The following is a 514,428-nucleotide window of genomic DNA, read 5'->3' as shown; positions in this document are numbered from 1 at the left end:
GTTAGCATGGCCCGCACCCCAGCTATGGGAACCATGCCTCGTATGGAAAAAAACAGAGTGCTATACAACTTTGCGGGAAAGTGCTATTAAAAAGGAAGTGTTTAGAGTGGGAACTGCAGGACTACCTAGGCTTTTAAGAATTTTGTTTTTAAAAGTCCATCTTGGTGGTGGTGTTGTTTTGTAAGGTCACCTTTCACTGTGATATCAAAGCACCATTTTAAAAAGTTCTGTTAAGGCCAGCCAGAGTATCTTCTGTTTATGACTGTGTGTGTTTGGAAACTCCAAACACACATAGCGGCATCTGGTGCTGTCCTGCATGCCACAACAGTCACAGTGCAGGTTTTGGTGCAAAACACAAGTGTTGGCAACCACCAGAATCACACTGGATGAAAACTGGAAAACTCAAGTGCATTCCAAAGGTAAGAATACAAGAGATTAAGAAGCCATTTCTGTTCAGAGCGTGCCACTAACCCCAAGTACAGCCTTAGTTTGCCTAATGCATATGTGAATGTGCAGGAAATTGTCTCGTGATAACGCCATGAATGAACTGAAGTCAGTATTTGTGAGGTGGTGAGAGACACTCTCCAATGGAGGTAACTTGTCCAGGACAAATAAAAAGCTGGTTTCCATTGCATTAAATTGTTTCTATGTGAGCTGGAAACAATTCCTCTTAAAACTGAGCAGCTAAACGATTAAATAAGGAGAGAGGCCTAATGTGCTTGTTTGAGTGAATTTCAAACATACAGAAATGAATGCTTCGGTGTCTGTTCTACCACAACCCAACTGCTATTCTCACACCTATGCAAGAACTACGGTTGTCATCTCCCCACATTGTTGCATTGCCCTTAGGCTGGCACCAAAGGTGAGCTCCATGAAATCAACCAGTATAATCACAGAATGGGTGTTTGGCTTTATTGAACTGTAGGGACACCCCACTTCTGGGTGCTACTGCAGTGTGGTGTAGTGGTTAAGAGTGGTAGACTCGCAATCTAGTGACCCGGGTTCGCGTCTCCGCTCCTCCACATGCAGCTGCTGGGTGACCTTGGGCTAGTCACACTTCTCTGAAGTCTCTCAGCCCCACTCACCTCACAGAGTGTTTGTTGTGGGGGAGGAAGGGAAAGGAGAATGTTAGCCGCTTTGAGACTCCTTCGGGTAGTGAAAAGCGGGATATCAAATCCAAACTCTTCTTCCCTGCTCCAGCCGTTGACACTGGAACAGTTGTCAGACAGCCCTTGCTAATGTCAGGATACATACTTTGAATTTTTCACAAGCACAGGCAATAATTGCACTCCGACTGATTTGCTGCCCATAATGACACAAGAGAGGAGCCTTGAAAGTGACCCAAACCCTGCTTGCAACTAAATTCCAGCACACATGCACACTCTAAACCAGTGGTTCCCGGTTAGCTAAGTACTGTGGACGCCCTATTTTTCAAAAGCCAAGCCATGGCCCCTCTACTTGTGAATTTTTTGTTAGCTCTACGGCAGCTTACATTATGTGAATGGTGCCACGGACTCCCTGGGTGGGTTACCACCAATTGGGAACCACTGCTCTAAACAAATACACTATTTTCTACTGTTCTGCGGGACCATAAGTGGACACTAGAACAGATGTCTGCTTAATTATAAAGCTCCATTAAGCTGTGACTAGCCTTGAGACATCATCAGAATAAAAGTGCACAGGCCTAAGAGGATTTAGGCAGGGACTGAAGTCCTCATCTGTAGCCCCTTCCAATGTCTCCAAGGCCCCCCTCCCGCAACACTAGACCACACTTCCCTTTCCTTTCTTCCACAGCACATCCTTCAGAATTCCGCCAAGTCTGCAACTCTACATACTCGGTTGGGACTTTTGCAGGCAGAAGCCACCTTGCTGGGAATAAGCACTCTTTATACAAGAGCCACCACACACAGAACCTTTTATCAGATGCTCCTCTCAGTCAGTCCCTCCCAAACCTGAGGATACTACCTCCTCAGAGGAACCAGCAACTCACAGAAGCACCTGGCCCCCTTCTTGCAAAATTTGGTCCGTGGCCAGCTGCTAAGCCAAGCATGACTTGTGTCTTTTAGGCATTGCCCCATGGCTAAATGAGTTTTTTTGGAGCATAGGAACACACACACACATACACACACACACACACACTCCCTATCTCTCTTACTTGTCTCCTAAAGCCTCAGGCTCAAGCATTCTCAGGAGCCTGTATTATGAAAAGAGGAGAGGTTTTCCCCTCTCTCTTCCCTGCCCTGCTCCACCAGCTAGGGGAGTGGTTTCCAATTAGCTAAGTACTGCAGACTCCTTGTTTTTCAAAAACCAAGCCATGGACTCCCTACTTTTGGAAATTTTGGTACCTCTATGGCAGTTTTAGTTATGAGAATTGGGAACTGCTGGTCTAGGGCTTTGGTAAAAGGCTTCTATGTTATCAAACAGGGTAAATGGACCACCATTCTGATCTCCTAGGCAATCACTGCAATGCTTGAGGCTAAGCCCCACTCTGTTAAGGATGCATGCGGCTCTACTGTGCCCTCCACCCCATCAACCTCTATCCTTGCCCCAGTGCTTCTCCCCACCCCTGCCATGGGCTTGTGGTATCGGGGCGCCCAGCTGAGTTTGCTGGGAAGAGCTGCATGTTCTGCAGTTCCATCGATTGAAAAATAAAGTTCCTGGCCTTTATGAAAGCAAAGATCAGGGGGTGTGTGACCATCACATGGTAGAGTTTTGCAAAAACAACAAATGGGGCTGAATAGTGCTTCCTTTTATAAGGCTATTATGTTCTGTTTCACACTGTAATGAATTCCTTCTTGCCCGAGAAGTAGTAGTAAGGTGGAGAGGAATAAGGAGAAAGGGGCACTTGTTTCGTAAGGGGGAAAGGGGGGGGGAGCATCACCCTCACCATAGAGTTCTTTGCTCAGCTTTGGTTTATAAACTGCTGCTGCTCTTTCCCATTGCCACCATCTTGATCTGCACCACAGCCCTGGGGAGCGAGGGCATTCCAGATTTCACAGCACCCAAACCCCACCCCACCCCACCCCACCCGCCCAGAGGAACACAGTGCTCTCAGCCCAGCTCAAAAAATGTCACTGTTTGGCCTGAGCATGGAACCTAGAACTAAGTAAAGCCACCTTCTTTACTGGTCCAGGCCTTCAGAGTCTTGTGGCTCTGAAGTGCATATGCTTCAGTTTTTCAATTTGAGCCAAGCGCTGCAGCATCCCAACTGCCAGAACGAAAGGACCAGGGGAGCTCCCATTTCCAGCCTGTCTCTTGAGACCCCTGCAAAGGATACAAGCTCCCCCCAAGCTGCAAGGTGGGGTTGCCTGACAAGACAGCATTTCCGGCCCAACCAGGCAAACGGCCCAGGGTCCAGATTTCTGCTGCTGCCATGACTGCTCTCCTCTTACCTTCTTCCACCAAAAGGCACATGTGGTATAAGGGATACGGGAGAAATGGCTTTGTAATGCCCCAGGTCAGGAGCTGCTCTATTGGCCTGGCAGGACCACCTCTCATCTCACCTACCTTTCATACGGGGCATGATCCTGAATGGCAAGGAGCCAAGACGACGGTGGGGTTTTCAGAGCAATGCCAAACTCCAGGCAGGCAAGGGGGATTGACACGCAGCCTCCCTGGCTGCCTTATCCCCCCCCCCCCACTCCCATCTCACTCCTTTGGCCACCTTTCCATCCTTCAGCTGCTTCTCTCCTAGGAAGGCAGTTCATGCAAGAGCCGCAGCATCCAGCCAAAGCTCATCCAATGGCCTTGTGTCTACAATGCAGCTGCCAATCACAAGTCTTGGTCAAGGCACTGGTGCTGGAGAACATCGCAGAGGCAGGACTCGGTGCTGCTACTGCTGTGGTTCGCTGACGCTGCCATGTCACCAAGGCCCCTTGGCTCCTCCTACACGAGCAGCCCCAGGCGAGTCACTTTGGCCGACAAGAACGTGTGCAACACAAACACAATGGGTTTGGGGCAGGAGTGCAGCTCCAGGGTCTGGGGGAGAAGCAGCACACAATGGGGTTACTACTTTGCACATGAGCTAAGGTGAACACACGTTTTTTAATTGCAAGTTTTTATTATTTTTTCTATTAATATTAATTACTATTGATAGAAAACTTAATAAAAATAGTAATTAGTATTAATTACTAATTATTAATAAAAGATTACCCTTTCCTCTATTAATCACTTCCCATGAAGCCATCCCCCAGCAATTTATTATATGATTTAAAATTACTTAAAATTGCTGCATATACAAGAGCAGATATAACAGGTTTTAAGAGGAACCTTGAAGTACATAGATGCAGCCCATTTAAATCCTTTGCCCTTACACCAGCTGTGGCCCAGGCCCTCAACTCACCAGTTCCCCTTCCGGTCCTCCAAAATCCAAGTAGAGGTTCCTGATGCCATCATCCGCAGACATTCTTAGCCTCTCAAAAGGGTATCGGAAAAGGACACTGGCAGAGCCTGCCTCTTCTTTGGAAATAATGAAGCCGTTTTCGTAGTGGATGATGAGGCGGACCTCCTGGGCATTCAGGACACACCCTAGAACACGAAAACGCAAATTGTCATTGGACACAGGCTGGCACACATCCTTCCAGGTCAAGTTGCCTCCCCAATACACACACAGAGAGAGAGAGAGAGAGAGAGAGAGAGAGAGAGAGAGCAGAGTTTCTCCCTTATGTCCTTCCATCAGACCTAGCAATGATGTTCAACTAGACGGTGGCAGAAGACAGCTTGTCTTGGTCTGGGTCACCCAGGTTCTGATATTATGGTGGCGCTGTGGTCTAAACCACTGAGCCTAGGGCTTGCTGATCAGAAGCTCGGCGGTTTGAATCCCCGCAACAGGGTGAGCTCCCATTGTTCGGTCCCAGCTCCTGCCCACCTAGCAGTTTGAAAGCACGTCAAAGTGCAAGTAGATAAATAGGTACCGCTTTGGTGGGAAGGTAAACGGCATTTCCGTGCGCTGCTCTGGTTTGCCAGAAGTGGTTTAGTCATGCTGGCCACATGACCCGGAAGCTGTCTGCGGACAAATGCCGTCTCCCTCGGCCTATAGAGCGAGATGAGCGTCGCAACCGCAGAGTCATACGCAATTGGACCTAGCGGTCAGGGGTACCTTTACCTTTATATGCTTTTAGGTTTGGTAAGTCACTTGGAGACTTCTTAATATGTCAAGAGACTAATAAACCGAATTAAATAAATAATACAATTTTTTATGCTATGAAGCTCACCAATTCCCATTCATGATAGATCCCTTGAATTTTTGTTTCTTGCTCTTGCAAGGTTGTTCTATTGGTTTTAGGGTGCATTTTTGTATTTTAATGATGCTGTTTGTTCGTTTGTTTTAAATATTAAGCTGTTGATAAATGCTAATAAACAAACAAATAAATTACATACATACTAAACCACCCCAAATATAGTGTGGACCTTCTTACTAACCCAGGGGTGGGGATATGAGGCCCCTTCAATTGTTGCTGGACTACAGCAACTCTCTTCATCCCTGACCAGGAGGCCAACATTTGGAAGGTCACAGATATTCTCCTGTCTGTTACATACTTCGCAAAAATGAAGGCCAGAAATTATGCATGTCAAAACTGCTAAGTGGCATTTCACAAGTGATGAGGGTCACAGACCACTTGCTGCAAGCCAACAAATGCCTCAACTGTGCAAGTTGTGTCTGGCAGCAAATACTGCAGCCAAGTCAGCCATGTGCTCCTAAAAGCAGTTACTTCTGAAGTTCCACTTGCCTCACTGACACAAAATCAGATAATGTCGGCCATCACCAACCGGGTGCCCTCCAAAAGTTTTGGCCTGTGATTCACATCAACCTGGCTCATGGAAGACTCCTCATGCCACAGCCAGGAGAGTGTTAGCAATGAAGCATTCCTGTGCAGAACGGGTGCTGTTCTCTTACAAACTCTAGAGGGAGCTTGAGACCAGGGAATCAGCTCTGAGAGCCTTCTAAAAAACCAAGAGCCCAAAGAGTTCCCTGGGATCTTCCTCCTTCAACCGCTTGCAGCGCCAAAGCCTGGCTTTTCAAAGTCTTCTGAGACAATGCTTATGCAGGTCTGAGCTATATGACAACTCTTTCCTCTGTTCTGAAAGCATCAGGAACAAAAGCTCCTCTCTCCCAGGTGCTCGGCTCCCTCCCAGCAGATAGAGTTACAGGCGTCTTCATCTTGCATAAGTGGGGTTGAGCCAAGGCTCAGACTAGCTTACCTGACAGCAGAGGATTACATACACACCTTGCTCCCCTCCCCAAATATTCTGAGATCATCCAGACTTCTACCAAGCAACCAGTCCAACCATCAGCCTTCATCAACGCAAACAGCTGTACTCTCCTCTCACTGACCACAATGGCTCTGTTCTCCCGCCAACTGCAGGAAGCCTCTGCATACCATTTGCTGGAATCATGAGTTGGGAGGGCACTGCTATTGCACTCAGGTCCAGATTCCTTTTAGGGATCCTGGCTGGCTACTGTGAGAACAGAACCCTAGATTAAATGTGCCTTTGGGTAGCTCTTACTGGCACCAACACCCAAATGATCACATTTTAGCCTGGCTTGAGCGTTTAAGTTTTGTCTAGGAAAATGCACCCTTCAAGAGCAAAAGCATCATTCTCCTCTCCTGTTGAGCTTGGAAGACAAACACTGCAAGGCCTGGGTTCCCCAGCTGCTCAAGGCAGTGAATGGGCCAAGCCTCCACCCTGCCCAGCAGCTCAGGCAAGAATCCCAAAACAGGCTTCAGAGAGGTGGGACTGCTGGCCACTTACCTAAAGACACTTCCTTGACCAGCTCTGCAGCAGCATGGCAGCCTTGCACCAGGATTCTGGTCCAGGAGGAGAGGTCCCGATGAGTCTCCACGCGGAAGATGTGCATGGCAATGCCCTGGCGGCAGCCTGTCCGCGTGGCAAAGCTGAGGTCCGATCCCATGCAGGGTGATCTGCGGCCTGAGCCAGAATGCACTAACCTGCAGGAAGAAGAGGAGGGTTTTTTGGTCAACAAGAGCAAGCAGCGACCACACCTGTGAAACTCTCTCTCTCTCCCCCCCCCCCCAGTAAAAACCTGGAAAGCTTCCAGAAATCCACCTGACGGACTCAACAAGTGGCTGCAAACCTGGCGCAGGAGACAAACCTCTACAGTTCCTGGATGTGGGGGGTGGGACAGGGCCGGTTCCGAAGCTGCAGGGTCTGAGGCCTGAGAATCTCTCTCCAACCAGTTTTGGCTGGAGGGATGGTTTGGGAGGGACCCTAATTGAATCCAGCTGCTGCATGCTGCCAGAAACCTCTGCCAGCAGCCACACCTCTTGGGGGCTTGCAGGGGAGGCTTCCAACGGGTGGCGGGAACACAACTAGCTTGGCGGCGGCAGCTGCCAGGGCAGGCAATGTGGCAGGAGCCTGCCCAGACAGGGAGAGCCTCTTGCAAGTTGTCAGCCCACCCACCCCTAACTCTCCAGCAAGATCACAGAGCTGCCAAGTTTTTGTCTCAGCCAGCCCCCCCCCCCCGATGGCAAAAAGCCGAGCATGGTAGGGGCAAGCCAACTCTCTCCTCAGATCTCTCCCACCCCCCACCATCACCCTTGGTATGCACACACAGCTTGGGATCACACTCAGGGTGGTATCAACATGATCCATTAATTTCAATGGGTCACACTTTGTTGACTACCACCCTTGGACTTTATATGTCAGTCAGTTTGTGGATTTGTTTGCAAGGCTGTCTTAATCTGCTCTTCCCCTGGCATCCGGTCTCAAGGGCATCTCTGTTCACAGATTGGCCGCCTCCACAATCTCCCTCTTACAGAGTCACCTGTTTGCTCCCTTACCTGGTGGCAACAAGCGGGTAGCTGTGGCACGGGGAGGCCCAGGCATCTCTCGTCCATGGCATGCAGTCATAGAGCAGCAAGTCCTTCTCCGTCACGGCCAAGAGAGCTGGCCGCCACTGCTGCCGGCCTCCATCCAGCCGGGCCTATGGGAAGACAAGAGGAAAAGGAGGAGGAGGAGGGGGTTGTTGGCAGTCCATCTCCATGAGCAAAGCAAGCAAGGATTTGGGGGAAGAACATAAGGGGTGGAGAACACACCCTTCTGAAGGGACCTGCCAGGAAGAACAGTGTGCAGGAGGGAGGTGACTGGCTTTGCAAGCCTTTGAGGAGCTGTAGAGACAGGAATATTTTGTTCTCACCCCAAGGCCGGATCTGGATCCTGAAAGTCACTCTCCCACACGGCTCTCAGGCTTTGAGCACGCAGGAGCCTTTTAATCAAAGCCCTGCTCCCATTTTTTCCCCTTTTACTCCATAATAAGGAAATGAATTGCAATCCTGTGTCATATGTATCTTGCAACAAAGGGAGCTGCCTTCTGCAGAGTCAGACCCTTGGGTCCATCTAGCTCAGTACTGCCTGCACTGACTGGCAGCAGTGGCTCCTCTGAGTTTCAGGCAGGGAGTCTCTCTCAGTCCTATCTGGAAATGCCATCGGGGATTGAACCTGGGACATTCGGTATGCAACGCTGATGGGGCGGGGCTCCTTTTACTCATATTTCCTCCCTGCACTTCAAAGCTGTCAAACAGAAGGCACAGGAAGTGGAGGTGCATGTGTTCCATACCACCCCCACCCCCCAAGCTATTTCTTGTGCGATGGGACCAGGAACCGGAGCTGCTGTGCTAGGAACTGCCAGTTGCTGTTAGCAGAGTCCAAGGCAGCCACAGAGACAGGATTTCACCCTGCAGCACCCAAGTACCAGCCTACGCCCTCCTTCAGTCTAGGCTCCTATTTCTCTCCCACTGTCTGCACCTTCCACAGCACAGGTCAGATGTATCCCAGGAAACAAGCAACAGGTCTCGCTTCACTGCAAAGCAAGGCTGGGCCCTGCCTGTTGCCCTTGGCATGGAGCCATGCCTGGTTGGACAGGAAGCTGGGGCTGTTGCTGCCTCTACCTAGGTGCAGGAATCCAGCCCTATAGAAAGGCTAGATCCCAAGATGCTGACAGCAGGTTCCTTCCGCAGGGTTCAAGGCAGCAGTGGAAATAATGGGAAGGATGAAAGCTACCACAAATACCCTCCGCCCTGCGACATGCACAACAATAACTTGAAGGACACGATTCTGCACGTGCAAAACACATTTAAAGCCCCATCTGCAGTAAAAGAAGAGTGTGTTGCTGTGGCATCAGATTATCCAAGCAACTGCTTACTTTGTTGACTGAAGGTGGTGGATGCGAGCACAAATACTGAGGGCTGGGGCGGCTCAAAACCAAAACCAAAGGGGAAGCCATGCTAACTTGTTGCAGGAAAACACCTAGGGTCTAGTGACACCTTAAAACAGCTTTCCCCAGCCTGGTGCCTTCCAGATAGTTGGGGTGACAACTCCCATCAGCCTCAGCCAGCAGGGCCATATGACCCAGGGGCTGATGGGAGGTGGAGCCCAAAATTGACATGCAGGCTGAGGCTCATGAGAGCCACCAAGTCAGCAAAGGCTGTCCCAGAGGGTCTGAGGGGCCAGGGCAGCGCTGGGCCCACCTACTCTGCAAAGGGCAGAGAGAGACGGGTCCCCCCCACCCACTCTCCTCCCCCATGGGTTTACAAACCTAAGCGGGGAAACAAGGCAGCAGAAACAGGCTAGAGCGAGGTGGGCAAATGTAACAATACTGAGACAAAGTGCCCAGAGCACAGCAGTTCCCAGACGCCTTTCAGCCTTGAATTGATACATCCAACAGCCTGAATACACAACAGGGATTTTCCCACCAACGGCAGAGCCTCTTCCGAACATCCTACCCTCCACCCGATGCATTTGTCAAGTTCCCTGTCGGAGGAAGCTCAGCCAAGGACTTCTGTGTTGGGCTTGGCAGAGAGGAGAAGACTGTTCTCCACTCACAAGCACCACGGGCAGGAGGAGGTACCAGATATTACATGTCCCCTCTCCAGTCACCAGCTGACATCTCTCCTAAAAGGTGGGAGGGAAGCAAAACAGGTCGGCCACCATGAGACCATGATGCTGAACTAGATGGGTCACTGGCCTGATCCAGCATGCTCTTCTTATGTTCAGGCCATCAATAACGCCCCACCACAATCCCAAAGAGCTTTTGAACCTCCACTTCACAGAGCCGCACAGAGCTTCCAGTCTCCTGGCCCACCTGTTCCGCCAACCACGCGATGTGTTTGACCTCCTTGCTGCTCCCTGGTGTGTTGCTGGCGGCCAGCATGGCATTAAGCTCGGCCAGGACTTGCGGGAGGAGAGCCATGATGTTGGTGTGGATGGCCATGAACCAGGAGTGCGCTGTGGCTGTGTCCTTGCAGCGGAGGATCAGGGTGTTCCGGCTGTCGGGCGAGTGCAACTCTATCAACCTGCACAGGGAAGGAAGGAAGGGCAGGATGAACTTAGTGGAGAGGCTGCCAGAAGAAATAGTCTGGACTGCCGACTGCCAGCAGGAATCCGACTTCTACCAAATGCCACCACTGGTCCATCTATCTTAGTACTGCTTATGCTGGTGGTAGCAATGGTCTTCCAGGGTTTCAGGACAGGGAGTCTTTCCTTCTCAGCCCTGCCTGGAGATGCCAGGGATTGAATGGCACAGCATAAACTATGCCACTGATCTCCAGCTCCTTCCCCAAAGAGGACCCATCCTCACAGGAGAGCTGAGCTATTGGAGTGAGCACAGAATCAATGGTTAAGTAGTTGAGGGGCCAAATGCAGCCCTCTAGGCCTCTGCACCTGGCTCTCAAAACTCTCCCCTGGCCAGGCCTCTCATTGGCCCTTCTTCACTGTGTCCTCAAGAGCACTTGTCTGGCCAGAAATGTGTCCTTGAACCGTGGAGATGCCTCTTTCTTGCCCAGAGCTAGATAGGGGTGTGCATGTGTGCGCACGCAGAAATTAGCCTACTACAAAAAAAGCAAAACTTGCATTTCTTGCTCTCCCCACTTCTGCCTCTGACTTTGCCCACCACGGCCAACTGGCCCTCAGAAGGCTGCTCAAGAGGGAATGCGGCCCTTGGGCTGAAAAAGGCTCCCTACTCCTGAGTTAATCTTTCTCCCACTTTTATTAGGAAAAGGGGCTGTGGAACATTCGCTCGTGATTGCTAAAGGGTGTCTAAGGAGAAGCAACTGTCCCGATTAGGAGGCGGCGGCAGCAAGGCCTCAGCTCCCAGTCCTGCGGGGGGCAGAATTAGGCGGAGCGTGGCCTTGAGCACTCTGCTGGCTCTCCTTGAGGGCAACGATTGTGCCCAGGCCCATCCCTGGCTACACTCACAAATATCACCAGAGCATGGGTGCCTGGCATCCAGCCTGCCCTCCCCCACCAGAAAGTGACAGCAACCTTGCTGCTTGCTCTACCCACCTCTTGGCAGATGGAGAAGCTGCAGCCAGAGCCTTTAATGGCAGCCTCCACCCTCCAGCAGACCCACCTCTTGGCAGCTAAAGCAAAGTGGAGAAGGCAGGAATTCATGAGCCGGGTTTATTCACTTAATTGCTGCTTCCTTGCATACCCTTAGCAGAGGAAGACCAAAGACTCTGTCACTTTCCTTCTTCCCCCAGCATTTGGTGATCTTGGGCATTGGAGCTGTGTAAACCCCTTCTGCATGGGCTACTTCTCCCTGAATGAGTGGCTGCTGCGGGGCTAAGTAATTGATTTTACACTTTGCACACAAGCCAGAGAAGGCGATAGCTTGTCTGACCCGACGGGACTTGCAGCAACGTGCAAAGAGAACTCTGTTCACTCCTCCCTCTGGCCAGGTAAGCTCCAAAGGAGAAGCTACTTTTGGCTCAGGATGCAGAACATGCTTCTCAAAAGCAGTTGCTTCTGGGTGACTACCTGCCTGCCCCACTCTGAACATAGGAGGGATTTCGACTGGGCCAAACCACCTCCCAGAGTCAATGCTTAGGGGGAAAAATGAAGTGTGGAACACACAAGAAAAAGGCAGCAAGACATGGCAAAGTCCACTCTCCCTGCATGGCCTCCAGAGATGTATCAGCTGCTGCGTACATCTCAATCTGCCAAGGGAAGGTGTTAAGACAGCACTGCAGCACTTTGATGTGGAACATGCTACAAGGAGGGCAGTTTGAGGGACTTAATCCCAGCCACGTGGTCCAACTGCCACTATGGATCCATCAAGCATTATGATTGCCCAAGGAAAGCCAAACACTGCATCCATGTGACAAGTGAAATTTTTGCACTTCCATTAGTGGAATTTAGGGTGTGCCACCTGAAATGCATGGCGAACAGCAGGAATTAAGGAGCAAAAATGGTCAAAACCGTTTGGGGGGATTTGTACTATCTAGGAGCCAAAAGCCTAGTACCAACCTTCTTCAGCCTATTAAGAGATCTGATAAGCCAAACTGGAAATGCTGCAAAATCGACTCTGTTCTCCAGATCACCGGCAAAGGCTGCAGTTGCTTCTCCAGCCCACTTGGAGGCCCTGCCCTGCTTCCCCCATCCTCATATCAAGCTAACCTCCTGGTGAAACAGATTTTGCTTGCTGCACCCCAGCTCCACCCACAATAATTTCACTCCTGTTTGGGTTGATTGGATAAGGGCAAACCAAGCACACAACAGAAAGGTAAACTCTTCCCCTGGGATTATTTTGCTAATCCGCCAACAGGGTTGCAGAAGACTCTCTTTGCTCTCTGAGCGATCTCTCCAGACCAAGTGGGGGGGGGGGGGCAGGCAAGATGAGAGGGCCACCCTAGATGGTTCAAGAGGGTTGACCCTCCCCCCAAGGAAGAATAGCCACCCATCACAACAGGAGCAGTTGGCAGCTTGTGCGACAGGGATGCAATTGAGTGCTTTCGTTTATAACCAACAAACATTTTGCCTTTCAAGTGAAGATGGAAGGTGTGCAGTTAGAAAGGCAGGTAAAGGCCCAGTCAGGCACCAGAGAGGAGCTAAGCAGGACTTGCCACAACCAGGGACTTGGGCTGCAGCTCCCAACTCTGCCTCCCTACCTGCCATGCACACCATGGCTGACAGAAGCAGAGGATTCTGCAATGCATATCCATTCCGAAATGAATTACTGATTCAGCTCACAGAATCAAGCCCTTTTGGGGGGCAGAAAACGCAACCTTGCCTCTGCAGCCTTGCAGTTACAACTGCTTCGCTGTGCACACCTCTAGAGGAGTGAAGAACAGGGTAGGGAAGCTACAGAGGCAGTGGGGGGGGGGAACAAACTCCTCCAGCAGCCAGCACAGCCAATGGTCAGGGATGATGGGAGCACCAGCCCACCAGCACTTGGAGGAAGGTCACAGCCTCTCTCTAACCCTGAGCTTAAAGGAGCCATCCTGACTGCCCTCTGCTGCTCTTGCAGTGCTCTCCGACCCTGAAGGCTTCAGCGCCTCCTTACATTCAGGGCTGTCACCCACTGGAAAGATCTGGAGCAAGTAAGGCCCATGCCAAGCTTCACATAGAGGCTCTGAATCAAGATGGCTTTTTGTACCCCCAGGGAACACCCAAGCAGCCTGGAGTCTGCAGAGTGTCTGGCTGCTTTGCAAGGAAGTCTTTCTCGAGGCAGGGAGAGTGTGGAAAGCTGCCCACATACAGCCCAGGTTCAAGAGCTGACAGGAAGTGACTTGCCCAGGTGGTAGCAGCTGATGCCAAACAGAAAATGTCAAGGGAAGGAAGAATCTGCCATGCAGGTAGGCTCTACAAGCTGCAACCTGCCTACTTTTAAAGCATTTGACCTCAACCATGAAGCAGCAAAGGAGGGCTGTTTCCACAAGAAAGCATTTATGGAAACCTAGCTCTGGACACCTGCCTCTTTCTATCTCCCCTGCACTCGAACACTGTATCTTTGCTTTTGGGACAATCAGCAAGCTGACTTTCTAAGCTCTCCTTGCTCATGGCTTGTCTAGGCTACAACTCACCATTGACCCCACCATAATTTGGCCCTGGTGACTGGGGCTGCTAGTCCAACAACACCTGGAGGGTACCAGGCTGAAAAAGGCTGATACACACACCAATTAAGAACCAATTCTGCGGAGTCCAAGCATTAAGCTGCAGTAAGGCAGTAAGGACACGGGTGGCGCTGTGGTCTAAACAACTCAGCCTAGGGCTTGCCGATCAGAAGGTCAGTGGTTCGAATCCCTGCGACGGGGTGAGCTCCCGTTGCTTGGTCCCAGCCCCTGCCCACTTAGCAGTTCAAAATCACGTCAAAGTGCAAGTAGATAAATAGGTACCACTCTGGCGGGAAGGTAAACGGCGTTTCCGTGCCCTGCTCAGTTCGCCAGAAGCAGCTTAGTCATGCTGGCCACATGACCCGGAAGCTGTACTCCGGCTCCCTCGGCCTATAAAGCGAGATGAGCGCCACAACCCCAGAGTCATCCAAGACTGCACCTAACAGTCAGGGGTACCTTTACCTTTACCTTTAAGGCAGCATATAAATGCAACAAATGAACAAATCGCTTTTATGCTAAATGTATTGTTTTATTCTCTTGGATTCTTTTGTAAACAGCTATCAATGTCCTCCTGGACTAAAGAGTGTGGAATGAAGCACATGCTCAGTTAGGTATGGGAAGTCTTCAGGCTTGCAGGATCTATTTTGGATTTTGCAAGGATCCCAAGGCTCACCAGTGACAGCCAGGTGTAAAACAGTGGCAGCAATGGATGGGATGGAGGGGTGGGGTGGGGGGAGAAAGACACAGTCAGGAAAAGGGGGCCCCACTGGGGCCATACCCACACTTTGCTTTTTTCGGTCTGTACCAGAGCTCAGCTCACAGCCCTTTCAGGCACAAAAACAACAACCCATTCCTGCTTTCCCACCCCGCCACCGCCAACTTTTCAGCCTCTCTTTGTTTTAGCAGCCTAGTTTACAGGAGGAAAAGCCTTTTTGCTGCTGCTTCTTATCCCCCTTTTTAAACATTTGCCACTCTGCTTCAAGTCATCCAGAGATCCTGACCCTCCTGCTGCCTGATCTGTCTCCAAATAAAAACAAGAACCTTCCGGTGAGAGACCGAGGGAGGAGGCGAAAGAGAAGCAGCAGCCTTGCAAGGGCGGAGGTGGCGGGGTGTGGGGAGGACATTATCTGTCTGCCTGGGTCTGCCCTGAGCAGGGCTTTCTTTGCCACTCAGAAGAGGACCTTCCACCAGTCGGCGTGCCGTTGCCTAGCGCTGCAGAAAAGGGTGCAAAGGCAACCTGGAAGGCAGCCAGGCCCCAGACCGCAAAGGGAGCAGGGAGGGGGAAGCGGCACAGCGTGGAGGTCCCTGGCAAGCCGCCCAAAGGCCGGGAGTTTCCTGCAAAGGGCACTTGCAATTAGTTGGGTGAATGAATCAGGAGCCTGCGGTCTCCTCTTTGTGGCCTGCCTTGCCCTCCCCTTCCCCCTCTGCTGCTGCAAGAGCTGCCCCAGTCAGCTGAAACTCAACACCCAGCAAAGGAACGTGAGGATGAACTGACACTTCCTCTATGGCCGGTGTGTGTGTGTGTGTGTGTGTGTGTGTGTGTGTGTGTGTGTGAGAGAGAGAGAGAGAGAGAGAGAGGGAGGGAGGGAGGGAGGGAGGGAGAGACAGACACTCCAGTCCAACTTTCATCTCCCCTCCGTGGAAGGAAGCCAGCGTGCGGATTAGATTTGCATCCTGTCCACGCCCAAAGCAAACATATCCTGAACTTCCAGCAGGGACAGGTCGGGACAACTTGCAATAAATAATACGACCGGCCTCTTGAGCGCAGGACCCCTCCAGGCCTCATAGCTCTGTGTCCCCCTCCTACCACCACAAAAGCAACCAGCAAGAGGCATCCAGGAAACCCACAAGAAGGGCATGATGGCACCTGTCAGTCAGAGGCATGCCCCCTTTGAACAGCGAGAGGTCCTCTCGAGGCAAATAGCCACTGACTGAGCCATCTGCCCAGTGAAGTCATTGCAGACCTTCACTACAAACGAGGAGCAGCGCTGGGATGTGGAATTAGCAGGCCGCCCTTCCCCTCAGTCCTCCTCTGTGGTGGGGCCTCCTGGGCTGCGAAGCTTTCCCAATTATCGCTAGCCCTCCTGCCTGTCCCCAGTGGGGACAGGATCGCTGGACAGCGAAGGGGTGCAGCTTTTCCCGTCACTGTGGCGCTAAGGAGAAGCTGTGTCAGTCCCAGTTCTTCTTCTTGGCCACATAGGGGCGTCTCCTCTATGGAAATCTGGCAGCCCAACCTGCAGGCCCCCACCCTGTCCCTTGACTCCTACGCATAGCCCTCCTTGCTTGTAAAACAGAAACCAGAATACTCAACATTTCTGGAAATCTGCATAATCCACCCTGAGCAGCACAGCACACTTGTTTTTCTTGGCAAAAAGAGCAGCAAGCACTCAGCCTTGCTCATTATTCTCAGGGTATGGCTGTGGCGCTGAGCAATGTGAGATATTAGGAAAACCAGGCCTGGGAAGTCATGAGCGTCTGAGTCTCCCTCCAACTCATGCCACTGGCTCTCCGTGAAACGAAAAGGAAAAACAAAACTACAGCACCACCATTGCAATTTGAGATGCCTCCCCTCCTCCTCCTCTTTCATCTCAGCTCACCTGTTCTCCAGATCCGGCATGCACAGGTTCCTCGCAGCGTAGCACATCTTCAAAGGGATCACCTTACGGTCCTTGGCAGCGCCATGGTGCTTTGGGGAGCCAGAATCCTCGCTGCCGCTAAGGCTGGGCGACTGCGGAGCTACCCCATCCCAAGGCAAATCCGACACCAGTGACGGCTTCTTGATATAAGGGCTGGCTTCCCGCATATACTTCACTAGGAGCAAACAAACAAAAAAGATCCAAAGGCAAAGTGAGCTGGTGTGGGATGTGAAACACATGAGCAATCAAGTACCACATCCCTAGAGTGGACAAAAAAGGGGGTGTCTGGACCAGCCAGTCGGAACTTCCTGTTTCTCCTAGGCTGGGATAGACTTCCTCTGCATGTGACTAGAGGTGGGCGTGACCTCACCTGCCCAGGTAACAAAAGAGCAGGACTGATCAGCCATCTCTCTCTCTGACCACATTCATCAAAGAAGCAACATCTGCTTAGCCTAAGATGCTCTCTTGGCTTCCAAGAGAGGACAAAGGGGCTGTCTCCTTATGGGATAGTTTCCAGGTGTATATTACTTTTGTAACTTAAAGTCTGCCTTCTGGGATCCAATTGTGAACAGAATGTGTGAGTAAACTCTTTTTATACTTTTATAGAAGACTGTGTCATGTCTATCTTTCCATGAGGGACTAAATGGGGAATTACCAAAAGGAAAACTTATTATAGAGGCTTTAGCAAGCCTGAGCAAACGCATCCGCTGTGCACGTTTAAAAAAGGGGAATGTTACTCTGCTAAACTGTAGAACTTGTTAACACAAGTTGGAATGGATATAATCAAACAATATATCCTCTCCAGCGTCCCTGAACATTCCCACAGCTGGCTTATATGGAGAGTGGAGGAGTCCCTACAGCAGCAATGTTGAGGGTTGCTCAAGAACCTGAGCATCATCCATAAATTGCACCAGTGGGGCAAGGAGGGAGAAACAGCAGGCCACAGTCGGGGTGGTGGGTTAGAATGGGATGCCCTTCTACCACCTGGCCTGTTGATGGGGCTCAGCTCATGCCGGCTGGCCGGGGCCTTTTCAGCAGCCCATTTCCTTTTACTGTTTTGTCTACAGGCTCCTTGGGAAAAGTGGCAAGCACGTTTATTCCACAGGAAAAGGTGTACAGATGGAATAGGATGAGTCACAGGAAAGCTCTCCTTCAACTGCCAACACAGAGGGGATGGGAACAGCTTGTCTCTGGCCCAACAAAGGTCTGAGCTCTCCAAACTCTCAAGGGCCCAGGCAGGCAAAGAGCTGGGAAGCTCAAGCGTGGGTGAGGACTAGCAAAAATGAGAAACAGGTGGAAGATGCCTCCGTTCTGGAATTATTTATTTGTTAGATTTATTATAACCCCAGCTATCCTGCAAGAAGCTGAGAGTGGCACGTACATGGATGGGGCTACCCCACGCCCCCTTTATCCCGGCAACCTATGAGATGGGCTAAGCTGGAGGCCCAGTTCCCTCCTTCCAATCCACTGTGTTCAGCACTCTGCCCACTACAGCACGCTTGCTTGCACGAGATTCTTAGGCAGCGGAAGGATCTAGCAATATCAGCTAATCAATCTTTTGGTTAAGTTCTCAGATCAGCCATTAGAATACCATCAAACACATAATTTTACAGTTTACAGGCAAAAGATTTTATCTAGCAATATCTGAACAGTCAGGAAGTTGCAAGCAACACACAAGGTAGATGCCCTGGCCAAGGGATTGCTACCCAAGTCAATATTTTATTTTATTTATTTATTATTCCACCTTTCCTCCATGAAGCTCAAGGTGGCATATGGGGTTCTTCCCCTTCCCATTTTATCCCCTACAACAGGCATAGGCAAACTCCGGCCCTCCAGGTGTTTGGGACTACAATTCCCATCGTCCCTGACCACTGGGTCCTGTTAGCTAGGGATGGTGGGAATTGTAGTCCCAAACATCTGGAGGGCCGGAGTTTGCCTATGCCTGCCCTACAACAACCCTTGAGGCAGGTTAGGCTAAGCAACAGCAATTGGCCCAGTGTCACCCAAAGAGTTTCACAGGTGAGTGGGTACCTGAGCCCTGGTCTCCAAAGTCCAAAGCTCTAATCACTACACAACATTGGCTCTCTAAGAGATTTACTTGGCCCATATGGGGATCAATCCTGCAACCTTGACATTATTAGCAGCATGTTCTAATCAACTAAACTAAATGAGCACTAAGAATCTACATGGAACATATTCTCACACTACTGATAAGTTTCCTGTGCTTTATGTTTAATGCAAAAGTCAATTAGGGCTGTGCAACATTCCTGGGGGAGACCTGCCTACTTCAGGACCCCTCCGAAACCCACTGAAGCACCAGCCAGATGCAAAAGACTAACACAACACTTGAATTTCCCTAGAAACAAATCTCTCTGAATACCAAATTGTCTGCTGCTTTCCAGAACACCTGGAGTGTCTGAGATGTTCCCTTCTTGTGCTAATCATTTCTGAGCATCATCATTGCGCCCCCCCATGCAAAATTATACCTGCTTCTCGAAGTTGACAGGTAAGATGGGTTTGTGATAAGTATAAGGACCACATGCAGTGCTCTCACCAAAGCTGCACACAGCAGGGATTGAGAGCTCTGCCCTTTTGCTTTCAGGAGCAGATTACAGCAAAAAGGCTTTGGGTTTCTAATCCCTGCTTGCAAGAACGTGCCCTTTTCTCAGTAACAAGGCCAGGATCTCCTAGCCCTAAGAAGCAAAGCTAGAAGCTGCAGCAAGACTCAGCATCATGGCAGGTGTGTGCCGGAGAGACAGCTGATGTTTTTAGACAGGGGTGGCGGGACGGGGTAGCACCAAAGTCTAGCTTTCTCTACCAAATGCAGACCCAGACCACCCCACTACAAACATGGGCTCAAAATGGTCTCTCTCTTTCATGCTGTGCATAGTTCTGTCCAGTGAGATTTAGCAGCACGATACGCTGAGGCAACCACTTTCCACTGAGGTGGGGGGGGGGGAGTTACAGCTTCCACACCGGAAATTCAAAGTGAAGTTCAACACTGGCCATGAGTCATCTGCTAAGAAGGAAATGCAAAACAGCTGACTGATGGGGCTCTTGCAAACGATCTGCCTGCTTGCCAAAGGAAGGAGGCAGCAGCACTGGGTATCAACCGGGAAAAGCAAAGCCCTTGAGAGGCCGCCATCCTCTCAGCATCTTGACAGTGGGCATCCTCATTTTATGTGCCACTTTACAGCAGCTTCTCCCAACTTGGTGCCCTCCAGGTATTTTGGACTGCAACTCCCATCAGCCCAAGCCAACATAGCCATAGGATTCTGGGGCTGAGAGTCCAAAACACCTGGAAGGCACCAGGTTGGAAAAGGCTGCCCTACAGCATCGCTGCCATTAGGATCGGACTCTGCCAGCTGCCTCTTCTGTGCAGGATGTTGTCTCTGGAGCAGCTGGTTCTATGTCCCGCTTCAGCAGGACTGAGAAACCATGGAACCACAGAATTGTAGAATTGGAAGGGACCACGAGGGTCATCAGGTCTAACTCCCTGCAATGCAGGAATCTGCAATGCAGGATGTGGAGCTCAAACTCACCATCCTGAGATTAAGAGTCTCATGGTCTACTAACTGATCTATCTCGGGAGTCAGGACCCCTCCCCCCAAGAGCTTGAAACACAAGATCCTGTTTTATGTTAAAGAAGTTAAAATGAAGGGAGCATCTTCTACCAACTGTAGGCAAGAGCAACAGAGAGCAATGCCTGGAATCCCTTCCACCCACAATTTCCTTCAATACTGAACCATCCATTCACACTACCGCTGATGTGCTGGAACAAAACCTTTCCAAGCCACCAGGCTGTACTGCAAGTGAAGAAGCCATTTTGTTGGAGTTGATTCCAACCATTCATCCCAAAGTCAAAACATGGGCCATTCGCCACAGCCACAAGGCTTTCAGCAGCTGGTTCCCAGAAACCACTAATTCTCTATTACAGTACAATGTGATTACCCACTCTGGACAATTTCTGCTTGTATTTGTGCTCTTTTCAATTTAGGAATTTGCCTAATACACTAGGAGGTGGCAAGCTTCAGGGTGGTATTCAATTAAGTCCTGCTCAGCGTAGATGCCCTGAAATTAAGCAGCTTGAATTAGCCATGTCCAGTAACTTCAATGGGTCTATGAGGAGTGTTGGCATGCCCCCCCCCCCCATCCTCAGCAATGTCACTTGCTCTATTTGGCAGAAATTCTTCGGGACTCCAGGCAGGTCGTCTCCATCACCAGCCACTGGAGATTTGGGGAGCTGAACCCAGGGTGTCCTACCATTGAGCTGCAGCCTGGCTTCTGCTACAAGAGCCAACTGCATTCCCTTCTGAGACTGCAAGGGATCCACAGTGCCCCTTCCAAGTACACAGGCCAAATCCCCCAACTCACCCACACCGTTGTGCATGTGAGGCTGATGTGAAGAGCCCCCCAAATCCTGCTTTTTTGATTACAACCCCCATCAGCCCAGGTCAGCCAGCACAGTATAGTGGTACCTCGTGTTAAGTACCGTCCCGCTTATTACGAATGCTGCAGGTTACATGCTCCGCTAACCCGGAAGTAGATGCCCCTTTTTGCGACCTTTGTCCTGGGATGCGAGCGCAAGTTGCGCTCCAACGGCGCAGCAGCAGCGGGAGGCGCCATTAGAGAAAGCGCGCCTCATGTTACGAGCGGTTTCCTGTTACGAACAGACGTCTGGAACAGATTAAGTACGTAACACGAGGTACCACTGTATAGAAAACTGGGGACACACACTTCTCTTGAGAATCCCTACACCCAACCACAGAGTGCCCTACAAAGTTATTTCATGGACACTTTTTACGGTGCCTCGACTTTTCAGCATCAGAACTGAAAGTCACTCTGATGTAGAGAGCAGCACAGGGTGCCCCAGCAGGATCTGCTCGTGTGCTCTGGGGCAGCAGGTGTTGTCCAACACTGTCCTCCTCAACAACTGTGCTGGCAAGACACCTGTCTAGAGAAAGCAGCACGGCAGACTCTGGTGGGAGGAAGGGAAAGCAACCTTGCTTATGTTCTAGGGCAGCCTTTGCCAACCTGGTGCTCTCCAGATGTTTGGGGCTGCTGCTGCCATCTGCCACAGCCAACAGGTTGGCAAAGACTGCTCTAGAAATTGGAGCACCCCACGCCACCCATGCCATTCACTTCTACTCCTGCCCTGTTAGGGCTAGTTAGTTAGTTAAATTTATATCCCGCCCTATACCCGGTCTCAGGGCGGTTCAGCTCACATTGCAGGAAGGACAGGAAAGGAAGCGAATGAAGCAGGATACCTGATCAAAGATTTATTGGCTAAACTTCTCCAAGTAACAAGGAGCAGCAAAGAAAACAAAAGCTTCTTTCCAAGGCCAGAGGATGGACAACAGAAAAACAATCCTCAGGCAGGCAGGCAGGCAGGCATTTAGCTCTCACAAATTAGTCATTATTCACTTTAATATACGAGAGCTTGTTGCTGTCTTTCTTGGCTTTTCTGGAAAGGAAATCTCTCCCCTATCTCCATGATGGCTGGAGGGACGCTGGAATGGGCCCCGCACAGAAATAGAGGTCCACACACCACACCCTCTTTGCAATAACAATGTCATTAAATCAGCCTCTCCCAACTGGTGCCCTCCAGAATATTTGGACGACAACTCCCATCAGCCCCATTTAGCACATCATGACTGTGCTACCTGGGGCTGATGGGAGTTGTAGTCCATAACATTAGAAGGGTGCCAGATTGGGGGAGATTGCATTAAATGATAAAAGGGGATCACAGCACAATGAAAAAGAAGGACCAGCAGCACCAGTTCCAAACAAAATAAAAAGAGAAGCTCACAAGGGGATCCTGTGAAAAGTAGTTGTTATTTTGAAAAGGACTCCAGATTGCTATACAGTATTGTTATGCTGAATGCATTTTTGAGTGTATCAACTTTTCATCAAAACCATATAAAAAACTGCTAAAATAATTCAGATGTGCATAAAAATGTATTATCTCAAGACTGTATGCGAGCATATGTCGCCAATACATTTTGACGTATAAGAAGAGTGCAAAATATATTAAATAATATTGGCAGAAAACTCTCCAAACCCCACTATTCCATGAATTTTTATGGTGATACATTTAACAAGAGGAATCTTCAGCTCCATAAACGGAATCCTCTGAACAAACAAATATGCATATCATGGAAAGAAAAGACACGTTTAATTATCAATAAAGAAATAAATTATTTTGGGGCAAACAAAGGTTTTATTAAAAATTTCCTCAGTAAAGAAAAAGACCTGCTTTACTCAGTCACCTTTTCCCTCCCGAGTCCATACGGACACACAGGTAACATAAGCAGGGAAGAGGTTGTTTCATTCAAGCAGAGAAAGGCAGCAGGTGGAATGCACAGACCATCGGAAGGGAAGAGGCAGCGCCAAGGAGGGCCTGGGTTGACCTATGGCCAGTCACTGAGATGCTGCTGCCAGCACAGGAAGCTGCCCAAACTGGCTGGGTAGCACCTTGGCACCCCACATTCTGCCCCTCCCTCCACATCAAACAACTTTTTTGGTCGGCCTCCGGTACAAATCCAGCAAAAGGAAATGCCACCTTCATTTTTGCTCTTGCAAATGTAAAGTGATCCCTAATAAAGTATGAGAGCAAGCTTGGCATAACAGGGATCGGCTTGCAGTTTGAATGAGGTCTGACCTATCTAGGCGGTGGAAGGAAGTGGCTCCATTTCTCAGCTGTACAAAACTGGTGGGTTGGCCCAAATCCTTCCCCCTTCAGAATACCCAAGACATGCTGAAGGGCAAGAGCTTGAAACATAAGCCAACTCCGCAGAGGCAGAACACACAAGGGCAGGGCAGGTCATTTGTCCATCTAGCCCAGCACTGCCTACACTGACTGGCAGGTGTCCCGCCAGGGTTTCTTTCCCTTCACCTGCTGCTTTTAAACCGGAGGTGTTGGGGACTGATCCCAGCACATCTACAGATGCTTTATCATTCGACTACAGCCTCCTCACACAGCATATAGTTAAACTATGGAATTTGCTCCCACAAGAGGCAGCAATGGTCTCCAACTTTAAAAGAGGATCAGACAAGTTTACTACTTGCCAGGATGGCTATAGTCTAATTCCACTGTCAGAAGCATTATATCCCTGAACGCCAGTTGCTGGCGATCACAAATGGGGAAAATGCTGTTGTGTTCAGGGCCTCCTTGTGAGCTTCCCAAGGGGGCATCTGGCTGGTCACTGAGGATGCCAGGCTAGATGGGCTCCCTTGGCCTGATTCAGCAGGGCTATTGTTATGTTTTTAGCTACAGTACTGCTAAAGGTTGGAGAGGGTAGGTGGCATTTAACTCCTACTAAACTAGCAAAAATGTATAGGACAAATTCAAATATCTGCTGGAAATGTAAAGAAAAAGAAGGTACCGGTATGTTTTATCATATGTGGTGGACTTGTAAGGTGCTAAAAGCTTTCTGGGAGATGATATATAACGAAATGGAAAAAATGTTTAAAATAGCTTTTGTTAAAAAATGAGAAGCTTTCTTATTAGGAATTACAGGTACCGACATCCCGAAGGAGCAGAAAAGACTTTTTATGTATGGAACAACCGCCTGGATGTTACTAGCCCAGAGATGAAAAGAAGACAAGGTCCCTACCAGAGAGGGATGGCAAACCAAGATGATGGACTACGCTGAAATGACAAAACTGACTGGAAAACTCAGAAACCAAGAGGACAAAAACTTTATAAGAATGGGGGAAATCTACAAGTTATTTAGGAGACCACTGTAAGCAGATGGAAACATTGGCAGGATTTAGATTTCACTTGTAGTGTAATAATTACCATGGATAATATGGATTGATATAATAGAATTTGGAAGAATATGCCGTTTTAAATGTTTAATATGGGACCCCATGGAGGGGATTGGGGGAGGTCCTGAAATTCGGAGTGATCTCTGTTTATGGATATATATTTGAGGGTTTTTTTAAAATATAACTTTCTATTTGTCAAATAAAAATGATTTCTGAAAAAGCAGAGCTTTTTTTATGTAGTGTATTTATGGATGCTGATGATACCATTCATCCTCCCTTGAAACCTCTGTACGGAAATACCTTAAGGCCATGGGAAATGCCAGGAAGTACTGAGATGAGATCTGTAGTAGTACAGTGGTACCTTGGGTTACATACGCTTCAGGTTACATATGCTTCAGGTTACAGACTCCGCTAACCCAGAAATAACGCTTCAGGTTAAGAACTTTGCTTCAGGATAAGAACAGAAGTCGTGCTCTGGTGGCGCAGCAGCAGCAGCAGCAGCAGCAGCAGCAGCAGCAGGAGGTCCCATTAGCTAAAGTGGTCTTCAGGTTAAGAACAGTTTCAGTTTAAGAACGGAAATCCGGAACGAATTAAGTACTTAACCAGAGGTACCACTGTACTTCTGACAGACTCTGATCTAACTGTACCTGCCTGACACCTTCATCTTAATACAGTGTCCAACTAGAGGCTTTTGGGTTTTCATGCCAGATGCAGCATTTGCCTCCACCCTCACCCACCCAGCCCATCAGCTGCCTTCCTGTTTTTCTCGCTCACTCCTTTGCTGCATTTTAGTCGGTCCAAATAAAAGGCCAACTGATTACACTGTGGCTTTTTGATTTGTTTTGCAGAAATGTTCCCTGCTTGGTGCTGCCGTCACAGCGCCACCACCCCTTCTTCTCTAGTTGCAAGCAGAATGTGAACTATCCAGTAGTGAGATGCTTCACAACCCTTGCAGAATTCCTTTGCAGGCCAGGAGGCAATCTTCCAAAGCAGTGTTCCCCAACCTGGTGCCCTTGAAATGTTTGGACTACAGATCCCACTAGCTGCAGCCAGGGCAGCAACGGGTGCTACAGAAAGTCAATTAAACACACTGTATACTGAAGTGCAGGAGGATTTAGTAACCTCCACAATCCATATAACAAGTGCCAGGTCCAGCCCTTTCCAGGGATGTTGGTCATCCCAATGCCTTTGGTTTGTGCTGCTAGGCCAAGCTAGGTGTTTTATAAAAAAAAGTTCATGCACAAGTGGCCAAACCAGCTGGTCCAAATGACAGTTATGTTAAACAAGAAGTCAAAGAGGTGACCATCTAATGTACATACACATCTGTCTCTATTTTGGAAATGCAGCTTGCAAGATCTCAAAGGAAGACAACCTGTCTTACAGCGGAGAGGAAGTGCCTTCCCTCTCTTCCTGCTTCCAGTGAGCCTCTAAAAAGCCCAGATGTTTCAGGTCTCTCAATTCTAAACAGCCACAGTGCCAAGTCCAAAGACATTTTTAGCCCTAAAAGGCAAGAAAGCAGATGAAACGTTAAAGACACAGACTCCTGAGGAGTCCTGGTTCCGGCAGGGTGTGGAGGAACTCTCCTCCTACAACACTCTTCACCAGCAAATTCAGAACAAGCAGGTTTTATGCCAGAAATATAGCTGAATCCACAACAGTCAGCTGCATGCTCTGGAGTGCTTGCTCTTGAGTCAAACAGCAGGCATGTCCACAGTCCAACTGTAGCATCAAATATACTCTTTACGGAAAGTTATGAAACTAATTTCAGCCTGGGAACACCCATCAGCTCACAATAAATTAAGACGGGGGGTGGGGGGGGGTGAGCAAACAGCAGGCAGCAAAAGACAACACAACTGTTTATGTCCGGTTAGTGGCAATTCAAAGGAGCCATAAACGTCTCATTCACTCCGAACTCTCTTCCAGCAAAGCTCATGAAAGCCCCATTAAACAGCAGCTAAGTATGCCACGCTCTTTCCAGGCCCGCCTGGGCACAATAGACAATGTGCGCAACTAACAGAAAACAGGCCGCGGCCACATTCGGAGACCGTGAAGCAGAATCATTGGCTTTGTTTCGAGGTGGAGGGTTTTGGCTCCAGCACAGACTTTCCCACCGTCTTTGCAAGAGGGAGGTGGAGTGTTTGCCCAGCTGCCTCCCCTTCTCCCTGGCGCTTGCTCCCAACCTTTTGGGTGATGCCAGCTTGCTTATGAGGACCACGCAGCCCCCACTGAGGGGCCCATTCAGTGCCTTCATAATGCAAGGAGAATGTCAGTTGCTTTAAGGAGGGCACGGGGCACACTTGGAACCAAGCCCCTTCTCCTCTTGCAGAAGCACAAAGGCTTCCTCTTCTAGGAGCCCAAACAGGAGTGCTGCAGGGAAGCCCAGCATCAAATCCTCCAGACTTTTAACCATGGAGTGTTCATGCTTTCATGGAGCTGCAAGGGCTCCAATGACAATTGGGAATGTGCATCTTGAACCTTCTGCCTGTCCCATGTTGTTTTCTGAGATCAATATAGCACCCCTCTCTCCCATCTCCACAAGCAGCTATGCACCACTGGGGGTATGGCGGTGGGATGTACCTATATCAGGGCACTGCAGCAATGAGACTGCTAGCGCATTTGCAAAGCTAAGCAGGGTCTGTCCGGTATGGTTTTCATGTCTGAATTTCATCCCAGCAGACCTCAAAACAGCTTGTGGGGGGAGGGGAGACTGACATAAGAAAGGTCCCCACCCGGTGGATTTAAACTAATAATTTTAAAAACCAAGACCCAAAGCACCAGTCATCAGTCATTTCTGCCCTTCTACCTTACATCTGTTTGGGCCCCCAGTCTCTACATGACAACTTTCTGCAAACTCCCAAGTCCTGTCCATTGCTCTCAGAAGCCTCGTATAGTTATGGACCACCATTTCTACACCCACACCCACCCTTAATCAAGTTTTGGAAGCCAGCTCTGCAGCCAAGCTGTAGCCACATCCCCATATCTCTCCCCAGTGTGATACTAGGACAGCTCAAGGTGGGCAAAGATGTTAGAAGGAAGCTTGACAGGAAGAACACTGTGCCCACTCAGCGCCTGGCATTTGGCTGCTCTGCTAAATCGCGCAGCTCGTGCCCAAGGGTGTATTAAAGGGTAATCCTCATGCAGCTGCTGGCTTGCCCTTCCTATCTATCTTGGCATTTAATGTCCCACGGGGCAGGCAACGAGATATACATTAGACTCCGGCAACAGAGGCAAGCCAATGACAGAAGTCAGTATGTCAAAAAGGAAGAGTCAAAGAGGAGGCAGGGAGCCTGATCTGGTTAACCTGAGCTTCACCAATCCCCAGCACACAGTTCTCTTTGGTCAAACAGCTTAGCAGCCAGGGCAAGGCTGGAGAGAGCCACACAAGCTTAGCAGCCAGGCCAAGGCTGGAGAAAGCCACAGCAGGGAGACTGAGTGTTTAATATTAGCCTCCTGGGGGCAGAGGGTTTATCCCAGGATTACACTCATCCCCCTCCACCTTTAATCTGCTCCTCTCCTTTTCTGGGGATGGGTGGCTGAATGCAAACTAGGGAACCTGGATGAGGGAGAGGGAGGAGGGAAGTCCATTTCCTCTGTGCACAATTCAAACTGAGTAGAAAGCAGTGCTGCCTCAGCAGTTAAAATGAGCTACACAGCTGGCTACCAGATGTGGACCAACTAGCACACTGGTCCAGAAGTTGCTTTCTAACAAGGTCACAAAGTTAAATGATCCCTTCTTCACCAAAACTGAAATGCTCCATGCCAGAGCAAAGACTCCAGAGGCAGGCGACTGATAGTTCCAGGAAATGGTTGCAGGAACAGCTGACCAACTTTTCAAGCAGCAGCAAAAAATAGCCTGAGAAGGACATCCCATTGTGAAGTGCAATAGCTGAAGAGTGTTGTTCCACCAACCCACAGGGCAGGGGGGGGGGGTGAGAGAAGGGACCTTGGGAATGAAAAGTGCAACCTGATTATTCCGTGCCAGAAGGCAAAATATGTAAATATCACAAGAGATTAAGAGCTGGGAGCTTAAAGTAGCCTCCAGAGAGTGGCTGTATTTAAGGTCAAGAGGCAAGGAGGGTTTGGAGAAATAACAAGACAAATACTCAAGCATCCTGGAGGGATGGCCAGAGGACACAGAGTTGGACTTTTTAAATCTAATTAACCCAGGATGTATTTGAGAAAGTGAAGAGCAGTGCTGAGGAAGATGGAAAAGGCCCTGGAGGAAATTCTGAACAGGATAAAGGTAGATCCAGGGTGCTGTTATTTGGTCTAACCAATGAAGCCTTAGTCCCAGCTAGTGCTCTGCCCAACCCAGCCCTTTGGTTCTATTTGCATAGGGTGAAGACCTGATGCTTCTATGGAGCATAAAAGGGAAAAAGGAGCTGGAGGGGTTCTGGCAAAAGCTTAGAAAAAGCCTCCATTGCTGATGCTGGATGCCAGACATTGGTCCGGGAGCCCTGGAGGTAATTTCTAAGTAGGGACAATAGCCAAGCCTCCCCAAACCTGGTGCCTTCCAAATAGACTACAACTCCCAGCAGCCCCAGCATCATACGGTTATGCTGGCCAAGGCTAATGGGAATTGTAGTCCTAAAAAACTGGAGGGCACCAGGTTGGAGAAGGCTAGATGAGCTTTAGCTGAGGAAGCCACTTTTCTTTCCAAGCCAGTTCTGGGACAAGGACAGAAGCTGAGGGACTGTTTGTTCCAAGCTCCCCCACCCCAAAAAGATAACAGCCCATAACTAACCCTTTGCTCCCAGGAGAACGCTAAGTTTGACTCATATCCACTCATCAGGAGAGAAGGGAAAGCTGCATTTGACTCGGCAAAAGCCAAAGCAGCTGTTCAATCTGGCACCAGTAAGGCTAGGAGAGGAGAGCTGGGACACTGGTGGGTCACGCTCCAACCTCACAGCAATTTTTGGCACAAGAAGAAAAAGCCCCATCTCACAATCTCATGCAGTCGCAGCGAGAGCATCCCTCCCACTTCAACCAGGCTTTATCCAACCATGTAAACACTGGTAGGCCTACCAACTTCCTTGTTGCAGTCACACCCTTCTTTTCTGAAATGGATTCTCAAATTTGGGATTGCCACAAGGTTAGAACTCCTGCCAGGTTTTTAGCTGTCAGGTCCCTCCTACATCCGGAGGAATTTTTAAATAGCTCTCAGGAGCTTCAAGTGTTACTTAAGGTTGGCACAAAGTTCCTGGCCAAAGCAGTATCTATATGCTTCCTTTTTGGGAGGCAAAAGCCGCTGAGAATCTCTGCCCCACAGGCTGAATGTGGCCCTCCATATATCTAGGTGGCCCTCAGGATTCTTCCCAGGTCATGCCCCCGCACTAGTACTGCTCTGTGCCCTTAAGAGCTTTTGCCTGGCTGGAATCTGGACCTCAGGCTCAAAAAACTGAGCACCATCAGTGCTGGAAAGCAATGCAGATCCTTTTCATCTGGTTGGATGCTGGTAGAGCTTGTGGGTTACAACCAGAAAATAATTATAATATGTTTGTGGCCTTGGCTATAGCTCAGGCATAGGCAAACGGCCCTCCAGATGTTTTGGGACTACAACTCCCATCATCCCTAGCTAACAGGACCAGTGGTCAGAGATTATGGGAATTGTAGTCTCAAAACATATGGAGGGCCAAGTTTGCCTATGCCTGCTATAGCTGGTCCACTCCCCTCGGCCTATAGGATCTCTGTCTAGACTCTTTCAGCCATTTGGCAGCATCAACATAGACAGATTTTGCATTTCATGATTTTGGGTAAGGTTTAAGATTTTCCTTTTCCCCTCCAATTTAATTTTAGCCTACATGTTGCCAATTCTAATGAGGCTAAATTTAAGCAACAAGGAAAAGTCTCTGCTCAGAGAAGCCTTCTGAACATTTCCTGCAAAATTCTGCTTTTGGATATTCTCAGGGAAAGGAAACACACAGCATGGGGTATCTCTGGAAGAAACAAAGCTTGTTCGAAGCCTAACACGCCTTTCAGTTGTGAAAATGGAAATGGCAGAAACACAGAGGTAGAAACACAGAAGCAGCTGAGGCCCAGGACCAGCACCATAAATGGATGGTGATGAGGCCCAGCAGATCTTTGGACTGGGACTAGAGCTCTAATCTCCTTTCAGCCTCATCAGAAACCATGCTTACTATGGAGCATTGGAGCAGTAAACCCAAATACAAACCTTGGTTTCAGTTAGTGGTTTCTCTGGAGAGAGCTAAACCACAAGCCCAGGTTCAGATGACACTGAAGTCAAACTGTGGCTCATCTTAGCACAGCAGCAAAATGACCAGACAGAAGCAAAATGATTGTAGGCTCCTCTGAAAGCCCACGCTTTGTACAAACAGGATTAATGAGGTCCCTTCTATACATTTAAAGCAATATTATACCACTTTAAGCAGTCATAGCTTCCTCCAGAGAATCCTGGAAACTGTAGCTTGTTAAGAGTGTTGAGAGTTGGTAGGAGACCTCTATTCTCCTCGCAGAGCTACAGTTGTCAAAAGCTGCCTGAGAAGAGGGATTGTTAAGCCACCCTGAGAACCACAAAAACAACCAATATAGAAAAAGTAGCAAAGCAAAATATCAAGAAATCAGAAATTTAGGCAATCCACCAGCAATCAGTTAAAACCATAAGCCTGGGAGAAAAACTGATGCGTTTAAATCTGGTGCTTAACAATAGATAGCATAGGGACAGCTGGATGTATATGGGGAAGGAATTTCACATCAACTGTGCCACAAGGCAGAAGGCCCTGCTCCTCCAAAGGGACACATGCGGCCTGCTCACCTCCTTCGCAACCCCGCAAGGTAGGTTAGGCTGAGGTCACCCATGGAGCTTGAGGCATGAGAGGGAGTTTAAAACTGGCTTTGCTCAGCCCAGGATGGCCACCCAATCCCAGTGACATTTGCTAACCGACCCACACTACAAACAAGTATATTCTGACCTCCATTGTGTGGTCTGAGGTCCCAGCCACAAGCCAAACAAAAGGCGCAGCTGTACAAGGGCTGGATACAAGAAGTAAAACACACACCCTCCCCCACCACTGAGAACCAAAGCTTGGGAGCAACACTATCCTCCCACCAGCTTTTCCTTAACGAAGGGCACTTAAAAACACGACTGTTTACACTGGCACAGAAGGTGGCAGCAGCACTTCCCACTGCTGATGCCGCCTGGCACAGTCAGTCATCTGCAAACCTTCTCCCCCTCCACTTCACATTTCCAAAATACACATTCCAAGTGACAGAATCACACCACAGCATAAGCAGGGAGCCTGTGCTGTCATTTCTTCTTAACCACTAAGGCAGCATAATGATTAAAGACACTTTAAAAATATCCCCAAGTTTTCGTAACTGTACGCACTCCATCAGCTTCCCCAAGAGCTCCCACCCCCCAGAAAGAACTTCTCCCGAGGTTAAATTAACTGTACTATTGCATCAAAAAAGCACGTAAATGTCAGCCTGTCTACAGGTCCAACAAACCAGGCAGCTAAGATGATTATGGACAGGCATTCTCAACTGATGCTGCTTTCCAAGCAAGCCTCTTGCAGAGTTTGACTATACTGCTTGCCAGCTGGAAGTCCACCGTCTCTTCCCTTCAGGTTTTAAAAGCCTAGTTGCCCTGCATTCCTATGAAATCCAACCATCACTGCGCACTCACATTTCCTTCACACGGTTTTCCTAGAGTTAGCACATAGGCAAATTAATGGAGCAGATATTGTCAAGTATCACAAAAAAGCCACAACACTTGAAGTAATGAGCAGTTGCTAATTAAGTACTGTTAACTTTAAAAATGTTCCAGTTACAGGTAGATAGCCTTGTTGGTCTGCCATAGTCAAAACACAATAAAAAACTAAAAAAAAATTCCTTCCAGTAGCATCTTAGAGTCTCTAAGGTGCTACTGGAAGGAATTTTTTTATTTTGTTTTTAAAATGTTGTTTTTAATTGCTGCTCTGCATTGAAAACTTTTGTGTAACTACTATAGGCTGACTCTGCTAAACTAGCATAAAAATCCTTTTGACAAATACCGGTAATTCATGTTTATAGAAACCTTACACCGTTAATGTTAAAATAATCCACTACAATTTCCTTTAAAAGTTAAATTAATTCACCATCACAATTTGTTAATTTGCTTTTGTAATTAAGTATCAAACTGGTTCTATTGCTTTTGATCTATTAAAGTTATGCTTTAGAAATACTTGATGCATATTCGACTAGTTACCGTAACTGTCCAACCTTAATCATTATGAACGGTTAACTTCCATGACGCTGTTGCCCTCCAAGCTTCAGTTTCCAGTGACTGACCTCTTGGGCCACACTAATCCAAAAGTTTTCCAATAGTGTGTCATGTGCTAGTGTCAAGGGCAAAAAAAAGGAAAGTGGGGACAAGTAGACCGGGGTTTTGCTATTTTATTTTATTTTTGCTCCTAACCAAAGAGTCAGACAACCCCCAGGACCACACACAGTGCTCCAGCCTTTGCAAAGCAGCTCCACCCTTACTGGTTATGACTCCTGCAGAACCAGACCTGCAAACTGTTTCCACGCCTAGGGACCAAGTCTGGGCTCATGAATATGAAAGCGAGAGTCAACGGATCAGTCCAAACAAGCCCATCCCACACTGAGAAAACACCTGCTTACACCAAGGGGCTTGCCAACTGAGAGTTGGATCATTTTGATGTGGGGACCAAGACAGATGCACCCAGGGACAATGTTCAGGGCATGGAGTTGAGGCATGGAAAGCAACATTGCCTGGGCAAAGTTACCCACGAAGGGCCAGACTCGGGAGAGTAGAGCACACTGTGGAGCTTGGGTGAGGGGAGAGAGAGCAGGGCAGGAACCGATTCTGGACAAGCTCCTAGCGAAGGATAGAAAAACTTTACTCCCCTCTTTAGCGCCATGGGTGCCCAGGAAGTCAGCTGTTCCCATCCACACCAAGTCTCAGCCCCCCCCTTTTTAAATGCTTGCACCCTGCCCCTTCAACCAACTTAAAGAGTTCAGAATTGTGCCCATTTGTGCTCCCAACAACCCTGCGAGGTAGGCGCCAAATTTAATCGAAAGCACAGGTACTTGCCTAAGCGAGCTTCGAGGGCTCACTAACTACCCGCCCCCCGCCTTGTTTATTTTGGGTACCATCCCCGGCCTCGAGGAACAGGAAGCAGCGGGTGGCACCAAAAGCAGCGGCAGCGCCACCCCCTGAGCGCGTGCAGAGCGCATCCCACCAGAATCCCTCGCCTACCTTCCAGGAGGACCTCCCTGCCGGCCCGCTTGAGCGCCTGCACGGCCTGATCGTGGGTGGCGTCGCGGAGGTCGGTGCCGTTGACAGAGAGAATGGCGTCTCCCAGGCGGAGGGCACCGCAGCGCTCGGCGGCCAGCCCCGGGAAGATGCGCGAGATGAGGACGGGCATGCGGTTCTCGCGGCCACCCTTGATGCTAATGCCCAGCCCGCCCGCCTCTGCCTTCACTACCCGCACCCGGCGCACCCCGCTCGGAGGGGAGCCCGGAGGCGACGAGGTGGAGCAGGACGCGCCACCGGGCAACCCCGGCGGAGGGGAGAAGGGCCGGCTGGGAGGCGAGGAAGGCGGGTGGACGGACGCCGAGGGGGGCATCTCCGGGCTGCCGCTGCCCGCTGCGCTCCGCCCGCCCGGGCTGCCCGCGGGGCTCCGCGCTCGGGATGCTGCCGCTGCTGCAGCCGCGACGGGGCTCCCCCACTCGGCGCCGTTGGGCAGCCCGTTGACGGGCTCCGGGTCGGAGCTGAGCACCAGCGCCTCCCCGCTCAGCTCGGCAAGCGCCCGCACCCAGCGCTCGCGCACCAGCACCTCCACCAGCCCCGCCTTGGAGGCGCGCGTCCACACTGCCATGGCCGGACCGGAGTCGCGCCGGACTCACGCCGGAGCAGCAGCGGCTGGAAGAGCCGCAACTCCAGCGGTGAGGAGGAGGAGGAGAATGGGCCGCGCGCGCCCGCCGCCCGCCCCCTATAAGGAGGAGGATTGGGAACCCCGGGAGACCCCGCCTCTCCCCGCCCAAAGGGGCGAGGCCGGACGGTGTGAGCGCGGCTGCTGCAAAGCCGATTGGTGGGAGCGGGAGGCGGAGTTCCCCCCCTCCACACACCATAGAGATAAATAAAAAGTTAGAGTGACGACACCCCTGATCGGGATAGGGGAATATCGGAGTTCGTATTTAGAGCAGAGCTGTCAACCTTCCTTTTTTTGCATTGGGAGAAGAGACTTTTTAAAAGTTCAGTTAAAAATTAAGGACGAAATCCAGTAGCTCGACAAAACAACAGCAGCAGCAAAAGCCCAAATCTTTTAGTCTTAAAACATAAAAAGTCCTACCAGTGACATAGTCCTGAAGTAAGTACAGTTCTTTATTATTAGTGGCACCACGTATTAAAAACACCGCATTGTAGGTTGGCGGATGCATGTGTATCGGATACAATGGCCTACGACTGCCCCGCAGTGTAGTCTGGAGAAAACATTGCAGATTAGAGGTGAAGGCGAGTTGAGGTTGGTTCGGATTTTTGGCCAGAACTCTCCATTGCTGGGGGACTCCTTGATTTGCTGCTCCTGGGCTAAAGGCCTGGTTTTCTGCACGGCTCTCGCTTAAGACCCTGGTGGGGGAGAGAAACTGCCTAAAAGTTCCGGAAGTGAAGACCTATGTTTCCTTCTACATCGAAGTCTAAGCCGGTTTCGAGTCACGGAGAAATAGAGGGCGTGGCCCAGACCCAAACTCCAAGGAGAGTGACGTCGGGTGGCTGCGCTCGCGTGGCGCTGGAGGGGTGGGGGAGTAAGGAGGACGTGGAGGAGTGAGCAGTTCGTCGACCTCTGCTCTGGATTAGTTACTCCGCATTAATACGAAACTAATCCGGCCATTCTACGCGGGCGAGGAAAATATTTGTCCCACCCTCCATTCACTTTCCAATGCTCACTTTCAGTGAGTGCTGTGAGTTTTTCTACTCCGTTGTTGTTCCGCGCGGGAAGCTCCTCCTCAGCGTCAGTGCATCTGCTCTGCATGCAGAAGGCTCCAGGTTCAGTCCCTGGAAACTCCTGTCGGGGCTGCAAAAGCCTTCTGTGCGGAAAAGAGCGCAGCTGGCTCCTGCATGGACCAACAATAGCCAACATAGTTGGGTGATTGGACTACAAAGCCCATCAGTCCCAAACAAAAGTCAGGAATGATGGCAGCTGTAGTCCAATTACATGTGGTTGGCACCACTTTGTTTACTCCTGGACTGTAGATAATGCTGTGAGATCGTCTTACCCCATATATGCCCTCTCAATTGCTTTTATCTGCAAAACTGGCTGTTACCAGTGCCGCATAATATCTGTTGTGCATTTGTAATAAATCAGTCTTTAGCGTGGCTGCACCTACACTTTGGAACTCCCTGCCTATTGACACCAGGCAGGCACCTTCACTGTACTTTTTTGAGCCCCTGCTAAAAACATGTTTAGCCAAGCCTGCCCAGATGATGAGAAGCTGGTGTGTTTTTAGTTTATTGCTGGTTTTATTTATTTTTTTAAAGTTTTAATTGCTTTTACTAATAATCTTACTGGTTTATTCTTTTTGTAAACCTCATTGAGGTTTTTATACAATAAGGTGGTATATAAATTTAATGAAATAAAATAAATGCTGCACACAGCAGCTCATCATTTTAGGGGAGCAGCGAGTAAAAAAAGGAATAAAGATACAGCACTTAAAAGTTGAAGTGCTTTCATTTTTTAAAATAATGAGACTAACAGGAGGACTTGAGAGCAATTTCATCAGAGAAGTTAAATTGCAAAAGAAAAAAACCTCAAAGAAAGGCTTCTGACAACATTAACATGAAGAGGGAGCCAAAGGGTTAAGTCAGCAGCCTCTTTTCACTCAAGGGCAAAGGCAGCAGATCCCTCCAGCCACCCAGCTCCTAGCAAGGTCACATGCCACTAACAGCACACCCATTTGCAGGTATGTAACTCAACTGTCAGCCTTACATTGCTATAGCTGCATTTAAGAAGTGCTAGACCACCAAGTAGGCGGATTAAGCCTTGTTTAGAGCACCAGCAAAGCAGGGGCAACCCCTCCAAAATGAGTTTGTTTGTTTTAAGGACATTTGATACTTTAAAAAAGCATTGAAGTAGAAATCACTGGGGAAATCAGAACTTTGCTGGGCTTCCTTACCCGCCACTGTATGCTCCTCTCCCATTTTTCTGTTCTCTCTTTATTACTTATCCCCAGGGGTGTATGGGGTGTTAGGTGAGGGGTGGTACCTCTGGTGGTGGACACATCATGCTCCTTCTGGGGTAGTTTGCCCACTTTTGGTTCCCACCCTGCACTCAGCTCTCACCTGTAGCTCCTAGAAGCTGTCAACATGTGACAATGGCCACACCACGGGAAACGGCTTCAACTGGCCAGCTAAACTAGGTGAGGGTAGCCAATGGGTCTCAAACCTTGGGTGAGTTAGGGACTTCACCTGCATGCAAAAGCAGGCTGGTGGACTGAGATGAGACAAATAGTAGGCACAACAGTCAAGACGGCAGTTTCTGCACGCGGTGTAGGAAGGGAGGGGCAAATGGGGCTCGTTAACCTGGGAAGGTGGTCCGTCAAGAGGGAAAATCCAGTGCCCAGTGCCCACCCACTGATCAAGGGTCCAAGCAACAGGACTGGCCACTAACCATGAAAAGAATGGCTTGGAATCACAGAGGCTGTCTGAATTAAACAACTGGATCGAGCCTGCTGTGGTGGGGAGCTTATTCCAGGTTAGAAGCCACTACATTAAAAGCTCCACTGGAACATTAAGCAGGGCTGAAGTTTAGGCCAGCTTCCCACATTCTGGTGCCTTCAGATATATGGGACTACAACTCCCATCAGCCCTAGCCAGTGGTAGACCCAAACATCTGGAGGGCACCAGGTTGGGGAAGCCTGGCCTGGGCTGCTCCCTCCAGGGATTTGTTAAAGTCCCAGTGGGAGCTGCTCCACATGGGCACAAGTCTTTTGTCAGGTGTTATTTCCTTCAGAGCAATTTCAACTTGCATCACCCCTGTATCGCTTGAGGAATAGGCAGCCTAGATTAAAAGAGGATTTTGCAAGCTTATTACACAGGCCCAATAAGGCAGGCCTGCAGCTAAGATTTCCAGCAGGTTGAGACAGACGGATTTGGTTCAACTGCAGCCCCAAGTGCTTGGCGTTAATTTGGCTGTAGGTTCCCACAAAGGGAGCGAAGCCCTTGCGTGGCCCAGAGTCCTCCTTGATGTTGAGGCTTTGCCGCTGATCCTTGGGCTGTGGAAGGCTATTTTTGACATGAGCAGACGTAATCAGCAGTGATCCCGGACTCCTGAGGACATCTCTGTTACGGAATAAACTCTTTGCGGCTCCAGCGCCTTGGGGACAGGAAGGGATGTCCGTTGCAGGAATAGCCAAATCTTCCGCCTTGCCCGAGTTAAGCTAAGCGGCCTGCCTCCACCTGCTCCTTCGAGTCTGGGGTGGAACAAACAGTGCCAGGTCTTAAGTCAGAACGCAACTTTGGCATGAGGCAGAGCTCTGTAGGGGGCCCAGTATTGAACTGTCGCATATGCATTCAATATTGGCACTTGCACCTGGAATATTTGAAGGAAGCAAATAATCCTGGACCTGCTGAGATAACAAGACATGGCTTCCAAACAGTGTAAAAGCCAAGCAATGTCTCTTGTTCAGCAAAATGGCTATCTCAGTGAAGATTTAGGCTTTACATGGTCCAGTCTGGGCTTAAGGCCCACCCTCTGCCACAGCATCGGGCAAGTCGTACTCTCAAAGCTTCAAGTCCCCCATCTATAAAATGGGAACAATACCAACTTGTTTCAAAGGGGCTTTCATTGGGAGAGTTAAGCACAACAGACCATAAATGATTTTGCAAATTTGTTACAGGGAGCTGCTCTAATAGACCTTTGTATTGCCTCGTTTTTATTTATTAACTACGCCTCCCCCCCTTTATTTGAAGAAAAACACACACCACATCTTTGTGAATGCATGGATTTGTCTTTATTTAAAATAATTATTTCTGAATTGTAATGTTCTTGTGTTGAGAGAACAAACAATTCAGTATCTAATTAGGGTGGTTTGTTTTCTTCAAAATGGCCACTGGATTTAAAAAGAAACAAACAGGCTCAATCTATGCAATAAATCTATACAACAATAACTACAGTGCCATGACTACAAGACCGTCATCTGGCACCCAGAAAAGAACTTGAAGGAAAACAGGCAAGGGAGGAAAGCTCACAGCTGGAAGAGAGACGGCACTCGAGAGTCAGGCCCATCATCAGTCAGATTTATTTTGATCACTTCAATTACAGCGAAGGACACAGCAGGCTATCAGTCCAACAGCTTCACCCAGCAGCATAATGCTACTCTCTCCTCACCTCCACGCTGAAACTCAAAACATACCATTTCAGCCCTGTAGCCACTTCCTTCTCACCCCCTCAGGAATTCTAGAAGCTTAGGACCATCACTGCCCCCACTTCGGGAGAAACACAGACGTCAAGGTCATGCAAAGCATTGTTCTTCCTCGCTGGCTGGACTCATGGTTTCTGCTTGATGGGGCTGAAACCAGTTTGCCTGGTCTGGGAGAGTACTAGAATTTGCTGCCACCATAGCCATTTGGAGGAGCAGAGACAGGCACATGATAGACCGAGACTGGGGAGGACACCTGCAAGGACACTCGCTCTAATACATGCTCAGCCTTTGCAGCAGCCAAGAAATTGAGTGGAAAAAATTAGCAAGTCCTCCATTTCAAATCTTGCCATGGTGGTGCTAGGCTGTCCTCCTCTTTCTGTCTCACCTTCAGCGATTACTGACCCACCTTCCAAGGGGCATTGTGTGGGTGAAGCACTTTGAACACTCAAAAGCCCTGTACAAATGCCAAGTACTCTTTATTATTAAAAAGGGACAAACAAAGGCACCAGCAGACGAGTCTCTTCCATAGCAGCCTGGCCCCTTCTGCTGACTTCCACCCACTCAGGTTCAAAGCTACCTGTGGAGTCTTTGCTGGTATCTTGGAGGTTAATCATTGACAGCGAAGAACATTCATTCCAGCCTAGATCCCAAGGTCAAAGCCAACTTCGTCAGACTGATAACGCTGCGGAGGAAGGGAGCGAGCTCAAGGGCCCAGAGGAGGGGAGGAGGAAGGAGGCATGGGAGTTGGCCGGGTCTCCAAGACCTGCTGGTTGTCTCTCCACTCATTCACTTGCTTTGGATCGGAGGAGGAGGAGGAGGAGTGGATGCTTTCAGCCCACCTGAGCTGTTGCTTCCCTGGACTATCGCAGTTGGGAGGGCAACACTGCCGCCTTGCAGGTTTTTGCTCTTTTCCTGCTTGACAGTCCTTGCATGGAACAGCCACAGCCATGGCAGGGCTGGGACAGGTGCCTTTACGTGCCAAACTTCTTCAGATAGACAGGCGGGGGCAGCTGCACCTTGATGTCTGCCAGAGACCGCTCCACCACCACCAGGCAATTCTTATCCAACAGGTCCACAAACAGCAAAGGCTGCCAGGGGGGAAGGAGAAAGGAGGAGAGTTAGAATAAGCAGAGGTTGGCAGCTGGCAACCTTTGGACAGAATGGGCTCAAGATAGGGTGTCATCTTGGGCCCAACACAGGTTCCCTGCAGACATGCAGTTATCTTCAGGCCGCAAAATACCAGCTGCCCAGATAGGCCAGCAGCAAAAGCCCTTCTCACAGCCATCCCAAGACACTCTCATCAATACCTAAAGAGAGCCCTGTTGAATCAGACCAAGGGAAGCCATCTACTCTAGCATCCCATAGCCTACAGTGGTCAATCAAATGCCTCTCAGCTGCTCTGTTGATAATACTCCCTGATGTTAAGCAACAAGCTGCCTATGAACAGGAAGGGTGATGCTTTTAGTAGCCACTGGGAGACTTCTCCCCCTTGTGTTGGAGAGAGGCTTGCTACACTCACCCTTTTTGCCTCCACCACCATTGTTCTAGAAATCAAAGGCAGTATGCTTATGATGCCTGCTGTCTTCCGTCATTTATTGCTCTCTCGTTGTGCTCAGTGTAATGTGGGACTGACACACCCCTCCTTGTGCCGTGTGGCTACTTGGGATTTGAAAAATAGGCTAGCAGGCTTAACAGCAGCCCTGCTGCTTATGGGACACCTGGATTTTCTAGCAACAGAGGAAACAGCTCTGCGGCCTTGGCAATGAAGCTGAACTTCCCTGCCACAGATGCACCTCTCTCTGGCCCAGAGGCACCAGCTTCATTGCCAAGCCAACCGGAGCATGGCCTGGAGTAGTGATGGCCCCAACATGCCTGGCTTTAAAAGAGAAGTAGGCGAATTCATGGAAGAGAATAAGGCTATGTTCTCCGTCCACTGTCAGAGGCAATATCCCTCTGAATAATGCCAGCTGCTGGGAACCACAAGTGGGGAGAGTGCTGCTGTTGCACTCAGGTCCTGCTTGTGGGCTTCCCTTTGGAGCAACTAGTTGGCCACTGTGAGAACAGGACAGTGGGCTAAATGGGTCCCCTTTGGTCTTGGTCCAGCAGGGCTGTTTTGAGGCTGGAAGCACTCTGCTTCTGGTCAGGCCAAGGTTGGCCTTCAACCATGCCAGCACCCTGGTCAGGGCACTGCTGGTACTCCCCAAACGTTTCTCCATGGATTTGTAAAATCCACTTTCAGAGTCCTCTCAGCTAGCTCCAGACCTGATAGCAGCTCCCTGCACCCCTGAACCTTGCACTGTGTGTGGGGGGAGTGTTTCCTTTTGCCTCTCCTGGGTCCAGTGGAGTGGGGTGCAGATGCACAAAGACCAACCTGGTACTTTTTGCAGAACTTGAAGGCGGGCCTGGAGCCACGGTGAGCAGTCTTGGAGAGCTGTGCCTGCTGGTCATTCAAGAAGGCAGAGTTCTCAGGCAGCGACTGGAGAGAGAAAAGGCAGTGTTACTGAGGGCACAGGGAAGCTGTGGTTGTCAGCTTCATAGACGTTTCAGATCATATTCTGTTTCACAAAGCTGTGGAGAACAAGCAGTGCAGCTAATTTGCCTCGGAACTCTCTGCCAGGACAAAAATGACCCAGCTAAGCCCCCCTGCTGGAAGCAGCCTCCAGGTCTACCTAGTGTAGCCTATGAGCTGGAGCAATCTATAATTCTCCCCAGACTCCTGGAGCCTTTCTTGGACATGTCAGCCGGCTTTGCGCCCTCACCTCCCCCCAGACTTCCATGGTTGTAACCTACAGAAGTCCCCCTGCCAGGACAAAACAGATGTGCCATCACTGATCCAGAGGTGATGTTTGAACCTGTGATGGTCCCTTATTCTAACTGCTGGTCCACTTGTCTATTATGATTGGCAGCAGCTCTCCAGGGTCAGGCATACAGAATCATAAAAGTTGGAAGGGAACTCAAAAGGTCATTGTCCAACCCTCTGCAGATGCAGGAAAGCCATGCCCTTGGCATCCTGGACAGGTTTCCATCCAGCCTCTGCGTAAAAACCTGTAATGAAGGAGAGCCTGCCACCTCCCTGCTGGTTCCAAACAGCTCTAACTGGGTGGTATTCAACTCACGAGCAGACGCACCTAGGTTAGTCACGTCCATTAACTTAGTATACCTATGAGTAGGACTAGTGTTTAATAACACCCACTGCTAGGATGCCCTTCCTAACATTTAGCTGAAAGAACATCAACACCATACCCTTCAAGCACATTTAAACCATGTGGCTTTCCCCCTCCCCAAGAATCCTGGGAACTGTAGTTTGTGAAGACTGCTGGGAATTGTTAGTCTGCGAGCAGCAAATTAAAAATCTTTGGGGGAAGCCATGTATGGTGTGGATGTGACGTAAATCCTCTTCCTTGATTGAACCCATCGGTTTGATGGATCACCTACTCTGAATGGAAAATCTTCCCCTCTCTACACCAGCCCTTCCCAGCGCCTCCTCCAACCCTTTCTTCAAAGGACTTTCTCCAGGCCCCTCGCCACTTTCACCACTCTCCTCTGCCACATTCCATCTTTCTGTAGCAAATTGTGGTGTCCAAGAATGGGACACAGCGACTCCATGTGAGGCCCGACCAAAACAGGACCTCTCAGTACCTGCCACCTGATCCTCCTGTAATGCGAGGCATGTGCTCTGCAACTGAGCTTTTGGGCATTCCTCGCCCTGGTACCCTTGCAGACAAGCCTAGGAATGGGCTGGGTGTGACCAGTGGCTCAGACAACAGCAGGTGCTGTGTACCCTTGTGTGGCAAACTGCCAATGGTCTGGTGCTGGAACCTTCCTCACCTTGGACTTATCCAGGATGCAGAACATGAATGTGTCATGCAGCAGGATGTGGGAGGCCTGCCGGGGACTGAAGGCAATGTGGGTGATGGGTGTCTCCCGCTCCTGCCACTCATTGGGCAGCCCGAGCTGATGCACCTTCCGGCTCCAGGGGGTGTATTCTTTGTTGGTGATGCTGAACTCAAACATCTGGGAAAGAGGAAGACAAACAACAGAGGGCTGGAGCAGCAGCTCTGTTAAGCAGGGGCTCAACCCCATAAAGCACGACATCAGGCTTCACCAGTTGCTGCCTTGCAGAGATTTTGGGGTACAACCCCCATCCGCCCCAGGCAGCATGGCCACAAATGCTGGAGCTGCTGGGAGCCCAGCTGTGCTGCATTGGGCTGATGGGAACTGTAGTTTAAAACTTCTGGAAGGCACCTGGTTGGCAAAGGTTACCCTAGAGATGGATCATAGAAAAAACAAGTGTGAGTCTCCCCTGCCACCTCCAGGATGCCAAATTTTGGACTTGCCTGAAGTAGACACACCCTGGCCTGTAGCTCGCCTTCAATCATAATAGCAAAGAACTGGTTTTTGTTGCAGAACTGCAAATAATATTGATCTAGACACACTTAATCTGGCTTCACACCTAGATACAGCACCAAAACTACCTTGGTCACTCTGGTGGATGATCAGATGAGGGGCTTTCGAGGGGGGCAGTCAGTGAAAGGGCTTTCCCTGTAGTGGCTCCCAGGTTGTGGAATGCCCTCCCCTCTGGGGCTTGTCTCTGTGCACTGCATGCTTTTAATTGATTAGTCAGGACACATCACTTTACCCAGGAGGCCTTCTTTGTCTTCCCTCCTCCTGCATCGCTATGTGCTGCAGTTCTAGGCTGCTCTTCTGTTATTTTGTCATCACTGTTTTGTGGTTCTATTTTATTGTTTTAATGGCAAGCTGCACTTGTTTTTAATTGTGAACTCAAAAGAGCCTGACTGTTGGATCAGGCCAAAGGGGTCCCACCTAGTCCAGCATCCTGTTCTCACAGCAACCAAACAGATGCCCCAATGGGAAACCCCCAAGCAGGACCTGCCTATAATATTTCTCTAAGCTGCTCTGGGACCCTTTGGTGAAGGGTGGACTGTACACACAAGTAATAAGCAAAGAGCAAAGTAACCTCTCCAGTGGAAACAAGACATTTCGCCTGCCTTGGATCCAGAACTTACACCGCTGGCGGTTCCTACACTTGTACCAGGGAAACGATTCCCAGGTTCTTCCCACCACTATCCTCCTTGTGAGCAATTGGGACTGACTGCAATAGCGGGAGCAAAACTCTTGTGCACACAGATTGAGCAAACTCCTCTCTCTCTCTCTTTCTCCCTCGGGATTCTCTGTGTGCCTAGTGAGGCTTGGGAGGTGAAGTTGGCTGTGAAGATCTTACCTGCTGATCTGAGTGGACGATCACAACATTATTGGTCACTGGGTGAATGGCCAAGGCAGTCACCGGGCAGTCATATGCAGGCACCGTGCAATGAGGCTGGACAAGAGAGAGAGACAGCGGGGTTCACCAAGCCTTCCTCCCACCCAGGTGGCCCAGGCTGCCCCTTCCCTTCATCTGGGGACGTATCATTGCACAGCAGGAGCCCAGAAGGCTCTCAGAACTCTCAACCACCCTCATGGTGAGGATGCAGCAAAGAAACCTGATGAACCTGCTTCACTTTTTCAAACCAAGCAGGTTCAACCTCTCACCGCTGCAGGTTCTGCTTGGCTCACCTTGGCATCTTCCAAGTTGTAGATGTTGATTGCCCGATCTCCACTAGCTGCAGCTAACCACTGGCCGTTGGCACTAGCTGCCAGCAGGTATGCAGCTTCCGATGTCTCTGCAGAGAAGGATGCATGAGGAAAGTGGATTTCAAAAGTTTTAAATGCATGTCTATGAATGTGTGTATCTATAGACATTTTTGTACCCTGGCTTCACTTTTAAATATCACTTCAAAAGCCACTCATCTGCCCAAACCCCAGTGCTGATAAGTATGTCCTGCTCTCCAAAAAGCCAATCTTACCTGAGCTGGGGCGGAGGATGTGCAGGTATTTGCAGACTCCTGACTGCAAGAGCTTGAGGACATGCACAGAACCTTGGTCCGATGCTACAAAGAGCCTGGTGGAGTCCGCAGAGAAAAGGAGGTGGTGGGCTGAGTGAATCCCCTTTGGAATCTTAGCAACCTTTGGGAAGGCAAGGGTTAAGGGTCAGTGTGGCCAGCTCTACCCTGAGGCCCCACCTCACCCTCTCCCAACCCCCTTTCCCCCAAGGAGGCTCACTTGGAGAAGTCTAGAAAAGCATTTCCTGTTCCTTCCATGAACTTATAAATTACAAAATCTTAAAAGAACAAAATAATTTTATCATTTAATCTGATTTTTACTTCTTTTGGATTGCATCCGTGTAAACTGCTTAGAGACTATTGTGCTTAAGCTGTATCTAAATTGCTGAAATGAAATAAATAACTAAGAGTCCTAGAGCTGGATCAGCCCACCTAGTCCGGCCTCCTGTTCTCTTAGGGGCCAATCAGATGCCCCAAAGGGAAGAAGAAGACCACAAGCACGACCAAGTGCAACACCCCTTGCTCATAATCCCCAGCAATGTGCCTTCAAAGGTAGACTGCCTCCAATACTGGGGGATCATGTGGACAGTCATCATTGCTAGTGGCCATTCATAGCCTTATCCTACACAGATCTGACTGATCCCCCTTTGAAACCATGCAAGTTATTGGCCATTACTACATCCTGAGGCAGCCGATTCCATCATTTACCTATGCCCTGTGTGAAGAAGTTCTTCCTTTTGTCTGTCCAGAATCTCCCAACGTTCAACTTTCCCAGATGACCTCTTGCTCTAGCATGCCCCAGACCAGAACACCCAGGCCAGAGTCTCCACCCTGCAGAATTCTCACTCACCCTCTTGATAGCAATGTGGTTGCTGCTGAGCTGGACCTGGTGCAGATAGAACCTGGAAGTTGTGGAGTAGGCAATCCAGGAGCCACAGGGTGAGACACAGCTGCTGGCAATGTGCTCAGGGTCCTAGGAAGGAATCCAGATGAAGGGAGAAGCTGAGCTGGGTTCTTCCAAAAAGATTTGAGTTGGCTTGGGAACAAGTACAGTTAAGCAGATGTAGGGGAACCATAGCAAGCAGAAAAGCAGAGGGGGAAGCACAAGGGTCAGCTGAACGGGGAAGAGACAGTCTCTTGTGCTCCCTGAAATAAGATGTTTATTTAGTTCAACATGTTTCAGAGTTGAAACTCCTTCACCAGGAGCCGTGAACGCTTGTAAATTCCTTGATCCTCGAAGAAACAAAAAATTACTCTGTATGCCTGAACTAAAAGCAGTTTCAAACTATGAGGCTGTAAGATGTTTTCTTTATTTCTGTATCCAGAAAGTCTTGTAGATTTATTGAAGCTCTTTTCAGTTCAGGTGTCCAGAATAAGTCACTTTAAGGTTCAAGGAATTTACAAGCATTCGCAGGCTCAACTCTGAAACATGTTGAACTAAATAAACATCATATTTCAGGGAGCACAAGAGACTGTCTACTCTCTGTTCCAATGCAAAAACAAAACAAAACACAAAAACCATAGCCTGCTTTTGCACTAAACTGTTTGTATCTGAAGTGGAGATATTTCCTGCACAATTCATGCCCAGAGGGCATGTTGAGAATCTGAAGCATCCACAATCAGAGGGGACAAGAAATCATGGCTCCCTCACCTTGGCCTTGAGCTGGAGAAGGTGTTCTGGGGGACAGGACACAGGCAGGACTTCACCAGCCTTTCCTGGAACAAGAACCAAGAGCATCTTCACACATCAAGTCTCACTAGGATGTCCCAATATGTGACGGGACTGTCAAGCTTCCCAGCAACCCAAAGCTCTTCCTGCACCTGCTGGAAAGGGCAGCCTGGAGCTCAACACAGGCCCAGGTGACCCAAGGGATATGTCTCCTCTAGGGGCACCTCGAACACACCAGACCATTAAGGCTCTGAAAGAAACGTTTGTTCTCACCTGCTGTGTTGGTGGCTCCAAGTCGCCAAAGCTCCAGATGTTTCGGGTATTGGAAGAGGAGGAGGCGGGCTGTCCGGGCACAGGAGACAAGGCACCTCTGCAAGAGGGAAAAGAAGCGGCAGGTGAGAAGTGGGGTGGGGGAGCAGAGTTTGCATGGGTTGCCCCTGCATCCTTCTAGCACACAGGACTACTGCAGGAAGGAAGAAGCTATGAGAAGCCATCTGTGGGAACAGAAGGCATTGCTAGATAGCAGGCACCAATCCCGCTACTCACGTGAGGGAAGGTGACTCTCTGGAGGGTAGATGCATAAGACTTGGAATCCAAATTCTCCATGAATTGTCGGATCACAAGTTCCCCGTCCAGACCTAAATGAAAAGGGAAAAAGCCAGGGTGGTATAGTTGTTACAGTATCAGACAAGGACCTGGGAGACCACGGTTCAAATCCCCACTCGGCCATAAAGATCGCTGGGTGGCCTTCAGTCAGTCACTATCTCTTAACCTAACCTACCTCACAGGGTTGTTGTGGGGATTAAATGAGGAGGAGAACCAGATGCACCACCTTGAGCAACTTGGGAGCAAAAACGGGGATATAAATGCAATCAATCAATCAATGGGGGTGCAAACCAGGTCAAGATGCAACAGATCACAGCACCCTCTATAGGCGGCATGTGCACACACCAGATCAGAGAACTGGTTCTCCTAGACCAGTCATCTTCAACCTTCTCAGACCAAGAACCAGCTTTTAACCAAAATATGTTTTGGGGACCAATTCCTTAATCTTTTGCCATATTTGCATAGTGGAAGTGCTCGTGTTGTGACCCACCTTGGACCAGACAGTGACACATTAGTGGGTCCTGACCCACCAGCTGAAGACCAATGACCTGGACCAATGTTGTTTACTTTGACTCGGTCTCAGGAGGCAGAGGGAGGCCTTTCCCATCACCTCCTACCTACGTAGTCCTTTTTAAATGGCCATCTGGGGATGGAACCCATGAACGTCTGTATGCAAAGCAGGTACTTTACCACAAAGCAATCAATCAAACACACACACACACACACATGAACTCTACCTCCAGAGATGAATGTTGTTGCAAGATGTGCTACTGTCCGCACATCATGGGTGTGGTGATGAAAGGGCCTTGTTCTCACCCACTGGAGCTCAGCACTGTCCAGCTTAACAGGTAGCAGCTGGAACTGATACACCTTCCCCTCCGAAGTGCCAACCACAATACTGTCTTCTGCCTGTGGAGAAAGTTGAGCAAGCTAAAGATTTGAAGGGAGGAAGTATGAATGGCAGAGAACAGGTCAATGCAGCCAACAGCTGCAGTCTCCGTGCAGAACCTCATGCAATGAAAATAGTGAACTGATCGCACCCTGAAGTCACATTACAGACCAAGACCTGCCATGTTGGGTTAGACCAAAGATCCATCAAGCTCAGCCTCCTGGCCACCAACACTGGTCAGCTGGATGTCCCAGTCAAGCTCAGATTAAGCACAGAACAATGTCATTTCCCTGAATGGCCACATGTACACACTCAAGTTTTTAGAGGCTCTGGATAACACACAAAGTGATTTTATCTGCCACCAACAGTCTTGATTGAAATGAATTTCGAATAGCTAGCATCGTATCGTCACAAGGCCATGAGTTCAAGAGCAACCTATGCCAACCTGGGACCCTCCAGATCTGGTGGACTATGGCTCCCATCAGCGCCACGGTTGGCAAAGTCTGCTTGGGAGTAAGCTGCCCTCCAATGAGGACTCTGCTCACACAACCCCCCTAGGATAGCTGTCTGTCTATCTCCTCTCTGTAGAACTTAGGAGTAAAGAAAGTTTGCCTTAGGTTGCAACTTTCCAAATCTTGGACTGTTGTTATTCTGCGGTTCAGTTTCACGCTCCCCCTGTTCTGCCACATCAGTGACTCCTGCTTTCCTTTCTGCTTGTCCAGCTCAAGCAAAAGCTGCCACCCTCCCCCGCCCCCAGTGCTGCTGCTCTGGCTTTAACATGCAACTTACCTCAGACCCAGCCAGGCAAAGCACGGCTGACTTGCTGACAGGGTGGCTCCACAGCAGCGTCCCCATCTCCGAGTCCCAGAACTGCACCCTCCCATCAGAGTCCGCGCTGACAATTGTGCCATCCGAAAGGAAGAGTACGTCCCACACCACCACAGGTGACTGCTTGCGGGACCCTTTGAAGCACCGGTTCACGAGGATCCGCTGGACAGCATGGCCTGCAAAGGAGGCACCAGACACACTCAGGGTCTACTTAGCCTCAGCTGCCAACAGTCACGCCAAACCAAGCAGGCCTTTACAAGGCCGTAAAGAAAGCCCCTTAGCTCAAATGCTAACAGGGCGCTATGGGGAGGGTCACCAACATGGCACCAGTGGGTGCACCTCTGCCTGCCCAGGGTTCCTCCTCCTGCTGAAATGAGGTCTGAATGAAGCACCCTGTTGTAGCCAACAGAAGAGGTGTGAGGAAACTCTGGCCCTCCAGATGTTGCTGAAGTATAACTCCCATCACCCCCGGCAACTGGCCATGCTAGCTGGGACTGATGGGAGTTGTAGCTCAGCCACATCTGGAGGGCTAAAGTTTCCCCACACCTGCAACAGAATATGCTACAGCATGTATATGATACCTGCAAGAGTTTCTGCAGTATGCAAATATGCTCACAGGCCCCAAAAGGTTGGCAAACCCTGCTCTCCAGGTACAGCAGAGGCTCTTTCCCATAATGCACCATCAAAGTGGAGGTGCCAGGAATTGAACCTAACATCTCTGGATTGCAAAACATGTGCTCTGTCACTGAATTATGGGTCCCTCTCTATGGAAGGGAGTTCACCAGCTATGGGCAAGCCAGCCTGTATTGGCCTCTCCTTGCCATTTAACCTGGGTGTATGGAAGTGACACAGTCAAGAGGGTGCAATCCTTGATTCTTAATGGCCACCACAGACCAAAATCATGAAGGTGAAGCTTGTTTGGATGAGCTGATGACACACATACACACCATATTCCTGGCCCCAGCATAAAACATGCCTAACTCCAGAACTCACCTGATTTGACATCAAAGACACGGATGATGTTAGTGGAGCCAGCTGCAATCTTGGTCCCTGATGGATGCCAGGAAAGGGACAGAATGCGTCCTGTAAGGTAATGTGGGGCAGAAGAGGAGGGTCTCAGAGATAAGACGTACCAAGGCTCAAACTCATTTTGGGGGTGGGGCAGGTAGGTGAGGCTCAGAGGAACATGCAAATACAAGAAGCTGCCTTATACCAAACCAGACCACTGGTCTTTGTAGGTCCTTGCTATCCAAAATGACAGGCAGAGGCTCTCCAATATTTCAGATATTCCTAACCCTTCCTAGGGATGCCAGGGACTGAACTTGGGACCCTGTGCATTCAAAGCATGTGCTCTACCACTGAGCCAAGTGCTCTTCTTGCATCCTGAAGGGGCTTTCATCTGCAAGCAACAAGAAATCAGGCTCCCTACCCCTCCTGCACATGGACTCAGAGCTCATCCTGTTGGTGATCATGACCCCACATGCACCCCCACCCACAACCAACCTTTCTGTCGGTCCAGCTGCCTCTCAAACTCGATTCTATCTGGTAAGGTGTTGAAGAGCTTAATGGATCCATCATCACAACCAAGCTGCAAGAACAAGAGAGAGGGTCAGTAGCCTGTTCAGAATCCTGTCTGGTAGACAGCCAAGAGTCCAGGGCTTTGCCCAATAATTTGAGCTCTCTGACCAAACTACACAAGATTATCAATGACACAAACACAGAAACAGATGCCAAGCTGGTGCTGGAGAAGCACCTTACTACTCACAAGGAAAGAATTTAAGCCTCAGGAAGCAGGACACTGAGTGGAGAAGAGAATGAAATGCAGAAAACTGAAGAGCTGAAGGGAGCTTTATAAACTGTTTAATCCAAATCCCTGATTGATGTTGGAAATCCAGAGAGCAAGAGCATCCCCTAGAGAGAAATGGCTGTCCAGCCCCTGTTGGAAGACCCGCCCCCCCCGAGACAAGGGAGTGCCCACCCCCGCAGGTAACTGATCCAATTGTCAAACTGCACTAACTGTCAATAAGCTTCTCCTAATTGGCCTGTAAGGTGCTACTGGACAATTTCAAAAAAAAAAAATTATATATTTCGACTGCGTCAGACCAACACGGCTACCTTCCTGAATCTACACCCCTTATTGTTCTAAATCATTGAGTGCTATTCCCCCCTCTAAAGGATGTTCTCTTGCTAGCACAAGGCTTCATTAGCACATTTTCAAGCTGCCCCTCTCTGGGATACTAGGGGCACCTACCGCCAATTGAGTCCCAGTTGGATCAGCCACCATGCTCCAGATAGGACCTCCAAAAGCATCTAATGAATATTTGACATTCAGCTTCTCCAAGTTGTATTCAACAATGTCCCCACTGAGACCTGCACCAAAAAGCCGGTCTCCTGCTGCCCAGCAGAGCGCCTCTGGGATCCTTGTCTCGTGGCCAGCAATGACCTGGAGAGAGAAGACATAGGTAAGGGGAAGGTGCAGGACCCTTAAACCAAGAGGCAATCCTGAACAGTTTTCTGGTTTAAGGAAAGGTGTCTCTTGTAGGCTTTGGGTGTCAATGGCCTCCTTTTAACACACATACACAAACTCTTAGCTGGGAGGAATCACACACAGGATGAACCTGTGCTGGGCTCAGACTGGAGAACTTTGCAGCCAGAAACACCACACACTGATATACCTCCTGATTACAGAAGTAAAGTACAGAGAGGCTTGGTGAGTCACCCGTGCCACCCACCCTCTTGCCCCAGAGAATGCCCAGCAGATAGCTGTTTAGCCAGGGCATCCCCCAGGGAAACAATTCTTTGGGGCTCAGATTCCCAGCCTCAGCGGAGCTAAAGGGCTCTCTGTCACTGAGCTCAGTTGTGCCTGGATCAGCTAGTATTACTTCACGGAGGAAAGAACTAGCTTGTAGAACTCAAGGCCACAAGATCTGGGGTCAGACAATGGCTAAGATGCCATTAAAACCTCACAGAGGTGGAGACCTGTCAAATGGGTGCCAGGTGGAGCCCCCATGTGCACGGGCAGTCTACCCCTGAATGCCAACCACTGGGGAGCCAGAGTCACCTTCTCCTGGAACATGTTGGCCTGCAGGTCGTAGATCTCGAGGGAGCCGTCGAGGCGGCCCACGGCCAGGCGGTGGTGAGAAGGGCGGGACACAGCCACGCACCGGATCCCGGACGGCACAAAGGCGAAGAGCCGTGCGCGGTGCACCTCGAACTCGACCATGGCAGGCAGGGAATAGCACCGGTCGTGCGTCCGGAGAACGCGGAGAGAGAGAGCGAAGCGAGCCCGGTTTCCACGTGCGCGCCGTCCCTCTAAGTCCGGAAGCGGAAGTAATCTAGGGGCGAGGGGCGGGACTTCCGGGACTTCTGCGAGGCGGGAGGTTCGGGAGATCCTGAGTGAGGTGCGTGGCGGGGCTGTGGGGGAAGAGAGAAAGAAAAGCGGCGAGCGCGCTACTGAGCACGTGCAGAGTGCCGCTCCCACAGAGGCGCCGGGGCGCAGAGTTTGTGGATCCCCAGGCGTCCAGGGATGAGAGTGTCTCTGAGCGCGTGCAGAGTTCCTGTCCTTGGAACAAGCACAGGGAAGCGGCTCGCCCTATTTGCTGGATGCTGCGGCTGCGTCAGTTTGCTCGCCTGAGGCTACCGGACTGGCCACCGCCCTCGGCATCGCAGGGCCAGGAAGAGGGGAACCCGAAGGCGGGTCTTCGTAGGAAAGGGGGATCTCTGCCCGAGGTTGGCACTGCTGGGGGTGGGGGACTGTCCCTTAGCTGCCTCTGGGCCGGGAGCCCCGCTGGGGTAAACGAGGTCTTGCCCATTCTCACCCCGCCTCCAAACCCCTTTTCTCCTTGTTGCAGAGGAACCGTGGGACGATGGTGCAGCTGGTGGTGTCCCGGTGAGTCTGCACTGGCTTCTAGCGGTGGTGGTGGGAAGGATCTCTTGCTACATCTCGTGACCTATAACAGCTCTTCCCTTCCTCGTCTTTTCCTTGCAGGGATGGGGTTGGAGGTCTGGCGGAATGGGTGCTGATGGAGCTCCAAGGCGAGCTGGAATCGCGATCTGGGGCTGGCCTGGCAGGGAGGCTCCTGGGGGACCTACATTACACCAAAGAGGTGAGGGACTAGCCAGGTGGTTGCGGGTGTGTGTGGGGGGGTTCTTGGTTGAGGCTGGCTTCCTTCCATACCACTCTCTCTGCAAGGCTTGAGTGCCCCCACTGTCTGATCTCTCTCTAGGGAGTCCCTGTGCTCATTGTGGGGCACCACATCCTGTATGGTAAAGTTGTGCGTCTAGAGAAGCCCTTTGCTGTCCTGACCAAGCAAGCAGCGGCTGGGGACGAGTCGAGCTTGGGACCAGGCCACTACTCAGTCAGCGCCCTCATAAAGAAGAAGCTGCTCTTCAAAACCCGCCCCAAGCCCATCATCACCAATGTGGCCAAGAAAGCATGAGATGAGGATGCTGCAGCCCACCTCCAAGCACACCGGTGCGTCGTTCTCATGGAGGAAGGTCTGCCTATTTCCTTGCAGTGTCGGGGACTCTGCCGAAAGGGACAAATCCTGTCCACTTAGCCAGCTTGTGCCTTTCGTTCCGGGTTATGCAGTCAGTTGTATGAACCCAGCCCTTGGGAGAACTGCCTTATCTCAAAGGCCAGCCTTTGTGGGACTAAAGCCAGTGTCTGGGAGAATCCAGCACCCATGCCCAGTGTGTTCAAATAGCCAGTGCTTTCCCCAAGAGCAGCTCAGCTGTGGGATTCAACCTGGTGTCTTTGCTAATGTGCTGAGCCCCTTGCTCCAAAATCTAGAGACCACTGAACAAATAAAAGTTATTGGGACACCTAAGTAACATTAGCCAGATTTTCATCCCATGGATGAAGGACTCTGCTCTGGGTTTCTGCTTAGATCCTTTCCCAAGGGCTGGTGACCTCTGCCAACCTGATGTCCTCTGGACTAACACTCCCACCAGTTCCAGTCAGCACTGATGACTCTCCACAGTTATCTCCTGCAGAAACTCAAGCCTCATTATGGTCCCTGCTGGACAATTAGTTCTCCCTGGGTTCTTGATTCTATTCTTCAAGGAGCTCAGCACTCTTGGAGACCATAGCGTTGAGCTTTTTGCCTCTTGGGTTCCCGGGGGGGGGGGAGCTCAGCTGTTGCTAAAGTGCCTTTTGAGAAGCGGGCTTCTCTTTCTCAGACACTAGATGATTAGGTTCTGATCTGCCTTTATTTTCTGTCTCTAGGACATTTTGGGGGAGGGGTGACTATCAAAATCCAGTTCTTTGGGGAGGTCTTGTTGGCAAATAGGAAATCAGAATGGCTGAAAGGGAAATCAGGCTGAAAATTCCTGCAGATTTCAGCTAGCTTAGACCTGGTTCTTTGTCCCTGCCAGTGTCTTCCTCCCACCCCACTCAAATTGTGTGCACCTTGGTGAAGGGAGAGGATGCGCAAAAGAAATCTCAAATACACTCTAGACCATCTTGTTTACAAGGTATTTTATTGTAACAAATGCATCATAGTAAAAAAAAAACCAAACAACCTTTATAAAAAATATGAAAATGCAGGTAAAAAATAAATAAGTTTACAAATAACTTTAAGCAATCAACTAGTGTTTGTTACCAAAGAGTACAAAAAATTCTACAAATTTCATTTTAAATAAGAGAAACCCAAACGGAGTAACATAGAAAAAGGGATGCAGCCCAGAGCAGGGAATTGAGGGGGAGCAAAGCCTGGCACCCTACCCACCCATCCCTCCACTCTCATGCCTGGGACCAGCGCAGGCCGCAGAGAACAGCACGGGCAGAAAGCAGCATTTCCAGACATTTGTAATTAGGAAGGATGCACAGCTGGAAAGAGGGACTTGAGGAAGCTCTGCATCTTTTGCCACAGTGTTTCTAGGGAGCAGGCTTTAAAGGCTGTCAGATGCTCATGCACTCTCAACGCTGATCAGCGCTGTCCATACAATAGTTTGATTTGGCAGCTCTTTGCAGGGAGGCATCTGCCTTAGACAGGTTACAGAGCAAGCAGTTACTGTTTCACATGGCTCCCCTCAGCAGGGCAGCCTTTTAAAAGGCAGGCTCTAGTGTGGGCTGCAAGCTCTCCTAGCCCGCAAAGCAGCCATTCTTTATTGCCAGGGAGTACCATATGCTCCCCCAGCCACCAAAAGAATTGCTTAGAACCATTATTTTTCAAGCTGGTTGGAGGAGCCCCTGGGAAACAGCTAGGCAATCAGCCCTTAGGGTGTGAGGTTATGCTGAATCCAGGGCAAGGAGGGGGGGACCAGCCCTTTCTGGTGACATCTATCCAAGCTTAGTTTATGCAGTCAGTCCCCAGCATAGGAAAGTTCTCCACTAGTCTGTGCCTAGATAAAGGGAGCTTGCAGCCCAAAAGCCATTATTGCTTTCTTAGATGGCAGTGCAGACTCCATCAGCCTTCCAGAGATGGCAGGACAGAATCGGCACTGATGCCACTTTAGTCTACCTCCCAGCCACATGGGCCCATGGGAGTAGCAAGCTGCCCTTTGACCACTGCTTCCCTGTCTAATATTAGGGGCTTGTTTTTCTTGTTCCTGTCAATTCACATGAAGCAACATGGCAGGAGAGGCAGGAATTTCCAGGTACAAACTCGGATAGCATTCAGAACCTTGTGTGGGATGGGCAGTGCCCATCTGGAGGGAGAACTTGGAATTGGGGCAGTGGAACCCCTAGCAGCGGCGGTAGCAGCAGCAGCAGCAGGACAAAGTCAGACTCAGCTTACTGGCCTGAGGCAAAAAGGAGTACAGGAAGATGGGCACTGGGAAGGCTTCTGAACAGCACCATGGCCAAAAGATAGATCAGGTGCCCTCTGTTCCTAGGAGGTGGCATGGTCATAGCACAGAATATTATTTTGGTACAGAAGTCTCTGTGGAATCCTGAGAAGTTGCTTGGTTTTGTAAAAATCAGGTGTCTAGCCTCACTGCTGATGGGCAAGTTTTGTATTTGGAAAAACAAAAATCCAATGCACTAAAAGACTGTGTGCCCACCTCCCTCATACCCCCTAAAAGCATATCTGGAGCAAAAGCATCCAAGTTACTTTTGCATCCCAGGGATTATTCAGCTCCCTTACATAGCAAGGAAAACAAAAGTTGTCGGAGCCTGTCCAGTGTGTGTGTGTATGTGTGGTGCATACACACAACACCCTCTTTAGTTTGGGGTGAACGGTAATAATAAATATACACCTGCTCTAATCAGAAAGTTTCTTCACTCTGCTCCTTGTCGACCAATTGGATTCACAGTGCCTGTGGGAACCAGGAAGTTGTGTGGCCAATGTCAGCCAGTCTCCAGCATACAGGGCCTTCTAGTGCTTCTCTTGAGAAGCAAGAAAGAGCCAACTTCAGCAGCAACCTGTCTTAATTTTTTGCAAGCAAACAAATTTTTGTAAATCAAGGTCCACACAAATATGTCTAAACATAAATGTGCCTACCTTATTTGGCATCTGTTTTATAACTCTGTTGAATTTAGAACCCCCTTTTTTTCAAGAAGCAGAGTGGAGGCCAAAGGAACAATACAAGTAAGCTACTAAAAAGCATTCCTACTCAAAACACCTCTGAGATGTTTTGCAAATATTGCTTATACATTTTCAGAACTTTTTGTAAAAATAACGAATTTTAGAAACTTGGTTTGTTTTCTTTTAGCCATAAAAAGGAGGGAATCAGAGATTTTTCAGATCTCCATATTCTGCACGAATGGAATTGCAGAAAATCTGTGCCTTTGCCTATGCTGTAAGCATGTAGATGACAGTGGATTTACTACAGGAAGTGCCTAAGCACTTTGTTCCCACGCTGACCTACTAGCTTAGGACCAGGCAAGGAACAACTGGTGAGCACTTCCATCCCAGCAATGTGAGTTTGGCATAAAAGCTGCCCAGAGCTTGTTGCCAGCTGAAGCTGGGACACCCCCCCCCCGTCCCTTTCAACACAGGCACCTTCTTGCCAGAGAGACTGGAAGGAGTTTTGAGGGCTGGGCAGAGATGCAGATTGTGAATCAAGAAATGGCTTTTAGACTGGATGGCAGTGGCCTCCCAAAAGCAGCACCACTGTCCTCAGTTTCTCCCCCTTCTCTGAGTTGGAAGTGTAACGTGGCCATGTTGGCAGAGCACCAGGGGGAGAGGAAGTCTGTAGGAGAAGCACCAGAAAGTTAGGAGGCCCAGGCTAAGCAGAGGCCAAGAGAGAGGCTGGTGCAAAGGAAGATCAGACAGGCAGCTCTGTTCACAGCATTAAAGTATTTTAACACCCCTACCCAAGCATAACAAAATATGCTCTAGAACACTGGTCTTCAACTGGTGGGCCATGGCCTGCTCTAAGATTGGTCGGACACTACCACCATGCAAATATTGTGGAAGGTTAAGCAATAGATCTCTAGATGCATGCTTTGCTTAAAAGGCTGAAGATACCTCCAGCCAGCAATGTCAGGGATGACAGGAGTTGGATTTCGATAACTGGTCAGGAAACTGGGAGTCCCTACAGCATCTGTAGGACCACTTGCATGATCCATAGTCCTGGACTAAAGAGGGGGGTAGCAATAGGTGGTCCACCCCCCCCCAAAAAAAAAAACTCCAGAAGGAGCTGAAGACATTTGACCAATCCAGTTTGCAACCTATTTTATCGAATTCACAGTAGCTGTGACTCATGCTGTATTGGGCCAATCTGGGAGCTTTCAAGTATTTTGTGTTTGTTTAGAAATGGGCAGCCTAGTCATTTGATGTATTTTTTGGGCAACAGCATGTTCCCACTATGGCTCAAAGGTGGTTTTTTCTACTGCCAGCCTTTCCTTCTCAGTAAATCTCCCTCCAGTCCTGCAGCTGCAGTGATTACAGGCAGAAGGGAGCCCCTCTTGGAAGGCGCACACGTTCTGCCCTGTCACCCCACCTCCTGTGGGGCCTCTGCCTAGAAAGCAACCCCTTGACGTCAGTGGCTCAAGCCCCACTTGCTTCTCCCATGAACAGAGAATAACCTTTACAAAAGCCTTAAAGCTCTTCCTAGGGAAGATCAAAAACCTACTGATGGTCTCTTCGCTGGGCACAGAAGGGCCCCTTCTTTAACAGATCTCCACGAGGTGGTTATTATTGCTCCCTGTAAAAACTGCACTCCCATCAGCTACAATGACTCTTGTACCATGAACCGGCTACAGAGGTCGTCCCTGCCACATTGGTGCTATTCTGGGGAGAGGCAGTGTCATTTGCATAGAACGACAGGGACATCTGGTGGTGGAAACTTTTTCCAGGAGCTGTTGAACTTTCTGCAGGGGCAGGATCCAGAAGCCCACCCAGCAGGATCCGTTCTGCGAGGCTCCGACTTCCTTCCCCAATGATGCACTCCTGAATCTGCCAATTTGCTTCTGGGATGGACATTTCAAAACTGGATCAGGTCCTGAGCAGGGTGGGGGGCCAGCCCTCCTGAAGTCCCACAACTATGCGGGGAAACGCTGCCAGTCCTTTGCTATTATTGCACTCCCTGCCCCCCCTACCCTCATCCTCATCACACCTCCGCAAACGCCAAGCTGTACTCCTCCTGGGGCTTGCTGCAGCGCCGGGCCACAATTGCCAGGTAAAGGGTGAGCAGTGCCACCCAGTAGCAGGCATAGAGGATGGCTCCCGAAATGAGGAAGACCAGCTCCGTGTCCGTGAAGAGGTCCTGGTAGTAGGCAGTGTAGGCCAGCCCACCCAGCAGCACTGCCACCCAGACGGAGACCGGGATGAGGCCGATGAAGTTGACCACGATGGTCTTGCGGCCGGAGGTGCCCCAGCCGGACTTGGTGATGGTGGCGATGGCGAACATCTTGGCCGGCAGGAGGCTGGACATGTACAGCAGGGAGTAGAGGGACATGAAGATCATCTCGACGTTGCCGCGCAGGAAGCAGGCATAGGTGGCCTTGATGACGCCCACCAGCTGCACCGTCAGAAGGAAGAGGAGGATGTTCCAGACGCGCCCGCGGTAGAAGAGCTGGATGACGGTGGCAATGAGGAAGAAGGGGAAGAAGCCCGTCACCACCGACTCGTAGGTCATCCACAGGTGATGCTTGTGGAACCAGAGGGCGTTGTAGAGCCACTCCCGGAAGTAGGACTTGCTCCAGCGCGTCTGCTGGTTGAGCCAGCGGAGGTACCTGGTGGGCGTCTCGGTCAGGCACTTGGAGCGGGCCGTGTACTTAGTCCGGTAGCCCAGGCTCAGGACCCGGTTGGTGAGGTGGCGGTCGTCCCCGAAGCTGCATTTGCTGCCCAGGAACGTCTGGTTGTACCAGTCCTCCAGGAACTGCTGCAACAGGGAGTTGCGGTACATGCCCAAGGGGCCGCTGATGCACTGGACGCAGCCAAAGTAGGACTGGCAGGCCCGCTCCACGTTGAAGGCCATCCAGTAGCGCACACTGCTCAAGAAGGAGATCCACGAGTCATACTTGTTCAGGATCTGGGGGAAGAGGCAACACTGAGTCATGGGCCCTCCACAACCCTCCCACAGATGGACAGGTTGGCTCCTATACCAGTTTTCTTTACCACAGATGCACATCAAGCTGACCTGTGGCTGACCCCAATTATTGAGGGACAGAAGGCCTCCTCTTCCAGCTGTTTGGGACTACAACTTCCATGCACCCCATCCTGCAAGCTGTAGGCCACTGAGCCTGATGGGAGTTGTAGTTCAAAACAGCTGGAAGAGGACCAACTCTGGGAAGGCTGCCCCAAGGAGCAGTGGCAAACGGAGCCGCTTGGCTGCCCGGAGCAGCAAACACAGAGGCACCCCCCCGGGGGTGGGGTGTCGCTCCGCAGCACACACGCGTCATGCATCATGATGCATGTGTCATGACCGCACGACGCATGCATCAGATCGAACGGTGCATGTACAGGATGCCACACATGCACTGTCTGTCCTGCTGTTCCTGCTATGAGCCGCCAAGCAAGCGGCAACTTGTAAGGCTGCCGCGTGTGAACAGCGCATGTAAGGCTGCCCTGTCCGTGCTGCTTTTCGCGCGCGGCAGCCTTACGAGTTGCCACTCGCTTGGAGCTCGTAAGGTTGATGTGCGAGCAGCAGCGCCAGCACGGATGGACTGCGCATGCACAGTCTGTCTGTGCTGGCGCTGCTGCTCCCACGGCAACCTTACGAGCTGCTGAGCGAGGCTTTTTTACCGGTTGGTGGGGCTCAGGGGGAGGGGCGCCGAGTGTCACCCACCCTCCAGGATGGAACCCGGGACGTACCGCCCCCAACGCCCCCACCTTGCTCCGCCCCTGCCAAGGAGCCATCCCTGTGAGCATTATCTGAGCCAAACACTCTGCGCGGCCAGGTACTCTCAGGTCCACACCTGGACATCCCCGCCAACTCCACCGACGCGAGGATCCTCCTCCATGATGCGCAGCATCTCCACTGTGCAGGCTGGATCAAGGACCGTGTCAGAGTCACACACCTGCCAGGGAAAGAAAGACACCTTGTCAGGACGCCCTTGTCTGTCCCTTCCCTTAAGGAACGTTCACACAAATGGCGGCTTCTTTTTGATAAGTATTGCACTGTTTGCATGGGGAGAGAAAGCGTACGTATGGACATTTCTTTCAAGTGGAATGCATGCCCCCACTTCCTTCAGAACAATTTTGCATGTTGCCCCTGGGGGACCCTGCTCCAGTGCTCCACACCTTCCCAGGGCTCTTTTGTACTCTGGCATGCAGGGTAGAGGAGAACTGCAACTTTCCTGAAACTCCAATCAGAGGTGGACCAGGGGAGGAGAATGAGGAATGCACTCAGATCTCTGTGCCTGTGCATATTGAGTGTGTGTATGTACACATATTTTTGTGTGTGTATACATACACACACACATACACACACGTGTACATACATACACATAGTATATGTTTGTATAACTGTTCTATTATGGTTAATCTCAGAATTTTATGTGAGTTTCCCCTTAATGTATATTATCATTAGCCTGCATCACCCTGAGAAGGCAATTAACAAGTTTAACGAATGGTAATAATAAATATATAAATGTAAGGGAATGATAGAGAAGTGACACAAACTCTCCTGGACACTTCCTCATGTGAACACAGACCTAAAGTGGCAGGGAGGAGGATGTCACACCAGGCACAGACAAGAGAGGGAGCCGGTCTCCATTGCCAAACAGGCATTGTAAGGTCCCCGGGCAGGTGAAGGCAGAAGAATCACAGGGCATCTGTACCCAAGAGCATGTATGGTGAAAGGCTTTAGCTTAGTGGCAGAGCCCTGGACATGTATGATAATAGTGAACTAGATGGACCAGGGTCTTGACTGTATAAGGTAGCATCCTATATTGAGGGGGCAGCTGATAACCTGTTCAGCAGCCATGCAGGCCAGAGAAGGGGGATCGGGCCCAGCTGAAGAATCCTGCATTTTTGGAGGACAGGGAAGCAGAACACAGAAGCAAATCCCAAAATGAGAAATACAGTATGGGCATACCCCACATCTGCCTCCTCTCTTATGCAAGGAGTCCAGAGCTGGTCTATTCGGACAGCAGAATGAAATGGAAGAATGGACTGCAACACTTTTCACCTCCAGGTCCTGTTTTGAATGCCTCCATAAGTTAAAACCCCCTGTAAATGGAAAAGCAGAGCATCTAGCAAAGGGCTGAGGTACCACCTCTCTCCTTTCTCTGCCAGTTTTCTGCTTACAAGGAGGTCCCCCAGAAAGTGCTGAAGGCACATTAGGCCATCACATTGCTGAAGTGATGCAGGTCTGGGGCTGGTCAGCACTTGGATGAGAGATTGCTTGGGAACCATGCTTGGGTTCCATAATGAAATAAAGGTGGGGTGTGTATATATGGAATATATCAATATATATCTACCATCAATTACATTCTGCCATCCCTTTCTGTTACACCTGCTGCTCAGAACTACAGTGCTTACACTAGGGTGAAAGAATAATTGTTTTCCTACTGTCAGATTGGAGGCTGAATTGTGATCTCAGGAGGAACATTGGAAGCTGCCTGGATCCATCTAGCTCAGCACTGCCTGCACTGATCAGCAGCAGCTTTCCGTGGTTTCAGACAGGGGTATCTCCCAGCCCTACCTGGAGATATTGGGGATTGAGCCTGGAGATTGAATCCACTGCTTTGCAACTGGATTGTGGCCTTTCCTTAAAAAATAAATCAAGATTCCAGTCCTCAAGATTCTATACAAAGGGCTTAAGGAACTGGGGAAGCTGCCTTATACCAAATCAGACCATTAGTCCACCCAGCTCAGTATTGTCTACAGGGGCTGGTGGTTGCTTTCCATCCTTCCCAAGCTGGAAATTTCACTGGGGAGTGAACCCAGGACCTTCAGCATGCAAAACAGCTGCTCTACCGCTCAGGATCATAGGATCATAGAAAGCTGTCTTATACTGAGTCAAACCATTGGTCCATCTTGCTCAGTATTGTCTCTACACTGACTGGCAGCGGCGCTCCAGGATTTTAGGCAGGGGTCTCTCTCCCAGCCCTCCCTGGAGATGCCAGGAACTTGGAACCTTCTGCATGCAAGGCAGATGCTCTACCACTGAGCTAAGGAGAAGCAACCAGTTGCTCCAAAGAGGGGCTGATTGCATGTTCAGGCCCCAGAGTGTGAAAAAGCAGCTCATAGTAGCCCTGCTTCCCTCTTGAGCTCACAGCACCTATGTATCAGGGTGCAGGGAGACAGAGTTGCCCTTTAGGGCTTTGTTTACTATGGGGGCCAAGGAGCCCAGACCCAAGTCTCTCTCCAAATCATTTTGCATGTAGCTAATACTCCTCCCCCCTCCCTTTTCCTGCTTTTTGACAAGGGCCTGGGTTGTGGGATGAGCATGAATGGGAAGACACAGAGAAGGAAGAGCAACAACAGGCTGACAAGGGCAAGGAGCAGGGCTCCGCCCCCCCGACACCCACCTGCACGTAGTCGACAGAATCTCCAAGGGCACAGAAGGCCGTGTACATCACCTCGCGCTTCCCGCCCCACTTCTGCATGATGCAGGTATAGGTATTGTGCCGGACAAGGCTCTGGATGTGGCGCATGGCCCTGCGGCGGCCAGCCTCCGACTCGCCCTTCCCCCGGACATGGAAGTTGCTCTTCCACACATAGCAGCCTGTCCGGTCGGAGCCCATCACCTCGTTGAAGATGTCCAGCATGTAAACATCGTCCTCCCCATTGCCATCCACCACCATGATGACCTTGAGGTCGGGGAAGGAGATGCGCTGGATGGAGCGCAGGCATTTGCGCAGGTAGTCGGGGTCCTCTTGGTAGGCGGCGATGCAGAGGGCCACTGAGGAGCGCAGCTTCAGGGGCCGGCCCTCCAGGCGCATCTGCCGGTGCTCCAGGAAGGCAAAGAGGCTCTGGATGAAGAGGTGGAGGCCCAGGATGGCACCATAGAGCCCAAAGGAGAGGTAGTGCTTCTCAGTGTGGATGAACTGGTAGCCCGTGACGTAGGCAGCAAGGATGCCCCCCAGCACCGCTACAGCAAAGAGGCTGGTCCCAAAAACACGCAGGGCTGTGTAAAGCCTCACTGGCATCTGGAGAGGAGGCAGAGGGGCCTGGTTAGACGGTGGCCACGGCAACAGACGCAAGAGCCCTCCCTGACTCCTTGGCGGCAGCAGCAGTATCCCTTCAGAAGGTGTTGGACTCCAAATCCCATAAGCCCCAGCCAGCATGAGCAGTGGAGTTGAAGCCTAACAACTTCTGGAGGGGTGCCTCTGCTTTTCAGATCTTATTGCATTACAACTCGGCGAAAGAACAGAGGAAGGCAAGGTGTCCTGTACAGAGTGAGGCTATTATTGACCCATCTAGTTCAGCACTGTTAACCCTGACTGGCGGTGGTTCTCCAGGTTTCAGGCTAGGGGCAATCCCAGGTCCACATGGAGATGCTGCCAGGAACCGGGGACCTTTTGCATGCAAAGCAGATGCTCTACCACAGACCTGCAGCACTTCTGCATTAGCACTATGGCTGACAGAGATCACCTGATGGGTTGTGTTTTTACCCAGCCTTTAATCTGGCAGGATCCCAGGGCAGTTTACAATTAGTGCACTAAAAACAGCAATAAAAATAACCGTGGAACAATACTTCAAACAAAGGATGCAAATGGGCAATCAAACAAAACTATAGTACTGTAGGAAACAGACAGTTCTGCTTTCAGCTGCTCTGGCTCAGGCATTTTCAGTTGCCCCCACCCCAAGACTGGATGAAAAGCTGTTGTCCTTGATGGCAGTGGCAGGAGAGCCACATGTTAATTCTTCTGCCTGGCAAGTACTACACTCGCACCCCTCCCCTGCTGGATGCAGCAGGGAGCCTGGGAAGTCTGTGGCCTGCTAGGTCTTCTTTGACTCCAACTCTCATCATCCCTAAGGCCGGACCACGCTGGGTCCGCGGGCTGTTGCGAGTTGTAGTCCAGCAACATTTGGAGGGCGCCAGGAGCGAGGAAGAGGCTGCAGGAGAGCGCCAGGGGTCCCGATTGGAGAATTCCAGGGATCGACTTCGAGAACCTCGTGTCCGCAACTGCAAACCGCGCCTGATCCTGCCCGGCTAGGCAGCGGCCCTGCACTTCCACAGCCTGACCTGCTGTACGCGCATGAGAGCAAGGAGGGCAAATGCACCCGGGGCGCCTCTGGTGTCCCGGTGGTCGCAGCCCCATAAGTTTGGGGTGGGGGCGTACAGGGCCAACCCCATAGCACCCTCTTTCCCCCATGCCGCCAAGCCCCCTTATTCTTCCTCACCATGCCCGGTCTTGGGGCAAGAGAGAAACGGTTCATTTACATCGCCCAGTTTCCGTAGGAGCGGAACCCAGGCTGGCGGGAGCGGGCAGACCCGGCAGAGATGGGCTCTTCGCAACCGGCGGGCGGGATTTTGGGAGCCCCTCTACGGACAAAGGCAGAGAGGGCGGTGATTGTGGCCCCGAACCGAGCCTCGCAGGAGGCAAGCCCGACGGGGCGGCGGAAAGCCCTGTAGGAGACGCTGAGGCTCCCTGGAGCCCAGCTCAGCCCGAAGCGGGAAAGCAATGAGAAAGCCTTGTCCTTGTCCAGGGCCAGCCTGAAAGGCTGAGACCTTGGTCCAGAGAACAGTGTCCTCCTCCCCTCCCCAGGTTTGGCTTTGGAGCGAAGGCGAGCCCACCGCGGAGCATGTGCAGAGCGCTTTCCCATCCACCAACCCGAACCAGCACATGCGGCTCCTGCGCCTCGGGGAACCGGGTGTGGCACGTGTCTTTGCCAAGGGCTGGACGGCCATCGCTCTCCCGCACCCCGGCAAGGGACCTCGGACTCACCGTGCCGCGGCTTGCCCCCAGCCGCTCCCGCCTGCTCAGCTTGGCGCGGCGCTTTTGAGGAGGAGGGAGGCGCCGAGCCCAACCCCAGCCTCGACGGGGCGGGGGAGGAGCGCGCAAGGGGCAGAACCAATCCTGCCCCCCCCCTCCCGAGGTGCCACCCACTCGCCGCCGCCCCGCTCGAGCCCCGACGGAGCCCACGCCTGCCCTACTCAGAGGCTGCACAAGCGGAGTCAGGTCGGGACTGAAAGAAAGTTCGCAAAAGGAAAGGCGGGGGGGACGGGACTGGGTAGCCTTCAATGCGAAGCCCCCAACTCTGGTCATGTCACGTCCAATGCCAAGGGTCGATTGGGAGCCGGCTGGGTGAAGGGGGGGGGGACCGGCTCAAGACGGGGTGTGTGAATGTGAGTGAATTGAAACACTATTGAATACTTCCCCAAAAAGTCACACCCACCCGCGCCAGCTGGAAGTTGGTATTGCCCTTACTAGCCATAGATCTGGGAGAGGTGATTGTGCCCAGCATGTGGAGGTTCATTGCAGCCTAAAGACCAAAGCGGGGTGGGATCCTGCCCCTTTTGTCATAGGACACTGCCAAGCCATCCTCTTTCTCAGCCTTCAATAAATAACCCTGTGCCCTCCAGGAGCTTTGAACTACAACTGCCATCAGTCCCAGCCAGTACCTGGCTGAGTCTGATGGGAGTTACAGTCAAAGACATATGGAGGGCAGCAGCCTGGCAAAGGCAACAGTGAGGAGGATTGAAAGGTTCCTCCACATGCGGACTGATGGAGGCTCAGGTTCTTGCACACGCACTTATTTTCCATGCAGGGACCTGAATAAAAGATGAGATTTCCACTGAGGCAGTTCATCTGCCCTTGCTGGTGGCCCCTGGCATCAGAGCAAGAAGCACAGCAAGTCTGAGGACCAGAGAGAAGGGGGGAAAGCCTCAAAACCAGGATTGTGGGGTACCCTAAAGATCTATTCCGGCAATAGCCTTCCTGGCCTGGAATTCACTGCATCGGATTAGGTCCTAATCATTAGGAGCATCCTTTGTACATTGGATGAAATAGTCCACAAGAGCTCCTGCCATCCTAAATCTGTTAAGCCTTTAAGGTGCTATAAAAGTCTCTTGTCAGTTTTGCTGCTAAAGACTGATGGGAATTGTAGTTGAAGGCTGAGAAAGTGGGTGGCTTGGGTTGGCAGTGTCCTCTCCAGAAGGAGCTGCAACAAACAACTCCCATCACAGCGTACCCAGTCTTGTTTCTGCCAGTCAGTATTAGGGGCTGCAACGTTTCATTGATTAATCAATTTAAAAAAGCTTTTAATTCACTACGAAGCTGCCCTCAATAAATCAGGAAGCAGATTTATTTCAGTATATATCATTTCCAATGCAAAGATTTGTAACAAGTGCAAGTGGCTAAGCACAATATTAGAAGGTACATTCTCCCTTCTTCCTAACAGAGGAAATGCCTTTTCCAAGAGAAGATCTGCTGTGAAACATGTACGTCCATTGTCTAAAAACAAAGTAAGCCATTTGCTTCAAAATTATTGTTTTTACTTACACAAATTTAACCAACTAAATCCAAACAAGAAATCAACAAACAGCCCTACTCATTATACAAATGAGAATCACCTTTTTATCTGCTCTTTTTTCAGTGTCTCTGGCTGAGCAGTCAGAACATCTAAAAATAAGACTTAAGAACTCCACCACCTTTATCACAAATATATTTTTCTACAGCCTCTTGACAAAGGATAGAGTTAGCAAAGATATCATGAAAAACACCAACTTAGCTTAGGCCAGGGGTAGGCAACCTAAGGCCCGTGGGCTGGATGCGGCCCAGTCGCCTTCTCAATCCGGCCCACGGACAGTCTGGGAATCAGCATGTTTTTACATGAATAGAATGTGTGCTTTTATTTAAAATGAATCTCTGGGTTATTTGTGGGGCATAGGAATTTGTTCAGTCCCCCCCCCAAAAAATAGTCTGGCCGACCACATGGTCTGAGGGACGGTGGACCGGCCCCCTGCTGAAAAAGGTTGCTGACCCCTGGCTTAGGCTGTGTACACACTTCCATTTACTGTGCATCCAATGCACTCCCACCCTGCCAATGTGGGAAGTGGTATATAGACCAAGTTAGCCACAATCCATATCTATCCTGTTGTTTCTTAGAAAATACTGCATTCTGATGCATTTCCCCCCAAACCACCTTCGATCCACATTGAGAAAAATAACGGCCTGGCTGCATTTCAAGTTGGTAATGTATTCACAGCCTTAGATGGCATTAAAAGTGGGGAGATTAAGGGTACTGGGAGTAGCTAAAGGGAAGGATAAAGAGGGTGATGCTGTCAGTGGCTGCTAGCCGGGATGCCAGTATGCTACCTGCAGTATCAGAGGCATTAGTTGAGGAAGATGTGCTAAGAGGTCCCCATATCCTACTTGTGAGCTTCCCATTGAAGCATCTGGTTGGCCACTGTGGAAAATGAGATGCTCAGATAGATGGGTGTTCTTAAGCATTTTTAGTTTTGGGTGATACCTATGATCATTTTGTTCTAGTGTGAGAGAGTTGCAGTGAAGCCATGTGTGTGTGTGTGTGTGTGTGTGTGTGTGTGCGTACTGGGTTTGGCCTGCCAAACTTGATTGTGCGCACAATCCTGAATGGGGATAATAACTTTATCAAGAGTCTTTGTAGGCAAGAGCACAGATGAGAACTAAGGAATCACACAAAAGTCTGTTTCTTAAGAGAATCTTGTCGTCACTTGCCTGACACCTCAACACACACACACACACACACACACACACACGCGAATCTCACACCTCCTTGCCTTCAGATGCATGTGAAATATAATACCCTTCTTTTTTGTTAAGTTAAACTTAGCAAAGAGGGTTGGGTGTTTGCAGAGATCTCCAAGGAAATTACAATAATTAGAACATCAGTAACACCACAGTGGAAGGATTTTGTAGAAAAGAGAATTCCAAAATCCAATCAAGCAATGAAGTCCTTTATTAGAATTTTGGATTTTTTTCTAACGTCAAATAACCCTTTTACCCCAGGAAAGGCTAATCTGTTTCCTCGCTCCCAATATTGTTAGATTCCATTTCCAAACAGCCCCAGAAAACATGGCTAATAATCAGGGATGATGGGAGTCCAGTAACATCTGGAAGTCACAGGTTAGCCACTTTGCCTAGTTTAGCTGCTGCATTAACTAATGCAGAATGGACTCCCCAAGGTGTGTCCAAGTTAAAGAGTTGGCTTAAGTGCACCCTTCATTAGCAATACTGTTGAGTGATCTTATAATCTTGTTCCCCTTGAGTTATTGTTCATGACACCCAAACATTCACTTCATAGCCAATTGTTACTGTTCAGATAATTCCTCTGTTGCTTATTTTTGCAACTTAATTTAGGCTTGTAAACAGCCACTATGCCGGTCACTGGTGGCAAGTGAATTACCTCCAGGCAAGGAATCTTTTGCAAACTGGATTTTCTCTCCCTCTTTCAGGTCAGGCTATCACATATATATTTGGGAAGTCGATCTACTGAACATACTTATGGACTAGCACAGCCTTTGCTAGCCTGGACTCCTTCTGATGCTTTGAACTACAACTTCCCATTGGCCTCAGCCTGCACACCTGAATGATGCTGAGGTTGATGGGAGTTGTAGTCCAAAACATATACAGCAAAGGACCCAGGTTGGCGAGGGCTGCTTTAACAGATAATGTAAGCAAAATGGGTACAACTGGCAACAAAATCACCTGCATTTAGAAACCGATTGGCAACTGTGGTAGACAGTGGAGGTAAAATAATCAGGTGTGCATCATGGGATCCAACCCACCTCAGGTGCGCACAGTGCTCAAATTAAAGGGGGTCTGTAGTGGCCATGACTCCCTTACCTTGAGGGATGTCTCACCCAGCTTGTCTCTTTAGAAGGCTCTTCAGGGAGGCAATGGCGCAGGGAAGATTTGGTAAAAATTATGGGGAAGCAGGAGAGCGAGATTGTGGATTTCATTCAGCTCTCCTCTCATCTTTCCCCAAATAACTGAATCACTGTGTGGGTAGCATTCACTTTGATCCCTGACAGGTGCACCTGAGTCCTGCATCCATTATTTTCTGACAACAAACAAAAAAGGTTTATTTGGGTCCTGAACTGAAGAGGGAAGGAAAGTCATAGAGATGCACTATTTTGCCAGGGCCTCTTCAAAAACATGTAAAAACTGAGAGAGATGAAAGTGTGTGTGTTTGTTCCTAGAAGAAATTTGCCCAGAGAATTCTGTAGTCAGCAAATGGCCAGTGGCCCAGGTACCTTTGTGATTTCCTTGAACTAAAAAATACAGTTGTGAAGATAAACTGGCATGTAAGACTTTAGGACAGAGCTTTTCATGTTGTTCACTTTTTAGACATGCTTTATTTCGTGATACAGTAATTCACTTTTACTAGCAATCTGGAGGTTAAACTAACCCCTTTCCCAGTCCCAGGAAGAGCGTGGGGAGTGTTTGCACGACACACCTACACACTGCAGCTGACACACTAAGATGTTGCAACACACAGTTTGGAAAGCTCTGCTTTAGGATTTCTTCATATACTATACCGCAAGCCTATCAACTGCAGAACTTAAGACCTGCCTGCTTAGTACCCTCATGGCTTCCCCGCATCCACACACACACACACATAACAGAGATTAGCTCAACATTAATGACCCTGTTATTCTTACCAAAACTACTGTAAAACAACTAACAAGCCTTACTTGGTGCATATTCAAGGAACTACCATGACTTATGAGTCCATTCATCCTTTCCTAAAATCATGGAGCTGGAAAAATAACAAAAAGACCACCTAACTGCATCGGATAAACCCCCTCCATTCATATTCATATTGACATATATGCACACACTGCAGAATCTGGACTCTGCAACTCTGATCACTAGAGGGGCATACACAAGGCAGAGAGATGCTGGCAAATTCCAGGTGGCTCAAATCAAGGCACACACTTCATGGGAAAGTACAGACCTGATCCCCCACTTCCAAAGTCACTAGGCAACCTAAGCTTGGGATCACAGGTTCCTAGCCCTGAATACAGAGATCCCTGAAGACATAGACAGGAGCAAAATCCTACCCACCATGTCATAAAAGCATGAATGGGTCACATCTATACACCACCCAACATGCTGTGCCTGCTTTGACTGTCCGTAATGCTTCAGAAAGGTGGGTCTATGAGGGGACCTCTGAATCTTACACAAGGGAAAAGATTCCACCACAACCATCCCCAGTTCACTGGTTCACTCTATAATAGGCCCAACTGAAGCATCAGAACAGAAAATTTAGGATAACTTGAGCAATTTTCTCCACCTCTGCTTTGACCTCAGTCTGGCTTTTGGTCCCTCAACAGGCCCAGGAAGGTTTTTTCAACTCTGGTGGTTTATGGTCTCCTAACCCCTTCCTAAAATCACCTCCTCCCCCCGCCCCAGTCCAGGCACGCACACAAAAAGGAAGTAAAATAGGTTTTAAAAACTCACAGTTAGGAAATGGCTGGCCTGGCTTTTAAAGCTCTTGGTGCAAAATGCCAGAGAGGTGGAGGCTCCCTGGTCTGGTCCTGCCCCAGAAAGCCTGTCTCTGGGAGGGGAACATGAGGCAAGGGGTGGGCACTGCCAGGGGCTGAGGAACATCAGATGGGAGGGAGCAAACTGCAGGGCTTTCAGGAGAGAGGCCAGAGCTGAGCCTTGCCTCGCTCTCAGCTATCTGTTTAGACCCCACAGCTGTGCCCGCAAGCAAATGCAAACACAGGGCAAGTCCCATGACTTTCCCCCAAAGAATCCCGGGAGTGATTTTTAAGTTTTGCAGGGGTGCTTCTCAAGAGGCCTCCAAATCTCTTTGCAGCACAAAACCCTCTTGGACCTTCAGCTTCCTTGGGCGAGGCTGGTTGGAAAGGTAGGCCTGTCCTTCATTTCCTTTCCCTTCCCAAGCCTCACAAGCATCCCTTTCAATACCTTCCACCGTCCAAATCAAGTGTGTTTAAAAAATAAAAAATAGGGGGCCTTTGAGAGGCTGACAGTTTGAGAAGCTACTTTTCCTCCTGGGCCTTCCTCATTGCTAATTTAGGCCTTTCCTTCGCTCTCCACACAGTCTCAGTGAACTTGTCTAAACAGCGAACCATTTAGGTTCAAAAGCAACAAAAGTTTGAGAAGGCCTTCTGATCACAAAAGTTACAAATAATGCCCGTAAGCCTTCTGGTTTACTGTGGAGCCACAACACACAACTTGGTTGCTCAGAAGCACCCAGTTGATGCTATCACCCAAACAGACACAACTGTTCCAGAGGCACCCTGCAACCCACTAGCCAGTCAGTTAGTGAAATGATTTACATGCTGTTAAAAACAGCGCAAGAGGCTCACAGTTTTTATGCTGCTTTCCCTTACAGCCACCCCATAAGATCATTGTGATGCCCATTTTACAGATGAACAAGCAAGTCCCACCAGAAGACAGTTTGCCCAAGGCCACGCAATGAGCCCATCGAACAGCCAGGCATCAAGATCCATTTCTTCCCTGCCTGCTCTCACTGCCTCCCACCTGTCATTCAGAGACAGTCTCGAAAAGATGCTGTAAGGGGATCCTCCATTTACAGGACCACACTTTATGCAAAAGGATTAATACAAGCTCACTTGCACCTTTTCAGGAACTGAAGGCAGTGCCTGGGGCTGAGTTTCAGTGTGTGCCACCCTGGATCCAGCAGAGGCACTCAGAGAGCACCCAAAGGGTCAAGCACACAATAACCAGGAGCGATACTGTGAAAGGGGTCCCTTTGGGGGACACCCTCAGCAGAAACGACACTTATAAGAGGGTCCCTTTCGGCATGCCGCAGCCACAAGACACACCCCCTTGGCCCCCTCCCATGAGTTGCCGGGGTCCAGTATCTAAAGGACAATGAGGGAGCAGAGAAAGGACTGCTGTGAGCTTAAGGTTTCCTCTCCTATTTGCTAGACCAGCTGCAGCAGGAGTTGCCCCATGGCAAACCACAGGTGCCTGGCTGAGGCTGGAGCAGGGACAAGAGTGCCCCGTTGGGGACCACAGGCAAGCTCCACACCCTCCGCCCAGGACTGTATCAGCAGGTGCTGCCTTTCAAACCCACTCCATTGTGGAACCGCCAGCATTTCAACATCTTACCTTTCGATGCAAAGGCAGCTCCCAGGCACGGCTTCTCGCTCAGGGTTCTGTGCCTCTTCGGGAGAAGGGGGGGAAAAACCCTGCTTTTCCAAGGTAGAGAAGCAGCTTCCCACCCCCTCCTACACAGGAATTGCCTTGTTTGCAGAGGCGGAATTGCAGCCAAGAAGAAAAGAGACTTTTCATTCAATAACCTTTGGCTGGAGCAAGCGTGGAGGGGCGGAGGATCCAGAGCCCAGGCAAAATCATCCCAGGGCAGGAAGGTACCAAAAAAGGGGAAAAACCCAAACAGTCAACCTTCTACCTAGGCAAGGCTGAACCCTTTAAGGAACTCCGGGGACTGCAGCCCCCTGCCCTGGGACAGAGAAGGGCACAGAAACCGCCTACCCCAGGGAGTGGAACCTGCAGCAACCGGGCACTCCCCCTGCAAGGACAATGACAGTTTCTGAGCTGCTGCTTCTCTCCCCCCCCACCCCCCTTTCCTCCAACGCACAGACTGTAGGCTATAGCTATTCCTGGAGTCTATAAAAACCATCTCTCTAAACATCCCCTGGCTGCAGAAATAGCTTCACCAGGGTTGCTATTCTCAGGGACGGCTTTCCTTGCGTGATCCAGGAACTTGGGAAGAACAATTGTCTTCAGTTCGCTTTCCCCACCCCCCTTTTTCTTTCTCTCTCTCTCTCTCTCTCTTTCTTTTTTTTTTTTTTGTTAGCCATCAGCTGCCGGTCCTTCTCCCTGGAACTCATTATTCTGCAGTGTGCTGGTTCCTTGCAGGCTGCGGAAGAGTCACATAACAACCGCCAGCAGAACTGCTGGTGGCACAACCTGAGCTCCCAGCATATCCATGATGCCCCATAGAAAGCAGTCTCTTTACCTGAAGCCATAGTAGGCTCTTGGCAGCAAAGCAGACAGATTTCACCCCTCTGTGCCTGCTCCCCCAACCCAGCACTGGTGTCTGTGGGTCTTTGGAGCACCCCTTCCTTCCTGATGGACACCTGCTGGATGTTAGCACACACTCCATTCACAGGCTGCCTGAGGGGTCACCTGGGGACAAGCAGACACTCTCCAGGGGAACTTGCAGAGGAGAAAAAGGAAGGGGCTGAGAGCAGGGGCTCAGGGATTGGGCCACTCGTTGCAGGGAAACTGATGCTGGTTCTTCAGAAGCCGGGAGTGGGGAGACGAAGGCAGGGCAGCACTATAGTGGGCATTGGTACCATTATGCCCAAAAGAAGCAACCCTTCACCTGGTTTCTTCTCTATAAACCTGGAGCAGGAAACCTGTGCACCTCCTTGCCACAAATATTGCTGGACTGCAATGCCCAACAGCCCTAGCCAGCATGGTCATTGGCAAGCAATGTTGAGGGGCCAGGGATGGTGTGGACTGATGCTCCTCACTCAGTCCTGCCCTAAACTCTCACACTGTTCAGGGCCAAGGAAAACACAACAGAACCACTGCAGAATCAGCTTCAGTCAGTGAATCCAACAAAGAATCATAGAATTGTAGAGTTGGAAATGATCCCAAAGGTCATCTAGTCCAACTCCCTGCAATGCAGTAGTTTGGGGGAGGGGATTATGGACATCCTGATACTGGCCTCAAAGTGTTATTTTATCCCTCTTCCCCAGGCCATACTCTCTCCATTTCAAGAGGCCCATGCCAGATATTCCCCATGCCCTTTAGCTTGGCCCTTTAATCCTCATTCCTAACAAGAGTGGAACTTAAGTACATTCAACTTTATTTGCCTGTGTTATTTCCTTCCTTCCTCTTTTCTCCATTGCATGCCCCAGACGGCAAGCTTTTTGCCTATGTGTCTGTGTGAGGTGAAAATGGGAAGTATTTGGCATTCCAGATGTTGTTGGGACTATAACATCCATCATCGCTGGCCATGCTGGCTGGGGACATTGTGACTTCAGGAACATCTGGGGGGGGCACAGGTTAGCAATCCCTGGTGGAAGGTTCCATGCACACAGATTATACGCTATTTATGAAGCTGGAGTGTTAGGATCAGTCAAGAGTGAAGAAGCATTTCAATGCATCAGCAAAGTTTCCACCACACAACAGGGTGTTTCAACGAAAGTAACTTGCATGAAGTAGGCGTGAGCGTTTCCAGGTTGTCAAGACTGCAATTGCAGCAGTCAACGTTGTTGCATAAGATGACTAGAAGAGTTTCCCTTTAAGGCTCTGTGGCACCTTTTTTACTCTAGTTCTCAAGAAAAGCGTTGGAGTGGTGGAAGGCCTGGTCCAGCAGCTCCCATTCCATACCTTCCTTTTATTATATGGTGTACAGAAAAGGTGGACATATTGGATTTTGCCTTGTCTGACTCTTTTTGTTGTCTAGAGCTAAGCTATGAGGCTGCACTAGGTGAAGATTTTGGGGAGGACTAATCAGACAGCCAACGTGGCAGTGGCATTGAGTGCCCCTTTCTAGCCACCACAGAAGGGATGGCTGAGGACTGTTCAAGCTTCACCATGCCATTCTGAGGTGTGAACCTGTTCCCCTCCCCCTGTTATTTCTTTAAAATACAATTTTTACAGAATTTCCAAAGTACAATTAGGTGTAAACCTGTTGAGCTGACTTCCTATAACTCAGTCGTGCAGGATTTTTTAAAAAAGCAATATAGACAAACTTTCCTCTACTGCATTTACAGTCCAAAACAAAAAGCAAAAGGCAGAATGGTATGCCCCAGTCAAGGGCCCGTGAAGGACGGGAACACACTTCAGCTTCATTTCACGCAAACAAGAAACATCCCATAAAAAGCAAGGAAGAGGATACAAGGCAGGAGTTCACCTAGGGTCAGCTGGTGACTTCACAGCCAACCAGGGATTACAGCCAGGGACTCTGCAATTCATGCTCATAGCCACTCCTCTTATACCTGCTCTAAATTTGACTCCCTCTCCAATGGCCACCATCGGCTCCCACCCTGGTCTATGAAGGCATGCACACTTTCCACACAAGAAAGTTTTCCCCTATTAAATTTATTGCATTGACTGATCCCAGCAGCAGCCCCAAGACAGTCCTTTCCTCCTAAGGGACATCCTTGAATGAGTGTCAAATTTCTGCAAAATCTGCCCACAGGAGCAATGTTCTAGGCAGGCAATGGCCCAGTCTGCTCTCAGGAGCCACAGCTCAAGGACCAGCCACTCCCCTCATTGCAGACTAGGCACTTCTGAGGCCACAGGAGCCCAGCTGCTCTGCTCCCAAACCCCACTTCCCTGAGAGACCCTGGTACAGTTCTGAGGTTGTGCCGCACTGTAGCAGGAGTCCTCTGATCCACTGGCACTTGTGCTTCCCTAAGGAAGGACCTCAATCTTCTTCTCAAGAGTTTGACGGGGAAACAGGAGCTCCCTCATGATGCCATCCAGCTCCTCCAAGGCCAGCTGTGCGTGAAGTACAGTGACCTCATCTTGTTCGCAGCGCACCACAAACTTCAGCAGGTGGTAGAGTTCCAGCAGGGCATCCTGGAGAACCTGGGGGGGGGGAGGGGGCAGGGGAAGAGGAAAGAGAAAGCTGAACCAGGGTTGAGTGTTTGGGAGTGAACTATTTGGATCCCCAGTGCCTATAATGCACAGGCAGAGTATGGGAAAGTGTTCTTTCTGAGCACCAAACAAAGGCCAGACTGGCCTCTGCTTTGTCTTGCAATGCTTTCTCAATAGTTTCCCACCTTTTTCTGAAGGATCTGAAAGCCAGAAGATTGTCAGGATGAGGTTCAGGGGGAGGGGGGGAATACCTTTCCAAATTTCTCCAATCACAGCCTGCATGTGATACAGCCAGGTAATCCCACCCAGACAAGCTTCTCATTAATGCTCAACACATTTCCTGCCTCCTCCACCTCCCACTGCACCAGGGGAGTTCTGGCCACTGAGTTCCTGCAGCAGGTGAGCTTTGCAAAGCAACAGAGGCCTGTCTTGCATCTTGCAACAAACAGGCAGCAGCAGAATCTGAAAACAGAAACTTTTATAGATAGGGCTTGCTGGAGACTGCCTGATGAATGCTCACTTCAGAAATAAGGCAAAGCCCTGTGGCTTCTTGTGCCCACATATCCAGCACAGCAGATCAAAGCCTGGCTATAGGAACATAGGAAGCGACCTTATTTGGAGTCAGACCATTGGTCCATCTAGCTCAGTATTGTTAACGCTGACTGGCAGCAGCTCTCCCAGGTTTCAGACCAGGTTTCCTTCCAGCCCTATGCGGAAATGCCCAGGATTGAACCTGGGACCTTCTGCATGCAAAGCTGATGATCTACCACTGAGCTAAGGCACTTCCCCAATATAGGATCAATAGCCTTTGCCCCTGTTGAAGGTGTGACACCACTTCCTTTTCTGCAATACCATAGGAAAACACCTCCAGCAGGAAAGCACTGCACCAGTCTGGGAGATTCCCTCTTATTCCTAGGAACAACTGAGGTCATGATAGTGAGCTGTCAGAACGCTTATTCCACACCTGGAAAAGAAGCACCCACTGGAGAGGCAGAGTTATGTGCAATGTCCAAAAGAACCTTTCATGCCCCAGAAGCCATTCAGCTGTCCAACCAACTTAGGTTAAAGGGCTCCCTTTGCAGCTGCCTGTCAGAAGATACTTTTGTCTAGATCTGTGCTAGAAAATTCCGTAAGCCTGACTGGCCCCCAGAGCAATGTTAGCTGGTAAGAGCAGGGAATTAGTATACACCCATCTATCATCTTTTGGATTCTGAATCTAAGGTGCCACCACTCTGCCTGCAGAGGTGTGCTCTACACACCCTTCTGCTTTGCCCAGGCTTCATTACAGACCCTGAGCACCTGAGATTAGTTTGTGTAGTGAAAACACACTGCTGACCATTGAACTACTGTACAGAGCTACCTGGTGTCAGATAATGGAGCTTGGAATGATCTAAACAGTTGCCTTGCTGCATGACACATTGAGAAAAGATAATGGAGATTTCCCAGAACTTTCAATGTTGGGAAAGCGAAACAGCAAAAAAGAAAACAAAAGTCATTAAAACCCAGAAAGCTGCAGATGGGAACCTGCACCGGGTCAAAACTTGCAAAATTGCAGCCATGAGTGTGCTCGAGGTGAGAAGGCAACTCTTGCACTGGGTCAGTTCAAATTTGGAATGAGAGCTCCCATCCTCATTTTCTCCTGAGGTGCAAAGCTCTCTAAAGCCCAAAAGGAAAAGTGTCCACTGGTATGAGGATGCAATGGGGTCACAAGGCGAAGAGTTTTGCTCAGCCTGAAAGGTTCCCAATTTCAGCATGAGCTTGTGCAGGGGCTTTTGATGAGAGAGCCACAGGAGCAACCAAATTGTGGGCCTGGCCTGCAAAGGTGTGTGCATTTGCAGAGGGCTGGATTTTTTTCCCCTTGAAAGGCAGTTGGAGAGTGACTTGTGCATAAATGCCCTTTTCATTTCAGGTGCCTGGCACCGAGGCTTCTGCCTCTCCCAAGGTAGAAAAAGTCCCAAGGCTGCTGCCTTGCCAAAGAAACAGCACTGCTGTGCAGGAGAGGCAGAGAGTCAAGCAGCTTCTCTCAGAGCCCAGCATGGCTAGCCCATCCCCACAGGGCTTGGCTAGGAGCGAAGGTAGAAAGGAGCAAGAGGAAGAAGACACAGTAGTCCCTGGGCTTCCTGGATGGGGCACTCCCCAATGTCCTGCCAAAAGAGATCCGCTGGTGGCAGCTTGCCCAGGGCTCCTGGCCTGCACCTGGCCAACCATGCCAAGGCAGCTCCACCTGATGCTGCTGCACTTTGAAACTCAGGTGGGCAGTTTGAAGAAGCTGCAAGTCCCAGCAGGCCTCATTCACTATTATTGTTGTTTAGTCGTTTAGTCGTGTCTGACTCTTCGTGATCCCATGGACCAGTACACAGCCTCAATGCAAGGAATACATCCTAAAACACTTAGCAGTTTGGCAACTTGCTTATCTCCTTTGGGAAGTTTGCTGATTGTTTTGATTGTTTTTAAATTTTAATATTTTTTTTCAAATTTTATTATTAACCATGCAGAGGCTCTAATGGAGTAACATTCATCTCCCATTCTTAAAAGGAAGTGACCTGTGACACAATTATTGGGCTAGGGGCAGAGAGAAACTTGGAAATAAAAAACAAACAATTTATGTTATGGAATAATGGGGAAAGGGATTAAAATCCAAAAACCCTCCCCAAAAATACTCCTGCCCAATGAAGACCTGAAGATTTTCATTTCTCTGCTGCTACTCTGCAAATGTTTTATACCTGTTCGACAATGTCAGGGAAACTGCATGTATATTGTATCTTTGAGCTCCAGTGATATAAATTGGGTTTGGTACTGGCAGTCTAGTAAATACTAAAAAAACAACAACCCAAATATTTCCAAATTTCTTTTCCCCTTAAAAACTGCATGGGGGATAATGCTTCCCATGCTTTCAAAACTTTAGGAAGTGTTTCCACTTCCCATTGTGTTGTTCATTCAAGGTCACAAGAGTGCAAGGACAAGAGTGCAACAGCAGCAGCAGCAAGCTGAGAATATGGCTGGAAATAAATCCTAGCAGGAACAGAATTTCCTGGGCCTCAATGGTGCTTCTACTGCCCTTTGCATCAACTTGGGAGGCAGTTCACCTTGGAAGGGCACCAGGGCGGTTGTAGGCGGCCACACCTTTCATTGACTGCCTGCAGCAACAATCAGATGAGCATGATTCTTGTCATCTTTTTTCCAGTGAGTCAATGGTAGTTGCAAATGAAATTCCCACCGCTCAGAGCCAACTTCTGGGATAGAACCAGCTGTGGCAAACTGAGCCTTGCTGCAAGGATGCTGCCCACACAGGAAAAGGGAAGAGGCAGCCTTCAGTCTGCTGCCGGAAAGCTAGTCGTTTATTTTGTGAAGGTGGCTTAATGTATTCAGACCGTTAATGGGTCTTATTCTGAGTAAAAGACTGTTTGCTCTTGAGTATAGGCTTTCACTTTCAGTACTGAAAGAGGTTCTGTTGCTAGGCTTTAGAGGGGAGAAGATCTACAGTTGAAACATGATGGGCAATTTTCACAACATAAATGGCGGCTTCCGGGCACCAGCTCAAGGCGTGCCTCTCCTTTTTCTTTTTGTCCATTTTCTTTGGATTTGCCCCCGCTCCACTTCTCTTCACCCGGGGCACTTGCAGGACAAAGCACAGATCTGGGCAGAGATAGGTACCTGGGTGCTGGCCATAGGGGGAGTGGGAAAAAACTTTTACCTCCAGTCTCAGCCATAAAAGCAGAGGAGCCTGGGCTACAGGACATCTCTCTTTTGGGCAGAATCAAGAAGGGAAGCAGCTCACCTCCACCGCTCTCGTGCTGAGGCCCCGCAGCAAAAGCACCACCACATGGACAGCTGCTCTCCGCACTTCAACCTGACTGTCAGTCTTCGCTATTGCTGTCAGACATGAGGTCACCTGTCAGACAGATAAAGTCATAGGCCCTATTAGGACAGGCAGACTACTTTGCCCAGCTGTGGGCTGGGGACTCAGGAGGGCCTGCACAGCAAACCTGAGTGCAAGATCAAAGCCCACCACACCAGAATAGTCAAGAGAATAGGAGGTTGAGAAAATGATCTTTCCAGTCTCACCTAAAGACTGAACCTGGGACCTTCTGCATGCAAAGCAGATGCTCTGCCATTGAGCAACAGCCTTTGCTCTCAAAACTCTTTGTGGAATGCTGCACTAAGGAAACTTAAGTGAGATAGGAAAAAGTTTTCTTGGTGGGAAGGGTCAGTATTCCAAACTCCTGAGCAAAGGCAGCTGCTCCTTCCTTGGTTCTTATTCACATTCGTGACATGGAAACTGCCACCCAGCTTGGGGTGAGTGGGCAGAACTCCTGGCCTCCAAGGAGGTCCCTGCTGCTGGTTCTGAAACTGGCAGAGAAGCCTCTGCTCTCCACAGAGTTCCCCACTGTAGCCTCCTTCCTTCAGCTCAAGGGCAGCATTTTCCCCCTCCCCCTCTGCAGCAGCTCCTGCTGAATCAGCTGGCACCTGTCCCGCTGCAGAGCCAGAAGCATCCTTCTCTCTCTCCCTCCTCACACACAGAAAAGTGCGGCTTGAAATCTGCACCAAGCCACCCACCTCCTCCCTGTGTGCTGCTGTAGATGCACAGGAGCTATAGCAATAGGCAGCAGCAGAGCTGTCATGCACAGCTCCTGACACCAAGAGGGCATTCACACCTCCTGCTACTCCAGCTTCAGCACTGCAGGGAGGAGGAGGAGGGGAAGCAGCTTAGTGGTAGAGCACCTGCTTTGCATGCAAAAGGCGCCTTGTTCAATCCTGCCAGGTGACACCTCTCCAATTAAAATAATCTCACATATGTAGCAGGTGATGAGCAAGCTTTCTCTTTCTGCTCAATACCCTGGAGAGCCTGCTGCTGATCAGAGCAGACACTGCTGAGCTAGACAAAGGGTCTGACCTGCTATATAAGGCTGCTTCCAATGTGCCCAGCAGGATTCTTTCAAACCTTTGTGGGAATGAAGCTTATGATCATTTTACCTAGATACCCCATAATGTGCTTTTTAAAGCAAAACCCCCAGCCTATTTTACTCGCAGCTATTGAGGACAAAGGTTGTGTATGCACTATGTCTTTAAGGCACATTAAAAGCACACACACACCTCAAATAAACTTGGGGACTGTGGTTTGTTAAGGGTTGCTGGGATTTGTAATAATGGGAGGGGTCAATAATAGTGCCCAGAATTATTTGAGGGAAATAAGGTGATTTGAATGTGCTTCAAACGTATAGTGTGAACACAGTGGTCCAATTATGGACTTCTTCTCCACCCCATAGCCCTTTTCACATATATGTATGGATGGTTTGCAGTTTATCACCTGTGGTAGCAATTAGGATGTCATTCTGGTTTAATTAAACACCAAACACAAGGCTGCAATATGTAGTGTGTCTCTCTGCAGATTAGTTAACCCTGGACAGAGCTTCCATCAGCTTCCTCAACCCAGTAGGAGGGCCAGGGTCAGGTGACCCTGAAATGGCACATAACATGCCTCTGAACTTCTCATCGTTGGAGGTAGCCCCCCAAAGCATTACTGTGCAAAATCCAGAGAACTGATCCCTCCTGCCTGTGAATACTAAGATGTACCTGCCTGGTGGGCACGTATTTCCATGGCACCCATCTCCATAGCACCGAAGCGCACCATTGGACACACAAGAGCATTCACAGCCCTGCTCCAGCTAGCTGTTGGAGAAGTGGCAGAGGGCAAATGGAAAACACAGACTTCTTGGCTGTCAAGGGTTCGTTCAGCAACCTTCCAGGCACCAAAAGGCACACCCTAGCTTCCAGTAAGCCTTACTTACTAGATACTCAGCATCGTGCTTGGCCTGTGGCTCTCATCTCTGCAAAGGAAGCTGCCTTTTACCAAGTCAGAACATTGGGTCCATCTGGCTCAGTCCTGTTTGCAGTCAACAGCAGAGGCTCTCTAGGTTTCAGACAGGGACATTCCCAGCCCTGGCTAGAGAACCCAGGGATTGAATGTGGAGCCCTTCTGCATGCAAAGCAGATGCTCTACAACTGAGCTATGGTGGAGGAGAAAATGCAGATACAAAAACCCAGGAGAGGTCGGGGAGACTGAGGTAGAGTTGTGACTCATTGACAGAGCATTGGCTTTGCAGGCAGAAGGTCCCTGGTTCAGTTCCCGGCATCTCTTAGTAGGGCTGGGAATGTCTCCTGTCTAAAACTCTGAAGAGGTGATGCCAGTCAGCATAGATAATGTTGAGCTAGATGGGCCAATGGCCTGACTCGGTATGAGGCAGGTGTTCTGCAGCTTGACACAGATATGCATGGTTGTGAGTGTTATGTCCCTGGAGCACCCAGTTGTGGCTCTGATGGACTTAACCTTCAATGACACCAGTCAAACTGCTCATGTTTAATGGAAGATACCCAATTAGCAAACAGCACAGGACAGTGGAGAGTATATTAGTGGGCAGAAGGCAAGACTGGAAAGCGTTACATTGTCTGAAAAAAAGAAGACTGTGAGAATGCCCTACAGCAGCCTTCCCCAACACAGTGCCCTCCAGATGCTTTGAACTGCAACACTCATCAGTCCCAGTATCACATGACTGTGCTGTCTGGGGCTAATGGGAGTCTAAAACATCTACCTGGAGGGCACTAGGCAGAGAGAGTATGTCGAAGGGGCTCTCAGAGGCCAAAAAGGCAAAAAGAATTCATAGCATGGGGGTATATATCAGCACTAATCAGGCCACAGGTTTCCATTTGGGAGGAAGTTATATAAGCCATCCCTCCCAAGCATGTCACTCCAGTAGCCTGCCAAGTTCCAGTAGCAACAAAAGCTTTTGAGAGGAGGTGATGTGGTCAATACCTCATGGACCACAGAGCCCAGTTGAAAATGAAGTATCTGGCACAGCTCTCCCAGATTGGACAGGCTGCTTGCCCTAAGAGTGCCATCCAGATCTCTTGCTCCTCGTAGAAAAGTGTGGATCAGGTTCTCTCGGTGTGAGAAGGCCATGTCTCCTGCAAGAGTGAGGGCGGGGGAGAGAAAGGTTCTGATTATTTAAGTCACTCACCTTTTGCAGAACAGAGCTCTGTGCTATAGAGAAGAAATAGACAAAGGGATAGATAATGTATTAAAACTATCACCCATGAAAAATACATAAAACTCTTGTTAAGCAAGAGCTTTGGCTGGGGTGGGGGGCAGCACTGTTGATAACTCTTGGGGAAAAGTGGCCTGCTCCATGGAGGACATGAGATGAGCAGAGATGAGGAGCCAAGGACAAATGGAGAGCCCAGGCTTTTGGCACGCTGCCACTTCCCTTCCATCAGCAATGCTTTTCTGACTCACATGTAAACCACCAGACAGTGCAGGTGGTTGGCAGAGGATAGCTCTGCTGGAGGTGGCAGCATCACAAAGCCTGGACAATAAAGCTGTGGTGGTTTAAATTGAAAACTTATCCATCACATGGCAATGAGCTGCAGCTCCAATCTAGAAGTCACCTTGGCCAGCGGTGCTCTGCTATCGACCAGTCAAGATCACACGCTTTGGCGAGTGTTCACAGCTGACCAGGCGCCTGGCCCATCTGCACAACCCCTTCTTATGCAACCATCCACTGGCCCATGGCTCAGAGCGGCAGCTGTCAGCATGTGTGCCCATGGGCATCTACAATGTGACACCAGTTTTCCTGGACTCACCTCTGACCTCTGATCTGTGGGCAGCCCAGCCTCTTGTGGCTTCTGTGCAGAAGGATCCCCAGCCAGTCCTAGCTAATTACCTAGTGATTTTTGTTCCACCTTTTGAGCAGGTTCCCAGGATGGCTGGTCAGGCAGCCACCTGTTAGGAAAGGTGATGCTTCTTATTGCCCCAAACTCCTCTTCTCTGCCCAGAAAGAGGAATCCTGAAGTCAATTCTTGCTGACTTGGGAGCAGATTTTTCTCTTACTGAGAGAGAAAGAGTGCCTGGGACTCTGCAGTGCTGCTCACCCTGACCCAACAAGCAGCACTCCTAGCAGATAACATGAACAGCTGCTTGTGCAAAAAGCTCATTCTTTTCAGGGAAGGAGTGGTGCTAACTTCGACCCAGAAGGATGTTTTCAATTCTGCTCTCACTACAGCTTGCCCTTACTTCCCCATCTATAAAATGGGAGGATGGACACTTCCAAAGTGACTCTGTTCACAGGGGTTGAAAGGCTCCGGTCCAGCCCTCTTAATCTTTGCAGTCAGTTTTGGACCAGAATGCTGCAAAAGTCCCTGGGATTTTGCAGTGAGTAGTGAATAGGGCTGTGGGTGTGAAAGTAGCCATATTCCTGTGCCTCAAAGTGGTTGCTGTTAAGATGCCCAAACTCAGAACCATGAAGAACCAACCCATGTAAAAAGGATCTAGGGGTCTTGGTAGACCGCAAGCTTAATGTAAGTCAGTGTTTTTCAACCACTGTTCCGCGGCACACTAGTGTGCCGCGAGATGTTGCCTGGTGTGCCGTGGGGAAAATTGAAAAATTCAAGAGAATTACTTTATATATAGTCAATATAGGCACAGAGTTAAATTTTTTAACATTTTCTAATGGTGGTGTGCCTCGTGATTTTTTTCATGAAACAAGTGTGCCTTTGCCCAAAAAAGGTTGAAAAACACTGATGTAAGTCAACAATGTGAAAAAGGTATCACAGTTTAAGAAGGACACTGGCAAGCTTAAATGTGTGCAAAGGAGAACAACCAATATGATAAAAGGACTGGAAACCAAGCCTTACAAGGAACAGTTGAGGGAGCTGGGGGTATGTTTAGCCTAGAAAAGAGAAGCCGTTTTTAAATATCTGAAGGGGTGTCACATGGATGATGGAGCAAACCTGTTTTCTGCTGCTCCAGAGGACGGGACCTGAACCAATGGATTCAAATTACAAAAAGGACAGTAAGAGCTATTCAACAGTAGAATAAATTACCTCAGAAGGAGGTGGACTTTCCTTCACTGGAGGTTTTAAAACACGTTGGGTGGTCATCTGTCAGGCAGCTGTGATTCCTGCATTGCAGGTGGTTGAACTAGATGACCCTGGGGTGGATCCCTTCCAATTCTACAATTCTATGATTCTAGATGCATGCAACAGAACAGAATGTGGCTGTCATGTCAGTCCCCAGGGGGTCGGGCAGAAGGTAACATCATGCCTTTTACTAATGACACCAATTTAATGCCAGTCTAAGAGTACGCCAGCTTTCTTTCAAGTTTCACAAAACTATTAATCAGAGAATGGAGAGGAAGCAAATATACACAACAGGGATTTCTGTTTGCCCATTCAGAGGCCACAGCAGACCAAGTGCATTAGAAACAGCAAAGCGTGTGAAAACTAGAGTGAGCAATCCGATTATGCTCCTTAACCCATGACACAGAACAGCAAAGGGCAACAAGTCTAAAAGGAAGAGCCAGAAGACTTTTGCTCTGTGGCAACTGCTCCCCCACCCGCTGCCGCTGTGACTAAGTAGAACCAGTGGGGTGTGCAAACTTGCTGCTGCAGAAATATTGGGTGGGTGGGGGGGGGCACGATGAGGCAGGACTGAATGTGGGTTTATTCAAGCACTCAGACAAGAACAAGAGTTACATGACAGGCCATAAGCACTTCTGCACTGGATACACCCTGGCGCTTCCTGCCACACTGTCAGGCAGGCACAGGATGAAAGGGTAATCCCTTAATTTTCATTAGCCACCTCTCTGGTTCCCCCTGAATTCCAAAGCATACAAATCCACACACCCCACTGGTCTTTGTCTCACCTGCATGTCAATGGGACAAAAGGCACACACATATGCATCTGCCCTGAAGCCATGGAGGAGGAGTAGGGGAGGGATGCCAGCTGAGGGTACCTCTACTGCTGCATAACCTTTGCTCTGCTTTGTCAGGTGAACTCTTAAGCTAAGAACCAACCTCAAATTCTGTATCTTGAACAACTTGTGCACATTAGGGAGAATCTTGTAGATTTCTTTATTCCACAAAAATCCATTTTGGCTCTGTGACCAGCACAAGCCCGGCTTTGGTCTCAGGTACCAGCTGCCTTTGCACACACATTTTCAAGCTGCAAAGTCTATAGTGGTAGTACTTGGGGTGAGATGGGGAGCTGTCTACTCTGCTGAAGGAAATCAGCTTGCATCCCTCGTAACTGTTAACCCCCCTTGGTGGGATGCAAGGCCTGCAGTGCACCAACCCAACCAGGGTGTCAAAAGCATCTCCCTCCCAGGCGCCCCTCGGCAGCTGAGGAGGAGGAGGAGGTCTAATTATTATGACTCTTGCCTAGGAAAGCAGCACTTTGCCTGGATCAGGAGCTGAATGAACAAAGCAGCTTCCCTCCCAGCCCCCTCCCCCATGCAGTGAATGATCCCTGAATAGGAAGAGGAAGTGTCTCAGCTGACATCCTGGGAGAAGGTTTAATGTGTTTAAACTCAATTGATAATGCAAATCCTTCAGCAATGCCTGGAAGGGGGAGAGGAGAAGCACCTCTTTCCTCCCCACCCCAAGAGAAGAAAAATGAGACTACAAAGGCACATATAAGCCACAGTTCTAGCTGCTCCCCCCCAACTCCTGAAGTTACACACAACAGGGGTCAGGTTGCACAGATTCCCTTTCCTTCCTTAACCGTTCCAGCCAGCTGACAGATCTCAACTTGTCTTCAGCTTTCTTGCTGCCTGAAGAAGAAAATCTGCTTTCTAATGAGGGCTGACATGAAAGCAGAACTGTTGCAAACCGGCCACTCCCTCCTGGGATGCAGGCAGTCTGCCTGCGCAGGAGTTGCCCCTTTGCAAAAGGCATCCCAGAGCTTAGGGCATTTGCTGCAGTCAAGACCTGCAGGGCAGGGTTCACCTAGGCACCCCACTTCCCATCCTCCGGTCCTCCTCCTTCCCAGAGCATCACTGGAGTCCTTCTCCTCAGCAACAGATGCATCTCAACCACCATCAGACAGGGAGGGAGAAGCCAAGAGATGCACAGGCTCCCTGGGCAGCTGCGCCCAGCAGAGTTGTCAGCTGCCACCAGCTCCCTCACCCCTGCCAAATGCTCCTGGATTATTTATGCTGAAGAGCCCCAACAGGTTGTCTTGCCTGGTGCTGTCCAGAAAAGCCAGGAGGGACAAAACATCAACACAACTGGGTGAACGAGGAGGAGGAGGAGAAGGAGGGGCACAGCTTGGTTTGGTTTTCTGAAAACCCAGACAGGTCCTTAGGAAGCAAGTGACCACTTGGAAAAGGGTGGGGAAGTCAAGTCTAGGGGCACTTCCAAATTATTGTAGTTCTTAGTCCAATAAATGAACGCTACAGTAGTTACTCCAAGGCTCCCCTCTCCCCCGCAGAGAACTGCGGGATGCCAGAAGGCTGCAATTGAATATCCCCCACCACAGAGCTCTCACTGGTAGTAGGATCTTGCTGTGCCGTGATGGAGCAGATGGGTCAAAATTAGGCCCCTACATAGTTATGTAGTGGTGCAACTCTTGCCTTGTAGAAGGCGGTGCTCAACCAACGTTGCTTTGGAAAGGTTTTCCTCCACACCAGAGACACCAATATCCAGAGGTGCAGAAGGGTTTTTGCTACAGCCAGCAATCCCTGCAGCCGTTTGGAGCAGAGAAAGCCCCAAAGCAAAGCAAATCCCAGAAAAGATTAGCAGCAGGGGGTGGGGAAGGAAATCCAGTGATTTTTAAGAATAGAGAGCACAGTCTTAAATAGTGCTGTAGTGTTGAAAAATGTGAAGACGTAGAAAACACTTTGGTTTAATTTGGTCTATTAATAGACAGACTAGTTGGTGCATGCCAAATAGGGGGCTGTGCTGACAGTGGTGCAAGAACCAGGGTGGCTAGGAGTGGCGCAGGCCGGGAGTGAAGTATGACACCTCAGCAGCCTCAAGAGACCCTCATTCAGATCAGCAGCCCCACACCCCTAATGTATGACCAAGCATTGGGAGAAGCCACAAAACACACAGCCTCATAGCTGCAGTCCCCAGGGGTGTTGGTGTGTGTGTGTGTCAAAGTCCAGGGCTGTGGGGGGGGGGTCAGGGGGCATGAGCTCCAAGTATTTTGCCCTGGGGTGGATATCTCCTGCACCTTCTCCCCTTTGTTTTTTATTTCTTTTAAATTACTCCCCCTCTGAAACTTAGCCTCAGTTTGCATTAGCACATGCAAATTTGTATCATGGGCCTGGGGCCTCAAAATCATTTTAAGCCAATAAATGAGCACCTAAGTGGCCAAAGTGCTTCCATTCATTTTTTTTAAAAAAAAACTTCTAGAAGATTAACAATAAAAAGCAATGGGAATAAGCAGAAAGAGAAGAAAACTGTGACTGGAAAAGCCTTCCTGATGTTTAGCTGACTAGCAAGGACAGGGACCACCCCGCTTCCCCCAAAGAGCACTCTTGCTGGGGGTGCAGGGAAAGCAGGAGTGAGCAGCACCTTGAAAAGAAAAAGAAAGAAAAGAGATACAAACAGGAGGGTAAAGCCCTGACACACAGGGGAGCAATTATGCTATTATCTTTAAAGAAAGGGCCCTTTGCCAGGAGCAACTCATCAGTGAGCCAAGAGAATTTTCCAGCAGATGAGGTGTCTGAGTGCACCTTCTTTCTACCTGCAAGAAGAAAAAACAGCTGCACAGACCAGGCACAGCAGTGGGTGGGTGGGTGGGGAGTAGAGGGTGCGCCAATCACTGCCAAAAGGGCCACATGCTCTACCTTCACAACTGGAGGTAGTATATGTTTCTGGAGGACCTAACCAGAAGCCCAGTGGTGAAGGTGGTTGTGTTGCCATGGAGAAGCTGCCCTCCTCATCCCTGAAGGGCAGCAGAACCAGAGAGGGGAAGGGGGAAAACAGGTGGGTAGATTCATTCAGGGGATCTGAGCTGGTACCAGCTGTGCTCTGTTTGAACGCAGTTTTGCAAGAATCCAATGCTACGTATGCCTGTGGGAAAGGGTTGCTTGTTTGCCAGGCATCTACGAACCTGCTCATAAAATCACAGACCTGCTGAGGAAAACAAAACTCTGGCATTGCTTTTACACATGTGTGAACTTCAAGGAGTTACTTCAAAGAGCCATTGGGCTGTATCCAACTAAGTTATCCTTGGACTATATAAGATTAATGGGCCTAACTTAGCCATGCTTGTTCCTTTCAAGGGGTCTGCTCCAAGGAACGCTGGACACAATTCATTGTGCTGAATGCCAACAGTTGAGTTGGAATAAGGCCTATAACCAGGTGGTTAATTGCCAAATTTAACAGGCTGGAGCCTTGTCTCTTGAGAGGCCCCATTCTTTGCCCAGAAATGCTAAAGTCTCCAGAATATGCTTTATGCTTGGAGTGGGCAACCAGTCACTCAGAAGAAGCACACAATATTCCAAATTGCTCTGAGTGGAAGGGTAGTCAAGGTAGATGCAACTTAGCCCACAAACAGGAGTTTTCAAACTGGGGGTGTATGTTGTACTTTGGAAGCACAGGCTCCCTGGGCAGCTGTAATCAGTAATAATGGCAGACATGCTTCCTCACCACCATAACCACTCCTTTCTTGCAATGCATGATCAGATGGAAGTGTCAGGAGTGTTCTAGGCCACCTGTTCAGTATATAATGTTCAACAGCATGGCCCTGGTGCCTGAGTATGCACATGTCCCAGGATCCTTTATATCAGGCACGTCCAACAGGTAGATCATGATCTACTGGTAGATCACTGGACGTCTGTGGTAGATCACTGGTAGATCATTGGCTCCCCCCAAAGAAGCTGAACAACTGTGGCTCCCCTAAAAAAAGCTCAACATTTCACCTCCTCCCTGTAAAAACTGAACAACTTTGACCCAACCCCCCCCAAAATGGGTCTTCCTTCCTAAAAAAAAGCTCAACAACTTTGACCTGAACCACAAAAAAGGGAGTAGATCACTGCCAGTTTTTAACTCTGTGAGTAGATCGCAGCCTCTTGGGAGTTGGCCACCCCTGCTTTATATCATGCAGGGCTTCTCAAGCAGACAAGCTGATGTCAAATAGGCTAGTTCCCTCAAGGCAAAAAGCGTGAAAACCAGAAGAGGTCCTCATACACTGAATACCTGTTTGAGAAAATATTTATTTAGATGCCACAGAAGCCAAACCAAGGAGGAAACCCTGTAATCCCCCCCACCCTCTCTTTTATCCAACTAAAAGATTTAAAAGCCAGTCTTTTAGCCATTTTCTGCTTTAGACAAACAGGTGGGATGCACAGATGGAGAAACATCTGGGCCAGATGGTAATTTAATGATTTAGGCTCAACATATATAAAGCACAGTAAGGCCAAATTGGCCAAGCAGGATTTGCAGCACAGAGTGCAGGGAGCAATCTGTTCGCTGGCAACAGCAGTGGACAAAAGACTCGAGATGGCTGTGGTGGCACCATCAAGACTGGCTCAGGCACCTTGCTAAGCTGGCACCTGTCCCCCCACATCCCAGTTGTGCAGAGGAGCTTGGATGCCACCAAGAAGCAATCACTTTAACAAACAAAAACACTTAAAGAAAAGCCTAAGCTCCAGAGAACTCAGCCACTGTCATGCCCAGACAAGTCACAGGGCTCCAGTCTTAGGGAAACAGCAGGCAATGCAGCCAAGTTTTATAATAGTGCCTTGTAACATGCAGGAAACCGGTGGGCAATTCCTGAACTTCCATTTATGGGGAAATGAAGCAAGGAGAAAATTAAAAGTGCCGTTAAATAGCATGCACAGATTCTAATACAACTTGAGGCCTAGAAAAAGGAGGTGACTCATTCCCTTAGACATGCCTAATTTTCTTTTGTAAGGGCAGGGCATGCTGTGTTACTCCAATCTGTGCCAGAGGACATGACTCCAAAGCCAGGGGAGGTTGACCTGGCTGGGTCCAAACAGTAACTTCCCCTGCTGTCAGTTTGGTGCTTAGGCACCTGAAGGCAAAGATGCTGAGCACTGTGGAAGAAGGAGCAGGGATCTCTTCTAGCACAGCTCTGTCCAGGTGGAGTGTTCTGCCCACAAACTGAACAGCAAAGCTAAAGGCATTTGTAGAGTGTGAAGGCTGGGTACCAAGCTGCCAAGGAACATCAATGCTGTTTAGCACTCTGCACTTAGTACAACCAGTTGTGAGTTTTATACCAGTAAATAAGCATTACTCGACTTCCTGGACATGCATGATTATAAAGCCAGCATAGGCCTCCTCAGAGAGCCACATGTTCTGGTGCTCCACATGCTGCTGGAGCAGCTCTGGCACAAAATTCCCAGTGGGAGCTGCAAACTCACCTAGTGCCCGTGTGATGCGCATCAAGGCCTCCCCCACTTTCATCCTGGTCTTGACCGTCTGTGCTTCCTGTGTGCCTGGATGAGCACTCCCATATTGGGCCAGCAGGTAGGGCAGGACTCGCTCTGGGAATGCATCTGACAGCAGCACAACACCTGAAGATCAGGAGAAAGAGAAGCACCAGGGAGTGACACAGAAGGCAGGCATTGGCTGGGGACCGATGTCCAAGATGCTAGTGGGGGTACTTTGAACTGATGGCTTTTTGAGCCCTTTCCCAGCTCTCCAATTCTAAATCCAGAGGGTATAGCAGAGGAAGCACTGCCTCAAAAGAAAGGAGGAGAGATTGAAAATCAGATTCACACAGAGGATTTGGAAGGATTGAGCAATGTGCCTAAGAAAAGTAGAATAGTTTAAAGTGATCTTTTATTGCCCACCTGGCTAATTATTCAGATCTTATTTTTTGCCCTTGTCCAAAGGGTGTTTATGATACTGTAGTCTTATTGCCACATTGTCTTATCCTGGGAGTGGTGATTCCCTAGATGTTGTTGTTGAACTCCATCTCCCATCAGTCCCAGCCAGCGTGATTAGCAGAGATGGGAGATATACCGGGTAGTCCAGAAACAACTGAAAAACCCTAAATTCCTCAGCCCTGTTGACAGTGTGGGAGCTTTGCCAGCTTAACACAGCTCACTTGCAAGGCAAAACAAACCAGAACAAGCCTCAAAAAGGGAATTCCCAACACATGGGACAGAGTTGCCTCTGAAGCAGAATTGACCTCCAGGAAACTAGAAACCCCTGGCTTGGTATAGTACCACACACCTTTGCTAACCTGGTGCCTTCCAGATATTTTGGACTGCTGGCTGAAGCTGATGAGACTTGTAATCCAAAATATATGTAGGGCACCATGTTGCCATACGCAGCAACAAAAGGTGCCAACTTAACCAGCTTCAACTCTGTCCTGATGGTGGCTGTGTCAAAAAGGCCACATTCCCAAAGGGGTAGCTGCATTCATGTGCAGCAACAGCAAGGTGGCAAATTTCTGGACGTCCTCAGAGATGAGCCAGCAAAGACTGGCTTCATCAGATGTCATCCACAAATCACAATGGCAGAAAGGTGCTACTTACAAAGGTTCATGTCACGTGAGTCACTGCCCCTGGAAGAGGCAAGGGCAGCACCAGGGAATCAAGCCCAACTCTGGCCTACTGAAGAGAACAAGAATCAAGGTCTCCCTTCTGAGTGTGCTCCTAGAAGTGTTGTGTGTCCCGCAGCCTCACTCCAAGAAGTCATGGCAGCATTCTACAGTCAAGCCAGAGTAAACAGTGGGGAGGAAGTACGCTTCGCTCAATTGCAAGTTCCACCACGGAACCATCAGAGCTGTGAAAACAGCCCAGGTCCTACTGGGCCATGCCCAACACCTTCAGTTCAATAGATGCTTGCATTTGGCCTTGAAGGCACAGGTTATGACCTCAACCCTTTGAGATGATGCGGATGCAGCTGTCTTTCACATCCCTTTGATCTCTAGTTCCAGATCAGACATGCCTCTGGGCACAGGAAGAAAAAATGGAGGAGGGAGGAAAATGCCCTGGGGATTAGAAGCAGCAGGTTGTTGGGAAAATAGGTATTATGGGATTGTCACATCTGCTAAGGGCACTGTCAGCTGGTGGCGGAGTGGGATGACTAGGCTCCATTTGGGAACTCAAGCACCTGTTGCTGTGCTTGACAGAGATCCAAGGCTTCCTATCCCAATGCTAGGTGGCCTGCCTCTCAGCCTAACCTACCTCATAGGGTGGTTGTGTGGATTAACTGAGGAGGAGGAGGAGAACCATGTACACCACATAGAGCTCCTTGGCGAAAATGTGGGTTATAAATGCAATAGATAAATAAATGAGAGTTCACAGCCTGAAGAATCGTATATGATATAATAACTGTTCCTAATATTTATCTGGACTAATTTGGAAAGGAAAACTCATGTTTTCCCTTAGTCCAGGCCTCCTGGACCAAGCCAAAGTTTAGCCCTTAAAAGCTTCTGTCTGAAAGTGCAAAATGAAAGGCCATGGACGGGAGCTTGCTGCAGAAAAGGCTGGCATAGGAGGCAGCACTTCATCTTCACAACACACATGGGGATATTTCCACCTTAAGAGCTGAGGCTGGCACACGCCACAGCTTGCCCAAGGCCTCCCCGGTAACAGGGCTCCAACCGCCAAGTTGCCCAAGCCCAAGGCCCAAACTGACAGTAAAAAGCTGTGTGGGAAAACCCACATGAAAAAAATAGAACAGGGAGCTCTAGGGCAGAGGGGAGCAGAATTCCTCTTTAAAGAGTTGGCTTGAAGAAGATGAGAGACCTTCTCCTCCAGGAACAGAACCATGGAGAGGAAAAATGCTCCAATGAGGCCATCTGAGGTAGCCCCTAAACTGGCTCAGCTGGAGCTGCCTATGGCTCTAGGGCACAGGTGGCCAACTTCCAGCTCTGAGGCCTGATCTGCACCCCCCACCCAAGCCTCAAGCAATTTTTTCAGTCCCCAGCCAAAACCCCACCAACTTTGTCAGTGGGGTCAAAACTGTGGGGAAGTGAAGCAGACACAGTGCTGGAGCAGGCAATACTTTGTGCTCAGGAACAGATGCAAATTGCCCCCTCCTTGGTCACCACATCATGAACAGAGGGGGCAATAAGCCCTCTTCTGCTGATCCAGAAATATTTTCACTTATGTAGGGCTATAAGGTGGCAGTTTGTTCTGGATCCTAGGTAAGTCAATTGAACAATTGCATTTTGGGGCCTTTTTAGAGCTCAACAACTTTCAGGGTGTCCTGGTTTTTACTTTTTGAAATATGGCAACCCTAATTTATGTATTTGTTTAACATTTACAGTGCACCAAAGGATCTCGGGGTGGTATACATGGTTCTCCCCCTCCTCATGTTATCCTCACAACAACCCTGTAAGGTAGGTTAGGCTGAGAGACCGACTGGCGCAAGGTCACCCAGCAAGCTTCTCATGGCTGCATGGGGATCTGAACCCTGGTCTCCCAGCTTAGTCCAACACTCCAATCACTACAGATGGAGAAGGGAAGGCTGTGTGCCTGTGTGTACATGAGTGTGCAGGGTGGCTACACCCTCCTCTGGCCCCCAGAGAGGCCAGAGTGAATGTGGCCAAGGGTGAATGTGGCCCTTGTGCCAAAAAAGGTTATGCTGGAAGTGCAATGATCCTGCCCCCTTTCTCAGTTGTTTAGGTTTGCTTCCTTCTGCAGCAGCTAAGGTGCGGCGGCGGCGGGGTTGCTTTCTCTGTGATACCATCCGCCAGGGAGTCTTGAGAATCACAGAGGACTCTGTCCCCCACTCTGGGTGCAGTAAACAGTGCTCTGGACACTTTAAAGCTCAAGGGGCTCCTTGCAGCGTAAAGCAAAATTCTGCTTCCAAGTTTATTTTATTAATGTGGGTCCATCGCAAAATATCCAATACTGAGTACATGCGAACCTCACATTGTCAACAGCTTGTTCAAGTACCACATCCAAGGTACAATTACAATTTTTCCCTGTGGCTCAGACTGGCTGAAACCTGCCAATATCCTGGTTCTGTGCTCCCCGCCCCCTTTTCTTTTGAGAACAATCATGTTACTCATTTCCCGCTTGTAAAGCAATGGGCTAGTAAATCTGCAATGAGACAGCAATACTTTTATGTGGGGTGGGTGGGAGGGAAGACTGGGGGGGGGCGGCCTGGAGCATCTTTGGGGATGCCAAGCAGTGAGTCAGTGGCAGAGGCTACCTGGCCAAGACTGAAGTCTCTCCTGCCATGCTTATTTTCAGCTGCTCATCTAGCTGGAAATGGTAGGGAGCTGTGTGTTCTGGAAAGGGGTGCATGTATGTTGGCAGCCAGACGGCTCTCTGGGGGAAAGGGCAGCGGGTAAGATGTGACAGCTGCCCCACATCTTAGCCTCTCCCCTACATCCTCCCAGCCCTTTTGAGGCAATGCCGACATTACTCTTAAAGCTGAGCTTAGCACTTTGCTTCTGACTCAGCCCTCCTGGCAAATTGGGAGGGTTCATGAAAGCCATCGCAAAATTGCTAAACGTGCAAGGACCAATGCTTTCCATGTCACTGGTGGGAGTGGCAAGATGTCTTTCGCCTGCAGGGCACACATGAGCCCTTTACACGCTCAAGCCAACACAAGTACAGGAAGGAAAAGGCAGGCCGAGGAGGTTCCCCCTTCAGCTCTTTGGCTGTTGCAGCCAGAAGGGCAGGTCCTCTTTATTCCCTCTCTCCCACCTTCTTCTACCTGACAGGAGTCTGAGCCAGGGGCTTCCTGCTGGGACTTCCTAGATGCCCTATACAAATTGCACAGAAAAGGTGCAGCATGAACTTTGCAAGGGTTGAAGACTTCCTTCTCCTGAAGCAACTGGGAGATTTTTTTATCCATCCATCACCTTATTTATGGGTCTTCTTGCCCAACTCCACAGTACTTTAAATAAGTGTTTGTTACTCATCCTGAGCCCTTAGGATGTTACTGGGATAAAAATCTGAATTATTATGAATTGCACTGCACAATGAGGAAAGGGAGTTGGCTCGCACCCAAATGCCTCCTTACTCTTTGAGGGTGCCAAGGAATCCCCAGAAAAGAAACAGTAAAAAAATCCATCGGCCCAGAAAGCTGGTGGTGGATACTATTACTGTCCCACTTTCCTCGCCTCTGTGAAAAAGAGGTAGGAGGCCTCTTTCAGCCTCCATTGAGCCCAAAATATATGCTATTCTGCAGTGAAGCTTCCAGGACAGTTTTCAAAAACAAGATAAAAAACCCACAACACATAAATACATGGGAAGAGGAATCCCATACCCCTGTTATGCTAGACTGCAAGAGGAGTTTGGCTACTGGATCAGGTTAAAGGCCTATATAGTCAGGTATCCTGTTCTCATAGCAGCCAACTAGATGCCTTTGATGAAGTCCACAAGCAAGTCTGACTGCAACAACTCTCCCTGCTTGTGATTCCCCACAACTGGTATTCAGAGGCAGACTGCCTTCAACACTGGAGGTAAAACACAGCCATCAGGATTACATGGCTACACCAGGACTGGAGGTATGGTGCAAGTGTGCTCCTTCCCTGCACTGCCCCTGGCTCAGACCAGCAGAATGGCCAAACTGGAGTGATGTTCTGAGAAAGTTCTCTCTCTGGTTGCCTTAACAGGGCAACTGGTGGAGAGCCACTGAAGTTTGACCATATACCAAGGCAAAAAGGTAGACTCCTTTTGCTCCAAGAAACCACAGCATCTCAGACCTCCCTGTGTGGCAATCTTGAGTTCAGTCTAGAATGTTCCTCTTTCCTTCTGCACTATCTGTACACGGCAGCTGATTAATTATGGACCTGGAGACATAAACAACATTCATCCAGTGCCCTGCTACCACTGCCAACACAAAAGTATGGGGGCTACCTTGGATCGACTCCTCCAGGACACACTGTACAAACGGATGAAGTAACAGGGAACACAATTCTGTTGAATACAGGATGCCACAGTGCTCGTTTCCTAAGAAGACAGCCAGGGACACTGGCTGCCAGCTCAGTATTTGCATAGCATATCTGCCTGTCTTATACCAGATCACCTTGCCATTCTTCAGAAGGAAGTCAGTGAGAGATTGCTTTGTTCAAGGAATTAGTGGTGGCTTCTCCCAAAAGGAGAGCAGAGATGCTGACAATGGACAGGAGAGGAAGTGAGACGAAGGACGACGTCCAAGCAAATTGCACAGACCAGTATAACTGGCAATGAGACCAGGCCAATTCCAGTTTTCGGATGACCAAGAAGAATTCAAGGAAGAGCTGTGGCTCAGTGGTAGGATGCTTGCTTCGCATGTGCAAGGTTCCAGGTTCAATCCCCACATTCCCAGGTGGGACTGGAAAGGAACAACTCCCTGCCTGAACCCATGGAGGGCTGCTGCCAGTCACTGTAGAGGCAATCCTTGGTTAGGTGGCCCAATGGACTGACTCAGCGTAAGACTATGTACCTGATGTCAGCTGATGCTTTACTGTGCTCACATGCCCAGTATCTTCACGCTTAGTACCTTTCCAGAGCAACACTTAACTGTCTCCCAGCCACTTCTGGAGAACAAATGCCTCCTTCACCTGGGATAAGGAAAACAGCATTTGCTCAGCAGAGCCACTGAGCCGTGAAGCAGCATTTGAATTACTGGAGAGTCTGGGGTGTGGGGATACACACTTTTATTTTGTGTCAGCAACTTTAGCTGATTTTTAAAATGTAACCCAGTGGACGGAGCTAAAACTGGAGGGAATCAGGTTGTGGGGCTTCTTGATTTTATTAATGGCCACCCCTCACTCCTCTTCTTCCAGTAAATTGAGTACTGTTGTGAAACTCCACATCTCAACACACAAAAATCAAAAGTGGAAGCTGGGCAGAAGCAACCTCTCAAACACCTCCCATTCCTAGGAGTGAAGGTGGGGATCTTAGTGCCTCTAAACTAGAGGGGCTTTTGGCTTGATCCAGCCAGGTGATCTGTCCTTTTTAAAATTCATGTCCAAGCAGCACAACTTTCCACAGACAAGCAGCCTGGTGTTGGCCGCTACATAATTAGTCTGGCTAGACAGCAAAAAGCTTCTATTTTCATTCTCAGCAGGACTCAACACAAACAGCCAGATTCTGCCTGCTTACCTTGGATAGCAGAAAGATAAACAAAGGAATCCTCATGCTCCAAATTTTCCAAAAAAGCCTGGAAGGATAAAGTCCAAGAATCACCCAACTTGCATTCAAGTAGGATAGTCATCACAGCCTCAGTATCTCCTACATCCCTCATGTCACACACAAACCAAAAAATCCAGAGTTTTTGCTAACTGAAAACAGTCAGTGGTATAGAATCTGCTTTGCAGAAGGTGTCCCCAGGTTGTATCCCCAGTGGCATCTCGAAGTATTGCTGGGAGAGACTCCCAGCCTAAAACTGTGAGATGGACCAAGGGTCTGCCTTGTATAAGGTGGCTTCCTATGTCAGCTTAACTAGCAATTGACATCTAGGCAGGGAAGAAGGAATCCTGGAGGTTTTTGGAACCCATCATGGGTTTGACTGTTCTGACAGAGGGAAGGGTCAGATGCCCATGGTTAGAACTGGCTTCCTCAACCAATGGGAGAGAGGTGTCTCAGCCAGCATGCGGATGATGCCCTGCCACACCAGCCTGTGTTAACTCAAACTAGAAGTACCCCTGGCATGATGTACCAAAGGAAGAAAAGAGAGGGTCACACCTCACCAAAAAGGAGAAGGGTCTCCCTCACTTTTCAGGGCATTGATGACTACTATCTGTTGGAGAGCAAATGCTAGTGACTTAAAAATTTAACTTCCACATTATCCTCCCCCTGCGAAAAAAAGGCATGCAGCTATCTAGAAGTGGTTAGAATAGCTTTTGCCAACCCAGTGCCCTCTAGATTTGGACCACAACTCCCATCAGACCCAGCCAGAACAGCTGAGCTTGCTAGGGCTGATGGGAACTGTAGCCCAAAACATTTTGGCACGCAGCAGGTTGGCAATGGTCAGGTTTACTTAAACCACCAGCAATAGCCTTGCCTATGCCAGGATTTCAAAGTGAGTTTTTCCATGCTGGAACACCCTTAGTTAGAACGGCCATCACTAAAGGGAGTATGAAAGCAATGAAGGCACGCACACACTGCCGCCTCGTGGGTGTTCTCAGAGGGCTGACACAGTGTACTTAGAGTGTCTACCTTCAGCAGCTTCTCCTGAATCTTCAGGGCTTCTGAGTCCCTCTGCTCTATCAAGTGGGAAAGACTGCGCAAGGCAGCTGCTCGTGCTGGAATGTCCGGGTCATAAACTGATAAGATGAGTTCTTGCAGGTCCTGAGATCCACAGCCTGGCTCTGCAACAGATTCCCCAGCCAGAGGCCCTCTTGGCGGGTTGGAAATGGGATCTGTGCCCAAGCTGCTCTCCATGTGGTCCTGTGGCAGAGCCACCTTGGGCTTGGGGGTCTCTCTAGGGGGCCTCTTGGTTTGACCAAGAGCTCTTGGTTTGACCGCCACTCCTGCATCACTCTTGCCCAGGGTACTCTGTGCAGTAGAGCTGACTGTCTCTGTGGAAAAAGCTCCATGGGTGCAGATGGTGATACGCAAGTCAGCAGCAAGCTCCTGGATGACAGGCTCTGGATGAACGTGGGAGAGATCCTCCAGCAGGGGCACCAGCCCCTTCAGGGAAGCAAAGTCAGCCGGTTTCAGCTGCAGAGAGATCATCAAGCACGTTAGTCCAGCCACAAAGACAGAGGGAATCAGGGCTTCTCCTGAGAACTTTCCCCAGGGCTGAAGGGAGGCTGTGTTGGGAGAAGGAACTGCAGGAAGGAAGCTTTTGCTGTGGTTACCGTTATGGGCGTACATGAAGGATCTGGCAGGGGAGATAAGATCATGCCCCAAGCCTACAGGTGCAAAGAGCGGATGGGGTGGGAAAGGAGCCGCTTTCTGGGACTTGTGCTAAGGGCCTTGGGTACATCTCAGGTGGTGGATTGCAAAGTAGCTGAAGAGCAAGCCGGGATGGGCAGAATTCACAGTACATATGCTGGAAACTGTCCCCTTGAAATCTGGACAACCCACTGCTGCACCCAGCATTGTTACCACACCAAGAAGCATCTCCTCTCCAACAACTTATTTTTAAGTAGCTTCTTAATGTGGCATTATTATAGTAGTAGATTTCTGCAATTTGCCTTGCGTGTTAACCAGAGTGGAGGGAAATTATGTAAATAAGATCATCACTCAAGGGTTTTCTGGAAACCACATCAGACTTCAGCAAGAGGTGGTGCAAGTTTTGCTAGGGCCAGTGTAAAAACACAGGCTATGGGAGAGGAAAGAATACATTTATGTCCAGGACCAGACCCAGCAAGCAGCGACTTTTAAAACTTCCACTGTCATCTAGCAACAACCAGGCTATAACAACAATCAGGCTATGACAGAGGGACCCAGGGCCTGGCTCCACTGGCTCAGCTAAGAAGACAAGCCATCTTTAGGCTCTTTCCATTGCAGCTGGTTGTAAGAACTCTGTAACTAAGAACTAGTGCCTGAGTTTTCTTTTCCCTCCTTCTCCCTCCCATCCTTTTTCCTTTTCTGTAGTGCCTTTTACATTGTGAGCTATAAGACAAGGGTTGTCTTATCACTGACATTTGTATGCTGTTATGGAAGAGTGTTTTTTTCTAAAGCGTGGGATAAAAATGCTTCAAAATAAATGAACAAAATTTGAGGTTTTACCCCTCGCTCAACTTGTTTCAAAGTACTATCCACCTACCCCTAGCCAATCAAAGATGAAGTTGAATAACTTCAGCTCAAAGCAGCCTGTTTTTTGGTGGGGCTCCTGCCTACAGCCTCTTTGTAGGCCTACAGAAGCCAACTGGCACTTACAGCCTTTATTTCCAGCCTTTTAGCCAAAAGGGTTCTCAGAGCAACCTAAAAATATAAGTTCTGAGATGGTCCTTGCCTTCTGGTTCACAATCGAAAAAGACATGGCACATGAGGAAAAATGAAGAGGAGGGAGGAGGAAAAAATAAGCTCAAGCACAAGTTATTACAGTTCTTGAAGTGATAGCTGATGGCACTGGCAGTTCTAGGTACCTTCCCCTTGATAAAGAGCAGATCCTTCCCTGAAACACTCTCCCTCCTCTGTGATCACACACAGGAATAGAGCTTGTGACAATGCCCAGGCCAAGAGAACAGGGAAGCTCCTGGCACATGGTTCTCCCTTCCCTCAAGACAGCTGACTTTGTGGCAGTTCAAATCCTCGCAGGAGGATTTGATAGGATTGCTCACCTCTGTCGCTGATGCCAGTGACAGCTCTAGCCATCTCACCCTCACCAGAAGCGCTCTCCTCCTCCCACCCTGCCAAGGTTACATCCAGGAGCAGAACTTGCTCCATTCTGCCCCTTCCTCATGGAAAGAGAGTGCTTGCTCCAAAGGCACAAAGCACCTCACACGGGAGAAGTACTGCATCAGGCTCACTGTTCTCAGGTGGGGCCAGTTGTTTCTCAAACTGCATTAAAAGGCTGGGTACTGGGTGGGCATCTGCTATGTGAGCTGTAATCTATGCCCACATTAGGCTCCAGCCAGCACTGTTGCCTCTCCCAATGAAGAAAGCTGCAGGATGGCCACATCATGTGCCCTAAGCATGTGTGACTCCTCGCTCTGGCTACACATATGATGGTCTCTCTGTCACAGAGACGAGAGCAGGGGCACAACAGCGAACCAGCCCTGATCCCCCCGACTGTGCCCCATAGTCTCACCTGCACTGCCCCTCCTAGTATGGCAGCCACCAGTCCCATAGCCATGCTCAGTGTCTGGGCCTCCACAGTGCTATCCCCTGAGCTGCAAGTGAGACTTGCACAGGCCCGCTGCAGAGTTGTTGCCACGAATTCCACAACCTAGAGAGAGAGAGAGAGAGAAGCAAAGCGAGATTATCATGTCATTCGGCTGAAAGACTGCCAAGACCTCAGACACACTGTACATCTATCTCAACAAACTCTCCAGAGTGTAACCAGGAGCTTGTTTATACAATCAAAATTAAGGACTCTTATCGTGAGGTTATTACTCAGAGGATTCTGGGGCATTTCAGCTGCACTCCATCTCTGACAACCTCAGGCCACTTCACAGGCCACTGGGTTTCTGCAAGGAACTGCAATATCAGCAGCTCCCATCCTTGCCAAGGACCAGAAATTCTCCTTCTGCTGATATCAGCCTGGATTTGCCCCTTGACTATGGAAACAGTACCAGCAGTTTGGGTCTATCTTAATAAAGGTATTGCCCATTTGTGGGTTTTGAAACCATGTGCAGTAACGACTTGGAACCCCAGAGTGTGGGTTTAAAGTGCAGCAATGTAGGATTCTCTAGACATGAAAACAGCCATGTAGCAGAATGCAACTCACAGGGGCTTATTGTCAGGGATGGGGAACTTGTGACCCTCCAAATGCTGTTGGACTACAACCCCCCTCCCCCATCATCCATGACCACTGGGCATGCTGGTTGGTGCTGCTGGATCAATAATCTATGGTCCATTTAGCCCACTATTGTCTACATTGACTGCCAGGGGTTCTCCAGGATTCTAGACTGGGTACATTCTCATCCCTATCTGGAAACATTGGGGATCAAAACCAGGATCTTCTTCCATTGAGCTATGTCCCTTCCCAGCAGCTACCCAGATGCTTATGGGAAGGGACATAGCAGGATGCAAAGGCCATGGTTGTCCATCATTGTATGCACCTCTGAACATGAAGCTAGGCAGCCCTCTGGCAGGGAAGTCAAGGTCCCCTTTAATTTCTCTACATAAAATAAAATAAAATAAAATAAAATAAAATAAAATAAAATAAAATAAAATAAAATAAAATAAAATAAAATAAAATAAAATAAAATAAAATAAAATAAAATAAAATAAAATAAATAAAATAAAATAAAATAAAATAAAATAAAATATACCCCCAGGGAGCCAACAGATCTCCACTCTCTTTCTTAGGGCAGCAGCATGGCAAATTATTGTTAGTATTGGTTCCCTTTAGGCATTGCACCTATCTCTTTTCCTGATCTCAGAACAGGCATTCTTAAGCCACGTCCCAAGCAAATTCTCCCTGCCAGGTGTTTCTGGCACCAGGTGTATCTGGAGGGCAAAGAGGGAGGTGGCGGCAGGGAGTTTAGTAACTAAATCCATTAACCAGCCACCTCCTGGGGAAAACAAACTCCTTTGGGTTTCCTTGACATGCTTGTCTTTTCAACAAACTACCTAATTATCCAAGTAAAAGACAAAGGGAGGGAGGAAGATTAGGTTTTGTGCACTCAACAAGTCTGTTTTTGTGGGAGGCTATTGGATACTTTTGTTCTTTCTAGGTCTCAGAAGAAAACTTTGCACCCAAAGCAGCTTCTCTCACTTGACAGTTTTGCTCTCCCCCACCCAACCTGCCACCACCAAATCAAACAACCAGGCATTTTGAGCAACCTCCTCAGCTTTCTGAGGCTTGAAATTAACACAGCCCTTCCCCCACCCCTTTCTGCTGGCCACCTAGCCTAGTGAAGCTGGTGCGGCACCTACGGAAGCAGGAGGGGATTTGCTTCCGCTGTGACCACCCAGACTGCTCCCAAGAATCACTCAGCCTGGGGCCTCTAAAAAGACCTCTGCTGGCCCTGAAGTCACCACCAATGGGTGGTGTGGCAAACTCCCCTCCCAATTGCAGACTTCTTGTCCGATTGCAGCTCGGGAGACCAAGGCCTCAACGAACCTGTGAGATGTCTGTGAACAGCGCATCCGAGATCCTCTCGCACATCATGCCAACCAACTGCAGCACCTGCAGCTGCCTCTCTTGCTGCTCAAGGCCAGGGCTGCAGCATTGCTCCAGGTCCAGAGGGCTGTTGCAGGAGGAGAGTGGGGCAGACTCCATTTTGGAAGCACCTTGCCCAGCCATGCGTGTCAGCTCCTGCCAGAGGGAGGGGGGCAGAATGGAAGAAGAAAAACCCCCAGTCATTTAATCAGAGGAATGCACATAGGAAAAAGCACATATATATTGCTTTGGCATGTCAGTGCACTTTGGCCAGCACATCGCTGGTCAATGGGAAAGGAGGAGATCTACAAGTAAGCAGAGGCTTAATTTGTTCTATGAAGACAGCTTTCTGCTTTTACTTAGGTAGACAAGTTGCTTTGGGAAGTGATTTCTGAGGCGCATATACACGTACATATGACAATGATAGCAGCGTGCATCCTTCATCTGTGGTAAAAAGCTAACCAACAAATCCCCTGCTTCATCCCCACAGACATATCACAGTTCATTGAAAGATATTGCAAAAAAGTCCTTAAGAACCTTATACTGAGTCAGTATATCTAGCTCAGTATTGTCTACACTTACTGACAGTGTTTCTCCAGTTGCAGACTGTGGTATTTTCTAGCCCTACCTGGAGATGCCAGGAAATGAGCTTAAGACCTTCTGCATGCAAAGCAGGTGCTCTACCACCAAGCCACAGCCCTTCCTTGTGCCTTGCAGAGGCAGGAACAGGTCTAGGACACAGACAGCAGCAGAGGGAGCAGCTTTAGGGATGATTCTAAGCTATTTACCTGCATTTTTACATGCTTTTTATAGAGCAGTGGGGCATACTATGAATTATTAAGTAAATACTGGTATTGTTGGAATAGTAAACACAGAGAACAAATAGAGGAGGGCTGGATGGACACCCATCCACAAACAGGAAGCCCCCCTCACCTGGAGAGGGATTATTCACAGCTGTGAAACCCACAATTACACTTCAAAGATTCTCCTGTTGTCAAAACAGCCCCAGAAGGAACAGCAGTTAACCCTTTCCCACACTGACACTGCTGGCGTCTCCGGTCCTCTGTGCAGGAGGCAGACACAAAAAACCCTGCCATTAGCATCCATCTGTAACACTGCAATATTTGTACCAGAAAAACTTCACTGTCAGGAGTATGCACATACTTTAACCAGCTGCTTTCAATCAAAAAGGGCTCCAGAACATCTTTCTTCCCAACTATATGCCCCACACAAAATGACTAGAGCCATTCCTTGCTTTTTTGCATTTTAAAAGAACCTCACAATAAAGGAAGTTCACAACTTTCAACAAACAGGTCAAACCTCACATGCTTTGCATCTCCATCACTGACTCATCACTCACCAAAGACTGCCTTTCACAGAGCTGATGCCTGACTGTCTAGTTGCATCATTTTGCCTCTTGCATCTCTGAAAGTATCTTTGGGAGAACAATCACTCTGCATTAGTTAAATAGAGACTTGGGGAGGAGTTGAGGAACCCACTTTAAGTTACAAGGGTTGTTTTCTTTTTTGCAAACTTCTTAGTTTTTCCTCCAATGTTGCCTGCCTAAGGGTGGGGGTGTCCCTTAAAACCATAGATGGGCTGACAGCTCAGTGGTGGAGCATCTGCTTTGCATGCAGAAGGTTCCAGGCTCAGTCCCTGACATCTCCAGGTAGGACTGGGAGAAACTTCCTGCTTGAAACCCTGGAGAACAGCTGTCCATTAGTATAGCCCAGAGGTTTTCAACCTTTTTGGGTCCAACTACATTCTCTCTGTGGCACCCCTGTGGGGCTCAGGAGCCCAGTTATGTCACCCCTTGCCTGCAGAACCAGCAGCCCCTCACCACTTTTCGAACACCCTCCCTTGTGGAGTGTTCCCTCAACCTCCTCTCTTCTCCCCTCTCATCAGGAGTCCTCTGGGCTGCCACCCCTGGTCTCTGAGCAGTCCCCCATGCCCCAAAGAAAGGTGCCTCCTCACATTACCCCACAGGGGCCTGGAAAGCACCCCCTGGCCAGCCCCAGAGGCACTATTTGCCTGGGGAGCTTATAGCCAGGGCTGCTGCAAAAAACAGCCATGCAAGCCTTTGGAAGCCAGAGATGTGAGAGGACATCAGAGGAGGGAGGGAAGGAAAGAGGCACAGAGGCCACTGTTGCCTACAGCAGTGTTTTTCAACCTTTTTTGGGCAAAGGCACACTTGTTTCATGAAAAAAATCACGAGGCACACCACCATTAGAAAATGTTAAAAAATTTAACTCTGTGCCTATATTGACTATATATAAAGTAATTCTCTTGAATTTTTCAATTTTCCCCACGGCACACCAGGCAACATCTCGCGGCACACTAGTGTGCCGCGGAACAGTGGTTGAAAAACACTGGCCTACAGCACCCCTGACCATCATTCAAGGCATCCCAGGGTGCCTTGGCACACTGGATGAAAAACAGTGTAGCCACTACAGAGCTAGATGGGCAAGTAGTCTGACTATAAGGAAGCTTCCTATGTCCCTATGTTCAAGCAGGGAAGTATCTTTCCCATCTCACCTGTGGTTACCTGATATATTTTTTTAACCTGGAAGAGAAGACTCCTGCACCCCATGCTAATACATTATTAAGCAGCCAGAAGCAACTGCCAAGATGAAGCAGCCCAGATGCCAGAAGGCCCCCTACCTTTAGGCAACAGAGGAAGAAGTCTCCGGTTAAGCCACTGCTCTGGCAGTGAGAGAGCAGCTCCACAAGCTGCTCCAGCTGCCATTGCTCAGAGGACACCTTCTGGTAGAGAGCCTCGTCTTCATCGCTGTGAAACAAGAGGCAAAAGTTTCACAAAGGGGAGTCACAGCTCTCCTGGCAGCAACTCTGAGCATCTTACATTCCTCTTCCATCCTTCTGCAAGTGACCTCAGGCCAGCTTCTTAACAGAGGGAGGATCTTTTGAGCCACCAAGAGCAGGCAGCTGTGTTGCTAATCAACAATCTTAAGAAGCATTTGAACAGCTCTACAGCAGCCTTCCCCAACCTGGTGTCCTCCTGATGTTTTGGACTACAACTCCCATCAGCCCCAGCCAGAACAGACATGGCAGGAGTTGCAGTCCAACAACATGTAGAGGGCACCATATCCTGGGGTAATGTTTCACACTGCAAAGCCAAGAGTCCAGCAGTCTGCCTGGAAAGTTGATTTGAGAGGGTAGCCACCCAAAAGCATGCCTGCTCTCCCTCATTGTGTACAGGAAGATCACAGGCCTGTTGACAGCAATGCTCTGCAACAATGCTCTAACAGCATGCCATGTGAGCTACTTACTGGGAAAGGTTTTCTACTCCCTGCTACCTTGGTTAACAGGATTAGGTTTTGTGCTTTGACTAGCACAAGAGGCCCAAGTTTCCTCAGAGAAGTTTGTGGGGCTAAAATAATACACGAACATTGGGTTTTGCTGCCAGGTGTTTTTTGTTTTTGGTGTTGTTGGCCACCCTGGGAGTTTTTTAAAATGTAAGGATAGCACTCATGTTTAGAAAAATAAAAGATCATGGCATGGCAGAATGGCTAGAAAATACTTCACCAGCCTTGACCTTCCAGATGTATTAGACTGCAGCTCCCATTAGCCTCAGCTCTGTCAATATAGTCAATATAGATGTTGGGGCTGATGAGAGTTACAGTCCAAAACATCTGGAGGGCGACTTCCGGCTGGCGACGCCATAGCGGGTGGTCGGGGCTGCTTCGGCTGCGAGGCGCCCGATCCATCCCGGGGGTTAGGAGCCCCGCAACCGCAAAGCGGGGCTCCGGTTGGGGTGCGGGAAGAGCGTCCCGCACCCTGGGCTCCCCGGCTGCGCCCACGGAGGCTCCGAACCCTTCCCTTGCCCCCCCTGTAAAGGGGGAGTGGGGGTGAAGGGACAACGGAGCCGGGCTTACGGGGATATGCCCCAACCGGGATGCAAATGCGGCGACAAAGCCCGCGGTGAGCGTCTTAGTTCTACCTTTGAAGAATGGAGCCAAAGGAACCCGGTGGTCGTGAGTAATTAATTTGACCAGAAACTGAGCTTTTGGAACGATCCGGGGGGAAGGAGAAAGGCAGCCTGCCTTCTTCCCTTCGAGTTAAAGAAGCTAACCAATTTGAGTAACTGCTGCTACAGAACTGTTTCAATGTACTTAAAATTGATACATGAGACTGGCAAACTCTTTTCTTGGGAAGTAAATTAGTGGAAAATATCTCCATTTAAAGTTGCGGTATCTGCGCTCCAGTTTAGGAAAATGGCGACGAACAGAGAGGCAGGAATAGAAATCTGATACCCACTTCCTCCCCCTCTACCAGTATGCTGGGCTTCGTCCTTGAACTGGTACTGAACTCTGGACTAACGGACGAACAGAGGCTCACTGCTTTGAAGGTGGAACTGCTGTACAGGAAAGTCAAAGTCTTGTGTGGGGGTCTGAAAGAGAACCAATTGCCCACAGAGGAGGCTTTTAAAACTTTTAATACTTTGGAAGAAAGTCTTGCCAAAGAGCTGAGAGGGTGTCTGGGAAGATGGAGAGAAATGAGTGAGCTACTTCGGAGAAGAAACTCGCCTTTTGGGGGTGGCAGTCCCAAGGCGACGGTAAGATTTGTTATATCCAGTCCCCGAGGTGTGAGCTCGGGGGCCAGGGACAGAGAATTATGGTTTTTACAAGAAGAAAAGGAATGCTACAAAGAACCGGAGAAGCTGAGAGACGACGAGACGGACATCCTGGAGCTCGTGGCAAGGAGAGTTTTGGACTGTGCCTGGATCTGTGGACGCTTGGAGAGGGAAGCTACAGGGAAATTCAGTGTTGATGCCACCAGGAGAAGAATAATGGACAGAGGGGGTGTGGGGTGAAACACTAAGTAAAATTTGAAGTAGCCTGTCATGGAATTTTGAAATCGGAGGGTGAATACTGTCAACAATCTTTCTGTTTTATTTTTTGTTTGAATATGAAAGGAGATATTTTGAGTTACTATGTTATTAGCAGCAGTTTAAAGGATAGAAGAGATAGATATGATATAAATGATTGGTGAAGATTTTAATGGAAGAAGAATTATGATGAGATATTACTACGATGATGCATTGTTAGTTAAATGTTGAATATATAATTGTGTGTAACTATATAATTGAATTTGAATTTCAGGAGAAATGGTTATAAAATAGATTAAGAATATGAACTCGAAGGAGAAAGGGCAGGGGAAGTCAATGGTCAAGATATGGAAATAGAAATTTTCTTTTTAAAGAAAAGATGCAACAAGAAAACTTGACACTGTTTGTATTTGTTTTATCAGTGTATCTGTTTTGTATTTGTTTAATTGTAGGTGTGGGTGTGGGTATATGCTGTTATAAGAAAAAGGTCAATAAATTCTTATAAAAAAAAAACAAAACATCTGGAGGGCACCAGGTTAGGGAAGGCTAGGCTAAGAGATAAGGAAATTCCTCATCTGAATCTTGCCTCTGCAATACACCTCTCTCTCTCTCTCTCTCTGTCTCAGTCCCACATCTGCAACAGGGGAATAATCACACTAGCCTGCTTTACCCGGGCCGCTGTTAGGATCACAATGAGGTGAGTTAGGTGAAGTATTTTACACACATGAATGGCAAATTCATGGAAAGCAAGAGTGGAGGCTCAACTCTGCAAGTCAACTCACACTGCAAGCCCAACATTCAAGAGAAGGCAGAGGCAACTCTTTGGCAACACACTAAATCAGCTGAGGCTTGTGGCACTTTAAAAGGCTAGCAAATAAGGCACAAGTGTTCATGGACTGGAGATGTATGAATAGCTATCTTCAGTTGGCAGGTAAGGGTGTCAGGGGTGGGGAGGACGAATGTGAACTGGACACCAAATGGCTAAGAAATAAAAAAAGTCCAGTCTGTGACAATTATGTGCAAAGTGAAGTTACCATTACACCAGTAATTGGTGAAAACACCACCACCATAACATTATGAAGTTAATTAGCACCTTCAGCGAGACAGGAAACTACCATCTAACACAGGAATGGTTGCAAAAAGACAAAACAAAAATAATCCCAGGTTATAAAACACAGTGCTCATACATGGGCTTGTGAGTGGGAAAATCTGACATTGAAATTGGTTGAACAGGAAGGAAAAGGGGGGGGGGCTTGCCCTGCACACTTGAGAGGCCAGAGTGCACCTTCACCCACTCATTCTCAAGGGTTTGATTCAGGGTGCTGCGGGAGCCAGAGTGGGCCCCTTCAGCTCAGTCACGTATGCTGGGGTGAGGTAAGGGAGCAACTTTGACATTCTGTTCTCAGCACAGAGCAGCAATAGAGATCTGGCAGTAAATGTCTCCCCCAACCCACCTGAGTAGCACTGCTGCACTGAGTAGCAGCATGGCCTAGGCTGATAAACTAGACTCCAAAAACAGGGTTCCCCTTCTTTCCTGTTAGGGTTGCCATATGTCCTCTTTTTCAAGGACACGACCTCTTTTCATGGGTAGTGTCGTCATAGCAATCCATAGTTATCCATAGTTAAAAGTAGAAGTTGGCAAATGTGTCCTCTTTTTTGCTCTTCAAAATATGGCAACCCTACCTGTAGCCTGCCATTAGCATACTGGGAGTGTTTACCATTACTGCATGCAGCAGTCATTGGGGGTTCTTGGGCTGAGAATTTGAGACTTCACTTCTGTTCATTTGCTGACTCCTCAGAGCCAGCTCTCTCCCCAGCCCCTGTGGCTGACTGCTTTGTGGTTTTCAGTTTCAGTTACCTGAGCCTCTGGCAAGGAGAACTTTAGAAGGCCAAGATAAGGCCAACAAGAGCTCCAGACTCCCTTCTCTTTCCACTTTGATGGGTCTTCCATTTCCTTCCAGCATATCACTCCCCAGTGCTTGGGGCTTCACACTGTTTCATCACTTCATCATTACATCAGCACTCATTCACACAGAAATGAGAACATCAGAAGAGCTTAGCTACTGAATCAGGCCAAAGGGGGCTATCTGGTCCAGTACCTGGTTCTTACAGGGCCAACTAGATGCCTGAGTGGGAAGCCCAAAAGCAGGACCTGAGCACAGCAGCACTTGTGCCTCTTGTGATTCCCAGCAACTGGTAATTCAGAAGTAGACTGCCTCTAAAAGCAGAGGGAGAATGTAGCCACTGTTAGCCCTATCCCTTTGCGACCCTTCTGCAAATTGGCATGCGCATACACACAACTGCTCTTAAGGACACGTAAGTGAAGCAACACCTCCATACGTCCTGTTACTTGCTCAAAGAGCCAGACAGAAGCACTCACTCCACTTCACAGTCTGCAACCACTTATACATGAATGCAGGTGACACGAGTCTGCCCAGCCTCAAGAAAAGCTGTGGCCCTTTCCCCCCAGCATGACACCTGTGCCAACGAGCCTGAAGCTTCACAAACACCTAATCTGAAAGATTCACATTTCCAGAAAGGTATTTTTAAGGTGGTGTAGCTTGCTGTGTCCACTTCCAGAGAAGACACGGGACAGGCAACCCTGGAAATCAGACAGTCACAAGGCTCCATCTCCTCTGCTTTGAGAAGACCACCCCAGAACAAGCTCAGACACAACATCAGCCTGTAGCCGCACAGAACTGGAAAACCACATGCAGTTTCTCACCTGATAGCCTCTTTGATGGTGACTACAGCGCCCCCTTCACTGCCTGCCTGAAACTGACAGAGCGGATGGAGCAGGTGGGTGGCTCCTCCAAGCCTTGCAAGTCCTTCCAGGGTGGATAGTGCAGTTTGCCTCTCGCATTTCTCCAAGAACCATAACAGGATCTCTTGGCACGGAGTGCTACAAGGAAGGAAATGTGGCAATGAGTGACTGCCAGGCAGTCCAAGGGAGAACAAGCATGTACCAATCTGAACCTGGCAGGGTTGAAGAGAAAGGGCAGGTGAACCTGGAAGTGTCCTAGAGGCTCCAAATCAGGCAGTGGTCTTCTCTGTTGCTAGAATGGGGTATCTTCCCTCACTGCTCTAAACTGCTTCATCTAGGCAGCATCAGGGAATCCCAGGCCTTAAAGGAAGCTGACTTAGTCCATACCTTTCCTTAACACGAGGCCCATGTATTCCAGGAGAAGGGATCCTCAGGCCTGGGGGTTGAATGCAGCTCTCCAGGCCTATGTATCTGACCCTCAATACTCTCCCTAGGGCACATCTCACTGGTCATTTCACATAGGCCAGGAATATTTTTGCCTTGCTGGAATGTGTCTTTAAATTCTGATAGTGCCTCCTGCATGCCAAGACAGAGGACAGAGAAGATTGTGCGAGTGTGTGCAGAAACTAACCTACTGTACAAAGGTAACATTGCTCCACACACTTTTGCCTTTGGTCATGCCCACCACTGGCCTGTGGAAGATTCCCCAAAGGGAACACAACCCTTGGGCAGGAGGAGGTTCTCCACCACTGCTGTACCCCTTGCAAGAGCTCCCTAAGCATTTGCCCTTGCACCACTTGCACCATTAAGAAGTGCTGGGCTCATCATGCACGTTCCGAGCTGCAGCTGCCAACATTTAAATCCCATTTCCTGGACAAGTCCTGAAGATGCCTCTTTCTCATGAGAAGCAGCATCCAACTCCCAGAGATACGATCTGCCTAACTGCATCCCCAGCTTGTGCCAGCACCAACTCCTTAGAGCAGGAAGTCTGGTCTCCAGGTACTGCTGTGCAGCACAAAACACTGCCTCGTTGTCTGTGAATAGAAAGCAAGCCACACATACAGTACACACACAAAGCAGCAGCAGCAGCAGTAAGGGAGAGTCATCTGCCTGTCCTTCATGTCCTTGAAACTGCCCCCATATGAGGGATGTTTCTCCCTAGATGCAGTGGAAGGAAATTTTTTGAAATCAGATGGTCTTTGACTGCAGAGCCCTTCCTCTGGGCCACACACCTTACCGTAAGAAAGACACATTCTGCTTGGTAAAACACCAGAGGGAGAAGATGGTTCCTAGCACAGGCTGCAAGGAGTCCAATAGGAAAGCTGTGGGTTCATTGCCAACCACGTACACCTGAGACGAGAGAGGAAGCACCATGGGATGAGTGGATGGAGAGAGATGGGAAGCACATGACTGCCTTGCCTCTGGACTATGACTCACAGAAACACAGAACAGGGCTGGGCACAAGAATTGCCATCAACTTGAGAGGCACTGCTCTCTGCAATAACTGTTGAGAAATGAACATAAAGGTTATAGATACAGAAATGGGCTTGGAAGTGCATGGGCAATGAGAGCTAGCAGAGGTGTGATAAAACTAGACAAGCTGGGACCTATGCAGATTTCCATAACTGAAAGCTCATTTCTTTGCTCAGAATTCTGATGTATTTATGAGCCATACCTTGAAAGTCGAATGGAATCCGTTCCGGAAGTCCATTCGACTTCCAAAATGTTCGAAAACCAAATCGCGGCTTCTGATTGACTGCAGGAAGCTCTTGCAGCCAATCAGAAGCTGCAGAAGCCCTGTTGGATGTTCAGGTTCCCAAAAAATGTTCATAAACCAGAACCATCACTTCCGGGTTTGCAGTGTTCGGGAGCCAAAACATTTGAATTCCAGGGCGTTCGGGATCTAAGGTACGACTGTATTTGCCACAGTCTTGGGCAAAGGTGTCAGACTGCTCTGAGACTCTTTTTAGAACTACCATGGCCTGAAGGAAAGGCTGGGAACATCTGTGGCTGCCATCAACCCAACCACTAGCCATGCTGTCTGCTGGGAACTGGGAGTCCTACAACATCTAGAGGGTTACTGGTTAGTCGCATTGTCTTAGACCTTCATGGTATCCCTGGTCCAAGCACAATGGTGCCCTGCCCAGCACGCGCGCACACACACACACACACAAAAGCACCTCTGTGAGAAAGAGATTTCCGTTATAAAATATGGCCTATTATTTCCGCCTGAGCTAATCCCCCATGGAGCCACTCATCCTCAACGAGCATTATTTGTACTTGCTGCTTTCCTGCTAAAGGCCTGAGACGAGTTTCCCAGTCTGGCATCAGATGACACTTGGGAGGCAAAGCCCCAGAAACACCTTCAAGCTCCAATCTGCCATCTTAATCTCCCTTCTGTCAGGGCTCTAGCACTCTGCCATTAGCAATGGACCCACCCTGTGCTCCCAGGCATTTGCAGAAGGAACAGCGGCCACCGTGCGGCCTCTGGGACCCGTTCCTGCCTGCCGGCTCATTATAACAGATCATTACTGCCCAAGATGCTGTCGAGCAATCACAGTACTTAAGAGCTCAGACTGCCAAGGTGTCTGCCAAAGATCTCAGCGCTGCTGGCTTGTGGCTTGGCTCTGACACATGGGATTGAGCTGCCCAAAACGTTGGAATCTGACCAAGGCAAAGCAAGCTGACCTCCAGAGAAAGAGAAAATTGCTTTACCTGTTGTGTCCACATAACTGGCTAACCTGGATACAGCTAAAAGGCCATGCTGTTCCTCATCCTGCTCCAAGGGAGCACTGCACAAACTTCATCCAAGGCGGATCTAGGAGAATGCAACTGGTTCGGTCGCACTGGGCACTGAGCTTTTGGGGAGCCTCAGCAATGATGTCCAATTGAAGGCGAGAGGCCACCAAGGTCCACCACTGACTGCATCTATCCGTTTCATCAAGACTGAGGGATTTCTAACCCCCTCTTCAAGAGCTGGAAATCAGGAGCTTGGTAGGGAGACACTCACCCTGCAGCATCGGCTACAACATGGGCTTTAAAAGACAGGCAGACAAGCACTGGCCGCACTGGACACTGACAAGGCAAAGGGGCTCCAGTTACCTTCCCACAGTGATCTCTGCTGATTTCCCCTGCCCAGGCCAGAGTGTGCAGAGCCATGAGGCAGTACAGCCGCTATTCGTTTCAGTGATTTCTGCTTGCTTGGCAAGCCAGTCGGTCAGATCCCTATCCATCTACTTTAGACTGCTGATTGTCCCATGCAGAAATTGCAGATTCTGATGCAGGCTTGCCAGTTATTATATTGCTTGGCAATGAATTGGAAAAATGAGCAAAAGATTATGCTTCCAAAGTGCTGGGCTAGCACCACCATATGAGAAGGGGAATTACTCCTAGCAGAGCAGAGCATGAAGGGCAAAGCGGAATGCACACATGCGCACGTGCGCGCACACACACTGTCATCCTAAGCATGGATACTGTGATGCAGAAGCATAACTGAAGTTAATTTCCACCAGTTCTAAAGCAAATGCACTTATAAACTAACCAGGTAAAAAGCATAGGTGAAATAAGAGGCCTGCATTTGGCAGACCAGTTTGTACAGGGCACAGCACGGAGCAAGGTCTGGGAGAATATGGGGAAGAAGGGCAGCAAGACTGTTATGGGGCAGCAGGTCACCATCAGTGTTCAGGACTTGGAGGTATGGGTGCTCTCAACAGCTAGGAAGCTAATGTAACTGCCTCAGTTTTGGTTTTGGAAATACTGAAAAGGGCAGCTCAAAGAAGATTAATTTACTCCTTCAAGGTCTCCAGCTGCAGCTGATGCTTCTTTTCTTTTGTCTCCAGGTGTTTAGCCACTGGGCGCAAGCACCTAATGTTACTCCTTGAGCACCATTAGTGGCATTCAGCCTTCCCTGCCCTGATGTACTCCAGATGGCTTGGACTACAACTCCTATCAGCCCCAGCCAACACAGCTGCAGTCCAAACCATTTGGTGGGCTCCAGGATGGCGAAGGCTGCTATAAGGTGTTTGAAGCACCTGACTGGGATGCCAGTGAATCAGCTGCCTTTATATATGGTCCCACATCGCAGGCAGAGCAAGGAAGGACACGACAAGGATGCAAGTCTTTTACTCAGCTCAGCTTCTTGTGCAAGCACTGAACTTGCAGCAGCATCCAAGGGAGGCTTTGCTTCCTGAGGGAGGCAACAGCAGCTGGACCACCTCTGTGCAAGGAGGTGCATTGCTTTTGGAAGGAGGTCATAGTGGCACTGTGGCATGTGACCCATCAGTTGGCTCTCACTGGGGGCACCCAGCTAAGCTCTTTAAACTTTGCTTAGACACAAATTTTGTTTCCCCAGGGAAAAGGCGGGAAGCTGAAGAACCATCTGTTCTGGTGGTCCAACTGAAAAGAGAACTTCTTGAAAGGGTCACTTTCCCTGCTTGCAATATTCAGTTTTAGCAAGGCACACAGGAAGCGAGGTTAAATAATGTACCTTAAGCACACTTTCCACACACTCACTGAGCTCCTCCTCTTTCACCAACACAGTCCCTGCCAGCAGCTCTTTCAGCAGCACTTCTGAACAAAACAGAGAATAATAAGATCATCAAAACCCATCAAAACAGGGGAGGCTGACACTGCAGGCTGTGTCCAACTCCTCAAAAGCATTTTTGTGGGGTGGTAGCCTTCTAATAATAATTTATTATTTATACCCTGCCCATCTGGCTGGGTTTCCCCAGCCACTCTGGGCGGCTTTCTCAACAGAATAGTAAAATGCAATAATATATTAAACATTACAAGCTTCCCTTTTATATCAGTTATTTGTTTATTTGTTTATTTATTATTATTTATTTAAGGGTTTTTTTAGACTGACTGCTCCCATGGATCGCTCACTATAATAATGCCAAAAGATTCAGTAATGGTGGAGGTTTTAAAAAAACAAAAAAACGTAGTACAGAATAGCTGATGGGACCCCCGGGTATAGGGTGGTATATAAAGTCAATAAATAAAAATAAATAAAAGTCTTTTGGAAGGCAGATCTCACCATGACCACTTTCACAATTCTCCCCCATGAGGACTGACCATGGGTCATTGCAGCCCTAATAGGGCAACCCACCTCCTGTAATCATGGTAGGGTGCTCAATGCATCACGCTATTATGGACTGCTCCATTTATTGCAACACAATAATGGCAACTGAATTAAACAGAATGGTCCATAAAATACAGAATGAGTTACTTGGAACTCTGCCCAGTTTGTAACGGGCTGCTAGGAGAGAGCCCGCCAAGCTTCTGTCACTGAGGAAATGAGATATCCAAGAATCACAGAGCAAATGATTCCAAGTACTGTAATGAAGTCATTGAACAAAATAAGAAAGCCTGAACCGATGAGGTAGGACAGGTACAAAGAAGGCAACCTGCCCCTCTCACAGAGGCCACCAGATTCCTTAGTCTGGTCCAGGTGGCTGAGAAGAAGGAAGCGGTTACCTGTCACATCATCTGAGCAGCGCAGGAGGGGCTCCAGTATGGGACGCAGCAGGTACTTCTCTGCTTGCTGGGGGTGTTGTCTTGCCATGGAGAGGACAGTCATGGTGGCAACTCGCTGGAACTGACAGGCTGTCAGCTTATCCTGAATGAGGAACAGCTGCAGAACCTGGGAGAGAAATGGCACACAGAATGCTCTTTAGCTGCTGCTGGGGGCTGCATCTGCATTGCTCTCCAGTGCCGTTTATTCCTCGGTCACTGATCCTTCGTTAAACAGTGTTTCTAAAACCATGCGTGTGCTTCTCATTGTTAATAGGCCAAAAAAGAGAGAAGCAAATGCAAGCATGCCCTTTTTTTAGTAATAGGCCTATAAACGATGAGAGCTTGGTATTAGGTCTCTTCAGCCTGGCTTTTGACAGCTGAGGTATGTGTTTTCAGGACTTGCCCTATTCCTGTGACTGTCCTCTGTTTTAACTGTTTTTAATTCTGAATTTTAAACTGTTGTAACCTGCCCTGGGACCTACTGGTGTAGGCTTGGTAATAAATGTAGTATGTTACTACTACTATTGCTATTACTATTGCTACCACCACAGTTACTGCACATGCTGTAAAGGGAAACGAAGGGCAAGTGGAGCTCATCAACCTGGGAAGGTAGCCCATCTAGGAGAAGGAAAACTCTGATCCTAAACCTCCACTGCATTGTGGATATACTCATTCATGAGAAAGGCTTTGGGAGTAAACCCTGAGGAAAAATCCACACCCATTGCCTTGTGGTACATCTCTGGAAGAAGAAAAGGCTAAGGAGTAAACCCTACACAAATCCACTGGAGTCCCTATGACAGTTGGATGGCATCTTATACATCTCCTTCCAGCAACTCCTGCAGTCAAGTAGGTGACAAATGCAGGCGATATGCTCTGGTTTCCTTTGGATCACATTGGCAAGGCCAAGAGGGCAGCGGTGTGTGTCCTTGTCATCTGGGCAGCCCAGGACCTCCATACACACTGCCCAGGCTTGCACTCCGTAGAGGTCACTTCAGTGCTGCAAACACAGCAAAAACAACGCAGCCACAGTGGGCAATGTGGTTCTCCAGCAGTTTGAGTTCACCCCAGAGGTGCATTTCATTGTCTCTCAAGACAGATGGATGCCACCACTACCACTACCAGCCCCTGCAGGGATGATGCCCCTACTGGAAGGCCCTGCACTACAGACCACCACAGAATATAGATAGAATAATGGAGGGGAAGGTGGGGGGAGGACATACCTGTGGGCACACCTGTTGGCAATAATCCTCCAAGGACAAAGACTGCTGAGGACAAGTGGAGAGGATCCTGGCCACAGTGTCACACTTCCGCCAGTCAGCTGCTGCTGCTTCGGCACTGCTGCCACCTGCAGCCCCAGCTGGAAGGCACAAAGACAAGAAAGACTCTTTGTTAGGCTCTAGGATACTATGAATATTCCAGCTGATGCTCATTCTGAATTGTAATGCATTCGGATGACCTGCTCTAATCCCTAGGGTGCCTGTATATAGGAAGGTACCTTATGCAAAGTCACACCAGTCCACAACTAAAGGGCATGCATCTCTTAAGCATCGTGTTCTCACAGTGTCAACCCAGATGCCTCGATGGGAATCCCACAAGCAGGACCCGAGTGCCATGGCAACTCTCCTCACTTGCGATTCCCAGCAACTGGCATTCAGAGGTCCACTCCCTCCAACTGTGGAGTTGGAACAAAAGCATCATGGCTAGTGACCACTGATAGCCTTAATCTCCATTAATTTGTCTAATCCTCTTTTAAAACCATCCAAGTTGGTGGCCATCACCACATCTTGTGGAAGTGAATTCCACAGGAATCTTCCCAGCATTCAGCTTCACTGGGTTCTAGTACTATGGGAAGGGAAGTAAAACCTAATTTCCATCCATCTTCTCCCATGCCAGGCATAATTTCATACAGTGGTACCTCTGGTTACGCACTTAATTCGTTCCGGAGGTCCGTTCTTAACCTGAAGCACCACTTTAGCTAATGGGACCTCCCGCTGCCGCTGCGCCACCAGAGCACAATTTCTGTTCTTATCCTGAAGCAAGATTAACGGAGTATGTAACCTGAAGCGTCTGTAACCCAAGGTACCACTGTAGAGTTCTACTGTGCCCCATTCTCCATGCTTACTCATAGCTTTTCTTATGTTATCATCTCACTCACCTCCTGCTCCCTCCAGGATGCCACGGACTACAGCCTGAACACCACCCGGTCTTATCAGCCTCTCAGAGAGCAGCTGCCCACAGAGATGCCGGAGCCAGGCTGGGGCTGGTGCCAGACCATGCTCACTGCTGCATCCACTGGAACCAGAACCCTGGAATGGTCAGGAGGGAAGAAGAGGACAAGTAATGGGTTGCAGAGCCACACCAGTGAGCACACTTAGATGCCCCAGGAAGCAGGGTCCACCTGCAGTACCTGTTTGGGTCCACCTTGCAGCAGCAGCAGTTCTCGAACCACCAGCGGCTGGTAAACTCTGTCTAAAAGGCCTTGCAATGCCTTCCTGCAGCTGCTTCGCTCCTCTTCTGTAAGGCCCTAAAAAAGGTTGCATAAAACAGCAGCAGCAGTAAAATTAATTGTACAGTATGGCTTTGACTCCCTCTACTGGGCAGTCGGCAATGTGCTGAAATTTTCCACAAAGGTCTGCATTCCTAAGCAGAAGACATAAGATCAACCTCCCCACAGCTTGCTTTTCTTCTTTTCTGAAAGGCAGCTGCAAAAGGACAGCAGTCTGAGTTAAGAGATGTGGGAGGCCTGCTTAACCCTCTTCCTTTCTCCAGTTTTACACCAAATCACCATATTTAGCTACTTTTCTCTCAAAAACAGCCCTTCAGGTTACTTAAAACCAATCAACAAACTGTTCATACTCCATGAGTAGCATCTAGTTTGGCTCCTGCTGGTGAGTGCCTTGGGTACTTGAAGAGGGTTACTGCACTGGTGCAATCTTGTTTGCACCTTGTGGTCTGTTTGGCACAAACTTGATGTTGTCATTCGCAATGTTCTGTTGTGTCAACATTATCTCAGTGCAGAGAGAGACCTTGTTGAAGCGGACAAGTTTGCACATAGTCTTAACAGGCCCATGTCCAACCTGAGCAAAGTGTCACATGATGTCATTCCAATGTCCCATGCTGCTGCAAGTGATGTAAACACTGAGTGTTTGCTGAACTGCTACTGCTTCATAGGTTGCATCCCTCAAACCCAGACACCATCACTTGTACCAGTCCAATGTTTGAGTTTCACAGAAGGTCCCAGCAGGATCATGAGGATGAAGAAAATAATAATTTCATACTGTATCATTTTGATGATTCTGTTTTCTTTTGAGCCTATGGCCTAGCTAAACTGAAAAGGCCTGTGCTTGCCTGCTTTTACAGTACAGAACTAGCTGCTTTTAGGTACTGCATGTACCGAATGTCCGTTACAGAACAATGAAAAGAATAAACTGTTAGAATCTATGGTGGCCACTGTATGCATGAAAAGAGAATCAGCTAGGCATGGCAATTGTGATTAATCTTGAATTGTTTTATAGACGGATCAAATAGCATATTGGGAGACAAATGAATGAATAGGACAATTAGTCAAAGTCTCAATAAAGAAAGACACTGAAAAATGGTTATATATAATCACATGATATTATGATGAGGGCTGATCTGAAGAGCCAAATTATTTTGAATGGTTCAGAGTGGTGACATTGTGTTGCAACTATTAAGACTGCTGCGATCCTTTAATTGGAAGTGTATAAAAACATTGCTTTGGATGTGGTTCTTCACAGCCTCCTTCTTATTTTTAAAGGCTGTTTCTATCTGTATTTCAATAAAGGCCTATCACTTGGAGCCCGCATCCTTTTCTTTTGGGTTTCTGGGAGGTATGACACTCTCTCTTAAATTTTCTAAGGAGAAGACAGATTAGGATTCACCTGTCACACACTCAAAACCCAGGCTTCTCAAGTAAATATCATTGTCCCTTGAAAACTTTTGAAGATGTCTGACAGAAGAGTGCTTCTTTCAGCTAAGCTCCAAAAGTGATACTTACTTGTTTGTTCAGCACTATTAATGTCCACAGCAGTTTGCCAAAAAATGACAAAGGTTACGATTTGGAAAGTTATCAAAAACACTTTTCATCAAGAGATGTGCATATTTAAGTGATGCTCTATAAAAATGTTGAGATGCCCATCCTGACTATTCAGAGTTCGTAACTGGTGCTAAACAAAGTATACTCTTTATGCCACAGATGTGCAACCTGTGGCCCTCTAAACATTGCTGGATTCCAACTCCCTTAATCTCTGACTACTGGTCATGCCAGGGAGGGCTGATGGGAGTCCCACAACATCTAGAGGACACTAGGATGGGGAAGGCTGAACTACACACATTTACCATCACACCAGGGGCTGATGCAAGTTGGAGTCCAACAGCAGCAGAAGGGCACAGCAGGTTCCCAACCCTGAATCCAAGCTGACAACTCACCATCTGCTCCTCTGAGGGCTTGGCTTCTTCTTCACCCTTTCTTCTTGCTGGACAGAATCCGAGCTGGCACAGCCCCGCCAGGAGATCCCCCAAGTGACGTGTGAGAATGAGTCTGCTCAGGGATGTGTGATCAGCGACCTCCATTAGGACAGTGCAGATCGCATAAAGCCGGCGTGTGGCACTGGAAATGCATCTGGGTGAGGCCACCTCTTGAACCAGGGCACTGAATTCTGTCCTGCTTTTCAGGGGAAGCCCAACTCCAGGCAAGAGATATGGGCAAATGCCCAAGGTCACAACAAATTGTAAGGCCACCTGCACAGTTTTCTCCTGGGCAATGCTGAGGGTGTCGGGACTCAGAGGAGGTGCAGCTTCAGCTGTCTTGGGGTTTGGCTGAGGTGGGCAGTAAGTTGTTGCTAAGAGGACCATGCACTGCTTGAGACACAGCAGAAGGAGCAAGACATGGCAAGTAAAATTCCAAGGCACATCCGGGCAGGACGTCAGGCACTGAGCCTGCTTAGAGACCTCAGTTCTCAACCTCTGCAGTTCATCCCAATGCGGGTCCTGGGCAAACTTCTCTTCCAAAATGGATACATTGAAGCGCAAAGATTCCAGCAAATCAACATGCTTTGTTGACTGCAGAGGGCCTGAATCTGTCCCTGGAAAGAAAGACAGACAGACAGTTGATCACAAATATATCTATACCACCCTCTAAAACGGGTTTGAAATACAACCGCCCCCCCCCCAAGAAACACTGGAAATTATGGTTCTGTATGCAGACTAGGGATCTCTAATAAGTCCATAACAATGGGATATTTTGCTCTATTTGATGAGAATTTTATGAGATGTTTTAAAGGAGCATGCTGCTCTTTGTGCCAGAAATAATCTCCAATTTTATTTCTAATTTTGTTGGAATGGTTTTTTTAAAATGTCAGACAATAATGTTGCTGAACACATTTGGTTTGGAGCTGCATCTTATTACATAGATATATTTGGACCCTTTGCCAGATTAAAGAGCCTAACAAAGCATTCCTTTCTTAAATCAGCTGAATAATGCCTGACCTACATTGCAGAGTTGTTGCCAGGACAAGACAGAAAGTAGTGAAAAGACAAAGCATGCAGGCCATCGTTTGCTTCTGGAAGCAGAATGGAAGACTTACAACTGTCAATAAAATAGGAAGCTGCTCTGCAGCCTCCAATGCTTCGCAGATGAAATTAGGGTCACCCATCACAACAGCTGCTGGGGAGCAGGAATGAGCTTTGGTCTGCAAGCCCCTGCTTGTTCCTGCATTTCTGATCAGATCTAACAGAACTCTTATATTTTTTCCACCCCAAAGTTTCTCCTCTCCCTTCTGGGTTACAGCATAATCTTAACCATGTCTACTCAGAAGTAAGTCAAAGGACATGGGGCATATTCCCAGGTTAAGTGAGGCTAGGACTGCAGCCTTTGTTTTTCTGAGAACCCTGAGTTGTCTTGCTCCGTCTGTCCCCCCCATTCCGCTTTTTGGACCGCCCCACTTTTTACCATTTCATGGGTTCCTGTAGGAAGGTGCCAGAGTAAGACCATTAGTTCTGCTAGCCCAGTGCCTCTACTCTGACATTTTGTTATTCTTTTAAGTTGTGACAAGCCCTTCTCAGTTATTTTCAAGTGGGATTCAAGTGGGCTGTCTTTCTCCACCCTATCTGCAGATGTTGTCAGGGATCAAACCTGGGACACCTTCTGCACATGACACATGTGCTTTGCTACTGAGCAGCTACTGCTGTGGCCGTTCCCCTAAAAACGAAGCAAGCTTCCAGTCCTTATGGTTCTGGATGAAGGGCTGATTTAAACAAGAACATAGGAAGAAGCTACCTTACACTGAGTCAGACCTTTGGCCCATCGCGACCAGTACCGTTTGGCAGCGGGTTTCCAGCAAGGGGGGACGGCGGGTGATAATTTTGTACAGTACAGTGTATCGCTTTGAGCTCTTGGGATACAAAGGTATAAAAATAAATAACATAACATAAAATAGCAATACGCGGCACACCACCCCCTAAAACTGGCCAGAGGGGATTCCCTGGAAAGACGGGATTTCTCGGAGGGAGGCACCGCCGCACCACACCCGCCCCAGTACACCGTCTCCAATGAGGCCGTTCAGCTGCGGGAGCGACCAGGCCGCCTGCAGCCGCAAAGGTGCAGAAGCCCTTGCCTCCAAAGCCCCCACCCTCTTCTCACCGGCAGCTTTGGCTGTCCCCAGTAGCAGCTCCAGCGCCTCAATCACCCGCCTCAGCACCGCCTCGCTCCCGGCCATCGCAGCTGCTTCACGCGTTGCTTCTGGCCGCCATCTTAGGAAGGTCGGATAAGCCGAGAGAGTGCCGTCATTTTAGGAAGGTCTGACGCCACATTTCGCCATCTTGGGAAGGTCATGAGGTACGCGAGCGAGTATAAGGAGCCCTGAAGTAGGCCACCATTATGGGAAGGTACGATACATGAGGGTGCGTCTCCTCTGGACTTAAGGGGCTCTCTTAGTAGCTTCTGGGTTTGGAATCGGCATCAGTGCGGTTTTTTATTTCAAAGTGAGTGAGTCCCGGATATCTCTGGCAGGCGCTGAATAGGCTCATTAACATCCGCACCGTATTGTGGCTTCCCCCAAAGAATCATGGGAGTTGTAAGGATGCTGCGAATTGTAGCTCTGTAAGGGGGTGAACTACAGTTCCCCAGATTCTTTGGAAGACGTCGTGTGGTTTAAATGTATGGTGTGGGTGTATTTGTTCAGCGTCTTTCACGTTCTTCTGTGCCTTCAGCGTGCATGCACCTAAACTTTGTACAGTATAGTATTCTGAAGTGTTCAAAGTGATTCACGTGCATTACCTAGTTATAGCCCATACACCAACCCTTCAGGGTAGGCCAGTATTATTATCCTCTCCCCATCAATACCCTATTATAAACAGGAAGGCGGAGGCTGAGTAGGACCATCACTATCATTAGGTGGATTATTAATATATTTCATATAGAGAGATTTATGGGCTTATCTTTCTGAGGTGCCAAAATAACGTGGCCAACCTTGGGTTTTAAGCACCTTAACCCAGGGCAGGAACATTTGATGTTCCACCTCTGCTGAGTTCATGGCAAAGGGGGAAAATTTGAACTAGGGACTTTCTGGCTCTCCTGCATCTTTACTCCTTAGTTTTACAATATTTTAAAGCCATAAATAGTCCTACATCCCCTTGGCATGGGCTCAGCATGTAACATGTAAATGAATCTATTTATTTATTTTTAGCTGGCAAACCAATCCTCAGCTTGGAATGATTATGTTTCCAGCACAAGCCTCTTGCAAATTACACACACTTTAAACTCAGCCTTGGCTTGGAACAGGTAGGTCCTCTCTTGCATTTATTCTTTTGGGCACAATAGGAAGACTGAGCAAGGGATACTCAATAAGTTATAGTTTAGTACTTGTCTTTGCTGGATCTGACAGAGCAACCTTCTCCAATGGGGGAGGCCACCTGTTATACTGTATTCCATTCCCAGGGAGACTTGCCTGGTGCCACAACTATTATCCTTTCAGCACCAATCGTCTTATTGTTATACTATATTGGGGCTTTTTAGTTTAGAAGAAAAGGACACATTCTTATGATAAAGGTGTGTAGAATTATGCATGGTATGGAGAAAGTGGATAAAAAAAGTTTTATCCCAGTCAGAATACTAGACACTGGGGCTAGCCAGTGCAACCGAACAATGGAATATTGAGGATGAACCAGAAGTACTGAACACAACATGTAGTTAAACTATGGGAATTGTTCTTACAAGATGTAGCGATGGCCACCAAACTGGATGGCTTTAAAATAACAGGGTTAAACAAATTCACGTAGGATAAGGCTCTCAACGTCTACTAACAACACTGGCTATGTTCTTCCACTGTTGGGCATAGGAAGTGGGGAAAGTGCTGCTGCATCTAGTCATCCAATGTGAGAATAGGATGCTGGACTAGTGTTATATTGTAAGAGATCCAAAACACTGGAGACAAATGCTGCAGCTTTTTTTATTTCAGGAACTCACTCAGAACTGAAATTAAAGCTAACTTTGCTCTTTTTATGTTCCTCAGGAATCCTTGTTATGCCTTTGAGTCTTTGACTATAAATCCCAGTACACAGTTCACCTACCACAATACCAGAACTAGAGGGTCTCTGGTCTGACCCAGCAGCATTATTATTATTTTCTTAAGGGTTTCCTACCTTGTTTTTGTAAGGAGTCCTGGAAACTACTGAAAGGCAGCTCATAAATCCTTTAAATAAATAAGGAATATGGCTGATACATTTTAATACATTTATTCTGAGTCAGGAACATATTGCAAGTTTAAGAGGTTGACCAATTTGAGAAAATGATGTAGAGAAATCCAGCAACAAACAAAAAGACCATTTTTTAAAAATACATTTTTTATTAAAATCTTATTAAAAAGGAATCACATAAAATAAAGCGATAAATAATGGCTTTAAGGCATGTTCCCCTCCACCTATCTTCTAAACATTACATATTCAAAAAGGTAAGCTAAAACCAGAGAAAGCCACTTTAAAAAACAACAACAACCCTATCAATTGTACAGTAATCATATAAAGCACTTAACTCTGAAAAACACTTGGTAGGAAAAAAACTGGCACCTTCACCAGAATGTCCACCTAAAATTAAAAATGGATTTCTTGGCTGAGAAATGCATAAGAAGAAAATGTACACCTTATTCAACTGCATTTTATACACACAGAAAGGGACATATATGAACAACAGTACACAAAAAGATACAATCCATGGCATAAAGGATTGAAACTAGGTTTTAGACATGGTTAGAGATAGCATGAGCATATGTCTGCAATATTATGGGAGGTCCAAAAGGTCACCAAGAGAATGGTCAAGAGGTCAGTGCTAAGGCTGCAGAGCAAAGGCACTTGGTATCAGCTGAATCAGGGACCCCTAAATATTGGTCTTCCTCCTCTGGGATTTCTTGTCATCTGCTCCCTCTTAAATCTTGCTACTGTCTAGGACTGCAATCCTACACACATTTGCCTGGGAGTAAATCCCAATGAACTCAAAGGGGATTATCTATGAATAGACACATACAGGATTACACTGTAAGCATTTGGAATAATCACAGCTGTTTTAACTGTACACTAAAAACAGCACTCCTATGAACTCAGTAAGCCCACCAAAATCCTGCACCAAGGAAAAATGAATTATGTAGTGTACACCACATACTGTATATCTACAGATAAACCCTGTATATTGGGGATAGGGAAACTTTCTGATCCATGGGCCAGATCCCAACCTTGCAGGAAAAATTCAAAACCCTGGCAGGCCAGGTTTGGCCCACAGACCAGAGATTCCCCACCCCTCTGCTCTACAGCATATTCTGTTCCTGCTGTTTTTAGGGAAGGGCAAAAAGATTTGCACCAAAAGCCTGCCTCATTCCCTATATGCTAGAAAACCTGCCTCGGCTTCCACTATGTTAATCGGACACCATCCATCTTTGCAGCCAATTGCCCTCTGAAAAAAAGCCAAGATTCTCCAGAGGCCTAAAGCTCTTCCCCGAGTTCCAAATTTCACATTTGTGTTACACTTATACAGAACTGCTGGATACACTCAGCAAGCCCTGGGAATAAATCTTTGGTTAGTGCTTTGGAATGACAGTGGTAGAAACACCTAAAGTGCATTAGTACTAAGGGTGCCCAAAAAGTTAACAATTTCAGACCACATAACTTAAGCTGCATTTCACAAAACTGCTAGGCTTGAAGTCATACCTAAAATATTCCTTAAACTTTAGCCTATGCATTAGAAAACAGTGTTCTATTATTACTGTATTAATAAATCAAGTATGTTTGGCAAATTGCCTCAGAGGCTCTGATAGTGATAAAAAAACACCTTTGAAGTTTCCATACAATGTAGGCTCTTACCCAGGCATCCCCAAACTTCGGCCCTCCAGATGTTTTGGACTACAATTCCCATCATCCCTGACCACTGGTCCTGTTAGCTAGGGATCATGGGAGTTGTAGGCCAAAACATCTGGAGGGCCACAGTTTGGGGGTGCCTGCTCTTACCTATATGGAAATCATAATCTTTGGTGAACAAGGGTGGAATCATGAAGAAAATGTGGTCATCTGAATGCACCCCAAGAGAGGCTAATATTGGGAGTAAGGCAAGTTTTATGCAGCATTTTGGCAACTTGCAAGAAAGAGCAGCAAATTGGACCAATGGTCAGCTGCTGGGAAAAGTTGACGATAAGTTGATTTCATTTCTGTCTTTCCACACAGAGCTAAACCCTACTTAATCCCAGTGACATCTAGTCTTCTTCCTCGCCCCCTCCATACATGTCAGCCAGCTTCTTGAAACGGTTGCCCCAGTCATTCAGATAGTCATAATCTTGGTCTCTGTCACCATTGGAGGAATTCAGAGAACTGAGGGAGGCTGCTTCAGAGCCACTGCCCTCATAGTCAAACACAAGCAGAGAGTCGTATGGGGGTGCCGTGGGGTCTGTATCTGCTGCCTTCAAGTTCTGTAGGAAGGGAAAGGAAGATCAGTTCAGTTGTTCCACATTAGAGCAAGTTGATTGTGGCAATAGTGGCCCTCTGCTTTAGAGCAATGAGATACAAGCTCTCTGGAGAAAATCATGACCTCTGATCCCAAGGCCACATGTAGAAACATGACTTTGGAGAACACTGTATGACCAGCCACTGGGCAGATATGCGGTAATTTTCTTCCCTGTTATTAAGCATGCTCTTCCTCCCACCACCACTTCCACATTTTATTGCATTTTTTCAGAGCGATATAAAAATGAAAACATAAATCAAAATATGACTAGAAAATATAACATGCATACAGGTATAACCAAAACTGAAGATTTGTCATTAATTGGGACAGATCTTCATTGAATTATCAGTCATGCAAATGGATACAGTGATCAAGTTGTTCCAAAAAGAATTGTAGTGACTTGAGAAATGTTCTATAAAAGAATTCCTTTTTCTTTCCTAAACAGAATTAAACCCATCAATAACAAAATCCAATTTTGTTTGTCTATCAGATGCCCAAACTTCAGCTAATTGAACAAACAAAGCTGAACCCTTTACACTTCAGTACCACTGCAGAAGTGTAAGTAGATCATCATCATCATCATCAATTTATGAGGAATATCCAAACGTATTGCTAACAGTGACAGCAAATGTTATGGGACTCTTTTGTGTGGCAAGTGGCTGCTCAGCTGCCAGTTTCACTCACCTCATCAATGAAATTGCCAATCTCATCAGGGTTGGCAGGCCGTGGGCGGTATTGCGGAGCCGGCATGAGAGTCGGAACAACATCATTGCGGGTGATTTCAGGGCGGGAATCCAGGCCACGGTGCAGCTGGCTCATGTCATAGTCCTAGGAAGAGTAGAGAGACACATTCAGAAAATAGATGCAAGAGGTAAGATGATCCAGAGTATAAGATGCTACCATTTTCACTCATTGCTTAAGGCCTTTTTCAGGACGTAACATCTTTAGCTAACAAGGATCAGGAGGATGGTGAGAGATGGGCAGAATGCATCTTCCAGTGTAGAAATGAATGTATATAAACACATGCTGTTTACTCCCTTGGGACAACAATGCATTTCTTAATCCATTCTTACATTTTTGTTTTTTTAAATATATGGCTGGTCAGGCCAAAGTAAATTATGAAGTAAATTTCTGGGAACTGCTTGATCTAAGCCAGGCATGGGGAACCTCAGGCCTGGGGCTGAATGTGGTCCCTACTGTGCTCCCCACCCCCACCCCAGGACATACCTCTTGCTAGCCCTGCTTTGTGCTTTGCAGAGTGTTTTAGCCTGGGCTGGTATGTGCCTTTCTTTGTTCTATGATAATGTATCATATGCCTGGATGAACAGAGGGGGAGAGTGTGTGCGTGCACACGTGTGTGTTTGTGTGAAGCCACTTGGCTTATAGCCTACTGTATAGAAGAGTCCCACCCATTGCTCCACCCACTTTTATTTCTTGCTCCATCCTTCACTGGCATGTGGCTTCCAGAAGGGAATGTGGTCCTTAGACTGCAAAAAGTTTCCTATCCCTGATCTAAGTAAAGGCTCAAGAGATGTGGCCAGCTTGCAATTTCCAAGCTGGCCACATCTCTTAAATGTGACCTCAGTACTAGCCATAGTACTATCTTACTCTACAAGTCAGGTGGCAAGATGTGACGTTCACAAAAGAACAAAAATGTGCAGAGGAGGAAAGAGGTGGCATGACGACTTGCAAAGCAGGGCAGCGATGGCTTTTGTGGGCAACCCACAGAAGTAGCCCCATCCCTCTTTGGCTAAGACTCAGCAGCTCACCTGATCCTCCTCTCCACCACCCTCTTCATCATAATAGTAGACGTTGTCTCGTGTGTCATCCTCTGGTGGAAGCAGAGGCTCCTTCACTGCCTTCCTCCTCCTCACAAACAGCAGCAGCAGGAGTAGGAGGACTGGAAGAAAATAAAGTTGGAGAAGCAACTGTGAATGCCAGCCTGGACTGTCTGCTCGGCTGTTTCAGGGAGCTCTAAAACAGAGCGGGATCTATTCTGCACTTCCACAACTACAGAACGGGCAGACAGGTGTATTTGTCTCAGCTTCAGGCATACCTTTTCCTACAGGCATACCTTTCCCACCCAGAGCTGCAAGCCATTTTTCTGCCCCTTTTGGCAGCTTGCAAGCAGATCACTCCTCAGCACTTCACCCTGGCCAGCTCTGAAATTTTCCACTGGAAGCTCTTGATATTAAAACATCTATCTTCCCATCACATTTTGGAACCAGATTTCAAGGCATTGCTTTTCTTCTTCCATTGTATTTGGCTAGGGCTCTTGATATTACTAGTGTAAAGTTACTCTTACCGGAACCGGCATTCAGCATTTACTGTATTTATTTTTACAAAACGATGATACTGGTTTTTTGCATTGCTTTGGAAAATGGACAGGCAGGAATGTCTGGCGAAATCTGAGTTGCTGGGGAGAAGAGGACCCAGGATAACTGACACTAATCAGCTGCAATGCCTTGCATTTCTCCTCCCTGCCACTGCCAGTGCCATTCTCCACAAGTATCAGAGGCAAAACAAATTTATCTCTGCACCTGCATCTTTGTGCATGGTCTACTGAAGTTGCAGAATCCATCTATTATTATTTACTACATTTGTCAGTCGCTTTATAGAATGGAAAAAGTCTCAACAAATATATAAAGAGAGCTGTGTTGGTGTCAGGCATAAAATGGACAGAATACATGAGAAGGGGGCTGGATCACTTTCCCGTTCCCCTGCACCTTCAATGACACAGTGAGACATTGCAGGAAATACTCACTCAGGAAGCCAAGGATGCCACCAAGGATGCCCAGAATGGCTGGAATCCCCATCCCGCCTGCGATATATGCCCTCTTCTCGCAATTCCTGGCTGCCCCCTCACAGTCACACACTTGGGCTTTGACTGTTGTTGTCTGGGACACTTCCCCGGCGTCGTGCAGCTCAAGGGTAATGCTGTATTCACCTGGCTCCAGCTGCTTGGTCAATTCGAGGACCAGTTTATCTATGGGGTAACATAAGGAGAGAGAAAAAGCAGGCTCAGGGTTAGGGCTTTGCAAAGCAAGGGAAAGAAACAGACTCTGCTCAGCCTTTTTCTATCCTAATCATGAACCAACTTGAATATTAAAATGATTCTGGAAAGGGACAGCAGTAGATTATCTGGTTAACACACGTGCAGATTTGACAAATGCACATTGTCTAATTTTGGTCTCATTCTTACAGAGCTGCAGCTGAGGTGGGAAACTTGGAATTTGGACAGTACTGCTTTCAACACCCCACTCACCCCATGGCATGCTTTTTCATGCAGGAAAGTAGAGGGGACAGGACCTTCCTACACTTAGATAATTAGTAATTCAGGTAGAAGGCTTGATTAGAAACATCCTCCCTGATATTATAGTTTCCCTGCATGTATTATTATTGTAATTATATATTAATTTATGCACCGCCTTTTCCCCTGATGGCACTCAAGGTGGCTTAAAAGATAAAAACAAAGAATACTAGATACATATAGAAAACTAGATACCAAGAAGGAGGATTCTACTAAAGCCTTCTACTTGCCTTACTAGTTTTCTATGCATGGGAAAGTCACACAAATCCTGTTCTGCAGTCTAAAGTAGCACAAGCGGTGGCACAGCTTTGCCACCTCAGCTGCTGTTCGTGAATGAGGCCTCTTAGGCAGAGCAGAACAAGATGTCCCTGGACAGCTCAAGGCTAGGCAGTCAAGCAATTTCCCACCACACACACATACCGGTCCACAGAGTGCAGACACCAACCCTCCAACTAGCTTACCTCCGTTTACTTCAACTGTCCAATTGGCGCTTGAGCCCAAGAGCAGCATTGCTTTGAAGGGTTGGGTGTTTGGAGGAAGATCCTTGTCCACAATGCTCAGCTCCTTGCGTTCAGGGCTCCGGTTGCAGATTTCAAAGGATCGTGGCTCTGGCACTGGCCCATTGTCATTCACATCCTCCAGGTACAGGAGAAGAGTTCCTGTTCCTGTGAGCGAAGGCATCCCTAAAGAGAAGTAAATATATTTCAGTTAGGAAAAATAATGTGCAAAAATGCAGTACTGTATAGTAGGACTTTTTGTTTGCAAAGAAGGTACAAATACTAGGGAAAGTTGATTACAAAATTTCAGTTAAGGAGAAATTGCAAAAAAGATATACTAGAAGAAATTGTGTGTGTGTGTGTATTTTTAAACAAACAAAAAATGCAACAGTGGAGAAAAAACCCTGAAATGTATAGGTTATTAACCTGCTCTGTGTTTTAGAAGTTTTCATTGTTGTGGCACAGTATGGTTTCCCCTCAATCTTTGAATGCTTAGACACAGCAATGTACACGTTTTTCAAAGATAAATAAGAAATTGTGAGATGCAGAAATCTCAGGAGGAACTGGCATCAAAAGGACAAGATGGGCACTCCTTGGGTCTTGGGATATGCCAGTTAAACTCCTCAGATTCCAACATTTAGCACAACCATCTATCACAGTCACTGTAGCAAGGGCCTGCTCCTGCCTGTGACTTGGAGGAGCACCTGACCCCAAGGAAAAGGGCTAAAAATGTGTCCCAGTTACCATTGTCACTCGCCAAGATGAGAGCCGTGTAGGTGTTGTCTACCACAAATTTAGACTCCCTGTCCAGAGGAGCTTTTGTCTCTATGATGCCATTTTCAGGGTTAATCTTCAGCCACCCTGCTGGGTCACTTCCAATAGAATAACTGCAAGAGAAATGAGGGTGAGTGACAGCAGCTCTGGCATTTTGCCAGTCAAAACAATTGAAGGTTCATCCCTGTAAGTCAGGGATGGGCAACCTGCAGCCCAAGAGTCACCTGTGGCCTCATTACTTGCTGCTGGTGAAGCCCCAAAGGGGGGGGGGGTGAAGGAAAAAATGGCCAGAAAGGGGAAACGAATTGAGCAATAGAAGGGTCGTGTGTGATGAGCTGAAAAGCTTTGCAGAGGTAAGCTGAGAGCTCTGGACAGGGAGAGAGAAGGAGATGGCAGAAAAAGAGAGGGAAATGGAAAAGACAGCCCCCACCCATTGGGCTCTGGCCCTGGCCCTGGCCACTTTCAGCATGCCCCCTGCCCCCTGAAAAATGCTCCCCACCTTTCTCTAACACACCTTGGCTATTACAACAGATAGAGATAATAAGTGCAGCTGAGTGTACCTAATGGAGCAAATACGGAGGGAGAAGGAAGCCAAGCCTACAAGAATACGCTCACACACACCTCAATAAGAGCTTGCCATCTCTCCTAGGTACGTGCCGTCCAATGGGAGACTTAATTTGGGCTGCTAAGTGGTGTGGAGTGTCATTTAGCTATTATTGCTTTTTATTAACAAAGTTAAACCTTGCCCTGAATTAAACCAATTTCTGGGTGGTTGTTTTTTAAATTAAAAGTTATTATTAAAACACCACAAAAAACCTGCAGTATAAACATTCAGGTCTAGAACTTTTTTTTAAAATCCTTCATTATCGCCTTCTTTTATGGGCAGGATGGTGTGAAGGTCACAGTTCCTTCCAGTATCCTGGGTCCTAAGCCATAAATGGCCTTAAAAGTCAAACACCCAGAAAATTGCACCCAGAAAAACAGATGAAATGCACCTGCAACTGTTTAAGGACTAAAACAAAACCCCTGTGTTGCAATACAGAATAATCTGCTCAAATACAGCCGCAACACATGGCTAATAAGTATGGTAAATGTATTATTATTAGTAGTTAGAATATAATCCAAAATTTACAAATCATAAACATCATTATATAATGTATGTATAAGTCCATAAACAAGAAAGTCAACGTAATGATACTTATAGACTGGTGCTCACTAACCAGTGTAGCCAGTTGGCTACACTGGTTAGTGAGCACTGATCTATAAGTTTCACATTTACCTGAATGGATAATTTATTAGAAATTATTTGCTGGCGAAGATTCGTCTTCGAAACAGTTGACTTCATCCGGAAACACTGTTCTGCTTGTTTGCTGTTCATTACTGAATTCTACAAGTTGGAGCACCCACCACTACAATACTGTTGGACATTATCTATTGAAAGGCATGGTGTTCCCGTACAGCAATTCATTGCGTTGACTATTTCTTGTTTATGGACCTATACATACATTATATAATGATGTTTATGATTTGTAAATTTTGGATTATATTCTAACTACTAATAATAATACATTTACCATACTTATTAGCCACGTGTTGCAGCTGTATTTGAGCAGACTGTTTAAGGACTGACAAGATGATGTTTCCAAGACCTGCTCTGAGCAACCTTGCAGCTGTATTCTGAACTACTTATATGCTTCTCCCTTGGCTTCTCCCTCTTGTACACACTTCCTTGCTCTTTCCTATCCCCTTTAGCTATCTGACAGCGGAATGAGCTCTGCTCCTGACCCTTCAGCTCTGCCCTATCTGAGACTTGCTCCCTTGCTAACCTGCTCACCTAGCACCCTTGCAAAGCATTTGAACCTTTCCTGTACCTGACTGTCTGCTTTTGATTTGTGTCAGGGTCCTGAGCGGTGTAGGTAGTCACCAGCTGCCCAGCAGGGAGGTCTTCAGACTTTGTCACAGACTTTTCATGGGGATTAAAGATGGGGGCTTCATTCTCATCCCTTACGTTGACAGTGACTGTGGCCGTGGATGTTGGGAGAGTCACTGAGAAGGGGTCTTCATTCACCACAGTAACCAAAAGGGTGAAGAGATCCTTCGTCTCAAAGTCCAGACCCTGGAAAGAGGCAAGAGAGAGAGAGAGAGATGATGCAATCAGGGGGTGCCAGTAACATCCACTTAAACACCAGGGCAAATCATAAAATCCCAGCAGCTTATGAGCCAGGAAGCTTAAGAGGACTGCAGCTCAAGGAGGGACTTCGGCTTACCTTAATGGTTGTCAGGATACCATCATTGGTTTGGGGATCGGTGGCCACTTTAAAGTTGCCTTCTTCATTCCCTTTCACAATGGTGTAGTTGGCTTTCCACGCTGAGGTCCCTGCCTGATCTGCGTCTTTCACCAGAAGCCTGGCAACTTGGAATCCCACCTTGTTCTCTGGCACAGTTGAAACGTACTAGAAGATACAAGGAGGACGTTGACTTAGGCCGAGTGTGGCTTTGCCTTGCTGGGGTGCAGAGGCCCAGCTCAGTGGGATGCTGTGATGATGCTATTCTGGAACTTCCCCAGGGCCTCCCCCTCCTTTTCTGGAGAAGGCAGGAGTTTGGGATGCAGGGACAGAGGATTTCAGCAGGGTAGCACGCGATGCCAGACTGGCCAAGTAAGGCGTAGGAGAAGCCTCAACATTACCGTGAGTGGGTCAAATATTGGCTGGTTGTCGTTCGTGTCCGTGACAGTAATCACTGCTTTCCCTGTAGTACTTAAGCCTTGTCCTAACATGTCGGTAGCTTGGATGACCAGCGTGTACTGGGGGAATTCCTGAAAGCAAAACAAATAACCAAGTTAGGTTAACATTAGAGAGAGAATTCTCAAAGGGGAAGGGGGTGGCTTATAGACTTACGTGTGAAAAGATTAGTGTAGCTTAGCCACTTCTTATCATTATCATTACAACAGTTAAACTCATACAACATAATAAGTGAAGAGGTGGCTTCAAATCAACATTTGATCGGGTGCTTACTTATCACTGCTTCCAACAGGGTTTAAGTGCAAGTGACTCATTGCAAGTGTGCAGACTTGGAAAGTGCTACAGGTGTGCTTGATAGTGATTGACACCCTCAAACACTGCCCACCCCCGCCCACAGCCAGGACATTCACCTCTCGGTCAAGGCCTGTTGTGATCACACTGATCCACCCTGTTTCATTGTTGATGGTGAACATCTGACTGTAGGGCTGCTTGGGCTCCTGGCTGAGGATGTAGTAGGTGATGACTCCATTGTAGGTATTCACGGCATCATCTTTGTCCGTGGCAGACACTTGCATCACTGGGGTACCTGGGAATGCATTAAAAAAGCATTTGAGAAGCAGAAAAGGGGGGTGGGTGGGACCTGCCTTGATGCTAGTTAGGAAGGCAGAATAGATTCTGTCCCAGACAGCTGTTAAAGACGTGCCAATCTCCAAGTGAATGCAACTCACTCCAGAGTTCAGGAGTGAGCATCTCATCCCCAGCATCTCCAGGCAGGGCTGACAGTGCCTTTCCAAGGTTTCAGCATACTTTCTGTGCGGTCAGCAACCCTGAGCTAGGTACCTAAGCCACAGAGCACCTGAGCACAATACATACCAGTCTCATGCCAGTCTGCATGACAGCTGAAGGGATCTGTGGGCTTCATTACCTGCTGCATAATCTACATAGGGAGGTGGAAGCACAGCTTGGCCTGAGTGGGCTTTGTGGACAATAAACTAGAGGGGGGCAGTGAAGTAGTGCCATGCACATAAATCAGGGTTGGGGAAGCCATGGACCCCAGGCAGAGTTGGACTCCATTTCCCACCATGGGAAAATGGCCAGCCCGGTCAATGGTCAGGGATGAGAGGATTTGCAGCAACTTCCCATGGAGGCTGGTTCATGAGGACATATGGGGCACTGGCCCACAAATAAATGTCTGTCCTCAGCTAGCCCAACCACTCTGCCCTTGTTAAATGTATACATTCTGGAGGCTGGGGTGCCACTGGCTGCCACCTTCCTTCTGCTTTAGCCTCAGTGTTGCCCTTGTAGAACTCAGCAGGGCAGGGGGACAAAGCTAGAATTCAATGGCTCTGCCTCTTATTGGCTGCAACCCTACCTACAACCGGGCTCACTGTCTTCCACCCAACCAGTCCCAATGGACACCAGCCACCGACGGCCTTTACTCACATATATGCAATTACACACGCACACCTACCTGGGGTGGCTCCTTCTGCTACAGATCCTTCAAAGACGCTCTGGGTGAAAATGGGCTTGTTGTCATTCTGGTCACTGACCTTGATGATGATCTCCATGGGGTCCTCCACAGGCTGCCCATTCACAGAGACTGCATGAGAGAAAAGCTGCGGAGGAGAAGCAACAAAAGGCCATTAATTCACTAGTATGGACACAAAAATAGAAAAAGTGCTCTTTTTGTATTTTTAAAGGAAGGAATCACAGACATAGAAAGTTTATTACTGTTCTAGGCAGAAGTCATACAATGGGGACAGCAGCAAAGGGCTTCTGCCAGTCCCCCTGTCACAGCCGCCGCCTCCTTTGCACCTTACAACTTCACTCCAAAAAACAGTAAGACTCAAGAAACCCCTTAAGCTTTAGAGGTACCCACCCAATATTTCAAGAGGAAATTTCACAACAAAGAAACCTGAGACAGCCAAGACACCTCATGGGAGTCAGAACATGCTCTCCCATTTGCCAAATGGACATCATGTTCTCAGACTGAAAGTTCCTGAAGGAGTACTGCAACTATCTTCTCTGGTAGGGGAGCGAAAACATGCAGGTAGGGGGGCCTTGTGGAAGGGCCACTGCTCAGTTGCTTTGCATGCCAAAGGACCCAGGTTCAATCCCCACAAGACCCTGCTACCAGTCAGGGTAGGTAAGACTGAGCAAGATCAATCTGATCCTTTATATCCCTGCACACTCACTTAGGGGAGCCACTGTTAGTGGCCCCCCTTGTCTTGGATGCACAGGTTGTCTCCACTAGAAGCCTCATGTTAAGAACTATGGGGCCACTTCTGTGGAACTCCCTTCCAGTTGAGGTCAGAAAGGTCCCACCCCACCCCCATTGAACTAGATGGAAAGTTTTTATTCCAGCAGGATTTTTAATTGAACTCAGATTTTATGGTTCAAACTAATTTTTAATCTTATTACACTGAGTCTCCTGTATACTGCTTAGATATGACCGCAATTAAGTGGTATAAATTATATGTGGTATAAGACTGAAATAAATAGATGTGCTAATAGTCTGACCCATATTAGGCAGCTTCATATGTCTCTAATCTTCAGTGCAACTTTCACTAACTTGGCAGCCTCCATAAGCTCCAAATTGGAGCTGATGGAAGTTGTAGTACAAACTATCTGGAGGGGGTCAGGCTGGGAGAAGCCAGCTCTAATGCAACCAAACAGCTTGGCAGCTGCCGACAAACCCCTAGAGGGCACCCAAGGGAAACTTCTGTCTCACCTATGTCTTCTCCCATTCCTCCCACCCACAAGAGGAGCAGCACCCAAGCACTGGATGCTGCTACAACAGCCAGCTCCAACCCTGAAAGAAGAACCTGAAGCTTGATCGTAAACAGTGCACAGGGACTTACAACGTATCTGTCCATATCCTCTCTGTCCAGTGGGCGGGTCACCTTCAGCCAGCCAGATTCCCTCTCAATGATGAAGACTCCAGTTGGGGGAGTGTCAGCCCCCTGCCCAGTGATGCTGTAGAAGACTGTCGTCTCTTTATTCTTATTAGATTGGATCTGGTGGAGAAAATAAGATGATGACAGGTATTGAGCATTAGGTGGTCAAGGCTGGTTGAAACATGCCATATTCCTGACACATGTCATATTTCTGCCCACCCTCCACACCAACAGAGGAGATGCACCAGCTGCTCATGACCCCAGCAGACAGCCTCCGATGATGCACAGCCCACAAGATGTAGTGATGGCCACTAACGTGGATGGCTTTAGAAGAGTCAACCTATGGATGGAGGATAAGGGTACCAAGAGCTACTAGCCACAACGATTATGTTCTACATCCATGGTCAAGAGGTAGCATGCCTCTGAATGCCAGCTGCATGGAATCACAAGTGGGGGTAATGTTGGAGCACTCGTGTTCTGCTTCTGGGCCCATCTAGTTCAAACCCCAGTGACCCTAAGGGAAAGTAACTTAAAGGGAAGCAGGCCCCTGCAGGGACCCCAGGAGATGCTGCCACCTCAACTTACCTGCACCAGTGGCTTGGGGAAAGGACCTCTCTCGTTCTCAGAGCAAACAATGGGTGGGATGACCCAGTCTCTCTTCTGCCTCCTCAGACCTGGGCCGGATACTGGGAAGGTCAGCACCTCTCCATGACCAAGGGAAAAGGGCTCCTGCAAAATAAAAACGCACCTCTAGCTCAGCAAAGCATGAACAAAGCAGGAAGCTTTGGTTGGTGCCTCCCTGATGAACAAAGAGGGCAAGGGAGGCTGACGGAGAAAGGAGGCTCTGAACAGAAGGCTCCATACCGCGTGAAGATGCTGCTTTTGGGATCCATGGCCACGACTTCGCAGTGTCACCTTTGCAGAGTGTTTCTTGCCAGCCCCGTCCCAGGCATGGATGAAGAAGTGCCACTCGCGACCATGGAGTTGCACAGGCCTTTTCACCACCACCACGCCATCCGAGCGCACCCTGAAGCGAGTGTCGTCCGAAGCAAAGGGTCGGTGTGTCCTTTCTGAGCATCCCTCAAAGTTTACTGCATGAAAGGGAGGAGAGAGAAAGATTGGGGGGGATCAGAGATTCAGCAATTAGGGAGCAAGAGGATGGACTGGCAGGTAAAGGGACCCCTGACCATCAGGTCCAGTCATGTCCGACTGGGGTTGTGGCACTCATCTTGCTCTATAGGTCGAGGGAGCAGGCGTTTGTCCGCAGACAGCTTCCGGGTCATGTGGCCAGCATGACCAAGCCGCTTCTGGCGAACCAGAGCAGCACACAGAAATGCCGTTTACCTTCCCGCTGGAGCGGTCCCTATTTATCTACTTGCACTTTGACGTGCTTTCGAACTGCTAGGTGGGCAGGGGCTGGGACCAAGCAACGGGAGCTCACCCCGTGGCAGGGATTCGAACCGCCGACCTTCTGATCAGCAAGCCCTAGACTCTGTGGTTTAACCCACAGCGCCACCTGGGTCCCAAAACAAGCTTTTCCAAAGATGTTGCAGCCAGGGGGCGCCCACGCTCCAAACTTAGGGGCAGAGGAAGCACCTTTTCCAACACAAACAAGGTAAGTTTCCACAATCTGTTGCCACTCCCAGGGTGCAGAATCACCAACTGTGCAAGCAGATAGTAAGTGTTTCAGCCGCTCCCGTTCGAAATGGTTCACTTTGGGAGCATGGTGAGAAACAGGCTAGCGGCCGAAGGGCTTGGTTGTGTGGAAGGTAGGGAGAGACACACTTTGGGGCTACCCCTTTCTGCTTACTTAGTGTTAGCGCAACTGTTGCAGACGATAGAAGCAAAAGTTATTGAAGCCCATACAAGGCTTGTAGGAGTTTTGTTTCTCCCCCTCAGCCCTCCTGGTCTTAACTTGATTACTAAGATTCTGCAAGGTTGCAATGCCCACAAGATGAGGATTATCAGGCCTTCAGGCTTTGATTTCTTTCCCCTTCCGTTAATCCCCCAACAACAACACCCAGCCTGGAAAAAATACACCTCCAGCCTGCAAGAGACCAACATCCTTGGAACTTGTCTTGGGCATTTCATTTTATAACATTAAACGAAACCGATTGTTTCATTATTTCTATGTAGACAGCTTTGGGAGGGGCACTATGTAAATACCTTAAAGTAAATCAAGCAATTCCTTTGGAAGGCATTTCAGCCTTTGCTCTTTGTTGCTACACAGCAGTTCCCCGCCCCACCTGCATATACAGGGCAGCATCAGAACAGAAAGTTTTTTTTTTTGTACTCCGGCCTTACATGCATAGACAAGACAGGGGAACAACAGTACAACCCTATGGATGTTTGCTCAATAGTAAGCCCCACAAATATTTAGTTTGCTAGCATCGTAGCACAGAGAAAGAAGAGGAGGAAAAAAAGGGTACAGTGCAAGGCACAGGGTTAATTAAGCATACAAAGACTCCTGAGAGGTAGGCAAAGCGCTGCAGGCCAAGGGAGCAGAACATGACCCAATACAGTGAGTCAATTATCCAGCACAAATGCCAGAGCATCCTCATGGGTCCCAGGTCACTAATGGGCTTGGAAGCAGCTTTTCTTCTACAGGCAGGGCCTTGAACTGATTTCCACACAAGTTGTTTTCAGAGACTTTCCTGTAGGCAGAGCAGGGCAACTGTAGGGCCTTCAGTGTTTCTCCAGTACTGTATCATTTTCAGCCCTTGAAGGTGCACAAGCTCCAGAAATAACCTCCCACCCCACAGCTTGTTGTTCTCCTCCGCCTGGTCAGAACAGGAGAAGCAGGTAAGGATTCCCTTGCAGCTGTCCCAGCAACCCATAATCCAAGCAGATGCTGCCAGAAGATAATGCAAGGAATGAAGCAGAGGCCTTGCTCACAATATCTGGCATTCAAAGGCATACTCCTGTGAGATATGGAGGCTGGGCTACTAGGTATGCTACTACACCATAAGGTTATCTGCCATGAAGATGTAAAGGAGTCATTGACATGGATGCTGAACCCATTTGGTAAATGCCCAGAAAGTCACTAGTGTTCGATTGCTGGAGTTGGGCAGTTGCAGTGGCATCCCTCACTAATATGAACATGGACAACGGTAATAGCAGAGGCCAAAACTGCAGAGGGATGTGGAAGGTGGTGGGAAAGGCCAGGCAGAAGTATACTGGCCATAGTCAGAATCCAGAAGAAGGCCTGGCCAAACACCAGGAGCTGTTGCAGGCTCTGGGCCCTCCTCCAAACCAGAGGCTGGGCAGTCCTGCAAAAGCTCACTGCTGGGTAGGCCTTTCAGGTCAAATCCTTCTCTTCCAGACCCCTTTCCCCAAGCCACACACCCCACAGGCCTTGCTTCTCTGCATTGCAGAAAGTTAGCCTAGATGACCCTTTGGTTCTTTTCCAACTTTTTTTTTAATTGGGTTTTATAAACAAGAATAATGTTATACAAACAAGTACAGTATACCAAGTTTTCTCATGTCATTTGCATATCACAAAAATAGCATAATACATGTGGGAAAATATCTACAACATAACATTTCATTATTAGTGGCCAATGTATAAGTTCTTGGTTCATAAATTGGTTCAAACAATTAGGAAGAAGAAAGAAAAAAGGGGAGGGGGGAGGGGGAATGGTGAGTGCGGTGTGGTGGTTATGCTTCTATTATTCTACTTAGTGTGGAGGGAGTTGTGTCAGCATTACTTGTATGGGCTCTCTTACTATTCACTTGTTGTATTTCCTTGGTGGTGAGAGAGGCTGGGGGTGGCTTAGGGTGTGTAGTTGGTTGTCTTTGGTTGGCTGTAGTGAGAATTGTTTATAATTGCATGTTTCTACAATTCATGGAGTTCCCCTTAAGTGTCTTTCCCTGGCTGGAATATGTCCTTGAACTCTTGGCAATGCCTCTTGCTTGTCTGGGGGTGGGGGAGTGATGTAGGAAGCAGCCATCTGTGTATTTGTTTCTCTACCTACTTTTGCCCTTGGCCCCACCCACCAATGGGCATGTGGCCCCTGGGAAGTTTTTCATAGGGGAAAGTGGCCCTTGAGCTGAAAAACATCTCCCGCTGTTGGCCTAGGTAAAGGTAAAGGTACCCCTGACCGTTAGGTCCAGTCACGGACGACTCTGGGGTTGCGGTGCTCATCTTGCTCTATAAGCCGAGGGAGCCAGTGTTTGTCCGCAGACAGCTTCCGGGTCATGTGGCCTGCATGACTAAGCCGCTTCTGGCGAACCAGAGCAGCGCACGGAAACGCTGTTTACCTTCCCACTGGAGCAGTATCTATTTATCTACTTGCACTTGACGTGCTTTTGAACTGCTAGGTGGGCAGGAGCTGGGACCGAACAGCCCGTCGCAGAGATTCGAACCACCGACCTTCCAGTCGGCAAGCCCTAGGTTCAGTGGTTTAGACCACAGCGCCACCTGCATCCCTAGAGACAGTACTAAAAGCAGCGATATCATGCACTTAATGGAAGGGGCACTGCTTCTTGTGAACTGCGCTGAGATCTTCAAATGAAGGTTGGTATATCAATTTGTAGAAGAAGAAGATGATGATGAAGAAACAAACATGGGACAACAGGGAGGAAGCTCACACAGCTGGCTGTTCTGATTTACACATGTACACAAGACACAAACTGACTCAATCGGCAATCTTTCAAGGAGAAGGCAGGGAAGCTACACTTTTGGAACAGAAAAACAGAACCACCCACCAGAAGTGAAAACTGTTGTGGGATGTTGTGCAATAACCTGGAACAGCTGCACCCTCTGCATGCCCCAAGAAGGAGTAGGGGTTTTTCAGCTGCAGAGTCAATATGCCCTAAACACCATGCCTCCTTAAAGCAGCCCAGCTAGAACAGCTGTATGATGCTAGACCTGATAGAAGTTGTAGTCCAACAACCTATGAATGGTACCTGGCAACTTTAGCCAACATAGGATTCCATAGATGCTTTGTTGCTACATGCTAGCAGGGGCTGAGGAGAGCTGCAATCCAAAACATCCGGAGGGCAGCAGGTTGACCAAAGCTGCTTTAAGGAAATGAAAGCAAATGGAGGAAGAAGGTTGAGAAACCACAACATTAGCGGCTTGACGTAAAATAAAATTTCCCATTGCAAGAATGTGAAGTTGTTCCCAGCATTAAATATGCACAATTAAGGATGAAAAACAAACATCCACTCATTAACTAGAACATAGCAATGACCACCCTGCAAAGCTGCAAGAGCCATTACAAGGAGCTGTCGCCAGTTCAGCATCATCACTCTCTTTATTAGCTGGGGAGCCCTTGCAGGTGAGGCCGGCAGGGCTCACCTGCTCTCCCATCTCCCAAAGAACCACTCAAGTTCCACAGATCCAGAAGATGTGGACTAAAACCGCCTCTGCCCACATCCATGAAAGGAGGAAGTGATCAGAGTTTAGCATGCAGAGTACTACCAGGAACTGACCTGTGGACAAAGTCTACTGCAGTCACAACTGGCAAGCAGGAAGCTCGCTAAGCAAAGAGGCTGCAGAGGGCTCCGCAGCATAGTACCCTACAAAGGTATGCAAGCAAGAGCTGCAGTGGGCTGCCAGCAAGGCTCCACTTGCAGCTTAAGCTCCCTTCACTTTGCTACAGCCAAGCCTTCCTAAATCTTGATTATAACCAGCAGAATTGGTTGATGCCCTGGTTTTATTGGTGCAGGGAGGAGATGGGTAGCATCTGGGATTCCCCCCCCCTCCAGCACCAAGGCACCCAAAGGCAACCTTCCCAAAAACTTTGGTACCCTCCAGATGTTTTGGACTACATCTTCCATCAGCCCCAGCCATCTCCCTTCACCATGTTAACCCTTTTCTACATCACATGTATTACAAGGATACTTTTGGCACCTGGAGAGAGCTGTTCTGCCCCAGTTCCAATTAAAGGAATGGGGGCTTGTGGAAGGACAAAGTGGGTTGGGCCAGTTGTAATTTTTCTAGGGAGAATCTCAGTCATATGATGTGTGTATGTGTGTGTGTGTGTGTGTGTGTGTGTGTGTGCGTGCATGCATGCATGTGTGTTTGTGTTCTCTCCCTCTGCCCCCACTCTGCCTCTGGGAAGCTTCTCTTTGCTGGCACCTTTCCTTTCTTTTTTCTACAAAATGCATTTCTATTACAAAGGTGTGGCTGTTTTGAGGGACACCTGAACACTCCTTTCCCAGCGCTGGCAGCACCCCAGCAGCTTCCCGATTGGAAAAAGATTGCTGCCCCTTGAGGCATCCAGGACCAAGAACCCTCCCTTTGCACGCAGACATGGCTCCAGCGCTAAGCCTGGGTGCTAGGCAATGATGATAGACGACATACGTGATGGATGGCATATTCGGCATCAGCTTTGAATGGACTCCACTTTGCTCTGAGGAAGAGAGCAGCGCTAAGCCGGTTCCTCCAGCTGCCCTACTTCTGAAGCAGAGCACATTCCTACTGAGCCATGCCTAGGCAGGATCCAGCAGGCCCTGAATCAGCAGCTGTCACCCTCCCCACCCAGTGGCTCTAAGGACACACTACGCATAGTCTGCATTTGCTAGAGGGCGTTAAAAGCAACACCAGAATCCCAACACAGAATCTCTCCCCATGTTTCTTGGAACATCCAAGCAGAGAAAAGGGACGGTTTGGAAATAATTATACTGAAGAAAGAAAAAGAAGCCTATGGTATCCTCATGACACCAGCTTCCATTTAGGACGGAATGCCTTAAGTGCTTAATGTAAGGAGAGTGCCCCTATTTCCCTATAGACACTGAAGGGGACACCACAATAGCTGCACAACACACAGGTCTAATTAGGACTGGGCACCTCAGGTTGTTTATGCCTCAAGCAGCTGCCCCACAACATCCAAGGGAGGCTACTCCATTATGACCGTTGGCAAGATTGGGGGGGTGCCCCACTGCTCCCCCTTCTCTCAGCATCCTCCAGACTGAATTTCCCTGCTGTGACTGATGGGTTTGCCAGAACAGCTGGCCTGGCCTTGAATCTCAGTCCATTTTCTCAAAACAAAGTGCGGAGACTCCGTGTGGATATTTTGGCTGGGGGGGGGGCAGCCATGGCATACATTTTCAGGGCCAAAGTTCCCATACCTCTGCCCCATGCATGAAATGAAGACCTTATTTTCGGTTCATTGAGGGCTAAAATGACTCACTCTTCTTTGAAAAAACAAACTTGCTTCTTGGGCCTTCTGCTGCTCTGCTCAGGAAAAGAGAATGAAGCATTCACTGAGTTTTAATTCCTGTGGTATGGAAAGAGAAAGCCCCAGCAAATATAGGCAGCAAGAAAGCAGACCCATGCCCCTGGTTGTGGCTTGTTATCAGCTTCAAAGAACACCCACACCCGAAAGCATTAGCTGTGGCTCCTGACTGTAAATGTCTGAGAAACCAAGAATTCTTTCACACAGCACCAAATATGGGTAGTACTGCCCTGGAGAATCCCACTCCCTGAGGAGAGCCATCTCCCCATGTCCCCAGTCCACGATGGGGCACCAGAAGACGACAGGACCAAAACAAGACACCACATCCTTATGCACAGAATCAACAGCTTCCAATATTATTTATTCATTAATGCAATGCATTTCTATCTCACCTTTCTCCCAAACTGGGATTCAAGGTGGTTTACAACATATTAAAAATGTCCTTGTAATGTACAAAGTAATAAAAACAAGTCAAAGTAATAAAACCTAGCTAAAAAACAATCATTAAAATACAATAAAGCACTTTTAGAACCAGCACTAAAATACCAATCATCCCGATAGCATGACAGCGGTCAACATCACCTGCACCTAGTTTCTATAAGCCTGCCTGAATAGGAAGGTTCTAAGCTGGAAGCTGTACGCCGGCTCCCTCGGCCAGTAAAGCAAGATGAGCACCACAACCCCAGAGTCGTCTGCGACTGCACCTACCTAATGGTCAGGGGTACCTTTACCTTTACCTTTAAGCTGCTGTCAGAAAGATAACAAGGGAGCAACTCTATCCTCTCTTGGGAGGGAATTCCACTATATTGGAGCAGCTACAGAAAAGGCTCTCTCATGTCACCACCACCAACCATGTTTCCGATGTTGATGGGGCCCAGAGAATGTGCTCATCTGAGGAACTTGGCACCCAGGCAGGTTCAGAAAGGGAGAAGTGATCTTTCAAGTAACCAGGGCCCAAGCTATAGAGGGCTTCATATGTCATAACCAGCATCCTGAATTGTGCCCAGGGGAAAACATGCTTCCTGTATGCAGCCCCAGTCAGCAGACTGCAGCATTCTGGACCGGTTGAAGCTTCTGGACCAGTTGAAGCATCACTGTGGCCAGATCTGGCATCTCAAGAAACAGACACAGTTGGTGCCTGAGCCATAATTGTGCAAATGCACTCCTGGCAACTGCTGAAAGCTGGATAACAGGTTCAGGGCAGAATACAGGAGTGCAGCCAAATTGCAATGCTGAGTCCACAAGGGGAGCTGAAGCCCTACTCCCTGACTGATCTTCCAACTGACCAGGAGCACCTCTGTCTTAATTACCAACTTATTCACCCTTATCCAGTCTGTTACAGCCACCAGACACTGGTTTAGAACAAAGAAAGCTTCCTATAAGTTGGAGTTCTGCCCATCTCTGGAGCTCAAGCACTTAATACAACCAAAGTGGATCCAATAAGATCTCACCTGGTATCTGTTGGGACGCCAACTTGTAGCATCAGCTGCTGCATTTGAACCATGCATATCTCTGTGGTTAAATTCTATACTCAATGGCAAAAATACAGACTCCGTCATCTGAAATGGTCGATGAAGGAAGGAGGACAGACATGGTTGCCCCACTCTCCTCTTGCATCGAGACACAGGCTCTGTGTTTGAGCGGTGACATCACCCTGGAGTTTCGCCATGACTTTGAAACTCACAGAACAAGTGTTTCACCTGAAAACTGATTCAGGTGGCTGTCATATGTTTGCACACAGACAGAAATTCAGTGGGTGGAAGTGAGCCATCGGGGGCTTGGAATCTGACGCTCTCTAGCCTGGGAAATCAGTAACTCTCTCCAAAGTCACATGAATCCATTTTTTTTCTTTTTTTGCACATGTCATTCCAGATCAAAATCAACAAGGGAACAAAGCAAAAGGGAGGGCCAGAACCTCTCAGGGGATTCGAGGAAGCTCACTGGACAGGTTTCACTTTCACACCCCAGGACTATTTTGTTCCTGCAGAAAGGACCAGGAATGCATTTTCCTCTCCTCTGAATCTAGGACGCAGTTTTAATCAGAAGTGGTGGTGGTGGGAGTTTGTCATTTGAGCAGGGCTGAATCTTGCACCAAGCCAGGAAATCTGGCTGGCCAGGTGAATTTTTCAGCCCCAGAAGCCTACTCAAGGTTTGGGGAATTACTGCCACCTTCTACTACTTCCTGGGGGAGCACACTTTAGTGCAAAACAAACAGGGTCAGCTATAGTCAATCAGTCCCTTGATTTTAAAAAAGGGGGGTAAGTTTCGAACCCAGTCAGAGAATTTGCTCAAAACACAGACACATTCTCTTTGTGCGAACAGGGCTCTTTAAATCAGCCAGTGTTACAGCCCTGAAGCTGAGTTTAGCTCCACCTGGGTGACAGAAACAAGCTTTTGCCTCTACAGCAATGGCTACATAGAGAGAGACACACACCTGCTGAAAAAATGCACACAAGAGAGATAGAGAGATTATTGCCTAATTACAGGCCAGTTTGTTAGGCCTGCGGAAAGCCCTTTGCTCCAATCAAGGGCCTTTGAAGTGCAGCACCTCTGAGGATTAGCAGGGCTGGGGGATCTCACCCTATCATCAATCCCTGTCTTGGCTGCCACATCTGAAAGAGCTGGGCTAAAGGGCTGCCCAGGTGCACCCCTCTGGGGCTTAAGTGCTACTTAATTTAAAACCCTGTGCCCAGCCAGTGTGCGCACCAGATCCCAAATAGATTAGAGTTTGCTTGCTTTCACCTACTCAGTGAAAGAAGAGAGAATATTGTGGATACCACATCCACCACTCCAAAAAAGATCATAGCTCTTCTGGGAAAGATCAAGGTGATACAGAATTATGCAAGCTTTTAGGTCACACAGACTTCATCAGGCAATTGCCCATGTACATCTCAAAGCTTCCATATGCCTGTTCAAATACTGGCTTACCTATTTTGTATCTCCATCCTGGTAGAAACAGTGCAGCCCACTGGACAGAGCAGCTGCTGCTGCAAAGGAGGCACTGATAGTTTGGCAAAACATGCGGTTTTGCCCCAGTCAAGGACAAAGGGACACTGTCCATATTTATTTCCATCAACCAGCAAATACAAAGATGTCTGGAGGAGAAAAATCCAGTCCCCTCTTACCAAAAGGTCTCCTACAAGGAGCAATACACCTTTAGCTCCTGTTGTCTTACAACTCTTGTTGGAGGACAAACTTGGAACCCAGCCTCGTACTTTTTCACATGCTTTGAAATACAGCTTCCAATAGCTGCAGCCGATGTGCTGGCTGGGGCTGGTGGAAGCTGTAATCCAAAACATATGGAAGGCACCAGGTTGCCAATTACAATTGGAAAACAAAACATACATTTAATTATAATTTGCATACACTAATTTATATGTATAGATGCACATTTTAAAATTTCCTAACTATAATTTAGATAGCAATACATGATCAAAAAAGCTGTTCCCTGGGTGGACCTGCATGCCTCTTGTCCAGGTGCTCACTGTTGAGGAAGGGCTGTGGCTGGGTGGCTGAGCATCTGCTCTGCATTTAAAAAGGTCTTGAGTTCAATGCCTGGAAGAATCATCTCCAGTGAGGACTGGGAAGGTTCCCTGCCAGAAAACCTGGACAGCCATTGCTGCCAGTCAGCACAGACAATATTGAACTAGATAGGCGAATGATCTGAAGCCTCCAGCTTCCTATGTCCCTAACTTCAACTGGACAGCCTTTCAAATGGGGTCAGCAGTGGACCTTTATCTCGGGCAGCCTTATCAGAAGTTGGCCAAGGCCAAGGTGGTGAGCAATAAGGCTCTAACTCGGCCAAAAATACCTAGGCAGATCTTTCAGGAGCCATCTGGCAAAAGATGTAACTTCACTTCCATAGAGCTCCCTGGATTCCAGAGAGAGTTTGGAGTGCTTTCCTAAATGTAACTGTTTCATTGTCATGTGCCCTTTCATCAAAGTGGGAGACTTAAACACCTCTAAAGTGGTACCATTTGGCTCAGATCAGCATCACAGTATCTCACGTTGGATGTGTGAAACTGGAAGTCTAGGTTTTAATATGTAGGCGACTCTCAACTTATGATGGGGTTACATTTTGGGGAGAGCACCTAAAGCCAAAAATCATGTATAGTCAAAACACACCGAGTTCAATGGTGGGTGGGATTGTCAAAGTCTCTCCCCCCCCCAGATGCATGCCTGCTTTTGAGCCCCCTGTTTATTTATTCATTTTAATTTGCCAAACACAAATGTGCTGAATGTGCGCCAGTTAAATGTGCCTGAGCTGTGGGTTACCTGTATACACTTTGTATAGTTCTTTCAAGTGCACAAAGTGCTTTGAAGGCACTATACAACAACCCTATAAGGTAGATCAGTATTATTAATTCCCCTAATATTGCAGATAGGGTGACTGAGACTGAGCTGGAGTGGACTGCTAACAGAACATAAGAAGAACCTGCTGGCTCAAGCCAATGGTTCATCTAGTTCAGCATTCTGTTCTCACAATGGCCAACCAGATGCCTGTGGGGAACCAGCAAGTGGGACCCAAGCACAAGTGCACTCTCCCCTCCTACAGTTTCTAGCCACTGGTATACAGATGCATACTGCCCAAGGCAGCCTAGTGAGTTTGTAGCAAAGATTCAACCAGATGACTTCCTTGGTTGCAGCTCAGTCCTTTCACCACAACGCCAAGCAACTCTCAGATTTGTTACCATAGCAGGAAATCACCAGCACTGACTCACTGGCAACAACCCCCAAAAGCCTGTGATAAGCGGTCCAATTGTGGGAGGCACAAGTGCAATTTACACACACGCACACGACAACCTGACTCAGCTTCCCTCTAATTTTGCAATACAAAAACAAGCAGGAAGTATTTAATGCATATTCACACGCAGAGGCATTGTGTCATCATCGGTAGGAAACCCACTGTCCTCTTTAACTGGGTAGGGTGCGGGAGGGAGAAGGTAAAGGGCAATCAAGTACATCCATATAGGTAGTGATATCCTTCGATGTCCTGATGAAGAGTTCTGCGCAATTCAAAAGCTTGCAGAATCCTCCACTAAGTAGCACCATAGCATGGCACAAAACAGAGACACTCACTCACTCTTTAAGAATATTAAGGAGTGCCTGGTCCTGCCAACTCTGACTGGCAGTGGTTTCCCAAGGTTCTTCCTAGCACTACAAGTTGGCAGTGCCTGCGATTGAAACAGGTACTTTCCACTTGCAAGCAGGTGCTTTTCTACTGAGTGATGACTGCTCTAGTTGCAGGATCAATACAGCAACTCTTGCACTCTGCACCAAGATGCGCTAAAGACCATATTAATGAACAAAAATGCCTATAAACAAAAAAGATACAGCATTCTAGCAGGAAGTGGGCAGTTGTTATTCACATGCCTGGCTGCTAAATGCCCAATGTTCTGCCATCAGCTGTGCCAATTGTTGGTTTCTTTCAGGACTCTTGTGCCTTTTAACAGTCTTTACACTTTCACAATTAACCACGGAAAGGTTTCTGATTCTGGAAAAATGTTTCAGAATGCCAGAGTCTCTGGTCTGTTGGAAGCCAATAAAATGTTCTCTAAGCTCATGTCATTAGCTTCATTTTGATGATGAGCAATATGTGCATTTATACAACTTTCTCCCTCCCACTTTGTCTGCATTTTGAGACAAGTGTGCTAACTCCACTTTGCAGTTAAGATCAATTGCATTGGGTGTGTACCACATTCTTGCCAAGAACCTGAGTCAAGTTTAGCTTGCTTACGCTTACCTGAGGCTTAAATCTGTCCCTTTAAAATCAGTTAATCACCACTGAAAAAGTGAGCCCTTTCCCTTTCACAGGGGCAAAGAACAGCCTTCCCAAGTCAAGATGTTTTGGACTACAACTGCCATCAACCCCAGACAGCACTGGGCAGCCAAAAACCTGCGTTGCACAACATTTGTGAACACTTTGCTCCACTGTCCCCACATTTACCAATAGTGTTGCTATGATCTGTGTCTCTTTAAGAATGGATTTTAGTAATTGGCAAGAAAGAATATGGGGAAGTGCAAGCCTTTCAAAAGCCTCTCTTTTTTAAAGTCTTGACATTACTAGTAAGATCTGTTACTTCAAAGTTAGGCTGTCTTAAGCTTTATTTGATGAAATGCCAATAATAAAAGCTGCATAAGCATGATAATGATTATTATTTCAGGGGTCTGGGCCTTGCATTCAACCAGGGTAAGTGGACATGGAGAAGAAGAGGTCAGAACATAGGATAGCGACCTGCAAAGCCAGCTCAAATTCAGGATTATTTCATGATCACCTGCCAAGGTGAACGGTCAAGAGCCAATCTTTTTCACAGCAGAATGGAAAATAAGACTCCAAGCCGATTCCATGTGAAACAAGGTAAATGATTCACAAAGGATTATTGACATGGCCCGCAGCCCGCCTCGTCATGCTAACGAAACTACGATAAGCAGAAAAGCAGGAAGCCCCTGATTGGGCTGCCAGGTAACCAGTCAAGAGCGATAGTCAAAGTTCAGATGAACAAACACAAGCTACACACCCAGCAGCTGCGGGTTGGAACAAGTCAGCGTCTCCCTACCATCCAGGCTCCACCTTGAATCGCTGGAGGGGGAAAGGGCAGATTTGAAGCTACCTCAACTTCTTGTTAACACTTTGGTGGCTCAAAATGCCTCCTCCTGTCTCTATAAACTACTTAGGTTTATACCAGAGGACTGCAGAGCAGTCTCCTGCAGTCCAGTCACAAGCAGACAACAGCAGTGCTTCAGATTAAGGGGCAAAAGCCTGGTACCATTAACTTGCCCCAAATATGAGAGCTTCAGAGCTTCTTAGGTGGCAATCTGTGCTCCCAGCTGGACACATATTCACATGCAGCTGAGCTGAGAGTAGATTCACCAACTTTCTTCCATTTATCATTCATAAACTTGCACTTTTTGTACTTTGCAGAATAGCCTTTTCATTATCCCTATCACCTTCAAAGGCAAATTGTTATACCCATTTTACAGAAGAAAAAATAGCTTGCCCAGCAGTCAGTCAGTTTCCCCTTACGGAAGGAGGAAGTAATCATTCAGTGAATCTACAAGTGAGCCAAAGCCCAGGGCATGTAATTTCTGTTATTATTTGTATTTACCTTATGGGTGCTACAGCCTGTTTTTTCTCACAGGATTGTTCACACTTATCGGTTGTGAGTCATCCTTCGCCAGAAGAATGAGCTGCAATAACATTTAGGAAACAGGGCACTTTCTTGTCCCTGGAAACTCCCAGAGTGTGACATCACAGCAGGGGGCTTGGGCTCTGCTCTTTAGCATACATAGCAGAATGGTGTATCCAGCCCGCTAAATACATTACTGTGTTTTAAAGAAAGAGACCGGGCTACACAGCAAATTTGACAAAGTTATTCTGTGATTATGGACAAGTAAAGGCAGAATGCCCCATCCACAAATGGAAATCTTAAGGAGAGGGGGAGTATTAAGAAATATCTCTTACCCTTGCCCAACACACGATATCTTTCCAAGTCAGACCTGGGCACATTGAAAGTGTAAGTCTGTTGACTGAAGCCTGGTTGACACTGGGCTGCCGTCTCCTCACAAAGCCACCTTCCAGCCTAGCATGCAGGAAAAATAAGGATGAATCAAGAGGCAGCAAAAACCACCTTCCTTGAGCAAAACCACCTTCCCCTCAAGGAAAGCAGCCACTTTTAAGTCTGCCTGCTAGACCTTTTATCGTGGTGAGTTGGGGACAGCCCCCAAATCCTTCCACCTGAGACAGTTAGCATTTTGCCCATGTCTCTTTCAAACTTTCTAACCAAGGCTACTCACATAACTCTTTAGTATCTTGGTTGGGGCAGGGGGAAATGTTTTTAGGGGCACTAATGATGGTCAAAGGGTCTCTTATGATACAAGAACAATGACAGGCAATTTTATAAACAATTACCTGGGAAAAGATCCTTTCATTTCTCTCCAATGAAAGTAAAAGAGCATTCATTTAAATTGGCACATAGGTGGTACCGATTCCTCACACCTTGATAACTCATCTATCATGCTGCGGGGGGGGGGGGGATCCAGGTACATTATAATATATGTGGTGGGCGTACCCCTTTAATAAAGGGGTTCTGGGCAAAAGGTTTTTGTGAAATTAAAGGTACACTAAATACAAACTTTAGCACCAGCCCTCTTAATGGCTCTTTTATATATTTTCACTAAGGAAGAAATCACAATAAGTTTCAAATAATGTCAATTTCACTTTCTGGTTTCTATTCAAATCATATGAACCTTTCTGGCACATACAGTGGTAGCAAGAAACTGGAAACAAGCCAATTGTAACCTGAAAGGAGACAAATCTGGACCATGGTCTTGATTGACAACTAAGTCAAATAAACCTTCCACAACCAAAAATATAGCTTTCAGAAGAAGGTGGATTGTTTTATAATTCATGTGGTCCAAAAGGAACATGACCGCAGCCCACCACTGACTCCCACTTCCTTCTGGAAAGTTATTTTGGGATAACATATAATAATATCTTTATTGTACCACAGCTTCAGAGAAGGACGATGTTTGAAACTGTGACCTTTATTTTAAACTGTGGGATGCAACACTGCAAGCTTATGTTCTCTCCACAAAACTTCCCCGCCCTCGCCTACATTATTTATTATTATTATTATTATTATTATTATTATTATTATTATTATTATTATTATTATTATTATTATTATTATTATTAGCTATCTATACATATACTGTATCTGTACACTACACTTAACCCAAAAGTTTTAATAGAAATAGTTTCAAGAAAGGAGAAAGGCTCCCTGAGAGCAGGGTGGGCTTCAGAGGCAGCGGGGAGTCTCACCAAGCACCGCCCCGTGAGGCCCCTCTTACCTGTAAGAGCAGCAGGAATAAGCAAAGCCCCGACGGGCGTCCCGGCAGTGGCGGCAGCATCGCCATCGTGCAAGCGCAAACGTCGAGCTCTAGGCAGTTTCTGGCCCTCGGCGCGCACTCGGCTCAGGCAGGTGCGATGCCCCGCCCTAAAACGAGGCACCGCCCCATGTGTGGAGAGGGGCGGGGCTCCACGCTAGCGTCACTCTTTTCCTCAGGCCAAACCAGAGCCCCCGTTGAACCCGAAGCGGGGGAGGAGGAGAGGGACGTGCCAGAGTGTTTTTCTGCTCCTTGCAAGGAGAAAAGTAGCGGCGTAGCGAGAACCCTTCCTCTGCAACTGCGAGACTAGTTTACAGGCAGTCTTGCCTTTTCCTCCTGAATGGGGAAAGCCCCTCTGCCGTGCTTCACGTGTAGAGCCAGCCTGAAGGGGGGGGGAGGCGGGGGACTGTGGTGCCTTTCTGCCCGAACCCCTTGAAAGGCGCGGGCGGGCTCACTGACGCCTCTCTTCGGCATTAGCACGTCCTGAAGCTGTACTACTCGTGGAATCGCTCGGAGACGGTCTCCCGGGGTAGCGGGGGCACTAATCCGAATTAAGCACCCGTGTTTCTAGTAATCTGGGTAGCACCCCAAACCTCGCAGGATGCGCTGTGCCGCATTGAAGTTCACCTTCATGCTCCCATGTTTCCCATCAAGAAGCCCCTCATACTGGTTGCTTTCCCCTCTTTTAGCTACGCTGGGGAGAAAAGGGTGGTGAGAGCGATTTTCTCTCGAGGAGGCTCTGTGGGGCGCTCGCCACGTCTGAGACTAGGCAGCAGGGCTACATTGGTAACAGGGCTCACCCCGGACCCCTATTGCCAAGGACAGGGCAAATGGGGCAAATGGGCCCCTCATTCCATCCTCAGCCACCGCTGCCTGTCTGCTTGCCTTTCTCATTTACAAACTGGTCCAGGGGGTGGCACCAGTTGACGCCTCCACCTCAGTCCTGCCCTTGCAGAACTCAGGAAGAGAGGAGGAGGAGAAGGAGGGCAAAATTAGGTGAGTTATTAGCCCTGCCTGCCATGGGCTCCAGCTGCACTTCATGTTGGGCAGCATCAGATTTAGGGCAGTGTGGGTGGCTTCCCTGCACAGGGCAGTGAGCCAAGGGAGCACAAAATTGAGAAGATCCATAGTTGAGAAAATCCATTTGGGGGCACCAAATTTTTGTCTCCCTATTACCAACGATTACCAAAGGTGGCCCCTGTTTTGGGCTCCCTGCCTTCTGCTTCACCAGTCCCAATGGTTTACTCTCTAGGAAGTGTGTTTAGCATTGCATATTTAAATATAGTCTAGCTCAGTATTGTGTGCAGTGACTGGCAACAACCCTCGAAGAAATCAAGCAGGGGACTTTCTAAGCTCTACCTGGAGATGCTGGGGATTGAACTTGGGGATTTCTGCATGCAAAGCAGCAGCTCTACCACTGAGCTCTGACCCTCATTAATACATTGCTATGATGTGGGTGGCGCTGTGGTCTAAACCACAGAGCCTAAGGGCTTGCTGATCAGAAGGTTGGTGGTTCGAATCCCCGGACAGGGTGAGCTCCTGTTGCTTGGTCACTGCTCCTGCCAAACTAGCAGTTCAAAAGGATGTCAAAGTGCAAGTAGATAATAAGGTACCACTCCGGCGGGAAGGTAAACAGTGTTTCCGTGCGCTGCTCTGGAAGCTGTCTGCAGAAAAACATTGGCTCCCTTGGCCTATAGAGCGAGATGCGCATACAACCCCAGAGTCGTCCGTGTCTGGACCTAACAGTCAGGGGTACCTTTACCTTTATGATGGGTACAGGCCACACTGTTTGTAATTGTCCCAATAAATATGTCATTGGAGAAAGCATTTCTGGTGGATGCTTTCAGCCTATAGGGCTCTCTTTGCCCCAGAGGAAATCTGAGTGTCTTTGGAAAGAAGCATGATACCTTTTTAACTAGGAAAGAAATTATAGCTAGAGATTACGAATCCTTCCAAGATCAGGCTTCGTTATTTACTTAAAACATCCTGCTCTGCATTCTCCTCCTGCAAAAAAAAAAGGTGGTTTAACTAATTTCAGTGAGAAGACAGTTCCTGTGCTAAGCATTATGATGTAAGAGACATGATACAAAAGGAAAGAAAGGACTGGAGGAGGAAGAAAGAAAACACAAGCATTCTTTCTTTGTTAAAAAGATCTTGTAATGAGGGAGAGGCACTACTGTCTCATCCCATCTTTGTCCCTCTCCTGACAGAATGGCCACTGCTGATGACAGTCGAAGGAGAAGCCCAATGCAGTTGGGCTTTAGCTGAGCAGATTTTAACATTCCTAAAATTGCTTTTGGGTTACACGTTTTCTGAATATTAGCATGACTGGGGCAGGTGAGGCTTCACTATACACCTGCACACAGCACTTGCCCTATGCTGCCACCTGCTGAGGAGAGGGATCCACAAAAGCTACAATAGCCTTGGGTGGAAGTCTCCAAGGCTGTGTTCTAAGTAAGGGGCGGGACTTCCTCATCTCTGTGGGGGCTCCAGACTATGCCAGGCTGATTGGATAAACCCTTTTGCTGCCATAATCAAAGTCTGCCTCATGGGCAGCCCAGCTGCACAAGTAAACTAGGTGGTATTAGGCACATCTGTGCCACCTTGACTTTCTTGGAGGAAAGGTGGAATATAAATGCAATAACTAATAAATACAGCGAGGAGAACCATGGAGGGTAAGCCCAAAGGGCCCCACAAGGTTCTGCTCTAACCAAATTGACCTGACAGGTTGAAATCTAGAGCCTAAGGGAGAAAGGCAGTCTCTGCAGTGCAACCTCCTTCCCAGGAGTTCAGGGTTTGAGCCCATCACCATTCCTCTTACTCCAGCTGATTATACATTCTATGGCTGCTAAGGAGCCTCACTCAGTGCTACTGTTTTTTATTTTATTTTTACTGATACTTCTGCAAACCTGAGGACTCCTGGCCAACCCCCCATGCATGTTGATATTACCTTCCTGTTTTGGAGTTCACTATTAGAAAAGAGTCGCCTCCTTGGAGGTTGTGTTTGCCCAGGGCCACCAACAACTGTCTGCCCACCCATTTTTGCTTGTCAGCCCAGCAGGATCCCCTGCCATTTGGCTCTGCCCTCAGCCTGGCAGTCGCCCATAAACAGATTAAAAGAGAAAGTGGGGGGTGGGGAATTCATTGAAGAAGGAAAAACCTGCCAGGTGAGAATGGGGACTGGGGATTGGCAGCAGGCCCATGTGCCCTGAAGCAAGGAAGGCTGGAGAAGAGGCAAAGCAAAATGGGAGAGGGTGGGCAAGATCTTTTCATCCTAGCTAATCTGCTGCCCCACCCACTCCCCTAAAGGGACTCTAGATTCAGTCAATTCCCTCTTCTGCTGAGCTTCCAGAGGGGCTGTTTCTTGGAATTTTCTTGGGTGCAGGTGGCTGCCCCTGGGGAGGGGGAGGGTGCTGAGCCAGGGCCTTCCACAGGGCTGCTGTGAAGCAGAGTAATGCATACCTGCACTACTGCCAAGGAAGATGCCTACAACCAGTGCTATTTTTCTTGAGAAAAAGGTGAGGGAACTTGCCCATCGTGGTGGGGATCAGTCGGGAAAAGCCAAGGAGGGCTCTGGCGGCAGGAGCATCATTCACCCCACTGCATTGGCATTTTATAAACATGATCCAAGTGAAGCTCTCAATTAGTTTGTAAGGATCTAGTCAGTGATGATCTGGGACGGTGGTTCCCAATTGTAGCTAAGTTCTGCAGACCCTCTGCTTTTGAAAAGCCATGCAAAGGAACCCCTGCTTCTGAAAATTTTGATACCTCTAGGGTAGTTTTTGTTATGTGAATAGTGCCACAGGACAACCCCCCCCCCCTGGTGTGGGTTACATAGACCCCCTGGGGTCCATGGACCACCAATCAGAAACCACTGCTCTAGGACATAAAGATTACAACAAGGTGGGTGGGGGGAAATGTCAAGACTCTGTACAATCTCTTTAGAAAGGGCCTGCTCCTGCCTGGGTCCTGGAGGAGGAGTTGAGCCCAAGGAAAGAGCTAAAAATGTGTCCCAGTTGCCCTTATCACTCACCAACATAAGAGCCATGTAGGTGTTGTCTATCACAAATTTAGACTCCCTGTGCAGAGGGGCGCTATATGATGCCATTTTCAGGGTTAATCTTCAGCCACCCTGCTGGGTCGCTCCCAATGAATGGAGCAATGGAAGGGTGGATTGGGAGTGGGAAGCTCTGCAGAGAGCTTTGGTTAGGGAGAGAGAAAGAGGCAGCAGAAAGAGAGAGAAAGGTCTGCAGCCAGAGGGCACTAGTGCTTCATCCTTCTGGGCAGAGGAAGCACCTTTCTGAACACAAACAAGGTTAAGCTTCCATCATCTGTTGCTACTCCCAGGGCGCAGACTCTCCAACTGTGCACATGCAGCTAGTATGCACTTTGGTAAATTTGGTTTTCTACCCAGCTTGAGTTGCATCCAATATGGGCAATGATCAGGAATTATGGGATCTGTAGTTCAGCAACATCCGGAGGGTCACAGGTTAGCCCCTTGTGTTTTGAAGTTTCATTGGTTTCAGCACATAACACTAAAAAGCTGTGGCTTTTTAAAGTGCTTAAGTTATGACTGCATCATGCTGTATCATTTAATTTTTGTATAGCATTTGGAAGAAAATTCAAATCCTACAGGGGAGTAAGTCTCACTGAACTCAGTGGAAGTTACTTCTGAGTAGAGTCATAAAGTGTTTCACAAGACAGATCCTTGCCCTGAAAGGGTTCCAGTATAAAATGCAGGAAAAAGGAAACAAAGGGGAAAATTTCAATTCAAGTATTTAGCCTTCAATTCTATATCCACCTACCTAGGAGTAAAATCCATTGAACTTAAAGGGATTGTTTCACAGTGGACTTGCAAAGTTGATCTTAAATCCTTCCAACATGAGTTTTTCAGCCTTCCGTCAGAAAATTGTGTCTCAGCCTAATCTACCTCACCGGACTGCTTTAGCATCTTGCTTGCTTATTTTTGAGAACTGTAATCAGGAAGTGATATGGTCTAACCCCCAGAAAAGTCATTAAGCGTTCCATCAAGACCATCAGCAATTTTACAAGTGGTTCATGAGAAAAAATGTTTGGGAACTGCTAGTCTAGCCCACACTACAATCAGTCTGTCACAATATCACTCATCAACCAGAAGCTGATGATACAACTTCAATATTTCAAGTGGGAGGGAGGGAAAGCCACACTTTAGAAAGAGAAGAACAGAACCATTAACTGGAAGAGAAGACTATTGTGGGATGTTGTGCAATAATCTAGTGGTGTGGCAGGGTGGGGGCCTGGGGCAGTGGCCCCAGGTGCAAAATTCTGAGGAGGCACAACCAGGTGTCTCCTCACAGATGCCAGCTTCCCAGGGGCGTAGCCAGGATTTTTGTAAGGGGGGAGGGGGCTTAAGAGTCAGAGCTTCTGATCAGGTGGTGCTGGAACTCCCAGCCATTTCTGCTTCAATAAATCCTAGGCACATCCATTCAGAAGCAAGCTGTGGAGTCTTCTCTCCAGGAAGTTTTATCTTCAGGGGGTTTTCTTTCCAAGTAGTGTTTAGGATTACATACATAAGCACTGTCAGGAACTCCTCTGCCTACTCAGATTGGCTGCTGTTCCACCACCCACAAAACCAAATGCTTTTGAAAGCACCCAAGAACTTTATTTTCCTCCATCCTATATAGACACAGATTGATAGTGACAGAATCTCTTCTGGCAGAGCCCACTTGTGATACTGGGAGTCAAGCCAGCTGAGTGGCTTTAGGATTTGGAGATTTACAATGTGTTTGTTGTTTCCATTATGTTTCTATTTTATTGTGTTTTTCCGTCTCCCCTATTGGGCTCAGCAGCAGCAGTGACAGCACCAGAAAAAAATGGCAGGGCAAGGGACAGAAAGGGCAAAGTACATTTCTAAGTGGGTGAGATATGCCCGCAATAAAACTGCCACCCTAAACATATTTTTTCCTGAAATAATTTAGGTCATGTTTTTATATAGCATGTATTAAGAAGTTTAAATTACAGTAAGGAGAAAGGATTTCAAAGAAGGCAGAGTCGCTCCACAAACATTGCCTTGACATACTGTACAAATTAGACAAGCCAAACACTTTCTTCAGGAAACAGTTCCTTTTGAACCAGTGCAGACAGAACCAGGAATGTAGACTTGGAAGGAAAGTAAGAGCAAACTGAGATATGTGGGCCCTATACACCCAAGAAACTGACAGCATGTTGTGTGTCTAAAGAGCCATCTGTTGTCACTCACTGAGAAATATGTAGATCTAAAATAGTCAAATATGCTGATTTTCATGCACTATTGATTTAAAAAAATTAAAAAAAGAAAAGAAAAATCCAGAGTCTCCTTGGAAGCATTGGAAAACCTGAGGTTTCACAATGTGGAAAAAATTGTTGTTCTGATATGTTTGTATACAGCAGTACCTTTGTTTACAACCATAATCGGTTCCGGAGGTCCAGTTGTAAACCAAAACAGGTTGTAACCCAAGGCGCACTTTCGCCAATAGGGCCTCCCCCCCAAAATTGGTTTTAATAAAACAAAATGGGTTGTAATTTAAAAAAAGGGACACGCACTTCCGGGTTTGACGTAGTTGTAATCCAAAATGGTTGCAAACCAAGGTACCACTGTACAGTATTCTGTTGTTGTTCTTGCCTCCTGGATTGAGCAGTGGCATAACCCTGGTGCCAGCCTAATGAGATCACAGGATTACTTTGTCCATTGCCACAAGAGCCTTAATTTATTTAGCAAACTTGTTCAACCAAGGACCCCTAGTCTGTGGGCTGCTCTGCCCAGGAACCTCCTTTCTTCACCTCTTTGTTCAGGTGACACCTCTTTTTGTGTTGATAGTGTAGGTCAAGGACAAGGAACATCTGGTGCCCTCCAGATGCTGCTGGACTCCAGCTCCCATCTCTGACCACTGGCCAGTCAGGCTGCTGGGAGATAGCTGTCCAACAATATCTAGAAGGTCACAGTTGTTAGTTGTTCCCCACCTGCAGATGAAGGTGTCAGGTTTCACTGTTACCATTGCATCATGGCATTTCTTCTTGCTGCACTCCTTCCAGTGGTCACTTCTCCTCTAGTCACTGTTGTGGATACACAACCTGACTGTCTCCAGGCACTGCTGTCATCTGCAAGGGATTCCCATGCAGCTGGGTGAATGTTGCCAGCCTTCATGTCACATTTGTAGACAGGGCCATCTTTACCCAGGGGTGCAAGAGGTGTGGGGCACCTGGGCGCCAAATTCTGGAGGGGGGGCCAGGCGCCCGCTGCTGAAGCTCTAAACTATCTACCTGTTATGAAATAATAAATAATTTTGATCAAGTTAGAAAAACAAAATACATATATACCTAAGTATTACCAAAATGTATACCTACTGTTTCACTAAAGGACATTCGACTTTGTCTAATTTACAAGACGCGCTGCACCAGCGGCGGCGCTTGTCATTCATAACGGCGGCGCTTGTCAGACTCAATGATGGCGCTTGTCATTTTCAACGGCGGTGTGCACGCAAAATTAACTAAATTTGGGGGCGCTGGGTGGATCTTTGCACCCCAGCAGCGCATATGCTAAAGACGGCCCTGTTTGCAGGCATCTTTGTAACGCAGAGCAGGGCTGCCAAAATGCCTAGTGCCTGAAGCCAGCTCCCCCTAAAACACGTCCTTGAGGATCCTGCCATCTTTCATAGAAAATGGTACTTTATCTTAGGACACGTTCCCATCATTGTTTGCCTATCAGGTTTGTGTAAATAGATAGATATACCGGTACCCAGTGCTTTAAAAAAAAAAAAACAACGTTTAGGGGTACTCTCATTTTGACTCAAGAAAACCAGTATTTTATAGTTTGATTTGGGAAAAATAAATATAGTAAATGGACAAAAATACTAAGATTCACAAAATGTTTAGGGGTATGCACTGGATATACCACTGCTTGATGTGATTCTAATAAAAGTTAATCCATCTCACTTCCTGACACGTTTGTCTTGAAAGCACTCCACTACAAGATGGTGAGGACTGGGGTGTAAAAAGTGAAGTTAATTAGCTGGCTGATTAAAGATTCTAACCCTGCTAAAAATCAAGAGAAGTGTTACCCTTAAAAGTCTTATTAAAACAAATGACACTTGCAAAGCACCACCTAGGTTCTAATCTGTACTGGTCAGGGCCAAAAATTCTTTATCTAAAATATATTTTAAATTATGTCATTTACATCCCACCAAGGAGCTCAAAGTAGCATACAGTATTGGGTTTTCCCCAACCCCCCATAACATTTCATCCTCATAACAACCATGTGAGGGAGGTTAGGCTAAGTGAGAGTGACTGGGCCCAAGGACACCCAGTGAGGTTTGTGACTGACTGCACACCATGGCTACTAAAGCAGTGCTCATGAAGGGGTTGCTTTTAGCTGCCCCCCAAGGCTTTTTTTAAAATTAAAAAAAAAATTTAAAAAAAATTGGTATCTCTGCAAACCTGAGAACATTCACTACTGTATTAGAAAAGCAGTTGCGTTTGCCCAGGGCCACAATCAGCTAATTGCACCCACGTATCCACCTTCCCTCCCTAGGCACCCCCTTCTCTGCTTGTCAATCTAGCGGCAACAGCAGCATTCCCTGGCATTTGGCTCTGGCCTCAGGCTTGCAGTCACCATGTAAGTAACTTAAAAGGGAAAGGATGTGGGGAGGGGAGGCGTTTGGAGCAGGAAAAACCTGTTGGGTGAGTATGGGGACTGACAGCAAGCCAAGGGGCCCTGAAGCAAGTAATACTTGAGAAGGGGCAAAGTAAAAGGAGAGGGTGGGCAAGGTCTTTTCAGCCTAGCTAACCCCCCACCCTTCAAAGAGGGACTCAGGTTTCAGCTTCCAGAGGAGACTGTTGTCCAGGAATGTGCTGGAGGCAGATGGTTGCCCCTGGGGAGGGGGGATAGTGGTCAGCCAGGGTCTCCCACAGGGTTTCTATGAAGCAGGGCGGTGTATGCAGCTGCACCAGTGCACCCCCCAGCCCTGCGCAGCGCCTCCTCCCCAGAGCAGCTGTGCAACCCTGGCAGCCCTTTCCTGCCAGCTCCCTTAGGAGAGGTTTAACAGGATCAAAAATAAAGAGTTTCAACTGTTAAAAAAAGGCAGCCCTCCTAGGGAGGCCGAGGGAGAAGGCCTTTTGTGGCAGGAGAAGCAAAGCTGAAAGTTTGTAAAGATCCAGTCAGGGATGGTCTGGGAAGAGATCACAAGAAGGCTATGGAACAGGGGTAGGCAACCTAAGGCCCGGGGGTCGGATGCAGCCCAATCGCCGTCTCAATCCGGCCCGCGGACTTTCTGGGAATCAGCATGTTTTTACATGAGTAGAATGTGTGCTTTTATTTAAAATGCATCTCTGGGTTGTTTGTGGGGCATAGGAATTCATTCATTCCCCCCCCCCCAAATAGTCCGGCCCACCACATGGTCTGAGGGACAGTGGACAGGCCCATGGCTGAAAAAGGTTGCTGACCCCTGCTATATACAGTAGAACATAGCAGTTGGGTGCAGAGAAACTGAGGACGAAAGAGTTGGGTGGGAAAAACTGATTAGAGGGTCAGCCCCTCATAGCTGGGGCTGATGGGAGTTGTAGACCAAAACATCTGGACAGACCTGGGCTGGTTTAAGAGGTGGTATAAGGGATGGGGAGAAAGGCTGGGATGGAGCATTTTGCACGTGCACTGAGCTGCCCTCTCTCTCTGCCCCAGCTGCAGCCAGGCATGGGCCAGTGAGAGAAGTCTACTGAAACAGGCTTGCATTTGCCACTAGAGCAGCTGGCTTTGAGGGGGCAGATCAGGAGATGTTCTGTGTGGGTTTGTTTTTTCCCTGGATACATTTTATTTTTCAGTTCAGGGTAGGCTCTGGTGCCCCATGACACCCCTGAGTAACTCTTGATGCTCTCCCATCACGCACCCCAGGCAGGCTCAGGGAAAACACCCATGTTTAAAAAAGAAAATCCTTTATTAAAACTTTACACCCTGATTGTCCCACCCTTTAGCTTAACACCAAGTCTATTTCGTACCTAAAAGTAGGAAAGAACTGACCTAGGAGCACTTAGGAGATGCTTATTTTTTTTAAAAAAAAAGCAGCCAAGAGTTTCTAAGAGGACTGCTGGCACTTTGGGGGCTGAGCCAATGGGGAGCAGGTGCCCCAGCTGATCGCAGGAGTCTGGGCAGGGCTGCTCCACTACAGCACACACACAACTACTACATCCCCATGCATCACACCTGCCCCATCCCACAGTCCATCCATGCATCTCGTACGGAGGCACCAAATGAATATGGGTGGAACACACATCAGCTCCAGCAGCAAGAACTGGGCATCTTCTGACACACGCCCTCTCTTGGAACCAGGGTGCAGAATGCAGACCTCCCTGAATGCTGACAGGTTCCTTGGCAAGGGATGACGCCGCTTTCATCAAGAGGCAACGTACAGCATCGCTCATCTGGCTAGAAAGCCTTCGCAGGCACATTCAGGAAGGCAGCCTGTAAGTTCAGAGGAAGCCAGACACTCTGCCAGGAAGCTGCTGGGTCCTTCTCAGGGCTTCAGGTGTTGCCACCAGGGACCCAAGGAGGAGGTGCAGTGTGTTTGGCATTCGGACAGGAGCCGGTGCAACGCAAGGGAGGCTTTGCTGGGAAAGAGGAGCATGTGGTTCTTGCAGAGATCCCCAACGGCAGGGGTGAGAGGCAGCCACGACCACCCAGTCTCTGGGCTGCACAAGTCCATCCATGGCTCTTAGTCGTCGACGCCCCCGCCGTACATGTCTGCCAGCTTCTTGAAGCGGCTGCCCCAGTCGTTCAAGTAATCGTAATCCTGGTCCTGGTCGGAGTTGGAGGAGTTGAGGGAACTGAGGGAGCCAGCCTCTGAGCCGCTGCCCTCGTAATCAAACACCAGCAGGGAGTCGTAGGGGGGCGCCGTGGGGTCCGTGTCCGCTGCCTTTAGGTTCTGCAGGAGCAAGGGGAGATGCTGCCTTTATAGATGTAATAGTTTTATACATGTTTTCAGTATATTCTAAATAGCTTTGGGATGCCTCATGGAACGTGACTCATAATAATAATAGTCTCAGCTGTATACAACAGCCAGTTATATCTCTGAGGGTCAAGAGGAATTTCACATTTTACACCAGAGATAAGAACCAACTGTCCAGGATAACTTTTTCTCAAACTGTAGTTCTCTTAAGAAATAAATATTGTAATCTGGATGGTTATTTCTGAATGAACAAACAACATCCTGTGAGAGGTGGGGTGTAAAATCAGCATGTAAAATCAGTCTTAGTCGTCTGTGGATTGCAGAGTCTCCAGCAGCACAGCTGACAAACCGAAAAAAGCTGCTGCCCGTCAATTTAGATGGTACCAAACTAAAAGGACAGACTTCTATAAACTATTTAGGGGTTGAAGAGCAGTATGAAAATACAAACTAATAATAATTTTAATATTTATACCCCGGCCATCTGGCTGGGTTTCCCCAGGCATGCACACTCAAGCTTTAGCCGTTTTCTTGCCTTATGCAACAAGGGTGGCAAACCTGTGGCCCTCCCTACAACTTGCCATCCTTGACCACTGGCCATACTGGCTGGGGCTGCTGGGAGCTGGAGTCCAACAACATTGAGATGTGCAGCAGATTGTCTACCGGCGTTCCCTTTCGGCACCCTCCTCCTCCAACCTTACCTCATGGATGAAGTTGCCAATTTCATCTGGGTTTGCAGGGCGCGGGCGGTACTGTGGAGCTGGCAGAAGGGTGGGCAGGACATCGTTCCTGAGGACGACTTCTGGACGAGCATCCAGGCCCCTGTGTAGCTGGCTGAGGTCATAGTCCTTTCAGAGGAAGGGGGAGAAGAGGAGAGAGAAAAGATGATGCAGAGGCTCTGCAGCTTGAAAACTGCAGTATACAACAGGGCAAGGAAGCTGCCTCTCCTTCCTTGCCATTTTGATGCTGATGGTAGGCAACTGGAGGTACTGGAACAAAATGGGGAAGACACTTGGAGAGGATGAGGACCAGGTCACAACACCACCTGATCCATTGTGGGCTGTAGAGGATGAACTACAGTTGAGGATGGAACATGTTTTTCAGCAAAAGACCTTGCTTATCTCTGGGAGTAAAGTCTTCTGGGGGCATTGCACGTATTGAGGATACCGTAGTCCCATCAGACATTTGCAACACAGCACATCGTTTACAGAAGACACCTCATCAATTACCTCATGTCCCTTTTAAATGGATTGAGCCGAAGGGGCACCCACCTGGTCTTCCTCGCCACCTCCCTCTTCGCCGTAGTAGAAAATGTTGTCTCGCGTATCTTCTTCTGGGAGCAGCAAAGGCTCCTTCACCACTTTTCTCCTTCGCACAAAGAGGAGCAGTAGCAGCAGGATAACTGGGAAAGAAACAGAGAAAGGCTCAGCACAGCATCTTAGCAGGAGCTTCTGCACTCATGTCGGAGGAGCAAGCCTTTCCCTGTCTGGTGCCCCCTCCTAGTGTTTTGGACTACAACTCCCATCAGTCCCAACCAGCACGGCTATATAAAGCTGGAGCTGATGGGAGTCCAAAAGAGAGGGCACCAGGTTTCGGAAGGGTGAACCGAGCTTCTACTGGGAGCAGGTGTCTCTGCCTCCCAAAGGCTTGCACAGCTGTTTGTTGTAGCAGCTCTGGCTACAAGCTCCACAGGCGAATGGTGCCTCTGGGGCTAGCCAGGGGGTGCTTCCCAGGCCCCTGTGGGGCAGTGTAAGGAGGCACCTCTCTTTATGGGGCAGGGGATCAGCTCAGAGATCAGCAGCTGCCCGGAGGACTCCCGAGGAGAGGAGGCTGAGGGAACACTCAACAAGGGAGCATGTTCGAAAAAGGGTGAGATGCTGCCAGCTTGGCAGGCAAAGGGTAACATAACTGGGCTCCTGAGCCCCACAGGGGTGCCTCAGAAAGAATGGTCAAGGGAGCCGTGGACTCCAAAAGGTTGAAACCCTCTGGTATAAGGAGTTGCCCTCCATGGTTTCATTCCCCCACTCTGCCCACAGAGACACAAGGACAGTGACCTGCACACTTACTCAGCACAGCCAAAATGGCTCCCAGGATGGCTAAGATGATGGGAGCCTCAATGCCAGTCTCCTGTGGACCCGGACACCCTTCTGTATGCCCCTCACAATCACAGACAGTTGCTGTGAGGACCGTCAGCCGCTCCATGTTCTGGTTGTCAAAGAGCTGGAGGTAAACTTTGTAGGTCTCTTGCTTCAAGGGCTGCAACAGTGTCAGGGTTGCAGTTTCTCCTGCAAAAGGAACAACCAGAGCATAAGCGCAATGAAACAGGAACAGAGTCGGCTCATTGGGAATGGATTATGGCTACCGAAAGAAGCATTCCATTAACACTCAGCTAATGAATTCTCTTCAGCTGCACCTGCTGAAAAGGAACAATGGCCATACACAGTGTAGGACCTTACCCAAGTAGACTGTTTTAGAAAAAGGATTTCCAAGCATGTGCAGACAGGGGAGCTTACCCCAGCCAGGGCAACTGGATTCCCTGGGATATTCCTAAGTCCCAAAAGGGAGGAGAGAAGGAAGAACTAAGAAGAGGGAGTCACTTGGGCATTGCTGCCATAGGAGAAAGATTCCTGTTCCAGCACAGACCATGGACAGCTATTCTGGAAGGGCACCCCATTTCCTCCCCACTGCTCACCCCACCTTTGTTGTCCATCTCTACGGCCCAATTTTCATCCGAGTTGTGGAGAAGCTCTGCACGGAATGGGGAGGTGTTGGGGGGAAGGTCCTTGTCCAGGATGCGCAACATTTGGGGCACTGGCTTGCTGTTGCAGACGATGATCTCCCGCCGGTCGGGTTCGGGGCCGTTGTCGTTCACATCTAGCAGGGTCAACAGGAGGGTTCCCGTCCCGGTTGCTGGAGGGGTTCCTGTTTGGAGCAGGATGGAAAGGTGGCGGCTTTAGAAGCACTCTGGCCCAGACTCCCTTGCCACACCTTCCCAGACACAATTCTGCAGAGAATCCCAGGAGCCCGGCATTCAAATTATGTCCACAGGTTTCAGAACTTTTCTACTGGATATGGTCAGAGATAGGCCTTAATAAAGGCTGGCATTGTCCCCTTACACTCCAGCATGCAAATGATGGAGCTTCTGGGTCCTGTATAGCTACAGACCTTCTCTCATAGCTTCCTGTCCCAAGAGTTGCTCTTTGCAAAAACAAAACAGAACCAAGCATAAAGTCTTACCAATTACCAATTACAAACAGCAATTTTAGAATGCACAGAATGAGGACATGTGCAGAACATTCAGGTTTGTGCCAACTATCTGCATTAATGTAATTTATTCTGAGGATCTGTTGTGTATGATTTCTTGAAGTAAAACATGTTTAAGCATGTCAAGTCAAATAGGCTTTTTATTTAAGATTGATGCTCAAACTGCCATGGCTTAGATATTCCCATTTGCTTTGGCTTTTGAAGGGCATTAAACCCTGTTCAAAATGCATGCAATGTTAATTCAGCATTAATCTGCACAATGTGGCTTATTAGCCTACTTTTTTTTAAGCACAGAATGTGAGACTTTTGCTTAGTAAGAGTTGTGGTTGTTGTGCTGTGTGTATCATCCGCAAGTGAGTCTTTGCAACACTATTCTTCTCAGGAGAAGCAGAAAGTGGGGTGGGGAAGGGTCAAGAGGTGTCCCGGGTAATGTGTGGATGCACATTTTCCTTCTCTTCCCCATTGCCATCCACTGTGGCCTGTGGCTGCATCTCACTCTCATCCGAGTCAGCCAGCAGGAGGCTGTCCGGGATCCCTGATTTGTGTCTTCAGAAGGCCTGGGTTGCACCCGCCCCTGTCCTTGCCTCCACTTCCTAAACAGATAAACAGCCAAGGTCTAGGATGTGGTTTCTCGTGACAAGCCGTGAGGAGGCTGCAGCTCCACAGCCACGTGCCCCTCACATGGGCCGCTCCCAGGCGGCTGATGCACAAGCCAACAAAGAGTCCTTTGATTCCCTTCCCCCACAAGAGATGGTGACCAAGGGCAGGGGGCTCGTCTCTTCTACCACACGGAGCTTACCATCATCCTCCGCCAGCACAATGGCCATGTAGGTGTCGTTCTTGACAAAGTGGGACTCCCGATCCAGGCTGCTCTTAGCTGTAATGATGCCGTTTTCCGGGTGGATGGCCAGCCAGTCAGCCGGGTCATTCCCCATGGAGTACCTGGCAGGAGAGAACATGTTTAATCCCAAGAGACCACAAAAGGAGGAATGTGTCTTATAATGCCTGCCAGCAAGAAAGCCCCTGAGAATTTCAACTTTGGGGCTAATTCGCACACACTGTTTGCTACAGCAGTGTTAGGATGGTTCTGTTTCGGGATGCAGGTGGAGACATTGCTTCATTGCTCTTATTCCTTAAAAACTGCTTGTGAAGACTTAGCATGCCAAGAGAGGCTGGCTCAAGTTTCTCCTCCTCCCTGATCTCCCAGTTTTTCCTGTGCGCACAAGGATCTTAACCATCTAAAATATATACCTCCCTTGTTTTTTTGATAACAACACATCACAAGTGAGCCACATAGAAAAGGGTTGTGGGGGGGGGGCTACTTGCATTTTGAAAGCAAGCTGCTTTTTGCCCCATCCCCAGCGGGAAAGGTAAACGATCCCTACCCCTCGAGACATACATCTTTCAAGATGCAATTTATCCTGCTTTCAATCTTTTCTCTGGATCAGGCCAACACCATGCCTTTGACTTCAGCACAATATGCTTGCTGCATTGAACTCAAAAGCAGATAAAATGCAGTCTCATTTGGCCAGCTGCTATTGATCCAGGGAGCCTGCATGCCTGCTCTGAAACTCAAGACTGACTTCTTACATTCTGCAGCACTTACACATTTCTCAACACCAACCTGAGCTACCTGAGCTGGTCCATTAAGAGGTATCACTTTACCTTCCCTGCATTTCCTGCCCTCCCTTTCAAGCACCCAGGGTTCCATTTATTAAGATGGAGCCACTGAGCGTTGATGGACATCCCGTTCTTGGAAGGTGGAAATGTTTAGAAGCAACAAAGCCCAGCCTGATGTGGCTTTTGCTACTGGAGATCAGCCCCATTGATCTCCACCCACCTCTCATCAAGCCATTAAGCCAATGCAGCCTGCCTGTTAACACTATTCACCCCACTAGGCTCAACTCCTGGCCAACCAGCAACAGAAATGCTTACTTGATTTTTTGGGATTGCATCTTATCTGGGTCCTGTGCCGTGTATGCGGTGACTTTCTGCCCTATTGGGATGTCCTCTGAAACTTCTGCCTTGTGGATGGGAGGCGCAAAGACGGGGGCCTCATTCACATCCTTCACGTTGATTATCACAGTAGCTGTGGAGGTTGGTAGCTTCACCACAAAAGGGGCCTGGTTGGTGACAGCTATCTGTAGCAGGTACTGTTTCTTTGCTTCAAAGTCCAAGCCCTAAAACAAGGAAAAGACCAGACATGTGGAACTGGCATTTGCTGGGGTTGAAGCAGGAGAGGAGTGGCAAAACCAGGGAGGGCAACTGCAGCAACCATTGTTGTTAACTAGAGCCAAGGGCATCTGCTTCCCTCTCCCTGTGTCTCTCTTGGACTAGGCAAACTACCTTACTGCAAAGACAGCAGCTGTAGGCAACAGCAGTCTTTGCCAACCGCCAGATGTTTTGCATAGCTGGGGTACAGCACTGCTGCTATTGCTCCTTCAGCATCTTAACAGGTTCCTAAGTCTGATTAAATGCACAGATCTACTGAAGACTTGCAATGAATCAGGAGGTGGTTCTTCAACTCAACTCCCAGATCCATCTTTATGTCCACCTGAGCATTTTATGATTAGTCCCATAGCCCCAAAAGCCATTCCCCCAAAATTAAGAAAATGCAAATAAATATATACTAGCTCTCCATCATGAAACTGCTGTTTTCCAACTAGAAAGTGGGTTGTTTTTGTTAATGCTAGCCCTACTCTACTGACTGCTTTCTCTTTTGTGCTAGCATGGGAAATAGCAGCTTTACAAGTGTCACAAAATATTTATTCCACATTTACAAGGCATTCATCTTTTAGAGTGGCAGCATTTGTTCTCTGGAACTCCCTGCCCATTGATAGCCAACAGGCACCTCTATTGGGGTGTTTCTGACACCTGTTGAAACCTTTTCCACATAGGGAAGATTATCCAGGCATGCTGTTTTATTATGTATATTTTTTAATGTTGATTTTATCTATATTCTGATTTTATAATGTCTACTGTTTTTAAAGCCTGCTTTTATTCCCCCACCCTACACACTAATATTTTGTACAATTCTTTGCCAACTGCTTAAATGATACTTTTTTTGATTAAGCAGCACAAAAACTTTGCTAAATAAAATAGGTGTACAAGCACACACATTCCAGCACCTACTTTAGCCGTTTTCAAGATGCCTTCATTGGTCTCTGGATCAGTGGAGATGGCGAAGGAATTCCCCTCATTGCCTTGCACAATGTTGTACTCTGCAAGCCACGCTGGGGAGCCGACCTCATCCTTGTCAGTCACAGCCAGCCTCACAACCTCCAGCCCTGCTTCGTTCTCTGGTACTTCTGCAGAGTACTGGGAGAAGTGGAACCGCCCAGTTAGCTGCACGGATAGGGAAATGCTCCTCTCTGCTTGCAAGGCACAGCCCCATCATGTATGCACATGCACTACACAACCACCCACCAGTCCCCAACCCCTTCAGCTTAGTATGCAAACTCCTAGTGGCCTTGTCAGCAGCAGTCCTCAATCTGCTGGAATTATTTGTGCAGCCAGGGGTGCGCCTATCCTGTTGGGGCTTTGGGATGAAATTTCTGACCCACATAAGCCAAAGGCCATTTTGCAACCAGGAAGATCTAAAAAAAATGGGAGTTGCTATAAGCAGCAGTTGTCTACACAACAGTTACAAAACCCTGAGCATTCAGAGGAGCTGCTGCATTGTCTGACCCCTATTGAGACACCCCAATGTCATGTTGTGCATCTCCCCCCAAGCCCCCCCCCCCCAAGTAGTTGCTCCAAAGAATGCAGGGTTGCTACCGTTGGCTCCTTGAACTCTGGTGCGTTGTCGTTTACATCTGCAACTTCTATCACAGCCACTGCGGTGCCAGTTAACCCATCGCCATCCAAGTCTGCTGCTTGCAGGGTCAGTGTGTATTCGCTCACTCTCTGGAAGAGGCAAGTATTGTGGTTGGTATTAGTGATGGATTGACAAAGGCTCCATTTGAGTAAAGGCATCTCTTCCTTCACTCTGTACCTGTGGAAAAAGTATGCCACCCGCTGCAGATGTTCTCACACACACAAACCAGGCCTAGAGCCTTTGAAACCACACCTCCTGTCTGGATTTGTGTCTAATCTGGGAGTAGCAAAGCAGACCTCCCTGGGCCCCACTAGGCCTACAAGTCACCTGAAGATGAATCCATGTCCAGGATCCTGCGACTCCTGAGGTTTGAGAAGAGGGTTAGAGCTAAAACTCTTCTCTGCTCCAGCGGTACTTACTTCAGAACAGAAAGACAGCCCTAAAGTGGAAAGGCCCATCTACTCCAGCATCCTGTCCCTACAATGGCCAATCTTCTGGGAAGCCCACCAGGAGGACATGAGCAAAAGAGCACTCTGTCCCCACTTCAAAAACCAGTTGCTGGGAATCACAAGAAATACTGCTGTATCACAAGAACACAGCCCTCCAGGAATTTGTCCATTCCAAATTGTTGGCCGCCACTACCTCTAATGGCAGCAGATCCCAGAGTTTAGCTGTTCACTGTACTTACTGCGAGGCTGCCTTTTCCCCCAGGCAGCCAAGGCCCATTACCCACTCCACTAGTTATATGGCTTCCCCCCACCCCCAAGTGCTGGCCTTTTACCTCTCGGTCCAGGCCACTGGCAATCACACTGATGGCCCCTGTTGCCTTGTTGATGGCGAACATCTGCTTGTGGGGCACCTCGGGAACCTGGCTCAAAATGGAGTAGGCAATGACACCGTTGAGCTGTGTTATGCCATCGTCTGCATCAATAGCGGTGACCTGCATCACAGAGGTGCCTGGTTTGGTGCCAAAGGGGATGGCAGAGGAGGAGGGAGAAGAGGAAGGAGGAGGGGCAGGGGCAGGGGCAGGGAAGGAGAGATTGAATGTAATGCCCAGCATATGAAGCAGCAGCCTTAAGGACAAGCAAAATTTGTCTATCAAGCCTTTGACTGTTTCCTCTTGAAACTGGGGTTCCTTGCACCTGCAACACAGGTGCTCTGCTCCAGCTGCTATAGCCCTCCCATAGCTTGCACCATCGTTCACCAACCTGGTGCCCTCTAGGCATTTTGGATTACAACTCCCAAAATGCCAAAAGTTTAAAGGGGTTTGAGCCAATCTTAGTGTCCCTTTTCTCCAGATGTGGGTGGACTACAACCCACCAAAGTATATGTAAATCTCCACTTCAGCCATCAGCATCCAATGAAAATAGTCAAACCTGTCCACTGTATAATCAAGGCTTAGTTTTGGAAATATAATCTGCTGCCAAAATGAATAAGACAACAGAATTAATAAATTTGTAAAGTGGATGTTGGATTTATCTATCAAGAGGGGGACTTTTTATTCTTTATTGAAATAAGCATTGTTATAGTTCCCAGTTAGAAGAGCCATTTGTATGTGTGGTGGTGCCAGATTTTGCTTTATTTTTAATTTTAAAAGCATGGGGAAGTCCACCCACTGTTGCAGCCAGATTGCAAATAGGAGAAGACAGATAAGCCATGCCAGGGAAGCTTAAGTTAGAGCAACCACAAGCAAAATCCTACTGTTTCTTATTTATTAAACTTATCTCCCATGCCCTTCATCCCAAAGGAGATCAGGGTGGCAAATGCGCAAGCGATAAAATTCCTACAAACAATCCCATTACAGATGCAGGCTGGCGGGTGCATAACCAGGCCAGAGATGCTCCCTCTTCCAACCCCTCCCCCTCCTTACCAGGTGTCACTCCTTCGAAGACAGACCCTCTGAAGACCTCCTGGGTAAACTCAGGCCTGTTGTCATTTTGGTCTGTGACTTTGACGACGATATCCATGGGCTCTTCCACAGGCTTGCCGTTCTCAGACACAGCATGGGATAAAAGCTGCAGGGAGAAGGAGAGCCACATTTAAAGCACTTCTGTGGCCTGGAAGTTTCCTTCCTCTGCTTCTAATTTGATGGGAGGAACATCCTTCCAGCCTAAACACCTGCAGACAGACTTAAACTCAGCAGGGGACCTGGTTTATTTATTTATTACATTTATATAACATGAGCATGCCTATCGAGATGAGGTGGAGCGGCTCTGTGGTTGGTGCGGAGAAAATAATCTGGTCCTTAATATCGCTAAAACCAAGGAACTGGTAGTGGACTACAGGAAAAAAAAGGCGGACATTCAGCCCTTGTATATTGGTGGGAACCGGGTGGAGAGGATGGCTGTATTCAAGTTTCTGGGTGTTACTATCGAGCAGGGTATGACCTGGAGTGCTAATACCACTGCTCTGGTAAAGAAGGCCCAGCAGAGACTTTATTTCCTCAGACTTTTAAAGAAGAACAATCTGAGTGAGAGACTGCTGGTGTCCTTCTATCGAGGCAGCATAGAGAGCATTCTTACATACTGTATCTGTGCTTGGTTTGCCAGTTGCACAGTCACCGATAGGAAAATGCTCCAGAAGGTCATAACCACAGCCCGAAAGATTATCGGTCATCCTCTCCCATCTTTGGACAAACTATATCGCTCCCGTTGTCTCAAAAAAGCAAACAACATTTTACAGGATTCATCTCATCCTGGATACAGTCTGTTTGCACAGTTGCCTTCGGGCAAGAGATATAGAACAATTAAATCAAGAACGAATAGACTAAAAACAGTTTTTATCCAAGAGTTATAACTATTTTAAATGCTGTAACCAAATGATATGATCTTGGGGAGTCGTGATGGATGGTATGTATGTGTATGTGTGGCTGTAAATGTATAAATGCATATATGTGGCTGTAAATGTGGGATGACATTCAATTTTGTTGTACTATGTACAATGAAAATAAAGTATCATCTATCTATCTATCTATCTATCTATCTATCTATCTCCCACCTTTTCCTCCAAGGAGCTCAAGTGGCATATATGGTTCTTCCGCCCCCCCCCCGCCACCTCACTTAGTCCCCACAACAACCCTGTGAGGTAGGTTAGGGTGAGAGGCAGTGAGTGCCCCGAGGTCACTCAGTGTGCTTCATGGCTGAATGGGGATTTGAACCCTGGTCTCCTGGGCGCTAGTTCAAAGAGTTCCCTTACATGGTACTTGTCAATCTTCTCCCTGTCCAGCGGCTGAGTCACTTTCATCCAGCCTGTCTCTTTCTCAATGATGAAGACTCCTTCAGGGGGGCTATCCGCACCCTGACCGGTGATGCTGTAGAAGATCTTGGTTTCTTTGTCCCGGTTGGATTTGATCTGAGGCAGGGAGATAAAGATAGGAGATGCTGCACAAAACCCTGGATGCCCACTTTCCGAAAAGGGCTGCTGAGCACCCTTCGCTATCCGAAAAACTCAGCCACCTGCAGCCTCAAGCAACATATTATAAAAGGGCATTAAGCACAGATACCCTGGGAACGAATCCACATGCCCTTGTTACCTCTGGGGCAAGGCCCACAGACACCCCCCACCACAGTAATCTGCCATACCTGAACAAGGTTCTTAGGGAACGGGCCCCTTTCATTTTCAGGAACGGATATGGGAGGGATAACCCAGTCCCTCTTCTGCCTCTTCAGGCCAGGCTTGGCCGGGGAGAAATACAGCACTTCTGCTTGGCTGGCAGGCTCAAACTCCTCCTGTAAGAAGGGACCAAGAGTTTTAGAGTCCTCTGCAACAGCAGCTGCCTTCCCAAACCAGGTGCTGCTCTCCAGGCGTGGGTGGACTGCCGGCAGCTCCGGCAACTGGGAGCCTACAGGTTGGGGAAGGCTGAGCAAAAACAACAGAGCAGAGTAAGAGGGGTCATTCTGGTGCCTTGACTGCACATAAATCCTATCCAACTATCAACAAGGAAAGAAGGCAGGTGGCAGGTCCGTTAGCACTGCAGGCTGCAAGGCCAGCAGTGTGGGGAGGTCGCTGTCGACTGCTTTGAGAACAGCTGACAGCAGCCCCCACCAGTAGTAGCTTCAGAATGGGGAATTCTATATACAATTCTAACCCTCCATGGAAAGCCAAATGCCCTCCTCTGGAGAGCAAGTACTCATTGAAGTTCTCTGCAAAAACCCAGAAAAGGAGCCAGTTTTGAAAACACCAAAAAGAAGCTCCCAAGAGCAACAGAGTTAGAAACCAGAGCAAATGAAGGCTGTGGTGAAATCCAGAGTTATTTCTGTAGCAGGAAGAGTTTCCCTCCTTGTGGCAAACAGAGCCCTCCTCAGAGAGGTGCATTCCACCTGCAGAGGTACAGCCTTGCCCTATTAGCATAGTTTCCACCACAGCAGCCATTCTCAAAGGACAAAGGTTGCCATGGTGCCTGCCACCTGCACTCCCCCCCAGGCCCCTGCCAGCTGCTTTGCACACTACCTTTGGAGAGGGAGGGCCTTTGTTCCGCACCAGCACAGTCACCAAGGCAGAGGAGGATCTGGTGCCCGTGGAATCCCAGGCATGCACAGCGAAGGTCGTATCCTGCCCATGGAGCTGCGTTTGGCGCTGCACCAGGACCGTCCCATTGGGCAGCACCCAGAAGTTGGCATCCTCTGTTGTGTACGAGGCCAGCTTCCATCCCTGGCAGTCTGCAAACTGGACTGGTGGGTTGGGGAGGGAGGGAGGGAGAGGGAGAAGGAAAAGGAAAAGAGGCTGTGTCAGCCTGGATCCTAGCCTAGCAGGAAAAAGCTCCAATCAGTAACATTAAGAATTAAATCTTACCCCTAGAGGAGAGATATTTTGGCCCTGACAATCCTCCAAGCCATCTGCAGCTCACAGTCCAAGTTATTTAGATCCCCAGTGAGCATCAGCAACCCTTATCAGGGCCAGCCAAACTTTGAACTGTCTCGGCACATGTGCAAACAAGTTTCCTAATTGAGGGGGCAAGAGTTTGGAGGAGGAGAGCTGGAATGTGCTGCTGATAAGCCATCACCCAGGAAGGGAAGCACTGAAAGATCTCAACTGCATTAAAGAGAGCAGTCTTGCAAATGGATGGAAGGGGTCTTGTTTGCCTTTTAATGGATTGCCACTCTGAGAACCTTGAATTGCTTGCACAACCCCTGCGGAGCAAGGGGGTGTTTGAGCAGCAGGGGCCAGAGCAGCAGCAGCAGCAGGAGGAGAAATCCAGGCTTAGTCCAGACTGATTAGAGCACTCTGCTCTGCTGATGTAGCAAGCAGCCAAGCCCTCTGTGCGTGCCAGAACAGATCCCCCTGACTGGCCTTGGAACCAGAAGCCCACCACGGCTTAAACAAAATATGCCAGGGGCTCCCCTCTTGCTCAGGACTGGCCCCACACAAAGCGGGTCGCTTGTCATCATAAAATTATCTGGATTTTCCCAATGCAAACAACAAAGCGTCCACTTTGCTCCCAGTCCTGGCCTCGCATTTCAACTGCAGCTCATAAGATGGAGACACCCCCCCCAAAAAAAAATGGTCAGGGAGTGATAGCAGCAGGATTTGCATCAATATAGACAAGTTGAGAAGCCTGATTGTCCAACCAACAGGAGAACAAAATATACTTTGCACCAGATCTAAGAAACAGAAATTGGATAGCTATTAGGGAGGCTCTAGTAGTGTGTACAACTGCACGTACATGCACATGCCTGGCCAAACTGTATTCCAATGTCTTGGTGCAGCGGTGCAGAACCTCAGGCCAGGGCCAATGTGGCCCCCCAGGCCTCTGTCTGGCCCTCAGAACTGTCCTCAGGTTACTGCCCCTGCTTTGTACCCTCCTTGAATATTTTTGCCTGGCTGGCAAAACTCTGACCGTAAATGCCTGGGTATGGGATGTAGGATAGAGGAGTGTGTGCAAAAACCAGCCCACTGTGTGAAAAACTGAAATTTTCATTATTTACCGGTACTCTGCCGGCGTGGCCCTCTGAAGGTTGCCCAGAAGGGAATGCTAAAAAGGGCTTTGCCTCCTGTACTTAATACAAGCATATTGAAGCATTTTGAATTCCGGGGAGGTCAGATCCAAACAAACACAACATAGGTTTTGGGAAATAGTAAAGTAAATAGTAGAACCCCATAAACAACAAGTCAAAATCCCCATCCCACCAGGATGCCACTACTATGTCTCCCACTTTGCTTCAAATGTTGAGGGGGACAAGGTGAGGCAGTGTACCCACCCCAAATATTAGTCTGCCTCTCCCCATATTCTTGTTTCCAGCCATCTAGCAAAGCCTCCGAACACGTTAATTCTGGTGTCACCAGTGCAGGCATCTGCAACACACCCTAAATTGCCCGCAGCAGCAGCAGCCAGGGCCTTGGCTCTGGATTCTGGGAAAATATGCCCTTCCCACCAGGAAATTGTGGGGCAGTATTTGGTGCATGATGCACTTCCTGAGACTTTTCATAAAAGCCCGAACTAGTTTCACTGCCTCTTTATAGCCCCTGCTTTCAGTCATGTGGCTTATGAGTCAGTCATAGGAAGGGATAAGTCTTTGAGCTTGTTGCAGAGAAGTTCCTCTATGCCCTTTCAAGGATGGGCTTCACTGCCCACTCTAGACCAGCCTTTGGCAGCCTGGTGCCCTCCAGATGCTGTGGACCGTGACTCCCATCAGTGCTGGCTGGGGCTGATGGGAGCTGTAGTCCAAACCATCTGGAGGGCACCAGGTTGACGAAGGCTACATTAGACCCTTCTCTTGTTCCTGTCTCATTGTTTAAACTAGACACTCAAGATCCACCAACTGAAGTCAAATAGTCCGGAGATGGGGAGATTGTGCCCTTTCTCCAGATACTGTTGGACCCCATCTCTCATCAGCCCTGACCATTGGTCATGCTGGCTGGAGCTGATGGAAGCTCGACAACATCTCCAGAACCACAGCAGGTTCCCCCTTCTGGGGGGACCAGTGGGGTAGGCAAACAGATTTAAGTGTAAAGGGCACTATTTCTGAGTGCATATGCTCAGCCCAGGAATGTGTTTTCAGTCCCTTAACTGAGTCTCAAGCTTTTTCCATACAAAAACCAACTCCTGTCTTCCCTCCTCATTTCCACCCGCTCCCCCAAAACAGCCTAATTTAGAAAGAGGCTTTTAGTTTCTGCTGTTGTACCATTTGGAAGCAAGAGTACTTTGCCAATGTACGGCAAGTGACCCCAGAGATCTACTAATAGATCTACCTTCTGCCCACTCCTGTATTATGGAACCTGGATGAAGACTATCAAAGCAGATGGGCAGGCTGGTTTCCCTCTCATGCTGTCCCAGGGTATGCGCTGAAGCATAGGTAACATAGGTAACAGCTACCTTACATGAAGTCAAATCAACAGTCCATCTAGCTCAGGCCCTCCAGATGATTTGGCCTACAACGCCCATGATCCCTAGCTAACAGGACCAGTGGTTGGGAATGATGGGAACTGTAGTCCAAAACACCTGGAGGGCCGAAAGTTGGGGATGCCTGGTCTACACCAACTGGCAGCAGCTCTCCACCATTGCAGGCAGGAGTTCTACCTGGATTTGCTGCTGGGGGTTGAACCGGAGACCTTCTGCATGCAAGGCAGGTTCTTGACCACCGAGGCCACCACCTTGCTGAAGCTAAGCAGATCCTGAATGGGAAGCCCGTGGATACAGCTTTTAGTTCCATGAGGAAAGGCAAGCAGAATATAAACACAGTCGTACCTTGGTTCTCAAACATTTCGGATCCCCAATGCCGCAAACTGTGTTGCGGTTTGTGAACATTTTTTTGGGGGGGGGAAGCTGAATGCCCGACACGGCTTCCGATTGAGTGCAGGAAGCTCCTGCAGCCAATTGGAAGTTGTGCCTTGGTTTTCAAACATTTTTTGAAAGTTGAACGGACTTCCGGAACGGATTCCATTCAAAAACCAAGGTACGACTGTATAAGGAAACAAAACAAAATGCCAAGCAGGAGATGGGCTCTGGAACAAAGGTGATTCCTTTAAAGCAGCCCCAACGGACTTTATGGCTACAGGCTAGAATGCCCAGTCCATTCTCCACCACACCCCCAGGAAAGAAATAGCACAGATTGCATTATGTTCAGGATAAAATGCTGAGCTGAAGGAGCACCACTTGATTCACACTTCTGATGAAGTTGGCTCGTGGAAGCTTATGAACCTCTTACACCCTCTGTATACAGTCCAAGCCAACAAAGAAAGCACCAACAGCACCAGATTTGACCTTATTTATTATTATTTTTATTAAATTTATATCTCAAGCTTCTTCCCAAAGGTGCTCAGAAAAGATCTCAACTTACAAGTCTTGTTAGAAGAGGAAAATCTTCAGTAGGTGCAGAAGAGACAACAGGGACTTTGCCAGTCTATTATTCAAGGGGAAAGGATTCCAGAGGGCAGGTGCCACAACACTAAAGGCCCAATTCCTACATTCTACGGAATGGACTTCCTGAGAAGATGGTATCTGCAGAAGATATCTGCAGCATGCAGTGATTGGTTAGGTGTATAAAGGCTGAGACAATCTGAAGAAGTGGGTTCTGACCCATAGAAACTGATGCCACAATAAGCCTGCTAAGTCTTCAAGGTGCCACACACTTTGTTGTGCTGCAGAGAAACTACAACTGCCTTCTCCAACCTGGTCCTTTCCACTTCCTTAGAACTAAGTCATAGTCATGCTGGCTGGGGCTGAGGGAAACTGCAGCCCCCAAAACATCTGGAGGGTACAAGAGTGGCTTAGACAGCTCTAGAATGACTCAGATTAAGAGAATCCCTGATGACAATTAGTGATAGTATTATACAAGTGACTTTTTGCAACTACGCTTATCTGACTGTTTTTGACAAGCCCTGTTGGGAGACAGAGAAAAGCCTGCAGTAATTAGCAGACACCATTAACAACTGTGAAGCTCTGAAGAGCAGAAGGGCTCATGAGTCATGCCTCATCATTGAGAGTATCTAAAGCCACAATTGAAATGAGACCCTAAATGAAACAATTCCTTTCTTTATTGGACTAGAGAAAGCCATTAATATTCCAAGAGAGCTTTCAAACCACTGATGGCAACAGCCAGGACTAGCTGTTAAGTTATAGTATAAAGTTAAAGCTATATAGTTATAAAGCTGTATATTTAAAGCTATGGTTTTCCCAGTAGTAATGAGAGTAGTAGTAGTAAGTGAGAGTTGGACCATAAAGAAGGCTGATAGCTGAAGAATTGATGCTTTTGAATTATGGTGCTGGAGGAGACTCTTGAGAGAGTCCCGTGGACTGCAAGAAGATCAAACCTATCCATTCTTAAGGAAATCAGGCCTGAATGCTCACTGGAAGGACAGATCCTGAAGCTGAGGCTCCAATACTTTGGCCATCTCATGAGAAGAGAAGACTCCCTGGAAAAGACCCTGATGTTGGGAAAGATGGAGGGCACAAGGAGAAGGGGACGACAGAGGACAAGATGGTTGGGCAGTGTTCTCGAAGCTACCAACATGAATCTGACCAAACTGCGGGAGGCAGTGGAAGACAGGAGTGCCTGGCGTGCTCTGGTCCATGGGGTCACGAAGAGTCGGACACGACTGAACAACTAAACAACAACAACAGAACTGGCCCTACTGTTAGGTAGAGGGAAACAGTCATCTCAGGCGGTAAATGCTGAGGGGTGCAGAGCAGGCAGAGCTGTGTGCTCTATGAGGTTGGCGCTGCATTGCCTCAGCTACCCTCCTGTCTTCAACTGCAGTAATATAATAATTTATTATTTATATGCCACCCATCTGACATGGTTGCCCCAGCCATTCTGAGCAGCTCAGTAGAGAACATGGCCCCATCGCTCTTGCTGAAGTAAGAATCAAGTGTCCATCCGGTTGGTTCTGGCACATGGAATGAGAGACGGCACCATCTTGTCCTTTGACTCAGGCAGCAAAATGTTTTGGGGCCAGCCCCGGAGGCAACACTGCACAAAACACAGAGAACCCACAGAGCCATGTGATGATGCCATCAGCAAAGTCTGCATGTGAAACCCATGAACAGAAGTATCAAGTTCCAGAAAGGTAGCAGCTGTGTGTCAAGCCTGCTGCAGCAAAAACAAGTAGTGTTGTGGCGCCTTAGTCAGTTACGGCAGAAGTGCTTGAGGATCAGAATTCAATACATCAGATGCAAAATGCGCATGACAGCACATCCATGCATCTGGTCAAGCAGACTTTCCTCCATGCAAACCTATGCCATAACAAGCCTGGAAGCACAAATACCATCTATTACTCAACAGTCTGAAGGCCTCCAGGCCCTTGCACTTTTTATAAACAGCAACTGAACTTGAGTTTGGACATCTGGATGATATGTACCGAGCTGTATGTGCAAAGAAAGATGGATGTATGGTGGTTCTTGTATTGTCAACATGAGCCGCTTTTTTGTTTACTGTTGTTCCCCCCTTCCGCTTTTTCTTTTGTCTTCATTAATAAATTTGCACACACCAAAGTAAAAATAAAAATCATATGCCATAACTAATTTGCTTATCTTTTAAAAGTACCACAAGACTCCTGTTTCAGAAGCATCAAAATCACCCTGTACTGGTCCTAAAATGCAGAACAAAGACCCATTGCCAACAGTGACATTCAGGACTATGAGTTGCATTCAACTAAGTCCTACTCAGAGACCAACAGAAATCAGTAAGCCTGCCTAAGTTGCTTGCATCCACTAACTTCAAAGGGTCTACTCAGAATAGGACTAGTGTGGAATATAAGTGGGTAATTCCCACTGTAGTTCCTCCTCTCAGCTTGGGGATTTGTGGCTGCAGAGATGCGCCTGCTTAGCCACGACCTCTCTGGAACAAGGACCAGCATTTATGCTGGGAAAGAACAGACTCTTCCGACTCTGTGCACATCAGGCATGGAAAGATTTGGAGGTCAAAGCCATCTCAGTCCATCTCTGAGCTCTCATCACTTAGTGGAATCTGACGCGCCCCAAAGCCATTAGCAGAGACCCCTCCGTATGCCATTACTGGAAATAGCTTCCTTCTTCCCTTCCCCAAGAGGCTTTGGCAGCAGCAGAGGAAAGCAAGTGGGTTGCCATGCCTCCTTCCACAAGCAAGGCAGCTCCTAATGGTCATGCACACACGCAGGGCTAGAACCAAAGTCTGCTGGGGCCTCTTTAGAGCGCACAGCAGGGGCTGAAGAGGCAGGCAGGGGCCCATCACATCCTGCAACCTGCCCCCCCCCAGCCGTAACTCAGCCTTTGAGTCAGTGCAGTCACTGGAGCAGCTAATCCCCGGCCAGCCACACCTCAACAAGAACGAAGGAGTTAGCAATTAACCGCTGTTATATTTCACTGGCTCTGGACTGGGGCTCCAACTCCAGCCCTCCAAGGAGCTGGGCAGTAGGGGTAGAAGCTTGTTCTGCCTCTGAGGGACAGAGGCACAGGAAGCCCTTGGTGCTGCTACTGAGCCCAAAGGGAGAAAGAAGAGATGGCACAGGGGCTCCTTCTGTGCCCACATGGGCAAGCAGTTTTCGGCCCACTTCACAGTAGGTAATGGGAACAAGCTTACAGTGCAGCCCTGCCCCTCACCATGACCTCCCCCTTTCTCCAGCATGCATGGAATTCGCTCCCCCCTCCCTCCCCCCCTCTGCGCTCTTATCTCAAGGCCCCTCCATTATGGAGGTCAAGCTGTGCAAAGAGGTGAGGAGAGCTGCAGCTACAGCAGATTAAACCCTCCTTCAGTAACTCAGTAAACACCAGGCAAATTCTGGAAGGGGCAGGGAATACAGCCAGGAACCCATCAAGGCTGACTCTATGGAGGACAAGGCTGAACAGAACCACCTTCGAAGGAAGGTTTGCAACAGAAGGCAAACTGGCACAACAGCTTTGATAAAAGGGGGTGTGGTGCTGCAGTAATTTCAGCTAATTCCCTTGCAACTGCCAGTGTTCTGATGAGTTTCCATCAGGTATCAGTTTACCCTGGCCTTTGACATACACACACATTCCAGAATGAACTCTGTTACTATGAATGTAGTTTGTTTAAAACTCTTTACTGAATACGGAATTGCTATAACCCACTCTGGGAGCCTACGGTGAAGGAGCAGGTAAGACACCATCACTATCACCAATATACAAAAGAAGACTTTAGAGTGCAAAAGCATAAAGAGGAATCTGTTTATAGCAGAAACAGACAGATTGCACAGTAGCTACACTGACCAGCCAGGAAGTCTTGCTCCTGAGTCTCAAATATACATGCTGCAATTATTTAGTCGAAATTAAAATGTACTCTGCACATGAACCAAAGCCCTAATTACTTTGTATGCATCATAGCCAAGCCCTGGCTTTAAGTTATACCTTGGGCATGGATAAGGAGGCATTCCTGCCCTATATGACTGCAAGTTGCACTCTGGAGAGTAACAAACACTTTCAGGAGTTGTAAACTTCTTCCTCCTCAAAGTTCCAGAGGCTGCCATGAGCAACAGACAATGAAATCATAATGCTATGCAACTTGGACCATCTCCCTGGGGTAGCAGAGAAACAGAGGCCAATCTGGAGAGATTAAGTCAGCCAGGATTTCCTCGTTGTGCTCTAGCACTGAGCTGGCACATAATCCAGCAAATCGAGAATTCCCCACCATACAGAGGGGAGATCAGATATAAGTTTTGTGAACAAAAAACTGGGGCTACAGAGCCTCCCACCAAACTATGCAGGGAGCCCAGGTTCTGACCTTAAGGACACAAACATTTTCATTGCAAGGCCTTTTAATTGGCTTTGGGTGCCAGCCAGCAAACTCTGTGTGCAGGTTGGATTAGGCCACGGCTGGGTGAACAGGTCACTTTTGAACACTGAAAGGTCTTGCTGAGCGAGGACGGCCAGCTCCAGTGTGCCAGTACTCTTTCACCGCTGATTCCACCGATTCCACCACCGCCACCTTTCATTCCCAACCCAGAGGCAGGTGGAAGGAATTCTGTTTGGGGAGGGGGAGGCAGGGAGAGCTGGTCGCTTGCAGCAGAAGGGGCAGTTTCGGTCTCTGGGAGAGTTAAGTCACTGGCACAGAGAGAGTTAAACGGATTCCTGCTCCTGGCAGGGGTGACCGAGAAAAGGAGACAGACCAGCCTCTGTTCCATGCACAATGTCCCTGTTTCACAAAACAACTAGACACACATTTGCTGGCAATTAGGATGCCATGCCGAATAGCTAGGCCAGCCTGCCTGCCTGCCTCCCCCCCCGCCGCCCATCAGCATCATCTGGAGCAGCAGACCCCAAGAAAGATGAAGGAGGATGGAGAGAAACTGCAACGGCATCACGCAGCAGGTGCCTGGGGGTCTATCACAAAATTGAGGTAGCACCCACCCTCAGGAAAGAGCACAACATTCTCATCCATCAGTGGGTGGAACAGAGGAAGCCGGAATGTGGGAAATCAGCCAAGCCCAGTTCTGTTGGCCCAAAGGCTGCAAAGGCCCATCTGCTCCTTGTTACAGGAATTCAAGTGGGGCTCAGGGAGATCAGCCTTGAGCGCTACAACGACCTCCTCTGGGAAAGCTGCCAGAGAGGCAGGGGTGGTGCAGTGATGACTGGGGAATCCTGGGTTCAAATCCCCATTCAGCTGCAAAGCTCATTAGGTGAGCTTGGACTTTTCACTCTCTCAATCAACCGAGCCACAATCAACCTCACAGAGGTGTTGAGAGGATAAAATGGGGGGGGGGAGAGTAATGTGGCCAGGACAACTTATTTGGAGGAAGACAGGATAATTACAATATCAGTAACTATTATTAACGATAGCAATAAGTATGAAGAGTAATGATAAGCCTCAGTCCCATAGAAGCAAAATCCACCTTTTCCCACTGTAAGCTTATACCAAAACTTGGCTGAAGCTTCTTCAGGCAATGAATTTAGTGGTCCCTATGGAAACAGTAAAACAATTTAACTGTAGAATGGTGGAGCTTTGTTTCATTTACAAATTCTTCGGAAAACCAAAGAACAGTTCCAAAGATTTATACTGATTTGTGGATCATGTAAGAATGTGTTATACAGTCGTACCTCAGGTTACATCTGCTTCAGCTTACTATTTTCGGGTTACATACGCCGGCAACCCGGAAGTGTTTTTGGGTGCACACGATCCGCACATTCACAGAAGCGGTCTGCGCAGTTCGCAAAAGCACAAAGCGCAATTTTTGGGTTGCGTACTTTTTTTAAAAAAATAGTGTAATTATTGTTTTTGCTTCGTACAAACAACATTGGGGATTTCTCCCTCAGGTGTCAGAATTGCAAACCCTTGAGGGGGGCCAAGGTTGGAGGGGGAGGGGCGAAAAACAAACAAAAAAAGAATTGCAAACCCTTTGGCCAACTTCCACCAAAGCACCTCCAACTGTTTTGAGGTTAACTGGCAGCAGGGGGTGGGGCATTTCATGAGCAACCTTTGGGGGCCTTAAGCACAGAAGGAAGAAAAAGATGGACTCGAGCAGGGGTAGGCAACCTAAGGCCCGTGGGTCAGATGCGGCCCAACCGCCTTCTCAATCTGGCCCACGGACAGTCCGGGAATCAGCATGTTTTTACATGAGTAGAATGTGCCTTTTTATTTAAAATGCATCTCTGGGTTATTTGTGGGGCATAGGAATTCATTCATTCCCCCCCCCCCAAAAAAAAATGTAGTCCAGCCCACCACATGGTCTGAGCAACACACCAGCTGAAAAAGGTTGTTGACCCCTGGACTAGAGAGAGAAAGTTGGGCAAATGAGAGAGAATATGCTAATGCCAAAACAACCAATTTGTGGTTAAGCTGGGATTTGAAATGCAAAAAAGCAAGACAAGGGAGAGGGGGTGTTATCAGAAGATGGGCTAGGTAATAAGGGTCTCAGGAGTTATGGGAATCAACCCACAACAACTGAAGTTCCTTTATTGCCTTGCCAGGAATTCCATTCCATTGAGTTGGTCATTTCCAAGCCACACCTTGTGGAAAACCAACTCAGCTCCGACCCCCTCCGACACTACAGCTTCACAAGCACCTGGCGGGGGAGGGGAGAGCACATGGCTGCGCCGGAATAAGTCCTACTACCCCGCCCCCCCCCCAGGCCCAACCAGGTACCCATCAAGGGCCATCAGCCCAGGATTATCATGCAGAATGGCTAGGGACAAAGCATCTCTCCAGGAGTAAGCAGGAAGGAAGCAGACCCCCGCCCCTCATTCCAGGACACCTCCAACAGTACTGCCGCGCCGGGCGGAGCGCGGCCACCTCAAAAGGCAAGAGGCCACGGGCGCGCGGCGCTTGCCAACCCCCCCCCGAAACACTCAGAAACGGCAGGGTCGGGGAGGCAATGGTCAGCCCGCAGTCCACTTTGCAAGGGGCGGAAAAAAGACTCTGTAATCCCGTGGATAATAAAAGCGGCGCCCGGGGCTGCAGGAGGAGCCCGTCTAGGCGCCTCGCCTGCCCTGTCGCAATCTTCGAACCGGAGCCCTCGAGGCACTCTGCAGAGATGGATCTCACCCCCGCCCCACCCCATAAACTATACTACGGGAAATCGAAGTAATCACCAGCACAGGGAAAGGATCAGCCAGGAGACCTCGGGGGGGGGGGGCAACAAAGCCGGAGAAAGAGCAGAAGAGACAGCCAAAAAAAAAAGGACGCGAGCGGAACCAGAAGCCACGGAGAGGGGCTCACTTCAGACAAATACTCGAAATCGTGCAATCGCCTCCCCTAGCCCAGCACACAAAGCCCCCAGTCCTCTTCCAGGTCCGGGCAAGTCATCAGGCGGCATCCCCCACTCCCCCCGCGCGCCGCCTGCTTCTCACCTTGACCCAAAACGTGTCCCCGGGGCAGGTCTCCGTCCGGCACCTCGAAGGTGAAGACTTTAGAGGTGAAGCCAGCAGAGCAAGGCTGAGTCGGGTCCGCTAGCAGAGTCCCCACCTGAGAGGGGTAAACGGAGGGACAGTCAGGCACCTGAAGCCTCAGTGAAGCGGAAAAGGGAAACGAGACCCTGTGACCCCCCCCCTCCCCTCGAGGAACAACATCTCCCCCCAAGGCATTGGTGCGCCCCTCCGCTCTCCTTTCCGACGGCTGCTAGAATAAGCTCGGCTCCATTCCAGCCCCGGGATCTGCTTTTTACCGACACCGTCTTTCGGCGACCCGCTTAGTTAGGTACTCACCTCGAGGAGGAGAAACAAGAGGGGCCGCAGGCAGTTCCGCTGGAGCCCCATCGCCGCGACTAGATGGGAAAACGCCGCCGTCGGCAAAGAGAAACCTCGTCGGAGCTCCGGGCGCTTCCCGCGTTGCGTCGCCTCGAGCTGCCTGGGCTAAAGGAGGCCCCCTCGCGTCGCCCGCCTGCTTCGCCTGCTACTACCACTGCGGGGCTCCGCCCGGCCTGCCCGGCGCCTTTAAAGCCTCCGCGCCAGGTGAGGTTCCGCGGGCGGGGCTCCCGCTGCCACCGCCCCGGCCCCTCCCCTCTCCCCCGGGTCTTGCAAAGGCGGGAAAGGGGCGAGACCGGCTCCATCCCGAACGCTGCAAAGGGGGCCTCCACTTGTCCTTGTCTCTCTCTCTCTCTCTCTCTCTCTCTCACACACACACACACACACACACACACACACCTGAAACTTGCGCTACCCCCTCCCTCTGGTCGACGGCTGTGTTTCGGCTACGCGGAGGGCGCTTTTCTGACAGGGGGAGCTTCCCTCTTTATTCAGCACCCGCTTCCAAATGGCTTTCGCCTCCCTACATCGCTTAACGCGATTTTAGCTTTCTGCATTTTTAAAGAGGGTTCAGCTGGAGGCTGCATTTTTTAAAAATAAAAAGCACCCAAAGAAGGAAATAAAACTTTTACAGTGACATCCTCAAAAAGGGGTTGTCCAAATCTCTCTTTGGTTTCTCGCTCCCACTTTTGAAAACCACCCCTTTGAGTCGTCGACCCCCCCCCCCCACTTCGTTGTTGCAACTCTCCATGGGGCTCGGTCCTGGCCATCCCTTCCTCAAGGCGATGTGGTTTCTCCCGCTAGGAGCCCCGGACCCCAAGGCACTACTTCTAAAAGGTTGTGGGAGCTAAGATTGGCAATGGCCTGGCTCTTAGAGCACCAGTCGGGGGGGGGGGGAGTCCAGGGACCATCATCATTGCCCGAGTGGTAGAAGATCCTGGAAGGACTTTGTGCAATTTGGGAGACAGCGAAATATTCCAGAAGATGCTGGAAAGCGTCTTCAGCAGAGAGATGCTGGGGTTTGAGCTTCCATAAAGCTGTGCCCTCCTTTAAGCTGGGACCCATGTTCTCATTCCTGTTTGAAGGTACCAGTGGACAGCTTCACAACAGTCAGAAAAGGCCCTTTTGCCATGCTCAGAGGCATCGCTTCCTTCACCTGTCAGGCTTTCCCAGCTAGAGATTTTAGACTACAGTAGTTTTAAATTTGTGGTTTTTGTGTGGTTTTAAACTCACTTTTAATTATCTTATGTGTAAATTACCTTGAGATCGTGATTTAGAACTTGATTAATAAAGCAGTTGTGATGATAATAATAATAAAGACACAAAACCCTAATCAAATCAGAAGATCCACAGACTTTTTTTAATTTAAAAAATCAGAATGCCAGAAACATTATTTAAAGGCCACTTGTATTTCTTCTTAAAATATTAATGCTCTTTAATCAGTTTTCCAATGAATAAGCTAAAAACAGGTACTTGGGTAATATGAAACCACAGCTATAATATATGCAGGTAAGTGTGCGTATAGAATCAATAGTTGGCATTTTTCATGGTTATATCTATTCCTAGGTATTTGGCTTTTTTAACAACTTGTAATCCTACTTGTTTTTCTAATACCTTTTGTTCATTTACTTGCATATTCTTTGTCAGGAGTTTCGTTTTTTTCATATTTAATTTAAATCCAGATACCCCCCCCCCAAAAAAAAAGCCCTTTACTATTTCCACTACTTTGGCAATATTTATCTCCGGATTATGAGGAGTATATGGAGAAACATTGCTCAAAGAAAGATGTGCTAATATGCTTGGAGTAAGGGATATAAAGGAATCTTAAAGATAAATTGATATAAAGAATTAGAGTTGATTATAGAAATATACAGAAATTAAGAATGTACAAATGTAATAAATAGCTAACAATGGAAGTCGAAAGAGCAACAGAGGGAAGTCAGATGGGTGTGTGGTGGTGGGTGTGGTGACGGGATGGAAATTTGAGAAATGTATGATAAATATGATATTGTATGTTAAGGTGAGAATGTATTGTTTGTACTGTGTTTTAATCAATAAAAAATTTTTCCAATAAAAAAAATAGAATCAATAGTTGGCAAAAGACTGGAGGACTTTGTGTCCAGTTTGGGCCATGAAAATGGGCTCTTAGCAGGCTCAAGGTCTTTCTTTACAAGAGTAATATGAGGAATGAGGAACATTGTGGCCCTTTGGGTGCTCTTGGACTTCTAGCTCCCATCAGCCTCCCAGTGCAACCAATGACCTGGGCTGCTGGAAGTTGTAGTCCATCTATATCTGGAGGAAGCCCACAGTCTTCCCAAGCCCTGGATTAGACAAATCCATGGAGGAAGAGCTGCCTGCCTGTGACTGTTGTTGGCCACAATCACTACATGAAAACCTCTATGTGGAAAGGTGGTCTGCCTCTGAATATTGGTTGCTAGGGAGGCAAGCGACTGAGGTGAGGGCAGGGAATGGCTCATTGCTTTCTGCCTCACTTATCTGCTTCCGCTAGAAGCATCCAGGGGATTGTCTTGGGAATCAGGAAGCTGTTCTAGATTGACAGAACCATTTAAACAAATCACACCAGGGAGAGAGCGGGTGACGCCACCACTATGCCAAGAGAATGGCCTCCATATCATATACTCAGCCAGGTGCGAGGCAAACCACACACACAACAAAGCATGAATGATAGCCAAACCATCCTGCTGCACTGTCAGCAATGACCCAGGAATAGGGGATAGCAGCCGGAGTGGTTAAGATTTTGGTGTTTTACTGTATTTGTATGCTGTTCGGAACACCCAGCGTGGGTGGAAGAGGCTGGATATCAATAAAAATAAACAAATATTTAACTGTGATCCCAGCTAGTTTAGCACCGTCTACTCCTCTCCAGGATTTCAGAGAGAAATCTCTCCCAAGCCCTTCCTAGAGATGCTGGGGGCCATCTGCATGGAAAGCAGCTGCTGTGCCACTAAGCCATGGCCCTTCCCTTGTTCTCACACACTTAAAAAAATATATATCTCAACACATGGAGGGAAAGCAGATGAAGCCACCAGGACACACAGCCCCATTAGTAGAAGAGGAGATACAGCTATTCCTGGAGGAAGGGTTAAAGACCCACTGAGGGACGTAAAATCCAGCAGGGAAAGAGTGGTTCATTCAGGGCAGGCTATGAGGGAAGCCAGGGACACCCGTTTACAGAACCAGCTTCCAGTAACAACCTGCATCTAGCACTTGGGTCTGGCAAATTCAAGCCCCCTTGGGAATATGGATTGCCGGTATCCTCCTACTCTTAACATTTTCCATGTCTGGCCAACATCAGATTGTATTAGAGGAGGCAAAAGAGAGGATGTTCCTGGGAGCCACTGCAAGCTAAATAAGTCGTCTCTCTAACCACCAAGCCACAGCACCAACAGCTGGCAATGGCACAATGGGGTAATAATAATAATAATAATAATAATAATAATAATTTATTATGTATACCCTGCCCATCTGGCTGGGTTTCCCCAGCCACTCTGGGCAGCTTCCAACAAAATATTAAAATACAATAGTCCATCAAGCATTAAAAGCTTCCCTAAACAGGGCTGCCTCAGATGTCTTCTAAAAGTCTGGTAGTTGTTTTTCTCTTTGACATCTGGTGGGAGGGTGTTCCACAGGGCAAATGCCACTACCGAGAAAGCCCTCTGCCTGGTTCCCTGTAACTTGGCTTCTCACAGCGAGGGAACTGCCAGAAGGCCCTCGGCGCTGGACCTGAGTGTCTGGGCAGAACGATGGGGGTGGAGACGCTCCTTCAGGTATACTGGGCCAAGTCTGTTTAGGGCTTTAAAGGTCAGCAAGTCAAATCTGCTACATATCTATTGCTGAAAAATTACGGTAACTCAAAAATTAAATGATATTAGAGGACAAGCAAAAAAAAGATTCATTTTTAAGCATGCGGCAAAAATATACTGTTTATATTAATAATGATAACAGTGTTCAAATGCCCTGTGGTCTAAACCACAGAGCCTAGGGCTTGCCGATAGGAAGGTTGGCGGTTCGAATCCCCACGACGGGGTGAGCTCCTATTGTTCGGTCCCAGCTCCTGCCCACCTAGCAGTTCAAAAGCACGTCAAGTGCAAGTAGATAAATAGGTACCGCTTCGGTGGGAAGGTAAATGGCGTTTCCGTGTGCTGCTCTGGTTCGCCAGAAGCGGCTTAGTCATGCTGGCCACATGACCTGGAAGCTGTCTGCGGACAAACGCCTGCTCCCTTGGTCTATAGAGCGAGATGAGTGTGCAACCCCAGAGTCGTCCACAACTGGACCTAATGGTTGGGGCCCCTTTACATTTAGTAATGTTTCAGTTTTAAGTGAGAATATCATAAGGCCTTGAGGTCAATATCATGATCTTAAAAAAAAAAATTGTTACTACCACCACTGTCCCAACACAAGTAAAGATAATTATTTTCCCCAGAGATTGTGAAAAAAGCAACCCAAATTTGGTAGTGTCTCTTTCTCTGTGTGTTTAATTTTTATTCAATTGTGTTACCTTTCTTTTTCCCTATATGTTATTGAATTATTTGTTCTTGCTTCAATAAGGAGGGGGGGGGGAGAGACAGCTAGCACACAGTTAAAAGGATTCTATTTCCCATTAGTTCCTGAGTGCTTCTGAATGCCAGTTAATATGGCAGATGGGGTTTTTTTTTGTTCCTGTGCAAACTGTGCAAGCTTTAAAGTTACACAGAAGAGTTCATCAAGATGGATAGGAAGGTAAGTGACTCTCAGGGCTGTGCAAAGAGCAAGGCTGTTGCTCCTATAACGTTCACATTGCTTCAGTTGCCTGGGGAGATTACACCCTCCAAGTGGGCAGGAATGGGCTGAAGAGAGCGTGTAAAAACTATGGTAGCTTTCTGCATGAAACTCATTGCACCGCCCACTTTTGCCTCAGGCCCCACCCACCCCAGCATGTGGCCCTTGGAAAATTCCCCACAAGGGACCGAGGCTCCCAGTGCCTGCTTTAAAGGTCTAAAGGAGATCCTGACAGGAGAATGCCTTTTCATGGCTGGCTGAGCTTTCCTTATTTGGGCACAGAGGTGACACCTGAGGCCTCTCTGTGGCACAATATCCTGATGGAGCTCAGCTTTCATCAGGTTGCCACCTGCCAACTATATTTCCAGAGAAAGCATCCAACTTCCTCTCCCACACCTTTTTTTCAAAAGTATTTTTTTATTAAAGATTTTCTTGATTTGCAGAGGTATGTGCAGTGTCTCTCTCGTATTTTTTCCATGTAACGTTTTTACAAATCAGTTTCGTTTGTTGAGACATTAGGGGAAAAGGAAAAAAAGGGGGGCAAGAGGTGGGTGGGATGGGGAGATGGGTGGGGTGGCGTGATGATGTTTCTATTTTACTTAATATATGTAGGGTTTGGTGTCAGCGCTTGTTTGTGCAGGTTCTCTTCTGATCTGCATTTCCTTGTCCATGAAAGCAGGATGGATGGGCCGGAATGCAAACAGAAGGTGCTTCTCTTTCCCCTCAGCAAGCCAGAGGGAGTGGTTTCGGTTGTTTTGTATGCAATCCCTCCCTTCCCCCACTCAGGGCCTGTCCATAGTCCTTTCATTCTGCTGTTGGTTCATGAGTGATTCCATCCCTTTGGCATTTGCAAACGCAGCCTTGATCTCCTTTTGCTCGGGCTGTTCATTCCGGCTCATCCATGCATGGCCGGCAGGGTAAACTGGGAGGTTTCCAGGTCCCTTTTCCTCCCAACCCCCACTGGGCCACTGCAAGGCTTCCATGCAGCCTTCGCCAACTAGGTGTCCTTCAGGTGCTTCGGACTACAACTCCCATCAACCCCAGCCAGTATGGCCACATGACGCTAATGGAAACAGCTGCATTGGCAGGGGCTGGTGGAAGTTGTACTCCAAAACATCTGGAGGGCACCAGCTAGATAAAGGCTGCCTTGATGATAGGGTTGAACTGCAGTCTCAACATGAAAGTGGGAGCCAGTGTGGTATAGTGGTTAGAGCATTGGATTAGGACTTGGGAGACCGGAGTTCAGATCTCCACTTGGCCATGAAGCTTACCATGTGACCTTGGGCCAATCCTTTCTACAGACATCCCTCTTTCAACCAGCCTTTTAAAAACCCTTATCCCAGTGGTTATCTGTCCTCAATCTGGTTATTATCATTTGCAGTAGTAGTATTAAAATTAACACCGGTAATTTTCTTATTACCTACCCTTCACCAGCACTGTGAGATGTTTTAGTTATGTCCAATAACTTGGAGAAGACACTCTGAAGCTTCCCATTCTCCCTGCTCTCTCTCCCAGCCTTGCTCTGTATAGTGACTGAGGCAGCTTGCACTTAAAGCTAATAATTATAGAAATCATAGAATTGTTAAGTTGGAAGGGTTCCTGAGGATCATCTAGTCCAACCCCCTGCAATGCAGGAATATGCAGTTGTTCCATGCGGGGATCGAACCTGCCACCTTGGTGTTACCAGCACCACATTCTAACTAGCTGAGCTAGCCACCAGAGTTGGAAGGGGCCCGAGGGTCATCTAATCCAACCCCCTGCAATGCAGGAACCTTTTGCTCAATGTGGGGCTTGAACCCACAACCCTGAGATTAAGAGTCACATGCTTTACTGAATGAGCTATCTTTGATGATGATGATGATGATGATTTTCTTACCCAGTCCTCACCATGATATTCCAGGAGGGTTACAACAACTTAAAATAAGTGAAGCCAACTGCACTCAAGAGACTAAGGTGGGTCCTAAAACTTATATCCTCAGCCTCAAAGGCTTGGCCAGTGAGTTGCATCTTCAGTACAGGAGAAAAGCTGCATAAAGAAGGTGCTCGGTGGGGAGGGAATTCCACAGTTTTGGGACTGCCATAGAGAACTAGGCAGGTGGTGGAACTACCAAGAGGGCCCTCCCTGCCAATGTTAATGTTCACGAGGGTCCAAATATAAGGTGGCTGTGTTTCAGATACTGGAGCCTAAGTCACTGAGGGCTAAATAAGGGAACTAACTGCTTCCACATAATGGCATTAGCAGGTAAATGGATCAAGCAGACCTGGAATTGCAATTTCATTTGTGCAAAGCCAAACCCTCCTCGCCCCTCCTGGTATCATGCATGGTGAATAGAGAGTGGGGTCACTCACTGCCCCCATCTCCCTCTTTTTTCACAAGTGCATTTTCAGCTTCTGTGGTATGTTATGACGGACTGAGGTTTGTGGCAAGTCTTTTGGCAGCCAAGGCATCTGCTTCCCATCCTGGAGAGCAATTGGGCTCCAAAGGACAGTAAGTGGGTTATTTTTATTTATTTTTTAAACTTATTGTATTTATATCTCACCTATTTCTCTAGGGAGCTTAAGGTAGCATAAAACCTTTTAAGTGGAGATCTTTATCCCGGTCTGCATCTCTACTGGAACTATTTTTAAACATGGAATTGTGTTGTTGTTTTTTTTAATGTGCATTGTTCTATGTAGGGAACTGTTCTATTTGTTTTCTAATTGTATATTTTATTGTTGCGAGGCAACCTGGAGCCTTGTGATAAAGGACAGTTAAGAAATAGAATTAATTAATTAAATACTGTTGTTGTAAGGAGGGCAAATACAATTATAATATGCTTTGCCATTGGAATTTGATCCATAAAACAAAAACCAACACCCCCCCCCCACCTATACATAGGGATACTAGGATGTCCCAGGGGACTCCAAGCCCCAGCAGGCATTCCGAGCATAGCTGTCAACTTTTCCCTTTTCTTGCGAGGAATCCTATTCGGAATAAGGGAATTTCCCTTAAAAAAAGGCAAAAGTTGACAGCTATGCTTCCGAGGAAGAACAGACTGAGAGAAAAATTCTCTGTCTTTTCTTGTTTAATGTTCCTAGGAATAGTAGAAAGAGAGGAAACAAGGGTTTGGGGAACAAATATCACAAATGGAAAGAGATCTGTTGGAATGTAATGTTAAAGTGCTGTCTAAAATGTATAAGATATTATTGGACTGGGAAACAAAGGATGAGCAAGTAAAATCTTCAATGATACATTGGGCAATAGATATTGGTTATAATACTGTATAGATATGGAAGCATGGGAACGATTGTGGAACACAAATATAAAATTTGCAGCATGCTGTGGTTTAAGAGAAAAGCTATCGGTATATGAAAATGTTATATAGATGTTATCTAACACCGAGTAAACTGGCAAAAATGTATAAATCAAAATCGAATAAGTGTTGGAAATGCAAAGAAGGTACTTTCTATCATATGTGGTGGTCCTGCAGTAAGGTTAAAGCTTACTGGGAAATGACATATAAAACCAGAAGCTTTCCTTCTGGGAATTAGAGGGGTAGAACTACCTAAACAGTATAGAAATTTATTTATGTATGTGACTACAGTGGCAAGAATGTTATTGGCCCAAAAATGGAAAGAAGAAGTCCCGACGAAAGACGACTGGATACAAAAACTCATGGGCTATGCAGAAATGGCAAAACTTACTGGAAAAATAAGAAATCAAGACAACAAACTTTTTTATAAAAGAATGGAAATGGTTTACTGAATATGTACAAATAAATTTCAAACAAATAAGGACATTGGCAGGATTATTGTAATGACCTGCAGTTTCGTAAGAGTAAATAATTAAAGCAGATGAATAAAAGAATAAGTTAATTCAGAATATGCAGGAAATATTTAAGGAACCGTAGAAAGAGGAGGAAGTCGAGTTCTGAAATGTTTAAATGCTTGTAAAACTAGTGAAATGTATATAACTGAAAATTACAAATATATATATATATCTTTTTATGTTCCTGTGAATACTGTGGAATCATCCCCTATTCAACCTGCCTCACCTGTGACTCAACTGAGGAGTCACAGGAGAAGTTGTTCAACTGAACAGAGTTGTCCTTCCCTCTCCTTACTTTCCTTCCTCTCTGCCTCTCCTCCGCCCTCTTCCATCTTCATGGCCGGCCTGGATTTCCTCTCTGGTTAGGGTGAAGAAACCTCCAGGAACAAAGAAGTCTAATAAAGATGCACCCCCATTTTTTTGTATGGTATAATTTATGGAATTTAATTTATTCAATTTATATGGGATTTTTAAGAACCTCATATACAGTATCTGAAATTTGTCCTACAGTGTGGAATGGGTTTCTGTTGTTTAAGCTTAATTTGTTCCCACATATTGTAACATGTTGTTAGTAACTTCTTAGGATTAGCTCCAAGACTCCCTTTTTCCCCCTTCCAAATTTATCTAATTCTAATTTAAGCATTGATAAAGCTTTCCATGAATTAGATTACATGCATACCATATAACCAGCACAGAGGCTTAATAAATATTATTCTCCCCATCCCCAGTAACCCTTCATATGTGGGCTTAGATGTAGTGCAATTGCTAATAGTTACAGGGAAAGGGTGGAGAACAATGGGGGGGAGGGGCAACCTCAATTTGCTCCCCTATGAATGTGAATAGGGCTTGAATTCATGTCATTTGTGCGGACAGAGGCCTGATGAAAGGCGATGAAAGGCACAACATCTCTTCCTGGTTTGGGTATAACAATTAGTTCTGATGTGGACCAAGCACTTTGGGAAGATACCACTCCTCAAAATGTCATTTAATAGCAAAATTAAAGAAGGCATTAAAGTCTCCTGAAAAGCTTTATCAAAAGCGCTACCAAACCTGTCCGGTCCTGGTGCTGCCTTATGCCCCATTCAAATTCCTGAGCAATGTTGGGTCTGAGCGTAAGTACCATCTTATTTTTGCCAATGGCACATCTTTATTGGCAGACGTTGCTTGGTGTATTTGGTCAGTGGCGTATCTCAAGTTCCGCTGGCCTTGCGGGGAGCCAGTGCAGTGTAGTGTAGTGTAGTGGTTAAGAGCAGTAGTCCCGTAATCTGGGGAACCGGGTTCGCGTCTCCGCTCCTCCACATGCAGCTGCTGGGTGACCTTGGGCTAGTCACACTTGTTGGAAGACTCTCAGCCCTAGTACTCATCTCACAGAGTGTTTGTTGTGGGGGAGGAAGGGAAAGGAGAATGTTAGCCGCTTTGAGACTCCTTCGGGTAGTGATAAAGCGGGATATCAAATCCAAACTCTTCTTCTGACAAATCCTATGGCCACTTGGCCAGCAAAACCAAAGTAAACGATTTGGAGTTTTCCTTGTTCTTCTACTTCCTCTTTTCTTTCATGCCTCCTCACTTATAAGCCTGAGAGAAGGGACTGCTCCTTCTAAAATCTTAGTAAAAACGTGGAGAAAATTATTGTTGTTAAATAATAACAACAATTTAATCTTTATTACACTCACACCCTGCCTTTCTTTCAATTATTCTTCTTTATTCCATTACTATTTAAAATTATGACGACAGGAATAATAATAATAATAATAATAATAATAATAATAATAATAATAATAATAATAATAATAATAATAATAATAATAATAATAATAATAATACCTTACCTGTTTTGCATTGGCCTGGAGAAGTGCTTCCACCAGATCACTCAGTCTAGGGTCTTTTGCTTAAATACCACTCTGGTGGTCCAGGTAGGTGAATAAGTGAAGGCTGAAACTTTTATGTATACTCACAGTGCCCTCTTGCGGTGGCCAAGTGCAGCGCTTCTACCAACCACGTTAGCTTGAAACCAGTTTATAAAGCAACAAACCTCGTTCAGAAGTTGAATGGTAGGCAGCCGTTCTTTATGCACCTCTGTGGAAAACCTCTGCTGCTGCCTGCTGCTATCTGCACATCAGCTTGCTGTTAACAACTTCATGGAGAAATCTCTGCTATGGGGATTTAAAGAGAACATCAAGACAAATGAGGGGCAGATCCTGGTTAGTCTTTTGATGTAATACAGTGGTGCCCATGTGTGAGTGTCTGCCTCCTTAGGACTCTTGCAGCACTTTCTCATGCTCCAGGAGAGCACCTTCCTCCAGGGCTAGGGTCTCAGTCACAGGAGAGCTCCTTAAAGCCTTTACCAAGACACTTGGCCAAGAGGGCAGAGTTCCATAGGTCCAGCAGACAGAATCTGTCTAGGTCCAAAATGTGATCTAGAAGCAAAGTCAGGAAATGGTCCATGGTCGATCACACCAGGAGTTCAGGGGGGTGGGGGCACCAAAGCCAGGAACAAGGAGCCAGAGATTTGTGTTATTTCTGGCAACTGAAAGGCTCAAGGGGGGGGGGGAGTCTTATATACTCTGGCCTCCTAAACCACACTCTAACCACAAATGCTGGCAGTGAAGAAGCATCAAGGCTTTCACATTCACAAGTAGACTGGGGGCTCTGGTTCTATAAACACATGCTGTATCGTTGCTCTTCAATCTGGACCAAAAGCTTTTGGCACCGGTGCTCTTGAGGACTGGGGCGGGACAGGGGGCACGTCTACCTCCTCTGACAGCTCCAAGGGTTCTTTTTTAAATTTAATTTTTATTAATTCATTTTGTTTAACAAACAGAGAGAAAAAAGTGACAAAATAATACAACTGCTGTTATATAATATTACTAAATAAAATTTTACACCCCACATTATCGTATCTGTGTCTTATTGTTTATATCTTAAGAGGAAAAACAAGAAAAAAAACCCAAGGGTTCTTAAGTAGGTATCTCACCAGGGGCCCTCCTCATCACTTGTTCCAAGAGCCTCTGCCTGCTCCTCAAGGCCCTCAACCTGTGGGGCACCTGGTTTGCCTTCTGAGGAATCGTATGTCTGCTACGAGGTCAGAACTAGGCATGGCACTCTCCTGCTACTGTGAAAGGGGGAGTGGACAGACCCTCCTCCGTTTCTGCACAAGGAAAGTGGCTTCCTCTGTTTTCATAATAACACCCTCCTATGCTCCATGTTTTATTGAAAATTTCTGCTCTGAATCAAAACAAAGGGGGTAAGGCCATAAAACTGAGCTCTGAGCTTTAGAGGGTTGAGTCCTGAGAATACCTGCTCCCAAATGAACCCTTACCCTGCCAGAATAAATGAGACTTGCACAATGGAGGTCAATGCCACTTCTGCAAAAGATGTTCCTAGGGCACAAGCAAACGCCCTTCATTCACTTGGTCCCACATGCTGAATCAATTGTGGCCTGCTTCCATGTGGTGTGTCAAAATACCCCAGGCCTGCCAATTTGCCCTTAACCCTTCCCCCAAAGGGACTTGCCAGGCAGACTTTGCTCTAGCTTAGTCACCTGGGTTGCCATCCCTTTGCCAGAGTTTTGCAGAAGGCAAGAAGCAAGAGCTGAAGCAGGACAATGTGCTTCTTTAGGGTCAGCCTCCTGCTCCTCCTGGTTCTTCACTCTCAGGTAGGATTGTCCTCCAAAGAGCGAGCAAAGCGGGGCAAGTATCTCTGGTGTTTTGAAGGATCTTCTTGGCATTAATGGTGGAGGGGCTGGGTTAAGGATTTTGTAGGTGCAGAAGAGGTACCAACTCATGAACCAACCTTATCACACCAGGCCAGGCTCTCTGTCCAACTAGTGTTGACTAGTAGCAGTTCCCCAAGGCTCCAAGCAGTGATTTTGCTGTGCTGCTGCCACCAGAAATCCTTAAGGATGGCAGTGGATGGGTTTGAATCTGGGAATTCCTGTGTGCAAAGTACAAAGCTTGGGTCTGGGGATAAAGATGAGGAGGAGCATGAACAGAGTGTGGGGGAGATGTGACCACCGAGTGAGCATGGGGATGTTACTGGGCTGAGGAAGGTTTCATAATATTGGGCTTGTGTCTCTCTACACTGTACTCTTCCTGCAGCATAGTTGTTCAAAGCAAATAGGTTTCGAGAAGATAAGAGCAGTTGCCAATGTTCCAAACTAATGTTGAATCAGCAAACATGCATTTCCTTTAAAAACAACCACCAGGGAGCACCAACCTTTAAACTGTAAACAGGGACCATGAATCTTCCATGGGCTGCAAAGCATCTGGCCTTGCAGAGGGATCAGATAACACAAATAAGGCTAGCCCAAGGGGTCAACAAGATGGTGGCCACGGGTGTGGGAGCCATGCAAGATGGCAAGGATGATCTGGCTATGTTGCAGGTGTGTGATGCATTTCAGAAGCTGAACTTTGGACTTTTGTGGCACACGCACCCAGGTACCTTTGTGACACAAATATCAGACACTGACATAGATGGCTCTGGGAATTCCTGCAATGGGGTAATCACCTACTCCCTCGATATCAAGACCCCCACTAAGCCACACAGCCAAATGTTTGCCATTGATAATAAAAATCAGGGGTCATCAGCGTGAACTAGGACTTGACAGAACGTTAAGTGGCTGGTTCCTGGCTGTGTAGGGAGAGGGCATGATTAACGATGCCAAATTTCCTCTTTGAGACAACCCTTGGTTCTGCTGCTGTGTGCTTCATTCCTAGTGGAAACACTGGGCCATAAGGCACTGGTGGATTAGAGGCTAGCTGGAGGGGGACCAAGCAGGATGGGGAGGGGTTTGCAAGGGATTTCTGAAAGAGAAGAGGGAAGGCTTCGATTCTGGAGCAGATGAACTGCATGACTGCTGTCTTCCAATATCTGGAGGGCTGCCCTACAGAAGATGAAGTGGACATAAGCTGTACACATTTAAAGCACATGGCTTCCTCCAAAGAATCCTGGGAACTGCAGTTTGTCACGGGTGCTGGGAACTGTAGCTCTGCGAGGGGCAAATTATATTTGCCCAGATCCTTTGGGGGAAGTAATGTGCTTTAACTGTATGGTGTGCAAGAATGAAGCATTTTCTCTTCTCATTTTCCTAATAACAAGAGTGGTCTAGCATTAGAGCTGTGCCCCATTTCAGTTTGCTGTATCTGGAAGCACCCTAGTGAGTTTGAAGTTACCATGAGTTACTTGGACAGTGGGGGTCTCAGGATCTTATATAACACTGCTTTGCCATGTGGAGCTTTGATCCCCTCTGCCCAAATGCTAATGGAATTATTTGTTTACAGATAACCCCCCAATACACTCTGATCCTGCAGGCTGCAGACAGCTTAGGAAATGGTCCTAGCACTACAGCAACAGCAATGATCAAAGTAAGGACTGAGAACTCACAAATACTCCTGGGTAACCATGCAACTGCTCCTGTATCTTCCTTTTTGCTCGTGCTGGGGTATAACAGTATTGCTGGTTCTCCCACAAAATGCTTGCTGCATTTTACTCCAGTGAGAAGTCCCAAGAACTTCAAATGTATATTTTACAGATTAGGCTGGGTAGAGATGAAGATGGAACCCTCCCCCGCTTGCCCTGAAATGAATTGGCCCCTTTCTCATGTTTTCAGGGGGCACCCAGTTGAGACTGCCCTCGTGGCACCAAAAGGGTTTAAACTTTCTGCTGAGTCATGACAGGCAGGCAGCCTGCCAGTGGAAGGCAAGAAGGAAGTGGAGTTGGAAGGGGCTTCATCAGAAATGCTCCAGAATGGATGAGAGAAACCAACTACCACAGTGGGACGGAGGAGTGAGACCCCAGGTGGTGAGAGATCCTAGGATGGTGGGTGGGCTCAGCCCAAGAGAAGGGATAGCCTTCCTGCTTTGGCGTTTCATTGGGAAACTTGGCAAGTGGGTGGGAAGGTAAATTTCTGGCAGCTCAAGAAAAACAAGAAGCTTGAATGCCACACTCTTGATTGTCTTGGGGAGTTTCCTGGCATGTGCCAGAAAGTAAAGGAACAATGTGGCCAGGGATCAAATGTTTAAGAAGGCAATGAAATAATACATGGGGCAGGGAGCAGAGCTGCCTTTGTTCAGTCCCACCTTCTGGGTGGAGAGGGGCCACAACTCAGTGATCTTAGGTTCATTCCCAACATCTCCAGATAGTGCTGGGAAGTTCCTCTGTTTGAAACCCAGGAGTACTGCTCCCCCATACTTAAGAGTGGAGGAATGCACTTCTGTCAGGCAGGGCCAGATGGGCGGGGTACAGATAATAATAATAAATAATAATAATAATAATAATAATAATAATAATAATATTTATCAAGGGGCTGGTGTTGTAAGGCACCTGCCCAGGCCCATCCTGACACAGCCAGTGGGGACCACTGCTGACCTTCACTGCCCTTGAACCTCCTCTGCACCTTCATTACTTGCTCACCTGCCCTCTCTGTACAAACAGTGGCAGGCACTATGTCAAGCTGCAGGGCTTCAATTTGGGCAAATGAATGGGCAGTGTGGACAGCAGCAAGCAAGCAGGGTCTGCCGAGGGCATATTGTCCTTAAAACACACCCCACGCCCAACAAAACCCCTCACCCTGGAGCCAGCAGAGGTTGTGTTTGAACACACAGCCGGTGGATGGGTGAGCAGTGGGTGGGGTGGGGTTGACAGGCACAGCACGGCTCTGCTCCCTCTCTCCCCACAACCACAACACCTCACAGAAAGCCCCCATGCACACAGCACTTGGGAGGAAAAGCAAACATGTAAAAACATTTAAAAACGGGGAAAACTGCTGAGGGCAGCAAGAAAGAGCTTGGAAAATAAGGGCCCGCTGCTGAGGCTGGCAAGGACATCTTCCATTGGGAGTCAATGGACCTAGGAAACTGGGAGGGGAAGGAACTTGTACAGAGGCCTTTGCTCCACCCGGCTCTTCATTCTGAATCCCAGGTGGCTAGTTCAGATGAGGTCCACCACACTTTCCTGACTGTCCACGCACTGAACGTGCTCACCGGCCTCCCTGCCCAAGGCCTGGCCATGAACTTCTCTAAGTTGGAGGATCCCCAACGTCCGTGGGCAGAGCTCATGAGGAGGTAGGAGGGGATGAAGTGGGGCAATCTCCCTCCCTCGGTAGGGCTGGGGCCATTGCAGTTTCAGCCTCATTTATTCTGTTCCAGCAAGACAAACCCTGATGGGCGCTTGGACAGAAACAGCCCGATGCCCAGGGAGCTGAAACCCGGCACCTATAAGCTGCACTTTGAGACGAGGGAGTACTGGGAGCAACAAGGATACAGCAGCTTCTACCCTTATGTGGAAGTAAGTATGGTTCCCAGATGAAACTCACACCTGGAAAGCGGGGGAGGCTCCTTCCTACATAGGGAGGACTGATGATGGCAGGGACCACCACTCACTACCCTTTAAGGGATGTAATTCCTGGCAGGAGAAGTCCCTCAGAAACCTGCAGGAAGAGGCCCAGGTGGTTGGTAGGAGAGCTAGATGTTGTGCATGGGACAGCCCTGCAAGAGCACAAAGCCAGAAGCGTGGCAGGACTGGGCATTGGGGGTGCTCTGGATCAGGCATTTGTGCCTGACAAATGTCTTCTCATGAGCTAGGCCCAGTGCATCGAAGAAAGGATCTCAGACTAAAGAGCATTACCAACCTCCTGCTATTCCCCCCTCCTTTGTCTTTACGCATCCTCTTGCTTGTCTCTCTGTTTAGATTGTCTTCACCATCACAGAGGAAGAAAAAGTGCACATCCCCTTGCTGCTCAGCCCCTATTCCTACACCACCTACAGGGGAAGCTAGTAGGAGACCGGCAAGCAGGAGGGGCTGCTTCAGCAAACCGGGGTGCCAGTTTTGAGAGAGCTGGCACAGTTCAGCGGATGGAGAGCTGTGGTTACATCCAAGGCCACCTCTGGCCCAAGCCTCAGGCTGGGGGCTTGGCCATGAGCAGCTGCCTCGTAGTAAATGTGAGATTAATCTAAAGACTGATACTTGTAAGCCTCTTGTTTTAAATTGGAGATGCCATGAATTGGGTCTGGGCCCTTGACGTGTGCTCTACTGATTAGGTAGGGCTCCCTCAGTTGCTGGGGAACATGAGTGGGGAGAGGGCTGCTGCACTCACGTCCTGATTGTGGGCTTCCCAGAGGCATCTGCTTGGCCGCTGTGGGGAACAGGATGCTGGACTAGGTAGTCCTTTAGCCTGGATGTAGGAGCCAGGCTCTTCAGAGGTTCTCACACTGGATGGTGCCTGAGTGGACTCAACATAGGTGTGGAGGACTTTGGAGGCTCTAGATAAGGTGGGATTAAGTAGTTCAGGGGCTCATTAATCAAGAGGAGGGTGGTTTTCAAGTCTCCAAGCTCTGCCTTGACGTGGGTGGGAAAGAAAAAGGGAGGCTTTGCAGAGACTGAATAGCCCACCACAGGGCCTCTTTAATACAAATGAAGGCTGGAGCAGACACAATCTCTTTCCAGGGGGCTGCTCTCTCCCTCTCTCCCCTCTACGGCCACAGCAGGAGCGGGATAGTGGCTTGCTTGCACACAAGGCTTAGGCTGAAGGCATTCCAAAGTATGATGTCAGGCTGTGCTACGTGGGAGTTGAGACAAACCCAGCAGGGCCCTGGCCCAGCGTGTGGCCGATCACGGAGGTCTCCAGGGGCTTGAAGCCCAAATTGTCCAAAGGGATCCCAAAGGCTGTGAGCTTGGCCTCGTACGTCCGCAACAAGTCATTGTGGGCCTGCAATGGGAGGCAATAGCAGGTTGAGGAGAGGGATCAAACATCACATATCATAACACTTCCACCTAATGCAACTTATCTTGTCTATGCTCTGGCAATAGCCAGCCCAATGCACCCATGGCAGTGGCGTTTGCATCCATATTTCTCCAAAAGGATGTAAGAGAGCAGGAAAAGGCCAACTAAAATGGCTGCAGGCTAGACCATCTCAAGGAACAAGTGCTTAGAACAAACTTGTTAACTTAGAAAAATGGGGCTGAAGGTGAATACGATGCAACTTGGTAGGTCAGATGGAGCAGTGGCTAGTACAACATTTGTCAAACCCATCAGCTGTTCACTGAAATGGGTACACAGTGGGCATTAGAAAAGACAGAGGAAGTACTTATTCACACTTCTTGGCATAAACCTATGGAACTCACTGCCACAGGATAGTGAATTCCTGCTAGCATAAATGGCTTTCAAACAAGGGATAAGTAAAAGCCAACTGCTAGGGAAAATATATTTCCTTCCTGGGTTGTGTCTAAAGAGACCTGCCTGCTCTCTACATTTTCCTCCAGCAGACATTCAAGTACATTTACAGGGTTCTCGGCTAGAGCTCTTACCTTGCACACTCTGGCTAGCTCATACTGCAGGTCCTTGATGGCATTGTTTTTCGAATCCAGCACATCCTGTGAAGGAAGGTAGTTTGAGTGTTAACACATCATGCAAGGGAACTGGCCCACAAGGGGACTAGTCAAGGCCCAGCCAGAGCTTCTGGCCATTTCTTAATGGGCCACAACAGACCTATGCAAAGTTAGGTGCCCTTCTGCAGCACAGTCTTGTGCTTGACTCTTTCCTTTCTGCAAATTCTGCACACTGAAAGTCCATATCTGTCTGTTGTTGGCTTCCGTGATTTCATTAGGCAGTGCCAATGTTTTCCAAGCCTCTCTACGGCCATGAGGTTTAGAAACCTGCTTTTACAAAATCAGGTAAAACCCGAGATTCTCAAGGGTGCTGAATTTTGTATACAGTACTGCATCCCACACTTGGCATAGCAATCACAGTGGAACGCCCTCCCATCAGGGATCAGAGAGATAAACAACTACCTGTCATTTAGAAAATACCTGAAGGCAGCCCTGTTTAGGGAAGTTTTTAATTTGTGACTTTGTATTGTATTTTAGTATTTGTTGGAGGCCGCCCAGAGTGGCCGGGGAGTCCCAGCCAGATGGGCGGGGTATAAATAATAAATTATTATTATATTATTATAGCACTCCATCTATAAACAGAAGCTAATGTGCCTCTTGCCTCCCTGCACAATTTCCTCTTTGTGACTCAAATTAAGGCTCATCCATGTTGCACGCCAGTAATGGGAGATGAGAGCTGTGGGCTGGCATTTCTGCCACCAGGCCATTTTTTGCCCTATTTGGCACAGGATCTGGTGTTACAGTACCCAGGGAATCCCCTGTGGATGTGCCTCCTGCGCAAGCAGCAGCTGAAGGTAGGAATGTGGGAGGCCTGGTGGAAGGAGCAGCTGCCTCTGGGAAGAATCTCCAGTTACTGGCGCCAGCCGTGCTTGGAATGTGGAAGCCGCTAACTAAGCCCCCTTCCTAGGCAGGCCAAGTCACGGGAGATAACTCTGCTTCCATCCCACCAGGCATTTTAGAGACTGGACAGGACAGGAAGCCTGAAGAGTGAGGAGGCCACAGAGGTCCCTGTGATGGAGAACCTCCCTTGGCTCCTGGGGCTAGAAACACAGAGGGGAGGGGCCCTGGCAGTGTGATGGGCAGCCCCTGCTCCCCAGAAACAACTTGACGTGCCAGGGGAATGCTTTGAAAGTGCAGATAGCCTTGCTGTGTACCAGGGCACTGTTAGAGAGAACCCAACCTTAGCAAAGAAAGCAGGCAGCAAGGAAATCAGCAACCAGGGAAACCTTGTGGAGTGGAACGGGTTGAGAGAGAGCTGTATAGCAAGTGGTCCCCAAGCCACGCTTGTGTGGCTAGAAGATTCTGACAGTCCCAAGTGGCCAAGGGAAAGAAGGAGGGAGGCAAGGAACCGAGAAGGCAACCAGGAGCTCATTCTTTCTCTCCCTTTCCATCTCCGCTGGAGACTGAGTAGCAGAGCAGGAAACACCGCCCTGGCAACGAGGGCACATTGCCGCTTCAGTTCTCACAGTTCTCATGCTGCAAAGGGGCACGTGTGCTCTGTGTACTGAACGGATTCTGGGACCAGAATAAGTGGCACTCGGGTTCAGCAGATTTGCATGTAGAATCTCTTCCAACTCCACCAGCCAGAGGGAAAAGAAACTGAAGTCTCTGACCAGAGGAACTTCCCCTTTCAGTCTGGCTCCTGCAGATTTCCCCAGGCACGGCACCCTCATGTCAAGGGTATTCTCACAGCCAGAAGGACAACGGGCACTTGCTGACTGCTTGTCCATTCTATGTCCCAAGAAAGCACCAAAGAGGCTCAGGTCAGATAGGAAGGAAAAGCATTCCCCAGTGGAGCAATTCACCCCTCCACTGGTTCAGTCACTGCTGCAAGGGTCCCTTCTGCCCACAGTACTGCCCATGTGACTGACTTCTATAGCTGCTGCTGGAAACAAACACCTCCCAGCAGCTTCTAGACAACCTGAGGCAACTAGGGGCCAGTTGTGTGTGTGTGTGCATTCAGAGCCTGCTTTGCAAATGGAAATGTTGGTACAGTGGTACCTCGGGTTATGAACTTAATTCGTTCCAGAGGTCCATTCTTAACCCAAAACCGTTCTTAACCTGAGGCGCACTTTCGCTAATGGGGCCTCCTGCTGCTCTTGCACCACCAGCGTGCAATTTCTGTTCTCATCCTGGGGCAAAGTTCTCAGCCCAAGGTACTACTTCCAGGTTAGCGGAGTATGTAACCCGAAGTGTTTGTAACCTGAGGTACCACTGTACATGCTCTGATTGCTTGGAGAAACAACAACAGACAGTCACGGTATCTGTACCTCAGAAAAAATACATGAAATATTTATAAATGCCCTTTGCATTATGATATTGTCAGTTTAGTTTCATATTTATGCAATTCTTCCACTGATTGCTTGGAGGGCTGAGGCAAAGGTTCTTTCATGCTTGTGGGCCTCTTGTGCACAACTAAGGGCAGCTCCTCTGAAATACTGCACAGGCCACATTTATTAATTGTCCCTTAATGAGGGGGAGTGCTCAGAGAAAAACTAACTTCCCCTTGTCAGGTTGGGCAGAGTCTCTTATTATAGGATGGCTCCCTGCACTTGCCCACACCTCGAGCCCCTGGCAGCTCCCTTTTAGCCAGTGCACCTTTTCCCTGTGCATTGCAAAGTTTTACCTAGATCTTGCCTAATCCATCTTGGTAATATGAAACCCAGGGACAAACCCCATCTGAAACAGTGCTCCCTCCCAGCAGCAAGAAGGAATCTGACCAACTGTTCTCATCTGGCTTGGGGGTTGTTTGTTTAACTGAAGGGTATTAGAAAAATATCTATAATCTATCTATATAATCCCCATGGTGATTAGGAGCACAGTACCTCCAGCTTGCGGGTGACCACACTGAGAGCACCAGGATCAAGGTTGGTGGCAGCCAGGACCTCGTTGAGCTGCACCTCCTTCTTCTCCAGGATGTTGGAGAGGCCGAGAAGCTTCCGCTCCAGCAACAAGTTCTTAAAGCCAGTTTTCTGCTGCACCTCATTAATGGCTTTGGTAAATTTCTGGTATAGCTCATCTCGTTCGTCTTGCACCTGTGCAGAGACAACCATCAACCCCAGAGTCAAAGAGAGCACTGCACTGAGCCTTGGCACAGATTGGGTGCTCCATGAAGCCCCTAAACCAGGTATTCTGTCAGTTAATAAGGGGCTTTGGGTTTTGGTGTGTTTTGCTTGTCCACGGTGAGCACATGGGAAAGGCCTGGAGATCAGTGGTAGAGCACATGCTCAGCATACAGAATGTCCAATGTTGCATCCCGCACATCTCCAGGGAGGGCTTGGAAAGGTGAAACCTTGAGAGCTACTGCCAGTCAGTGCATAGACAAGATTGAGCTGCATGGACCAAGGGTCTGGCTGTGTATTTAGGCAACTGTCTATAGTCCCAACATTCATGCGTAAAAGTCTTCTTCCAAAAATTAAAAGCCAGCTACTCAATGACAACAGCTGCCCACCCCCTCTGTCACAAACCAACACAGATGAAAACGTGTTGCAATGATTCCAAAAGTTGGGACTTTAGTAAGTCACAGAGGGAGGAACAATACAGAGCTCTGAGGCAGCCCCTCAGGCTATTAGGGAAGGCAGTGGGAGCTGGAAGACAGGGCTGGTGATGATTAGGTTTTTATCAGCTAAAATCATCCTCTTGCATTATGCTATGTGTGTGCGTGTGTGTGCCATGCAAATGCCCACCCACTGCCATGCTGTGCTCCCATATGCTGACCTTTGTCAGGAAGAGTCCAGCCCCTGTTTTCAACCCCCGGCCTTGCAGCAGTCACAGAGGGCAGCTCCACAGAAGCCCCCAGCATGCTTGCTTGTCTCCTCCTCAGGAGCCAGAGAACTGAAGAATCTGCAGCAACCTCTTTCCCCCATTTCAGGAACATAAACAGACCACCCGGCAAGGCATGGCAGACTAGGCCATGGGCTTTAAGCCAGCCTCAGGAGAGCAAGAGAATGATGCCTTTGGGGACAGAAAGGCCTCCTTTCTCTCCCAATGCACTTTGCAAGGATCTGTGGGGGAGGAGGGATGGGAGGCAGCCTGACCCAATTCTTGTTAGTAAGAGACCCCCTCATTAAGATAGGTCCCTGCAGCCAGTTTTCAAAGGCAGCTAATGAGGTCTTAGATCAAGGCTGAATGGCACGCAAACCTGCCCCCATGTCTTAATGAGTTACACTGAAGAGAGCCCCTCCCTTCCATTCCCCCCCCCACTCTGATGGGAGCTGCCCCTCTCCAGTATCACAGTCCCCACTTATTTAAGTCATACTGATGACTAGACCAGTCCAACAGTAGACATGCCGCTGTTCAGACAAACACAAAGTCCAGCTGCTCAAGCAATCCAAAAGAACATCAAAAATTTACACAGCTAATTTGGAGATGAAAGGGAATGCCCATTGCAGGCAGTTTTGGCTCAGACTTGTCCATCTGCTCTAAAGGTCTCATGAAGAAACACCCAGGACCACAGAATTCTCAAGGCCCAATGGATGGTGGGTGGGTGGGTGGGTGGGTGGGTATATAGACCTCTCTACTGGATATCTGCAGAAAATGGGCCCATATTTTTCATCCTGTCCCACAGTCCACCCATCAAATCCAACCCTCTCCAACTCTGAGTTCAGCCACAGCACAACAGTGATTCTTGATCCCTACCCTGATGAACCTTTGCTGCAGCACTTCATGTTCCCACTGGAGATCCTTTAATTCCTTCTCAGTGACTTTCAAACGGGCATGTGTGTGCTGGAGAGGGAAGAGAAGGAGGTTAAAGCAGCTGCACACAGTTCCTAGGGCACAGAAGGGACTGATGGGTTTTGACCTCCAAACCAGAAAGTGCAAAGGAGAAACTGTAAGAGTGGGAAAGTACTACGTTCCTCTATCTGCTCCACAGGGACTGGGCATCATTCAAGTCCCTCATCCTGGAAACATCAGCTCGGGGGTCTCTTGCCCCCAACTTCCAGCATGTTTCATGATCCTTATGACCCCCTGCCTTCCTCTTCACATGGTAACTCAATTGCACTGCAGTTGTATTTTGAATGTAGTTGAGTCTATTTTCGATTATGGCAAAACTGTTGTGCATTCAGACACACCAACAACTTTGGTGGAGTGTGCAGCATCAGAAGGGAACAAAACCTAAAAAGAGATCTCTGGTTGTGAGTACGTGGCTGCATATAAAATCACGAAACTCTCATCTTGAAACACTGATAAAAATAAAAAGCAAAGTGCTGGACAACAACTAGAATGGAAGGAGCAGTAACATTTGTCTAAATGACCACTGTTAGCAGTGAAGGATATCACAGAAAGGGTGGTGTCTGTTTCACACAGTGCAAATTTCCAAACTCTGGAAATAAAGGGCACATGAGAATAGAGACAATGCAAACTGCTACCAAGAGTGGAAAAAAAAATCTGTGGCATGAAAGTGGGCTGGTGCAGAAATGGCCCAGTGCTGTTCACACCGAATTAGCAGAGAGTCAGTCCTACTAAGCAACTCAGAGTTCATTGGCCAGGACACTCAGGAAGCAAAGGTCAGGACCTGGTGAATGCAGAGCCCTGGGACTCACATGCAACATGGCCTTGTCCTTTTCATAGTGCGCCAGTTTCTTCTGCAGCTCCGCCACCTCTTCACGGGCTCGTTGCAGTGGCTCCACCAGCTTTTTGTTCTGCAGCAGCACTTCAGCCATCTCCTTCTCCAGATGGTCCTCCTTCTTCTTCATCTCCTCCATCTGCTCCTGTACTCCAAGACACACACAGAGAAAGGAGGCTGTGTGTGCCTCAAGTCCTCAAAAATAGGCAGCAAGCCCCATCCCGTCAGTCCTGACCACCTGTTTGGAACATGCTTCCTCAAACCTCCCATGGGACGCACCACCACCAAGGCAAAGAGAAACAACAGCTCTGAATCACCTGAGGATAACCAAGGCTGAGGATAACCAAGGCTGCACCCTGACTCACTTGACTGGCCCACTGAAGTGAATGGAACAAATTTCCAAGCAAACAAGGTTGGGGTTGACTTATAAGATATAGAAACAGGCTTTCCCCCAAAACCAGAATGGTTTGTTTCCCCAAATGGGAAACACATGACCTTCAACTATAACAGGGGTTGGTCCATAGTGGGATGCACGAGAGAGGAGCTCCAGAACTCTAGGTATCCACAATGGCAGAGCAAACAAATGCAACATGTAGCAGTTCTAAAGCAATGGCAGTACAGAAATCAGCCAAAGCAAAAAAAAAAAAAAAAATAGAAAGCCCCATGAACACCATCCACTGAGACCTTCCACTACCTGAGTCTGGCAACAGGCTGATTTGGGGATGGTGTTGTGTGGTGCATGTCTTTTACCTTGAGGGTGTTGATAAGTGCCAGGTTATTAAGAGTGACATCGTTGTAGTAGTTCTTGATGTCACTGAAAGCCTTCTCATGATTCTTCATCAGTGTGTTGATCTGTCCATTCTTCCTCTCCTCAATCTCATGGATTTCAGTCTTCCTGCGCAGGTCTAGCTCGTCGCGTAGGACCCGCATCTTCTTCTCATACTTGGCCTCGATCTCTGGGGAAGTGGCACCCAGGGAAGACTGAGTGCTCTACTAGGCAAACAGGTGACAAGGCTATGCATGCCTCTATCTGTGGGGAAGATGAGATGGGGCAAAGTGCTCTCCAGCTCCAACAAGAGGGTGAAGCAAGACTCTAGGCTGACTGGAAAATGTTGTCACCCAAAGGCACTGGAAGTGCTCAGACTATATATAAACAACTCTGAGCAAAGGATGGGCCCACAGAGCCTGGCATTCTACAAAGCTCCAAGCAGAGATGAGATTCATAGAAGGCCTAGCAAATGGCACTTCTGTGCCTAGCTATTTTGACACATTTAATTTGATGAGGAGCTTAGAACCGCTGTCATGTTCCACCTCATAATGCATGTGGCATTTCAAGTAAGCCTCAGGCCCCTCCCTCGGAATGACTGCAAAACAGACAGGAGCTGGTATGCAAGACAGGCCCTACGCAAATCTGTGCTCCCTATCAAACTGCTACTTAGTTTCATTTACACACAACATAGGGCGGACTCATGAGATGGGCCTTACACACCATGGCTACAAAGTCACACACATACACCTTCCAGAAGAGTGAGACTGTGCCATAAGGAAGCAGCTCCCTTGTCACTGCATGTGTGTGAGGAAAGGCGCCCAAGGGATGAAGTGACACTGTGGCCCACTGATCCTTGCCTGGGCACAAAGATAGCCTTCCCTTCCGAACCCAAACCCTTCAGCTTTTGGTGGCGAGCCCCAGAACTGACCTTTCACCTGCCTCTCAAAGTCATTGCGCAATCGTGTTATGTCTTCTTGTTGTTTCTGCCAAGATAATGATACTGGTTAGTTGCATATACAAAGGCCTACTCCTCCTAGCTCAGAAGCAAAGCCAAGGCTGGTTTGTTCTGGAGGAACAACTGAGGTTTAAGAACCACCATCCCTCTCCTTCCCACCCACACACCATGCACTCAGCAGAAGTTGGCCTGAGCCCAGCCCAACAGCCAAGTCCGGCATCACTTCAGACATACCAGCCGAAGGTTCTTCACCACCATCTCGTTGGACAGCTCCTGCTCCTTCAGCTCCACCTTCAAGGTGCGCATGTCCTTACGCAGCTCCATCTCCTGGGACCGGTGATCCTTCTGGGCCAGCTTCATAGACACTGTGCTCTCTGCCTTCAGCTCTGTGATGTTGTTCTGGTGCTCGTACAGCAGGTGCTTCACCTTCTGCTTGTAAACCTAAGACAAAAAGAAGACGAGGCAGACGTTGGCCCTCATCGGCCAAGGTACTCTCTTTTGCAGAGGCCCAAGTAAATGAGAGGCACTTGTGGCTACTCAGGGGAAGGGGATGGAAGTTGGTTGAGGTGCCTCAGCCAGGGGTGCCAGACCAACCAAGCTGGTGTCCAACTCTGTCTGTAGCGCCGTGGCTCCAACTTCATCAAGTATCAGGAACTGAAGAAGATTCAGGAGCGTGTGAACCTCTATGTCTTTATGCCAAAAGAATAGCCCCTTCCACTGCCATAGCCATTTCCCCACTTCCCATCCACAACATTGGGGGGGGGGGATGGCCAAGCCAATATCTAGCTGCTCAACCACAAGTGGAGGCAGCATGGGTTGCAGAGAGCATTTTCACAGGCAAAAGGTTCCTAGTAAAAGGTTGTTGGGAAACCCAGCCAGATGGGCAGGGTATGAATAAATAATAATAATAATAATAATTATTATTATTATTCCAATGGGAAATGTTTTATTTTACTTAAATACATACTCCATACAAAGCAGCTCATGTTTTTATCACTCACCTGTCAGGGATGCTTTAGTTGTGATTCCTGCACTGCAGGGGGTTGGACTATATAACCCTTGGGATTCCTTCCAGCTCTACAATTCTGTGATCTGTGAAGTCCACAGGTTCTTACCTTGATCTCCACCTGGTGACGCTCTTCAGCTTCCTCCATCTCACGGTCCTTGTTGCGCAGTTCAGCCTTCTTCTCATCCAGCTGCCGCCGAGTGATCTCCCAGAAGGTGTGGATCTTGTCTCGCTCCAGCTGGAAGTAGTTGCGTTCTTCCCGCTCACGGTCCAGCTCCTCCCGAATGCGGGCCATGTGTTCCTCCAGCTGCAAAACCAAGAAGAGGGTCAGTCAACAGCCAGGCTGGAGCCGAGAGCGAGGACTGGGAGCCCACCATCACCACTACTGGCATTGTGCCTTTTCTGACTCAGTGAATTCCAAAGCTTTTTCTTTTTCTTTTCAAGCCAAGGCTTTCCTGTGAACTGGCATGAGAAGCATGGCTAATTCCAGAAAGGGTGCAACTGTTTCATTTCAGAATGCACGATAAATAGGTGAATGAATTATCTGGTTAGAGAAAGGCTTGGCTCCATGAGTCTGTTGCTTTCTGGAAGTGGATAAATCAGCTTAGAATGTTTAGGGCAGTCTTTGCCAACTTGGTACCTTCCAGATGTGCTGGTTGTCATCTACCATCAGCTACACTGATGGGTATTCTGGCTGGGGTTAATGGGAGATGCAGCCCAAAACATCTGGAAGGCACCAGGATGGCGAAGGCTGTTCCTGTGCAATATTCTCACAATACCTGTACCCAAACTGTAAAATGGAACTGTGAGCTTAGCTATACTGAAGAGGTGCCTAGTTTTGCTACCCTATGGAATGCAGAAGGGTGTAGTAAGGAACAACATGGACCCCTGGCAAAATAGTGGCTTCTGCCAATGCTGGTCCTCAGTGCTGTAGTGAAGTGTCAGAGGGATGGAAAGAGTGGACCTGCAACAAGCCAGCTGAGGGACTGCATAACTCACACTTGGTCTTACTGCTAGCCAGGAAGGTCAGAGATAATGAGAGTAGGCCAAGCACTCCATACGTCACTCCACCCCAAAATGAGAGACACCTTGACCATTCTCTAATGTGATACAGGCCAGGGGTGGGATACACGGGTGTCCTCCAGGGTGTTGCTGGACTACAACTCCCATCATCCTGGGGCTGCTAGGAAATTGAGTCCCCTGAATAACTCTAGGTAGATTGGTTTCCCTCTTGTTGGAAAAAAAAAACCCCCACTTTGCATTGCAGTTTCTATTTCCCATCCACACATTTTTAAGAATGTGCCCTCTCTGTTGCCACTGCAAAGTGACCCCCTTCTCACCTGCTCTTTCGTCATGCCCTCCGGGGCGATGACATCCACCACAGGGCTTTTTGCACCTTTCTTCTTGCCACCTTTCTTTTCTCCTTTCTTTTTGGGAGCCTGAACAAATGCGGTAGTGGGGGAGAGGACAAGAGAGGAGAGAAGAGCACCTTCAGTGTGATGGATGAAAGTGGGGAGCCAAAGGAAGGAAGGAGGCTGTGAATTCATCATGCTCATAACCCCCTTGGGCAATGATGAAGTGTCGTTTTCTCTAGTAAGGGGATCCACACATCCCTCCCTCTCTCCAAAGGACAAACGGGTTCTGGCTGCCAGGACCTACTTGCCTGTGCAATTGCTCCATGGCGTTGAGGAGGCACACTGGTAAAAGAGGGGGTGGTGGTAGTGAGAGCAAAGCTTACCAGGGCTCAAGGTTTATATCAGGGCGTACTCTTGGCACGCGTAAGGAAGAGTGACGAAGGAATGAGTGCCCCTGAGCATGTGCAGAGTTCGGTCTGTCGCTGAACACGTCCAGCCCCCGCGCTTCCGGGGTGTTGGGTCGGGGCCTCTTGGCGGGCAGGCGCCCCAGCACCGCCCCTGTTTTGGGGGAGTCCCCCGGGACCCCCTCATCGCAAGCGCCCCCCGCTTCCGGCCTCACCATGGTGGCGACTGAGACCCCTCTCCGGCTGCTGCCCAGGCTCGGAGTCGTCGCGTCTCCGAGCAACCGCCGCCCCGGCCTCGCGAGAGTTCCGGCTCCGCCGGGCCCGCCCCTGGCAACGGGCCCCAGCCCTAGCAACGGAGGCCCAGAAGGCCCACCCCTTGCCCGCTGTCAGCCTCATCCTCGCTTGCAGCCCTTGGAAGCTGAACTGCTCCGTCTTCTGACTTGGGAGTAAGTCCTATGAGACTCTATGGGACTTACTTCTAGGGCTGGGAAATGATGGAGGCAGACCTTGCCAGTGATGCAGCAAAACAAGGAAAGTTTTATGACTCAATTGGCTACGACGACGACAATAGCAATAAGAATTCATTGAGGTTTAGTAAGCGCAGCTGCCCACTGCCGCCGCCACCTCTGCGGGTTTCCTTGCAGACAGTTTTAGGTCGTGAGCTCTGTGGGAGCAGGGAAGCCGCCTTCGCCGCCTGTCCAACCCTACAAGGCACCATGGAAGATGTGGCACAGTATTCATAAATGTATAAGCAAGCAAGTCGTTTTTATTGCTTTTAATCACAGGCCATTGCAACGAAATACAGTGACAGGAATATTAGGACAGGTATCAAAACATTAGAGGTTTAGATCAAGGAATTACCTGGACCACCTGCAGATGCTTATTGAAAATATTTGGCCATTGCTGATTTTGCTGCAACTGTGTGTTAGAACTAGGGGACTTCCTGGTAGTGTTGTCTCCTGCCTGCATTGCTTTTATCCACTGACTATGTGTGACTGGGGCTGATGGGAGTGGGAATCCTGAAACATTTGGAGGGTCACAGATTCCTCATCCCTGCCTTATGCCACACACCCTCTTGAATAACCACCAAATTGAGTCTAGGATGTTGGAGCTCAGCCCAGAAAAAATGTCCACTGAGAACAAGGAAAATGCCTCTGTGTATGTGTAGAGCACATTTCTTTAACCACTAGGTAACCTGTTTCTCAATTCCAATGTGAGATTAGGAGGGGCTATCACCAAGGTGGTGGTAGGGGGAATCAGGAGGAGGAGCAGAAAGTGTCTGACCCAGGAAACAGGATGATGAGTGATTCAGGCAGAGGCAATGAGAGGAGAGACAGGTGGAGTCCAATTACAGGCCTCCTCAGCTTTGCCTGCTGAGCTCTCGAAGTTTGTTTTAATCTCCAAGGCTGAAACAATGGCCTCACATTTAGCCTTGACCCCAATGGCCTTGTGTTAACTACCCAGAAGCCCCATCCTCTAGCTAAATTGCTTGGTTGCCCAGGCTAAGAAACTTCCCTTCATTAGCTCTGTCCACCCCTAGGCCACTGGGGGTGTGTGTGTCGTCCATCATGGCATTGTTCCCTCCAGTTCTGATGGTAGAAGCTATTTGTGTACTGTACACAGCATGGACCACTTTGACCCCCAGAGAGGCCAGGGACATGCAGCTCCTGCATTAGCAGGTCAAAATATCTAGAGGATCCAAGCTGGGGGAGGCTGGTCTTGACCCTAAGTGAGTAACATTTGTTGAGATTCATGTGGTGAAAAGGAAGGAAACAGGTATGCAAGCAAGTGACCCCACCAGTGAAAAAGGGTGACCTGCTGCTTCACACAGCTATAGTTGACAATGCAGTAGAGAGCACTTCTGACAGTGTGCAGAGTTCACCTGCAGGGTCAACCAATCAACCATTATTTTAATGAGTTATTTGATTTGTATTTATTCTATGGTGGAACTAAAGGATTTCTGACAGAGGCTGGATTCCAGGAAACATTGGGACCCAGTTGCCTAGCTTAGGATGCTATGCATTGCCTATGGCACATTGATTCCCACTGTTTGCTTTCACCCTGAGCTGCTAGAGCAGTGTTTAGACTTCTGCCTTCTGCTTCGGTCCTGCACGGATACCTTGTTCCAGGAAGACAACAGCCAGGGGGTTTCTCCTGTTGGCATTGCTTAATTGGGGCTTTCCGCTTGGATTTGCACCTGGATCTGTTTTTAGAAGCTCTTGCTTGGGGGTGGGGTGGGATAAAGAAAATGGAGGTTTTGCAGGCAGAGACTGGAATAAAAGCCTAGTGCAGCTCAGCTGGCAGAGATGCCAGCTTCCCTCCACTCCCCGCTGGGGACATGGGAGGTGCAAAGCACGGCTGATGAGAAAGAAGCTTCTCTGTGGCTCTTCCAGAAAAGAAAAGCAAATCTCCATCTGGGCTTGCTGGCTCCCCAGGGATACTGAGCCTGGTGGGAGACAGACGGTTCTTCATGTCTACACAGAGAAGTGGTGCTGTCCTAGGGAGCCCAAATATTTATTGGGGGTGCAGTAAATTCGTAACCGGAGCCTTGCTGGATGAGACCAAAGGCCCATCTACTCCCACATCCTGTTCTCACAGTGGCCAGCCAGGTGCCCCAATGGGAAGCCCAGAAGTGGAACATAAGTACAACAGGAGCTGTCTCCTCACCTGTGACTCCTATCAACTGCATCTGATCCTGTACACCGCCATCAAAATCAGCAGTCCTGGATAGCCTTATTCTCTATGAATTTCTTGCAGTGCTCAGTCTGATGCCCACAGGCATCATCTTCGTTCCACCCTCAAACCCACAACTCCCAGCCCTCCTCTGCTGTTGCCCCACCCAGCAACTGAAATGCTCTGGTAGACTGTCCCTGAAACTGGAGGTATTTCGTTCTTAGCAACAGACTTCCCCATAAGAATGTCAAAACAAGGCTAAGGTTCTGGGTCAGACCAAGGGCTGTCTTCCCCCAGTGCTGTCTCCGGGGTCCTCACAAGAAAGGAGTGAAAGCCGCGCGCAGCGCCCTCTCCCCGCCTCTCTGAAGGAGGCCTCTGTCTCTGCTCCTCCCTGGCCATGGGTCCAGCTGCCCCGCTGCAAGCCTGCCACCCAGAAGGTCTCTTCCCCTGACTTCAGCGGGGTGCGGATTGCGCCGGGAACTCTGCACGTGCTCAGAGGCGCTCGCCTTTTCGACGTTCCCGGGCTCAGATTTCGCGAGGCGGTCGCGGAAGGTTCCGGAGGGAGCCGAACGCCCAAGTCAGCCAAGCAGCCCGCTGGGTGAGCTGGTGGTGCGGACCGGCGGGAGGGCCATTCGCTCGCTGGCGCGGCCGCCTCCCGCGCACCCCGCCCCCGTCCCCTCCCCTCGGCCAGTGCCTAGTGGCGCTCCTCGACGGCCGAGGTGGGGGGCTGCCGCGGCCGCCGCTGCTCTGCTGTGCCTGCCTTCCTGCCTCGCCCCCCACCCGAACCGGCTGGCCGGGCCCGCTCCTGCTCCTCCCCGGCGATGAGCTCTCGGGCTGCTGGCGCGGCTGGTGCAGTGACCAGAGCGGCGCGCACGGAGGCGGCGGCGGCGGCGGCGGCGGCTCGTCAGGCGGCGGAGGGAACGAGCGCAGCGGCTGCAACAGCCCGGACGCATGGAGGGGCCGGGAGGGGCCGCCACCCCGGGTAAGTGCGCCGCTCGCGGCGGAGGACGCAGCCCCAGCGGGTGCCCTCCCTCCCTTGGCGGATCGCTGGAGCAAGTGGGGCCGCCGCCCCGATGCCGCGGTGAGGGGCTCCGTCCCGCCTGCAGCGGGCGCTGCTGCGCAGGAGCTGCCTGGACGGGCAGGAGGGCGCCTCGGACGCTCCGAGGGCCGGGGGCTGTTGGACGGGGCCGCTATCCTCTCCCTCCCCGCGCTGGTCAGGAAGGGTCCCCCAGTCCCCGGCCGCGAATCATAGGGATCACCCGGCCGGTGGCTAGGGGGGCATCGCTCTTAGTTGGTGGTGACTCGGGCGGAGGACGCCTTGGGAATCCCCACCGCGCGCCCCCAATTTGGGCAAGGCGCCGTGGAGTGTGTCCGCGGAGGATGGATGGGGCCGCACAGTGGGCATAGCTGTCAACTTTTCCCTTTTCTTGCGAGGAATCCTATTCGGAATAATGGAATTTCCCTTAAAAAAAAAGGGAAAAGTTGACAGCTATGGCAGTGGGGTGTGATCGGAATGCTCCCGGAGTGGAGTCTGGAGCTCTGGGCCGGGGAGGGTGTGGCTGCCTTGGGCGCGGTGGGAAGGTCGCGGTTGGGCACGTTTGTCCATTGCCACTTTGCAAGAGGCTCCGGGGTGATGCGTGCTTGGAGGGCCCGATGGAGCTGGCTGCCTTGCGGGGAGCCTGCTTGGCACTTGGAGCTGCAAGTAGCCTGGCCGGCTGCTTTGAGTGGAGCGGGACTCGGGAGGGAGGCAGCAGTTCCAGGGGTCTTGCCCAGGGCAAGTAGGCTACCCGCTCTCCACTTTGCTCCAGTCCAGGCTGGAGAAAGATCTCTTCCCCATCCCTCCTTGAAGCAGGCAGAAGGTCTCTTAGCTGTCCCAGCTGTGGCACCCCTCGAGGGTATCGTCCCCGTTCCACATCTGGAGCCCAGCAGGAGAGGAAAGGCAGCCCAGCAGCCCGATGCCCTGACCAGTTTCCCCTGACCAGGCGCAAGCCCGGGGGCAGGCTGGTTCTCCGCCGCCGGAGGGAAGCGCCTCCTCGCTGCTGCCCTGCCGCTGGGAAGATGCTGAGACAGGCCCAGCATCGGAACCTGCAACGAGGGCCCCCTTGTGCTTCACAAGGGCTCAGGAGGAGGCGAGTTGGCCCAGGACCCCGCCGGGCTTTGCTTGTTTTTAATCACAGGCCTCGCGCAAGAACGCCCTTGAGCATGTGCAGAATTCTTTCCTCTTTTCGCTGAATAAACTCAATCAGCACCCTCCCCAGGGCTTGAGCTGCTAATTGATGTGTGTCTTGCCCCTTTACCTCAACTCTCTTGGCCACTAGCAGGGGGCGGGAAGGGGTGCTGAATAATATTGGAGAGACAAAGCATGAATTTCATTCAGACCCCTGCTACCTTCCTCCTCCCCAATAATTCGTCCCTCACTCCACCCCCATACACATTTGGCTTCCAGCTCTGGCTGGCCTGATTCCTGGCAGCTCTTGCTTTGAGTATCCGCAGCCAGCCGTTTATTCCCCGTACCAAACGCGCAGCTTCCATCAGCCCAGGCCCGGTGACCTGGAGCGCGTTTCACGTAATATGAGTCAGCAGCAGTTGTGAGACTCTCCCCCCATTCCTCCAAGCCCCCTTCCTTCAGCTGCATGAAGGATGCTGGAGGGGGCAGGCTGGGAGAGGAGCTGAGATGATGAGAGTTGAGAGAAGCAGGCAGGCTCCTTCCTTTTTTGGGGGGGGGGAGAGTGTAGATTGGGGAGGGGGTTGCAGGGGGAAGGGGCAGCCAGCGCAGAGCAGCTGGGCTGATTTCCCCAGACAGATCCAGTCCTTCCAACTCAACAGTCACCAGCAAATTCTCCTAATTGGATTCCCTCTCAACATTCTCCGTTAGGGATGTTGTCAGATTTAGGAGCCTCAGAAGAAAGATGCAATTTCTGAATCTGGCAAGCAGATGCTTAACGTTAATGCCTTATAATGCATCGGCATGATTCTAACATTTAAACGCGCACACATTTTCAAACCTGATTCCAAGATCTGGCCAGAGGCATTTCATCAGACATCCAGGGATGGCTCTAGTATAGTTGGAGTTAGCAGAACCTCTCCTGCTGGAGTCCAGCCCTGGGGGTGCCACTTTACATGGGCTGGCGCAGACCAGCCTCCTATTGGAACAGATAGGTGAGGAATATATTGAACAGAAGGAGTCCAGGCATTCATTGGCAGGAGCAGCAAGGAACTTTTCTCTCTCTCTCAAGGCAAGGGACTCCTTCCCTAGGGTGATCTGTAGGGTTTATTATATACTGTTGGTTGGCAAAACAGATAACAGCAGTGGGTGGGGCCAGGGTCAAAAATGGGCAGTGACACCTCCTTTTCTTTCTCTCCTTGCTATCCATTCCCCCCCCCCCACTGCTGCCTATTTTCTCTCTTACTTTTAGGCACCCCTTCTTCTCCACTTCTCTCTATCTCCAGCAGCCCTTTCTCCCCCTCCCCTGCCCACCGCTGTCTCTTTCTGGCACCCTTTGTTCTTTTTGACACCCCCCCTGTCTTTTTATGACTCCCCTCCTCTCTCTTTCTGACTCCTCTCCTCTTGCTTCCTCTGCCTCTCCACCCAGCAGACTGCCAGGGGAGGGACAGATCCCTCTTGTCAGAGGCCTGAACTGATGGCTTGCCTTTTTTTTTTTGCAATGAGCCTGAGTGCCGCAGGTTGTCCCAGCCCCTGCTTTGCAGCCTACATTTCTGACACAGAGGCAACAGAGGGAGGGAAGGGAGATGGAGACTGGTGGGGTAGATGGGGGAAGGATATGCATTCATTTCAGAGGAAGCAGAATAGATCATAAAAGCAGCAGGCACATGAAAATATAAAACCTTATCTAAAACTCTTTTGTTAGAGATAGAAATGCACTATGAAGGAATTATTTTTGCATTATGGTGCTCCATTGGGGAGCAAGGAGAAATAAGATCCTTTAACACAGCATCTCCCTTCTTTCCTGCCCCCCCCCCGGCAGCAGGAATGACCCCAAATTTTCCTCATTAACAGTGCACATCCTCCTTTACAGAAATAAATCTGACATTTAGATGTGGCTGTTACTAGTGACCTCCTGAGTCTGGGCTACTGTGTTTGTTTTGAGCCAATCAAAAGCATGTCAGTGATATTTCAAAAAGGAACCAAGGCTTAAGGATGAGTCAATACTGTAAAGAAGCAAAGAGGATCCTGGCTCAGACTGGCAGCTTCTGCTCAGCAAGAAGAGTGGGGGTCGGAAATTGTTGTCCTTTTCCCCAGACTGGAATAACATGTGGAATCTATACACATAAACAAGCTAGGAGTTGGCAACTTGGCACCCGTGGGCACAATGGCACCCTTGAGGTCTTGCTTGGGTGTCCACAAAGGCTTTTAGGCTACCCGCCCCCATTCACTGTCTTATTGTCTGTGAAATTGTGAGGGGGGTGGTCCTACTTTCTCCCCCTTGAAAAGTGTATAGCTATAACACTAAAGGAGGAAGTTGGAAAGAATGTTGCTCTTTCCCACATCCTCTTTCACTTCTATGTGTTTTTCAAGGCTCAGATTAAGTATTTTATTTAGATCCTTTGGAAAAGCAGAACACACACATACGTGTCTGTGTGCATTATCACCCTTTCTGTCTCTCAGGATGGGGGCTGTTCTAGGGAGAGAAGAGCTCAGAGGCATTGGCACTCCCTCAAAATTCCACATGTGCCCAGAAAATGGTTCCCATGCCAGGTTTCAGCTGCAGAATGAGGAACATGTTCAGCACCTCTGAACATGTGCAGAGTATATTTTGTTTACCACTGGGATGCAGCAAATCCCCAAATACTCAGTTGGTTAAACATCTGTCTTAATTTTGTTTAGATTGGTTTTTATTGGTTGTTAAGATGATTTTAAATGGTTGCATTGGTTGCCACTTTACCAGGAAAGCAGACTATATGCATGCAGAAAATTAACCAACAAAATCAATCAACCAATGGGGTGTGGGTGTGTGTGTTTCAAGACAAACCGTAGCCCTGGTACTTCTCTTTTTGGGAGGAAAAAAGCATTTGCTACTGGAGCTGTTTGTAAGGTGGAATCTGCTGATTACCATGAGCTGCTGCAGGTTAAACAGGCAATTCTGATTTAGCAAGGAGTTCTGCAACCTGTAGAATGGGTTGGATGAAATGCAAAGAGTTTGGACAGAATCCAGTTAAGTAAACAGCTCTGTTTGGGCTAGGAGAAATGTGCGTTTGTTCTGTCTCTGCTGTTGGAAAATGACAGTGGATAGTTGTGTGTTCTTGGATGTTGGGGGGGCCTCCTTTGAAATAAGCATCACCCCTGCTGGCAGTGCTGTACCCCCCCAAATCCTTCATGACTCTTAGGTTAAGAAAGAACCAGATTTTTACCCACTCTAGTCCATGTATTCCCTGGGACCGCATCATCCCAATCAAATAGATCAGGGCATGCTGACTGCAGAACTGGCAAAGAAGAAGATGATGAAGAAGCAGCAGCAGCAGCTTTGGATCCATGGCTTAATTGCCCACAACGTAGCTTGGGAGGCATTCTCAAATCCCAGATGTTGTCAGCAGCTCAGGACAAGAAGATGTTGCTCTCACTGAAATTCCCCCTTTCACTGCCCTTGCTTTGAGCTGGCTAAATGGAGACCTCTTGCTCTCTCTGCTCAATGCTAATAGGTTCATTGCCCCTGGAGCAAGCAAGGGCTGTGGGCTCCCTTTCCCCTTAGCTCCAGTCCATTAGGGAATATTGCCTCTCGCTTCATTCAGTGCTGCTAGTACATCTCTATTGGGAATCAATGCCCACCTCCCCCACCCTCCTCCTGCTGGGCACACTGCGCTGCTGCTGCACATCTGTGGATGAACGGAGGAGGCATGGAAATTAAAGAGCACTTTGTTTTTCCAGTGTGATGCGCAGGGATGCCACAGCAAAATCCTGGAAGCACACACATACACGCACACCTGCAATCATGTAAGGGTACGCTGGAGGACTCAAATTCAGGACACGCGTGCTGGAGGAGGGTAGTTTTGTGCGGGAGAGTGATGTGAAAAATGAGAGCAGTGTTGACCATGGGTCTTCCCAGCACATCAACATGTATGCTTAGCTAGCGGGGATTTGCATTTATGTTGTGGGTAACAGCACCAACATCCTGCCTGTTAATGAGCGGGTAGGACCCAGCCTGCTAATCATTCGTGGCACAAACCTCATGTGCCCCTGTTGTAGGGTGCCAGTTGCCTGATAGCTGTCACGGTACTGGGGCAGTGACTGTGTGTGGCCTTGGCACAATGGACGAGGTGGAGAGGATTACCCAAGCTCAGAGGTTCTGCTTTTCTGTGTCTCTCTAGCTGAGCCCTTTATATGAGTGAACTGTGCAGACACAGCCTTTTTGGCACCAGCCATGATGTAAAGAAGGAGAGGGGGCACACATGCAAAGTCCTGGCACCTGGGGAGGGTCATGTGTACCACAACAAGCCCCCAACTTAGCTGCCAACACTGGGCAAAGTGAACATCTCATCAGAGCATCTAGGGAGACCTGAGCTATGACCTACAGGGAACACCAAAGAATAGGATTTACTAACAGCAGCCTTCCCCAACCTGGTGCCCTCCAGCCATTTTGGACCACAATTCTCATAATCCCCAGCCAGTGCTGCTGATGGGAAGCATACACCAAAACAGCTGGAGGGAATCAGGTTGGGGAAGGCTGCTGGCTCAGAGTCTCTCATTGTGTGACAGTTCTAGACTCTTGTGCAATTGCATTGCTGGGATTACCTGCACATACAGAAGCCAAGGCTGCTGGCATGTCTTTCACCCCTTGGGTACAAAACTGATGGCCATGGAGGAGGGGGTCAGTGGGGAGACATCTGAGCACACACAGCCCATGGCTCACAGTCAGGACAGTAGCTCTGGTGGCATCTTCCTTCCTCCTGACAAACCAGCCTTTGTTCTGGGTCTGCCTGCCGGCCTGCTCTGAAACAGACCAGTCTTTTGTCATTGCAACTCCCAGCAGCAGCTGGTTCCTTAGCAGGAGCCCCAGGTTCTTGGTACCCATCTGTAAATTGCCCTGGGAGAAAGTGCCAACCTTTCTTCCTTTGCCGCTCTTCAGGCAAAGCCAGCTGCTGCTCTTCCTGTTTTGTCCCACACCTCTCTGGGTAGCTCTAGGAGTCCTTTTAGAGTTATGAGGCAGGGGGTGCTTAATACTGAGAAAGGGGGAGATAAGGCTCCCTTCCCTCTTTCCTGGATGAGCTCTTCATCCAAGGCTGAGCAAACAGAAGAAAGGGCAAGGAGAAGGAAGGTAACAAGGGGTAGGGAGGGGTGTATCAGGTGTCTGCTTTTGCAAACACAGCCCCTTTGTTAACAGCCTCACAGCTGCAAAGAGCCTCTTGCTGCAGATTGTGCAGCTTTGCTCATTTACCCCCATTTTCAGTTTGGGGTGCCCATCCTAGAAGAAAGCTGCACAATGATGCTTTGAAGCCTGGATAACTCAGTTGGTTAGAGCATGGTGCTGATAATGCCAAGGCTGCAGGTTTGATCCCTGTATAGGATAGCTGCCTATTCCTGCATTGCAAGGGGTGGGACTTGGACGACCCTGCAGGTCCCTTCCAACTCTACAATTATATGATTCTAAGACCATGAACCTGCAGAAGTGCATCTGTGTGGCTTGACTTGGCTTGCAATGAATGGGAGCCACGTAAAGAGGGAAATGGGAAGGGAAGATGAGAGGACAAAGACCACAGGGGTATTGCAGGTTGGCATTCCAATTACGTAAAAAAGAGGGCACAGATTTCCATATAAAATTTTATATGTATGGATGTATAGCCAGACGTCCTTTTCTCATGGTAGCTACCCAGATGCCAGTGGAGAGCCCTCAAGTAGGAGCTGAGCCCAAGAGCCCTCTCCTCACTTTGATTCCCAGCAACTGCTGTTCAGAAGCAGGTTGCCTCTGACTGTGGAGGCAGAACATGGCCATCGAGGCTAGTAGCCAATGACAGACTTACCATCCATGAATTTGGAAGGCCTTTGGTTGGCAGAGGCTTGGTTAGGGGCTTGGAGCAGAATAGAAAGCTATTAAGGAGTGAGGCTGCAGGAAGAACATGCAGGAAGAGCAACAGCAAATATCTTAAGCTGAAGTTTAAGTGGAAGAACCGTGGGAGACGCTTTTGACATGGTGCCAGTCTGTGCTGGATGCAAGGAGGGAATAACACACACACACACGGGAGACAGCCAAGCTGCAGCTAGACGTGGTAGGCAGGATTAATCCTTGCAGCCGAATTCAGTACAGGAGGGTGAAGAAATGCAAAATTGGAGAGTCAAAGCAAAGAGGAATGCTGTAGCTCAGCTGAACCAACACCTGAGCTTTGGTAGAAGCGGGGGATGGAACTTGTTCCTTGGTTTCTCATCTGCCATGAATAAGTTGCAGGAGCAGCCTGGTTAAGGAGTTGGAGTTTAAGAACAGAGAAGCATTAGAAGAGCCTGCTGGAACAGGCCAGTGGCCCATCTAGTCCAGCATCCTGTTCTCACAGTGGCTAACCAGATGCCTGCGGGAAACCAGCAAGCAGGATTTGAGCACAAGGACACTCTCCCCTCCTGTGGTTCCCAGCAAGTGGTCTTCAGAAGCCTTACAGCCTCAAACTTTTGAGGCAGAACCATCATGGCTAGTAGCCATCCAGGCTGGTGGTCAGTTCAGGGGTCTGTTCCCAGAATTCGCTGCAGAAACAAAGGGCAGTCCCACTCAGCTTCCTTCATGCCAATTTTTTTTGGGGGGGGGGGGCTTGTATGGGAAACAGGCCTCTCCTACCTGTTGGCCACCAAGCCTGACTGTATCCACCTGAACTAAAAAGGGATGCTGATGCTGGGTGGGGCTGATCAGGCTTGCGTAGTGATTCTCCCTCTGCTCTCCTACTTGTCTCCTGTAAGCAAATGCAACCCTTTGTCGTTTCAGAGCTGATTAAAGGGGCCCAAACGCCAGAGCGGCTGGCCCCCCTTATTGTGCCCATACATGGACTGGTGGAAGAGCCCCACAGTCCCCCTGCTGAGGAAGAAGGAGGGATCCCAATCCCCACTTCTGGGCTGCTGCAGGTTGCGGAGCGCAGGCGTAAGTAAAACCTGGAAGGAAGGAGTTTGCTCACTGCTGGCCATAGGAGAAGGCAAAGACTTTTCTGGGCCCCTAGCCCAGCTCAGCAACTCCCCCTGAGACTTGGGCTCCCTTACAGCTGCATCTCCTGGGAGCAGCAGAAAGGCCCATCTGGGAAGTTACCACAAATAAGAAGCATACTGTACTTCACATTCATATAAAGCGCAGAGGCTAAAAGGCTGAGCTACGGAATCAGGAAAGTCCCTGGCTCAAATCTTGCCTCTGCCATTAACTCACCAGTGTTACCTCTCAGACCTCAGTCTGCAGACCATCTGCAGTGTGGGGAAGGCATGTAGGAGGATGTCCAATTCCAGGACAACTGACCTTATCAGAGGGCCTTCTCATCTGTTCCCACACTGCCTAACTGGTCATGGTTCTCACTGACATCTTGTCTCCACAGAACCATTGAGCAGTGTCTCCTCCCTCGAGGTGCATTTTGACCTGCTGGACCTAACTGAGCTTACAGACATGTCTGACCAGGAGCTGGCAGAGGTCTTTGCTGACTCCGATGATGAGAACACAGGCAATGAATCCCCTGCTGGTAAGTGTGGGCGCCCAATTTAATCTTAAACCAATTAATTATGCAAGCTTTAAAATGGAGGAACTAATTAGTCCATTCCAACTGCATACATCTGCATAGACCTAAGATAGCTCTAAAGGCTGGGGGAGAAACATGTTGGGATTCAAAAGAGGGATCAGCAAGCTGTGGCCTTTGAAATGTTGCTGGACTACAACTCCTATCATCCTTGACAAAAGAGTGCAAGATGCGACTGCTGGGTTGAGCCAACAGATGTAGATCTATTGATCAATGTGGCACTCATCCTGCTAGGCATGTGGGGAGAGGCAGTGTCACATAAGTTGACTTTGCAAAGCAGCTAAGCAAGTGCCTTATGGGGGGGGGGTGTGTGTCAGCTGACACCTTTCCACCCACCCTCTAGTAATCTCACTTGCAAGTGTGAGATTACTTAGGAGAAGCATACTGTATCTGAATAGGCGACTGCTCTCCAGTTTTAATCCTAGAAAATGTTCTAACCACAAAGTTGCCGTTTCTGCAGCTACTTAGAATGCTTTCCTTTTTATAGCATAGTTCCTGCTGGACAGGATTAATGTTGTTACCCCATTCAGTAGGATTTTATTGATTTCAATATAATTCTGGTCTGTTGTTCCCCTCCCCAGGCTTTAACAAGAAGCAGTTCAGACATGATGCCACAAAGGGCCTAAGCCTCAGATGTATGCCCTGAGATCTGTTGCCTTCCAACCTGAAGCATTTTCAATTGCAAAATGGCAACTCTGTGTGGTGCCTTACGGCTCCGCAAAGTATGTTTCTGTACTCGGGTGCCCCAATTTCTTTTTTCTTTTTCTTCATGCATCAAATTCTCAAAATTACTTTTTAAAAAACTGTTGATGTTCAGTGCACAAGAATGAGTCTATGAGGCCCAATTCTTGCTGCGCAATCCTATCCATCTCTAGCCAGAGGTAACTCCCACTGAGTTCTATGGTGCTTACTCCCAGTTAAGTGGGAACAGGATTGCAAACAGAGTAAGATGCTTTTAATCAGCTAGGCAAGATCTAGGGCACAAAGACTAGGGCCTTTGCGGGTGGGAAGAGTGCCTGGCAACTGGCTTGTGGGGCTTGCACATCACCCCAGGCAGAGCTGCTGCGGCAGAAAGGTCACCTGAGCCAATCAACCCCACCTGTGATGATAAGGAACCTAAGCATGGAGTGACAGTGTGAAATCTGCTTAATCAAGCATGCCGGTAGGGGTGTGTGTGCGCCTCGTTAAGCAGCCCAGCTGTGCCAAGAGTCTCAGAAAACAGATAGCGTTTGACAGGTGTCTCAGAAAGGGAGACACTTTGGCTTAGAGGATGTTCTCTTTGATTGTGGAAAATATCAAGCTTCTCCCTGGGGCAAGCTGGTTCTCCTCTGAGTGATGATGTCCTCATTATCTGCTTGAGGATGATGCGCAAGCTATTGCTCTAGGGAGGGCTTGTGTGCGCTGTGTGCGCTGTGTGTGTGTGTGTGTGTGTGTGTGTGTGTGTGTGTGTGTAGGGAGGAGGGAGAGCTCCCCCATCCCATGATTCCAGGCCCTCTTGCATAGCGCTCTTCTTCTGCCCCTCCCAGAGCAATGGCACGATGAGCAGCTGTGCTGAGAGGGGTATGAAGAGGGTGTCTGCGATGGTGTCTGCGGAGGCAGCAGCTGCATCCCAGTGACACAGATGGAGTGGAAATGCAGATCAGCCTCCTTGGTGGGAAAGTGTGAGTGGAATTAATGAGGAGAGTTCCCTGCACTCTCAGCAGACAAGAAGAGGCAGGGAGGGAAATCCAGGCTGCAGTTCGGCTTTTTGATTTGTTATTATTGGCCATCATGTGCATGGATCACACAGATTGAGGCAAGCAGACTCTCAGGGGATCTGCCAAAAACACCCAGTGGATCCCACACCTCTGTTCTACCTCTTCACAGAAAATGCGGGGCTCAAAGTCCTCCCTCTTTCACTGGGAGGCTGCGTCAGGAAAGGGAGCTTATTTGATTTTGAGCAGGCCTTGCAAAATGTATTGGATGCATAGGCCGCAAGTTCAGCAAGGGAGACCCATGTGAGCTGCTCATCAAGGCTCCACTGAACTAGCTGGATGTGTCCTTTGATGTGGACACAGCTGGGAGCTGGCGTTGCGCATGACTAGCTGCCCCTCGCTGGAGTGGGAGGACTTTGTGTATCTCACTGAGAATTTAAAGTTGGCTACTGTTTTAATCTGCTTCTCTTCTCCTCTGTTGTTGTTTTATCTGTTTTGAAAATTTCTTTTGCTTTTATTGTACATTGCTTCAGATAGCTGCCTTTGACACCCAGTATGTGGAAAGACTGATCGTAAATTAAGGGTTACAGGTGGGTAGCCGTGTTGGTCTGCCATAGTCGAAACAAAATAGAAAATTATTTCCAGTAGCACCTTAGAGACCAACTGAGTTTGTTCTTGGTATGAGCTTTCGTGTGCATTGGTATCTGAAGAAGTGTGCATGCACACAAAAGCTCATACCAAGAACAAACTCAATTGGTCTCTAAGGTGCTACTGGAAAGAATTTTCTATTTTGTAAATTAAGGGCTCGTCCACACTTAAGTTTGACTTGTATTTTGATTGCATTGTGCCCAGATTACCGTACTTTTCCATCTATAAGACGAGGGTTTTTAATTAAAAAATTAGCTTTAAAATTATCCCTAGTTTTATACATGGGTAGTGCAGAGTGGGGTTGGGCGATTGGTTGCAGCCGCAAGCAGGAGATTCTCAGTGGTGATTGGTGGCTGTGAGAAGGGCTGCTGGTGATTGGCTGCCATTTTCCATTTTCTTAATTTGGAGTCCCAAAAAATAGGGGGCGTCTTATACATGGGGGTGTGTTATATATGGAAAAAAATACTGTAATTCCCCAGGGTCTGAGAAGTTTTCTCATTGTTCTGCAGCTGTGCCTTGTGAAAACCAGTTCTTACCCACTGAACTGGATCTTCTCAGATGCACAGAAAATCCGAAGAGAGATGTTGCTTACCGAGCTTCTGAGTCAATGGGTACAATGGATTTCCCCCAAGGCACAGCCAGAGAACAATGGGGAAACTCTTAGACCTGGGGGAATTAATTGGTACACAACGCAATCAAAATACAGGCAGACAGAAGTGTGCCTGAGCCCTGATTTTTGCAAAATCTCCAAGAAAGAAAGAAAGAAAGAAAGTAAGTTTTGAGGGGTTTTTTTAATAGGAATTTTGCCCAAAAAAAAAAACAACACTTACAATGTAGGCTGCCATACACCCGGATTTCCCCAGACATTCTAAATGATTTCTGAAAATTCTGCCTGGACACTATTTTTGGCGGACAAATCCCCAGATATGTCCAGGAAATTCCGGACATATGGCAGTCCTAACGTAAGGTCTGTAAGTGTGAGGAAGCAACCAGGTGTGGTCAGGTCCCGACCTGCCTTTCTTTCTCTCGGCATAGGTCTGCACCCCCACCCCCATCCTAACCCCCGGGCCGGCTACCTGCGCTCCCCATCCTGGACAAGGTCAAAAGGTGAGCAGGGCCGGGAGAAGAAGCACCTCAGCGACTCGGAGCTCCAGGCCAGCAAAGCAGACACTTTCCTTACTGTGGAGAAGCCGAAAGAAGAATAACGAGAGTCAGAAGCCAGACCAAGGTGCCAACACTCACTCTTGCACTAACCACAAATTCCAAGCAATTTGTGACCTTAAGAGACATTCATTCTGCCTCCTCCTCCGCCTCCCTTCCTTCCTCCCAGGTCAAGACATTTGCCAGTCTTTCTGGTTGTGTAAAAATCATTTCGCTTAGCCCACGGCCATGAGTTACGTTTGCCCATCAGGAACCTTCTTTGCATTGCCATCAGCACCAAGCAGCAGGTGCCACATCTAGGGGAGGCGGCTGCGGCCCTGTTTCCTTTAGGCACTTTTGTACCTTCTGCTGCTACCTTCTCAACAAAGCCAGTGGCGATAGACACACCAACAAGAGGCTACCTTGCTGGGGACGAGTAGAAATGGGAGAGGGAGAGCGGCTTGAAGCACAGAGCAATAGAGAAAAAGTTCCCCCTCTTCAGCCACGTGCCTTGAGCAACGCTGGGGTGGTGGGAGGCAACGTCTCAGCCAGGGAAAGGAACCCTGTTATACCAAAGGAACCCGGGGGCAACTCAGAACCATTTCAACAACACTTCCAGGATATGTGGTGAAGCCAGAAGTCCGGCTGCCAGGAGGACCTGCTGGGAAAGGGTGGAACCAGCCCTCACTTCCGAAAAGCACATTTTCTTCCCAGTGGCCTTAACTCCCAGCTGCTGCTTTGGGGTTTTGGTCTTCTTAGCACACAGCTTCCACAGGCTTGGCCTGGCTCAGCATCAGGGCAGCTGCACGCTTCTCCTCCTGCAACTTTGTGCATTCTCATGAGGAGGAAGAGCTCCCTCCACGGCCGGCGAGGGTGACAAACAACTGCTTTGAAGCCAGGCAGGAGCGGGACCGAATTGAGCAGCTAAACCCATACTCTGGTACATCCCCTTGTGAACTGGGGAGGCCTCTTTGTGCCAGTGGAAAGAGGCATGCTGCTCAGACTGCTTCTTGCACTGTTGTGCATTAAACCAGAAGCTCTCAGCCAAGTGCTGGACCCAACTTCTGTGTTTTCCCTAGTGGTGGCACTCTGGTGCCTGAATGCCCTTGTAGCAGTGACGGGGAGTTAGTTCAATCTCTGGGGTCCCCTTCAGCACAGGCTCCTCCCAAGGCTTAACCACCCTCTTGTACCCTATTGAGGTTTTGGGGCCTCAGAAACTTTGGGGGCCCACTGTCCAGTTTACCTTGCCTTCCTCACCATGGCTGGTCAGCCACCTGGTGTTGCTGCTTGGCAGACTGGGCACCTGCTGTTGGCACCCAGTTAGCTCAACCCAGAGGGTTGCATCCCCTCTCTGCTCCCCCCCCAAAAAAAGTCCCCTTCTCCTCTCCTTCTCAGGATGGGAAAGGCAGGATGGGGCAGGAACAGCAGCTTCTCTCTCCCAGCCCTACACCATTCAAATCATGTTGCTCCATTCAGTTTGCAAATGTGCCGCAGTCCTTACTGTGTTTGCTATCGAAACATGCCTGTCAGTGACATTGAACCGGAGACCATTCAGTTAGGTGGGACCACAGGCCAGAGCTCAGCCCAGCCCTCTAATCTATCAACCACACGGACTCTCCAGACCTCCAACAGAGACGGGGGCACTGCACAAGTCCCAAAGCCTACAGAGTAACTGCACAGCCCTGTTCTGGGTGACTGCATCTTTCTGGGGGAGGGACTGGGGAGCGGCTCCGCAGCCTGAGACACTGCAGTAGCCATGGGCGAAGGGAATGCTGCATTTCTTTACAGCCACCAAGAGAGGTGGTCTGGGCCTTAGTTTAAAGCCGGTTTCCTTGCCAAGCAGATTGGAGGGGGACAAAATCTTCTCATGCATTCCTGGGATGAGTCTGTAGCAAGCAGCAGCCTCCATCTTCTGCAGCATAATGCTGGCATCTTAAGGCAAGAGGGATTTGTGTCAAGACAAATGGAGCTGCAGGTGCCCTGGTACCCGCCCTCCTTCCTTCCTCCTCTTTGGGAATTCAAAAATGCACAGCCCTCAGCCCTCTCCACTTTGCCTGCCACGCCAGAGGAGATAAACTTTCAAGCCCCATTGTGGAGTGCAGAGCGTAGATGAAGAGGACTCTGAAGCTTGTCCAGAGTTTCACGGCTTAACAGATAAGCATCTGCTGATTGCAGCACAAACCGACCTCGCAGCCAGCTGAAGTGGAAATGCTGGTGTATCATGATGCCCAGATGACATATGAGCCACCAGGGAATGTGTGTGTGTGTGTGTGTGTGTGCTGAGAGGGGGCTCAGGGAGAACAACAGCTGCCTGCTTCCCAAATTGATCCTTTGCTTCCACAGCCAAATTCAGCTGTTTGCAGGGATGCTCTCAAGTGCATCCACACTCTTCCAGTTCACGAAACCCAGCCAACCCTGGAACCCTGAGTCCCTGTGCCAATTTAAGCTGGATCTAACACGGGCTTGTGGTGGAAGAGGGACCTCACCAAAAAGCAGCCTCTTCTGGAGGATCTGAGGCTGGTTTCACCCTTGTTATGATCTGAGGAACAGCCAGCTTTGTTGGCCAAAGTGCAGGCAGGAAGTTGCAGCAGGGATACTACCAGATCAGCACAATTACAAAGGCCCAGAGGCAAGGGGAGCAGGGGAGCCAAGGCCACACAGCTGTGCTCGGCCAGGACAGACTTCCCTGGCGTGCTGCATTTTTCTCACTTGGCACAGCGACAGCATCAAGGCCACTTGAAGGCAAAGGCAATGAAGCTCTTCCAGGTGGCGAGTTCATGTTTCCATCAAGTCCAGCCCCTTCATGCTTGGAGACTTACCTCTAGGTTGCTCACACTTGGCAAAGCACAATTCCCGTGGCCTTGCATTGTGCGCAGGTGGGAGAAGACTGCCTCAATAACCCTGACAGATCACCCCTGGGGTCTCCGCTCAAGAGCTACTGGAGGCTATCCTTCACAGCAATCAGGGTTTCATAAAGCCACGGAACCAAATTTTCTAGGAGCAGCAGCTAGAATGACCCATACCGTTCTCTCGCCCCCTCCTTCCTCATGCCAACAGGTCCACCCAGAGGAGCTCAAATGGAGAGTTCTTGATGCCAAGTTAATGAGACACTCATACCCTGCACAAGGTTAAGAGATACTAGTGATCATCATCTAATAATGTGCCATTCCTGGGTAGTACACAGGCTAGGAAGCTAGCAAGCCAGTTGCTCAGCTGGGAGCTCCTTTGCTCCTTCTGCAATGCTTGGCACACGCAACAGAGGACCTGGGCACAGAGGACCAACCAGAGCTTTTCTGCAGGCACACAATGAACAGGGGTCAGGAGGTGGTGCTTCCAGATACTTCTTGCCCAGCTCTTGGCCTCTCATTGGGCAAGGTGTAAGAGCGGGCAAAATGGAGTCTCAACTGCTCTGGCTGAGGCAGCATGGCAGAACTACAGCTTTTACAGGAGCCAATCAGAAGTGTGCTGGATATCACCTAACGATGACCCAACATGTCCTTTGCTGTTCTTGGGGCTGGGCCGCAGCGTTGACTCTGTCACACAAACCACTTGCTGGTGCCATGAGCAGGAAAACTGCCCAATCAACCTTGCAGACCCAGATCTGATCTTGATGATGCCCTGCACACCACCGTCTTGTCATTCACCAAACAGACATGTGTAATTCAGTTCTCTGCACTTGGGGTTTGAAGTTTGAATGTGCCCAGTTATGATTTATTGCTGCCCCCCCTCCAGCCCCTGGGGTCAGACAGCAGTGGCCTCTAAAGCTGTGGAACAGACCCAGCAATAGATCACAGGGCACGTCCTGTCCTGGTAATGTATGTCTGAACCATTAAAGCAAAAATCATTGCTTTTTCTGTTGTTTTGCTTTGTTCTTATGAAGCAAGGAAACAAACAAACCCACATGCAGAAGAAAACAGGCTCTTTATCAAATAAATACACTTGCATTCCCAAGTCCAATGGATTCCTTCCCTAGTCCTTGCATGGAAGGAAAGGCTGCTGAAGTCAGAATCCACAGCACAATGGAAGTGAGGTGGTGGTGGTGGGTGCTGTAAGTTTCCAGCCAGCAGCTGCAGAGCCCACAAAATCTGCTTTGTGCAAACTGTGTTTTCTTGCTCCCTACTGATAACACTGAGGCTCAACTGGGGGTGACTTGTGCCCAACCTGATTTGTTCCCCCTCAATCAGTGGCTTCGTCACAATCTGCTAATCCTGTAGGCCTCCTTCAGCCTCCATATATCTCCCATTTTACCTGAGATATATATTCAGTAGCGTCCACACTGACACATCACACCACTGCTATCTCTAATGTTCTTGGTTATCTATTGCTCCTTGTTGCCCTCCCTGCAGATCTGCTTACCAAGGCTTTCACATCTGCCTTTGTTTACAGAAGATACACGTTTTCCTCTTCTTTAGAAACCTGGTTGTGTTTTGGGGGGCTGGCTTTAGCGCTTGAGTGTTTCATTTTTAAATTAGGTTACGCTTGCACACACTCCAGCAGCACACTGTCTCTCCTTCTATACAGGGCTAAATTTATGGGATGTGCGCAAAAAGCTGAACAGGAGAGAAGGGGGAGCCTACTGAACTGAGTGCAAGCCAAGAGGCGTCTCAGAGGTGCCCACAATCCATATGACATCTGCTCAAGACCCTGCAGAGTTGGATGACCCTGCATCAGAGATGCTCTGAGCTGTTTTATTTATAAGATTTGTGTCCCGCTGTTCAACCCTAAGGTCCCAGGTCAGGTTTTAACAACAGAGAAGACTATAAAAACAGACAAAACCATTACAATTACTACAGCTCCCATCAGCCCCTGTTCCGAAACATCTGGAGGACCCCTGGTGGGGAAGGCTGGAGTATGCAGCATTACTGGGCAAGGAGGACACATAAGTCTGACCTATACCTATATGGTAGATGTGGGGCACCTTTCATGTGAAAATGTGACTCCCTGCAAAGGTTCTCAAGGACAGGGAAAGAAAAAGCAACTCATCATGCAGAAGATGGCTCCTATGCTGGACTCCTGGAAGAAGGTGGCACCCAAACTTATTTTGGTCTTTGAATGTAGCAAATATGCCTTTCAGTAAAGCCAGCAGAGTTTTGCTGAGCTAGTCAGTGTTGTTTCTGCTGAGTCACTTTTCAGAAGCCGGTCGGTCAAACGCTTTGGAATGGCCAGCATACAAGTGAGTAAATAGCAGAAGCAGATAGCAGTGGGGGTGGAGTGGAGGCAGGAGGGCAAGGCTGACACACAGGTTTTACATGGGAGGCTTTGTCAACGTGGGGCAGGGGGTTCAGGATGACTTCTGCCCAGTGGGCAATACATGGGCAAATGGCAGGTTGATTTGGCATTTGGCGGAAGGCTGGATGAAGTGGTTCCAAAGGCAGCGGCTACAAGAAGAGTTGGCACAACACACCCACATCAAAACCCTCACAGGTAGGAATTCTAAGCCTTTCGGCGACTGAGCACAAGGTGCCAAGAAAGGAGTGCTGGAAGTGGTGGTGGTGATGGGGTGAGTTGGGCTGCATATCCTCCTGCCCTGACTGCTCCAACAGTGATCTAGGAGATAGAGCCCTGAAGCCACTAAGGTGTCTTGCATGGAAGCCCACCGGTTGCCCACCATAGGTGACATTTCCAAGGCAAAAGCAGCAGGAAGTAAAGGGCCCAAAGGTGCCCTGAGATGCTCCTTTGCAGGGACGGAAGTATAAAATGCCTAAACAACCAGGAGGGAGTTCCTGCACTGCTGCCCTCAAGACAAAGCCTCCTCTGCAGGGAAGGCATTTGGTGTTGAGAAAGAACAGGCACTGTGTAAAGGAAAAAGGTTGCTCCGCAGACAGTGGGAAAGCAGTTGATGTTGCACACAGGACAGCCATGGTCTGGAGTGGCCCTATTGGATTTGCTTGGGGCTCCTGCCCCCAGTGTCCTCTGGGGGCCCTTATGCCAACAGAGCTTAGAGGCTAAGGATTCAAGTAGCACCATTTAAACTAGCACCATGTTCCTATTCAGACCCTGCTCAATGGGACCCATCCCGTTTTCAACCCCTCGCTCTCCTGCAAAGAGGCCTCCCTGGGGTCACTTCCACCCTTGGATAAGTCCACGGGGTTCTCAAGGTTCACAGAATTCTTCTGCATGGCCTTCTGCTGTTCACTCTTTCCCATTTGCAAGGCAGGCTGGTGGGGGGGGGGCGGGAAGCTGGAGTGAAGGCACTGAGCATAATAAGGCAGCCCTTGGTCCCTTGGAGCAGAGCAGTCTCCTGGACAGGATACTCCTCGTCTGCTCTGGGTCTGTGTGCATCAGATGGCTGGTGGGTTTACTGGAGGCACAGAGGCTGTTTGTGATCAGTTCAGGAGAGGGCACCTGCTTTTCTCTGCTCCAAGCAACCATCCCAGTTCATGTCCTTCACTGGAGGGGGAGAACTGAAGAAGGTTGCTTGCTGCAGACAGTGGTCCTTGAACATTGTTGCTGGTCCTTTGGTGGAAGGGGAGCCTGACAGTGTTCCATGATTCCATGGCAAAGTGAGGCTCAGCTGGTCTCTCGGCAATGCTGCCCCCAGCCAAAGAAACAGGCCTTAGTGCTTGACCAATGGGCAATGTGCCATGCGTTTCTTTTCAGGCTGGCCATGCTTTCCCTAAGAGGCATTCTCCTGGGCTCTCTCCTTCTCCCGCTCAAGATTCCAGTTCTTCAAGCCCTCGGGGAGGGAGGTGTCTTCTTCCAAGCTCCCGGTTCCCTCAACAAACTCCTCGTAGGTGGATTTCTCTGCAAAGGGCCTGGGCCCCAACAGCTCCACCATGTCTGCCTTCTCCAGGACTTCCTTCTCTAGGAGACGCTTTCCTACCTGCAAGGGTCAAAATAAAAAGTAAACAAGTGACTGGATTCCTCTGGAGCTACCAGCCATGTGACTAACAAAACTGCCCCTGATGTAGGCATTGTGGGAAATTAAGATGGTACAGCTACCTGGAGTGCCATGGCAGAATCTTTTATGAGGAACAACGTGTCAGTGGTAAGCCCTGCTGGGCACTGGGAGCCCTGCAGGTGCCCAAGGGGGCTGGGTGCTAATGCCAGCCCTGATCCGGATCAGCCACTTCTGCTGTTTGTCTTAGGACAATAGGTCAGGGGTCAGCAACCTTTTTCAGCCGTGGGCTTGTTCATCGTCTCTCAGAGCATGTGGTGGTCTGGACTATATTTTTTTGGGGGGGGGAATGAATGAATTCCTGTTCCCCACAAATAACCCAGAGATGCATTTTAAGTAAAAGCACACATTCTAATCGTGTAAAAACACACTGATTCCCGGACCGCCTGTGGGCCAGATTGAGAAGGCGATTGGGCCACATCCGCCCCACGGGCCTTACGTTGCCTACCCCTGCAATAGGTGGTAGTCAACTAAGTTTTAGTCATGAGTAGACCCACCAAAACTAATGGCCCTAACGTAGTCATGTTCATTAATTCCAATGGGTCTATTCTGTGTAGAACTTAGCTGAATATCACCCAATGAATATATGGCTATGGAGAGCAAGCAACACTATAGAAGCCCATTAAGAAACAAAATGCAAATTAAGGAGAGATGCTACAACTCCCATTGTGCATTCCTTCCTGCAGCAAAATTAAACTGTTCCCCTCAAGAGTAGTTTCCGTGTCCTTCATTGCTTCTAATGGTCCCTGCTGTGCTGCCTCCATTTAACCTGCAAATGTGTCCCATTTCAGCATCTTTGAAATAGGGGTGGCACGTGGGTTGTGTGCTGCAAGCAGACCCAATTTGAAATGCAGGACAAGTCAGCAGGGAGCTTCTGCCCTGGCTCCGTACCTTCTCCACGTGGCCACGGCACTGAGTCAGCAGCTCCAGGGTCTTCTCATAGGCCGTGTTGATCAAGGCACGCACCTCTTCGTCAATCAGCTCAGCGGTGGCTTCGCTGTAAGGCTTCTCGGGCATCAGATCACCCTGCCGCGGAAGGTCGAAGGAGACTTGACCCAGCCTGTCACTCATGCCAAACTGCACCACCTGGAAAGAGAGCAACACTCCTGAGCCAGCAGCAGGACCAGGGACAGTGGGGGCGGGGAGTGGCAGAGACAATGGGGTGGCGGGTTATTTCTCTTGCCCAAGGGCATCCATCTTGAGCTGCCCCAATTTCCCAAGAGTTTCACTGGACGCTGCACCAATATTCCCAGGTCTTGGGAGACAGAAACTTGCTTTCTGCAAAATTAGACATTAGAAAGGTCCAGAGTGAAGCAGAGCACAGACAAGGCAGCTGGCACCAGCCTGGGTGCATGCAAAGCTCTGAACACAGAGTCAGACAATTATCCCTGGATCCTACAATTTGGTGGGGATAGGCAGGGCACAAATTTAACAAGCGATAAACCTCCCCTCTGCTCTAACCAGAAGACTGACACTCCGACGCTTCTTTCCTGTCCTTGAGAGGATTAGAGAGATTCCTGGAGGATAAAAATAAGGCTACTAGCCAAGATGGCTATGTTCCACTTCGACTACTGGAGGCAGTATTCCTCTGAATACCAGTTGCTAGGAATCATAAGTCGGGTAAGTTCTATTGCACTCAGGTCCTCCTTGCAAAGTTCACAGAGGCATCTGGTTGGCCACTGCGAGAACAAAATGCTAGACCAGGTGGGTCTCCATTGGCTCCTTCAGCAGGACTCTTTTTAAGTCGCATCTGGATGTGTGTGTGTGTGCGCACGTGTGCATGTGCATAGAGCTCTTCCTTGCACACCTGTGTGACTGAGGTGGGGAGCAGGTAAGCAGTTCCAGTGTGTTTGCAAAAAACCCACTAACCTCTGTTTCTGTAGTAAGAAGTCAACACTTAGAATGAGCTTTCCACTTATCAGCTATCCTTCTAAACAGGGTATCTCTAACAAAGCTGCTGCATCAGATAAAGGGCTCTTATTATGTCCTCACACCCAGGGCACCCAGCAGCACAAGGCACGTCTTGATGGGGCATTACCTGGGCATAGGCGCTCTGCGTCACCTTCCGGAGGTCATCCTGGGCGCCGGTTGTGATGCGGCCAAAGAAGAGCTGCTCGGCGACGCGGCCCCCCAGCATCATGCACATGCGGTCAAAAAGCTGCTCCCGGGTGTAGAGAAACTGCTCCTGGGGCAGGTACTGCGCATAGCCCAGGCCCTTGCCTCGGGGGATGATGGAGACCTGCCAGGAACATGCAGGACCAAGGTCAGCAAGGCAGAGCCCAGTCCAGCTTTGAGTAAACAGGAAAGTGGAGCAGCAGGGAGTGGAAGACACTCACTCACTTCCCCACAACCCACCCAGAGTCAGACATTTACTGCATCACCCAAAGGTTGCTGCAGTTCCCTTGAAGGGCAAAGATTTACATGCGGGGGGGGGGGAATTCTATTGAAGGGACCTAAATTGCATACAGTGATTTCCAAAACAAGGAACGCCAATTGCTCTCATCAGCCAACACCTGCAAGTACAGCAGTCTGTTACACACACAACTATTTCTGGAAGGAGAGAGCAATTTGCCGCTGCTGGGAATGGCAAAGGGAGGGTCTGACTCAGCTGGGCACTTCGGGGGGGGGGGAGATCTCTGTTTTGGGTCCAACCCAGCTGTAATAAGTTGCTTTATACCGAGTCAGACCATGGGTCCATCTAGCTCAGTATTGAGCTAGATCTCTTGGCCCTACTCTCCTGGAAGCACCTCTGTGCCAAGCAGCCCATCTCACTACTACCTGAGAAAGTCACACTGTCACTCTCTTGGTCAGAGGACTCGCACCAGAAACCCCTGTCTCTCCTATTCCATTGTAGCTTGCAGGCAAGGCCCCTTTAAGGAATGGAGGCTGCTCCCAGCAGAGGCAGAGCTAGCCACCTGTGCTACTTGGGACTTCACCTTTCCAGGTGCTGGACTTTGCCTTGCTTTGCTTAACCGGAAAGTGGACTTTGCCTAAATTTGCTTGCCTTGCTGGAACCTGAAGTCTTGCCTGGAACCTCATTCTGGGGCTGGAACCTCATCTGACTGAGACCACCACCTGGGACAGACAACCCTGTTGAGTCTTCTGAACCAAATGGGGACCTTCACTGAGCTACCTGGCCCTTCTGGAAAAGAACTGGTGGTCAGTTGGCTTTACCCGCTCCACAACCTGCTTTGTGTTTATATTAGGAGAGCTTCCGCCGGCTGTGGGGAGACGCACCTTGAGCAAAGGGTCGGCGTGCTTTAAGAACCAGCCCACCACAGCGTGCCCAGCTTCATGGTAAGCCACAACGGCCTTCTCATTTGGCTGCAGGACCTGGGTCTTCTTCTCAAGCCCTGGAGAAAGAGGGAAGCAGGGGGGTGGGGGAGAAGAAGGAAAGCGCAGTGTTTGTTGAAAGGAATGAGGAAGCTCTCCACTCACCACACAACACACTCCCAGCAGATACCAACCCAGTGGAGAATCCTCACAAAACTTGCAGTTCATGATGGAAAATACGAGAGCTCTGATTGCAAGCTGTTAATGCCAAATTCTTGCCTCCACAGAGAAGATCAAAGACTCGCTTCTTTAACCCTGCTATAGGAAACATTCTGCAAACAGAAGCTGTAAGGCAATATGGTCAGCTGGTTCACTCACAAGAGGCAGAGCAATGCTCCAATTGCAGCACAGAAGCCACTAAGCCTCCACTTCCCTTAGGGAAGCTTTCTCCCTGTCCTGCTTCTCAATTTCCTTTCACTAACAGTTTCTACAGCAAAGTATCTGCAACTGCAGAGGACTGCTCAAGGCCGGGTCTCTCCGGGGACCACTTCTCTTTGGGTTATTAAATTACTGGGGAACTGCAAATACTTCTTCTCCACCCACACAAAACTCAGCAGGGCTCTGCTCAGCTCTGTTCTTCTCAGGAGCAGAAGGCAGTAGCTGAGGCTCTCATTGCAGAGGCACACAAACCCAAGAACAGGGGTCGGCAAACTAAGGCCCAATTGCCTTCAGGATTCGGCCCATGGGCTGTCCGTGGACCGGTGCAGGGATTCTGTTCATTCGGGCTGCGCCATTCCCCCCCCCACTGCGGCAGCACCTCCTCCCTCCCTCCTCCCGGCTTCTCCCCTCCCTGCCTAGAGGAGGAAGGGGGCTGGGCTGAGCTGGCTGAGCGCCATTTTAAGTAGCCCCTCTCCAGAGCGAGCCCTTTTGCACTACTCATATTCCCTCTGCCGCCCCTGCCGCCACCCTGGTGCTCCTGTGGGCCAGAGAGTGGAGCGGATGAGCTCGCTCTGCCTACCCATGAGAAGCAGTGGCAGCGGCAGCCCCTGGGAAGGCAAGTGCAGCGGCTGGGGCTGGGGAGGACTACTTGCTCCCCTCCCCTCTTCTTCCAGCTCCCCCCTCCCCAGTGCCGCTTCTCCGGCCCGCCACAAGGTCTGAGGGACAGCGGACTGGCCCATGGCTAAAAAAATTTGCCGACCCCTGCCCAAGAAGAATGTTCATAATTCATTTCTGCAAGATGTGATGATAGCCGCCAGCTGAGATGACATCAAGAGGGGAATAGGCAAGTACTTGGAGGTCTAGCGATGGCCATAGGTCACTGGGAAGCTGGGCCAGGCTAAAAGGGCATCTAATTCAGCGCCCCATTCCCCACAGTGACCGGACAGATCTGGGAAGCCTAAAAAGCAATGCGTGAAAGGCCTGGGAAGAACAGAAGAGGCCACGTTCAGTGGCATATCCACCAGTAAATCAGCAGGAAGCAGCCAGTGCAAACACACCCTGACTTGCCTCATTGAAACTGGCAAGATTTGCTTGGAAATAAATGCTCAGGGTCTGACAGCCTGCCAAGACATCTCTTTATCAGGCCACAAGCCCAACTGAACCAGCATCCTGCTTCCCACGGCAGCAGAAATCTACGGGAACAGCTTTCATTCTGCTCCTGTTCCCCAGCAATTGGTATTCAGTCAGGGACTCTCACCTCCAATGACTCTCTCAATGGCCTGTTCGAAGTGCTTCTCATTGACAGTGGGACTGGCGTGTCGTGCGGCAATGAGGGCAGCCTCATTGCAAACGTTGGAGATATCGGCACCTGGAAAAAGAGACAGGGAGAGATAGAGAGAAATGTTAGTGCAACAGCTGAAGGGAAAGGGAACTTAGCGTCTTCAGCAACCTTCTGTTTGGCAAAGCTTTAAGAAGGTCTTTGAAATTTATTGCAAGGAAGAGATAGTCCAGATCAGCCTGAAAGCTCTTTCAAGCACTTTCAGAGCTGGCAAGACATTTACCATATATACTCATGTATAAGCCGACTTTTTCAGCACATTTTTTATGCTGAAAAAGCCTCCCATGGCTTATACTCGAGTGAGGGTTTGCTGCTTGTGCCGCCACTGCTCTGCCAAGTGCGGCTCCTGTGCCTGCCCTTGTGAGCGGCAGAGGCTGTTGTCAGCGGCGGCAGAGGAACGAGCAGCCCGAAAGCAGCCCTAGGCCAAGCAGCAGGGTGGGGCAGGAAGGCTCCTCTGACAAGATGACAGTGGCCCACAAAGTAACAAATAGCACCTGACTGTGTCAGAACTGGGGCTCCTGCTCCTGCCTTTCTGTTGCAATCTCTGCTTCCAAAGAAGCAACAGAGCCAAATGACTCAAACAAGGAAGTCATGCCAAGCCCCAAACAGCCTTTGCCATGTGCTGGGCTTATGGGAGTTACAGTCCAAAACATTTGGAGGGTGCCAGGTTGGTGAAGGCTCCCGCTCAGGTGCGCCCTATGACCAGTAATGCTCCTGCTCTCCCCCGTCCACATGCTGGCATTCTGTCCACATCTCACCTGTGAATCCTGGGGTCCGGGCTGCCATCTTCCGAGCCAGAGTATCTCTGCTGATATCTGCATCCAATTTGAGAGGCCGGAGGTGGACTTTGAAGATGGATGCTCTGCCCTTGATGTCCGGTGGGCCTGGTTGGGGAAAGAGAGTTAAAGAAGCAGTCCTCAGAAATGAGAAGGAGGCTGGTCATGCTCCACAATAATAATTTAATAATAAATTTATATGCCGCCCATCTGAATGGGTTGCCCCAGCTACTCTGGGCAGCTCCCAACAAAATATTAAAAACACAATAAAACACCAACCATTAAAAACTTTCCCAAACAGGGGTGCCTTCAAAAAGTCAAATAATTTTAATCTGTTTGACATTTCCCCCTTCTTGAGAGATCGCCGCTTTAATACCCCAGGAAACCTCTCCTGACTCCGAAATATCTCATAAGGATCAGAATGAGAGAGAAAAGTAAGGGGCAGAAAGAAATCCCCCTCTGCTCCTTGGAGCCTCTTCCAAGCAGGTCACGTCAGGGCAGGAAAAGTCAAGGCAAGTCTCTCTGAAGCTCATCAAGACTCTGGGTACCTCCCAGTAGGTCCTGCTGATTGAGCAATGGGAGGGTGCTGTTTCACTGAAGGGCTGGGGCTATCTGAGTCAGAGATAGGCAACCCTTTTCAAACCATGGGTTATATCCCCTTCTGAGCAACCTTCCAGGGGCAACCTTCCAGTGACGGGCAGGGAGACAGGCAAAAGTGGTGAGCACAACTAAGACTAGACATGGCATCTGTTACCAATATAAATCTGCCGATCAAAGCGTCCAGGTCTCATCAGCGCTGGGTCCAAGACATCAGGTCGGTTTGTGCCTGCAAGTACTACGACGTTTGTGCTGCTGTTGAACCCTGCACAGGAAATGAGACATCAGTTCCCGGGGCGGGGGGATGCCTCTTGCAATTTTGTGAACAGAACACATTCCCCAAACATCTTCCAAGCCTTCTGGTGGAGGGGGCACGGAGCTAACGTATTCAGACTGAAATACAGTGCTTTGCAACAAAATTCAGAATGCAAACTTTTGTAGAGTTATGAAACTAGGTCACTAGCTAAGCCCACCTTCAGAATGGTTTAAAAGTAAACTGAAAAGACCCAGTTTAGAACCCAATTCAATTCCCCTCCCATTCTGCTAACACAAACTCTCCCTTATCCCCAACCATGCAATAATTGTACACGTTAAAGCAGCCTTGTCTCAGGGCTGGTACCCTCCAGGTGGTCTCATCACCACTAAACACTGGATGGGGAAGCTGTGTGTTCAGAGTCCAGCCACATTTGGTTGGGGCACCAGGTTGAGGGGAGGGTTGTCTATGAGGGGTGCTCTCACTTGATCTTAAAGACGGTGATGGGGCAAAAGGAGCAGGGGGCACAGCTGGGAGAGCAAGCTATCCCAGACAGGAACCATGTTAAAGGTCTGGAAACAATAACACAGAAGCCTCTGTTAATGCTAAGAAACAGGGCTGAGCACTTCAGATTGCTTGTTTCTCCATGGAGACAAGAGCTTGCCAGGTCCTTCCCTCCTCAAGATGCCCCTGTTCCATCTCACCATCCATCTCCACCAGCAGCTGGTTGAGTGTGTTCTCTTGCTCGCTCTGGCCCCCGAAGTTCCCGTGGCCCCGCTTCCTCCCAACGGCATCAATCTCATCAATGAAGAGGATGCAAGGGGCATTCTTCCGTGCCAAGGCAAACATATCCCGAACCTGAAACAAAGATGTTTCCCCACAGAGCTGATCCACCCACTGGGAAGAAAGCAGTCTGGCTTGGTGAGCAGCTGGGGCAGGGTGCTGATGACGGGACTCAAAGTGGGAGAATCCTGCCCCTTTAGGAGAAAGGGCAGGCTCAGCTGGGCATCTGAGGGAGATAGGCAAGCAGGTGCAAGAAACAAAAGACTCCCCTGCTCAGGCACCAGCCCAAACGCTGAGCATCTGTTTGGAGCATCAAATGGGCAAAGCTGAAGCCTGGATGCTCATGTCACTTGCCAAAGTCTCCTAGACTCCTTTCTATTATCTCCCAGGAAGTATAGTTACAAGGCGGGTTCCTGGTTTTGGATAACCATCCTTTCTGTTTAAGAAGCTTGCCAATGCACAACGTTTTGCGAGGCTCCCCAATCTCACCCTTGCAGGCCCAACTCCGACAAACATTTCCAGGAACTCAGAGCCGTTCACAGTGATGAAAGGGACGTTGGCTTCTCCCGCAGTAGCTTTGGCCAAGAGGGTTTTGCCTGTGCCCGGGGGGCCCGTGAGCATCGCTCCCTGCAAGAGACAAGAGGCTGGCCAACACGAGGGAAGGTGGGGCAGCAATACGGCCCAATGACAAGCAGTCCCTCCCTTAACTGGTCAGCCAACCCACACCAGCAGCACCTCAAAGCCTGGAATGGCACAACATCGCTGGGGCTCAGAGGTCCCTCATTTCAGGAAGATTCACTTACAACCCTCCAAGCTAACGCTATTCTGATGGGCTTTATATATGGTGGTCTTCGACAGACAACTGCTATCTTCACCTCTCCTCCAAAAGCACTGGCCATCTGGACTTGTCTGCATAACCTGATGAATTGGCTACAAATCAAAAGTGGGCACCTTTGGAATCTTGGCCCCGAGATCTTGGTACTGTTTCGGATTCTTCAGGAAATTCACAAACTCCATGATCTCCAGCTTGGCCTCTTCGCAGCCGGCCACATCCTTGAACTGCACTTCAATGTTGTTCTTCAGGACTTTTGCTGTTGTCTCTGCAACACTGAAGATCCCTCCTCCTCGCCCTCCGCGCCCACTTCCCATTGGTCCACGTCTCAGAGTGAACAGCAGGAAGCCCAACAGCAGAAGGCTAGGCACCATGCTCAGGAGAAAGGAGCTGAAAGAGAAGGTCAGAAGGCCCATGAGGTACAGCAGGTGGCACCTGGGCAGTTTTAGCACAGCTGCTTCTGATCTGGGGCCTGTCACTCACCCATCACTCTCGGTGCTGTAGACCACAGACACTTGTTGGGCACTGCTGATCCCCAGCTCCAGCTGAGCAGACTCTAGGTTTCGTTCAAAGGTATCCACACTGCCAATATTGAACCAGATGTGCTTCTGTGGCAATCAAGGACAGATGTTGATCTTTCACACCCCCTAGCATACACAGAGCCTTCTCTTGCTTCAGGTGTGAAAGGCACCTCTATGGACCCAACTCCCTTGCCACCAGACTGCTGCACCTTAAACACACACAGCTTTTCTTCCAAAGTTCTAACCGTGGCAGACTGGAGGAGTGATTGTGAGCATCCCCCGTCTTTCTCCACCTCATCCCTCTGTCCCCTGGAATTATTTACCTCTGAGGTGGCACCAGGGATTGGGAACACCCGGACAAACTGCTTGTTCACCACTTCCAGTCGATCCACCTTAAGAGGAAGGAAGGAAGGAAGGAAGGAAGGAAGGAAGGAAGGAAGGAGAGGTCACATCTACACCATATTTTTTGGGGGGGGGGGAGCTGTGACTGTTAAAGTGGTATAAGAGTGCTTTAAATCTATGGTGTGGACAGGGACAGAAAGAGTGAGAGTGAATCTTTCTGGGTGGAGCTTCACTTGAGTACAAAATGGTATGTTGTGGCGACAGAGAACTCCTAGCAAAGGGCAGAAATCACCCCCTGTTCACTCTCCTGCTCCTAATGCCTCCTCCAAGTGCCTACACTTTACTGCTAGAATAGAATAGGGAAGAATACATACATGAGCTGCCCTCCACCCCCAGCAAGAGGATGCCCTGCCACATATTGCCTCACCAGTCCTTTGGCCAGGTAGTAATGCACAAAGTGCTTCCAGCTGATTTCTCTGCCTGGATCTCGGTAGTAGAGGTAGAAGAACCCTGTGAGGATGCCAGCTCCCATGACCATCAGGTACCGGGAGTCCTTATTATCCCAAGGGAACTCTCCCTGGAGGCAAAAAGTAAGTAATTAATATGGCGGCTATCATCGTGTCATTTTTCTTTTCTGCTTTAGCCATCCTCGATCCCAGCAGCTCTAGGTGGCTAATAGGACATTTCAATGACATAAACGCAACAGAGAAAATGGTCACATACCTTCTGCATGTGATTCCACCACCCCAAATCCTCATCTTTCCTTCCTCTCTTGCCTTCTCCACCACTGCTTCCCCAGGTATTTTTGGAGCCAAGAGGCTCTAGGAAGGAGAGAAACAATAGAAATACTTACACGTTAGGCTTTAAAAGGCTCCTGGCTGCATTGTAGCAGAAAAGGTTGGGGAGAGTTATGAGATATGGACCAATTTTCAGAATGGGAGGCATTCAACAACTTTAGGGAAGTAAATGAGGGGGAAGAACATAGGAACAAAGGAAGCTGCCTTGTACTGAGTCAGACCACTGAAGGTCCATCTCACTCAGGATTGTTTGCACCACTAGACAGCGGCACTCTGGTTTTGTGCAGGGAGCGTCTCCCATCCTACATGGAGGATAATGCCAGGAATCAAACCTGGGACTTTCTGCATGAAGAGCAGATGCTCTGTCACTGAGCCATGGAAAAGAAGGTGCTTACCTTTATTATCAGGGGCTGCCTCTGTTGGACCCTGTCTCTTTTCATCTTTCTTCTCAAAGCCTGCAGGACAAAAACAGATCTCACTGTTGACAGCTTCAGTCTTGTTCTTTCCAGTCTCTATACTACACGACAAGGTCCCCACCACTGCCACAATGCTCTACTTCCCTAACAGCTGAAATGACCAGAAGTGCCTCAGTATCAACCTTCTATGCCCACACAATACAGTACACTTAAAGCTTGATAGGAGGCTGGTAAGTCAGTAACTATAAACCTGCCTGAAGAAAAGCTTCAGTGATGATGGCTGAGGCTGTCTATCATGATTGACAGCAGGCTTCAAGGGCACCAACAAATGTTTTTGCCAGCCTTGCTGCCTGATATTATTTTAAAGGGATGTACCAGAAATGGAAGTTGGGACCTACTACAGTATATGCAAATAATGTGCTCTACAATTAAGCAGAAAAAAATCTCATGACATTTTTCTTCTCAACAGAGCCGCAAACAAGAAGCGCCAGCCCTTTTCTGCTAGAGTCACATACCTTCAGGAGGCTTGGAGCACAGCCAGTGATGGAAGGACGTGCCACATCCTGGATGGCCTCTCTCACACCACTGAAAAGAGCAAAGGGCGGCATTGGTTTCCTGAGGGCCAGCAAGGGTCCCTCCCCCTTTCTTTTGAGCAAGGTCAAAGGTAGAAATATGCCACACAGTGGCCAGAAAGGCCTCAAAACCAAGTACTTGTATCCATAAAGCTCTGTATGCAGAATAGTTTGTGCACCAGGAGTTCTAAAACCAGAAGCTGAAAACAAGCATTATTCCAGAAAAAGAACTTATGGGAGGGTCAGTTTAATGCCCTTCTCTGCCAGTGTGCAGCCTAGGGTGAAGCTGAGAGTGGCTTGTGGTAGTCCTATAGGAAAGACTTTGTGCCACGATCCCCATAGTTCGGGGGCATTAAAGGATAATTATTCCCATGTCGAAGAAGTAAGACAGCTGAGGCTGAGATAGGGGCATGTATTAACAGGCATAAGATATCCTCCTTGCTATGTGGCCTGATATTGCTGAGCAGTGGGGAGCTCAGCAAGGGCGCGTCGTCCATACTTAATATTGCACACGGAGAAGCGCGCGGCTAACATCGGGATCCTGTGCGCTCAGAAATCAACCCTACTTCGCTGAGCAGCTTTACAGCAACCCTGCAATGTAGCCCACTGACTGGTATCCGAAGCACTTGCACACATTTCATTCTAGCCAATCCGCCACTCTAATGTCACTATACAAATCACGCTTCTCCTTCTCTGCCAATCCAGAGCCAGGGTTACATGAGCCGCGTTCTGACCACGCCCACTGAATATAGCCTATTCCTGTCATGGAAGCGCTGGCGCGCCGCGATGACATAATCAGCGACCACCATTCCTAACTCAGACCATTATGGGGAACGTAGGGAGGGTGCTGTTGTATTTACGACAGGGGAACACACAAAACAGCACCCGCCTTTTCCTCACCTGCCGGACCGAAACCAACTTCGCAAGTCCGCGGCTGTGGCAGTGGCCTCTCCACAATGCGGCCAAAGGTGGCGATAAAGCGGCCGCCGCCAGCCGATGAGCCATTATTGTCCTATCACTCAGGCGCCGTAAGCGCATGCTCTTTTTATTTATCTTACGGGCTTGCACTGCGCAGGCGCTCTAGTTCTCGTTTCTCACTCCTGGAGGTATGTGAACCAACTTGTGTAACCAGGAAAACAGGCTGCAGCACCCTGATGTGGCGACATGTAGTTCCGGGATTGAATTTGGCCGCGTATCCCAGAAAATTTTGTCAGTGCACAGCTAAGTTTGTTCTTGGTATGAGCTTTCATGTGCATGCTCACTTCTTCAGAGAACTGAAGTTGTGGCAACCTTTCTAATTATGACTACTCAGTATTCAGGGAAATTTACTCTGCAGCTATGCAGAGGCAGATTTTTTTTCATTAATTCAAATGGTCCAGGGCCAGCCTTGAAACAGAAAATATCCAAGGCATAACGAGCATTCCCTAACCATCAGCCCTTGCTCAGGAATCCCTCTGCTTGGCTTCTCAGCCCAGTATGTCTTTCCATCTTCTTTTTCCTGTATCAACTGGAGATACAGCAGCATCCACATTTTACCCTCACATTGTCAGCCAAAACAAAATAAAAATATATATATTTTATTTTGTTTTGACTATGGCAGACCAACATGGCTACCTACCTGTAATTGTCAGCCAGAGATGGTACAACCCCCAGAATATGGGGGAGGTTGTGTCAAGAATGCTATGAACTAGGAATCTAGTACATAGGACTCGCTCAGAGATATATAGAATCAAGCTCTTCTGCCTCATGTTACAAAAGCTCTCACTGCTCACAATTCAGTGTACTTTGATACTATAGAATCTGCTAGCACAAGATGGTAGCAATGGCCACCAACCAAGATGGCTTTGAAAGCAGATTAGACAAATTGATGGAGAGTAAGGCTACCAGTGGCTACCAACCATTATGCCTGGGGGTTAGCCCAGTAGGCTACTGGAAGTGCTCAGCCTCTGAACACCAGTTGCTGGGGAGCACAAGTAGGGAGAGTGCTCTTGTGCTTATTCCCTGCTTGTGGGCTTTCAAGAAGCATGGAGTTAGTTACTGTGAGAAACTATATGATGGTCTAGATAGCCATTTTGTCAGTTTGGAGCAGGGCTCTTTGGTTCTTACCTGGCTGCTAAATCTCATATGTACCTCGTCCCTTCTGCCTCAGTATGCCCAATAGGTTGTGGTAGAGCAAGGAAAGCTTTTTTTGGTAACACTGTGTTGTGGTATCAAGCCAAAGGCAGCAGGACTACTGTGGTACCTGCTTGGCTGGGCCTAGGATAATAGCAGCTTTGTGATGTTAAAATAACTCTCTGTTCAACCAGCTGATGGAAGTTGAAACCCATGTTTCCTCTTCCCACATCCCTCTACAATCCATCTATAATTCAAGCTGAACAAACAGCTACAACAGATTACTTGGAGCTTTCAGACCATTGAATAAAATCATGTTACAGTTAACATTACAGTTAACACAATTTACAGGTTCAGTTGCAAGTTACTGAGCTGTACACATAGCAAAGATGAACCCGTTGTATTTGCAACTTCCTTGCACCTGAAGCTCTTTAGTTCAGATAGAGACAAAGAGTCTAAGGGCACCCTGAGAATGAAAAGCAGATAACTACCACATATGCATCACATTTTACAACACAGTCTCCATTACTTGGACATGTGATCCAAGTTGATTTATCTTAATAAGTAGTGGCACTAGCTATCTGCCCTCATGTTATGTTTGGCCACAAACTGTCTTGAATAGCTCCAGAGGATGCAACATTGAAGCCTTCCAGCAGAGGAAAAGGAAGGTAACATATTTGCAGAAGACAAGGTCTGTGCAGGCAGAACTTAAAATCACAGTAACACAGCCAGAGTTTCACACGGCTTTATTTAAAGTGATTTTAGTGCTCGTGATAAATTACTGTGGTTGAAGTGCCCCACTCCAGTCTCTTCTCACTGGCTGTTGGGGTCTGTTCCAAGTTCATCATTTATCCAGTCCTTGTGTTGCCATCACCAAAAGCCATGGGGATGGTGAAGGAGGAAAGGGCATCTTCTCTTCTCTCCCACATACCTGATCTCCAGCACAGATACTTTATGCATCTAAGTTAGTGGGAATGAATTCTAGATATCATATCATCCCTAAGCCCACCTGCCTCGGATCATCTTCCACGCTGATGTATCACTGTCAAAACGGAAGCCACAGGGGCACTCTCAATGTCATGTGCCAGCATAGAGCGGTGGCATTAATAAGCAACAGCCGAGGAAAGCTGCTAGCAAGTGTTTCGCATCACAGTTGGCCATTTCTCCAATGTTTTTCAGCCTAGCAGGATCTGCCATGAATAAACCCTGGGCCAAAAGCTTGTCCTCCTCACACCCAAAAACCTGTGTCCTGTGAGGACAGTGCTTTCTTGAACTCAAGTCTCATGATTCCAGGTAGGGAGAGTCTGCAAAGTCTGATGTGCTGAGCAGTCTCAAAGGCTCTTCTGGTGAGAGAGAGTCTAGGACACTTGTCCTGCAGCATCATTTCCCGGAACCTTTAGAGAAGCCATTCCCAGCTGCACTCCTGTGAAGGTTCTCCTCCTTGCCAATCTGGGCTGACCTCTTCCCAGGCAAGTACAGGTGAAACCCAGCATCCTGGGCTTCCCATGTTCCTTTGTGCCATCTCCCTCCAGCCAAGGAAAGGCACCTCTAAGCCTGCAGCTCCACACTGGGGTCTCTGAGCAGCGACTGCTTTCTCAGATTTAGCCGAGCACACTTGGGACACGTTGTGGAATTGTCATAATAACAGTCCCTGCAAAAGGAGACACAAAGACTCATCAGTTTCATTCATCTGGATGAGAGGCAGGAGCTACCTCTCACTGCCTGACTTGAACCCATACATTTAGCACTGGAGCAAGCCAGATCATAGCTCTGGGGCTCACCTGTGGAAGACAGCTGAGCAGTCCATGCACATGGAGGTGTGGCTGTCAAAGGGAAAGAGCACGTCCCCCTCTTTGCAGAGCTCACACACAAAACCCTTTGCTTGGCACCGCTGTAAGAATGAGAAAGGAAGGCCAGTGAGTCAGTTTCAGCTTCTACCTCCACTGCCAGTGAACAGAGTTTGGGTGGAGTTGCTGGGCTCATAATGACACCATAGAGGTTTCTTGCTTGCTACTGGGTGCCTACAACACTCATACATGGGTGTGCTAATCTTGCAGCAGAGGAATTGCCTTTTCCCCAACAGCAAAATATTCTGGGGAAATGCCATGTACTATAAAGTGCTGCATTGAATGAGGAAGACATGGTGGAGGTAAAGATTTGTCTTTAAGATTAAGCAAATTATAAATATTCTTAAATAAATAAAATTGTAAGATTATACTTGAAAGAAACAAGTTTTTCTTCCTGTTATAGAATACATGTCAGTAATGTATTTGTGTAATGCCAAAGATCAGTACAATGCCTCAGACTATGGTATTAGAACTTGGGATCATGTGATGAAATTGATTCAGGGCAGACAAAAGATGGTGCACCATCATACATCATCTGATGTAAGGAACTCCACTACCACAAGATGGGTGATGATGGCTATCAATTTAGAGGGCTTTAAGGAGGGTTTAGACAAATTCACGGAGGTGGAAAACGGGCTGGATCAGACCAAAAGTGCAACTAGTCTAGCACCCCTTTTAATAGAAGCCAATCAGATGGCTCAAGGAAGCCCACAGACAGGTCAGGAGCACAACACAGCACTCTCCAACTCTTGTTCCTCAGCAACATTCCTTCAGAAGCATGGTGCCTCTGATCCTGGAGATAGCAAGAGCCACCCTGACTAGTAGCTAGAGGTGGCTTGAAGAGGACAGGGCTTCTTCACTGGACATTTTAGGAGATGTATGTTGTCCTACATAGTGTTACATCTGCTGAGGGGCGGCCCTTTTTGCACCTGACCATCCTGCTACTGGCCACTGATAGCTTTATCCATGAATTTGCCCGATTCCCTTTTATCACTACCTCAATTGGTGGCCATTGCCATTATCTTGGGGCAGTAAATTTCACAGTTTAATAATGCACAGTATGAAGCAATACCAGTACTTCTGAGTGCCAATTGCTGAACCCTCACCTCACAATCCAGTTTGATGTGTTTGGCAAAGAGCGTGTGGGTCTCAGTAAGGGAGCAGCTGAGGCGCCCAGCATTGATGTCAATCAGGTCTTGCAGCGAGTACATGTCGTCGTTCTCCACAAAGTGTTGCCGATCCTGCAGCTGAAGGGAGAGCACGACTGCTTATTGTGGATAAACAAAGCATGGAACTGCGAGTGGGGTATGAGTAAAGAACTCAAAGGCTCCTCTGTTCAATGGTTGTCCCTTGAATGCCTGCTGAAAACATCCCAGCTTCCCGAAGCATTTTTAGAGAGTTAACGTGGTTCAGTTTTGGTCATTAGTTCTGTATTTTAAGGCTTTACCATTTTTTTGACATTTATCATATACCACTATGATAGAGAGGTATTTTTCGAATGAGCAGGCCATTTAGAAATATGCTTATAAACAAATAAATGAAATCCTCAAGCCACCTGGTTTTATCTGTAAGGGAGGCTGAGCACATAAACGCCCAACGTTTTGTAAGTGCTCCCCTATACTGGGCTTAAAATGGGCATAACAGAAAACCGCTGCTGGCTGGTCCATCTCTCCTCCTGACCTGGAGCAAGAGCCGAGCCTCCATAGCTTCCTTGCAGGTGATGAAGTATGGTTTCATAAGGAGAATGTCCTGGCGCAGCTTCTGCAGAGGGAGAGGGAGAGAAAGACTCACTTGAAACACTTGGCCAGGCAGTCTTTCCCCAGTAATGTGAACCTCTCTTTTGGGTGCTACAGGACACATCTCATTCAAACCCCAAATACTTCCCCATGCACACATCAAGAAGAGGTTTCAGGCCAAGTGTACCCTCTCAGACTCCTCCTATGCTCACCCGGATCTCCACCAGCTCCTCAACATAGTTGAACAGAAGAGGGTTAATCTCACGCAGTTTGAGTACCGGCCGTGACACCATCAGGACAAGGTAGCGCATGCTGCACCGAGATACCTGGAAATCAAGAGTCACCAATTAAGGATGGACAACAGTGGCAACAGCAATGGGGTTCCCCATCCCTGTTCTGTCCTCTTCTAATGCCACTCGCTACATCTTCTGACAACAGAAGGCCTTTGGTATTGGGAAACTTGAGCACAGACCTTGCGGGGTTCAAAGTCCCAGTTGTGGATGACCCTGGCAGGGATGACAGCTTGGTCGTTCCAGTGGCAGTTGCTACAGTAATAGAGGCCAGTGTAGTCACACTGCCGGGCCTCACTTGGAACTCCTCCTGCAGTGGGACAGAGGGAAAGAGGCAGGTCAGTCGAGGTAAGCAGTGCTATCTTCAAAACACCCAAGAGGCTGGGCAAAACTCTGGCAACAAATGGCCAGTAAGGTTTAGAGCCACTAAACACAGTCCTGTCTACCCTGACTGGCAGCAAAGCACCTCACAGCTACAGGGAGGGGGCTTTCCAAGGTTTCTGCTGCTGGGATCCTTTGGAGGTGCCTTGGCTCACAGCTGGGACTCCTGACCTGCAAAGGATTCACTCTGCTCCTGAGCTGCACTTCCAGCCCAGTACATCCTGCCCCTTCGGAGTCCTTGTCCAGCCACAGAGCTCTGAGCAAAACGACTCAGCCATGCCTGCATGAACCAGCAAAAGGGTAAGATCACACCATTCATTTAAAAACAAAAACAACCCTGCATGAATGTGCACAGGTCATACCAGGGATTTACAGATCACTGTAAAAGATTTCTAGGCGAGAAGGGAACGGAGGGCAACAAGTAGTTCCCACTAAAATGCATGCCAAATCTCAACTGGAGAATTCACCAACTTACAAAATAATTATGGGAAAACATGGGTCAGATTGGCCTCCATATACTGTTTGACGACAACTGCCCTCAGTCCCAGCATCAGACAGCAAAGCTGGCTGAGGCTCATGTGAGTTTTAGTCCAACGCTGGTTTAAGTCCTCACAGCTAGTGCCTGGAGAGGTTCCAGAAGTAGGGTGGCGGGTATCTGACCATGACTCATGGCACTTTCCCTTGGTCCATGTGGGCATATGGAAGGGGCAGAGAAGGCAACCCAAAGGCTCCAGAAGGTTTAGGTCAGGGCTGGGGCACTGGATCTGGCCAGCAAACCAGGCCCTTTATATCCCCTGCTCTCTCACAGGCAAAGTTTGAAAGGCTGGGCAGGGCCACTCACCCATCAATCACCCAGCATAACAATGATGTCAGGTAGCCCTTTTTGCCTGCATGGCCAAGCAGCTGATCATTGGAGCTTGCACATAACATGGAGTTACGCTAAACCCAACAATCAGCTGCTTGTGGGCAGGTGCAAAATGCCATGCAGAGGGCTTTGCAGGTGCTGCTGGCCAGCTGTTTGGCCCACAAAACCCCTCTGGCCCAGCCACATCTTTACCTGCCCCACACCTGACAGCAAGTGTCTGACAGGTGAGCATAGTTGGACCAAATTAAGCCTGGCAAGCCAGGGGTTTCCCCTTCCCCTGGTCTGGATAGCCACAGCCAGTCCCACCCCAACACTTACGGAGCGAGATGGGCACCCGGCACTCGGCACAGCGGTAGTCCTGGCTGTCCAACCCTGTCTCTGGGCAGATGCTGAGCTCATACTCAGCCTGGTGGCTGACCTTGGAGCGGACACATGGCTTGGTGATGAGGTTCAGGCACTTGCTATGGCAGCGATAGGAACAACCTGGGGAGGAAAAAGAGGAAAGCATGAAGAAGCCACAGGGCCCCAACAGCAGCAGTCCTCCCCCCATATCTCCTTTCTAAAGATCTCTCCAGGGACACCTCACAACAGGACCTCGGCTAATTAACAGAGGGCTTGAAAACTGTAAGTTGTGTGCCAGGGAGTTCCATAGGACATAAAAAGGCAGTACTGCATAAAAAGAGACAATACCAATGGCAGGTAGAATAAGATTTAGGCCCTACAGGATCTTCCCCACTTAGACTAGGAAGAACTCATGGTGCCTCTGCTTCCTGATCAGCAGAACAATGAGACCAACAGGAATGAGGAAGTAGAGTAATATTTTTGCCCTCCTAAAAAGATGAGGCCAGAACACTCATTGGTAGGTATTTTTTCATTGCACAGAATCCAGGCCATGCTGCATCCAGAATAAGACTTTATTTTGAACATCTGTCTTTGAATTTCTATCCAGTTCATGCAGACAACTTTCTTCTGGCAACAGAGCCTCAAAGCAGGTAGCCTTCCAGGTATTGCTAGATTCCAACTCCTATCAGCCCTGGTCAGCATGGGCAATGATCAGGGATGATGGGAGCTGTAGCAAATGGCTTCATAAGACCCCTGCCCCCTGGCACTAGGTCAGAGGTTCCCCACCGCTGCTCTAGAAGGAGCAACAGCAGTTGATCTCCCATTGAAGCTCCTCCTACTCCTGGCCCCCAGGAGATGTGGGTGTGTGGCTTCTCACCTGTGCAGGTATACCAGGTCTGGAGGAGTCCCCAGATGATGGTGCTGCACTTGTCACAGGTCTGCTTCACGCTTTTGCTCTTCTCCTTGTAGAAGCGATGCTCCAGAATCACCCGAATGTTGGGCTCATCCTCACTGGGATCCTGCAGCAGGGAAAGGCAGGCCACGTAGGGATGTTCAACCATGGCCCCCAACAAGGACCTTGTGATTTTATCTGCCCTCTCTCCTACTTCTGGAAGTCCAAGCCATGGCCCTAAAGCTGTGCCCCTCCCCACTGCCCAAAGGGCTGCAAAACAACTACAAAAAATGAGAATTATTTAAAGCAATTGGGGGGTGGGGAGCCAGTGGCCATCTAGGCATTGCTGAACTCCAGCTCCCACCATCCTTGAGCTTTGGCTATATCAGCTGATGGGGCTTATCAGAGTTGGAGTCCAACAACAACAGCTGGATGACCCCCATAGGTGTACCACCCCTGGGCTCACCCTGTAGATAGCAGTAAAGATATCTTTAAAACAGCTGGATCTTAAACAGAAAGACAGCATGGTGTAGTGGCTAAGCTGAAATGTGCTGCAGCTTAACCTTGCTGGGGGCTATGCCTTCTGATCTAGAAGCCCAGAGATGCAGGGTGGGGATTGTCTCATCTCAGACTGAGGTTGAGAAGCAGCATGTTGACTTGAGGCTTTTGAGAAACTCATGGCTGAGCAGAGATTCAGCTGGTGCATCTGAGGTCCACAGCAATCTTGCATCCAGTCCAGCATGCTGGCTCTCGTGATCATACTGTGCACCTGCAAGTTAGCCACCCACTACACATTTTGCATCTTGAACTAAAGCAAGAAAGAAGTCTTGGATTTGTCACTCCTCCAGCAGCAAGAAGATGCCAGAACTCTATCCCTCAAGCCCATCCTATGGCCAGGACATGCCCCTCTACAAGTCTGTCTGTGCACCTTCAGCTCCTGGAGTTTGAGCCGCAGATGGATGAGCCGCACTACGGCATCTTTTTGCTTCTCCGAGTTATCAGGGAGCTCCAAAATCCTCTGCTTGCACTCTTCAATCGCCTGCCGCAGCTGCTCGACATCAGAGGCCAGGAACAAGCCCTGCAAAGGAAGAGCAGATCACCAAGGGACTGTCAGCGCAGAGGCAGAGGGACAACCTTGACTGCCCGCCGCCATGGGCAAGCAGTCTAGGCAGGCCATATCCTCGTGGCCCCAGTGATCTAGTGGAGCCAGAGAGGTGGCCTGCTCTGCTAGGCAGGGAATGGAGGGCTGTCTGTTTAATGTTTGGTGTTAAGTGTGGGGATTTTGGATTGGCGTCAGGGATTTTAAGTGTTGCTTTTCTCCAGATACGTAAAAGTCTTTAGATACAATTTGGGGGGTGGGGGAACCAAGCCCAAGGCTAGAATGCAGAAGCGTCCCTCCTTCCTCCTCACCACTGGGCGTGAGAAGTGATCCTCTGCGAGACCCAAGTCCATGGTGCGCTCTGAACACTGGAACTCAGCCTCCTCCTCGGGGGACAAGCCCAGCCTCAAGCCTACAAGGAGCAAAGAGAAACAAAAATGTCAGGAGGGTAGAGAATTGCAACATTCCTTCCCTCCCTCTCACACACAAACACTGGCTTGCAAGGGTCTCAGAGGACGCCTGCTCCACAATAAGAAGTCACCCAAAGCTGTGCAAGTGAAACTCTGTGTCCAGTTTCTTGAAAGAATGTATGAGGAGCTGCCACGCACAGCCATGTGTCTAGCCATGGTGGCTATGCTCTGCCTCCACAGCCAGAGGCAGCAATGCTTCTGAATACCAGTTGCTGAAAACCACCGGGGGTGTGTGTTGCTCTTGTATACAGATCCTGCTTGCAGGTTTCCCACAGGCATCTGGTTGGCCCCGTGAGAACAGGATGCTGGACTAGATGAGCCATTGGCCTGACTCAGCAGGTTCTTCTTATGTAGGGATCAGAACTACCTGCCTAGGTCCAAATCTGTTCTTGCCCCCCTGCCAAACCTTCAGCTCCTCTTTTTCTGTGGCTAGGAGGTCCATGTCAGAAAAGGGTCACCTCATTTCTCCACCAAGGGAAGGAAGGAGCAGGTCAGCTTTCATATAAGTTATCTGGAAAGTGAACTGTGTCCCCTCCTACTCATTGAATTTGAAACGCCACAGTCTCCTGTCTTCCTCCATGCCCACGAGACCAAAAGGAGTCTTGGTGACTGTGGTGTTGATTCCGAGGTTATACAGGGCTTCACTTAATATATATATATGAAAAGTACCAGATATTTACATGCCAAAGGGCTTTAGGTACAATTCTTGGTACCTGCATTTCAAAGCATTTCAAAGGATTGTAGGAAGCAGGAGCAGACAAGGCCAGAGACTTTGGACAGCATCTGCAAGCCTGAGTAGATGGCACTGGCCCAAAAGACGCTCTGCACATACACAGACTCCCCCTCTTATTAAGTGGGGCTAACTTCAAGCTTCAATATTATGCCCTTGTGACCCCTACCCATGGGGAGAACTCAGTTGCCTTACGCACCTTTCTGCTGAAACTCCCCTCCAGTCTCCCCAGTCTTCTGGTCATGCTGGCTTTGCAGCGGGGCCTTGTTGAACGGGTTGAGGTGGCCCTGCCGGAAACGAGCCAGCTTCTTGTCATATTCCATAGCAGTCCGACCTGCCAAAACCACACACAGGAGCCAAGGTGAGGGGCTAGAGGTGTCACACGTTAGGACTAGGCAGACCCCACTCCTAGTGTAGACAAGTTGGCGTGTCTGCTCCTAATAAGGGCCCTGCCCAGCCAGAAGCAACTCAGGATGGTGTCTCCCATATGGCTCCTGCCTTCATAGGCACCTTCTCAGGCTTGTTTGTCCACCAGCTGGTAGTAAAGCCAGTTCTGCAGCCTTTGATGGCTACACAATAACTGTGCAGAGTCATGCAGGCATCCAGCCGGGCAGCTCCTGTGCATCAGTCAGGTGTCATCCCTTCCTGCACAATGATGTCACTGCCAGTTCCTTCCTGGAATCCCCAAGAACTCCAGTGGACAGCACAGCTAGGCAAACTTTGGCCACTTTGAGTCTACATCAAACTTCCCCAACCTGGTGCCCTTCAGTCATTTGTGGTCATATCCGCTACCATTCCTATTCACAGTAGGCCTGTCAAAGTTAATGGACATGACCACCAATTATAATGGGTGTACTCTGAGTAGGACTTAGTTGAATACAATCCTTTGTGCTGTGCTGGCTGGGACTGATGGTAGTTGTAATCCAAAACACCCAGAGGCCACCAGGTTGAGGAACAGGGTTCAAAATTAGCAGGGCACCAGGTGCATTTTGCACCTAAAGACTCGCCATTCCCGAGCACTTCAAAAAGTCTGGGTGCCATTTTTTGCACCTGGGTGACACTCAAGGATTACTGAAATGTATGTGCTTTGAAGCCTTGAAGTATATGTTAAGGATTGACAATATGTTAAGGAGTTTAACAATAAAAAGTAGAATATCTTGAAAACTGAAGTACGGTACCAATATTTTTATTGTAAACCCCAAATTAAACTTGTATTAACAATTTCTGCTAAAATGTTATATTAATAATGTGTCACTTATGTGAGTTGCATATTAGTTCATGCTTATCAAAATAATAAATTAAAAGTGCCCACAACCCAGAAGCCATTTGGCTCCTAGGTTTTCTATCCCAGTTTCTAACACTGTTGACAAAGAGTGGTTCACATGGCCAAGACCACCCCTGCTGCACAGAACCACACTTGCTTGAGAGACTACTTTTTATATGTAACAATGCTTAGCCTTTCTCTTTGGGAATTGGAGCCTCCAACAATGGAGTTGTCCATAACATCACATGACCACTGATGGTTATCTAGGGACCCTCAGAGAAGGGCTATTAAGAAAGCCAGCTAAATGAATTTGAAACCAGCATGACATCAATCAGCCCTGTCTCATTGTCCCTTGATGGCAAGGAATCAGTTGGTAGGGTGACAGCCACACAAAAATCATTATCATTATTATGATAACTATTATCAAAGAAATACAGATTTCCAAGCATGTTATTGTGCAAATCTCTTTTTACCATTCTGTTCCAACTTCTCTTTAAGTGCATATATGAGAACCTTCCATTAGCTGCTCTTCCCTTCTGTCTCATGCTCTAAGGAGCCTTTAAAATGACATCATCTCCACTTTGTTGGGCTATTAGCACCTTCCCTTTACTAACCACCGGAAACAACTCAAATAGAATCCAAGAAACCTTTTTTTCAATATGAAGGCATTGATAATTGAGCTCTAAGGTTGTATATTGAGCTCTAAGGTTTAGAAAAGTGATGTTTGCTTTGTTCTAAGGGTTGTTTTTTTTTTTTTTAAAAGAAAAACCTCCTGCTTCCAGCTCAGTTTTATTCTGCTGGTTTTTTTTTTTTTAAGGTGCTGCTGTTTTAGTTTTCTAGGTGTACAGAACTTTACCTTTACAACCTCAGGGTTGTATAATTTTGTGTCTTTAATATGATGTGAACAGCCTGAAAGGCAATCTATAAATAGTGAAATAAACAACATAAAATATAAGCAGCAGCGGGGGAAATCTGGCTGACTTTAAAATCTTTTTCTTTTTGAAAAATGAGTAAACCTGATGAAATACCTCAATTTGTGCTACATATAACATATTTTGAAGAACACATTAAACCACCCTTCATCAACTTGGTGCCCTCCAGATGCCAGCAACAGCAGTGCTCACACTGAGCCTAATGAAAGTTGTAGTGCAAAACACCCGGTATGGCACTGTTGGTTGCACACTTTTAGGAATATACAAAGGAGTAAGACCATTGGTACATCTGGCTCAGTATTGTCTACACTGACTGGCAGCTGCTATCCAAGGGCTCAGACTAAGGAGCCTTTTGCACCCCTCCCTAGAGATACCATCAGGGATTGGACCTGGGGTCTTCTGCATGCAAAGCAGATGCTCTAACCACTGAGTGATGACCTTTCCTGCCAAAGCAACTGGTGAGCTCTTGTCTTAGCCTACTTTTCTGTAGATAATCAGATGGCAAGGCCAGTGTACCAGCAAACCCATTACCATAGCTAGAAAGATTACCATAGCTAGAAAGCATCCTTTGTCCCACATTCTGCACCTACCGATCACGAGGCTGTTAGTGTCCAAGGTGCTCACCACATGCACACATGTATGCTTGGTGCAGCAGCAAACGCTGGCACAGAGGGCATTTCCAGACATCCAAAGCAGCATGAGAGAACAGATGCAGAAGGCAGAAACGCAACTGAGGAAGTGCCGGGGACTGAGTGTCTTGGGGAGCAGAAATAGGGAACTGCAGAGCCAAGAGAGGAGCCCCAAAGGCTACTCCCTCCTGTCACTTGGGACCAGAGTCTATCTGGATATTAAACCACACTTTCAAGGCAGGGAGAATGAGGTTTTTCAGCCCTAAATGGCCTTCCACGTCCTTTCTCTTTCGTGTGGCGTACGTTTTGAAATGGGTTTTAAAAGGCTTTGCCTTTCAGATTCGTGCTTTTTTGGAAGAGGCTGTGAGAGGCCTCGGGCGGGTGAAAACAACGAAAACAAACGCAGAGATCCCTGAGAGGGGATCCCTAGATCAGAAGGGGCCCACAACTAGATTATTATTGGGCGGCGGGGGGGGGGAGGCGCGAAGGGCGGTCCCAGAGGGAGGGCACGACCAGGAGCGAAGCCAGAGGGCTTCAGCAAGTGAGCCAGGCAGCACGCTCAAGACCTGCTGTGTCCCTCCGGGCGGCGAAGTCTCTTGCCGGGTCGAAGGAGGGAAGAGGGTCCTGCGTGGGGAGCAGAAGAGCCAGATCTCGAGGCGCGGGAGGGAGAGGGGAAGGAGGTGCAGGGTTTTTTATCTCCCACTTTCGAGGGTGGGGGTGGGGAGCCGCGTCCTCAAGCAACCCCGAGCCGCTTCCTACCCCGCCTCAATCGACCTGAAAGCTTGGCAGACGGGGAAACCGAGGCTCCCTGGAGACCCGGGGCGACGGCGATGGGCTCAGCGAGAGAGGGGCGCGCCTAACACCCCCATTCCGCGACCCCAGGGACCCCCCCTTTCCCGAGGGGGAGAAGCCCGGAAGAGCCCCCTGCGCTCCGCGGCCCTTACCTGCGCGCCCATGGGGGTGGGTGGGGGGGATGCGGCCTGGCCCGGCCCGGCTGCCCTCGCCTCTGCCCGGCCCGGACGCGCCGTTTCTTCGGCTCGCTACATGGCAATTCGGCGGGGCGCCCTCAACCAAGCCTTGGCCAGCGACGAGCGCCGCCCAAACCGGCCCGCGCAGACCGGCCCGCTGCTGCCCCCGCGCGGCCTGGAGGAGCCGCGGCGCGGCGACGCCTCCAAGGCCCGGGAGGGGGCGCCGTTGCAGAAAGCCCTGCGGGTCCCTTTGCAGGAGATACAGTACGCTTCGTAGAGGGAAGGGGGCTCTGGGCACCCTGGCTCGGAGCAGCCTGCTTCCCTGCAGTGCAGACCGCGCAAGGCCCGAGCAAAGACAGCTGTCAGTCCTCCCTCAAACAAGACCTCGACTACGGACAGTCTTTGACTAATGTAAAAACATCAGGGCAGAAGTACGGGGAGCCCTTTTCCGCGGCCACCGCCCCTTTTCATTTAATTGATTTGTACGGAAGGATCCCTTCGGACTTTTCTTGTGAGGTCCTGAAAAAAGGGAGTGAATAAAAGTTCTCGATGTGTAGGGAGTCTGTGTCTGTTTCGCAAGAGAGGCCCGAGAGAGCCCTTCCCAAGGATATGCAAGGGCAAGGAGAGAGGAGGATGGGATGGTCTTTGTGGCTGGAGCATGACCCTGAAGGTGGTCCACGCCAGGCAGGGCCCACAAAAGGCGGGGTGCAAATGCCAAGAAACAAGCCGAGGCTCCTGAAAGGTGCTGGTGCGTCTTGCGACCGGTAAAGGGCAGGGAACATGTCACTCTTTCTGCTTAAAAGTCAGCTTACCAGGCCGTCGTTACATTCATTCGTGAACAGCTTACATAGCTGTGGGGACACCTGTGGTTACCTCAGATATTTTTTATGGCTTTGAGAAAGGGTTTCTCATTTTTCTATCTTTCTTTTGTTTCTATTCATGTTAAGTAGTAAGATTTCACTATATGTTGCAATGCATTTATAATACACAAATTATATAATACACAAAGTATAGAAAAATAACCTAAAGTGGTAGGTAGAAACTTCCCCTTTACATATCGAGTTGGAGCTAAAGCATTTGTTTTCCACGAGGAAGGTGACAGGTGCAATCCCTAGTGTCTCCAGGTATGGGATAGAGACTTCTGCCTGAAATCCCAGAGAACTGTCAATCAGTGTGAGCAATATTGAGCTAGACGGATCAATGGCCTGACTCGGTATATGGTGGCTTCTTGTGTTCCCTGGGTAAGTGTCATAAACTTAGTGGTAGAGCATATGTTTTGCAGGCAGACAGCCCGAGGTTCAATCAGCAGCATCTTTGTGTCTGGCAGGAAATAAACCCCTTGCGTCTGAAAACCTTGGGAGCTGTAGGGTCTACAGTGCTGAGCTAGATGGCAGGATGACTCAGAATAAGGCACCTTCCTGAGAATGCCAGTGTGGCAGGTGAAAGAGTGCAGAATACACCATTGGACCTCAGCAATGTTGGGTGGGTCCCAGGAGGCATCTTTGATATGGTGCTGCTGAGGGAGGCACTTCATAGCCTTGGGCCATCCTGCAGGACACTGCTCAGAAGGAACTTCCAGAAAGACTGCCATAGTCCACAGCAGCAGGGCCATAGTAAGGTAGAAAAGATGGACTGCTATCCTAGAGTCTTCAACCTGGTGGTCTCCAGACGTTGTTGGACTAAAGCTCCCATCAGCGCTGATGGGAGTTGTAGTCCAACAATGTCTGGAGACCACCAGGTTGGTGAAGGCTAGTTCAACTGGATTCCAAGAGCCATCATAGCTTCAGATTATTCTGTGGTAAGTTACATCAGTGGTCCACTGTTGCAGCAAACATTTGAATCTTAGCACTTGTCATTAGAGGCAGGGGTGTGTTCTTTCCAGTGCAAAACTCTCTTACTATTTTGGGGGTAAGGTCTGCATTCTGCCTGGTGTCATTCCCACCTGCCATGTAGGTGGGGGATTAGAATAGGCTGTGCCACCACCCTGAAGACATCTGGTGTGCTGTACACATCACTGAGCCAATCCTCAGATCGCCCCACAGATCACAGCTGCTGCCAAGAGCCAGCCTTCTCACCAGGCATTTCTTGAGGTTCATCTAAGTGAGGGGCCCATTGACAGGAGCCCATTGAGAGGACACACACCAGTATCACAACACCCGCAGGTTCCTAACCATCTGCCACCCAAGTGGGAAGCTGCACATTGTCTCTCTCTCTCTTGACCCGGTCCCACAAATTCTGTGGCACAACTTACGGCCTATACAAGCACATTCAGGTGAAGGAGGTTCTTGGCCAAAGGCTCACCATGTGCTGAAGCCAGTCCTGAGAGTAAATCAGTTCCTAGGCAGAGCCAGATGTGCAGTTGCCTCCTGCAGCAGTGGCCATTTCATAGCTCCTCCCAGCTTGACCCCAGGATCTGGGAAGAAACTGTTCTAAGCATAGCAGTGGCATGAAATCATTTTAGATGCTGGACTTCATGGCTCTCCTGCTCATAAAAGAATGTGTTACTTACTTTCCAGTTATGGCAAGGCCATTCCGTTGCATGTAGGGGACCTCCCACTCATTCTGCTGATAAGAGGGGAGGCCTGGATTTCTATCCCAAAGAGCACCCCTCTGAATATGTTTTCATTAGTAACCACTGACTGGCCTGCATGAAATTGTCTAAAGCTGTTGGGGTTTTTTTGTGTGTGTGTCTGTTTTTAAAGTGACCACCCTAAGTGCAATGGCTGAATTTCTCTGGTTGGAAACACTGCAAGGTGGATAGTTCAAAAGCCAAGCCTAGACCTTGATGCTTGCCCTCAGTTGCCAAGCAAGACCGTGTGTGATTGACTTCCAGCTTGCATTTGCCTTCTGGTCCAGTGTTCTTCAACCTGGCGCCCTCTAGATGTTTTGGATTCCAACCCACATCACCCCTGTGACCGTGACTGTGCTAGCTGGGGCTGAGGGAAGGGGTAGTCCAAAGCACTAGGAAGACCCCACCACATTCATTCATTACCCAGCACTCCAACCCCTCCCCACTTCACGAACATGCTCCCCTATCCCAAATGAGAGAAAGGGGACACCCGAGATGCTGGACAGCAATAGATTTATTAAGTATTCCAAAACATAAAAATAGACACAGACCAGTAAAAAATAAAGACCCAGGGCCCTTGAAGTTATCAAAGTTATGGATAGAGGGAGCTGCACTAACTTGGGGACAAAGGAGAGGGAATATAGGGGGGGGAGGAGAAGGAAGAGGAAGGGGGTTAAATACTGAACAGCTTTTAAGTTCTGGAACCCTTGAATCAGAAGCAACTAGAAGCTGGTTGTCTACAACTCAGCAAATGAGTAGCAAAGATGGACGGCGATGGACGACAGGCCCATGTCACTGCTTGGCCCTCACTGGGAGGAACCCAAGCACTGCCTGTGGCCCCAGCCCTTCACTTGGCACCCTGGGCTTCCGATTCATCATCATCATCTTCATACATCTCTCCTTCCTCTTCAGCTGTTGCATCCTGGTACTGCTGGTACTCCGAGACGAGGTCGTTCATGTTGCTCTCTGCCTCTGTGAACTCCATCTCATCCATGCCCTCGCCAGTGTACCAGTGGAGGAAGGCCTTGCGCCGGAACATGGCCGTGAACTGCTCCGAGATGCGCTTGAAGAGCTCCTGGATGGCTGTGCTGTTGCCAATGAAGGTGGAGGACATCTTGAGGCCCCGGGGCGGGATGTCGCACACAGCCACCTTGACGTTGTTGGGTATCCACTCCACGAAATAGCTGCTGTTCTTGCTCTGGATAGCCAGCATCTGCTCATCGACCTCCTTCATGGACATGCGGCCTCGGAAGACGGTGGCCACAGTGAGGTAGCGGCCATGGCGGGGGTCGCAAGCGGCCATCATGTTCTTGGCGTCAAACATCTGCTGGGTGAGCTCGGGGACAGTGAGGGCTCGGTACTGCTGGCTCCCACGGGCCGTCAGCGGAGCAAAGCCAGGCATGAAGAAATGGAGGCGAGGGAAGGGCACCATGTTGACGGCCAGTTTGCGGAGGTCGGCATTAAGCTGCCCTGGGAATCTCAGGGAGGTGGTGACGCCGCTCATGGTGGCAGAAACGAGGTGGTTGAGGTCTCCGTAGGTGGGCGTGGCCAGCTTGAGGGTCCTGAAGCAGATGTCATAGAGGGCTTCATTGTCAATGCAGTAGGTCTCGTCTGTGTTTTCCACCAGCTGGTGGATGGACAAGGTAGCATTGTAGGGTTCCACCACAGTGTCAGACACTTTGGGGGAAGGCACCACACTAAAAGTGTTCATGATCCGGTCTGGGTATTCTTCACGGACTTTGCTAATGAGGAGAGTCCCCATGCCAGACCCCGTACCGCCACCCAGGGAATGAGTGAGCTGGAAGCCCTGTAGACAGTCGCAGTTCTCACACTCTTTTCGCACTACATCCAAGACGGAATCCACCAGCTCAGCGCCTTCTGTGTAATGACCCTTTGCCCAGTTGTTCCCAGCGCCACTTTGTCCTGTGAAGGAAGAGACACCAACACCATCTTGTGTTGCAACCAACAATGATCTGTGTGCCCTGTCCTGTCAACTGGGGAAGGTACAGATCTAATCATCCCTACGGCATAACATTCAGGGACACCTGTTACCTTTTGACCAATCAGAGTTAGAAATTTTTGAAAGCCCACCAGACTTATGTAAAAAAAGAAAAAGTACGCAACAATAGCTTGCTGTGCCACTTTTAACTTCCTCCAATTGTAGCTCTTGTAAGATTCTCATTAACTGGAGACTTAAAATGCCCTGAGAAATGGGACAGTGACAGGCACGGGAAGGGCCTATAAAGCAGGGGTTGTGTGGGGAGCACAGAGGTTAGAGGCCAAGCATACAAATTAGGTGTGCATGGAGTCTGCTGAAGATGTTTGCATTTTGATTTTAGCTTATATGTTTGAAGCACCTGTATAAGCCTTTAGAAATAAAGATGTATTAGGCAGCTGCAAGCTGAGATCAAGGAGTAGAGATTCTCTACCCTGGAAAGCATCTGGCCTAACCCATTCCTTAAAAGCCAGCTGCCCCGTCCCAAGATTTCCAGCTTTCCTTGCCTGCAGCTCCAAAAACCTCAAAATACTACAGCTTAGTTATGCAAGTCTGAGGTCGAACTGTGCTATTTGTTTGGCTTAAAACTGGATGACATTTGAGAGAAGCTATGATAGAGAGAAAAGGGAAGAGAGCCAGGCAGCAGAAGAAAGCCGAGAAACAATACCAAAGATGAAGTTGTCTGGTCTGAAGAGGTGCCCAAAAGCACCTGAACGAACACTGTCCATGGTGCCAGGCTCCAGGTCCACCAGGATAGCACGAGGAACATATTTGAGAGCTGGAAAAAAACAAAGGAAGATTTGTCTTCATTGCAATCAGCCAGAGAGACAACCTTGCTGATTTACAACAGGAGTTATTGCGTTTTTTTGGGGGGGGGGTGATTATAAGATTCCTGATCTCCCACATCATCTCCCTTCCTTGTACCCATTTGGCAGGATGCTCACCAAAGCCAAAATTGGGCACTGCATGACATCAGGCTCCCACCTAGCCTTTTCAGATGTTCTTGCCCAACAATCCAGGGAATCCTTTACCAAGGAGAATAAAATAAAATAATAATAATAATAATAATAATAATAATAATAAATTTTTATTTATACCCTGCCCTTCCCAGCCAAAAACCGGGCTCAGGGCGGCTAACACTAATTAAAATCACAGCAAAAACATAAACAATCCATTTAAAATAACAGATTAAAATACAAATTTAAAAATTCAATATTAAAACTGCAGTCTCATTTTCAATAAAAGAATGAAGCATAAATATCAAACAGAAACAAACCCAAAGGCCAGGTGGAACAGCTCTGTCTTGCAGGCCCTGCGGAAAGATGCCAAATCCCGCAGGGCCCTGGTCTCTTGTGATAGACTGTTCCACCAAGTCGGGGCCAATACTGAGAAGGCCCTGGCCCTAGTTGAGGCCAACCTAGCATCTTTGTTATTCAGGACCTCCAAAAGATTATTATTTGAGGACCTTAAGGTCCTACACGGGACATACCAGGAGAGGCGGTCCCTTAGGTACGAGGGTCCTAAGCCGCATACATTGTGGGGAGAATACATTGTGGGGCTGGGCTTCTTTATCTCTTCCTCTAAACTAGGGATGGGGGATCTGTAGCAGCCCTCCAGAGGTTGTTGGACTCCAACTCCCATCAGCCACAACCAGGGTAGTCAGTTGTCAGAGCTGATGGGCATTGTGGAGTATCTGGAATGTCACAGGCTTCCCCACCATCATTGCTGCCTTAACTCATTCTCCTGTTAGTGTTATGCTTAAAGGATGCATGCTCAAAGCAGCCTGCCTTTGACCCATGACTAGAGAGACCCATGTCTCCCATGGCAGTACTCAGTACCAGCCATGTAATTTCCAGTACTGCTATTCAAATCTGTAGCGTTCTGCTTCAAAAGAGGACTAGGCTGATCAACAAAGGTGACAAGGAAGAATACCTTTTGCAATGTTGCTGCAAAACTGGGTGCTATCCAGGGTGAGAGTGGAAGCCCTGGTTTGCTTTTCTCTCACTTGGAAGGAGGTGGCAGGATGGATGGCATATTCTATGCCGCTACAAGTGCTTAAGGGAAGGGCCATTATCATCTGCTTGGAATGGTGAAAAACCTTCCAGCGTCATTTCTGAGAGGAGGCCAGGAGGAAGTTTCTTGGTATACCAGAATATCCCTGCCTATTAGGAATAGCATCCAGGTCTAGGGTAGGAGCACAACTTACAAGAGGCTTCATTGTAATAAACGCTGATCCTTTCCAGCTGCAGTTCGGAGTCACCGACATAGTTCCCACTGGGGTCTATACCATGCTCATCACTGATCACCTCCCAGAACTGAAAGAAGAGTGGAGAGGGGGGAGATAGAAAAAAAATTAACATTTCTACATGTTAAGTCAGCTAAAGAATTGTACATTTTTGTTTTATACCATTAGAAACAAATGAAATTCCCACCCACATTGGGCTGTTTAGCTTTTTCATTATCCACACTGGGGAAAAGCATTCTGAGTTGATCTGCTGTTGGAGACATCATACTGGGCTAAGTGGAGCACCGACCTTATCATGTAAATCTTATCCACTCCTCACTCCTTGTGCGAGTGCAAGCAGTTCTTTTGAATGTGTGTGTGTGGGGGGGGGGGTGCTTAACTGAGTGACATGTAGAGAGCCAGTGTGGTGTAGCTGTTAAGAGTATTGGACTGGGACATGGTTCAAATATCTGCTCAGTCAGGAAGCTCACCGGGTGACCTTGGGTCATCACATTTCAGCCTAACCTACCTCACAGGGTTGTTGTTGTGAGGATAAAATGGGGAGGAGGAGAGCCAAGTACATCCCTTTGAACAACATAGAGGAAAGATGGGATAGAAATAAATACACAAATAAATTTGATTTGCTGCTCCCAACTGCCAAGTAGCACTGCATCAGGAGCTGTAGCTGCGTTTGGTAGTTGAAGGTTGCTAAAAGCCCTTTCAGCAAATCCATCCTTGAAAGGGCTCTCTCGCCAGCCTACAGTGAGACCCAGGGCAGAAACGCTTCTTTCCTGCAAGCAGTGTGTGCTGTTCTAGGGATCTGGCCATGGTGCTGAAACCATGACATCTTGCTACCGGTACCTACCTTAAAGATACTGCTTCCCTAGCTTTATTTCTTGGAAGCAGAGTCTACACTGCAGTAAAGGAGACAGAGAAGCAGCCATCTGGCTGAGCTTTTAGTATTTTAAGGCTGCTGAAAGTGAGAACATTCAGACGGGGTATTGCCGTGTGTTGAAACTCCTGCCCTCATCGGCAGTGTTTAGCCATCAAGACAAGGGTAGGGGCAAGAGTTGATTAGGCTGTTGTACACATTTTGACAAGCAACACAGCATTTTGCTTTGGGAATAAGCTACAAGGAAAAGCAGCTAAATTTGTGCAGAGTCATCTCACCAGCAAATAAGCACACGACTTTGCACTGCTGGTTATTGGTGCAAACTTATTACGAGCCACAGCACTACACAGACTGCAGCAAGAGCACTCTAACTCCCTCAGGAAGGACAGCTGCTAATGATGCATTTTCCAGCACTTTTTACCTTGGGACTAATTGCTTCTTGCAAGCAAGGGCTAAGTTGCATTCCTAGAGGACAACAGAAAGGGCTTCTTTTGGTGGAGCTTTTCACTAACGGAAGGACTTTTAACAAGGCAGTGAGGAGGACAGGAGAAAAAAGGCTTGTTTACAGCAATGTATAGGAGACTGCTCAGTCCTTGCTAAATTAGTTTGAACCATGCGGGGGCGGGGGGGGGGAGGAAGATGCATGTCATGAATGCTAACCATCTCCAGTGGACAGAGCTTTAATTACCAGGGAGCTCCCACTACTAAGAGGACAAATTGAAATTGATGGCAAGGTCAGGAAGACTGTAAACACAATGGCATTAGCCACATGCCACAAGGCTGATCCCCCCTGAGCACCCAATGCAAAAAGATCTGCCTTGAGAAGGCCTCTTCACCAATAAATTGTTTCTAAAAATGAAGCAGATCTGGAAAGTGATATAATCCTATATATGCAGAGGTGACCCAAGGTTACCCAGTGACGGAAGTGAGACTAAGCCCTAGGACTGCAAACAGATGCAAGGGTCAAGCCCTGTTGTCAATTCATTTGGTGTCATTTGACTTAGAACAGGCTGAGTCAAATTCAAATCCCTGGCTCAGCCATAAAGCTCACTGCATGGGTCTTACAAGGGTCTCCCCCCCCCAAGCCTTCCATACAAATTTGCTGAGAGAATGAAATGGATAACAATCTGCTGTACTCTGCCCTTGGCTCCATGGAAGAGAAGACTCAGATGTGAAAAAGTGACTGTGGTCTCTCTCTCTCTCTCTCTTTTCCAAATTAACTCCTGCCCATATTCTGAGAGGTTTCAAAGGAACACCAATGCATAATTAAGTGAACTGTCCATCTTAAGGCATGAATAAAGCATAGTCCTTTGTCGTGGCACAGGCATTGCTTCAGAGAAGGCTTCTGAAATCAGCACCCTGGATCTGGCAGCAGAATTCTCTGGGGCATACCGTATCTAGAGTGATGCAGGAATCCAAACAGGCTAAATAAAGTTGTTCTTATTTTAGAAAAAGAGAAAAAGAACAATCCTTAAATATCTCAGGGGCTGCCAAGCCAGGCTTCCATACCAAAGCCTGTGTTGATCAGATGTGTCAATTACAGAACCTGTGAGTTTACAATGAATTATTCATGCAGATTAGCATATATGCAAGAGTCTGCTTAGGTAAACTATGCAGAAAGCTAGCCTCCAGCACCACCACCCCAGCTGATGACTGCCTGCCCCCAAATCCCTGACTCAGGAGCAGCAAGACAGTGGAGAGACAGGGAATTTTAGTCACATCCTAACCCTATTCCCTTGCCTTAGTAACCCAGTTTCAGGGAAGATTGCAACGGAACCCAAGGTTGTCTCAGATCATGTGAAATCCATTCAACTTCCTTTGGTTTTCCACAGGATTCCACGTTGAGCATTTGGAGGGTGGAGGGTAGAAAACACCCTGTGTCTTTTTTCTTTTTCTTTTTTAAGAGGAGAATGTTCATTTATGAGAATCTCAAGTACAATCCTGGGCATTTTGTCTTCCTTGCTGCAGAAGGTGTGGCAAACCTATTCCTCAGGAGACATGTGGTGAAGCTGCCACAGACTTGGAGCTCCAGGTGGTGGTGAGTAGCAGGTGCTCTTCATACCCCTCGCCCACCTCCCTGCATCCAACATAATGACCAGACTATCCCTCTCTCCTAAGTGGGGCGGGGGCGAGGCAGGGGAGCTCCCAGTCCCAGCTGCAGAAAAGCTCCAGAGGGCTGATTTGATTTCAGCCTGCTGTGCTGCTACCCTACCCCACGGGGATAGAGCATTAAGTGGTACAATCATACTGCAGCAGGCTGGCCTTCCTTTTTATTCAGAGCAGGCACAGATGTCTGGTTTTGAAGGGTGGAGAAGAGAAGAGCAGGGAAAGAGCGGGGGGGGGGGTTGTTGACTTAATGGATTATTAGCTGTCTTTGTGACACTAAGTCATGGCAGCAGGTGTCTCCTGGGAAAGCAGAAACGGAAAACCCATTTGAGAAACCCCCTATTTTTGCAGGTTTGTTCATTTCGCTTTGGACATTTCCCCTAACAAACAAAAATAAGACCATCCCTTGCTGCCCAGAGAGAGGGTGCTCCCTGCTTCTCTCCCTGGCCCAATTGCACCAGCCAAGAGCTGCCATTTCACTTAACAAATAGCTAGGGGGGGGAACTGCCCCATCAAGAAACAGGAGGGGATCCTGCCATGACATCAAACATTCTGTTTGTTTCAGATATCAGAAGATGCCACAGGACCCTCAGAATCCCCACACCTCTTTGTCTCCAGTAGTGGACAACTGTGCCCTGCATTACCTGAAGCTGCAAGGGGGAGGAGAGGTGAAGATGCTTTGTCCAGGGGTGGGGCATCACAAGCTGAAATCTGTTTACCTTCCATCTGTCATCCACAGAGCCACTTAGCAAAGGGAGGAAAAGGCTCCTGAAAGTCTTTAGGAATAGCCATTCCCCTGAGCCCAGGGAGACAGGGCAAAAAAGGTGGCCCCACCCTTTCCGTGCAGAAGCAGGGCTGAAATGTTGCCCCATAGCAGGCTGAAGGAGGGAAGAGAGGCATTACCACTCCCCATAGAGAAATGGTGGGAAAGGAGTGTAAATAAATAGCCAGATCGCCCAAGGTACCTCCTGACCTAGCCAAGGTTACAGCAGGAACTTGCAAGGTCACAGGCAGAGGGAAGGGTTTCTTTGTTCTAAGAGAATCAGGAGGCCTCCCTGCTTCCTGGGTGTGGCAGCACCCTTGCCTGGATGGGCGTGGCGGAGGGGGCGGGAGGAAGACCACTCCTTCCTTTTGTCTCCCATCAGAAGCGCCAACAACAAAGGGTGACCACGGGCCTCTGACAGCCGCGTCAGGATGCCCAGCGGGATGCCTGGACTTTTTAAGAGACGCTGGCCTGGGCCACCCACTGGCTAGCCGGCAAGAAAGCAAAGGAGCACCGTTCCTAGGGAGCCGGAGGGCATTTTCACCTCCTACAAGGAGGCTCTGCCCCGCAGCCCTGGGGTGCCTCCACACCCACAGCCGGGCGGGGGGAAGACGAGGCCACAACAAAGGCGCCGCCGCCGCCAGCGCAGCGCACGCCCCACCCCGGTGCCAAGCCAGGGAACCGGCCCCACCGCCTTGGCGAGATGACACCTGGCTACCTCGCCCGGATCTATGGCAAGGGGAGCAGCAGAGCAGCCGGGCGCCTCGTCGGCGCAACGCTCGGCTCTTTTCCAGGGGGCCCGCAACATGCCGGGCAGGATCAGCCAGGGAGCCCCCAAGTCCCGTTGGAGGAGCCGTCGGGGGGCGGCGTGGAGCTCCGCAGACCCAGCAGCGCGCGTCTCCGCCTCCCCATGCCTTTACCTTGGCTCCGATCTGGTTGCCGCACTGGCCCGCCTGGATGTGTACGATCTCCCTCATGCTGTTGCGGCTGGTGCTACGGGGGGGCGGCTGCGGGCAGGCAGGCGGGTGGGTGGGCGGCGGCTGCAGCTGGCGGAGCGGCTGGCGGAGGCGTCCAGGCTGCTGCCGGCGGGTTTTATAGGCGCCTCCTGCTGCACCCAGGCCGGGGCGCTGACGTCAGCGTCGACGCCGCGGCCAATCAGGAGGCGCCGCCGCAAAATACTGCAACATCCCTGCAGCATCAGCACCAGTAGAGCATCCCTCGGCGCCGGCCAGAGCCGCGCTGCCTGGCACAAAGCGGGCGGCCAGGCTGGGGCAGGGAAAGGCCCTCGCTCCTTCCGCCCCGCCCACAAACCGGCATCGAGGAAAAGGCCCGTGCAAAAGAAAAGGCCCAAGGGAGGCGGCTGATGCAGGAGGCATCCCAGGCTGTTGCCTGAAACGACTTGGAGATTCACATCCCAGAGTGGGGCGGGTGGGGCCTGTCTTCGTAGGCCGCTGCGGTACCTCGGGGTGCGTGAGGGGGGCAGCCACTTTCCTGGGATGTCTCTTGGGTGGGGGGCATCTTTTTTTTATCAGGTCTCAAGTTTCAGCCTCGCCCCAGTCCTGGATTATCCTTTGATGACCTCGGACGGTGTCGCCAAAGCATCCTTCCTTGGCGTGCCTCTTTCCTTACTCCCCAGCCAGCCAGCAGCGCTCTGCTTTGTGGTTGGGGGCTTCTCCGCTTGTCTTGATATCACGCCCGCCCATCCAGCCCTTTGAAGACAGAGGGAGATTTTTTTTTTTAGAGGGGCCACCCTGCATTCAAGCTCTGTGTGTTTTGCTGAGGTTGGGGTGCTTTTAACAATCGGTTTTTAACACGCGTGTTTCCTTCCAGTGAGCCGCCTAGAGGCTCTGATGATGGGCGCCTCCTTCGAACCTGTCGCCCCTTGACCAACTCTTTACCCGCAGCCTCTGTGCTGACTAAATCACCTGCTGCTGACTAACTGCCAGCTGGCCGAACCCCCTTGACTCAGCAGTGCCTACCCCGCCCCTGCCCGCTGGGTGGGGCCTCGTCGTGGGTCTCTTTTCCTCCGCTGCTTGCAATTTGCAAGGGGCAACTGAAAGCGATCCAACCGGGAACAAGGGCGGAGAGCTATGGGGGATACGGGCGATGGGCCATCGCCTAAGTGGGGGGAGATGATGAGGGTGGGGTGGGGGGAAAGCCGGCAGAACAAAAGCCCCTTCGCGGTCCCAGGTGCGCAGGAGGAGAGAGCGAGGATGCTCCCCGCCCGCCTCCCCTTTGTTCAGCCAGCTCGGGCAGGAAGCTGCCTCTCCCTACTCTCTCCCCCTTTTCCTTGGTGGGGAGATGGGGAGGGGCCCCACAGATCTGTTTCCTGTCATTTTCCCCCTACGCCCTCCTTTGTGTCTGGGTTCTCGTTGCAATTCCTGAGGGAGAACAAAGGCCTGTGGCGGGAGACTCTGCTGACCTCTTCCCGAAGTGTGTGTGTGTTGGGGGGGGGGGGAGGCTGCCTCCTCTCTGACAGGCGAGAACCGTAGCAGGAAGAACAGCAGGCTGCAACAAGCAGGGGCTCCTTGCCAGGGGAACGGGTGGGTCCCTTCAGAGGCAACGCTCTCCTGGCTCCCCCACCAGTGCAGGATTTAGGTATAAGCTAAACAAGCTATAGCTTAGGGTCCCACTCTTTTGGGGGGCCCAAAAAAAATTAAAGGAAAAAACACCTGGATGTACATTTCCAAAATATAAGATTTAAGAAAAACCTGCATACAGCAACAGTGTTTGTGTTGTGTAAGCTCCTTTGATGTAAGTAATGGGCACCGCATATATTCAACACTAAAAAACAGCGACAATTTGTTGTTGACAAAGGACAGCTGGACATATAAAGGGCCCCATTACATTCAGTAGCTTAGAGCCTCATAAAACCTAAATCCAGCCCTGTCCCCCACCAAGGTCCGCTTCACCTGTATACAACTGAAGGCGGAAAGGCCCACAGCCGCTCACTCATTTCCCTGCCCGAGGAATATGTAGGTGCTGGAAGCCTCGGAGTGGTTCAGCGTCCCGTCCCGTCCCCCGTCCCCCGTCCCCGCGCCCTTAGCCAGTATACAAGGAGAGGGGGCTGGTCGCCAGCAGCCAGCCTAGGCCTGATGATATCTTCCCATCTGCAAGCCCAGACCTTAAATCACAGAGGGATGCCGGGTGCTTGGCTGGGACCTGGGAACTCTATACGTGCTGAAGGGCACCCAACGCTTCTTTGAGATGATTTCACCTGGGCTCTGGCACTGGCAACATGTCACAGGTAGGGCTTGGATCCTGGCTGGCTCAGGGTTAAGTCTTGCTGTCCACCAAGGCAAAGCTGCTTCTCTCTTTCCTGTTGCTGGACACCAGCGCCCCCCAGTGTCTGGTCTAGGCTTCCCACCCCTATTAATGCCCCTCCACTCCACAAGCATCTCCACCCCATAATTATTCTTTCAGAAAACAGGAAGAGACAGGGTCCAGGGAGAAGGGAGAAATCTCATTTATTTCTTTTTCAAAGAACAATCTAGCTCCTTACTGATAATCCCTTATTCTCAAACTGCACGCACACAAATAGTTCCCACTGGACAATTTTCCCACCTAATGCACAAAGGGTCAGGAAACCAAGCCTTATGAGGAACGATTGAGGGAGCTGGGTATGTTTAACCTGCTAAAGAGGAGACTGAGAAGAGATATGATAGCCATCTTCAAATCTCTAAAGGGCTGTCACATGGAGGATGGAGCCAGGTTGTTTTCTCCAGCTTCAGAGGGTAGGACCGGAACCAATGGCTTCAACATACAAGAAAGGATATTCCAACTAAACATCAGGATGAACTTTCTCATGGTAATAAGAGAACAGACTCCTTTGGAAGCAGTGCAGGATTAAATCCTGTAGAGGCCCCTAGGCTGTCGAAATCTCACCACCACCCCTGCTCTAGTGGGATAGCATTGGATAGCCTAATTGTAATTTTCTTTCAAGATCGAATCAATATTATTTTACCTGTTGTTGTTGGGCCCCTAAAAGGCATGGGGCCCATAGACCGGTGCCTCCTCTGCCTATTTGGTAACCCAGCATTGCTTGGTGGACTCTCCTTCCTTAGAGATTTTTAGGCAGAGGTTGGGTGGCCATCTGCCATGGGTGCTTTAGTTGAGATCCCTGCATTGCAGGGGGTTGGAATAGATGACCCTCAGGACCCCTTCTAACTCTACAATTCTATGATTCTATGAAAACATTTCTAGCTGCAGGTTAGGATAAATTCTTCTGGCCTCTAAGCCCTTCTCCACCTATTCTTCAGGGCCTGTTCATGGTCATCCCATGCCAGCCTCTCTGCCAGACTTCCTGCCTGTGCAGTCCCTCCTACATCTGGAGTGGCAGTAAAATGCAGCCAAGTTCCTAGCAAGGAAAAGCACTCTGAGATCATTCCCCACAGCAGCTGAATTCCCAGAATGGTGGATGTGGCTGCTGCCCTAGGGAGTAGCCTTGCCCAGAAAAGGTCTCTCTTTTTTTGCAGAGTGAGTAGTAAGGAACATATGACAGAGCTTAGAGAAGAAAGGGCTTGCCTGAAGGAGAATCACATCAGGCCTTGAAGAGAGACAAAGGAACTCAAGAGTGAGTGTGACTGTGCAGTGGGCAAACAGCCAGTTCACCCTCTTTCTCAGGTAAAGCACCTGCCTTGGCAAGGAATGGGTGCACTGAGAACCATCTAGCCTTAATATTGTCTTCACTAACAGGCAGCAGCGGCTCATCAAGGTTTGAGGTAGGAGTCTTTTCTCAGCCATACTTGAACCCAGGCATGCAAAGCTGCTCGTTTTGGCACTGAACTTAGGTCCTTCCCTAACAAAAAGGTTAGCCACCCTGCCGGAATAATATGAAGCTGCCTTATGCTGCACCAGATGATTCAGGGGTAGGCAACCTAAGGCCCGGAGGCCAGGTGCGACCCAATCGCCTTCTCAATCCGGCCCGTGGACGGTCCGGGAATCAGCGTGTTTTTACATGAGTAGAATGTGTGCTTTTATTTAAAATACATCTCTGGGTTATTTGTGGGGCATAGGAATTCGTTCATTATTATTAATTACTTTTTCAAAATATAGTCCAGCCCACCACATGGTCTGAGGGACGGTGGATCGGCCCACGGCTGAAAAAGGTTGCTGACCCCTGGTCTACACTGACTGACAGCAACTTTCCAGGGTTTTAGGCAGGAGACATTCCCAGCCCACCTGGAGACACCAGAGATTGAACCGGGGAGAAGAGGTCCTCTGCCACTGAGCAATGGCCCTTCCCTGGATGCGGACATAGAACCAGCTCTGGATGTTTGCCCAAGAGGACCTGAAGGGCAAAGGCAGCAAGCACCAGTGCCATCTCCAGCCAATAGATGGTGCCCACATTCCAGAACAACCAGGCTGCTGCATAACAAGGGGTGGGGGAGGGAATGCCACAGGACATGTATGTGTCTGCTGCTCAGGAGCTTGTGAATGGAGGGAGGGAGCCACTAGCCTGGGGTAGAAGGGATGCTCTGGATTGCCAGCCTGCCACACGAGCAACAGACTTGCGCATGGAACTTTTATGCCATTGCCAAGGGATGCTCCATATGCATGATACATCAGGTGCATGGGCAATGGGTAGGCTTGGGAGGCAGAGGTGGGCATGCAAAGGACCCTGTCAATTTGTTCTGGTGCCTCAGCTGCAGCCCACTGACAGGAGAGAGGAGGGAGGTGAGGCCCTTTTCCCTCCCAGGGGGAGTGGCGTGTCAGAGACTAGTCAGACTGCTGAATGGCTGGGAGTAGAACACCCCCCCCCCCAATTTTCTTTTCTATAGGCATGAGTCATTGTGGCAGAGCTCAAACAAAACAAAAGCCCCTGGTCAGGTGGAGCTCTCACTTCTTAGAAATAGTTGCAGCCCCCTCGCAACTTCCTCTCCCACACAGAACCTGCTAGTTGCACATTTATGCCACATGCACGACAAAAACCTACAAAATATTGTGTATCAGATAAGAAGGTGGAATAAAAGTGCTGTGTGCTTCTCCCCAGCATTCTGTATTTGTGTGTTGTTTGTGTCTGAGAATGCACACAGTTGGTGCATATGAGAAAGACAACACCCCCCAAAAATTCCCACTGAACTTGCTTCTTATACGGTGTTGCAAGTGAGTTGTTATGCTCTCCAGAATACACCTTCTACTAACAAGCCGTTCATATCTCCTCCTGTCTCCCTCATCCTGACCCATGATTTGTATTCTGCACAATGTGGCTCAGAGCAATGGTTCCCAAACCACCCAGGCCCTCAGAAAATGGTTAATGGTGTTGTCTGTCTGTTGAAGCAATTGTGTTGTGCTGTACTAGATGCTGTGTGATTTTTAATTGCATTTTAAAATCACATCCTTGTATTCCACTGAATTCAAATTGCAATACAATATAATAAACAAAAGAAGCAATTAAAATGCAGTATGAATCTTCTATGCAATAGATGTGCTGTCTCCTGCCTTTAACCACAAATCCACAGACAAGCTGTAAATCAGTTTGGGAACTCTTGGCTCAGATGCTTTTAGAATCACAGCATCAGACAGGACTTTGAAGGTTCCTTAGCCCCACCTCCTGCTCCATACGGGGCCTGCAATGCAGGCTATAATTACAACAACCCTGCGAGATGGCTACTCAACCTCTTCTTGAGAGGAGAGCCCACCAGCTCCCAAACCACTGCTGAACAGCTGCCACTATCTGGAAGGCCTTCCTCATGTTTCATTATAGTCTACTTCTCTGCCTTTTCCAGCCACTGATTCTGGAGCAACAGAGAAGAACTATCTTCTGTGTGGGACAGCCCTTCATGTTAATGGGAGACAACTGTCCTTCATCGGACTTGGATTTCCTGGTCACCCACTTCTGGTGGGCATGCTCCCAGAGGCATTTGTAGGGTCCCTTGCAACCTTGGCAAGGAGCTGTATTGATGTCGCCCCCATCACTTCACTGCACACCTTTGTGCCATGGTTTGAGAAGGATGGGAAGCTTCTCCCATGTTTGATCTCACTGTAACAATGGTGTTGCGTCACCACCCACATGCATGCCATACACTCCATAGCCAGATAGATGATTTTTGTGCACCTGCCCAGGCCTGTGCCCCAGAGGGGGCCAGTTTCACCAACCCCTAGGAACACCTGTGCATACTTCAGAATGCACATTCCTGCAGGGAGGCAAGTCCAGGGAGGGTAGAGCCCTCCTGGGGTTCCTCAGTTGGCAAGGGGCACACATACTCTGAAACATTCCTCTTTATTACCTTGCAAAGCTCCTTGACATACAAAACACATATTTAGACTGTGCACACATTACTGGCTGAAAACAGTGAGGTCGTATCTTTTCACAAGCCAAATCGGAGTTGGTTTGGGGGGGTGGGGCTGGGAATGCATCAAAACACAGCATTTCCTCAGAAAGGAGAGGATCAATATTGGTTGTGGTTAACATCACTTGTATGCCACTTCCCAATCCAGAGGTTGTTGTGCACTGGATGCAGCGCAATTGGGAGTGTGTACACAATCACACACACACACACACACACACACACACACTTCCTTCTTCTGCATTGGGAAAATGTTGCTGCACCTGCCATTGTCATCCTCACCCTCTGCTCTGCACACCTTGACGGGAAAGGCCTGGAGCCCTCACAGAGGAAGAACGAATGGCTTCCCTAGATCACTAGCAAGGAAACAGCAGAGAGTTATACAACATCTCAGCTATGCCTCTAGGCTGAAGGCAGTCAGGAAGCAAAAGAACATCCCTCCCCACCACACACACACACACACACACACACACTTTGTTTCTTCCTCCTGGCCCTGGGATGTGGAGAACGCTGCCTGGCGCCTCCTCCCAGAGGCTTCCTCTGCTTGCCCATCCCCAGTGCCACCAGGGAGTGGTGAGCTCCCAGTTGCAAAGTGGCTGCCTCTGCTGCCTCTGGGGAGGGCAGGAGAGCCCCAGTGGCTACTTGCACCCTCAGACCCCCAGTGCCGCCTCCTGCTCCTTACCAAAAGCATAAGACCACCTCTTTCAAAGTCCTCCTGAGCTCCTGGCTCCGGAAGGCGTAAATTATGGGGTCCACCACAGAGTTGCAAATGAGGAGGATGAGATAGAGGTTGAAGTATCTGAAGTAACAGTTGCAGGCGGGCTTCTCAGGGCAAGTGAGGATGAGGATCAGGTGAAGGAAGAAGGGGCCCCAGCAGATGAAGAAGACGCCCAGCAGGATGGTGAGGGTGATGGCCCCTCTCATGCTAGTGAAGTGGGGCGCCGACGGCTTCCTTTGCTGGCTGGAGATCCTGCGGGCGTGTTGGTGAGCCAGGCTGAACATGTGGATGTAGAGGCACATGATCAGGGTGATCATGGAGAGGAAGAAGATGACCAGGCAGAGGATGACCGCCTTGCCATCGTAGGCAATGAAGATGGTGCTGGAGATGCTGCTGACCACCCAGACGACCACGATGATGGTGACGGCCCGCTGGATGGTCATGATGCTGTGATACCGCAAGGCGTAGAAGATGGTGATGTAGCGGTCGATGGCGATGACGCCGAGGAAGGAGAGCGAGGACATCAGGGAGCTGCAGATCAGCATGTCCATGGCGTTATCCAGGTGCATCACGGTGGTCGGCTGCACAACCATCATCTCGTGCTCCAGCAGAAGCATGAAGAGGGTCTCCACTAGGTTGCTGACGCTCACCAGCATGTCTGACACAGCCAGGCAGCAGATGAAATAGTACATGGGCGAGTGCAGGTTCCGGTTTTTGACAATGGCGGCCACCACTAACAAGTTCTCCACAAAGCTCAGGATCCCCAGGGTCAGGAAGAGTTCGCCAGGGATCACCACCTGCTGGCTGCTTGTGCAGAACGTCTCATTGGTCTCGTTGCTCACAGGAATGCCTGCAGTGGCATTCGGGGGGCTGGGCAGCACCCTCAGGGGTGATGGCACAGACATGGTGGCACCTTGGTGGGAATGCTACAGAAAGACAAAGGAGACCCACAGGATTTTGCAACAGAGTTTTCTCTTGGGGGAGACAAGTATATAGTTAACATGGTCCAGGAACTCACCTGTAGGCTGCGGAACCTGCAAGAAACCTCTGTGGCCACTCTCTCTCCAAGGGAAACGATGGATAGATGTCTCAGAACAGAGCTGTGAGACCAGACATGCTCCACACAAAGGTTTGGGGTGGCAGAGTCAGCAACACGCTTCCAGTGACCCTTCTTTGGCGCAATATGCTGGAGAGCCCAACACCCGTGTCTTCTTGGCTTCTGCTCTCTTGTACCTGGTTTCTTCCTTTGGGTCTCTGTCCCAGAAAAAAGGAAAGGGGAGAACTTGCCAGCTTTTTTCCGCCTCTCCCAGCTCTGAATTCCCAAGTCCTATTTTCCTTCCAAGGGTGCCGTTGCTTGATTTGCCTCTGCCCCAAAGTAAACTGATTAGCAGGAGTTCACAGCAAAGAAAGAACCCTTTATCTCCCTTACTTTTAAAGGAATATGCCCAGCTTTCCCATCAGCAGAGGGGCGGAGGGTGATCCACATGATAACAGCCCAGGAGGCAAGGCCACTGAATGGCAGGGAAAACTTACGAAACTGCCCTTAAAGCCTGGCTGAGTTTCCCTCTTCATTAACGTCCTGGTGGCATGATTCCCTCCCCATGCCAAGCAAAAGGGGGTCCAGCAGTGAAGCATTACTCACCATCTCAGTGACGTCTTCAGCTTACATTTATGCAAGTACCAAGGAGAAGGGTTGCATATAGGCGGAAGAAGAGTCAAGTTTCCCCAAATATGGCTTCACCCGTGTTTGACACACTCCGGGGTTTTTTTTCCTGCTGTGGAAGATTCCCCACCAACTTCTACTGGAGGAAATTGCCCAGCTTGATTGACAAGACTCAGTTATTATATTGCAATGCTCTCTCTGTTGGCCTGGTCTGGAGGCTCCAGCTTATGCAAAATGCTGCAGCTAGACTGTTGATTGGGATAGACTATTGCTAGCACATAAGTCTAGCGCTGAAAAGCTTGTGCTGGTTGCCCATATGCTACCCAGCCAGGTCCATTGTTCTTATTTTCAAGGCCCTTTAACAACTTGGGTCCAGAATATCTCAGGGACTGCCTGATCTCTCATTTTGCTGCCTGACCTGGCCAAGTAGCATATGGGCAGCCAGTGCAAACTTCACTCTGTGAATATGGTCTGGCAAAAAGTGTCTGCCTTGAGGAATTTAGAGGAATGGCAACTTTCCTGTGCAACTGATACAAACAACAACAGCCAGCAGAACACACATCAGCACTGCGGTGACCATAAAACAAGAGGAACTACTTGGACCCTTGTCTGACTAAAAATATTCCCCTTTAGGAGAGGGCCCTAGTTCAGTGGTGGAGCATCTGCTTTGCATGCAGAAGGTCCCAGGTTCATTCCTTGACTGTATCTCCAGGTAGCTGAACTGGGAATGTCCTTTGCATGAAACCCTGGAGAGCTGTTGCCAGCCAGAGTGCAGACTATATTAGGCTAGAGGGGCCAAGGGTCTAACTCAGTAGAAGGCAACTTCCTATGTTCTTCTTATTTCTTCCTACTGACAGAAGGTAATCAGAGGCTACATGGGCCTCCCTTGCAAGGAGTTTGGGGGAAGCCACTTGGAAGGCCCTGCCTTAAGTTCTGCCAAACATGCTACAGATATTGGCAGGGCAGAAAGAATTGCCTCTCCTGAAAATCTTAAAACGTAGGGTTGTACAGTTCCCTACAAATCAAAGCTTTAGAGTCCATTAAGTCCCCTAAAACTGTTCATGCAAGAATGTAGAATGAGTCTGATGGATTAAGCCAATGGCATCCCATTCTCACAGTGGCCACTCAGAGGCAAATGGGGAATCTGACTCAGCACAAATAAGTTCCATTTCAGAACTTTCCTCATTTCACCTATCAGACGATGCACAAGCATCACATTTCCATGACAGTGCAACATTTGCGCATGCTAATACTTCCTTGCCTTGTTTCCGTTTCCCCCAGCTCTGGGTTAGCAATTCCTAGTAGGGCAGAGCATGCAAAAGGCAGTCAAGCTTGCCCTGTAAGCAGCACAGTTTGGCATGCAAGTGTGACTTCTTATGCAACTATTTACATGATATGCCATGCGAGGCACAAACAACTCACTCCTCTGTGGAGAGAGCATTGCATGATTCACTGGCTGATTTTACAAGATGCAGCCTAATTCAAAGCAGCGTGGTATATCATGAAGAGGGGCCTGCTTTTCCTCGCTAGGAAAAGATGGGCTCTTTGTTTTGCAAGACAGAGAATTTATGAACCTAAAGGGGTCGTGGTGATTTCATTTGCTCAAAACAAAATCAGCCACTATGTTCAAGATCACTTTTTTCCAGTTACCTTTACAACAGTTGGAGGTTTTTTAGTTTAGATGCAAGGTGAGTAAGGGGTGGGGGAGGACAGAAGAGAAGCGTTTAAAATTGTTAGGGGTAGAGAATGTTGATAGAGAGAAGTATTTCTCCTTTTCTTATAATTCCGGGCCATTGAATGAAGCTCAGTGTTGGAGGATTCCGTGCAGACAAAGAAAATACTTATCCACTTGGCACTTAGTTAAAATCTGTAATTTGCTGCATTTATTTATATATTTATTATGCAAAAAAATTTGTATGCCACCCTTCACCCGTAGATACAAGGGCTATCACAAGATGTAATGATGGCCACCAACCTGGAGTTAGCAGGGCTGGCCCACACATGAGGTGAGGCAGTTCCTTCAGGGTGGCAGGTTCCAGAAAGCTGGGAGAGTGGCCGATCCGACCTCCATGGAGCTTGCCCTGCACTTGTCAGCCTCTTTCTCTGTGCGCCCATGTACTGCCCAGTGGCTGGCAGGTGGCAGACATGTGATGCCGTGTGGGTGCATGGCGGTGGGTGGGCAGCAGAGGAAGAGGTGGTGACAGGGCAGCGTTTTCTCTTTTGCCTCTTGGGGCAAAACATCCGGGGATGGCCCTGAGAGTTAGACAAATTCATGGAGGATAAGACTATCCATGGCTATCAGCCATGATGTCTGGGTGCTACCTCCCATCTTGGAGGTGGTAGGCCTCTGAATACCGCTCACTGGGAACCACCAGTGAGCTGAGATTGCTGAACTCAGGTCCTGCTTGTGAGTTTCCCTCTGGTAGGGATGTGGATGGTGCTGTGGTCTAAACCATTGAGCCTCTTGGGCTTGCCGATCAGAAGGTTGGTGGTTTGAATCCCAGCAATGGGGTGAGCTCCTGTTGCTCTGTCCCAGCTCTTGGAAAGCGAGATGAGCGCTGCAACCCCATAGTTGCCTTTGACTGGACTTAACCATCCAGGGGTCCTTTACCTTTACTCCCCACCCCCGGTATCTGGATAGCCAGGGTGAGAGCAGGATGCTGACAAGAAGACGAGCCATTCCAGTAGACTCTTCTTATATTCCTAAGGTATGGGGCAGGTTCTCCTCTTCAGTAAATATGGGTGAACTTTGGGTACAAGAACAGGCAAACCCTTGTGACAGCCCCCATGATGGGAAAACAGAAACCACGTGGCAACTACTTGGACAGCAAACTCCATTTTTAACCTATTCATGCGAACACACACTTTCGTGTAAAAATGGCTTGAGAATAACTTGAAGTCATTTCATATTTTGTGGACAGTTAATAGACAGGCTGATCCTTAGAGTGTATCTGCCATTTTGAAGTCTTTCATCTTGCCCTGGGACTTTAGAGTGAAGGGCGGGGAGGTAAGCAAGCAATCATATACTCCTGCTGGCTCAGACCAATGTCCCATCTGCTCTAACATCCCGTTTCCAGACAGATCCCAGCTCATGCTGAGCCCTATTCTGCTAACCACTTTGTATTGGAGAGAAGCCGCAGCATTCCAGGGTGAGCTGGGTAGTTTCCTTTAATGACTCTGGGTTTTGAATTAGGGCAGAAGCATTTTTAGCCTGCCCAAAGTACATGGTGATGTTCTTAAGATGCTAATTCAGAGTCTCAGCTGCAGACGTTAAATGCACAGGGAACACTGAAGAGGTCTTGCTTTTACTTTTATAACAAGAGTCACCGGGAATGAGGATCAGGATTGCAGCACACAGGGAAGGGGGTTTAACACTTTCACCCTTGTATCACAGTCCCAGTCGATATTCTCCCCTGACAAGCTGGTATTCTTCCAGAGAGAGAAGCTGCCCAGCAAACATGAAAATGATCCCACAGCACACAGGGACAAAGCAGCAACAGCCACTGTCCCTCTGATAATGTAAGAGCAATCATCTGGATCAAGCTGTAGCACTAACCAAACTACTCCAGTCCTGTGCAAGGTGGAGTAGAATAAAGACACGGGAGGTTTTATGCTCATTCCATTTCTTGTTTTCAGTCTTTGCAAGGAGAATCCCTCACCAGGCGTGTGGTGTGTAAGAAACAGCTGCAATTTAAACAGGCCCTTGGACTCCCATGGGTTCAGTTGGTTGAGGCGTGAGGTTGGCGCCCTGCCCTTTGGAAGCTGTACAGACACTATATCCCCATAAACATGGCATGCTCTGTAACTCACCTCCCCCTACACACACTAGCAGAGCAGTGGCACACTAGACCAGCTCCCAAGTTCCAATTAAACAGTCCAAGCTAACCTCCTCTATCAGCTCACAAAAGGCCAAGCCAAATGAAAAGTTGATGCAAGAGGATTCTGATCCCAACTCTTCCCCAAACCAAAGAGGCTGCAGCTGCCAGTTAGAGTCATTTCATTGCTCTTGCCCTTCCAGTGTCAGCCCCCCCCCCCCCGAAGTCACTATTCATAGCAGGGGATTGATGTGCTCTTAAATAGAGAGGGTATCTGCCAGGCACTCCGGAATGAGTCATACTGAAAACCAACCTCTGAATGTCTGCAATGAAAAGAAGTATCTTTATCATGAATAATTAACATTAAAAAAATGCTTTGCCTAATTAATCAGGTGCCGTGTTTTCAGTCAATCAAAAGGTTTTTAATCAGCTAATCAACCACACAGTGCAGCCTTAAAACTCACTGCAGCATGGGGTTGCCTGGATGGGAGCAGAGCCTGGTGGCTGAGCTGGGAAGTGAAAGAGGCGCAGGAGAGAAAATACGTTTTATAAGCATCCTCTCTTTGGCGGATGTCTTCATGCCTCTAAGCCAGCAACCGGCCAAGAGTTCTATTTACAGCTTTATCAATGAAGCCTTTGAGAGTCAAGCCAGAGGCAGCACTTCAAAGTGTGAAGAGAGTAGCAGATGCACCATGTCTGCCTTGATGCCAAGAGAGGCAGGCAAAACACAGTCCCACCCCCTGCCACTCCTGCTCAGGAGGCGTCTGATCCTAGGCTGCAAAGCTAGGGCCAATAGTCAAGAATGCCCGGTGCAGAGGCCAGCCTGCTGGAAGGTTTGGTTGCCACAGCAGAACTCAGTCAGAAAAGCAGCAGACACTTTTGCTTCTGCTACAACTACTAGGGGAGCAGAAATAATGCAGGATAGCTCCAGAGTGAGGTTTGGATGGGACTGTGGGTGCTGGTCCCTTGAAGAACTAAGAGACTTGGGGTTTGCACCCACTAGAGAGGGCTGCCAGTCACCCACTCTGCTGCAGGAAAATATTGAGGGGCTTACACTGCTTAAGCTCCAGGGCAAGTCTGTGGACATTCTCTTAAGGCGGCGACGGCGGCGGCGGCAGCAGCAGCAGCAGCAGCAGCAGCAGCAACAACATCCTCATTATGTTCAGTAGAATATTGTATTATTTGGTCAAACTCAAAGCATGGCAGCCACTCCTCCTCGTGTAAACAGCATTATCCAGCTGATTTGCGATGTTCACTTTAAAGGCAGGGACAAAGTAAGAGTCTGGGGTGCTAACATCCCTTCTGCCAATCCCACAGGTCACAAGCACAGGTGCCCAGAAAGAGCCAAATGACAAAAGATGTCAGCAGATGTCCGAAAAACATGTTAAGAGCAGGCATGAGGGCACATTGGATCAATGTGAGAAAGGCCTAACCCACCCCCATTTTCACAATCCTCCCCTTCCTCCTGACAGATACACTTATTAATAAACTTTGGGTGTCATGTAGTGGGGAAACAAGACAGCTACAATCTGGGTACCTGTCTTTTCCCAAAGGAACTAATAACAACTCTGGGATGGGCAATACGTTCATGAAAAAGGTCAGGGAGTGAAAAAGTTTAAACACTTCCTGCCCCAACACCAAGTTTGCTCCAGGCAGCTATTTTTAAACGTTAAATAACAACATGAGGAGACACAGATCTTCTATATCTTGCTTACTTTGATAGAGCAAGTCACTGACACAGAATTTCTATTTCCTCCCTCCCACAAAGCATATCTTAATTGTACTGAAGATCCTTTCTGATTAGCAGAACACCTCCAAGCGACTTTAAAACACATCCACTAGCCCCGTGGCCTTCAACCTTCCCAAATCCAGGATTCGTCTTTAACCAGAACATGCATTTGGTAACACATTTTTTCCGTCTCTCTCTCTCTCTCTCTCCTACCATATAGTTAAATGTTGCTGTTGCTGCTGTTGCACTATCCCACCTTGGATCAGGCTATGACCTGGTAGTTGGTCTTCATCCATTAGTTGAAGGCTGGTGCTCTAGCCTATGTGGTTTCAATGGCAGGAGCCACTGAGAAAAGGAAGGCAATTGACACAATCAACCTCTCTGTGAAAGGAATTCAGATGGGGGCATGTGTGCCTCTCCAGCCTACTGCTTGCAGCTCCTCTCCTTAGGCACGACAGCCGCATGTTAGTGAAACCTGGATGTCATGAAAGCAACTGTGTGCAGCTTTCAGAGCAAAGGGCCATTTCTGCCCTATCAGTTGTGCCAAGATGATAACCATGCCCTTTTTTCTGGTGTGTGCGTGTTTAAGGCACAGAGGCACTCTACCCCTCTGGCTTATGACTGTTTATTTTGTGGCAAGGGAAGTTACAGAAGGAGCAGAAAGGAAGTTCTGGGGTGCAAGGGCCTAGTCCCATTCTCCCCCATCCCCCTCGGGGTTGTCATCCCGTGGTGGCTCCTGGAACTGGATATTTGCCAGCATGTCCCGCATGGCTGCCATCAGTCTGTTCACACCCTGGTTCAGATTCTGTCCTGCGCCCGGCTCTTCCTCTCCACCGGCTCTGACTTCTCCCTGAAACACAGCACAGGGCAAGGAGTTATACAAGGCAGCTTGACTGGAAGAGGTGCTGGGCACTGAAAGAGAACCATCGCAGTCTTTGGGGGTCCTCAGAAGAAATGCTAGAAAGAAGCTCATCTCGGTCTCTTTGCTGAAAATTCTCCACCTCCCACCTCTTCTGTTCCTTATAAATACGATACACTTAGGGAGGTTGGCCTGGACACTCCATTCTTCTCAGGGGGAGAACCTGGCAGACTGCGTACTAGATGGGGCTGATGGGAGTTGGATCAAGCAAAAGAGGGACCATCTAGTCCAGCCTCCTGTTCTCACAGTTGCCAACTTGGTGCCCATTATGGGAAACCTGCAGGCAGGACCTAGGTGCAAGAGCACTCTCCCCTCCTGCCGTTCCCATCATCTAGTACTCAGAAGCATGCAGCCACCCGCATATCTGCCTTACCTAGGCCAGTCATTTCACAGTCAACATACCTGCAAGTTGAAGTTTGGCAAGAGTGAGCGAAAGAAGAGAGATAAAGTGCTTTCATTGGCTGGATGGGTTGCCCTGGAAAAAATGAGAGAAAGTCTGGTCACAAATGGACCTTCTTCTCCTTTTTCCTAGGAGAGGGGGCACGTCATGGCACTTCATGAGCCCAGGGAGTGTGCAATTTTGGACTACTATCCAGAAAGACAGTCTGGTGTAACGGATCTTAGTGCTGGACTAAGATAAGGAAGACTCTGGTTCCAATCCCCACTCAGCTATGAAACTCACTGGGTAAACTTCGACCAATCACAGGGGCAAGGGGCAGATTTTATGTCATCTGAACTGCTTGGAGGAACAGTGGGATACAAAAGGCAATGTAAAAAGAATATTTGGCCCCCTGCGTGGGAAGGACAAAGTGACATGGGGAAGGGTGGGTGGGTCTTTGATGCACTGAGGAGGAGATGGACCACAGCTTATGAGCAAAGCATGTACTCTGCAGGCAAAAGGTCCCAGGTTCCATCCCTGTTATCTCCAATAGGAGGCGATGGGAAAGAACATTCTCTACCTGATTCCCCGGAGCACCTCTGCTACTCAGAGAAGACAATAATGAGCGCGATGGGCAAGTGGGCTGGCCTGGAATAAGGCAGCTGACTGGTGTCCACTGGGACTAGAAAGCAGGGAGACCAAGAGGAGCCAGAGTTAAGTGAGAGGTGGAGCCAACTAATTCTAGCTTTCTAGTTTTGTCCCCATCCTTCTCCTTGCTGAGTTCTACAAGAGCAGCATTGAGGCTGAGAAGGAGGAAGCTGACAGGCAGTGACACTTGCTGGGCTGGTTGAAAGTAAACGGGGGAGATTACTTAGGGAAGACTGAGATTGGTGGAACAGTGCCCCATTTGCCCTAATGGACCAGCTTCCACTGCCTGTATAAAAACTCGTAAACACAATGTATGTTTAAAAGATTCAGAGAACTGGACCACTTCTGGTCCTTCCTGGGTTTTTTTTGTCTACCCCAGGCTGACACAGACCTAAGTAAATATCCAAGCTACTGAAATAGATGGAGGTGTGCGGGAAGCAGCAACAGGCGGTACCTTTCTGGCCTTGTGTACGAAATAATGGAGTCCAGAGGTGGAAGAGGGTCAAACCCCATTATCGGCTGGGAGGTCACTTCCTTGGGAGAGGGAGGGAAATGGAATCCAGGTCAGAACTCATCACCATCTTTGTATTTAGTTGTAGCATTTTTTTACCCTGCTTTTCAGCAAATAGGCTCCTAGAGCAGCTTAAAGAAGAGCCGTAACTAACAAGACAATCCTTGTCAGTAGGCTTACAGTCTAAAATACATGTCCCCAAAGGGAAAAGAGAAGCAAATTCAGGCACTCCTTCTTGAAATTAAAATATTTGTTCCCACAATGGCCAGCTTGAGTGGAAACAGTTCAGGGAGAGGAGCCTGATGTAGCTGATCTCTAGGCAGAGCCGATGGAGTGGCTCTGCTTCACTTCCCTCCCTTCGCTGCTGCCTACTGGATTACTTATAAAGCGCCAAATATGCACTAGGTGCTGCACAAAAAAAGAAGATGATAAAAAAAACGGGTTCCTGTCTGTAGGCTTACTATCTAGAAATATGAGACAAAAGGAGAAGGGAACGGTATAAGCTGGGAGAGCTGTGAAAGAAAAAATGTGGCTGCTCTCAAGGGGGTGGCAGATGCAGCCCTGGGATGGCTAGCAAGGCCCCTTGTGGGTGGGAGGGGCCTACCTGGCAGCAGAGCTGTTAAGCTTGCTATACTGACGAGAGGCACAGTGCACACTTGCCATGCAGAAGGTCCCAGACACTCCCATTAAATGGTACCAGGCAACAGTGCTGGGGGAACCCTCTGCTCTCCAGCTAACAACACTGTGCAGGATGTGCCATTGACCGCTCAATGCCAGCCAGCTCCTTATGCCCAAAGAACTGTGATATGGGAGCCCAGAAAGGCCATATTGAGCAGAATCAGAAGAAGGAAGAGATACCGACAGGATATGCTCCCCATAAAAAATAGGTTTGTGAGGTGCAGCCATGCCCCTGCCCCATCCATTCTCTCACCGGAGGCAATGCTGCTGTGGCTTCCCCTATCTCCGAGAGGATCACATGGCGGTAGACATTCCTGGGAGCGTTCTGGTACCTTGCCTTTCGCCTAAGGGCCAAAAGGATTTCAGAGAATTTGCTCTAATTTGCTATATGCATCCCTCAGAGCTCTCTTTCCCAGCCACACGTAAGCAAAGGCCTCCTCTGCAGAAACACATTGGCACCCAGGGCTGCTCACAGACTGCCAGAATCCCCCAAAAGTAGCTGCATTCGGTCAGCCCAGTTAGCAGTTCTGGATAGCTTCAAATAGGTTTCTTTCCCGACCACCCTCAAATTAGCTGGCACATCTAAGCAGGCACCAAGCACAGCCCACTGCCCAGCTATGTCTCTCCCCCACCCCCACTCCTCGGCTGTTGAATGCCCTCTTCTCTCAACAGGAGGGTAACAGGGTGCAGGAGTCAGCAGAACATGGCAGGGAATGCTTGGAGCCAGAGCAGGAATGAATTCTGCCCGCCATCAGCCTGGAGCAGGTGCAGAGACTCACTTCTGCTCAGCCTCCTCCAACACTGGGTCCTTGGCATCCACCATCCGCAACACCTCATGCACGTTTGTTTCGAGCCAGGCCATGACAGCTGGGTCCTTCCAGAGGGAATGGGTCCTCCCAAGATAGAGGGCAACCAGCTGGTTCAGCACAGGGGGTGAACTGCGGAGGGAAAATGAGACACCTTTAAACATGGCAGCTTAAAGCACTTTGCACAACACATTACACTTTTATTCTGCTCTTGTCCTGGGGGAAAGGGTCAGAGGCAGAGGTCATCCTTATGTCCATTCCGTAGACTGTGACCTGCCCCTCCAACACTGACCAGACAGTCTTGAAACAGAAACTTCCCCAGCCTCTTTGCTGTAGCAATCCCTTGGTACTTGCTGAAAGCATTAGAAGAGGCTTCTGCTCTCCTGCTGACTCCCATTGGCCCCAGAAACTGACAACACGAGCACCCATGTCAGCAACCGATTCTCAGTTTGACCTCATGTTGCTGACATGCAATCCTCTGGTTCTGATGCTTCCCTTGGTATTCTGAAAAACCTTCCTCCAATCTTGCTTGTACTCAATAGGTTGCAAAATCTGAGACCCAGAAGATTCAGCTGCTGACACCATAAAACGCCTCACTCCATTTCTGTAAGACTTGCATGTTCTTGGACTGCAAAGAGCATTTTCACACACTCCTTACCTTAACTGGGCGTCCAGTCCAAAGAACGCATGGGATGCTACTGTGGAGTCTGGCTGCACACTACAGCGATCCAACAAAGGCATAAGAACTGGAAGAGGCATGAAGAGAAAGAAATGAGAGGGAAAGACCTCCAACCGCCACAAATGCTGCTGCAAGGGTGCTCAGAATGGGTCACAATATTGTTTCTGCAATACGGAACCTGAGCAAAAGTCCCTCCACCCTCCTCGCTCACCAGCTTTCATTCATAATCACAATCCTCCTGCTCTGCCTCTTGTTTTTTTATTCTTCCCACCTCAGAAACAAGTTCTCAATGAAATGGACTTGCAAGGAGTGAGGTGCCATTAAAACCACACAACAGAACTTTTTATGGCCCCTAATTATTATTTTTAAGGGGTTTTGTTTGAAGTCGCTGAGAGGGAGCAGAAAGGCTGTGCTTGTCATGGGTCAGCAGCCCAAACTGGACTCCCTTTGTTTGGAGCAGAAGACATTCACTGCTCAGCCATGCAAGGCTGTCTTGGCAGACCTTATATCCCTTTGGAGCCTGGGGCTGGAAGGGGAAACTGGGCAGGCCCCTCCCAGGGACGAGGCAGTCACAGCATGATGAAAGGGAGGACCCATGTGCTGCTCCTGGCTAAAGCGTGACAGTGTCTTGAAGGGAAAGGGTGGACAAAGAGGAGACGACCAGTCACAGGAAATCTTGATTAAAGCAACCCAACCCCCCTCTGAGGTTTAGCATTACTGCCCTCCCTGAGCCACCACTGCTGAGGGAATATGAAGGGCTTTATTCACAGCTGCGGCCTTCTGTACACCCATCTTTGAACATTTTACACAGACAGACTCACCATTTGGGAACATGACCAGTGACTGCCGAATGAGGCTGGCAGCTCTTTCGTGGGCTTGGTTGATCTCCGACTCTGGGAGGTCTTCCTGCTGGCTCAGAAAGAAATATGCCAGAGGGACCGAAAAGGCAAAGTTTGGGAGCTGAGACAGGTTCCGATGACCCTAAAGGTGTGGGGGGGGGGGGTTGGAGAGAAGAGGAAGAGAAGCTATGTAAGTATCTGGTTGACAGCTGAGCTGATTTTTAAGAAACTTGTATCCCACTTTTTGACCCGAAATGGGGCCACAAAGATAATTACCAGTTGAATGCAACACATTAACAGTCCATAAAACCAAACACAGAAAGCCAACAGTAACTCTAGTGGTAAATTGCATGATAAGAGTTGCTCATGAACAGGCTGCAGTCATGACCAGCTCCAGAGGAATCGGAAGCACCACAGGCTGTGGCCAGAGTGACTCACACCTAATTCTTCCGCAGGTGGTGGGGTGACCTTCTGGCAACTCAGCCAGACTCTTCTGTTCTCAGCACACTTCCTGCCAGGGCCACCCACCAGCAACTCACCTCCCACTCCTGAAACATGCGTGTCAGGAAGGCGTACTCTCTTGCTCGTAGCGACAGCAAATCAATTATCAGCAGTATGCACAGCGGGTCATTCTCTGGATCAAGGCTTTGGAGATGTGAGTGGAATGCAAGGGTGGGAAGATTAAAAACATGTGAGTCTATTGCAAAACCAACCAGCAAGAAAGTCCCTTTACCTTAAGACCAACCGGTAAATTAATCAACCCTTCTCCGTGTCTACATAAGGGAGTTAAATGCCTCCTTAAAAACTTTTAGAGAAATTAAGGGCTCAGTATGTAAACACACTCCTGCTCAGAGTAGAAGTGGGAGATGAGTGTGCTGGTCAGTCCTCCCACCAAGTCTAAAAGACAGACCAGAGGCCTAAAGCTGCCTTACAAGAACCAGTAGTTACCTCAGAATAAGTTTGCAGAACTCCAGGGCGGTGCGAGGACAACCTCTCCTCTCTAGGAAAATCATATGCTTGAACAGAGCCAGATAGAAGGCTCTGAGAGGCACAGCAAAAAAAGCAAAGATTAATGATTAACAATATAACAACAACAATTCAGTCTGGGCATGGAAAAGGACATAAACAAAGGCCCAGTAATGCAGCTTGAGACAGATTCAACAGGCTTGATCAGCCATGAAGGGCAGCACATTCTGGTTCGACTCCTTTCCTGGCTTCTGCAAAAAGTCATCTATCTTTAGAAGTCCTGACTGAGCAAGCAAACTCTCATTCGGCACTGTCAATGGGACTCTTACCTGTTCTCTGGCCTCCGGTAGTCCAGTCTGCAGGTCCCACTGGTGAGGCTGAACATTGGGTGAAAGGCGCTCTCCAGGGTGTAGAGGGCTCTTTCTGCAAAAGAGGCACCAAGAGTGGGGCATGGCTGAGTCACCTTCTGTAGCCTTTCATGTACTGATTATATTCTTCAAAAACAAGGTGAGGTATAACATTTTAATACTTTAAGCCCATATGGCTTGGGTGCAGGATACCTGAAGGACTACCTCCTCCCTACCAACTTGCAGGCTGCCTAAGATCATAATAACTTAAGAAGAGCCTGCCGGATCAGACCGATGACCCATCTAGTCCAGAATCCTGTTCTCTCAGTGGCCAGCCTATGGGAAATCAGCAAGCAGGACTCAAGTACAAGAACAGTCCCCACTTCTGTGGTTTTCTGCAACTGGTATTCAGCTGTGGTAGACAGGCCTTCCTCCATATCTAGCACTGACATAACAATACTGTCGATTTTTAATGATACTGTGATTTTAACTGTTGCAAGCTGCCTAAGTGATGCAAATGCATTTGAAGTATTAGAACAGAAATCTAATATATACACTATGCAATATAAACAAACTATGCAATACAGATTTAATAACACACAGTATGAAAGCAAGTTTTAGTGTTGGTTTTTGCTGTTGTGGGTGTCATGTTTAGGTGGCAGCAAAAAGGTCAGGCAGAGGTAGCCACAAGAGCAATCCCACTCTGCTCCAAGCTACCTAAGAAATTGGGGGGGGGGGGAATGTTCCCTCCTGCAGCGCCAGAGCAGGAGTAGCTAACATGATGCCACCTGGATGTTGCAGGCCGCAACTTCCATCATCTCTGACCATTGGTGATGCTGGGAGTTGTGGATCAATAACATCTGGAGGATGCTATATTGGTTACCCCTGTCCTGGAGGCAGGAGACACACACATATTTGGAGTTTTTTTTGTTTTTTTTTGTTAAAATATTGTTATCCCATTTCTCAGTCAAATCAGCATTAAACCCAGGTTCCACTAAATGCTAGAAATACTAAAAAAAAAGTATTCTACTGTTGTCCAAATGGCTAGAGTGGGAACATGATGAACTGAAAGGGGACTTCATAGATGAGGTGCCACAAGTAAGAAGGCCCTGTTCCCTTCAAGACTAACTCCAAAGAGGAAGTGGAAGGTGCTTCCTAATCCAGGTGTCCTATGAAACAGTTGCATCCTAGGGGGTGAAGAGCAATGCTCTGGATTACTAGCTGATGACACATATGGCTCCCACAATCCCCTATTCTGGAAGGCATGGCCCTCTTTAGAACACATGCATCCTTCTAGACACCCTCCTCCATTTTGGGGAGAACCATAATTCCAGGAGCAGCTCAAGCAACACAGCACAGCCCTCCCATCTTCTCCTCTGGCTGCCCTCAGCTTCTTACCGACAAGGTCTCTGGCCATCTCCTGGTCCTCCTGCATCCGACAGACGTCACTGAGCTGTAAGAGCGAGTCTACATGCGAAGGGTTCATCTGGAGCAAAAGCTGCAAGCAGACAGATGAAGCAAGCATTTTGAAATCTGCGACATGGACATTTCCTTCTCTTCATATTTTATTGAACCAGAGGATGACTTTTCATGAAAACAGCAGGCTACGTAATAAAAGGCTAGGGAACAAACAATTACACCAAGATGTGAAACATTCAGTTCTTTGATTGCTCCGAAGTGGTGTATTAAGTGAAATTGCAATGGGCTGCACTTCACCTTGAATGAACTCCCAAGCCCATCAACTGTGAGTGGTGCAAGAAAACAGATCTAAGATTAGAGAGGGATCCCAGGGGCGTGGGTGGGGCGTGGGAGAGAGGGGCTGACCAGAATCACTACAAAGTTTTCACTCAGCCTGATTAGGCACTACCATATACATAGGAGACAACTAATTTCAGAACTTGTACTGTGAGGCAGTTGATGACCTGTGGAATCACATTGGGACATCTTGACTAGTCAATTGGTCAACAAGGGTGTAACCCCTTGGAGTTGAAGGAAGCAAAGGCAGCTGCAGTGTGGTGTGGGGAGGCACATGCTGGTGGGACAGGACAGGACAGGACAGGGTCATACCATGCCTAAGGGGCTGCACACACCATAAGCTTTGATGCCTGCAAATCGCAACCTCAACCCGCCCCCATCCCAATCCCAATTAGCTGGGAAATAACAGGACCACCTAGCTCTAGTTGTGGGGTATCTGCCTGACCACTTATAGGTCACAGAATGCTGAACTCAGCAGACATTTGGTCTGACCATGAACCGCTGTGCCAAGGCTTGCATTGCGACAACTGAGTGTGTCATCTGAATTTGCAAAGCTGCAGCTTCTAGCTGCTGCCTTCTGTTTTTCCCCAAGTCAAAGACGCCCATCAAGCACAGATCCCATGCCCAAGCAATGAGTGGTGAGAGTGCAAAGTGTGAGTCTTCCCCAGACAAAGGGTCTTCTATCTAAAAAACAGAACAGTGAAGTTTAAAAGAGCCTTGTTTGCCCTCATCGGGGAAGGGGAAGGGGGGGAGGCTGGGGGCTCTCCAAGCTCAATGTCCTGATTATGCTAATATTAGGCCAAGAACGATTTGCCTGTTTTGTGTGTACCATCAAAGTTGTTGCCCAACTTAATTCATCAGGATATGGTCAGTAAAGCCTCAAAGCAGAGCCTGTTCTGCTAAAGTACCAAGAGAAATTAGGCACTCCTTTCTTCAAAGCTGGAAAAAGAAGTTTAAAAATAGCACAGCTGCCTATTCAAATCTTGCTTGTTAGAATCCACTCAGTGCTCTCTTTGCTCACCCCCACCTTCTGTCCCAGGCAGGAGGGGCGTCCTCAGCCAGGGGCTTGCTTTCTAGATGAGTTCATCCAGGTCAACAACAATGGCTGCAAGCCCAATGTGGAAATCAACCTCTGTGCTGCAGGACTGCAGGAGAGACTTGTTCCACATCAGAGTTCTGCTCCATAGAGTAACAGAACAGGCTGCCTATTCCCGAACCAATGACTTCAAGTTACAAGAAATGAGACTTGAGACTAAAACACCAGCAAGAACTTTCTAACAATAAGAGCTGTTTGACAGCGGAGTGGACTCCCTTGGGAGGTGTGGACTCTCCTTCATTGCAGGTGTTTAAGCAGAGGTTGGATGACCATCTGTCATGAATGCTTTAGCTGAGATTCCTGCATTGCAGAGAGCTGGACCAGATGACCCTTGGGGGTTCGTTCCAACTCTATGATTCCCCACAGGACCAGGAGTACAGACCAAAGCGTCAACGAACAATATTATATCGCAACCCCAAAAGTGATTTTTGAATCTTCAGAAAGAAAGATACAACGAAGGAACTTCCAGCTACCCTCCCACAAAATACAGAGTCAGCCTTTGGAATTCACTGCCTCGGGATGTTGTGATGCTACCAATATAGCTTGCTTTTGGAAAAGGATTAGGTGAAAACATCAAGTCACTAGTAGCAAAATCTTCCAAGACACAAAAATGTGGCAGCAGATAATGCTTTAGAAACCCACCACCATCAAGGGTCTCTTTAGTCACTGAACCCTTCAGTCCAAATCTTACGAACATGGGCAAACATTGTGCATATGATCTGGGCAAAAAGATGCAGGATCTGTGACTATGCTATGTACTGTGAAAGACTACAGCCCAGAATGCAGCGGGGTTTGCTGTGTTTTGTCATACATCTCCATGTAATAACAAACTCATTGTCCTGTACTCCGAAGGCCAAACTAGACATTTGTCATGCAGTTTGTTTTCTGCTGTGTTTGAGTTTAAAAACAGAAGGGGAAGGAGCCTTCTTAGCCATTTCCCCCTGCCACAATCACAATCAGAGTCACTCACCTCACCCATGCCTACGAATCAATTATTCTGTTTGCTGATGGGGAATACCAAAGGAAGCTCCCCTTCAGGTTGTGCAGGGAGAGGAGAAATTCTGATCATGACTGTAGCTATGGGGCAAAGGGCTACAATCTGACTTGGCTCCCTGCCACTGCAAGCCATGGCAAACTATGTGAGCAAAGACACATCTCATTTGGTCCCAAGACATGGCACTTCTTGCCCATGCTGGCCACAACCACTTTTTCCAGCTGTCCGCCTCTGACCACCAGAGTGTAAGGACATCACAGTATACATGTCCTGCTTGTGAACCTCCTACAGTGGCCACTGCCTGTCTTGGGTCAGAGCAATTCCACAGATGGAATGCTGAGCTACCTGGACCATTTCTCTGACACAGGAGGGTCCTTCTTGTAAAACATTCAACACACAATCGCCTGATACAATACAGGTTAGCAGACTGCTGGATATTCAGAGACCAGGTACTGGCAACAGCAAAAATGGCTGCCATTCTTACAGGTGGTTTCTGATCATCGCAGCAGGGCCTTGTCCGATTCGAGAACATACCACCAGATTGTTTGGATCCATGGACTCCACGGCATCCAAGAACTTGAACTGCACCTGCTGGTATTCGCGATGGTGCTCAAATGCAAAGTGTTGTACCCCTCGCTTTGTTTCTAGCAGTGCCATGGATATGCCTAGAGAAAATTGGGGGTGGGAAGGGGAGAGAAAGAGGGCTGTTAATGCACAGTGCTATATATTTACAGCGCCTAAGGGAGCATGCCCAACCCAACTTAACTAGTTCTGTTAGTTGACTCCCTAAAGCAAGTGTGGGAAACCTTTAGATCAGCCTTTCTCAACCTTGGGTCCCCAAATGTTGTTGGACTTCATCATCGCTGACCACTGCTCCCACTAGCAAGGGGGAGTTAGAGTCCAACAACATCTGAGAACCCAAGGTTTAGGAAGGCTGCTCTAGATGTTGCTGAACCACAACTCCCATCATTCCTGGCTACTGGCTATGCTTGCTGGGGCAGATGGGAGTGGTAGTTCAGCAACACCTGGAAGGTCAAAGGTTCCCTGCCCTTGTGCCAAATCAAGGATCCTTGCTTTCTCCAGACTTAAAAACGAATTGAGGCTCCAAGCAAGCATACAGGCAAAGATGTGTGGGCAGTCAGGGTTATAGATAATTGGGTAAATTTTCCTTTCCAACATCTTCCAGAAAGTTAGACTGCGCAATGACTCCAGGCACAGAGGAAGAGACCTTTTGGTCACATAAAGAGAAAGGTGGGTGGAGTGACATACAAACACACTGCTCCTACATGTCAGCTTAGCACATGCGGTCCTGCTGCTTGACATGTGAAGTTGTACATGCTCACACACTAAATAAAGCAGCCTTCTACCAAATTGGCTGGGACTGATGGGAGTTGTAGTCCAAAACATCTGGAGGAAACTAAGTGGAAGGGGAAGACTGCACTAAAGTAACAACTATGAAGATGGAATCAGCAACCAGGCACGTGTTTCCAACGCAGGTGTTTAAGCCAATGGGAGTGCACAGAGCACCTGAGGGAAGCGGGGAAAGCCTCTCACCTGTTTTGCTATGGCGTGGCCAAGTGTTCTTGGGCACTGTCAGCCACGTGCTGCGGACATACTGGCGCTGCCTCTGCCGTGGCCTGCAGAAGAAATAGAACTTGGAGACTGAATGCAAGACCAATGAATACCACAAGGTTTACCACAGTGACACACACAGAGAGACACATTCCAATAAAACAATACAAATACACACAGTAATCCCCCCCACAATAAAACATTAAAAACAAAACAAAAAATGCAATTTTCAATCTGCTCCATATGATGGCTCAGCATTTCATCTCCTATCCAGATTTCCAATGAGCCCTGTCTTAAGGGGCATTTATTTACCTGAGCCATTATCTAATTTCCAGATTGGTCTTCTAGTCCTCATGGCTGATGGCTTCATTTGGAGCATTCCTTTACCATGAAAGGACTCTGTCATGTGACTGACCTGCCCTGGCTTTCTCCTGTGGTCACCTACTTGTGTATCATAAATATAATCTGGTACCGGCCACTAAGCTACTAACATGAGTTTGGCCAAACTGCGAGAGGCAGTGAAGGATAGGCGTGCCTGGCGTGCTCTGGTCCATGGGGTCACGAAGAGTCGGACACGACTGAACGACTGAACAACAACAACAACCGGCCACTAATAATGAACCGTACATAACAGATATTACTGCAAATTTATTATGCTATTTTTGTGATATACAAATAACATGAGAAGAAAAAAAATGCAACCTGGTCTCTCAGAATTAGGAAGGTCAGATATCCTCTCCTTCCCACCATAACTAGAAAGCCATCCTTTTCATTAGCAGATTTCTCTCTTCCAGCCTTCCCACACCTATTGCCTCCCACAATCCCCATCAGCCCCAGCCAGTAAAAGTTTGCTGGCTGGGGCTGATGGGAACTGTAGTCCAAAGCAGGGCACCAGGTTAGTGAAGGTTGCTCTACACTTTGCTGTGCTCTGCCAGTAGTTGCCGCTATATTGCTGAAGCAAACAGCACTAGAAGCACCAACTACAGTGGTATCTCTGGTTACAGATGCTTCAGGTTACAGACTCCACTAACCCAGAAATAGTATCTCGGGTTAAGAACTTTGCTTCAGGATGAGAACAGAAATCATGTGGCGGTGGCGCAGCAGCAGCGGGAGGCCCCATTAGCTAAAGTGGTACCTCAGGTTAAGAACAGTTTCAGGTTAAGAACGGACCTCCAGAACGAATTAAGTTCTTAACCTGAGGTACCACTGTACTAGCACAGCACAAAAAAATTACAAAATGCACCAAAATGTAGTGAACACCCAAAAGATCTCCCACGCAGAGAGGAGACATGTTTAAGTCAGATGCTGCAAGCTGCTCATGCACTCTTTGTAAACAAACCAGGGAGCCATATGTAGTGCCTCAGTAAATTCAGCTGATGAATTGATACTTGGGGAATGGCAAGGCAGTGAGGGAAAAGAAGCTCAACAGGACAGGTCTTTAGGAAAGCAGCACATTGCTGACTTGTGCCTACCAGAACTGGGGCCATGGCTCCTGAAGCTTCAGATATCTGTGCCGGCTCCCTGCCCTCCTGAAAAAATTACAGGCTGCTTCCTGCACTTGGAACAGCCGCATAATCATGGTTCAAAGTCACCACCATGTCCTCCTTCCCACCACATCCGAATGACCTACAAGTACCCATCCATTTCCAGGCACCTCATAATTGTAGGCTGGGCTTTAAAGAGATTGTTTAGATTAGCACAAAGAGTCAAAAACTGACACTATCTCTAAGGAAACACTGAAGCTTTTGTACTGAGAAGGTCCCATTTCCCTCGTCTTCAGCACTCTGTGATGTCTGAGATCTGCACAATATCCCTTGTCTCAGAGACAGTCTAAAAGTGGAGTGTTAAGCAAGAGGCATTTAGAGTTCCTCAGCCTAAGAGGTTTAAGCAAAAAGTATGTTTTTATAGGACAACTGGCAGATGCTTTCGACTCCTACAGGACCTAACTAAGCACATGCTTCACATGTTTGAACTTACCTCTGATCACCAAGAACTGCTCGGGCCCCAAAATATCTCTTCAGCTCTGTTTCTGAATTCAAGTTCCTGGGGAAAAAATGTAATACAAATCCACCTATTTATTTATTTAAACTATTTCTATTAATTATATACAAAGAACAAGAAACAAGTCCATGCCCTGAGGAGCTTACAATCTAAAACTCAGCAGCAGCTAGGGAGAGTGCTGTTGTGCTCAGGTCCTGCTTCTGAACTTCCCCTGGGCATCTGATTGGCCACTTTGAGAACTAGACAGGCCTTTGGCCTGATCTAAGAGGGCTCTTCTTATGCAACATGAGAAGGAGCTGAGATGGAGCCAGAGGCAGCTGGGTGACAAACACTGATTGGTTTCCGTTTGCTTAGGCTTAATTATAGTAAGTCAGTGACAGGAAATCCATGGCTCTCCAGATTGCTGGCCAATAGCCATGGATTATGGGAGTTGGAGTTCAGCAACATCTGGAGGACCACAAATTCTCCTATCCCTGATGAAGATGTTCTGGGAGACAGATTCAAGCTTACAGGAAGGGAGACATGGCAGAGGCCCTCCCCAAAAGGTATATTCAGCAATCCCTTTGCTGAAACGCCCTAGCCTTACATTTCTTTCCATACCTCTTCTGAGTGCCTCCGTTATCTCTACTACTGGAGGAGCAGAGGCTATATTAAAAATGGGAAAAATCAGTAAGGACTACAGTAAACAAACACCGCAAAAAGCAGGGCAGCTTAATATTTTCATCTCACCACTCCTTTCCCTTTTAGTATTGCTACTAAATAGATTCTAAACAGAAAATGCCAATACTGCCCTCTCTTGATCAAACAGTGCAAGACATCTAACACACCACCAAACTGCCTGCAATCCTACAAGCAACTGTAAACAGGGCTGGAATTCAGTTGCGCACACTCTCTGAAATATGGTGCAGAATTCTGATCTCTCAGAATGCAACCCTCTGTTTTGATTCACATATATTTCTGACCCCTGTTGTGGAGAAAGGTTTGAAATAGGCAGGTAGGTCTACTAACCCTGCCCCCCAAGTGAAAGGAGGGCTTAAGGCAGACATTTCAATGGTCAGAGTGAAAATGGTGTGTCATTCATGTAAAATGCTGCAGTAATAATAAACTCAACATCAAAAAAACTAAGATCATGGCCACTGGTCCCATCACCTCCTGGCAAATAGAAGGGGAAGAAATGGAGGCAGTGAGAGATTTCACTTTTTTGGGTTCCATGATCACTGCAGATGGTGACAGCAGTCACGAAATTAGAAGACGCCTGCTTCTTGGGAGAAAAGCAATGACAAACCTAGACAGCATCTTAAAAAGCAAAGACATCACCTTGCTGACAAAGGTCCGTATAGTTAAAGCTATGGTTTTCCCAGTAGTAATGTACGGAAGTGAGAGCTGGACCATAAAGAAGGCTGATCGCCGAAGAATTGATGCTTTTGAATTATGGTGCTGGAGGAGACTCTTGAGAGTCCCATGGACTGCAAGAAGATCAAACCTATCCATTCTCAAAGAAATCAGCCCTGAGTGCTCACTAGAAGGACAGATCCTGAAGTTGAGGCTCCAGTACTTTGGCCACCTCATGAGAAGAGAAGACTCCCTGGAAAAGACCCTGATGTTGGGAAAGATGGAGGGCACAAGGAGAAGGGGACGACAGAGGATGAGATGGTTGGACAGTGTTCTCGAAGCTACTAACATGAGTTTGGCCAAACTGCGAGAGGCAGTGAAGGATAGGCGTGCCTGGCGTGCTCTGGTCCATGGGGTCACGAAGAGTCGGACACGACTGAACGACTGAACAACAATAATAAACTGAGGGAAGCCTGTAATTTGATCTGCCCTTCTACATAACGCACGCATGCTACTTCAAAAGTTAGAAGCATTGCCACCCGATCCCACCCCCACTCACCATGCCCCCACTCCACCTCTTTTCCCCTTTTCTTCCTAATGTTACACTAATGTCTCAACAAATGAAACTGATCTGTAAAAATTTAACTGGAAAAAAGAGACATTGCACATAATTTTTGTAAACCAAGAAATCTTTAATAAAAATATGTTTGTTTGTTTTTTAAAAAGTTCAATTTTTCCACAGACTTTTGAGAAGTTTTACCAAAGACTAGTGGGAGGACTATTGAGAAGTGTATGGCGTCTGGGAAGAAGCAAAAGCTGAAATAGGAAGAGGCAAGACAATTTAGCCACCAGAGAAGGTGAAGAAGAGATGCTCAAGCTCCATTGTTCAATTATTGCCTACCACAACCACTTCCACTTTTTGAGGATACACCTCACATGTATGATTTTAGAAGACAACAATTCATTGTATTTGCATTGAGCTTCCTGTGAAGCATGCCTTATTTTCTGGGAGGGACAAACACACACACACACACACACACACACGGAACATCTACTGAGCTGCTTCAGCTCTCCCTTCCCAGGTGTAACTTGACAGGCCAAGGATTTGGAGACACCGTTGTAGCAGCAGCACAGGAGGTGCAAGAAGTGCTGGTTGGTATGGCTGGAGGACACACTGTTAAGTCAAGAATATGCAACATGGTGCCCTCCAAATGCTGCAGACCACAGCTCCCATCAGCTCCAGATAGTATGGCCAATACTCATCGAGATGCTGGGAGCTGCAGTCCACAACATCTACCTTGGCTATAATATGCTGCCATCTCGCACGGACTCCTATTCCCCACAGCAGCAACCAGGTCCTTCTCCAATCTCTTTAATAGTTTACAAAGCAGCAACTGGGAAAATCTAAGGTAGGTGGCAAAACATGCCTCAACTCCCAGACATGAGTTGCTCACTGACCCTGATTGTTTTCCCCATTCATCTTTGGGGAAGACATACAGTCAGCATGCTGGAAGATACTTTGTTGGCAAATAAAGAGCAAGCTCCAGAAACTTGGGCAAGATATCAAAACCTCCACAGCACACAGAATACATGTGGATGTGACAATATAAAACATGGACTTTATTAGGAAGATAAAGGACTTCTGTGAACGGTGTCTAAATACAAAACAAATGGAAAAAGGAAGCAACAAAATCTCTAACAGCACTCTCTAAAGCAGAGGAGGAAACTTGTGACCATTGAGCATGGCCAATGGTCAGGGATGCTGAGAGCAGTAGGCCAGCAACATATAAAAGGCTGCAGCTTAGCCCCCCTCCGTTCTAAAGCAAAAGTATTTTTGTGCAGGAATTTTGGTTTCTCTCACAAACATTCCACAAGCCACAGACTTCATTTGGTCAACTTGCTCCCAGTCCCAAGTGTCCCTAGGTTAGGAAAACGCCTTCATAAGACTCGGCCTCTTACCTGTGCTCTATGTAGAGCAAAGGGCGATGGTCCGTGATAACTGTGCTCTGGCTCTGGCAAGGTGGCCCATTGGAGTTCTCAATCCTCACAAGGATGCTTTCAATGTCTTCTGCGTCGTCCTCATCTCCAGGGCACTGTTAAGAAGCATGAAAGTTTACAAAGAAAGCTGCAATCTTCTGAGATTCAGCCCCTGATAAAGGAGCTGTCTGTATTGCCTTGCACATACCCAAACATACTGCTTTAACTTGTCCTAGTACAAGTCTCTTCACCCTCTTCTACCAATATGGTGTGGTTGTGTATCTGTCTTGACATCTAGCCTCTGCTCACTACATCTAGCTGGTCAGCTTTCACTGGGGCTGGAATTACGTCCCCACCACATTTTAAAGAGCTAATCCTACACAAGGGTATATAAATATTTCAAATCCCAAGGTGGCCAGGAGGGTGGGATTCATCCAGCCCTTTCTTATCCTTCCTATATGCATTAGCCAGCCTCACTTGGCATCCCCCCTCTGGGTGCTAAACCCACAATCCTAGTTCATATTTACCAGAGACTCGCCAGATGCATTCTTCTTATTCTTTCTTTTCTTCTTTTTCTTTCGTGATTTGTTATTTGAAATAGGCTTTTAAAAATAAAAGTGAATGGTACAATTAAGATATATGCATTGCAGCATCAAATCAGAAGTAGAAACATAACTAAGGGATCTAGTCCTGAGAAAAACTTAAGCATTACTTCAGAATTTCTTTTTTAATAAATCATCTCTTGATTCACACATTCTAACATACAGGACACATTTGCATAGTGGCTATCCTAGGAATTAGATGCAATCATGTAGCACATCTGACTCCTGAAAGTCAAGTTTGTCAGGTGTTTATGTCACAGCAGCCTTCCTGTCCAGGAAGCAGAATCTATACAGCCTCACATTATATGCATAAGGGTTTCCCAAGGAAAGAGCACCCTGCGTTTTCCGGGGATACATCTGGGGCACTCACTACTCTTTTGCACAGTTATGTGCGCTACTTTCCCAGCTGCCTACAGGGTACTTGCCATCTGGTCCGGTTGCTCTGTCTCGTCTCCTTCTCTCCGCCTGTCACTCTTGAGACCTTCTTTGTTCCCTGTGTCACCCTCCTCCTGCAGTCTGGAATCATCTTTGTCCTCTTTAGATGCTACATCATCCTCTGCTTCTTCATTGGTTATCTATGCAGGTAAAAATTAGTCCAGCTGAACAAACAGGACATATTCCCTAATCATTCCATGAAATAAAAGTATAGGTTGTGTTTGTTTCATTTTGCAGACTAGCAGAATTATGCAGAAGTATGGATTCTTTCACTGATCATATAAAAGGGAAACACCACAGCCTGGTGATAAAACAGGTCATGCTTTGATGCTTCAGAGAGCCACTGTCACTCATTGACATTACTGGGCTAGACAGACCAATGGCCTGATTCAATATATGATGGCTTTCCAAAACAGGGGGGAAGGGGAAGAGAAGAGATTAAATGGGCCCATTTCTTTCTCTCTCTCTTATAATATTAGAATGCAGGGCCAGTAAACAAAGCTGACTAGCAGCAGTCAAAGGAAAGTGCATTTTCATGCAATGGAGAAATTAACTTCATGTCACCACACAATATGTGCCAATAGCTCAGCTTGCTTTAAGGAAGATTAGAGAACTTCATGGCACATAGAGCTTCCCAATACAAAGCCAATCACTATAAGTACCAGATTTTGGGGGGGGGGGGCTGTTGGCTTCAGGTCCTACTTCTAAACTTCCCAAAAGCATTTGCTTGGTCATTATGGGGAACAGGATGCTGGACTACATGGCCTTAGGGCTCATCCAGTTGGGAAATTCTGATTTGCTATGACAGCTAGCAATGGAACCTCCACATACTGAGAGTGTATTCAACTGAATACCATTTGCTGGGGTAGGGAGAACATAAGAAGTGCCTAACTGCTGGATCAGGCCAAAGGGCCATCTAGTTCAACATTTCTCTTTTCACTACGGCCATCCAGAGGCCTATGGGCAGCAAGCAAGTAGGACCTGAGCTCAACAGCAACTCTCTCAGCTGGCATTCAGAAGCATAAACTGCCTCCAACTGTGAAGGATAAACAAAACGCCTGCTGCCTGCCATCACGCCCTGCTGCTTCTGAGCTTCTTGGAAACATCTGCCAGTCTACTACGGGAAAGCAGCGGAAGCTGAAGCGGGTGGCGGGCCTTTGGCTCTTCTTCTCCTTCTTCCTGAGCCATTATGGCAAGCCTCCTCCCGCTTCAGGGCCACGCTGGCGGCAGCTCAGCAAACCCGATCCTCACCAGCTCAAAGAGGTTGGTGACCCGACCCGCCGGATCCTGCCGGGGCCGCCTCTTGCTGCCTCCAACCCCCGACAACGACGGCACCTCGCCTCCTCCTCCACCTCCTCCGTCTTCTTCTTCCTCCTCCTCCTCGCCGCCGCCTCCCACATCGAGGCCTCCCAGAGGCGACTGCCCCCGCGACTCCCCCCTCAGCCTCCTCAAGGCCCGTCGCGACATAATAGAACCGTAGCACCCCGGGCAAGAGACGCCGACGGACCGGAAGCCGCCAGGAGGACCCGAAAGAGAGCAGAGGCGCTTCTTCGTGACGTGAACGCGCCGCTGCCCGAGAGGACGCCTTTGACGAGCCGGACGGCTCTGCGCATGCCTCGCTTGCCTACGCGGTCGTTATTTGGTGCCACCGGGAGCGTGCGGAAAAAGTCGCGGCTGCAGAGCAAAGCCTTCGACTCGGCTTGCGCGTGAGCAGTTCCTAGATTCCAGCTGGAATTAAGAGCGAAGGAAGAGCCTCTTGGATCCGGCCATCTGGTCCCGCATCCAAGCTCTGGCAGCGGCCGACCAGTTGCCTGAGTGAGACCCGCAAGCGGGACCCGAGCACCAGAGCGCTCTCCCCTCTTGTGGTCTCCAGCAACTTGTATTCAGAAACATCGCTGTCTCCGACTATGGATAGGGAGCCTAGCCGTCGTGGCTTGTAGCCGTCGATAGCCGCGCCCTCCATGAATTTGCCTAATCCTCTTTTATTTTTATTTTTTTAATATAATTTTTATTATTTTTTACACTATGCTACTACAATATAAAATTAAATCAAACATTTTCATACATTTTCCACTTTGGTTTACAAAGCCATGACTTCCCTCAATCCCTCCACATGGCTTTCGGAATTATATCTTGATATTATACTTCTTTAATCAACCATTGCTTACATTATCATAAAATTCCTTCTTTAACTACCATACTTACAATAATATTTCTACACATTAACTACAAAACTTCTTGAAATCCTATTAGCGTATTCAATTGTAGATTGTCTTTTAAATAGTTCGTAAACTTTAACCAGTCTTTGATGAATTTCTGGTCCTGCTGTTCCCGGATTCTTCCCGTCATTTTGTCCAGTTCTGCATATTCCGTCAATTTCACTGTCCATTCTTCTTTCGTCGGTAATTCTTCTTGGAAACGCCTAATCCTCTTTTAAAGCCACCCAAGTTGGGGTGGATATTGAGATTGAGGAGAAGAAAGGAGCATCGTTCTCTTGTATCTGGGCCTTTGACTGCTTGCTTTAATGTGGTTAGAACTGCCATTGTGGAAAAGATTACTCATCAACTGAAAGCAGGCAAGGTCAAACAAAACTAGACTCTATACACTTTCATTTGGCTTTTTATTAATTTAGTTGGCTTTCCAAAGAAACTGCCCATTCAAGCTTGGGAAATGTAGCAACATGTATAAATACCATAGTGATCTTGTATATTCCATTGTTGTTGTTGCTCTTGGTTTTTTTCCTGAGCTACAGAGTGCAGTAAATTGGGTGATAGGCACTGTTACTTCATTTAGAAGTGTAAGAGATTGCCTAACAGTGATTTCTATTTTATCAAGCTATTTCAGATTTTTGCTATCACACTCCTTGTAATTGGGAGACACTGTAAAAAGGAAAATGGCAATAAAAATATTTAGGCCGAAGAGAATAGAAATTACCTGTTTAGATTGTTGCTTTTTTTTATTCATCCAGGACGTTGTTGCATATATATGCACACCTGGAAGCCACTTCTCAGTTTCTAGAGAAAAAGCTGTCACTCAGGTAGGAGATCTAAGCCTCTGACATGAAGGTGTGAAAGAGAACAACAGAATCTGGCAGTCTTGGGTCTGGAGCTGGGAAGAGGTGTAGAGGCCTGACTTGCTCTCTGAGAATCCAAAGTTGGGGAACAGGATTTCTTGGAGTCTTAATGATCCCACTCAACCCCTTATATATGTGCAAATATATATATCACGGAAAGCACCGTCAGTCACCACTAGGGCTGGATGAATCTGAAACCTCTCACTGCCCAGAGGTGTTTATTAGCAAGGCCACACCACCAGATCAGTTTCACTTTACATTTTATTTACAACTCTTTACAATACAGGCTGCGTATAAAACATTGGTTGAGGTGGAGAGGGAGTGCAGGCAGGACATACAAGAAAAAGGAGGGAGCACACACACCCCTTTTGACACAGAGTGCAATGAATTATTGCAAAGAAGGTGAGCAGGGTGATAAGGCATGTTGAACTCCAGAGGCAGCAGCCAGCACAATGCAGCCAAGGCAAGATGCCAAGCAAGCAGATTGGCACAAACAGCAATAGAAGTAGCAGTGGCAGTGAAAAGCACTAGTGGTTCCTATAGCTGGATTACCTTCCTTTCTCAGCACCAAGGAAAAACAGGCTTGAGCACTCACCTGCAAACACCTGGCTGCCTCTTTGACCCTCATAACACTCCATCTGATTTGTTTCTACAATATCCTCTCTCAACCCCCTGTGTAACTCAGTCCTTGCTTTTTCCACTTCCATCATGTGCAAATTGACAAGCACTTAATTCTCACCCCATAACTGACTGGTTGTACAAGTACGTATTTGCACATCCAGCTGTGCACCTGCAGGTACACCGTCTGCTCCACTATAAAGCACCAACTGGCGTTTGCAAGTATTGGCAAGATACAAAATGTGGGGCTCTTATGGCGCCATACACAAAACTAGTGGCATTTTAGGAAGCAGTTACGTCCCCTGGGGCAGGAAGGGGAAGGAGAGATTGAGAGGGGGGGTGCAGCTTTTGAGACTGTGCAGGATTGGCAGGAGGTGGTGCTAGTTCTGAGCCACAGAAGTGGGCCAAGGTTGTCTTAAGTGGCCGGTTGAGATCCTGCGCAGCAGAGCCACTGTGGGTAGGAATAAAATAGTGTCCTGTGGCACTTTAAAGACTCCATTCATTGTGGCATCAGCTTTTGGGGACTAGAAATCCACTGTGTCAGATGCAGTGGTCCACTATTCCATGAAAGCGTATGTTGGGGTGCCTTTCACGTGTGGTAGACTACAGTTCTAATCATTCATGTCCATTAGCCATGCTGGATAGTGCTGATGGTTAGTTGTGATCCACCACTCCCAGAGGACACCATGTTCTCTACCTCTGGCTTATACCATAATAAATTGCATCCTTAGGGAGCCACAGGGTCTTGGCTGTCTGTGCTGCATGCACTTGGAAGACTGAATGGTTCACTGGTAGAAGAAGACAGGGCTGCCATTGCTAGAGAGGGATTTAGCTCATCCCAGCCTGGTCTCACAGTGTTGAACATTCAAAAGCAGATCTGTCATCATCCCTGGCAGAAATAAGAGCAGACCAAAGACAGCAGAAGTGCTGCCTTCCAGGTCGAATAAAACTGATCCAGGGAAAAGACAAAAGGGTAGGAGAAGCAAGACCCTTTTTTATCCACCTGTCAAAGATAAATTGATCCCCTCCCCATTCCCCTAGCCACACTCGATTGTCTCAGGCCCCATCTGCACTATACATATGAAACAGTATCATACCGCTCTAAACAATTATGGCTTCTAAAGGACCCTGGGAAGTGTAGTTTGTCAAGGGTGCTGAGAGGTATAAGACGACCTGTATTCCACCCCACCCCCAGCTACAGTTCCCAGAATTCCCTGCAAAGGATTGATAGTTAAACAATGCTGGGAATTATAGCTCTGTGAGAGGAATAGGAGTCTCTGCAGAACTCTTAAGTACACTTAACAAACTACATGCCCCAGGATTCCTTGGGGGAAGCCAAGAAAGAATATTTAAAGTAGTATCATAGTGCTTCAAATGTATAGTGCTGATGTGCTAATTTGGCATATTAGGGCTGTGGATTTTGCATCTACGGCCTCTGTTTTTGGGGTGCTTCCAGGGTTTGGAAATGAGCTATCAAGGGAAGATGAACTCAGGATGCCATGGCACAGCCAATTTACATGTGCTGGCCACCATGGCAGCAGGCTTGACAGGGAAGATGGTTGAAAGACTCAGGGGCAGCCCTGCATATCCCAATCTCCTCTCTCCAAATTCTCTTAAGGGCAGCGGCAAGACTCACCCTAGCCTAGGCCTGGCATGGGCTGGATTGGGCTTTCATTCTTTCCTCACAGGGATAGCTCCTTTGTGCACCCCTGTTTTCTATTTTCAAGGCTATCCTGAATGGAGTGAGGGAATGGGACATGCTCATCTTATCAGCCTTTGGAGAGCCAGAGTCCTGATCTGCACGAGGAGACATTGCCAGCAGGATCCTGCCACACACAGCTGATACTCTTGTCGGTGCCTGGCTCATCCCTAGCAGCCATGCAACCCCCCAACTGTAGTCCTGGCAGCCACACAAAACCCATTGTGTGGGAAGTGTTCAGCCTTTGTCTAAATGATTACAAAAATTAGGCATTTTATTATTTGCTGTAGAAAACAAAACATTAATTGATGGAAGGGGGATTGGGGGAGAAACACATTAAGTCATTGGGGACAAAATACCCCCTGCCTCCTAAACCCAAAGAGCCCAAAGAAAACAGGGATTAGAAAACAGACAATGATAGTCTGAACACATTTTTAAAAGCACCTCCTGCTGCTTGGTGCTGGGAGGGAGCAGATAATCAAGACATCACTGAGAAAGGTGGGGTGGAGAGAAACAGCTTGGAGGAAGATGTTGGAAAGCAGCAGACAGGTCATGGCACAATGGGCCTGCTTCCCATAAGACTAGAAGCTGCACAGGTAAGACATCTCAGAGAGAGCTTCTTCTGCTAGTATGACTGAGAGGGTGGAGCCCTCAAGGGAACAAGGTCATCCTCTGGGGTGGCTGCCTCTGGGATTTCTAGGTTGCATTTGCAGCAACGGAGATGGCCAGGCTTCCAAACACTCTGGAATTATCCTTCCCCAAATCCACCTTTCTGACAATCCAAAAAAGGTGGGTGGGTGGGAAGACTTCAGCAGAGTCCTCATTTGCCAAGCAGGGGCATTCCCAGACCAAACGTAGCCCATGGACCACAGCAGCTGATCGACAGATATAAATATAGTGTCTCTATAAGGTTATGTATATATGTACACACGCACGCACGCAGGCCAGGCAGGGGATGTTCATGGGAGGCTGGGATGGAGGGAAAGGAGGAGGTGGGCTGGACAGAGAAGCAAGGAAGCCAGGAGGCAACAAGTCCAGACAAAGCCAGCTGAAGCTTCCTCGGCCAGAGAGCACCTGCGTCCTCCTTGCTGGGGGCTGGGAAATGGAGAGGATCAAAGAGTGAAGGTTGGGTACAAAGGGCAGGGGAGTTGTGGAGGAGACCAGCAGCAGAGGTGGGTCATTTAACTGGAAGGGATGTAAAGGGACTGGGTCTTGCGGCTCCTGCATGGGGTGGTGTTCAGGATGTCCATGCTCTTGCGGCTGGAGCTGACGACATCCGTGACGAATCCGGAACAGTCGCTGCAAACATCCTTGAGCACAGAGCCATGCGCATAGATGTACGGGAATTCTTCCTCCACGCTGCGCCAGCGCGTGCCCTGCAAGGAGCTGGAAAGGCAAGTGGGGTGGGGGCAGAGGGGGTTCCGTCACAAACGCCCCAAGAGAGACAACTAAGCCTGGTTACTGACAGCCCCCTGGCTCAGCTAGGATGACGACGACGACATAGCGGTTAGAACATTGGGCTGCCAGGCAGGATAAGGGTTCAAATCCCCACTCAGGCATGAAGCGCACTGCCTAGCCTACCTCTCAGCCTAGTCTACCTCACAGGCTTGTTTGTGAGGATAAAATGGGGAGGGGGAGAGCCACGTAGTGCCCCAATTTGAGCTCCCTGGAGGAAAGGTGAGTGATGATAATATTAATGACAATTATTATTAGGTGGATTTGTGCTAAGGCAATAGTTCCATTGGCATAAGTGTTTCCAATTTCATGGTGGAATGAACTCTGCTCTCCTCCCATCATGCACTATTCTGGTGGCTCTTTCAACTCCCCATAGCTAATTTGTGGGGGAGGAGCATGGAAGGAATGCCCGGTTGCACTAGTGGGACTCTCTGTGCCGGCTCCCACTAGTGCAACTATTTAGTTCAGTCCATTAACAGCAGCAGTAGTAACTCATTTCTAAAGCCACCTGAATCCCATCTTGCAAACAACCTCAACCTTCTCAGCTTTCAAATGTCTGCATGATTTCAAGAAGACAAGAGTGGTGGTGCCAGTTCCACTCTGTGCAGGGCTCTGCTGCTCAACTGTATGAACTCTCAGCCCCCTGTAGCTCAAGTAAGACTTCTGCAAACAAGCTTACCCCCATAAAGAGTAGAGGACTTATTTAAAAGAAAACTAATCCAGTCTTTTGTGGTGTATTCATAGAACTGTGAACACACAAGTGCCCTGGGAGAAACTTTGCCACCTCATATCCTTCTTGGACCTGGCTAAGAACACATAAAATTTGCAATGGCAAATTTCTCTCCCTAAGCATTTGCAACAAAGCAAGGCCTGTTGTCTCCAATCCTGGATGACAGAGGAATGGGGGTGGTAAAAACGTTGCCCTGTTCTATTTAAGGCCCTTAACTCCACCAGGAATCTCACAGAGCACAGTGCCTTCATGAATGAACGGGGGGTGGGGGAGAGAGATGCAGAGAGTGTGTGCGGGGGTCTACTTACTGGAAAGCCTCCCTCCTCCGGAATGGAGGTGCCTTTGTACCCAACGAGCCTGGCAGGGTCTCAAAGCCCAGGGCATAGACAGGGATATGGGCAAGCTTCTTTGAAGGCATCTTGATCTAGGAGGACATAAGAAAGAAAGGTTCTCAGTAAAGGTGAAGAGCAGGAGCACTGGACATTACTGTCATGACAGGGAGTCATCGCCACAGCAAAGGCCTGCACTGTATGCCACTGTATTGGGAAGGAGATGTTTATTGTAGGTTAGGGATAGGGGACCTGTTTTCAATCTACAGCTCCCATCATTCTTAGCCATGGACAATACTGGCCGGGGCTGAGTGGAGTTGGAGTCCAGTGACACCTGGATGGCCCTTATCTGGTGTAGATCTTCAGAAGGTGGGAGAAAACCATCCTCTGAGCCACAACTGGGCTCACCTTTTGCTCTTGCAACAAGGGGCATATTCATGTCATGGGCAGAGCCAAGAGTCTCTTACCTTTAGACTGCAGGAGTTGCAGACAGACCTAAAACCAAAAAGGGGAAACCAACATCAGATCAAAGGAAGGAGACCCTTCAGCAGCCATCAACCAACAACACTCCTGGGCCTAGACCACACAAACAGAGCTTGCTCACCTCTTGCAGAACAGGCAGGTCGGGGGCCAGGAAAATAGAGCAAACTTGGTTTTGCAGCAGCAGCAGACCTGAGAGGTGAGAGGGGAGGGGGAAAGGAGACACTTGAGCTTCCAAGCTGACTATTGTTCAACGCAAGAGGCCCCTGCTCAGCAGCACACACAGACACCCCATCCCGCATCCTCCAACTCTCACCTTCCCTTTCTTCAGGCTGCTGTACAGCTCCTTGCTCTGCAAGAACTTCTCCATCTCTGCTTTCACCAACACCCGCCGCACATTGATCATCTCTTCCACAGTGAGTGCCAGGCTCTCCACAGGGTGGCTGAACTCCTGCTGGAGAGAGGAGAGAACAGAAGGACATAGGAGCCACCTTTGACCACCAGGCTGTTGGTCCAACTAGCCCAGTATTGTTCACTCTGACCAGCAGCAACTCTCCCAAGTCTTTCTTCCCCTGCTAGCTCCTTTTTAACAGGAGAGCAAAACTTGGATCTGCACCTATTACTTCAGTGGAAGAGCCCTTAAATCAGGGGTGGCTCTAAGTATATTACGCTGTTCTTTAAATTGTTTCCAACAGATTGGAAAAATGGGAACCTGAGAAAACTGAAACAGACACATCTTTCCATGCCCCATAGTGTGCATTCAGACCACCCATTGGGGTGTTGATAAGGCTGTGAGGAAAGGGGCTCAGGCCCCAAACCCTTTTCCTGAGTGCCACAAGCATTTTGGTGGCATAGTATTAATTGGAGGAATAAATTAATTTAAGATGGCTTTCTCTCTCAATGATTTGGGGCTAACAAATGAACTAAATGAAGGGGACTATCTGGAGCAGTGTCAGTAAGGAAATTAATTAAAGGCAGATGAATTTAAGAGGAACCAATTTGGGACTGGCCGGGGTGGAGGAAAAGGAAGAACTTATTTTGAGTGATCTGGAGCAGAGATATTGTCTGGTTTGCCCTTTGTGACATATTTAACTTGTAAATCTGTATCTATACACATAAATTAGCATAAGTATATTTTAGGCAATTCTGAGTCTCTGGGCCCATGCTCCAAACCTTACAGGTACCTAGCAGTTCTCCCTCCCTTCCACCCATGCCATTCATTCTGAGCTCCTTCCCTGCCCAGCCTCACATCAAGAGGCTGGGAGTTCACCCAGTGCACAGGAACACCACACACCATGAGAGTTTGGTTCATACCGGACACTTACCAGCCACAAATATTTCAAGTTGACATCTGGGGCAGTACTGGAACCAGCCTCTGACTTCTCGTCCACAGAGCTGAGGACGCCATGCTTGGGGGGGAAAGGACTGGCACCACAGGGAACCTGCTGGTAGCTGGCTGGAACCGAACCTGGAGGAGGACAACAGAATGCCAACAAGACCAGAGTGAGTCCCATCTTGGTAATATGTGCACGTTGAGAGACAGACAGAGACAGACTTGCCCATTTCCTCCACACTGGTCAGTGCAGGACTCACGCTATTTTAGTGCAGAGCTGCTGGGTCCCTTAGGCTGCAAATACACCATGCATTTAACCAACTTAGAACCAGAGTGTCATTGTGTGGAGAGTTAGGAAGAAAGGCTTGGGTGGAGTTGGAAAGCTTGGGGGGGGAGTGCACTTGCCCGTATTTTCCATGCTGGTCCATGCAGGGCTCTCGGTACCTGAGCGGGGTCTCGGTTCAGACCCACTAGGTCCCAAATACTCTGAGTCAGGCTGGCCACCACCGCTTTCACTTTGAAACTGGGCCAAGTCTTGCTCCGAGAAGGAGCGGTCACGCTTCAGGGGCATCAGTGGACCTGGTTCCTGTACAGCCTCAGAGCTTGGAGAGTCTTCTTCCTGCAGAGAAAAGGGAGCAGGAATAGATGTATTCATCGATGCAAGAGGTCGCACTTGAGGGAATGGCTTTTGAGCCAAAGAACATCAGAAAATCTCTGCAGCAGCTGGGTCAATCTGGGGGTGGAGGCATGGCATCTCCTCCAGTATTTGCTCTTAAAGTACCCAATCAAATGAGAAGCCCACAGGCAGGACATGAGAACAACAACACTCTCAAGTTTGTCATTCCAGAGACTGGCAGAGATGGGTGAATCTGCCCATTTCAGTTTTCTTATTTTTCCGCATATATGCAGCAGTTTGTGTTTTTTAATGTGTGTGTGTGTGTGTGTGTGTGTGTGTGTGTGTGTGTGTGTGTGTGTTGCAATGCTCACTTCCCCTTCATATATACATGGCTGTTTGGCTGGAGAACTGCATTGCAAAATTTGTAGCAGTACAAATTTAAAAGGGTAATTATTTCGGTTCAGGAAGTGAGCATTAGGTAACTTCTCATGTAAATGCCAACAAAATCTAATTTATCCTCCACCCCTAGTGCCAACTGGTAACATCAGGCAATGCAGTTGAAGGCTGATTCCACACACAACACCATAATGTGCATCCCCACCATTGCCAGGCACCTCTGGGTGTCATGTGCAGTACAAGGCAACATGGTGGCTGGGACCAAGGAGCAATAGGGTGGCAAAGTGTCTCCATTGCAGCCCAGCACCAGTTCCTGCAGGCCAAAGAACTCTTCTTCCTGAAGGTGTCAAGAGAGGTGAAAAGCTTGGTTCTCACCTCCGACGTCAACATCTCCTCCATCTCTGCCAGCGTAGGAGCCTTCAGCAAGACCCTAGGCCTCTGGCGCTGGGGCAGGGCATTGGCGTCGGAGACATCTGAGAGGTTGATGCAGGAAGTTGAGGTCACATTGCTGGAGCAGGCATTCAGGATGCAGGGGAGGGAGCCAAACCCTGGAAGAGAAGAAGAATAAGGATGGCAGCACCATGAGGGCCCAGTAGGAGCACAACAACTTCTAGAGTTGTGGCCACCTAAATCCACCTAAATCCTATTCAGAGAAGGCCCACTGAAATTAATGTGCCCAATTTATTTATATCCCACTTCTCCACCCAAAGAATCTTTAAAATGTCCATTACTTTCAATGGGTCTACTCTGATTAGGACGAACATTGGATACAGCCACTTTCTATCTATAAATTGCTGGACATATTGAATATTTTGACATTCCTTCTCCTTTTTATTAAAAAAAATTCATTTGGGGTTGTATTTAACCAAATCCTATTTAGAATACTAGATAACCTATTGAAATTACTTAGTCATGTTCATTACTCTGAGCAGGACTAGCATTGAGTACCACCCTTGGAATACACTGGGCACACGACTGACATTTCTTCTCTTATTGGAGAGTGTTTTCTGTAACTAACTCTACTTCCCTAACCTGGTGCCCTCCGTATGTTTTGGTTGATCCAAGACATTCAGACAGCTTCAAAGCCATCTTCCACCAGTCCCAGTAACAGCTGGTTCCACAAAATGGAATCTCTTCAGTTGTTCCAGGTTTTTTTGAACACCTTGACATTTCTGAGATTTGCACTGTGAGTTCAGAGTTTCCCACTGGACCCAATAACTTAGGTCCCAACTTTTGACCCTCCCATTCCCCACGTAATTTCTGGACCCAGCGTCAAAATGTGAATGATAGAGCGGCATACAAAGACCTTATACAAATATGGCCCGAACAGCCCCTTCTGTTGATGAACATGCTGCACGCTAGCATTAAGGATTCCCCTTAGCCTTTCTCATTATCGCAGGCGTACCTTTCTGGTTCTGGTGCCGTGATGCCACAGGTCGGAGCTTCCTTTCCTGCTTGATCTCCTCCAGGATTTTCTCATGGAGCGTCCTCTGTTTCTGAGGAATGGGGCGCAGCCTCCGTTCTGAAGCCTGCAGTCAGGTCGGGAGGGCAGTTTTTCACTTTCAGAAGGGCTATATAGTTAATCACCACCTTCCTTATTAAGGATCCCTAAGGCACATTGATCCCACAAAACTAAGGTGACAGAGTGACCAAGATACAGCAACTGCACAAGAAGTTCCACATGTCCAAGTATAACCCCTATCGGTCAAGTTGCAGGGCACATGCTCAGCTTACAGAAGGGTCCCCGGATCAAGCCCTGGCACAGAGGTGGCAAACTGTTGGCCAGTGAGCAAGGTCTGCATTCATTTGCCTGCCCAACCTGAGACACCTCATGATTTTGTCAGTGGCAGTCACATGGCAGTGGCAAGAAAAAAGTAAATAAACAGAGTTTCACAGGAGGATCCTCTTTCCCTGCACAGCACAGTCCCCCTAAGAAGAAAACACTGGAGGGACCCAAAGTGTGGCTTAAGATGCCCATTCCTCTCTTGCAGACGCTGTGTAGATACACCTTAGATGGCCATGCCCACCTTGACCACACTCCTTATTGGCATGAGGTTTTCAAAGGGTTTCCCAATAGTTGAGCCACCCACAAATTAGATGGAGATTGCAAAACAGTGGGTAAATAACCAGGAGAGTCCCCTGCCAATCTGCTAGGCTAGGGAATCAGTAGCCTCTTAAGTTCATAATGTTTGGTTCCCCGGATCCAAAGGCAAACCCCTGCCAGGCTACAGGGCCAACCCAAAACTGGGGGCAGGGGGCTTCTTCCTAAGAATAACCTTTTCCACCTACCTGTCTCAGGGGCGGCCGAGATCTTATGAAGTCAAGGATAAGCTCATGCGCATCCTTCTTCACCTTGGGAGGAATGTCGCCGTCCACCTGGTAGATGCCCCAAAGAGGAAGAATTAGCAGCTGGAGGGTCTCTGGAAATATTTCCAAGCATGATGGATGGACTCTGTCTATGGCCCAGGTATGGGCAGGCTTGAGGCTTGTGGGAATTCTCCCTGTTAGTGGGTCCATCAGGGGGAACCAAAACAGGTGGCTCAGGGAGCAGAGCCAGTTACCTGCTGAATCCCAGGAGCCACGCACTGGGAAGGTGCTTCTGAACAACCTGTTTATTGACCATTCATTCTGATTTGTTTGTGGGGAGGTTAGATGGCACTGATGTCAAAGCAAGTGTTATCCCAAAGCAAGTGTCACATTTCCCTGTCACTTTACACAGTCCAGCAGGACCAGGCTTTGGGATTTGTAGGCAGGGGTAGAAACAAAAAGAAAAGAAAAGAAAAAGGGGCCCTATTGCCGCAGTGATCAAAATATCCAGAGACACCCACCCACCCTCCTCACTCACCATGACCTTGCGGAGCTTATAGTTGCGGGCCCGGATGTCCTGCATCAGCATCTCGAAGGGCGTCAGCTGGTACTCAGTGGGCAAGGGGTTGAATTGCTTCTCCTGGACCTTCTTGAGCTTGACTCCATTGCGGAGCTCCCTCATTAGCTGGACCCACAGCCGAGCCTGCAGCAGGCAGAGAAATATCAGTCGCTGTCGAGAAATGGCTTGGCATAAACCTCGTGCTCCATCCTCCCCCAGAAAGATCCTCTGCAATCCATCTTTGGGTCCACCTTGGGGAACTCTCCCTAAGGCTATTGTGCCCCCCCCCACATGGCCCATACATTCCCTCCTTGCAATCTCCCCCAATTTGGACCAGGTGAAGCTGGAGTAGCAATCAATGCCACACCTAGCAGGACCAGCATGCAGGGCGCCTCTCCTGGCAGCCCCAGGACTAGTCCAAGGAAAAGAAACTGAAGTTCACTGGCCAGCTTTGAAGCTCTTGTCATGGTTACCCCACTGGGGCTAGCCTAGAGCCACCAGCCATTTATCCAGGTGACACTCCCCCACCCCGTGCCACCCCCATCACTCTGTACCCAGTCTGTGTTCTTCAGGTTGTCTAGATCTGCAGCTGATCGGTCCTTCAGCTTCTCGTCCTCATCCTTCAGCTTCGTCAGCATCTGAACACCACAAGACAAGAAAAACAGACTAGCTTTTTCCTTCTGCACAGGCCACTCGGCCATCTCCCCAGAGAGTGTCACCAATGAGAGTGGCAGTGGAATACAGGCCCTTTGGCCAACAGCCCAGGGGAACTTGTTAGTTTTTCTAGATTCTGTCAGGATGCGAAATATACTGAGATCCACCACCCAAAAAGACACTAATTGCCACAGGGCCATATTTTTGATGTCCTACAGCCACCAAGCTGCTTTACTGAGACACGATCGTACAAACAGTTATTTCCACTCAACAAATCTGCAATGTATTTTTGTCATCTCTCACTAGAGAAACTCACATATTTCTACTGCAGACAGATGGAACAGGCAGAGGCCATGGTTATCAAATGAAGAACTGAACGGTAAACAAGGCATTTATCTTATTAACCACTAATTCCTCTAACATGTTAATAATAACTCCCACTGGGCTGATGGGAGTTAGGCATCCAACAGCAACTGACAGACACACATGTTCTCCATCCCTGACTTAAGGACAGTGGCTGTGAAGAGCTGTGTTACATTTCATCCCCAGGAAGGGCAGGTATGGCCAGACTTCACCCCTCCAGAGAGACAAAAATGTGCCAGGAGGAATTCTGGGTCTCCATGAAATCGTTTCCTAGAGTAGCTCATGATCCCTTCTGAACTGTTTGGCTGGAGAGTTATTAATTAGCAACGAGTTAATTAGCATTAATAGGTTTCCACCCATGAGATAAGCCCACTTATTATTTTGTGCTGGAAGGGCTAGGTGACAGCATTGGCTGCCTGCCCTCCTTTATTCCTCCCAGGAGACAGGTGATGTCTCTTTGCAGGTGTGTCATTTAGAACCTGTGGAATGAGAGGAATGCAAATTGCTGCTCCGCCCATTCCCAGGAGAAAAGCTTCCCTGAGATTCTAAGAGGGCAGCTCAGTAGGCTAGAGGTTGCTGCCGATCAGAGATACTGGCCAGAAGGAGGTGCTGTTGCTGCTAGCTTTTTACAACAGCCCAGTGAGTCTATACAAGGAAGTAGGGAAGGTGCCTAATTCTCATGGAAGGAACTGTGTTGACACAACTGGGATGGGCTGCACGTGAGAGACCAGGAACTAGGAACTGGGGAGACAAGGAAGGACAAGTGGTTCATCAGGATGTGGCCCACTGCCTACTCTCTCCATCTCCCCTCCCTCCCCTGGAATTCTTGGAAAGTCTGCACAAGGTGGGGAATGTCACTGTTCATTAATAAGCAAGCTTAGTGACTAAGGCTGTGTACACAGCATACATTCAAAGCACAGTTCCCCTACCGAACCAAAGAATCCTGGGAGCAGTAGTTTGTTAAGGGAATTATAGTTTTCTGAGGGATAAACTACAGTTTCCAGGATTATATGGGCAGGGGGTTGTTGGGGGGGGGTGCTTTAAATGTATGGTGGTGTGATCACAGCCTTAGATGGTTAACTATCAAATTCCAAAGGACTTGTGCAGGATACTATTGCTTAAAAAAACTAAAAAAGTCCAACAAAACAAAAGCCAGGGAACCCCAGACATTTTAAGAAAACTGCCCCTTGCCAGCAACTAGGAATTGCAGCATGCATCACCAATGGAAAAGAATGTAGGGAAGTCAGTCCCCACTGAGTCCGTCTTCCCCAGCCCAGGTGCCGTTAACTACTCAGCCGCCTCCTTTGTGCTCCAGCCCAGATCACAGCTTCCCTTCTCTGATACCCACAGGATCATCATCCCTATCTGCCCTGTTCTGCAACTGCCACTAGAACTTACCCATCACAACCCATCACAACTTAGGCAGCCTGCACACAGTCCAACCTGGGACACACAGGCGCCATCATCAGGCTGACAGGCAGAAGGAGCAGCCTCATAAGCTCAATGAGGCAGACAACAGCCTCTTTAACAACAGCCGCAGCTCTGCAGACAATTTATGCCTCCCCTTCCCAGAGCAACAAGGTCACTGCTTTGCAGATACAGGTGGGTGCAGGGTTTTGGAGCATCCTTATCCTTCCTCTAGCTGCTGTGTAGGAAGCTTATCCATTTTGCAGCTTCAGGCAAAAAGCAATGAAGCCGTCATGCATGGAATGCATCTTCCAACAAAGCTGCAATGCTGTCATGTATGGAGCATGTCCCTAACTCCAATCAAGCTAAAGGCTTGTAGTTTGGCATTTGCCCCAAATCTTCCTTTCCTTTCCCTTGATTCTCCCTTTCTCTGTTTTCCCTACTGCATTTTTAAAACTGTTAGTTCCTTGCAGGCAGAGACATGTCATTGTGTAACTCTCCAAGCTGCCAGCACTGCTTCCTTTCTGCTGCAGTTTGTTTTCTACCGATAACTGCATTATGGGTTTCACTGTCAGTGGTAGCGGGATTATGTAAATTATGCAATTAATTACATAAAATATATGTAAGCTCCATAGTAGTCACATTATTCCAGCCCATTCATCTCAGTGCAAAGGAAATGCAATGTAATTTGGGTTCGGGGAGAGTAATCGACTATGTATCATTTGTGGCCTGGAAGTGCCGATAATGAATATAGACTCTATGCAATGGATTGATTTCCATTCTGGGCGTGGGACGAACAAGAGAACACTAGCCATTTCCACTCCTGTTTCCGTTTCCAACAGAAATCTCTGACACCCCTAGCAAGCAGACAACATGTCACGAGCACACACATGCTCCTTCTTGGGGCCAAGCAGCGCTGATGCTGCCATGCGTGCCCTCCCATCAGTGCCCATGTAGCAAGAGCAACACAGCCCACTGCAATGCTCACCTCCTTGGCATCGCGAATCTTGGCCAGAAAAGCCTTCAGTTCAACCGTTTCCAGGAAGAGGGCTCTGCATACAGCCTGGTAGTGGGCCTCAGCTTCCTGGGGCTGGGTGAGGCGCATAGCACATAGCCGCATGGCTTGGTTGAAGGTGCACACGGCCCTCAGGGTGCCCTCCGCCACAGCCTCCTCTTCCTCCTCCTGCCCGCCATAGCCTTCGTCCGCCGTGGCACAGCCACTGTCCTCTGAATCGCTGTTGGCCATCAAGTCAATAAGCCTCTCCAGTTCAGGGCTGAGCTCTCGTTCCTCATTCTCATCCAGACCCCAGTCCAGTGCTCGGTAGATCGCAAAGCCGAGAGACTGCACCATCTGCAAGTGAATGGACACAGGTGGTTGGTTAAGGAAAAGGGTTGTTTAGGTGAGATTGTGCTATTAGGATACAAGATAAAGTGATGGCCACCAACTTGAATGGCTTTCATAGCAGATTGGACAAATCAACAGAAGATGTGGCTACATGTAGCCAGTGGCGTTGCAGGGGGGGGCGGGGGCAGTTTGCTCCAGGTGCCATGTCTGTTGGTGTGTGACAAGAAGGCACCTCACGGGTTGCTTGCCCCGCCGTCCCCAGGTGCGGTGGCGCAAGCAGCCATCGTGCTGCCGCAGCTGCATATAAAGGATCCTCTGTTCATGGCTGCAGCCGCAAGCAGAGGATCCCACCACCATCCGTACAGCGTTCAAGTGGTGCTGGTGCCAAACTGCTACATACAACACATGCCTGGTGTCGCACGCATGCGCTGTACATAGCAACGCCGCACATGCACTGTACATAGCTGTTTGCCACTGGCGCCGCCCGAGCGCCGTACGAACGGCGGTGGGATCCCTCCATCGCCACTACAGCCGCGAGCAGAGGATCCCGCCACCATCCATACAGCACTTGGGTGGCACAAGCGGCAAAACACTACGTACAACACATGCGCGGTGTCGCACACATGCGCTGTACGTAGTGACGCTGCACATGCATCGTACAAGGCGCAACGCATGCGCAGCCGGCGGTTTTCCCCACCCCGGGTTTGGTTAGCCTTTGTTCGCCCCTGCATGCATGTCTTTCCTCCACTGTGGGAGTCAGTAAGGCCCTGCACACCCATTGCTGGGAATCACTAGCAGGAAGAGTGCTGCTGCACTCAGGTCCAGCTTGCAGATTTCACAAAAGCATCTGGTTGGCCACTGGGAGAACAGGGAGATGCTGGACCAAATGGGCCATTGGCCTGATCCAGCAGCAGAGCTCTTATTTTGTTCTTATGGGAACCTCACTTTCAAGGCTGAGGAAGAGAGGCAGGGGTTCAAAGCCTCGGCTGGAACAGGCAGGAAGAGAGAGAGAACAGCTGCTATTATTTAAGACTCTTTCTTCTCGTGTCCTGTTCAACTCTTTTCCGTGGAAAACTCGCCAGATTTGTATCATTGGCACTTTTGAGAAAAGGAGTTAAAATCTACAGCAAAGAACTAAAGAAAGAAAGAAAGAAAGAAAGCGCCTTCTGGAATGCCCCTTCTAACAGCAAACTTAGGTGCTGTGTTGACAGGACTGTAGGCAAAAAGGAGCCACTGAGCAACAACAGAAAAGTATCTGCATGCTTGCAGGAAGCCCTGAGGTTTGCAAAGATTTGAAAAATAATATGCTAAGACATAGGAGCCAAATCCTAGGGACCAAGGTCCTTTCACACACACTGCAATAAAAATTTGAGGTCCCTGGGCCCTGTGCAAAGTTGATGGGCATTGCCATTTGAATGGTGACTGTGTGCCGTATCATGTTATCAATTATGCAGGGGGGGGCTTACCTGCCCTCCCCAGCAATTTTTTATTCAAGTTAGCACCTCTGCCCTAAGAAGAGGGAGGAACATCCCCTCCCCCCAGCAGCTCTATAAGGACAGCATGAGTGACAGCCAGAGACTGGGGGTGGGGTGGGGTGGGGTGCCCTTCTCAGAGGCAGTATCTAGCTGGAACTATCAACAGGAGCACTCCTTTTGAGAGGGAGGGTATACTGCAACACTTAGTTGCAGGTATTGTGTTGTATACAGTTCTTGTTGTTACGGTTGGTATTATTGGGAATTTACTTAAATGATTTTTAAAAAACCCAATTCATTTTATTTCCCAAACAAAGGTATGCATTCTGGGCCCCCTCCTGTTTTCCTTGCTCTCTGCACCAAGAACACCAGGGCTCCATTATCCAGAAGTCAAGGGGAACATGAGCCCCCCGCAGGGAACAGGGTTGATGTGGAGAGCCAAGAGCCTCCGAGCAGAAAAGAGAAGCTGCAGTGTTAGCGGGCTTCCTTCCCCTGTGGGAAAGTTGAGTGGGGGGGGGCAGCCATAAAGGGAGGAGGTGTACATTGATAGAAGAAAACCAAAGATACTGTCATGTCAAGCTGAGCTGAGCCATGGAGGCCAAGAGGAGGACGTGGGGAAAGAGGGAGAGGGAGACACACATGTTCAGGGTGTGCAAAGAGATAAAAAAGGGCCTAGACTCCACCCTTGTAAGGTCTCCAAACCAGATCCAGCAGGCGCATGGCACCTGCCAAAGGATCTCCCTTGCTGGCTGCTTTTGGTTCCCAGCCCATCTGAAGCCAAACTACCCCAGTCTCCCAGCTACCATTTTGGCCATTTCTAATGGGATCAAGGAGGGACTTGATTTGGCCTGGGACAGCTCATTAAATATAGTTATGCTTCAGCATTTGTGAATTATTCATTGCTTGAGCACCGGTCCCCGGGCTTAGCTACCAAGGCGACAGGCACCCAGGAGAGATGGGCTGATGGTGGAGCTGCAGCTGCTTTGAGTTTGGGGAAGGGGGGGGGGGGAGGAAGGGAGAGGAAAGAGCTTCTCCCAGAGGTCTTCTCAGGAGAAGGACACACAGAATTCACTCGGAATCAGAAGGCTTCTGTTTGCACCACTTTAAAGCACAAAATTGGAAAGGCAGGATAGGAGCTTTTAAAGAAAATGCATGGCCTGCAGAAGACATATTTCTCCCTGGAGGTGGGGTCTTTCGTCTGATCCAGATCCAGAGATCTTATGTTCTTAGCAGACTGAGGTTTTCTGCACTGATCACTTAAAATCTATGCTGTCCTCCAACTGGCTGAAGGCAGAATGACTTCACCCACATGCTGAGATAAAAGCTTTTTAGCAGGTCACCAGAATGATCCAAAAATGCTGGCTTTCGGGGGCAAGTTTCAGTGACCCCTTATTTCCTAGGAGGGAATCAACAACGTACCTGTGCTTCAGCAGAGGGCGTCAAGGTCAATGGGAGCTCTGCAAGAGGAAAATGACACCATTAAGATTGCTGCCTTTGGGAACCATATCCCATATTGTCAAGTTGCCCCACTTATACACACACTCTTCCCAACCACAAGAGCCAGGCCAGACTCAAAGGACCCAGATTCACCTGGGCACCTTTGTGGGATTCCAACCCAGCGTCCTTCCCTTATCAAAGCAGGAGCCCATATTCCCTGCTACTACAGACCAGACAGAAATTCAGAGGGTGCTGTAGACACTGTCCAACGATGCCTACAGGACAGCTTAAAACCAAGTCCAAGGGTAAGAGGTTAACATTTCAATGCATTAAGGGAGGTAGTGCCAAAGCCACAGCTCTCTCAAAGAAAATGGATGGCTGGCTCAGCTACAGCACTGGGGTGCTCACAGAAAGCCCACTCAGCATCATGCATGCAACACATTACCTGATGCAGGCCAGATTGAACCACACTGACATAAAAAACACTCACATCTCTTATGGTCAGAGGGCCACGAGTAGTATTCCCCTTTCCCCACAGCCACAGTTTCTCTGTCCCAAGCCAAACTGATTAAAGACTGGGAAACCCTATCCAAGCCAACTGCCCAGTACTGCTTCTTCCTCTCCCCAAATTCTTTAAAACAAAAACTAACTTCCAGTGGCTATTTTTATGGGGACTTGAGATCTCATCAGTTTCCCCTCAAATCTCCTTTTCATTGGTCAGACAGAAACAAAAAATCTTCTCTCTTTTCCTGTTCCTTTAGATCTTTTATGTTTATATATAGTTTTCATTCTATTGGTGTTTAAATGTTTTTTATGACTCTCTCACCCTGCTATGTTTTTTAGCTGTTCCTATGTTATTTGGACGTGGGTGGCACTGTGGGTTAAACCACAGAGCCTAGGGCTTGCCGATCAGAAGGTTGGCGGTTCGAATCCCTGCGACGGGGTGAGCTCCCATTGCTTGGTCCCAGCACCTGCCCACCTAGCAGTTCGAAAGCACGTCATAGTGCAAGTAGATAAATAGGTACCACTCCAGTAGGAAAGTAAACGGTGTTTCTGTGTGCTGCTCTGGTTCACCAGAAGCGGCTTGGTCATGCTGGCCACATGACCCAGAAGCTGTATGCCGGCTCCCTCGGCCAGTAACACGAGATGAGCGCCGCAACCCCAGAGTCGGACACGACTGGACCTAATGGTCAGGGGTCCCTTTACCTTTACCTTATGTTATTTGTAAGCTGCCTTGAGTCCCTGTCAGGAGAAAAGGTGGGGTATAAATAAAGGTATTATAATAATTGCAAACCCTGTTTATTCTTGCTTTACCCTCCATGGTCAGGGAAAACTATGGCTTGTCATTGTACCAATGATGATTTTCTGTTTTATACACAAGCACACACCACTCCTTCTCCAAGCCCAAATGTGTCATTTAAGTACTGCCTTCTTCAATCCTGCCTGGCTGGCAGTGAATCGTCATGGAGAGCCACACAGGTAAAGAAGGGGTGGTGGAAGTCTGCATGGCTGAAAGTCTCTGTCTGCTGCACCTGTAGATCAGGCTCAAGTGCATAGGCTACATGAAACATGAACTATCAGGGTTTGCCTGTGAACATTAAAAGAACAGCAGCAGCAGCAGCCTCCTCCTCTTCTGCAAGGGACAGGCTGCAAACTCCAAATATCAAGAGGTGGGAGGGGAAGAAGCAAAAATGCAGGAGTGGTGGGAGTTTGGAAAAGGAACAAAACAGAAAAGAGACACGTGGCAGCTGGTGCACCAACAGTCAAAAAGGCAAATAAAAGGCTTCTGGGGCAGAAAGAGTTTTTCCAAGTGCATCTTTGGCAAGACAGAAATTAGCCCTGATAAGGCAGGCCATTAAATCCACCCACTTGGGGACCATAGTCCTCAGAGAACCTGCCATTTATGAATGCAGAGCCTTATTTTGGGGGGAGGGGGAGAGGAAGAGCACTAAATGGAGCAGGTTTTCATTCCCAGGCAGGGATAAAGCAGTTAAGCCATGCTCCCCCTGCTCCACTTTCTATAATTGTCCACAGTGCTTCAGAGCCACTTTATTGACATGCCCCCTGCAACCCGAGGGAGCTCAGACCCCCCCCCCCATTTCCTGCCACTTCCCCAATCAATGAGCCACTTATAGGCTGCCCTGCAGAGAGGTCAACCTGGCCCACACAAGTGCCTCTTGTCTCCGGTGACACACACTGAAGGGATGAAGCTCTCCTTCTCTCTTAGCATGCGCAGCAAGCAGAGGTCGAGGGTGCTTTCTGCAGGGCTGCCTAATGCTGTTTAGACTGGTTTGGGGTTTGTTTGGTTGCAGGTGGGGGAGGAAGGGTAGTCCTGGTGGTGGTAGTGGTGGCAGCGCTTCTTACAACAACAAAAAGTTGTTTTTACTGTATACTGAAAATGATTGTAAGCCGCTCTGAGGAATATTATGGGCAAAGGTCTGAGGATTTAAATCAGAACAATACAGCCTATTGTTATTTCTGTTTAAGTGCCTTCCCATCATTGCTCTGTCCAAGAGGTGCTGGGGAAAGAAGGCTCAAATAAGCGATCTCTCTTTAGAGGTACTTACATAGTCAATGATCAATGCACTCAAATTTTTGCAAATACTACAACCTTCCCCAAGCTGGTGCCCTCTAAATATTTTGGACAACTCCCATCAAGGCTGAGAGGTATTATAGTAGGAAATGGGGCAGGTGGGAGCTGTAGCCTGAAATACCTGGAGACCACCAGATTGGGGAAGGTCGCCCGACCTCTAGGATGGGTGGGGTAGGGAGGCAACACGGTGCCCTCCAGATGTAGACTGCACAGGTCCCATCCTCCTTGGGGATGGTGGGATTCGTACTCCAAAATTTCTGGAGCTGCACCAGATTGGCTGCCTTGCATTGGAAGAAAGCAGAGCATGGCTTCATACAGCCACATGAATGGAGCAAGTGTCCTGTATTCCATTTATCAGCATGACAACAAGAGCAAAAGCTGTTAAAGAGGCATAACTTGCTAGGGCAGCCGCATCAGCAAAGCGCAGTCTGACAGACTCAGCAGATTCTCAGCAACTCCGAGACATTTCAGAGAAATTAAACCATCTCCTAAACATCTCCGTAGGCAGCACCACACAGCAATTCTGTGGCAGAATAACTTTTTTTAAAAAACCCAGACACACAAAGAAAGAAAGCAGCAGCAGCTCAGATTTGCATCCTTGTAAAAGGGGCACAAAGTCAGCTGGTGAATGGATTTGCCCCTCTCTCAGTTCCTAGTATCTCTCATATATCACAATTCACCCTTGACTCCAGTTCCATTATCAACCAGTCCCTGAAAGAGGAACTGCAGAGGCTAAGCAGGAAATATTTCTCTTTGCATTTGGCATTAAAATGCCCCCAACATGGAAATTCAGTCACTACAGTTTCTCTGTTGGTCTCAAAAGGGCAGGAGACAGTATGTAAATAGTATATTTAAATTAGGTTGAAGTAGATATAAGCAAGGTTTAGAGCTTTACAGAACTCTCTGATGGACAAAGGGGAAAAAAATAAGGGGTAGGGAACCAACCCAGTCATTTGTAACAGAGTTTAGTCTTGCTTCTCAAACTATCTGATGTGGCAGACCAGCAATTCCTACCCCCTGGCCCAATGTGTCAGGAACCAGCACCATATTGGTCCCTGGAGCATCTCACCCAACTTGAGTTGTGATGAGGTTTTCATAGACTGGCATCTGATGGCTTATGAACTGGCACTATTCTGTGGACCACCACTTTGAGTAGCCTTTTTATAATGCCATGTGCCCCTATTTCCATTTGCTCCTTACGTGAGCACAATCTGCAGGCAGGCATGCCTACATTCCACAGACTGAAAGCACATCTGGATTTCAACAGGAAATCCTCTGGATTTCGGAGGAACTGCTCTCTCAGAATCTCCACACAGAACATGCAGGGGATTGCAGCAGAAAGTGCCATACAACAAGATTTAAAAACACTTCGCAAAATTATGTGCTGGTCTTGCACCAGACTCTTCATTCCAGTATTTCACAGATGCAAAAATACCTGCAGGTATGCCCAAAAGAGTCAGGACTTATTCATGCTGTGCATAGTTTAAAACTACGGAACTTGCTCCCACAGGCGGCAGTGATGTCCACCAGCTTGAATGACTCTCAAATAGTATTATACAAATTCATGGAGGAGAGGGCTATCAGAGGATACTAGCCAGGATGGTTATGTTCTGCCTCCACTGAACATAAGGCAGAACACAGGCAGAAATGCTTCCAAGTAACAGCTGCTAGAAACAACAGGAGGGGAAGATGCTCTTCTGCTCAGATCCCGTTTGCAGGTTTTCTGCAGGCATCAGGTTGGCTACTGTGAGAACAGGATACTGAACTAGATGGGCCCCTGATCTGATCCAGCTGGCTCTTCTTATGTTCAGAACATAAAAGGTAGAGGAGGGCAGGGGAGGCATGGCAGAGAGGAGGAGCAATGCAGCTCAGCAAATATACATCCCATCAAGCTCTAGTGTGGATGGGAAAATGTGGGAAGCAATGTGCAGCTCACACACATGTAGAAATCAGACCTAAACTTCCCATATATGATTTTTAAGAAGTGTCCTTCTGGAAGCACTCCTAGCTATATAAAGCAAGGTTTTCAGGACACCGCGGATGCTGGAAAGTAACATGCTAGGAACTGAGCTTCTTTCTACTGCAGCAAAGATTCCTTGCTATATACTGCTACTGTTCATCACCGTGTTCCTTCAGGGACCATTAAACTGATGCAATTCTTGGCCTCCTCCCCACTAAAACATCCGTGGTGCCTGTGGGCAGAGAGAGAAAGCTCTTGGGCTGGAATGATTTAAATGCACCAAAAGAGTCACCTTTGCTTTGCATCGTTGGTTGAAGGTCAAGAAGTCAGTGACCCTTTAGTAGCTGCTGACAATCATAGGCTAGGCTATGTATAGCCCAGAACCGGGCAGACCAGTTTTTAAGGCACTCTGTGCAAGGCTTCTAAGTAAATATTATCAGAACAAGCAGATCAGCAATAGCTACCGGTACTCCTGCAAAGACTCCAATGCAACCAGCTGCAGCCCCTGCAAGGACAAAGGCAAAAGGTTCCATTCTGCTTTGTCCCTCCAGGTATCTCTTATTCTTTAAGAGTTTTCATACATGACAAAGAACATCAAAACAGAAAACAATTACCTTCCCCATGCATTCCTTCCAGTATTTCATTCTCTTGGGATTAGCAGGAAAGAGTTAGAATTTTGAAATAGAATTGCTACTTGCCTTTGCAGATACCAGAGAGATGTCAAAACATGTGGGATCGTGAAGTGCTTTCTGGGGGGTGAGCACAATGGAAAGGATTTCGGTGCCTTTTGGGGAGGATTGGTAAAGTAGCAGCAGCCAAACTGATTCAGATATATGAAGATTAGGACACTAAGGTTGTCAAATTTAGACAACAGGACAGTGGCTTTGAAGTTCAGAACATCTCAATTCTTCACATGTAGGCACATCCTCATTGTTATTTCTTCAGCTGCACAACAGGAGAATCACACACAAAAGGACGTACACACACACACACACACACACACACACAGAGGAAGTCATGATATTGCTGCCTCAATTCTTTGTGAATTACTCTTAGGAAGTTGCCTTATGCTGAATCAGACCATGGCATTGGTCCGTCTAGCTCAGGATCATCTACATAGACCCGGTTATCTGGGGTTTCAGGCAGAGGACATTCCCAGCCCTACCTGAAGATGCTGGGGAGAGGATGGGACCTGGGGCCTTCTGCATGCAAGGTAGATGTTCTTCCACTGAGCCATGGCCCTTCCCTCTTGACACAAGTTCCATACAAAGCACATGAGTGTGAGACAGAAATGCTCATCCTGCCTCTTGTTTCCATCCACCACAGACCTACTTTAAGTGGGGAATGGAGCTTCGGGGGACAGAGGACAGAATAAAGCTGTGAAGTCAAGAGCTTTTGTGGACATCAGGATTCATCCGATGCATAAAGGGAACTGAGTGGGTGGTAAGTGCAGTGTACACATAAGAACATAATGAGATCCTGCTGGATCAGGGCAATAGCCCACCTAATCCAGTATCCTGTTCTCACAGTTGCCAGGCTGATGCCTCTGGGAAGCTTGTAAGCACGACCTGAGTGCAATAGCACCCTCACAACTTGTGATTCCCAACAACTGGTGTACAGAGCAACACTGCACCCACCAATAGTGCAAGCAGAACATAACCATCGTGACTAACAGGCATTGGTAGTCTTTACATCTAATCCTCTTTCAAAGTCATCCAAGTTGGTGGCCATCTCTGCCCTTGGTGGAAGCGCTTTCCATTACTTAACCATGTGCTGTGTGAAGAGGCGCTTTCTTTTGTCTGTTTCGAATCTTCCAACATTCAGCTTCATTAGAGACCCTCTGCTTATGGGCTCAGAACACCAAGTTAACAATGTAAGAACTCGGGATGCCAAAAAGAACAAGTCGCTGCCTGATAGCTAGAGCCTAACTTCAGGACACATTCTTCAAAAATATAAATAATTACTGGCATGGCTGAGATAAAGATCAGTAGATGTTTGCAGAGATGGAACCTCATTGGTTTTGTTGAATTTCATATTCAAGTAGCAATTTGCTTCCAACAGGAAACATGGCAGTATGCCAACCTGCCCAGAACCTGTAAGTCCCCAGATTGTTTGAACTAGGCAAGATGTGCATTTTTTTCCACTGAGAGAGATAAGCAGCTGAAAGAGAACCCAGGGTACATGACTGTCAGTTTCCTCCATTCATTTCACTGGTAAATCCAACATCATCCATCGCTAACCTGGTGCCCTCCAGAATTTTTGGACTGCAACTGTTATCAACCTCAGTCAGCAGACAATGGACAGGGGTGATGGGAGTTGTAGTCTAAAACCTCATCTCAACACCTGCCTGCCCATACTCCAAGAGAGGAATTGGGAACCAGATGTTGGACTACAGCTCCCATCAGCTCTGATCATAGGTCATGCTGGCTGCTTAGAGTTTAAGCCCCACAACATTTGGAGGACACCACACTAGATACCGCACTCTAACACCTTCAGCAGAGGCAGTGTCCTTTGGCTGCCCCGTCATCTAAGGTGTGTCAACAGCCTGCAGGGGAAAGGGCCTTCTTGCTTGCTGGTGGCCTCCTGAGTGTGCAATGCACTCCACAGGCTTCACTGATGTCATTTCAGTGCTGCCAGCCAAAGCTCCTCCTTTTCCCCAGGCTTTTTAATTCCCTTTCATGCCACTTTCATGTCACACACATCCTGTCTCTTTTAGTTCTGCTGATAGCTTTCATATCATGGCATTTTTGATGATTTATACGTATTGTAGCTTTCACATTTGATTCCCAAAACCTTTTGGTGGGTTTCCAGGTAAAATGTCTTCTGCAGCTCTTCCTGCCTGGCCCAAGCCTTGAAATGCATGCAAGAGCATAAATGAATGTGTGCGTGCATTAGTTATGTGCATCGCTGGTAGGAACGTCTCCTCTGCTGCATTTCAGAGAAGCCACAAAGGGAGCAGCTTTGCAGTGATTCAATACACAATTCTCTCATCACCTGCCATGTGGCTGGTGACTGTGATGTGCTAAGCACCCAAACATTGATGTCCCTGAGGCCACACAGGGCCTGGCTCACCCCTTGGGGCCACAACACTTCCCTACCCTGGAGACAGATAACAAGGTGGAATCTATAGCTCTTAAACACCTACACCTGCCTGGCATGGATGTACTACGGTTGAAGTCAAGCAGCGTGACTCAAGCACTGAATGGCTTGTGTTATGCTAGCGCATGAGAACACTCAGCAAATTGCAGCAGATTTGTGTTGGCCGTTGGTGTAATTACACACATCATAAACATATCAAGTATGTGAAGTGTGTCCTTGGGAGATACTTTGATCTCTTTGCTCACACATGAAAGATAATCCAGGACTTACTACAATCCAGGATCCCCACCCAGTTTGCAGGTGCACAGGGAAGCTTAGACTTTGGACTTGCGTGACAGCAGGCGGGTGGGGGAGGGGGTGGGGCAGGGAGGAGGTTTGCATTAAAAGAAAAGCATCCAAATAGGTTGGGTAACACATAATAAAATCATATAATTAATTTGCATAAGGATTTGTTAAAATGCTGCTATATTAAGGCATGTTATCACAATACGTATAGCTTTAATGTCCAAGTAAGACAGTGTTAAAACTTTTAAAAAGAAAAAAAAGAAGCTGTTCTTCTACAGCAATGTGTGGGCGGTCCAAGACATTTTGCTGCCTGAGATGGCCAAGATTGCACCTCCCCACCCCCACGTACAAAAGTCAACCAGACTGACAGCTTTCTTAGATTTCCACAATTGCACTCAAAGGCAGCAGGTTAGTTAAAGCAGGCTGTAGGGCACACACAATTCTGTCCACTCCCCACCCACTCCACAGCATTTGCCACCTGAGGTAGTTGCTTCATCTTCCCTCACGTTAGCGCTGGCCCTGGGACAGCCTTGCAGTGCTTAAGGCAGTCACAACATACTTGCTGGGCTTTCCATTAGGAGGCTTGTTTGGTTTGGTTTTAAAGCATGATGATATTGTATCTACTTTCCTGCACTTTAAGTGCCTTTCACCTTCAAGTGGACACCACACACACACACACACACACACACACACACACTTTCGATTCATAGAAGTGAAAGCATGTACAAAACAGTCCCTTTAGCTTACTTAACCTGAATTAATTCTTCTCTGCTTCTCAATTTCCTTTCCAAAGAATTAAGTTTTGTCTGTTTATATGCAAGGATCAGCAGGAACACAAAGGCCAAAACGCACAGAGACCAACTCCTACAAAACAGGATGTCCTCAAATGCCATCACATCTGACAGATTGATGCCTTTAGGATTCCCTCTGTCTACTTGGGAACAAGCTGCTTTCAGGCTCCAAGAAAACAGCTTTAAGTTAGCACATGGGGAGAGGCTGGCCCCATCCACAATTCACCTCCTGATCTTCCCTTGAGGTATTCAGAACCAACCAAATTGTTAAAACCTTTTGCCCTTCAGAAACAACAAGTCCAGGTTGTTGTTTTATAAAAAGATGGAGAATCTTTACATGCTCCTTATCTTGCCAAAGCAAGATTTCACTTCCCACCATAACACCTTTTTGTTTACTTCTGGAACACATCTCAGGCTCAGAAAGGGAAACAAAACAAAACAACACCCTCAAATCTACCTCTTCACACCAAAAGTTATCCCCCCCCAATATATTTGTTTCCTGCTTAGATGAACTTGGAGGGCTTCACTAGTATATTAGTAGATTCTAAAACAGGAATGACAAAAGCAAATCACCAATGAATACTTCCAGACTTAAAAAAAAAAGGAAATGAGGGTGGAAGAAAAGGAGGGTATTAGCCTGGCAGTTCAGTTGTTGGCTCTGCCCTTGCCAAGGAATCGTCCCCCCACCTCCCTGTTATGTCAAGAGCTCTGGACACACCCGCCCCACTAACCTCTCAGGTACGGATCAGCAGGTGAATGGGGGGGGGGGTGGCTACGAGACTGCGGGACACAGAAGCCCTCTTTGCTTCTCTCCCCCCCCCCAAACACTAGTGGTGCGTTTAGCTCTTAGCTAAAAGCTCCCCCACCCCCTTAATCCCTGCGGGCTGAGAAGACGGGGGAGGGGCCGAGCGTTCAGCCGCAGTCCCTCCGAAGCGCCTCTGTCCCTGAAGCTTTTTCCCGGGCAGCCCAGCAGAAACCGACGAGAAGGTTGCCTTGCCCGAGTCCGGGGGGGGGCTCCCCTCGCTCCAGCCCCGCCGCCGCCCTTGTGGGTCGTTCGGCCCGGCTCCGTAGTGCCGCCCTGCTCGCTCCCCACTCACCGGCCACGCCGTACTCGCCGCAGGCGGAGACGGCGCCGTCCCGGTGCAGGCGGATGTCGGCGGTGTCGCGGATGCGCCCGGCGGGCCCCCAGCGGCGCGCCTCCTCCTCGGGCGCGCCTTCCTCGACGGGGCCGGGCTGCAGGAGCCCGCGGCAGCACTGGAAGCACACGGCCCAGGCCTGCTCCTCGTTGATGGGCTGCTCGTACGACTTCAGCACCTCCTCCAGGGACAGCTCCGCCGGCTCCCCCGACGGCCGCTCCTCGGACGCCGCCACCGCGGCCCGTGCGCCGCTACCACCGCCGCCGCCCTCGGTTCCCGCCGCCGCTGCTGCTCCTGCCGCCGCTCGGGCCATGGCCGCTGCTCCATCATCGGCTCCTCCGGCGAGGCGGGCTGGTTGCCATAACAGCGGCGCTGCTGGGCAGCCTGAGGAAGAGGAGGAGGACAGGGAAGGGGAGGGCTGAGCTGGGCTGGCCGCCGCCACGGCTGCTTTGTCATCCCTCCAGCCCAGCCCGCCGAGGAGGGAGCCCCGCAGCCGCAGCCTATGGAGAGGCCAGGTGCGCCCAGGAGGTGGGGAAACACGCCCCGCGGGCCCCGGCCCGGCTCCGCCCTGCGGAGGACAAAAAAGCCGAGGGCGCCCTCTCCTTCTCAAGCTAGGCTCAGCTCCGGCACAGAGGTTCAATGCCAAGCCTCTGCCATGAAGTGCTTCGAAGCAGTGGCCTTTTAAAAAAGGCCTCTGAGTGCATGCAGCTACTAAAAAGTGCCCCTGAGAGCACGCAGAGTTGCTTTTCAAAAAAGAGTGCGGGCCTTTTAAAAAAAGTGTCTCTAAGCACATGCAGAAAGTGACTTAAAAAACAAAATGTATCCAATTGGTCACTGTAGAAGGGAGTGGATAAGATAAAAAGGTAAAGGACCCCTGGACAGTTAAGTTCAGTCAAAGGCGACTATGGGGTGTTGCGCTCATCTCGCTTTTCAGGCCGAGGGAGCCTGCATTTGTCCACAGACAGCTTTCCAGGTCATGATGTGGCCAGCATGACTGAACCGCTACTGGAGCACAGAGGACCGTGACGGCTGCCAGAGCGCACGGAAACACCATTTAACTTCCCACTGCAGTGGTACCTAACCTATTTATCTATTTGCACTGACATGCATTCGAATTGCTAGGTTGGGACTGAGCAATGGAAGCTCACCCCATCATGCAGATTCCAACTGCTGACCTTCCGATCGCACAGTGGAAGGGGGGTGGGAGATACTAGGTGGACCTTTGATGAGATCTAGTGGGGCTGCTCTTAAATAGCCAGAGAGCCCCCTTCACCCTCTTCCATGTTCAATCAGGAACAAACTGTGATCATTTTGTACATGAGTGGAGCTCTATATAGAGAGAGCAAGGAACACCAAGAAATCAGTATCTTGAAAAGGGAACATCAAGGCGCATGGGGGGGGAGGAGGAAGAGAGCACATCTTCAGGTCCCTGGATGCCATATAGATGTGGGGCTGCTGGCTGCAGCAACTCAGGAGAATCACAGAACTTGAAGGTCATCTACTCCAACCCATTGCTCAGTGGAAGGCCTCCCATAGAAGATGCTGCTGCAGCACCCCTGACAAGTGGCTGTCCAGCCTCTGCTCAAATGCCTCTAGCAGAAGAAGAGCCCAAATCCCCTCCAAAGTATAAAGTGCACACATGGACCAATAGCCTGCCCCACTGCCTCAAGAGTAGGGATGGAAAGACACTCTGCTCATGCTCTGAAGTGCTAGTATGTCTATCCATGTTTTAAAGAAGGGGTTTTTAGAGCCTTTACCAAAGACTCCCAGGAAGCCCTTTTGGTCATTTCCTGGCAGGTAAGGCCCTTCCCTTGCAAATTCCCAGCCACTGGGGGCTGCTGCTTTTTTACAATGCATAGCTGTCAATCTTTCCCTTTTTCTGCGGGAATTTCCCTTATTGGGAAACAGCAGGGAGGGTTGACAGCTATGACAATAGGAAGCAAAACAGAGAACTGCCATCAAAGGCAAGCATAGCAACGCAACCCTACAGGATCCTGATGACCAAGTATAGTAATTTAATCCCAACCTAGTTAATCCCTTAGAGCATTCATAGGCTCTCCCCATATAAATTACCCTTTTCTCTATCCAGCTCTTGCAGGTGCCCTTGAACAACCCTTCAGGAAATCTTTTTATTTTATTCAATGCAAGCAAGGGAGAGTGAATCACAACAGCCTTAGCAGAGGAACTCCCCTTGCCCCCATACAGTAAACGCAGTAATTTGTTGTAGGGGGTTCAAGGGTCTTTCCCTTCACAGCATGGATGTCCCATTTTTTTCAGCACTCCAAACGGTAATATTTTTGTTCCTCAAGGGAAAAGACATTTCTTACTCAAGCTGCTAGTATCTTAATTGCATGCTGTGCAAAATGCAGTTGTATGATACCTGAGAACGGGTGACATCAATAGCAAGCAGTGGGGTGTGCTTGTGTGAGCTCCTGCATGTGTCATTTTGTAACTTTTAGGAGTTTCTTTTTCCTTTTTTTTAAAGAAGCCTAAGAGCAGGAGAGTTGTTGTGGAGCTCTTGAGGCCAGAAGCAAAGGTATCTCCACTCACTATAAAACTATTCCTTTACTTTAGGATCCTTTTGCTTCCCTTCAACAACTAAGAGTTATCTGAAAGCTGTGCGCTTGCCCTTTTGCAGCACGAAACTATAGAAAACTGCAGCTGCTTTTCCAGGCCTGAGTGCTGAAGCTGGTGGAACCTACACCCAAGAGAGAGAGCTGCCAACTACCATCCCCTTAGGTTAGAGAGGGGCACACGTCTTCAGCCAGAGGGACCCATTCCCTTGCCAGGCAACCTCCCAAGGGCCAATTATGTTAATAGTTGGCAGGGCCGGGGCAAAAGAGGGCCAGGAGATGCGATATGTGACTCATCTTCACACAGTGGGTTACATGCCAGCTATGCAAAACGGAATACACCCCTCTTATGTGTCTCTCTAGCCACAAATGCACATTCTGACTAGGCGAAAGCACATAATGGGAGGGCACAGAATAGCGCTTGGGGGGTGCATGGTTTGGGGAGGGTCCAGGACCAGAGAGAGGGGGGGCAGAGAATGGCTTGAAGGCTATAGACATTACTCACTGCAGCCATAGATATTTATATGCAGTCTTAGGATATTAGGAAGCTGCTTTATACTGAGTCAGACCATTGGGCTCTCTAGCTCAGCATTGTCCACACTGACAGCTCTCCACGATTTCAGACTGGAACAAATTCCCAGACCTGCCTGGAGATGCTGGGGATTGAACCCAGGATCTTCTACATGCAAAACGGATGCTATGCCATGGCACTGAGCCGCAGCACTTACTGATTAGGTAAAATAGGAACACACCATGGTCTGCAAGATATACATGAAATTTGGATAAATCCCACCTCTAAGAGCACTTGGGAATCGTTTTCAGAATTTTTGTTTTTATTTTTCAAAAACTGTACTGATTTGCCATTATGTTTGCTGCCCTTGGCTTCTTTGGGAGAAAGTGGGGGATAGAAATTGAAATGATGATAATAATCATAAATGGTTTACTGATGGGACCAGACTATTTATAGTTGGGAGCACAGGGAAATACAGGCATATGAAAATAAATAATTAGAATAAGCCAACAAAAAGCAAAGTCCTTTGTTCGGCAGAAAAAGGAAGTAGGCCATTGACTCTCTATGTAAAGCAAAGGTTGAGGAAAAGTAATGATGGCCAAACGTACTATCCAAAGAGCATTTGGCCTAGAACTGCATGGTTACAGACTGTTAATGATGCTACATAACTCAAAAGTTTGTCCAGATAAATTGGCCCAGTAAAACATAAAAGTAGGATGAACTTGGAAGCTAGCATTGCAACACTTTTCCATACCAGGTGCTTCTCCTGGGCTCAGCTGAAAACAGTGTGATAATAAATAAATAATAATAATAACAATAATATAAATAGATACTTTGTGGGTAGGAAGGAACACGGCAAAGTAACCACCATAATAGCAGCACATACCTACAGACTGCTCCATTCAAACTGAGTTTTGCAGATAAGCACCATACCCTCTAACATTCCTGGAGGGTTTGGAGCACCACCTCAAGTTGTCTCAGCTAATCCCTCCCATCAAAATGAAGGTAGGACATTAACGAGCAAATGAAGTTCAGCTGATTAGCAGTAGCCGGGTTGGAATGAGGCCACCATTTTTAAAGAACCAGGCAGCACATGAAGTGTGAAGTTCAGCAAGTTAGAAGGAGCAAGAGTTGTACAGCTCTCCGATTTGAAAGCTCTGGGTTGTGGTCACCACAAAAGGAAGATAGAAAGAAGGTGCCATAGCAACCCATCTGAGAACTTGGGGTGCTGACAGGGGGGAGATAGGAGGTGGCCACTCCTCTAAGGAAGGCAAATTGCCTTGAAAGACAAGGAACCAGATGGAAGCCTCATGCATCTGTTCCCAAGTAACCTTTTGCTATGGGGCCACTTGGGTAAAGTCTAGCCTCAGAGCTGCTTCACATATTACAAGATGACTGAATGTGCACATGTTTACCCATGGTGAGCCCCACAATGTATGAAGGGGACACACAGGTAGAGCATCAGTTCAGCTTTGCATGCAGAAGGTCCCAGGTTCAACACCTGGTGGCTCCAGAGACCTCTGCCTGAAACCATGACAAGCTGCTGCTTCCAGATGTAGAGCTAGTGGACCAATGGTCTGGCTTGGCATATAAGGCAGCTTCCTATGTTCTTATATTCCACCTTGCAGTAAAATGACCATCAGGGCTGTTGACAATATATTGTAATGGTACAAATACTAGGGCCATGGGCCATGGAGCTGACTGTTCCAGGGTGGGGACAGGGACTCCCTGCAACTGCTCTTTCTCCAGCCTATGGGTGGGGCTAGGCTGGTGATGTTCTGGGAGCTTCATGGTGTACATTCCCAGAAAACCTTGGTCTCCTAGCCAGCAAACACAGAGTTAAAGAATCAGAGTTGGAAGGGACCCTGGGGATCATCTAGTGCAACCCCCTGTAATTCAGGAATATGCATACAGGGATCAAACCTGCAACCCTGGCATCATTAGCACCACCATCTAACCAACTGAGCTATTCAGGCACTATGTGCAAATACCAATGTGATTGACCAATAACTCATCTATTATAGAGGAGTCTGTTGAAATAAGTACAACAAAGAGCTTTGTGGCACCTTAAAGGCTAGCAGATTTATTGTGGCAAAACAGACCACACAGTCTCTCTGTGTGTATTAGATTTACAAAGCAAGAGTACATAGTCAGGATCTTTTTAACAGTTAATGCATAACCCACCCGTGTTGATTGATTCTGAGTCTGCTGTTGTCTTGCTTAATAAGAACATGATAAGGTGGTTTGTTGAATATGATAAATAAAGGTTGATAGTCTGACTGGCTAGCATTCTTTGCAAGAATCGCAACAACAGCATGCTTCAAATGGTCCATTGGCTATTGGTAAATAGTCCACTGATGGACTGTGGTCTATTTTTTAAACCAATAACAGCATCACATGCTACACCAAAGGTAAGCATGGTGTGCGTATTGGAGCTGGGAGGGGCCTCGTATACAGTGGCAAATCTTGTCATGAGCTTTTATCCAAAGATCTGTATGAATGATGCCACATAAATCTACGAGCTGGAATTAATACGTGACAGATGGCAGAATGAAATAACATGTTGATAGGACTCACTTAGTGGCCTGCAGGATACTGTGAATGGTGCCAGCCATCAGGTTTCTTTTCACAGAGGCCAGGTCTCAAGAAATAACAGGGCACTTTCCACACAGAATTAACCACAATAAAAACAAAGCTCATCTGCTGTGCTCAGGGGGGGAAAATAGGGCAATGTTAAACGCCACCACCTTCATATTGCAATTAGAGATGGGTGGATATTTGAGTTTTAGTGTCTCTCAATTTCTCAATCTTAAATTCACATTTCCACAAGTGTTTGCATCTTTTTTTAAAATGCTCGTTAAGATTTATAAGAGATTTTTTTTAGTATGAATGTCTCCTAATGTACATATTTTTGTATGTCATTTTCTTAATATACATATTTTTGCAGGGCTGTTTTCTCCAATGTAATGCATTTTTGTATGTCATTTTCACTAATATATGCATTTATATGCACACTGGTATATGCATTTTTGCACACATTACTTGGCTGGAGAACTGCATTGCAAGACTTGGAGAAGCATAAATTTCAAAGGATGGCTATGTATTCATGTATTGTTTCAGAAAGTGTGAATCTGGTAAGTTTGTCATTAAATGTGAACTTAATAATTAAAAAAATCCCATGCCTAACTGTAATAGAAGTCTTGATGCATGGATAAATACCCAGATACGTGTGTGTTTGTCGGAAGGGGGAGACTGGTGCAAAGAACAACAGGGGTCAGGTGAATCTGGTCCAGAAATGTGGCTTTTAACAACCAGCCCTGTGTCAGTTGCTGGCCTCTGCAGGGCTGGGCCAATAATCCTCCAGAAACAAAGACAGAAGCTGCAAGTAGTAAAAATTCCATCCACATGCAGAGTTAGGTGCGCCTAAGGTCATTGAAGTCAATGTTTAAGTGCACCTAAAGCTCCAGACTTCCCGGGGGGGGGGAGGGATTCCTGACCATCAGCCCCTGCCAGTGATGGCCCTCCCATCTGACTGGAATCTTGGTGCTCACTCTTCTCCCCATGCCTCCCCATGATGCATCCTGGTGTGCTAAAGGAGAAACCAGAGGTTCATTTGAAGGAACTGACGCACTAGTAGAGCAGGACTACTGATCTGGTTGCAGATTAGAGCAATCAGTGACGTGCCTTTGTGTCTCCAATCTTCTACACAGAAAATGGGGAAGCAGCATGCAGTTTCCAGTTAGTGTCTCTGCCTCAAAGCTAAACTGAAAACTCTGCAGAATGGGCCCTCTTCATCAGTCCCCTGCACCAACCTGCAAGGGCAGCCTGAAAGTTATGTTGCAGGCATCTCTGATTGGCTTGTGCTTTATATCCTCCTTGCTCTTGCGTAAAAGCTGTAAAAAGGATGCAGTGCAGATGGGAGAACAGCTCAGCAGATTATTATTTTTTTGAAGCTTAGCTGTGGGGCTGTGTGTATCCACATATGTGTTTTACTAGCATCGTCAGTAACAGATTGCCAAGATACTTAATTTCTCGAGCAATGGGGGAAACAAAAAGTTCCTTTCCCTGTTCATTAATGTTTCAATTAAAATAACCCCCGATCCATGCTATTAATGTCAGCATGCATTAACTCAAGAGTTGCTGGCCTTTTATATGCTTCGTGGCTTAATAGCAACCACGCTGACCAAACAGGCTGAGGAAAATTGCAAGTAAAAATTAGAAATAGATGTCCTATTGTTAGTGGCACAGAAAGCAAGAAGAAACAGTTGCTGCTTCAGTGGGGACAGCAGTCACCTAGGGAGCAGATGCGACACAGGTAAGTAGCAAGAGCCATCCATCACAGAATTGCACAAAAGAGATTCTGTGAAAATCAGAGTGGAGCAACCTACTTCGTTCCACTTTTCTGGCCTGGCAAATGATCAGGATCCAGTTTATTATTGTATTCGCAATTGTATCTGCATCCTGTTCTTCCTCCCAGGAGCTCAGGGCAACATGCACAGGGCTTGTATGAAAGGATGGGAGGTGTATAATATAACATTATAAATGGTGTGGAGAAATCAGATAGAGAAAAGTTTTTCACCCCCTCTCATATTAGTAGAAGAACCTGGGAGCATCCAATGCAACTGAATGTTGGAAGATTAAGAATAGACAAAATACAGTACTTTTTCACACACACAGTTAAGACTGTGGGATTCCCTTAGTGATGGCCACCAACTTGGATTGCTTTAAAAGAGGGTTAAGACAAATGTAGTATAATTGGCTACAAATGGGTCCCTTGCTAGGAATCTGAGGTGAGATAGTAAGAGCTGCTCACTGGTGGAACAGACTCCCATGAGAGGTGGTGGACCCTCCTTCCATGGAGGTTGGATGGCTGCCTGTCATGGATGATTTAGTAGAGATTCCTGCATTGCAGGGGGTCAAACTAGATGACCCTCGGGGTCCCTTGCAACTACACAGTTCTATGATTCTACCCATGTAGCGGAAGTTGTATCCAGTTCCAGTCACCACACAGAGGCAACTTAAGGTCCAAAATAGTTTAATGCTGCAGAAGATCAGGCTTCAGTAATACGCTTCCAGGCATCAATCTATACATACAGCTTTTAGGCTCTGCAGATACAGATACAGATATATGCAAGTAGGAAGTATTTCTGTTGCTCCAGCAATTCAAGACTCTTGAGACATAACGGATGTAACTCACTGAATGACTAATAAGCTGACATGCCTTACTCGCTTATATAGATGGCACTGGGCCATTGCCATAGCAACTGTCTGGTTCAAATCCCATATTCCATCTCCTACACCACAGTGGCACCTGAAATTGAAGACCCCGTCCATTGTTGGAGCAGTGCAAATCCACTACATGGCAAACATAATGCTAGCCAGTGGTCAGACTTATTAGATATAGGGATCAATAAACAGCCATTCCCATCTATCTGGAGTGCCTCTGTGCTGTCTGATGTGGCAAGGACACGCGACCCCGGTCCCCAAAAGCTTGCTTCGCTTTCTGCAGCGCTCAGCCCAGTTTGCCTTCTCCTTGCTGCTTCCACCCATTGGCCCACGTGATGAAATTCCTTTCTTGTTCCATCATTATTTGCGGCTGCTAAATATTTGCCAATACTTATCATCTCCTCCCAACCATTGATGTAATTGCTTTGCCAACCTACACAAAATTGGGGCATTTTCTTTTATGAGTCAGGTCCAGGGATTCCAGAACTCTCCCTGGAGCAGGGAGGAGAACTAGGGGTGGCACTCCAGGTGTTGCTGGCCTCCAACCCTCATCAACCCCTGCCTGTATGGCCAATGGGCAGGGGTGATGAAAGCAGGGAGTCTAGCAACATCTGAAGGGCCAGAGGCTATCCACCTCTGCCCTAGACCTTTCTTCCACTTTCCTTTTAAATGAGAACATCCAAACCCAGGGTCTTGCTGCAGCTACTCAGCAAGGAGCCATCTGGGTTTGTTGCTCCAAGAGTCGTGTTTTGTTTCTTTACCATCACTATGTTCTCTAGGTACGTAAGGAGCTGCAACTTCATCATCTAGCTCAGTATTATCTACACCAGGCACCCCCAACCTTCGGCCCTCCAGATGTTTTGGACTACAATTCCCATCATCCCTGACCACTGGTCCTGTTAGCTAGGGATCATGGGAGTTGTAGGCCAAAACATTTGGAGGGCTGCAGGTTGGGGATGCCTGATCTACACTGACTGGCAGTGGCTCTCCAGGGTTTCAGACAAGGAACAGTCCCAGCCTTAGCTGCAGATGCTGGGGATTGAACCTGGGACCTTCTGCTTGCAAGACAGACGCTATACCACTTAGCTATGGACCTTCCTCAAACTGCAACAAAATCTTATGTACCTGCAAATGCAATTGTGTGCATCATCACTTTTTGTCCTTGTCTTTCCATCCTCTAGTCCAGCTTTTATCAACTTTGGGTCTCCAGATGTTGTTGGGACTACAACTGCCATCATCCCTAGCTAGCAGGGCCAGTGGTCAGGGATGATGGGAGCTGTAGTCCAACAACATCTGGAGACCCAAGGTTGCCTCTTATGCCACACTGTGGTTGTAAGTTCTTGGGGCAGGAAACATCCTTTTTTTTGCTTATCCTCCAAAGCACCGTGTACAGCTAGCTGTAACACCATATAAACAGCTATAAACCCAAGTGAGACAGATTCTTCCTGCAAGAATGAGAACAATGAAGTAAATGGATATATTTTATTACTAGGTCAAAGTTTGCTGTCAAGTTTGTGGTAACAGCATTTTTATTTCAGGGTGTATGACATGGCCCTGGGCAGTTTCTGATATGTTAGCGGAAAGCACAACAGGCGAGAGTCTCCAGCTCCAATCCTAACCTCATGCATCTAGGAGTAAGTCCCACTGAATTCAACAGGACTCACTTCTGAGTAGACATGGTTAGGTTTGTGCCGCCAGGTTAACTTTGCTTCCAGTTTCAGAAAGGACCCCCCACTTCAATCTCGGATGCTGACAGCAATTATAATTTTTAAATATTTTATTTTCTAAATGCACAGCAACAACAAAATAACTGACAGCAATTCTTCATGTCCCTTTGGTCTAATCCAGCAGGCCTCTTCTGATGTCCTTGTAGCAGACATGTCTCTGGGCTGAGCAAATGGGGTTCTTGATCTTGCCTATTCACCCTCTCAAAGCCTTAAACAGCAAGGAGCTATTTGATCCATGCACACTTCACAACTGGCCCAAGCTGCAGCAGAATATGTGCTTCTCCTGTCCTTCCCTTGCCAGCTGCAAGGTCATGTTTTGCTCCCCTGGAGGAATAACACTCAGGGGGCAAAGTTGGCATCCCAAGATATCAAGTTTCCTCCCAGCGCTCCCCGAGGATTTGACTGGGCCAGGAGATGGCAAAGGGTCAAGGCAAATGGGACAAGGGAAGAGTCAGGGAAAGGCAATTTCATGACAGTTCCAATAGAAGCCTGTTTTCTTAATTGGTCTCTTGTAAAGCGAAACCAAGCCTGTGCTTGCACCTCAGGACATGGTCACTGGGTTTTTCACTTGTTTGGCCGGTCACCGGCTCCAAATGAATTACAACCGCATGCAGGACGCGGCACTTGGAATGAGGAACTGCAGCAGCTAATGGGCACTTAGGCCAACCTGAACACATTGCAGATGGGAACCTGGCCAGTCCTGCTGAGAGAAAAACCACAGAAGTTATTCCTGCTAAAGCAGCACACTATGCAGTTAACTACCTTATGGCTTCTTCGGCAAAATGCCAGAGGCTTCTGCTTTTTTTGTGTGTGTGCAGTTTTTGCCAAGCTGTCCCCCTCTAGATGTTCTGAACTACCACTCCCATCAGCCCCAGCCAGCGATGGGAATGGTGGTCCAAAACATATGGAAAGGGCCAGTTTGGCAAAGGCTGAGCTACTGTAAAGGGACCCTTCTAGGCCAACCAAACTGCAGCAATTGTGTTCTCTTCTCCTGCCTTTAACACACTGCACATACTTTCTTTTTTTAAAAAAGAAAAAATATATACTGCTTGATTGCTAAAAAAAAACCCCACCCTCCATCACTCAAACAGTTTACAAAAAATAAAACACTGAACTTTTAAAAAATGTTAAAAACAACTATTTAAGATATTAAAATAATTGGATTTAGCAATAAGATAAAAATCAGATTAAAACACATATCAGCATTCTGCATATCTGGATAGGCTTGCCTACACAAAATTGTTTCTAGCAGGCACTGAAAACAGTCATGGAGCCTGCCTGCCTGATATCAATAGGCAGGGAGTTCCGGAGTGTAGGTGGTGGCACACTTAAAGATCAATTTGTTACAAAGGGCAAAAGAGACTGGCGCCTGCAACAGTGCCAGTTCCGCATACGCTCAAAGGACTTTCCTTCCACCCCCGTGCATATTATGTGCTTCTTAGTGTCAGCACATAAACACTTCTATTATAGGGAGTCACCTTTCATTAAACTAACACGCACAAGCTGCAGCCTCTCAGGCAAGGCGTGCAAATATTTGCACACACCCCTAATAACGCAGCGGTGGCCGCCCTTTTGATAAATGCAGCTCCAATTCCCAAAGATGCAACAGATCTTTGCAACAGATTCATAGGCAGAACTCTCAGCCAAACCATAACTGGGGTGGGTGGGTGGGAACGGGTGCAATCTTCCGCCCATGCCGGAATTAGTGAGCCTTCTGCTATCCCAAGACGTCTGTCTTCTACCTGCCCCGCCCCTTCCACGGCTCGCTCAGCAATGACAGCGGGACGGGCGCGGCCTAACTCTTTTGTGCCGCCACTACAAAGATGGCGCCTCCTCACACCCTCATCGCCACTCTCAAAATGGCCGCAGCTCTGCTTTAGGAAATGGCAAAGGGCACGCCTCCAGTTCTTCTTCCTATTGGGCAAAGGCGCCCTGCTGGCGGCCAATGAGGGCATAGGGCGCGCTGGTTGGTTGGTGTGTGTGCGCGCGCGCTCAGAGAGCCTAAGGGAAGGAAGCGATGTCTGCGGGAGAGAAAGCCCTTTCCGCGCTCCTCGGTAGGTCGTAGTAGTTGCACTCTGTGTATGCTCAGAAGCTCTCCTTTAGAAGGGTGCAGCTCTTGCCCAGTGTGTATGTCTCTCTTGTTGTGCTGTGTATATGCCAGAAGCTCTCTTTACTAGGGAGACAGTGTGGAATGAGCCCTGCTCTGTGTAGGGAGTATTCTGTGCATTTTCAGGAGCTCTGTTGACTTATTATAGAAGAGGCCCTGTGTTGAGCCTCTGGCACAGAAAGCTGATTTGGGGGCAGAACCTGAGAGCAAACTAAAGTTTAACGTTTGTTATGCCACCCTCCAACAGCTCTGAGCCTTCTCACAACCACCCTGAGAAGTGTATTAACCTGTAAGATGAGCATAGGAAGCTGTATTGTTATAAAAGGTTTGACAGTTTGTTCATGTAGCCCAGCACTGTCTATTCCAAAAATAGGGAATGTGTTAGATGTTAGTTGGACTACAGCTCCCATCATCCCTGATCATTACATTGATGCTGCATCCTGAGCTCTTTGTGGACATGCCTCCACAGTGTTTGCTACTCACCTATGGAATGCCCTCCCCAGGGTTAGTAAGGCTCTCCTTAATAATGTTGGATTCAGGTAGGTAGCCGTGTTGGTCTGAAGCAGTCGAAATAAATTAAAAAAAATTAAAATTGTCCAGTAGCACCTAAGAGACAAACTAAGTTTGTTCTGGGTATAAGCTTTTGTTTGCATGCACATGAAAGCTTATACCAAGAACAAACTTAGTTGGTCTCTAAGGTCCTAATAATGTTGAATAGAGTGCAGGGGAGTGCTGGGAGAGGGAGGTTTGCCCAAAATGGGACTTGGATCCTCAGAAAAGTTAACTTTAAAAAACTTATAGAAGAAAAGTTCTCTATTTCTTCCTTACTCCAGCAGCTTCTACAATACACATGTTGTTCAGGAGGGCCCCTGGACCTCTGGAGAGGCTTTTCAGGGGGCACCGGGGACTACAGAGGGAAATAGAGAATGGCAAACTTTCCTTCTGTGAACTTCCTTAGGTTATCTTAGGATCTCATCCCTCGTATTTAAAAGTGGCCACTGGAAATGGAAATATTTCCCCATTCTCCATCAGGATGCACAGAGTTGAACTCGGCTTGAACCAATTACCATACCATACCACCTTAGCAAAATTTAGTGGCATGCCTTCTTGGGTTAAGATTTCTTTGTTTCTCTCCATCCACCCTCCCCACCCCCACCCCCAAAAAGCTGGAAGATCCAAGAAACAGAATTGTGAATGTAAAAATGAACAGAAGCTGAAGGAGGCAGCTCTTCATATTTTGAGTTGCCATCACAATTTGGGTGACCTGTTGCTTGAGGTAAGAAAATAGCAGTGTTGACTTCCAACAGCTTCCTGGTGCCTGCTTTGCTCCTATTGAAGATCAGTGTTGTGTTTATGTTCCTGGTTTAAATTGTGCTTCTGGACATGAGACATCAGGATGCACTGGGGGGTAAATACAGATGACTAAAAATAAATATCTGGAGTTGATACTTATTGGAGAGAGAATAGTAAGTCCATGTGGAGTGAAATTGCCTTACATTGGCAGGCCTAAGCATGCTTACTCAGAAGTAAGTCCCATTGAGCTGAGTAGAGCTTACCACCTATTTATTTATTTATTGTTTGTATTTTATGAGATGCCTCAGAAAATAAACTCTTTAGGCATTGTACTAAGAAATAAAAACAGCAATGAAACCATGATTCAATAAAAACCCACAATCATCTTAAAATACAAATAGTTGCATAAAATCCAGATACAAAAACAAGAAACAGCTCCATAAGATATCTTCTCTAAACTCCATAGTAAAAATATAAATTCCCTAGAGGAAAGTATGTTTAGGATTGCAGCCTTAATTTCTTATGAACAGTTTCCACACTACTACCTGTTAAGTTTCCTTTAATCATAAAATGATTGTCCTTTAAAAAAGAAAATGTGTGGATAGATATCTGAAACCTGCTGAGGCCACTGGGTGTTGTGCCTTTGGGCATCATCTTATCCTATGAAACGGGAGAAATTATTTGAATAAAGAAATGTGCAGATTTGTCAACTGAGTAAGTCCCCTATCTATGGAATGTTCTCCCTTTCTCTTCACCAACCTGTTTGCCCTCCTGATGTTTTGGACTACAACTTCCATCAGCCTGGGCCAGCATTGGCTAGGGCTGATGGGAGTTGTAGTCCAAGGCACCTGGAGGGCAACAGATGAGTAAAGGTTTCCTTCTTCCATTTCAGAGAATTTTGGCATTTCCTTCTGGACTCCAAAATGTTTGCTGTGCAAGTATGCCCAAGCATTTTGAGGTTGCATCTGGAACAGGCTAGGTTATATTTGATAACATAAGTAATAAACAAGATGAACATGCCTCTCTCTGTGTTATTTTTACAGGTGGGAAGTTCGGAGTGGAACAAGCAGCTACTTTCCTTTAGTGCAGCCAATGAAGCTTCCGTTCCAGAACAATTTGTGGGTGGGTGCAAGAGATGATCTGTTTTGCCCAAGGGAGCTGCTGAAAATCAAGTTAATCTATTCAGAAAGATAAAAATATTCAGATCAACATTCTGTCTAGTCTGGTACTATCAACAGCAACTGGGAGCAACAACTTGCCAAGTTTTGGGACAATGACCTTTCCTAACCTTGCAGCCTGAGCCTTTTTTAAAGCTAGAAATGCTGGAAATTTATCCTGGGAACTTTTAAGAACAAGTTGTGTTTTCTCCCTTGAAATATATCCCCTCCCACTTTCTGTTTTGGGTGTTATTTTGAAGGTGCATGTGCAAGAGTGGATAGGGTTATGTTGCACAATCTGTACTTGCTAACCCTGTTTCCCCTCTCTTTTCACACTTCCATCTCTGATATTACATTCTAGTCTCAGCCTTGCAGGATCAGGCCTTCATGTTGGGTGTGCCAGTGGAAATCCTGTCAGCCAGAATAGCTGCTAGAAACATTGAGAAGATCTCTGCTGAGTCTGGTCAAGCTGTGATGCTGAATGCAGAGCAGAGAGTAAGCAGGAAGGAATTCCATTTCTGAGCATGGCAAGAGTGGGAGAGAAGTGTACCCCCCCCATTTTGCTGCTGTTGTCTCCAAGTAAACCGTAAATGTTTATTAGAGGAACTAAAGGCTGAGGCTGGCAACCTATTTCCTCACACAGAATGCCAGCTCAATTTGAGGGTCTGCCAACAGGAATTCTGGTATTCATTTAGGTTTACCTACAGTTCCTCTGTGATGAAAGTGAAATATTTTTTAGCTCATGCTGCATTTGCTGTGGTCCTGTCCAGATGTTTTTGACTACAACTCCCATCAGCCTCAGCATCTTACATCTGTGCTGCCTGGGGCTGATGCAAACTGTAGTTTAAAACATCTGGAGGGTATCATGTTGGGGAAGGCTGTTGGGGGCAGCTTGGCAACTTCCTTTTGAGGTTTCTGTGACCTACTGATGTCTGATCGGCCTCTGGGAATTACAATAGGTGAGCTCTCCCTACAGCTCACATGGGATTTCACCCCTCTCCCCGAAATTGAGAAATAGCTCAGCTTGTATCTAAGACATTTCAAATGCACTGAAACCTCCATGAGCCCGCCTGCACTGCTTTCCTTGTACGCAGCTCTTATACAGGAGTCCATTTACTTCATCGCCCCAAATCCCTTTCCCCTTCACTTTACCTGTCTGGTACAAGCAGCTGCAAGAAGAGGGGAAGGAGAGAGATAAAGAGTCTGCACCCTTGAAAGCTGCTGGCTACTTATTATCGTTTTTTAAGTTAACAGCACTCTTTTCTTCAATTACAGAAAAAGTTGTCATGCTTGCTTCAGTCTCTGAAGGATTTGTTAACGCACAATGCTTTCTGCCGTATGCGGTTTGCTCAAGAAACCTGGAAGTTGCAAGTAAGAATGCTTTAGAAATGTGGGGCGTTGAGAGAGAAACGCTACATACCAGGGATGGGGAACCTGCGGCCTTCTGGACATTAGTGGGACTCCAACTTCCATCAGCCCCAGCCAGTGGTCAGGAATGATGGGAGCTGTAACCCCACCACATCTGGGAGGGCCACAGATTTCCCCACTCCATCTATAGACACACATGCTGGGGGGGGGGAACATTCCCCATATAGCTTCACTCCTCTTTGATGCCTTAATGCTGACAAGCCCCTTTAAATTGTTGGGGAGAAATGCAGGATTCCTCTTCTGATGCCAGCAAACAATTTAAGTAGCAAATCTAAGAGCGCAGGCCTCTTAATAAACTCTTAGCATTGTAGTACTTAAATAACACTTGGCCCTTGCCAGCTATCCTATTGCCTCTGAGGTATGCTCTGGCTTTCTAATGTAAAGCTTTATTTATTTTTATTTATTCATGCAAAGTATTTATATATGGCTCTCTCACAAAATGTCAGGACGGTGTCTTCATAGCTTTGCACAGCTGAGACAGCAAATGGGCTGTGATTGGATGTGGGCCTTCAGCAACCACGTGGACCACACTAATCAGCTGTTGAGCCTTAGCCAAGTGGGTGCTTGGTTATTTGGTTGTGGGTGCTTGGCCATACCTCTTTGCGGGTCCTGAACTTCATGGTAGCGTTATTTCCCCCAGAGCCCACTCATTCTGGAAGTTGCATGGCGGTTACACAGAGAGAGCATTGTGAGCCTGGAAGAGCTGCTGGAGAAGTAAGTAGAGGTTGCCAAGACTCGCTAGGATTTCGGGCTTGACATGAAATATGGTCAGCTCTTTGGCCTCCTCGTCTGTGGCAGCTTGTATTTTACACTCATAAGATAAAGGCGCATTTGACATAGAGCGCTAAGCAAGACTTGCAGTGACCCAAAAGATTTTGCAGCTTTGGGGGGGGGGAACTTGTGGGTCAGGGAAAAGGTCCCTAGAAAAAGAAAATATTGGGGACCGCAGTTGGTGTTGTCTCTTCTCAGTAATCCAGATGCCCCTGCGTTGGAGGAGTGGTTGTGCAGTTGTCTCTGCCGTCTTTGCCATCAAACACAAGATCCTTCCTTGGACACAGAGATGCTGGAGTCCATGCTTACAGGCAAGCTCTGACTTTGAACACAGTTGGTATGGGGCAGTTGGTGGGGTGGGGGGTTGTTAGATGTTGGCTCCTGTGGGGACTAGAAGCAGGTTCCTTTGTGTCTGAAAGCAGCAGCCATTGCACATTGGTAAGCCTAGGAATCCTTCTGAGGGCTGGATGATGCCAGTCCATCTCTGCCTTCTGTGGGGTGTTCTAGGCCAGGATTGGGGTGGCTTGTGGCCCTCGAGATGTTGAATTCCAGCTCTCATCAGCCCCAGGAACATGGCCAGTAGTTAGGAGTTGTACTCCATCAACATCTGGAAGGAGAAAAGTTACCCATCTTTATTCTTGATTTTCATTCCTTTCCTGCATAGTCCTTTAATTGCCTGGGAATCAAACAGAGCCTTCCCTAGCTCAGCTGGTCTTTGACCCAGAATATCCTGATAGTTTCCATGTTCTTTGAGCCTAGGGAATGTCACTCTTCCTGCCTTAAGGGCTTTGGGAATGTCACTCTTCCTGCCTTAAGATGTCTTTCCCAATTTAATCTCCTTCTGTTGGTCCTAGCGAACACCCGTGTGACGTACAGGACTTGCTTAATTCCCAGTCAGAATTGGTGATGGGTTCTACTAATGTCATTGTAATATCAAACCCTTGCTTTGGGGAAATGTCTGCCCAGCAACCTGGCAGCGTACTTGTTGCAATAATGGCAGCAAAGAGCCAGCACACATATTTTGGGGAATGTCAAAGTGAAAATTGCATTTTTAAAACAAAACAAAACATTTTTTAAAGCTATTAAGAGATACAGAGTAGCAACACTAAGACAATTCAGGGTCTGATGATTCTCCTCATTAACAATTTAATTTTTATTTCTTCAGTGATTAAATTAATAAGCCAAAGGTGAATCCTATTCTGTACAGAAGGGATTTCCAGACACCATTTGTTGCCTTCAGCCTTCCTTTGTTCCCTCCTAACTTCTCTCTATTTATTTATTTATTCATTCATTCATTCATTCATTCATTCATTCATTCATTGGATTTCTGCCGAGGCACTTAATGTGGTTTACAATTCAAAACAAATGCATTTTGTGAAATGAAGAGAGAGTCCTCTCATGCCAACTGGGAATTGATGGTATATGTGCTCCCTGGCCTGAGCTCCCGTGCTTTTGCCTTCCTTCAGGGCATGCAGGTCTTCAGCAGCCCTCAGGGAAGATGGGCAAGGAGCTGCTCTTTTAGATTATCTTCCTTTCCTTTTTGGTATGCTGGGAGTATGCTGACAGTGGCTTTGCTCTTAATTTGTAGACTTTGTGACTGTGCTCCTTCATAACGGATTTCAGAAAACGTTTGAGTTGGGAAAGAAGCTGCAGTTGCAGAAAATCTCCAAAGTAAGGACAACGCATAATCACTAAGTGTTGTGGTTCTCAATAAAATGGTTTTTGGCACACCAGTGAGATGAATGAAACTAGAGTCTCTGCAGCAAGAGCTTAGTTCTCCCTTCATCTTCAGGTAAGACTGGGACACACCCCTGTCTGAATTTCTGGAGATAGGTTGCCAATCAATGTAAACAGTACTGAGCTGGATGGATCACTGCTCTGATTGGTACATATGAGGCAGCTTCCTGTGTTGCTAGCTTGCAGCCCATAGACAAGGCAAGTCAGCAGTCCTAGCCCTCAACAGTGAATTTGTGGACCTTGGGAGTTTTTCTGAAAGCTCACGCAAGCTTCAGGATGCAAGATGATGCTCTCCCAGAGCCCCTGTCTTTTATTCAAAAGCCTGCACTTGCTTCTTCATCCTTGTTTCTTTCCCCCATAGAGGTGGAAAGGAGAGGAAGTCAGTTTTGGCAATTTCTCTGCCTCTGCCTCCACCATGTCTTCCCAAGAGGGTTCCCCAAACCTCTCAAGTAGCGTTAGGGAAAGGAGGGAGGGCCTATGGGGGAAATGACCTCATCCCCTGTTCTACTGACTGATGCCTTCCATCAAGGAAGGGGGCAGCACTGCATTGAAGCCTGTGCACTTAATTGATTGACAAATGTATTTCTCCTCACATTTGAAATAGGCAGAGCATCTTAGAGTCTGTTATGTGAACATATCTGATGAAAAGCTAATAATTATTATATTTTTGTGTGTGTGTGTTTTTTTTTAAAAAAAACAGGTCTGCTGTGCTGTACTTGAGAGAATGTTGACATGTAAGTGGTGCCTGTAGAAGTAAATTGCATTGGGATCTAAATTATAATTACACCTCAGTAGAGATACTTCTCCCTCTTCTGACGGCTGGGGGTGTTGTTGACATGCTGGAATGTGCTGTGTATGTAATTAGTCTTTCCAGATACCACTGCATTCGAAGAGAGCTGGGGATTGCTAATAAAAATGAGCTGTAAAAAACAAAAAAAAGAGCTGTAATGTGAAAGAGGAGTAGCTGGAATGATCTCATGTTTTGACTGCTGCCTCGTAGTTGGCACTAATTCTTTTCTAAATGAGCATTTATTATCTGCTGGAGTTTGAGAATGAACCACAAATCGTCATGTTGCACATTTCTCTGAATTGTAGTGACACTCCTAGGGCCCGCATCCAATGTTCTCTGCTCCCTAGGACCAGGGTTTCATGCGCTTGTGGATGGGGGTGAATTCCAATGCCCCGCAACAGGGTAATCCAATGTCAATGGCGGAAACTCGTTGCACAATCTGTTGTGCAACGACGTTACCAGCAACCTGCTTACGCATTCTCTTGTGCAACAGTGTTCTGATGGTATGAAACGTTTGGCTACCTGAGCAGGTATACCACTAAGTGAGTTTTAAGTTAGCGACTACACTGCATCTGTTATTTGTTGCCATGTGGTTCAGCTGTTTCTTTGCACGGCAACAGGAAGGCAGGAAAACCTGTAAATCTTTGGGTTCCGGGTCACCTGGTGCTTTTGTTTGTTCTGATTGCCTTTCCCCCACCTGCTCATGTGCAGCTCATGTTCATTTTAGAGGCGCTTGGCACAACAAATTTTCCTGCCCCAGTTACTTCTGGAGTACACACATTAGGGCAACCTTTCAGAGCTAAATCTGTGCACGTCAAACCTCTTAGAGTGGTTCAAGGTCAGGGTTAATTGTTTCCAAGTCTTTGCCTCTTAAGAAATTGTTCATAATAGCTTCAACATGAGAAGAATTGTTCCTTTCCACCACTCTCCTAATGAGGTCATCTCCTTAAATGTGTGCATCCCAAACGGCTTCTTCCATATTGTGGGTGGTCCTTTCCAGCTGTGTTTCCCACTGAGGCTACTTTGCTTTTGTTTCTCTTTAGGGGCGCTCGATGCTGCGGCTGAAAAAAAGCAGGAAGAGGCCTCCACACTGAAGGCAGTGAAGTGCTGGTAAGGGGCCATGCCCCACTCTAGAGGTTTTGCGAAGAACAGCGGGTTATGCATGACTATGAAAGTGGTGAAATGGTCCCGGGGAGCACTTCTTAACTATGCAAGCACATCGTTTAATACAGGGCTGGGGAACTGGTGGTCCAGCAGCCCCAGCCAGCATGGCGAGTGGTCGGGGATGATGGGTTTTGTACTCCAACAATATCTGGAAGGCTAGAGGTCCCCCACCCTAGGTTTCATGGAATGTGGCCTGCAGTTTCAGTTCCCTTCTCACCCTAAAGATACACGGGTCATTTGTGTGGTGTGATAACCTCCCTAAGAATAGAACCTCAGTGTCCAGCAGCCGTTCTCTGTAGACTCCGTAGATGGTCCACTGTTTTGGTGCAGTGTCCCAGTGCTTATGTTCTTTATCTGTCAGTCCTGGCCAATGTGCAACTTGCAAAGGAAATCCTAGGCATTGTTTTTAAAGTCCACAAATCACTGAAGCAGTTGTGACTGGTGACGTTTTACCTTGAGCTTCCTATGCCAGCATTACTCTCCAGGCTGCAAACTGCAGATGCCACCTGCTTTCTCTCCTTATCTGCCTATTTATAGCACCCAATTAGTTCAGTTCCTGGAAGTTGGTATGTTTAAACCTTTTCCTGATCATCTGCATTCCTTCCGAGTTCCTTCCCCAACCCCCATCCTTTGCTTTTGTGCAACAGGGTTTGTGTGCATGTGGGGGAATCTAGCGTATTTTTTCTGCATATGTTAAAATGGATAAATATTTACATTCATTTTGACAGCCCTCCTAGTGAATGTCTTTATACTGAGAAAATTGGAGCCATTATCAGCAATTCACATCTGATGAGTCATTGTTCTTGAGCACTGAGACTCAGAGGTTCCCTTTCCATTTCCAGGCTCTGCGCATTTGGCATGATGGCATCCCAAGGCACAGTCCCTCCAGAGTCTCTGCATCAGTTCTTTAGCCACACCTTGACCCAGGTTCTTACTTACAACGCTCAGCTAACAGGTGGGGCTTCCTATCAAGGGAACTGGGAAACAGACCTATAGAGAAGATGGGTTTGGAAGTCAGTGCCCCAGTTAGCACTGAGTGTGAATTTAAAACAAAGCTTTTATAAATGGATGTTTAAACACACAATCTATCCTTAAGATTAAGACAGATTTATTCATGAGTTAATGGCAGTAGTGTTGGTATAGTAATTTTGTCTGTGTGGACCTAACTCTCATTTGTTAGAAATGCTGCATAATTAGGGAATACTGGAAATTAATGTTGACCAGTGTACAATATATGACTGGATACATATTATATATGTTGGGAGTAATTATTAAATGATGTAATGATAATACGTATCGTTGATGTGTTTGGTGATGTATTACTGGTTTTAGAATGATTTTAGTTTAGTTTTTTTTTTTAAAGCTTGGACTCCAGGGATGAGAGAGGAGTTAATCATGCTGGGCATAACTCTTCATATAGTTGATGAGCTGGGTGGTGATTTCAGGAGGGTCTGCTTTTCCTTCCTGCCATGCAGCCAGCTACTTCTGAAGAGCCCCCACCCTTTGACCCAGGCCCTGCCACTGTCTCTTAAATGCCACCCCTTCAGAGATAGGCTTAAGGCCATGCAGCTCCTTGCCTAAGTTCATGTGGCCCTCAGCTTGGTTTCAAAACCCCTCTGCCCAAGCTCATTGGGCAGGGGAAGGAAGAGAGAGCGAAAAGGAATGCTGGCTCCCTAAACTTTGGGCTCTGACCCCGACCACTGTCAGCTTTCATCCCCTGACAAATTGTCCTGAAGGCAGTGTAGCCCTCGGAAGAGGAGAGGCCCAGGCCAGAAAACACGAAGCCAGGGGCACATGAGAGAAGTCGGGATTCCGGTGGAAGTTGGAAAAAGAACAGCTTAGGCTTGAATGTTCTCACTCCTGCTCCTTAGTCTTTAAAAATTGTATTTCAGACTTCTTCTTTTTTTAAAACCACTTTTCAGCTAAATGAGCTTATAACCAACTGGCTGACAAAAGCAAAATACACATTGCTGTCATGCTAACAATTACTTTTCACATACTGTAAATGTTACAGTATGTTACAGCCTCCAGTAGAATAGCTAGCTATTTATCAGCCAGGGAGGTTGTCACCACTTAGCTCTTCTAGAAGACGGTAGAATTCCAGGAGTCACCTGCACGCTTTCTAAGCCACAAGTCTGCCCTCAGAGCATCATGCGGATAACTAGCTTTTCACTCATCCTGTGCCATGTCCTTCCTGAATTGCAACCCTGCATTGCCCTATGGAAATGCAAACACCTCCATCACTGTGAACTCACAGCTTTTCACTCAGTGCCTTAGCAATGCAATGAGTAGTGTGTGCAAGAGAAAGAGTGAAAGAGGTCCTGGGGTTAATGGTTTCAGGAGATGCTAGAAACAATTAACGTATTTTGTGAGGCATAAACAAAGGAAGCCTTTGATATTTTGTTATCCCTTGGCAGAATTGCTCTTACTGGTTTGTAAAGTTAGCTTTTCCTCCCCTCCCCCTTGTCTTCTCTGAACACAGCTTTTGAAGCCATCCATCTACAGAGAGACTGGAGCTTTGCAAGAACCAGCCCGGTGCTCACCATGCTGTACCGCAAAGTATGTCTCTTCCTTGTGGGATCTGACCAGGAACACCTCACATTTTAGCACAAGCCTTGTTTATTATTATTATTTCCTGAAGCTCGTGCAGCTTACTGGAACTGTACCCTTTGGTACAGTCCCTGTAACGTGATATGTGCTGCGTCTGGGCTTTTCAGAAGTAGCATGCTTCAATTATAGCAAAATAGGAGCCTGCTCTCTCTCACGGAACAAAAAATAATAATAAAAGCCAATAGCTTTGTAAGCTGAGGCCAGGAAACCAAACAAAGCATTGGGGAAATGTTGTTTGTGCCAAGAGGCTTGCAAAACGGAATGGGGATATAAAAAGAGGATGTGCAAGCAAGGAGAAGTATCTGGGGTGTTCATCTGTGTTTGTTTGCTTGCTTGCTTACAAGGAAGGGAAGCCATTTGGCTCTGGCCTTAGAGGATTCATCTCTCCAGGCAGAAAGTTTGGATAAGAGTTACTGTCTCAGTTCTGGTTACAGGTGGGTAGCCGTGTTGGTCTGCCATAGTCAAAACAAAATCGAAAATTCTTTCCAGTAGCACCTTAGAGACCAACTGAGTTTGTTCCTGGTATGAGCTTTCGTGTGCATGCACACTTCTTCAGATACGATGTCTCAGTTCTGCTTATATATAGACACTTCCATGTGTTTTCCCCTCCTGCTCAATAGCCTCACGGGCAGCTAGCTTTGAAGGTCCTGCCTGACTCACCATCTCCCCTGGTCTGAGATTTTGGGAGAGATGCAGAGTGACAGTCTGAGAACTAACCAGGTGGTTGGTGTGGAGAATTACAGTCCTGGGCAAGGAAGTCTGGATCCAATGGCTCTTCAGGGGCACTGGCAGTATAGAGATCTATTGGTGAAAGTGGGAGTTCCTGCTTCTCCTTCTCCTCCTCTGGGTTGGGTTTCAGGTCTGGAATATAGGAAGCTGCCTTAGGATGAGCCAGACCATTATTCCACTTTGTTTAATACTGTCTAACACTGATCAGCAGTGTGATGGTCAGGAGTGAACCATGAATGTGTTCTTGGGTACTCTGCCCCAGCTTCCTTCGATTCCAAAAGGATTTCCTCCCCTTCTAGCTGTTTGTGGTGTTCAAAGCAGAAGAGCTGATGCATCATTTGCAGCTGGTCTTAGAGACAAGTGAAGTGAATTGGCACCATGTCCTTTCCTGTGTGTCTACATTGTTAGTCTGTCATCCTCAAGCACAACACTTGATTAAAGGTATGTTTGGAGAAGATGTCTGGGCTGCTGCTGGTGGTGGTGGTCTTTCAAGCACGGAACCAACAGACACGAGAGGGAAATGGCTGGTGTGATCCAGTGCTCACAACTGCTCGTTCGGTGTTTTAGAAATATTCGCAAATAATATTGACTTCTCTGCCAAATATTACTAGTTTGACTTGGATGGCTTTGCCAAATCTCTCCCCCCCCCCCCGATTTTTAAATTTAGCTGTGGGTCATTATGTTGAGACTGTTTAAAGTGCTATTAATTGCGGCTTAAACTGCCACCTGGAGGGGGCATATGCTCACATGTTTGCAGTACTGTGCCAAGCCCCATTCTGCAGAGAACGGCTTCTTCCATTACCTTTGGAAGGCTGGAAGTGCATGCTCAGGTATGAGCATTAATATAGAGAGATTTAAATGTGGTTGTATAATGTTGGAGCTTTAAAACCCTTTAAATGGTTATGCGCTCAGTATGTGTTTGCTTACTTTTAAAGAAAACATACAAATCCGGCTCTTCTTCTGAAAACTGATCCAAAGCTAAAGTTTGCCAATGGTAAAAACAACAACCCCAAAATCAAATCAAATCAAATCAAAATGCTCAGTGAAGATTTAAACTAAAAAGCAACAGTAGATGCAATAGGAATCTGCAAGAAGAAGAAAAGGATGTCCCCATGTTGTAGTAGCAGCAGCAGCAGCAGAAATCAGTACCGGTAACTACTCTCCTGAGAGAGCTGCATCTTTACCAGGCAGCTAAACATGTAATGATGGTGATAGACAATTATTCCACAATAGCCATATCACAGCAAAAAATGACCTACCTTTCTTACGCACCTTCCACACACCTGTCAGCTGGGGGATATGACACAGGAGCTCTGGTGTTGATCATTGGACTAGAAGGGAGACCTGCCTTCAGATCCCCATACAACCATGAAGCTCATTGGGTTGCTTTGTACCAGTGGGAAGGAGTAGCACATTTGCTACTCTGGCCTGTGAACTGAGACAACAGGGTTGTCTGTTATTGTCTACAGCAATTTCCTTAGCATTTTTAATTGCAATTTTTTTTAAATACAAGAGTATTTAATGTATTGTTCGATCTTTGAACAGAGGGTTGCTTTTTTGTTTTTTATTAGCATCCAGGTTTCCCCAAGGTATGTAATATTTTGGAGAACTTGCTTTGCTTCTTCTAGACCTCCTGGACCGCCTGTTGAGAAAAGCCTTTGAGGATTATGATCTGGAAAACATGATCACCGCATTCATAATAGTCCGCCAGGCAGCCCTGGAGGGTCCTGCGATATTCATGTCTTATGCAGAATGGTTTAAGGTAAGAGCAAATGGAAGACGCTTCCCCAAGAAACTTGTTATGTCAGACGCAAGGACGGTGTGTGTGTGTGTGTGTGTGTGTGTGTGTCTTGAAGGGTATCCAAGCTTCTACCAGAAACTAGGATTTGAAGGTGCTTTGCATTTGGCTGGGATGGGTCTGAAATAAAAATGGAGCAAGGCTGCATTAGCACAGCAGGAATTTGGCATTGCTGTTCAACCCACACCTTCATTTATCCAAATGGCAAAGGGAATGCGGAACAGAAAACTCAAAACGTAAAAACATTATAAATCAAACTTGGAGTGAAAAGTGGCTGGACCAGCACTGCATAGAAGAATCCCAAGAGTGCTGGGGGGTGGGAACCTGTGGCCCTACAGAAGATGTTGGGCTCTAACTCTTCTTGGACCAGCAACATCTGGTGGGCCACAGGTTCGCACCCCCCTGCTATAGCGGATTGCAAGTTTCCTACAATGGCCCTCCCGATTATTTTTAAGCCCACAAACGGAACATAAGAACACAAGCCCTCTCCTGCTCTCTCCCCATCCAGTTGGAGAAGGGCCATAGCTCAGTGGTAAAGTATCTGCCTTGCAAGCAGAAGGTCCCAGGTTCAATTCCCAGCATCTCCAGGTTAGGGCTGGGAGAGACTCCCGCCTGAAATCCTGGCGAGCTGCTGCAAGTCAGTGTAGACAATACTGAGCAAGTGGGACCAACGGTGTGACTTGGTATAAGGCAGTTTCCTAGGTGGTGTGCAGTAGCTCTAGTCCTGCAGGTAACGCAGTCATTGACACCTTTTCCGCCATGCATTTGCCTTTTCTCCTTTTAAAGCTGTCTGTGACGGTCACTACATCTCGCAGTAATGAATTCCCTAGTCTCAGAGATGTGCATAGTTTAACAGTCTTCTGTGTGTTGCTGTTGCTTTCCAGGCTGCCTTTGGGAGCACCAGTGGCTACCACAGTAGCAGTAAGAAGGCCTTAGTCTTTCTCTTCAAGTTCCTGTCGGAGCTGGTGCCCTTAGAAGCCCCTCAATACCTGAAGGTGAGAAATGGACAGGATCTTGCCACCTATTTTTAGATTTTAACTGCTGCTTGAACTTCTAGGAAGTGTAAAGTGTTCTATGCTTTTGTTTTGTTTTGTTTTGTTTTGTTCATATGCATACAAAAATGCAGCATGCGGTGTAACTGTATACGTACAATAAATCTTGCATCTGTTCTCTGTAGCCCATACCTTGGAAGGGAATGTGCAAAACTGCTAGGGGCATCCAATGGGCGTGACGACTGTCGGCCTAACCTTGATTTGAAATGTCTCTCTAGGTCCACATCATGCACCCACCATTCGTACCCATCAAATACCGCCCCTTTCTTCTGGAATACATCACTCTCGCCAAAACCCGGTTGGCTGATTTCAAGGTCGGTGAAGGGCTTCTTCCATTTCCGGGGCTCAGCCTCTCAAAGAGGGAGGTGCAGGGGCTCAGTCAGCTACCTGGTATCTTCCTCCTCTCTTGCATTTGTGCAGGGTAGGAAAATCCAAGATTAGCCCTGGAGCTGTCGGAAACCAGTTCTAGGGATGAGTCTTGTTTTGCACTAAGCCCCCTGCCATTTTCCATCACCATGCCTTCAGTTGTGCTCCTTTTTCTTTCCATGCTTTCCAGGTAGCAATAGAAGACATGGGTCTCTATGAGGATTTGTCTTCTGTCAAGGAAGCTGTGCAGGTACACAAGAACCACCTGGACTGACCCCATAAGTATAATTTCTATGACTTGCTGCTGTGGTAAAGGTAAAGGTACCCCTGACCGTTAGGTCCAGTTGCGGATGACTTGGGGGTTGTACGCTCATCTCGCTCTATAGTCCGAGGGAGCCAGCGTTTGTCCACAGACAGCTTCCGGGTCATGTGGCCAGCATGACTAAGCCGCTTCTGGCGAACCAGAGCAGCGCATGGAAACGCCGTTTACCTTCCCGCTGGAGCGGTACCTATTTATCTACTTGCACTTGACATGCCTTTGAACTGCTAGGTGGGCAGGAGCTGGGACCGAAAAATGGGAGCTCACCCCATCGTGGGGATTCAAACTGCCGACCTTCTGATCAGCAAGCCCTAGGCTCAGTGGTTTAGACCACAGCGCCACCCACGTCCTTTCTGTGGTAACTTCTCTCAAGTACAGACCTGCCCTTAATAATTGGCTACATGGCTTACCTCAAGTTCTATTATCATTTTATTTATATTATTGCTTGGTTGCTCTGTAACCCTGCACTTCCGCAGGTTCTCAGGGCAGCTTACAAAAAGTTAAAAATTGCAATTTAGATAAAAATTAAAAAAAAAAAAAACATTAGAGCATCGTAATATAAAAGGAGCCAGCATAATTAAAAACAGACATCAAGCAGCACAAAAAACGTAAATGAGCAAAGGATTAAAAGACCTGAGAAAATAAAAAGGACTTTGGCTGGTGTTTAAATCACATCAAACACAAATTAAGCATTGCTGTAGATAAGACTGACACAAAGCAGCAGGATCAGCCATTTCGGACTAACAAGGCCAATAAAAAGCTTATCTGAAAAAGGAAGGTCTTAACTTGGGAGCAGAAAATTGAGCGAGTGGGGGGGGGCAGCAGTCCTCCTGAAGAGGAAGGGAATTGCACAATTTAAATGTGGTCAGAAAGAAGTTGCTCTTGTGAATCCCAGCCAAGCTTGCCTCAGCGATAGAGAAGCACAGAGGGAAGTGAGGCAGCCCTTCAGGTAGCCAGGAGCTAAGCCAAGAATGGGGTCTCTCCGAGCACCATGAAAACTACCTTGCATTATCAATACCCTTCTTCAGCTTGACATCTGATAAGCAATTACCAAATGTTGCAGCAGGCAAACCCTTTTACTAATCAGAGCTCAGGGTTTTTGGGTTTTTGGAAGTGGGGGCACATTCCTCCAGGGCTTCTGCTTCAGTTTCGGAGGCTTCCCTTGGGGTCTTTCAAGGGCCTAACTTTTTTTTTATTAAATATTTTCTTGGTTTACAAAGTATGTGTAATGTCTCTCATATTTTTCCATAAAGCATTTTTACAGATCAATTTCAGTTGTTGAGACATTAGGGAGAGGGGGGGAGGAAGTGGGTGGGGTGGGGAGATGATGTTTTTATTTTCCTTAAAATATGTAGGGTTTGGTATCAGCGTTGTTTGTGTTGGCTCTCTGTTGTTTGCTTGTGCTCCTTTGGCGGTGAGAGAGGTCGGGGTTGGTGTAGGGTGTGATTGTTCATTTGTGGTTGGCTGTAGTGATCTTTGGTTTCCTGTGTGAGTGGGGTTGGTGGGTGTTTTGGATCAGTTTAGCCATATTGATTTGTATGCTGTCGGTAGATTTTTGTCATTGTCTTGTTGGGCTGTGTGTGCGATGAAGGGGGACCATACGGGGGTGAAGGTGTCTTCTTCTGTTTGTCCCCGTGCTAGTTTTTCAATAGCCTGACTTGATCTTGCAGTCCCACTCATTCCCACCTCCCTTTTCCTTTGCACTTTTGATGCTCATTCTCTGCCTGGAATCTCACCTCTCCCGACGCCCCCAGGGCTTAGAACTCACAGCCTTACTTTGAAAGGAGGCAAAAGCTTTAATTACACAAGGACAGGGGGGAAAAGGATGGGTGACAGCAGCCTTGTGTTTGAGCATTTGCTTGGTAGCTGAAGGAGGGTAGGCTCTGCATGCAGGTGATCTGCGGTGCTCAGCACTTCCTCAGCACTCAGCATTGGAACAGAGGAAGGAAGCCCAGTATGGAAATATAGCTGGTGAATGAACAAGGCATGTAAAATGTTTGCAGATTGGTAACTTTTGTGCAGTTATGTACAAGACAGGCAGAAAAGTGTAAGTGGGTCCAATTTTAATCTCCATGACAAAAACGAACCATGACATTCCGGTTTGTTTAGTTCAGACCAATATTATTCTAGTCATTTATTTCTACAACTCTGTCTGCAGTCTGATCAGAGATGCTGGAACTTACTGGTGGACTGGTGGAAATGCAGCATAACAAATTTGGTCTTTTTCTTTTAAGTGTGAGATACATAAAAGCTGTTTGCTATAGCTATGTTTGTTTTCAGGGAGTTCTGCTTTCAATTTCTCAGTGTATCCTGCAGGAAATGTTGCTTTTCATTCCTCTTATGTCTCTGTTGGGCCCTGTTGAATGTCACAGAATTTATTTCCTCGGCTCTTGCTGTTTCTTTGCAGTTTTATTGTGGCTGCTCATTTGTGCCAGACCCAAAACAGCATTATTTCTGCCTGACTTTACCCAGAGCAGCCATTTACATTTAAGAGCAGAATCTATAAGCCCCAAGGCATAAAATATATGAAATTTGGAAGATACACTTGAGTATATTTTACCTGATAGTGATCTTATTCTGCTCCTGTTATGCTGTCTTAGTTCCCCATCACCAAGTATTTGTAATGCAGCTGAACTGGCCATGTCTCCCATGGGACAGAAAAAGCAGTCACAAAGCACAATAGAGCAGGAAAGAAAGACTTGGATCAGTTGTGTAAAAAGAGATTAAAAAAAACAAACATTTCTTCTCTCCTCTGTTGCTTCTCTCTCTGTGTGTATGCCAGCCACACTGCCAGGCACTTCATGATGTTGAAAAGGCGATTCAGATATTTGAAAACACTGGAAAGATCCCAACTAGTGTGATGGAAGCCAGGTATGATATCTTCATCTCTCAGCTCCCCAAAATATTCTGTTTCAGGGACATATCATACAATACGGTCAGGAAAAAAGGCTTTAAAAGAAGAAGAAGAAGAGCTGGAATTGCTGGCTAAAATAATAATAATAAAACCTGTTGGTAGGTCTTTGTCTAGTGTTTGCTGCTGCATGTGAAAAGAATGTGAAGGAGGAAAAGAGCCGAACACCCATGAATGGTAGTTCCCCAACTCTGGTTAAAAAGGCACCCTTAGGAAACATCCCCCCAAGAACATAAGAAGAGCCCTGCAGGATCAGGCCACTGGTCCATCTAGTCCAGCATCCTTTTCTCACAGTGGCCAACCAGATACCTATGGGAAACCAGCAAGCAGGATTCTCCTCTCTTGAAGTTTCTAAGAATGTTAAGATGCACTTTGTGTTCCAGGTGTGATTAATTTCTACCGCATCTGCCTTCCTGTGTTTCAGCATCTTCAGACGGTCCTATTACACTTCACGTTTTATTCCTGCTTTACTTGCGCCCCGTGTGGTGAGCATCCTTCTTTTTGTTTCCTCCAATTTTGGGCGACGAATGGAATTTTTTGAAAGTTTGGGTTGCTTTTCTGTTTTATTTAAACTTGTAAGTTACTGTTCTATTAAGCACATTCACACTCAGAATGAGCTGCAGCATAAAAAAAACATGTGCATCTAAATCAGCAATGTCAAAACGGATATTAAAACACTATTTTTTATTTTTATTTTTTTATTGCAGCTTCCTGAAACACCCGACTCCCGCATGGCTTTGATAGACTCCCTTAAGAGGTAAGGAAGTGGATTCTGTAAAGCTGCAATTGTTTTTCGGTATTAGAGGCTTCATAATGTGGATGTTTGACATCACCTGATGGGACTCCCCATGACGCTGAGTTGTCTCTGCTCCTGCAGCCACGTAACCCAGTGGTGTTATGGTCCTACCCCTCTTCTCAATGCCCCACAGACCTCTCTGCCTCTTGGGTCCACTGTTCTTGGTCTCCAGGTTTCCTTTGATTAACTGCATGTGCAAGAAAATATTCCCATGTGGCACAAAATGGTCTTTATCTCCGGTTGCTTCTATACTGGAGCCGTTTTGCACTTCTTTGGCTGTTGTTTTCTATTGAGAAGTGGGATGACAGGAGAGGTTCCACACAGCACTTTATAACCAGCAATGCCCTTTCCTATGGCCAACATCCATCTACATCAGGGGTCCCCAAACTAAGGCCCGGGGGCCGGATGCGGCCCAATCGCCTTCTAAATCCAGCCCGCGGATGGTCTGGTAATCAGCATGTTTTTACATGAGTAGAATGTGTGCTTTTATTTAAAGTGCATCTCTGGGTTATTTGTGGGGCATAGGAATTCGTTCATATATTTTTTCAAAATATGGTCCGTCCCACCACAAGGTCTGAGGGACAGTGGACTGGCCCCCTGCTGAAAAAGTTTGCTGACCCCTAATCTACATAATCACGATCAAGTTCTGTTCAAATTTTTTTTTACTCTGATGTTAATTGAACGCTTCCTGTTTGTAGCTCATGCCCATTCTATTGCTTACTTTGTCAGCCAATAAAAGGGGCAGCCACCTGCATGCCCTGGTTCGCTTTAAAACATAGTTCACATGTGATATGCCAACTGGAGGCTGGTTCAGTGGTGGCATAAAAACGTTTCTGTCTCCTAAAACAGGGCTGAGAAAATCCCTGTGAACACGTACGCCACTTATATTGAAGAATGCAAAGCTGTTAAAGAGAAGCTCTTGCAAGGTGAGAAAGATCTATTTGCCTAGTGGTAAGAATGAAGCAAAACAAACGCTGCTTCTTTGCTCACCTTCTCCCAGGTATTAAAACAAATACGAAATGTTGGCATTTCCCCAGGGATAGTGCCTCTTTTGTGGTTGTGTAATGGGGAAATGCATTAAGGAGGTGCTGGCATTTTCCTTGCTGCAAAGAGAAAGAGGTGTTGCTGCTGCTGCTGCTGAGCTGCAAAAGTGATTCAGTGTGGAGCTTCCATGCCTGTTAATCTGCAGTGTGGGCTGTGCAAGAAGCTCCCTGTGTTTTCTGGTACAATTCTGACAAAAGATGAACTGGAGCTGATGTGTCCTGCTGTTGCCTTTAAAGAACTCTGGACCTTTCTACTTATGCCAGAAATCAAGGGTGAAGTGATGCTTTTTAGCAGCTTGCAGCAATCAAAAGGAATGATTTGTGTTCCAGAGAAAGTGGGGACACTGGCCCCTAGTGGTTGTTCCATTAAATAGCAGAAGTGAATAAAACGATTTAGCCTGCTTTTGTCCTTTAATGCAGCTGGTTTGATATTGATGGAATTGCATTGTCTGTTAGCTCTAAAACGATCATTGTCTGTTATATGTAGCCTTGGGGCATCGCGCCAGTGAAGCAGGATTAACGAACAGTGCTGCTAAATTCGCCTGGAGACTTCGATGTGCTGAGCTAGCTTAATACTGATACGTATGTGGAGATAAATTTGGTCAATTGCACAAATTCTAATCCATTCTTTAGGTTGAGTGCCCTAAACCAAACCTAGAGAGGTGGTGCTGTGAGCCATTGTAGGTCGATAGTCTGCATGCTGTCTAAGAACCTCGTTAAAAATGTGGGCTGTTACTCTTGCAAGTGCTCTTTTGAGGTTGCTCCATCAAATTAGTGGGGCTTCAAGTTGACAGTGTTTATATTACAGGCTGAAATAAAATGCACTTCCCATTGGGAGGAGGGGGTAGCGAGACTATAACTCATTGGTGGAGAGCACACACTTTGCATACAGAACACCCCAAGTTCAACCCTCAGGCATCTGTGGTTAAAAGGGGATCTGTTTGCAAGTGCTGATGAAAGACCTTTCTCTGCCTGGGACCCTAGGGGTTTGTAAGGTTAAGGACTTTTCTATTGGCCCAAGCATTTTGGATGGAATTGTGATTGAAGCTTTTAAACATGAGTTTTTAATCTACTTTTTCATTTTGCTGTTGCTTTTATATTGCATTTATGTTTATTTAAACATTTTAAAACTCAACTTGCATAAAACTACAGCCATCCAAAATTACAGTAAGAATGATAAAAACATCACTAAAATACTGGTTGGCAAAAAGAAATTCACATGGCTTGTCCGAATAACACAATTTTTAGGAGATGTCTGTAAGTTGGCAAGGAGTTCCACAAGGCAGGGCTTGCTGCACTAAAGGATTGGTCCTTAACAGAGGCTGACAAACCTCTGGGGTGTGGGGAACCCCAGGAAGTGGCCCATCAGAGGATCTCTGTAATTGAGGCAGAGCATAAAGAATCAGATTGTTCTTAAGGTACTCGGGGCCCAAGTTCTTCAGGGCTTTGTGAATTAGCACAAGAACCATGAACCTGGCCCTGCAGCAAATTGGCAACCAGTGTAGCTCTCTCAGCAGAGGAGTTGCCATCAGCCTGCTCCTGTGAGAAGCCTTGGCCGTTCATATGTTGCAGTTTGTATGTTGGGTGAATTGCCTGCACCATTTTCTGCTCTGCCCTAAAACCTTCTGAAGGGCATGTAAGAAACATTTTAAATACAATAGAAAATTCTGGGCTAGCTTTACAAGTAGCTTGATCCTGGCATAAGACAGCAGCAGCTTCTTGTGTCCAGCAGATGAATCAATGGAAATTGAGGCAAGTGATCTCAGGGAGCCCTTGGAACTTCTAAAAGCTGAACTTGACACACTGAGGCTGCTTATTACAGACCAGAACAAGCATGGTGGTAAGTGAAGGCAATCGGGTGGCAAACGGGGAGAGATTGGGGACGAAACAGCACAGGATGTGCTTGCAAAGCTGCTTTGGCAGATGATGTGAGCCTGCGTCGTACGTGTGAGATGTTTGTGGGCCTCACGCATCATCAGCCAGCTTCAGGGGTAAAAGACAACCCCGAGGGGGAGACTCTGCAGATCCCTGGGGTATCTGGTTGGGCAAGGTGAGATGAACCAGGCATGACTGTCCAGAAGGTGCAACCTGGCCTACTCAGGGGGTGGCCAAAGGGCAAATGGAACTGCTGGGTTGGAAACAGTCACACAACTCAAAGTGGCCACAGTGGGAAGAGGTGTTGTGAGGGCTCCAGCAGGGTATTATGTCATCCCCTTAAACATAACGTAGCTTGTTTTGGGCAGTGAGCCAAAACAAAGCTGTTGGGAGAAGCAGGTCGGAGTTGCATTTTAGACTAGGGGCGTGGTGTGTGTGTGTGTGTGTGTGTGTACGCACACACACACATAGTTGTCTGATTCGCTTTAAATTTTCAGCATCTAGTATCTGGAAAACATTGTGCTTTTTCTTGGCTGAAAAAGACCACTTTTTTGGCTTGCTAAATGCAGGCCTGGCCTAATCTGCTTTAGATGGCTCAAGGTCCATTTCTAGTTCTCAAGTGCATCGCTTAAACCTGGTCGGTCCCCTGTTAACATTATTGCTTGTTAAAACTTCCCGCTTCCTTCAGATTGAATCAAGCGCCACATGTGCCGGTGGCACTGTGTGTTCAGGCTGGCAGAACAATTTGCGTATGAGGTTTTAAAATAAATTCCTAAGGAACTTCAGCAGTTGGATATACCCTCGCCTCCTTTGTTGGCTGTTCTGCCATGTTGTTCTCTGTTGCAGAGGTGCCAGCTCAGATTGCTGTGGTCTCTGATAAGCTGGTGGGCGTTCTGGGACGTATGAAAGACGAGGATGAAGCTGCATCCCTGAGTCTTAGGATCAAGCTAAACCTTTCCATTCCTGAAGTTGAACAGCAGGATCAAGGGGTGTGTACAGAGGTCTTTTGCTATAAGTTGCTTCACTGAAACATCCCTGAGACAGAATCATTTTACGGAGATAAAATGTTGGGAACCCATCCAACCAATGAGCCATATTTTCAGTATTTGTTGAGGTCCTGTCAGAAAAAAATATGAGAATTGTAGTTCCCAGTTCTTTGTAATTGGATGGTAGGAGCTTGTATCTCTGCCTGCTAGATACCAACACCAGATACAAAGGCCCTGGGGTAGAAATCAACAACCAGCCTCTCTCTTTCAGGCTGTCGATCTTCTTCTGACATCGTTCTGCCAGAGTGTAATGGCTGCCTCCTCCTCCTTCCCTCCAGACAGGTAAAAATAACATTTGCGTAGTTGGAACATTGGAACGTAGTTAAACAAAGATAAATAATTTTTCATCCTGGCAGCAATATGATGGCATGGCTTGTATTCCTTATAGGCAAGGGGCCTGGCCATCCCTCTTTGTGAAAATGGTTTGTGGGCACCGCCGACTCTTGCCATCCTTGTTGGGCAGGCTCTGCCAGCTTATCTATCATCAGGTGGGTTTCCCAATGCAATGAGCTGATGTCTTAATGCATGCACCCCTCTGAAGAACCGGAATTTAACTGGCTCCTTCTGTTGCCATCACAGAGCGTCCGTCTACTTGATCTCCTGAGATAGGCCCCCTTTGAGTTCTGGGCTTTATTGCAGGGATAACCTGTGACCTGTCAGATGCTGCTAAATTCCAGCTCCCGTCAGCCACAACCAGAATGGCCCAATGGTCAGGGATTATGGGAACTGTAGTCCAACAGCTGATGGCCTGCAAGTTAGCCACTCCTAGTTTACTGAAACTGGTCGCTATGGGTACAAAATGTATTTTCATGTGCTTTGATTGGGGTATGTTTTGTCTGTTTGCAGGGGCCTTCTCTAAGTGATGCTCATGTCATCGGCTTGGCTGTCTTTGTAATCCACTTAAATGAAGCCAAGTCCTTAATTCCTGAGGTGGAAACCTGCTCTTGGCTTCCTCACTCTGCATCCAAAAGATGTCTTTCAATTACTGAGCTCTGGGATTATTTATTGGTGTGCCGGACAGGAGAGTCCGTTATCTTCTGCATGAGGTAAACTTCTTTCTCCATCAAAGGTTTCATCTGTTGTGAGAGTAAAATAGGTGACGGGTATATTTCTCTTGGAGGATGGGATAAAAATACAATAGATAGTATTTGAAAGGGGACTGGTGGAAGGCCAAAAAAATAATACTTTTTATCTCTCTCTCTCTGCAGGTTTTGTACAGCTGCTCTCTCTTACTACTTCTGCAAATTTCCTTCCCTTTCCCATGCTTGTCTGTGCTCCTTACTTCATCCTGGTTTTGTAAAAAAGGTAACTTTATAAAATATATATTTAAAGCAAACGACAGTTATCCTGCACTCAGAAGTCAAAATCCGAACACGAATGCATCTTTCCACTGCAGATATTTCTGCTCAGTTACTCTGTAGTGTGCTAACCTGCATGCTTGTCAAGGATTCTCTCTAGATTGATTGCTCAGCATTCTGTGAGTGCAGCGTTTTCCAGCCTGCTTTTCTCAAAACTTGTGGTTCCAGATTTTATTATTGTTATGCTCTAACATTTTTGGGGGGGCGGGGGGAAGTACATCAATGCTGTTTAATAATTTGGAGTCATATTTGTGATGAAATCAATAATGTCAACAAATATGAAAACCCTGTTCTATAAAGTCAACTTGTGGATTTGTATATGGAATATAGGAAGCTGCCTTATACTGAGTCAGACCAGTAGTCCATCTAGCTCAGTGCTATTTACATTGACAGTCGTCGTTCCGTCCCCGTCCCCCCGTTTTGTAGCTTCAGTATGTTGTTCCACGGCTCAGCTTAGAGGCTCGAGGAAGAGGCTATGACGGATACCCAGCTGAGGTTCCTTGGAAAACTTTATCTCACCCCGCTATCTGTTACCGGAAATCTGCCCTCTGCTTGTGGAAGCAAACCCAGTTCAAAGAGCTCTTGCAGGAGAAAGAGTTCCAGGTAAATTCAGTGGCTGTGCCAGGTTCTTCCCTTGCCCTCTGGCAACCATGTCTCAGCGTTATCTGTAGCAGGTTGAGTCTTCACTGCTGGGTGCCAGTTAAGCAGGCATAAGAAGCTTGGCTCAGTTTAGCATTTAGCCAGAGCTGAGCAGCCCTCTGAAAGTTTGAGTGAAGTGTAGAAGAGCTCTTAATCCATTACACATGAAGGCCTTGTGGTAGTGGTAGGATAGGTTATTGTTGCTGCTGTTAAGCAACGGGGAGTCAGAAATCCTTGCCAGTCTACTTCAAATCATTGAGAGCTCTGCTAGTATATCCTGATTTCGCCCTGATTTAAGAAATTCAATGCTATTAGCACTTCAGTTTATGCCTGCGGGCCAGAGCAAATGACCTAATGCTTAGCATGGAGGAACAGGCTAAGGTGTCTGGGGAGCTCCTGTTGCTGTTTTGTGTCCCCTGTACAAAAATGTATCTGTCTTTCTTGTAGCTAACCCTCCAAGAGTGGCTGCTGATGGAGCTAGGGGTCCAGCCTGATGAAGACGTTCTTTCTCCTTGTGAGAGGTGAGTGCTGCAGGCTGGCTTTAACTTTAGTTCAAAGTTCAGCCTTCCCCAACCTGATGCTCATCAGATGTTATGGACTACAACTCCCAGCAGCCTCATATGGCTGTGCTGATGGGAATCGTAGTCCAAAGCATCTGGAGGGCAGCAGGATTGTGAAGGTTGATTTCCATTCATGTGAAGCAGCACTTTTTGGGTCACCTGCAAATGACCCCAGAAAGTGAAAATTAAGCACAGAGGCTGGTTTTTTACAAGTTGGAATATTAGGGGAGTTTTGCAAAACTCTCAACCTCTGTCTGTCCCTTTGAGTCTGAGCGTAAAAGCCTTCACTTCTATGTCCAGCCTTGGGGACCAATGATAACCGTAAGAAGATTTGACCCAAGGTTTTACACACACACACACACACACACACACACCCCTTCTCTCTTTTGCCTTTTGATTTGCTGGAAGAAGATCTGAGCTTTTTTCTGCCTGTCTCTCCTGCATGCAGGCAGGAATTCCATTACTGGGCTTTGTATCAGCACTTTCTTCCTGTGCCTGCTGCTGCTGGAGGCTGTGATGGAGACCTGAGAGAGATGTGTGCGGTTCTTATTGGCACCATCCTGGATTTCTGCCAGAGGTAAGAACGTCAGAAGAGCCGCGCTGGATCAAGCCAAAGGCCCATCTATTCAACTGTCCTTTTCCTGCCAGCCAGGTACTTCTTCTGGGAAGCCTGCTGCCAGAACCTCAGCACAACGGCTGGTTCCCTTTGATTAAAGGTGCTGGTTAAATTGCTTCTACAGATGAACAAAGCACCAATTATCTTTCCCACCCAAATTCTGCCTTTTCCCTCTGCCTGTGATCAGCTGGGTGAAAGTGTTTGTTGCTCCCCCACCTACGCAATGCTGATAAACATCTGCCTTAATTGAGATTGTTCCTTCCCCCTGCCCAGGAATGCACTCTGTTAAAATAGTTTCCATGGCATGTTAAAGCAAGTAAAGATGCAAAATTAGCAGCTTGAGGGGACTTGCATGTGTCCCTCTCCCAGTTTCTCTGGCAAATGCCACTGGCTTCTCTGCGTGTTCAGATATTTTTGGGCCCTGCAGTAGCTGCTTCTCCTTTGCTTTTAGTTCCAGGTCTGAGCTGGACAAGCCCAACCACCTAAAAGATTCAAAATGCTCCATATCCCATGGGAGAGGAAGTCCCGATATCTACTGCCGGTTGCAGGTGATGCAAATGTACATGCTATGTGTTTTTTGTTTGTACTTGTCTTCTTTTCCTTAAAGATTTTGCCACTTGCAGGGGCTGGTCTTCTGATGCTAGGAATGATATCACAAGTACAAAGGTGCTTTTCAACCCATAAAGCAACGTTCAGTTAAATTGCTGGAGAGTCAGCCAGTCTTGTGACTGGCCGTCTTGTGCACTGGCTGCTAGTGATAATAATAATAATATAATAATTTATTATTTGTACCCCGACCATCTGGCTGGGTCTCCCCAGCCACTCTGGGTGGCTTCCATCAAATATTAAAATACATTTAAAATATCACAGTTAAAAAACTTCCCTAAACAGGGCTGCCTTCAGGTATTTTCTGAATCTCAGGTAGTTGTTTATTCCCTTCACCTCTGATGGGAGGGCGTTCCACAGGGCGGGCGCCACTACCGAGAAGGCCCTCTGCCTGGTTCCCTGTAGCTTTGCTTCTCGCAGTGAGGGAACTGACAGAAGGCCCTCGGCGCTGGATCTCAGTGTCCGGGCTGAATGATGGGGGTGGAGACGCTCCTTCAGGTATACAGGACCGAGGCCGTTTAGGGCTCTAAAGGTCAGCAACAACACTTTGAATGTCTAACGATGACCCACTCTCAGGTACCATGCTGATGATAGAACATGCACATGCATATTCTCCTGTGCAGCATTGTTGCTAAATACTGCAGCTTGGGCTGGAATGCCTGCGGCCACCACAGGCTACTACATTCTGCATTTAGTAATGGTCTCCAAGGGCATGTGGGAATTGTAGTCCTAAGAATATGGAGGGCACTGAGTTGGAGAAAATTGCTCTAGACTGAGCTTATGGTTGCTTTATGATAGTGGCCTGCCTAATATTGACCAACTCTGCAAGGTTGTTTTAAGGATTAAGGATGTATGTGAAATGCTTTGAGGGGAAAAAGAATATATAATAAGTACTGGACATTTATTACTATGGAATACCACTGTTTTGATCTTTGATCCACTGCTGTGAAGATATTCATGTTTTTAGACATTCTTTTTTAATTTTTATTTATTATTTTCAAATTTATACATTTCAATCATTTTACAATCATTTTAACATTTCAAAACTCGACTTTCTTCCCCCCTTTCCTTAAATTTATTTTTTATATTTTCTGCATATTCCAAATTAACTTAACATTCTTTTATTCATCTACTTTAAATATATGCTCTTATAAAACTGCAGGTTATTGCAACATGTTTTTAGACATTCTGAACAGTTTGAAATGTTTTTAGGTGGTTTAGAATTTTTTAAAATATGTTTTCGTTGTTTTGAATTGAATTGTTTTAAATTTTTGATGTTTGCTGCCCAGGGCTCATTTGGGAAGAAGAATGGGATGAAAATGTAATAAATAAATAAATAAAAAGGAGTTGAAACGCCGTCTCCTGCCCCCTGCTAACTGGCTGCTGTCTCAATTTCAGGAGATGCTGCTGGAGCTGGAGCTGGAACACAAGAAAGCCCCACCTGCCTCCTGCCCCAGAAGGGAGGAGCACTTCCTGTTCAGGGTTTTCCAGGAGCGGCAAAAAGCTCTGGGCAGTGGGTCCTCTCTGGGTGACAGGCTACTTCGGCAGCAGGAGCTGCTGCTTCAGACCAGGTAAATGCACCATGGCTGCCAATGAGTCCAAATGGCTTTGGGGATAATTAAAAACACAGCTGCATATAGGCCAATGGAAGGCAAGATTTTCCCTTCCTGCTTCCTCCTGGGTTATGGGGCATAGGAAGCTGTAGATACCCAAGACAGGGCATTCCCAGTGGTGGCACCCCAGCTACGAAAGTCCCTCCGAAGGAAGACTTGCATTCAGGAAGCATGGAAAAGGCACTGTTTCCATGCCTCTGGCTATCAGATTTTTCACACTGCTGGTTTTAACTGTTGCCTCAATATGTTACAGTGGTGTTTTTAAATGGGTTTTCATCTAATTTTATTATGTTTTGAGACCCTTTAGGCTCCCTTTGGGAAGGAACATTGGCCAAACACTCAAAATAATAAAGATACAGAGTCAGGCCATTGCTCCATCTATCTCAGCACTGTCAAAACTAACTGGAAGTGGCTCTCCGGGGTTTGGGGGGGGGCGGTTCCAGGCTTCCCTGGTAATGCCAGCGGGGATTGAACCTTGGGCATTTTGCATGCAGAGCTGGTGCTTTATCACAGAGCTGCAGCCTTCTCTGCTCTCATGAGGGGCAGAGGGAGGGCTAGGAATAGCCTGATCTTGGCCCCAGTTTTGCTAACGCTTCCATTCATTGCTTTCATTGGCAATCTGAAATCCTGTCCACAGCAAATCAGACACTATTCTTCAGCAAGTCAGAATGAATATGGTTTTTACCCTGAAACAAACTGCTTCTTGTTCAGGATTGTTTTAGGTCTCCCTCCATCGGTTCTCATAGCAACACAGAAGAGAGGAAATAAAATTGCTCTGGATTGCGAAGACTTCTTCTGTTTTGCAAACACAGAACTGGTGTGTATCCTGTCCTAAAGAACTACAGTGCTCTTGATAACTGTTCCTGGCTGTGTGTCTTGCTGTCTGGGTGTGCTGTTGCTGAATCTTCCTTCTGGGGCTTAAAGCAGCCTCAGTGAGAGAGCAGTCTGCTTCAGCCGTCCTCAGACTGCTACTCTCCAGATGTTTTTTGGACTACACAGCACAGTTTCATGATGATAGGAGTTGCAGCCCGAAACTTCTGGATGGAACCGTATTAGAGGCAGCTGGTCTACTGCTTTTTAAAGAAGGCGGCCCTTATGCTCGCTTGCTGCTTTTGGGGGAGATCGCTGCCCTTGGAAAGGGACCTGATCCCCTCTCTCTTTGTTATCACTCTGATCTGCCTGCCTGCTAACTTGAGAGGAGGATCAACCCTAAACAAACTGTGCTGTCAGCAGCCAGAATAAAACCATCACAATCTTGGGTGGGGGCACCATTGAGTCAGGGCGCACCTACATTTATTTGTTGATTTTGGAGTTAATTGTCCAGATTTCTTGGGAATGCTTTCCTCACTCTCTGAAATTCCTTGTTCACATTTTTATAGAGGAATATCTGCTCCAGAGGCTGTGCGCTCTCCTACGACATCACGTCTCATTTCTTCAGGGTAACTGTTAACTCATCTCTTGTCTTCTGAATTTCCCTGGATAATTTGGGGTTGCAGGAATTTAGTCCCTTGGCCGTCCTATGTAGTCTGTCTGTGTGTGAATGCTGTGTTAGAGAGAAAGAGATAATTCAATCCATTCAGAATGGGTAATGAGACAGTTTCCTATGAGGGCTGAATGTGGGCTTGGAGTACATTTTTTAAAATCCTCCCAAGTGTTGTTTCCCCACTGCTCCCATTCATGCCAGTGGGACACCTGAGGGACATGGTCTTTGTACTGCCTTCCACAGCCTGATTCCCCCCAGTGGTTTTTGACAGCAGCCCTCTGTATCAGGCTGATGAGAACTGTAGTCCAAAGCAGGGGACCAGGTTGGCTAAGGCTGCCTTTGCTACCTTAGTGCACTGAAACCTACCTTAGTGACTGTCCTTGCTGTCCTTCAGGGCTTGCTGAGCGCCAGCTTGGAGTGTCACAAACCTGCTCAGGAGGTGACTGCCATTCTCACCTTGTGTCAAACCACGTGCCCTATAATCCTGTGTTCTGCAGCGGTAAGAGGCCCGTGCTGTTGATTTAACTTTCTATATTTCTCCTTGCCGTTCCAAAAGCTCTTGGCTCAGATGGTAGAGCACAAGACTCTTAATCTCAGGCTCATGTGTTCAAGTCCCACGTTGGGCAAAAGATTCCTGCATTGCAGGGGGACCAGATGACCCTCGTGATCCCTTCCAACTCTACATAAAATTCTATGATAATATGATGCAAGTTCTCTTAAGCAGGAGCTTTTTCAGCCAGGGTGGTTTTGGAGATCATAGAGGTACACTTTTTTTGGGGGGGGCATGTTTCTAACACCATAATAGCCCATCCTGAGCAGATAATATGCCGAACTACTCAAAATAAATTCTTGGTTTAAAATAGCAATATTAAAACAGGTGTGTTTGGTTTTTTAAAGCATCAGTCCTAATTCTGCCTGCAGATATTTAGGTCACACAATAGCCTTCTGTATTAATAACAAGAAAGTTTTTTTCTGTTATGGCTCATGAATATTCCTCTTGATGATCCTAATGACTTCAGATGCATCCTTAGAAAAGTAGCTAGTTGGGGCCCAGAGTACCGGGGGGGGGGGGGAGACGACACTTGATTCTGCAACACTGCTCAAATAAAGTCGGCGAGGAAACCCTATGTAAGAGTGGCATGTAAACACATGGCATTGTTGCAATTTTAAGAAGTGGCTGATTTGCGCTCTCTGTCTTGACTCCATGAAGTGCTGGTGGCAGAGGCTGGAGCCCGTGCTTTTCTCGGAGTGGAACAGACTCTTCGGCGCTCCAGTCGCACAGGGATTGCAGAGCCTCAAGGAGTTGCAGTCCTCTGTCAGCAGGTAACTCCAAGGAAGCAGCTTACACCTGAGAAGCTGTTGAGCTTCTGTATTCCCTTCATGTCTCCCACTCCAGCCATGTGGAGAGATGGGGAGGGGTTGCATTCCTATTACCTTTTTAGCTCTCGCCTTGAAAAATTTTGTTTTGGACTTCCAGGTGTCTATACATCATCTCTTCTCAGCTGTCATCTATGAAAAGGAGCCTGCTGGCCTTTTAACTGACAACTGTTTTGTCTTTACCACTTAGGTTCCTCTCACTGGAAGCAGCTTCCCTGGTCTCTGACATTCCCTGGATCTCTGCTGCCTTTCTACATTTCACTGTGCAACGGCAAATGGTGCGTGAAAAGATGGCTGAAGGGCTGAAAAGGCTGGGGCCTGAAGCAGAGCAAGTAAGAGATTATATTTTGCATTTTGCTTTACCATGATGTGTCCATGATGGCACAGAGGGCCACACTGGCTTCTGCAGACTAGACCAGTGGGTCGACGTCAGGCTTGAGAAATTCATTTTGTGTGATGCATTTATTTGTTGTTTTTTTCTTTTACCTGACAGCTCTTGGTGAACCTCTTCTTCTTTTCAGTCGTGGATTTCATCTCAGCGAGAGTAACCCCACAGGTAAGTAGATTTCTCAAACTGCCTGGTAGACCCGGTGCCTTCACTTTTCACTGTTCAACTTTCACATAAACTTGCAAAGGTGGAGTGGAGGGGGATAGCTCAGTTGGTTAGAGCATGGTGCTGACAATGCCAAGGTTGCAGGTTCGATCCCCGCAAGGGACAGCTGCCTATTTCTGTATTGCAGGGGGTTGGACTAGATGATCCTGAGGGTCCCTTCCAACTCTTATGATTCTATGAGACATAAAATTCCTGTACTTTTAAGTATGCGATGATTGTTGCAGCCTTTGTCTGTCTGCTGCTTATCCTGAAAGGAAGCCTGAGAAGCAGGAAGCTCCTATAAACCTATTCTTTATAGATGGGTAAACTAATGGAGAAAGGTAGTGGGGTTAGTTCAAAGCAACCCAATGGCTGTTCCCAGTGGCTCCGGTAATGCCTCCAGGATGTACCAAACAGAGGAGGTACGTGTGTCTTTTCCCTTGTAACTTGCAGGAGGGTGTGGATGCTCACAAAGCCTTGGATTGGAGCTCAAAGCTGCTTCAGGGCTTGGAGGAACGACGTGCATCCTGGCTGGCCGTCTTCAGTTCAGCAGTGAAAGGTACGAACGCTCCTTCATAAGCTACAGCCATCTGAGGGTTGTAGCCAGCCAAGTACTGCTCAGGCTAGACCATTAATAGATAGAACTTCCATTACTTTCAGTGGATCTAATGGGAATGAGTTGGATACAACCCCCAAGAAAACAACTGTGATAAACATTTGATTGAAAGCTGGTGCCCAGCTAAGATCTGTCTCTTTTGGCATTGCAGACCAAAACCCTTACCAAGTCCTGCATGGTACTGTATCACATCAACACTTGAGGCTGTTGCCGGTTGCCTTCTATAGGTAAACTTCACAAATGTATTCTGCGTGTAATGAATATGCTTGCTGAGAAAATCAAGGGTACCAGAAACTTGTCAGGGCCACTTTATGCACTTGCTTAACTGATACACCCACCCACCCAGTAATCCCAAGGGAGAAGCACCATTAATATCCTGTATTTTGTGGAGTTTCTGCCTCCTTCCTCCCACCTTCGTTTTATTTCTTCATTTTGATGTTAGTAGTCTTCACCAACCTTGTGCCGCCCAGCTCTTTTGGACTCTAGCTCTCATGCCTCCCAGCCAACATGGGCTGTCGGGAGTTGTATACAGTAGTAGCCACTTGGGAGTTTTGTTCTATGAAGATAAAGTGGGATACAAATACAAGCTGGAGCAGGGGTAGGCAACCTAAGGCCTGTGGGCCGGATGTGGCCCAATCGGCTTCTCAATCCAGCCCACGGATGGTCTGGGAATCAGCGTGTTTTTACATGAGTAGAATGTGTGCTTTTATTTAAAATGCGTCTCTGGGTTATTTGTGGGGCATAGGAATTCGTTCATTTCCCCCCCCCCCCCAAAAAAAAAGTCGGCCCACCACATGGTCTGAGGGACAGTAGACCGGCCCACAGTTGAAGAAGGTTGCCGACCCCTGAGCTAGAGGCTTCCCCTGCTGCTTTTTAGCAGGACATCACCACAGCTTCCTTTTTTGCTTTGCTGTCCTGACTCTGGGCAGGGGGCAGTGCCTATTGCCAAATTCAAAAGACGAGAACTGCCATTGTGGGCCTAGTGAACAGTCTCCTTTCAACACCCCACTACCTACCACAAATAGGCAGAAATGCCATGAAAGTTACAAGCAAGTCACAAAGGCACACCTCAACCAGTAACTATCAAATTTGGCTTTCAGTTTGGCCTCTAGTCCTTCTTAAAAGGCATTTGTGCTAGTTATACGAACCAGCCCAGATCCTGTAGCCTTCATCAGAGTCCTTCTCTGTGTGTCCCACCTGAGAGGGGTGTGGAAGTTGGTCACACAAGACTGGACCTTTTTCAGTGGTGGCCTCTTAACGGTAGAATGCTCTCCCCAGGGAGACACACCTTGGGCCATTCTTGTCTGTCTTTAGGTGTCAGGCTAAAACCTTTTTGTTCACTCAGGGTTTTGTATTGTTACTATTACCCTCCCCCCAGTTTTAAATTGCCTTTTTGTGGTGCATTATAACTTGTCAAGTCGCACAGAGACTTTTCATTGTATTGAAGTGACTTGATACATGTAAATAAATCATCATCACCACAAAACCCTTCTAAACATTTTCCTGTTTGAATTTTCAAGTCAAAAGACACAGCCGAATGGCTGCAGACGTATATCTATGCAAAGCGAGGAGGGAGCCTGACCTGGTCACACTTGTTGCCTGCTTGGTCTGCTAACTTGTTCTTTCTTCTGTAGCCTCGTCGTCACCTTTGAACCAGGACACCTTATTAAGGAGCAAACATTCCTGTACGTTGCCATTGACATGTACACACAGTTGCTGCAGCTCTTTATGGATGGGACAACGGCAGTGGGACCAAGCCTGCATTCCATGGAGCCCGTGAGCACCTCATCCCCTTCCCTTTAATTTGGTTAGATCAGCCCCTCCGCTTCCTTCCAAAGTACAGAACCATCCTGTTCCCTTTTTGGCTAGCCCCAGGCTTTATTTACCTATTGTGATGACTCTATGAGTCATTATTTGGGCAGCACCCACCTCCTACTTGGGAGCACCTGGAACACATATGGGCTCAGTGATGAAAGGGGGATGTGTGTGTGTGTGAGAGAGAGAGAGAGACTGCAGCTGCTGCAACAGCCATGTCAGTCAGCTTTGCATTTTTGTCTTTGCTGGCTTCCGGCAGTATATATAGTTTTACCTGCAAGCAAGGTCACTCAAGGAAAACCAGTGTGGTGTAGCGGTTAGTGTCTCGGACTGGAATCTGGAAAAACCAGGATTCAAATCCCCAATCAGCCGTGAAGCACACTGGGTGACCTCGGGCCAGTCACTGCCTCTAAGCCTAACCTATTTCACAGGGTTATGGTGGGGATTAAATGAGTTGGGGAACCACTGATACCACCTTGCACCCCTTGGGAGAAAAAAAGGTGGGATATAAATGCAATAAATAAAAGTTCTGAGTAAGATCAGTCTACAGAAGTATTATTCACTGTTTCCATTCTGAAAACGTGTTCAAAGCAGAAGCAGATTTAGCTTAGATACCAGGAAGATGTTTCTAACGGCTGAGGCATTTCAGTACCAGTGAAAGCTGCCCATGGGCGAGAATCCATTTGAGAAAAGCTACACCATCCAGGTGTTAGAACAGGGATGGGGAACATCTCTCAGCCGTTATGAGCTCAACCCTGTTGTTGGGAAAGCGGAATACAAATATTTAATCTAGATCTGTGGTCCTCAAGATGTGGTTGAATTCCAGCTCCCATCATCCCATGCCATGCTAGCTGGGGCTGACTTCCCTGCCCTTGGATTAGATGAGTCCTGCATCCCTTCTGGTTCCTGCAACTCTTAAGCTGTGGCTTAGTTGCAACATTATTTGAACGGTGCCTGTCTTTCCCAGGAGGAGTCACTGGCGCTGATAAGAGGAGCACGGCAGTTCCTGCTACGTGCAGGCCCCCAGTGCCCTCAAGGGAGCTTTTCCAGCCTCCAGCAGGTGGGTGAAAGGTCTTTCTGCTACCTCAAAAACTTGGGAAATCCAGGGCTGCTGGCAACACTGTGGATTGTCCTGTTGATCCATCCAGCAAATCAGTTCAACAAAGCCAATGGCGACTGGCTCAGTCTTTCAGCCCTCTACTTCACACTTCCTTTGCAAAGCTCTTCCTATTTTATTTCATTTGGATACGGCTTGTCAAATCCAGCATTTATTCTAGGAGAAGGGGACAGAAACTCAACTTCGCCATTTTCGAGGAGGCGAGCACAAATTAATACTAGGACTTTTGAGGAAGAAAATGCTGAAATGTGTCTAATATTGGTCTGGCTGCATCCTAAGACTGGCCTTGCTCTGTATCTCCGAAAGGCCTATTTAAAGTGGAGGTGTTTTCCAGCCCATCCGTCTGTGGGTTCCATTCACTGGAAATGCTGGGACTGAACCCAGGCCTTAATGCTTTGCATGTCTGGCTCTATACCTGAAGCACAAGCCCCTGAGTAGGATCCTCTGAGGCTCTTGAGCAGTTCTTTCCTATTCTCCAGTTCTGTGGTTGCTTTCAACCTCGTGTAACTGGCAAAAGAAGTGTAGTGGGTAGGAACCCTAGCTCAGTAGTAGAGCACATGCTTTGCATCCTTGGCAACTCCCAAGAATAGAGCTGAGAACTGTCTTTTCAGAGTGCTGCTGGCTGACCCGGTGGCAGCCTTTCTTTGCAAACTCGACGTCATTGTGCTGTCTGCGGACAGTCTGCCCAAGGATTTAGCTTCAGAGAGGTAGCAACTCTTGACACCAGACTCTTTTCCTTCTTAGTTGATGAGTCTCTGTGAAGACTTGGACCCAGAGATGAAGGCTGCCCTTGTGAACTCCAGTGATGATGGGGATCTGCTTGATGAAGAACTTCTCCTTTTCTGACAGCGGAAGTCCAGGCAGGCAGGCATGGGGCGATTCCCTGCCCACCCGGACAAAATGCACAGACGGGGAAAAGTGGACACGCCTGCAAGGGCTTAATCTGTTCAAAGTATGGTGTAAATAATTTATTACAAGCATGACCATGACTTTGTAACAATTAAAAACCATGTTACAAATATTCTGGTTTGTCTTTCTTTTTCAGATTGGCTTTGGAATTTAATTTAAAACAAGTTGTCTCGGGCTTAAACTGGGCTTTCCATCAGCTTGAGAGCCCCTAAAAATGAGCCTTGTGCCTATGGCCGACACACCTTTATAACAGGTGTGATACCTTTTCTGAGCTCAACCAACCACCACATCAGAGGGAAGGCAGGACAGCCTGCTTCCTTTGGCGAGACGGATATGGCTCTGTAAGACACTGCTACGGTCTTGGACACAAACACACACACAGAGAATAGTCACAGCAATGGAAAGCTTTTCACCAGCAAGCAGAAGCGAGTCCCCACCCCTTTCTGTTTTTTGGAGGATCCGTTAAAATGTACGTTTAAAACTCCCACTCAGTGTTGCTTTATGCAAAGCTGGATCAGGGCTCCCATCCAGGGGTTTTTCAGGTGGGCTCCTGCTGCACACTCGGTTCCAATTTTACAGGATGGTCCTCTGCAGTCTCTGAAGCCTCCGACAGAGCCTCTGGCAAAGCCTCTTGCTCCAGCTCAGCAGCCTTGGCTTTGTCCTGAGTCTGGGTGAGGGGATGCACCATGGACATGTGGACGTTGAGGTTGTGGGCCTTTTCAAAGCGCTTCCCACATTGGTCGCAGGCAAACTCCAGCTCAGTCTCTGCTTTGTGTTTGGTCATGTGGTACTTGAGGGATGCTCGCTGCCTGCACTGGAAGCCACAGATTTCACACCTGCAGGGGGAAAGCAGAAAGCGGACCTCAGACCAGCCACACATTCTCATCCCCATGAAGGAGGGGGAGCAGCAGCACAGCCTCAGCCTTGGAAGAAATATATCAGCTGCTCTCAGACAGGTGAGAGGATGCTTCCAATAACCAAGTGTATTTTATCTAGTAAGAACCCTGAATACCAAGCTGCACTTGAGACCATTGCTGGGGCAGGAAACATACTTCCAGATTTTAGTTTGGATGTCCCGATCAAAAATCCAGGACGCTGGTGGAGCTGTGTCCTCTCTCTCTGTGGGAACGGAATATCCTATAGGAGAAGTGGCAGCTTAGCTCTTGCTAGAGTCTGACACTGCAATCTTGTTCCCCTTATAGAGCCCTCTGTTAGGGACTGGTGCTTTAACAAGACAGACTTGTATGGCATTTTTCTTCATCACTCCAGGTTAGTTCTGAAGTTCAGGTTCTGAAGTTCAGGAGAGGCCAGAGGGCCACCAAAAGAAATCTCAGTGCTGCTCTCCACTATGGCAAAATGATCAGTCACGTGGACAATCGTACCTTGGTTGACAAATGCCTTAGCAGTCAAACTTTTTGGCTCCCGAACACCGCACCACCAGAAGCGGGTGTTCTGGTTTGCGAACGCTCTTTTGAAAGCCAAACGTCTGGCAGGGCTTCCGCGGCTTCCAATTGGCTGCAGGAAGCTCCTGCAGCCAATCGGAAGCCACGCCCTAGAAGTCGAACAAACTTCCAGAACAGATTCCATTTGGCTTCCAAGGTACGACTGTAATTCTGCATCTTTTGAGACACGGTTTTGCAGGAAATGTTTCCCAAACCAGTCCTAGAATCGTCATTTCCCACACTACTGGACGTATGAACCAAAAAACCAATCCCAGGTTCCAAAATCTGTGTGTGTTTGTGTGCCACATCTTCATTTGGAAGTGTCATTATTGGCACATCTGCAAGGGAGATGACCTTTCTTCAACCTCGTTAGTTAGGGCATACTAGTTTTCAAATTCAGCTTTGAGTAATCTTAAGATGGCCCCTGAAGGCAACACAGCTTATCTCTAAAAGGCCATAGGCAAAGTGTGCTTACTGGAGAGGCTTTGCTCCTGAGTGGCGCATCTGGTGAACGGAGAGGTGTTTGCGTTGCTTGAATGTCTGGCCACATTCGTCACAGATATAGTTCCGCACCTCTGCAATGGGAGAAGGGAACAGGGTTGAAAAGTCACAATGACTTGGGTGGCTGTAAAAAAAGGGGTTTGGGAGAATTCATGGAGGAAAAGGCTATCAACAGCGAGTGGAGTATGAACCCCCCCACCCCAGCATCGAGGGCAGTCTACCTCAATACTAGCAGCTGGAGAACATGTGTGAAGAAGTCTGATGCAGGCTTCCCCATGGCACCTGGCTGGGCACTGTGGGAGCTGGGTGAGATGCTCCTCTGGCCTGACACCAGCAGCCCAACCTCTTCGTATGTTACTGGGACTCTCTCCATCACTGACACTCTTGGAAGACTTTGCTTAGGGGTTCATGATTGCATTTTGTGTGAACCTCGTAAAGAGACTTCATTACATTAAGCAGTAAATAAGTAATGAAAAGAATGGTGGCAGAGGAGGGGAATAAGATGGCAATGTTTTCTGCACTTTCCCCCCAAAAGGAACTAGAGCACTTTTCCAATGCCTTCTCTGTGATGATACAGAGGTCTGCACAGTTTGTGGGCAGGTTAACCGCAGATCCATGAATATCATCATTTTTATTTTTTACTTTTCTTAGTTACTTCATACAGAATAGCCTGCAAACAACCTAACTTAACAAAATAAAAAACAGATAAAATTAATTAACAGCCAAATTAAAAACAATAAATTTGCAATTCAAAATTCCTAAAATTTTCTTCCAACAATACAGGAAGGAGGACATTTTTTGTCCTATCCAACTAAAAGATGAGCACCACATTAGAGGCTAACTTAACCACCAGAAGCCTGGGGTAAATAAAAACGTCTTACAATGATGGTGCCAGGTATGTCTCCCTGGGGAGAGCATTCCAGATGGGGGGCCACCACAGAAAAAGCCTGTTCTCCTGTGCAATCTGTGATGCAATTCTGCCCAGGGCATTTCTTTCTCTTCCATGCAAATCCTCCATCATTCTCTCATAGGCGCAACATACCTGTATGAATGAGCTTCACGTGGCGCTGAAGGTACCGGTCAATCATGAACACCTTGTTGCAACCTGGATGTGGGCAGGGCCTTTCTCTGACCTCCTCATGATGCTCTTTGATGTGCTTCTAAATCCAAGAAGAGAGATGGAGGTCTTCACACAGAGCCACCCTTTCACTCCATGCAGGTTTGCGGGCAGTGACAATCTGATCACCTATGGCAGGCTTGGCTAACTGGGGGCCCTCCAGAGGTTTTGGACTACAACTCCATGTGCTGGCTATGGCTGATGTTGATTGTAGTCCAAAACTTCCTAAGGGCAACTGGTTGGCCAAGGCTACTCCACGGCAGCGATCACATGAACAGAATCAGAAAGGAGGACGCTGCATCCATTTCCTCAAACTGGCAGCAAAATCTGGATCAAACACTTTTAAAGTCATAAGCTTTTCTCCTTGTTTTTCTCTTGTAAGCTAGGATTACTCTCTCCCATTAGGCTGGGCTATCAATCATTACAATCTGTTTTTTGACTGGTTAGCTTCCACCCAAAGGAGCCGGGGGGGGGGGCGGCAGAGAGAGAGAGAGAGAGAGAGAGAGAGAGAGAGAGAGACTTTCCCCAGAAAGTAAAGTCCCACCGAGCTAGTAGTTATTGACATACCTTCATGCCATCTGCACCTCTGTACACAGCTGTACAGCCCTGATAAGGACACTTGTAAATGGTGGGCAGCTCTTCCCTTAAAAAAAGCAGAGGAAAGAGTAACTGGTGAGAAGGGTGGACCATTCTCGGGGGTGGGAATCTCACACCTTGGAAGCTTTGGGTATACGATACCTTTCACATTTGATTTTCTTTTTCCAGCCAGGTTTGGGTCCTGGCTTCTTCCTTATTTTGGGCTCTTCAAGCTTCTTTGCTTCTCTGCTTTCAACTTTCCTATTGTTGGATACCCTAACAGAGGAGAAACAGGGAACTGTTGCTGCATGTCAACCGAGGTTATAAAACAGGGGCGAACGACAGGGGCTGCATCTCCCTATTTCTGCCCCCCCTCCCCCCAAGCCTACATGAAATTAGGCCAGTGCAAGGCTCTCAGGCTGGCCACCCATTAATAAACGCAAACATTTGAAAGCCTTACTTAGAGACTAAATTGTTGAAATAAAGGGTAGTATCCACATCAATCATTTCAACAGCACAAGGCTTTGCACAATGGAACATTCCCACCCTCTCCTTCCCCTGCGCTCTCCCCAAATCTGCTTGGAGGGTTGAGGGAGCCACTAAAACAGATTGAAGGGGCTTGTAGGGGTCAGGAGAATATTCCATCGTACAAACCCTTGCACTGACAAGAGCATTTGCATAGCTCTACTTAAAATACAATCCTAAACAAATGGACGCATTTGCGGGGAGGGTGAAAAGAAACCTGCTCACTCCTAAGAGAGAATGTGTGAATGGGAGGGAAATGGATGTGGGCCTTTGCCCACTGAGAGTGGAAGAGGGTGCAAAAGGTGAAATTCCTTCAAGAGAAAGAAGAAGAAGAAGAAGAAGAGTTTGGATTTGATATCCCGCTTTATCATTACCCGAAGGAGTCTCAAAGCGGCTAACATTCTCCTTTCCCTTCCTCCCCCACAACAAACACTCTGTGAGGTGAGTGGGGCTGAGAGACTTCAGAGAAGTGTGACTAGCCCAAGGTCACCCAGCAGCTGCATGTGGAGGAGTGGAGACATGAACCCGGTTCACCAGATTACGAGTCTACCACTCTTAACCACTACACCACACTGGCTACCACTCCTGTATTTTGCCACAGCAAAAGGACAAGAAAAAGCCCTCACCTCTTTTCTGGGTAAGGCTCAAAGTAGTCATCTGAAGACTGCCCTCTCTTGTCGTTCTCGTCGTCACTCAAGGAGTACCTGAGAAATAAACAGGCCCTTTCACTAAAGCAGAAGACAGGCGAAGCCTCATTGGGCCTTTATGCTGACAGGGGGGTGCGGCTCAAGAGAAACTGCTGCAAGGCTGGCTGCCCCAAAGTGAGCTTTCCTCCTTCAAAAAAACAACACACTCCAGACAGTGGCCCAGAACCACTCAATGTAAAGGCTGCTATGCTACAAAAATGCAAGCAGAGAAACTGCCCTACCATGTGGGTTCCTGGGCATCAAATAATTGGAAGCCCAGCCTTTGGAGCCTTTTAAAAAAAGCAAGTGTCCAGCTTTAATCAATTCCATGCTTAAAAGCTGAAGGTGGTGCCTGCAAAAGGTTTCAGACCAAAGTAACGTAGGGATCTGCCTTACACCAAGTCAGACCAACAATCCATCCAGCTTGGTATTATACACTGACTGGCAGCAGCAGCAGCAGCTCTACAGAGTTTTAGGCAGGGGGCATTCCCAGCCCTACCTGGAGGTGCTGAGCATTGAACCTGGGACCTTCTGAATACAAGGCAGAGGCTCTACCACTGAGCTATAGCCTTTCCCCATAAGACCACTTGCTAAGACTCCCCCCAGTTCTCTGTCTAGGCATCTCATCTGCCCACTGGTTGTTGTTGTTTTTTGTTAGCTACATTTCTGTAAATCACTTAGAGGTGCTTCTTTTTTTAAAAAAAACCAAAACAAAACCATCAAGTGGTATACACATTCTATTAAATAAGTAAAATAAATAATAGATAAGATTTCTCCAAGTGACATCCTTTGGAACCACTGCCAAAGGCAGTATGGATTTGTACCTGTCCACATTCTGGCCCATCAGTGAGAATAATACATCTAGTTTCATAAATAAAAAAACCCCAATACTTGGGCATCATTTATAATCTTTGTGAAGAATAAAGGTTATAGATAGAGATAGTAACTGCAACAATTAATTTGAACTAAACTTAAGGAGTTGTTGTTACAGTTAATAATTTTGTATTTTTATTGTTGGACTGCACTGCTTCTAATAAAGGCCACAAAAACCGCCCTTTGTGCTGTCCTGACCCCTCCCTCCAACCCCTAAGCAACCCGTCTCCAGTGACTGGGCCCTCCAGTGAGGAATGAGATCCACTCCCGCCCCACAATCATTGTTCATGCTTGCAAAGGTGACATTTGAATCCCGCTTTTCTTCTCTCACCCCTCAAAAAGGTCACTGAACTCGTCTTTTACCCGCTCATCCGAGGCTGCAGAGGAAACCGGCTTCTCACTCAGTGGCCCTAGAAGACGGAGAAGAATGCGTGTTGCAAAGGGCGCAAAGGAAGGCACAACGGTCGTCAAGGTGGCACAGAGAGTCCTGCGGCACCCGACCCAGTTGAACATAAGAAGAGCCTGTCTGCTGGGTCAGGCCCACCCAGCCCAGCATCCTCTTCTTGCGGTGGTCAACCAAAGGATGTGGGCCTGAGCTCACCTTGGCAAGAGCCTGCTTCACCATGAGAAAACGTGAGTGTCTGGGCACACTGGCTGGAGGGAAAGCCAAGACAACGGGGCGGAAATTTAAAAGCAACAAGAATGCAAAGGGCATGCCCGGTCCCAGGCAGCTGAGCTATAAATCAGAAATGCTGGCACTCAGCCCTGTGAACGCGCTGCTTCCACACAGGCTTGAATAGCTCAAAGCTCAGAAATGTGTATATTGTGCAAAGAAATGTACAACGACCTGTGTGGAGTTGTGACCCGCAATCCCCACGATATCCTGAAGAGACATCCTTGGCATGCCACTTACCTGGACTGCCATTCAGAGGGCAGTCTGTCTGTGGCAGGCTTTCCTCCTGCAAAGGAGCTTCCGAGGCATCTTGGAAGGAAGGCAAGTCCTGGCTCTCCGACACCCAGCTTTCTGTGCTAAGCGCTGGAGGGGGAGTCCCGCTTCTTGCAGGTTGCTGGCTGGCTGCCATATGAGTGGCGCCACGCTGGGGTTCCGGTGGTGCTGCCGCAGCCACCGTACAGTCAGCCCCCACCCCGTTGCCCGTCACGTGCTGCTGCGTCTGCTGCGGGGCAGGACCCTTGTTCAGTTCCCACTTGACGGACAGGGCGTTGTCCACCAGCAAGGTGCTGCAGTCCGAATCTGTGCTCATAACATAATCGTGACCCTCTTCGCAGCCCCACACGGCCTGGATGATCCCGCAGTACTCTGAGGACAAGACGCCTTGCAGGCTCGGAGCAATCTGGCAGCTTTCGGCGTGGTTGTGGGTCCACATCACTAAGCTGTGGAGGCACTGGGGGCTGGATGTGATCAGGTCTGCTGTTGGCAGGGAAAAAGACAGAGGGTAGCAGAGACCAGGCATGCCACTGAAACACCTGCCATGCACCATAAGCCCCAGAATAACTGGCTGGCAGGGATTATAGTGACTGTGCTAAATGGTAACACACTCTCTCTCTCTCTCTCTCTCTCTCTCTCTCTCTCTCTCTCTCTCTCTCTCCCTCGGTTGTTGTATTTTATTTATGGAATTTATAGTCCAACCCTCCTCCTGAACGCTGAACACATTGCTTTCTATTAGGCAGAGTTACCTCTTTAATTACACCACCTTCAGCTCCTTGGAAGAAAGATGGACTAGAAGTGTAATAGATAAACAATAAAGCCATGCTAAATACATGCAGCTTTGCATCTGCTGAAGGCAAAGGATGATGAGCTACTGCTTGGAAGAAGAAAAAAACCACTTGAATATCATCCTGCCTGATACTCGGTTTGCAGAGAGACTGACAGTGGCAAGCAGTTGTGTGGGGCTCCTTGGGCAGAAGAGTTTATTTAGTGTGCTGTGACTTTGTCTCATACACAAATCAGGGGTGTGCACTGCAACACTGATCAAAGATGATGGATCAGAGATCAAGGACAAACTGTCATATTATTATGAAGTATACAGAAAAGATCCAGGTTCCCAACAGATCTTAGAAATACGCTTGCCTACACTTAAAAAAGAAAAACATTATTTACTTTGTTTATTCATATTCCACCCTTCCTCCTGAATGTTGCACACATTGTTTTCGGTTAGTAACTGCAAGATGCAACTGTGTCTATTTTATTTTGTTGGTTTTGTCTTTGTATCTTGGAAATAAAATTCAAGAAAGAGAAAAAGGGTTTGCCTGAACCTGTGATCTGGGAAAAGAAAGCGGGGAGCCCTAGCTAGAATTGCACATGGCTGGCTCATTGGCACTCAAAAGATGAGTTTTCCCTTCCTGTAGCTGATGCCGAGTTATTTTATTTTGGATCGGTGTTCTCCACTGTTTTTATTTTAGATATCTTTGTGCTTTCATACTGATGGTATCCTGCCTTGGGAATTCTCATGAAGGGCTGCTAACAGGTGTTTTAGATAAATAAAAAATACTGCCTTCCCAAGCAGACACTGGAGCTGGCCCTAGAGTGCAGAGACCACACTGGTCCCCACTAGCCATAGGGAAATTGCCAGAGACTGAGCACCACATCAGCTATAAGCATAGGCAAAGTGGAAACTGCCCTTAATCTGTGGAAGCAACAGGGCAGCCACAACAGACATCAAGGATAAAATTCATTGGAGCCAAAACAATCATACTTACCTAGAGAGGGAGCATCTCCTTTTGCAGCAGGAAGAGGAGGTTGGGCAAGGTTGTCCCTGTACACAAAACACATGGCAGAGCAAATCAGAAGCCTTCTAGGGAGGACAGACTCAGGCAGCATGTGCTCTGGTCTCAAAGTGGCAGTTTCACAAACAAAAAATGTGCACAGGCAATTTCCACCTGCTGGAAACTGGACTTTTGGCCTTGCAAATAAGGCCACATACATTACGAACCCACAAAGTATTTCCCTAGCTCTCTGTACCAAGTGCAAGTCATTAGTGGGACATCAGCAGCCTAACAAAGTATTTTGTATACAGCTCACAAATGTTTGCCTGCTTGGGGGCCAACTTTTGGTGGCTACCGAGACAAGCCACAAGCAGCCCAGCCTCCCGCGAGTGGAGAAATCCGCTCAACCTACTTTCCGTGTGGCTTGAGGTGGCCAGTGGGAGACAGGTTCACCTTCTGGATGAAGGCCTTGAGGATGCTGCGGCACTTGTAAAACTGGGCGTGGCACTTCTTGCAGACAAACTGGGGGAGGGCTGGGTCTTGCCGGACAGCCACCCCCACCAGCCGCTGGAAGTCCGTGAAGAAGACCTGGTCCATTCGCCGCTGCTTCTCGGAGCTCTCCCCCACCACAGGGACCTTTCCAAAAGCGTTCCGCAGGCTCCGAGAGGAAAACTTCCCGTGGCAAAGCCGGCAGTAAGCGGTGCTCACACCCCGGCCGAATCCTGCAAGGATTTCAGGAAAGAAAGGAGGTCACTCTGAGACTAGCATTGCCTTTAGAAGCATAATGAAGGTACAAGGCAGGCAGAGTGCCTTCTCAGTAGTGGCGTCCTCCCTGTGGAATGCCCTCCCTTCAGATGGCAAGGAGATAAAGAATTACACAACTTTTAGAAGACATCTGAAGGCAGCCCTGTTTAGGGAAGTTTTTAATGTTTGATATTTTTTTGATGTGCTGTAAGTTGCCCAGAGTGGCTGAGGAAACCCAGCCAGATGGGTGGGGGTATAAATAAAAATATTATTATTATTATTATTATTATTAATCACCACCATGGGTCTACCTACCTCTGTATCATCTACAGTAACTGGCAGCAGATCTCTGGGGTATCGGGCAGGCAGCTTTCCCAGCCTTGCCTGGAGATGCCATTGGGGATTGAACCAGATGCCTTCTGCATGCAAAGCAGGTGTCCTGCCACTGAACTACAGCCCTTAAAAGACTCCTGGGCAGAGCAGGATGTCAGGAGGCAGGACAGAGGAGAAACAAACCCAACCGTTGTGTGAACTAACTCCCAGAACATGTAAGTGGGTGGCCACCAGAGAAACACTATTAAATGGTCCTTGGGAAACACCCAGGAACATCCTTTTGGGACATGGGTGGTGGTGGTGGTGGTTTGAATTTAATGTATTTGTCCTCCGATTCCATCAATCAAACTTTCCCTGATCACAACAGGTAAAAGCGTGGCATTCCGCATCAAATGCATAACTCATGGATGCAAACATAAACTTGATACTGCTTCAGGGAACTGAGCAAGATCTTCAGTTAGTGAGCACGGAAGCAACCTGAGCTAGAGTAAAGCATCAAGCTGAGTGTTGCAACCAAGAAAGGCAGCCCTGGTCATGTTGTCACTGCCCCCCACTCCAGCCCTACTTTCTGGCATCCTTTGGCCTTTTCTCTCTCTTTAGCTCAAAGAGCAGTACTTGCTTTGAACCATCCAGCTCCTGCTTTGCCAAGAACTGCAAGAGAAACAGGAACCAATTTATTTTGTTTTCCTGTTTGCTTTCAAGCAAGTTCTGCTGTCTATGCAGGGACCTGGTTTGCAAACTGCCCACAGCCCCTCTGCAGCACTTCCTGACTTGGAAGAGCCCCAGAGATGATGTCAGCAGGCTTTACTGTGGCACTGGCCAATCAGGCAACTCATTGTCTCAGAGGCACAGCAAGTCTCCTCTTGATCATGGGTGGTGGCCCCAGCTCAGCACCCAGGACCCTTTTTCGTCCAGGATTCCTCCCTCCCCCACGACCAATTCTATGAGAGAGCAGAGCTGAATATTTTTAAGTAGAGAAGGCAGACAAATGAAACTAAGGTGCTAGAAAACATAAAGTATCAGCTTTCTGTTTTGGTGCTGGTCTGCACATTTTCCAGGGTACCAAGCTACCTGTGATTTCTTTTCATCCCTGCAAAAAGGCCCTCCTAGCAGCACAAAGGTTTTGTCCTCAAACCTTCAGCCTGGACTTCCCCAGAACTGTCTCTGCTAAGCTACATTAAAAAAAATCTATTCACTAATCAGCTTTCCTGCATAATAGTAAACACACTATACTTCCAAAGCACATTCAAAACATCTTTCCATGCATTGTAGTTTAAGGGTTGCTGGGAATTGTAACTCTGGGAGGGTAGACAACAGTGCCCAGAATTCCTTCCCTCAATAACAATAAGGAAAAGTAGGGGAGCCTGCAGTCCTCCAGATGTTGCTGGACTACAACTCCCATCATCCCTGACTACAGTACTGGCCATGGTGGCAGCTTGAAACTGCTGGGAACAGGAGTCAAAAGAAAGCTAGACTGTGCCCGGTTAGTGAAGGCAATGGAAAATTTAAACAGGCACATTTACCGGTACCTGATCTGAGGCCAAGAACAAGGGTTACAGATTAACAAGACACAAAACGGCCCAGCATTTCAACAAGTACATCAAGTACTGTACAGGTGTGTTTCTGCTATGGGTATGGAGGTGCAATTGCAACCCACAGCCCACATGTTGGCATATGAACTGGCAGTGAGTCTGGGACTATCTCCATGCCAAATCAGTTCAGCAAATGTGGAACAAGATGGTGCCCACACCTCTGCGGGGGGGGGGGGGGAGAACCAGAGCATGTGGCTACTAGGTAGGGGAAAGCTGATTGATTATCTGGTGTTTGGAGAGCAACACCATCTTTGTCTATCTAGCAGTATCCAATATGTATCGTCTTCCACAGAATTATCAGCAAAAGATAAATAAATAAAAATGCAAGTTCCTGTTCTAAGACTGCAAATTTGTGAGTGAACCCCATACAACTAAATCATGATACAGGGAGGAACAATATATGAAAATAGATGAGCGACCATTCGCTGCTAAGGAATCTGGGAGCTGAAGTCCATCAACCTCTGGAGGAAGGCCAGAGGTTTGTGTCAAGTCCTCTTCCTGGTTCATCCACCTGGCACCTCTCCATGCCTCTGATGGGCACTGATGGCTTCAAAGTGGGAAGCCAGAGCCTCTGTCACCCCTGCTAGGTACTTGTCAGCTCAATGGTCAGGGCCTGCCCCACTGCACGGACAGCCTGATTTAAGGAGGCCCAGCTCAGCCAGCTGCCCCAGAGCCCTCTACATCTCGGCAGTTGCACGATGGTCGCGACTACAGCTACCGGGGATGGTAAAAAGTTTTGGGTGCGCCTTGAGGGTGGGAGAGCATTTAGCCTAGGTTGTGCATGGAAGCCCTACAAGAAACCCACGTGACTGGACTCCAAAGCTGCCCACTGGAGAGCTCCGGGTGGCAAAAGGCCCGGGCTCCTGCAGTTAGCATTTCAAACGTGACCGATTGGGAGAGGAGAGCGTTGGTTGTTCACGCGCTCGCGCCTGCCTGCCTAGCGCACATCAGCGAGGGATGTGCTGACCCAATGATCAGGAAAAGGCATTCTGCACGCGCTCTGTTGACTGCTTTTCACATCTTAAGGCCCAGCCCCGGCACTGGAAGCAGGGCCAGCCTAGCCCAGCGCAGCTCCACCGCCACCCGCTGGCCAGCCTAGCCCCGGTGCCAAGGCGCCTCCCGAGAGCGCGCTTCGTCCGATCCCTGCCCTGCGTACTTCCCGCGGGGAAGCGCGGCTTCCTTCCGAGCGCGCACGCGGAAGATCGGGCCACCCGCCGCCGCCCGCCGGGTCCCCAAAAGAGCGCACTGCCGGGGTGCCCCTGTCCGCCTGCGCTCACCCGCTGCCGCCGCCTCCGAGGCTGGCGAGGCCCACTGCTCGGGCTCCGGCTCGGGCTGCTGTTCCTGCTCCCGGGAGGTGGCGGTGGGGCGCCCCCGGCGGGCCCGGACACTCTTGGACTCGGCTGGTGGTGATGGTGGCGGCGGTTCTGGAGCTCCCCTGGCCGCCGCGCCCGCGGGTAAGAATCGGCCGCGCCGATCCCGCTTCATGGCCGTGCAGAGCCCGCCCCGGCCCCCGCTCGGCAGGCTCTGGCTGCGGCTCCGGCAGCGCCTTGGCTCGGCTCCGGCCCGCAGCGCCCCTGGCGGACGGAGGAGCCTGCCCGGGTAGGAGCTCCGCCCGGCGAGGGGTTCCCGCTCGCCTGCCAGCGGGTGGTGGACCTGCTGCGAGAGCAGCCTCTTCTCGCCCGGAGCGGGTCTGCTGCGGATCTAGAGACGGGCTGAAAGCCGCTTAGCCGGAGCCGCACCGACTCCGCTGCCCTTCGACGGATGCGCCCGCAGGGTAGGAAGGGCGGCGGTGCGCCTGGAGAAAGACTGCTGGCAGGGGCGAGCACCGGAAGAGTTTTGCCTTGTAAGGCAAAAGGCTGTTTGGCAACAGGGCAAATAACGAGCGCCAACATGAATAAAATATTGGGGTTGGGGCAGGTAGGTCCCACCCCGCACAATTGATCACAAGACATGGCACGCACACACAATTTGAATAGCAGTGCCCATCAACTTTGGGAGACCCCAGTTGGCTCCTGCGATGGGCGCAAAGTTCTGGTGTTATGGAAGAGGGACAAAAAGTTTTCTCTATCCACTTTCTGAGCTTTCCTGAGGAGAGCATTCCAGAGAGAAAGATGGTGTTCACCACCCAGTTCACTCCCGACAGTGAGCACATGAGGTGAGGAGGCTCTGAAAACGGGCAGGGTCCTATAGAGAGTAGATCCTTTACACACATGTACACACATTACATTACTAGAGACTTAGGTGGATCTACAGCCTTTGTGGTGCTGGAAAGGAAGCAAGTAAGCAAACAGACACTCCCCCAAGACAAGCAACCCATCCTTTACCACTAGACCTCCGCTGTTACTTGAAGAAAAGCCTCTTTGCATAGGTAATGTTTATTATCACCACTTTATAACAAATATTTAAATTACAATACTACATAAGTAGTGTACCTTCTAAACTGGGCAATTTTGCCCCAAAATCCGGGGGGGGGGAATTAAAGCATCGGTGGCATAATAAAGGTGCCTCTGAGTGTGTTCTGGGTGTTCTATGCATGCTTAGGGGGTAATAAGGAACCTGAGAAGTGCAAAGGATAATTTTCGTACGTATTGCGAAAATTGTGGGTTTTGTAGTTTTTAAGGGTGCATAAGCATACAGTATTTGTGTTACTTGTGAGACTAAGGCTGCCCACACCAAACATTACTCATGATTTCTTACAGAATCCTGGGAACTGTAGTTTACTCCTTACAAAGCTTCAATTCCCAGCACCCTTAACAAACCAGTTTCCAGGATTCTTTGGGGAAAACTATATTTTTAAAATGTATATTGTGTATGCAGCCAAAAAGTACGCTACCACCCCCAAAATACCCTTTGCTCCTTTTGTGCTCTCCTCCCAAATATTCTCATGTAGCACCCTCACTGCAAGGGGACCAGCCTAAGATATTCTTGCTCAAAGGAGTATAACGCTAATATGGTGAGCCAATGCAAAATTAGGCTTGCCATACGTCAGGAAAATTCCTGACATGTCCTGGTTTTCGGGTGTAAAAATGGTGTCATGGGGAAATTTTGCCGAATTGGCAAAATGTCAGGGAAAACCTGGGTGTATGGCAACGCGATGGAAAAAGCAGCGGAAACAGCTTGAAAAGCTCAACAAATTCGGGGTCCAACTTTGCGGGTGTCAGGAATTTTACTTTTTGAAATATGGCAACCCTAGCAAAATCGTTAACAACCAAGGCCCCAAAGGCTCTTTCGGACCCTCTTGCGAGTCAAAGATCGCTTTCGGGAAAAGCGACGAGCCTCCCTGCGCGCTGCCGGCCAATGGCAAAGCAGACGGTGAACGCTGCTGGCAACAGCTCCGCCCGCTTCTGACCTCATCTGCCCCGGCTCCGGTGCTCTAACTCATCCGGTCCTGCCGTGCACGTTCTCTATTCTGCCCGACCGGGCGGTGTTCCCTAGAGGAAAGGTTCCGGCCCAGCCATGGCCGCCTCGGCACCCGCCCCGGCAACCCCGGAGTCAGCGGCGAAGCCGCTACAGGGCGCCATGAAGCTAGCCAGGGGCGCCCTCGAGCTGGACGCCGGAGACAGGCCGCGGGTGAGACAGGATGGGGGAGGGGCGGCGAACAGCTCCCCTCCGGCTTTAAAGGAGAGGGGAGGTTTTGCTCGGTCGGAGTACGTGTGAATGCGCATTCCGTGTTAGCTGCTGCCGGGGGTTTGGCATGGCTTTGGAGAGAGGGGACGGGTTGAGGTGCCTTTGGATTCCCCAAGCCCCCCTCTGCCTGACGTCCACGGGGCCGGGCGGGGCGGACAAAGACCCTGCGGGGCATCCCGCTCCTTCTGCGCCAGCGGCCCATCCATTGCTCAGCGCTGCCCAGCTCCCCCCTTTCCTCGGCCTTGGCGGCCGGCCTTTAGAAGCGCCCTTGCACACGCTTCGCAACGCTTCAAGCTTCGTATTGCGAATGCCGTCTGCGTCCGTTGCTTTGTTCCACGACAAGATTGCTGTCTTTAAAAAAAACACCCCAAAACAACGATTATTCATGTGGTGCCTTCAGTGGGTTTCCTTTACTGGTTTCCTTAGGAGGATTTAAATGCACCAGGCTGGTGCCCTCCAGATGTTTTGGACTACAACTCCCATCCGATCCGCCCTTATTAGGGGCTGATGGGAGCTGTAGTTCATAAGACGATCCTGCTGGATCAGACCAATGACCCATCTAGTCCAGCATCCTGTGGCCAACCAGATGCTTGTGGGAAACCCTCAAGCAGGGCCTGAGTGCAAGAACACTCTCAGCACTGTGTTTTCCAGCAACTAGTATCCAAGAGCATAGCTGCCTCCAACCATGGAATTCAAAACACCTGGAAGGTACCTTGTTGGATCAAGCTAGGCCTTTCCCTTTCACGAACACTCATTTATTTGGCTTCAAGTTAGGATTAGAGCCTGCCACACCCTTTTCAGGGCAAGAGCAGCATTTCTTTGTGGCCAACTTTTCAGGGGTGCATGTCGGTGGGCATGGCCAGAGGCAAAACTGAGCAGAGCAACAGATGTGGCGTCATTACTTTAAATGTTCCTGTAAATGGCCAATTGCCAAGAAAAGCCGACATGGCCATATTTTATTTCAAAAAAGGAAACTTCCCCCAAATGTGACACTTCCCCCAAATGGGATTGGTAAAAAGAAATTTGAAAGGCAAAGTCAAGAGATTCAAATCATTCCAAAATGCTTTGGAGATGTTTAAAAACATAATATTAGAAATTCCACTGGAGTGTATACTGCAGATCAGGAAGATACCATGAGGTCCAAGAAGATGCCAGCTGTGTTAGAGGCAAGAAGGCTTCCTTAAGCTTCCTTAAAAGAATGGAAGTCTTGTCCAAATGAAGGGAACAAAAAAAAGCACAAACCTTTGCACAAAAAGTGCATGCAAACAGCAAGCAATGCTAAAAAATATATATTGAGCACATTGCTAAAAACATTAGGACTAACAAGTAGTTCTTTAAATGTATTAGTAGCAGGAGACTTTCTTGGCAGGTGGTTGGTCCCTTTGGCACACGAGGGAGTCAAAGGTGTGCTAAAGGAGAATAAGGAAATTGCAGAGAAAGCAAATGAGTTATGTAGGTCTTGTCTTCACTATGGAAGATAAATGGCAGATCCCATGGCCTGAACCAACTTCTGCAAGAGGGGAGTGTGAGTAACTAAGGCAGATTCCGGTGACAAGAGATGAACTTCTAGGCCTGAGACAGAAGAAAAATTATTGTGCTTGAATCCTGCTTGCAGTTTTCCCATAGGCACCTAGTTGGCCACTGTGAAAATTGGATGCTAGTCTAGATGGGTCTTTGGCCTGATCCAGCAGGCTCTTCTTACCGTATATTATTACCCCCTGCTCAATAGCACCCCAAGTGGCAATATTTTCAGGGCTGACAATGCAAATAGCACACTGCCTGAGAGAGCTGGCGCAGCATCCTCTGGGACAGGATTCTGACTCATGCCCCCCAAATTGTTGCACTGCAGCCAAGCATCTTGAACTGGTCTTGAGGATGGGAAGAGGAGGAGCTGTGTACCAATAGTGAGGACTTGCCCTGCTGAACTGAATTTCTCTCCTGTCTCCCTCTGATTGGCAGGAAGCCTACGTGGAATACCTGAAGAGCATCAGCTACATTTCCCAGGTCCTGTTGGAAGAGGCGGCAGCAGGCAATGGTGTGTCTAGGGTTTTGCTTTGCAGCTTAAGCGGGTGCTCTCCTGGCTGGATTATGTTTCTCGTGGCTGGAAGGTGCCACTTCCCAAGGTGGCGATGGGCTCGTGTGGATTGCTGAGCCCTTGAGCTGCCTCCGTGGCTCTTAAGAATGTGTTCTACAGGGGACTAGGAGGGCTGTTAGAAATAAGCAAACACGTCTGGATACTCAGGACCATAACAAATATTTGTAGAGCTCAGAGGCAACAAGCAGTGTATTTGCTTAGGGAGTTGTGAACTCTGCTGTGCCCCACCCCATCAAGTTTTCCTGCTAGTCAATAACACCCCTCCTCTCCTGGATAGTGAAGCTGGCTGGACAAAACTGGGCAGATTTTATGGCTCCATCTGGCATGGAGCCTTCAGAATGGCGAGGTGGAGGGACTCTGAGAAGGCCCTTTGTTAAGCTGCTGTTGGCTGGAGTCACATTGCCAATTGCTGCAGTTCTTGAGTGTGTTTGTGGAAGGCTTTGGGGCTGCTCTTTCCTGATGTGGTTCCTGCAAGATGGGCCAGTTGTTGTGGAACAAGTATAGAGAGCACAGCCTTCCTGGCAAGATAAGGGCAGGGAAGGTGACCTTGTGGTTGATGGTAGCGAGCCTGAGGATATTTTACTTCCAAATGTGATGGGGCTGAGGCATTGCACTTTTTCTGTCCTTCCCTTACAGCGGATGGAAACGACATGACACCTGACACTCCCAAGATGCTGAAAGTGGCAGAGCAGTGCTTGGAAAGAGCCAAAAGCAGCATTGCCAAAATCGGTGAGGGGTGTTCCCCCCCCTCTCTCTCTTGCTTCATTCCTGTTATTAATTTTGTTATGTTGTTGTTAAACTGTGACTTTAGGCTGAAATTCCAGGATGAAAGCTAAAGAGGGGGCTGCATGTTTAATATTCACATCAGTGAATTGTTCATAAATTGCACAAAAAGTTATAATGGCTCATCGCAAATCTTTCCAGGGATGGGCCAGGGAGGCTCTGCGGTTCTTTGCCCAACGCTGTGCTGTTGTCTTTTCTCCCCAACACCAGGAAAAGCTAAGGTGAAGCTGGCAGCAGCGGAGAGGATTTTGGGCCCTGTTCCTGTCTCCCGCCACCGCAGGGTCTTTTCGGATGAAGGTGGGAAGCTGTCACCTTTCCTGCCTCCCGAGATGTTCCAGAAGCTGCAAATTACAGAAGTGCAGTGTGCGAAAAAGTAAGGGGAGCCTTCTTGGTGTGCTGGTGGCTTGACTTGGGGGGGGGGGTTAAGGGAAGGGTGGTGGCTGAAGCTCCCAACCTTGTGCTGGAGGTTCCTGGGATAACCAGCTCTGGGCTGAGAGTTTCCCCTGTTACTGCTGACCCTTTGAAGCATCTCTGCTTCCTATGCAGGGAGCTCACCCCTCTGGAGGAGGCATCGCTGCAGAACCAGAAGCTGAAAGCCACCTATGAGGCTCGACTGGCCCGCCTCAACCCCAGTCAAACCATGCAGAAGACATCGCTGGCAAGTGGGGCTTGTGGGTGCAGTGGGTTGCCTGGAGGATGGGTCCCAAAAGGGCTGAGTACAACCCCACCCCACAATCTGTTCTGGGGTCCCTTCTGGCACTTCGAATCCATCCTGATCCTGCCCAGGACAATCTGGGGCCAACCTGACCCACATCTGGGCCCTGAATTGATTTGGGGGGGTCAGCCCCAATGTTTAATTAAACGTGTGGTTTGAAGGAGGAAAAAGGAGGCGCTTCCTTCAGTCCTGCTGGGGGCTGCTTCACCAGAGTGTTCCCTGCAGGGAAGTACTGGTGAAGCAGACCCCTGCAGAGAGCAGGATCACTGGCGGAGGAAGAGGAGTGCGGGGGGAGTGCACCGCCCCCGGCAGCATGATCCCGGGTGGGTACCATCGTGGCTGCCCCCCCCCCGCCTGTGCCGGGCAACACGCCCCCACAGGCAGCGCACCACGCCCCCAGGAAGCTCCGCCACTGAGCAGGATTGAACCTTCTGCTCACCAGCTGGTCAGTGGAGAGTTCAGCCCTGCTGGGTGCTGCTTTGCAAGCGGATTCCCTGTTGGGAATGCGTTGGCAAAGCAAACCTTGAAGGGGCGGCCTGCCTCTCCTCCTTGCTCCCCACTGCCCAACTGCTTGCTTTTCAAGAGCCCTGGGAATGGAGCAGCATAGGGATTTTGTGAGTGGGGACCTGCTTGCACAGCCTTGAAAATGTGGCCCTGGGTTGGTGGTGGAAGGGGAATTTGCAGCTCCTCTTCCTGGCTGATCCCTAAGTGCAGCACAATGCATAGCAGACCCCTGTATTGTCCGTCTGGCTCCCCCACTCTGGCCATGGGCTCTTCCCCTGGAGGTGCTTAGTTGCCTTCTGGTACCCAGCAGGCTGTGCCTCTGCCATCTCCTGTTTTTTAAGAAGCTAATTTCAAGGGAACAACCCACCTGCCACCATAGCAATTTCCTAACAGCAGTGATGGTGGCACAGTTGTGCATAATGAGTACACAACACCATCCATTGACAAATTGTACCAGCAATGACAACATTCATGTGAAGCTCCAGGCTACAGAGGTGGGGGGATTTGGGGCCCTCACAGTTTCTGTGGTTGCTTTGTGGAGGAAATGTTTTTGGTGTCCTTGTCCTTCTTTTCCCCCCACAGTTCTGTGAAGTGTAGCCTCAGTGCCATTTCTTTACCCTACAGACTCTTTCCCTTCAGCGCCAGATGATGGAGAACTTGGTGATTGCAAAAGCCCGAGAGGAGACAGTATCCTTTTCTGGGGAAGATGCTTAATTGCTCTTCAACCATCCTTGTAGACGGCCAACTCAGCTGGCCATGGCAGTAAGAAGTTTGGCAGGGACAGTTCCTTGCAGGTTCTCAGATCTGTGAATGGGATTAAATCATAGCTGTCTAATTTTTCAGGGGTAGCCATCCCCAATTCCCTCCAGGTGTTGCTAGACTACAACTCTCATAGAAACAGATGACTGACAGCAATGGTTCTCCAGGATTTCAGGCAGGAAGACTCTCCCAGCCCTACCTGGAGAAGCCACTGGGAATTAAACCAGCAACACTTTCTCCGTGCAAAGATGCATTGCCTCCCTCATCATTCCTAACTGCCGTCCGTGTTGGCTGGAGCTGAGCCCACAATACATGGAGGGCACTGTCTAGACTTCCCCTGCCCTACTTATTCTGGGGCTCTACTCTGAGTGAAGGTCTGGGTCTTTGTGCGGGAGATGATGGTTGTTACTGGGAGATCAGCTTTCGTGTCTCTGCTTTACTGAGATTGTCAAGGTTGGGAGAAGAATGTTGGCAAACTGGAATGCCTCCAGGAGTGAGCTGCAGGGCAGATTGTAAAATGACAACCAGCTGGAGAAGTCTGGATTGTTCTAGCTGGTGCAGAGAAGGAGGAGGTGGCTGTTACTGGGCCTAAGGGTGCGCAGAATAGTCCAGGCCTTGAAAAGGGAATTAGGAAGGTGAGCCACTTCTTGAGCAGAATGGCCGGAGGATAAGCCAGGAAGCAGGGCTGGCCAGCTCTCACCAACTTGGTGCCCTCCAGCTGCTTTGGACTACAACTCACATGAAGCCTGAGGTCACGGATGCCACAGCACTGTTGGGATCGGGGAAGGAAGGAAGGGGAAGGAAAGGGCGGAGAGCTGAATTGTGAGAAACTGGGTTGGAGGAAGCAGGAACCTCCCCTTTTCACCCCGATCTCAGTCACATTGGAAGGGAGAGCAGGGATGCCATCTCTTCCCTCTTGACCTTCCTGCAAAGCAGAGAGCCTCAGTGGAAGCTGGGAAGGGCTTTAGTCAGCCAAGGGAGGGGGCAGAATGACAGGAGTGGGAGACTTAGAACCAGGCGCCTCCTTCACAGATGAGAGCAGACCCAGCTGCCCCTCGGAGCGTGCACTTGCAGTCTTGACCTTCCCTTGAGGCGAGAGCACCTCCTGAGTGTGCATGCCACAGCTTGGCTTTAAAAGTGTGGCAGGAGGGGCGGGCAAACTTGTTGGGACATCTTCGTTGCTTACACCTGCTGCTGAACTTCTTGCCTTGCTCCTGAACTTCTGAATTGTGACTTAGGAGCCCTCATTCTCCTGCTGAGCCTTTCCCAACACCTGCCTGAATAAAGCTCTCTTTCTTACTTCCAGGGAAGAACCTCTGCCTGCATATGTTGGGGGGAGCCAGGATGCCCAGCTAGCATGGCCGTACAGTGATGGGCCTGATGGGAGTTGTAGTCCAAAACAGTTGGAGGGCACCAAAGGCTGGCCTAGTCTAGTGTCACATCTCCCGCAGTGAGCCAGGCATGTGCCTCTGGGAAGATCACAGTCGGGTCCCAAAGGCAGCAGCCTCGCCTGTTTCTTTGTGTGCCGTACCCAGCAACTGAGATTCAGTGGCTCTGACCCTGTAGGTCAAATCCTCCCCTCCTCCGTTAATAACCAGGGACAGACCATCACATTCTCCATGGATTTGTCTTGCTAGCGGGTTGCAAACCTCTGCCCCAGATCTTTTTTTAAATTTGTTGTTCAGTCGTTCAGTCGTGTCCGACTCTTCGTGACCCCATGGACCAGAGCACGCCAGGCACGCCTATCCTTCACTGCCTCTCACAGTTTGGCCAAACTCATGTTAGTAGCTTCGAGAACACTGTCCAACCATCTCATCCTCTGTCGTCCCCTTCTCCTTGTGCCCTCCATCTTTCCCAACATCAGGGTCTTTTTAAAATAGCTGAAAGCAGTTGGACAATCCTGCCATTGTCCCCGTGTCTTTCCCTGCCCCCGTTACAGGCTAGGCATGCACACTTCACCCAGACTCCCCTCCTTGGATTTACCCCCCAACACCGTTTCCTTCTCTTGGTAGACTTTGGAATCTCTCCCTGCCCCGCACCTTGTATGGATGTCTGTGAGGTCAGGTGCTGGTGGCTGGGCTCCTCTCTCCCCCTCCAGTGGCTGCCTTCCCACCCCAACTGACCAGGAGGACTGGAGTTTGTCCCGGATGCCTCCAATGTTTACCTGCCTGTGAGCATGCGATGCTTGCAGATGGAGGAACAGGCCCCTTGTTGGCCTCTAGGGAGACGCGGTCACTCTGGCGGAGGCGGGTGGAGTGTTGGATTGTGAAACCTTAACTCTCCTTCCCTCTAGCTCCAGAGGAAGATGGAGGAGCGTCGGCTGAGGCTGCAGGAAGCGGCCAACAGGCGAGTCTGCCCTGTTGGGGCCTAGCGAAGCCTCCTTGTGCCCCCAGATTGTGGCTTGGAAAGGGAGGCCTGGGTGCTCTGCTTCCCCACTGACCCCGAGCCTTGTGCTTGCATCTCCTTAGGAGGTTTTCCAGCAATGCGGTGCTGACCCCAGAAGAGCAGGAGCAGAGGGCCATTTACGCCGCGATCCTGGAGTACGAGCAGGACCACGTATGTGGGAGGCCAGCGATGGGTGGTGCAGCGATGGGTGGCATGACAGCGCAAAACCGAGTGTCCTCTGCCTGGTGCCTCTCAAGGCCCAGCTCTGAAAGGATGTGGTCCTTTACTGGAAAGGGCAGGGGTGACCGAGAGCCACCGTGGGGGGCATGAGTCTGGAAATGGGGCGTAGAGGCTAAATCCACCCAGCATTCTTGGTTGTGCTTGTGGCATTTAAAGAGGAGAGCTGCAGCTTGGCAGGAGAGCATGTGCCTGGCATGCAGAAGGGCCCAGGTTCATTTCCTGGGGTTGCATCTCCAGGCAGGGCTGGGAAAGGACCCGCTGCCTGGAAAAACCTGGAGAGCTGTATCCAGTCAGTGTTGGCAATACTGAGCTGGGTTGACTTGGTCAAAGGCACCTTCCTGTGCTCTGTGCTAAGCCTTCTCTCTGCAAATCCGGAATCATAACAGGAAGGGAATCTAAGGTCACTTAATGGGAAATCCCTCCTCCCCCTGGCTGAAGGCTAGGCTACTTATTCCCTTGCCTAGAGGCAGCTCAGGCCCCCAAGGGACACCCCCCCCAACACACACAGAGCGGGGTGGGGTGGGGGAATGGAGGCATCAACCAGCACCATGTTTGCAGCTTTCAATGTTTGCCAGATGGGAATTGGGGACTGTTCAAGTGGGAATTGGGGACTTCTGTAAGTGGAAAGGGCGGCTGACGCAAGGCAGTGGTGTTCTCTGCTCCCACAGGAGTGGCCAAGGTTGTGGAAAGCCCAGCTGAGGAAGAGCCCCAACGATCTGTCCCTGGTGCCCAAGCTCATCTCCCACCTCCTCAGGTAAGGAGCAAATGGCCGTAACGTGTGTGGGTTTTGCTAGGAGGCGTCGGGCAGGAGAAATTACTTCAGTGTGTGATATGTGAGGCTGCCTCTGATGACAGTACAAAAACTTCAGCTGGTGCAGAATTTGGCAGGCAGGTTGCTCACCTGGACAACATGGTTTGAGCATATAATGCCAATCATGACCCAACTACACTGGCTGCCAGTCAGTTTCCAGGCCCAATTCAAAGTGCCGGTTTTGACCTATAAAGCCTTAAATGGCTCAGGACCGCAATACCTCAAGGAGCACCTCTCTCCATATGAACCCTCCCAGACCCCGAGATCATCGTCTGAGGCTCTTCTTCATGTGCCTCCCCACATGAGGTCTGGAGGGTGGCAACATGAGAATGGGTCTTTCCTGCAGTGGCTCCGTGCTTGTGGAATGCTCTCCTCAGGGAGACTCACCCGACACCTCCATTACATATCTTTAGGTGCCAGGCAAAAACATTCTTTTTCTCTTAGGTCTTCGGCTAATTAAACAATCTGTGGACTTTTAAACTGTGTTTGGCAGGTGGGGGGGTATTGTTTTTGTTTGTTACTATGTCTGTATTCTTGTGTTTTTACATTGTATTTTTGGTTGATAGTTTTATTAGTTTTCCATTACAATCCAACAATAGCCTCGTTATAACAATATCAATTCATAATACAATTACTAATGCCAATTGTTCAAATACCGAATTATATGATTTAGATAAGGTGGCCCCCTTCATGCTAGAATTGATGGTTTGATGATTTTTTTTTTCTGCATTCCAAAATCTTACTAATTTCAATTACATTCTGGTCATAATAATAATAATCCCTTATACAACAACTGCAATATTTACATTGTAATAACTTACATTGCAAACTGCTCTGTGAACCTCTGGCGAAGGGTGGTATAGAAATTTAATAAATAATGTTTTTTAAATGGTGGTAGATGATTGGGGCCCATTGGGGTAGATGATTGAGGTTGCCTGTGAGTGGCCTTCTCAGCATTGCCCATGCTCCTGCCATAAGAGACGGCAGGGGGAAAGCATTCATCAGCCGCTGGGGAACTCCCTGCCTTGTGACTGTCTTCAGACAAGTCATTGCCTGAGCATCTGTCAGAAGCTTTTCAGGAATGACATGAGGTGCATGGTTAAGTTGTTGCGTAGCCTGGATTTTCAGTCAGCTAATATTTTGGCTTCTAGCACATAATTGGACGTTACACTTTCCGCCCAATCCGCCTTGCAGAATCGTTGTGAAAATAAACCGGGGGCACCCTGAGCTCCTTGGAGGAAAGCTGGAGAAATAAATGCAGAGCTGTCACCACCTAACTTCTGAGAGTAGACCCACTGAAATTAATAGACCTAACACAGTAATGCCCATTAATTTCAATGGGTCTGCACTGAGCTTCACTTACAACACAAATGATTTTGGTTGGCTGTGCATGCTTACTTGCTTCCAAATGAACTTGCCAAGCAGTGGTGGAAGAGCATCTGTGGGGCTCTCCAGAGGTTGGTGGGCTCCCACTCCCCTCTGCCCCAGCATCTGGCATGGCCACTGGCCAGGACTGATTGGACCTGGAGTCCAGCAACATCTGGAGGCCCCCACAGATCTTCCCTGCCCCTGCTGTGTAAAGGGTGCTGCTGCAAATCTCTTACACCCACAGACCCCAAATCTTTCAGGAGGCAGCTGCTGCAAAGCTTAGATAAACGAAGGTAAGGATGTGACCCTGCACAGACTCCCCTGAGGTTGTCCCACCTCTTGCGTTCACTTTATGCTGTCATGAGATCTAGGAACCTTAAAGCCTTCTCTGTTAACGTCCATACCTGCACTTGGGCAGCTGACTTCTCTGCACTTGTGGGCCAAAGGTGGCCTCCTTGTTCTGTTCTGCCCCAAGAGAGCGAGAGAGAAAGTGGTGCAGCCCCCAAAAGGAATGGGTCCTTCCTACCATGATTCTCTAACAAGTCCCTCGTTTCCTTGCCTCCAGCTTTGCGGATCACCCCATCTGCCAGCTGCTGCGGAAGCTGCAGTGCTCGGCCTACAGCCATGTCTATCCGCTCGTGAGCTGGGGCAGAGCGGACGCTCGAGCCGCCGGGAAGGTCTCCCGAGGCCTTTCCCTCTCCTCCTCTCTGGACACCGAGGCCTTCCTCTCGCCAGCCCCCGAGGGCCGGAGACTGCGGTCCTCCCAAAGCATGCACTCCATGTTCTCTGTCCAGGAAAACAACAAGCTCAACCTGCGGCACAGCGTTTCCAGCAGCCCCCTCATCGAGGACCCCAGCCTGAGCGCCCCAGAGCGGAGCCTGACTCGTGAGGAGCCAGCACCTGCCCTGGCAGAGAAGGAGAGTTCCTTTGAAGACTTGGAGCAGTTCTTGTCTGCCTCCGAAGCCTGGCCTTCAGGGCCCCTGAGAGAGCCCCAGGGCCCGCTGGCTGGGAGGAAGCTGTCAAGCCAGCAAGAGCAGCTCAAAGCGGTCGTGAAGGACATTCACAACTCCATTGGTGAGAGCAGCTTAATTTGTTTGCAGGAACGAAAGAGCCTTTTGCGTTTATTACGGAGTAAGGCTTTTGCGCGTTAGGAGTCCGTTTCGTCCAATGCATGCAGTTCCGTCTCATTGTGCGAACACATATTATATAGTTTGGGGTTGTAAAAAGCAAAGTAAGAGGGAAATGGAACACAGAGCAAATCAGCAGTGGTGGTTCACAAATCTGTTTTGGATGACGCAGATATCCTGGCATCGGTACACCAGTTAATACTCATAACTTTTTAAAAAAATCCTCTTTTTTTAAATGTAGAATACGTTCTATCTATAAGCTCAGAGCAGCTTACAAAAGATTTTCACAATAAAAACCACCACCAAGTCTTTTGCATCGGACACAGGGCAGGCGGCCATGGCGGGGAGGGGTGACCACTGTCCTGGTGGGGAGGAGGGAGGGGTGCTGTGAAAGTAGTAAGGATTTGACCTCAGCTTCACCCACCTGCTTCATCATGCTCTTTTGATTTTTTAAAACCAAAACCAGCAGGTGATCCTTGGGACGCTATCCTGTCTCTGCCAAGAACATCAATAGAGCCCCGCAAGTCCTCTTTTGAAGCCACCCAAGAAGGCGGGTGTCATCCCCACATCCTGTGGTGGCAAATTCCATCAGTCAGCCTCCCCGCTCTGCCTAGCCCAGGGGTCCCCAAACTAAGGCCCGGGGGCTTGATGCGGCCCAATCGCCTTCTAAATCTGGCCCACGGATGGTCCGGGAATCAGCGTGTTTTTACATGAGTAGAATGTTTCCTTTTATTTACTGTATATTCTGGCGTATAAGACTACTTTTTAATCCAGGAAAATCTTCTCAAAAGTCAGGGGTCGTCTTATACGCTGGGTGGAGAATCTGCGGTTGAGTATATCTCAAACTCTATATTTTAACTGGAAATGTTGGGGGTTGTCTTATACGCCCAGTCGTCTTATACGCCGAAAAATATGGTAAAATGCATCTCTAGATTATTTGTGGGGCCTGCCTGGTGTTTTTACACAAGTAGAATGTGTGCTTTTATTTAAAATGCATCTCTGGGTTATTAGTGGGGCATAGGAATTTGTTCATTTTTTTCCCCAACATATAGTCCGGCCCCCCACAAGGTCTGAGGGACAGATGACCGGCCCCCTGCTGAAAAAGTTTGCTGACCCCTGGCCTAACCTATTGCCTTTCAGTTGTTTTGGACTAAAACTCCCATCAGCCCCAGCATCATATGACCATACTGGCAGGGGTTGATGGGAGTCGTAGTCCAAAACAGATGAAGGGCACTGAGTTGTCAAAGGCTGCTTTGAAAGATTCATCTTCTCCCTGGCGCACCACCAGAGGGCAGCACTGTCTCCTTGGAATCCTTGTCTCCAAAGGCTGTAAGGTTGCTGAATCTGTACCTTTCCCCTTAAAAGTGGCTTCTTGCAATCTTGACCACCACCATCTCTCTCTCTCTCTCTCTTTTAATAATAAATTTTGTTAATATTTTCCACACACAAAAATATACAAAACACAAAAACAAACATATGAAAAACAAATCCAAATCTTACAGATTAATAATATGAATACTAAAAATGGAAACAAACGTCGACTTCCACCAATCCCACAGCACCTCCTTTACCTCTCATTGTATCTTCCTGTATTCCTTATCATCTCAATCCTAGCATCTAAATATATATCCCTCTTTCTTATCCTTTCAATTCACAAGGTTATTCCAAACTCACTCAGCCAGATTTCTGTCCTCGAGCCTTGTCTTTTAAGGTATTCATTTAGGCACCCCCGTTCCATTTTCACTACACTTTTTGGTTTTTGTCTTATTATATCTGTCAGTTTGGCTAACAGCCAAACTGACCACCACCATCTCACTTTCATTAGCTGGCTGGTCCACAGAACCTACAGTCTTAGGTGGGAGAAGAGAGAAAGATCCACACACATGTGCTGAAAATGTTGGTTCACCAGTGGCTGGTGCCCATTGGGACGGGAGGCAGGGAGGCCGACAGAATGCCAGAGCCAGGAAGCTTCCTCCTTCCACACAGGCAAGACTTGAGATGGAGCAGGAGGAACCTGCCAGCCAGTTCACACAGGCAGGAGCTGGCTGAGGACAGACGGCGGTTTTGGGGGCAGTGCCCCATATGGTGCCCCCCAACGTATTATTTTTTTTAGAGCTCAGCAATACACACACACACACACACACACATATATATATATTAAAATAGATCTGTTGCTACACATAACAGGATCTGATTTCCTTGCATTATTCTGATGTTTGATATTTGCCTTGCAAGCAGAAGGTCCCAGGTTCAATCCCCAGTATCATCTCCAGCTAGGGCTGCGAGAGACCCCTGCCTGAAATCATGGAGAGCCAATCAGTCTATAGGATACTGAGCTACATGGACCAATGGTCTGACTTTGTATAAGGCAGCTTCTTACGTTCCTGCAATCTAAGTTAACAAAAAGAGAACAGCAAAATGGGAGTGTGTGGAGTGCAGTGTAAGAAAGTTCTGACTTTTCCCATGAGTGCCGTTATTATTATTATTATTATTATTATTATTATTATTATTATTATTATTATTATTATAAAATGTCAATTTTTTAAAGAAAAATAATTATTTTTAGTTCCCCTGCTTTGCTGGTGTCCCAAGGGTGTGCTCAGTCTGCCTTATTGGCTAATTGAGCGCTTCCTTAAAGGACCAGCCTTCACTGTGTTGGTTTCATTTGCTTGCCACCCTGTCAGTCCACCTCCTGGGCTGCCTTGTGGAAGTGTCCAGCGCCAGCTGCTCTCTGGAGCCTTTCTGGATTGCTCTGCCTGAATCGTTTCTCTCCCCAGATAGGCTGCTCTCCCTGACCTTGCTAGCCTTTGAGGGCCTGAACACAGCGGCCTCCAAGGACCAGTGTGTGGCACGTTTGGAGGAGGCCTTCTTTGCCCCGCTCTGGGGACCCCTCCTGGCTGTGTACAGGTAAGGGGGTCATGCCTTTTCTGGCGGAGATCCTCGCAGTGGGACTTTTTGCAGCACAGCAGGCGGGGCGAGAGCCACCAGTTGAAAAGCCCTGCCTTGTGGACAGTTGCTTCCACTTGGGAAGGAGGATATTGGGCTACCTACCTGGTGGAGTGGCCGGTTTTGCCTGCGATGACTTGTATTGATGTATTGTTTATTTCATAACATTTATATGGTGCTTGATTGTAACCCTTAAAGCAGTTTACCAAAAAAGCAATTAAAACCATAAGTGAAAAACAGCTACTGAAAACATTCAGATGGCAATTAAAATCAGTGCTACGCTACAAACAGGTTAAAGTATATGTAAACATTCTACCTATCTAGGTAGGCTTGTCTAAGCAAAAATGCTTTTAGTAGGTGCCCAAAAAATTATCATACAGTGAAGGTGCCTGCCTGATTCAATAGGCAGGGAGTTCCAAAGTTTCTTATGAGTGTGGAGCAGGTATTATGTTGTACTTGCAATAAGTGGTGGTTCAGATGGAAGCGGCTGAGTGGGCTTGTATGGGGCAAGGTATTCCCACAAGTAAACTGGTCCTGGTTAAGGGCTTTGGATACTAACACATTGAACTTGGTCCAGTAGCAAATGAGCAACCAGTGTAGGTTTCCGAGCACAGGTGTTGTACGTTGAAAGGGTCATCACTTAAAAGCCAGGCAGCTGTTTGCTGTTGAATTAAGAGTAAAATGCATTTTCTATGGATCTGGGTTGGGGCCTGTGAGTTTGGGAAACCCCACAACATCCATTCAGGCTGTTCCTTTCTCTCCCCCTTTGCCCCCCACCCCACACACAGGAATGTCTACAAAGCCCAGGAATCTGCCCTTTCCAAGATCATGGAGCTGCAGAGAAATACGCCCCCCTCTGAAATGGGGATCTCTTCCAAGCTGCTCCCCCAGGGGAACGCCGCCTGGGGAATCGGATCCTACCCCTACTGCGCCGCTGTGCAGGAGCTGATGCTGATTCCTCTGGGCAGCTGCCCTCAGAAGAAGCTGGAATGCATAGGTGAGGCTACCTGATGCAAGTGAGGTGCTGAGCACCCAAGCACTGGAGACCTGTGCAGAATCCACAACCACCAGTGCATTAAATACTTGGCAGACTGCATGTCCATCTATCTAGTGTGCTGGTGGGGAAGAAGCCTAGGAACAGAGCTGGGCCTTTGGCCCATCCAGCTTCATGCTGTCTTACACTGATTGGCAACAGTTCTGCAGGGTTTCAGGAAGGGGATACTCCCCCATTGGGGGCTGAATCCGAGCATCACAGCGCTCTCCCCTCCTGTGGTTTCCAGAGACTGGCATGCAGAAGCATCACTGCCTCCAGCCGTGGAGATAGAGCACAGCTTTTGTGGCTAATGGCCACTGAGAGCCCTCTCCTCTACGAATTGGTCCATTCCTCTTTTTAAAGCCATCTAGGTTGGTGAGCTGCCTGGACCTGATAAGTGACTTTTGTATTGTGTTCCTATGGCACCTCTTTTTAACATGCGCACTGTCTTTTGGCTGCCGTTCCCTGCAGTGCGGACGTTGCGTGTCATTTGCGAATGTGCTGAGGAGTACTGTGGGGGCCGGGAGGGCAGGCCCCAGCCGGCATCGTCTGCCATGTAAGTACTGCAGCCCAAGGCCTCCCTGTGTGGAGAAGCAGGCAGAAACTGAGCCCTGGGTTGGCCCTGGGTGGCAAGAGGCTTCCTCTGTCTTGGAGCTTGCCCCTTCCTCGAGGCGTGGGCTGCTTCTCCTTCCTTCCTTCCTTTGCACAGGCCTTCCCCTCCCCTCCTCTGCTGTCTGGAGCCCCCGGTGCTGCCATTGACTCACTCTGGCTGGCTCCAGGCGCTCCGCTGCCCAGACACGCACCCAGCAAGGGGGCTCAGCCTTGATGGATCCCTTCCGACAGCGGGGCTCCCTGCTGCGTCCAGCCAGAGTGCCGGTCCCCGCGCCTGTGAACCAAGCCCGAGTCTGCCAATTAAGGAGCTTGGATCTGTCAGAGGGACTTAGCCCGCGAGCTGCAGAAGGGCAGCGGGGAGGGAGGGAGGGAGGGGGAGCGGCTTCCCAGCCAAGCAGCGCTTAGCCAGGCAAAGGGGGAGGGAGGACTGTCAAAAGAATTCAAGTGGGCGAGGGCAAGACAGCCCAAGGGCTTCAGGGGCAGAGCTCCAGGCCAGGCAGGAGGGGCCCTGAGTCTTGGGACAAATCTGCCAGGCTCCCTGCTGAGCAAGGAGAAGGAATGCAAGGGTGGCTGGGGCCTGCCTCCAGGGATGCTTTGTCTCTCATGTTCTCCACATTCCATGGCTAGGCAAGTGGGGAGCTGCTTCCTCTCCCCTGGCCAACTTGCATCAGAGCACCTTCCGAAGGGCCCTGGCATCCGGGCAACAGCAGGCAAGCTGACCAGCCTCTCTCTCTCTCTCTCTCTCTCTCTCTCTCTCTCCCACCCACAAGAGTTACAACTGTGGTCCCAAAAAAGTCTTCTTAGGTTGTATGAATAGCTAGTTTTGCCTGCCTTGGGCTGACTTGCTGACTTCCTTGCCCTCTTGGTCACACCCCTCCTCATTTCCACCCCACGGTGTTGTTTGCATTCTAGTTTTTTTTTAAAGTTTGCTTTGTTGTTTCCTTATAGAATTGTTATAGAATTGTAGAGTTGGAAGGGACCCTGGTCCAACCGCCTGCCATGCAAGAATCCCAGCTAAAATGGCAATGCAAGAAGCAGTATTAGAACAAAAGCCCAACTTTCCATGCTTTCCAAAGATGCGAGGTCAGATTGCACCCCTTAAGTTGTGCCAACATGCATTCTGTCCACCTTTAGCAAGGAGAAGCTGTGCCCATGAACCTCTCTGCAGAGGCCCCCAGAAAGAAGGGCTGCCTTATCCATTCCCTGACAGGTGTCTTTGGACACAGCCACGGCCAAACAAATGCAGTGCATTTCGGGGGACTCTCATGCATTTTGGAAATGCACCCCCCTTGCAATGCTTTGGACATCGCAGTGTGTTGGGTACTTCCTACCTGCCACATGCTAAGCCAGACCAAGCACCTCTGGGCACTTCTTGTGCGAAAACAGCCACCTGTGGGACCCCTGAGCCAGCCCTCCTTGCAGTGTGGGCCACAAAGCTGATGTGGAATTTTGTCTTGCAGTGGTGCTGACGATCTCCTTCCCATCCTTTCCTACGTGGTCCTCAAGAGCAACCTGCCTCAGCTGGTCTCGGAGTGTGCTGCGCTGGAGGAGTTCATCCACGAAGGGTAGGCAGCAGGGAAGAAGCGCCTCTTGTCAGCTGCTGTGACAAGCAGGGGCCGACCTCTCTCTTGAAGAGAAGGCAGGCAGGCAGGCAAGCATATCGAAAGCATATCCCAGTTGAAACCTGCACTTAAATCTTAACAACCAGAGGCCAAGTTTGGAGCTCTCCTGGACAAAATCCCTGTTGGAACTTTCTGCATCGGGCTTTGTAACCAGAAAAGATGTGGTTTGGGGTGTAATTTAATGGTTGACTGATTTGGAAGTCATGCTTGTCCATTCCTGTATGTTTTTTTAGGTTCTAAATGCATACTCTCCAAGCCTTATAGGAAGTCAGACCACTGGTCCAGTGAGCTCAGTGTTGTCTGCACAGACTGGCAGGGCAGTTCTCTACGTGTTTCAGATTATGCGTGCGTGTATAAATATTTTCTCAGCCCATCCTGCAGATGTTGAGGACTAAAGCGGCATGCAGAATGAGTGCTCAGCCACTGAGAACAGTCGAGGGCATTTCCCGCCACAGCAGCTCCTAGTCACCGGGCATAGTTCTGTCCCCCATTCCCTGGGTGGTTTGGGATGGATTCCTTTGCTCCAGAGGGGATCCATCTTCTTCTCCAAGTTTCTGGGGCCTTGAGCCTTCACCCACAGGCCCATCCAAGGCAATACAATCTGGGCTGGCGACAGACACAGACACCATTGCCTAAATCTGGCTGAGTCTAGCTCTGCCCTCTCCGTGCCGCTCGCCTCCGCATGGGGAAGGAGTCCCTCCACCACCACCTCAGGCTGTCGGCTTTGCTTACACGGCCTGCCAGCTTTGGAGTCTGAGCAAGATGCTGCCAGCATGTGGATGAAGCAGCCAAGGCATAATCAGACTGGACAGGCGCATGGGGATCGCGGCTCGGCTCTGGAGCCTCTCCTCTCCAACCTGGCTCTGTTTTGACTGGGAAACGTCCCCATTTCGAGCCCAGAGGCCTCCGCAGATAACCCAGAAGCTGCCTAGTGGCCCGGTCACAGCCAGGCATGCAGCCAGTTGCAAACTCCAAAAAAGTTCTCTTTGTTTTTCTAACTTCTCCGTTTTCAGTAGATACTTCCGTGATTTGTTTTTTGTCCCTGGAGGGACTCAAAGCCTTCCTAGCTGAGCTTGTTCATTATCTGATCGACTGTCTTTTTGGTTTATGCTGCTTTGTCTCAAAAGACTGCAGGGATGAGCACTGAGAAGAGCACCCAGCCAGCATAACTTTACCGCCATCCTCTCCTTTCTGCTCTGTTTAGGCTTTGAACATTTGCCCTGAGTGCAAAAGAGATCTGGGTGACTCCAAAGCTTGCTCCAAGCATCTTAATTATTAATCCATCTCCCTCCCCCCACCTCCTTTATAAAGCTTTGCTCTTTCCTGCTGCCTTCAGTAGATGAGTCCTGTGGGTGGCTGAGACCAAAGTCGCCATCTAGTTCATCGTACTGTCCTGCAGTGGCCAGCCACATGTCCCCATGGGAAGCCCACACAGAGGAGAGCGAGGAGGACAGTAGGCCTTCTTCCCTGAACATATCCAGCAGACTGCCTTTGAACCTGGAGGCTCTACCTGGCCACCGTGACTGACACAGCATCCTCCATGAAATTGGGCAGTACATTCAGGACAGACAAAAGAAACTACCTCTCCATGCAGTGCATGGTTATATTTGCTCCCACATGAGGCAGTGATGGCCACCAAGTTGTGTGGCTCCAAAAGAGAATTAGACCAATTCATAGAGGATGCGGCTACTCACCACGATGGCTATGCTCTCCTTCCACTGTCGGAGGCCATCTGCCTCTGAATGCCACTTGCCAAAACCTCAGGAGAGGAGAGGGCTGTTGTGCTCAGGTTCAGGTTACAGGCTTCCCATTGGGTCGCCTGGGGGTCACTGTGAGAACAGGATGCTGAACCCGATGGGCCATTGGCATGATCCAGCAACAAGGCCGTTTTTTGTTGTCGTCGACACTTTCATTGTCTTTTCTCATATTACCTTATGTAGTCAAGAAAGTCAACAGACTGCAACAAGAATATAAAAACAAAACATGCATAGTTTGGTTCTCTTCATATGTTCATTTAAAGTCACCCAATTCCATAAATTAATGCAGGATTCTTGCCCATCCTAATACGATGGGATAGGGGGAGAAAAAAATTACATCTCATTTTCTTGCTTGCATACCCTCTACTACAGATGTTGCATGTTGGCTTTAAGGCCCCGAGAGTTTTAGCTTCTCCAGCCAGCCACTTGGACATTGCCATCTGCCTGATGTCTCTCCCTGCAGATGCTGAGCTGATCTTTCTCTGACACTCTCTCCTTTCCTTGCCAGGTATCTGATTGGTGAGGAGGGGTACTGCCTGACCTCCCTGCAGAGCGCCCTCTCCTACGTGGAATCCCTTCGCCGTCCCATCCTGCAGAAGTAGCTGAGCTCTGCCCCAGGGTGCCAAGACGACGGCCTCCCCATCTTTCCTCCTCCCTCAAGTGGGGACACACCTGCCCCCCTCCTCCAGTCTGCGAGATGACAGCTTGCGGTGTTCTCCAGAGGGGCCCACCTTCCCCCCCCCCCCGCCTGCAGAAAACAAACCTGCTGGAGAGGAGGAGGAGGCCTCCTGCCCCTCCCTGGACTCTGTGCAATATTGGCAGGAGACGTCTTCATAGCCTTTTGTACTAGCCTGGAATGTTGGAAGGAGGTCCCTGCTTTGTAGCATGGACTGGATGTGGGAAGGGGGTGGCATCTGACACTACCCTGGCTTTTGGGGGGTGCTTCTCCCGAGCCTCGATTTGCTGCTGACTCTCTGCCTGGAGGCACAGGGGGTGGGATGGGACAATGAGGATCAGGCTGTTTCCCTCTCCTGTTTCCCTTGGCTAAGGAGAATCCTGTGTCCCTCCTCTCCCCTGATCCATTGTATTTGCTGCTGGGTCCAAGGAAGCCAAGCCCCTCTGCCTGTCGTAATGCGGGAACTCCTTTTAGCACCTGCAAGAGCAGTGATGGGCACCTGCCTAGGCCAGCATCTCCTGCCACCACTACCACCACCACCCGGCCTGCATGCTCCCTCTTGCGTCCTTGCTTTTGCTACATGGGTGGTCTGTGGTGGGGAATCAGGAAAAAGGGGGCAGGGGGCAGAGATCCTGCTGAGATTCATACTGTGAGGTAACAGAGGGGAGTCTGATGTTGTGTGTGTGAGAGAGAGAGAGAGAGAGAGAGTGAGAGAGAGACATATGGATGTTACGTGCATGTATGCTTGGTGAAACATGGTAAGACTGGCTCTTATCCACTCCCACTCACTGAAATCATGGGATCGGTGCAGTTTTTAGAGGCTGTTTGCACTGCCTCCCAAGTGAATGGATTTCAGAAAGGAGTGTGTGTGTGTGTGTGTCAGAATTTGCACGATCTACTGAAGATAAGCTTTGGGCCAGAGTGGAAGCAAAGCCCTGGACCATGATAATTTTGGGGCCTCTGGATGAATTTGCACAAAGCCCCTGCAGGTGTGTTGCCTAAGTTGCAGTTGAGCCACGCGCTGGCAGGACTTCCCTCTGCTACCTTTTCCGGACTTTGGGAAGGGAGGCCCTGTGATAACTGCCTGAGCCACACCTGCGCTGTAAGCCCCTCCAAGCTGGGGGGAGGTTTCAGCGAGCAGAATGGGGAGCAACAGGTCTGATGGGGATGATTTTCCTCCTTACTCCTACTGTTACTATTATTGTGAATATTTATTTATGATCACACCCCTCACTCTTTCCTCCAAGGAGCTCAAGCTGGCTTACATGCTTCTTCCATGTAGGCCTCACAACAGCCCTGCAAGGTTGGCTAGCCCCTCTGCTGCAAAGACACATTGGCTGCTGTTAAAGGCAAGGAGCAGCGAACATTGTAAAGCAATGGGGGTCCAGCTGCTGCTGTTCGTGCTCAGTGCTGCCTCCTCCTGCAGTGCCCTTGCCTGGCCAGCCATGACTCCTCGAGCCTAAATTGCTGGTTGCTTTCCTTTCCAGTTGTCCAGCTTTGCTCTCAGTGGGCTGTAATAAACACACTGTCTTCTGGCTGCTCAGCAAGTCGTGTGTGTGGTGTTTTTTTTAAAGTGGGGAGGGAGCATTTACGGTTGGGTGGAGACATGCTTTTATGAGCTCTTCCCCTCCACTCAACATGGCATCAGTTTGGGGGATCATAAAGCCAGCTTGCCTAATCATCGGATGAATTTAGTTGGCCACACACTTTGGGTAGACGGCAATAGACCAGACCTGCACAGGAGCGGAGGGGTGATGGGCTGTTTATGGCTCACTGGAGCTATTCTAAGCGGGGCTTATTTTCACCCCCTTCCCACCTTGTTGCAGGAAAATGTGAAGACCAGTCACAGACTCATCAACAGTGTGCAAACTGCCACACACCTTTTATCTTCTGTACTGCTCTTCCTCTCCCTGGATTCAACAGCACAGGATTGGGGCAGGGGGTTATTGCCAATCTGCCAAGCCTGTTGCAGCTGCCCAGGCAACCATGCTATGCCAACCACTGCTGAGACTGTGATAGTTGTCGTGAGGATATGCCATTTCTGTGGGACCCAGCAAAGAGTGGGCAGAAAACTGAACTGGGGCAAGTGGAGAGATCAGGGAGGGGTAGAAAGGATGGTCCTGGCTTCAGCCCCGAGATGCTGAGGAGAGAAAGCCCAGCAGGGCTGAGAGAGGGAATATGCAAGGAGAAAGGGCAGTGTTCATCAACCTTGGGTCCTCAGGTGTTTGACTACAACTCCCATCATCGCTGACTAAGCTGGCAGGGGATAATGGGTGTTGTAGTGCAACAAAAGCTGGGGACTCAAGTTTGAAGAGCACTGGTCTAGAGGAAGAGGAGGTGCAGGCGAGGTGTGTTTGGGGGTTCAGAGATGAAAACTGGGCCAAAAGAGACTTAAAACCCACTGAGTTAAAATGGTAACAAAAGTTCTGTTGCATGTGTCTCCAAGCGGCAAAAGACTCCAGGGGGTTCCTGTGCTTACCCAGGGTTCAGTTTCCTTTGAATGAAGGTCAGTGGAGTCTGCAGTGTCTTTAAGAAACACGGTTTTATTTAACACTCCAGCAGGTCTTGCTTCCCCCTTTGGTTTCCAGAGAAGCCCCAAGCGCAAACCACAGCTTTGGGTCCGACACAGAACAAGACAAGCCTCTATGTCTCCAGCTTCCAATATCAGCCCAAACACACACCCAACCCCACCCCACACCTTTCTCCCTCCTAGGATGATGTGGCATCCAGCCAGGTGAGGTGAGAAAAAGCCTACCCATTTGTCTCTATGGCACCAAGACAACCTCTTTCGGCATGTAAATAATGGTACTTAACTAGCCAGTTAAGGCAATTGCCTTAGTGAAGGAGCTGTCACCTTTCTCTTACCCCACAGACACAGGATCACAGGTTTGGAAGAGACCAATGGGTGTCATTCAGACTGAACCCCCCCCCTCCAAAAAAAAAAAAACCTATAAGAGTTCTTTTTTGCTGCAACTGAAACAAGCCACATAGCCCTCTTGAATATAAATGTGATTTGAGTGGTTCTGCCACCATTGAGCTGGTGATAGGGGACAGAGGCAATTTACAGTGAGAAGTTTATATTCATTTAAAATCTCTCTCTTCACAGGCCTGAAGAAGGACCTTGCCAAACATCTTGTGGTATCTTAACAAGAGGGATGTGTGTTCAAAGACAACAATCTCCCCTCTGGGTGGGGTTTTCCCAACTCCCCTCCAACTTCTGCATGTATGGCCCCTTTGTTCTTCAGTAGAAATCATTTAACACAAAAACTCCTGACCACCAGAAAGGGATATGAGATGCTTCTCATTCTTTTTTCTTTCCTTGCAGAAAGGCACGTACTTTCTCTGGAAAGGAGGGGGCCTTGAAGACAGCTAGTGGGAGCCAGGCAGGGACCTTCGGTGCTGAGCTCTCCCAAATATGATTGCATTGCTGCAAAATCCTTGCTTTGGAATGGGTTGGTTCATGTGGATTTAAAACGTGCTTTGCTTCATCTAGGAGAGGGGTCTGAAATGGTGCCTGAATTCTGCCTGAATTCAAAAGGGTCTTTGCAACACCCCCTCCTCCTCAGTGTTAACCCTTGCAAATATCAACTGGGGCTGCTATTCATTGCTACCCTGTAGTCACCCACCCCAGAAGGCAGATGCCCAACCAGTACCCCACCCCAGACCTCCAAAAGGCACTTAAAAGAAAGAGGGAGAGCGAGAGAAAGGAAAGGAAAGGAAAGCACAATAGACAGTATTAAGGGTTTATTAAATATAACAAAATGTTTAGTAAAAGGTGCAAATGAACATGGCAAGATGGGGACAGAATGTGCAGCGAGTGCTTGGCTGTTGACATCTCTGTCTCTCTCCTGCACCCTCCTCTCCAGGCTAGGTGGGCCACAGGCCATTTCCAAATGCTGGGCTACACTTAGGATGGGGTGGCAAGGGAGGTAGAGAGACTCAAGGGCAGGGTGACTTTAGGTCTTTAGAGCAAGGAAACTGGTGCCTTGGAGGTTGGAACCATCTGCCTGGAAGACGGAGGGTACATCATCAAGGTAGTCCAAAAGGGTTGGGTGGGCTTGTAGGACACACAGCGAGTCCCCAAAGCAGGGGTTGCTCGGTAGGCAACTCCCAAAGCTGCTCATAATTTTGCAATGGTTGTTTCATTTAAAGGCAAATCTAACACAACCCATCTTGTTTCTGAGATGAGAGGGGGCCCTCTGAACCAAGTCACAAATGCCCAGCATCCCCCCCCGGCCTCCTTAAACCCTCTTTCGCGACAACTAGTACTTTATGTTTCTCCTTATCCCTACCCAATCTTGCAAGCCCACCCACCACAAGACACTCTCCACCAGATCCAACACCACCTCCCTGAAGTGGCTCATGCCAGTTTCTATGCGTAATGTTGGTGCTCCCTTTCCATCCATGGTCTTTGGGCTCTGAAGGAGGGCCCGAGCAGGGGAGAAGGAACCTCAGGGCAGAAAAGCACCCTTTCCTTACCAGTCAGGCACCAAGGAGAGACACAGGGGGTTGCATAAGGGGAGGGTCTATTGGTGGGTATGGCTGGCAAGTCTCCTAGCCGGCGCCTCAAAGCTTCCCTTCCAGCGCCAGGGTCTTGAGGTCAGCAGGTGAGCTGGCGCTCAGCACCGTATGTGAGACAATCCTCTTGTCCACCAGGGAAGCCACGGCCTCTCCCACCTCCAGGTGGCTCACGTACCCGGGGCCCAAACGCTCTGGCGTCGTCACACCCATGTTGATTTTCACCTGCCAGGAAAAGCCAAAACAGTGCCAAAAGGGACATTTGGGGGGGGGAGGGAGGCTACCCCAGCCACCCACTGATCTGCACACAATTGGGAAGCCCCCCAGCCATTGTTGGATTCAGACTCCCAGCACCCAACACAGCCAGTGGTCAGGGATGATGAGAGCTGTAGCGCAGCCACATTTGGAGGGTGACTGATTTCCCCATCCCTGCTGGATGGACCCTGCCAGTCAGAGACCTGCGGCTCACTGGGATCAATTAAAGTCAACGCAGTGGCCATTTCATTTATCCCAGACCCATGGTGAACATCTAGCAGCACAACTGGATGCCTTCATCTGCCCCACCTGCAGTCCTCCATTGTCTACTGAGGCAGGCGGATGCCAGCAACACCCTGCCTAATGGGTTGCTTTGATCTCAGTCATTCAGAAGGTTTTCCCCAAAGTTCTGAGTAAGTTAAAGGTTCCGTGGAAGATCTGCTGGGTTAGTTCTAGAAAGAGGCTTGGAAGGAGCTGTAGGGGGAGCGCTGAGCATCAGGGTTGAGTGTGCCTAGGGCAGGCTTCCTCAACCTCGGCCCTCCAGATGTTTTGAGACTACAATTCCCCTCATCCCTGACCACTGGTCCTGCTAGCTAGGGATCATGGGAGTTGTAGGCCAAAAACATCTGGAGGGCCAAGGTTGAGGAAGCCTGGCCTAGGGACTATTCCCCTCACACACACACACATTTCACAGAGAAACCTCAAAGTCTCCAGCTCTCCCTCCTGCGAGGGAAACCAACCCCACAGATCAGTAGCCAACATGGACTACAACCCCATCTTCCCTTATTATTGAGCCATGCTGGGACTGATGGGAGTCAGGACCCAACAACATCTGCTGGGTGCCACATTGGCTACTCCTGCTGTTGATCTGGCTACTAGCCATGCTGGGTATGCTCTACCTCTATGGCTGGAGGCAGTATCCTTCTGAATTCCAGTTGCTGGCAACCGCAGGACAGGAGTGTGCTCTTGTGCTCAGCTGCTGCTTACAGGTTTCCAACTGGGGCAGCTGTGAGAACAGGATGCTGGACTAGGTGGGCCTGTGGCCTGATCCAGCAGGTTCTTCTTATGTTCTTAGATGCTGAACACCCCACTAATTGCAGCCCTGGGAGGGCAAAATTACTCCCCACAGTGGGTAGGAAGCTGGCTGACCCACCGACAAACCCAGCACTCACCTCATTCAGCTTGCAGGGAACATCTGGGTACTCCTCGCGGACCATGAGGGAAAAGGCCAAGGCCCCCGCTGCCCCCAGTGTCAGGAAGCCTGTGCCTGGCATGAGGAGGCGCTCCCCAGCCCCACCTGAAACAGAGAAGGATTTAGCTGGGAGGGAGGGAAGAAGGAAGGAAGGAAGGAAGGAAGGAAGGAAGGAAGGAAGGAAGGAAGGAAGGAAGGAAGGAAGGAGCTGCCATTGCCACCAGTGGCTGAGTCAGAAGGCCCAGGGTTCAGTCCTTGCTCTTTCCATCTAAAAGGATATGTTTGAAGGCAGTGGGAGGCCTCCCAGACAACCTGTTTATTGAATATTCATCCCGATTTGTTTGTAGGTGTAACTTTAATGATGTAGAATACCTGCTTTGATGAGACATTTTCCAGTGCATTTCCCCATCAATTCCCTTATTGCAAAAAGTCCAGTCTTTGCGGGGGGAGCAGGTTTGTTGTGCAAGACCTCCTGGCCAACTATAATTGCGCAACCTGAATTTGTTGGTATGTGATTGAATCCCACCTGGAAACAGTCTGGAAGCACCTTGAGACTCCAGCCACTGCTAGTCTGAGAAGGCGACACTGGGCTAACAAGTCCGATCTGGTAAAAGGCAGCTTCTTCCCATGTGCCTGGGCAGCTCTCAACAGGGCAGCTTTTGTGCCAATGATGGCTCAGTCCCTGCCAACCTAGCCCCACAAGGCACAAGCTGTTGCCCCACGAATGCCGATCATCTGCCCACATGCTCAGGCATGCAGGACTTAATTGGAGGGAGGGTTTGGAAAGGTGGAAAAGCAATGAGGGCCTGCGAACTGAAACGAAAAGTGCATTTCTATTGCTACTGGGCAAGAGAGGCTGGCCAAAGCCCCGGCAAAAGTTCTCTCCCCAAAGTTACCTACTGCAGACCAACCCAGCTCATCTCACCAGTGATGAAAGTGTATGTTCCATCTGCGTTGTCCTTCACGAGGGGGAAGAAGGCCTTCCAGGCAGTGAAGGTGCTGAGAAGGAGGGTGTCCAGGACCTGTGCGAGAGGAAACAGAGGGACACCCAGCTGAATCATCCCAAGAGTCTCCAAAGGAGGAGGTCCACACAATCACACCTCTTCTGCAAATGTGATCAAGTAATTCTTAAAACTAGGAATCTCCCTCCCTGCCACTACAAACCATGATCTGTGGCCAGTTATTCCTGTCCCAGCTTTTTGCATTGCTTAAAAGCACCGCTGCCACTTCTGGTGTTTCTATCAACATTCTACCTGATGGCTGGCCTTACCCCAGAGCCCTCAACCCTGGCATGGCCAGCATCAAGGAGGAAGTGCTGCTCCAATGGGCAGAGATGTGTTGTTATTAAAAATGCTATAGGACTTTCCAGTATATAATCGCAGAGTGCCAACAAGACCAACTTAGGGGAAGAGTACCATTATCATAGAAATGGTCTCAAAAACCAGCAAACAAAATCTATCCATCAGAGAGAGGGAGAAGGAAAGAGAAGAGAAGGGGAGAGGGGAGAGTGGTGAGTACACACACACACACACACACACACACACACACACACTTATTGATCTCATAACTTTGGGTTCCTCCAGAGAATCTGTTTTGCTTGCACAAAGCTTACACAGAAGTTATACAGTGTCCTATCTGATTTTCTTGCAGGGAGGTCATATATGAGCATTGAACCTAATGTCCTTATGGGGTCTTTATGCATCTTCCCATTCATAGGAGCCAACTCCTAGGGGCCATGTGGGGGGGCGGCCCCCTCAAATAAAATATTTGAGGGGGCCGCCCCCCCAAAGTTGATGGGCATTCCCATTCAAATGGTGTGTGCACTGCATTGTGTGATTAATTATGCAGGGCAGGGGCTTACTTGGGCCCCCACAATATTTTATTCAAGTTGGTACCCCTGTTCCTATTAATGGTTTGTTCATCCCACACTTTTCAATGCATCTCCCCATCACTCAATTTACTGCAAAAAAGCCAGTTTTCTAAATTAAAAAAGTGGATTTGTTGTCTTAGGGTGACAGAGCCAATTGCACAAACCTAAATTCCTGGTATGCACTTGAATCCTTCCTGCAAAACAGGGACAATCTAGGGGCACCCCTGTTTCTGATCTCTTTCCCTGCTCACCCGATGCAGCTCCTTCAGGGTCTGAGTGAGAGGGGGACCCCCTTGCCACCAGCTGAAGCCCAAGGAGGACACCACGTCGGTCACCTTCCCAGTGCTCTTCAACAAAGCCTCCTTGGCTGCCTCTGCACCTTCCTCAGAACCTGGATGGGCGGGATAAGTTTAGGAGCAGAGATAGTGAGACCAGGTGGCCACATCCCCCATCATTATCAGTTTGTACTCCCAAACAGCCCAGAGCCTTTCCCCTCCTGCCAAACTCATGGAGGAAGAAAAAAAGCAAGGCCACCCAAGGGTCTTCACCTACAGGCGGCCTGCCAATGACAGCATGATGCCTGTATCCTGCAGATAGGATGCTATGGCTGCCTTGCAGGTGTAAATGGTCCATAAGGATTGCAGCATCAGTGACCCAGATTACAGGCTGGTGCATCCCACGGCCACTGTGACATCCTGTGCAGGTGCAGTTGGCCAAGGGACTCCCAGTTATTTGGTGGAGAGATGACAGCATACTTGGCTCAACTAAAGCTCCACTGGGGATTCATCTTCAAACCTCAAAAAAGAGAGAGAATTGCCCTCAACTGTCAGGGCTTCCTTAAAAAGAAAAGAAAAAAAGCAGGCTAGAGTTTCCTTGCAACAATTTGAATTTGTATTTCCCCCAGAGAATTCAGGTACTTGCTCTTATTTCTTTTCTTCTTCTTCAATGTTCCCAGTTATGGACCATCACCTCCCTCACTTTTTATTTATAAAGTACCTTGAATTCTAAAGACTATAGGATTGTATGTGGGTGTTTACTGCAGTGGTGCACATTGCTGCCTTAATTTTATCACAATATCTTTCAAAATCCAAATCCTGAAATGCTTTCCCAGATTCATGAAAAGGCTGCCTTTGGCTCTGCTTTTCTGAAGGCAGCCTTGAGCAGCTCTTTGCTGGAGGGGGCCGTACAACCGCCTGCAGCTTGAAGGCTGCCTGTCTGCTGGGCGCCTTCTGCCTTCCCTTCTCCTAGCTCTGGACACCTCAATAAATTAGTGCCCCCTCCACCATCCAGCCCAGCCACCCCCCCCCCCGGACATTATGAAGATACCATTCCAGCAGGGATGGATGGACCTGTCTGTTTCGCTTCTCTCAGTTTCTCATTTTTCTAAACTTAAATTCAGTTATCCACATTTTTGCATAAATTTGAGGGTTGTTTTTTTTTTAAATGCTTATGAAAATTCACCAGCATTTTAGTGTTGAATTCTCCTAATAAACACATTTTATATGCAGTTTTGAATAACATACACTTTTTTGCAAGCAATTTCCCTCAATATAATTTATTTTTTTGCATCTTGTTTTCTGCATTCTAATGCACACTTTCCCTTCATATATGCATTCTTGTAAACACAGGTGGTTGGAGATCTGCATTTGGATAAATATCAGCTTCGAAGAACAGTTGTGCTTTGGTTCGCATATTAGTTCGGAAAGTGCAGATTTGAATCACCTTTAGATACAAAGTAAAACGAATTTCTCCACCATCCATACATTTCAGCCCCCACTCCCTCTGCCCAGTATTTCCTCACAGCAGCCCCATTTCCTCAATGGCCCTCAGAAGCACCGCAGCAGAGTCTCACACAAAGTCTTACCTACGTCCCCAACCAGGGTGTGCAGGCGCTGGCAGGCTGATGGAGGCAGAAACTGTTTCAGCTTCTCCAATCTGCTTCTGTCTCGAGAAATGACAGCAACCTGGAAGCCTGCACAGATGACAAAGGATCAGAGGAGGCAACGCCCTGGGCCCAAGGAGGGGGCATGGATGCCATTGTTTCAGTTCCTATGTCTGATTGATGGCGGAACAGCTAGTGAAACAGAACTCAGCCTGGAATTGGCAACTGTTTTTAATGCTAGGGCTCAGGCCTTGGGCACATGAGTTAATGAGAGAGACACAAGTGGCTTCTGGGTATGTGCAAAGTGCTTCCAAAAAGCACAGTAGTCAAAGACACTGTCCCCCTCAACACACACACATGCCTGATGTTAGAATATTAGAACTTCCATGGTATATTTGGGGCTCATCACCGCTTGGTAGAAATAAACAATTGGTAGCAGGAGTCAAACAGATCAGAACACTATGGAAGGATAGTTGAATGTGCAGCTGCTGGGCTCAGACAACCCCAAGCATATGCATTCAGGCAGACACACACAGACACAGTCAATGAATCTTGACCCAGGCTCTTGCAAGATGTCAGCGTAAGCCTTACCTTTCTCCAGCAGCGCCTTGACAATGCCAGAGCCCACTGTGCCAGCTCCACCAAGCACCACCACTACCCGGTCCGATGGAGACATCCTGGTAACGAGAGGCTGTTCAGAGGAGAGCCGCCAAACGACAAGTGAGGCTGCGGTTTCCATGCAGGAGAATAAGTAGGGAAAGCAGCACCTAAGAGTCCCACCTCCAAGGAAGCACAGCCCAACCCACCATCCTGTATCTCCACCTCCTGGTCCTGTTCATGCTGCACATCTTGAGCCTCGGGTCCCACAACCTGGCAGGCAATAGATCCTTCCCTGAGATGGTCTTGATGATTGCCGGCCTCTCAGTCTCCCATGTAAACTGAAGTCGCTTTGGCTGCAGTCTTGGCTGGTTTCGCAGGTGATGGGCTTAGCACATGGTTTGTGGGGTGCTGTGTGCCATCGTCTCCGTCCTCAAGATTATGGCAAGCTAAGGTGCAATGAACTTTCCTGAGTCTCTGATGGAGGGCTCAGCTGGCTACATATGTCGTCTTTGACTTGAGTCCAAAGAATGGAAGAGAATGGGGACCATGTGGGCAGGCAAATGTTGATATCAGTGGAGGAGGGACATGCTACAAAACAGACACCACTGCCCGCTTGCACAGTCAACCTACGCAGTGAAGAGAGCCAGATTGTGTTCAATAACCATCCAGATGTTATTGTGGGGAGGAAGGAGTTTTGATCACTCCCTCTAACTCCAGCTTGCTCATGATTTGGGAAACTCCATGGTTCTGCAGTGCATGCAGAGGCTATTCATTGTACTAGACACCTCTCATTCCCGCTGACCCTCTGGCAGAGTGGAACCAAGCTAAGCATTTCAGGCGCTGAATTATTGGCCCAAAGTGAAGCACCAGGCCACGTGTATTGCAACAAATGAAGATATGCTTATAAGTGAGTGCACAGAACAGCCTCTCTCTGAGGGGCTGACCAGGAGAGGTACAGGGTAAGGTCGCGGTACATTGGAAGAAAGCATTTTGCTCATGGAGATTCGCAAAATAAAGAGCACCAGTCCTGGCCTGATGTTTTTGTGGTTTGAGTTGAACTGCAGTGGAGTGGCAGGAAATGTGAGTTGGGAAAGGCATCTGTGGCAGAGCACCTGCTTTGCATGCAGAAGGTCTCAGGTTCAATCCTCTTCAGGTAGACCTGGGAGAGACCCACAGCTGAAACCCTGGAGAGCTGCTGCCAATTATTTTTGATAATACTGAGCTAGATTGACCAGCGGCATGACTCAATATAAAGCAATTTCCTGTGTTCCCATTTCCTGGGATGCGAAGTTCCTGGTTGGGCAACATAATAATCTGGTGGCAGCATCCCTGCTTCCCTCCCTGGGCCTGTGGCTCAAGAGTGCCACCTTGTGTTCTTAGTTTCAAGCAACACCACTGCAGGGGCCAGAACTGCAGAACAAGTTGGTAGGCAAGGTGAGGAGGAGGAAGAGGCAGGCAGAGGCAACTTCAGTGCAATCTGGCTGCCGGCTGGAGGTGCCGCGAAGAGGGTAAAAGTTGGATCCAGGAAATTAAAACCAAATCTCCAAAACCATCAAATCACTGGCCACACCCACCTCTCTACAGCCTGAGTTGTTTAAAAAAATTAATAAAAGAGTTCCTATAGCTTGGAGTTTGCAAAAGCAAGGGGGGCACATTTCTTAATGTCACTGGGTGGGGCGGGGCTCCTGCTGTAGGTTGCTTAAGTTAGACTGAAGCCAGTGGGAAACAAGTGTGGAGGTTTTGCTCCTATTAACAGGTGACCTGCTGTTGGATCTCGGTAACTAGATGGGGTTTAAATGCACAGTTGTTCGGGAGTTACCCTGCCTAATTGAACACAGTGAGTTTCCATATAGTCATGCTTTGCAGGCAGAAGATCACACCTAAAATCCTGGCAGGCCCTGCTGGCTTCAGGGAGGGAGTGATGGGAAAAGTCTCAGCTAAAGCCCTGGCAGAGCTGGTGGTGCCTGTCAAAAATCTCTAATTAAAAAAAAGAAAAAGAAAGGGAAAAAAAGTACACAATATTGGTCTGAATGGAGAAATTGATTGACCTGGCCTGAGGTTCTGAATTCGCAGTACCAGAGAACACGAGTCTCAAATTCACAAAATCTCTTTTTTATTGTCATCTGAAATTGGAAAACGCTCCTTGGGAATCAATAAGCAGGTTGAAAAGGAATATGTACACATGGAGCTTGCATATCTGCCACCCAGAAAGCAGTGCAGGCTAGGCCACTGAAGCTTCATCCTCACACCATGGAAGGGATGGGAAATAAAAATGGGATGCCACCCCTAGAGGATAAGGTGCCAGGCCCAACTTTTTGTACACGGCTGGAAGGGATGAAAAAGAAGTTTTCAATATTTTTCCATTCGCCCGCCCAGAGCAGGGAGGCTCCTTGGCACATCAACCTCTGCAGAGACAGCTGCAGAATTCTCCAGCCTGGCCAAGAAGTAACAAGGGCATGGGTCACACACACAAGGCTCCGCTAACTCCAGCAGGCATACTACGCCATGCCACAGCCTATGGCAAAATGAATCCCCTCACACACATTCAGCACAGAAACAGCTGTGGCCTCAGGAGGTTGAAGGGCCAGCTGCTTTAGAGCAATGACCATTTTCAAAGGGGATAAAACAACAGCATCTATTAGTATAGGCAGCTGAAGGACTACCCACAGAATAGTGCCTGAAACAAGATCCCGACTCATTAGTAGTAACTGAAACAAAGCCTAAACATCTAGGACTGTAATCTGCAAGTGTTCAGTAATGCTCTCGAGGAAGGGCTCTGGGGCAGGAGGGCCCCCAAATGCAGCAGGGCTGAATGGAATAATATACCCTGCTATCTAAAGTGCCCCCACGAAGTCCAAAGTCTGAAGTTACCTAACAGCATCATGGCATCTACTGTATTGCTCTCCTGCTGCGCTTGTACCTCATTTGTGTGTCACTTCCCTTGCCTACTGAAGCATAACTGTCAGGTCCTCAGGGCAGGGACCTGTGTCCTGTCTCTTCTATTACAGTACTCTGCAATGTGCCAAGGACACAGGTGGGCATTGTGCAGAAGAGGCAGCTGCCAACATTCTGTTGTGACCAGAAAACAGAACACAGGCCAGGCCTGGGCAGGGAGAAGAGGGGCAAGATTCTGCATGGCTGGGATCGGCTGGGAGCAGATTCAGTCTCCAGCCCATGTCAGTTTAAGAGTGAGAGAGTGTTGTACCTGGAGGACAATGTGATGGTGTGGGCAAATCCAAGCCTGCCTCCTGTCGTTGCTGCACCACAGAGAGTTGCAAGCAGGCACACACGTCTACACACAGCTGTAAACATACATACTGAGCCCTCTCATAAACTGCCCCTACCATACTAATGTGGTAAGTGAATAAAAATAGTAATTAATAGGGAAACTGGCCATGATTTAGGGGAAAGGTGCCTGCTCTGCATACAGAAAATGCCGTGATTACACTCTCAGGCACCTCCAGTAAAATGACTTCAGATAGGAGGGCTGGGAAACGCCTTTCCTTCTGCCCAAATGCTTGAAGAAAATTCTCTTTCACATTACTAGGCTCAGTAGATCAATGGTCAGATTCCACTTAAGGCAAATTCCCACAGCCAAGGCCAGTTTGAGGAACATTTCCCTATTTTGACACCAGTCACAGCCAGCTGAGCACTCTGGGCCCTACATGTGAGTGTGGCCATGGCCCTGCTAGAACAAAATAGTTGAATGGGAGCAGGAGTAGCAGGAGTGGCAGAGTCCAAAATGGAACAAAGTTACCCCTTTCCTCCAGCAACTTACCTACTCCCACCAGTGGCCAAATCCAGAGGTGATAGGGGTGGGCTACAGAAGTGAGTTACGTTCCAAAAAACCAATGAAGAGAAAGGATTTAGCATCCCCTGCTCTCATTGTACCCATTTGACAAAGATAAACATTACATCTGAATTTCACTTTTTTATTGTTGCTAGCTCATGGTCCTACCTGACCCACCTGTGGGCCTAGCTATATGGGGCTGTATGCTCCCTCCCATTTCCTGGCATGTGAAACTGCAGAATCAGCCTTCTTTATCCACACATCAGCTCTCACAGAAAGACCAAGCTACGTAAAATGCTCAATTTGCAAAAGGTTCAGGCAAGGACTAAGGAGTTAAGACGCCAACTGCACACATACTATAAGATCAGCATAGTAGTCATGCCTGGGTTGATCAATAACAGCACAACTGCAGCACAACTTAATCAGGACTGGAGCTCATTTATACAGTAAAGTGAATTAACAGGGCAGCTACGGGAAGCAAACACACACACTGACGAACCTTCCTTGCCACTTGTACAACTTGCTGAAATTCAACCAATTATTGTATTTCTGCTACAAAGTTTGGAAAACACTTTCTGGTTTCAAGCAAATCATTTTCACACCTCCCAGTAATCTGGTCTTGTGCTTCACATTACCCAGTCCTGTTCCTTTTGCACAAGCAAACCTCTAAACAAGTGCCGAGGACAGAACGTTGAAAAGGCATGAAGAAAGTTTACAAGAAACCATGGGCCCATGGGCAATTCAGCCTATGGCAGAAGACAGAGGTTTCTTTCCCACGCCCTCCCAGAGCACACGTTTCTGGCTCTACAGCCAATGCCTGCTCCCTACCAAGCCTGCACAGAGTATATAAAAACCTCTTGCAGCCAACCTGCATGCTCAGCAGTCTCTAATCTGCACGCAGATTCCCTTCTGTACTGATATGAAGCTCTCAAGAATTCTAGCCTTGTTGCTTGAGGCTCTCCTTCCATGCTTTTCCACCTTCCTCTTGTGTTTCCCCAGACCTGGCTACCTGCTTCATGCATTGTCGATGAAGGCTTTTACCTGTTTCCAGCAAGATCTGACTTTCTCTTCTCTCCTTACCACTTGTGACACCCCCCACCCCCATGGTCCAGACCTCAACCTCCCGTTCATCCTCTTCTCATCAATGGATTGAATTCATGGGTTTAAATCTGGCTCCAGTGTAGCTTTGAGACCCTGATACTACAAATAAAGGATTTATTGCTGTTGGTGCTGTAGGAAATGAAGAAGCATCTCCCCCGAGAAAGGGCTATGTTAGACCTGCCCAACCACCCTCCTTGCTCATACAGAAAGATTACAATTCTCCCTTTGTAATGCTACAGTAACTAGACATGCATTATATACAGTGATTACAATGCTGCAAAAAAGCAAAGAGCAGATTCTTCCCTCCCAGTGGATAAACCTCAACAATGGGCACGGAAAGATAGTTTTTGTTGTTCATGTTATAGTTTCTGTAATGCTATGATTAGGGATACCCAAGGGATTTCTGCTGGCGCATCTTCCAAAGATACCCAAGAGGACTCCAGAAGAAGTTGCATGAAATGTGGTATGGTAAAGAGAGTGCAGTGGTTGATGTATTGCTCCTTCAAGGTCTGAGTTGTCCGTTTTGGACACCCTCCATGGCGATTTCATGGGAATATGGTGGTTGGTCATTCTTCTTTCTCAGCTTCCCTTCCAGGTGGCTGAAGGACTTGAATATTTTGCAGAGGATGGGTGTTAAGAAGAGCTGGAAAGCTTTCCAAAACTGTAACGGTGGGGCAGAGGGCAAAGGAGAAAGAAAGCGAGAAGTACAAAGATTCTGCAAATTAGACATATATTTGCAAGCTCCAGCTGCTTAAAAGGAGGTTGCTCCCATGAAGGATCCCTAGGTAGAGTAAAGGGAAATTACAGAACAAATCCTAGAATTGCATGAGAATCACACAGCTTCTCATAAGGCTTGTAGAGGGTGCTAACCGGAATGAGGGCACTGGGTATTGGTTGCATTTTGTAGTGCATACATGGCATGAAGGGAGAAACGTTACAACTCCCAAGAATAGGTGGCTTGGGCCCAAGTAAGCCCAGAACTTGGCAGGACCCACTTAAAGTGCCCAAAGGTGGCAGCCATCTTGATTTCTGTCAACAAAACCCCAGCAGCTTTTCCGAGGATCTACTCCTTAAGCAAATGCTGAGCAGCGGGAGGAGGCCAGGGCACCAGTGTCAAACCCTCACACAAGAGGCACAGCGGCTGAACAGCATGGCAAGGGAGAGAACAGGAGAGAGCATCTAGTGTGTTGTGGAACTAAATTTTTCAAGAAATAAAATAAATCATCATCATCATCATCATATCAACAGGCCTGAACCTGCAGCCACATAATGCGGTAAAGTTCTTATCCAAGTCACATGATGAGCTCAAAGACATTGGGGGGGGGGGAAATAAGAGAATATACAGCAAGGGTACCTCCTACTCAACTGCTCCAGAGGTCTCTTTGCCTACCTTAATTTCCTGCTACAGCAAGTGGAAAAGAAAGGAATGCAAAGGTGCCTGTGGAAAGGTTAGGAAAGAGGCAACCAGGCTGTGTTTGTTGCATGGTCTTTCTCCCTTTCCCCGCATACCCCACTCACACAGAGTTGCCCAGTCAGAAATCTCACATTTAAAGGAAAACTTACTGGAGAGAAGCAAAGGGGCATACTAGTATCTGAATCTCATGGCCGTTAGCCACAGATCACAATTTTTAACATGATTCGTAAGTGAAAGAGGCATGTTCAGAAAATAAGCCCGGGGTTGCAGAGCCGTGTTGGAGAACAGCTTCCTGGCTCAGGGAGAATACTGAGTGGCTGCTGCTTGTGTAAAACACACACACACACACACACACACACACACACAAATTATTTACACTGTCTGCAAAGTGCTGGCTTTGGTTTGTCCCCACTCAAGCACTAAACTTCAGGGGGGCAGGAAAGGAAAAGCAAGCATGCTAAGCTGCTACTACCTTGGCCAGCTGTCCTCCAAATATACAGACCTATGTTGCAAACTATGCATAACATACTGTGGAAGTTTCATTTGTGTGTTAAGCAGTGTGTGTGTGTGTGTGTGTGTGTTCATTTTGGTAAAAAGGCCTCCTTGAGAAGTGCATGCTGTCTCGAGTTCTCATGGCTCCAAGGATGAGTGCTTTGACCCTCAAGATGGAAAACGTGAATCCCTCCCCCTTCCAGCTGCCAGAAGAAGCCGCCATCATGATGTAAGTAACTGGATGTTCTTCAACATTTCATCGAAAGCCTCCTGCGAGGGAGCATCTGCGTTCTGGAAGGAGTCCTTGATGCGGCTGTAGAGACTAAAAGACTGCAGCTCTAGCCAGATGAAGCCAAAACGGTTGTCATCAAACAAGACAAAGACGCCAGGTGTTCGCTCAGGACTGGTGAAGCCATGGCCAGCTATGAGCCCCGTGCCGTAGAAACTAAGAACAAAAGAAAATTAAGGATGCAGTGATATACCTTCCACAGGGAAATCCAGGCATCACACACCTTGCCCCATCAAAAGGAACTGCCAGGTTACCTGGCCTCCATGTTGACACAGACATTTCCAAGAATTAACATGCCCTTGCAAGGCCTATGATATGTGACTTCCAGAGTTTCAAGTTCCCTATCTCCTCTAAAAAGCATTAATCCAATATATGCTAATAGCTCCAACCAGAAGCTCTTCCCTACTTCACACCCTGATAGAGTAGCAGCTCTTTTCTTGGAAAGATTGAATCTCCTTGAAAGGGCTGGAGGTGGAGTTATTTTCTGTTTCTCTTTCTCTATTTTCAATAATATTGTATTTGCTGCATTAAACAGCTTTTATTTCCATCTGATTTTTTTAAAATTTATTTTAAATTGTGCTTTATTATTGCTTTGTTATTTTCTGGTGTTATGTTATGATCTGCTAATGCTTTTATCATATTTTATGAATTGGCAGAGTTTAGGAATTCTCTATAAAGGCATTATTAAGTCACCTTGGGTAAAATTTCTTTTTAAAGGGAAGGACAGAAATCATCATAATAATAAGAAAATGCTTACACCCTGGAGCTTCTGTCATACATTGAATTAAATAAATGAGGGGGTGGGGAGAGAATATTTTATTTTCTGGGAGCAAATACTTCATAAAATATTGGGTCTGGCTGAACTGGACAGAAGCCCAAAGGATATTTATTCATGGGCAATTTGCTCCACATCCTCTAGGGATGCCCCTTGAAACACAACTCTTGGCGTTTCATATTTACCATGCTCTGCAGGTCCGAGGGTAATCCTCATTCCTGGATGCAATGCCACCAGGCAGCACAAAAGGGCATGAGGCTGGGGGAGAGCCCTGGGCCACGGCTCCCTCTTCAGTTGCACAGCCTTCTGCTCCTCTGCCTGCCTCCTGCTGAGAGGGGCCTGGCTGTGGCTGCTCCTTTTCGAGGCCACCCTCCTCCTCCTCCTCCTGCTGCTGCTCTCGCTGCACCTGCTCCTGCACTTCCTGGACAATGCGGGAGAGTTCGCTGAAATTGCTCAGGTTTTCAATATCAGGCAGCTGGATGGGATGCGCCAGGTCAATCTCCACTGTCTGCTGGCCAGCTGGGATGTTAGGGTCACCCTGGAGGATAGGCAGGAAGGAAAGAGAGCAGAATGACTTTGCAATGAATGCTAATGGCCACTGACTCCATCCCATTCCAGTGCCTCGAACAGCCTCCTCATCCTTGCCAAACCTGTTTCTCCTCGTTCCCTTCCCCAGACCCTTATTTGAAACAGAACACATCCTGAACCACTGTGCCTTGCCTTGCCTGTATATTGTGGTACTAGCAAATCTCTCTTCTCCACTCTGTTCATCACTTTCAGTAGGTCTTGCCCACTTCCTTTGCCCTGCTAGTCTAAGAAGCTGTACTATTTGTTTACTCATTGAGAGCTGGTGTGATATAGTGTTTAGTCGTGATCTAGGACTTGGGAAGCCAGCATATAAATCTCCACTCCACCCTGAAGCACACTGTGTAATCTTGGGCCAGTCATAGGTTCAGTTTCTTGGCCTATGCTACCTCACACGATTGTTGCAAGGTTAAAATGGAGAGGGAGGGAAGAGAGCTATGTACTGTCAGCTACCAAGAGGTCCTTAAAGAAAAGGTGCGATATAAATGGAAATAAATAAAACTCTTTGAACTCTGTTCTCTTGCCCTTATGATGTGTATGGGTATGCATTAGTCCCAAACCCCAATTTGGAAACAGATTAACAGACCCAGGGATGAGTGTTTTATTGAGGAGTGGGTGGGCCTTATACACTAACAGCCAGGTGCTATTGGCTGCTCCTCTCTTGCACGCTTACTGGACTTCCTTCAGTTCAGATCTCCGGCGGGCTAGGGACAAAGGTGAGAGCTGTTTCCTAGTTCTGCTGGATCTCTCAGCGGCCTTTGACACCATCGACCATAACATCCTTCTAGACCGGCTAGAGGGGTTGGGAGCTGGAGGCACTGTTATACAGTGGTTCCGCTCCTTCCTCCTGGGCCGTGTTCAGAAAGTGGTGGTGGGGGATGAGTGTTCAGACCCCTGGGCTCTCACTTGTGGGGTGCCTCAGGGTTCTGTCCTCTCCCCCATGCTTTTTAATATCTATATGAAGCCGCTGGGAGAGATCATCAGGGGGTTTGGGCTGGGTGTTCATCAGTATGCGGATGATACCCAGCTCTACCTCTCTTTCAAATCAGAACCAGTGAAGGCCGTGAAGGTCCTGTGTGAGTGCCTGGAGGCGGTTGGAGGATGGATGGCGGCTAACAGATTGAGGTTGAATCCTGACAAGACAGAAGTACTGTTCTTGGGGGACAGGAGGAGGGCAGGTGTGGAGGATTCCCTGGTCCTGAATGGGGTAACTGTGCCCCTGAAGGACCAGGTGCGCAGCCTGGGAGTCATTTTGGACTCACAGCTGTCCATGGAAGCGCAGGTTAATTCTGTATCCAGGGCAGCTGTCTACCAGCTCCACCTGGTACGCAGGCTGAGACCCTACCTGCCCGCGGACTGTCTCACCAAAGTGGTGCATGCTCTGGTTATCTCCCGCTTGGACTACTGCAATGCGCTCTATGTGGGGCTGCCTTTGAAGGTGACCCGGAAACTGCAATTAATCCAAAATGCGGCAGCTAGACTGGTGACTGGGAGTGGCCGCCGAGACCACATAACACCGGTCCTGAGAGATCTGCATTGGCTCCCAGTACGTTTCCGAGCACAATTCAAAGTGTTGGTGCTGACCTTCAAAGCCCTAAACGGCCTCGGTCCTGTATACCTGAAGGAGCGTCTCCACCCCCATCATTCAGCCCGGACACTGAGATCCAGCGCCGAGGGCCTTCTGTCTGTTCCCTCACTGCGAGAAGCAAAACTACAGGGAACCAGGCAGAGGGCCTTCTCGGTAGTGGCGCCCGCCCTGTGGAACGCCCTCCCATCACAGGTCAGGGAAATAAACAACTACCTGACATTCAGAAAAAACCTGAAGGCAGCCCTTTTTAGGGAAGTTTTTAATGTTTGATATTGTTGTATTTGGTTTCTGTTGGAAGCCGCCCAGAGTGGCTGGGGAAATCCAGCCAGATGGGCGGGGTACAAATAATAAATATTATTATTATTATTATTATTCTTTCCAAGCCCCTAACCAATGAAAAGTTGAACACAATTCCAAATTCTGCAAGTGTCTCTAAGCAAGACACACAAGCACACTGTCTATATGCATATAAGCTGGGCATGTTTATTGCCAGCTCAGAAGCAAGGATTCCTGGTTGAAATGTTTTGTTTCTTCTCGTGGAGGAATCCACACCATAAGAATAACCATATATTTGTTCTGCTCTATACAACCTTCTTGATCACAGGCAGAATAGGAATGGTAAGTGGAACAGGGAGTGATCTATCTATTCCCTCAACACCATATTATTTATTTCAGTTCATTTACAAATCACTTTCTATGAGGCTACACCACAGGAACATAGGAAGATCCTGCTGGAACAGGACAATGGCCCATCTAGTCCTGTTCTCATAGTGACCAACCCGATGTCTGTGAGAAACCTTTAAATAGGACCCAAGCACAAGAGCACTCTCCTTTCCTGCAGTTTCCAGCAACTGGCATTCTGAAGCTTTATTGCCTTTGACTATGAAGGCAGAACATAGCCGTGGCCTGAAGCCACTGACAGCCTTATCCTCCATGATTTTGTCTAATCCTCTTTTAAAGACATCTAAGTTGTGAATAAATAATAATAATAATAATAATAATAATAATAATAATAATAATAATAATTTATTATTTGTACCCCACCCATCTGGCTGGGCTTCCCCAGCCACTCTGGGCGGCTTCCAGCAGATATTAGGATACATTAAAATGTCACAGATTAAAAACTTCCCTGAACAGGGCTGCCTTCAGATGTCTTCTGAATGTAAGGTAGTTGTTTATCTCTTTGACATGAGATGGGAGGGCGTTCCACAGGGTGGGCACCACTACCGAGAAGGCCTGCTGCCTGGTTCCCTGTAGCTTTGCTAATAATAATAATAATAATAATAATAATAATAATAATAATAATAATAATAATATTATAAGACTTCTGTTATTTGTCCTGAATCTTCAAGCATCCAGCTTCATTGAATGTCTACAAGCTCTAATGTTATGAGAGGGAGAAAAGCTCCACTTTTCCTATGCTGTACATAATTTTATAAACTTCTATCTTGCCACCTCTTACTCACTTTTCCCTCAACTAAAAAGTCCCAAACGATGCAACCCTTTTCCTCAAATGGGAGTTCCTCCATTCCCTTGAGCATTTTGGTAGGCATGAAAACAATGACAATACATAACTTGAACAGAGAAAGCCAGATGCTCACTGTGATTTTAGTTCCTTTGGCCTTTTTTCCATGGAAGCTGAGCATGACTATTTCAAGACCATGGCTCCCATATGTCCCCTTGAAAAGGCCTGGCTTGATGAGATCAATGGCACTCCGTGGAGGGAGGTAGATGCGTCTGTATGTCAAGCAGTTGCTGGAATATTAAAAAGAACCACAGCTTGATATAATGCAGGTAGGCCACAACCTTTTTGGTGCAATCACTGACAAGGCATACAGTTTGGCATCTGATCAGATCATCTTCCCTGTTTTAAAAGCAATGATGCCTTCAAAAATCAAAACTCTAGCTCTCTTGCATGTTGAATGCAGCTTTGCCATGTGTGAGCAGAATCTGAAAGGGACTCAAATTAGCAGAGTGAGCTTCTGGTAGGGAGATGATTGAAAACCATGTTGCTGCGCACCTTTGGCCTTCCCTCTGTACCCACCATAGCTACTATTTCTTAGACTCAAGACCCACCAGCTCCCTCCATTCCTCACTGTCATTCCCTTGCACCATTGCAGTTCTTGCCAAAGGCGTCTACAGCTTTTGAAAATAGACTTTGGGTAACAGAATTTGCCAAAACAAACCAATTCATGGTTCTACCATTTATTATTATCTGTAAGCTGCCTTGAGTCCCACTAGGTAAAAAGGTGAGGTGATAATAATGATGATAATAATAATAATAATAATACTTCTGCAAACCTTTGGGCTCTCCCAAGTCTGCTGATACCTCCTGATCTTGTGAATGGATGATACTGTTTAGGGTACATAAACAATGGCATGTAAACCAGAACATTGGAACTAGAAGGAATTACGATGATTACAAAGGCATCGTAAGTCTCCACTGTTCTCTGAAGCAAAAAGCAACCACACCTAGATAGTGCACCCCTTCCCTTTCAAATGTTATCACTGTTTGGGGAATTTGCAACTGTACTGCTTTACTTGAACAATTTATTCTAAAAATACAGATTTCTCTCTCTCTCTTTGACTGCAGAAGCAGCAGGAGGAAAGAAGGGTCCTTCCCTGCCCCTTACTCATATTGACTGGTATAGATGAACTTCATCAAGATGAGCTCTTGCATGTGCTCATGGAAGATGTCTTCCAGAGTCCGCCCCCACTCCTCTCGCAGCCATGTCCGGAACTCCTACAACAACACCCCAAAGAGAGAAGCAAAGTCAATGAGTTGCAATTGCTTGGGACCCCATCCTCCAATAAGAAAGCACAGGTAGATATGGACAAGCGGCAATTGCTTTCCTCTGCTTTCATCAAGCTGCTCACCCATTAAAACCCCCTTCCTGTTACTGGACTACAAATTCTAGAATTCCAAACAGATGATCCATAAACTGATCTGTTTGCACAGCCAAAGGCAGAAGGATTTCACTCATTTAAACACAATTAACTGGGTGCTTCCAGACACAAGCCTTCTTAAGGCCATTGTTTGTTGACTGTGAAACCACAGCAGATGTTCCAGACTATTGTAAATGAATTCCTTGCCCCCAACAGTTGTTTGTTTGTTTTGTTTGATTTTCTATGTTTCAGATGGTGGAACAGACAGGTGGAGGAAGAGGCACACAGCACTTTCAAAAGAATGGCAACATCATGTGGAGTTGCAGTAGAAAACACTGAACTGTGCAGAAGCCATCTCTTGCACACATTTCCAAAGCTTTGTTTCAACCATTTGCTTTAAGATGGAAGAATAAAAAAGAATCTGCTTCTGCAAGCATGGTGTTGTTTTAGTGTTACAATACGCATTGAACCCTCAGAGGATACAGATAGCCTACTTCATCCTAATGATCTTGCTGCAGACAGCATGATTACTTGTCAGCCATGGAAGATGATTTCTCACCCCACCCCCACAAATTCCCAGCCCTGCTTGCATCTTGACAATGAGCTGCTCTCGTGCCAGAGCACAGCAGCAGCATTTCAGCATTAACTCTGCATTGCAAATTGTGACTTTAATTCCCAACCCCAAATAACTGTCTCTTCCTCCCTAGTTGATACAGGGCAACAGAGCCTAATTCATCAAGCCTCTCTGTGTGCCTGTGCACATGCCTAGGCCTGCACATGTGAAATAAAGACTGAAACAAAACATTCTGTGAGCTAACTTCCTTCCCAGTGGCACTAGATTACCACATATGTTGAAAATGCCCTATCTCAGATTAACAGTTGCTGGTGGTAACCTTTGCTAATGGCCAAGTTTTCAGTGATTACATCAACAATATTTATACAAAGAAGACATTGGAAGCTCGTCTTAGAGCAGGTCTCCCTTCTCTTGGAACCTTCATCTCAAGGTTTTCCTGGGAAAGGCAGAACAGCATTTTCCTCCCTTCTCTATTTTAAACAGGAGTGCCCAAAGGTCACACCAGTGGTTGTGTGCAATCTCTCCCTCATTCTTCTGCTCCATTTTCAGTCGAAACAAAATAGGAAATTCTTTCCAGTAGCACCTTAGAGACCAACTGAGTTTGTTCTTGGTGTGAGCTTTCGTGTGCATGCACACTTCTTCAGATAAGATTTCCATTTTCAGTAGCAGCCTTATAATATTAAATGAGGTGGGGACAAGGCATACCACCACCACTCCTTGCAAAAATTAAGTTATGGTCCATGTGCATTTCTCCCATAAGCTTCGAAAGTTGTTTGCCAGGCAGTATGGGGAGAAATGCACATGGAACATATCTTTCTGTTAGCTGCACAATCCTTTGGATCATGGCCAGAGCAAAGAGCAACAAAAGTTTCAGTTCTTTAAGAGCCCAACTCAAGGGAGCTATAAGTCACTCCCTGGCTATCAATGCAAAGCACTGACCACAGTGAATGGCACTGAAGCACCTGGACAGCAGCTGACGGTTGAATCAACAAGTGACCTTTGGCTTCCAGGTGCTGGGGGAAGAAATCTAAGCCATGGGAAGTTTGCACAAGAAGCCCTGAATCCTACCCCTGCTGGGGCTAATGGGCGTTAGAGTACACTATATGGAGGGCCACAACAAGTTGACAACCCCTGCTTTAAAGTAGTAAACATCCAACAGGCTGAAAAGCAGCTCAGGATATCTTCATTATATACAGGGCCTACCTCTTGCCTTCCTCCTGACATTCGGTGGTGATCCGTCTGGTTGCACTTTGTTGAAAACTCATCCTTTTTCGCAATCTGTACATATTAAACAGCAGTATTAAGCATTACAGGGCATAAATCCTCAATGAAAACAGACCCACAAACAGGCTAAAAATTACCCTGGCACAGAAGACCTTAAAAAACAAGTGTTTATTTTGCATCTGCGGCAGAGTGGATAGGTAGCTCACCTGAATATGCCCACTGTGGGGTCCCTTGTGTCCATACATGCACTCCACTGTGGCACTCTTTCTTTCCATTAAGTGGATCCTGAAGAGTGGCTTGACTCTCATTGGATCATCCACATGAGGGTCATGTGGGGGCAAGTACATCCAGCCAATAATGAACAAGCCATCTACCTGTCACAGACAAAGTAAGGAGAGTCAAAACTTGCTTTCTTTTCAGTCACCGTAGCACAGTGAACAAACTCCTGCTCTACGCAACATGGCAAAGCCTCTATACTCACCACTACGTTCAACAGCCCCCCATACGGTCCGATGTCTGGCTGCCAGAGTCCCAAGATGTGCCGGTATCTGTGGAGCACTGGAGAATTGAAGAAAAAGCAAGAGACAATCAAATGGAACACAGAAAGCTAAAGGGAGGGGAAATACTGAAGCAAAGGGAGAGTTTCAGTGGTGTCAAAGAGCTCCCTATACAGGAGGGCTGTGTGTACTTGGCAATAAATCCAGACATCAAGATTCTATGCCCTGTGTGTATCATGCAAATTCAAGAACCCCTTGTACCTATTCTACTCAATTTGTACAATTTATTCTACTTCTGCAAATCACAGGGAAGAGGAAGGACTGCAGGACAGTCAAGACCTCCCTTCAACATTAATGGGAATCTCAGAGATAACAAAGGTGTATCTCTCAATTTAAAAATGAGAAATGAGAAGCAGCTTGGGGAACAAACTGGATCAGAGCAGCGGAGTGTAGCGGTGGGGAAGAGGATTTCTTAAAGCCCATCCCTCTATGTCATTTCCCTGGTTAACCCTTCCCTCTGCTAATAATTTTGCTGGGTGTGTAAGAGACAAATACACAAATTTCTCTTCAGTATGGCAAATAGCAGTTGGGTGGGTGTGTTTGATCAGGGAACATCCCCTCCCACTGTGTTCCTTTACCTAACTGAGCCCCTTCCCCTACCACTGCTTTTAAGCTTTGAGAAAAGCCATCCAAAGATATGGTCCTGGATTTTCCAACTTCATGCTTCTCTTTTTTTAGCCCCTCCTTTGGCTTATTCAGCTCTGGCAATGGGAGAGAGATGTTGCACCAGGGAACCTGGGGTGCTCTTCCTGCTTTTCCCTCTCTTTGCCTCAGATTCACAGCTTGTAGCACTGCCCTCTTCAGTGGTGCCGACTGCTGCTCTTCCGCCCTCAGCCATGTCTCAGGCAGGGAGAAGGGTGCTGGCATTTGATCCTTGTCCAAATCGTCTCTCACCTGCCTGTCCTGCAAGCTGGGGGAGGCTCCACAGAGAGCCAACATTGAGAAGAGGAAATGGGCTCCTCCCTTAGGAGTCTAAAGGGCCTTCAAACTATGCTTCCACCCCCAAGGGAGAAATCTCACTAAAGTAATGGTAAAAAAGGTAGAGAAGGCTCTTTCACCACCACTGCAGCCATCAGAAACATATTCTGCATTAAAGAGGCCAGGGTGTTAACATTACACTACTCAAGGGATACGCCAGTTAAAGCAGTGCCTTGGTCAAAATAAGGGACACTTAATGCCACCATGCCCTTTGCAAGGGAGGCCTCTGCAAAAGAAAAGGCTTTCACCAAAGGGATGTGTATGAGCTGCTTTCTAAGAAAACTGACAATCCTCACAGAGAGGGTTTGCTAAAGTCAAGACAATACGTGGAGTCACACAAACATACCACTGTGAGTATCTAGGTCCCCCTGAAACTCTCCCACTCACAGCAGAATGGAGTTAAAAAGGAAAGGGTTATCTGGGGCTATTCTGGCTAAAGTTAGGGAGGAATGAGAGGCAGCTGAACACAGGACAGAACACAGTTGTAGCTGTGGAAATCAAAAGCACAGTTTCAAAACAAAAAATATTGAAGTGAATGAGACAATGCATTATTCTGATGAGCACTCTGTTTCAATAGGTCAGCAATCATCTAGGCAAGGCACTTCTTTCTGTTTTTATTTGGGATTCCCAAGCTGGAAGAAGCAGCTGTCAAATACTAAAAGCTTTGCTTCTAGCATCTGGAATGCTCATTGGTCAAAAAGAGGCAGGCCTCAACTGCTGTAAAGCATCCACTTTGCATGCAAAAGATCCTAGGTTCATCTCCAGGTTGAGCTGGGAAACCCTGAAGAACCACTGCCAATTGGTGTAGACAGTAATAAGTGAGACTAATAATCTGATTTAGTATAAGGCAGCTTCCTATATTTCTGAACGGTGACTAGCCTCACTTTCCAATTCCTTGCAGGAAGTGTGACTGAAGAGTCACTGGAATGTAAGTCTACTCAGAGAAGACCCACTGAAACTAATGAACCTAAGTTAGTCATGTCTATTAACTTCAACTGGCGTATTCTCGGTAGAGCTACTACTGGATGCCACCCACTGAGTCAGCATAGCTCATATCCCCATAAGACTGGGATTAGGGGCAACTAAGCAAGACTGAGCCTTAGCACTTTTAAAGAAATCAAATACTACCCATGTAAGTCGGCCACTAAGCCAGAGGAACACCAAAAGGAGTCTCCTGTAGGACACCCAAGCTCATCCATTCCATTGCTTTTCAAGGCCCTCACAGGACAAGGTTGCCACAGGTTCCTAGTAAAGCCTACTTGCTTTACAGCCCTGTTCAGAGGCTATCATCTGTAAGCAGCAGCAGCCAGACACATACGCGTTCACTCGGTGAAAGGTTGAAGTTTATTAACAGAAAAGGAAAACAAACCAGCCTCAGGTCTGGAGCCCCCTGCTCTCAAAACTGCCGGCTACATTGGATGACGACTCATCTGGCTCTACAGCATTGTTCCTCCTTCCTTTAACACCACGTGAGGACCCCACCCTCTGACGTCACTTAAGTAATGTCAATTTCCCCCTCTCTTGCAACCCACCCTTTCGACGCTCCTGCAGGCTCAGGGGCGGGGTATCAGTCTCTGAAGAACTATATTCCGATGTGTCTTCTGTCTCTCTGAGCTGTGCGCTCCCTCCTTCGCTTTCTTCTGCAGCTCTCTTATCAGTCCTCCCTTGCAGATCTGGGCTGGTGTCCAAGTCAGACAGCTGCGAGAGTTCACTGGCGTGCTCTAGCCTGACATCATCAAGCCAAAAGCAGGCTCACCTCAGAAAACAGCATTCCAATTATGTTCCTGTCATGCACACAGCAGTTTAGCTTATGTCATAAAGTAAAAAGCCCACTGTGCCATTGGAATAGCTCCCATTCATAGAAACATAGGAAGCTGCCTTATACCAAGTCAAACTGTTTTTCCATCTAGCTCACTGTTTCCACTCTGACTGGCAGCTGCCTCTGGCAGAGGTCTTGCCCTCATCTGATTTCCTAATCTTTTTTTTTTTTTTTACTGGATATGGCAGGGTTTGAACCTGGGCCCTTTGGCATGCAAAGGTTGTACCCTGACACAAAGCTTTAGCTCAGCCAATGTCAGGAATCTGCTTCACACAGAACTAATTCACTGAGCAACCCAAGTTTCAGATACACTCTAGCAATTATACCTATAGAGCCTTAAACAGGACCGCAGTACCTCAAGGACCACCTATTTCCATATGAACCTACCTGGAATATGAGATCATCTTCTGAGGCCCTTCTTTGTGTGCCTCCTCCACAAGAGATCCAGAGAGCGGCAACACGAGAATGGGCCTTTTCTGCAGTTCTAAATGAGACCTTGTACAAGAGCACATCTGTCCCTCTGCACAGCTCTGCTGCATTTCAACCTTATTGGCAGTGTTTATTTCTTTAAGAGGCAACAATTACAGAGACGCAGCCTTTTCCAACACTGCATTTCCAATCTGGGGGCAGCTGTGTATGTTAAATGGTGGCCGGCTTGCAGCTCTTCGTTACCCAAAGCAAAACCAGAGACTATTCATCCTGAGGGTTAATTGGCATTTTGGGGCAACCCATGACCTAGCAGCATGTGAGCATCACATGGATGGAGCAGTGTGAAGCATCTGAATAGAATGTGGATTTCTGAGCAGCTGCCCAAGACAGAAGTAGCTGTTTTCATAAAATAAAGTTTCTATTTCAGTGTCTAAAATCTCCAGACTGTTTAGACTGTGCTTCTTTCCTTTCACTATTATTTTACAGAGCTGGATTTGTAATAGGCAGCCTCAAGATCCATTTTGGACCAAAATGAATGCACCAGCAGTGGCTCTCAAAAACCCACTGATTTATTTTCCAATCAAACTCACACAAGAACCAGATGACTCAATGAAGAACTCACTGAATGAAAGCAGCTTACCAAGGGCTAGGAACACACAGAGTTGCTGCTCAATAATTTTTTCCTTCTGTTCTTTGGCAAAAAAAAACTACATTGTTTCCACTAGAACAGGAATCTGCTAATTAACAGATTGGGATTCAATTTCAGAATTCCAGTTTATGTTTTAGGGACTGCCACCCTTGCTGAAATGGAAAAACAGCACACACTTACATGGGAAGACCATAAGTTTCTGGCTTCCCAGCATGGATGTCACAATTTCCCAGAGCTTTCTCTGCTGCTCTAGAGGATCCTGAGTTACTGATCTACAGGTGAAACAAAAAATTAGCATATCGTGGAAAGGTTCATTTCTTTCAGTAATTCAACTTAAAAGGTGAAACTAATATATGAGATAGACTCATGACATGCAAAGCGAGATATGTCAAGCCTTTATTTGTTATAATTGGGATGATTATGGTGTACAGCTGATGAGAACCCCAAATTAACAATTTCAACTTTGGGGTTTTCATCAGCTGCATGCCATAATCATCACAATTATAACAAGCAAAGGCTTGACATATCTCACTTTGCATGTCATGAGTCTATCTCATATATTAAACTCCAGTAGCTAATGAAAACAATTGCTTACATAAATGGACTTTTCCACGATACTCTAATTTTTTGAGTTTCACCTGTACATCCCCTTGAATCTCTTTTTGGTGTGGCAGAGATGCTTTGTCAGGAAGGAACAGCTTTGGGATCCAGTTCAAAAGGGTATCATGCTAGAGGTAATGGCTCTTTCCTCTGAACTATTGGAGACCTGATCAAAAGCAAGAAGTTTTCTCACTTGGTTTAAAGACAGCAGTACCCAGAATCTCTTACTACAGCCAGGAAACAACTGGGGGGGACTTCCCAGTCAGGGGTCCTCAGATACTGGCTTATCTTACTTAGGTAGGCTCTTACTTCTGGTCCCATTCCCTAGCAAGGAAAGGGGGTTTGGGAGACAGGCCAGGTCTTCTCTCAATTGTGCAAGGTAGGGAGAAAGTCAAAATCAGCAGCAAGACTCCTTTTTCATTGCTCAGCAAAGGCTCCTACTCTATCTTACCTGCTTGAAAAATGCAATGGAGTGAGATCTCTGAGGTAGGGATCAATAGGATGTTAGGTGTCCACCTTGCCAGAGGGGTGGACAACCTTGACCCTCGTGAGTAGATTTGTGGATGCCTTTCCCTGCAATAACCTGGCATGTAATTCTATCAAACAGCTCCTGACTTGATGCTTCCTGAAAACTTCAACTTTCCAGCAGTTTCTTTTGAGATGCCAACATTTCATCTTCCTGGGTCTCATCCCCTTCCCCTAGTGTTGATACAAAACTCTGTGAGTGGGACTACTGTACAAGGTTCTACCCAAACTCTATCCACCCTTAAGACGGTGCCATCTGCTCCTCAATGCACTTTTATAGCTCCAGAGACCCACAGCTACTGCTACCTTATTTGTTTCTAACACTGCTTACTCCTATACCTTGACATAGCAGTGGTGGTTAGCATTCTTTCTTAGTCTGCTGGATTTGGCACCCGCTGCTCTCAAAACACATCCACCCCCCAAATGGGAAGCTTAGCTTGTTGATTTAGTGGTGAAGCAGGCACACTCCATGCTAACACAGCGCAAAAAAACATTTGCCAACGGAAGGTACATACGGCAGGTGTAAACATCTCTGTATTCCATGTGCTCGTAGTCAGGAAGGATTTTCATAAAACGCCCTGATTTCACTCGTGGGTTTATACCTGAGCAGACACAGCAGGGTGAGTATGAGAACTCTGGTCCTCTTTTTACCACCTCTTCTTACCACCACACCACTAGATGTTTTCAAACTTGGGATATTATTGTAGAAATGGAGGGTGGGAGAGGCTGGTCTGAAATAAGGGGCATCAGGGATGATCTCTTACAGGGTTTTTTAAAAAAATCTTAAATATGGACTATATGGAACCCGCTGAGATGACCGGGAAACTTCGTGACCAGAGGGACGACGTGGTGGAAGAAGAGTGGAAGAAATTTAAATTGTATTTAAAAAATTATTGTATGATTGAAAATTAGATATAATTTTTTGGGGGGGAAGCTAGACTGTAGATTTAGAGTATGGTAAAGTGTGAGAGAATTGTGAGAGAATGAGATAAGATAATAGATAAGATTAATGATTTTTTATAGTAATGTAACATGTTTGAAGATGGTAAAAAATTACTAAAGATGATTCACAAGGAACGCAAGAAGTGGAGACAGGAGGAAGTCAGGATACAATGTAAAGGACAGTTGTGAGGGATAGTATAAGTTTTTTTGTTTTTTTTGTAGTTTTGTTCTTAGTTTTTTATGGTTGTTCTGTTTTGTTTTGTTTTGTATTGGTTTGTTTGTATTGATTGTTTTTTAAAATAAAAATTCTATCTATCTATCTATCTATCTATCTAAAATAACAGTAAATACTTTTAAGGAATTCTCTTTAAATCAGCAAACTATGGCTCATGGGATTGACTCCTTCAGCTCATGTTGCCAGTTGCAGGGGTGGGGGTGAGGATAATCAAGGATCTATCCTCCAGACAGTAAATTCAATGTGTGTCCCTACAATAGAAACACCAGACTTATACATCACTGGGGAATGGGGAGCTGCTAAGCCTGCTAATCATAAACACTCATGTATAAAACAGTCACACGGAGTGCTGATGCCTTTTAAAAATGTATTTAAGTTTAGAGAGATGGGAAACAGAGGTAATGGTGTTCTGAATCTTGACATTTCTGGAGTGCATGTAAGTGCTAAACGAACTAAGCTCAATATGGATTTACAGAGAAACATTGCTGTTGACACACAGCTCTGCTGTCGACTAGAGTATTGAGTTGCTCAAGTTAAAAATCCACTTACAAATTCACTTTGAACAATGAAACTCAAAAAGGATCCTAAGCGCTTGACACTTACGTTTGGCATATACATCTCGACAGGACACTCCTGTGATCTCCAGCTTTCGCAGGTTCTCGCAGACACCGTATTCTGCAATTAAATAGGTCAGGTCATGCTATCTGCTGTACAGAGGTAAGAATGTCCAGCAGCCTTTTCCATTAGAATCCTTGCAAGCTTCCACCTTGATTTTTAATCACACTGGCACTATCAGCTCTAGAATATAATCAAAAAGCAACAAAAAACCCATCATCTCCATGCATTTTTCAATCTCTGTCCTAGCAGTCATATCTGTTGTTTTAAGTCCAGAATATAAATTCAACTTTTTAAAATGTTTCATTATAATTGCTGAAAGTGTAAACAGGTAGTTGGATTTTTTTTTCATATGTGTTGCACCTGCAAGAAAGCGAGGGTATTTTGGGAAGTGATACATGACAAAATAAAAAATACGTTTAATATATATATATATATATATATATAATCATAAAAGGTGGGTGTTTGTGCTGTACCACCTTTCTCCGCAACCGCTTGACCGATTCCATTCAAAGTTGGACACAGCGTTCCATGGGCATATGGGAAGGATCTTACGTAGTTAGATTGCAAAAAGAATACACCTAACCCAGGTAAAAATTGGATTTTGTGCCAAAAAACACAGCGCCCTCCAGTGGATGGAACGCAGCATAACACACTAAAAACGTCTCAAACCCCTCCTCCTCCTGTTACTACGTCACTACCTCCAGCCAATAGGGGGCACGCTGCTCACAAACGCCACTGTTGTCTCCGGCAGCAGCTGTAGACCCATGCAGGCAGGAACAACCATTTGTGCGGTTGGCGGCCATGGCTCCATCAGGTGGGGAGGAAAAGCGAGACGAAACGTCGCTTCTGCCATCTGTGGTGTTACCTCAGCCACCTACAGAGCCAGGATGGGCGGAAACGGCACTCTCAAACCTTTCAAGTTTCCGACGCCGCCTTCACTTACAAAACAGCTAGGGCGGGTGGAAACGAAACTTACTGTCATTTGCGGCAGCGGCAGCTGGAGAGCCAGCTGGATAAGAAGCAGTTTCTGACACCGCCTCCACTAACAAGATGATCATAGCGCCTGCAGATTCAGCCGGGGGGGGGGGGAAATCGGTTATTTCCGGGACTCTGTCTCCACTGAGAGGAGAGTCTGGATGCCCGGAAACGAAATGACCGCCATTTATGGCGGCACCCAAAGCATCTGCAGAGGAAACCACGCATCCTCAACTTCAACAAGAAAAAGTGTCGGTAAGCATACACTTCCACTTTTGCACTGCACCTCCCTTTCCCATTTCACCAAATCATTCACAGCAATGCATGGCCGGGCAATCTAGTGAGTATATAAAAAAGCCCAAAACATTTCTGTTAGGAATCATAGGGGCAGAAATCCTAAAAAATGTTAAAGTTGTTTATCAGCAGCTAGGATTCTATATGTGCAGAAACAGAAGACATTCCAACCAAAGAAGAATGGATAAGTAAGATAATGGGCTATGCAGAACCAGCAAAATTAATGGCAAAATTAAGAGAATCTAATGATGAGTGTTCTATGGAAGAATGGATGGAGGAACATTTTATCATATGTGGTGGGAATGCAAATGCATTTAAAAATATTGGGAAATGATATACAATGAATTAAAAAAAATGTTTAAAATGAATTTTGTTAAACACCCTGAAGCCTTTTTGTTAGGTATCTCAAATCAAGAGCTACCAAAAGAAAAATGGACATTATTTATGTGTGCTACAACAGCGGCAAGAATCTTGATTGCACAATAGTGGAAGACAGAAGAAATGCCATCAAAGGAACAATGCCAAGAAAAGCTGATGAACTACGCAGAATTGGCTAAGCTAACAGACAAACTACGAGAGAAGGACAAAAAGGACTTCAAAAGAGTCTGAGAACCATTTACAGTTTATTTGCAGAAACAACAGAATGGACTGGATTTACTGGCAGGATTTGAATAAACTTTCACAATTTCATTTGAGTAACAGATTTTTCAGAAAAAATGATAAGGGATTTTTATTTTGTGTAGGAAAATCAGGATATGATAAATAAAACTAAATAACTCAGCAGAGGGGGAGTTGAGGGAAGTCCAGAAGAGGGGAGGGAGAATAATTTTAAATAATATGATGAATGAGATTTGTATCATTATTTGTTATAAAATTCAATACATATTCAAAAGAAGAAGATAGGGTGCAGCAAAAGGGGAGAAACAACAACTCCATGGAAAACTGGGTGGTGCAAATGCTGTGGAGACAACATGAATTGCAAAACAATGTGGAACTGGACAGGAAATGGACACTGGCTTGGAGGAGTGTAGACTGGAAAAGTGAATATGAATAATGACTGAAAGGTGACGGATGGTAGAGAAGACAGACACAGATGGCAGCACACACAAGATGAAAAGAAAGAAAAGTGGCTTGTCTTTATTGTTATGGGAAAGTAAGGGTTCATGTGGGGGTTTTTTAAATCACGTGATAAGGAAATCACTATATGGTATATGGGATAAATATGAGATAACCCTGGTGGTTATCCCCACTTGAAGCTTTCACAGGAAATGGGGGGGGGGGACCATGAATAAGAATTGGGCAACATCCAAAGATTTATTAGAAGAGGATAAAAACCAGCTAAAACTGAAAAAATATGAGGATATAAAACATCTTACAGGTTAGTTACAGTACCACCAACTGAATATATTTAAGGCTGATTAAAAAATAGGTTTTGTGACAGAAATTTTGGAATTAGAAAAAGGTTTATTAAAAAATAAATAAAAACAAATTTCCAAAATGTACAGATTATTATTAGATTGGGAAGTAAAGGAAGAAGAGGTAAAACCGGTCATGGTTAAGTGGGCGAAAGATTTTGTTACAATATTCAAATGGAGGAATGGGAAAATATATGGAGAAGGGAACTGAAATTCACGGCCTGCTTCACTATAAAATAAAATTTTATGAAGATGCTATACAGGTGGTACATCACCCTCAACAAACTGTCCAAAGTGTACAGAACCAACTCAAATTTATGCTGGAGTTGTAGAGAGTTAGAGGGCATGATGTACCACATGTGGTGGGGCTGCAAAAAAATAAAGAGCTTTTGGGAACATATACAATGAATTAAAAAAAACCTGTACAAAATAACATTTAATAAGAAGCCCGAAACCTTCCTATTAGGCATAATGGCATCAGACATCCCAAGGGAGAAAAGAAGGATTTATTTTTTTATGCAACAAAGGCAGTGAGGATGCTGATTGCCAAGGGATGGAAAGGAGATAAAACTCCATCAAAAGAGGAGTGGCAAGTAAAAATGCTTGAATACATGAAACTAGTACCCTATATATGACAAAAAAGATAAGAGATCGATCAACTCAAAAGTTCAAAAGAGAATGGGAGATCTACAGACAATATTTAAAAGAACAGTGTCCCCGAATAAAAACTTTAGAATGCTTCGAATAACTCAGAATTGATTAAGGTATAATGAAGTCTAACAAGATTTAATAAAGTTACAGGCTTTTGCTGCCATTTTGAAAAAGAAAAACAATTCACAGGAGTTAGGTCAATTTCCAAACTGCTACAACCACCATGGGGGAGGAAATAAATGACAAAACAGAAGGCACCCACAGCTACTACAGACCACATGCCCGTCTACCAGTACCAAAAGTCTATTTGTTCCAGACCGTAGATGTACTAGTTAAAACCAGACCAGCTTTCTAAATTAGAAGATTTAAACTGCAGCTTTATACTTCTAGCACCTGCTAGACATCAGACACCAAAGATCTTCTGACACAAAGCTTATCCATAACTACAGCGGCTGAGGGTTTAGCCTACCCATTTCTAAATTAGTCATCACAGCCTCTGACTTGCAGAAGCCATTTCAAAGTACACCATATGATGTGTTTATCTGCACATACCTCTAAGAGACGCTGTCACACACTATTTTAAAAATAACCCGGATCAGAAACTGAGATATAAAAGCTAAGAGCTAAATGGCACCTTAAATCTAGGTTATGGGAGCAACAACGGAATGTCTAGGCACACTTTTTTATAACAATAATCCAAACTGAAAATGAATGAACTGCAGCTACAGTATTATGTTCATTCTTCACATGGTCTAGTTCTTCCCCTGCTCAACCCCCAATATTCTTAAGGGGGGGGTCTCTTCTCCAGTCTTCAGAGAGAAGCTGGAAGTGGGGAGGCAGAAAAAGGTCCTCCTTTCCCTCTGCTCTGCAGTTTTAATCTAAAATCTTAGGTGCAGTACTGTGCCCAGAGCTCAGAAACTGCTAGCACTAATGAAATTCCCTGTAGCAAAATGCGCCTAGAACAATGGGAGTTTCAAACACTGAACAGAACTATAACACAACAAATAGGTTTCCAGTATAAGGGGCAAAAGTTAAAGCAAGCACTTTGGGCATTAATGAGTAGGTCCCTTAGCAATGGCTGGCGAGAGGAACAATATGAAGTGGAAAAGGTCAATTTTTAAAAAATTGTACCAAGAAGCTGATCCAATCAAAGATCTCTCAATAAGCTCAAATACACACAGATCACCTTTATATCTAAAAAGTTACTCCTTTAACTCACACCAAATTTAAAAAAAAGCCTGTATTTACACAGGAGCAAGCTATCCAGTGCCAAGACAACAGTCATCTGGCTTTGCCAGTCTTGCTTTCTCATAATTCAGATTTGCTCTGATAATTCAATAGCTACAAGGGCCACCAGCATTGTTAACCCAGCCCCATTTTATTTTTAGAATAGTCAGAAGTTTAAGTGAGCAATGTGACTTCCAGCTGTGTGTACAGGATTGCAGCCTTAATCAATGTATGGCACATAGCAGTTTTAAACATGTAAAAGCAACCTTTTCCAATCTGGTGACCATTATTGTTTTTCTACTATGCAGGATTGTTGTAAGGTTTTAGTGAGATAATGTATGTTAAGTGCTCTGAATACCGTAAAGCCAAGTATAATAGTCATTTATTCTGGATACTGGGGTAAAAAAAAACTATATTTGATATAGCTACAGACCTCTAGAAAAATCAATATCCTTTTTGCTTCTTACAATAGGCTGGGGTTTTTTTCTGTGAGAAATACTGCACTGTTACCCTTAAGGCTATTAAAACACACAAACAACCACTCTCACTGCTGCAAATCACCAGAGAAAATTAAATATTAAAGCTGTTCTATGCAGATAGAAATGTACACTCCTAGCAACAAACAGAAACCACATACTATAATCTGGACATCTTCCAGGGAGATTAGGGTTCAAATCCCTGCTTTGCAATAAAGCTCACTGGATGACTTGGGAGAGGAGACACGTACCCTCTTCCTGAGCTCCTTGGATGATAAAAATTTGATTAAATTAATAAAATAATAGAAAATATCCATGCTTTAAGTCTGTACTAGCAGCAAAGGCTGAAAACACCATGTAGTTTAACTCCCTGTTAAAAGGCAAGGTTACCCACTGCTCCTGCCATAGTCTAGACCCTCCTCTGCCACAAGCAGGTGCCCCACAGAGATACTTGCTCAACAAGTAGCTCCAGATAAGTCAAAGTGAGGATGAGCAGAGCACATCCAAAGTCACTGCTAGTCTGACCTGGGGTAAATTCCTTCTTGGTGTGAGCAAACAGCTTTGCTTATCTACTCTACATGCGCCAAGGTTTAACTCACTAGGGCTTCCCTATTAGCTATCAGGTGTGGGCCAGGCTTGCTCCCTCTATTTCAATGAACAGAAAAGTGCTTGCAGTCAGGGTGGAACAGCTGGCTCAACTGCAGTCTAATACTAATAGCTTCAGTCACCCTGTCTTGCATTCTAAAGCTACAGGAATCTGCAAAGCAAGTTGTTTGTTAGCCATTAGTGCCCTCTGTTGAACTCGAGCCACTATTCACTTTGCCAGGAGGGCCCACTGCCACACCCTGGACACTTTCTTTTAAAGACAAAGGTCAAATCACTTAGCATTTAAAAACAAATAAACAAATGGAGCTTGGAAACTGTTGATTAATCAAGGTAAGCTGAGCTATACGCAGGAGAGAGAGGAGCCAATTCGCTTCCAGGCCCGGGAACAGTCAGTACCACCTATTTATAGCTTTGCCTGAAAAGTGAATTTAAATCCACAGCTCCACAAAAATCACAGAATCTACTTACTCCCAAACTCCAAAAAGTAAGAGGGAACAAACACAGACAACACAAAGTAGGCAGTTACCAGCATGACCCACAAGTGTACTCCAAGCAGCTCTGGAATTGCTGCATTGAGTGCCAACTGCCATGGTGTAGTTGCCCACATGTGCTATGAATAATGTAGTCCAACGCCCTGCAATGCAGGAATAGGTAGCTGTTCCATATGGGAATCAAACCTGCAACCTTGGTGTTCTCAGCACCATACTCTAACCAATTGAGCTATTCAGGCTGGCTAAATTGGACATGCTTGGGAAATCTCTCTCTTCTTGATGAACTAAAAGAGAGAAAGGCCATTAAAAATAAGATGCTGGCACATTTACTAGTGGGCGGTGGTGAAAAAGAAATAAACATTTCTGTCTTGGTGACGATTGCAAACCTGACTCTAAGCCAACTGTCTTACATAATCATCCACATCAATTACCTGCAAGGCAATTAGGGGGCTTCAGAGACAATGCATGAATGGGATTCTGTCATAAGAACCAGAATTAGACAGCATTTGCAACATGTTGCTTCTTTTGTATAAGCACTTACATTAGTGCCATAATACAGCAATACAAAATGATGTATTGAATGGCTGTGCAGATGGTAAAATCACATTCTTTGCGGCTAAAATATTGAGTTTTATAATCTCACACTCAAATATGTATTTCTAAATGGAAAATAAACATGCACCACACTGGATGACAACTGTATCTTATCTGACTCCAGCAGCTTGCATGCTAGTAACCCAAAACCTATTACAGTATCCCACTGTCTGGCATCTTAGCTCTGACATCAACCCAAACAAGAAGTTAAAAACACCACCTCCAGCACTACCAACAACTGTGCAATATCAAAACTCCCTAGCTGTACCTGTGGTTTGGGTCTGCCAAGCATAGTCTGTTTATGTTTATTTGCTGCTTTCTTCATTATTACAAGCAGGTCATTAGATAATAATCTGTCTTGGCAGGGCAGACATTGAGACCCTTGAAGATTTATTCGGTTTTATGGATGGGGGCTATATTAGATTTGGACAACCAAGAATATCCCTTCCAGCTATAGAAAAGGCTTAAGGAAACAGAGCTTTGTACCCAATTTAGAAAACTGATGAGGCCTCTGTATACAACTGCCATGACATTCAGTGGCACAAAGAAAGATGCCACCCCTTTATTTTCCCCAATAACTGTGATGGAACTAAGATAACACTTGCCCAAAATCATGCCAGGCAAGAAAGAATGCAGCAAGCTGAGGCAACATGATGCAAAATCCATTTAAAGTGTGTTCCAAGCCTATCCACAAGGATGAGTCAATGTTGGCAAATATCCTCAAATGAGGCTATCAAACAAATTAGAAATAAGTTCTTGCAGCTGCAGACATCATTCTTAATGTACCCAAAGTCTCCAGCTCACCCAAATGCAGTTGCTGGCTGCACTCAGATGTCCAACCCCAAAGTTCTTCTTGGCAAGGCCAAAAAGCATGACTTCATAGCTGGCAACAGATACAGCTGGTGTGGGTCCTCACCAGAGGGCATGAATCCATTTGCAATATGAAGAAGAAGAATGAAAAGTGATTGGCAGGATGTGATCTTGCTGGGAAATGTTCAACAGAGCACCAATTGCAGCAGGCAAGCACTCCCCTTAAATGTATTGTGGTTGGGGTTCCCAAATTTAGCAGTGCGGGTACAAGATGCATGAATGACACCTGCCATCAATGTATCCTTAATACCACAAACTTCACCCTATTCCTTGAACTCTCAATATCATCTTGGCCCTCGTATTTCCCAGGTAAGCACAACAGCACTCTTCATCCCAAGTGTTGATTTGAGAAAACAGGAACAGGAGCTACTAAGGGACACCTCCATGCCTGGGTTCATCACTCTCAATCCAATAGCAAGCTAAAATTGCTGGCTAATCATCTTATAAATAAAAGCTGATGGGATGGACCCATTAACATGTATAGTTGCCTCATGTTTTGCCAACTTGCAACTCACCAAGCCAAATGGGTGTGCAGCAGCAGACACACAGAGGAGGAGGCAGCAGCTAGTTTGCCACCCTGAGAAAACTGCCTCTTGGGCAGGTTGGCCCTGAAGCTACTGGAGGGTAGCTTCCTTGCGTTGTTTGCCATATATATATATATATATATATATATATATATATAATTGGGGAGATGGCCAAGCACCCAGCAGTTCACAGTACATAGTTGCTGGGCTGTTCTTAGCTTACTGGGACACAGTTGTACAGACTAGTTTATGTCATTGGTTTGTGATTTACATGTATTGAACCTCATAAGACTGAAGTGGAGTTCTATAAATGCCAGCATTTTACATTACTAGAGCAGTCTATAAAAGAGCCGATGTCAAAACTAGTCTCTACCCATTTTCTTGATGACTCAGTATTCTATCAGTATTTTTTTTATCAGCAATTTTTCTTGTACCTCACCTCAGTTTACAAGCAGAGCCTTCCTCTGGTCCAGGGTTTTTCAACCTGTTTTGGGCAAAGGCACACTTGTTTCATGAAAAAAAATCACGAGGCACACCACCATTAGAAAATGTTAAAAAAATTAACTCTGTGCCTATATTGACTATATATAAAGTAATTTTCCCACGGCACACCAGGCAACATCTCGCGGCACACTAGTGTGCCGCGGAACAGTGGTTGAAAAACACTGCTCTGGTCTACTTCACTTTGTACTGAAGCCTAAGTTTCCAGACTACTTTCTTTCCCAGTGGCTCATAGGATTTGGGATCCATGTTTTTGAGAAGAGCTTCTCCTGAACTTCCTGAATTCTGTCTTAACTGTACAGTACTTCCACTAAATCTTCCCAAATCCACCTATGTTTCCATTCCTGCTCCCTTCGCTCTAGTCTAATTTAGGCTGCCCATTTTTAGGTATGCACCATGCTGCTGACATGCTCAACCTCGAAACAAAGATGTGAATGGCATTACAGTACAAGAATTACAGAATCACAGGATAGGGAACGACCAGAAGGTCATAACTCAATCAACTGTGTCAAGGCAGAATCCTCCATGCCTCAGCTCCATTATCCTTTTAGGTTTGTGTGTTGCACAGTTGTTATGCTGTAAACTATCTTGCAACCTTCTGGTGAAGGGGTGGAGTAAATAATTTCTAAATATCCCTTCACAAGTTTCAAGTTAGGCAACAAACAAACAAACAAACAAACAAAGCTCTGGTACTTTAAAAGATAAAAGGACACAGTGCAAGGCACTCCTATGCCTCAAGTCTTTTAAGCAAATTTCAGCTGCCCTGCTTCTAATTCAATTACCCTGATGTTTTTAAAAGCTTTGATTTTATGGGTTTCCCAAGATACAGATAGTCCCTTTCTTTTAGAATGCCTTTTTGTCTGGATAGTAAGAACTTCCAGAAAAGTAGCTCTGCCTGTTGTTTGCACTGCAAGAGGCAAAGACTCCTGCAGTACTTTAAAAACTAACAGATTTACTGTGGCAGAAACATTTGTGAGTATCAGCTTTTGATCTGATGAACAGGCCCTTGCAGAGCCAGGCAGAGGCCCGGGCCAGGTAGATAATGCGCCCCCCCTTTTTACCCTAGGGATTTCAAGGCTTGAACCATATATGCATACAAAGACAAAATAGAAAATATAGATATACAATAGTGCTTTTTAAAAATACATAGGGAAAAGGATTATTTTAAGTATTTACCGGTACATTTAAATAATGGTAAGCGATTGTGAATATGCTGACCGAGGCCCCCTTTGGAATCAGAGGCCCAGGCCAAGTGGCCCATATGACAAACCCCCCCCCCCCCCGTGTTTGGGCCTGCTGATGAATTCACCTGTAGCCCATGAAAGCTTTTGCCACAGTAAAAATCTGTTTGTCTTTAAGGTGCCACCAGCCAACCCTTTGCTGTTTTTTCCATCTGAACTACCAGCATTCATTTCCCAAGCAAAAACACCAGTGCTACATGGTGTTGTAAGAAAAAAACAGATGAAGATCTGTGAGGGGTTAACTACACTTCTCAGGATTCTCTGGAGTGGTGGAATTTGCTTTAAAGGCGTACCCAAAGGTAAAAGACTTCTGGGAAAAGATTTACACTGAAATGAAAAAGGTGTTGAAAAACACATTTAAAAAGAAACCAGAAGCCTTTTTACTGGGCATCCTAGGCCAAGAAATCCCAAAATGTGATAGAACTGTATTTATATATGCCAAAACAGCAGCTAGAATTTTGATAGCTAAAAACTGGAAGATAGAGGAATTACCAACAATTGAAGAATGCCAGATGAAAATGATGGACTATATGGAACTTGCTGAGATGACCGGGAAACTCTGTGACCAGAGGGACATCGCAGTGGGAGAAGAACGGAAGAAATTTAAATTGTATTTGAAAAAGTACAGTAAGATTGAAATCTAGAAGGAACTTGGAAGAAAAGTTAGACTGCAGATTTAGAATTATGTTAAGTGTCAAGGAAATGTGAAAGAATGAATTAGGATAATAGTTGAAGAAATGGATAAGTTTTTTGTGAAAAATATGGTTTGTATAATGTAAAGAAATCACTAAAGATGAATGACAATGAACGCAGGAAGGGCAGATGTGAGGAAGTCAAACAACAATGTTAAGGGAAGAAGCAGTTTTTAAACAAATAATTTTTTGTTTTTCAATTTTGTAGTTTGTAGTTTGTTTGTAATAGTTTTTATTTTTATTTTTGTAAAGTGTTTGTAATTGTTGTATTGGTTTGTTTTATGTATCCTGTTGATGTTTTTTTTAAAAAAGAATTTGTTTTAAAGGCGTAGTGTGTATGCAGCCCATGCCCCCCCTCCATTGTTTGGCTCACCAAACTTACCAGATTTAAGGCTTCCAAGTTCCAACTCCCTGCAACTTGAGCCTTATTTTCCTATATTTTGAGGCTTTGCCTCCTTCCTTTAACCTGCACCCCTTCGGCAGCTCCTCCACCCAAATCAGCTCTCTTCATTATTGCTTCCTCTCCCCAACTTAAACTTCTTCATACCAAGCCTTGCAGAGATCTAGGTCTGCCCATCTGTCTGTCCCCTTCTACTCCTATGCTATATGGGGTGGGGTGGGGGAGATGGGGAGCGAGGATTCGGGTCGCCTCAGAAGTGGGAGCGGGTTGCTACCTACACACGGAGGGCAGCTCACCTTCCTTGCACCTCCGGCGCCAAATGGTGTCGGTGCGGAGGATGCGCCTGAAGGCGCTGCAGACGAGGGCCAGGTTGGGCAGGTCGGTGCCGGGCAACGAGCCGAATATCTGCACCAGCAGCTCCGGTGGGAGGTCGAGGAGCGACAGCGGAGCCCGGCTGCGAGGGCTGCTCTCGGCCAAGGCCGCCCCCTCGATGCGCTCCTCGGCAGCGTCGTCGTCCTCCGCAGCCGCCTCTCCACAGCCGCCGTCGCCTCCCTCCTCAGGGTCCGTGTCTGGCTCGCTGCTGTCCCCCGCCGTCCCCTTCCGCTGAGCCCCCCGCCGCCGGCAGCCCCGCGCCGGGCCCACGCCGCAGAGCCGAGCGCAGACCGCCATGACGGACGAACGGGGCGAGCGCCTCAGCTGCGCTTTCTCCTCGCTCGCGCTGACAGAGTCGGGGGTCGCCGGCACGCGCCGGGCCCCGCCTCCCGGCCAATCGCAGGCGGGATCCGCCCCGTGGCCTGCAGTCCTCCGCCAATCTAGCGCGCCCTCTCTGCGCCCTCATTGGCTAGTGCCTTTCGCCAATCAGGGCCGCGTTCTTCCCTATCCTTCAGGCTCGAGCCCGGACAAGGCCGTCCCAGCCCTTTTACCTTTCCCTCAGCCTCCCTACTCGGTTGTTGGCTGTCAAGATGGCCACGCCCTCCCGAGCTGCTATTGGATGAAACGCAGGCCAGCCTGGCTACGCCCACCCGGCCATGATGGATGCACTGCAGAATACAGTACGCCCGCAACAAGGGAATAGAAAGGCCCCGCCTCTTTGGCCTCGTAGCTCCGCCTTCTTTGTTTATTCATACGGCTAGTCCTGTTGTTATTATCAATGGAGTTTTTTTTTGGTTTTTTGCCCGAGAGGCAGAAAGTGAAAAAGCCGAGAGGGAGAGAAGGCCCTGTAAATAATCTGGATCATTAAAACCTTTCATTTAGTGATCCAATGCTAGCCTGTCTTTGAAACGGAAAAGATGGCCAAATGGTTGAAGGGCGGGGCGCCATCTGAACTCTTTCTACGCAAAATGGCACAGCCCCAGCCCAGTGCAGCTTATTCTGCACACCCTTTGCGCAACATCGTATATATAGAATCATAGGCCCATCGAATTGTCGAGTTGGAAGCATGGACGTAGCGCGCGAGGGGGGGCGGGCAGAACCTCTGTTACTTAAGTATTTTTATTGATTTACTTGATCGGGAGGAGCAGGAATCACAGTTAAGCATCCGTGCTAAGGATATGTGTGCTCGTTGTCTTCGTGGAACAGTAAATGCTTTGCAGTTGCACGCTACAAGGGGTGGGGCAATATAGAGACATCAGTTAAAATGTCGCATTCTTCTCCTTTTTACGAGTCTCCTCCATAGTTACTTCTTACCATGTATGGACGACACCGTTTGCCCCCGCCGAACCCCCTCAGTAAACTGGTTGAGTAGCTGTTACGGGGCAGAAATAAAGGGAGAATAAAAAAAAAGTAGGCTTGCCCCGTGTGAGGCTCGAACTCACGACCTTCAGATTATGAGACTGACGCGCTGCCTACTGCGCCAACGAGGCTCCTGCGAAAAGTGGCTCGGCAGAACCTTCTTGATAGCCACCAACAAAAAAATGGGTGAGTTTTAATCCTTGTTTTTTGTAGCTCGTATGGATTTCGTCAAACCTCTCCCCCGAAACTCCAAGGCAGGTAAAAGCGGCATTCGGATTCACAGCTCTACACTACAAAACAGTTATCATTGCAAATAACTTTGTCTTGTGAAAACCGTTACGAAATCCCTGATCAGGCAAATAATCACCACTTTCATCTTACATGGCGACATGGCTCAATTTTAAATTATAAAAGCTTATATTTATAATACATATCTGCATATAAATAATATATTTTTTCTTTTTTTAAAAATAAACCCTCCACTTTAGAAAGATTAGTTATAAGACTTTTCAAAATTGACTAGCTTGGTGCGGTAGGATTCTAACAGGTTTCCTCTGGGAAGAACCAGCACAGGATAAATAATGCAAAGGGTGTGTGTGTGTGTGTGTGTGTGTGTATCTGTATATGTATGTAAAAACACACACACACACACACACACACACACAACCATATAATATATATATCTGATATATATCTGTATCTCTATCATCTGTCTGTCTGTCTGTCTATATCTGATAAAAAATTAATCAAGTATCAGTAATTTATTAAGGTTCGAGGCACAGGTGTCCTATCAAAGATATTGTTAAGAGTTTGTGGGTGCTAGACCATTATAATCTCTTGAATAAACTAGTGTTACAAATTAATCAATGCTTGGAGTGTTAAAACCAGGACTCATGCGTATTACCGGTAAGCCAGATCCATGTGTATTAAGCTGTGTGCTAGACAATACTTTGAATCAGCAAGTGTTAAAAGCTAATTAAGCAAGGCTAACTTCCTCATGAGGTGATAGCCTGGAGATGTGTCATTAAGAACAACAAAGGACCACAGAACTCTGTCAAGAAGGCAAATGAATGAGGCCTCTCCCTCCCTCTACAGATAAAGCCACACAACTTAGAGAGAACAAAATAAAAAAATAAAAAAATAAAAAAATAAAAAAAAAATCCTTCCAGTAGCACCTTACTGCTACTGGAAGGATTTTTTGATTTTATATTTTGTTTTGACTGTGGCAGACCAACACGGCTACCTACCTACCTGTAACTGGAGCTTAGAGAGAGTTAGCAGTTATGCGAGCAAGATGCTAAGCAACAGGCAGAGCCATGGCTATCATCTGTTTGAATCCAGGGCTGCACATATGGGAAAAGCAAGACCCTCGTGGAGTGTTAATGTTGTGAACAACTCTATTGTAGGCTCAGGTTATATGTGTAAATAAGCCATATATCATAAAAACACCACAGTCTCCACTGTGTCGCCTTTCCAAAAGGAAACACAGGCCCTGGGTACGTGTGCCTAGAAACCCTGAAACATTTCACCACTTGGAGATTGAGTGGCAGGCAATAATATTGTACAGTATGGTTCTATATGACTGTTTACTCAGATGTAGCTCCTATTGTGATCCAGGGTGCTTGTTCCTAGGTATCAGTGCAAAGGAGTACAACATTGGAAATATCTAACAATGCAATCCTATGCACATTTACCTGAAAGTATGTTCCACTGAATTCAGTAGGACTTACTTCTGAGTAAAATTGCACTGCAAGGTTGATGATATTATCTAGTTGCACAAGCAGCCAGCAATCCATGAGCCAATGGCTGAGTCAAAGCATTTAAAAAATCAATATCCATTAAAAATTTACCACATGGGAGACAGTCATAATCACATTCATTCTCTTGGATGGTAGCTTTACTCATCATTACTTGCTTACCCATCTGTAATATGGGATTTTATTCTGAGACAAAACTAAGATCAGTGCAAACTAGAGAGGTTTCTATAAACTCACAGCCTCCTGGTTCTCAGGCCTGTCTGAAATGGGTGCTCAGTTTCTCAAATCATACAAAGGAGTACATTTCACCAAGAGAGATTCAACACTTTACAGTAGTTTGCCTCAATGTATTACTGTCAATGTGCTGGAGGTTTTTCTGTTATTTTTATTCATTAAAAAGTTTATAAAGAGCCAACTAATTTTTTAAAAATCATAGTGTGATACAATAAAATCTAACAAAATTATAAAATACAGATTGAAAGACAAACAATGAATCAAATTATCTAAAAACGCTTGGCAAAACATAGTTTTCAGCGGCAATGAAATATCAAAATTGTAAGTGCTTGTCTGAATTACCTAAGAGCAGTGTTCCAAAGGGAAGTTTTTCATGTTTGATGTTTTATTGCATCATCATCATCATCATCATCATCATCATCATCATCATCATGTTGGGAGCCACCCAGAGTGGCTGGGAAATGGGTGGGGTATAAATAATAGATTATTATTGTTATTATTAAGTACTTTTATTATGATGGAAATAAAAGCCAATTAATAGAATGGGTGCTCAGTTCCTTGCCTGCAAAGCCCCATACAGTACTAGTTTAGCAACTCCTTTCACTGTATATGTAACCCGAACAAACTTAGGCATGGGAAGAACAGGCTGGTTCTGGGTCCAAGGAAGCCTCACTGGGAGTGGGGTTACCGGTATGTAGCACTGGCAACCTGCATTATGGGGTCAGTCACCTGCTATGTGCCCCGTCACCTCTTCTTTCATACCACCTAACAGATGTTTGATGTGGTGAGAGTGAAACTTCAAACATTAACTTCAAACTGCGGGGAGCGATTGGTGGTGGTGGGAGGCTCGGTGGCACTCACTGCAGCAGGGAAGGCAGGGCAGGCATCAAGCCCAAGTGAACCCTGCCAGGTGTACGGGCCCAACAGTTACCCAAACATACCAGGTGCTGACACTACACCTACTGAATCAGACCAAAGCCCAGCATCTCGTTTTCCAGTGGCCAACCAGATGGCTCTGGAATTCAATAAAGCTTTATGTCTCTTATCTGTTGTTGGAGATATATTACTAATTTGTTTTGTCTCTGTGAGCAAAGCAGGGAGAAGTCCCACAGCTGTCTGTCAAATTGCCTCTTTGTTCTGTTTCAGCTGCATGCTGGAAGTTCCTCTGAAACTGACATCCGACTTCAGATTATAAAGACTCTGTCAAACAACTATGCCAGTTTCTTTTCCAGTGTTGTTTTGAGCAGACCAGTCCTTCAAACTAGTCATAGCCAATGAGATCCACGTGGCTGGGAGAGGGGAAAAAATAAACAAGTTCTTCTTCTGATAAAATGTATGACAGGTCTTATTAGAGTTCAAGGACATCACACTTGTAAGTGTCCTTATAATGTTAGGCTTATGCAGTTACAGGAAATACTTGGCTTTGAGTAATCAGTAATTAAATGTCTGCTGATGTGCTATTGTAGAACACAGTCAGAGCATCTTGCAATGGACTTGGCATTCCTTTCTTGGCCAGAAATGCAATAACAGAGACAAGTTACAGAGAGAAACAAAGTGTTTTTTTTTCCTGGTGGTACTCAGAGGGTACACAGTACATGCACCTTTTTTCTAGAAGCAAAGCACTGGAAACACACACATTATGTCACCTTAAATATGAAAATAATTATTATGGAAGGTAAGTCTCCCCCTATAATACTAGAACCTGGAATCATCCAATAAAGCTGAATGGTGGGAGATTTAGAACAAACAAAAGGAACTACTTCTTTACACAACACAACACAACACATAAACAATGGCATTTGTGCCCATAAAATGTGGTAATGGCTTCAGATAGATGGCTTTGAAAAGAGATTAGGAAAAATTAAGGGAAGGATACCCATGATACCCCCAGGATTAGAGGTGGCATGCATCTGAATACCAGTACAGAGAAACAACGTGGTTGAAGGCAGTGCTATCAGGTCCTGTTGTGGGCTTTCAATTGGACATTGGAGAAGGGGAGAAAAGTGTTTTGCATATGTTCAGAATATACCCCCCCCCCGGCTCTATAGTATTACTTGATGCTTGATCGTGAGATGAGGGGAACTTCTTTCTTTAATAGGTAAATTGCGGCAAAACCAAATCAGAGGCCTTCTCTTCCTCCGGGGAGGGTTACATGGTAACCATGGCGATGGGCGGGGCTGCGTTTGTGCGCGATGAAGTCACTGTTTTGGCGCCGCCCTGCGGCAGGCTCAGCTTCTGACTCACCCGCCCGCGCCTCGTTTCGCCTGCGCAGGCGCGCTCGCGTCACCAACGTCGACTCCCCTCCTCCTCCTCTCCTCTTCCTTGCCTGAGGCGTCGGGCTTCCGTCGCTACGCACGCGCACTACCGCGCGGCGAAGCGGTTGAAGCCTACGAATGCCCGGCCTCTCGCTTTTCCTTCCTTCGTCCGTCCCTCCCTCCCTGTGACGCAATCAGCTCGGGAGAGGCGGGGCTTCGTTGGTCAGCTGATCGCGGACGAGGGTTTTGGTGCGGATGGTACGCGCCGCTGAGAAGGGAGAGAGTCGAAGGAGGTGGAGGAGGAGCCAGTCGCCGCCGCCGCCGCCGCCGCCGCGATGCCCTCGGAAAAGAGCTTCAAGCAGCGACGCACTTTCGGTGGGGGAAGGGCCTGTGCGCAAGAGAGGGCTGTTACTGAGTCGGGGGGGGGGCGTTGGGGAGAGACGCACCACATCAAGTGGGGTGGCCAAGGGAACACCTGCGAGGTGGTTTTGAGGGGGGGGGAGCTTGGTGACTAGAGGGGGGATACTCAGAAGTAGGGAACAGTGAAGAGCTGGGGAGATGGTCCATGAACGTGGCGGCGGGCGCTGTGTGTGCGGTGGGGAGAAGATAAGCGGGTCTCGCTGGGGCAAGGGAAGAAGAGTTGAGGAAAAGGCAAAACACCCCTTCCCATTGTTGCGGGGGGAAATGAGGCTTCCCCCCTTCTTCCCTCACGGAGGTCCTTGAGAAGTTGCTTGGCCTGTTATCGCACTCTCCATCGGCCATGTGGGGCGGGTTTATGGGTTGGTGGCACAGTCACATTCCACCCCCCCCCCTTTAATACAGTAATTCCCTTTCTCTCCATCTCTTAGTTCTGGATCTTGAGCAGAGTGATTCACCACCCACCATGACTGTTATCCCACCCCCAAAGTGGGAGTGTAAGGAGGACCCCCTTCCATTACTTTGCGCCTCCCCCCCCCTTGAAACCCCTTAAGGATTGAAGGCTAGCCCCGAGGATGACTGTTGGTGGTTGGAGGCCGGGGTTGGAGGGGCCTGAGGTGTTGTGTTTGAGCGATTGCAGGGCCTGTTGACGGCTCTGCCGTTTTCCGTGGAGCTCAAGAGCCAGAGGAGGAGTAAACAGCCCCCCCCCCCGTGCCAGCCTCTTTCCCTGCCTGGCATCGTGCCTGCTCTGCACTCCGCTGTGGCACACCTTCCCCCTCACCCCCAACACTTAGAGAGTGGTGGGGCCTACCCTTTGTTCATCAGTTGTCAAAACACTGGAGATGGTGCTGTTTATCTTGAGTATACTGTATACTGCATACTGTATATATAGTAGGCAGTGGAAGACAGGAGTGCCTGGCGTGCTCTGGTCCATGGGGTCACGAGAGTCAGACACAACTAAATGACTAAACAACAATATTGTATATTGTATGCAATATTGTATACTGTATATTGAATGTGAGAAGGCCAAATTATATGCTGGATGCTGTAGTGTAGAATTTCTTGTCTGGATGCTGCATGTGTTTGCAGTTTCTTTCCCAAGCTTTATCTGGGGTATCTTCCCTTAGCGATGTGGAAGTATTCAGTACTTATGACAGATCCCCTTCCCTATTCTTTCCTGGGTATTGCCTGCACAACTTTAAGCAGTTCAAATGTTTGGAATCCATGGATTTGTTTGTCTCAGATCTGCTTTGTTAGTTTGTTGTTATGTGAGGAAGCAGAGGATAATGTTGAATCATCAGGCTGCAATTTTCCTAATACTGTTGATGACCAAAACAGAGGGTGACCTCCTGACCGAAGCAGGAAGTTTTGGGCACAATGTTGGGCAATTACCTCCACCTCTCAGGAGATAGTGAGAGATTAAACAACAAACATTGGCTGCAGCAAAGGCTTGTGAATTAGTTAGCCTTCCAGCCGAGTCCACCAAGTTTCAGCTTCTAATATGATCCAAGAATCCTGATGTAACAAGCCCTAGTTAAGTTCAACTGTAAACATCCCTTAATTGTTACTATCACTTAAAAAAGAAATACAGGAAGACTCTAGCTGTTGCTTTTGTTGTTGTTACTGTTTCTGTTCTGCTTAAACTGGTTTTCCTGCTTGCATGTTGGAGTGGAAAAAGAATTGAGGCTTTGTTTTGCTGCTGTGCGCTGAAAACGAAAGTAAAGGTCGTGCTAGCTGTTTGTTTTCCTTTGCAAAGGAGTTTTGGGCACCAACAGTCCTCTAGGCTGGGGGTGGGGGAACCTAGTGGAAGCTCTCTAGCTTTAAGAATGCAATAACTATAAGATATATTTAAAATGCTTTGATGAAATTAATATTTTATATTTTTTATTTACATAGAGCACTTTTGCTCGAGGGGATAGCCATGTTTTCTCACTAACTTCTAGTCTTTTAAGCTGTAAAAACAGTCTTGTAGCACCTTAAAACTAACATTTCATTATGACATAAACTGTGAAGTGGGCTCTAGCCTACAAAAGCTCATGCTATAAGACTCTTTGTTGTGTTTGCTCCTTTCCCATGGCCCTCAGACTGGGTCCTTGGGCTTCCCAGGTGGTCTCAGATTTAGAACTACTTCAGCTTCAGCAGATTTGTTGTACTACTGTGTGCCTTTAAACCAACTAAGCTCAACTCCCCCCCCCCCTTCAATTTAACTTGCCTGTTTTAACTTTTCACTATGAAGGGTTATGCTTCTCTATTTTTAAGATGGCATTCTCTCTCTCTCCCCCCCCCCCCGTTTGTCTTAAGTTATCCCCATCCTTCCTGTTAATAAATTCTGCTGCAGAATTTCTACTAGTACACAGGTATGCTGGGGGGGATCAGTTAGCAGCTTCATGGGTTGGGCTACAGTCAAAAGTGGGCAAGTACCCCTTTTTCTCTTGTGCCTCCCCCTTTCCACTGTAGCTTCATTACCCGCATGAATTTTTAGCAGCGCTTGAGTTGCATTCCCACCTTGATCTACAAAGACTGCCAGTTAACCTTGCTTCTAATGCTATCAGCCTAGGGATACTAATGTGGGTGTGGTTTAAGCTCCTCTCATTCTGCTTGTGATTTATTTATTTGATTTATATCCTGCCCTTCCTACAAACTGCTGCCTCTGTGTGTGCTTCTCTTCCAGGGCAATGAAACACCAAGATAACAGGTTGTTCCGTGTAGATATTATATATCTGACAACACTGCCTATTCAAACATTTAGGTACAACTTTCTTTTTCTCCCCTGTAGAACAAAGAGTAGAAGATGTCAGACTTATTCGAGAGCAGCATCCAACGAAGATACCAGTGAGTAGACTTTCAACTCTATTGTCTGTCATTTGGTGAGACTTAAATCAGGGAAATAACCTGGTAGGTAGTGGCAACACATGCACTTTGGGGACTAGCAGTGAAATCAGGCATACTAGAGGCTGCAAATATATTTGCCCTCATTAATATTTTTATTTTCTCCTGCCTCCATTTCATTTTACATAACGGAAGTCAATTGTTTGCTGCTTCCAGGTTTTCCTGATTGTAGTCATCTTGCCCTGTTTATGCATAACTGAATGGAGAAGAGAAGGGGCTGAAATTGGGGTGACAGCTGGGGAGGATAGCACGCTAGTCTTTCACTGTAAACCTGTGCCAGGAACGGAATTAGTTCTCCCCACAAGGCCGGGGTCTTCTCTATTGCAGCTCCTTTTTGCAGCTCAATTCAGGTGACTGGGTTTGTTTTAAGAATTTCTATGCTGAGCCTTGTTAAAAATGCAAGGTGGCATACAATAAAATGATAGAAATAATAAAAATATAAACCACTATACTGTAGTACAAAGTAGCAGAATTGTATTAAACAAACCCATAGGTATCTAGCAAGAATATGCCTGTGGCTCACCATACTGAAAAGTCCTAAATTATAAGTCCTAACTTTACCATTTTCCTTCAGGTAATCATTGAAAGGTATAAAGGAGAAAAGCAACTTCCCATTCTGGATAAAACAAAGTTTCTGGTCCCAGATCATGTTAACATGAGTGAGCTGATCAAGATTATCAGGTATAAAACCTACCTGCAGTACTGAAAGTTCTCTCATTCAGGACAGTGGCTTGTGCTATACATTAAGGGTTTCTCAAGTGAGTTTTAAAAAATGTCATGTAACAATCATAACAAAGGTCCACAGTGTTTGACCTACTTGTTGGCAAAGCAAAAACTGGTCTTGCTAAGCCTCCCTCCTTCCTACAGAAAAGCCTTGCTAGGGGGCATGCATGGTTGGGCTCCATTGCCTGAAGGTGCCACAACTTCTCGGAGGTTGAGTGGGGAATGTTTTGTTCAGTGCCCTGCCTGTAGTTGTTCTGTATGCCTCTAGGAAGTGGTAGGAGCAGGAAAGAGGCTAGGTGTTGTTGTTTTTTTGGTGGGGAGAGGGATGCTGCATTGGTTCTGTTAGAGCCAAGGCTCTTCAGGTTTGCCTTGGCCATGCAGCTGTCAGTTTTCCACCTAGCTTGGAAGGTGGCAGAGATCTTCAGCTGACAATCCCTGCCCACCTCTGCAGCTTCAAAGTTAGGATGGTGGCTTGATACGGAGCGGTGCCACACGGCATGGCAAGCATATTTGCCAATGCTTGATCGTGATAGGAATTAGGCTGACACAGCTTTCCGTCTCTATTGGCAACTTCACAGAAAGGGAACTTGTTTATATGGGCTCTATATAATTCTGGAGTGTGATGCCTGTTACTGAGTAAACTCCTTGCTGTAGCTAGCACTGATGTGCTCTGTAGTCCATTGAAATGATTAAAATGGGTGGTTAGCATCTAAAAGCAACAACTAAACATGCACATTGTCTACCAGTGTTGTCCTTCCTCTTAGGCAACACAACAGGCCTTAGTGTCTCACTTGAGGCTTTAAGATCAGTGTAGCTGCAAGTCCCTCCCCTCTGATGTTGCTTGGAGGAGGAGGCTGCCTTCAGAAGTGCCCTAATCACACATGCTTTCTGGTATTCATGTGATTCTTGGATGTGGCAAAGGAGGAGACTGTTGCTAAACCTGGAATTTCCAAAGGCAGTTCCTTTTTTTGTATTTTGCTTCTGCATTTAAATTTGTTAGCCATGTTCCAAGGGAAGTGTCCATTCAGTTTCCTGTCTTCTAGGCGTCGGCTGCAGCTGAATTCCAATCAAGCTTTCTTCTTACTGGTGAATGGACACAGCATGGTGAGCGTTTCAACACCAATTTCGGAGGTGTATGAAAGTGAAAAGGACGAGGACGGATTCCTGTACATGGTGTATGCCTCTCAGGAAACATTTGGAATGAAATCTGTGTAAACCATCCCCAGTGGCTTGTAGCCTAGGATAGTTTTTATCCCTCCCTCCCACAGGAAAAAACAAAGGGATGTCACCAACCTGCTCACAGTAGTTGTGCTTAGCGGGTGTTCTCACCGTACTGTTTTATTTGTGAATATTGAACAGATGAGTGCCAGTATAGACAAGCAGCGCAGCTTTGTAGAACTATAAAATTTGCACAGGCACATTTGCTTTAAGCCTCTGGAATTTTAAACTATACTGTACGTGTGTGTGTGTGTGTGTGTGTTAAGTTGCCAATAAAAGGGATGTTTGCATTAATAATAGAAAATGGGCTAGCATTTAGCAGCGAACTGAAATACTTGCGTGTGACATCTCATAATGTTAAGTCCTGTTTCAGCTCCTGAAAACTGCTTTTTAAGAAAGGGAACAAATAGGAGTAATGGTCTGCTTCTTTTAACTCTTTTTTTGATAGATCAGTGCATGTGATGAAAGGGGTGGGCATTAATTCATTGGTACTGTTACTTTAGAAGGCAAAACGTCAGATTGCTAATTATTATTATATACCAAACATCACAGCTTTATGCTAGTTTTAGGAAATATATATGTAACTGTTGTAGAAGAAAAGCTTCAGTCTACCCGGAGTTTGGTATTCTGTTCTACACCTTGATAAATTTATTCTAATTAAATCAACCCAAACCCTCAGGAAAGAGGACTTCATTTTGTCAGTCATAAAGCATTGGGAGGTAGCAGGGTTTTGAGGTTAGCCAATTGCCAAAGTAATACAGTAAACATTGGCAAGCCTCACAGCTGTTGCTGTTCCTTTATATTTAGCATATTAATCTCACTACCCAAGTTCTTGATTTTCATTGGAATACATGAAGAACATTTTTGTATTTCCTCGTTGGCAGAAAGCCCTTGTTTCCTTTAGCTGCATTTCAAACTATCAAAACTCAAAAAGAATTTCCCTTTGTTTTAGACTGGGCAATATCTAAAGTTGCAAAGAAGTTTGATCACTGCTTCCAGTTAGTTGCATAAGGACTTAAATTTTGCTGTAAACAGGGTATGTCCTGTGCAAAAGTAATTCAGATGGTGTCCTGCTTCCCCATTTGTTATACAGTGAAATGTAGTAAGCTAAGACATCCTTGTATATTAATGCATGTGAATTTTAATTATATGTTATTGCAAACAAAATTTTATTATGTGGAGAAAAAAGGCTAAATCTTGACATGCTGTAAAATATCAGTATAACATGCAGTTTCTACCTTTGCATGCATCTGTTCAATGCTTGCTTCTAACAAGTTCACTGTAAAATTATAAAGTCTTTTGTTCAGTTACTATTTCTTCATAAGACAGCCATCCTTACAATGGGCTAATGGCTGCTCTTGTACAAATGTTGATTTTTGTTGTTTTTTTAAGTGCTGAAATGGATGATTCCATCTCAACTTGATTAGAAGTTAAGCTTATATACAAGTCCATTTTAAAACTATCTTAATGCTGTATATGAAGAACAGTAGACAGAATTGAACAAAAGCCTTCAGCCTCCTACTTTGGCCCAGATTCCTTTACTGTTGCAGAGTAGAACATTGTCACAAAAGTAGGAGATTCTGTGGCCATACCAATGACACTTGTGAAGATGCTTGAGCTATGAAAAACAACATTGCCTGCTTTCTGAGTGTGGGCAAGATACTGGATTCCAAATGAGACTGAGAATTAAGTACCTGTATAAGAACATGGAAAAGCTCCTGACAGAAGAAGCTGATATCCCAAGCTGCAGTGTGGGTTTTTTGTATCCTTCAGAGCACCTACCTAAAATGGACAACTTGCAGATAAAGCTGTTGGATAGCTCTGCAGTACCTGTCTACAGCTACCACCTTTGAGACAATGCATGTTTATGTTAGCCTTTGGTTGAACCTGCTGCGCTTGCAGTAAGTTTTCTTTAGCCTCCCACTGAAAATGGGGGAAAAAATTATTAAAAGTGAGGATGTCTGAAAAGACACTATAGTCTTTAATTTTTGTTCAGTACATTAAATTTACTCAGATAAAAACATTCTAAAAATGTACAATTTTACCTTTAACAAAGTATAATAAAACATAAAAATTCAAATACCAGAATACTTGACATTTACAATTCAAAATCAAATTAGGTGGATATTAAATATTTACAAAACTTTTAATATTTATATAAAGTTACATGCACATTTGTAATATAATGTAAAAGAAATGGCTCGAAATGGGCAGAGGTGTTTCCTTCATTCCTAATGGAAAGTTATTTCTGAAAAGAAAGTTGTTAACCTGTGCTGCAAGACATAGGCTCTTCCTATGTTTATAAGAAGTTAGTACGCAGAAATAGTTCCAAAGGTAGCTGGAAGAGTAAAAATTGTTTGAATATTTGTTGCTTTCTGAATTACTACTCATTTAATTCTGCCTTTGGCCATATCTAAGTAAAGCAGCTTAAGAGGCTTATAAGTGTGTCTATTCAGAAGCAAAACAAAATACCCACCCTTCCCTCCCACCTTAAAATAATTAAGTTGGCCTCAGTTTAGGGCTTTCCCCATAAAATGGTATTGTACCCATTGAATAACTTGCCTTTTACTTGGGGTGGCTTACATTTGGGTGTCTATATCAGTACTCTAGGCTGGCATGAAATACAGGGTTTGACAATTCAGAAAGACCCTTCTTTGTTCAGGCACGGGCCTGCATACTGCTTGAGAAATTTCCCATTAACTAAGTCATACCTAGTTGAAACCTTAGTTATATGCAAATAACAATTCTCCAGCTGTTTGCCATGCCAGTTTTTAGTACATAGATAGTTTGTTTTGTGCAGACAAGGGCTTTTGGTGGTTCTGTTTTATGCTCTCTTCATGACACGTTACATTCTCTAGTGTAAATGTCAGCCAAACTATGATCTATGCAGCTAGTGTCCATTTCCTCTTGCACTTGAGTCTTGCTTCAAAGTCCTCTGCCTGTATGAAACACTGACAGTAGAGAACAGTTTTAATAAAATTAAGTCACTATGTAGGCTTGCCTTGTATGCCTCAGTTTACCTTTAGAAATGAACAAGGCAATTGGCTCTCCAAAGCTTTCCCCTGGTAATTCCACTTATCTACTAGTTAAGTTAAACATAGTTTTGTTTGACAGCCCAACAGCTAGCTGAGACAGCTTTCTTTTTATATGAATGGAAACTATTTCTGAACATCGTACTGCTCATGGGGCCATGTTTCTAGAGACTTTCCAATTTAAATGCCTGATAAAGGCTTTCTGTTGATCCTGGAAAGTGTGTATGGTGTTGGGTTATTTCTGTTTAAGAACTGGTACATTTGGCTTTTAGCACGTTTTGGGCCAATGGAAAGGCTCCCAACTTTTAAGAGTAAACAATAACTGACAGATTTAGTACAGAGTGGCATGTTTCTGCTGATGTCAATCAGGGTCATTAAGGCAAAGTAAATTGCTCTGTCAGTTCTCATTACCTCTGTAGTAGTTTTACAAATTTCCTAATGGTATCCACCTGTATTAGCCGTCTCAGAAGTTCAGTCATTACAAGCATAATTAAATATTATGGGCTGGATCTAACCCTATATGTAATACTGTTTTGGTAAAGCCAAACTGAGGGTATGAAAGTCTAGCACTTCATTGCATAGAAATAACTGAAGTTGGATGTAGGGCTGCTACAAACCATGTGTTTTTACAACTTTGGACTTGGTCTCTAAGAAGCTGAGAAATGGCAGGAAGCTCATGCTAAGCTTCTCCCAGAGTTGAATATGCAAAACCCATTGAATGCCTACACCCAAGAGAATACACCAGTTTGTTTTTGAAGGCAACAGGTAAGGATAATAGAGCTTATCTCTGATGATATAAAAACAATAGTAGAGTACCTGGTTTTCTGCCAATCCTACCATTATTTCAACAATATCCACTGTTTTACTACCTCATGGATATACAGTGGGGTGATACAACCAACCCCACCCCCCTGCACCTTCAACCATACAATACCTTCAAGCAGAAATACTCATTTGCCACCTCCATAGTAACATATTGTGCACAGCCACTAAAATGTCCTATGTGAGGCAGTTTAAACTTCAGCCCTATAAATTAAAGAAGATAGCTACAACCAATTCAGCATGAATACAAAAAGGTATGCCGCCTTTTGACCCGGTAGGTCTACAATGTTTCAGTTCTGAGCTTTGCTGGCTTTAGTGGGAAAGAATTCTAACTAGTTAACATCAAAGCCAATACTCTACGTATTTCAAATAAAGGAGGCAGACTACAAACCCGAGTTGTGGTTAAGATGTACAGCTGTTTCTTACTTTGTGACTTCTATATCCTGTAAGCAAGAGCCCTTGTAGAAAGACTTTTGCTATGCAAAGTAAAGCAACAACTTGCAAACTCTGCTGCAGGAGTCTAGTGTTTTAAAACTGGGTTTCAAAGGTAGAGTACTGTTTCCTGTGGCAGAAACTAATATATGATAAGATTTGAAAGTTGTAGAGGGAAAGTATTTTTTTAAAGACCTGTTTGAGCTCAGTCTCTGGCACTAGACCCTTGGAAATATAAGTTTAATCCATGACTGACAAATAAATGCCAACAAGCATAGCATAACCATTTCTAGAATGAACTGAAACTTCTACCTTTGTTCTTTTGGAAGAGAGGGAGGGTTAAGATTTCTTTATTAGAAGTTCACATAGCCTGCTGGTGCCTATTTCCAACCATTGGAACGTCTCTCGCACTGATCTCAGTCTGCTAAAAGTGCAGATAGAATTATACATTCTTCTGTAGTGCAATCCTTTAAAATCCCAGAGTGTAGTGCCTGATTTGTTTTTGAGAAAAAGTAGACATGTTTACCTAGCCTCAAATGTCAGAGTCCAGCAGGCAAATGGCTACTGTACCGTCAACCTCTAGCTCTCACTCCAGATTACAACATAGCTGCCCGGGAGTTCGAGTTTCCAGCACAGAAGATCGAAGTATGGCAACATTCTTCAGCAAAAGTGCAGGAGTTTGTTTACAACAAAAAGGGTAGTTGGCCAGTTTCACCTCCCATCTGGAAGGTCCAACATTTAAGATCCATGTTATAATTTTGGCAAATCAGTAAAAATGGGTTTAATAAACCCCTAAGCTTCAGTTTCTTCCTAGTGTAGTGAAGTAGAGCACCTTTGGATTAAAAAAATAATGTTAATAAGCTCAACAAGTGGACTTCTCAGATTCCAATTTGAAATTCCATAATTACTCCATGGGCTTTTGCCATCACAAAAAATGAAGTCCATGGAGTTACTGTCAATCTGTGGAATCTAAACTTTCAGCTGGTGGAGCATATTTTAACCGAAATGTACCTGCACGGAGAAGAGAAAAACAAGTCAGCAAATGTAAGACTTTTCACATTTCATAAGCAATGACACATCACACAGTTGAGCACCATGCTGTTCATAGATAAGGAATGAACATATTAGCAGTAGATGTGAAATAAGGCAGGAGCACCATGGATACCAGTTTTGAGTGTGAGAAATCTCAAAGCTTACTACCACAAGAAACCAACCCCTTATTACCCCACAAAACTATCTGGGTTCTGCATACTCATGCCAGAGCAACATTTTACCACACCTGTACTTTGGATCTCTCAGGTTTGCTTCAGAGGGCTACTGCTCATCCACAAGAGTACAAACTATTGGCAAAATGTGAGACCTACAGTGGATTCCACTTGTACATGCTCAGACTTGCCATCACTTTAAATTACTGACCATTTTCAGATTATCCACCACCCCTTCCCCAAGCAGCCAAACCTGTATTCTGAGCAATCTACCAACTGCACTTCCAGCAAGCCAATTATGTTCCTAACCTTGTCGATTGAAATCCATTGGTGGCTGCTTGCAGTCTTGAGCTCGGTGACCACTGGCTCCACAATTGTAACAGGACAGATTCCCATTCTTTTTATGGCCTGTACCACTGTTGTTGCTCATCATCCCCTGTGCTTGATATACCCCTGCTGTACTTGCCATAAAGCTTTGCATTGGTGGCACTGCAAATGTAGACTGCCCACTCATGACAGAGTCTGGTGTTATGCCACTGTTGTAAGGAGAGTGAACCATAGGGAAGGCTGAGCTGCTGTTGTACTGCTGTGTGTTGATGTAGCCACTGCTGCACAGTGGATTGAAGGGCAGAAATGGGAAAGTAAACACTGACGGTCCGGAAAAGGGGTGCTGGAAGTAATTAGCATAACTGACAGTCATGCCACTTGAACCACAGTTCCCACTACAGCCACAGGAACTGCACACCATGCATCCAGGAGGTTGCTGCTGATGGTGGTGGTGGTGGTGGTGATTCTGATTTGGTACTGGGATACTTCCTCCTGAGCCACTACTACTGCTGTTGTAGAAATTGTTCTCGGCAGCTGATGAAAGCGTAGGGCTGGAGCTGGGAGCAGGACAACTGGGTAGGTTTGCCATATTTGCAAAGGATGTGGAGGGGTGACTGCTAGAAGAGGCAGTGTTGCTATTTGCACAGAAGCTGCTGCTGGGCATTGGGGCTACTGGCATACTGCTCAGGGCAGAAAAGGCCACTTTGGTATTGGCTGTATAGAGAGCAGTCCGGGGGTTTATTATTGCTGGGGACACACTGAATTGCATATTACTGGAGCAGGAAGACTGCCCCACAATGGTTGAATCAGTAGGAACCGAAGAGGATACCAGGAGTTTTATGGGGGGTCGTGCCACATGGAAGACGGTGCTGGAAGTTACAGTGGCTGTGGTACTTGTTTCCACTATTATTCCCGGCTGCTGGGTTGTTTTCACCACTCTGTCTAGGGCGGAAGCATGTACCATTTTGGTCCTTGGACCAAAGTTAATTGAAGGTGTAGAGGAGCCATTTTCAGAAACTCCAGAGAGCACTTGCATGGGCTGATGGGGAGAGGCTGGCATCCCATCTACAACAGTACTTCCAAAGCTCTTCTCCATCTTGATGCCACTTCGAGGTGTGCCAGGTGAGAATTTTGTCCTGTCTTCTAAAGACAAAAGCGAGTGCATAGATGACGAAAGGAGCTTCATGTCTGTATTCCCTCGCTCTGATTTGTGCATAGAGTTCAGTATTCTAATTGGAGTGATGTGAGGGGAGCCCGCAGCCATCATCTGTACTGGCAAGGTGTGGTGACTGGATGGACTGGACCCGGCATCATTCTGCACTGGTAAAACCTGAGCAGTGGGCCTGGCTGAGCTGGAGTTGAAGTGATTCATTAACATTACTGGCTTCTCCTTTTCTGAGGCTTCCAAGTGGACCTCTAAACCTACAAGATAGACAGATGTCAGGTACGACCAGTCACCTAAATGCGTTAGATGCTGCAACACAACGAAACAGCTTTCCTTACGTCTCTCATTCTCCTCAGCACTGTCTGAGCTCTCCTCCCGGGTATGGATTCCCATGGGGCTAGAAGAGGAGCTGGAGTATTCTGAAGAGCTTCCTTCACGGGGGGTGGAGAGGGTTGGCTGATCAACATCGACACGTAACTCTTGTGGGGGAGGGGAAGAGAAGAAGAAAAATCAAGTAATGTGAATGGTATTGTTAAGTCATCTTTAGACAGACAAAATCTGTTGCGACTCCCAAGTACGTTTGGCTGTTAGCCAGGCTCAAAAATAGATCCATGGAAAGTAATTAACTTGAGTCTATTAATTCAATGGGTCTACTCTTGTAAGTATGACTATCCTGAACTACATTGCTATCCAGTATGTTACAAGAATTAGACAAGCGCCAACCTTTCCTGTGTAGGAAATATACATATTTAAACCTCATAGCCTGTTTACCTGCTGTATGGTTACCACGAATGCTTTGGATAGGACCAATATGAGTGGTAGGAGGAACTCTGGCCACCCCAGTGCTCAAGGAAGGGGATGTAGCTGGATTGAGGGTCCGTTTCTCAGACTTTTCCCTAGAATGAAAAAGGAAGTGTGGGAAGCAATTTATTAAAATAAACTTGGATTTAAATCTGAATTGGTTCTCTAATTTAAAGAATGTGTGGTATCCATCTAACTTAAGAGTAAGGCCACTAAAGAGATTCTATTCTATTAATTTCAATGGGTCTCTGTTGAGTAAAAATTAGCTGCATATAACCTACTGATATTTTTAGATTTATCGTTCTAGACACATGCATGGGGTATAAATGCAACAAAATTTTAATTCAACTAGTGTTGAATTAAACCAAATCCTGCTTCTGGGTTTTCCTTAGACAAAGTCCACAGCAAGCGTTTTTACTGGAAAAATTAGGAGGAAAAATCCTGAAAGGACATGGAAGAAGCCAGTTTTCTTTAATACCTACTTTTCCAACTCCAGTTGGGTCTTGAGCTTCTTCTTTGCACCCATTGTAAGGGATTCAAATTTATTCAGATCTTCTTCAGTAAGGCTCAGGAACTTAAGATAGGAAAAATGGGAAAGTCAATTTTATAGTATGCAACACATACATGCATTTTAAAATGCTGTCTAATATGGCATACTTGACAGAAGCTTCATTATGAAACTAATGAATATAGTTTACATATTTTGCTTAGTTTTAAAGCAAAATATGTAGATTAGCTATATTCATTAGTTTCATGAGGTGTTATTAAAGTAGCTAAGGCTCTAGGGACAAACAAGTGTTTAACAGCATCCTAGTATAGAGATGAGCAACAGATTTGGGGAAACTGTGGCTTCTATGCAAAATCAGCTTTTAAATTTGTTTTGTTGAGCTGTTGCTACGGATGCCCTTGATCATTTCTATGTTATTTTGTCAAGCTACTCAACAACTGAGGTTGTCTCAGCCTCCAATTTTATGTAAAATTATTCAGTAGTTATTTGTCAACCTGCAGACTAAAGGTACTTGTCAGATTCAGAACATCCAACCCAGACTTTATTTTCAGGCTTATTGATAATTATTCTAATAAATATTGATAATTATTCTAATAAAGCAGAGAGAAATACCACAACAATACCCCATTCTGTTATTAAATTCAATTTATATTTCATTATGTATATTTTATAAAGTGTCTGAAAACAAATTGGAGCTTTAGATATGAGAGCAAAAAATAGAGCAAAGAATCCACTAGAGGGCACTCTGATGTTTAAAAAAACAACAACCCAAGAGTAACGTGTTGATTAACTTACAACATATCTGAACAGAGTTGTGAATAAAACTGTTAAAAAGAGTGACATTCATTTGAACAAAGCATGAGGAATTTTGCTTTCTAGGAACAAATACTCATGCATCCAGAAAAAAGTCATCATAAAGGGGTGTTTGATCTATGTGAACAGCTTTTATTAGAGGATAAATACTTGTAGTGTGTCAACATTTCACAAAGAAGCTTCTAAATAAGCCACTAGATGAAGACTTTGGCCAGAAAGCCAAATCGCTGAAGCCATATTAGCATTTCTAATCAGTCAAGACTTTCCCAAAATTTGCATTCTCTCTCTATACCACAGATTAATACAGCAAAACAAACACAGCAAACTGTTTCCCCCTAGCCAAGCCAGGACTCTACCTTCTCCATTGAGAGCTGTTTGAAAACAGGATAGTACTTGTGCAAGCGTAGTTTCCGCAGCCAGTCTAAAATCCCATTTTGTTCCTGGGGGGTTTGAGGACTGGGAGTCAATACCGATGAAGAGTTCTCCAACTGGGAGCGGCAAGTGAGTGAGGATGCAGCCCCACCTGTATGAGTGCAGTGGGGGAGTGCAACAGGTGTAGTGGCCGGATGCTGCACATGATGCTGGAGACTGTTCTGTGAAGACTGGATACCAGCTACACCACAGATAGGCCTGCAAACATAGAAAATGAAACTATTCTATGCATCAAACCAAGAACAGGAATGCTGTACATACTCTTTTCATTCTAGAGCATTTCCCTTGATTCATTATGCAGTTTGCCATCTTTCTGAAGAGCCAGCATAACACTGAAAAAGTCAGAGGGCTGCCGAATGTAAGGCCACAGTTACTCCAGCTGCTTAGGTTAAGGAATTACTGGTCTGACAGTGTCAACAGGCATAACCAAGAAAAGGGAGCAGAAGTGAGGATTTTGTTGATGCAGTAAGTCACTAACCATCCTGCGTACTTCATAGGCCAGTTCTAAGTTAGCATTTATATCCTCATAAGTGTTTTGAGGAATGTTTCCATGAAGAATATACATGGGAAATCTTACATCAGAACTGTAAACCATGTGTTGATTTTCAAAGGCAACTAAACATTTTCTATGTTAATTCCCTCCACTGAAATAAAGCACCTGTACAAAGTCAAATGCCACCTTTGAATGTCTTTTGAGTTTATCATTGGGTCATCTAAACATGCTCAGAACAGCAGGATGACATAATGCTAGCAGTACCAAATTTATTCCACACACCAAGAATGAAGGGGCAACCTGTGAAGTCACTTTCAAAGTGATAGTGCAAAATGTTCCACATTATACAGAAATCTGAACAGCATGCCATAGCTTCCCTACATCACACATACACTAAATTCATCTCACCTTCCGGAAGCACCCAGCGTCGTACCTACTTTATAAAGGGAAGTGTTGCCTGGACCTAAAAACAAGGAGATCAGGTGTTTGGACAAGGCCTGAGTGGTAAAATGTCTATTCACATGTTTGTTAATAGGGAGAAATGAATTTTAAAACTCACTTGAACTTTGAAATTGCTGGGAGTGAGATGAAGTGCTGAAAAATTTCTTGACGTGGTCATTTTTCCAGATGTGGGAAGGTAATGATGCCAAATACCTGAAAAAATGATTTCAACTGAGTAATGGTCTCTTTGCATTTGCACCACAAAGATCAAAACTGCAGCTTTTCACAGAAGAGTGCCAAAACGAGCATTTTAGCACACAATACACAAACAGCTACTTCACACTATGGAAATACCAGGCACACATACTGAGGAGGTCCCTACAGACAAATATTATTTGTTACAATGTGTAAATTGTCACAAGGAGCCCTGAACCTCACAAGTAGTCAATGAGAAGAAAATGGTTCTCTCTTGGTACGGAGTATACACAACAAAGGCAAACACCTACTAATTTCTGAAATGTGAAGTGGGTCATATTAACAGTGCAATGTGCTAAAAAAAATGAACCTAACATGAATTTGTACAGATTGCTGCTAACCGAGCGCTATAAGTCACAATTTATACTGTATATTCTGGCGAATAAGACTACTTTTTAATCCAGGAAAATCTTCTCAAAAGTCGGGGGTCGTCTTATATGCTGGGTGGAGAATCTGCAGTTGAGTATATCTCAAACTCTATACTTTAACTGGAAAAGTTGGGGGTCGTCTTATATGCCCAGTCGTCTTATACGCCGGAAAATATGGTATATACCAGTATGTATATGTGTAGGTGTGTACAAATGCATGCCACTTCTCTCAAAAGTTATTTACAATATACAGAAGAACCATAAAAATAGTAACAGTTAAAAGCCAACTAATCATAAAACATAATTTCAGCTACAAAGAAAAATTCAGTATCAGCAGTCAGGAAATGTCTGGGTAAACAAAAAGGTACATTTCACAAGGTGGGTATCAAGACATAAAAAGACCCTGCTCTGAACCCCAGGCAACCAAACTTCAGCAGGACATGGTACCGTCATTAGAACCCCATCCAAACACTACAATGACCTGGGCAGACTATATGGAAAAAGGTGGTCTTGGAGAGAACCTGGTCCCAAGCTGTTAGGGCCTCACTGGTTAAAATCAACCACTTAAAACTTCCCAAGGTAAATATTTAAAATGGAAGACAAATTTTGACGTGTACATGTAGACCAGGATGGAATTGTGAACAATTAAAATTTCAGCAGAGGAAATATTTTATAGTATTATATTGCTTTACATAATAAATTGTCAAGAGATCAACAGAAGTGAAAGATAGCAGACAGACTTTTAAATGTTCTCCTCTGCCAGTGCTTTGCTTTCTCTTGAAATTAAAAAGGCTGAGCTCCCTAGAAACATGCTACCAACTACGTGCTATATATAAACATATTGTCATAATTTCTCCACAGGCTTGTTTGAAAGCAACTAAGTATCTGAAGGTCCCACAAGCTGCTTAGAAGCAGGAATGGAGAAGAGATCAAATTGGGAATATGTTTCTCTTGTATTTACATTTTTAATCACAGTTCTGATCATTTACTAGGAATCACAAGACCCAAACTGTGAAGGCAGTATCTGATTTGCAGACGAGTGGGGAGAAAAATAAGCAAACCTCAACAATCCAGACCAAATCATGACATCTGGCAAGTCAACTGGTATGTGCTCTTCTGGAACCTTTGGCCCAATTACAATCTCTATGGTCCCATGACTGTGGCTTTATTTTACAGTGATCAGGGACATGTGAAAATCATTAATATGAAAAATGCAGGCACTACAGTTTTGGAGCCTGAAACTTGTAATGAATCCAGTTTTTTTAAAAAGAAAGAATCTGGACTCCAACTCTTCTATGAAGCAGCAATCCCTGTATGGATATGCCAGTTAGTACAGCAAAGGTGGACTAATTAAAACTGATCCCAAAAGCCCAGAAACCTCATGTCCTTTACAACTTGCAAAGCCAATAGCTGTAGTGATCCAAGTGATTTCTACTATTATATTGCTCATGTCAGCGAAACATGAATTTTAATGCTGGGAAGAAACTAACTAAATGTTGATGCACTATTTGGTTTGTTACCAGAGGCACATACTTCCTGTCTCAGCCTGGGAAATTACTTGTGTTGTTATGTCAATCCTAGCAAAAGTGAAGAAAGGCATTCCTTGAGCCTAAATGATACACAGAAATTTTGTTTCCAACATACCACTGAGTACTATAAATTATGATTTTCTAAACTTGATTGGAGCCCTCAGAATACAGCCTATTTCCTGCTAGAGTAACTATTTTTATCTACTGACCCTGGCTTATCATTTCAGGGGCCAAATAATGTTCTGGCCTAGTTACGATATAAAAAGCTGCAGTGGAGTCCTTAAAAGTCATTTGAGCTGCATTACCACAAGCTATAACTTGGGTTCTGCTGCTAGTGTGATTCCTTCTTTGTACTTTAAAACTTGCTTGTTAGGGAACTTGGCACCATTTTTTCTGCCAAAATGATTCACCTCTCGTCACTCAGGCCATGAAGTGGAATCTCTCCATATGCAGGCTTCCTGTCCTCTAACAGATCCATCACAAACTACTATTGCCGCTCAATGGCATTTCCCCACCATCTTTCTGCTCTTCTATCCCAACTTACTGTTTCCTGTGACCTTCATTTGTCCAATTCCACTACAGCCATCCAAAGGTCCCTGGTCCTGGAAACAATTCTACCTCTCTCCTTATGCCTGCAACAACCACCCAAAATGCCTCATCAAACCACACCTTTGCTGGGAGTCTCTAGAACAACTCCCTAGTCCCAATACCCTGTTGTAATTTAGTCAGAGTGGGTAAATGAAATAATGTTTATTGCTACCACCATTGTTTCACTGCATCTGTTTTTATATTTGTAAGCTCACTGGGAGTAAAGACCAGTCAAACCTGTTCTTTGTAAAGTGCTGTGTAAATAGATGGTGCTATCAAAATAAACTTTCACAAATGGCTGATACTTTGGTATCTGGTGGGCCCTTTTGGCTCCTAAAACTGCAAACAAGGGGCCCAATAAAAAACCCCTACCAAGTAGAACTGCTTGAAAGACTTAAACATGTGTAATAGCAATTCAGGTACAGCCACTGCCAGTGCTGGTACTGGGTCCAGAAGGTACTAGATATGCCACCCCACATTTGGAGCATAATTACTCAACACTAAGGAAATGCTGTCAAGATAAATGTGCATAAAACTAACAGTATACTTAAATCCCAGTAAATCTGACAAAACATTCACAGACCAATATGCAGACAATCAAAAGAGTGAGAGAATTATTAACAGCAAGTATTTGACCCAAACAGGTTTCCATTTGGTGTAGTTTCCTTTTTGCACTGACATAAAAGACTTGCAAAGCATACCTAAGGTCCGATTCCAGGTCCATGTGGTTTCTTTCTAAGTAAAATGAATCTGGACCAGCTAGGCATGGAATGAATTTCTCCAATTTTTCTTCTGGGTACATTTGACCTAACTAAGAGAGAAGACCGTACGTTTGAATGCAACAATTGAAAATGAAAAAAACAAACCAACCCAAGCTTATTTACACAATTTATTTAAAAACAGCGCCTTGCAGATAGCCACTGTTTCAATTGTACTGATACTAAAACATACCTTAGGATGCTTCTGAAACAATTTTTTATATAACCCAAGATATCTTATTCATTTTACCTTTGAAATGAATTCAGTCACTTCAGCAGAAGACTTTGTTACTAATGTCACTGAAGAATCAGACCATAAGACCTTTGGGAAGAAAGAAGAATTTGAGTTACCTGCATCAAATTACATCTGGAATTGGCCTTGCTAGGATGCATGACCAGTGCCCTCAGATTGGTGACTGAAAAAGGGATTCTGGGATGTATCGCTGCATACTTTTACATTCCAAAGATGACTATCTTCCTCCCTTCTCCTTGGGACCTCTGAAGTAATCTGCTGCCACTGTCACTAAAGTGTACTGTACTGGCACAGATTGCAACATTTTTTTCTCCCATTGTTACACAAAATCCTTTGTTGTATTACTTTGTATCTGAATTTCTATACCAAATATATTTCAAGTTATTACTACAAGTCCGAACACATTTCACACGCCATCCTTCGGACAGGTAGCATTACTCTATGTGGGAGGAAGTTCCATATTAAAAAAGGGCATGGAAACCATGTACGTCACATGAACAAATTCTACAGTCAACACCTACTGTAACTTGTACAAAAGCTGTGGCTATACTCTTGCTTCCTTAGGCCTGAAGCAGATAAGCAGCACAAAATGTGCCTCTTTACATCAGCAAAATATTACTAAGGGAGAACTCCATATTGATGGAACAGTCAACATATTGCAATAATCACACCCACTTGCAGTGGTTGTTAATGATAGGGGCTAATGCATGCGAGAATACGACACATTGTAGAATCTGCAAATCAGTTGCCTATCAGGACACGAGATGGGCTTCTGACCTATGCCTATGGATTTGTACCTGAAGATTTACCAAGCCAACATGGTCAGCATCCCCTTTCATGTATTTTCAATATATTTATTGAAAAATTATTAACACTAGCCAGAGGATCATTAGGCTGTTGGCTGACTGATTTAATTCAGCTATATGTACACAATGCCCAAAAATTAATCCAGCGCTTAAAATTTTGTACTTTTTCTGTCTGAGATAGAGGCATTTGTAAATTATGGGAAAATATTGCCTTATGCTTAAAAAAGAGGGGAGGGGAGAAAATTAGAGTGATATTTCTACATGACGCTAGTATCGATGACAACCAAACACACACAATTTTCCAGAACTGATGCTGCTGCCAGAAGTACTGGTGAGGGGAGAGAGTTTCAAAATACATTACGTAATTGAGGAATTTCCTCTTCCCAGCACTTGTTCCACCAAAACCAAGAAACGAAAAGCAGAGTTTCTAGCACCACCACAGGCTTTAAAAAAAATCTCTTTTACACACAGATAAGTGATACAACGTGAGGAACTAACTAAGCTCTTGAGGTTATACAGCCTTCAGAACTATGGCAGGATGGTTCTATTAGATTACATCTCACTTGCCTTTCCAGACACTTGAATGTGAGAGAGTACCAATGAGATCTGCCCAGAGAGGATGGGATACAAATCTAAATTAAAGAAATATATTTGAATTTTCAGTACTATTTTTTACAAGTTGGCCCCAGAACAATTTTGCTGATGGCTACCTGTAATTCCCACTGAAATTCTAGCACAACACCCCTGTGTTATGCATGTGATATTCTGGGTAGAGCAGTTTATACATGCAACTCTATCTCCTTTTGCAAATCGCCAATAATAAAACAGCAGCCAAGTATAAGTAGAAAGCTGGAGAAAGAAGTTATGAAAAATGGCAGAAGCATCTGGACAGAAGAGGCAAAGAGGCTGCTTCTGCAGTGGATCATCTACAACCAGGGAACTAAAGTGCAGCTAAAAGACACAGGGATGTTTTGCTGTTGTGGCTTATACTGAGAGTAAAATATATTCATTGCATTTTTAAAAAAATGCTAAAATAAAATTTTAGCTATTCAACACCTTTACAACCATGCCCAATTTTCCCTATCACTGTATGGCTCACCTCCAGTTAGAACATACTGTTTGGTTTAGTATATTGTGGTGTAATATGAGAAGAATTTTATCAAATGTTTCAGATATAGTTTTGGTGTCTAAGCTAATAGCGGTTGAGCACATCAAGGTAAAGGTAAAGGTACTCCTGACCATTAGGTCCAGTCACGGACAACTCTGGGGTTGCAGCGCTCATCTCGCTCTATAGGCCGAGGGAGCCAGCGTTTGTCCACAGACAGCTTCCAGGTCATGTGGTCAGCATGACTAAGCCGCTTCTGGCAAACGTTTTGGTCAAAAGACATCTGCTAAAGCAATAGTATCCTCAAGGCTTTGAGTGCCCCAAAGGTTGGTCCCTTTCATACCTCTTTTAAATTTAAAAATTCTCATCCCTTGGAACTTACCTCAAAGGAATATTCAAAGTTCCTATCATTCTTCCTGTGCGATAATCCCTTTAGTTCCACTTTTTCAACACTCACTGTTAGAAAACAAAATGAACAAGATCTGTTAGGAACATAGAAAACTGGCTTATACTGTCAGAATATTGGTCCATCCAGTTCACTACTGTCTACATGGATGGGCAGCAGTTCTCAAGGTTTCAGCAGCAGGTCTCTCCCAGGCATACCTGAAGATGACAGGGAATGAACCTGGGACCTTCTGCATGCAAAGCAGATGCTCTGCCACTGAGCTATGGCCCTTCCCCTCAAAGGAATATTGTTGTGTCCCAAACAGACAAATGATGAATGCACAACATTATTTCCTTTCTCTCAGTTCCAGAGGTGCAGGTTCACAGATGCTCCTGGCAGCAGAAACCCTGCACGTCTATAGTGTACTCTGGTGTTCTTGGCTGGCATAAAACCAAACATGACAAAAAGACGTAGCAAATTCGTAGGAAAATTTCAGAATAATAATGACCCCTAACTCCCACACCTCCAAATAGGCTAGGCTAAGCATGGTGACCAGCTCAAAGTCATCCAGTAATAATCATGGCTGAATGGCAATTTCCAACTTCCAATACCTTCCAATACAAGGAAACCATCCAGCATTTGTTTCACTGTTGCTTTCAACTTTTACCTTTCCTAATGCACCCAAATTCTAGTTCCTTGATTCTTTCTAGCAGTTCATTTCTACCTAAAACTTGTAGAATGAAGGCATCTCATAAGAACTTCAGACAACCTTCCCATCTCTAGTAGCCTAGATTTGTAGTAAGCTATACTTGTGGTGATTACAGGAGCAGTTGCGGTAACTATAATTGTGATTCCATGTGGAAGACGTTTACAGGACACGGTAATGTTTTTATTATGGTTGTGAAGGGGAAAGGTTTTGCTAATGAAGAGGGGAAGAACAAGAGAACCTTCCCTACTCAATCATTAATACTTTGTCACCCAACTAAACCTTTCACTGGCTCCAGGCTGTGCATACATTTGAAGCTCGAGTATTCAAACTCCAAGTTGTTATGTTGTGAACCGCCCTGTGATCTACAAAATTTAATAAATAAAATAAAATAAAAATAATAGTGAGGAAAATTTCTAGAGGTGTAGCCATACTTTTCTATTGAAGGAAAAACACCCTGTGACACCTTATTATAGGATTTATAACAAATTTATTATGGCATAAGCTTTTGAAGATGAATCTTCTACTTCATCAAATGAAGTTGTCTCGAGTCACTGAAAGTTGATGCTGTAATAAATGTGTTAGTCTTTAAGGTGCAACAAAACACTTTGTGTTAATTTTACTGGAGGAAAGTTAGCATCAAAGTCCCTTTGCCACTGGGATTTTTTGCCCTTCTAGGAAATTTGGTTCTTGTTGTCACCAAGAACAGTGGTACCTCTGGTTACGAACGGGAACTGTTCCGGAGCCCTGCTCGTAACCTGTGATGTGCATAACCTGAAGTGCCGCATCTGCACATGTGCGCGACGTGATTCAGTGCTTCTGCACATGCATGTGATGTCATTTGACGCGTCTGCGCATGCGCAAACCGCTGAACCCGGAAGTAACACATTCCGTTATTTCCGGGTTTGGCGCGTTCGTAACCAGTGTTGTACGCATCCTGAAGCATTCATAACAAGAGGTACGACCATAGAGATGTACTGATCAGTTGAGGAGCCATGCATATGCTGAATGATTGCTCGCAACAGTCTTGAGGATTTTCAAAAGCCAAGACTGCAAACCACCTCAGACAGAGCTTTAAATGGAGCATTTCTGTGTTGTTCTAAGCGCTAGCACCCTCTTCCATTGCTGCTGTGCATGTGAAAACACATACATTTGCTCCTATTGTCAACTCAAAATGTGCTCATCAATCAAGCTCAAGATGGACTGGATTTTCTTTTTGAACTTCATGAATGACTTAAAACAGGCCAAGGCCATTTTCAAAACTAATATCCTGTTATTTCTGAAATTAAAAGAGACTTTATATTAAGACATGGTTAATGAAAGCATTGACTAGGCAGCAAGAAACAACACAGGCACTTACTTGCTCAATCTCACAAACACTTATGGAATAAAGCCACAAATGGGAGCTACTAAAACTCACATTTTAATTGTCCAGAACTCAACTTCAAAATATATCAGAAATGTCTTTGAGGAAATCTTCAGAAGTTGAGACCAGGAGGCCTCTCTTAATAAAGTTACTAAAGGACAAAGTCATGCTGAAATACTATTTGCCAGTTTATACAGAGCTGAAGTTGTGAGCAACTTGAAGAACAACTGACAGAATTTTAAATTTGCTTTACAAGTCACCCAATACAGTACTGTACTGGCACTGAAAACAGAATGAAGGAGAATTCCAAACAGCCTTTCCAAAAAGGAAACATCACTCTCAATGAACTGTTTCTTTTTTACATCGCAACATTCAAAGAACTACACAACCACTTCAAGCCTTGAGGTAAGCAGCTCTTATCCAAGACTAAGGCTTTGCAACTGAGGCACAGTTGGACCATCTTAAAAACAAAAAACAAAAACAAAAAACGTGAGCTAGATAATAGGCTGTCACAACCCAAAATTAGTGCTTACTCAGAATGTTTTTAATATATGCAAAATACTCAATTTTGAAACAAAAGGAAGAGTTGGTTGATTGTACCTTTCTAAAAACACAACTGTTCTTGGCTTGCTGGTGAATATGCCAGCAGGCAAAGTCAACAAGAACATGTTTAAAAATAGCAATGTCTGTATAATAGCAGCATTCATATGTAACACTAAACCATAACATTTCGTTTAGCAAACTGTACTCTGCAGGTGTACATGCAGCCAGAGCCCCTCCCACTTGCACAAAGGGAGGAGCAAACAAACCACAATGGGAAAAGCTTAGCATGTTGTCCAAACCTAAGATCGTGATTTGTTTCATCCTAACAACCACAATCCCAGATTCAGATATACTGTACTAAACTTTCCCTGTCATGGTTTGCTCACCCACTTACACAAAGGGGCATGATTTAATAAGCTAAACTTTATGGCTTACCATGACCTGCAAATGTAGCCAGTGAATAAAGGTAATTTGGAAAAAGTCAACACAAATATTTAAGCATTTTTCCAAACCTCACTTAGCTCCCTTCCCCTCTTGTCCACCTCTTGAATAACATCATTTCTCTCTACATAGTGAATTCCAGTTTTAAATGAAAAAGTCCATGTTTCACTTTTGCTCAGTCTGGTCCATATTCAGAGAGCACCAACATATAGGAACCACTGAAAGAAACATAAATAAAATAAAATAAAATAAAATAAAATAAAATAAAATAAAATAAAATAAAATAAAATAAAATAAAATCTCAACTAAGCTTCTAGAACTATTTAATACTTGTAGTATTTTTCAGTACTTTGTACCCAACCACATGTTCACCTTCCTCTAAAACCTAATCAGACTTAACTAATAGGGATTCATGAACAGTCCTAAGTGCAGCCGGTCATTTATTTACAGAGTCCTCATTCCACTTTGAAGCATGTATCTGAACACTTAGCCATGGGTGGAAAGAGGGACATAGCATGCTATCACCATCAGCCCTACAGGGAGCAAGTGCCTTGTTTTGATCACATGTGCTATGTTGCTTAGGCAGCTGCTTCATCATAGGTGCACTAGTCAGCCGGGGGGGGGGGGAATTAAAGCTGCCATCCAAGGGTCATAAGACATGGCCTCAAAATGAAGCAATAGAAGATGGATTCAGCAACTCATAAGCTGGTGTCTGGTGCCTTTCAGTACAAATGATCCCTGAATTCACTCTGTTTATTAAGTAAATCTGAAACACAGGCTATAAAATGATATTTAAAATATGTGTAAACTGCATTCAGAAAGAAATCACACCAATGCTCAATAGGGTATGTGCCATTGCAAACTCAGGAATGTAGCTGATCCTATATTCTTGGGACTTCAACAAAGGGTTCCTTGCTAGAACACTCCACTTGAACTCCTTTTTTTCACCCCCACCCCACCCCATTTATAACAGCTCAGCTGAGCTTCCTATCTCATGACCTACTCTGTTCAAAATCATTAAATATTAAGATGACACAGAAACCTTTAGACTTAAACTTTACTCCATTTAATGCTCAGCACACGAGACACAGGATTCTCCTGATACATATTAACTTGTTCCAGAGACAGCATGAGCACAGTAGAAGCAGAAACAATTCTATCTCCTTGGGGATGCGGGAGAGCTGTGCTCATGACAAAGACTTGATTTTCTTCTTCTTTCAAGTCTGCTTTACATGGGGAAAGTGGCCCTCAAACTGCTGTTAAACCCCAACTCCCATCAAGGATTAATAGGAGTTAAGAGTCCAACAACAGCCTGAAGGCCAGAGGCTCCCCATCCTTGATTCACAAATACACAGAGTGTATCACTCTTTTCTGCACCTGTAAAGTACCAAAAATGAAACAGCCAGTGAGCAAATAAAGAGTTATGGGCTTTTCATAACTTATTAAGAACCAATTAAGCATGCATGGACATCAAATTACCACAAGCTTACTACCACCTTTTTACATAACATTATTATATGCCTATCCTATAGGTTAGAAGAGTAAAAAAAAAAGTGTTTTGTATCTAACTGAACACCAGCTTGGAGTCATTAGTAGCCAGTGCTTGTTCAATGATCCTGCTGAAATGAATTATCTAAATCCAATCAATGACCCCATTGAGCATATTTTCCCAATGTAAAAGGTAAAGGTAAACAGGAGTCTGCTTTAATAAAAACTGATCAAGTAAAAAAGTTACTACAGAGCATGTGCAAGTCTTTTAGAAATGCTAGAACAAGCTCTTTGGATCTAAGCCAAGACTTACATTTAACAAACTTCAGAAGCCAGAGTTAACACAATGAGCCGAGAACATGGAATCATAGCTACTCCATAGAGGCAATGTGGACATACATTTTTATATTTGAGAGATACTCTGGATATCCATGCACAAGCACACACACCATGCATAGTAAAAGGAGCCATTCAAAATCTGACTGACTTTTCCCTGAGGGAACCCACTATTTGTGCACTGTTTTATTATGGAAAGGGAAGCACTGATGCATCTGACTCCTAAAGTGTCTGTCTGCACACAAAGATAAGCCTGTAGGTTGAAAACAGTACCAGAACTTGGTATACACAATTGGCAACGCAAAAGAGATGGGGTTATTTACTACTACTACTACTACTACGTAAGAGACAGGTTGCCATCACCCATACTCATCACAGCGGAAGGAGTAGTACCTTTATAATTAACAGTTGCTTCAATCAGATACTATAATGAAGTTTTTTTACCACTCATGCAAGATGAGCTCTCTGTGGCTGCATTCACCCATCATCTTAAAACCATAGTTAAGATTTAAATACGATTTAACATGAAGCAGCAGCATGGTATATATTGTTCAAAACTTCCCCCTTTGCTCTCCTTGGGAGGAACAAACCATAAACTTTGGCTTACCATGTCATCAGAGCCAAAGTTTGTGGTATGTTTGCCTCAAGCAAACCACGAGCAGTAAGGCAAGAACAAACTGATGGTGCAGCTTGTGCTTTATTTGGAGAGGAATCAGCCACAAATTCAGGTTCTGACATTAACTATGGTTTAACATGATGTGCAACCAGGTTAACATTCCATTTTCACCTTCATTCAGTCTGTTCTAAGAAAGCAGATATAAAAAAGGACATCACAGACCTCCTTACCTCTACAAGGAAGGTTGTTTTAAATCTTTTAACACACCTCATATACCACACTGCCATCTTTTTTCCTATAAGCAAATTGATATCCAACTTAAAGACTACTAAATTCTATAGAAGCATGTAGTCCTTTACTCAGAAGGCTTTACAATCTTTTAAAAAAAAACTACTGCAAAATGGTTGCTTTACACTAGATTTCAAGGTCAAGAGAGGGGAAGAGATCTGGTAATAAATCAGCAACAGAATGTCTACAGTAGCTAGTAAAAGTTAATCACAGGAGAGCTGCCATTTAGTGATTATTTGTACTCTTCAAAGTGCTTTCCCATTTTTCAGGAAAGGTTGGAACTTTTTCAGTGCAAGAGCTTCACTGACAGGCTTTAAGGTGCCACATGCAAATAGCAGGCAGGACCAGAGGTGAAATAGACAGAGTAGAGGATGCACTTCATATCTTTGTGCACCTAATTGCATTTCAGCCATGCAAGAAGCAGAGGTTTCTATACACACCTCAATACTTCATCCCGGCCAGAGGCATTATCACAGTTCAAGGACTGCAATACCTCAAGGGCCGCCTGTCTCTATATGCACCTACCCAGACCCTGAGATCACCTTCTGAGGCCCTTCTTCGTGTGCCTCCTCCACAAGAGATCCAGAGGGTGGCAACACAAGAACAGGCTTTCTCTGCAGTAGTTCCCCATTTATGCAATACTTTCCTCAGGGAGCTCAGCTGGTGCCTTCATTATACCCATTTAGGTGCTAGGTGAAAACGTTTCTCTTTAACCAGGCCTTTGGCTGAATGACATCTGATGCCCTTTTAAAATGTGATGTGGAAGGGGGATTATTGGGTAGTCTTTGGTTTTGTTTTAATTATGTATTTTCTGTTTTTTGTATTGTGATTTTGTGTTGTGAACCACCCTGAGGTCTACACTATAAGGCGTTATACAAATTTAATAAATAAATTGTGGGATGTAATCCACTGGGAGCAGTCAAATACAACATACCTTGTTTTGCTGGAGTGGACATGCAAGGGAATGTTTGGTCCAGCCAGTCGAAACTTCCTGTTCCTCCTGGCCTGGAGCATCCTTCCTTACATATGACTGGTAGGTGGGCGTGACCTTTCCAGACCTAGTAAAAGGCCAAGTCACGCAGCCACCTCCCTTCTCTTTGATCTTCTTTTGTCCTGTGAACTTCCTGATTCACCTGGACTGGACTGCTGGCTGCCAGCCAAGCAGTCCCCCAGGTTATCTCCCATATGGGGCAAACCTGTTTGTACATGTTTGTAACTTAAAGCCTGCCTTCAGGGACCACACTGCCTGATCTTGAGTAAAACTACTTTTTGTTACTTATAAATAAGACTGTTGTGTCTTTATTCTTTTAGGAGGGATCAAAGGGGTCTTACCAGGAATAATAGAACATATCTCAATCTGGGCAAGCCAGATTGAATTGTTTGTCTTAAGAGACTCACACAAGTTTGCAACCAGCTTTCTGTTGCGTAAGAAGGGGAATGTTACTCTGCTATATAAAGAAACTTGCTAGTGCGAGTTAGGAAGGATATTAATAATCAATATATCCTCTCCTGCCACCCTCAATATTCCCACATAAATAAATTCCAGCAAGGCAAAAGTACTTGAGAAGAGCACTGAAAAGGGCAGTGAAGCCCCGTGTTTGGGGAAGTGTCTTGAGGGTTGGAAAGACCTGGAGGGCCATATTTTACCTCTAGACCTGAGATTTCCTGCTCCTGTTTTATGCAATAGCAGTATTCATAGGGACAAACATATGGAATGCTTATTTATTGGTTGTGTCCCTTTTAAATTGCAGTGCTAATCTTTTTTATGTTCCTGGTTGGTTCTGCAAATGGGTTTCTTTTAGTTTCAGACGGTGAATAACTCTCATGTGTCTCCAAAAACAGGATCTAAATTAAAAGAAAAACTTGTGCTCATATCCTTTCATTCTTAAAAAAAATCAAAACAAAGTATGAATTCAATGGCCAGAGGAGTAGTGAAGTCAGCATTTTAGTTAACCACAAAGTCCATCTTAATAAGTATTCCAGAAGTTTATTAGTATATTAAGGGTTATGAGAAAAAAATAACTGCTATTTAAAAGGGGAATGACTCATCTCGGGAACAGGAAACAAAAAACCAGATGAATATTATTTCTGCACAAAACAGCTGAATACAACACAGTACAGTCTGATGCTGGAAGCAAAAAGATATTAAGTTTCCTAAAGCTCCCTGGATAACAGTGCTGTATCTTGTATTAACAATAAAACAGTACTGAGTCTGCCCACTTTCTAGGAGGCTTAAAAAAAAGAAAATGAACAAACTTGTGAAAAACAAACAGTGTTGTATGTCTGTTCCTGGAGCCAAGAATATATTGTTGATCATCACACTACTCTTTCAAATTCTTACCTCCTATTCACTGCACACCTAATCTATGAAGTGTGTGCAGAAAGACAAAGGTGGAATAAAAAAATGTCAAAGTATCTCCCAGCGCCACACTTCATATCAGTCTAAGCAAATGTCCTGAATTTTTTTGGTAATCTCAGTTCTAGGTAAAAAACAAAGATTACGGACTTCAAGGTAATACAGAAAGTACATGCATCCCTTCTGAAAAGTGCAATCATCCAAAGTTCAGAGGTCAGTTCACAACCTGCAGCTTAAATATAAACTTTCCAAATACAGTGGTACCTCTGGTTGTGGACACGATCCGTTCCGGAGTGCTGTTCACACCCTGGAAAGTCCGTAACCAGAGTGGCGCTTCTGCGCATGTGCTTCTGCGCATGTGCGAACCGTGCGCATGTGCTTCTGCGCATGTACGAACCGCGCAGAATGCTTCTGCATGTGCGGTGAAACCCGGAAGTAAACACTTCCGGGAAACGCAACATGAAGAGTTTGCAAGAAGAGGTATGACTGTATAGAAAATCTATAGTTGGTCGAAGGTAGCTTCATTTCAGGGAGAAAGGGGATGTGAATCAATATCTAGAACAATTGAGGTTGGCAATGCCAAAATGAATACCCACATTTTTACCATTTTGAATCTTGGGAACCTATCCTTGGAGCCAGCAAGCTGTAGACAGAAAAGACTTAAGCTAATTTTGCAAATGATGCTTTGGGGGGGGGGTGCCACAAAACAACATTTGGCTTCACTTTGAATAAAGCCTTTGAAGTACAACATGCAAGGTTCACTTTCCAACTGTAATAGGAGGAAACTCTCTGTATGGGAAACCTGGACTGCTCCAAACACAGGATCTCTAGAGGCATAGCCCAATGGAACGTTCAGTACACAAAATTAAAACAAGCTATTAAACAGGTTGGATGCATGTCACAGTAGATGAATATAAACCTATGTTGCAGCGACATGCAAAGTTGGTTGCCCAGTCTCAGAATGATTTCTTAAGAGCTAGTAAAGGGCAACTAGAAATTATCAATGGGTAGGAGCAGTGTGAGCCTTTTTATTTTTTTAAGAGATAAGGAATGCTGGGATGGAGGATATGACAGAGGGTTTATACAATGACAAATCGGGTGGATCAAATCAGGTAAATGAATCCAACATTCATTTTGATACACTATTTTTCTATGTAGAGGGTCTACCTACTCTGTGAACAGGGAATCATTCTGGTATGCAATCTCTCTACAGGTAATTTTGTGATACAGCCCAACAACAATTTTACCATGTGATCTACTGCTTTAATGGACAAGGCCTGATTTGTAGTATTCATGGCTAAACAATGTAACCATAACCTTTAAAAAAAGGATTGGACAAATTCAGGGTAATAAGTCTACTAATGTTAAAATTGAATTTCTGCAGTATCCTGTGAAATAAACAGCCACTTGACATAATTAATCAAATCAGGATCTGAAGCAGCTGCAGAACGTTCAAGTTTTCAGGCATTAATTAATCCATGTAGGATTATACCTGGAACCTGTCAGTGGGACTACAATATAGTATCAGCAGCTGCTCTGACAGCATGCGCCTGAGAACTGTCTTGTGATAAGACACCCCAGCCAGATCAGATGGCAGTCTGAAAAAGCTCTATGCAGAGTAACATTTGTGACTAAAAAATTGCAGCCTTAATATAATTCAGACATAAAATGGTAAAGAGACTATGAAATTAAGACTGTGAATAAGAGGAAGTGATTCTCTGCATTTTGATGATTGTGTCTATTGATTTACATGGGGATTTCAGTGGACAACATAGAATTTGTAACCAGAAAATACATGTATACATACAACATAAAAATAGTGAATATTATTTTAAGATGTAAATTATTATAATACTGCATCATAATGCTATATGCCAGGGTGGGGAAACATCAGCTCGCAGGCTAATCTTGGATTGCGAAATTACCCTGTGAGACTATTTCCCCCATACCACGCCTACCTGCTGACGTCAATAGTTACATCAGCTGATATGGGGGAGGATAGGATTTAATCCTGCCTTGGCTGTCTTATCCTGTTCTCAGCAGAGCCCTCACACTTCCTTCCCAAAGCCCAGCTACTTGCTTACCCAACTTTGGGAAGGCAGTCAGAGGGCTAAGGGCAGGCGTCAAATGTTGCTGAGGGCCACCAAAAAAGGTACTGAGGGCAGTATGCGGCCCTCAGGATAAGCATTGGACCACCCTGTCTTAGAAGCTTATGCAAGTAGATACTGGTGTCACACACAATTGCAACAAAGCCCACACATGTTACTGGCCAACGTGCCCACACATGCCTACTTGTTGACAATCTACACTACAGCCTGAAAGAATCAATTGCCTCCTTCAATTTAAAAAGTAGCCTCAAGCTAACTCTTTCCCCCTACCACTAAGTAGCTATTTACAAGCCTGAACTATCAGAGGACTGTTGCCTTCCAGAAATCTAACAACCCAGTCCAGACACCTGCCTATTCTTCCTTCCCTCCTCACCCAAGTCCTTCCAAAGTACTTTAAATAGGAGTCTATGACATACTGTATTTCGAATGAAAGTAGAAAAAACAAACAACTGTAATTCATCTTCAAGCTCTTACAAAGGCTAGGTATTTCACAAAACACCTGCCCCAAGTCAAAATACAGAGAATGCAACTATTATCAATGAATGGCTTCTTGCTACCCAAGGAATAACTGCCCCATCCAATCAGTCTTTGAAGTCATATATACACCCAACCTGTTCACAAGAGTCACAGGGATACTCTCTTAAATGATCTTTGTGATTTATACCACTTTCTCTCAGCCGTGTATGTAAATGATGTAATTTCATCAGTGCTGCCCCTTCAAGTTATTGTTAAAAATAGCACAGGCATGATACACTGATGAAATGGATACACTCAATGCAGTGAGGTAATGCAATAAATCAATGGTCCTTCCTAAGAAGCACAACACAAGACGTTAGAGAGGATAGCAGCTCTGCATTTTCTACTTGGTCTTTTCTTCCTTTTTCTGCTTCCTTTTTTGCTTGATCAGCGAAAACAAAATGATGGCTATTCAAACTATAAAATAAATTTAAAAATCAATTTGGGGGGATAGTCATTCCCATACCAGTGACCACCTAAGCATCACCAAAAACAAGTCATTTTGCTGTGTGACAGTTGACCTGTATTGCTACATCTTGATTCCCATTACTTCTAAAGTTGATAAAAAAGGATGCATCATTTACCCTTTTTAAGACTTAAAATTGCCTAGACCACATACTCAATGTAGGTTAACAACATTAGAAACAGAAGAACTTTAATATGCCATAAACAATTTCCATGCTTTAAAAATATACTACTAAAATATCCCATGAAAATTACAGTACTGTACTTAAATGTGGCCATGAATTTAAAAGAGTTCAGGTTCAACATTCACTTCCATCTTAAGTTTGGAATACTGCTACATGGTAGAGCTGCATAATGGACAGAAAATCCACGTTTTACTAATTTTGCATCATTTGAAATCTTAAATGGTGAAGTATTTGGAGTTTCATCTGGTTTTCATTCTCCTTGGCTAGGGCCAGACATACTTCTTCACATCACTTTCCAAAGTTTTCCATTCATAGTAGGCCCTCACAATCAAATGGCACTGGTCCTGACCCAGCCACATGTTATGATCTCCTGTTCTATGGAGCTTTCTATTTTATCAGGTTATATTCCTCTCAGACCAAGGCCTGTATACTACAGGTGGTGTTTCATAGAAGTTTTCTCAGCATTGTTAGCCCTGATATTTTTTTCATATTTGGACCTTATACAAAAACCACTACAGTGACTATGAATTCCAAGCAGGCTGCAGGAAAACGTATAAGTACCTTCTCAATTCTTGCATGAATATTATTCTCACTTGACTTCAGTTAGATCTAAGTGCACATATTTGCACTCAAGTTGGGAGCAATCATCTCCAAATCAATTCAATACTGGCAATACTTCCCTCCACATGCAAGTGGATACATTCTGGGTAACCTCTTATTATTACTGCTGACATTTTAACCTCACTTTCTTTAAACCATTGGATGTTCAGTTTCAAATGTTTTTTAAACAAGTCTTCCAGAGAAATGTGTGTATACAAGCAACATATATTAGGAAATATATGAGCAAGAGACAGACTGAGTAATGAGTGAATAGCAATAGCAAGAAATAATGAAACTAGTGATCAACAGTATTCTTTCATCTCTTTAAAATTTAACCACTCTGTGCAGGAAAATAACCTGGGGGAGAAAAAACTTTAAGATGCAGATTGATTCTATGCTGAGGTACATCTATAACAGGGTCAGAAATCTTCTTCAGCCTGACAGCTATATTCCCTTGTTGGAAATCTTCAGAGGCCACATGCAAGTGGTGGGTGGGGTCAGAGGCAAAAGGAGGAGCAGCAGCTAATTTAAAATTTACCTTTGTAGAGAAAGACTAGTTTCTACATACACTCACACCTCTCCCCCATCCAGGCAAGGAAGAAGCATTATCAGAGTTAACAAACACATTCCACTCAGGCAAAAAACACTCAAGGAGGGCAAGAAGGCGGTCCAATGTCAGATCAATTAGGGTGTGGCCTGGGAAGAGGGAGTGTAGCCTGGGGATCCGACTCAAGGATCAGGTAGTAAAAGCTGAAGGGTATCATTTGGACCCTGGTCTGAGGTTCTCTACCCCTTCATTATAAATGCAGAACTGTCTCACACTATTTGTTTTACACCCTACTAAAGATGTTAAAAGAAAGAGAGCCCTATACACCACCTCACATAAAAACCACATGTTTCTATATTGCAATGATTGCTTGAGCTTGGAAGCTACTACATCAGGAGTAGGCAACCTAAGGCCCGTGGGCCGCATGCAGCCCAATTGCCTTCTCAATCCAGCCCGCAGAGAGTTTGGGAATCAGCATATTTTTACATGAATAGAATGTGTCCTTTTATTTAAAATGCATCTCTGGGTTATTTGTGGGGCATAGGATTTATTAATTCCCCCCCAAAAAAATTTTTTTAGTCCGGACCACCACATGGTCTGAGGGATGGTGGACTGGCCCACGGCTGAAAAAGGTTGCTGGCCCCTGTGCTACATTCTTGACATGACTGCATACCTGTTATATATGTTCCTATGTAAGTGCTCCAAAGAAGTCATATGAGGAGCCCTATGCAGTAAGGTTTTGATGTTTTCTCCATTATAAAATACTACTGTAAACGCTTATCGAATGCAGAATTCTCTTCGACATCTGGTTAAATGTACTTTATCCCACACTATGCTTTTGGAAAATATGCTGTGGTCAGGAGAACATCTGTTACAGTTCTAAACAGACATTCTGCATACATAAATACTACTTGTTGCTCTTATCATCTGCCCAAAAAGTAGAGAGAATAATCTTGTTTTGTTTTATGTTTACATTCAGGGACCTTAATTGCAGGTTCTCTAGCAACAATAAGGTAAAATGAATGTCCAATGTTTATCAGGTACTGGTCTATTGAATTCCTGTATTCATTGTTTTTAATATTGGACTAGAGCAATGTTATCACAAACCAGTACCCTGCAGATGTTGCTGGACTCCAAGTTCCATCAACCCAGACCAGCATGACTAATGGTAGAGGATGATGGGAGCTGTAGTCCCACACATCTGGGAGGCACCAGATTGGGAAACTCTGGAGTAAACTGATTAGACACAGATCATTCACTGGATTATTGTCAGGGAGGCTCTAGTTTTGTCTGTAAATGTGATCTCACAGAATGAAAAGACTGTTTTCAATTCTTTTGGAAATCAGCTCAATTTAACATGTAGACAAAAAGACAGAAGCTGAACTTCATAATGAATTAAACTTCTTGGACTTGCTTAGTATTTAGCATAGTCAAGTTTAACTCTTTTTGCTTCGAAGCATACTTTAGGAAGTTGATTGTCTATGTAGAATACTTTGGCACAAGAGAAGTTGTGCCTGACAGTACAATATTTTTCCTTCATAACAAATCATATAATGAAGAGGGTAGTATCACAAATATTCCTAGATGATATTTGCAGATTGCCAATTGAAACAGAACACTGGGAGCATTGATACCTTTCCTAGCACCAGAGCGAGTTAAAGTTTGTTTAATTAAATCTCACATTCTAAAATCCCAATGGAAGTCTGGATAACTCACTCTGGCTCTAGGAAAGGTATCAAGACTTCCACTGAGATATTAGAATGTGAGATTTTAATAAGCAACCTGTAACTCATTTTGGTGCTAGGAAAGGTAAGTTTTGCTCATTAAGATCTCACATGCTAAAATCCCAGTGCAAACAGAGAGGACCAGACCTATATAGATCCACTGATATTGGAAATGTATGCCCTTGAGGTATGAAACATACAAACTATTAAAAAAAACCACAGAACAACAATAACTCGACTTGAGGTAACAATGGAAAGCAGCTTACAATTGTTTATAAAGTGGAACTTAATTGAAGCATTGGACATTCAGTATAACAGTGCTTTGCCCTACATGCTCAAGACAGGCTGTCAATTCAGAATCTGCCATGTAGGTCTCTACTGAAGTGGGTAAATACAACCTGGCTATTAATTCCACTTGCATGAACTAGAAAAACTGAAAGCAGATTTGTACTTGATCGCAATATAAAGCAGCATGAATAATAGCATAATACCTTGTTTTGATTTTCTAAATCATTTAATACTATTATAATCTTTTAAAGACGCAAGGAGGAATGCAAGTCAGAGCAATGGAAAACACACCTGCACATCAATACAATAAAGAATAGCAACTCCTGTGGCTAACCAGAAGCTCTGGGGGCAAGCACTACTATAATTGTTGCAGTTACAGAACTGCCACAGAGAGGCGAGAGATCAAATTGTTGCACTGGAAAATAAATAGGGAATGAACAAGGCACTTTCCTTTCCTTCTGGATTACCGCTGGATTGTTCACAACTATATACCCAAACCAGGAAAAGCACGCCTAGAAAATTAAGCATTTCCTGTTTTCATCAAAACTGAACTAAACAAAGAATTTGGATTCACTGCACATTTTACTTTCAAGTAAGTATTAATAGAAATGTTATGTCTACTTATAACTAGTGTCATTTCACTGGCCAGGTTCCAAAACACAGAAAGTCAAGGAACAAAGGACAAATAACTTGGCTTCTGCTTTCCAAGTTTTTGCTGTAGAATCATCATTCTCTCTAACCCTGGCACAAGAGGGAAGTTTCAGCACACTTGGAGAAAGCCTGAAGTTTGCAGGAGTACAAATCCCATCTTAGGAAAAATCCTCAGTGAGGTTTGAGCATGCTCAGTCACCATGGAATGCTGGTGAACTACTGGGGTGGGAAGGGGAAAGAGGAAAGGAAGAACAGAAAACCAAGTGGGAGGGGAATTGGAGTATATTGGAGGGGAGATTACTAACTGGAAGTCCACACTGCAACATTTTGTTGCACATCCAACTTTTCAACACCTCAGTGCATTTTCTAAAATCGCCAGTGGTTTCAAAAGAATTGTTTTTAATCATTATACAGGAGATATGGAACACAACAGGCTTATTCAATACAGAAAAAGCATTACTGGTTATACTACACAGAATATAGATCAGAATTCCTTCCAAAGGACAATCTGCTGATGTCTAGTTGCTATTGGAGACCAAGTCCAGAAATGCAAAGAATGGAAATAATAGAAATAGTAGCATTGTAGAGTTGGAAGGGACCACAATAGTCATCTAGTCCAACCCCCTACAATGCACATGAGCATTAAATACTAATTTATTGTCAGGCATAATTTATGTGCATCAGTTTATCTATAAACTGATATTAATTCAGCACTGAACAAGAAACACCAAACACACTTTATCATCTAGAGTCAATTATTAAAATATTTTAAAGCAGAAATATATCTTTTTCTTCAAAAATAGGAGTATTATACAGAAATATCATGCAAAACCCGTAGATGCACCTTTGGAGTGTTTCCCTGAAGGCCTCTTGGGTAATGACTCCTCAATGGAATGTGCTGATGTATGTAGTGCATTTTCTAAACTGTTACCGATGTTGTTTATGGGGGTCTCAGATCTTGGAGTGACCTGGGAAGGAAGAAAACCACAAGAAACAAACTAGTCAGTTTTATTTCTCCAAGTCAGAATCTTCTAATAGCCCCATGGTTATTTATTTGAAAGCAACTTTCCTATTTACAAGTTCCTTTGTATTTATGGTATGTTATCATACCCATGATGAGGATCCAAAGGGTATTACACTATGAGGTTTCCAAATTAGGATTCAGTTCAAGGTTTGGCATTGCGCATGAACCAAAACAATGTGAACAACCTGAAGACTCTTGTTTGTTGAAGCCTAGCTTGCATCAGTTTGTTACTACTGTTTATCCTAGTTGCAAAAGGGTACCTAACTTCCTCAAGATTTCATTTTTTGGATGTAAGTCTGACTCTCATTTCACAACCAACACAAGTTCACCTAATACGATGAGTCACTTTCATAAAATACACATATGAACAAAAGGCCCCAATCATTTCCAAATGCAGCACTTAAGACTACCAATGTTATTGTAGCTGGGGCTTAATACAACTGTAACTTTTTCCTCTAATGCAACATATGGTTGATATTCCTCAGAAGGAAGAAATGCAGTAGAACAATTGTTTACAAAATCAGCTGTGTTTTCTAAGGCCATTCCCTTTCTTAAAGTTACAGAATGCAACTGTTGGAACATAAACCATTATATACACTGCCTTACTATTCATTGTCCTCCCAACTTCTAGACACAACAGGACATTTGCACACAACTCACACTGGAGCCAGCTAGTCCATGCTAGGACCCCTAGCTTGCCTACTCACCTATTTCTGAAATGTGACCCCAGCAGGATCCCAATAAGTTATTGCTCCTCATCCAGTTACACTTGCTTCCAGTATTAATGGTCTCCTAATATCCTCCACCTGCTTTCTAAACAGCACCATACTCGGTCCTTCTCTATGTCTTTCATCATCTCTGAGACACAGAACCATGTGCACCAAAGCAGCACTTACCCACTCAGCATTACTGTCATAAAAAGGTGTTGAAGACCAGTATTTGTTATTTCTAAAGTACCCCCCTCTAGTAGTGTTAGCCTAAATATAATTGTTTTAAGCAATCCAGACATCAACTCTGTATAAAAACTGTTATCCACTACAACTGTAAACTGAAGGCAAGAAATAGCATTCATCGCAGAACTGGCTATCCATTAGTATCCTGATAAACAACAGGAACTTTGGTTGTTTTTTACAAGAAAAGTGGGTAAAGATAAACTTTGCTCTCAAGGAAGCAAACAACTGGATGAATGCAGGCAACAAATAAAGTCAAGACTAATAGCACAATCCTAACTTTGTTTACTAAGAAGTAAGCACTACTGAATTCAATGGGGCTTACTACCAAGTAGGTGGGGTTACATTTGCAGCCTAAGAATATCTTATTGTTGGGTTGGGTTTCAAGGAGAATGTACAACAAAGTATCATCAAGTAAAAGAAGCTAACAAGCAAAGAGAGTGGTACCCCAAATATCTCTTTTACAAATGTTGCTTCTGTTAAACCTCTACTTGCTGGAGAGAAGGTACACATGAGGGCATATTTTCTATAGCAGCAGCCAGCCTGTACAACATTCTTCCCCAGATGACCTTTCTAGCTCTTCTTGTGTTAAGTTTTTGTCACCCGTTTTCTTGCCATATTTTCTTTTTAAAATGGATCAGTCCCAAACTCTTACCTATGATTAGGAGATCAGCATCAAGCTCCTTCCTTCCCTCCTTCTCCTGTGCAAATCCCACCTTTCATGCTTTGTTTTAAACATGACGTAGCATTATGCCAGCCTCAATATTAACTTAGATTAATACTAACCAGGATTTAAAAATGGTCTGCAAATCCTGGTTAAAGGGTGTCAGGAATGACATTTAAAGGAAGCCATGGAAGGGGAAGTAAGTATGTGCAAGAGAAGGAGGGAACATGTCTATCCTTAGCATGCAGCATGCTCCTGACACCAGGAATATTTAGGTGGCTCCAAGGCAACATTCTAGAAAGAACTGTTTTATATCATTATACAGATAGTTCTCTTTTCCCCTTTTGACAATCTCAGGATTATTGATCGCTGTAGGGTTAAGATTGTTGTTGATATAATATTTTAATAAGTAAATTATATGTAGAATCAAAGCATTTGAATAAGCATTAAAAATGACATTCATACAAGCCTACTTTAGAGTAGCATACATTTTTCACCACTAGTTTTCCTGTTAGTGATCACTGTCAAAGTTCACAGAAAATATGAAGAAAAAGTACTCTTTACTTCAGTAGCCAATAGGGAAATTTGTTGCACAACATAATACCTTAAAAAAAGTTGGTCAGACTAAGGTTTGGATGGGAAATCTATGGCCATAGAGATGTTGTTGGACTAAAGCACCATTATATGGATATTTAATAACAAACTGTATTCAGAATAGGACAAACATTCCTTTTTAATACCTTTTTTGTGATTTTAAGATGTGTCTGAGAAGGCATTCACTGAGCCGGAAATGAGTAAGTACCAGGAATCTAAGGCACCATACAGTACTTGCTTAACATTAATTTTTATTGTCCTGTTGCATTTGTTACTATAGTATGGTATCATGTTTTTTGATACAGTCATGAGTTAAGTAAACACTGAGCAAAGATGCTATATTTTCTGATTTATACCACAAAGCCCACAGGACGCCAAAAGGAAGCTCTTTTTTGGATTCTTCACCCATGGAATTCAAGTTCAGGGATTCCCCTTTCAAAGCCCACAGCACACCTTCTGGCCACTTCCATGAGTCCCAACTATGATAGAAAATACATCTTACATGCTACTGTGTAGTGTTTCAAGCTAGGATTGTACTTTTTCTTCTCTGTGGTAAAGATTTTCATACAAATGTATTGTGGTAGTTTTCTGACACTTAAGAGTATTGGACTTTACAAGCGCATAAAGAAGCCTCACATTCTAATAGTACTTGGGATTTGTATGGGCCATTTAACAGGGACTGCCAGAGAATGTTGCCTGTTGCTTGTCTAGCTACAGATTGAATCCAATAGCTCTCTGTGTGTGTGTGTGTGTGTGTGTGTGTGGAGAGAGAGAGAGAGAGAGCGCTACATGAGCTGGTCTAAAAATGTCAGTTTATTCCAATGAATGAAGTTTTATTCTTTGAAACAAAGAATTAAAAAAAGTTTACAGTAAGGATAGGTTAGAGTTTATGTTTCTTAAATATACAGAGACGTGGAGCTATCAAAATTCACAAAACAACACATTTCACTGTTTTTATATACCAACCAACAAGCAGGTCTCTCTCTCTTAAACACACGGAAAGCAATGTTCTAGCAAAGTAAACATTAGCTATCAGATAGATGCTTCTATTCACAAACTTATCAGTCTCAGAATGGACCAGTTTGTGTCAGACCCCCTGAACCAGAAGTTTTTTCACAGTGAAAGTTCTAAAGGATAGATCCTAAAAAAAAGCTTCACTTTTAACATATGCAGTTTATTGACCTGTCAAGTTTACATTACAAAGCCACAGTAACAAAAGCAAAGCTTGCCTTCGGCCACTTCTGAAAAGTCTCAAAACTCCTTTATATTATACCACTCTATCAGCACCATACCTGGAATGTAAAACCATTCATGCCTCATCTCTCCTTACTGATGCTACATATTTTGACAAAAAAGACACATGTGAAAGTGTCAAAATAACACAGTGACAAAACCAGCACACTAATAAAGGATGCCTGCAGGAAGTAACTTTAACCTGTAGCTCCAAATTACATAGAATTCACTCAGCTATCTTAAATCATTAAATAAACAATTTCAAGCACAATTATAATCCAATTTTGGTAAGGGCTTTAATCGCTTTTACAGCTAAATGGAGACAATATGAAATTTTGAGTATCACTGGACACTTGCAATTAAAACAAATTCCAGCCCCCATTTGCTTATCAAATGCCTTTTGCTCTCAAGCCCCTTTAGCAGGAACATTTAATAACTCCATCTGAAAAAGCAAATACTTAGGTCTCTACCTCTCCAGAGTAAAACAGCAGGAATCTATTCTCTTGGTCTATCTAAAGAATGGCCAGTGCAAATCAGCTATACACTTCACAGAACGACCATTGTTTTACTTAGGACCCACATCTGAGCAGCTTCTGACCATTAGGCATGGGACTATCTTACTAGAGTTTAAAAAAGAACACCAACTATTGATGTATAGAAAGAGCATTCTAGAAGAAGAGTGTGTGAATGCACATGAGAATGGAGTTTGACGCTCTACTGATGAGAAGAAGGGAAGTGGGATAGGGAGAAAAGTGATCTTTCTGGGCCATTGGTGAAACTAGCCAACAGCCACTGTAAACCATAGCTGCAAGACACTCTTTCTCAGCTATATCCTAATAGGCAGACACCCTCCTCCCCAAAAGGAAAGAGTACTATCTCTGCCATCTCTACAGTCCCTGGAAGAGAAGTCCCTGGATGTAATACACACCTTGTGGCAACCAGGGCAAGTTCCCATGTTGCTAGCTGTGGGAGTACTGGGACTCTTGCTAGTACTGGCAATGATGTTTTGGATCTTGGTGAGCTCTTGCCTCAGCACCTGCTTTTGGTGGAAACTGAAGGCAGGATGGTTGGAGGCCATGGTGAAGAGCAGCAAAAACTCATCCCCAGTCCGACCCTCATTGAGCTGCAGTCCGTAGTTGTTGATGACAGAGTCAATATGGGTGAGGGTGCGGAAGAGGACACCAGCTGCTTCCCGGTGGGATGAGCCCAGGAGTGCAAGTGAGACCAAGAGCTTGCTGCGCACTACCTCATCCGTCAGGTTAGTGAGGCTGCCCAGATCAGCCGGGTTATTGGCCTTGATTTCGGAATCCCGCAGCGAGTGATAGTCTTTGCGGGCCAGGTCCTCTAGGCAGGCTCCCAGGAAACGTAACTCAAGTGGGATGCACAAGTCCAGCAGGCCACAAAGGAACTCCACCCGTTGAGGAGAAGGCAGCTCAGAAAACCAGCGGTACACACTCTCTCTCTGCAGTCGTGGACACCGCTTCTCTACCATGCTGCTAGCTACTGCCACCAGAGGCAGAACCCCCCAGGGCAGAGGGTGGCCAGAGACGTGTTGCACAGGAGGGGAGATTAAAAAAATAACTGCAAAGACCAGACCCAGACTTGGCTAATAGGGCCTAGCCTGAAAGAGGGCTTGTTTGTTGGTTTGTAAAAGGAGGCAGCACAGATACCAACACTGAAGACAGAGCGCCCCCACCCACCACCCAAAAAATGAAAAAGAAACTAGGACTGAGGAGCTGGTTGCTAATAAGGGTAAAAGTGCAGAGAACAAATTAATGAAGGGTGCAGGAGCTGAAAAGGGAGGGAGAGAGGGAGGCAGAGGCAGAGCTGCTACTGCAAGGCTGCAAAAGCGGATAAAACTAGAGGACCCTCAGAGATGGGGCCAAGCACGAAATCAGAGCACCCCAATGGGAGAGAGGGAGAGGAGAGAACAGTGAGGACCCCAGCAGAAGGCCTCGATCGGAGGGCTAAAGGGGGCCCTGATCAGGTGGGGGAGGGGCGAGGGTCTTCCTCAACGGGCTGATGATGGTCGAGGCTGGAGGAGGGGCGGAGGAGGAGGGCGGCGGGCGAGGGGCTGAGGTACCCCCCCGGCATGAAAAGAAGGGGTAGGGAACCGGGTGGGCCTCACGTGTTAATCTCCCCCCTCCTCAGAAACCGAGGCTAAATGGGGGGTAAGGGGGAAGGAGGGAGCTGAGGGAGGGCCTAGGCCCGTTATTTGGCGGATGAGGAGTGGAGGCCTCCTCTTGATTTCCCACCCTCCTCCTTTCCCCCTCACGGGGCGGCTCCCTCCCTCCGCCTCAGCCCGGCTCTCTCCATCCCCCTCTCCGGCTGGGCGGAGGAGAAAAGCCCGCCGCCGTCGCTGTTCACCCGCCCTCCTTTCTTCCCTTGTTTTCCCGTCAGCCGCCGCCGCCGCCTCCTCCTCCTCCCCCCGGCGGCCAATCCACCCGCTTCGCCCGGCCGCCGTGCCGTTTCCTCCCCCGCCTCTCCGGTTCCAACGGCCACTAGCACGACAAAAGAAACCCCCGCGGTAGGCAATAGGCGGAGGCACACACGGTGCTGCTGCTGCTGCTGCCGCTAGTGGTGGTGGTGCTGCTGCTGCCGCCGCCGCCTCCTTCGCCGCCGTTATGTGTGGTGAGTGTGTGTGATTCCAAAGGCGGAAGGATCCCTCTTGGGCTGGAAGTGAATCGACCAGGCCGGCTGGGAAAGGAGGAGGAGGCCGGGACTCATTCGCGCTCGCTGCCCCGCCCACTCCTCCCACTGACGCGTCGCGATTGGTCTGAGCTCCTGCACCCTTTCCTTCATCCCCCTCCTCAGCTCCGCTGCCCTCCGCCGCTTTCTCTCAGTTCTCTTCACCGCCCACCTAACGGGAACCACTCGCGGTGCCGCCGAACATCAGCGGTTGTCAATCATGTCCCCCAAAGCCCTGCCCTTCAGCGTGTGGCGATTGGGCCAGGCTCTGATGGAGGGGCGTGGCCGCACAGGGTCTGTTTCTGCGCGTGTTTGGGGCACGTGCTTGCCTTTGCCTTGGTATGGCAGGGAAGAAAGAAGAGCCTCGGCCAATAGGGGGCTGGGGCCC

At 47.5% G+C, this 514,428-nt stretch overlaps 23 protein-coding genes and 1 non-coding gene across 47 annotated transcripts; 6 read left to right on the top strand and 18 right to left on the bottom strand.

Moving 5' to 3' along the window:
- Positions 1 to 3,021: 3,021 nt before the first annotated feature.
- On the bottom strand, positions 3,022 to 34,214 carry SNTB2 (syntrophin beta 2). Its single transcript, XM_033157080.1, has 7 exons — positions 33,474 to 34,214; positions 16,448 to 16,661; positions 10,103 to 10,313; positions 7,803 to 7,945; positions 6,754 to 6,950; positions 4,343 to 4,527; positions 3,022 to 3,978 (listed from the first exon to the last, which is right to left on the bottom strand). Exons 1-7 carry the CDS (start codon positions 34,093 to 34,095, stop codon positions 3,886 to 3,888), a joined length of 1,665 nt encoding a protein of 554 aa, XP_033012971.1. The 5' UTR covers positions 34,096 to 34,214; the 3' UTR covers positions 3,022 to 3,885.
- Positions 34,215 to 39,092: 4,878 nt separating this feature from the next.
- UTP4 (UTP4 small subunit processome component) lies at positions 39,093 to 51,838 on the bottom strand. The gene is made up of 16 exons (XM_033157078.1): positions 51,589 to 51,838; positions 50,779 to 50,970; positions 50,031 to 50,115; positions 49,521 to 49,610; positions 48,489 to 48,703; positions 47,548 to 47,719; positions 46,751 to 46,842; positions 46,478 to 46,574; positions 46,187 to 46,251; positions 45,386 to 45,508; positions 44,500 to 44,659; positions 44,210 to 44,316; positions 43,878 to 43,973; positions 42,464 to 42,649; positions 41,007 to 41,111; positions 39,093 to 39,723 (listed from the first exon to the last, which is right to left on the bottom strand). Exons 1-16 carry the CDS (start codon positions 51,748 to 51,750, stop codon positions 39,607 to 39,609), a joined length of 2,064 nt encoding a protein of 687 aa, XP_033012969.1. The 5' UTR covers positions 51,751 to 51,838; the 3' UTR covers positions 39,093 to 39,606.
- A 43-nt stretch (positions 51,839 to 51,881) lies between these two features.
- On the top strand, positions 51,882 to 54,102 carry CHTF8 (chromosome transmission fidelity factor 8). 2 transcript variants are annotated; one of them, XM_033157077.1, is made up of 4 exons: positions 51,882 to 51,928; positions 52,379 to 52,416; positions 52,516 to 52,633; positions 52,754 to 54,102. In XM_033157077.1, the coding sequence occupies exons 2-4, from the start codon at positions 52,394 to 52,396 to the stop codon at positions 52,964 to 52,966; spliced, it is 354 nt and encodes a 117-aa protein (XP_033012968.1). In that variant the 5' UTR covers positions 51,882 to 51,928; positions 52,379 to 52,393; the 3' UTR covers positions 52,967 to 54,102. The 2 variants fall into 2 exon arrangements, with proteins under 2 accessions (XP_033012968.1, XP_033012967.1); XM_033157076.1 differs by lacking the exon at positions 51,882 to 51,928 and adding an exon at positions 52,019 to 52,256.
- Positions 54,103 to 56,751: 2,649 nt separating this feature from the next.
- Positions 56,752 to 72,321, bottom strand: HAS3 (hyaluronan synthase 3). 2 transcript variants are annotated; one of them, XM_033157072.1, is made up of 4 exons: positions 71,905 to 72,321; positions 62,395 to 63,015; positions 59,836 to 59,937; positions 58,026 to 58,949 (listed from the first exon to the last, which is right to left on the bottom strand). In XM_033157072.1, the coding sequence occupies exons 2-4, from the start codon at positions 63,013 to 63,015 to the stop codon at positions 58,026 to 58,028; spliced, it is 1,647 nt and encodes a 548-aa protein (XP_033012963.1). In that variant the 5' UTR covers positions 71,905 to 72,321. The 2 variants fall into 2 exon arrangements, with proteins under 2 accessions (XP_033012964.1, XP_033012963.1); XM_033157073.1 differs by lacking the exon at positions 71,905 to 72,321 and having other exon boundaries at positions 56,752 to 58,949.
- Positions 72,322 to 74,854: 2,533 nt separating this feature from the next.
- Positions 74,855 to 122,771, bottom strand: TANGO6 (transport and golgi organization 6 homolog). 5 transcript variants are annotated; one of them, XM_033157067.1, is made up of 18 exons: positions 122,590 to 122,766; positions 120,378 to 121,033; positions 118,336 to 118,452; positions 118,084 to 118,234; positions 117,149 to 117,285; positions 115,890 to 116,055; positions 114,901 to 114,983; positions 111,652 to 111,764; positions 110,376 to 110,552; positions 105,466 to 105,592; positions 102,766 to 102,960; positions 100,786 to 100,923; positions 98,241 to 98,744; positions 97,185 to 97,242; positions 90,543 to 90,695; positions 82,187 to 82,338; positions 79,154 to 79,267; positions 74,855 to 75,366 (listed from the first exon to the last, which is right to left on the bottom strand). In XM_033157067.1, exons 1-18 carry the CDS (start codon positions 122,663 to 122,665, stop codon positions 75,190 to 75,192), a joined length of 3,294 nt encoding a protein of 1,097 aa, XP_033012958.1. In that variant the 5' UTR covers positions 122,666 to 122,766; the 3' UTR covers positions 74,855 to 75,189. The 5 variants fall into 5 exon arrangements, with proteins under 5 accessions (XP_033012958.1, XP_033012959.1, XP_033012960.1 ...); XM_033157068.1 differs by lacking the exon at positions 79,154 to 79,267 and having other exon boundaries at positions 122,590 to 122,768; XM_033157069.1 differs by lacking the exon at positions 110,376 to 110,552 and having other exon boundaries at positions 122,590 to 122,768.
- Positions 122,772 to 126,602: 3,831 nt separating this feature from the next.
- LOC117051034 (B-cadherin-like) lies at positions 126,603 to 153,338 on the bottom strand. Its single transcript, XM_033157066.1, has 16 exons — positions 153,184 to 153,338; positions 151,796 to 151,913; positions 138,014 to 138,240; positions 137,735 to 137,878; positions 137,114 to 137,269; positions 135,724 to 135,868; positions 134,663 to 134,838; positions 134,198 to 134,326; positions 133,779 to 133,964; positions 133,383 to 133,627; positions 131,482 to 131,624; positions 130,702 to 130,923; positions 129,695 to 129,916; positions 128,700 to 128,830; positions 127,615 to 127,758; positions 126,603 to 126,895 (listed from the first exon to the last, which is right to left on the bottom strand). The coding sequence occupies exons 1-16, from the start codon at positions 153,247 to 153,249 to the stop codon at positions 126,683 to 126,685; spliced, it is 2,667 nt and encodes an 888-aa protein (XP_033012957.1). The 5' UTR covers positions 153,250 to 153,338; the 3' UTR covers positions 126,603 to 126,682.
- Positions 153,339 to 163,144: 9,806 nt separating this feature from the next.
- LOC117051033 (B-cadherin-like) lies at positions 163,145 to 187,557 on the bottom strand. The gene is made up of 16 exons (XM_033157065.1): positions 187,319 to 187,557; positions 186,965 to 187,079; positions 175,699 to 175,919; positions 174,831 to 174,977; positions 174,445 to 174,600; positions 173,120 to 173,264; positions 172,031 to 172,206; positions 171,210 to 171,338; positions 170,565 to 170,750; positions 169,368 to 169,612; positions 168,232 to 168,374; positions 166,866 to 167,090; positions 166,235 to 166,453; positions 165,440 to 165,570; positions 164,870 to 165,016; positions 163,145 to 164,147 (listed from the first exon to the last, which is right to left on the bottom strand). Exons 1-16 carry the CDS (start codon positions 187,367 to 187,369, stop codon positions 163,938 to 163,940), a joined length of 2,646 nt encoding a protein of 881 aa, XP_033012956.1. The 5' UTR covers positions 187,370 to 187,557; the 3' UTR covers positions 163,145 to 163,937.
- An 11,913-nt stretch (positions 187,558 to 199,470) lies between these two features.
- Positions 199,471 to 203,897, top strand: LOC117051031 (5-hydroxyisourate hydrolase-like). 4 transcript variants are annotated; one of them, XM_033157063.1, is made up of 5 exons: positions 199,471 to 199,599; positions 201,224 to 201,307; positions 202,863 to 203,005; positions 203,090 to 203,228; positions 203,631 to 203,897. In XM_033157063.1, exons 1-5 carry the CDS (start codon positions 199,549 to 199,551, stop codon positions 203,715 to 203,717), a joined length of 504 nt encoding a protein of 167 aa, XP_033012954.1. In that variant the 5' UTR covers positions 199,471 to 199,548; the 3' UTR covers positions 203,718 to 203,897. The 4 variants fall into 4 exon arrangements, with proteins under 4 accessions (XP_033012954.1, XP_033012955.1, XP_033012952.1 ...); XM_033157064.1 differs by lacking the exon at positions 201,224 to 201,307 and having other exon boundaries at positions 199,472 to 199,599; XM_033157061.1 differs by lacking the exons at positions 199,471 to 199,599; positions 201,224 to 201,307 and adding an exon at positions 201,595 to 201,761.
- A 419-nt stretch (positions 203,898 to 204,316) lies between these two features.
- On the bottom strand, positions 204,317 to 213,964 carry GAS8 (growth arrest specific 8). Of its 2 annotated transcripts, XM_033157059.1 has the most exons (9): positions 213,734 to 213,964; positions 212,853 to 213,059; positions 212,592 to 212,646; positions 211,645 to 211,850; positions 210,872 to 211,039; positions 209,967 to 210,053; positions 208,154 to 208,363; positions 205,248 to 205,313; positions 204,317 to 204,648 (listed from the first exon to the last, which is right to left on the bottom strand). In XM_033157059.1, the coding sequence occupies exons 1-9, from the start codon at positions 213,917 to 213,919 to the stop codon at positions 204,499 to 204,501; spliced, it is 1,335 nt and encodes a 444-aa protein (XP_033012950.1). In that variant the 5' UTR covers positions 213,920 to 213,964; the 3' UTR covers positions 204,317 to 204,498. The 2 variants fall into 2 exon arrangements, with proteins under 2 accessions (XP_033012950.1, XP_033012951.1); XM_033157060.1 differs by lacking the exons at positions 212,853 to 213,059; positions 213,734 to 213,964 and having other exon boundaries at positions 211,645 to 211,884; positions 212,592 to 212,636.
- Positions 213,965 to 218,949: 4,985 nt separating this feature from the next.
- On the top strand, positions 218,950 to 235,194 carry DBNDD1 (dysbindin domain containing 1). Its single transcript, XM_033157058.1, has 4 exons — positions 218,950 to 219,038; positions 226,975 to 227,127; positions 227,567 to 227,707; positions 231,139 to 235,194. The coding sequence occupies exons 1-4, from the start codon at positions 219,008 to 219,010 to the stop codon at positions 231,306 to 231,308; spliced, it is 495 nt and encodes a 164-aa protein (XP_033012949.1). The 5' UTR covers positions 218,950 to 219,007; the 3' UTR covers positions 231,309 to 235,194.
- A 2,224-nt stretch (positions 235,195 to 237,418) lies between these two features.
- LOC117051027 (AFG3-like protein 1) lies at positions 237,419 to 250,100 on the bottom strand. 2 transcript variants are annotated; one of them, XM_033157056.1, is made up of 17 exons: positions 249,981 to 250,100; positions 249,024 to 249,093; positions 248,488 to 248,547; positions 248,019 to 248,116; positions 247,723 to 247,872; positions 247,277 to 247,345; positions 246,916 to 247,040; positions 246,552 to 246,822; positions 246,090 to 246,227; positions 245,522 to 245,675; positions 244,722 to 244,829; positions 243,950 to 244,075; positions 243,111 to 243,221; positions 241,379 to 241,494; positions 240,180 to 240,380; positions 239,033 to 239,227; positions 237,419 to 238,066 (listed from the first exon to the last, which is right to left on the bottom strand). In XM_033157056.1, exons 1-17 carry the CDS (start codon positions 250,083 to 250,085, stop codon positions 237,860 to 237,862), a joined length of 2,304 nt encoding a protein of 767 aa, XP_033012947.1. In that variant the 5' UTR covers positions 250,086 to 250,100; the 3' UTR covers positions 237,419 to 237,859. The 2 variants fall into 2 exon arrangements, with proteins under 2 accessions (XP_033012947.1, XP_033012948.1); XM_033157057.1 differs by lacking the exon at positions 246,090 to 246,227.
- Positions 250,101 to 251,921: 1,821 nt separating this feature from the next.
- DEF8 (differentially expressed in FDCP 8 homolog) lies at positions 251,922 to 263,747 on the bottom strand. Of its 2 annotated transcripts, XM_033157053.1 has the most exons (12): positions 263,614 to 263,746; positions 260,044 to 260,178; positions 258,956 to 259,056; positions 258,474 to 258,623; positions 257,531 to 257,672; positions 256,630 to 256,794; positions 255,248 to 255,375; positions 254,988 to 255,101; positions 254,720 to 254,800; positions 254,146 to 254,286; positions 252,974 to 253,083; positions 251,922 to 252,843 (listed from the first exon to the last, which is right to left on the bottom strand). In XM_033157053.1, the coding sequence occupies exons 2-12, from the start codon at positions 260,165 to 260,167 to the stop codon at positions 252,741 to 252,743; spliced, it is 1,359 nt and encodes a 452-aa protein (XP_033012944.1). In that variant the 5' UTR covers positions 260,168 to 260,178; positions 263,614 to 263,746; the 3' UTR covers positions 251,922 to 252,740. The 2 variants fall into 2 exon arrangements, with proteins under 2 accessions (XP_033012944.1, XP_033012946.1); XM_033157055.1 differs by lacking the exon at positions 254,988 to 255,101 and having other exon boundaries at positions 263,614 to 263,747.
- Positions 263,748 to 266,906: 3,159 nt separating this feature from the next.
- Positions 266,907 to 275,260, bottom strand: TUBB3 (tubulin beta 3 class III). Its single transcript, XM_033157050.1, has 4 exons — positions 275,108 to 275,260; positions 270,409 to 270,517; positions 268,870 to 268,980; positions 266,907 to 268,129 (listed from the first exon to the last, which is right to left on the bottom strand). The coding sequence occupies exons 1-4, from the start codon at positions 275,162 to 275,164 to the stop codon at positions 267,054 to 267,056; spliced, it is 1,353 nt and encodes a 450-aa protein (XP_033012941.1). The 5' UTR covers positions 275,165 to 275,260; the 3' UTR covers positions 266,907 to 267,053.
- A 6,441-nt stretch (positions 275,261 to 281,701) lies between these two features.
- Positions 281,702 to 283,770, bottom strand: MC1R (melanocortin 1 receptor). Of its 2 annotated transcripts, XM_033157051.1 has the most exons (3): positions 283,213 to 283,770; positions 282,159 to 283,120; positions 281,702 to 281,832 (listed from the first exon to the last, which is right to left on the bottom strand). In XM_033157051.1, exons 2-3 carry the CDS (start codon positions 283,097 to 283,099, stop codon positions 281,799 to 281,801), a joined length of 975 nt encoding a protein of 324 aa, XP_033012942.1. In that variant the 5' UTR covers positions 283,100 to 283,120; positions 283,213 to 283,770; the 3' UTR covers positions 281,702 to 281,798. The 2 variants fall into 2 exon arrangements, with proteins under 2 accessions (XP_033012942.1, XP_033012943.1); XM_033157052.1 differs by having other exon boundaries at positions 282,159 to 283,770.
- Positions 283,771 to 290,010: 6,240 nt separating this feature from the next.
- On the bottom strand, positions 290,011 to 309,476 carry TCF25 (transcription factor 25). Its single transcript, XM_033157049.1, has 18 exons — positions 309,189 to 309,476; positions 307,928 to 308,077; positions 307,428 to 307,502; positions 306,883 to 307,016; positions 303,568 to 303,633; positions 301,573 to 301,655; positions 300,553 to 300,683; positions 297,572 to 297,671; positions 296,156 to 296,249; positions 295,809 to 295,901; positions 295,400 to 295,505; positions 294,843 to 295,002; positions 294,001 to 294,088; positions 293,316 to 293,474; positions 292,790 to 292,880; positions 291,802 to 291,881; positions 290,723 to 290,795; positions 290,011 to 290,251 (listed from the first exon to the last, which is right to left on the bottom strand). Exons 1-18 carry the CDS (start codon positions 309,402 to 309,404, stop codon positions 290,087 to 290,089), a joined length of 2,064 nt encoding a protein of 687 aa, XP_033012940.1. The 5' UTR covers positions 309,405 to 309,476; the 3' UTR covers positions 290,011 to 290,086.
- Positions 309,477 to 312,960: 3,484 nt separating this feature from the next.
- SPIRE2 (spire type actin nucleation factor 2) lies at positions 312,961 to 342,125 on the bottom strand. Of its 3 annotated transcripts, none has more exons than XM_033157046.1 (16): positions 342,045 to 342,125; positions 338,036 to 338,458; positions 328,193 to 328,230; positions 324,945 to 325,307; positions 322,087 to 322,170; positions 321,512 to 321,676; positions 320,956 to 321,042; positions 320,072 to 320,195; positions 319,042 to 319,214; positions 318,060 to 318,273; positions 317,647 to 317,789; positions 316,638 to 316,775; positions 316,446 to 316,513; positions 316,309 to 316,336; positions 315,821 to 315,936; positions 312,961 to 314,713 (listed from the first exon to the last, which is right to left on the bottom strand). In XM_033157046.1, the coding sequence occupies exons 1-16, from the start codon at positions 342,058 to 342,060 to the stop codon at positions 314,509 to 314,511; spliced, it is 2,385 nt and encodes a 794-aa protein (XP_033012937.1). In that variant the 5' UTR covers positions 342,061 to 342,125; the 3' UTR covers positions 312,961 to 314,508. The 3 variants fall into 3 exon arrangements, with proteins under 3 accessions (XP_033012937.1, XP_033012939.1, XP_033012938.1); XM_033157048.1 differs by having other exon boundaries at positions 318,099 to 318,273; XM_033157047.1 differs by having other exon boundaries at positions 342,092 to 342,116.
- Positions 342,126 to 350,070: 7,945 nt separating this feature from the next.
- On the top strand, positions 350,071 to 386,514 carry FANCA (FA complementation group A). Of its 4 annotated transcripts, none has more exons than XM_033157037.1 (43): positions 350,071 to 350,165; positions 351,385 to 351,494; positions 352,555 to 352,633; positions 353,030 to 353,163; positions 353,944 to 354,039; positions 354,737 to 354,810; positions 355,066 to 355,178; positions 356,456 to 356,538; positions 357,305 to 357,338; positions 358,438 to 358,504; positions 359,401 to 359,513; positions 361,041 to 361,117; positions 362,197 to 362,338; positions 363,526 to 363,659; positions 364,580 to 364,690; positions 364,966 to 365,061; positions 365,304 to 365,363; positions 368,215 to 368,303; positions 368,768 to 368,828; positions 369,051 to 369,100; positions 369,989 to 370,065; positions 371,912 to 372,022; positions 372,904 to 373,046; positions 373,315 to 373,385; positions 373,492 to 373,591; positions 373,950 to 374,149; positions 374,312 to 374,408; positions 374,888 to 375,064; positions 375,548 to 375,621; positions 376,109 to 376,237; positions 376,728 to 376,824; positions 378,281 to 378,453; positions 379,207 to 379,312; positions 379,875 to 379,934; positions 380,373 to 380,477; positions 381,189 to 381,301; positions 381,546 to 381,687; positions 381,849 to 381,911; positions 382,401 to 382,506; positions 382,715 to 382,790; positions 384,198 to 384,339; positions 385,346 to 385,438; positions 386,240 to 386,514. In XM_033157037.1, the coding sequence occupies exons 1-43, from the start codon at positions 350,129 to 350,131 to the stop codon at positions 386,339 to 386,341; spliced, it is 4,317 nt and encodes a 1,438-aa protein (XP_033012928.1). In that variant the 5' UTR covers positions 350,071 to 350,128; the 3' UTR covers positions 386,342 to 386,514. The 4 variants fall into 4 exon arrangements, with proteins under 4 accessions (XP_033012928.1, XP_033012931.1, XP_033012929.1 ...); XM_033157040.1 differs by having other exon boundaries at positions 350,072 to 350,165; positions 371,915 to 372,022; positions 376,734 to 376,824; XM_033157038.1 differs by having other exon boundaries at positions 350,072 to 350,165; positions 371,915 to 372,022.
- ZNF276 (zinc finger protein 276) lies at positions 386,449 to 399,191 on the bottom strand. Of its 2 annotated transcripts, none has more exons than XM_033157043.1 (11): positions 398,795 to 399,191; positions 395,261 to 395,570; positions 394,843 to 394,898; positions 393,038 to 393,553; positions 392,456 to 392,534; positions 391,192 to 391,269; positions 390,203 to 390,316; positions 390,032 to 390,107; positions 389,390 to 389,507; positions 388,322 to 388,421; positions 386,449 to 387,240 (listed from the first exon to the last, which is right to left on the bottom strand). In XM_033157043.1, exons 1-11 carry the CDS (start codon positions 399,000 to 399,002, stop codon positions 386,943 to 386,945), a joined length of 1,953 nt encoding a protein of 650 aa, XP_033012934.1. In that variant the 5' UTR covers positions 399,003 to 399,191; the 3' UTR covers positions 386,449 to 386,942. The 2 variants fall into 2 exon arrangements, with proteins under 2 accessions (XP_033012934.1, XP_033012935.1); XM_033157044.1 differs by having other exon boundaries at positions 393,038 to 393,550.
- A 610-nt stretch (positions 399,192 to 399,801) lies between these two features.
- On the top strand, positions 399,802 to 422,124 carry VPS9D1 (VPS9 domain containing 1). 2 transcript variants are annotated; one of them, XM_033157042.1, is made up of 15 exons: positions 399,802 to 399,885; positions 403,104 to 403,179; positions 403,876 to 403,968; positions 404,233 to 404,395; positions 404,569 to 404,680; positions 405,866 to 405,928; positions 408,294 to 408,346; positions 408,469 to 408,556; positions 409,294 to 409,379; positions 411,370 to 411,878; positions 414,709 to 414,838; positions 415,666 to 415,874; positions 416,382 to 416,466; positions 417,983 to 418,087; positions 420,410 to 422,124. In XM_033157042.1, the coding sequence occupies exons 3-15, from the start codon at positions 403,890 to 403,892 to the stop codon at positions 420,501 to 420,503; spliced, it is 1,776 nt and encodes a 591-aa protein (XP_033012933.1). In that variant the 5' UTR covers positions 399,802 to 399,885; positions 403,104 to 403,179; positions 403,876 to 403,889; the 3' UTR covers positions 420,504 to 422,124. The 2 variants fall into 2 exon arrangements, with proteins under 2 accessions (XP_033012933.1, XP_033012932.1); XM_033157041.1 differs by lacking the exon at positions 399,802 to 399,885 and adding an exon at positions 400,912 to 401,087.
- Positions 422,125 to 425,006: 2,882 nt separating this feature from the next.
- Positions 425,007 to 431,198, bottom strand: LOC117051018. Its single transcript, XM_033157035.1, has 6 exons — positions 430,886 to 431,198; positions 430,277 to 430,384; positions 428,664 to 428,803; positions 427,468 to 427,564; positions 426,523 to 426,647; positions 425,007 to 425,320 (listed from the first exon to the last, which is right to left on the bottom strand). Exons 1-6 carry the CDS (start codon positions 431,031 to 431,033, stop codon positions 425,144 to 425,146), a joined length of 795 nt encoding a protein of 264 aa, XP_033012926.1. The 5' UTR covers positions 431,034 to 431,198; the 3' UTR covers positions 425,007 to 425,143.
- A 4,667-nt stretch (positions 431,199 to 435,865) lies between these two features.
- On the bottom strand, positions 435,866 to 464,661 carry FBXO31 (F-box protein 31). 4 transcript variants are annotated; one of them, XM_033157031.1, is made up of 10 exons: positions 464,218 to 464,658; positions 452,950 to 453,021; positions 451,685 to 451,771; positions 446,094 to 446,170; positions 445,819 to 445,986; positions 445,592 to 445,666; positions 443,562 to 443,671; positions 442,530 to 442,683; positions 438,941 to 439,293; positions 435,866 to 438,136 (listed from the first exon to the last, which is right to left on the bottom strand). In XM_033157031.1, the coding sequence occupies exons 1-10, from the start codon at positions 464,588 to 464,590 to the stop codon at positions 437,914 to 437,916; spliced, it is 1,692 nt and encodes a 563-aa protein (XP_033012922.1). In that variant the 5' UTR covers positions 464,591 to 464,658; the 3' UTR covers positions 435,866 to 437,913. The 4 variants fall into 4 exon arrangements, with proteins under 4 accessions (XP_033012922.1, XP_033012925.1, XP_033012923.1 ...); XM_033157034.1 differs by lacking the exon at positions 445,819 to 445,986 and having other exon boundaries at positions 464,218 to 464,661; XM_033157032.1 differs by lacking the exon at positions 451,685 to 451,771 and having other exon boundaries at positions 464,218 to 464,656.
- Positions 464,662 to 465,710: 1,049 nt separating this feature from the next.
- On the bottom strand, positions 465,711 to 465,783 carry TRNAM-CAU. The gene has a single exon. It is a non-coding gene; the product is annotated as a tRNA-Met (tRNA).
- Positions 465,784 to 470,150: 4,367 nt separating this feature from the next.
- MAP1LC3B (microtubule associated protein 1 light chain 3 beta) lies at positions 470,151 to 475,574 on the top strand. Its single transcript, XM_033157028.1, has 4 exons — positions 470,151 to 470,273; positions 473,092 to 473,147; positions 473,779 to 473,885; positions 474,971 to 475,574. Exons 1-4 carry the CDS (start codon positions 470,234 to 470,236, stop codon positions 475,140 to 475,142), a joined length of 375 nt encoding a protein of 124 aa, XP_033012919.1. The 5' UTR covers positions 470,151 to 470,233; the 3' UTR covers positions 475,143 to 475,574.
- A 960-nt stretch (positions 475,575 to 476,534) lies between these two features.
- Positions 476,535 to 512,942, bottom strand: ZCCHC14 (zinc finger CCHC-type containing 14). The gene is made up of 13 exons (XM_033157029.1): positions 512,281 to 512,942; positions 507,732 to 507,855; positions 491,661 to 491,734; positions 489,365 to 489,436; positions 489,058 to 489,167; positions 485,735 to 485,829; positions 485,584 to 485,638; positions 484,607 to 484,880; positions 483,412 to 483,503; positions 482,900 to 483,024; positions 482,467 to 482,607; positions 480,946 to 482,385; positions 476,535 to 480,442 (listed from the first exon to the last, which is right to left on the bottom strand). The coding sequence occupies exons 1-13, from the start codon at positions 512,842 to 512,844 to the stop codon at positions 480,387 to 480,389; spliced, it is 3,222 nt and encodes a 1,073-aa protein (XP_033012920.1). The 5' UTR covers positions 512,845 to 512,942; the 3' UTR covers positions 476,535 to 480,386.
- Between the last annotated feature and the right edge of the window lie 1,486 nt (positions 512,943 to 514,428).

This window comes from Lacerta agilis, chromosome 8 (genome assembly GCF_009819535.1).
Source record: "Lacerta agilis isolate rLacAgi1 chromosome 8, rLacAgi1.pri, whole genome shotgun sequence".
NCBI lineage: Eukaryota > Metazoa > Chordata > Lepidosauria > Squamata > Lacertidae > Lacerta > Lacerta agilis.
This window is presented reverse-complemented; position numbering and strand designations above follow the sequence as displayed.

Coding starts and splice junctions, on each gene's coding strand:
- LOC117051031 (XM_033157063.1), top strand. CDS start 199,549: ATGTGCTTCTTTAGGGTCAGCCTCCTGCTCCTCCTGGTTCTTCACTCT. Junction 199,600..201,223: donor TCCTGGTTCTTCACTCTCAG/GTAGGATTGTCC, acceptor ATTTGTTTACAG/ATAACCCCCCAATACACTCT. Junction 201,308..202,862: donor CAGCAACAGCAATGATCAAA/GTAAGGACTGAG, acceptor TCTGAATCCCAG/GTGGCTAGTTCAGATGAGGT.
- ZCCHC14 (XM_033157029.1), bottom strand. CDS start 512,844: ATGGTAGAGAAGCGGTGTCCACGACTGCAGAGAGAGAGTGTGTACCGC. Junction 489,168..489,364: donor TGACTGAATTCATTTCAAAG/GTAAAATGAATA, acceptor CTTCTCTCTTAG/TTAGGTCAAATGTACCCAGA. Junction 485,830..489,057: donor GACCTGGAATCGGACCTTAG/GTATGCTTTGCA, acceptor TCATTTTTTCAG/GTATTTGGCATCATTACCTT.
- TANGO6 (XM_033157067.1), bottom strand. CDS start 122,665: ATGGCCGGGAGCGAGGCGGTGCTGAGGCGGGTGATTGAGGCGCTGGAG. Junction 90,696..97,184: donor TTATCTTTCTGCTATCCAAG/GTAAGCAGGCAG, acceptor CCTGATCTTCAG/GTGTTGTGCTGCTGTCAGAT. Junction 79,268..82,186: donor TGGGCTCTGTGGTCCATGAG/GTATTGACCACA, acceptor TCTGTCTGACAG/GTGACCTCATGTCTGACAGC.
- MC1R (XM_033157052.1), bottom strand. CDS start 283,099: ATGTCTGTGCCATCACCCCTGAGGGTGCTGCCCAGCCCCCCGAATGCC. Junction 281,833..282,158: donor GAGGTGGTCTTATGCTTTTG/GTAAGGAGCAGG, acceptor TTTCCTTGCTAG/TGATCTAGGGAAGCCATTCG.
- SPIRE2 (XM_033157046.1), bottom strand. Junction 322,171..324,944: donor AGATTCGCGATGCCAAGGAG/GTGAGCATTGCA, acceptor TGTGGTGTTCAG/ATGCTGACGAAGCTGAAGGA. Junction 321,677..322,086: donor ACCTGAAGAACACAGACTGG/GTACAGAGTGAT, acceptor TGCCTGCTGCAG/GCTCGGCTGTGGGTCCAGCT.
- LOC117051034 (XM_033157066.1), bottom strand. CDS start 153,249: ATGGCGATGCTGCCGCCACTGCCGGGACGCCCGTCGGGGCTTTGCTTA. Junction 133,628..133,778: donor GTATCCTGACAACCATTAAG/GTAAGCCGAAGT, acceptor GCCTCTTTCCAG/GGTCTGGACTTTGAGACGAA. Junction 128,831..129,694: donor TGGCATCCTTGGCTTCCTGA/GTGAGTATTTCC, acceptor ATTTTCTTCCAG/TCCTCCTACTCCTGCTGCTG.
- DBNDD1 (XM_033157058.1), top strand. CDS start 219,008: ATGGAGGGGCCGGGAGGGGCCGCCACCCCGG. Junction 219,039..226,974: donor GGGAGGGGCCGCCACCCCGG/GTAAGTGCGCCG, acceptor TTGTCGTTTCAG/AGCTGATTAAAGGGGCCCAA. Junction 227,128..227,566: donor GCAGGTTGCGGAGCGCAGGC/GTAAGTAAAACC, acceptor TTGTCTCCACAG/AACCATTGAGCAGTGTCTCC.
- LOC117051018 (XM_033157035.1), bottom strand. CDS start 431,033: ATGGAAACCGCAGCCTCACTTGTCGTTTGGCGGCTCTCCTCTGAACAG. Junction 428,804..430,276: donor CACCCTGGTTGGGGACGTAG/GTAAGACTTTGT, acceptor CCGCCCATCCAG/GTTCTGAGGAAGGTGCAGAG. Junction 426,648..427,467: donor AACATACACTTTCATCACTG/GTGAGATGAGCT, acceptor TCTCTGTTTCAG/GTGGGGCTGGGGAGCGCCTC.
- ZNF276 (XM_033157043.1), bottom strand. CDS start 399,002: ATGAAGCGGGATCGGCGCGGCCGATTCTTACCCGCGGGCGCGGCGGCC. Junction 393,554..394,842: donor AGGAGATGCTCCCTCTCTAG/GTAAGTATGATT, acceptor CCCTGCCAACAG/CAGACCTGATCACATCCAGC. Junction 389,508..390,031: donor GAGGTGCAGATGGCATGAAG/GTATGTCAATAA, acceptor TCTTGGATTTAG/AAGCACATCAAAGAGCATCA.
- DEF8 (XM_033157053.1), bottom strand. CDS start 260,167: ATGGAATATGACAAGAAGCTGGCTCGTTTCCGGCAGGGCCACCTCAAC. Junction 254,287..254,719: donor AGGCTCGGCTCTTGCTCCAG/GTCAGGAGGAGA, acceptor CTCTCCCTTCAG/CTGCAGGATCGGCAACACTT. Junction 252,844..252,973: donor TGCTCAGCTGTCTTCCACAG/GTGAGCCCCAGA, acceptor CTCCTTTTGCAG/GGACTGTTATTATGACAATT.
- TCF25 (XM_033157049.1), bottom strand. CDS start 309,404: ATGTCGCGACGGGCCTTGAGGAGGCTGAGGGGGGAGTCGCGGGGGCAG. Junction 297,672..300,552: donor TGGATCCAAACAATCTGGTG/GTATGTTCTCGA, acceptor GTCTGCTTGCAG/CTTTTGCTCCAGATGAACCC. Junction 291,882..292,789: donor CCACAGCAGCATTGCCTCCG/GTGAGAGAATGG, acceptor CCCTCTCCCAAG/GAAGTGACCTCCCAGCCGAT.
- SNTB2 (XM_033157080.1), bottom strand. CDS start 34,095: ATGGCAGTGTGGACGCGCGCCTCCAAGGCGGGGCTGGTGGAGGTGCTG. Junction 10,314..16,447: donor ATGCCGGATCTGGAGAACAG/GTGAGCTGAGAT, acceptor TTCCCTGTGCAG/GTTGATAGAGTTGCACTCGC. Junction 4,528..6,753: donor GGTCAAGGAAGTGTCTTTAG/GTAAGTGGCCAG, acceptor TTCGTGTTCTAG/GGTGTGTCCTGAATGCCCAG.
- LOC117051027 (XM_033157056.1), bottom strand. CDS start 250,085: ATGGCTCATCGGCTGGCGGCGGCCGCTTTATCGCCACCTTTGGCCGCA. Junction 249,094..249,980: donor AGTTGGTTTCGGTCCGGCAG/GTGAGGAAAAGG, acceptor TGCTCTTTTCAG/TGGTGTGAGAGAGGCCATCC. Junction 244,076..244,721: donor TGATCGGCAGATTTATATTG/GTAACAGATGCC, acceptor TTCCCCAACCAG/GCCCACCGGACATCAAGGGC.
- VPS9D1 (XM_033157041.1), top strand. CDS start 400,974: ATGGCCGCCTCGGCACCCGCCCCGGCAACCCCGGAGTCAGCGGCGAAG. Junction 404,681..405,865: donor CCATGCAGAAGACATCGCTG/GCAAGTGGGGCT, acceptor TTTACCCTACAG/ACTCTTTCCCTTCAGCGCCA. Junction 415,875..416,381: donor GAAGAAGCTGGAATGCATAG/GTGAGGCTACCT, acceptor CGTTCCCTGCAG/TGCGGACGTTGCGTGTCATT.
- HAS3 (XM_033157072.1), bottom strand. CDS start 63,015: ATGCCAGTGAGGCTTTACACAGCCCTGCGTGTTTTTGGGACCAGCCTC. Junction 59,938..62,394: donor ATTCTGTCGACTACGTGCAG/GTGGGTGTCGGG, acceptor TTTCCCTGGCAG/GTGTGTGACTCTGACACGGT. Junction 58,950..59,835: donor GAGTTGGCGGGGATGTCCAG/GTGTGGACCTGA, acceptor CTCTTCCCCCAG/ATCCTGAACAAGTATGACTC.
- UTP4 (XM_033157078.1), bottom strand. CDS start 51,750: ATGGTCGAGTTCGAGGTGCACCGCGCACGGCTCTTCGCCTTTGTGCCG. Junction 46,843..47,547: donor AACAACATTCATCTCTGGAG/GTAGAGTTCATG, acceptor CTTTTCATTTAG/GTCTGGACGGGGAACTTGTG. Junction 46,575..46,750: donor AGAGAGTCACCTTCCCTCAC/GTGAGTAGCGGG, acceptor TCCCTCTTGCAG/AGGTGCCTTGTCTCCTGTGC.
- FANCA (XM_033157037.1), top strand. CDS start 350,129: ATGTCTGCGGGAGAGAAAGCCCTTTCCGCGCTCCTCG. Junction 362,339..363,525: donor AGCACAACACTTGATTAAAG/GTATGTTTGGAG, acceptor TGCTTCTTCTAG/ACCTCCTGGACCGCCTGTTG. Junction 381,302..381,545: donor TTGCAGTCCTCTGTCAGCAG/GTAACTCCAAGG, acceptor TTTACCACTTAG/GTTCCTCTCACTGGAAGCAG.
- MAP1LC3B (XM_033157028.1), top strand. CDS start 470,234: ATGCCCTCGGAAAAGAGCTTCAAGCAGCGACGCACTTTCG. Junction 470,274..473,091: donor CAAGCAGCGACGCACTTTCG/GTGGGGGAAGGG, acceptor TCTCCCCTGTAG/AACAAAGAGTAGAAGATGTC. Junction 473,148..473,778: donor AGCATCCAACGAAGATACCA/GTGAGTAGACTT, acceptor ATTTTCCTTCAG/GTAATCATTGAAAGGTATAA.
- LOC117051033 (XM_033157065.1), bottom strand. CDS start 187,369: ATGGGGCTCCAGCGGAACTGCCTGCGGCCCCTCTTGTTTCTCCTCCTC. Junction 165,017..165,439: donor GAGGTGGCGAGGAAGACCAG/GTGGGTGCCCCT, acceptor TTCCTCTGAAAG/GACTATGACCTCAGCCAGCT. Junction 164,148..164,869: donor TTGGCAACTTCATCCATGAG/GTAAGGTTGGAG, acceptor TTGCTCCTGCAG/AACCTAAAGGCAGCGGACAC.
- FBXO31 (XM_033157031.1), bottom strand. CDS start 464,590: ATGGCGGTCTGCGCTCGGCTCTGCGGCGTGGGCCCGGCGCGGGGCTGC. Junction 443,672..445,591: donor TGTCAGGAGGAAGGCAAGAG/GTAGGCCCTGTA, acceptor GTGTTGTTGTAG/GAGTTCCGGACATGGCTGCG. Junction 442,684..443,561: donor ATCTATACCAGTCAATATGA/GTAAGGGGCAGG, acceptor TTAATATTCCAG/CAACTGCTTGACATACAGAC.
- GAS8 (XM_033157059.1), bottom strand. CDS start 213,919: ATGGCCCGCATTCGGGAGGAGCTGGACCGTGAGCGGGAAGAACGCAAC. Junction 213,060..213,733: donor GTCACCAGGTGGAGATCAAG/GTAAGAACCTGT, acceptor TTTTTGTCTTAG/GTTTACAAGCAGAAGGTGAA. Junction 210,054..210,871: donor AGGACAAGGCCATGTTGCAT/GTGAGTCCCAGG, acceptor TTCCCTCTCCAG/CACACACATGCCCGTTTGAA.
- TUBB3 (XM_033157050.1), bottom strand. CDS start 275,164: ATGAGGGAGATCGTACACATCCAGGCGGGCCAGTGCGGCAACCAGATC. Junction 270,518..275,107: donor GCAACCAGATCGGAGCCAAG/GTAAAGGCATGG, acceptor CTCTTCTTTCAG/TTCTGGGAGGTGATCAGTGA. Junction 268,981..270,408: donor TTATTACAATGAAGCCTCTT/GTAAGTTGTGCT, acceptor GTTTTTTTCCAG/CTCTCAAATATGTTCCTCGT.
- CHTF8 (XM_033157076.1), top strand. CDS start 52,131: ATGCTGCGGCTGCGTCAGTTTGCTCGCCTGAGGCTACCGGACTGGCCA. Junction 52,257..52,378: donor AAGGGGGATCTCTGCCCGAG/GTTGGCACTGCT, acceptor TCCTTGTTGCAG/AGGAACCGTGGGACGATGGT. Junction 52,417..52,515: donor GTGCAGCTGGTGGTGTCCCG/GTGAGTCTGCAC, acceptor TTTTCCTTGCAG/GGATGGGGTTGGAGGTCTGG.